General features: G+C 63.6%; 9 protein-coding genes and 1 pseudogene across 14 annotated transcripts; 6 read left to right on the top strand and 4 right to left on the bottom strand.

Moving 5' to 3' along the window:
* The first annotated feature begins 59,840 nt into the window (after positions 1-59,840).
* INPP5A (inositol polyphosphate-5-phosphatase A) lies at positions 59,841-216,309 on the top strand. Of its 4 annotated transcripts, none has more exons than XM_062213976.1 (16): positions 59,841-59,923; positions 114,531-114,572; positions 132,305-132,405; positions 135,467-135,554; positions 163,532-163,595; positions 171,669-171,772; positions 177,436-177,488; positions 178,940-179,059; positions 191,822-191,906; positions 201,420-201,515; positions 201,623-201,697; positions 208,282-208,355; positions 212,425-212,536; positions 214,766-214,834; positions 215,293-215,329; positions 215,878-216,309. In XM_062213976.1, the coding sequence occupies exons 1-16, from the start codon at positions 59,849-59,851 to the stop codon at positions 215,976-215,978; spliced, it is 1,296 nt and encodes a 431-aa protein (XP_062069960.1). In that variant the 5' UTR covers positions 59,841-59,848; the 3' UTR covers positions 215,979-216,309. The 4 variants fall into 4 exon arrangements, with proteins under 4 accessions (XP_062069960.1, XP_062069961.1, XP_062069962.1 ...); XM_062213977.1 differs by having other exon boundaries at positions 215,462-215,971; XM_062213978.1 differs by having other exon boundaries at positions 215,293-215,377; positions 215,462-215,971.
* A 771-nt stretch (positions 216,310-217,080) lies between these two features.
* NKX6-2 (NK6 homeobox 2) lies at positions 217,081-218,120 on the bottom strand. The gene is made up of 3 exons (XM_062214883.1): positions 217,715-218,120; positions 217,472-217,644; positions 217,081-217,338 (listed from the first exon to the last, which is right to left on the bottom strand). Exons 1-3 carry the CDS (start codon positions 218,118-218,120, stop codon positions 217,081-217,083), a joined length of 837 nt encoding a protein of 278 aa, XP_062070867.1.
* Positions 218,121-218,946: 826 nt separating this feature from the next.
* Positions 218,947-307,825, bottom strand: CFAP46 (cilia and flagella associated protein 46). The gene is given in 66 exon segments (XM_062215153.1): positions 218,947-219,343; positions 220,275-220,641; positions 226,237-226,413; positions 226,839-226,947; positions 229,531-229,625; positions 230,771-230,997; positions 231,574-231,691; positions 233,122-233,202; positions 233,286-233,422; positions 233,706-233,787; positions 234,732-234,844; positions 235,195-235,297; positions 235,413-235,448; positions 235,518-235,578; positions 235,730-235,803; positions 237,059-237,220; positions 237,954-238,033; positions 238,356-238,477; positions 239,135-239,259; positions 239,373-239,449; positions 239,734-239,831; positions 240,359-240,529; positions 240,776-240,955; positions 241,027-241,161; positions 241,732-241,920; positions 242,479-242,667; positions 244,959-245,094; positions 248,029-248,202; positions 249,207-249,313; positions 249,394-249,588; positions 255,066-255,212; positions 255,897-256,032; positions 257,395-257,493; positions 257,878-258,026; positions 261,132-261,319; positions 261,691-261,874; positions 263,371-263,576; positions 264,748-264,922; positions 266,716-266,899; positions 267,615-267,753; positions 268,367-268,451; positions 270,384-270,546; positions 270,849-270,937; positions 270,939-270,981; positions 275,618-275,784; positions 276,119-276,226; positions 276,865-277,014; positions 278,691-278,856; positions 280,636-280,848; positions 281,834-281,967; positions 282,230-282,357; positions 284,569-284,699; positions 286,074-286,197; positions 287,652-287,772; positions 287,912-288,140; positions 290,420-290,610; positions 292,298-292,396; positions 295,085-295,184; positions 298,532-298,642; positions 300,731-300,825; positions 304,577-304,700; positions 305,442-305,606; positions 306,879-306,943; positions 307,110-307,241; positions 307,351-307,475; positions 307,777-307,825. Coding segments are annotated over 66 exon segments (9,231 nt in total).
* A 30,114-nt stretch (positions 307,826-337,939) lies between these two features.
* ADGRA1 (adhesion G protein-coupled receptor A1) lies at positions 337,940-369,801 on the top strand. The gene is made up of 7 exons (XM_062214948.1): positions 337,940-338,017; positions 338,655-338,857; positions 350,074-350,201; positions 350,770-350,893; positions 353,693-353,835; positions 368,103-368,201; positions 368,649-369,801. The coding sequence occupies exons 2-7, from the start codon at positions 338,855-338,857 to the stop codon at positions 369,799-369,801; spliced, it is 1,650 nt and encodes a 549-aa protein (XP_062070932.1). The 5' UTR covers positions 337,940-338,017; positions 338,655-338,854.
* A 5,783-nt stretch (positions 369,802-375,584) lies between these two features.
* Positions 375,585-410,326, top strand: KNDC1 (kinase non-catalytic C-lobe domain containing 1). The gene is made up of 30 exons (XM_062215151.1): positions 375,585-375,671; positions 380,729-380,927; positions 381,414-381,472; positions 384,634-384,780; positions 384,904-385,021; positions 385,756-386,393; positions 387,408-387,522; positions 387,663-387,734; positions 387,820-387,881; positions 391,879-392,037; positions 394,059-394,136; positions 394,618-394,702; positions 394,945-395,113; positions 395,194-395,813; positions 395,915-396,041; positions 397,400-397,482; positions 397,977-398,392; positions 402,578-402,671; positions 402,764-402,861; positions 402,935-403,155; positions 404,185-404,298; positions 404,798-404,945; positions 405,030-405,209; positions 405,755-405,961; positions 406,421-406,503; positions 406,627-406,777; positions 408,005-408,127; positions 408,208-408,267; positions 408,769-408,926; positions 410,095-410,326. Exons 1-30 carry the CDS (start codon positions 375,585-375,587, stop codon positions 410,324-410,326), a joined length of 5,103 nt encoding a protein of 1,700 aa, XP_062071135.1.
* Positions 410,327-413,190: 2,864 nt separating this feature from the next.
* On the top strand, positions 413,191-414,344 carry UTF1 (undifferentiated embryonic cell transcription factor 1). The gene is made up of 2 exons (XM_062214020.1): positions 413,191-413,746; positions 413,830-414,344. The coding sequence occupies exons 1-2, from the start codon at positions 413,191-413,193 to the stop codon at positions 414,342-414,344; spliced, it is 1,071 nt and encodes a 356-aa protein (XP_062070004.1).
* A 15,360-nt stretch (positions 414,345-429,704) lies between these two features.
* Positions 429,705-432,179, top strand: LOC133776307 (calponin-3-like; annotated as a pseudogene).
* Positions 432,180-435,822: 3,643 nt separating this feature from the next.
* On the bottom strand, positions 435,823-443,027 carry ADAM8 (ADAM metallopeptidase domain 8). Its single transcript, XM_062215149.1, has 22 exons — positions 443,009-443,027; positions 442,550-442,653; positions 442,076-442,152; positions 441,877-441,955; positions 441,719-441,795; positions 441,275-441,455; positions 441,122-441,184; positions 440,977-441,045; positions 440,526-440,695; positions 440,367-440,448; positions 439,994-440,142; positions 439,735-439,912; positions 439,457-439,546; positions 439,196-439,385; positions 439,040-439,121; positions 438,751-438,913; positions 438,544-438,621; positions 438,262-438,346; positions 437,751-437,865; positions 437,254-437,413; positions 436,930-436,995; positions 435,823-436,795 (listed from the first exon to the last, which is right to left on the bottom strand). Exons 1-22 carry the CDS (start codon positions 443,025-443,027, stop codon positions 436,397-436,399), a joined length of 2,676 nt encoding a protein of 891 aa, XP_062071133.1. The 3' UTR covers positions 435,823-436,396.
* Positions 443,028-444,703: 1,676 nt separating this feature from the next.
* On the bottom strand, positions 444,704-462,881 carry TUBGCP2 (tubulin gamma complex component 2). The gene is made up of 18 exons (XM_062215304.1): positions 462,776-462,881; positions 460,274-460,479; positions 459,527-459,655; positions 458,901-459,077; positions 456,946-457,105; positions 454,916-455,123; positions 454,526-454,725; positions 454,043-454,232; positions 452,632-452,777; positions 452,148-452,328; positions 451,667-451,847; positions 449,008-449,180; positions 448,785-448,913; positions 448,317-448,437; positions 447,970-448,113; positions 447,496-447,624; positions 446,137-446,300; positions 444,704-445,451 (listed from the first exon to the last, which is right to left on the bottom strand). The coding sequence occupies exons 2-18, from the start codon at positions 460,421-460,423 to the stop codon at positions 445,316-445,318; spliced, it is 2,718 nt and encodes a 905-aa protein (XP_062071288.1). The 5' UTR covers positions 460,424-460,479; positions 462,776-462,881; the 3' UTR covers positions 444,704-445,315.
* Positions 462,882-462,920: 39 nt separating this feature from the next.
* Positions 462,921-466,542, top strand: ZNF511 (zinc finger protein 511). 3 transcript variants are annotated; one of them, XM_062215308.1, is made up of 6 exons: positions 462,921-463,105; positions 463,452-463,525; positions 463,764-463,965; positions 464,033-464,157; positions 465,704-465,841; positions 466,269-466,542. In XM_062215308.1, the coding sequence occupies exons 1-6, from the start codon at positions 462,953-462,955 to the stop codon at positions 466,345-466,347; spliced, it is 771 nt and encodes a 256-aa protein (XP_062071292.1). In that variant the 5' UTR covers positions 462,921-462,952; the 3' UTR covers positions 466,348-466,542. The 3 variants fall into 3 exon arrangements, with proteins under 3 accessions (XP_062071292.1, XP_062071291.1, XP_062071293.1); XM_062215307.1 differs by having other exon boundaries at positions 465,656-465,841; XM_062215309.1 differs by lacking the exon at positions 465,704-465,841.
* The last annotated feature ends 512 nt before the right edge of the window (positions 466,543-467,054 follow it).

Raw genomic sequence — 467,054 nt, 5'->3', positions numbered from 1 at the left:
CCCCCTCGGCAAGGATCGTGTGCGTGCGGGGGCTGGCGGTCAGGCGGCAGGGACAGAGAAGCTGGGCTCAGAAGGCCGTGGCTGGGGGTTTCCCTGCTGCCCTGTGGCTCCGGGGGCCGGGTGTGGTTGTGACTTCTTGGGGCAGCAGGACGGCTCCTGGGAGCACTTGGGGATCCTCAGGCGTGAGGGGGAAGGAGCAGAGAGAGGGACGTGGCAGGAGTGAGAGCAGGTGCCTGCCCTCGCCTGGTCCCCTGGCTTCCCAGGCCTGGGCGGCCAGGCCCACCAGGCACCCAGTCCCCCTTCCGTGGCAGCCCAGGCGCTGTCCGTCTTGGAGCCCGGCCGTGAGGGGCTTCGGCTGGTGTGTGTGCAGAAGGGGCCAAGGCGGAGGTGCTGCAGGCTGGGCCACAGTGGCCTCGCCCAGGAACCTCCCCACCTCAGGAGCCCTGAGTGTGCCCGGCCCCGGTGCTTCCGCTGTTGGCCACCCAGCCTGGGCCCCGCAGGCTCCCGTGGGTCAGCGCAGCAGACCAGCCCAAGGCCGGACGTGAGGGCTGCTCTGGGCGGAAGCACGCACGGGGCAAGGCAGACCCTGGCTCGGGCGCTCGCTTGTTTAATCAAGGGCTGGGGGCAGGTTCCTCCTGCTGAGGCTGGAAGGAGGGGCAAAGCCTCGCCAAGACCCCCACCCCGCCAAGCAGCCCGGGAAGGGCGGCCTGGGGCCCGGAGTGGTTTTCTTGGCTGTGACCAGCGAACGCAGGGGCAGCCACATCCAGGAGGGACGGCCTGGGGACTCCACCCGGTGGAGGAGGGGGCTTCCAGCCAGCTGAGGTGGCCTCGGGAGCTGGGGCTGGGGAAGATGCGCCCTGGGCTGGCTCCCAGGGTCTCCCACAGGCCCGTGGTCCCGAGGGCCCAAGGCCAGCAGCAGGCACAGGCACAGGCCTGCTCCTTATCCTGTGAAAGGAATCTGATCCCAGCCCCAGCTCAGCTCTGCTGGATGCTGTCTACACCGACTGGACACTGAGTGTCCACACTGGACCCTGCATGTGCACACTGGACGCTGCGTGTCCACACTGGATGCTGAGTGTCCACACTGGATGCTGAGTGTCCACACTGGACGCTGCATGTGCACACTGGATGCTGAGTGTCTACACTGGACGCTGAGTGTCCACACTGGATGCTGAGTGTCCACACTGAACCCTGCATGTGCACACTGGACGCTGAGTGTCCACACTGGACACTGCGTGCACACTGGACACCGTGTGTGCCCATTGAATGGTGCGTGTCCGCACCAAGTGGACGCTGCATGTGCACACCCACTGGCTCCCAGAGGCTCTGCAGGTGGCTGAACCCTGCCTACTGGGAGGAGGTGCAGGTCAGCCTGGGCCCCCCATGGGAACCCAGAGAAGGTGTCTGGGGGTGAGGGTCCCTGGAGTCCCTGTCCTTCTGGGGGGCTCTCATGGGTCCCTGGCCACAGGAGCTCAGAAGCTCACCCACCTGGGAGACACACATGGCCGCTTCCCCAGGCCCAGAGGACTCGGCAAACCCTGCTGGGCACAGCACTGCCCGGCCCAGGTCCAGGGAGCCCTTTCTTGTCGGGGGCCTCAGGGATGTGCTGGGGGCAGGGCCCGACCCCCGCCCCTCAGGACGCAGAGCCACCTGCCCTGCCGAGAGCGCTTTCCCACCACGGCACCCCCGCGTGGTCTGCCGCTGCCCTGGCTCAGGCTGAGGCAGTGGTTGGGGGCTGAGTCCAGGGCAGGGCGGGGCTGCAGGGACCGGGCCCTGGGGCGCTCCTGCTCCGGGCCCAGCCTCCTGTGGATCCTGCGTGTTCACGCACAGTGGGACAGAGCTGGGCGAGGCCTCCCGCTCCGGCCGTTCTGGAAGTGGAGGGGCCGTGCACCCGGGTCACGTCCTCTGTTTCCGGGGCAGAAAACTCCTGCCTTTTCCTTGTCAGTTTGGTGTCCCAGCTCAGACCACACCCAGAAGAGGGAGGTGGGGCCCCAGGTCCTGGTGCCCTGGTGCCCCCGGCCCCCACCCTCCCACCCCCAAAGTGGCCTCGGCACAGTGGCTCCAGGAAGCGGGTGGGCCCGTACACCCCCACGTGCCGGCCGGCAGCGCTGCAGCCTGGACAGCAGTGGCCAGCCCTGTGTGCACCCTCACGCCCTGCCCACGAGCTCCCGGGCTCAGTGCCTTGCTCTGACTTCTCGTGGGCGGGCTCTGGGGCACACCCTGCTATCAGTCACCACCCCCATCCAGTCACAAGGGGGGCCGCGCAGAGGGGCTCCTGCTCTGCTCACTGCCCACAGGCTGGGGGAGGTTGGGGGCTGAGTCCAGGGCAGGGCGGGGCTGGAGGGAGCGGGCCCTGGGGCCCTCCTGCTCCAGGCCCAGCCTCCTGTGGATCCTGCCTGGCAAGAGTTCACCCACAGTGGGACAGAGCTGGGCTAGGCCTCCCGGAGCTGTCTGCTCTGCGGTCTCTGGGGGAGGGGCTCCAGCCTTCAGCCTTCCAGGGAGCCACGGGGTGGGGCAGGGACACCAGGGCAGGGGAGGCTCTGGCCCGGCCCCCAGAGCCTTCAGGGAAACAGCTGCGACCGGCTGCCCAGGCACTGGCGTGAGCTCCTGTCCCAGCCTCCCCTCCCTCCACCAGGGCTGGACCTCTGCGGTGGCATCAGTGATGTGCAGCCGAGGGCCCTGTCTCTGCTGGGGCAGCGTGACTGGGCCTTGGGAGGCTGGACAGGGAGGGCCGGGTGCTGGCCCCGAGCTACAGGCCCAGGCCTTGCTCATCCCCAGGAGCCTCTGTGCCCCACCAGGGTGCCCAGGAGGGGGTGCAGTGGACTGGGGGCTGTGGGGCAAGGGCTGGTGCTCACTCGGGCCAGAGCGCCTGCGGCCGAGCGCTGGACCCGGGTGCCCCACACTCTGGGTGCCCAGACCCCGCCGCAAGGGAGCTGTTTACCGTAGCCCTGTCCACAGCCATAAATTAGAAATGCAAGTGAAGAATCTGCAGTGCGCCAGCCCCGGGGCCTTGCGCGTGGCGCTTCCGGGGGAGGTTCTGGGGTCAGCAGGTGTTGGCTCTGTAGATCTGGCCTCCTGCCGCTCGGGAAGCTGCAGGCCCACCCCACCCTCCCTGTGGCTCCTGTGTCCTGTCCAGGGGGCTCCCCTCCCCCACCTGCCCTGGGAGGGAGCATGGGAGAGGGGGCTGGTTGGGTTGGGGCGCCTGTCCCTGGCCTGAGAGGAGTGGCCATCTGCTCGCTGTGCCCAGGAGGCTGAAGAAGCTTCCAGATCAGATCTCTTCCCAGCCGGAAGGAAGGCGCCAAGGCTGGGGGCTGCGCAGCCCCCACCCAAGCCTGACTTCCTTTTCCTCCTTGCCCAGGGTCTCAGGGTGGGAGGCAGGGTCTGCTCCAGGGCCCTGCAGAGGCGCTGCCACCAGCCGGCCGCTGCCCTGCGATCTATTTTTAGCCCAGCCCTGCCCTGGGCCTCTTCAACGGGATCTGGGGCTCTGTGGACTCCAGGGAGGGAGGACAGTGGCCTGGAGCCTGGCGTGGGGCCAGGAGCCCCATGGCAGGCTAAGGCCGGGGGCCACAGCAGAGAGAGCCAGAGGGGCTGCAGGGGGCAGGAGGCAGGGAAGGGGGAGGTCTGAGGGGACCAGGAGCAGAGAGGGGTGGAGACCACACGCGGGTGTGTGTGTGTGTGTGTAGGGGGGTGAGGGCAGGGTCGGGGGGTGAGGGTGGGGTCAGGTCCAGATGAGGGCGGGGTTGGGTGAGGTGAGGTGAGGGGGTCAGGGCTACCACGGGGAGAGCCCTCCCTGGCTGCAGAGGAGTTAGGCCAGGGGTTCCAGGCAGCCCGGTGTTAGGGGACCGTCCCCACACGGCCACCTGGCAGGTGTGTGGCCCTTGCCATCCCGGAGACCCCAGGCCTTGGTGGGAGCAGGAGGGGCCGGCCTTGGTGTGGAAGCCCCTCAGGTGGGCAGGGGGGGGGACACCTGTCCCCCGTCAGGCACCGTACGGCCCTGGCCCGCGTCTGCTGTGTCAGCCCCACCCTGGTTTTCTCCAGCGGCGTCTGTGAGGCACGTGCAGCAGGGATTGGGGTGAGCATTGGTGGGAGGGGGAGCAGGGGTCTGGGGGCCTTTGAGACTGTGTGGGGGACAGGGAGCGAGCCTTTAAACACAGCTCACAGGCCACGCCACTCACCCCTGCAAGTGCACGGCTCCGGGGCGTGTGTCATCTGTGAGCACCTGTGTGAGCGCATGTGTGAACACATGTCTGAATACGTGTGTGTGAGGACTGGAGGAGCGTGTGTGTGAGCACACGTATGAGCATGTGTGAGCCGAGCACATGTGTGGGCAGGTGTGTGCCTTCCTCTGCACACCTGAGCATGGCGCTGTGGGCACCTGTGGGCCGCCTCGGCGTCGCCCCGGCAGGTGTCGTGCTGCAGACTTGCAGGCCCAGGTGAGCTGGCAGCGGGGCTGACGAGCAGGTGCAGGTGAGTCCCTGCAGCCCACAGGCCACACTCCATCGCCACGGCTGACACACTGCCTCAGCCCTCCCCAGGGCTGCCCTGCGGGGGTGGAGCCGTCCTGCCGCGGGTGGGGGCACAGAGACAGGGAGGCCTGCCCCCACCCCGTGGGGCCCGAGCAGAGATGCTCCGCTGAGCTGAGGGCCTGGCCAGCCTCCGCCGGCTTTGGCTTCGCCTGCCTCCTGGCCTGCAGCTTGCAAGGATGGAGCAGGCGCCATTTGGCCGGCTCAGTGCTGGGCACCGCGGCCTGGCGCAGGCAGCAGCGCTGGCCACACTCCGCAGATGTGAGGGAAGCTGTCTTCCCGGGCCTGGTGTCCTGGGGCCTTTGCACGTCCGGCTCCAGCTTCCAGCCCGGGGCGTGAGGCGGGCGGGCCGTTGGGTTGTTGTGGAGCTGGATCTGGCTCTGGGATCTTGACACGGGGCGGGGGGGGGGATCCGAGCGAGTTCGTGTCTGGGGCAGACCGTGCGGTTGATCCTTCTCTGGGCCCTGTGGGGGGATGGGCTAGGGCTGCCTCTGTCCTGTCAGTGCCGGCGTGGACACTCGGGGCCGCGTGGTGGCCCAGCGCCATCTGCACCGCCAATTCCAGTCCCAGCTGCTCTGCGTCCCCTCCGACTCCCTGCTGACAGCCTGGGATCGCCGCGGAAGACAGCCCAGGTACTTGGGCCCCTGCACCCCTGTGGGAGATCAGGATGGAGTTCCAGGCTCCCGGCTCAGCCTGGCCCAGCCCCAGCCATTGTGGCCATTTGGGGAGTGAACCAGCAGATGGGAGATCTCCCTGTCTCTCCCTCACTCTCCGCCTTTCAAATAGATAAAATAGGTATTTTTTAAAAAAGAAGGAAGGAAATTCAAAATACCTCATCTCCAGAAATGAGCTTTGGTTTCGTAACTGAACGCAGTAGCCGAGCTTAAACCTCACATGCATTCAGAGTGGGAGACGCCCAGCTGACCAAGCGCAGCTTGGAATGGATGAGCTGGGCGTGGGAACAGTGCCGGCCCACATGTGCCACAAGCGTGGGAGCTGCGCGAACAGTGCCGGCCCTTGTGTGCCACACGCATGAGAGCAGCGTGAATGACACGTGTGAGCCCTGAGCTGCTCTTCGATGTGCCTTCCTCGGCCGCCGCCCCCAGAGGTGCTGCCGGCTGGAGCCCGAGGGCCGGCGGCCCAGGGTGCCGGCCCCACTGCCCTCCCTGGCAGCACAGGCTGCACTCCCTGCCGTGCTCCGGGGGTGGGGCTGGGGGCTTGTTTTTTTCATCATTGAATAGGCATAATAAAAATGATAGTATTTATTTTTAAATTCGTGTTGACTTATTTATTTCAGGGGCAGAGAGAGGGAGACAGGGAGCACCCGTCTGCTAGCCACACCCCAGATGCCCACAATTCTCTGGTTGTGCTGGGCTAGGCTGAAGCCAGGAGCTGGGACCTCCCTCCCAAGGCCCCCAGTGGGGCTGCGTTGGGAGCCAGGGGCAGGGTCGGAAGCCAGGCTCTCCCTGCGAGAGGCGGCACCTTACCCGCTAGGCGCCTGGCTGCCCCCAGGTGTTGTTGCTTAGAGCAGCTTTTGGCTCACCGGAAACTGAGACTGCAGTCACCCGGCGTCCGCTGCTCTTTGCCCCTGTGCTGGGGTGGCACGTCCATTCTCTGGGCCTCCAGGTAACCCCCGCTCTACAGGGGTCACTGCCAGGGCTGGGCATCCCCTGCGTCTGGGACAATGCCGTCCCAGGATCGCCCGTCCCCTGCCCTGCCTCTCACTGCTGTCTTCAGTGGATGGACACGCACGGGAGCTCAGGCAGGGGGGACAGAGTGGTCGTCACACACCGCAGGAAAGATGGCGGGCACTGTGGCACTACCCCATGCTGGGCAGCGAATCCAGTGGCCGGCGGCCCCGGGGCCCTGGAGGCCAGGGCAGGCAGCGGTTGGAGCGCCCACAGCAGCTGCAGCAGGGCCAGGTCTGCGTCCGGTGGGAGGAAGTGCTGCACCGTCAGGGTGATGCCGCCGGGCCCTGAGCCGAGGTGCCCACTGGAGGGACCCTGACAGCCCGGGGACCAGAAGTGCGATTCCCAGCCCAAGGATGGCGCCGCCACCACAGTAGCCACATGGCTGCTGACAGCCATCCAGGGGGAATCCAGTTATCTCCTCTCGGCTGAGAGCGGTGAACGAGAGGGGATTAGGCTTTGCAAAAGGGGGTGTGATCAGTGCCCACCACACAACAGCTGCATTTCAGCGTCTTCCCCTGGCTGGGACAGGTGCTGCCTGGGCTGAGGGAGGGCAGCCTCCACACACGCGTCTCAGGAGCACTGCCAGCTGCAGGGGAGCCGTGAGCACACCGCCACCTTCACCACCATCACCATCACCACTGTCACCATCATCACTGCCATCACCATCACCACATCACCACCGTCACCATCATCACCAGCAGTACCATCAATATCATCTTCACCATCACCACCGTCACCACCATCACTACCGTCAATATTATCTTCATCACCACCATCACCATCATCTTCACCAACACCATCAACATCATCACCACTGTCACCATCATCACCAACACCATCCTCATCACCATCATCTTATCAAGCCCATCCTTGTGGTCATCACCACCGTCACCATCACAGCCAGCAGACGCCTGGTGCGAAGGCATGGAGCGAGCAAGGCTGCTCCTGGAGAGAGGCCCTGAGGGACACCCGTGGGCAGGCGTGCAGAGCAGGTGTGGCTGGGCTCTGAGCACACAGGAGCTCTCAGGGTGGGGCGTGCCCTTTGGAGAGCATGGGGTGGCTCCAGAGCAGGCCCTGAGGAGAGGGCGGACCAGTGGTGTGGCCCTGAGCCCTTCGCCAGCACTTAGAGGCAGTGCTGGCGTGGGGACGTCCGAGCAGGCGGGAGCCCTGGGCCCCCCGTGCTGTTCCGGTGCACGTGTCCCATTTTCTGCCCCAGTTGCTCTGACCTCCTTTCTCCAAGGACCACAGATGTCCCCTCCCCACTGCCTCCGTCGCTGGGGGCCAGCACACGGCAGGCACCCTGCCCACCTGCCCCCTGGAGCTGGGGGTCTTATGGGAAGCGTATGGCCTGTCCAGGTCCTGGGGGAGAAGCCTGACTCAGAGAAGCGGGGCTTGAGTGTCAGCCTGGGTCCCCGGGCTCGGCTTTCGTGTCCCTGTCCTTTCCCACAGTGCGGCCGGGCTCCGGGCCACAGGCATGCTGGCCATGGGCATGTTGGACGTGGGCGTGCTGGCCACAGTCCTGGTGGGAGGCTCGGCTCTGTGCCCCGCCCCCGCCCAGCCTCCTGAGATCACTGCTCAGGGTCCGTCCACCCCCCGCCCCCGTCGTGTCCAGACTTTCCTGGTGCTGCCCCTGTGTCCCCTCACAGCCTGGTGGGACAGCACCGGCCCTCCCCTCCGTGTCTCAGGGCTTGTCCGGCTCCTCTCTGGCTCTCCTGGCCCTATCTGGCCTCTGTGGACACCTGGTCTACATGCAGGTGTGGGGCCTTGGAAAGTGGTCCTCACCTGGAAGCAGCAGAGATTGCCTTGGACCCGGGGTCCCTCCCCGCCCCGTGTGCTCCAGAGCCCCTCCCCGCCCCGCGTGCTCCAGGGTCCCCCCCCCGCCTCGTGTGCTCCAGGGCCCCTCCCCGCCCTGTGTGCTCCAGGACCCCCCCACCCTGCGTGCTCCAGGCCCCCCCCCCCGCCTCGTGTGCTCCAGGGCCCCTCCCCGCCCTGTGTGCTCCAGGGCCCCCCCCCCCCGGCCCCTGTGCTCCATGGCCCCTCCCCACCCCGAGTGCTCCAGGGCCCCTCCCCACCCCATGTGCTCCAGGGCCCCCCCCCCGCCCCGTTGTGCTCCAGAGTCCCTCCCCACCCCGTGTGCTCCAGGGCCCCTCCCTGCCCCGTGTGCTCCAGGGCCCCTCCCCGCCCCGTGTGCTCCAGGGCCCCACCCCGTGTGCTCCAGGGCCCCCCCCCCCGCCTCGTGTGCTCCAGGGCCCTCCCCCGCCCCGTGTGCTCCAGGGCCCCCCCCCGCCTCGTGTGCTCCAGGGCCCTCCCCCGCCCCGTGTGCTCCAGGGCCCCCCCCCCCGCCCCGTGTGCTCCAGGGCCCTCCCTGCCCCATGTGCTCCAGGGCCCTCCCCGCCTCGTGTGCTCCAGGGCCCTCCCCGCCCCGTGTGCTCCAGGGCCCCTCCCCGCCCTGTGTGCTCCAGGGCCCCCCCCCCGTGTGCTCCAGGGCCCCCCCCCCGCCTCGTGTGCTCCAGGGCCCCTCCCCGCCCCCTGTGCTCCATGGCCCCCCCTGCCTCGTGTGCTCCAGGGCCCCCCCCCGCCTCGTGTGCTCCAGGGCCCCTCCCTGCCCTGTGTGCTCCAGGGCCCCCCCGCCCTGTGTGCTCCAGGGCCCCCCCCGCCCTGTGTGCTCCAGGGCCCCCCCCCCCGTGTGCTCCAGGGCCTCCCCCCGCCTCGTGTGCTCCAGGGCCCCTCCCCGCCTCGTGTGCTCCAGGGCCCCTACCCGCCCTGTGTGCTCCATGGCCCCTCCCCACCCTGAGTGCTCCAGGGCCCCCCCCGCCCCTTGTGCTCCATGCCCCCCTCACCCCGTGTGCTCCAGGGCCCCTCCCCTCCCCGCCCCGCCCCGTGTGCTCCAGGGCCCCCCCCACCCCTTGTGCTCCATGGCCCCCCCCACCCCATGTGCTCCAGGGCCCCTCCCCACCCCGTGTGCTCCAGGGCCCCTCCCCTCCCCGCCCCGTGTGCTCCAGGGCCCCCCCGCCCCGTGTGCTCCATGGCCCCCCCCCACCCCGTGTGCTCCAGGGCCCCTCCCTACCCCGTGTGCTCCACGGCCCCTCCCCTCCCCGCCCCGTGTGCTCCATGGCCCCTCCCCGCCCCGTGTGCTCCAGGGCCAGCTGGCTCCAGGCCCCGCTTTCTTCCTGGGCCCTCCCTTCCTCCAGCAGCTGCCCTCTCCTGGAAAGCACAGTCCCGGGACCAGGGCCCACGCTGGGGCCCTGCTGACCGAGTGACCGCCCGGCCCAGCTGGAGAGGGACAGGAAGCACAGGGCCCATCTCTTCCCCCTGTGCTGGGTGCTGCAGACTCACAGGCACTCTGGGGGTCTGGGCTGCACCTGCCCCGTCCCGTGTCCCGGGCCCGTCCTCACCCACATGGGCCACTCCGCGGGCACTGTGCTGCGTCACTCCTGGGCCCACCTGCTGCCTGAACCCAGGGTGGGCTCCAGGGGCCCATGCTGCCATGATGCTGGCACTGTTTCCTAGGAAACCACAGCAGCTGCTGGCCCTGTCTGCCTCTTCCCAGGGGCTATGGCGGTGCAGCCAGGAAGGTGTGTGCGACTGTACGGGGGGGGGGGGGGGGGGCTGTGCTGGGCACGACTTTGGTGGGGTGGGAGGGTTAATATGGGGGTGCAGGGTCATCTGTGTGTGACTGTGTGGATCTGTAGGGGCTGCTGTGTCTGCGGGGGGCTGGGTGCACCTGCTCTCGCTGCCTCTGCAGCCTCCCCGCCAGCCCAGTTTCAAGGTTGCTGCGTCATCCAACAGCACAGGGCCCCTCTGCCCCACACCCCGCTCCCTGCCTGTCCCCCCAAGAGTCCCTACTCTGCAGGGGGGGACGCGCCCCCTTTCTGGTCCCAGCCCTTGCAGGCTCGGGGAGGGACTCTGTGGTGTGGTCCAGGCAGACTGTGGAGATGAGCAGCATGTGTGGGTCATGGGGGGGCCTCTGGCTGAGCTGTGGGCAGGTCAGGGCAGGGGGCAAGGGCCTAGCCAAGTCTCTAGGCGCACAGGGATCCCAACCCCGCCACAGGCGCAAGACAAAGACAAAGGCCCCTCCCAGCCCCCCAGGCCAGTCGTCAGTCACAGTGAGGAGGAAAGGGGGCGGCGGGAGCTGGGGTGTCCCTGGGGGCTGCAGCCTGCTCTGGGCTTTGGGTGGCGGCCTTGTGTCTGGTGAGGCCACAGGCTCAGACCAGCAGGGGCAGGGTCTGGGGTTCGCTCTGAGGCCCAGGACATGGCCTGCATGGGCACCAGGGACAGGAGCTTCCACTGTCCCCTGCAGCCCTTTCAGCCTCACAGCTGTCCTCAGATGCTTGGCCACCCCCAGACTGCCCGCCTCAGAGGCCCCAGAGGAGGGACAGGGCTCTGAGGTCCCCACGTCTGTGTCTCCCTCAGCGGCCTGTGGAGCCCTGGGCGTGTGCCAGGTTCCAGGGACCCCGGTCACTGCAGACCCCATTTCTGTGCTAGATGAGCAGCGCTTACACGGCACCCCAAGAACCTGCTCCCCTTTACAGTAATACCCGCCAAGACGAGCGGCCTCTGAGCCCCCTGCCTGCCCGGGGCAGCCCAGCCCTGGCCCCTCGCCCTGGGCAGGCCCGCGTGGGCCGTGTGGGCCCAGAGCAGCGCGTGAGCCACAGCTGCCTCTGTCTGTCGCCTGCTGGCCCCTCCCCCGAGCCTCTCGGGCAGGCAGGTGGCTCATCGTCCAAAGTGTCCTCTGGTGCCTGGTGGCCTTGTCCAGGGCAGATGGGGCTCCCCTTTCCCAGGTGGGGTGGGGGCTGCAGCAGTGGCCCTGGCCTCTCCAGCCCGCGTGCTGGGGCGTCCACCTCTGTCCCAACTTCCTGCGCTCACCGCAGAACGCCTCCGACCACACGGGCAGACAGCACACATGTGTGGCCCACAGTCCTGGGGCTCGGGGCTGCCATGTATGGCCCGGGGCTCTGCTCCCAAGGTGGCGCCTACTTGCCACGCCCTCCCCTTGGCGGAAGGGGGAGGAAGGCAGCAGGGGGCCCGAGCTCTCCTCCCAGGACGCTGGTCCTCCGCCGAGCCCCGCACTCTCATCCCTGTCGGGGGCCCCGTCCTGGCCCCAGCACACTGCCGGGGGCCCCGTCCTGACCCCAGCACACTGCCGGGGGCCCCGTCCTGACCCCAGCACACTGCCGGGGGCCCCGTCCTGGCCCCAGCACACTGCTGGGGCGAGGCTGCCTCGTGTGACCTGGGGGCCGCGGGTGTTGGGACCAGAGCAGGAGCCAGCCCTGGCCACGTCCTTGGCCATGCAGGCAGCCTGGACATGGCTGTGAGGCTCTTAGCTGATATGGCAGGTGAGTCCTTGGACTCTGAAGAGAGGCGACTGTGCTCCCTGAGGTGGGAGCGGCCAGAGAGAAGAGCAGAGCGCCTGGGAGGCGGGGACGTGTCTCCCAGCAGCCTTTGGGCTTGAGACACACGAGGTGCCCGCAGGTGCCCGCACAGCTCAGACGTGCAGCCTCCACCATCAGAGAGCCGATTCCTCAAAACGACTCTGCTACACGTGTGTTCTCCATGCATGTATGCTACATGCCTCTTCTGCATGCACACGCAGTCTCTGTATGTAGCGGGGGCTGCAGGGGCTCATGGGAAATGTGCTGTGAGGAGCTGCTGGCCACGTGCATGGCACAGAACGCTGCAGCGCGTGAGTGAGCTTCATCCGTGACTCCGTGAGGTTCCAGCAGCACCTCATGCAAACCAGACGTGCGTCTGTGAGTGCACGCACCGCACACACGCTGACACACACGGTGCGAGTGCACACACTTTCTACACACCACACACATGCATCCATGCACACTGTTACTCCGCACTACACACTGTACCTACTGCTTCTATGTGTACACACTTATATATGTACATGTATACATATATAGACACTGTTTCTCCACGCTACACACACTGTACCTACTGCTTCTATGTGTACACACTGTACATGTGTACATGTATACATATATAGACACTGTCTCTCCACGCTACACACACTGTACCTACTGCTTCTATGTGTACGCACTGTATATATGTACATGTATACATATATAGAGACACTGTCTCTCCACGCTACACACACTGTACCTACTGCTTCTATGTGTACACACTGTATATATGTACATGTATACATATATAGAGACACTGTCTCTCCACGCTACACACACTGTACCTACTGCCTCTATGTACACACACTGTATATATGTACATGTATACATATATAGAGACACTGTCTCTCCACGCTACACACACCGTACCTACTGCTTCTATGTGTACACACTGTATATATGTACATGTATACATATATAGAGACACTGTCTCTCCACGCTACACACACTGTACCTACTGCCTCTATGTGTACACACTGTATATATGTACATGTATACATATATAGAGACACTGTCTCTCCACGCTACACACACTGTACCTACTGCCTCTATGTACACACACTGTATATATGTACATGTATACATATATAGAGACACTGTCTCTCCACGCTACACACACTGTACCTACTGCCTCTATGTACACACACTGTATATATGTACATGTATACATATATAGACACTGTCTCTCCACGCTACACACACCGTACCTACTGCCTCTATGTGTACACACTGTATATATGTACATGTATACATATATAGAGACACTGTCTCTCCACGTTACACACACTGTACCTACTGCCTCTATGTGTACACACTGTATATATGTACATGTATACATATATAGACACTGTCTCTCCACGCTACACACACTGTACCTACTCCTCTATGAGTACACACTGTATATATGTACATGTATACATATATAGAGACACTGTCTCTCCACGCTACACACACTGTACCTACTCCTCTATGTACACACACTGTATATATGTACATGTATACATATATAGAGACACTGTCTCTCCACGCTACACACACTGTACCTACTGCTTCTATGTGTACACACTGTATATATGTACATGTATACATATATAGACACTGTCTCTCCACGCTACACACACTGTACCTACTCCTCTATGAGTACACACTGTATATATGTACATGTATACATATATAGAGACACTGTTTCTCCACACTACACACACTGTACATATGTATATATAGACAGTTTCTACATATTGCACACGCTGTATATATGTACATGTATACATATATATAGACACTATTTCTCCACACTACACACACACACACTCTGTATAAAGAGAACCTGGAGTTTGTGGAAAATTCACGTTACCTTTAATTCCACTTTTTCACGTTTGGAATTCCCCTCAGAGGTGTTCTGTATACATACCATCTCTCCGTACACACTACGAACATCCATACACACACACTCCATAGACACACATTATACATACGTACATGTAAACGGTGTCCACCCTGCAATGTATCCACATATGCATTCTGCACACACGGCACACACACACGTGTCCACTGTCACTACACACACTCCCTCTACACCTACCTACACATGTGTGCCGTACTCACATGTATGTGCCCTGGACACTGGAGCAGACACACAAGGGCTCTGGTTGCATAGACACAGGTGTGCTCTCTCTGATCGTATGGACACGCATGTGGTCTGTGTTCACACACACACGTGTGCTCGTATACTTGTGCAGACAGTCCGTGCCAGGGGGCCTGTGTTCCCTCTACCCCAGCGCTCAGTCAGTGTGAGTTCAGATCGGCGAATGTCCATCATGACGTTTGCCCTCATCATTGCCTGGGACTGACTGAGAATGAAAACTGCTGTCGATCTGAAATCCAAATCTCTCTTTTCTGTATCTTTGACCTTCAGCATGCGCTAGCCCGAGCCATTCCTGGGGAACACCCAGATGGGCCGAGGGACAGGGCAGACTGGGGGAGGTGCCCTGCCTGGCCCCTCCTTGCCTCCTGGGACCTCCCAGGTCAGCTGCACTGGGGTGAGGGCAAGGAGATGAGGTTAGACCTCTCTGGGCACGACGTGCACCCCAACTTTGAGCGGTACCCTCAGCTCACCCCAAATTCCCTTTGGGTACAATCACACTCAGGGCATTTGGCCCGGAGCTCATGGCTGGGGCCCCTGCTCTGCACCTGACCCCTGGCCCAGGTCGGCATTGCTCCCTCCTGGTTCACACTGAGATGCGTGGCGCCTCCTCCTGGAGGAACACACAGCCCACAACGGGGCCGCAGTCACGGGGAGCCAGCCCTCCTGCTGTCCCTGGCTCCACTCTTCCCACTGTGGAAGCCGTGGCTGTGCATCGTGTGTTACTCGGGAAATGTGGGGCAAAGGACCACCAAGGAAAGCTACTCACCTCTGGAGTGTTCCTCGAGTGGAACACACAGGCACGCGTCCGCATGTGTGTGGGGTGCTGTCTGCACGTCTCGGCCACTTGTACTGGGACACGCACTGTACACGCACGGTCATGTGTTTGCACGTGTGTGGGGTGCTGTCTGCACGTCTCGGCCACTTGTACTGGGACACTCACTGTACACGCACGGTCATGTGTTTGCACGTGTGTGGGGTGCTGTCTGCACGTCTCGGCCACTTGTACTGGGACATGCACTGTACACGCACGATCATGTGTTTGCACGTGTGTGGGGGTGCTGTCTGCACGTCTCGGCCACTTGTACTGGGACACTCACTGTACACGCACGGTCATGTGTTTGCACGTGTGTGGGGGTGCTGTCTGCATGTCTCGGCCACTTGTACTGGGACACGCACTGTACACGCACGGTCATGTGTTTGCACGTGTGTGGGGGTGCTGTCTGCACGTCTCGGCCATTTGCACTGGGACTGCACTGTACACGCATGGTCACATGTTTGCATGTGTGTGGGGGTGCTGTCTGCACGTCTCGGCCACTTCTCACGCTCTGCGGTGTGTTCAGAAACCACAGGGTCTGCGAGCCTGGCCGTGCCGGAGACAGAGAGAGAGATCTTCCATCTGCTGGTTCTCTCCCCACACAGTCACAATGGCCAGGGCTGGGCTAGGAGTCAGGAGTTTCTTCCAGGCCGTTAGCAGGGATCTGGATGGGAACAGGAACGCCACTTTGCCCAGCTTCCCAGGGACCCAGAGCAGCCCCAGGACGGGGTCCGGCGTGGCTGTCGGTGTCACAGGTTCTGGGGCCCGGCAGCCCTGAGCTTGTGGCAGAGAACGCGGTAGTGCTGGGGGCAGGGCCGGCCCTGGCTTGAGACAATGGTCGTGGGGCCGTGGAAGGGCCAGGCCCAGAGGGGCTGCCTGGGGAGAGGGCTCTGCAGGCTGCACCTCACACCCTCCTTCCTCCAGGACGCTGAGTTCAGACCCCTGTGGAGGACCTGGGGCCGTGGCCCAGGCCAGCTGGAGAGAGGGCACCGAGCTGGTGCTCTCCCCAGGAGCGTCAGGGCCCGGGCACCCCCGGGTGGAGCCCCCCAGCCTCTGTGTGATGGAGCCGAGGACCCGACTGCCCGGGCCCCTCGGAGCTGGCCCTGGACGTGGGCCCCTCTAGGCAGAAGAGGCTTTCTAAGAAAAATAGTCACGCGGCAAGAACTCAGGTAGCACTGGAAGGCTAAGGGGAGCAAGACGGCCCCCATGCCGGCCCTCACCGTGGGAGGCCCCGGTGGGCGGGGCTGGAGCAGGGTGGCAAGGGAACCGGGTACACCTGCTCCTCCAGCCAGATTTCTTTCTTAGCTCACTTCCTGTTACCAAAGTGACGCACAGAACCTCAGCATGTGAGCCAACGCCGTCTCCTCAGCACCCACACCCTGGCATGCCCGGGCGTTCCTGAGGCCTGGCCGGCACGCGTGTGCATGTGCGTGTGCATTCTTCACCCGGGCGAGTCCTGGCAGGGCGTGGGAAGAGGGACCCCAGCGCAGGCGGTGCCCATCGCACAGCCGGGCGCGGGCAGGGCTCCGTCCGTCCTGGGCGGGGCTGGGCACGTCCACATGAAGCGGAGTTCCGGAACCAGTGCGAGGCTCCGCAGCTTCCGGGGGAGGCCCGAGGCGAGGCCGCTACTGGGTCAGCCGCGTGTGTGCGGCAAGGCCAGGCCCTGAGCTGGGCAACCCTCCACGCTGCCCCTCCGTCTGCCCAGCTCGGTGCTGGGCCTGCTGGAGGCCCCCTCAGGGCGGGGGAGACCCAGGGTGAGGCCCAAACAAGAGGGTGAGGTGGACGGAGCAGGAGGTGGGCGCTGGCATCTGTCCTGCCAGGACAGGAGGCTGGGGCAGGCAGCCTGGGGAGAGCCCTGGACCGGCGTGGAGGCCTCTCAGCTCCTGCTGACCCCTGGAGCATGGGGAAGAAGTGGTCAGAGCCAAGCAGGGGCAGGGTGGGGGCTGTAGGGGAGGGGGAGGCTGGATGCCAAGGTCTCCTGGGAGCAGGGCTCTGCTGTCCATGGTGGATCCGGGGCCCTGGGCACTGGCAGACCACAGAAGAGGGGGCTGGAACAAGCAGATCCACGGGTGGGGTCCCTGGAAAAGTCACCGGGGGAGGGGCTCCACTAGAGGCTGGGGGGCTCCCTGTGGGCGCCCCTCTGAAAGGCCCCTGACGGATCCCAGCTCAGGGGCAAGGCTGGGGACTTGACTGACAGTTGCCCAGGAACTAGGCGGAGGCTTCTCGCCCTCACCCCGCAGAGTGGCCCCATCCGGGACAGGGGGAGCAGCTCAGGGCGCCATTGAAGCAGGGGTCTCCGAGGGGCATCCAGAGTGGAGCTGGCAGAGGAGGGCTGGGCACATGCTGAGTCAGCAACAGAGAGAGAGAGAGAGCGAGCGAGCGAGCCAGGATGTTCACGTGACCCCTGGCTGGCAGAGGAAGCCACTGGGAAGTTTGGGGGAGGAGCGCAGTGCAGGGTGTGGGCCCCTCGCTCCGCAGCACAGCCATGAGGGCACAGGGGCTGCTCCATGGGGAGCCTGCTGGGGGAGCAGGGGCCAGGGGGAGCTGGGTGTGGTCCTCGGAGTGGCCACTGTGGCAGCCTGGGCCCTGTAAGTGGCGTTAGAGCTGTCGTCAGAGCTCAGAGGTGAAAGCCCCGTGTCCACCTCCCAGGCGCCTGGGAGAGGCCGGCGGCTGCCCAGTGACCAGGCCCTGTGGCTTCTGGGTGGTCTGCAGAGCCCCGGGGCACGCGCGCCCTCTGCTGGCCACTGTGCAGAAAGACAAAGCTGCCGCCTAGCTCAGGGCCCCGCCCCTGCCCCCAATGCCGTCCCCCCCGCCGTGCACACACCTGTTCCGCAACACCTGCATGGAGTCAGGCACCCACGGCCTCGGCCTTCCCAGGCTGCTCTGGACAGTGTGGACAGTGGCTCCCTCTTGGGCCTGAGAGTTGGGACTGGTGGTTTGGCAGTGTGAGGGGCTATTCTCCGCCCAGGCCCTGTCCTGGAGCCTGGGCCAGACCTTGCTGGGCCTCTGCTCTGAGGGCCTGGCCACTGGCTGGGACTTTGGCATAACCAGCACCCCCAGCCTGACCGCCCCAGCTGGGCAGGTGCACCCAGGACTGGGCCTCAGTCTCATGGGGCCACTGTGGTCTGGTCTGCGTGGGGCTCAGTGACCAGAGGGGTCCCAGGAAGGGCAAGGCCAGACTTCTCTAAAGCCAGGTCCAGGCCAGGCAAGAACAAACCTCTTGTGCCTCAGTTTCCCCCTCCTTCCCCAGGACTGGGTGGGGCAGGCCCCCAAACCCTTCACAGACCTCTGGAAACTTCCCGGGGTGGGGGGTGGGGGGGCGGGGAGGGGTGAAAGCGGTACGGCGGCGCCACCTGCTGGTGAGTCTCAACATTGCACCCGGCTGGCCGCCAGGCTGGGATCCTGCCCGGGAAGTGGACCTGGGCTTGGCTCCTGCTTCTTTGACAGTCACTACGCCAAGCCAGGAGCCATAAAGCCAGGTGGCACTGAGCTGCTCCACAGCATTCGCTGAGTCACGGCCAGAGAGCAAGCTCCAGGGAAGATGTCCTCCAGGCACTGTGGGCAGCCAGGGTGTGACCAGTGCAGCTCCGGTGATGGGCTGAGCTAGGCTGGCAGGGGGAGGCAGCCAGCCCTGCTGCCCCACCCCACTGCGGCTCTGTCCTGCTCTGCACTCAGAAGCAACCGCTCAGGGGCCCTTTTGTCGCCTTCATGCTGCAGACGTCGGAGCCGTCACCAGCCAGAGTAGCAGACTTCAGTGTAAAGATGGCCGCTGGGCCCGAGTGCACTGGACCACAGCTGGGGCCGTGAACACTGTGAGGCTGCTTCCTGGGTGCATCTGCCCACTGGGACACCAGGACTGGGGGTGCCAGATACGCCGAGGCTCCCAGCAGGGCAGAGGCCCCAGGGTGATCTGGTCTAGTCCCCTGGAGCGTGGGGGTCACATGTGGGCCCTGGAGGCCAGGGGCAGACTGTGGCCACTCCCAGCAGCCTGGCACTGCACCCTCAGACGCCCTGAGGCCCCCAGGCAGGGAGCCACTTGGGGTCTCCTCGGTGGGGTGAGTCTCCCGAGAGCAGAGCCCAGGGCTGGGCTGGGAGGCAGGAAGGGGCAGCCATCGGGTAGGAGCTGGGCGGCGCGTGGCAGCTTCTCTCCTGGGGTAGACGGAGGGGACGCCGGCCCAGCGGGGCAGCCGCTGCTCTCAGGCCCAATTCCCCGCTCGGCGGCACGGGGTGCACTGGGCGGAGTCTGCAGCAATGTCCCCCATGAGCGAGGTCAGCAAGAGCTGGAGCCTCGGCAGGTCTGCAGTGCTGGCCGCGCCCGCCTGAGGCCGAGGCTGGGGAGCCCAGGAGGCCCGCACGGCCCCGTCCAAAGCCGAGCACCTGCTGGCACCCTGGGCCCGTGCACTTTCACCCCACCTTCCATGGAGACCCACGCTGGATGGACAAGGCCTGTGGCCTCCATGGGAGCTCCCTCCACAGGCCGGGTGCTGCGTGGACGGATCCACGGTAGCCACAGCAACCTGCCAGTGGCCACGAGGCTCCTGTGGGCCGGGAGTGGAGCAGGTGCCTCTCCCGTGGCACACGTGATGGTGGCCATACAGGACACAGCTGTGGAGTGAGCGAGGCTGCCTGAACCCTGCCAGCCTCTCTGTGGGGGCAGCTGCACACGGCCCCCATGCTGGCCTCTGGGGACCGGGCGGATGGGTGACCCAGCACAGCTGAGCAGCGCCCCCTCCCTGCACCCCATAATCAGAGCCATGGCTGTGCCTGAGGAGTTCCCGCCTCCACGAGGCCAGATGGGGGGGTCTGACTTTCTGGGGGGGGGCACAGCTCGGGCACCGGGACTCACGAGCTCCTTCTGGGCCCTGCTTCCTTAGCCACGGGACCCCAGAGGGACACCTCTTACCCTGGGGTCCCAAGAGGACAGTTTGCCCGGGATCCTGACAAGCAGGCACCCTTGAGGATGGGACACTGGGGACGCCGGTGACCGAGGAGGGGCCGGGGCCCTGCATTCTTTCCACTTCCATTGATGGGAAGCAGCGGGGAATGGGGTGTCCACAGCGGGCAGTGGCCAGCGGGCAGCCGGGAAGGGGCGTCTACCATGGGCAGCGGGCAGCGGGCAGCCGGGAAGGGGGCAGCCAGGGTCTCTCCTGGAGCTGCAGCCCTGCCCGCGAGGCCTGACCACGGCCCCCCTGGCTCCAGGGCCCTCCTCGCGGACTCTGGGAGCAGGTTGGTGGGCCCAGCCGTCTGCTCTCCTGTGGGCAGGGAGTGTGACCAGGCCCCTCAGGCCGTCTTTCCACACCCTTGGGAAGCCCTCGAGCCGGCTGGGCAGCAGCTGTGTGGGCAGGCCAGACAGCAGCCCAGGGCCACGGGGGTACAGGGGGGAGCCGTCCTGTTTCCCAGCAAGAGCTGTGGGCAGTGCCCACTGTGGGGGAGCAGCTGCCGGCGGCACCCTGAGGGGGCTCCCTGGGCAGTGTCGCCCCGGGGTTCGGGTGGGGCAGCCGCCCTCCCGTCCCCACCCGCAGCAGCCCAGTGTCCGCCTTCTCCCGGGGGCTCCGTGGTGACAGTGGCTGGGCTGGAGGAACCCTGGCCTCGGCGGGCGGCGTGGGAGCTGGTGGCCGCTGAGCACCGAGGACAACTCTGCAGGCGGCCACCTCAGGCCTGGGCACCAGAGGCTCAGGGGCCCAGGAGGCCAGGGCCGGGCGGAAGCGGGGGCGGTGACTTTCAAACCTGGCGTGAAGCCCACAGGGGTCCAGGAGGGTGCGCGGTCATGGTGTCCACTGGAAACAGCGTCGGCAGTCAGGTGGGCACCTGGGGTCCCAGAGGGGCCTTCTCCAGCCCAGGGTGTCGGACCCAGAGCCCAGACTACCCTGGGACCCTTGCTACTGGGGGTGACACCTCCTGGACCCTCGCAGCACAGACAGACCCGGGCCCCCTGAGTGTGGCAGGTGCCCCCAGGGGTCTGACGGGCCCAGGGCACCCCGACAGCCTCAGACTCTGAGCTCTTATCCTGTCCTCTGGCTGCCGAGAGCCGCTGACCCATCAATCGTGCCTGGAGACCATCACTCAGTGAAAAGACCGCGGTGCCCCCGCTGCATTTTCCCTACCAGCCGGGCCCTGTGCCACTCTCCCAACCCCCAAAGACAGCAGCAGGTGGGGACGCTCCCAAGATCAGCTGGAGAGGGCCTGGCGCTGCCTGGCTGGCCTCTTCCATCTCAGCCACCACACCCACTTCTGCCAGCAGAGGGCGCCCCGACACGGGGGAGCAGCAGTCCCGCCCACCCGCTCCAGGCTTCCTGGGAGACCCTTAGCCAAGGAGACCCTGCCAGCCAGAGACGCCCTGCTGCCTGCTGTGGCGCCCGAGCAGCCCCAGCCCTGCCCGAGTCACCATCCCCGCAGAGCCTGGGCCCAGAGCTGTGTCAGGCGGCTCACAGGGGCCGTCCTTCAGTTTCTAAACCAGTTGGGTGACGGAGGGGCAGGCGACCGCTGGGGGGGGGGGTATCATTCCCCTGGGTCTCTGAGGGCCTCCTGCAGCTGTCACTGGTCCTGATGGGCGGGGCGGGCCAGGAGGAGGCAGCAGCTTCCACAGCCCCTGAGCAGGGGGTCCTTGTACCGGGGGCGTGGGAAACACACGAGTGTCTCTGGGACAGCCTGGGCCCGGCTGTGGGCCTGCTGTGGCCGTGGCTGTGGCCGTGGTGTGGCCGTGGTACGTGGCCGTGGCTATGGTGTGTCACGGTGGCCGTGGCAGTGCTGTTTGCCTTCGTCTCATGGCGGGGGTGGGGGTGTGCATCTCCTCTGGCCACCCCAGCCGATGACCACAAACGTAGGTGCTTAAACATGCAAGTGATCCCCACCGCTCCAAGGGCGGAAGTCCCGCTGTCAGGTAGGAAGTTACAAATCAGCCTGTATGTGTGTACGCGTGTGTGTGCACACATGTATGTGAGTGTGTGCACGCATGTGTCCATGCATGTGTGCGTGTGTGTGTGCGACAGGAGCCCTAGCAAACCAGAGTATCTGAAGGAGCTGGGAGCTCCCCTTGGGAGCAGCCCAGGGTTCTGCACTGCCAAGTCCCGCCCAGACCCTGACAGGAGGTGACCGGAGCTGACCGGAGCTGACCGGAGCTGACAGGAGTGACCGGAGGTCCCAGCCTCCTCCAGTGACAGCTCCCAGGAGCACCGCCCAGGTGACCCAGCCTGGCAACGCTGGGCAGAGTCCTCACAGCCCCCTCACGCGGTGACCCCTCGCCCGCGTGTTCTCCCTGCGACTCACTCGCCCTCGCTCCCGGGCCGGGGTGGCTGGGCGCTCAGTCTGTCTGCAGAGGCGCCACTGCGATGGACGCCCGCCCCATTGAACCTTGCTACCCTGCTGGCCCTCATCTGAATTCTGTCCTGCTGGGAGACAAGAACCCATCCAGCCGTCGCCGCCCACACCTCGGGGGCCTCACCAGAGCCTTCGGGCTGCAGGGTGTCCTCGGGCCCCTCCCTGCAGGCTGGGCTGGGGGCAGGCATGTCCAGCTCCGGTGACCCACAGAATGACCGGCATGGGGGAGGGGCCTTCAGCAGTGGCTGGGAGCGCAGCTCTGGGCGGGGCCGGGGAGGCAGGATCCTCCCTGCCTGCCCCCCACCCTGGTAACCTGGGACCATGCGGTTGCAGGCTCTCTGCCCCGCTCCCATCAGCCCCCTCCCCGCCCCAGGCCCTGCTCTGCAGAGGCTTCCCGAGGGGCGGGGAGGAGTGGCCGTCCTTCATTCAGTGGTCTGGGCTCATCATTCCTCAGGTTTGCCCGACTGTGGAGCGGCCACAGGCTGTGGCAGGACGCACGTGGAGAAGTGTCCATCCTGGCTAGCCTGGCTCCGCCCAGCCAGCACGGAGCTGGACAAAGCAGTCTCTAATCCAGCCATACACCTCATCCCCACCCAGCGTGTGTGGAGGCGGCCGTGGCACCAGCTGCCTGTCCCGCCAGGCTGCTTTCCCCAGGGTCAACTCCTAAATGTGGCTGCAGCTGTCAGGGCCCAGCAGGGCCTGTCCACCTCCATGGAGGCTGGGGGCGCCCATGCTGGAGTGACCCTGGTGGGAAGAATGGTGGCTGTCAGAGCCCCGCCCACCAGCCCCAAGACCACTGAGACCCTCTGTAGCTCCCAGCAGCTACAGCAACACCAGGGGCCTGGGCCTGGGCCTCACGATGGCCCAGGTCTGGCTCTGCCCACTCCAGCTAGCAGTATTGGCCTCCCCTCTTCTCAGGGGCCACCCCCCCGCCAGTGCCCCCACCACTCTCTCTCCTCCCTGGGCAGGAGTCCAGACCCAGGGTCTGTGGCTGGGGGCCCAGGGACGCAGCAGGCAGGGGCAGAGCTGTCCAGAGAGCCAGCCGGGGCCCCACACTGGTCGCCCCGCCCGGCTCCTTCTCCACGGGAGGATAATCAGGTCAGTGAGCTCTTCCCCGAGGGGAGGGAGGTGGCCTCAGAAACCAGGACGCCTCTCCGGGGGGCTGAGGGTGGGCCCACCAGATCCACTCTATATTAGACGGAAGGCGGCTGGACCCCAGGGGCGAGAGGCACGTGCAGTCCCAGCATCCCCGGCGTGAGCGGGAGGGCCGATGCACAGGCTATACAGCCCCCACACAAGAAATGATGGGGTGGTGGGAGGAGGAGGAAGAATGGAGGGCGAGGTAGGGTCTGGGCTCCTGCCCAAGTGAGGGGCTGGACACCAGTGGGGGTGAGGAGACCGCGCGCCTGGATAGGTGAGGGGCTGGGCACAGGAAAGAGTGGTAGACACCTGTGTAGCTGAAGGGGCTGGACACCTGCCCAGATGAGGAGGCACCTGCACCCTGACCCCAGTCCAAGTAGGGGAGGAACTCTGAGGACAGGATGTGGCCCCTCTCTAGCCTGTAGTCCCCCATCCCTACCAAGGGGTCAGCACCCCTCCCACACCTCCCCGCCTCATTTGTCTGGGAGAGGTTGGGTTCTGCAACCCACAAAGGCCCTGAGCTGTGATATGTGATCACGCTTGCTGGCTGGGAATGGTGCCCCCACCCAGAAGCCTCCCCAGGGCCTGCTGCGCTGTGGCCCAGGTAGGGACAGCTCCTCCCCCCGGAAGCGTTGCGTGGGCTGAGGGCGGCCTGAGTCACATCCACGCTTGGTCCAGGCATGGCTGCTCTCCAGCAGCCTCCAGACAACCTCACCTGTCTGTCCACCCCGGGGTCTGTGGGGGCTGGGCAAAGCAGGCGTGAGCAGGTACCAGCAGCTCTGGGGATGCCCCACGGCCTGGTATGGGGGTGTCAGTGAGAGACGCCAGACCCCGGCTGGTATGGTAGTCTGGGCAGGGAGCAGAGAGAGACGGAGGCCCGGAGGGTGGGGTCCCCGATCCTGGAGGCCGAGCTGGACCCTGGGCCCCCTGGCCCCCTGCCCCTAGGCCTCAGAGCTGTACCCAGGGATCCCGGCTGGGAGGCTGCCTCCCACACCGCGCAGGTGGCGACATCCCCAGCACCAGGCCTCCTGGAGGCAGGACAGCTGCTGAGGTCGCCCCCTCAGCGCAGCGCTGGCCCCGGCGGTGGGAAAGGAAGCGGCTGAGCTGCATGTAGGGCGCCCATCTGGTTTGCTTCTTGGGCCCAGATTCCAGCGGAGCCTGCCCCAGCCCGGAAGCTTCCAGGATGTGCTGGGGCCGAGCCAGCTCCGCCCCTGCAGGCCCAGGACTTGGAACTCACCCCTGCTGGCTGGGAGCTCTGAGCCCTGAGCTGAGACACCTCCCCCGCCCCCAGCCACACGGTCCCAGCCCAGGGCACTGCACGCAGGGGCTGAGCAGGGTCGTCCGCTCCTGTCCAGGGTTCTATGCCACCTACCCTGGGCACCAGGCCTGGCCCTGGGAGGGATCTCGTGTGGATGCTGGGGAGGCGTCCACACAGACGCAGGGCTGCGGCCAAGGGCAGAGAGCTGGGCGGGTCCTGAAAGGGCACCACACAGAACGGCCGGTGGGGAGGGGGGGCTAGTCCCCTGCCCATGGCCTCTGTGGCCCCTGTCCTCAGGACCCTGAAGGCCACCTGTCTCCCCTGCCTGTGAGCAGGGAGCTCACTTGCCATCCTGTGTCGCTGGGGCAGACATCCACAGGAAGCGCCCCCCGCCCCATAGCCCCCCTCAGCAGCCTCCGGTCGCTCAGGCAAGAGGCCCTGGGAACCAGAACGCAGCCTTACCACCGCCTGCTCACGAGGCTGGGCAGAGCCGGCTCAGGCTCCCAGCATGCCCCAGCTACTGCACGCTGCGGTCCCAGGTGGTGACAACAGCTGGGGTGCGTCCGGCTGTCTCCACCACGTTGGTAGATACCGGCAGTCCTGGGGGTTCTCATGCAAAGAGGCCACTGTCCATGCCCCCCGGCGTCCTGACAGGCAGCTGGACGTCCCATGAGCCTCACCAAAGCGGCACAAGGCCAGGGCCACCGTCCCCATTTTACACACGGGGAAGCTGGGGTACAAGGGACACACAGGAAGCAAGTGGCAGGGCTGGGCCACCCAGCAGAGGTCACGTGAGGGGCAGTGGCCGGCCACCCCCTCCCAGGAGGCCCTGTCCCTGGCTGGGAGTGAGGGGGTTCCCTGCGAAAGAACCCACTGTGCCGAGGACCCCGCACTCGCTGGGCTGTCCCGCCTGCCTCCTCCAGACAGTGGCCAAAGGGTGAGCCAGGCCCATGGGAGCTGGGCTCGGGGGCCAGGGGCCCGGGGCAGAGGGCATGCGCCACACTTGGCCCTGCCAGGCTCTCGGGGTCCCTCCTGGGCCCCCGTGTGCTCAGCCAAGGAGGTCAAGGTCAGCCCTTTCTCACAGCCGCGGCCTGGACGTCCCCTTTGAAATAACAAATCCTGCAGGCACTCAAGAAGGTGCCCAGCCCAGCCCAGCCCCCGCAGCCGGCCAGGAGCTCAGTCCCAGGGGCTGGGCAGGGCACAGGGTGGGGGGGGTGCCCCCTGGGAAAGAGGCAGTTTCTCTAAGGGCGGGGACCAGAGGCAGCAGCAGCAGGTTACTCCCCCAGCAGCCTGCGGCAAGGCCCCGTGTCCAGCTGGCCACAGAGGCACAGGCAGGCTCCACCACCTGTGCCCCGCATGGCGGGCTTGGCCCCCGATCCTCGGAGCCCACCTGAGCAGGTGGGGCAGGCCTCAGGCGGCTCTCGGCCTCTCCAGATTGAGGCCAGAAGGGGCTGTCCTATGAGACTGTGCCGGCAGATAGCTCCTCTTCCAGCCCCACCAGGCGGCCCTGGCCCACCCCACCTGGCCAAGGCTGTGGGACCACCACTCAACTGGGGGCCCCTTTAGGCAGAGACAGGGCGGGGCCCACGGCAGGTGACACCCTGGGAGACACTCACCATTGCCCAAGGAACACAGGGACCCTCGCGGGGGAGGGGTGTTGAGGGAGGCGGAGGAGCTGCAGGTTTCTGCTGCCACCTGACCCCCAGGGTGCCATGCTGCCACCTGACCCCCAGGGTGCCGTGCTGCCACCTGACCCCCAGGGTGCTGTGCCGGTGCCGCTGGAAAGTGGGGGTGGTCCTTGGCAGGGAGTGTTCCTCAGCAGGGGGGCGTTGAAGGTGAGTAAGGGGCTGCCCATGCTGGGGCTGGACATCTCCGCCCTGGGTGCTGCGGTTTGGAGAAGCTGGAAATCGGGAGACACCTGGGGGCCTTGCCCCTCCCCCAGCCCACCCCTTCGGGCCTCACTCACTGCAGTGCCCCAGATTCCGCTTCTGGAAATAGCCTGCCATCACCAGCAAAGCCCGGAGGGCCGCCTAGAGAACCAGGCAGGCGGGGACGTCTGGGTTCCCAGGCTCCCAGGGCTGCTGGGCGGATGGCAGGAATGTGAGCTCCCAGGGCTGGCCGTGGGGGCACAGGCACAGGCGACCGGGGAGGGGCCCCTCCTGGGCGCCTTGCTAAGGAACACTTTCTGTTGGCAAGCGGCTGCTCTGCCCCGGGGCTGCCCAAGGAGCAAATTCCCAGGATGTGGAGAGGGGTTGACCACCCCTGGTGGGTGCTGGGACCCTGGTGGGGAACCCATAGACAGGGCTGAGGTGCAGCAGGGGACGAGGCCCTGGGCAGCCAGCAGGGGCACAGGTGCACACCCCCTCCAGGCTGCAGAATATGGAGGTTCTCTTCAACCCCTCGGCAACAGGAGGGAGGGAAGGCAGGAGACAGACGGGAGGAGGGGGAGGGGATAGAGGAGATGGATAGGAGGAGGAGGAGGGGGGAGAAGAGGTGGACAGGAGGGGGAGGGGTGGAGATGGATGGGAGGGGAAGAGGAGGGAGAGGAGGGAGAGAAGATGGACAGGAGGGGGAGGGGATAGAGGAGATGGACAGGAGGAGAGGCTGGGGGAGGAGGGAGGGTGTCGTGCCAGCATGCAGCCTCCAGGCCGAGCTCTGCACGCACACGTGTGCACATGCATGTACACACACGTACACATACCCTTCCTCCGCCTCGACCTCACGCCCAGCCCCGGCCCCTTCCTTTCTGAGCTCAATGGGCTCCTTCACTGTTTGTTTTCCTTTAAAATAAACATTTATCAGTGCTGTCGGAAACGGGTAAGACAGAGGAGAGCGGCAGCACCCCGCTCCAGGGCGTCCACGCAGCCTCGCCGCTGTTTTTGGCTCCTGCGGCAGGGCAGGGCCTGGCCAAGGCGGCAGACAGCGGGGCAGCCGGGTCTCGAATCGGCGCCCCCATGGGCTGAGCACGTGGCTGTGCCGGGCGCCGGCCAAGCCGTGGGCGGTGTCCTCGCCCAGACAGCAATCCGGCGCTCCCCGCGTTTCTCACTTAGCGAAGCGGCCGAGTTACGTCTGCTGGGAGCTCACAGCTCTCCTCTGTGCTCTCACCTGGGACCGTACGTTCCGGAACCAGGTTAGCACTGGATTCACACAGGTGATTGGGAAGGGTCCCCATTTGGCCATCAGTTCTCAATTCAGTGACTTCACAAGCATCTGTTCCTTGGAAGTCTGGAATGATTCGCCACGGACTTGTCTCGATCTGCTGCCGTTGGCCAAGACGCCTCAGCGGACCTTCGGCTCATCCCATGGTTGGTCAAGTTTCAATTTCCTTTGAGACGATTTTTGAAAAGCACATTTTCCTAGGAAATCGCCCCTCACTTTTCAGAGGTACAAATTTAGCGTTGTGCTTGAGTCACTGACGATTTTAAACCACTATGGTACTCTAAAAGAATTGTTTCTGGGGGCCGGCGTAGTGGGCTAAGCCTCTGCCTGGGGTGCCGGCATCCCATATGAGCACCAGTTCTAGTCCCAGCTGCTCCTCTTCCGATCCAGCTCTCTGCTGTGGCCTGGGAAAGCAGTGGAGGATGGCCCAAGTGCTTGGGCCCCTGCACCCGGAAGAAGTTCCCGGGTCCTGGCTTTGGATCGGCACAGCTCCAGCCGCTGCAGCCATCTGGGAGGTGAATGAGAGGATGGAAGATCGCTCTGTCTGTCTCTCCCTCTCTCTGTCTGTAACTCTGCCTCTCGAATAAATAAATAAATAAATAAAATATTTTAAAAGAAATGCTTTCTGTGTGTTCAGTTGTTTGGCAGCTGACTAGTTACTGAGACCAGTGCCGTGTTTAACTTCCTGCTAGTTCCCCGCAACATTTCAGAGGTCCCGAGACTCCCCCCGCCGTGTCCTCACCTGAGCCCGGCATCCAGGCGCCCTTTGCCCCTCGCTGCACGCGTCAGCTCTGTGGTTCCAACCGACGTCCGGCAGCTCCTCTCTCGTCCCAAAGCTCACCCCATTCCAGCAAGCCCTCTCGCCTGCCCCCCGCTCCCCAAGTCCTTTACCTTAATGTCCAATGGCAGAATAAGGCCAGCACCTTAAAAACATTTTGTCTGCTAGGGAACCTTCTAGAAATGTGTTTCGTCTTCATCTTCATTGCTATGGTCACTTCACTGAGCCTGGCCTCTCCCGCTGGGGCTGTGTGACCCCTGTGGGCCGGACCCAACTCCATGCCTCTGCACAGGTGGGTAAACTGAGGCAGGGCCCCACCACAGCCAGGGGTCTGCCAAGCGTGGCGGAGCTCCGGGCAGAGGATCCCCACTGCTGTCTGGGCTGGTGCCCCTTCTCCCAACACCTCGGGGAGGCAGCACCCGGGAGGGTGGGGGAGGTCTCTGCACCACACGGCCCAGACACAGAGTGCAGGTACCAGCTGCCAGGCCTCAGAGAGCTAGCAGCAGGGAGCAGAGGGCTTCCTGGGGGAGGTGACGCCTGGGAGCCCAGGCACAGGGAGGAGCAGACTCCAGGTAATGGGGCGGGGAGGGGAGGCAGAGATGAAGCCAGGCCGGCGATGCCCTTAGACTAGGGGGCCCCCAGGGCCTGAGGCTGCCGGAGCTGGAATTTTCCAGAAGGCAGTGCACTGGGGCCACGTGGTTAGATGCTGCCCTCATCTGGAGGGAGGTTTCTCTGGGAGGCTGGAGGAGAGGCCACCAGGCGGGAAGAATGCAGAGGGGGGTGTGGTCGGGGGTCCTGGGCTGGAGGAGGGGGCCACGTGGACAGAGGGATGGAAAGGAGGGGCGGCCAGGGCCACAGGAGGGAGGCTGTTGGAGGCTCCGACCCACAAGGGCCCAGCAGCACCTCTTCCTCCCGAGCGCCGAGCCAGGCAAAGGTTGCGCTGATGACCACTTCTGCCACGGTCCCGGTGGGCAGCTGGAAGTGCCCGTAGGTCGGGTGGGGCTGCATCTCAAGAGCAGGTGCACGCCCCAGGGGCTGGGGGGGCCCCGAGAGCTGAGAAGGCCCTGGCCCTTGTCCATCCGGGACCTGGGCTCTGGGGACACAGCCCTGGGAGACAGCTGTGGTGGGGGAGGGACTGCTCGTCTGCCTCCCGCAGCGTGGAACAGGAGCGCAAGCTCTTCTCTGCACCCCGCTCTCGGCCGCGCTCGCAGAGGGGACACCTGTCTCGATGGGGAGGACACAGCAGTGTCCACACGAGGTGCAGGCGGCAGACGTCGGGGGTGGCGGGAGCTGGCTCTGCTGTCCAGCTTCTGCTTCAGCACACGGGCAGGAACCGATCCAGACACGTGGATGGACAGGTGTCAGCCTCAGCAGGTGGGCGGGGCCTCTCTCCTCCTCAGGACGGACAGGTGTCAGCCCCACCAGGTGGGCGGGGCCTCTCTCCTCCTCAGGATGGACAGGTGCCAGCCTCAGCAGGTGGGCGGGGCCTCTCTCCTCCTCAGGATGGACAGGTGTCAGCCCCACCAGGTGGGCGGGGCCTCTCTCCTCCTCAGGATGGACAGATGTCAGCCCCAGCAGGTGGGCGGGGCCTCTCTCCTCCTCAGGATGGACAAGTGTCAGCCCCACCAGGTGGGTAGCAACAGAGATAAACGGACAGAAATAGAGAGGGGGGGTGTGTGGACACTATTAACATTATAACCACACTGGACTCCCCTCCTGGGAGAGAAAGCATTTATCACCATCATTGTCATCAATATTCTCACAGGCAGAAAGGGCTGGTGGGGCCCAAATCCACCTCCCCACTCAGCAGGGGCCTGGGCGTGCGCAGAGCTGGGGGTGGTGGCAGGCGTGGGGGTGGGCAAGTCTGGAGCACGCGCCCCTTTCCTGGCTCCACCTTCACACGCGTGACTCGTCACAGCCGGTGTCACGTCACGTTCTAATGCGCCGTGACACCGTCAGTCTCACTCTGCAGGCTCGACTACGAGGTTGGTGGCAGCCAGTTCTGTCCAGTTTTATCAGGGACCCTAGAAGACAGCTCATCACATTTTTTTTTTAGCAAAATCAGCTATTATGGGATTCCAAGTTTCCATGCAACAGGCCAGCAAGTGACTATTATGGGCTGTTAGTATATCAGGTGAGCCCTTTGCTGTCCATGGCCTCAGAGGGGGCCCCGTCCACCGTCTCACTTCCAAGCGAGCGGCCAGGACTGGGCAGGCTGAGGCTGGGAGCCAGGAGTCCAGTGCACCTGCTCCACATGGTGGTGGAGGCCCACGACCACAGCCATCACCCCTGTCTCCCAGGGTCCACGTCAGCAGGAAGCTGGCGTCAGGAGCTGAGCCAGGACCTGAACCCAGGAGTTCGGGTACAGAAGGTGGCAGCCCCAGTGCTGCCTTAGCTGCTGTGCCAGATGCCGGCCCGTGTCCCAGCCCTCGAGGCGATGAAGTGGCTCCCACCAGCACACCAAGGTGGCTTGGCTCTTTACATCCCCTCCATCTGACATCCATCACTGTCACCTGTCACCTAGCATCCATGACTCATCACCCATCTATCATCTGTCCGTCACCTGCTATCTGTCTGCTCTGTTATCTCTCTACTACCTATCACCCATCATCTGTCACCTGTCCTTCACCTATCACCATCATCTGTCAATCATCTGTCACCTATCCAACACCTATCATCTCTCATCGGTCTATAGTCTACAACCTATCATCTATGATCTGTCAATCTTCTATCTGTTTTCTGTCTCCTTCCATCACTCGTCCGTCCAGCCAGCCAGCCATCACTATAATATGCTCATTACTTGGTGGGGTCTGGCCACTGCAATGATGCCCGAGTGTCCGTCTGCCCTCCCCACCTCTGGTCAGTGACTTCTTCATCAAGTTACCCCGACTCCATCCATATGACCCTGGACTCCTCCCAGCGTCCTGGGTGTCTGGGGCTCACCTGTGTGCATTTCTTCTCCCACACTTCATTCAGCCACTTAGGGAGCCCTGGCCTCTCTGCAGAGGGTGCATCCAGGTGACAGGGACCGGCCTCCAAGGATGCTGTGCGCGTGTGTTGCTTCTGTGTCCATCTGCTTCCTGCCTTCCCCACTGAAAACCTTGGTTCTTAAGAACACGGAGGATACGGAGGCTGGAACCCCGCAGTCACTCGTCAGCTGACCTCCGAGTCAGAGAATCAAAAGCAACGCCACAGTCACCAGGACACTCCTGCAGGAGAGTCTCAGCATGTTTGCTCAAGTGTCCCTCCTGGGTCAGGGTCTGTGACCCCAGCACCGCCCTCCCCCTGGGTCAGGGTCTCTGTGACCCCAGCACCGCCCTCCCCCCGGGTCAGGGTCTCTGTGACCCCAGCACCGCCCTCGCCGCTGGGTCAGGGTCTGTGACCCCAGCACCGCCCTCCCCCTGGGTCAGGGTCTGTGACCCCAGCACCGCCCTCCCCCTGGGTCAGGGTCTCTGTGACCCCAGCACCGCCCTCCCCCAGGTCAGGGTCTCTGTGACCCCAGCACCGCCCTCGCCGCTGGGTCAGGGTCTCTGTGACCCCAGTACCGCCCTTCCCCTGGGTCAGGGTCTCTGTGACCCCAGCACCGCCCTCGCCGCTGGGTCAGGGTCTCTGTGACCCCAGTACCGCCCTCCCCCTGGGTCAGGGTCTCTGTGACCCCAGCACCGCCCTCCCCCAGGTCAAGGTCTCTGTGACCCCAGCACCGCCCTCCCCCTGGGTCAGGGTCTCTGTGACCCCAGCACCGTTCTCCCCCTGGGTCAGGGTCTCTGTGACCCCAGCACCACCCTCCCCCTGGGTCAGGGTCTCTGTGACCCCAGCACCGCCCTCACCGCTGGGTCAGGGTCTCTGTGACCCCAGCACCGTTCTCCCCCTGGGTCAGGGTCTCTGTGACCCCAGCACCACCCTCCCCCTGGGTCAGGGTCTCTGTGACCCCAGCACCGCCCTCACCGCTGGGTCAGGGTCTCTGTGACCCCAGCACCGCCCTCCCCCTGGGTCAGGGTCTCTGTGACCCCAGCACCGTTCTCCCCCAGGTCAGGGTCTGTGACCCCAGCACCGCCCTCCCCCGGGTCAGGGTCTCTGTGACCCCAGCACCGCCCTCCCCCAGGTCAGGGTCTCTGTGACCCCAGCACCGCCCTCGCCGCTGGGTCAGGGTCTCTGTGACCCCAGTACTGCCCTTCCCCTGGGTCAGGGTCTCTGTGACCCCAGCACCACCCTCCCCCTGGGTCAGGGTCTCTGTGACCCCAGCACCGTTCTCCCCCGGGTCAGGGTCTGTGACCCCAGCACCGCCCTCCCCCGGGTCAGGGCCTGTGACCCCAGCACCGCACAGCTCCGGCTGTCTCGACTTGCCGTGACTGCACGTTTAAATCCTGCCCCAGCGCTCGTGGGTGCCCTCCAGTTCTCTGGGCCTCTGAAGCCTCGGCTCTTGGCCCATCTTCTCGTTCGCTGGTTTCTCCACAAGTCTTTCGTCTTTTCTTTATTTCTTCCTAATTGTAGTGTCGAGCTCCCCCGCCATGTTCTTCCTGGCAGTGTCCATGCGTGAAGTCCCAGTCTGCTCGGTCTGCTCGCGCTGGGGTCTCACACTCTGTTCCTGCCCCACTCCTGCAACAGGTTCCCCTCCACGTTCCTGCAGGCTGTGGGGGAGGGGTGGCCTCTGATCCACCACCAGAAGTGCTGGGCAAACCTCATCTCTCCGAGGCTGGGGGACAGGGCCACGGGGGCTCATCGCCCTCCAGATCAGCCCTCAAAGGTCACTTCGCAGGGCTGGCACTGTGGCGGAGTGGGTAAAGCATCTGCCTGCAGCACCATATGGGCGCTGGCTCAAGTCCGGCTGCTCCACCTCTGATCCAGCTCCCTGCTAACGCGCCTGGGAAGGCAGCAGGGCCCCTGCACCTGCATGGGAGACCCGGATGAAACTCCTGGCTTCTGGCTTCGTCCTAGCCAAGTCCTGGCTGCTGTGGCTCTCTGGGGAGTGAACCGGCAAATGGAAGATCTCTCTCTCTCTCTCTCTCTTTCTGTAACTCTGACTTTAAAAATAAATAAATCTTCTTTTAAAAAAAAATCTTTTTTCCTATGCACTATCAGTATTTAAAAAATATATGTCAGTTCTGCAGAAAGGCCCCTGGTTCCCAGACCAGGCCGTGTCACCCCAGGGAGAGTCCTCCATTGTGGTTATGGGACCACGCCCCTGGCCTGCTCCGCCTTCGCCTTCCTCAGGGGATGCTTGGAGCAGGTGGGCCGGGGGTGGGGCAGGGCTCCGTGCACTTCCTGTTCCCACTGGATCATGGAGAACAACCCGGAAACCCCTGGAGTCTGTGGGGGACAGAACGGGAAGCAAGTCCCAGACACCGTCCTGGCCCGGCCACAGAGGCCGCTGTGCAGCAGGGTGGCCTTGCAGGCACAGATGTGGCCTCAGCACCCAGGGTCCCCGAGGCCCTGACGGGGAGCAGATGCTGGGAACTCGGGGGAGCTCCTCGAGCTGGCGGCAAGAGGCACCTGCCTGCTGGAGCTGAAGGGGGCCACGGGGCCGGGGCCGGGTGGGCACCTCGCCTGGGCACCTGCTCCCTCCTCTGACCAACTCCTGGGTTGCAGCTCATTGCGGCTCCCGGACACCCTCGGAATGCTCCACCGGAAAGACCTGGAGCGCTGGCACGCGGGTCAGACAGGGCTGCTGTGTGGGAGTGACATCCTCTGCTTTCAACATGGGACAGCTAACCTGAACCCAGCCCTGGTCACCCAGCCCGGGGCTCAGAGACTCACAGGGGCTTGGACCAGCCCCAAGGGCAGGGTCACCAGAAGGCAGAGCTGGGACACAGATGGGGCTGGCAGGCTGGGAGTAGACACACCCGCCTTGGAGACTGTGGGGACAGGGACACCCCTGCTGTGGGGACAGGGACACACCTGCTGAGGGACACACCCACACTGGGGACAGGGCACAACTGCTGTGGGGACATTCTCAGCCACAGGGGTCCTGTCGGGCTGGCCTGGCTTCTCCCAGGACTTGAATGACACAAAGCTCACAGCCCCGGGAAGCTGTGTGTCTGACATGAGACCTGTCCCATCTGTGCCCATCTCCTCTGGGACGCAGGGCCCAGGCGCTCGGGCATGGACACCAAGTTACCTCACTGAGGTGTGGGAGGGGGGCCAGGGCCTGTCCCAGGTTGGCACCGTTTCCCACAGGTCACCCAGTGCACGGGGCAGGCCGAGCCTGTCACCAGATTGCTAGAGCTGCCGCACACCCAGCCCAGCCGGCAGCTGGGGTCAGGAAGCTCCCTGCAGACCTCCTGCTGCCTGTGTGCGCCCTGCCCCCAACCAGTCCCCTGCACACACCCAGGGCCAGCATGGGACAGGCTGCTGGCCAGAGCCTGAGCGTGGAGGCGACAGTGGGGGGTGGAGAGGATGGTGGGGCGTGCCCTCACCCACCACAGCCGGATCCGAGGTTTCTCCTCCCAGCCTGGGCTCTCTCAGACATCAAGGTCTGCAAGTGGCGTGGGGTGGCCGGTGCTGGGGAACTGCAGGGTGCCCCACGGCTCCATTCCAGAACATTCTCTGGGCATCTCCTGTAGCCCGTGCTGCCCAGGCACAGGGGGCAGTGCTCACTGGTTGGTCAGGTGCTCCAGCCCGTGTCCAGGGCTGTCCACCCAAGGTTTGTGTGTTGGGGGGAGCAAAGGCAGGGCTCGTAGGGGCCGCAGAGGGGTCTCTGGGCAGAGGCAGTGTCCCCCACGCCACCACCGGGGCTACAGGGGAGCAGGCAGAGGTGGGGAGCCCTGGGGAGCTGTGGGAACATTTTTAAATTATTCCAAGGCAGGGAGGAGGTGGCGCTATTAATACAACAGCCTGTGATTATCTCATCAAACGGCTCTCTGGTGCCGGGGTCCAACACGGGGTGACCCAGTTCCCTCAATCAAAAGCTGCCTGGGCTGAGCCTCACTTTTCCTGGGCTGCCTGTCCCTTCCTGGGCCCGGGCTAAGCCTGGGTCCATTGTGGTTGGGCCTGGGTCTTCCTGGACCACCAAGCGTTAGAAAAGTGTGAGTTCAAACCACAAGAAGAAGCCACTGTGCATCCAGAAAGACGGCTACGAGCAAGAAGCAGAAAACGCCTAGTGCTGGGAGCAGGCAGAGAGCTTGCGCCCACTGCCCGACTCCGCCCCCCGGGGACGCGGCTCAGACCCACCTCCGACACCCCAGGGCAGCGCAAGCCCATCCTGAGCGGGCATTTGAGCACCGTGGTCACCACGGCCCATCCACAAGTGTCCACCAGTGGTCACCATGGCCCATCCACAAGTGTCCACCAGTGGTCACCACGGCCCATCCACAAGTGTCCACCAGTGGGGGATGGGTGGACACAGCGTGGCTGACCCACAGGAAGTCCCCGCCCTGAACAGGAAGGACGGAGCCAGACACAGTGGTCACCGGAAGTCCCACACCCACTGAGTCCACTTCTGTGGGGTAGCGGGAGGTCAGGGTCTGAGCACAGACGCTCTTGGGCCAGGGCTGGGAGGGCCGAGGTCCCGAGGTGGGCGGAGGTGACAGGTGGCTGGTGGCTGGTGGCTGGGGGTGTGTTTCAGCACAGGTGGATTTCACCACAGATTGAGGAAAACCCTGAATGCACAGCTCATTAAAATGGAACACACAAGCCTGGTTCTTCCTTAGACTTCAAGCTCAACTTATATTCCAGGATATTCTTTTTTATTTAAAAAAAAAAGATTATTTATTTATTTATTTATTTGAAAGACTTACAGAGAGGCAGAGGCGGAGAGAAAGAGAGAGAGGTCTTCCATCGCTGGTTCACTCCCCAGATGGCCACAACGGCTGGAGCTGTGCCGATCCGGAGTCAGGACTAGGAGCCTCCTCCTGGTCTCTCACAGGGGTGCAGGGGCCCAAGGACTTGTCCATCTTCTACTGCTTTCCCAGGCCGCAGCAGAGAGCGGGATCGGAAGTTAAGCAGCCAGGACTTGAACCGGTATTGGGTGCTGGCACTGCAGGCGGAGGTTTTACACATGACACACTGCCTGCCCCATTCTCTCTCTCTCTCTCTCTCTCTCTCTCTCTCTCTCTCTCTCAAGAATTATTTACTTGAAAGGCACAGCGACACAGAGAAGAGACAGAGAGAGGAGGTCTTCCACGTGCTGGTTCATGCCCTCTGACGGCGGCGGCAGCAGCAGCCGGGGCAGGGCCCATCTCTGGCCGTCGAGATTTAAATCCCTGCCTTCGGACTCCACAGACCTCAAACACCTTTCTCCATGCGGACCGCACCGCTCATAGCCAATAGAATGCGCCCAGGCCCAGATGTGCGCCGACGCTTCGTGGGTTTGCGCTCCAGGCCGGCGGCCTGCGGCTCGGGGCTCAGCAGCGGACCCCGCCCAGGGACAAGCGCTTGGCCGGCCGGACCACAGCAGGCAGCCCTGCGCGGCCTCCCCAGGGCCCGAAGCCGCGGATGGGGGCCCAGCGGGCAGGCGCGCCCCACACAGGCTTCTTGGATGCGAGCCTCCTCCTTGGGGCCCACACAGCGCCAGGAGGGGGAGTCATCCCCGGGACCGGGCAAGCCGGAGGTGGCCAGGCGGTGCCGACTGCAGGGCCCAGGACCCGGATGCGTCCTGGAAGAGGCCCTGGCGCCCTCTGACCTGTGCGCTCGGCAGCTGACAGCGTGCTGGGCCGGCCCGCACCCTGAGCCTGCGGCTTTGCGCGGTCCTGACCGCCTGTCACGCCCAGAGGGCCCGCGCTGCGCGTCCCCGCCTCCAGCCCCGCGAGCGGCCCCCAGCCCCTGGCCCTCCCACGCCCCGCCGCAGGGTAGGCCCCCTAGCCCCTCTGCACACGCCCCCGCCCCTCCCCTTCTCCGGCCACCCCAGGGAGCCGCGGCCCCGCCCCTGCTCCTGCGCACGCACCCCCCCCCCGTCGTCCCCGCCTCCACCCCCCCACGCACGCCCCCCGCGCAGCTCCCGCGCGTGACACCGGCCCTGGGTGCCGCTCGTGTTAGTGCCGGGGACGTGCGCGTTGGGTCCAAGCAGCCATGGAAATTTCCCACGCTATTTAGGCCAGGATGAGTCAGTGGCTAAGGAAATCTTTTTTTAGCTGCCGCTCAGAGGTCGATTCGAGGCCCGGCCTGGATGTTTTTACAACCGAAGCTCGGCCCTGCGGAGATGCGCACTTGCAGCGCTGCCCCGTCTCCCACCGCAGAAGGTTCCAGAACGCGGCCACACAGCTGGCACGTCTGGGTGCCGGGGCTGGGACCCTGGACTCCAGGACAGAGACGCAGAGCTGGGGCCCGCAGGCCTGCTGGGGCTCCCGCCCCTGCCCGGCTCCTGCCCTCGAAGGCCTGGCCCCGAGGTGCTGAGCCAAGCGCAAGAAGCCCAGGACGCTGGCCGCCCAGCCCAGGACGCTGGGCCCGTGGCTCCGCCTCAAACAGCTCAGGAAGCCCGGGCAGCCCAGGGCCCTGGGACCCTCGGGTACAGGGACTGGTCAGTAGAAGCCACAGGGGCTTGGTCGGGCCCTCGCAGCTGCACTCCTCGGGGGTCTGCTGGGGCCTCCGAGGACTGCGCCCCACCCCCACTGCGTCTCTCTCCCCTCGGGTTACCTGGAGGCCAGGCTGCAGATTCCGATTCTGTCGCTGCCCCCCCCCCTTCGCCAGGGACTCCCAGACCCAGGAGTCTCCAGTGCCCATGGCCTCCTTTGGAGTGACACCGACAGTGGAGGCCGGGCTGGTGGGAAATCGATGGTCTGATTGTCACCAGACTTGGGCTCCCAAGGTCAGCTGTGGTGTCAGATGGGAGACTCAGGGCTGGGGCAGCAGGTGCATGGCAGCTTCCCCAGGAAGTGTGTGTTTGGGGAGGGAGCCCAGTGGGGCACGAGTTAGGTGCCAGTGCAGAAGGGAACCACAGGGACCAGTGGGCATCGCTGGGCCAGGACAGGGCCGGACCTCAGCCTGGAGCTGTTGCCTGGTGGAGTCAGCTGAAGCCCCTGCCTGTGATGAGGGCGTAGGGAGAACAGGGGTCCCTCAGGGCTGCCTCGGAGACACCTCTGCCCTCCCCCCGGGGTCTTTGGGACACTCTCTGTGGGCAGGGGAGGGCTGTTGGCCTGGAGGACCTGTGCTGACTGCGGCCCTGGACACCATCGAGTCCCACAGGCAGCCTGGAGCCTCCAGGTCAGCTTTCTGGTGCAGCTGTCTCCTTGGTTGCACGGACAGCTGCCACCCGGTGAGGGGACAGCGAGCCAACCCGCAGACCCGCGCAGCTGTGCAGCACCTGGGCTCGGCTCCCTGGCTCCCTGCAGCTGCGCTCCCCTCTCTGCCGGGCCCTCTTCTCTCCAGGAGCAGGGAGGATGTGGGCCACAGGGACGCGTCCTTGTGTAGATTGGGGGCACTCGTCCAAGGGCAGGGTGTGCTGAGTGTAATGAGGTCGCCCACGTCTCAATTTGGCAACGACATTAAAAAGCATCCCGGAGGAGCCCCACGGAGACCCTGGAAAGAGGACACTTGGCAAGGCAGGGCTGCCTTGGGTCCCTTTCTTCAGGCTGGGCAGGGCTCTAGCAGGTGCAGGGCTCCCGACTGTGAGGCCAGGTTGCAGCACAGGCTCTGAGAGGGAACAGGGGGGCCTGGAGGTCAGTGTGGGCCCTGGCTCCCCGCCGAGGGTGGGGCAGACCCTGTGAGTCCTCTCCGTCACACCCCTCTCCCAACACACACCTGCCCAGGTCATGGCCCTCCTCCACCATGCACCTGCCTAGGGAAATGTTCCCTCCTAGAAGAAGCTCGAGGTCCACTCATCACGGACGATAGCAGCCCCTGCCTCCTGGTGACACACGTGGACCTCCAGGGACCCCTCAGACTCACACCTGTTCCCAAGCCAGGCCCCAGGACCCCTTGAAACTGAGGGTGCCAGACTCCTGCTTGCCACACCTGCTCACAACTCGTGACCGCTGGGCCACACTGAGATCTGAAGCAAGGAAGCCTGGGAGGCTTTGGTGAGATGGGGGCAGGTGCTGCCTGGGGCCCTGGACAAGCTCGGCTGCTCCCATCTGTGAACTTGGCCGGTCATGGAAGACTCGGTTTCCTTGCCTGTCACAGGGGCGTGAGTGGGACCCAGGATTCCTCGCACCCAGTCCGTGCCTCACTGTCAGCATGCTTTCCTTTGGAGCAGCCTGAGACCTCTGGCGGGACTTAGCAGGTGCACAGGCCTGGCCCGGCCCGGCCAGAGGCCCAGCAGAGCTCCTGAGAGGTGGGCTCGGAGGCACGACAGGTCTCCCGGTGACGCTCAGCGCCGGGCTCAGCAGCGGCACAGACTCTGAGGTCCACCTGCCAGGAACTGTCAGTGCGGGGCAGCTGGCTGCACACCACTCAGCCTGGGCGTTGTCCCAGGGGAGGCAGATGCTGGGCGCGGTGGTCAGTACCAGCTGGGCCCAGCTTTCCACCAGCTGGTCCTGGGTCTATTTGAGTTTAGAGTTTGCTATGCAAACGAAGGGAAATCCTCCCCAGTTGACAGGAACACCAGTGATGTCCCAAGTCAGCCTGCACTGAAGCCAGGCCCCATGGTGGCTGCCTGGACAGTGGCCGCCTGGACACAGTGCTCCCCCTGGCAGAGGAAGTGGGCACGTCCTCGGTGGGCCTTTCTTCACGGAAGTGTGCACCAGACAAAAGCATGCTGGGAAGTGCTTCACATACCCACTCCCCACTGCCAAGAGCAGAGTGACCGCCGCGTGTGGCCATCTCTGCCCATCTAGGTGCCCTAGGGAGGCTGAGCACCATTCCCAGGAACAGGAGGGGTGCGCTGGGGACATTGGGGGCAGCTCACGTGAGCTCAGATCACACAGGCCAAGAGCACCAGCCACCCCGGCCTCAGGAACAAAAATGGGCAGGGGGAGGAGGCTCCAGGGGTCCATAGCCTCTCCTAGGGCTGCAGCCACACCTGGCCTGGGGTGCGCCCAACTTCTCACGCAAAAGCTTCAACCACACAGAGCACCAAGAGGGTCTGGGTCCCTGTCCACTTCACCCTGTGGGCAGCCAGACTGGGCTGCACACAGAACAGAAGCCACTCTGGTTCTCAGGGCTCTGCCCTGAGGCTGGCCACACCCACCCTGAGGGCCCAGTTCCCGGCACCTGGTCCGGCTGGGGAGGCCCTGGGGTGGACTAGAGCTGGGAGCACAGGGCTGTGCTGCACAGGGGACCCACAGTGGCCAGAGCCCAAGCAAGGAGGGCTGGTCTCAGGAGATTGTGGGTGTACAAGCTGTCTGCAACCTGGAGGCCAACCCCCTGCCCCCCATCCCCCCTGCCCCAGGAGCCTCTGTGTGTCTCTGCTCTGAGTGGGAATCTGGCCCAGGTTCGGAGTAACCCAGGAGGCTGACCCTCTGCCTACCCTCCTCCGTGGACCGTGGACCGGCTGTTAGCAGTGATTCCTAGATAGCATCTTAAAAAAATAGCTTCCAGGGTGCTGGCCTGTTGACTTTTCCTCAAGCTTCTAGAAGCCACTGTGTTAATTTACATTCAGAATTTTGTATTTATTTGTTTTTATTTGAAAGACAGAGATCTTGCATCTGCTGGTTCTCTCCCAAAATGCCTGCAACGTCTGGGGCTGGGTCGGGCTGAAGCCAAGACCTTGGAGCTACCTCTGGGGTCTCCCCCGTGAGTGTCAGGGACCCAGGTACCTGGCCACCACTGCCTCCCCACAGGCTGTGGAAGTGGAGGCGGGACTGAGACGGCATCCCCTGTGCCGAACACCTGCCATGTTCGTTCACATCTGTGTAAAACTGCACTGTAGGATGCCCAGGGTAACTCCGCTCTGTGGTAGCTATAATTTTGTTGGTTCGCATTTTCTTCCCTTTTTTTGGATTCTATTTGCCGTGGGTCTCTTTCTGCCTTCCTGTCCCCTGCCCCCCCCCCCCCCCCAGCCCAGCAGTGGGATGGCTGATTGTTTTTCTACTTTTTCAGTTTCTGAGTTCTGAACGCTTAGCCTTCAGGTTTGTTTTGTGGCCTGCTTCGCTACTGCTTTATTTTATTTTATTTTTTTAAAGACATTTTATTTATTTGAAGAGCAGAGTTACAGAGAGGCAGAGGCAGAGAGAGAGAGGTCTCCATCTGCTGGTTCACTCCTCAGATGGCCGCAACAGCCAGAGTTGTGCCAATCCAAAGCCAGGAGCCAGGAGCCTCTTCTGGGTCTCCCACGTGGGTGCAGGGGCCCAAGGACTTGAGCCATCTTCCACTGCTTTCCCAGGCTAGCACAGAGAGGTGGATCGGAAGTGGAGCAGTCAGGACTTAAACCGGTGCCCATATGGGATGCCAGCATTGCAGGCGGCAGCGGCTTTACCCAGATGCCACTGCTTTGATCAGATGCTTCGTTGGGCCTTGACGGCTGTTCAGCAATGGCGTGCAGCCTACCAGGCTGCCTCTGGGGAGTTGACGCCTTGCACCTTGGACAGGTGCTGTTTCCTGACCTCTGGGCTGGCAGCTTTGCCTCTTTGACAGCCATTGTGTCTGCGGGGTCTCTAAGCCACAGGGGGCCCAGCTCAGCCTAGGAGGGGGCTTGGCCTTGCCCTGGGAAGCAGTGGGTGTGCACACCGCCCAGGCACTGGCTTCCGCTGTACTTCATGGAGGTGGGAAGATGTGGTCTCCGCAGAAGCTACTCAGTGGAACAGGCAGGATTTGTGGCCTGCTGGCTGCACACTTCCTGTGACGTCTACCTGGTGCTAACCACGGCCACCCTCCTGTGCGTCTCCCACACCCAAGTCTCAGTTCTGCTGGCCGAGGCTCTGAGGGCCACCCCCCCGCCCCCTCCCCCGCTCACTGCTCGTCCCTCCTGCACGGCTCCTGCTGTGCCGTCAGCCGTGCCCACGTGTGCATGGGCCCCAGAGTCCCCAGCACGCCGTCCCCATGGTCGCCTGGATCTAATCAGATGGACAATGGCACGTCACTCCCCTAGGCGGGACCACCATGCGAGCTCTGTGCTGTGCATGGGGGTGGGGACTCACAGGGCGTGCGAGGTGTGTGTGTGTGTGTGATGCGTGTGCAGTGTGTGGGGAGTGTGTGTGGTGCATGTGTGGGGCTTGTGTGCTGTGTGTGTGGGTGCACTCTGTGGTGTGGGGCATATGTGGTATGTGTGTGGTATGAGTGCAGTGTGTTTGATGTGTGTACAGTGTGTGTGGTGCGTGTGTGGTACTTGTGATGTGTATGTAAGACCAGCAACTCTATGTTGGGCAAGGGCAGGACATATGGGTCTGTTCTCTCTCTCTGGGTCCAGTTGGCACTGGCTCATGTCCCAGCACAGTGGCAGCCATGCCTGGCACACACACACGTGTTCTTCAAACACACACCTGCCCTGTGTGGCCCTTCTGTCCCCTGGGGACCTCTGTCCTGGTCCCTGTCCCAGAGGCCATGGTGTCCACGCTCATGGCTGCTGGATACTCGCCCTAGCCTGGCCTGCCTGCCGATGGGTGCTGGGCCCATCCCCTGTCTGTGTGCAGTGTCCACGGTATGGCTGGCGTGGCACAGGGCGGTCCCTCCCATTTCCACAGATTTCTGCCAGTGTCACAGAGGTCACCGTTCCTGCTGGGGCCTCACAGCCGACTGCAGGTCCCACTTGGCACAGGCGTCCAGGGCGTCAGCGGGAAGGGTGAAGGCGGAGCCTGGCCGGGCACAGATGCTGTGCCTGAAAACCGGGTCCGAGTGATTCTGAAGTCAATGGAAAACGATCGCGCTTTCATGCCCGGAAATGGCTTCCCCTAAATCCTTTATTTCCTCTCACTTCATTATAGCCAGACTGAGGAGGGAGAGGAAGAGAGGGAGGGAGGGAGGGAGGAGGGAAGCAGATGAGCGGGCTGGTTCACAGATTCGCTGTCACCACCTCGACAGGATCCTTGTCTCGGGGCACAGGAGCTCCACAGCGCTTGAGACAGAGAAAACAAACAGGGGCATCCCAGATGCACCTGCAGCCACCGGCCACCCCACACCACGGGCCAGGGGGGCAGACGCCAGGGTGGGGTGCAGGTGGGCCTTGTGGAGCCCTGAGCAGGGGTGGGGGCAGGCACAGCCCCTGCCCTGTGCCTGTGTCCAGAGCTCTACGGGGCTCCCAAGATGGGTACTGGACGTCTTTCCTCAAGCCGCCACTACCAGTCCCACTGGCCGGGTCAGTTCAGACTCTGCCCAGGGCAATGTTCCCTTGATGCTGGGGCGGGTCCCTGCTCCGGCGGAGCCCCAGCCTCCCGCCTCTGTCCTGGGCTGGCCCTGGCTGTGCGGTGGTCTCCCCCCTCCTCTCTCAACCACAGGGGCAGCGGTGCTCAGGACGCTGGTCTGGACGGTCCACACCCCTGGCTGGGGCAGGAAGGCGACGGGCAGTGTCAGGGGACATCACTCAGAACAGGCTGAGGAAGTTGGGTCTGTGACTGAAGCTCCCACACACGCATGTAGATAGGCACACATCGTTCATGCACACATACACACGTGTATGTGGTGCACACACACATGAAGCAGCATACTCGCACATACATGCATTAGTCACGGAACCCATGTGAGTACCCATGGAACGTATGTGAGTACATAGTTATATGACGGTGTCCACACGTGCACACGTGAGCACACACGTGGTTCTGCCACCCCCATCCCAAAGATTCTTCCTGGGAGAGGAAGAGCTCCTGGACTCAGCACAGGGGTATGCCCCTCGGCTCCTGGCTCCGGGCCAGCTCCTGAACCAACGGTCCAGTCAGCAGCTAGGGCACTGGGCGGTGGGGAGGGGGGCGGTGAGGCCAGCTGGGGTGGGGGCTGGGAGGAGGAGAGGGCGGCTCCCAGGGTGCCTGAGGGACCTTGCAGGCAAGGCCGCTCCCTGGGAGGTGAAGGTCAGACCACATTCCTCGCCTTCACTGGAATTCTGACATCAGATTTTCCATGCTTGCATTTGTGGGAGGAGCCGGCCGGGAGCCAGGAGGGAGCTGTGTGCGGTGGGGTGGGAGGAGGAGCTGCCCAGGCCGGCCCAGGCCCCCAGGGCTCCACCCCCTCCCAGGCCCTGCTGCCCAGCTTGGCCGCTGGGAGCCTCTGAGCAGCCTCGACTTTCTCACCCTGGCTCGGGCCTCGGAGGAGTCACGGGGCTGGCTTGGAGGGTGCTAAAAATAGCCAGCAGCTCTGAGGGGCCTGCACGGGGAGTGGCGAGGCTGGCTGTGGTTCTGCTCGGGGGGCGACCCCAGTTTCCCAGCCCCTGGACCTCCGAGTGGACCACAACCACATGGTGGTTACACACTGTTAAAACTTGCAGAATTCGGGGCCCGCGCCATAGTGCAGTGGGCTGAGCAGCGGCCTATAGCCCCAGGGAGGCAGAGGAAGATGGCCCAAGTGCTTAGGCCCCTGCTACTCGTGTGGGAGACCCGGATGGAGTTCCAGGCTCCTGGCTTCTGCCAAGCCCAGCCCCAACCATTGCAGCCATTTGTGGGGGGGGGGGGATGTACCAGTGGACAAAAGATCCTCCCCCCATCTCCATGCTTAACTCTGCCTTTCAAATAAGTCAGTCAATATGTTTTTAAAAGGAGAGAAACAAAGGCGAGGCTGGAGCCCCGAGCTGGGGCTCCTGGGGCCCTGGGAAGCAGGAACCGGTGCCAGGAGGCCCCTTCCTGGGAAGTTCGTCCATCCGGGAGGCCCCAAGGGATGCGGGACCTCGGTCCCAAGCACTCTGCTTGTCCTGGGCCACCTGGGACCAGGGAGGCCTTGCTGAGCCTGATACTGACCTGGACCCTGGATGTCCCCACAGGTGGGGTTGGCAGAAGGCGGCTGTGGAGGACGGCTTGTCCCAGGGCACCACAGCCACCCCACGTCACCTGGCTGAGGGGCAGGAGCCAGGGTTGGGGTGGGCGCTGCTCTGCTCAGCCCTGACACCCTGAGTGCGTCTGTGAGGACTCGGCCCTGTGGGAGCCACAGAGGAAAGAGCTGGGCAGGGCCCAGGGTGCATCCTGCTGCCCCCCCCCCCAGGACTTCCAGGCGCCCCTCCCGGATCCTTCCCCACTCGAAGAGGAAACCCCCCCAGCCTGCTTCCTTCTGCGGAGTGATTTGTGACTGGCGGGCTGCACGCCCGTCCGGGCTGCCTCGGTTCACCGCTGCCGTGGTCCGGGGTGGGGGTGGGGCAGGCACTGCACCCTGCTGAGAACCTCCCGCCGCTGGGAGCCCTGTGCCCAGAGCGCGGCTCCCACAGCCCGTCTTGTCCAGTGGTCGGCCCGTCCCCAGGAGGAGCCCCCGTGGACGGCAGCTGGCCAAGGAGACCTGAGCCACGGACACTGTGCCTGGCAGACCCTCGGCTCACAGCCCAGGGCAGGCTGCCCGCCTGGGGACGAGTCTGGCCAGGGGCCTGATCTGCCGTGGTGCTGCCGGTGCCTGGTGCCATTACCTGAGTGGGGCAGCTGCATGCCGACGTCTGCTGACCCTCCACTGTGTGTCCAAATCTACTACTGCCCGTGTTTGACTTTCCAGGAGGCTGAGGGGAGTGGAGGAGGTGACCGCTGTGCGTCCCTGGCTGGCCAGGGCCAGGACCGTCCCTGCGGTGGCTGCCACAGTCCTGGCCCTGGGGAGCCCCACAGCTGGCTCTGGACTCGCAGCTGCTGAGCCAAGGGTGTCTCAGAGCTGCCCTCCAGATGAAGCCAGACCCAGGACTACCGAAGTCTTGAAGGGAGACAGGCCTCAGCTGAGCTCCTGCCTGGGCCTCAGTGCCCAGCCCCACTGGAGCGAGACAGGGCCAGGCCCAACCAGTGGCCCTGCGGACAGAGGTGGGGCAGGCCAAGGAGAAGGAGGCTGGTGGCAGCAGCTCCTCTCCCAGAAGCTGGAGGCACCGCCCCTGGGACCACCCTGGACACTGCTGCGGGCGGTGCTGCCTGCCCCTCTCCAACCTGCCCCAAGCCACTCATCCCATGGCAGCAGCGGCCCAAGAAGGGGACAGGGCAGACCCTGCACCCCCGCAGGTGACTGAGGGACCCAGCCCCGCTCTGGATCCTCACAGTGCCTCACAGTGACCTCACAGTGCCGGAGCTCTCCCCTCCCCCACTCTGGCCCCCGGCAGGAGCTGTTGGCTTTGGTGTCTTGGGTGGGGCTCTGGGGATGGGTGGTTCTGCCTAGAGATAGAACAGCGCCCCTGCTGCTCCCCATAGCCTGCTCCTGGGACCTGGCCAGAGGCCTCCTGGGCAGGCCCCCTGAGGGGGGACAGCAGTGCCCGAGGGCACCTGTGTGTCTCCCAGGAGGGAGAATGGTGGAGGCACAGCCCAGACTGGGTCTGGGAGGGCCCAGGGATGAGCTCCTGCTGGACGGGCCCGCTGCGCCTCTGCCCGCCTCCCCGGCAGCGCGGCCCTGACGGGGCCAGGTCTCGCTGTGCGCCAGGCCGAGCTGGCAGAGGCTGCACAGCCCCGCTCTGTGCAAGCAGCTGACCTGCCCGCCCAGCCCGCTGGCCAGCGCTCGGTTCCCTCCCTCCAGGAAATGGAAATGTTCCTGGAATTCTTCATGTCACAGCTGCTTTTACTTTATAAGTCTGTTCCTAAAATAGCCCAGCGGGGCCTCTGGCTTCCCTTCTCCGGGGTTAGCAACAGTCGGCGCCCTGCGCTGCCGGGAGCCGGCTGGGAAACACGGCCGGAAGCATCCCTCCCTTTTATGTAACATCGGCTGTGGCACTTCTCGTCTGGGAGTTAAGCAAACACTGGCTTCTTCCACAAGCGTGTTCTGTTGCACAGGGACGACAAAGGTTGCTCGCCAGGAAAACACGGCAAAGCACAGGCTGGGGGCTCCCCGCCCTGGGCACCCGGCCTCACGGCCTGCTTGCCGCCGCCGCTGGATTCAGAGCAGGACCCATCCCTGACAGATGGGAGCCCATCCCGGCCCCGCACTGCCTCCCTCCCTCCAGCAGTCCTGGTAGTGCCCCCAGCCCGTGTGCATCTCTACACAGCACCTGCCCCCCACGGTCATGCCACTGGTGAGGGCTGGGGCTGGGGGCGACACCTGGAGCCAATCCCGCTGGCCTGAGCCACAGTGGGGGCAGCCAGAGGTGGCCCTGACTCCCCTAGGGGTTGCGAGCTCCAGGGCTCCTGGGAAGGGAAGAGCGGCCAGGACCCCCACTGACCCGCATGGTCCAGCTGTCCTGGGGAGCCCAAGTCTCCCCACCCCCGCCCCCAGATCACTTCCCTGAGGACAGTGTCCTGGGAGCACCCAGTTTCTCGTCCAGAGACCAGTGGGTGGGACGGCATCTGAGGCTAGGAGGGACAGCTGAGGCCTCTCTGTGCCCCCACACCCTGGTCTCCCCGGGAGAGGAGCCCTCAGCTCTGCAGGCCCAGGTGACATGAGCTGGCCCCACCACACAGTGAGGCACTGACCACAAGTAGCTGCTGGGTGCCAAGGCCCCTGTGGCCGCTGTGCTGGGCTGAGCAGAGCTGCCTGCCCTGGCCTCTCAGGGCTGGGCGTCAGCAGAATGGCGTTTGTGGACAGCCCAGAGCCATGTCTTGTCCCACTCCCGGGGTGCCTCTCCACAGCCCCTAGGCCCCAGTAATGCCCCCCACCCACCAGACTCACAGAGGGCTCTTGTACTCCTGGTCCGAGGGCTCACGGGAGAGGAGAGAGCCCTTGGCCACGCTGCCCTGGGGTCGTCACCCTGCCTGCCATAGCCACCACCAGGCCACGCGTGCTGGAACGTGACTGGCAGTTCACAAGGCCTTGGGACCCAGGAGCACGAGAGGCCTGGCTGGTCCCTGACCCTGTCCTGCTGGGGCAGCGGGCAGCAGTGCTCCGTCAGTTCCGGGAGGCTCCTCCACTTCCGCCTCCTCCCCACCACCCCTTGGCCGTGAGCTGACCACACAGAGGTCCTCCCAGACCATCCCGAACCACATTTGCCCGAGCTGAACTGTGTGGCCATCTATGCTGGGTGTGACGGGGCCCACGAGACTCCACTTCTCTGTCCCTCCCTGACCTGCTCGCCCACAGCAGCCAGGGTGACCTGGTGCCCCCCCTGCAGGAGGGCACTGAGCCTGACCGGCCAGGAAGCAGGGACAGGCCACGTGGCCCTGCTCCCTCTCCTCGGCAACAACTGGCCACAACTGGCCACAACCCCCGTCCTGCCCCTGAGCCGTGGCCAGAGCCAAGGCGGCGATGACGGGGCAGCTGGAGGCGAAAGTGCGTAGGGGAGGCCAGCACGGCCCCCTGGGGGTTATTTTCATTTTCAGGGAGGTGCGTGGTTTAGGACTCGGGGCACAGCGGCTGAACAGCACGACACAATGCGTTGTAGGGAAGATGTGTTACTTGACTCACATTTCAAAAAATAAAATAAACAGTTTAATTAAATTTATTTGTGGGTTGGAAAAAAATTCGTCATGGCTTTCCCATTCTCAGGCATATCTTAATTTAGCTTTAAATAGCATTAAAATCTCCATTTGAAGCCGGTTAACATGAGTGCCTGCCTGAGACAGGCAAGAGAACATCTAAGAAACCATTACAGAGAATAAACCGTGAGGGAGAGGCCGCACGCTGAGCACATTTCTGTTTGTCAGTCAAACAACAGTTTGTGTGGTGGAAGACAATCTCATTCCTGGAGAAACACAGACGATTAAAACACACAGTGATGCATTTTCTCCCCTTTCCTTTGAAGCAGAGAGGGAGACAAGGAGAGAAGGAGAGGGAGAGAGATGGGGGGAGGGAGAGAGAGAGAGAGAGAGAATTGTCCTCTGCTGGTTCACTCACCAAGCGCCTGCACCAGCTGGGATTAAACCAGGCTGAAGCCAGGGGCCAGGAGTTCCGTCCAGGTCTCCCACGTGGGTGGCAGGGACCCAACTACTGAGCCATCACGGCTGCCTCCCAGGGTTTACGTGGACAGGAAGCTGGAGCTGGGAGCAGGGGGAACCACGCCCTTGCACCCCAGTACGGGATGTGGGCACCCCACCCGGCGAGGCCTCGCTGCAGGGCTAAAGGTCCACCTGTAGCAATTAATTTAGGGAGAATGCATGATGGGAAACAAAGAGGAGCTGACACTGAGGGGGACAGGAGCTCCCTTACGTTGGTAGGAAGCCTGCTTTTGCTATTAACGTGCTTCAGTTTCATAACTGAACATGCATGAGAACGGTGACCGACTGAAGAAACACACGGCGCCCTGGACATCACCGCGCCCTGGACGTCACCGCGCGCTGGACGTCACCGCGCCCTGGACGTCACCGCGCCCTGGACATCACCGAGCGGTCTCTGCTTACTTGAGGAGGTGCCCGAACCAAGATTCAGGCCAGGAAGTGGAGTGTTGCCTGTTCACCGACTTCGAGATGTGAACTATCTGGGGGTTGGCTAGATGGGGGGCGTCTTCCTGCGCTAGCTGCAGTCACCCTCAGAACAGCCCCGTCTCGGGGGTGAGCCTGTTCCTGCCACTCACACTGGCTCAAACGAAGGCGTCAGAGCTGAGGAACAAGTCAGCGGTGAGGCAGAAGGAACCCGGGGGCGTTTCTCTTCCCGTGAGCAAGACAGGTGCGGCTGGTCCCGGAGGTGCTGCCGGGGCACAGGGGTCAGGGCCCGCTCCGAGCACCTGGGGCAAAACTGGGACATCATCGTCCTCCATTGCAGGAAAAATCATTTCTGGGATCCTCAGGAACAGCTCTGGGCTTTTCTTCCTTGTTTTTTAAACTCTGAAGAGTTGCCTGTAGCATGGCAGCTTTTAAAAAAAGATTTATATATTTGAAAGGCAGAGTGGGGGCTGGCGCTGTGGCTCACTTGGTTAACCCTCTGCCTGCGGCACCAGCATCCCATATGGGTGCCAGGTTCTAGTCTTGGTTGCTCCTCTTCCAGTCCAGCTCTCGCTGTGGCCTGGGATAGCAGTGGAGGATGGTCCAAGTCCTTGGGCCCTGCACCTGCATGGGAGACCAGGAAGAAGCACCTGGCTCCTGGCTTCGGATCAGAGCAGCGCCAGCCTTAACGGCCATTTGGGGAGTGAACCAACGGAAGGAAGACCCTTCTCTCTGTAACCCTGACTCTCAAATAAATAAATAAATAAATATTTGAGAGAGAGAGAGAGAGATCTTACATGCACTGATTCAAATGGTTGCAAGATTCGGGTTCAGGCCAAGGTGAAGCCAGAAGCTAGGAGCTTCTTCTGGGTCTCCCATGTGGGTGGCAGAGGCCCAAGCACTTGGGTCATCTTCCACTGCTTTCCCAGGCCAGAGCAGGGAGCTGGATTGGAAGTGGAGCGGCTGGCAGATGAACCGGTGCCCATATGGGATGCCAGTGTGGCAGCAGCAGCTTTATCTACAATGCCACAATGCTGGCTCCCTGGCAGCTGCTTTCAAAAATATATTTATTTACTTGAAAGACAGAGAGACATCTGCCATCCACTGTCCACTCCCAAATGCCCACAGAAGCTGGGGCTGGGCCAGGCTGAAGCCAGGAGCCCGGAACCCTTTCCAGGTCTCCTACATCGAGTGGCAGGGACCCAGGCCCTTGGCCATCATCTGTGGCCTCCCAGGCTCACCAGCAGGGAGCTGGCCCGGAAGTGGAGCTGGGGCCTGGATCAGCTCTGCTGTGGGATGTGGCTCACCCTGTGGGGCCACGGTGCCCGACCAGCAAACTGTCACTGGCTCTTGATCACCACGTTGTCATTTCTTCTGAAGAAAAGCGTAAGGCGGACGGCAGATTATGCGTGGGGGTCCCACCAAAGCAACACTGTGCCCAACTGACGGCAGAGAAGTCAGACTGATGTCGAACAGGCCGCCGATCAGTAATCTGAAGCAGCTGAGGGAGCCTCCCTGGGGCTTCCTTGCTCACACATCTGCCTCTCACTGCCAGCTGGGGCTGAATCTCTGTATGTGGGGTCTTCAAAAGTTCACGGATGAGGGCCACGTGGTTCAGTGGGTTAAGCTACTCCTGTGTCAACAGCATCCCCTGTGGGTACCAGTTCAAGCCTCGGCTGCTCCACTTCCGATCCAGCTCTCTGCTATGGCCTGAGGAAAGCAGCAGAAGATGGCCCAAGTGCTTGGGTCCCTGCACCCGTGTGGGAGACCCTGATGGAGGGCCTGGCTCCTGGCTTCAGCCTGGCCCAGCTCTGGCTATTGTGGCCGACACCTTCTGCCTTCGTAATTTTATGTCAGTAATGCGGGCCGCCCCACGTTGTGCATCTGCTGACTCGGAAGGCGTGGCCATCCAGTGAGCCTCCAGCGCTCACATGTGTCTTAGTGCAGGGAGCGCCAGGTCCCTCCTCGGACAGCAGGTGCGTGTCAGGTTCACACATGGGCATGCGGGAGAGGCCGAGCTGCAAGGCAGCACTGGGCAGGGTCAGCCTCCCTAGCAAAGTGAATGAGGGCCTGCTGAGGGGCCCTGCGAGAACTCCTTGGCCTGCAGGACCCCTATAACCTGAGGATGTGGGCAGGGGAGGACCTCCCAGGTTAGTGACTGCCACCCCAGAGGCTGGGTCTCCTCTAGCCCCTACTACTAGTGAGCAGGGCACTGCTCCTGGGGCCCAGGGGCCACCTCTCCTCATTCCCTGGCCCCATCGCGGGAGGTGACACAGAGGGCAGCTGCCAGGCATGTGCTGTGTGCCCCCTCCTCAAGGTGCCCCAGCTGCGCAGGCTTTGGGACACTAGTGTGTCACCTCTGCGGGGCACGGGGCCAGCGTGCAGCTGCAGCACACACGGGGACATGTTCTAGAACGAAGCGTGTGGCTCTGAGCATAGTCGGTTTTCCGAGGCTTTGCTGCATGATCGGGGCTGTCGCTGTGACGCAGCAGGTTCAGCCGCCACTTCGTCCGAATCCTGGCTCCAGCTCCTGGGAAAGCGCCTGGGAAGGCAGTGGGAAGTGGTTCAAGTACTCAGACCCCTGGCAGCCACCCTGTCTCTGAGGACACAGCGGCCTGGTTTGGGGCGTTCCAGACAAGGCACACGGTCTCACCCTTCCGTGGTGGCTGCGCGGCCCAGCACAATGATCTCGAGATTGTTTCTCTGCCGGCAAAACCCGCGGCCCTTCCGCTCTGCCCTGGCCTCCGGGGAGCAGCCCCTGGCGCCTCTGCGTGCTGCTCGGGGCGTTTTCCGAAGCCTGCAGCCACGCTGGTGCGCCCTTGCCCTGGAAGGCAGAGCCCTCTGCACCCAGGTCTCAGCAGTGCTCTCAGCTGTTTCTAGAAGCTTCCCTGCGGCAGCGTGAGTGTTTGCAGCTAGTTTTGGTGTGGCGCGTGTTGAGGCCCCGCTGACCCCGGCACCGCTTGCTGGGAGGAGAAGCCCCGTTCCCGCTGACTTGGCACCTTCACGCGGCTTCTCCGTCCTGCCCCAGAGGTCTGTGCGCCTGCCTCACCCCCGTGCGGCCCGATTCTGCAGCCCTAGAGTGACTTTTGGATTCCTGCTCTTTCTCAGAACTCTTGACTCATCTAGGGCATTTGCATTTCACATATATTTTATTGATTTATTTTAAAGATTATTTATTTGAAACCCAGAGTTATAGAAAGGAAGGGACAGAGATTTTTCCATCTGTAGGTTCATTCCCCAGATGGCAGCAATAGCCAGGGCTGGGCCAGGCTGAAGCCAGGAATTTCATCTGGGTATCCCATATGGCTGCAGGGGCCAAGCACTTGGGCCATCTGCTGCTGCTTTCCCAGGCCATAGCAGAGAGCTGGATGGGGAGTGGAGCAGTCAGGACTCAAATCAGCACCTATGTTGGATGCCGGCCCTGCAGGTGGCGGCTTGACCCGCTACCCCACAATGCCAGTCCCTCCACTTACATTTTATACCCCCACAAAAAAAAAGGAAGGAAGGGGGGTAGGAGGAGGAGGCTGCTGGGGTTACTCCGGGCCAGGTCAGAGGTGAGCACACAGAGTCTTCGACATGGCTCTCCCCACCCCGACGCTTGCTTCCATCCTGCCAGGCTCCGCAGCTTCCCCTGGGGCCCCCGGCTCATCTTGGGCCGCGTCCGTCCCGAGCTGGTTTCCAGCGTCCACTTCCAGGCTGATTTGTCGGCGACCTTGTTAAATCCACTTAGCAGACGGCGTGTCACCGCTCGCAAAGGCAGTTCCTTTGTTTCAGGTGGATGGCTCCTTATTTCTCTTCCGTATTTGACTGCACAGCCCAGGGCTGGAGCGCGGTGCTGGGGGCCTCGGTGCCGCCCTGGCCTGGCTTCCGCGGCCGCCACACTGGGCTCGCTGCCGCCGCTCGCTCTCCCAGACGCTCCTTTGCCAGATTCCGGAAGCCCCCTTTGCTTTGTGCTTGTTGAGGTTTGTCAAGTGGCTTTTCTGCATTCATCGATCTGATCTGATTGTCTTTCTGCTTCACCTATGAGAACGAACGGCCCCGGTGTTCATTAAGGTGATCTATTCACCCAGTCCTGTGTTTCTGGAATGAAATCCATCTGGTTTGTATGTCCAGCAGATTTACTGATACTTCTGCAAGGGTTTTTGCTTCTGTGTTCTTAAGGGATATCGGGCTATAAATTTATTTTATGGTGCGGTCTTGATGTAGTGCTGGTCGCAGGGAATTGCAGCCTCGTGCAACGGTCGGGAAATTCACTTCAGCTCCATGGGAGAGTCTGCGCGAAGCGGCTTGCCGGTTGCCTCCTCCTGCCCGGCACGTCTCGGCTGCCCGGCCGCAGCTTCCCCTGCAGATGCGCTGACCTGGTGGGCAGCGGCCGTGGTGCCGCCGGCCAGCTGTCTTCGTGACGGAGCTGTGGCAGTTTGCATCCGTCTGTCTCACGTGCTGGTTTCCCTGGCGGGAGCTGCCCCCAACTCAGCACCCCTGCTCCCTGACAGGGTGTGGGGGGTCTTGCGGGCCGTGTCCGCCTCTGTCCCCGTGGCTCACTCATTCTTCCAGAGCCAGTATGTCACTCTTACCGCTTTTCCGAGAGCTGCTTTCGTGCCTGTTCTTTCCTGTGCTGCTTGGTTTCCGCTGTGTTGATCTCACGCTTGGTCGGTTCGTCTCCTGTGCCGACTTCGGGTCACGTCACCTTCTGCTGGCTTCGTCGTTTGGAGCTGGAGGGCACAGACTTCAGACTTTCTTCCTTTCGAAGATGAGCCTTTGAAGCTGGCGTTTCCAAGAACTGATCTGCTCAAACTTTGTAAATTTGATGTTTTCCTGCCCTTTCTTTATATCCTTTTAAAACTATTTATTTATTTATTTAAAAGCAGAGTTACAGAGATGCAGAGGCAGAGAGAGGGAGGTCTTCCATCCACTGGTTCACTCCCCAAATGACCACAATGGCTGGAGCTGTGCCAATCTGAAGCCAGGGGCCAGGTGCTTCTTCTGGGTCTCCCACCTGGGTGCAGGGGCTCAAGCACTTGGGCCACCTCCTGCTGCTTTCCCAGGCCATAGAAGGGAGCTGGATTGGAAATGGAGCAGCCGGGACTCAAACTGGCGCCCATGTGGGATGCTGGCACTGCAGGCAGCGGCTTTACCTGCTATGCCACAGGGCCGGCCCTTATTTATATCCTTTAACATCGGAAGTGTTGGACTCTACCCTAAGAAACATCTCCTGAGAACTGAAGACGCTTCCCGTGCAGCTGCTGCGCAGGGCGCTTCTGTAGCCAGCACTGTGGAAACAGCCCGACCTGCCGGCGAGGGTGGCACCAGCTAGGTGCGTCACGGCAGAGCCACCCGATGGCTGCTGCCCTCAGTCAAAGCCCGGAGTCTGTATCCAACGCCATCCAGTCATGCTGGAGCTAAGGCAGAGTCAGAAGTGGGCGTGTGGCGGGATCAGATGCTCAGCAGGATGAAGTGCCCACAAGAAACGCCAGGGCAGTGACAGCGCTTGGTTTCTTGGCGTTAAATTAGGAGGGGACATTGCTCCTCATCACAGCCATGCTCCCCAGTTCTCAAAGGCACAGCAGGTGAAGCTGCTGCTGGTGATGCCAGCGTCCCATATTTGAATGCTGGTTCAGGTCCCGGCTGCTCCACTTCTGACCCAGCTCCCTGCTAATGCGCCTGGACCAGCCCTGTGATGTGCTCAGCTGGCGCCGTGATGTCCCTGGAGCCGAGCAGCCCACACAGGTTGCCTGGCCGGCCCCGCTGCAGCAGGGCGGGGTCTTCCGTCCAGTCTCGCCTCGCCCTGGTGTCTGGAGTGGCACGGAGCGCAGAGGAGGCCCACAGGAGTGATGCATGATGCACTGAGCAGACGACACGCATGGGCCGGCTCTGACCCCTGTGCCACCGTGGGCTTGGAGTCCTGGCTCTGTACCCCCTCCTCGGTCTCCTTCCTCCCTGCCTCCCTTCTTAAAGAGTCGTTGATTTGAGAGAGTAACAGACACACACACACATACACACACACACGACTGAATCTGCTCATTCACTCCCCAGATGGGCACGGTAGCCCAGGCAGGGCCAGGCTGAAGCTCCATCCGGGTCTCCCCCGTGGGTGCAGGGGCCCAAGCACTGGGGCCATCCTGGGCTGTCTTCCCAGGTCAGCAGCAGGGAGCCGGGCCAGAAATGGAGCAGCCGGGACGCCCTGGCCTCTGGTGTGGGCTGCAAGCGCCACCGCAGGCAGCCGCGCCACTGACTGGGCCACAGTGCCAGCTCGCCTTGGTCTTCTCACTGTGAGCCAGAGACCCCTGGTGTGACTGTGGTGAGGGTTAGGGACGAGAGTGGGAACCCCTCCCCCGGGCTCCTGGTGCCTGTGAAATGAATGAGGCAGTCACCATGAGGGGCGGGGAGGACCCTTGCCTTCCCCGACCAGCTCCAGGCAAAGCAGGGTGCAGCCATCGCATCAGCGCTGGGCGCCCCCAGTCTTGCTGGTCACAGGCAGCCATGCTGAGCCAGCCCTGCAGGCCGGGGTTTTAACAGTGGGATGGGCTGACCCCAGGCCAGAGCAGGAAGCTTGGTCACTAACGCTGGACACGCCCATGGCCATGCGAGCCCAGCTGTGAGTGCTTGGCATCCGACGTGTGCCAGTCTACTCACTCACCACAGTGCCACCGCGGCCTTGTGGGGTGTGTACGGCCCTGCTCGTGAGCCTTCCGTTGAACAAAAATCTGGACCCAGGCTCCCTCCTGGGAGCCCGAGACCCCCGCCTCCAGGGAGAAGAGTCTGGGCCTCTGCTGCCTCCGCCTCCCCTCCCAGACCACCCGGACTGGCTTCACCTGCCACAGGGAAGCAGGACCTCCCAACACACCACTGTCAGTGTTTGGCAGAGGCAAGAGGGGCCTGCGCCAACGCCAGCAGGAATGACACACCAGGGGGAGACCACCCTCCCCGGTGGGGCTCAGTACAGTGGGGGGAGGTGAGTGCTGGGCCAGACCTGCCAGTGCCACGCGTGCTCTGTGTGGGGCAGGCCACGAGGGAGACCACTGACCACGGGGTGGGCTGAGCGGCAGGAGCCTCCCTGGGGCAGCTGGCCAAGCAGAGGGAGAGACACATGGACCTGAGGCCGTGGTGGACGCAGGCTGGGCACATCCCTCAGCAGGAGATGGGGATGTGCTGGGGGCAGCATAGGAGAAAGGGCTGACGGGGGTGTGTGTCCATGTGGGGGGGTATGAGACCCAAGCCGGACACAGCACATGTGCAGAAAGGAGGGACCCTGACCCCAGGACTCTGGGGGAGCACAGCGAGGGCAGGGCTGAGCAGGAGCGTCGCAGACGCCACACTGGACACGGGCTGAGACCCGGCCTGGCGACCAGGCACTGACTCCAGGCCAGTGATCCAGAAGGCCACCACAGCGCTGTGAGCAGACTTTTAGGTTGGCCGGAGGAGCAGAGGGATGGGAGGGCCATGGTAAGGGGTGCAGGGCCAAGGGGCCGGGTGCTGGCGGCAGGCCGGGAGCCCATGTCACTCCCCGGGGCGGCAGGGGCAGCTGCACCCTGCACAGCAGGAGGGTGGGAAGGTCCCAGACAGCACATCCAGGGAGCGTGGGGGTGCGTGTGCGAGAGTCTGGGGGCTGTGCTCAGGCAGGCACCCCGGGACCCGCGGGATGCCAGGCCGTGACGGGTGCTCTCCTCGCGTTTGCTTTCCTGAGTTAGGTGCAGTCTGACTCAGGTCACCTGCCCTGGGGCAGCTGGGCGAGTGCAGGTGCTGGGAGCGGGGGTGGGGTGGGGGAAGGGCGCATGGGGGGCGACTCCACCTCGGGGTGCACAATGGGGCCACTCTACCTCCCGGAGACTCCAGCTCCAGGGGAAGCAGGGCAGTAAGTTGTGTGTGTTTGTGAGTGCACACATGGATTTGTGCACATGCACATGTGTGTTTTGTGTAGGTGCATGTGTGTGTGCATGTGTGTATTTACACATGTGTGTATTTATATACATGCATGTATATGCATGTATGCATGTTTGTGTGAGAGCACACGTGTGTATTTGTGTGTGCACACGTGGATTGGTACATGTGTGCATGTGTGTTTTGTGTAGGTGCACATGTGTATTTGTGTGTGCCCACGAGCGCACATACATGGGATACTGGTAGAGTGTGTGTATGTGTGTGTGTGTGTGTGTGGCATGTGCATGGAGGGGGCGGGAGCATGGGTGGGAGGCTGTCCAGAGGCCCCACAGATGTGAACTCTCACGGGGTGCTCTCACAGCGTGTTCTCACAGTGTGTTCTCACGGTGTGTTCTCACGGCTTGCTCTCACTGCGTGTTCTCACGGTGTGTTCTCACGGCGTGTTCTCACGGCTTGCTCTCACTGCGTGTTCTCACGGCGTGTTCTCACGGCATGTTCTCACGGCTTGCTCTCACTGCGTGTTCTCATGACGTGTTCTCACAGTGTGTTCTCACGGTGTGTCCTCACGGCTTGCTCTCACTGCGTGTTCTCATGGTGTGTTCTCACGGCATGTTCTCACAGTGTGTTCTCACTGCGTGTTCTCACGGTGTGTTCATACTGCGTGTTCTCACGGTGTGTTTTCACGGCGTGCTCTCACGGCGTGTTCTCACGGCGTGTTCTCACGGCGTGTTCTCACTGCGTGTTCTCACGGCTTGCTCTCACTGCGTGTTCTCACGGCGTGCTCTCACAGCGTGTTCTCACGGCGTGCTCTCACTGCGTGTTCTCACAGCAGTTGGTGGTGGGTGGTCTCCTCTCAGCAGGATGCTGACCCCTCTGGGTCCTGTGCCCCGTTAGGGCCTCATTTGGCCTTAGCTTCCCCTGGATAAACAGTGGCGCTGGGGGCGGGCTCCAGCCTGTGTGTTTTCACAGGGCCACCACTGGCTCCACAGCAGACACCTGCTCTCTGGGGGCCCAGCTGCCCACAGAGCCCCCACGGTCCCTCCCCACCACCCCCGGGAGGCATCACACATCTGCAGAGCCCATGGGCAGACGAGGGCTGGTGGGACCCTGCACACCTGCCCCTGTGCCTGCAGAACTCCCTGGTGCTGTCTGGTCCAGCCCGGTGGCCACGGGCTCTGCATGGCTCAGGCTCATTGACGTGGGTTAAAGGCCTTGACGTGAAAAAAAAAAAAAACCTCATCAGCACTCTTACCTACAGGTTACCTGCTAAGTGCTTTTTGTATCCATCAAGTGGAATAGTACTTAGTAACTTTGTGACTTGTTACTTTTTAAAAACGCAGCTACTAGCAAGTGTGGCATTTTGCAGCCTGGCTCCCAGGATCCGCCCAGTGCCCAGCAGCCACCCTGGTGGCCCGCAGATCCCTTGGAGGGCCATTCCTGCTGGTGCTGCCCGGCGGCTCCCTGGCTGGCCGTGCAGCGGCTCAACGTCCCTGGCCTGGCTGGCAACGCAGCCCTCAGCCATGCATGTGTGTTTAAAGTTTGTTTATTTTCATTTTATCTGGAAGGCAGGGAGGCAGAGCTCCCATCCCTGGCTCACTCCCCACCCGCCTGCGCCAGCGGGGGCTGGGCCGGGCTGCAGCCAGGAGTCCGGACTCCATCAGGGTCTCAGGTGTGGGTGCAGGGTCCGGGTCAGCAGGGGGGCGGGGCCCGGAGCTGAGCTGGGACCCCCACCAGGACCCTCCGCGTCCCAGGCGGACCGCCCGCGCCCGTCCCGAGGACGCCTGGCGTCGCCGACCCTCGATGGCGGCAGCCTCTGCCTAGGCGAGTCCAGCTGCGCGGGGCTGAGAAATCCCACAGAAATATCTCCCGGGGAGGGCAGACAAGCACCACCCCGCCCCGGTGCTCCCCGGGCCGCGGGTCTGCAGCAGGGCCGGGATGCAGGCTCCTAGCCCCCGCAGTTCCGTCTGCAGTGTCGTCGGGCAAGCCTCCGACGGTTGACACCTGCGGGACGCGGCCCCTTTAAGAGGCGCGGTCGGAGCCGGGCCGTGACGTCACACGAGCGCGGAGGGTGGAGCCTGCGCAGCAGCGGCGCGGGGGCGGAGCGCGCGGGGGCCCGGCTCCTTGACTGACAGGAGGCCAACGAAGGAGCGGCCCAGGCCAGGGCCCGTCCCGCCGCGGGCCCGCCCCGCCGGCGGGCTCCGCCCCGCCCCGGCCCCGCCCCGGCCCCGCCCCCGCCAGGCCCCGCCCCGCCCGCGGCTCCGGGGCGGGCCTGGCCTCGGCCGAGTCGGCGCTGCGGGAACTTTCCCGGCGGCTCTAATGGCCGCGCGCGGGCTGCTCTGAGCGCGGCGGCGACAGGCGGGCGCGGGGCCGCGGAGCAGCGAGCGAGGAGCGAGCGCGGGGCCGGAGCCCCGGCCAGGCCCGGCCCGAGCCGCCGCGCCCGCGATGCGCCCCGGGGCCGCCCCTCGGCGCCGCTGACGCCCGCGGCCCCGTCGAGACCCCGGCGGCCCCGAGCCCGCGGCGCCGCGCCCAGCCCAGCGCCCGCGCCGGCACCATGGCGGGGAAGGCGGCCGCGCCGGGCGCCGCGGTGCTGCTGGTCACAGCCAACGTGGGCTCGCTCTTCGACGACGTAAGTGCCGCGCCGGCCGCGACCCCCGCCCGGCGCCCCTCCGCGCGGTCGGGCCGCCCTCGCTCCCGCAGCCTTGGGACCGCTGCTGCCCGGCCCGGCCCCCGGCCCCGAGCCTGGGAGCCACGCCGCAAAGCCCGAGTCCTGGCCCCGAGCCCCTGTCCCGGGCCCGCCCCTGTTCTTGGCGCTGGCCCTTTGCTCCCTGGATCCTGGACCTTCGTCGCCACACCCCAGCCTTGGCGCCTGGCCCCCGCCCCCGGCCCCCGGCCCCTGTCCTCCCGGCGCCCTCGCCTTCCCTCCTAACTTGGTGTCTCTGAGTTCCCCGCCAGGGCTCCGGGAAGCCCTGGAGCGTCTGATTTCCCAAGCGAGGGATGCTGACGGCCCGGGGCCCCGCCAGGGACCCCAGCGGTCAGAAGCATGGGGGCCGCGGCCGGGCGCCCGCTGGAGGCTGACCTAGTTCGGGTTTCGGCTGCGGTGCCACCCTGCTGTTGGCGCTTAAACTGCCAACCCAAATAAAGCAGAATGCGGCTCCAAGTGGTCAGCTTGTTGGAAGCAAGGGGCTGATGTCGCGGGTGGGCTGTGGAGCCCTGTTCGCCCCTGCCCCCCAGGTGAGCCCCGGATAGCACCCGTGGGAGGCCGCACGGGTCCTGGGAGAGGCACGGCCGAGTTGGTGTGGCGGCTGTCACCCGGAGGCGGGCACTGTGTCTGTGTCTTCTCGGGACTGGCCGGCGCTGGCGTGTCCAACGCACCTGCTGCCCCTCTCAGACCTTTCTGTGGACGACCATGGTTCCCACGGGCTGGCCGCTCCCGGTGCATCTGCAGACTTGCCCTTCTATTCTAGGTCTCCCAGAACACATCACTCAAACGCGGCCTTGCTCGGAGACTCAGACCCGTTAGCTGCGGCTTCAGAGCCTCAGAGATGTCAGGAGAATTGAGCCTGGTGGGCGTCTTTGCCTTGGCGAGAGGCGTGTCGCCACGCGTGGACTCTGGGTTCTGGCGTTTCTCTGGTGTCTCAGCTGTGTGCGCACTTCCACACTTTCCCCGGGGCTGCCCCGGTGGTCCCGCGTTCCCTCTGCTTTCCCTGGCTGCCCCGGTGGGTCCCGCGTTCCCTCTGCTTTCCCCCGGCTGCCCCGGTGGTCCCGCGTTCCCTCTGCTTTCCCCAGGGCTGCCCCGGTGGGTCCCGCGTTCCCTCTGCTTTCCCTGGCTGCCCCGGTGGGTCCCGCGTTCCCTCTGCTTTCCCCGGGCTGCCCCGGTGGTCCCGCGTTCCCTCTGCTTTCCCTGGCTGCCCCTGTGGTCCCGCGTTCCCTCTGCTTTCCCGGTCCACTGCAAGGTGGCGAGGGCTCTGGCATCCTATTTGTGTCCTAAAGGCACATGTGTCGTGGTGACAGAACATGGGTGATTCTGTGGGGTGACCCGTCTGCCCACGGCTGCCCGTGTGGCACTGGGGCCGGGCCAGGGACTTGCCCGCGTGGCCTGGCCGAGGCCACTGTACTCCCCCTCTGGGGCCTCCTCCCTTGGTGGACGTCTGGACTTGGGTGCCCATGGGAGCCGGAACGTGAGTGACCATGAACACGAGTGCCTGTTTGGCCTCGGAGGAGGTGTGGCTCTGCCTGTAGGTGCACGACCTGTGACAGACACGGGCTGCTCCCGGCCATGCTCGGACCTGCGAGGGAGGCTCCCTCGGCTGCTGCCCCTCCCGGGACAGAAGCCCTGCCAGTGACCTGTGCCTTCGCCGCTTTCAGGAGTCTGGTCCCAGGAGGGTGGTGTCTGACCTTGGAGCTGCGGGTGGCGGGGATCCGAGTGTCTGCGATCTGGAGTCTCCCCAGGAACTCCTCCTTCCCGCGAGATGTGGCCTCACTCTGCGTGTGCACCCGTCCCCGCTCAGTCCTCACTCTTGGGAGCCCCGGCTTGTGGTGTCCATGCCCACGTTCCGCTCCTCAGCCCCGTGGCCTTGGTCAGGGCCCTGGGCGGCCGGGCAGCATTTCTGAGCCGTCCCCTTGAGGGCCTTGGGGGCTCCTCGGCCCTGTGGCCTTGCAGTGTTGCCGTGGATGCGTCCCAGCGTCCCAGTGCTCAGACTGCTGTCCCTTACCTTCTAAAGAGGCCGGAGCCGCTACAGGAGCTGCCGGCAGTGCAGCTGGTAACACAGGCGCATGGTGCCGACCACAGTGTGCGTGAGCACACGCGTCCCGCCCTGGGCGTGAGGACGGGAGAGAACTCATTTTTTGGCAGTGTGGACGTAGTTTCGGCCTGGGTCATGTCTGGAGAGGCAGCCTCTACCCACCCTTGGAGGACTCTGTCCTGGCTGTTGACCCTCCTGATCCTCCATGAGCGTCCCCCTGAGCAGTCGCGGGGGCCTAGGCGTGGCTGGGAGCGCCTGTGGCTTTTCCAGGTGCAGCAGACCCAATGCCCGAGGGCCAGCTGGCTGCTCTTCATCCCCCGCTCCGGCTGTCACTCACCAGGCACACACCCAAGCATCTGGCTTTTTGATGAGCTGGCTTTTTTTTTTTTTTAAGGTTTATTTATTCGAAAGGCAGTGACAGAAAGGGAGAGACTTAGAGCAATCTTCCACCTGCTGGTTCACCCCCCAAGTTCACGCCCCAAATGGCCACAGTGTTTAGGGCAGGGCCAGGCTGAAGCCAGGAGCCAGGCATTGGATTCAGGTCTCCCTCACAGTGTCAGGGGCCCAAGGCCAAGCTCCGCTGCTCTCCCAGGCACAGTTGCAGGGAGCTGGATCAGAAGTGGAGCAGCCGGGACTGTAACTGGTGCTCTGATGCTCTGTCGCGGGTGGTAGCTTAGCCCGTGGTACCACGACGCCAGACCCGATGAGCTGGCATTGTGATGAGCAGGGCATCTGGGTTTTGGTTCCTAGCGTCTCACCAGGAGTACACAGACAGGGTGAAGTCCTGCACACCCTACAGAACCGGCTGCCAGCTTCCCGCAGCCAAACCGCAGCGTCCTGAGGGTGCCACTGCGCCTCTGTGTGCCTGGGGCCGGCGTCCGTCTTACTCAGCTCCTGAGCAGCCCTCTCCTGCCCCCAGACCTGCGGGGGGGAGGGGCTGGCTGTGGACAGTGCAGGTGGACGCTGGGTGGCCTCCTCCCTCCTGCATTGCCATCTGTCAGGCTGCAGTTCTCCCTGCCTAAGAACCTTCCAGTGCCTCTGGGTGTCCTAGTGCCCCTCCCTTCAGCGCTCTGTGGAGGGAGGTGTTCTCACATCAGCCCCCTGCCTGGGTTTCTCCCAGACCTCTCTCACAGGGCCCTTGTGCTGTCAGAGCCTGTTGGTTCCCAGCAGTGGTCCCCTGCGATCCCCTGTGATCCCCTGTGGTCCCTGTGATCCTTGTGATCCCTATGCTCTGTGATCCCCTGTGATTCCCTGTGATCTCTGTGATCCACTGTGGTCCCTGTGATCCCTGTGACCCCTGTGACCCCTGTGATCCCTGTGACCCCTGGGATCCCCTGTGGTCCCTGTGACCCCTGTGGTCCCTGTGGTCCCTGTGACCCCTGTGATCTCTGTGATCCACTGTGGTCCCTGTGATCCCTGTGACCCCTGTGATCTCTGTGATCCACTGTGGTCCCTGTGACCCCTGTGGTCCCTGTGATCCCCTGTGGTCCCTGGGATCCCCTGTGACCCCTGGGATCCTTGTGATCCCTATGCTCTATGATCCCCTGCGATCCCCTGTGATCCCCTGTGACCCCTGTGATCTCTGTGATCCACTGTGGTCCCTGTGACCCCTGTGACCCCTGTGATCCTTGTGATCCCCTGTGGTCCCTGTGATCCCCTGTGATCCCCTGTGGTCCCTGTGACTCCTGTGGTCCCTGTGATCCCTGTGACCCCTGTGACCCCTGTGGTCCCTGTGATCCCTGTGGTCCCTGTGATCCCCTGTGGTCCCTGGGATCCCCTGTGACCCCTGTGATCCTTGTGATCCCTATGCTCTGTGATCCCCTGTGATTCCCTGTGATCTCTGTGATCCACTGTGGTCCCTGTGATCCCTGTGACCCCTCTGGGCCCCTGCAGTCCTCCCTGCTGTAGCTCCCAGGCTGTGGGTCTCGGGTTTATGGACGTTTTACCTGGCGTTCACTACTGGGATGGGATTCGCACGCCAGTCTTCACCCTGGGAGAAATATGGCTCAGTGGACGTAAATTCACAGCGGGTCTGATTATCTGCACAGTCAGTTCTAGAACAGTTTATCACCTCAGACACAAACTGTACCTGCGAGGTCAGCCCCTCTCTGAAGCCCCCGCCCCTGGCAGCCCCTGCTGCCTTTCGGTCGCTGGGGCCAGCTGCTGTGGGCTGTGTGGCCTGTTCTGTCCGGCTTCGCTCATGGCTGTGAGGCCCCCAGGTTCCTTCACGCCGTCGCCTGTGTCTGCCTGAGGAGGCGCCGCACTCTGTCCGCCCATCAGGCGATAGCTTTGGAGACTGTTTCCATTTCTGGCTGCTGCAAGCATCCGTGTACCAGTCCTTGGGTGTGTACCCACCAGGGCACAGCTGGTCACGGGGCAGCTGGAGCCCCTGGCGCGCTGGGCCCAGGACTCTTCACCTTGGCCTCCTGGCACGGCAGCCCTCATGGCCCTGCTGCTAGCAGGTGTGCCCCCGGCTCAGGTCATGGACCCACTTCTGGCCTCGCCCAGGCTCTCGCCTGCTCTGTGTTGGGCACCAGGGGTCTGCCTCAGGCTTGGCTGGAGAATTATGGTCTGCGTGCGGAGTCTGTGAGGTGGGCAGGGTTCTCTGTGGGCCTCATAGGCAGTGGCTGCAAGTCCTGGTTCCTGGGTCAGGTGCCCCTTCCTAACCCTGACAGGCGCTGTTCCTGTCTGCCTTTGGTGGTGGCATTTTGAAACTGACCTGGCGGCCAGCTGTTCCTGCGCTGCCTGTGTCTCTTTCCCCTGCTGCTGTGAGGTCCCAGAGGTCGGCAGCCTTGCGAGTGGGGTGGGCACTCCTGGATCAGAATGAATCGTGTCTCAGGTTCTGGGGAAGCACCAGAGGCTGGTCTGTGGGCATGGGAGAGTATTTGCACGCGGGAGAACTCAGCCCAGGCCACCTGGGGAGTCCCGGGCTGGTAGGGCCTCACCACAAAGCTGCCCTGTGGAGGGTGGGGCCGTGTGTCCTCATCTCCGTGCGCCGGCAGCAGGTGGATCTCTGGAAGGGGGCTGGTCTCTGCTGGGTGACGGCCAGGTTCAGAAGAAGAGGCCATGCGTGAACGCCGTGGGCCTGGCTGGGAAGTGACAGGTCCAGACCCAGGCCGGCCCTAGCATAGTGCCCTTTGAGAGCCTGGTCCTCGGACCTTGGCTGGATGGGGGAAGGACGGGGAGGAAGGTGAGGGCAGCTGCGTAGGGACCATGCCCGGTTTTCCGGAGCACAGGGCTTTCCACGGGCCGACTGTGAGGCGGCAGGGTTTCCTGGGAGTGGGCCTGTTCTGAACGGACTGCACCCCACATGGTGTGACCGCCCCACCCCCGCGCCCCCTCTTCTTGGCCCTGCTAGCCACCTGTCTCCCAAAGCAGCTTGATTGTGGGGGCCTCAGGGGAGGAGGGGCCGGAGAAGGCAGGTGTGCTCCAGAGGCGCAGGCGGAAGTGACTGTGGGTTCCACCTCCTGTTGTTGCCTTCAGTTAATTGGGACACTTGGGAGTCACTTGTAGTGGCAGCTTGTCCCCAAGCCGTGGGACCGGACTGAAGCCACACCCCTGGGACCACGGCCCAGCTGGTGCTGCTGTGTGGCTGGTCAGGCTCCTGTGGACCCAGCTGGCCCTGCCCAGTGTCCCCTCCTGATTGGAGAGCAGATTGTACGGAGGTGCCTGGAAACCAAGATGTGGGCAGAGTGACTCCCTAGAGAGGGCAGAACTGCCCTGGCCTCCGAGCCTCCCCTGAGCTCCCTGGAGGACCCAGGGTCCCCAGCCTTGCTGCGTGTGCCTGGGACCCCCGTGGGCTCTGGGGGTGGCTGGGGCCCCCGTGGGCACTGTGGTTGGCTGGGCTATGGCTGGATCCCTGTGGGCTCTGGGGGTGGCTGTGGCCCCCCTGGGCTCTGGGGGTGGCTGTGGCCCCCGTGGGCTCTGGGGGTGGCTGGGGCCCCCATGGGCTCTGTGGTTGGCTGGGCTGTGGCTGGGCCCCCGTGGGCTCTGTGGTTGGCTGGGCTATGGCTGGGTCCCTGTGGGCTCTGGGGGTGGCTGTGGCCCCCGTGGGCTCTGGGGGTGGCTGGGCTGTGGCTGGGGCCCCCGTGGGCTCTGTGGTTGGCTGGGCTATGGCTGGGTCCCTGTGGGCTCTGGGGGTGGCTGTGGCCCCCGTGGGCTCTGGGGGTGGCTGTGGCCCCCGTGGGCTCTGGGGGTGGCTGGGGCCCCCATGGGCTCTGTGGTTGGCTGGGCTGTGGCTGGGCCCCCGTGGGCTCTGTGGTTGGCTGGGCTATGGCTGGGTCCCTGTGGGCTCTGGGGGTGGCTGGGCTGTGGCTGGGGCTCAGTTGCACTCTTTAGAACCTCCCTTGGGCTGTGCCACTTTCTGTGACTTTTGAGACTCTAGGCTAGGTGCTGCCCGGTTCCTCCATGTCAGTTTTAAAGGTTTGTTCTGAGGGATGGCAGGAGTGCAGGTGGTGATCCATGGGGAGAGGAGGGTGCCAGGGAGCAGATTGGGGCTCCTTGCCTGTAGGACCTTTGGAGGTGTGGCTGTACCGTGTGTGACCTCTGGTGGTGGGCTCGCCAGCCCAGCACCCTGAGGCAGGAGTCTGGATGGCACCTGTGCTGGTCTTGGTGGTCACTCACAGAGGGACGTCCCTGTGGGTGATGGACGTGCGTGTTGGGAACACAGCAGTGTCCCTCTAGGCCTGGGAGCTGCTGGGCCTGGTTCTGTTGCTCTCTGGTGAGTAAGCTGAGTGTGCCCTTGGGGGTCGGTGTGGATGCAGGAGGCCGCGCCTGCCGTGTGTGTGGCCTCAGGCTGAGTCCAGTCTCCCTCATGTGTTTGTGTGTCAGTGAGGGAGGTGCACGAGGCGACGGTGGCCCGGGGCTGGCGTAGCACAGACACAGGCCTCCCCTGTCCCCAGGGCCTGAGCTGCATTCAGACTGCCTGGTTGGCCGATCCGTTGGTCAGTGGGCCTGAGCTCTTGTGCCTGTGGCCAGCGGTCACTGGCCTTGTCCAGCACCAGCGTAGCTGTGGGGGGAGTCTGGTCCCTCTGCAGCTGGCCACTCTGCTGCTCCCCCCTCCCCCCAACCTTTGTCCACACCTGGGCTCCCCTCCCCCCCCTCCTGAGCACCTGTTGCCTGAGTAGGCCCTGGTTTTTCCTGATTTGGGCCCCACTGCAGCAGTCCTTGTCCCCAGGGGTAGAGTTTTACTTGTCCTTGGAGGAACAGCTCAGTGTGGCACCCCCAAGGCCCACCCCCGCCCCTGCCGACTGAGTTCCTGGCTGCAGGCTCTGGCCACGGCGTGTCTCCTGCGTCACCATGCAGTCCCTTGTGCTGCTTCCCGCTGGCTGCTCTGGGGTGGTGGTCACAGTGTCTGTCACAGGCGCGGCACAGCTGGGGAGGCCTCCAGTGACTGGGGGCCCCTGAACCCTGGTTTCCGGCCATAGATGCCTGTCAGGATGGAGGTGGAGGCCAGGCAGGCGTGATTAAGTCTGACGCGCAGGCAAGGCCAGCCCACGCCTCACACGGCCCCACATACTGACGTGGGTGCCGGCTCTGCTTGCGTCTCCAGGGCGCCTCAGGGACAAGCATGGTCAGAGCCGCCCTTGGTGGACGTGGGCAGGCCTGTGCCGCTCCTGGTGGACGTGGGCAGGCCTGTGCTGCTCTCAGTGGACGTGGGCAGGCCTGTGCTGCTCTCAGTGGACGTGGGCAGGCCTGTGCGCTGCTCCTGGTGGACGTGGGCAGGCCTGTGCTGCTCTCAGTGGACGTGGGCAGGCCTGTGCCGCTCCTGGTGGACGTGGGCAGGCCTGTGCCGCTCCTGGTGGACGTGGGCAGGCCTGTGCCGCTCCTGGTGGACGTGGGCAGGCCTGTGCACTGCTCTCAGTGGACGTGGGCAGTGGACGTGGGCAGGCCTGTGCGCTGCTCCTGGTGGACGTGGGCAGGCCTGTGGGTTTTCTCTTCATTCTGAACAGTTTTATGAGGCAGAGTTGGACTCCGTCACCCTGTGTAGACACACGATACTGTGCAGCTGTCGTCGTGCTAAGCTCTGAGACGGCTCCCACCTGGGCCTTGGCGCCCTCAGCCCCTGGCCCTGGCCCCTCCTTGTCACTTTCTGTTCCAGAATTTTGCCTTTGCCGGTGATCCCGTAGCACAGGATCACAGAGCGTGCAGTTGCTGTGTGTCTGGCTTGTTTCACCCTCTGGGATACAATATTTCCAAGGCGTGTCGGCGTGTGCTGCCTGGGGGCTGTGTGCTGTCCACTGGTGCGTGTGCACTCTTGCTTCTTGTTGGCGTGTTCTGGGGGCCGTGTGCTGTCCACTGGTGTGTGTGCACTGTTGGTTCTTGTTAGCGTGTGCTGGGGACTGAGTGCTGTCCACTGGTGCGTGTGCACTGTTGGTTCTTGTTGGCGTGTTCTGGGGGCCGTGTGCTGTCCACTGGTGCGTGTGCACTGTTGGTTCTTGTTGGCGTGTTCTGGGGGCCGTGTGCTGTCCACTGGTGCGTGTGCACTGTTGGTTCTTGTTGGCGTGTTCTGGGGGCCGTGTGCTGTCCACTGGTGCGTGTGCACTGTTGGTTCTTGTTGGCGTGTTCTGGGGGCCGTGTGCTGTCCACTGGTGCGTGTGCACTGTTGGTTCTTGTTGGCGTGTTCTGGGGGCCGTGTGCTGTCCACTGGTGTGTGTGCACTGTTGGTTCTTGTTGGCGTGTTCTGGGGGCCGTGTGCTGTCCACTGGTGCGTGTGCACTGTTGGTTCTTGTTGGCGTGTTCTGGGGGCCGTGTGCTGTCCACTGGTGTGTGTGCACTGTTGGTTCTTGTTGGCGTGTTCTGGGGGCCGTGTGCTGTCCACTGGTGCACTGCACTCTTGCTTCTTGTCGGTGTGTTTTGGGGGCTGCGTGCTGGCCGCTGTGCGTGTGCACTGTTGGTTCTTGTTGGCGTGTTGTGGGGGCTGTGTGCTGTCCACTGGTGTGTGTGCACTCTTGCTTCTTGTCGGTGTGTTCTGGGGGCTGCGTGCTAGCCGCTGGAGCGTGTGCACTGTTGGTTCTTGTTGGCGTGTGCTGGGGGCTGCGTGCTGGCCGCTGTGTGTGTGCACTGTTGGTTCTTGTTGGCGTGTTCTGGGGGCTGGGGGCTGCATGCTGGCCGCTGGTGCGTGTGCACTCTTGCTTCTTGTTGGCGTGTTCTGGGGGCTGCGTGCTGTCCACTGGAGCGTGTGCACTCTTGCTTCTTGTTGGCGTGTTCTGGGGGCTGCGTGCTGGCCACTGTGTGTGTGCACTGTTGGTTCTCGTCGGCGTGTTCTGGGAGCTGTGTGCTGTCCTCTGGTACGTGTGCACTGTTGGTTCTTGTTGGTGTGTTCTGGGGGCTGCATGCTGTCCACTGGTGCGTGTGCACTGTTGGTTCTTGTTGGCGTGTTCTGGGGGCTGCGTGCTGGCCGCTGTGTGTGTGCACTGTTGGTTCTTGTTGGTGTGTTCTGGGGGCTGCGTGCTGGCCGCTGTGCGTGTGCACTGTTGGTTCTCGTCGGCGTGTGCTGGGGGCTGCGTGCTGGCCGCTGTGCGTGTGCACTGTTGGTTCTTGTTGGCGTGTGCTGGGGGCTGCGTGCTGGCTGCTGTGTGTGTGCACCGTTGGTTCTGCCATTGCTACTTGAAGTGCTGTGGGGCTGCTGTGAATGGTGGGATCCACGTGTGCATGGATGTGGCGTCCACTTCTGATGGGTGGTGTGTGGTTGTTTTTCCTGTCAGCTGCCCAGGGCACCCTCAGTGGCCACTCCATGTCGTGTCGCGTGGGCCCTCAGCTCTGCAGTGCGTCAGCCCGCGTGAGCAGCGAGGCACTAGCGTCCTCGGGCGTGGCCGTGTGTTTGAGTTCCCGGTCAGCCGGGGTCAGTGGGAGCACGTGGGGCTCGGCAGTGGCGGTTGGCTTGCGCCTGAAGCCGGCTTTGCACTGCATTGTCACAGTGGGATCCAGAGAGGCCTCAGGGGCCCGAGGTTTGCCTTTGCCTCCCAGGCCGTGGAGGAGCTGCCCTGTTTGGGAGCGGAGTGTCTGCCTCCTTGGGCTAGAGCTGAGTCCAGGAGACTGGCCATCCCCGGGTGAGCGTGGGCCCTGTGCCTGGAAGGTTCCTCCGTGTGCCTGGAAGGGCTGAGCTGGGGCCCACTACCCGTGGCTGCGTTGTCACTTGCCACGGGTTCCTGACCTGCCCGAGGCCTGAGAATGAGCCTGGGGGCTGTCGCCCCAACTCAGCCCCTCCCCCGGCTGCCCCCCACCCCCCCGGCTGTCTGTTGGATTCCTGAGCTGCTGTCAATGACGCCTGCCTGTGAGCCTTCATGGCTGCGGCTAGCAGCCCACTATACAGAGTGTCCCTTGGAAGGGCCTTGGTGCCATCACCCTGGGAGCCCCAGGGGTCTCTTGTTGGATGGCCTCATCCTTTTTGGGTCAGAGCCCCTGGGTGGTCTGGGAGGCTGGCACTGGTTCCAGGTTGTGGGCGTGTGGGCAGCACTGGCTGTGTCCAGCTCCTGTGGGTGTGTGTGTCACGTGGGCTCATGTGGGGTCCCTTTCAGAGGGGTCCCGTCTGTTCACTGCTACCCCCTCCACACGCAGTGGGGACGAGTTTTGCTTTCTCTCCTGCAGCACCGTTACCGAGTCTCCGATCTGTTGTAACTTCCTGTTTTGCCACAACACCTTCATTGCGCTGTTGCAGTCAGGCAGTGCGTGTGTGTGTGCCGTCCAGGCCGGACGTGGAGGCCACATGGGGGTCCCACAGTGAGCAAAGGAATGACCAGCAAGGGGAGAGGAGCAGTACCCAGGGAGACAGGCTCGAGGGCTTGGGCTGTCCCCAGGGCCACATGGCGCCTCGTCCAGATATGTGGCCTGTGGAGGGACGCTCGGTGCTGTTGGGGAGCTCCTGAGGGCAGGGCTGTGGGCCTGGGGGCCACCACATGGAACGGCTCCAGGTTTTGTTGACCAAGTGCAGGTGCAGAGGCTTCAGAGCATCAGACCAGAGCAGCAACGAAGGGCTGGCCACTGGGGCCCCTGTGACGCGGGCAGCAGGGAGTGAGCCTGCACGGAGGCCGTGTGGCTGGGTGGTGGTGAGCAGCAGGTGGCTGTGGCCTGGAGACAGCTGCCCTGAGTGTGCCCAGGCCTGTTCCCCTGCTGTGTGGGCCGTCAGTCCCCAGGACGGCCCTGAGTCCAGTCAGCCTGATCTGCAGGCTGCCGAGCTGACCGAGCAAGCTGCCTGTGGCCTGTGTGTTCCTGTAGCTGCTGATAAGCGCGGTCCCGGGAGGGCGGAAGGGGGTGTGGGCTGGGCTGCGGGGCTGAGGAGCAGGGCTCGGGACAGCAGGGTGGGTGCTCCGAGCACCCTGGGGACGCCGAGGGCGGCCCTCCCCTTTCATCGTTTTAGCACAGGAGCGCTCCTGCCAGGGAGAGAGTTCAGATTTGCCGACCCTGAGAACACTGACGGTGGTGAGCGAGGCAAAAGGCACGGTGTTGAAATTCTCATCCATGCCTTCGCGGTGCCCGCGTGGTGCCCGTGTGGCGCTCGTGTGGTGGCCACCACAGGTGGGAGGGTCAGGCTTCCGTGGCCCTGGTCACATCAGGAGTCTGTTATGGGTGAAAACAATTTTCAGCGTTTTTGTAGAATGGACGCCCACTTACCTGCCAAGGTTTGCTGTGACTCTGGCGGGTTGGTGCTGTTCCTGGAGGCCTCGCCCCACGTCAGGTGTTCCCTGCCCTGGTGTCTGCTGGGGCTGCCAGGTCCCCTGACATGGAGCCTGGGCGCAGGGCATGGCGGGAGGACCTGGAGGGCTGGTCTCAGGAGCAGCCAGGCCTGTGCTCGGTCTCGGGAGGGGGTTCTGATGTCTCACTGCCTGCACCTCCCGGAGGCACCGAGACTGCACAGCATTTGGACTGCTGCGAAATTCATTGCACCAGATGCGCACAGCAGAGCTCGCAGACCCCCCGCCCCCACCCCATCACAGTGTCTCCGGGTTCCAGCTGTCACAGGTCAAGTGCGGTGCTGGTCCAGGGAGCCCAGGTGCCTGCTGGGGGCGTGAGCTGGGTCCAGCGTGCCTGGACAGCTTCTGTGTGCACAGCACACACTCCCACCTCTGACAGCTCCTGCCATGTAAAGTGTGTCTGGTCAGTGTAAAGTGGTGTGTGAGAATTTAATTTGCATTTATTTTCCTGATTATTTGTAGCATCATCTTTGAGGTTTAAAAATTTTTTTTTAGGATTTTAACTTTAGAATTAGGTAGCCCTTGTAAATCTTGTGTTTCAAATCCTGGTAAGTTGTTTTGGCCATGGTGTGTGTGGTGTGGGCACTACTCGTGGCTCTCTGACCCCGTCCCGTGGGTCAGGCTCAGGACTCTCACTGCCCTGTCAGGTGTACCTGGCTGTTTTTTTTTCCTGCACTGGGACGCGCGTTTGGAAGTCACTGTGCAGACAGTTGGCCAGCCCCCTCGGGCAGAGGCAGAGTTGGAATTCTGGGGTGCTGGTCTTCTCTAGCCCCTCCCGTCCTGGCATCACAGGTCCTCGGTGCATCTGCTGTGCCGAATCCGCCCTTTTCGCCCGCGGTGTCTGCCTGGCCAGGCAGCCTGACGGCCACGTGTGGATGAGGCGTGTTTCTGGTTAGGGGCAGGGAGGCCAGGGGAGACAAGGCGCTCCTGGGCTCACCCTGTCTGCCAGTGGGGAGAGTTCTAAAAATGCTCCTCTGTGGACACCAGAGCCCGGCCCTGTCGGGTGGGGCCCTGTTTCTGAGTGCATGTGACTGCCCAGGACCCAGGGGCACACCCACCAGCTCGGGACCCCAGTACCTCAGACCGGGTTTGTGAGGTCGTTTTGAGGGTCAGCACACGCAGGTAGAAAGGGAGACCAGAGTTGGCTGAGGCTTCCCTGGGCTGTCAGGCATGGGTGGCGAGTGAAGCGCTCTCTGCCCAAAGTGTGGGAGGGGCAGAGCTGAGGGCCAGTGGCGGTCTCCTCTGCGCCCCTGCCTGCCACTTCCTTGCTGTAGATCATGAACTTCCTAGCTTCTAGGAAAGGCACTGGCCACAGGGAGTGGGTTTGCAAGGCCAGGAGGAGACTGGAGGGGCCTGGTGGGACGGAGCCCCTGGCTCTCTGTGGCCCTGGAGCATTCCGGGCTCCTCGTGCTGTCCCGAGGCTGCTCGCCACAGGCTCCCTCCCAGGCCCAACCACCCCGGCCCTCACCTTGCCATTCTGCACCCCAGAGCTGCACGCTCTCCTGGCTCCTTTGTAGCAGACTGGGGTCACCCTGCGCAGGGGGACTGTGTGTGGCTGGAGCCCTCTCTGTCGTTCCCCGGCGAGGATGGACACTCTCCAGGAAGCCCTCTGTGAGGCTGGAGCCGAGCGCCGTGCGCCGAGCCTGGTGCTCTCTGTCTCAGTGAGACTGATACTTCCCTTGTAGTCGGCGTGGGGCCTGGGGGCTGGAGGTCGCCTCACGGGGCTGATCCCTTGACAGCTCTCGGCGCTCGTCAGGGTCTGGCCTCCTGGGCTCCCTGGAGGTCCCAGGGCCCTCAGAGATGTCGTTCGTGGGAGCTGCAGTTACTGCACCAGCCTTGGCTGCACCTGCTACCCTTGCCACACCAGCTCTGACCGGGGCCAGCCAGGCCATCTCCTCCGGCCCATCCTGAGCCCTGCCCTCACCCATGTATTGTCCACCTCTCGCTGACCGGCTGCTTGCGAGTCACCAAGCTCGCTGAGCTGGACAGGTGAGTGTCTCGTGGTCCTGAGCTGTGGCTGGGAGGCTCCTGGCTGGGAGCAGTGGCTGCCGGGCTATGGAGGAGGCCATGCTGCACACTGGCCGTCACGTCTTGGGGCCGTGTGTTCTCGCCACCGTGTGCATGTGGCATGTGGCCAGACACACAGCTTCCCTCAGGACCAGGGCTCTGCCCAGGTCCAGTCCCGCTGACTGCAGCTCCTGTTGGTGGGTGTCTGTCTGCCTGGAAGGTGCGAGTCCGCGGCCGATGTTAATCTGTGCTGCATTGTGCACGTTTCCTTATATTTCTATTGTGTGTGTGATGTTCACTTTCTTGATAGGGTCCTTTGAAACACAAACTTTTTTTTTTTTTAAGATATATTTATTCTATTTGAAAGGCAGAGTTACAGAGAGAGAGCAAGGTCTTCCATCCTCTGGTTCAATCCCTAAATGGCCGCAATAACTGGGTCTGAGCCAGGCTAAAGCCAGGAGCCAGGAGCTTCCTCTGGGTCTTCCACGTGGGTGCAGGGCCAAGCACTTGAGCCGTCCTCCGTCCTCCACTGCTTTCCTAGGCGCGTTAAGCGGGAGCTGGATCAGAAGTGAACAGCCGGGAACTGAACAGGTGCCCATGTGGGATGCCAGCGTTGCAGGCGGCGATTTTACCCGCTATGCCACAGCACTGCACCCAAGAAGCACAAATGTTTTTAATTTTGACGAAGTGAAATTTTTCCTTTGATTGCTTGTGCTTCACAGGTATCATGGCTAAGAAATCACGGCTACTCTCGGGTCACAAAGATGCACCCGTTTGCCCTTGTAACACATTTGTAGTTTTAGCTCCTCCCTGTGGGTCTTTGATGCGTTGCGGATTGAGCCTGCTGTGGGTGGGGCTTCCCCTCCTTTGCATGGGGAGCTGTGGTTGTTCCCCCACTAAACTGTCTTTGCCCTCTTGTTGGAAGTTAATTGACCGTAAACATCGAGGCTCAAGTCTGGACTCCCGTTCTACATCGTTGATGAGCCCCTGTGCGCTCAGGCCCGTCCCGCGCTGGCTACATCACTGGGAGGAGTCTTCTCCCCAGTCCTGGGGTGTCTGTTGGGGCTCCTCCCACTTTTGTGGGCATTTTAGGGCTGGCTCTTCGCTGTCCATCGGTGGGAGGGTCGCTATCTGACTGCCTCTGCCCTCACATGGTGTCTCAGAAATCTGTCAGCTTCCTCTTTAATTTCGCCAGTGATGTTTTGCAGTTTTTAGTACCAGTCTTGACCTTCTTAAATTTATCCCTAATCTTTTTAAAAAAGGTTTATTTATTTTATTTGAAAGGCAGGGGGGCGGGGGGAGAGAGAGAGAGAGAGAGAGAGAGAGAGAGAGAGGTCTTCCATACTCTGGTTCACTCCCCAAATGGCTGCAACAGCCTGAGCTGAGCCGACCCAAAGCCAGGAGCCAGGAGCTTCCTTCAGGTCTCCCATATGGGTGCAGGGCCCAAGGACTCAGGCCATCCTCCACTGCTTTCCCAGGCCATTGCAGAGAGTTGGATCGGAAGTGGAGAAGCCAGGAGTGGAACCGGTGCCCACATGGATGCCGGCACTGCAGGCAGCTTTACCTGCTGCGCTGCAGGGCCGGCCTCTCCCTAATCTTTCACGTCACGGGTCTATGCAGGTTTGCCAGCTCTGTCTGTAGGACTTCGCTTGTTACCCAGCTGCTGCCGTTGTCCCCTTGGGACCCTGTTCATCTGTCAGTTTGGTGGTGGCGTCTCTTGCGTGGCTGATTCAGGAACTGTTTCCCCTCCCTCTGTCAGTCCGGCTGCAGGTCTGGTGGTGTCTTCAGAGCACAGCTTTTGGCTTTACTGGTGTGATCCGTTGACCTGGTGCTCTGAGCCGGCTGCGTTTAGAGTGGAGGCAGCAGCTCTCTGAGGATGCTCCCTGAGAGAGCAAGGCGCTCCTGTGCCTTCACCTCATCTTGCCCGCTGTCTGTGACCCCGCGTGGCGGGCCACTCTTCCTGAGCGCGGGCTCTGCTTTCCCACCGCAGGCCGTCGTGTGCCTGGGGCCTTGGCCTGGGGGCCTGGGGGCCTGCGTCCCAGGGGCTGTGGCTCTTTGAGGCCTTTCCCCTGCATGAGCCGTCCTGAGACAGCTTTCTGGGAACCCTGGGACCTGCCAAGGTGGGGCTTGACGTCCAGGTTGCTGCTGGGACAAAGGCGGGGGGGGGGGGGGGGGATGCTGAGCAGTCTCCACAGACACCTTCCTGCGGCGCTGTGCCGGCTGCGCCCTGGAGCCTGTGCTGCCTGGTGTTGGCTTCCACGCCTGGGGCCACCTCCCCCTGCAGCCAGGACTTGAAAGCATCTGCCAGCGGGCAGTGAGGAGATGCCTGTCGTGAACTCGGTGCTGAGCAGCCGCCCTCCCTGTGGGCTCCGAGAAGTGGGCCCTGGGCTAACTCGAGCTAACCAGCTTGGGGTCAGTTTACTGAAAGCCCTGTCAGGATCCAGGGTGACCATGAGGCCTGGCTTCCTCCCACATAGGTCTGCACCTGTTCCCCTTGCCTGTCCCGGCCTGCGCCCACTGCTGGGTGGACCTGCTTCCGGCCATACATGAGTCTTGCAGGTGCTTTTCTTTCCTTTTCAAGATTTATTTATTTTACTTGAAAGTCAGAGTTACACAGAGAGAGGAGAGGCAGAGAGAGAGAGAGAGAGAGGTCTTCCATCTGATGGTTCACTCCCCAAATGGCCGCAATGGCCGGAGCTGTGTTGATCCAAAGCCAGGAACCAGGAGCTTCTTCCAGGTCTCCCATGTGGGTGCAGGGGCCCAAGCACTTGGGCCATCTTCCACTGCTTTCCCAGGCCACAGCAGAGAGCGGGATTGGAAGTGGAGCAGCCAGGACTCGAACCGGCGCCCATGTGGGATGCTGGCCTTCAGGCCAGGGTGCTAACCCGCTGCGCCACAGCGCCGGCCCCGCAGGTACTTTTCTTGACCAGATGTGAGCACGAGTGGCCTTGAGCTGAGGGCGGCACTGTGGGAGCCCTGACCCGGGGGTTCCTGACGTGCCAGTGGCCCTGTGGGCAGCTCCTCTTTGTTGCTCATGCTGTCACTCAGTCTCTGCAGGTCGGGGTTGTGGTGCGGGGTCCCTGCCTGGGGGCCCCGAGGCAGCACATTCCTGGGTCAAGAGCGATGTCAGATGCAGCCATGCAGGGCTCGTGGGGCTGCCCGGCCTGCGGTGTGGAGCCCTCCCTGCTGTTCACCTTGAAGAGTGTCAGGAGAGGCATGCCCGCTCTCAGGGTGAGTGGGTGGCCTTGTCCAGGATGTTGGTGTGGTCAGTGGCTCCTCCCACTGTGCCGCCAAGCACGCTGGCTCTGGAGGCATGAGCTGTAGTGCCGTAGGAAGTGAGAGTGACAGATAGTGCTCTGACTTTGTCAGGCTTCTGGACTGAGGTGGCATGGCCTGCCTTGTCCTCGGGTGTGGTCAGCTGAAAGACAGCTTCTGGGCTACTCTAAGAGTGGACAGTTCTCAGTGGTGTGGCTCATGCAGAACCAAAACCCATTACAGGGTTTCCCCCAGGAGGGTCCTGGAGCCAGGCAGGTGCCCGTGAGGAAGGGCCGTGTCCGTCCCCTCCACTGCCCTGGGCCTTTGGTGCCGAGAGCCACTGATGGTGCAGCCTGCATGCGGCCCTGGTGTCCAGGGCTCCACTCTGTGGGCAGGTGGAGGGCTGAAGGCCAGGGAGCTTGGAGAATGCCCACCCAGGGGCACCTGCCTGCAGGATGGCACGTGTGCTGCAGCTGTGAGCTCCGCGCGGGCAGCGGCCCAGTGTGTCGCCGTCCGCAGGCCTGTTGGCCGCTGGCCCATGTCCTCTGCAGGAAGCAGCGGCTGCTCCATCAGGGGCCCACCTTTCTGTCTCTGAGCTTGTCCCAGAGGCTGTCCACGGGCCTGGCTCCTGGCTGACCACACAACCCGCCCACCATCTCCAGCAGTTCCGTGTGTGGACTCGGCCTTGGGGAACCCTGGGGGAAGCATTGGCCTGGAGCTGGGTGTGAAAGGAGCTGTGAGGAAGACTCCTAGGTGACCCTGGCCCAGTCTGGTCAGCTCCTGTGGCCTTGGACCCGCCCTTGTGTGTGTGGTCAGTTGCCCCTGCCCTGGGCTTCTGTCTGTCACAGTCCTCGCCTTGTGCCTGTGGCCCCGCAGGGCCAGTTGATGGTGCGTCTACAGGGGCGTCTACAGGGGCTGTCCACGGCCCCCTGACAGGCTGGCGGCTCACAGGCCCTCGTTCTTAGGCACCGCCTCCCTCACAACGCTCCCAGGCCTCCTCCTCTCGGTGGTCCTCGGCCCCCCTCCGCCAGACCCGCCTGTGCTCACCGCCTCTGCTCGCTGCTCTGGCGGCCCGAGAGGTCTTCACGAGGGGCAGCTGTCAGGGCCGCTGGACTCAAGTGCTTTAGGCTGTTTGCAGGGTGGGGTGCCGGCCAGCAGGGTCACAGCAACCCCTGGCTCTCGATTGGTGTTGGGGGTCGCGGTCGTCTCACCTCCCAGCCGATGTTTTGGTGGTCACGGAAGTCCCCGGCCTGCAGCTGGTGTTTTGCGGACTCACAGCTGCAGCAGGGCTGCTGTGGGGAGCGAGAGCCAGTGTGGTGAGGAAGAGGAAGTACCACGTGCCTGCCTGGGTGGGAGGAGGGCAGGGGTCAGGTCGGGGCGGGGGGCTGGCCTTGGCCCCTTCCGGGTGCAGGGAAGCTTGGTGTTTATGTATTGTTTGAGGGGACCCCAAGGAAGGGTGGTTGGGGCAGAGGGTCAGGTCCATGTTGGCAGCAGACTGTGGGCCTGCTGGCTCCTGTGTGTTCGCCTGGAGCAGCTTGGGCCTGGTGCCTGCACCAAGGGCCTGTCCCCGTGGCCAGAGGGAGGAGCACAGACCAGCTCCCTCTCCTCTCTCTGGCCCCCTTAAGTGGCACCTGTGGTCACGCCCCCTTTTTGCTAGCCACTCGCCAGGTCTGCTCTGCCTGGCTGTGGAGTGGGGGTTTCCTCCTGCGGGCCTCCAGGTGGGGGCCTTCCCGGTGACAAAGATGGCAACACTTTGCGTTTTTAAGTAAATGCAGAGCCTCTGCAGGGAGGGAAAAGTAGCACAGCCCTGTCTTTGAAAAGATCTGGCCGGCGCCGCGGCTCACTAGGCTAATCCTCTGCCTGCGGCGCCAGCACACCAGGTTCTAGTCCCGGTCGGGGCGCCGGATTCTGTCCCGGTTGCCCCTCTTCCAGTCCAGCTCTCTGCTGTGGCCCGGGAGGGCAGTGGAGGATGGCCCAGGTGCTTGGGCCCTGCACCCACATGGGAGACCAGGAGAAGCACCTGGCTCCTGGCTTCAGATCGGCGCAGCGCGCCGGCCACAGTGTACCAGCTATAGTGGCCACTTGGGAGGTGAACCAACGGAAAAAGGAAGACCTTTCTCTCTGTCTCTCTCTCTCACTATCTAACTCTGCCTATCAAAAAAAAAAAAAAAAAAAAAAGATCTTAGTCACTCTGCTGAATAGCTTGAAATCAAGGAACTTTTTTACCCACACTGCTTTTGAAAAAGGACATGAGAAGGTGTCCCCACAACACTCCGGGTCCGCCCATCCTGTGGCTGGCTGTGGGTCTCTGTGGGGACAGCTGGCCAGACACGGAGGTGAGTATGCCATGGCCCAGCGTCTGCAGCCTGCAGTTTCCGTGTCCTCAGCAACCTTATTTGCTCCTGGGGTGGCTCCAGGCCCACCCCACACTGAGCCCCACTGCCCGTGGCTGCAGTCAGCAGAGGGAGAGTCTCCGTGGTTCACGACTGAGCCAGGGGGTGGTCTGTGGGCTTCAGGCTGTGCTGCCTCTTGGACCTGGACTCAGTGATGCCGTGGTCAGACTGGACTTCTCAGCTGGTGACGGGTGGTACAGGTGTGGGCGGACCGTTCTCTGTGCCAGGTTAGCTACTTCCCTGCTAGGACTCTTGCTGTGTCCTCTCTTGGCTTTTAAAAAAGATTTATTTTATTTATTTGAAAGATAGAGCGATAGAGGGAGAGACAAGGAGAGATCGTCCATCCACTGGGTCACTCTCCAAATGGCCGCAAAGGCCAGGTCTGGTCCAGGTGGAAACCAGGAGCCAGGATCTCCATCTGGGCTCCCACGTGGGCGGCAGGCGTCCAAGCACTTGGGCCGTCTTCTGCTGCTTTCTCAGGCCATCAGCAGGGCCAGGGTGGGAAGTGGTGGCCTGACCTGCTGTGACCTGCTGTGCCACAATGCTGGTTCCCTCTCTGGCATCCCCGTGACTTTTCTTCACTGTCTCACTGTCATGGGGAAACATGGAGGCCCCCACATTGTCGGTGGGTTCCCGTCTTTAGTGAGGAGAGCGCAGGCGGTCCTGGGGTGGCAGGCGGTCCTGGGGTGGTTTGTCCTGGGTCAAACAGGACTTCTGTGCCATCCTGCTTCCTGCGCTGTGTGTCTTGAAGTGAGGTGTCCCCCCTTATTATTTACTTTCATCTACGTGAAAGAACAACAGAAGAGAGAGCAAGCTACTCCATCTGCTGGTTCATTCCCCAGACGCCCTCCATAGCCAGGGCTCGGCCAGGCCAAAGCCAGGAGCCAGGAGCTCCATCTGGGTCTCCCACGTGGGTGACCCACGCCCTTGCGCCGTCCTCTGCTGCCTTCCCAGGTGCGTCAGCAGGGAGCTGGGTCAGAAGAGGAGCAGCCGGGATCTGACATGGTATATGGTGTGTCAGGTCGCAGCCTCACCGACTTACCTCATGCCCACCCCAGAACATCCTGAATGTGTGTCCAGTAGGCTTCCAGACCCATAGGGCCTGCTTCCATGGCGCATGACCGGTGGTTTCCACGATTGTGTGTCCACCCCAGGGTCTCTCTGCTGTGTCTGGGCTGTGTGGCCCCTTCTGCCTTGCTCAGGCTGTGGATATGGTGCTCGAATAGTTGAAAATAGTTTCTAATGGTTCTCGTGGTATTTGGAACAGAAGTGTGTGTCGAGTGGATTTTAAGGGATTGAAAACTTACTATTAAAGCAGACGGCTCCCAAGTGGGGGAGGGGGTAGGGAGAAGAAGGGGGCTGTGGGGTGACTGCCCTCCCCACGGGCCTGTTGGGAGCTCCCGGGATGAGGGGCAGTGTGTCCTGCTGTGTGTCCTGCACCCCCAAGCACCATCAGCCAGCAAGGCTGGAAATGCCTCTGCCGTGTCCTGGAGCCAGGTGCACATGTTGCAAGAGTTATTTTAATTCCAAACCTGAAAAGACTGCTCTGAAGCTCTTCCGCGGCTGTGTTCCCCGCGTGGCCTGTGGGAGTGCCTGCTGTGCCGTGGGCATGTGCAGGGGTGGAGCTCACCAGCCGGCCCAGGTAGCCGGGGCTTTGTGTCCCAGGCGCAGTGTTGCATCCCGGCCCAGTCTGGCGGCTGGCAGCCGTCCGGGGTTTCTGACCTGGAGCCTGTGTGTGGCTGTGACGTCAGTGTGGCTTCTGCGAAGGATCTGCTTCATTTCCTTATCAGGAGAGGAGTCGCCGGGAGCGAGTCCCGAGCCTCAGCAAGGCAGCGGGAGCGGCCGAGCAGAGCCAGCTGCGGGTCTCTGGCTGACTCACCTAGCCCCGTGTTGCTGTCCTGCGCCCTCCGAGTTAATACAGTTTTTAAGACTATAGTTTGCTCAAGTATGTTCAGATACTTCTGAACACTGTGAAATGGATTCTTTGTGGCGGAGAACACGTGATCTGGTGGACCTCAGGGGCCCTCAAGGGCTGCCCCCCGACCCCAGGCCTGGGCGCTGTCAGGAGTGGCCACACCACGGCCCTTTTCCAGGCTCCGCTCAGCCACAAGCACTGAGGCCAGGCAGAGGGACAAGGGACGGCGGCTCAGTGGCCTGGGTTTGCGTCAGCGAAGCCGTCCCACACAGGGTTGCTTGTGTGAGAATCTAAGGACGGGTCACATTTGGGGAGCTTGGGTAACATAATTCTGTTTTCAAAAGTAGATCTTTTATCAGGACAAAAACCCCTTATTTGGTTTTCTCCTCAGATGCTGTAAATATGTTTGATAAAATTCAGCATGTTCTCTAACAAACTGAAGCAGGTAGATGCTTCTACAATGTGGTTTAAAACATGGGGACCAAACAGAGGTCCTGGGCCAACCTGGCTGCTCTGTGCCCCCAGGAGCCCAGCCCAGCGCAGGTGGTGGCCGGGCAAGGAGCTGGGGCACCGGGTGGGGACAGGGGGTTCCTTGCTGGTGATGTCTACTGGGAGCCTGTGTACACGGTGAAAGAATTTGGTAATTGAGTTTTTAAGCTTAAATGATGAGGTGTAGTGCTTCGCTCCCCTGTGTGTCCCAACAGGAAGCTGCAGACCCTGGTTACCAAGAGCGGGTATGTGGCACTCTGAGGGGAGAGGTGCGCTGGGTGAGGGGAGGGAGGGAAGGGAGGTGTGGCTGGCGGGGCCGCCACTCCTGCAGTCTGTGAACCCAGCTCCGAAGCAGCCCTGGGCATTCCTGGTGTTCCTTCAGCATGGTGTGGACGCGGGGGGCAGGCTGGGGTCGGCAGACCCCCTTCTCCCACTGCACTCAGTCAATGCAGGAAGGAATTTGGGGACCCCAAAACCCACACAGAAACAAAGAACCTTTCAGTGTGGAGCGGTTTCACACATGGCCCTTGTCTCCCTGTGTGGATGTTTGTGTGGCCGCGCTGCCTTTGTCCAGCTCGTAGGCTGGCACCGACGCACCCATGCTGTGGACCAGAGCTGGGCTTTCTTTGGGTCATGCTGGGTTTTGCACGGCAGCCCCTTGGCTGCCCAGGGTCCCATCCCGGGCACCCTGCACACCCAGGTGCCTGCTCTCTTGGTCTCTGCTCTGTGCAGCCTTTCCTGTCCTTGGTGCCACAGAGGACTGGCCAGGGGTCCTAGGGTTGCTCCTCGTCAGTGTTTGGGAAAGGGACCCCAGCGGTGAGGTGCTGCCCCAGCCCACCAGGGCTCCTGATCTCCACAGGGCTCAGCGTGGGTGCCTGGAGGGGTACTTGCCAGTCTCCCTTGTCCAGGGACAGCTCCTGCCCCGCCCCTCAGCCCTCTCGCCTGCTGGGAGGGCAGCCAGGCCCCGCCTCCTGGAAGGGGATTGGCCTGTTACTGGGGGTGCTTCCCTGGGGATTTCTCTCCGCCCTGCGTGTTTATTTACACAGGCATTGTTTGCAGCAGTGGGCTCCAGGAGGCTGATTTTACTCCACACTGGGTTCCAGCCCAGCGAGGCGGCTTTTTGTTGCTCAGATGTCTCTGTCTTTGCTCGCCAGGACCATCCAGTGGGCTGCCTGGACACCACACCCTGTGCAGCTGGGGCCAGCCCTGTCCTGCAGGCAGCTCTGGTTCTGTGTCACTGACGGGATGGCGTTAGACACCAGGACCTGGGTGTGGCTGTGCCCGCTGCTCCTGGGGCCGTGTGCAGCCTCTTGTCAGGACCTCTTCCCAGGATGCACAGCGCGTGTCCACACTTGGACACAGGTGGGGCCCTGGCTCAGGCCACAGGAGGGTCACCCCTGGCCCAGGTGTGTTTGCACTGGCAGGCCTCTGGGCTCTTTCTAGGAGCGCTGGCAGATGTCTCCGGCGGCAGCAGGACTGTTCTGGAATTTGACGGGCGGATTCTGAAGTTTCCACGTGAGCAGAAGCCAGGAAAAGTCTGAGAAAGAAGGAGGATGAGGGGGGCCTGCTTTCGTGGGTACTGAGACGCGCCAGAAGCCGTGGGAGTTGGAATGGGCGCACAGAGTGGGTGCGCGGGCTGGGCCCTGGCCTAGGGGCTGCCAGTGTGCGGCAAGGACGTGGGTCAGTGCCTCCGGAACGGCATCCGGTAGCTTCCTCGTATGACGCACTGTTGTGTCCACGGCTCAGGAAGGAAAAGTGAAACTACTACCAAAGTGTAGCTGAGAGGGCCTCTTTGGTTAGAATTTGGCGATTTGGGGACCCCAAGAACCCCAAGAAATGGTGAAAATTTACATCTGAAAATAGGTAAGAGGTAATAAGTATAAAAAGTACAAAAGAATTAAATGTACACACATGCTGACACAGGAACATAGCACACTCATGCAAGTGTACACATGTGCACTCTCACACATACACACATGTTCACAGTGCGCACACAGGCATGCCCACATGTGCACACACAGGTACATTCATACAAGTACATGCATACCCACACATGTACACACAGATACTCCCACACATGCACACAGGTACACTCACACGTGTACATGCACACACGTATGCTCACACGTGCACACAGGTATGCTCACACGTGCACATGCACACACGTATGCTCACACGTGCACACACGTATGCTCACACGTGCACATGTACCTGAGTGCACAGCTTCCGAAGGAGTATCACAAAGGCTGATAATTCGTTGTTCGGTAGTTTGCCTGTTTGCCTTATCCCGTACCCTGCTCTGCAGGGAGGGAGCTGCTGGACCGGACAGGCCGGGTCTCTGATCCGTGTCCGTTCGGGGATGCTCCAGGCTCCTCTGCTGTGCGGAGTCTGTGTGCAAGATGCAGCATTTACATCCATGACTTGAGGTCTCACTGACTCTGGCTCCAGTGTTTCAATACTGAATGCAATGCTTCTAATGCTTTAATTAGATTTATTATTTAATCCTCGAAGTCTTTATCCAGAAAAGACTGAGCACGAATTATCTGCCCCCCAGCCCCGAAAGCCTGTGTGATAATGTCGCATCCTGCAGGGCTGACCAGCAGCTGTGGTTCCTGGTGCGCAGCCGGGCCTGTCTGCCCCTCCTCAGGCACAGCCGAGACGCCGTGCGGGTTTCCGTGGGAGCTGACGGTCATTCTGTGGTGTTTCAGAAGCTGCTCCTTGCTGCCCTGTCAGACCAGCACAGGATTAAGCTGCAGCCTTTGATGCAAACGTTTGATTTTCCATTTTGAGTGAGATACTTGAAGCCTGGTTAATGAGGACTGGGGTCTTAGTGCCGGAACTGCGTGAGTTTGTGCATTCGTAAAGAGCGAGGTGGTAAATACACATGGCAGAGAGAAGGACTCCTTGGTGTATTTTTTTTTAAGTTATTTATTTTCATCTTATTTGAAAGGCAGAGGGACAGACAGAGGTGGTTCACTCCCCAGCTCTCTGCAGCAACTGGGGCTGGACCAGAATGAAGCCAGGAGCCAGGAGCTCCATCCAAGTCTCCCACGGGGTGGCAGGGCCCACGCAGTTGAGTCCTCACTGCTGCCTCCAGGGGTGTGAGAGCAGGAAGCTGAGGGTAGAGGAGCTGGAGCTTGGACCCAGGCCCCTGGGACGAAGTGCAGACGTCCGTGTCGGGCAGACGCCTGCTCAGTGTCGTTTAAATAGTGAGCGTCTGAGAGGCTTGTGCTTAGTCCTGACCACAGGGTTAGATTCCTGCACTCTCCGCTTATTTCCTCAGATCGCCGGTTCTCTGTGGTTAAGATATAACAAGGCGATGGGGGGGGGGGGTGCTGGTGTTGTGGCACAGAGGGCCAGGACTCCACCTGTGACACCGGCGTCCTGTGTGGGAGTGCTGGCTGGCACCCCAGGCACCTGCTTCCAGTCCTGCTCGTGTGCTTGGGAAAGCATCGGAACACGGCCAGGGCCCCTGCACCCATGTGGAGATCAGGGTGGAGTTCCTGGCTTTGGCCTGGCTCGGACCTGGCTGTTGTGGCCATTTGAGGAGTAAATCAGTGGATGGAGGATCGATCAATCTCTCCTGCTCTGCCTTTTTAATATTAATATTAATGTTAATATTAATATCAATAATAGACGGAGAGCTGGCGCAGGACTCTCGCGTCGTCCTCTGTTTCCTCATGGCGGCTACACGTGTGCTTTGTCTGAGCTGTGAGCTCCCTCGGCACCGGGCGGCCATGGGGGCTCATCTGTACTGAGCCTCCTGAGCAGCTCCCTTCAGCATGGCCCTGGGAGTGGCTGGAGGGGACAGGGGAGCAGGGGCAGATGTCGGGGGGGCGCCCTGGGCCCCAGCCCTCAGTGAACAGAGGTAGATGGGGGGGGTGCGCCCTGGGCCTCAGCCTTTAGTGGACGGAGGTGGATGTTGGGGGGGGCGCCCTGGGCCCCAGCCCTCAGTGGACGGAGGTGGATGTTGGGGGGGGGCGCCCTGGGCCCCAGCCCTCAGTGGACGGAGGTGGATGGGGGGGTGCGCCCTGGGCCCCAGCCCTCAGTGGACGGAGGTGGATGTTGGGGGGGGCGCCCTGGGCCTCTGCTCTCAATGGACGGAGGTGGATGGGGGGGCGCCCTGGGCCCCAGCCCTCAGTGGACGGAGGTGGATGGGGGGGTGGGCGCCCTGGGCCCCAGCCTTTAGTGGACGGAGGCGGATGTATGGGGGGGTGGGCACCCTGGGCCCCAGCCTTTAGTGGACGGAGGCGGATGTATGGGGGGTGTGGGCGCACTGGGCCCCAGCCCTCAGTGGACGGAGGTGGATGGGGGGTGCCCTGGGCCCCAGCCCTCAGTGGACAGAGGTGGATGGGGGGGTGCCCTGGGCCCCAGCCCTCAGTGGATGGAGGCGGATGTTGGGGGGGGCGCCCTGGGCCTCTGCTCTCAATGGATGGAGGTAGATGTGGGGCTGCCCTGGGCCTCAGCCCTAAGTGGATGGAGGTGGATGTGGGGGGGTGGGTGCCCTGGGTCTCAGCCCTCAGTGGACGGAGGTGGATGTGGGGGGGTGGGTGCCCTGGGTCTCAGCCCTCAGTGGACGGAGGTGGATGTGGGGGGGTGGGTGCCCTGGGTCTCAGCCCTCAGTGGACGGAGGTGGATATATGAGGGGGGGGCGCCCTGGGCCCCAGCCCTCAGTGGACAGAGGTGGATGTGGGGGTGCCCTGGGCCTCTGCTCTCAGTGGACGGAGGCAGATGGGGGGGTGCCCTGGGCCCCAGCCCTCAGTGGACGGAGGCGGATGTGGGGGCGGGTGCCCTGGGTCTCTGCCCTCAGTGGATGGAGGTGGATGTGGGGGTGCCCTGGGCCTCTGCCCTCAGTGGATGGAGGCGGATGTGGGGGCGGGTGCCCTGGGTCTCTGCCCTCAGTGGATGGAGGTGGATGTGGGGGTGCCCTGGGCCTCTGCTCTCAGTGGACGGAGGCGGATGGGGGGGTGCCCTGGGCCTCTGCCCTCAGTGGATGGAGGTGGATGGGGGGGTGCCCTGGGCCTCAGCCCTCTGGACGGCTGCTGGCCATTTGTGGTGCTGTCTCCTGCAAACTCAGAAACTGCCTTCTGCACCTGGGCTGCTGCCTCTTCAGCCTGGGTAATTTTTTTTTTTTTTTGAAGATTTATTTATTTGAAAGGGAGAGAGAGGAGGGAGGGAGGGGGGTAGGAGCAGAGACAGAGATCTTCCATTCATGGTTCACTCCCCAGAAGGCCACAACAGCTGGGACTGGGCCAGGCCGCAGGCAGAAGCCTGGAGCTCCATCCGGGTCTTCCTTGAGGGTGACAGTATTTGGGCGTCTTCTGCTCTCCCAGGCACTTTAGCAGGGAGCTCGGTCAGAAGCGGAGCAGCCAGGGCTCCAGCTGTGCTCTGGTGCAGGATGTTGGCGACTTAACCCACTGTACCACATGGGTGTAGGCTTTTATCATGCTAAGTTCACGAGCTTCTAACCAGCATGCTTGCGTGTTTGCCAGGAATTCCAGTATAAAACAGTAAAACCAGGGAGCAGCTAAGCCACTTGGAGGAGCAGGAGCTGTGTGTGCCTCGGTGGCAGGGACAGGTGCTGGGGTCAGGGCAGCACAGGGGCGGAAGGGCCCCCTCTTCCTCCCGCTTTGGCCCAAGGGCATCTCACGTCGGTCGGCAGCACTTGAACAGCCTGCATGGTTGTTTTCTGAGTGGGGCTGAGGGAGGAAGACAGGACCCCACCCTGCCCCATCACAGACACCAGAGCTCCTCCTGGTGCGTGCTGCCTGCTGAGCTCCATGGGCTCAGGCCTCTGCCAGGCCCCTGGGCCCTTTGGGTCCCTGCCCTGGCCCTGACCCGCAGCATCTAGGAATGCAGTGTGGGCAGGTGCCTTCGTGGGTTAGGGAGGAATGGAGAGAGGGGTAGGAGTTTGCATGGCAAAGCAGAGGCTGGAGGCTCCATGGGAAAGGGCCTGCTCGGACCGGCCACTCTTCCTGCTGGTGTCGGGCTCAGCCCTGAGGGTCTGCCGGGGCCTGCTGTCCGTTTGGCTGCAGGAGGACATCTCTGGGTTCCATCCTCAGAACCGAGACCCAGCCCCTGGACAGTACTGGTGACCCTGCCTCTCCGCGTGGCTCTGTGTGTGGCTCTGAGTGGGCCATGGGTGATTGGAACTGCCCGCTGTGAACTCTGCAGAGCCGTGTGGAGCTCCGCTGACTTAGCTGAGCTCGCCGCTGTCACTGGACGCGTCTCCTGCCAACTACCGTCTCGTGGCCCTGGGACACGTGCTGTGCTGTCCCAAGGTGTGGATGGAAACACTGGCCTGGATTGTTGAGCTGCCCCAGGACCAGTGCGGGGAGGACCAGGGTGGACCCCACCCCAGCCCAGGGCCTTGTTAATGACTGACAGGGCTGGGGGCAGGGAGGGGCGGCAGGCTGACTGCTGCCCTGTCCCTGTCTGTGCTGCGGTCCCTGGGGAGCTGGGTTTGCAGGCCTTTTGGCTGCCATTTCCACAGCCCCAGGAAGAGTCCCCAGGCCCGGGGAGCAGCGAGAAGCCCCAGGCCGCAGTCCTCTGATCTTGCTGCTCTTGACGGCTCCATTTGGCGCTGTGGATTTAGCCGAGGAAAGTCGGGACTTGGCCTGGATGCCAGGGCTGGGGGTGGCAGTACCTTGGCCCAGGCGCTCCTGGAGGCCACGTGCTCGCAGCCCCAGGGCAGCTCTGACGGAAGCTTCTGGTGGGTTTGGAGGCCATGGCTGGGGGGTCTGCTTACTGTCTGGACTGAAGTCTTCCTCAAGACTGTGCGATGGCGGGGTCGTCGCTGCATCTCCTAGGGGAATCAGGGTCTGTAGGGTGCTGAGGGCCAGGCCACGGCTCCTGGTGTCCCTTGGGCACCAGTGGGAGAGAGAAGATGCAGGGACATATGGGACTTCAGGGTTGAGAGGCCAGAGCCCTTGCGGGTATGTCTGGCCCATGTGAAGTGACTTTAACGGTGCCTGCTGCTGTTCCGGGATTTGTCTGTAGCTTTCGTAGTCTAGGACAAACTTAGAGACGGCTTTGGCTGAGGGGAGGCACAGCCCCTGTGTATCACTGTACGACCCAGGTGTGTCACACGGTACCCGCCTGTCAGCAGGAAGCCCACAGGTGTGTCACACGGGTCACCCCGCCTGTCAGCAGGAAGCACACAGGTGTGTCACACGGTACCCGCCTGTCAGCAGGAAGCACACAGGTGTGTCACACGGTACCCGCCTGTCAGCAGGAAGCACACAGGTGTGTCACACGGTACCTGCCTGTCAGCAGGAAGCACACAGGTGTGTCACACGGTACCCCGCCTGTCAGCAGGAAGCACACAGGTGTGTCACACGGTACCCGCCTGTCAGCAGGAAGCACACAGGTGTGTCACAGTCACCCCGCCTGTCAGCAGGAAGCACACCGGTGTGTCACACGGTACCCCGTCTGTCAGCAGGAAGCACACAGGTGTGTCACACGGGTCACCCCGCCTGTCAGCAAGAAGCACACAGGTGTGTCACACGGTACCCCGTCTGTCAGCAGGAAGCACACAGGTGTGTCACACGGTACCCGCCTGTCAGCAGGAAGCACACAGGTGTGTCACACGGTACCCCGCCTGTCAGCAGGAAGCACACAGGTGTGTCACACGGGTCACCCCGCCTGTCAGCAAGAAGCACACAGGTGTGTCACTCAGTACCCCGCCTGTCAGCAGGAAGCACACCGGTGTGTCACACGGTACCCCGCCTGTCAGCAGGAAGCACACAGGTGTGTCACACGGTACCCACCTGTCAGCAGGAAGCACACAGGTGTGTCACACGGTACCCACCTGTCAGCAGGAAGCACACCGGTGTGTCACACGGGTCACCCCGCCTGTCAGCAGGAAGCACACAGGTGTGTCACACGGTACCCACCTGTCAGCAGGAAGCACACAGGTGTGTCACACGGTACCCGCCTGTCAGCAGGAAGCACACCGGTGTGTCACAGTCACCCCGCCTGTCAGCAGGAAGCACATCGGGTCTCCTGGGCTCTGCAGGTGATTAGCTGCTCCATGCGGTCCTGAGGGGCTCCAGGGTTGGAGTGAGACATGGCTGAATTTGTTTCTCTGGTGAGGTTTTGTGGAAGCACCCTGGTGCACATGCTGCAGGAGAGCCATGGGCTGTGTTAGGCTCTGTGCACTGTGGGCTCCTGCATGGGGAGGCTGTCGGGTGTCCGGACTGGCATCTCTGGGCTGTCCTGGGGGCTGGGCTGTCCTGGGGAGGCTGTGGTCTGCACAGGTGAGGGATTCCCAGAGGGCTGTGCTGCACGACCTCCAGGATCCCTGCCGAGCGGCTCAGGTGTGCACAGACCTGACCCTGACAGGTGACATCTCTGGAGCCTGGAGCTGGTGCCGCCTCCCTGTCTGGGAACTGTGGACGCACAGTCGGAGTTTCCCAGGCCGACCTCCATGCAGGCTCACTTCTGCAGCGTGGGTGTGTCCGGTGCTGCCTTTTTGCTGGGCAGGACTGCTGAATGCGCGTCCCGAGAGACTCTTGCACCTGCTGTCCAGGGCACCTGTTTTCCATCTGACACGTGGTCCACCTGAAACAACCGGGCGTGTGTTGCCCAGGAGCTGCAGGGCTGGCACCCCCAGCCCCAGAGCCCCTCCCTGCCATGAGGCCAGGCACCTGCAGAGCCTGTAGGCGCCCTCATTCTGATTAAAAGTCATAGAATCAGTAACCACACCAATCTAACCACATTCACAATCAACTGGAAACTGGTGAGAGGGAAGTGGCCGCCTCCCGCCGCCGCAGTGTGGGGTGTTTACTTCTGGGCTTTCCCTGCAGAGTCTGTTTATTTGAAGTTCTGTAAGCAGTGTTTATGCTGCTGGGGAGGAGCCAGCGCAACTCCTGTCAGGGCCCTGAGCAGCCACGGGCAGGCCCTGGCTGTGGTCCTGGCTGAGCCCCGGGCCCTGTCCTCCCCCGGGCCACAGGCGCTCTCTGGGAACCTGACTCCCTGCTGCCCTGTGCACCTGCCCTTCTGCCGCTGTGGAACTCTGCACAGTCCTTGTCCTGCCAGCGCCCCACAGTAGTGGGTGGTGGGAGGGGCTGTGCCCAGAGGCCAAGGGCAGTGCCCCTCCTGGATCCCAGCACAGCTCCCAGCCCTCGGCTCATCTGCTGGGGGATGGGCGGTGCAGGTGAGGCTGTGCAGCAGGTGCAGGTCCTAGTGGGCGCGTGGCCCAGCCTTGGGAAGCTGGCAGGCGAGGCAGCCCTGGCCGACAGCGAGGGGGAGGAGGCTCACCTCGGCCCCGGGTGGGGCAGCTCCCGAGCCCCCGGGGTCCGCCTCGCATCTGACTCCATGCCCTGCCTGGGGCCTGAAGTGCCTGTGACACCATCACATCCTTTCCATTCTGTCAGCTAGGGGAGCACGTGAGAACATGCTAGTTCTCGTGGGCGCATGCTGGGACAGGTTCCGTGCCTGGTGTTTCTCCAGCAGGTGGGGCTTGCCTCATCCTGCTTCTGAATTGAGCTGCCCCACGGTGGGTTCACAGCCGGACCCGGATACCCACAGGCGAGCTGGCTTCCTTTCACAGCCGGGTGTGAATTCCCTGTGAGAGCTTGTGTTACTGCAGTGCGCGTCTGGGGTTCCCGGGGCGGGAGGGATGTGGTGCCTCTCCAGGCTGGCCGTTTTTGCTCATCTCTGTCCCCAGCACGGAGCTGGAGAAGGGGGTGCGGCTCGGAGCAGGTCTGGAGCCCGCCCTTGTGGTAAGGGCCTGGGGAAAGCACAGTTTTGATGGCTCTGGAAGTGACTTTTCTGGGAAGGGATTCTGAGCTGAGACCCAAGGTCTCTGCAGGAGATGGCCAGGGGTGGCCATGGCGGCCAGCGTGTGTGGGAGCTGCAGCGGGTGTCATTGTGGCTGACAGGTGGTAGAACCGGCTGCTGGGTGCTGGCCAGCGGTGTCCCCTTGACCCCTTCGGAGTGGTGCCTCCTCCAGGAGTTCTGGTCAGGGTTTGTGTCCTTGGGGTGGACCTGCTGCCGCTGGGGCAACCCGCAGCCAAGACCCAGAGTTCCCTTGGGGTGTTTGGCTGTGGACGTAGTTGCTAAGTGGTGTCGACTGGCCTCACTAGAATCTGTTCTGGGAGCAGGCTCAGTTTTGAACTTGCGCTGAAAGAAGAGAAGCAGAAGTCTGGATTGAAGCGAGACGGCGGCGCTGCCCTTTGCGGACTGCTGTGGCCCCAGCAGACGGCGTCACCAGACCCCGGTGCAGCCCCGGAACAGGTGGCTCTGGTAGCACACAGCGACGCCTCGGAGCAGGTCCCCGCTGTGAAGCCTCGTGCTGGGCCGTGGAGCCCTGCGGAGGGGATGAGGCTTCTGGGAGTGAGGGGTGTGTTCTCTCCTGTGGACCCCTGAGGGCAGCCGTGGGGGTGGGGCTGCCGTGTCTTCAGATGTGGAGATCCGGTTCTGTGCCTGGGAGGGCGGCCACTCTTGGACAACACAGAACCCTGCTTGGTTGTCTGGGCTGGGCTGTTCCGCCCAGGAGCTGGACATAGAGCTCTGGTGGGGGCTGCAGGCCGGACACCCGGGCACCTGCAGAGGGGGAGGAGAGACACCGGGGTCTGTTGTTCCATCACCCATTTAGCCACCACCCCAAGAGCTATTCTCATCAATCCCCTGCTGCTGAGGCCCTGAGGTCTGGACACCAGGGGATGCGTGTCCAGTCCACGGGGCTTGTTTCCTGGCAGTCCTTTGTGGACGCTGGGGAAGTGTCTCAGTGCGTGGAAACCCTCTTGCTCCTGTCCTAGCTCTCATCTGTTCAGGTGCCCATTAGTGGGCACTTTGAGATGAACCTAGCCACCACCACACTGGGATGCCGGGGACCCCGTGTTCTGTGGGGGACCCAGTGAGAGATGGTGGCTCAGATAGGGGGTGGAGGCTCAAATGGTGGGGGTGGTGGTTCAGATGATAGGAGTGGTGGTTCAGATGGGGGGTGGTTCAGATGGTGGGGGTGGGGGTTCAGGTGGGGGGTAGGGGTTCAGGTGGTGGGGGTGAGGGTTCAGGTGGGGGGTGGGGGTTCAGATAGTGGGGGTGGGGGTTCAATGGGGGTGGTGGTTCAGATGAGGGGAAAATGGTTGTTCACGTGGTGGGGGAGTAGGGGTTCAGATGGTGGGGGTGGTGGTTCAGATGGGAGGGTGGGTGTTCAGATGGTGGGGTGGTGGTTCAGATGAGGGAGAGATATTGGTTCAGATGGGGGGTGATGGTTGTTTAGAATGGGGGGGTAGGGGGTTAGGTGGGGGGGTGGGGGTTCAGGTGGTGGGGGAGATGTTCAGATGGTGGGGAGATGGTTGTTCAGATGAGGGGGGTGGTTCAGATGGTAGGAATGGTGGTTCGGATGAGGGGGAGATGTTGGTTCAGATGGGAGGTGATGGCTTAGGTGGTGGGGGATGGTGGGGTGACGGTAGATCAGATGGTGGGGGGGTGGCTCAGGTGAGGGGGAGGGTGGCCACTCAGATAGGGGTCTTGGTATGCTCTGACAGCTGGTGGCCTGGAGCCGAGGGTTGGAAGTTTCTCAGCGGGGAGTATTAGGGAGGGAAGTACCAGCCCTGACTGAAAATCCCCCCAGACTGTGGCTCCAACCACAGACACTTTATATCAAGCTCTGCATCTAGGAGTTGAGGTCCAGGTGCCAACATCATTGGTTTCTCCTGAGCGGCCCCCCTTCTCCTACCCCATCCCCAGCTTGGTGGCTGCGTTCTCGCCCTGCTCACAGGGCCTCCTAGGGTGCACCTGTGTGGAGACAGTGCCTGGCCCCTTTCCCTCTGGTGAGGACAGCGATCCCCCAGCGTGTAGGCCAGGTAGGACCCACTTGACCCCACTTCCCTGCAGGTGCAGCACACGGGGGTGGGCCTCAGCATGAACCTAGGGCCCACGGTTCAGTTCATGCAGGAGGGGGCAGCCCAGGCTCGGGCCAGAGCGTAGAACCCAGGGGCTGTGCTTGGATGGGACAAGGGGCAGAAGTAGCGGCCCACCCAGGAGTGTGGCTCAGCCCTGCCTGCCGACTCTGGCCTGTGTGTGGGGCCTCTCGGGGTCACCTGGTTGGGTGGGGCCCTGGGCTCTGGCGCTTCTCTCAGCCCCACTGGAGCCGTGGTTGTTCTTGCCACAGACAAACATGTCGGTAGCAGGGTCAGGACCCCTTACAATAGTGTTCATTTTCTAGGCATTGGTGCTTTGTGGTTTACCCTGGGTCACCTGTGAGACTTAGGCTGTTTTTAGAGAAGTGCATCGTGGCTCCCCAGCGCCTTGTCTGTCGGCCAGGGCCTGGCCAGCTGCCAAGGATGGTGCTGCAGCCACAGCTCCCACTGCCACACACAGGGCCCCACAGGGCTCGCACCCAGGCCCCCGTGCCAGGCTGCTGAAGAGGAGGGGACATGTCGCTTCTCCAAGGTGACAGGCACAGGGCTGTGGTCATGTGGTCTGGGGGGGGTCCACGAGGAGCCTGACTGCTTGGAGTCTGGATGTCCACTAGGGATTGCTCATGGCAGCGGGAGCACGATTGTCCTTGCTGTCACACGCATGTGTCTGAACAGCATTGACCTGCCTGTCCTGGGGCAGGAGCCCGACTTGAGTGAGTGCCGATGGCAGTCAGGGTGGCAATGGCCGGAGCCTGCGATGGGACGCCTGCCTGAGCACACGTCTGAGGTGCTGGGCTCACTGCTGCTCGGGCTTCCTACTGGCTTTGTCTGTGGGCGATGGTGATGGTCAGTTCCTGCCAGTTCGCCTCTCTGTGAAGGCACACACACACGCGTGCACATACAGACACACACACAACATGCTCACACACACACAAGCGCATGCACACACACGTGCACATGGGCTCATACCCATGCACACACAGGCATGCATGTACAGGTGCTCACACCCCACACACGTGTGCACACAGGCATGCATGTACAGGTGCTCACACCCCACACACGCATGCACACAGGCATGCATGTACAGGTGCTCACACGCCACACACGCGTGCACACAGGCATGCATGTACAGGTGCTCACACCCCACACATGCGTGCACACAAGCATGCATGCATGTACAGGTGCTCACACCCCACACACGTGTGCACACAGGCATGCATGCATGTACAGGTGCTCACACCCCACACACGTGTGCACACGTACTCATACTCCCATATATGCATGCAGGGGATGCATCCACACACACGTGCACATACAGGCCCACAGACACACATGCATGCTCAGATGCTCACACTCACACATGCACACACGTGTGCACACATGCACTCATGCATACACAGGCACACATACACCAGTGCACACGTAGATGCTCACACCCACACACATGTGCACACATAGGCACCATTCCGGGCTCATGGGGGTGGGGCAGCTCTGCCCAGCTGGTGTCCCCTGATGGCGTCACTTCCATGGAGGCATGTCACACCATCACACCGTGGTCTGCACCAAGCCCAGGAGTTGGCATCCGTGTCCTGAGCGTGTGCTCCTCCAAGGACCAGCAGCCTCCAGCACTCTGTGCCATGGTCCATGGCGAGGGGCCTCGGGCAACGCTGCATGTCCCACCCTCTACACCCCACCTGCATGGGGCCATCTCGGTGGTGGTGCGTAGATGCCCCTGGTTGCCTGGCTAGGCAGGTGGTGGCCGTGTGACCCCAGGTTCTCCAGACACACCTGCACCCAGCCCTCTCCACGTCCCTGCAGCCCCAGCCTGAGCCTCGCCTCGTGGTCCTCCCCCACCCCTCTCCATCCCGGTTCTGAGTCTCTGTCACACTCTGCTCTGGTCAGGGAGCTTTGCATGAGGTGGCCCTGACTCAGGCCAGGTTGGGTGCGATGTGCTGGACCTCAGCCTGAGTTTCCTCGTGGCTGGGAGGTGGCTGGCGCCTCAGATGTGTGATGCTTCTCTTGGTATCACTGGGGTGTGGAGGGGAGGTGGTGCCAGTTTTGCGACAAAGGTGCTGAGCGCCGTGCTGATGTGTGTCCTGTCAGCCTGTGGCGTGCTGTGGGGGGTCCCCATGGGAGTGGGCTCTGGGTGTCCCCACTCACCACCAGGGCCGAGGGGTAGGGGGCTGGTGCTTGCTGGGGAGGGAGAACTCCGTGTTCCGAGTGCTGCTGGGTCTGGGCCTGCCTTGGCCCTGTGTCCCCAGCCGGCTTGCTCTGTCCTCCTGTGCCTGGGGACACCGCAGGGCTTGGAGAGGCCCAGCTGAGGGCTGCAGGATGACAGGGCGTGGGGAGGAGGAGCCGGGAGATTTAGCAAGAGTTTATTTTACAGGGGCCTATTTTTAGACTCTGGTTATTTTGGACTTGAATTTTGAGGCCTGCTGAGGCTGAAGCTGCCCCAGTCACCAGAGCCCACCCCCTCCGTCCCCATCTCCCTCTCGAGCTGTCCCCACACTGGCCGAGGGCAGGGCCCTCCTCCTGAGCCTGGGCTTCGGGGCTGCGGCAGCCGGTCCGACTGGCAGTCTGTGGCTCCTCGCGGCGGGTCCTGTTCAGAAGGACACCTGTTGTTTCCCGGGCCCTAGCCGCACCTCACAGAGTCTTGGGAGGGGTCTTGGAGACCTTCAACCTCATTTTATTTTTCATTCTTTTTTAAAGATTTGCTTATTCAAAACAGAGCAACCAGGGGAGGTGGGAAGAGGCAGAGGGGGAGGGAGGGGGAATGAATATTTTCCATCTGATTGTTCACTCCCCACATGGCTGTGATGGCTGGGCGGGGCCAGGCTGACGCCAGGAGCCAGGAGCTTCTTCCAGGTCTCCCACGTGGGTGCAGGGCCCAGCACTTGGCCATCTTCTGCTGCTTTCCCAGGTGCATTAGCAGGGAGCTGGATCAGACGTGGAGCAGCCGGGACTCGAACCAGCCCTTCTGATAGAGGATGCCTATTCTCTGTTCTTAAAATCTTTTCCAACGTTTCACTGTGGTTGAATGGGTGTTCGAGTCAACACCTGTGTGTCTGCCTGGGCTCTCCGCAATCGTTTCCACACAGCAGGGGGCTCAGAAGGGTGGGGGGGTGGAGAGCAGAGCTGGGGGGCGGTCTGCTTTGGTGCAGAAGAACCTCAGACTCCACGCGTGGTTTCTTGTAGGGCGTGTTTATCTGTCCCTCTTGTCTGACACATTTCAGAGTAAATAAGAACTTCATCAGCTCCAGTAAAGTTTCTGTTTAGTTTTTTCTTTTGATACAAAATTTACGTACAGTGAAATGTATACACTGCTTAATCTTTTTTTTTTTTCAAAGATTTTATTTATTTATTTGAGAGGTAGAGTAACAGACAGTGAGAGGGAGAGACAGAGAGAGAGAGGTCTTCCTTCCGTTGGTTCACTCCTCAGATGGCCGCAATGGCCGGAGCTGTGCCGATCCGAAGCCAGGAGCCAGGAGCTTCTTCCAGGTCTCCCATGTGGGTGCAGGGGCCCAAGGACTTGGGCCATCTTCTACTGCTCTCCCAGGCCACGGCAGAGAGCTGGATCGGAAGAGGAGCAGCTGGGACTAGAATCGGTGCCCACATGGGATGCTGTGCCGCAGGTGGAGGATTAACCTACTGTGCCACGGAGCCGGCCCCTCACACTGCTGAATCTTTACAACGGGACTGGCAGTTTAACTGAACCTGACCCTGACCGTGCCCGCGATGACCGTGCCCGCGGAATGCCACTCCCCTGCAGCCGTGTGCCCATGTCCCTCCGTGTTGCAGGCCAGTCCCTGTGTGCCGGTGTTCCTGGCAAGGCTGCAGGCTCCTGGCACCTCCATGGGCAGCTGTGTGCCCGTGTCCCCTGGTGTTGTGGGCCAGTCGGGGCGCGTCCCTGTGTGCCGGCGTTCCCCTGCAAGGCTGCAGGCTCCTGGCACCTCCCATGGGCAGCTGTGTGCCCGTGTCCCCTGGTGTTGTGGGCCAGTCGGGGCGCGTCCCTGTGTGCCGGCGTTCCCCTGCGAGGCTGCAGGCTCCTGGCGCACGTTGTGTGATTGTGTTGCTGCCACTCGTCCCGTGTGCTGCTCTGCAGCGTGTGTGGCTGCAGTGCAAGGCCCTGGGCTCTGTGTGTCTTGGCTGTTGTGGACACGGATGATGTGAACGCACATGTGACTGTGGGGACACATGTTCGTTTTTCCAGGCAGTTCCACTGAAGAGTGGGGCTGTTGTGCCGTGTGCAGGTGCAGAGTGCCCTCTGCCGCTCCACCAGGGGTGTGAGAGGGTGTGGTGTCTCCGCATCCCAGATGCCAGCGTTTGGCACGTGAGGCTTTGTCCTCGGTCCATTGCCAGGGCTGGGAGTGGCATCTTGTGGTTGTGTCTGGGCTCTCTGATGAGTGGGGATGCCGCATCTGTGCAGGTGTTCATGTGTGTGCATGTATGTGTATGAGCGTCTGTGTATGTTTTCATGTATGTGCGCGTGTATGTACATGTGTGCCTGTGCGTATGTATGTGTGTACATGCATGTGAACGTGTGTGCTTGTGTGCCTGTATGTGTGTGTATGCGTGTGTAGGGGTGTGTGTGTGTGTGTGTGATGTTTGGAGCTTTGGCTCACTCTGGCAGGGTGTTCCTTTGTGTCACTGTAGGAATATTCCGGTGCGTGAGGGGCACGGGCTGTGTCATGCGAGCACTGTGCTCACGTCCCAGCTCTGGCCGGCCTCTTCCTTTTCGTGGCAGTGGTGTCAGCAATTCGCAGTGTTTGCTGATGCTTCTTCCAGGGTCACTTCCTGCGGCCTAAGAAGTCTGCGCTGCCGTCACGGCCGCTTCCTCTGGCTCCCGCGTGCTCTCCTCCGTATTCTGCATCTGACGTGAGCCAGCGTCGGCCCAGCTGTGGTGGCTGTGTTAGGCAGAGTCGGGCTGTGTCACTGTCTGTTGGTGTCACCTTTGTCGAGCGTCCGAGCGTGCACGGCTGTTCCTTCCGGGTCACCGCCTCTGCTCCTGGCCACCGTTGTGCTGACTGTGGCCTGAGGGTGCTGAGGTCTCTCCCTTTGTCCTGTGGGAGGCCGCCCTGGGTAGTCAGTGCCGCGTGTGTGGCAGAGCCATTTGTGTTTCCACGAGAAGCAGCTGCTGACAGGTGCAGTGAGGACCAGCGACGGACGCGAGGGAGAGCTGGCAGAGTGTGCGTGCTCATGCCTGTCTGTCACGTGTGTTCTCGATAATGCTTTCTGAAGAGATGGTCCCTGCCCGCTGCCCTGGGTGCCCACGTCCCTGCCCGCTGCCCTTGGTGCCCCCCTCCCTGCCCACTGCCCTGGGAGCCCCCCTCTCTCCCTGCTCACTGCCCTGGGTGCCCCCCTCATCCACTGCCCTTGGTGCCCCCCCCTCCCTGCCCGCTGCCCTGGGTACCCCCCTCACTCTCTCCCTGCCCACTGCCTTGGGTGCCCCCTCTGTCCCTGCCCGCTGCCCTGGGTGACCCCCTCTCTCCCTGCTCACTGCCTTGGGTGCCCCCCTCCCCACCCACTGCCCTTGGTGCCCCCCTCTCTCCCTGCCCGCTGCCCTGGGTGCCACTCTCTCTTCCCTGCTAACTGCCCTGGGTGCCCCCCTCATCCACTGCCCTTGGTGCCCCCCCCCCCCGCCCGCTGCCCTGGGTACCCCCCTCACTCTCTCCCTGCCCTCTGCCCTGGGTGCCCCCCTCTCTCCCTGTCCACTGTCTTGGGTGCCCCCTCCCTGCCCTCTGCCCTGGGTACCCCCTCTCTCCCTGCCCACTGCCCTGGGAGCCCCCCTCTCTCCCTGCCCTCTGCCTTGGGTGCCCCCTCTTTCCCTGCCCGCTGCCCTGGGTGCCCTCCTCTCTCCTTGCCCGCTGCCGTGGGTGCCCCCCTCTCTCCCTGCCTGCTGCCCTGGTCAGCTGCTCGGACACAGGTGCATCAGAGCGGCTCTTACTTCACGGCGAGCTCTGTGGGAGCTCTTTTCCGTTCCTGTCTCTCTCTTTTCTACCGCGCCCTTTATCGGGCAGGATGTCTCCTGTTTCTGGGTAGCTGGCCACTCTTACCGCGGAGGAGCGGTGAATGTTGCCAAGCGCCTGTTCTGTCTTGAAGCCCCCGTGGCTTTCCTCTCTGACTCTGCTGATTGGTGAGTGATGCTGTTTCTTTGTGTTAACCAAACTGGCGTCCATGGACTGACCCCTGCCTGGCCACGCTGTTTCCTTTTCTCTTTTCCGTTTCCTCTGGGGGGAGGGGCGTAGCGCAGGGCCTTGTGGTCCACGCGGCTGCGTCCGCCCAAGCCTGCCATGTGGCAGCTTTGAGTTTTGATTCTAACCCAAGGCCCTGAAGAGAGAGAAGTTTTCTTTCATAGTGAGCAGAGGCTTGGCTTTGAGGGACAACAAGATTGAAGGAATGATGGATTTTTTTAGAAGCTGTATTTAAGGATAATGTGCTCCTGTCTCCCGAGTGGCGGGTTCGTGGGTGTGGCTCTTGTGTGGTCCCTCTGTGGCTGTGTCCTTTTCTCCACAGGCTGGCCCTGGTAAGTGGCCCTGCAGGGAGGTGCTGCTCACTTGGGCCTGGCACGGGGGCGATAAGCTCTGCTTCTGTGCAGCCTCTCTATTTCCATTGTAAAGTTCTGCTTGTTTTAAGAATGAAGTCACTCGAGCCAAGGCCCGTGGGCAGGTGCCCACTCTGTCCTGTCCACCATCTCTTTGTGGCCTTGGCCCAAGCGGACACCCCTGCACTCTTGGCTCAATCCGTCCAGTGCCTGGCTTTGTCTTGTCAGGGTACACTCCCACCGATGGCCTGTTCTGTGTGGGAGCTGGGGGGTTCCCATCGGTTGTAGAGGAGCAGGCTTACCTCCTGGAGCTCTGGAGTGACCGCAGAGACCCTGCTGGTCTGGAGGAGTGTCCCGCCCCGTGAGGCATGCACAGGTGGGCTTGCTGGCCAGCACAGCCACCCCCTGGTCTTGCATGGGAAGCAGCAGGGTCTCTGGGTCTCCACTGCCTCTGGCATTGTACCCATAGCCAGGGTTTGTCACCAGCAGATCCGGGGCGGCTGCCCCCAAGGCGAGACGGGCGCAGTCCTTGGGGCCGCTGGCGTGGAGCAGGAGCAGGCGCCCCATGTGCTGCCTCCCAGAAACTGCCCGGCTTCCTCCTTGTGCCCGACTTTGTGGGACACTCGGTGGTGTCACTTGTCACCAAGGATTGGAGGCCACCACAGACAGCCTGCTGGGAGGGTGGCCAGCAGGGACATCGCTTTCTTCTATGCTTGCCAATTGTACGAAAATCTCAGGAGAGAGTGAGATTGACTTGTGCGTTGGACAGAGCAGAGTGCGGGCACCCTGCAAGGCAGCAGCGCCCCCGTGGGAGAAGCAGCTGGGCCCCTGCCCAGGCCCTGGCACACTGTGCGTCTCTATTACACGCCCGTCTGTCTTCTAGACACCAAGCCTGAAGCTTGAATTTCGAGGGGACTCCCGTCATCACAGAGCGTCGTCTTCACAGAGCGCCCCGGTCTCGCCGTCCTCTGTCCCCTGGGTTCGCGCGTCGTCCTCACCCAGTCTCGCCAAGCCCTGTAGCACGGTGATCGCGTGTTTTATTCAGAGTGGCGCCTCGTGGCGTGCTGTGACTTTGTTTCTTCGTCCTTTCTTTTTTGTGTAAGCACACTCGGACTAGGCTGAAGACAACAGCAAGTACGTGACGTCAGCAAAGCTGGAGGAAGGGAAGGAGACGAGCCCAGGGCAGCTCGGGGCCCGAGGAGCGGATGGGAGCAGAGGCCCAGGGACGGCTGGCCTGGTGGGCGGCAGAGCAGGGGTCGCGGTGCAGTGCACACCCTGGCTGGCACGGCGGTCACGGCTGCCGCCGGCATGGCTCAGGAGCCCCTGGAACAGCCACAGACGTGGCCTGGAGAGAGAGTGACTGCCACACTGCAGGGAATCGTTGTCCAGGGGCCGGGGACGAGGTCCATGCCCACGCCCTGCGTTCAGCCCTTGTTCTCCGTGGTCGTGCCCCTGGGCAGGCGTCTGGGAGGAAGTATGGCCCCGTGCAGCCCGATGGCGGCCTGGGCCGTCCCGTGTTGCGAATGCAGAGGCCTCTCGGGTGGGAACGTGCGGTTTCTGGTGCACGTGGGGGCCCGCGTTCCAGAAGACGCTTTCCTGTAGAATCCCCTCCTCCCAGCCCAGGTGCGTGGCTTTCACAGAGGTTTGGTGCGGTGTGCGGTGACCCAGCTCCTTCCTCTGCTTGTTGCATTGGGGAGGAGGGGTCTCTGAGTCCCTAGGAGGAGGCTCCGCCTCCTGCCTCCCACTTCCTGTCTGGCCGGGTCCTTGCCACTCCTTCCTGACACAGAGCCCTCGCGGTGCGCCGTGCTCACGACTCCTCAGATGCCGGTTTTCTGCAGGGGACACTTCTGGCCTTGCTGCCTGGTTTCCGCCGTGTCCCAGAGCCCTCATTGCTGGCTCTGTTTGGAGTGACTGGCACCTGGCAGGTTGAGGTTCACGCCTGAGTTTATTCCTGGCGTTGTCATTGGCGATGGCTCCCCCAGGGTCGCCCTGTCACCCCAGCTGACCCGTGTCCCCTTCTCATTTGTGGGGCACTGCCTCAGGACGCTCAGGGCTCCAGTGACATTGACCAAGGTCTGCACTAAGCCCAGGTTTCCAGCCCTACTCCTGCTCAAGTCCAGCTGTGCTGACGAGGAGAACTGGACTTCCCTGATGCATGAACCTGACCATGCACTGGGAGCTGCAGAGAACCAGGTGTGGGGGCTCAGAAAGTGGGGCTCCTGGCCCCACCTCAGAGTCTCAGGAGGAAGTGAAGCCACGGGCGCCACGTGGTGTGGCTGAGGCAGGGGCCGTGGGGTGGGCGCTCCTGCCCTGCTGCAGGGGGACCAGTGGGCTCACCCCACCATCCCTGGGGGCCCTCGCTTCCCACGGCTGCCAAGCCCCCTCCCCATCTCTGCCAGGTACCTGGACAGCCTTGGCCCCTTCTGCCTCAGGTGTCTCAGGAGGTTTGTTCCTTTTCTCTCTGGGTTTCTTGGGAGGTGTCACTCCGGTCCTGTTGTCACCAGTGCTCCTGCCCAGTGAGACACTGTGGGCAGGAGCCACTGATTGGAGCCTGGCTTCCCGGGCTGCCGTGGCCAGCGCTCGGCTCCCCTCTTGGGGCCAGCTCTTCCCTCGGAGAGCTCTCCTGACTCTCTTTCTATGAGTCTTTTTGCTCTTTTTTCCTATCAAGTGTGTTTTATATTTTCCTTGGCTTTTTAGTGTCTTAAGATACTTGGAAGATGAACTGTTTATCTGTGATTTGTGTCAAATATTTTTAACCACTTGACATTTATCTTTGGGTTTTGCCATGTTTTTCTTGCCTTGAAGTATTTTTCTTAATCGTGTCTGTCTCCTTGCCTTCCACATAAGCGTAATAAGTGAATCGGCGTAGGGTGGGTGCTGTCGTCACACCGGCACTGCCTGGATGCCAGAGGTGGAGCCTTGGCTCTTGCTCCTGCCTCCGGCTTCCTGCTGGGAGGCGACAGGTGGTGACTGCAGTGCTTGGGTCCCTGCCACCTGTGTGGGAGACCTGGATGGCGCTCCAGGCTCCTGGCTTCAGCCTGGCCCAGCCCTGGCTGCCACGGGTGTTTGGAGGGTGACCCAGCAGGTAGCAGATCTCTCTGTCTCTCTCGACTTTTGCATAAATACAACACATAAAAATTCACCGCGGTTGAGCTTGATTCTTCTAAGAAATGTCTGGGTTTGAGCCTGAGGATCTTGCTGCTGACAGCCATGCCGTGGGCTCGCCTCCTCAGGTCCAGCTTGTGTCTGTCCAGCAGCGACTTGGATGCCTTCTCTAATAAAGTCTCCACCCCAGGGAGTTCCTCTCAGCCACCTCGTGTGCCTGCCGTGTGTCTCCCCGGCTCGCACGCGGCTGTTCAGATGCTCCGGCACTGCCTCCTTCCCGCCGTTTCTCCTCCCCCCATCCCTGACGCGGGGCAGGCCATGCTGGAAGCAGTGGTCATCTCTGCCGTGACCCCGGCCGTGGCAGGAGAGCCGGTGTTTCCCGGAGGAAGGGCTGGGCTCCCGGGCAGACCTGGACAGGCGGCCTGATCCTTCCGGGGGCGCTGCGGGCGGGACGGAGTGACAGTAAATTGCCAGTCGCTGCACCCGGAAATGAAGAGTACCCAGCCGTGCCGTCAGCGGAAGCCTGTAGGAGGGTTCCTATATTCTGAATGAAAATCAAAAGAACGTCGTGTAAGCCACCAATTAAAATGTCAGCCATTTGCTTGAAAACATCAGTGATGCTGTATTTGTTGAGGGGAGGGACAGACTGACCAGGTGCCGCACAGCAGACCAGGGACGGCGAGGCCCTGTGGGGGTGCAGGGGCCCTTGCTGAGGTCCTGCTGCAGGCAGGGTGGTGGGGGCTGTGTCCTCACCTGAGGCCCAAGGAGGCAGGGTCTGAGCCTGGCTGGCAGTGGGGGTTCTCATGGCTGCAGGTGTCCAGGCTGCTGCCGAGGGCCAGTGAGGCAGAGCCCTGTGTGTGCCGTCGCTCTCTTCCCGTGCTCTGGAGAGCTCTCAGCAGGCCCGGCCTGCCCGCCGCCCTCCCGCTCGATTCACAGAGATCGTGGGTGAAGGTGCGCTGATGGCTGTTCACGGAGGTCCCGGGTGAAGGTGCGCCGACGGCTGCATTCCCTCCACCTCAGCCCCGGCTGTAGCTATGGCAGTGCTGCCTCCCCTTGTTCCTGGGCCCCACCTGCCCTCCAGGGAGGGCGCGAGACCTGGCTGCCTGCCCACACCATGCCTGCCGCAGGAGGAGCCCCAGGTCCCGGCTCCTGAGAGCTGTGTCACTGAGGGGCTGGCTGGGGCTCTGGTCGACAGTGACTGAACGGCCTCACCGTGCGTTTCTTCTGCAGGTCCTACGTCTGATCTGAGCTCTGCTCGCGGTGCAATCTGAGAGCCGCCGTTCATCTCTCACTTGTGGTGCGTGCTTGGTTGTGCGTGCACTGCTAGGCTGGTCCCCTTAACAGCATTTCCCCACGTTAAAGTATTCTCTCCACCCTGTGCTTGCTTGTTGAAAAGTTGTTGTGTTGCATGTCCTGTCCTGGTGTGGTTGGGTTGTGTGTCCGTGTCCTGGTGTGGTTGTGTTGCAGGTCTGTGTGCTGGTGTGGTTGTGTTGTGTGTCCGTGTGCTGGTGTGGTTGTGTTGTGTGTCCGTGTCCTGGTGTGGTTGTGTTGTGTGTCTGTGTCCTGGTGTGGAGGTTATGTTGTGTGTCCGTGTCCTGGTGTGGTTGTGTTGTGTGGTTGTGTTGCCTGTCTGTGTGCTGGTGTGGATGTGTTGCGTGTCCGTGTGCTGGTGTGATTGTGTTGCGTGTCGTGTCCTGGTGTGGTTGTGTTGTGTGTCCGTGTCCTGGTGTGGAGGTTGTGTTGCATGTCGTGTGCTGGTGTCGCTGACCTCACTCATTCTGTCTGGCTTCCTTCTAGGTCCCCCGTCTGCGTTCTCTGGCTTCTACAGGTTGAATGGGCTGTGCCTCTGCGGGTTGAATGGGCTGTGCCTCTGTGGGTTGAATGGGCTGTGCCTCTGCGGGTTGAATGGGCTGTGCCCCTGCAGGTTGAATGGGCTGTGCCTCTGTGGGTTGAATGGGCTGTGCCTCTGTGGGTTGAATGGGCTGCGCCTCTACGGGTTGAATGGGCTGTGCCTCTGTGGGTTTTTCGCGTTACCCTGTGTGGTCTTCTCTGGGCTGCTGCGTCAGCGGTTGATGTCATTCATTCCGGAAGTTTCTCGGGCATTACTCAGCTGTCTCTGCCGCTCTTGGCCTCTCCTCCTCCTGGTCCCCACTGTGCCTGTGTGTGACGTCTTTGCAGATCCTCCTTGGAGGGCCTGTCCCGTGGGTTCTCTGCGTGTTGCTGCTGTCTGCGCCCACTCTGGGGGCTTCTGAGGCCGTCCCTGTGCTGCCTTCCCCCCCAGGAGCCATCAAGGGCAGCCACAGCGCCACGTCTCGCTCCCTCCTGTTCTGTCTCGGGGTCCCCGTCACTCTGCCCGCCCCCTCTGGCTCAGGGCACAGGTGTCCCCACCCCCAGGTGACAACCGCTCGCTCTGTGCCACACGCGGGTCTCACGGTGCCGTGTGCTCTCCGTCCACCCACCGTTCCTCCTCCCTCTTGCTGGGCCTCCTGACTTCTGTTGCGAGCTGCGTGGGAGGGCCTGGGCCTCTGTGCTGCGTCCACTGTCGCTGAGGGCGTGGAGGCTTCACGTCCCTCCGGGGCCCTTGTTTCTGCCCCCTCGGTCATGCCCTCGCCTATGCTGGGGCCTGCTGGGCTGGGGGTGGGGTGCTGGGATCTGCAGACTCCTGGAGGCTGTGTCCTCCCCAGTGCCCCTCCTGCTGAGATTGAGAGGGGAGCCACGTGAGTGGGGAGCGTTTTCCCGAGAGCAGCCATGCCAATGCCCAGCTCACAGTGGCTTCCTGGTCATCTTGCTGCTGGAGGCCAGAGAACCACGTGCCTGTGAGGTGCTAGGGGTGAGGCCCCCAAAGGGCAGGGGCCCCATAAAATTGCAGCCCAGGACCTCATTCTCCCACCGGTCTGCACCCAGACTGTGCCTTGCTCCTGGTCCGTGGCTCCCGTGGCCCCCGTGGCCCCCATGGCTCTGCCGTGGTTGAGCAGGACCTGGGAGCTTTCCTGGGTGGGCGAAGATGGGATGGCTTGGCCTTGGCCATCCTCTGACAGGCCCTGACTTCCAGCTGCTGGCTGCTTTCCTGTGAAGAGGCTAGATCTCTGTGTGGGCTGTGTGTGTCGCTGGCTTCCTTGGTGCAGTGTGGTTTTGTGGGCTGGTTAGCACGGGTTGTCGCGTGTCTTTGCCAATGCTGAGCTGTCCACGTGTTCGTGGAGTAGCGTGTGTGGTTGTGTGTGGTGTGCGGACTACCAGGTGTATATGCCAATACAGGAACTTTATTTTCTGTGACAGAGCTGTGCTGTCTAACAATGCAGCCACGAACCACATGTGACTGCAAATCAAATCAGACTTCCCGTGATCGAGTACAAAGTCGGCCAGCGCAGCCTGCAGTGTGCGCGTCGCCTGCCACTCCCAGCAGACGATTCCCGTGCAGGTGGAAGGTCTGCCCTAGGCACTGGCTGGGCAGTGACCGCTGCATGCATGCGTCCCCTCGTGTGCCTGTGTGTGTCTTTACATGCATGAACATGTGAGTGTGTACCTTTACATGTATGAGCGCGTGTGTCTCTATGAGTGTGCACGTCTATGTGTGTATGTGAATGTGTGTGTATGAGTGTGTCTTTACACCTGTGTGAATGTGCGTGTCTGCGTGTGTATGAGTGTGTCTTCACTGTGTGAGTTGTGCATGTTCACGTGAAGAGTGGAACATGAGTGCCTCACGGATGACTGCAGGCGTGTTCCAGGTCGGGAAGGAGGAGGAGGAAGCGTGGCCTCAGACCCTGCCGCACTGGAGTCCCCTGTTTCTTTCCCTTCTCTGCTGAGAACCCTGGGGGCAGCTTGGCAGGACACTGGGCATCTTCACGCTCTTCCTGGGGGGCCTCCGGGCCCCCGCAGGGTCAGTGGGAGAAACCTGGGCTGGCAGGCGTGCAGATTCCACAGGTTGTCGCCCGTGAGGGCTGTGCTGTCCGTTTCATTCAGGCTCTGACTCTGCGTGTCGGTGCGTGCCCGTGCTCAGTGGTGTTCTTGTGGTCTGGCAAAGCATGCCAATGCCCGTCACCACGACGGCCGCTGGAGTTCCAGGCCTCTCCGCAGGGATGGTGCCGCGGTCTCATCACCCCGTGCCGCAGCAGCAGGTGTTCTGACCTCCTGTCTGGGGCGGCCTGACGGGAACCCCGAGACGCGTTGTCGCGGTGCAGAGCTGTTTCGAGTGAGCGCCGTCAGCACTGACTCCTGGAGACAGACTGGACGTTTGGGAGGAGCGAGCATTTCCGACGTCTAGCCAGTCACACCGCGATTGTGTTCACTCTGCGAGATCAGGAGAAGGCTCTTGGCATCACGGGGAAGTTGGCAGTGCGTCCCGGCTGCCATGGGCCAGGCTTGTCGCGGCACAGCCAGGCCAGGTGACTGTCCTCCGTGGCTGGGGAGGCCCTGGCCGGAGCTGCTCTGAGAAGAGCTCACTCGTGTGTTTTCGTCCTCGCAGGGGCAGCGTGGCCTGGCGGGCTTGTTGGCCAGGATGGGCGGCTCTCAGCAGAGGGTCCCGTTTTATATGTGCTCTGGCATGTGTGTCCTTAAACCTTCGTGTCTGCCTGTGGTCTTGGCAGAAGGGCACGTCTGTGTGGGCACATGTGTTCATGTATATGTGTGTTTGCACATGTGTACACTTGTGCGTATTGCATGCACTGCAATGTGCATCTACACACATGCTGCACGTGTGGATCTACATGTGTGCATGTATGTTGCATGTACGTGTGTGTGTGTGTGTAGATGTGCATTTGCTTGCATTTGGATGTTTGAGTGTTTTATTTTGTGGATGTTTAGGATCATGAGTGCAAACCTTTCTTTTTTAATATACTATGTTTTTAAAAAATACTTAAAAAAATTTATTTGAAAGGCAGAGTTAGAAAGAGAGAGTGATTATCTTCCATCTGCTGATTCACTCCCCAAGTGGGCACAACAGCCAGGGCTGGGCCAGGCCAAAGCCAGGAGCCAGGAGCCAGGAGCTTCCTCTGTGTCTCCCACATTGGAGCAGGGCCCCAAGGACTTGGGCTGTCTTCTACTGCTTTCCCAGGTGCATTAGCGTGGAGCAGGTGGGATTTGAACCTGGGCCCATGTGGAACACTAGCACCACAGGCAGCAGCCCAACCCACCGTGCCCAAAGCCAAGACAAAGCCTCTCCAGCATCTCGCTGTCTTACTGTTGCCACACCCCTTTGCCCAGCAGGTCCGGGAGGACGCATTTAGGTGTGCACAGGCATCGTCTGTGGCCTTTCCACAGGGGCTGACGGCGACCTACTCCAAGTGGCTGGGAATATTTTGCACCGAGATTTAGTTCATTGAAGAACTGTGGTTTGCTGTTTAAGTCTTAACATTCCACAATAGTAGAATATCAGTTTAATTTCAAGAAATTCTGTGTTTTCCCACACATCTTCAGGAATGTGTTAGGTTCTGTTGGGGTGGGGATAAATTTATATGCACAGTGTTTTTTTAAGGCGGTGCTGACATTGTGGCTGGCGTGTGGCTTGTGTGCACTTGCTGTGTGTTCTGCAGGGACCCGGGACGTTGTCCCATCCTTGTCAGACTGGGCTTATACTGGGCTTGACACTTTTTTTTAAAAAAGATTTATTTATTTATTTGAAACACAGAGTTACAGAGAGGCAGAGGCAGAGAGAGAGAGAGAGAGAGAGAGAGAGAGAGAGAGAGAGAGGTTATCCATCTGATGGCTCACTCCCCAGATGGCTGCAACGGCCGGAGCTGCGCTGATCTGAAGCCAGGAGCTTCTTCGATGTCTCCTATGTGGGCCATCTTCCACTGCTTTCCCAGGCCACAACAGAGAGCTGGATCAGAAATGGAGCAGCCCGGACTCAAACTGGCACCCATATGGGATACTGGCACTGCAGGCGGCGGCTTTATCCACTGTGCCACAGTGCCAGCCCCTAAACTTTGATTCTTAACACGACGACAGTGAAGTGTGAGGCACGGCACATAGCTGGTTGGGTGGAGCTGCCAGCTGGTTTAGAAGTGCCCTTCCCTGGCAGAGTGTGGTGGTCTCGCACACCCGAGGTGTGTGGCTCACGCGTGCAGCACTCACCACCGTCCCTCCCCAGAGTGTCTCATCTGTCCCCACGCCCCCGCCAGCCCCTCCGCCCCGATCTGCTGTCTGCCTGTGCGTTTGGCTGCCCTGGGAGCCTCGGGCAGGTGGGTCCCGCACGTCCTTCTCCGTGACCGCGTGGCAGCGTTTCCTTCCATCTGAGGCTGCGTGGTTCTGCGGTTACTGCGGTGGGCGTTTGTGAATGGTGCAGTGTGGGGCATGCAGCAGCGGCGCCGTGTGGCTGGGCTGGTTCTGCTCCTGGTTGTTGAGCTGCTTTCTGTGTTCCATCGTGGCCTCCCTGCCGACGGGCACCAGGCCTGGGCCCTCCTGACACTGGCAGATTTGGTTTTGTTGGTTTTGTGTGAAAGCCGCAGTCGTGGGGTGGTTTCTCGGACTCACACCTGCGTTGGTGGTGGTGGTGACCGTCTCTCGGGTGCTGACCGGCCGTTGTAGCGCTCGTGTTCAGAACATCTGTCGGGCCCACTTCCTGGTCAATTATCGTCTGCGTTACTGAGTCGTAGGAGTTCGTAGGTTCGCTACCGCTGCCTCACCACGCCATCCGCGCCCAGGAGCACGCCAGTCGCCGGCTGCCCTCGGTGTTCTCGGTGAGGGGCTGTAGCAAACACGCCGAGAACTCAGCCTGAGTTCCTTCACGCTTTACTGAAGGGGAGCCACGGTGTGAAGGCCTTGCTCCCCTCTCCTGGGTACCAAACGTTGTCGGAAAGCACACGTCGCACTGGTGTCCCCCGGTGACGGCTGCGGTCGCCAAGGGCAGTGCGGGGGACTCCCCCGGAGAGCGCAGTGGTCAGCGCTGCCTTCCTGCCCCGAACGGCTGAACCGCTGAGCTGGCACGGCGGGAACGTGTGACCTGAGGTCGGTGCTCATTGGTGCCGGCGGCGGACGGGCAGCTGTGAAGGCTGTGCGGGCGGAGAGCGCAGCGTCTCAGCAGTGTGACCGCAGCTTGCTCTCTGCCACGTCCCTGCACCCCTGCTGCCAGCGCTGGGTCCTGACTTCCCGGGCAGGGCGCTGCCCACCTGGGCGGTGGGTGTCCAGGCTCGCAGCCAGCCTTGTGTGTTGCTTTTGTAGGGACTGCCATCGCCTCTGCAGGCTGAGTCCTTTTGCTTCTGGTGGGTTTGTTTCCGGATCCGTCCTGTCTGGTCCCTGCTCCCGCCCTGCCTTTCCCAGGAAGCGCTTTCTGGTCCTTCCCAGCTGCTGTGCGTGCAGGGGGGAGGCAAGCGTGGCGCCTTCTTTGCCGTGTTGCTGCGGGAGAGCCCCCGTCTGTTTCCTCCGTGCTGCTCTCTTGGGGGTGGGAGAGCAATGTCGTGATTTGTTCTTTCCACGTCTCCGTGCCAGATGTCTGGAGTGGCCGAGAAGCTTCTCGTCCTCTTGAGAGTCTCCTGCCAGGGCCTGGGACGCTGGGGCTGAGACGGTCCTGGGGGCAGGGAGAGACCAGGATGTCGCTTACATGGGGGTGGACTGTCCCGGAAATGCTCAGTGACCCCAGGAAAACCAGACAGTGGAGCTGAGAGCAGGGGAGGTGGGGGCCCCTGTGTGGCTGTTGAGCTGGGAAGAGGGTACAGAGGCCCCGGGGTCAGAGGGCAGAGGTCGTCAGCAACCCCTGGGTCTCCTGAGGATCGCTGTGCAGCAGTCTGCGCGTGGATGGGGGTGGAGCTGGGAGCTGGGGGCCGGGGTGTGGGCACCCCGATGGGAGAGGCGGCTGAGCGATGGGGACAGCGGCGGGAGGAGCTGGCTGCCGCGCTGTGGGCTCTGAGGGGTCGTGTGCCGTCCAGCTGGCTCTGGCCGCAGGGTGCCGTGCTCGCTGGACAGCAGCTGGAGGCCCTCAGCTGGGCACCTGGATTGCAGGAGATGAGGGCGCGGCAGTGAGGCCTGGCGGCAGAAGGCAGCCAGAGCAGCCTAGGGCACGCTTCAGCAGGAGCCACGGTCAGCCAGAGAGGCTGACCGGAAACGGCCCCTGAGCTGGGCCTCCCCGGCGCCCTGGTGAGCGCGGCCTGTGTTCTGAATCACGGCTTCTCGGTCAGGACTTGCGGTTCTTGCCTTACAGCCGGAGTGCACAGGAGGAGGCAGCCGTGTTTAAGCTCTTCCCAGCACTGTCTGGATTTGTAATTCTGCCACTCCGTGGCCGGCCCCAGCAAGGGTGGTAGTGCTGACCGCCGTGAGGGGCACGGAGCCGGACTTGGGGAGCATGGAACTGAGGCTGTGTCTCTGGGGTCCCTCCTTGGCAGGGACCGCCCTCTGGGGCTAGGAGAGGCCCTGCTTTGGAGCGTGCACTGTGCCAGTTCTGACCCGTTCCCTCGACGGGGTGGGAGTTGAATATGAGGCCAGCTGAGCAGGTGGATTTTCTGGGACAAGCCAGAGCTGTGGGAGTCCCGGTCAGTGTGTGCCCTGGCTGCCGCTGGACGTGTGTGGATGACCTGTCCTCCTTCCTGGGGCTCTGTGGGTCAAGGGAGAGGCCCTGGAAACTGCTGTGGGCTGGGTGGGCAGAACAGCTGGGCTGCCAGGCTGCCTGGCGCACTGGGCTGAAGAGCGAGGCCGTGGCCTGTGTGCGTGCGTACGAGCACGTGTGTGCTGGGGGCCGTGCGTCGGCAAAGACCAGATTCTGAGCTCCGCGCTGGCTGTGCTGCTCAGTCAGGGCAGAGGCGGGCATGTGGCCGAGGACGCCGGCGCCTGGCAGGGCCCTGGGCTGAGCAAGTGCAGCCTGCAGGCCTCTTGCTCGTCTGGTGCCCTGGGTCCCACGTCTGTGAGCAGCGTGGCCCGTCCCCCTCCTCGTGTCCACATGTTCGCTGGGGCTGCTGCCGGCTGAGTCCTGCCCAAGTGTGAAGTGCGGCTTGGCCGGCCCAGCCTAGTTCCCCTGAGTCCTGCAGGCCTGCTGTCTCCGGCCTCTGTTTCAGGGGAGGAGGAACTCGGGCTCCTGACGCCTGATTGTCCGTGTGCAGTCGGGGTACGGCCTGCTCCTGCCTGCTGGCTCCAGGGCCCTCTGGGTGCTGAGTCACAGGGGTCTCCTGTGACCCGGGGTTGTTCCTGCAAGGTGGCAGTGTAGCCGGCAGGGACAGCCGGCTGGTGCGAGCTCGGGCGCTCCTGGGACGAGGGCTCCGAGCCAGTGCCCCCATGGAGGCTTGCTCCTGAGGGCAGCTGCAGCTCAGCTGTGAGAGGCAGAGGGAGAGGGCGAGAGAGAAAACTTGTCTGCTGGTCCATTCCTCAGATGCCCACAATGACCAGGGCCTGAAGCCGGGAGCGGGGAACGCAGCCCTGTGGGTGGCAGGGCCCCGGATGCTCGCACCATCACTGCCGCGTCCCAGGGGTGCGTCCACAGGAGGCAGAGGCAGGAGCTGGAGCCAGGGGTCACATCCAGGCGCCCTGGTGTGGGAAGCGCGTGTCTTTGTATCTCAGCACCAGGGCAGAACCACCCTGCAGCTCGGCCTGGCTCCGGCAGCCTGGCTCCGGCAGCGTGGGGTTTGCCGTGGACCTCCGAGCCCTTGCCAGCTGGGCCGCACCAGCCCCTGGAGAAGCGACCTTTGGCCCAGTGAGGCTGTAGCTGCAGCACTCTCGGGAGGCTTGGCTGACGTCGGAGAGGCCTCAGGTTGGGACGACAGGAAACTCCGACAGGCGGAGCCCAGCTTCTCTGGAGCAGGGGCATCCCCAACCTGGCCGCTGTCGCTGGCGGTCGAGCGTTGAACTCAAGGAGCCCCGTGCTGCAAGGTCACAGCTGCCCTCGCGTCCCCCTGTCTGCCCACCTGTCCTTGGCTTCCATGGTGGTCCAGACCAGCTCAGAGTGGGAAGGGGTGGCTCCTCTCACTGGCCGGACTCCTGACTGCAGTCCATGGCTGCTCTCTGTCTTTCTGTGATCGTGGGGTGCGGGAGGTCCTCCCTACCACAGCAGCAGTCGGGGCACAGGCAGCCTGGGCCCAGGGACAGGGAGGCCGAGCCCCCGACACAGACGTGCCTGTCTGTGGGTACTGGGGCAGCTCCTGCACTTGGCTCTCGTGAGTGTCCGTGTGCAGCAGGTGCGGTTGGCTGTCCTGGGCGAGGGCTGCTGGGCCGGAGGAGACCTCAGGCTGGCATTTTAAGGAGGCCACAGTGGGTACCCACTTCACATCCCCCGGGATAGTAGGGACATCTCGTCTCTGGTCCTGTGTGGCCTTGCACTGTGTGGTTTGGGTCTCCCGAGTTGCTGGTGGCGTTGAGCATCCTGTGTGTGCTTGCGGCGTGTCCTCTGGTGCTGTCCCCCGCTGCCCAGTGACCATCCCGCGTGTCCATGCCATGTGCACTGCCTTCTGGAAGTCGCTCAATGACCACATCAGCGGCTGTGCGGTCCTGTCGCGGCTCTGGAAGTCTGCTCTAGGGATAAGGGCACTGCTGTCCACGCCCACAAGTTTGCGTCTTGCCTGCCACTGTCCAATCCTGCTGTGGGCCTGTCCTGCCTGCCACTGTCCACCCCTCCCGTGTGGCTGTCCTGTGTGTGGCTGTCCCCTCCATGGTGTCCACGCTGTGTGCTTGCTCCCCAGCTCCTCTTAGGCTCCTCACACTTGGTCTGATTGGGCTGTGGTGCCCTCGGGGGAGCTGGCGTGCAGCCAGGGAGGGCAGCCAGGGAGGGCAGCGAGACCTCGGCCTGTGCCCTCCTCCATGATAAGCAGGGCGTTGTCAGGGCTGAGCTTTGCTCACCGTGGTCCTGACTGGGAGCTTCCTGGGGGCATGTGTGCCAGCAGCATGGGGGTGTCTGGAAGGACTGCCTCTGTGGCCGCCCCCTCTGCCCCCCCCCCCCCCGTAGGACCTGCCCACACTGGAAAGCATGGCTCTGGGTCCCTAGGAGCGGCCTCTCGCTGGGCAGGTGGTTACTTTGTGCTCTCTGGACCCTGGGAGACATCCGGGGAAGGGGCTGCAGGTGGGGAGAGGGCTGCTGGTGGGATCCGGTGGGCTGCTGGTGGGATCCGGTGCGCTGCCTGGCCTGGGCCAGGAGAGGTTCCCCTTGCTCCACCTTCTGTCACAGGATGAGCTGCAATGTGCCGCCCAGGGGGAGGGTCCCTCGGGGGAGTGGGGGCCCGTCCAGTTGGGGTGTCTCCTGGGGCTCCCAGGGAGGCCTCTGAGTTGTCCTGGGGCCGTGCAGTGGTCTGACTGTCTTTTCTCTCTTGATTTACAGCCAGAAAACCTGCAGAAGAACTGGCTTCGGGAGTTCTACCAGGTAAGAGCTGTGGGAGCCCCCTTCCCAGCACTCTCTGCGGGGTCTCCCGTGCTGTGCCTCGTGACTGCGACGTTGGTCCAGGCGTCGTCGCGTGGCTGTGCTGACTGAGGGGCCTCTTGGTCTTGTTCAGGTGGGGCGGGGGCAGCGATGGCGCACGTCCATGTGCATTTCTGTCCATGTGCCCGGGGTGTGTGAGGCCTGGAGGAGCCCCATGGGGAGCCATGGCTCTGGGCAGGGAACAGTGCCAGGCGGGGCCTGAGGCTTCCAGGCAGTGGCCACTGTCTCCCAGGCCCTGCTGGCTGAGTCGGTCTCAGGTGCCGGGGACGTCACTTGGGCTGGGAAGGTGACCCCCTGCCTCTCCGCGTGTCCAGTCAGGAGGAGGTGGGTGAGTTGCCTAATGGGGCCACGTGGTCCTGTGGCTGGGTCTGTGAGGCCTGGGTGATCTGGGTGACGGCACGAGAGGCCGCCCTGCAGAGCTGTGATGCAGGAGGGCTGGTGGCTGAGCAGCCCGGCGTGCACGGGGACCAAGGTGCCCCTGTGACTGCAGTGAGGGTGGGAAAGGGCCCTGGCTGGCTGAGCAGCCACGGGAGAGTCCACCCTGCATCACCGTGTTTTCCTTTTGGTCCTCCTGGAAGCCAGTTGGCGCGTCTTCCCTGCTTTCATTTCTGTAACCCTTCCGTCTGTGGAGGCAGGCGAGCCCTCGGCGAAGCCCAGGCAGGCCGGCCGGAGAAGCCCCCGGCTGCCCTGCGACCTGGCCCCTGCACGCTTCCCTCCCTGCATCCTCACGCATGCTCACACACACACACCCACACACACACGTGTACACACATGCACACGTGCACACACACATGCCCACCCCTCACACACCCCCACTTCCCCACATGTGCACACACATGCCCACCCCCATACGTGCACACACATGCCCAGCCCCATGCACACACACACCCACCCCCACACACACACACCGCCTTACACATGTGCACACACGCCCACCCCCTATTCACACACACACACATGCCCAACCCCATGCACATACACACACACACCCCTATTCACACAGACACCTACCCCACACACGTGCACACACATGCCCACCCCACACACCCACTCCCCCAAACATACACACACCCCATACATGCACACACACATGCCCACCCCCACATGCATGTACACACATGTACATACACACAAATGCCTGGCCGCCTGCTGTGTGGGCCTGCTAGGTGTGTTGGAGTTGGACGAGTAGGAAATGGGCCGTCCTCTCCCAGGCTGAGACCTGAGGGAGTGCTGGTGGCCACATCTGCGGGTGAGGTGGGTGGAGGCCAGACATCCAGTCTACCTGGCTGGTCTGGGCATGGCCTCCGTGGGACCTTCGTGCCAGAGCCGCCCACACATGGGGTGCTCTTTGGTGTCTCTGAGGGCGGCTGCACAGGGGTGGAGAGGGGTCCCTCACTCTCTGTCCCACGTTCATGGAACTCATGCCTGCTGGGCACTGGCTTGATGTGGGGTGGGAGGAAGCAGGTCCCGGGGGGTGTCAGTGAGGTGGAGCCGGCAGGCGGCTGCTGTGAGTCTGGCATTAGCACAGTCTCAGGTGAGACTTGGGTCTTACTTCCACGTCTGTTCCCGCCTCGTCCCCGCCCACTCAGGTGGAAGCTGAGAGGAGATGCAGTGTTCCTGAGCTCTGCAGGACCAACCCGTGGCTGGGGCTTGGCTTCCCAGCCAGGGCGTGGCTGTGTCCCTGGCCTGGGTTACTTCCAGGGATTGGAGAGGCTTGTGCCCTTCTCCCCCACCTGCCCGGCCCTAGGAGGGACCCTTGGTTGGGAGGCTCTGGGTGAGTGGCAGGTGCAGGTAGGTCTCCCAGCTTCCTCAGTTTATTTTATTTTTGGCAATAATGTCTGCAGCTTAAGGTATAGCTTTTGTTTGTTGTGGTTTTGTTTTATTTTAAAAATTTATTTTATTTATTTGAAAGGCAGAGTTACAGAGAGGGAGAGACAGAACTTCTGTCTGCTGGTTCACTTCTCAAATGGCCGCAACAGTCAGGGCTGGGCCAGGCAGAAGCCAGGAGCTGGGAGCAAAGAGCTTCATCCGGGTCTCCCATGTGGGTGCAAAGGCCCAAGCACTTGGGCCATCCTCCATTGCTTTCCCAGGTGCATTAGCAGGGAGCTGGATCAGAAGAGGAGCAGCCGGGCCCTGCCTGGAGCATGGCACCGCAAGCCTCAGTGACCAGAGCGTGTGTGCCCGGTGCCTTGGTGGCCGCAGCCCACGTGCCTGGTGGCAGGGGCCAGGGACGGAAGAGAAACCAGAGCTTGCAGCCTGGGGTTCAGCTGGGGGTGGCAGAGGTGCACGGCTGCTGGGTCTGATCTTGGTGTCCCTGGAATCCTAGTGTCCCCATCACACACTTCCTGTGTTTTCCAGAATGGCCTTGAGCACAGCCTTGGTGGGGAAGGGAGCCAGGTCCGCCCTTCCTGCTTTTCTGTGCTCTGGAGCCCATCACAGACCACTGTCTCTGTCCATCGGGAGAGGCGAGGAGCCTCTGGGGCTCTGGACGTGGCTGTGCGCTAGGGAGTGTGGCCGAGGTGCACCACCTGGCGCTGGCCCTGGCTTGCGCCCATCCTGCCTGCCCCCCAACCCCAGCTCCTTCTCATGTCAGAGTCAGAGACACACGGCTGGTGAGCCCAGAGCTCTCCCATGCTGGGAGGACTTGGGCCTGAACGAAGGAGCTGTGCTTGGAGTGCTTGTGTCCCCCACATCCTGCCCCCAAGGGCCGGTGTTGGAGGTGACAAGGCCGACTAGAGGAGAGGCTGGGAGCCGAGGTGCCCTCCTTGCATGGGGAGGGTGTGGCAGGCCTGGATCTGTGCCTGCCCCTGGGCCAGGAGTGCAGGTCTGCAGCCTGAGCCCCAAGGTGGGGATGTTAGGGCAGCCCAGGCTAACGACACACCAGGGACTCGGCCAGACTCACAGGGGTGGGCCGTGGCCTTCCACAGATGGGTGCGGGGATGCATGCATGTAGCCTGAGCCCCAGATCCAGGCCTGGAGCAGTCCTGTCCGCCTGGAGGGCATCCCCGTCTTCCCTCTCGAGTGTGGCCACGTCACACCCTCCCCAGCAGCCCTGGACACTGGCTGTGAGCAGATGTGGCTCTGGGTGCTGGGGGCGTGGCCACCAGGTACCAACTCCTGATGCTGCCTGTGAGGGCTGTGCCCACAGGGCCCACTGTGGGAGGTGGAGGTGCTGGGGGAGCAGGAAGCAGCACCCTGGGCTCCCGTGCCGGGCGGCGGGAAGCAGCACCCTGGGCTCCTGTGCCGGGCGGCGGGAAGCAACACCCTGGGCTCCCGTGCCGGGAAGCAGCACCCTGGGCTCCCGTGCCGGGCGGCGGGAAGCAGCACCCTGGGCTCCCGTGCCGGGAAGCAGCACCCTGGGCTCCTGTGCCGGGAAGCAGCACCCTGGGCTCCCGTGCCAGGCGGCGGGAAGCAGCACCCTGGGCTCCCGTGCCGGGCGCCGGGAAGCAGCACCCTGGGCTCCCGTGCCGGGCGCCGGGAAGCAGCACCCTGGGCTCCCGTGCCGGGAAGCAGCACCCTGGGCTCCCGTGCCGGGCGGCGGGAAGCAGCAGTCCTGGGCTCCCGTGCCGGGCGGCGGGAAGCAGCACCCTGGGCTCCCGTGCCGGGCGGCGGGAAGCAGCACCCTGGGCTCTCGTGCTTGCTTCTTCCTGGCCCACTAAGCGAATCTCCTCTGGAACTCCTTGGTGCCTGAGGAGGCGGCCCAGGTCAGCTCGTGGTCAGAGGAGGGTGACCTGTTGTATGGCCTCAGACATCTGGAACCTGGAGTGCACTCAGCTCTTCTCACCAAAGCAGTGGGGCCTCTCATGCGTGATGCCTGCCTTTGTGGCCATGCAGCGCTGTGGAGCTGGCCCCTCTTTCCCAGGCCAAAGCCCTTGCTCCAAGGGGACCTGGGATTCTGGAGGGTATAGTGGCTCAGGCCAAGCAGCTGTGAGACCGACGGGACTGGACGCACGAGGTGGGCCACTAAGTGCTGCACTTGGGCGTCTGCCCTGGTGCACCGCCGTCCAGCTGGGCCTGGCCTTCAGCCAGGAGGTGCACCTGGCAGTCCTGGCTGCCCAGGGCCTCCTGGGGGCTGTGTGTGTGTCTTGTGAGCTTGCTTGCCCATTGGCCCCAGAAGGGCAGTGGACGCCCGTTTTCTCTGTCCCTGCGTCACTGGAGGAGATGGGTCGCAGCCTTCCCTGAGATCAGGAGGCTGACTGGCCTTGGGAGTCATGGGTGGCATGGACGTGGCCACTGGGGGATGCGGTGGTGAACCAGCACCTCAGGGCCGCACAGGCGTGGTCCCTTGTCCAGGCTGTGAGACAAGGGAGAGGACAGTGACAGGAGGGGCAGAGGTGAGCACAACTGAACAGCTGTGGGGAGGGCTGGAGTGACAGGGGCCGCGGTGCTGCTGTGTGGGAAGGGAGACGTGGGGTGCTGGGCCCTCCTGTGGCTGGGTCACCTCTCACTGCGCATGCGGCTGCCTTGGGGGAGCAGCTGTTGTGCTGCCTCCAGGGGTTTAGCCGGGCCAGGCAGGCACGGCGTCTTCTGGTTCAAGGATCTGTGCTGCGGCGTGGAACCGGTCCGTGGCCCAGGGCTCCTGTCCCTGGTTCACGTCCCAGCTGGGCCCTCCTGACCCTCCAAGTCTTGGCAGAGTTACAGAGAGGGAGGTGCAGGGGCAGAGAAAGAGCGAATCTTCCATCTGCTGGTTCCCTCTCCAGATACCCCCAACAGCTGGGATTGGGCTGGGCTGGAGCTAAAGCCAGGAACATAATCCAGGTCTCCCACATGGATATCAGGGCCTGCGTACGTGGGCCAGCACCACTGCCTCCCAGGGTCTGCATTAGCAGGGAGCTGGACTCTGGAGCCAGGTCTCTACCCGGGCACTCTGCTGTGGGATCTGTGTGGCAGGATAACCGGTGCCTTAACCCCTGTGCCAAACACTTGCCCGTGGGGAGAGGGTTCAGTAGTTTACCAGAAAAGATAGCGGCAGCAAGTAACTGAAGGAAAAGGTGCGCCAAGGGCGCCGCAGCACGTTTCTGCCAGAGTGGCTGAAACCCAGAGCCCCACCCCCACCCAGGGTGGACACTGTCCACCCACCTGACCGCCCCCCATGGTGCCTGAGAACCCCGCTGCTGTCTGTGTCGCCAGCCAACAAGCGAGTGCGCGAGCACAGGGAGCCTGCAGCATTTGGAGTCCCTGTCTTTGAGAAAAGCCAGGCTCGGAATCGCCTGCCTGGTGGTCCTGGGGCTGGGCAGTGGTGGCCGGAGCGGCGCAGCCCCATGTGGGGGAGGGGCTGGGCTTTCCAGGCACCCAGGTGCCTTGGTGTTGGGCGGTCTGTGCTTCCTCCTGCAGCCTGGCTGCTGCACCCCTCGCTCCAGGGCACTGCTCCAGTCGTGAGCCCGCCTTTTTAATTCAGCCTAGGCCTCCATTTTCCTTCTAGACTCAGCCTCAGGAGCTGCATGGCTTGGGTGTTCCTGGGCCTTGGAGCCGGGGCCTCCCCACCGTCTGCCCACACCTGATGCAGCACCATGGTGCCCACGCCCGGGCCCAGTAAATGAGTCAGCCGTGTCAGAGTGGCTCTGGAATCTGACTGTGTCATTGCCACCACCCACCCTCCCTGGCCTTGGCAGTGACCCCCTCCTGGCCTCCTGCATCTGCTGCTATTTCCCTACAGGCTTCTGCACAGAGCAGCCTCACAGGAGCTGGGTCCTCAAGGTGACCTGGAAGGCCCTGCAGAGCCCCACCCGGCAGTCAGCTCCTGGCCAGGGGCCTTGGCCCATGCTGGTCCCCATGACGCTGCCTGCATGTCCGCCCTCTTACTCCCCCGGGTCTCTGCCTGGGAGACCCCCAACCTCCTCCCAGGACCCCACCCATCGTTCTTTCTTTGATGCCTGTCTGTGTCGTTTGCAGTCCCTGTTCTGTCGACCCCAGTCCCCTCCTGGCGTTCTCTGTCGCTCCGTGTCTTTCTGACTTGGTTTCCTAACCTTGTTCCACAGAGGCAAGGATTCACCCCAGCTGCCAGTCTAGACCCTGGGCTAGAGTAGGAAGCAGTCAAGAAGTAGTCACGTCTTATTTGGGATGTTCCCAAAGTGTACCCCAAGACAAGAATGCTCATGGCAGGAGTTCACCTGGAGGCCAGGGGAAGACTAGCGGGGGCGTGGGCAGGCGAGACTGGGAGCAGGGATTTGTGGCCGAGGTACCAGGAAAGAGTCTGGGGTGGGTGGGCTCTGCTGTGGGGCAAGAGCAGGACCCCTGGCTAGTCCGAGGCTTTGTGACCAAGGGCCAGGCCCTACTGCTCTCAATTCTTTGCTTTGGCTGAGGTCAGGGGACCGCCCTGATCCAGGGCTTACACCAAGGTGCCCACTCAGCCGAGACCAGACCCAGAACAGAGTGACAGGTGCAGAGTATGGGGAGTGGTGAGCTATCCACAGGGTTTTCACTTGAGGGCTAATTTATGCAGGGTGACACCTCTGTGACCTTGAAGTGCCAGTCCCAAGGTGGTACCACCTCCTCTGTTATGCCTGTTCAGGACTCCCAGGGACTGGAATCCAGCAGGACAGGCCCTCGGCTGCCACCATGTCCCAGCTCCTGCTGCGTCACCCTTGCTACTGGGCAGCAGCTTGGTGGTCACTTGCAGATGTGGACGTCCACAAGCTGGGCTCTGAGACCCTGGGTTTTGTTCCCTTCAAGTCCTGTCCCAGGAGAGAGCTGGCTGTTGGCCGTGTGGTGTACGTTGGGGTTATTTTTGGTTTTAGGTTGATTGATTGATATGAGAGGCAGAGAGAGGAGGAGAGTGAGTGCTGACCTGTTGGCTCACTTCGCCAGAAGCCCCAAGCACCGTCTGGGTCCCCACCTGGATGGGTCCAGGGACTTGGGGCGTCATCCAGTTCTTTCCCAGGTACACTAGCAGGGAGCTGGATTGAAAGCAGAGCAGCAGGACTCAAACCAGTGCCCCCATGTGGGATGCTTGTGTCGCAGGTGACGGCCACAGGACGCCGCCCACACAAAGGCCGTCCTGCCTGGTGGTTCAGGCAGGTGCGTCCAGGCCGCAGTTCTGGCCACTCATCCCTACGACCCCCAACGACCCATCCTGTGGTCACTTAATGTTCCACTCCCTGAATTTGTTTAGTGCCTCACAGCAACAGGCAGTGGAGAAGCAGGCGTGTTAGAAATGGTTGGGCCCACATGGGACTCCTTTCCTCCCTGTTCTTATTGTTTCCATTTTAAGATCCATTTATTGGGGCCAGCATTGTGGCATAGTGGGTAAAACTGCCACCTGCAGTGCCGGCATCCCATATGGGCACCGGTTCTAGTCCTGGCTGCTGCACTTCCTATCCAACTCTGCCATGGCCTGGGAAAGCAGTAGAAGATGGCCCAAGCCCTTGGGCCCCTGCACCCACGTGGGAGACCCGGAAGAAGCTCCTGGCTCCTGGCTTCGGATTGGCGCAGCTCTGGCTGTTGTGGCCAATTAGGGAGTGAACCAGTGGATGGAAGACCTCTTTCTCTCTCTCTCTCTGCCTCTCCTTCTCTCTCTCTGTAACTCTGACTTTCAAGTAAAATAAATCAATCTCTTTTAAAAAAGATAAATTTATTGATTTGAAAGGGAGAGAGAGAGAGAGAGAGAGAGAGAGAGAGAGAGAGAGAGAGTCTTCCATCTTCTGGTTTATTCCCTAAATGGTGGCACCAGCCAGGGCTGCGCCAGGCAGAAGGCAGGAGCCAGCAAGTCCATCCTGCTGTCCCACATGGGGGACAGAGACTCCAGCTCTTGGCCACCATCCATTGCCTTCCCAAACCATGAGCAGGAAGCATAGAAGCAGAACAGTTGGGACTTGAATCTGCACTCTGGGATGTCGGCTTAATCCCCTGCACCACAACGCTGGCCCCTAGATGAGTGTTTATTTGGGCCGGCATTTCGGGTGCTTTGTAAGGAGTTGTCACAGCTTGCCACGGGATGTTGCCAGCCCGCAAGCAACACTGCGGTGACTCCCATGGAGTGACTGTCTGCTGCTCGAAGGCCCCCTCCTGCTGGGGTCTGCCTGGTGGCATTTGGCGGTGCTGTGTGTGGCCTGGGGCGGGAACAGTGGGAATAGAGTTGTGTCTCCCGCCGTGATGGCTTTGGGAGGTGTCCTGGTGTGGTCAGGATAGGTGAGATGGTCACAGCCCCCAGTGGTCAAAGGTCTGAGGCAGAAGAGGCCATGTGCAAGCCGGGGGCACGGCCCACCACAGCCTGGTCTTCCAGAACTGGGAAAATAAATGTTTGTGTTTAAGCTGCTGAACCTCTGTGAATAGCAGCCGGTGCCAACTGAGGCAGGGGAGGGCAGTTAGCCTGTGTCTGCCCAGGAGACCTGAAGGTGCAGGGTGAGTGGCCGTGGAGGCCCCTGGGAACAGCGCCTGCAGAGGTGGGCACCCCAGGCCAGTATCTCACTGTCCCACTGTGTTCCCAGCTGCAGCCGGACGCCCACCCGGTTTACATCATGGTGGGCTGAGTGCATGAGGAGGAATAGCAGTAGTGAAAGCAGTGAGTCCAGCGTGGTTCTGGAGCCAGGGGTGCGGGTGGTCAGGCTGGTGGTAGGAGGGGTTGGCAGGCACGGCAAGCGCACGCCCTGCCGCCTTCCACTTCCTGCGGGAGCTTTGGCCGTCATCCCCAGCCGTGGAGGTGAAGCTGTGCTCTGGGGGACATCAGTGGGCATGGAAGGGGGCTGGGGCTGTGAGGCCGACACAGCCGTTGTGGAGGTGCCCCGCGTGGAGGACTGTTGGAGGTAGCAGGTGTGCTCACCCTGTCGGGAGCCTCGGTTCTTGTTTAATCCAGCAGCTGCGGGGCTGAGGTGTCGGGTGCTGTGTTCTGACACGCATCTTCACGCGTGCCGGTGGAGCAGAGCAGGCACCTCCAGGGGGACGAGGCCTTTGCTGGCTGAGGCGTCTTCCCAGAGATCCCGTGATGCCGTGTGCCCCAGGGCGCCTAGGGACACAGGCTGAGGGCTGGGGTGAGGGGTCTCTCCTCTGCCTCACATGTGCCCCAGGGCGCCTAGGGACACAGGCTGAGGGCTGGGGTGAGGGGTCTCTCCGAGGCCGGCTGCTCAGCTGCTCTGGGCCTTAGCTGCCTTCTGTTAAAGTAAAGGTGCCTACGCCTGGCTCGACGGCCAAGAGCCATAGGCTTGTTGCCGCTGAGAGCGAGTGGCTTCTCCCTGGCCCACGGTGCTGCCCAGGGAGCATCAGCTGCCCCTGCCAGCAGCCACGTCTCCCAGTGCTCCTGCTCCGCGGTGCCCGGCAGGTGTGCGGGGAGCTGCCGGGAGGAAACATGGCTGACTCTTTATTCTCCTTCTGGGTGGATGGAGAAGACTTCTGAGCTCCAAGTGGTTGAAGGGACTGTAGAGGAAGAGCCTGGCACGTGTACTGGGCGGTCAGGGTTCTTCAGGCCCCCGAAGTTTCCATGTTGTTAAAGATGGTGTGTTCCGTTCCAAAGAGCTCTTGCAGTTGGGAGGGGTGCTCAGGACTCCAGCGGGTGGGTGGTGGTGGTGAGGGGGTGGTGGTGGGGGTGGTGGTGAGGGTGGTGGTGGGGGTGGGGGTGGGAGTGGTGGTGGTGAGGGTGGGGGTGATGGTGGTGAAGGGGGTGGTGGGGGTGGTGGTGAGGGGGGTGGGGGGGGTGGTGGTGGTGGTGGTGAGGGGGGTGGGGAGTGGGGGGGTGGTGGTGAGGGGGGTGGTGAGGGTGGGTGGTGGTGGTGGTGGTGGTGGTGAGGGTGGTGGTGGGGGTGGGGGTGGGAGTGGTGGTGGTGAGGGGGGGGGTGGTGAGGGGGGTGGGGAGTGGGGGTGGTGGTGGTGGTGAGGAGGGTGGTGGGGTAGGGGTGGGGGTGGTGGTGGTGAGGGGGGTGGGGAGTGGGGGTGGTGGTGGTGGTGGTGGTGAGGGGGGTGGTGGGGTAGGGGTGGGGGTGGTGGGGGTGGGCGTGGTGGTGGTGGTGGTGGTGAGGAGGGTGGTGGGGTGGGGGTGGGGGTGGGGGTGATATTTTTGTGCTGCCCTTGGAATCAAGTGTGTGGTCTACACACAGGGCACAGTGCCGCTGTGGACAGGCAGGTGCGAGGGCAGATCTCCGCTAAGGGCATGTCCAGCTCCCTCTCACCTGCGGCTGCAGCACGGCTGAGCCCCCCGCCCCACCCCTTTCAGGGGGAGCTGAGTTGACTTGGGGCTCGGTGCCCAGGGACGTGGTGGCATGGGTGCGTGCAGTGCTGGGGACAGGTGACGCCGTCCAGAAGGTGTCGCAGTTACACACTGAGGCCTCACACTTGCTGGTGGCCCTGACCCCCGCTCCCTGCTCCCGGGGTCCCAGAGACGCAGGCCCTCTCTGATGGCACAGCAGCCAGAGTCCTGACGTGGGGAGCCTTTGGTGACACCGATGTGCAAGCAGCCCCATCCCCCAGGAGGGCAGGACCCGCGCCACGTCCTGTGTGTGCTCTGCTGCCCGCCTGGGTCTGCCGTGCGTTCCCAGGGGCAGCGCCCGGCCCTGCACTCTGGTGTGGCCATGCTCCACGCTGCGTCTCACGGAGGAGAAAGCGAGACCCCAGAGGGCTGAGATGTGTTTGAGGTGGAGTCGTCGCCGCAGGATGGGTCCTTTGTCATTGCGGTGCCACAGCAAGGCCTCGTCGGCGGATGGGAGGAGGCAGCGAGGCCGGTGCTGTGGTGGCCGGGCTGGTGGAAGCCCCTCCCTGTCCCCCAGCAGGCCCTGGAAGGACAAGGGAGACACAGAGGGACCTGGAGGCGGAGGCGGGGGCTGCTGTCTGGGTTGGGCAGCCCGTCTGCTGCGGGCTGAGGAACAGGCAGCTTGGGGTCCTTGAGGGAAGACGAGGGTGCTTGGCTGGGCACCGGGGCTCCCAGCAGCATCACTGAGAACTCTGGTGTGAGTCTCGGGCCCTGCAGGGGGAGAGGCCACAGCCGTAGCTGCTCAAGCCTGACTGGGCCTGGGCCTGGCTTCTGGGAGGTGCTGACTTAGAGTCGGGGGTCAGGGGTCAGGGCCCCGTGGACAAGGGCTGGTGGAGGTGGTGGGGTGCGGCTGCCGCGCTGGGGGCAGACCAGAGCGGGGAGGGCAGCTGAGACGGGGGCTCTGTGGGAAGCCTTAGTCTAGATGCACGGCACTGCTCCCAGTGGGATGGCACCCACGGGCTCTCTGTGGCTCTGTGAGAGGTTTCCAGAAGGTTCCCAAGATGTCTGTTGGGAGCGGCTTGAGGCTGTGGCCCTTTGCCCTGCCCCTTGGGGCGGGGGAAGCGCTCTGTGAGGGTGACGGGTTTGCGTGGAGCTCCGGGGTCTAGTGGGGTTGGACCCAACCCTTATTTCTGCCTCTCCCACCATTTCTCACAAGTGGCGGCCATTCTGCTGGCTGTCTAGCGTGATTCAGACCAGTCTCCCTGGCTGTGGGCCTGGGCTGCCTCTGGCCAGCAGCTGGGTCAGTGCTGTCCAGGCCACACTGATCGGTGTGGCCTCCTCGCCTGCTGCAGGGCCCGGGGCAGGTGCGGACAGCTGCACTCACACAGCGGCCATGGCGCTGCCAGGGCACTCGTGGCAGCCAAGGCATCCCACGTGCCCATTGCCCACACAGCCGGCTTTGCAGAGACTGGCACACAGGCCGTCTGTTGGGCGGCAAGGCCCCTGCAGCCCTGCAGCTGCCGCGCGTGGGCCCTGTCCTGGCTGCCAGGCTGCCGTTGGCTGGGTCCACAGCCTCGTTCCTTTTTAGGTCACTCAGATGCGGCTCTCCGCAGGAAGCCTAACAAGGCCTGGCCGCTGCTATTTTTAACACCGCTCTTGGCCAAGTGCGGCCAGGGCGTGCAGGGCCGGGCGCTGACTTCCCGGAGCCCCACGCGGCAGCATGGTGGGGGTGGGGAGCTTGTCCTCGCAGCTCTGAGTGCCGGCTGGGTGCTCTTCCTGCCAAGGTGCAGCTCACGCCTCTTGGACGTGCTTTCCTGGAGCCTTCTGTGGGGAGCACGGTGCGAGGAAAGAGCCCGGAGAGCCTTCTCGCCAGGTGTGGCTTTTAACCTTTGGGTAGAAGAAGCCCCTTTCTTCTGCAGAATTTTGGCCAAGGAAGCATTTGCTCTGGGCAGTGACTTTCCCCGTTGTCCCAACAGGGAGGGTGGGCGCGGCTGTCACATGGCTGCGGAGTGCGGAACGGGAGGCTGGTGGACAGGCAGCCTCTGGCCCTGTGTTCCACGGGGGTGCATTTCCCCAGGCCCACGAGGCAGCGTCCTGCCCTGAGGAGTGGCCTTTTCCTCCCCGCCTTGGCCGCCCTGGTCAGTGGCCAGCTTGTGTTGCTGCAGAGCCCGTGTCCAGGTTGCTCGGGCTCCAGCGTTCCTTCCTGTGGCCAGGAAAGGCCAGTCCCAGAGCTGTGAGACTGTCCTGCGCCTGCCCCGAGAGCACTGAGCATCACCTGGTTCCAGCGCAGGAACGGGTGCCAGGGCCTGGCGTCCACCGCAGCTGTGTCTCCTTGGCACCTGCTGCACCCAGCCTTTGCCAGAGGAGGTGACATAAAACTGGTGCTGCCTGTCTCGGCCTGGCCGTGTGCAGCCTGTGCCGAGTGCCGGGCATCTGTCATCAGCACTCTGGGAAGGCATGGATGCCAACAGAGCCGGGAATGGCACAGCAAAAGTCAGCCACAGAGCATCCTGGGAAGGCCACTCTGGCACTGCCACTGTCCCACCTGTGTCCAGTGCCCTCACGGGAGCTGGCTGTGACATGTCCAGGAGCTGGGAGCCAGCTGGGAGTGCAGCCACGGTTAAGAGTCAGGTGGCCTAAGTGTGAAGTCGATGCTGTGAACATAGCCAGGTGACAAGAGGCAGTGCCCGCCTTGCCGCTGCGCACAGCCCAGGGCCCCCTCCGTCCTCATGGTCTCGTGGTCGGCCTGACTTCGAGAACCGTGCTCTGTGTGTCTCCCCAGCGTGGTGCAGGGCGTGGGCCACAGTGGGGGTGTCTGCGCCAGGGACGTGGGCGAGTGCACGCCCCTGTCAGGCTCTCCCTGACCCCCGGAGCTCGCGGTGTCTGGAGAGGGCGTCCCGGTGGCGGTACCGCCTGATGCGCCACCCACAGCTCCCTCCACCCTCCCCTGGCCTGCGGGATTCTGCGCTCCATCAGTGGAGCCTCCCGCCACCCTGTGAATGACCCCGCAGCTGGACTCACTTGCAGAGGGCCAGGAATTTCCAACAGACGTTCCAGACGTGAGCTGCTCTTGCCGTGCGATGCCCCCAGCCTGCGCTCAGGACGCTGTCAGGCTCCGGAGTCCCAGGGCCCTGGTTGTCAGCCTGTGGTGAGACATCGGCAGCGTCTCTCTGCCTCACCGGTGAGAAGCCAAGAGAGACACTCAGTCGGTGTGTGCTGAGTGGGGCCTCTGTCTCCCCTGGCTCGTGGAGCATCAGTGAGGCCAGCGGCCTTCTGTTTGCTGAGCTGCAGCCTGTGTGAGTGGGGAGCAGCAGGGCACGGCCCAGGGCCGGCTCCCACACCACCCTCCTGGGAGCCGGCCCCCTGTCTGCAGCAGACCCTGGCAGGACATCTGTCCGCAGATGACGCCGCAGTGCTTGGCCCTGCAAGAACAAGCAGGAGCCCCCATGGCCTCACTGCTGCGCCCAGAGAGAGGAGCCTGGGACACCCGGGCAGTGAGGAGACATTGTTGGCTGTCTCCCCATGGTTTCTGCAGTTCATGTTAAAATTGACTGCTGTTTTGATAGGAATTCGGTTTTTTGTGACTGCATTGAGGTTTGACTGGTGTGCAGTAAGCTTCAGGGACTTACAGGGATCTGACCTAGGTGTGCACCTGCAAAATTGTCCCGAGCCTCAGCCAGGGTAGTGACCGCTCTGTCATCCAAGGAAGGTCCTGGTGCCCCTTGGCCTCCCCTCCCCCTCCTGGTCGCCAGGCAGCCACTGGTTGCTTTCCAGTGAGTGGGCATTTTCTTGAGTTTTCTGTAGGTACACTCACATCATGATATAACTATGTGGGTTTTTTAAGATTTATTTTTTATTTATTTGAAAGGCAGAGTTCAGAGAGAGAGGGAGGAAGAGATCTTCTGCTGGTTCACTCCCCAGATGGCTGCAATAGCCAGAGCTGGGCCAGGCTGAAGCCAGGAGCCAGGAGGTTCTTCCAGGTCTCCCACATGAGTGCAGGGGCCCAAGCACTTGAGCCATCTTCTGTTGCTTTCCCAGGCCACAGCAGGGAGCTGGATTGGAAGTGGAGCAGCCGGGACACAATAGGAGCTGCCGGCGTCGTAGGCAGCGGCTTTACCCGCTGTACTGTTTGGGATTTCTGATCTGGCTGCTCCTGCCCAGCTTCCGAGGGCACAGGGCAGCCTCCAGGACTTCAGTCTCGGAATCCCTGAGGGCCGCTCTGGAGAGCGTTTGGCTCTGTGCGTCCTGAGCGCAGTGGGGTGGGCTCTGTGTCTCACCAAGGCCGTGGCTTGCTCTGCGGGGACCGCAGAGGTGGTGGAGTCTCTGGCCGTGCCTCTGAGGTTTCCTGTCTCGTCCTTTGTCCATCAGTCCCTGCCTAGGGCATTTTGTATCATCAGAAACGTGCGTTGTGGTTGTGCTGTTTTTGGGATTGTTCCTGGAGGTTCTCTGCCCTAGGCTTCTTTTGCGTGGTCTGTCTTTTCCTGTGCACGTGGTCTCTTCCGTGTCACAGTGTGGCTCCTACAGGCAGCATGTACTTAAGTCTTGTTTTCTTTTTTAAAAAATGATTTACTTATTTATTTGAAAGGCAGAGCAACAGAGGGAGGCGACAGGGAGAGAGAGAGAGAGAATGAAAATATCTTCCATCCACTGGTTCACTCCCACGTGGCCTCCACATCCAGGCCTCCCACATGGGCGGCAGGGGCCCCTCATCCGCTGTCTTCCCAGGAGACTTAGCAGGAGCTGGACTGGTTGTGGAGCAGCTGGGGCTCAGCACTGGTCCTGGTTGCGCGCAGGCATCCACCCCATTGCTCCTGCGTCCCTGAGCTGCGTGGCAGGACTCCCTGGCAGCAGAAGTGGGTCCTATCTGCCGCGCAAGGCAGGTGACCATTTGCAGTGTGACCATGGCGCTTATGCATGTGCCCGGCACGTGGCTCAGAGCAGCTCACGTGGACCGTCACTGTTGACACGGCTCGGTCTCCGCCTGCCGTTTCAGTTTGTTCACTCCGGGTCCTGTTCCTGTGTGTCTTCTCTACCTTTAAGAGATGCTTTTCTCCATTTTAGTTTACCTGTTGGCTCCTTGCTTCCTGTGGGATATTTACGTGGCTGCTGTCACTTGATGCTTTCTAGGCCCAGGTGTTTGGCCGTTCGATCAGAGTGAATACCACACACGTGGGCGCCGTGGCGGTGTTAGCCGCGGCTCTGAGATGGGTGTGTGCTCCACCTCTGCTCCCCCCACCGGGCCAGCCTGCTGCCTGCCTCTGGGAACGCAGCTTCAGGGGAACACAGCCGTGCTGGTCTCTGCGGCTGCTTCTGTGCTGCCCGCCGGGGCGGAGCTCTCCCGACAGACCCAGTGCATGGTGTGGCCGGTGGTTGTGGGAAGGAACCAGCCTGGGCGCTCAGGCGCCAGAACCTGCTGCAGTTCTTGGTGGAGCTGCCTCCCTGTGGCTCTGGTGTTTGGAGGACGCTGGGCTGGCTGTGGTCCCGCGCCCCGTGGTTCACGCCTCGTCTTGTCGAGATGGAAAATGTCTCCGTGGGTTCTCACTGCCTTGCTGTGGACAAGTCCTGGGGCCGCTGTGGGTGGATTTCCCGGGTGCTCGGGTGCCGCGCGACTCCGGTGTGGGTGTGGGAGCTGTGGCTGTCGCTGTTTGAGTTCCATGCCGCGGGACGGGCAGTGTAGTGTTCTTGGCTTGTCTTGCATTTTCCCTGCTCTCTTTTCTCGCGCGGTTGTCGCTGGTTTTCCTGGCGTCACCGCTCCTTGCTGAGCACCGAGTCCCCCTCGTGCTCCGTAATTGCTTCTTTGTGGCTCTGTCCCACGCCCCCCCCCCCCCCCCCCTGCTTCCAGTGCTTTCCGGCTTGCAGATGCTGGCTGGGTTCAGCGGTGTTCACAGCGTGGAGCTGAACGTGACTCTGCTCTGCTGCTGTTTTTCGGAGGTGGGGGCGTTTTCTTTGGTGGATTCTGAAGTTTATTCCTTAAGTGTTTTGACAGCAGCTTTGCAGCCCTGCGGCTTTGTGGCGGTAGGCGGTGAGTCACGATGCCTGGTCTGAGAGCGCCCCCTTCTGCCGCGTCCTGAGGTGCAGCGGCAGCCGAGCTGGTCTTGAGTCCCTCTCCCCCCTTCCTTGTCTTTCTCCGTTAATGCCCTCCGGCCTAGGCTACCACCAGGGAAGGCGTGGGAGGAACGCCGGGGCTCGATGCCCTGCCCCAGAGGGAGCCCCACGAGGACAGGGCTGGGGGAGGAGGCGGGCGCCCTGCCTCGTTTCACTGTGGCTGCCTCTGGTGCCGAGCAGCAGCTGAGGTTCAAGGGGGAGCATTTCAGGGGTCATGAGTGTGGACGCCTTGTGTGGGAGCCGTGTTTCGGGCCTGGTGGCACAGGGGTTTTGGCCAGGACCCCTTGTGTCACGAGGGGAAGAGGAGGGGAGGGGACAAGGGCAGGAGATGCTTGGATCCGCAGACCCCAGGTGCGTATGCTGGAGGGGGCAGTGGGCAGCTGGCATGGGCAGCCCTTGGGGGGCGGTGTGCGTGTGGGCCCTTGGGCAGCTCCTCCAGCTCAGCCTGGTCTGCACCTGGCCACCACCGCTGGTTCTCCATTCCTGCCCTCTCGCCCTCGCAGGGAGCCCTTTCCCCAGGGCACTGCTGGGCACTGCTGCCTCTCGCTGGACTCAGGCAGGACAGCGGGGTCTGCAAGGGCCTGGGCCCCTCCTCCCACACAGACGATGTGCTGCACCCCCTGTGCTCGCCCGGGCTGCTGCTGGGCCAGACGACGAGGGGAGGGCACTGGGCAGGGCTCTCAGCCTCACGGGACTCCTGTGGGAGGCCCAGGAGTCGGGGAAGCTGCTTCCACGAGGCCTGAGGATGAGAACAGTTTGCTGGTGGCCTCAGAAGTGTGTGCTGTGGGGGACGTGGGACTTGGTGACACCAGAGTGTGGGGGCGAGACCTCTAGCCGGTGGACCAGTGGCTGTGTGACCTCAGGCACATCTCTGCTGTGGCAGGGCAGCAGGGTCACCTGAGCACTCAGCGTGTGTGCGGACGGTGCCTTGGACAGCACCAGCTCCTCATTTCCAAGTGTGTTAAAAGTGAATTTGTACAAGTGCTCACACACACATGCATGGTCGTGTACCCACATATGCATGCATGTGCGTGTACATGCTGCCGGTGTGTGCCGCTGCACTCTTGCACCTACTCAGATGTGGTTGGACACACATGCACACGCACTCATAGGCCCATGCAGTACACACCCACCTGTAACAGGCAGGTGCACACGCACCCATAGCTGTGTGTACCCTCGTACACACGCCGACATGCACACTTGCACCTAGTGCCAGTCACCTTAATTGGAGATCCTGTCTGATCTGTGTGTGTTTGGGGAGCCTCCCTGCTCCCACGTGCAGTGCTGTTTTGTGATTGGGCTCAGTGATGGCGGGGAGGGCCTCTGGAAGTGTAAGCGCGGCGCGATGGTGGGACTCGGGTGGGCAGAGCCTGGGCTGAGGGGTGGGTCTTTGACTGGCTGTGCTGTGGGCCCACACATTGCTTCTGCCCCTGACCCTGTCTGCTTCTCCCTGCAGGTGGTGCACACCCACAGGCCTCACTTCATGGCCTTGCACTGCCAGGAGTTCGGAGGGAAGAACTACGAGGCCTCCATGTCCCACGTGGACAAGTTCGTCAAGTGAGTCTGAGTAGTGACGGTGCAGGGAGGGTCTGCGGTGGGAGTGGGGGTGTTCTCGACACCACCAGGCGGGACCTGCCTGGGGCACGTGGTTTCCAGAGAGGAGGCCCAGGGCCGTGGCCGCCTCTTTCCAGTTACAGTGGCATAGCTGTGCCCTGGGGCCGGGCTGTGGGTCCCTGAGAGCACACGCCTGGGGTTCCGGCCCGCAAGGCCTGGTGCTGGCTGTGTGTGTCCTGGGGGGCTGTGGTTGTCCGAGGAGGTGCAGGCTCCCCCTCACCCCATTCCGCCTTCACTTCCCCAGCGGCCCTGGTCTGCCCCTCTAGCCAGGTGAGAGCTGGGTCCTCCCTGGGTGGCCAGGGCCTCGTCCCCTGGTGCCCTGAGGTGCTCCCCTGTGGGTCTCCATTGTCCCTCTGGCCCCTGGCCACCACCTCTCTCCCACCCCTCAGCTCCTGACCACAAGAGTTTGTCAGAACAAGAAGTGGATGCTGCCCGGGGCTTAGCCGCCCCTGCTGCTGACAGCGTCACGTGCAGGGTGACACTGGGTTTGTCTTGTGGGGTCTACAGGGGCTGGAGCTGGGAGGCGGCCTTGCCCTGCTAAGTCTGCTCCCTTTTTGTCAGGGACTGTGGCCAGGCGTGGTTAGGGAACACGGAGGAGGCTCCCAGCCATGGGCTGTGAGGCCTCCTGGTGGAGATAGAGGTGCCAGGAGGAGGAGGCGGGGACAGGCCTGGCCCGGCCGGGGCCTGCAGCTCCCTGTGGATCTCTGATGCCCGCACTGCCTATCCCCCAGCCCCGCCCTGCCAGCCCCTTCCTGAGGGTTGGTCTGACCCACAAGCCCCCGGGCTGGGCTGCTCTGGACGTGAGTCTGCTGGCCTGCCACAGGGGTATCAGCAGCTGGCCTTGTCCCGATGCCGAGGCTTGGGGGCCGCCTCTAGGTTTTTATCAGGGTGTAGGCCTCACGCGAAGCCACCTCTGACTGCCTGTAGGTCCCCTCCCTGCGTGTCCCAGGATGCCCTGCGTCCTGCCCCGCGCAGAAGGAGCTGACCCCTGTGCTGCCACACGAGGTGCACTGCCCTGGGCAGCAGGGACGAGCCGCTGCCCTCGCAGACGGACGCCCAGCAGGTGCGTCTCTACAGAGAAGCCCCCGCTGCAGGACCCTTGGAGGTTTTCTCGTTTGTTTTACTTTCCGTGGAGCCAGACCCTGGGTCCTCACCACTGCGCTCCCTTCCAGCACCCCGGAAAAGAAACCGCAGGTGGGGGCACTGGGACGCGAGCATGCCCCGCCTCTGGTGGGGGGAGGGTTCTGCTGCCGGCGGCCGTGCCTGCGTTGGGCACGGGGAGTGTGGGAAGGGGTCGAAGCACGTGCTGTCCAGGCGCTGAGCCGCGTCGCGCAGTGAAAGCAGAATGCAGGTGGGAAGTGGCCGCCTTGGAGAGCACTAGAGCATGGACGCTGTCGTGGCCGGTGGCCGTTCCCCAGGGCCTCTGTACCTCACAGAATGCATTCCGGCCGCATCAGCCACGTGGACATAAAAGGAGTTAAGCACGCAAGTTTAGGGGCCGGCGCAGTGGCATAGCAGGCTAAGCCTCTGCCTGCAGTGCCGGCATCCCATATGGGCACTGGTTCAAGTCCCGGCTGCTCCACTCCGGATCCAGCTCTCTGCTATGGCCTGGGAAAGCGGTGGAAGAGTGTGCACGTGGGAGACCTGGAGGAAGCTCCTGGCCTCTGGCTTCAGATCAGCGCAGCTCCGGCCGTTGCAGTCTATCTGCGAGCGAGCCAGCAGATGGAAGACCTCTCTCTGTGTCTCTCTTTGTAGCTTTACCTCTCAAATAAATTTCAAACATTTTTTTAAAAAGTTTCAAATGCAGGAGAAAGTTTAGTGACAGGTTTCACAAGTGCAGGGCAGCCTGTGAGGCTGTGAGTGTGACCGAGCCACAGCGCCGGGGCGCCTGGGAGGAGGAGCGGTGGCGGGGGAGGCCGAGCCCCGGCTCGCACTGCGCTGGGGCCACGAGAGCGCGCGCTACCTTGTAGCTGAGGCCGCCGTGTCGCCGCCCCGTGGCCGGCCTCGCGCCCTCCCCGGCGGAGCGGGGCCTGGCCGTTTCCGTCAGCCTCGGGAACGTTCTGTGGCATTTATGTTCGCACAGGCCAGCTGCTGCTCAGTTATCTCAGCTTTTGTGTGTCTGAAGAAGGCCTTTGTCTCCGTGTGTGAAAGGTGCTTTTGTTGGCGTAGAATCCCCGCTTGTGACTTTTTCTCGCTCTGAGGGCCCCGTTCCGCCGGCTCTGCACCGCGTTGTTTGGGCGAGAATCCGGCCGTTGTGTGCGTCTTCATTTTCTGTGTATAATGTGCCTTTCTCCGCGGCCGCGCGCTGGCCTCATCGCGGCTTGATGATGTTGCCGTTCGCTCGATTCTCTCTCCCACCTGTGGCTTCATCCCCTCCACCGGATTGCGAGGAGACGTGTCCCTTCTCTCTCCAAACACTGGTTTTGCCCCACCCTGCCTGCGTAGCGCCTCACGCTGTCCTGGAATTTGCTCCGGTTTCGTCCGCATTCGCGGCCCCCAGGGAGCTGGCAGCTGCCAGAGAGTTCTGCCTCTTCCTGCCAGGGCCACCGTCGCCGCCCTCACCTCGCCCGCCTGCCCTGTCTCGAGACCCTTCCACATGTGTGCTGTGTGTGTCCCCCCGTCCCTGCCAGCTAGCCACCCCGGGGGCTCTCCTGGTTGTAAGCTGTAGCCCAGAGGAGGGACTGGGGGAGGCTCGGGCCCTGAGAGGCACCCTGGGGCCTCCTCCTTCCCGGTGCTGGGTCCCACCCTCACCTCTGCCATGGGGCCTGACTTCTCTGATGGGACCTGGAGCCCAGCACAGTCTCCCCCCGTCCCGGGAGTCCTGGGAGTCTGGCATCCCCAGGCCGTGCCGAGTAGCCTGGCCCCTGTGCTGAGAGCTCCCTGCGGATCTCTGTGTGTGGTCAGCTGCTGTTCTCAGGCCACGTAAAGGTGCCGTTGAAGCTGGACGGCCCCCTCGAGGTGTCTGTGTCTGGCTTTTGCTCACGGAGCCTCCTTTCCCTTGCAGAGAGCTGCTGTCCAGCGACGCGATGAAGGAGTACAACAGGGCTCGTGTCTACCTGGACGAGAACTACCAGTCCCAGGAGCACTTCACGGTGAGCTCCCTGTGCCGACGTGGCAGCGCCCGGCACTGTGCGATGGAGCCCCTGGGGAGGCTGGCGCACACAGCAGGCTGGCGAGGCAGGGTAGGGTGCCAGCATGCACCGAGGGCGACTCAGCTGTCCCTGTCCAGGCACCATGGTTTGCCTCCTGGTGGAGATCGGGAAGTGAACAGCCCAGAAAGGGTCCCTTGGCCTCTGTGGCTGAGGCTGAGGAGGCGTCGGGGGCTCTGAGGCAGCTGGGGGTGGCCATGCCAGGGCAGAGGCCACATGGCTGTGTCATTTCTAGGATGTGGGGGCAGGAGAAGGCTTGTGAGCAGAGGTGGTCTAAGACCCACTCACGGAGGAAGCACTGTCCCCTCCGGCCTGCCGGGCACCCCTGTCCTGCTGTCTCCCCTGCACACATCGTCCTGGGAGGTGCTGTCATGGCCAGCAGGTGGCGTGGGCAGAGATGCCAGCATGCAGGAGCTCGTCACAGAGTTGGCGCACAGGACACACGCACTCCTCGTTTCTGAGGATCTGAGACTGCAGCTGTTGCCCTGGGGCCCCGCACACTGTCCCCAGGCACTGTCCCCCAGCACTGTCCCCAACACTGTCCCCTGAGCACTGTCCCCAACACTGTTCCCAGCACTGTCCACTGTGCACTGTCCCCAACACTGTCCACTGTGCACTGACCCCGAGCACTGTCCACTGTCCCCTGTGCTCTGTCCCCTGAGCACTGTCCCCTGATCACTGACCCCGAGCACTGTCCCCCAGCACTGTCCCCGAGCACTGTCTCTGAGCATTGTCCACTGTCCACTGTCCCCTGTGCACTGTCCCCTGAGCACTGTCCCCTGATCACTGACCCCTGAGCACTGTCCCCAGGCACTGTTCTTGAGCACTGTCTCCTGAGCACTGTCCCCCAGCACTGTCCACTGTGCACTGACCCTGCACACTGTCCCCAAGCACTGTCCCCCAGCACTGTCCCCCAGCACTGTCCCTGAGCACTGTCTCTGAGCACTGTCTCTGAGCATTCATTGTCCACTGTCCACTGTCCCCTGTGCACTGTCCCCCAGCACTGTCCCCTGATCACTGTCCCCAAGCACTGTCCGCCAGCACTGTCTCCGAGCACTGTCCACTGTCCACTATCCCCTGTGCACTGTCCCCTGAGCACTGTCCCCTGTGCACTGTCCCCTGAGCACTGTCCCCCAGCACTGTCCACTGTGCACTGACCCCGCACACTGTCTCCGAGCACTGTCCACTGTCCACTATCCCCTGTGCACTGTCCCCTGATCACTGTCCCCCAGCACTGTCCCCCAGCACTGTCCCTGAGCACTGTCTCTGAGCATTCATTGTCCCCTGTGCACTGTCCCCTGAGCACTGTCCCCTGATCACTGACCCCTGAGCACAGTCCCCAGGCACTGTCTCCGAGCACTGTCCACTGTCCACTATCCCCTGTGCACTGTCCCCTGAGCACTGTCCCCTGTGCACTGTCCCCTGAGCACTGTCCCCTGATCACTGACCCCTGAGCACAGTCCCCAGGCACTGTCCTTGAGCACTATCTCCTGAGCACTGTCCCCCAGCACTGTCACTATTGCCCTCATGTGTGCAGATCTTTGCTGGGGAGTCCTCTGAGTGTCTTGCTGAGAGGCACCCCCTGGGTCATAGGCAACGCTGGGCTGCCATGCCACCGGGCAGCCACCCCTCCACCGAAGCCCAGTGGCCTCTGGCTGTCAGAGGCAGACCATTTTATCTTTGCAAGATTGATGGCATTGAAGCCATATTTTTAGCTGAGTCTGTTTCAAATAATAGGCCATTAATTGAAGAAGGAAATTGAAATGAATTTATCTCATCCATGTGTGCTGTCAGAGGTGTTAATAGGAGTCAGAAAACAGTGGCCTCTTCCCAGAAGGCAGTTGGACCTGCAGCCCCACCTGGTGAGCCACTCAGTGGAGGGGCTGGGGGTGCTGCCGGGGGCTTCATGCAGTGGTGGCGATATGCAGTGCCCATCTGCACCAGGAGGTGGCGCCAGTGCAGCATTGCGCCGCCCATCTTTTCTTCAGGAGATGCTGAAAAGACAATTTTTGTACTTAAAAAAAAAAAAAAATTGTCGGTCCACAAGAAGACTTGTGTGTGGCTCTGGCGTACGCAGCAGGTTTGTCGGTTGTGCACAGAGCTGAGGCGGCGAGCCTGGCACCACCGGGCTCCCTGGGCTCCGTCTGCCACGCGTTCCCCTGGAGGCTCCTGCCAGCACCGTGTGCCCCGGAAGGCCCTGTGCCCTGTCCCTGTTGCTGCCGCGGCGGTGCAGAGGGAGGTGAGGGTGAGCACACCGCACCCCGGCTCCTGGCCGGGCCAGCACCCCTGCTGCCCCTGTCTGCTCTGCCCCAGGCCCGCCCTCCACAGAGCACTGCCCTGCCCTGGTTCCAGCAGCCCCTGGGTCCCCGCGAATGTGTGGAGCCAGTGAGACAGCCTGGAAGACAGATGCGGTGGGGCGGGGGGGCCGGGGTCCCGTGTGCGGATTGCACGTGGTTTCCTTGGCCCTCCCAGGTGAGAGAGCTGGGGTGCAGGCCTGGCACAGAGCCGATGCTCGCCAGCATCTGGCTGGGGTCCCTGGGGCCTGGCACGGGGCTGGGACGACCTGGCAGGCTCACCGGCTCGCTGAGGACAGTGAGGGAGCCCCAGGGAGTGGCATGCTGGGAGCGCACATGGCAGCAAAGGAGGTCCCCTGTGTCCCCAGCAGAGACTCCTGGGATCTGTGTCCTTGGACGCTGGTGCTGCCCCGTGTCCAGGGAAGTTGCCCGTGCTGTGCATTTGGGATCCTGGCAACGTCTACTTTGTGGTGACCCAGCCGTGATTGCCTGAGGGAGCCGAGCTGTCCAGTTCTGAGTCCCAGCTCTGCGTGCACGCAGGGAATGACCGGGGCCCTCGCAGGGGACAGGTGTGTGCTGGACGTCAGTTCCTCAAGCTGGGATCAGGCTAGTCAGGTGCTCAGACCACCTGCCCTGGGGACCCAGGGGCCCCGTCCCTCCCAGGGTCCTGGCTGCATTTGCTGGGGACATCGGCGCCCTGGCGCTCACGTTCCCCGCAGTGTTGTGGGGGAGCCAGCCCTGACTGCTCGGCACCCCTGGCTGATCATCTCCACAGGATGTCCGCTCCTGATGGGGCATTTGGGAGGCAGAAAAGCGAGACAGAGTAGGTCGTTGTCATTCAGTGTCCTTGCGTGTGGCCTGCGCCCCCCACCCTCGCGTACCTGCTGTCCTCCCACCGCCAGCCGCTGCTCTCTGCCCCAGAGCTGTCCTTGCCCGGCTACTCTGCCCTTCCTTCGGCTGAGGGGCCTCCTCCTGCCGACTCTCAGGGCCTGTGTGTGTGACGTCGCAGAGCCACCCACGAGGACAGCTGTTTCTGGCAGCAGCATAGCCCAAGTGTCCGGAATGCGTCGGGGCGGGGGGGGGGGGGGGGACAGCCCAGTGTGGCTTGTTTGAGCTGATGGTTACATCCGTGTGTCAGGATCCCGTGTTGGTAACCTGGCGCACGCCATGAGTGCCTTTGGCAGAAAAGTGAACCATATGGCAACTTCCATGACACCTGTGAGTACAAGGGTGGCTCGGGGGGCTTTCCTCAGTGGTGCCAGAGGGGGCTGGGGGACCTGCGACCGGGGGCTGCTGGGTTAGGAGTACGTGAGGTGGGCCAGGCTCGGGGGAGGGGTCCCGTGAGGAGGTGCCCACGCCGCAGCCCAGATCCAGGGGCTCACTCTGCCTTGGCCTTGAGTTGCCCTCGGCGAGCTCCAGCCTGGGGGCAGGCCGCTGGACGGTGCCCGCCTGTGGCGGTGGAGACTTGGAAGCAGCGTTCCAGGGTGGCCGGGCACTGCGCTGTCTCACAGCAGCCCCAGCAGCCGCCACGCCGCGGTCGGCCCAGGCTGCCTCGTGGGTATCGATCAGGCCCTCCGGCAGCGCAGAAATCTTGTGTCCGATTTACCCGACCACGCGAGGAGCATAGAAAACGCATCACTTAGCGCCTGAAAAGCTCAGCTATCAATAGGAGGCTGTCAGGGCGCGGCTTTGCTGCTGCCAGCCTCGGGGACGCTGAGCGAGGACTGCAGATTTGTCCTCATCTGATCTCACGGCCGCAGCGAGCGCCACACCTGAGGCCGCGGCCCAGGGAGCCGAGACAGTGGCTGTGCTTCCTGCGGGCTCCGGGCGGGGGGGGGGGGGGGGCAGGTGCGCAGGTGGCCTGGAGTCCACTCTCTCCCTGGAGGAAGCCAGGGCTTGGGCGCTCAGGCCCTGCAGCAGAGCCACGAGGCAGCCTGGGCCAATCACGGCGTGGCGGCTGCTGGGGCTGCTGTGAGACACAAGAAGCTTCTTGTGGGTCCAGGGACAGCTCTGTCCATTTGGTAAACCTGGCTGTCCCTCACTTGGGGCTCCTGGCCTGGGAGAAGGACCGATGCTTGCCGGTCGCCTACAGAAGGGATTTTCCTTCCCCACCCTTTGTGCTGCAGTGTGCACGGGAGGGCGTGAGCAGCTGACGGGTCCCCGCCTGGGGGTTCTGCTCTGATCGAGGGTGTCAGGTATCCAGGAGCCGCCCCTGCACACAGGGCCTGCCAGCCCCCAGCCCCTGTGGGGAGCTGCCGCAGGTGGGCGTGGCACCCTTGCAAGTGGTAGCGTTTGCCTGTTCCTGGGGGGTCACAGCCCCCAGCCCCCAGCGTCTGCTTGGAAGGCAGAGCCTGGTGCTGGGCTGGGGCCGTGGAGCCATGGAGCCATGGAGCGTCTCCTGCCCTTCCCACCTGCTCCTGCTGAGAGGCCGCCGCCCCTCCGTGCTCCCCGTGGAAGTGTCAGGGGAGACGCACGCAGACGTAACGGGGCGTGCCGATGCTCTCTGGGCCCGCTTTGGCAGTGCCCCTGCCCCTGTGTCTCCTGCCGCTCCCCCTGAGGCAGGCCTGATGAAGTGAGAGGAGCAAGATTGGTTTTCTGGGGGCAGCGGGCCCGTGGTGCCCCGCTAAATCACGGCCGTCTGCCACGCTGACGTGATGACCTGCTCCCGCCTCGGCACCCCGGCCCCGCGGGAGCGGGTGATGTGCGGCCGCGGTGAAGGTGAAGCCGTCGTATCGATCTTTTTAGCACTGAAATATGAGCCACTTCGCTCCGCTCCCCACTGCCGCGATGTGAAAAATAATAACTCGGATCCAAATTAAAAATATTGATCTCGGGAAGGTGTTGAAAGTAAATAAACACCTCCCGAAGTTTTCAGCCCAGCCGAACGGTGGTTTTAGGCAGTAAATGTGCCGGCGTGTCAGAGCCCGGGCCCTTGATCTGTTTTTGCTTTGAATTGATTTTTCATTATTTACTTCCTAAAAGTGTTGGAACTGGGTCTCCCGCTGTGAGGTCCCAGTGTTTGGGCAAATTATTTCTGTGGGGCTCATGAGGTGCTGCTAATCCACTCCCTCATTGACTGATTGATTTTTGACTCGATAAGCCTGCAGTCCTCGCTTTATTTAGGACTTCTATCATAATTTTTTATACATTTAGGCTTGACTTTTTTATTTCCCGCTAACAGATGAGTCGACACCGGCTCTCAGACAGGTGGCGAAACAGTTGCCACAGGGTTGATTTTGTTGTGGGCTCCACGCCTTCTGGGGAGGCGAGGGGTTCCGGAACTGTGGGCAGGCCTGGGGTCTGTGTTCCCCAGGTGCCCGGGTGCCCAGGTCTGGGAGCCGCCTGCACTGTGCAGGCTCGGGCGGCGCGAGGAGAAGCTGCACTCGGTGTCTCCTGAGAATTTCCCCGTCGAGGAGGCTGCTGAGCCCTCGCTGTACCTTGCAGCTCCAGGCCAGAGGTACAGGTGCCAGGGACTGTGCAGGAAGAACAGAGAGACTGGGTTCACTTTATTGGAAAGTCAGAGAGACAGAGAGAGATACAGATTTTCCCAGCCGCTGGCTTACGCCCCAAGTGCGTGCAATAGCTGAGGGAAGCCAAGCTTCAAGCCCAGATCTCAATCCAGGTCTCCCATGTGGGTGCCTGGCACTTGACTACGTGCGCCATCACCACTGCCTCCCAGGGTGACGTCAGCAGGAGACTGGATTGGAAGCAGAGCCGGGACTCGTGCCCAGGTGCTCGGTACGTGGGCTGCTGGCCTGCAGACGGCGTCTGACCTGTTGTGCTGAGTGCTTGCCCCGTGTGGGTTTCTGTAGGTGGCTAGGAAGTCAGCCGGGAAGACTTAGGAGAGTGGGCCCTGTCCAGCTGTTGCTGGCTGTGGCCGAGCCGTGGGTGTCCTCAGACCCTGCAAATAGAAGTTCCCATCTGGAATCCATGTCGCTCATGCAGGCAGGGAAGGGTTAAAATCCTGTTTCAGGGCTGGCGCTGTGGCACAGCGAGTAAAGCAGTAGCCGCTGCCTGCGATGCCGGCTGCCCACATGGGCACCAGTTCATGTCCCGGCTGTTCCACTTCCGATCCAGCTCTCTGCTTGTCGCCTAGGAAAGCAGCGGCGGTGCCCCAAGTGCTTGGGCCCCTGCACCCACGTGGCAGGCCTGAGTGAAGCTCCTGGCTCCTGGCTTCAGCCTGGCTGCCTGGCCGTCATGGCCACCTGGGGAGTGAACCAGCGGATGGAAGACCTCTCCCTCTGTGTCTTTCCTCTCTCTGTAACTCTGATTTTTAGATAAATGAGTAAATCTTTTTTAAAAATAACATTTCAGATACATACAATCTGAAGGAAAAATTATGCCCCCTTTGTCGGGAAGCTCTTGCCCAGATGCCTTCTGGAGCCAGGAAGCGTGGAGGTGGAGGCAGGGAGCTCAGGCCCCCGCAAGCCTGGCTCTGCCGCACGGCCTCTTCTGGCTTCCCGGGTGGAGAGCTGGTGCCCAGCCCCATGGCCGTGCACCTGTGCACTGGGCCCGGGTGCCGGCGGACGCACTGAGTTGACAAAGGAAGGCGCGATGAGCTCCGAGGGCACACAGGGCACTTGGGCTGTGCGGGGCCGACCGGTGGGCTCGGCTGGCTGCCCAGAGGATCGGCGTCCTCCCTGTGCACAGTGGAGGTGGGAACGGTGGGCTCGGCTGGCTGCCCAGAGGATCGGCGTCCTCCCTGTGCACAGTGGAGGTGGGAAATCGAGGAGCAGCAGTAAGAGCTGTGGAGACACAGAGGTGAAAACCGAAAGAAAATAAGCGAGAAATTAATTGCCCCTGGGAAACAGGAGATTGAAGTGGACAGGGGCTCCTGTTCCCGCGACAAGCCTGCGCTCAGGAGCCTTTCAAGACACAAGGCAAGGAAGCCCTCCTGGGGCGCAGCCTCCGCCTGTCCTGAGATCAGAGAAGGGGTCACTGAGGTCTGCTGGGCCCACCGGGGCAGCTGTGGGCACTGGGGCGGCTGTGTGTGGCTGTGGGCATCTGTGGGCACTGGGCTGGCTGTGGGTGCCACGGCAGCTGTGGGCAACTATGGGTGCTAGGGCAGCTGTGGGCGGCTGTGGGTGCTGTGGGTTCTGGGGCAGCTGTGGGCGGCTGTGGGTGCTAGGGCAGCTGTGGGCCCTGTGGGTGTGGGTGGCTGTGGGTGCATGGGCAGCTGTGGGCGGCTGTGGGTGCTGTGGGCTCTGGGGTGGCTGTGGGCGCTGGGGGCGGAGGGGAAGTTGGGGGAGGCACAGGCTGTCTGTAGCAAGGTGCAGTGAGCCAGAGGCCGTTGCCGGGTCTGGGAGCAGAGGGGGGTGGTGGGGGTGCATCAGAGGTGCATGAAGGGCCCGTGGTTGTTTAAGGCCATGGGTTGTGTGTTTGCATCCTTGTGGTGAACACACAGAAAGCGCCAGAAACAGTGATCCACTTTGGTTTATTTTCATTTTCTGGTTCTTTCTTCTCTCTCAACTCGGACCAGCCAGGGAGGTGTCCCCTGCTGAGCACTACAGGGGAGCGAAGCCAAATCAGGAGGGGGCAGTGCGGGCTGCACCCCTGCGGGAGGAGGACCACGGGTTTGGGACTAGTCACTTTGTCCACGCATTTTGTCTAGTATTTTGTCCACGTCCCTAAAATCTCGTCATTGGTTGGTGGCTTTTGGCAGCTGTCAGTTTCTGAATGATCCTGTTAGAAGTTGAGATTTAAAAAGAACCATTTCCCATGGTATCAAAAAACTACAGAGCGTTTAGGAGTAAATGCAGGCAAAGATGTGCAAGACCTGCACCCCAGAACCGTGGCCTCCTGCTGAGAGAAGCTGAGGAAGATCCCGGCCCCCCCTCCTTCCACACGGCACCCCCTCCTTCCACACGGCCCCCCCTCCTTCCACACGGCCCCCCTCCTTCCACACGGCCCCCCCTCCTTCCACACGGGCCCCCCTCCTTCCACACGAGCCCCCCTCCTTCCACACGGCCCCTCCCTCCTTCCACACGGCCCCCCCTCCTTCCACACGGCCCCGCCCTCCTTCCACACGGCCCCCCCTCCTTCCACACGGCCCCCCTCCTTCCACACGGCCCCCCTCCTTCCACATGGCCCCCCCCTCCTTCCACACGGCCCCGCCCTCCTTCCACACGGCCCCCCCTCCTTCCACACGGCCCCCCTCCTTCCACACGGCCCCCCCTCCTTCCACACGGCCCCCCCCTCCTTCCACATGACCCTCCCTCCTTCCACACGGCCCCGCCCTCCTTCCACATGGCCCCCCCTCCTTCCACATGGCCCCCCCTCCTTCCACACGGCCCCCCTCCTTCCACATGACCCCCCCTCCTTCCACACGGCCCCCCCCTCCTTCCACATGACCCTCCCTCCTTCCACACGGCCCCCCCTCCTTCCACACGGCCCCCCTCCTTCCACACGGCCCCCCCTCCTTCCACACGGCCCCCCTCCTTCCACACGGCCCCCCCTCCTTCCACACGGCCCCCCTCCTTCCACACGGCCCCTCCCCCCTTCCACACGGCCCCCCTCCTTCCACACGGCCCCCCCTCCTTCCACACGCCCCCCCCCCCCATCCTTCCACATGGATCTTACTCAGTTTCCGTGTGGAAGGAGGGAGGGCCCGTTCGTGGGTGGAGCCTCAGGGCCGCGTATCCCCAGACTGATGGGAAGGTGGAGACAGCGCTGTCCTGAAACCGGGCACGGCCACGAACGCGACGCTGAAATGGGCCCAGCGCTGGCGGCCGACAAGAGGCATCTGGCAGATGGTGTGGGGACCTCCGTGTGGGCACATGCCAGCGCCATCTAGAAGTTAAACTGGGGGTGCAGGAGAGACACCTCCACAGGATCCGACAGGAGAAAGTCTGAGTGACCTCGGGTTGCCAGGCATTCTTTAGGGGGGAGGTGTTTGGGGTGGTGGTTAAGGTGCAGTTGGGACCTCTTTACTCCGTATCCTGGTGCCTGGCTTTAAATCCCAGCTCTGCGCCCAGTTCCAGCTCCCTGCTGGTGTGCACCCGGAGGCAACAGTGCTGGCTCAAGTACGCGGGTCCCTGATGGCGTGCGACTGAGTTCCCGGTCCGTGGCTTCATGCCGGCCCAACCCTGGATCTTTTGGTATTCGGGGAATGAATCAGTGGATAGAAGCTATCTTTCTGTCTGTCTGTCTGTCTCTGTTCGATCTCTCTCTCTCTCTCATCTGCTTCTCAAATTGGTTAAAGAGAAATAGGTTTTTAAAATGAGACACAAGAAAACATGAACTGTTAAAAAGAAGCCACAACCGATCGGAACTCATCAACATAAAAGCATTGCTCTTGGAGGATAAGTCACACAGACGAGGAATCTCAGGCAGGATGTTCGCGACCCACGTCCGGTAGAGAACGTTCCATTGGAGCATCACACCTAAGGACTCTCACAGCTCGGCCGTGATGGGCAAGCAACCCAGGCCAACCCGGTGTGTCGGTGGGGGGGTGGGGGGCGTCGGAACAGAGACCTCAGCAGCTGAGGCAGAGACGTCGGGGCAGCACGCGGGGAGAGGCCCGGCCTCACCGGGCAGCAAACTCAGACCACAGCTCTCCGGTGAAGATCCCCTGGTTCTCCGTGACGGCCGAGGGTGAAGACACAGTGTTGTGTCGTGAGTGCCTGGGAGACCCGGGACTCTCAGGCTACAGGTGAAGTAAAATCACACAGCCACTTGGCAAAACACCAAAGTTCTTAAAAAAGAAACTTGAAAAGATGGCCTCCGTGGGATCCAGCCGGCCCCTCCTGGGCAGGGAGAGAAACAGGGGCACAGTGCACGCAGACTGGGCACAGGCGCCGGGGCGGCTCCGTCCAGAAACAGCTTCTGGCCGCCAGCAGGGGCACAGAGAATGGATTGGAAACAGGGACTGGGGCCGCCCAGCTGGTGAGCGGGTGGTCAGTCACGGTGCTGGGTGCAAGACACCAAAGTGCGTGCTGCGTGATTTGTGCATGGAGTACTCTTAGGAGTGTGGATGGTCTAGGATAGGGCAGAAAGCAGATCTCCTAGGGACAAGGGCAGGGGTGGCTGGAGGGCTCTAGAGCGACGCAGGGACACCGGGAAGCCTGGCAGCGTGGTGGCCGTGTCAGAGCCCTCTGGCTGCCTGTTCTGAATCTGCAGTTCTGTGAGTGCCGGCTCCACAGCGCAGCACTGCAGGTGGATGGGCCGTGAGATTAGACGGAGAGGGAGGTATTCCCAGTGCAGCCGGACTCTGCTCCGTGGCGAGGGAGGCGCAGAGGGTGAGGGGCTTTCCTCGTCACACGCAGAAGGTGTTGACGGGGAGCTGAGAGCCGCCGTTAGCGTGGGGGAGTCTGTTGACTGAGTATAACATTGGGCCCGCTCAGAGTGGTCTTGGTGAATGTGGTTCTTACTTCCTGGATGTGCTGGGCAGGCGGGGACAGGGTTCTGGTTGGTGGCTGGGCAGGCGGGGACAGGGTTCTGGTTGGTGGCTGGGCAGGCGGGGACAGGGTTCTGGCTGGCTGGACAGGCGGGTACTGGGTTCTGGTTGGTGGCTGGGCAGGCGGGGACAGGGTTCTGGTTGGCTGGGCAGGCGGGTACTGGGTTCTGGTTGGTGGCTGGGCAGGCGGGGACAGGGTTCTGGTTGGTGGCTGGGCAGGCGGGGACAGGGTTCTGGCTGGCTGGACAGGCGGGTACTGGGTTCTGGTTGGTGGCTGGGCAGGCGGGGACAGGGTTCTGGTTGGCTGGGCAGGCGGGTACTGGGTTCTGGTTGGTGGCTGGGCAGGCGGGGACAGGGTTCTGGTTGGTGGCTGGGCAGGCGGGGACAGGGTTCTGGTTGGTGGCTGGGCAGGCGGGGACAGGGTTCTGGTTGGTGGCTGGGCAGGCGGGGACAGGGTTCTGGTTGGTGGCTGGGCAGGCGGGGACAGGGTTCTGGTTGGTGGCTGGGCAGGCGGGGACAGGGTTCTGGTTGGTGGCTGGGCAGGCGGGGACAGGGTTCTGGTTGGTGGCTGGGCAGGCGGGGACAGGGTTCTGGTTGGCTGGACAGGCGGGTACTGGGTTCTGGTTGGTGGCTGGGCAGGCGGGGACAGGGTTCTGGTTGGCTGGACAGGCGGGGACAGGGTTCTGGTTGGCTGGGCAGGCGGGTACTGGGTTCTGGTTGGTGGCTGGGCAGGCGGGGACAAGGTTCTGGTTGGTGGCTGGGCAGGCGGGGACAGGGTTCTGGTTGGTGGCTGGGCAGGCGGGGACAGGGTTCTGGTTGGCTGGACAGGCGGGGACAGGGTTCTGGTTGGCTGGACAGGCGGGTACTGGGTTCTGGTTGGTGGCTGGGCAGGCGGGGACAGGGTTCTGGTTGGTGGCTGGGCAGGCGGGGACAGGGTTCTGGTTGGTGGCTGGGCAGGCGGGGACAGGGTTCTGGTTGGTGGCTGGGCAGGCGGGGACAGGGTTCTGGTTGGTGGCTGGGCAGGCGGGGACAGGGTTCTGGTTGGTGGCTGGGCAGGCGGGGACAGGGTTCTGGTTGGTGGCTGGGCAGGCGGGGACAGGGTTCTGGTTGGCTGGACAGGCGGGGACAGGGTTCTGGTTGGCTGGACAGGCGGGTACTGGGTTCTGGTTGGTGGCTGGGCAGGCGGGGACAGGGTTCTGGTTGGTGGCTGGGCAGGCGGGGACAGGGTTCTGGTTGGTGGCTGGGCAGGCGGGGACAGGGTTCTGGTTGGTGGCTGGGCAGGCGGGGACAGGGTTCTGGTTGGTGGCTGGGCAGGCGGGGACAGGGTTCTGGTTGGTGGCTGGGCAGGCGGGGACAGGGTTCTGGTTGGTGGCTGGGCAGGCGGGGACAGGGTTCTGGTTGGTGGCTGGGCAGGCGGGGACAGGGTTCTGGTTGGTGGCTGGACAGGCGGGGACAGGGTTCTGGTTGGTGGCTGGGCAGGCGGGGACAGGGTTCTGGTTGGTGGCTGGGCAGGCGGGGACAGGGTTCTGGTTGGTGGCTGGGCAGGCGGGGACAGGGTTCTGGTTGGTGGCTGGGCAGGCGGGGACAGGGTTCTGGTTGGTGGCTGGGCAGGCGGGGACAGGGTTCTGGTTGGTGGCTGGGCAGGCGGGGACAGGGTTCTGGTTGGTGGCTGGGCAGGCGGGGACAGGGTTCTGGTTGGCTGGACAGGCGGGGACAGGGTTCTGGTTGGCTGGACAGGCGGGTACTGGGTTCTGGTTGGTGGCTGGGCAGGCGGGGACAGGGTTCTGGTTGGTGGCTGGGCAGGCGGGGACAGGGTTCTGGTTGGTGGCTGGGCAGGCGGGGACAGGGTTCTGGTTGGTGGCTGGGCAGGCGGGGACAGGGTTCTGGTTGGTGGCTGGGCAGGCGGGGACAGGGTTCTGGTTGGTGGCTGGGCAGGCGGGGACAGGGTTCTGGTTGGTGGCTGGGCAGGCGGGGACAGGGTTCTGGTTGGTGGCTGGGCAGGCGGGGACAGGGTTCTGGTTGGTGGCTGGACAGGCGGGGACAGGGTTCTGGTTGGTGGCTGGGCAGGCGGGGACAGGGTTCTGGTTGGTGGCTGGGCAGGCGGGGACAGGGTTCTGGTTGGTGGCTGGGCAGGCGGGGACAGGGTTCTGGTTGGTGGCTGGGCAGGCGGGGACAGGGTTCTGGTTGGTGGCTGGCTCCTTAGTTTTGAGTTTTGTGCAGGTTACAAGTTGTGTTTCCTGTGGGGATCTGCAGCCACAGGTGTTGTGCAGCACCGAGCTTCTTCCTCTGCCGTGTTTACACCTCTTGGGTCAGTCCTTGTCTGTGTCCTGTCACCCCCCAGGTCAGTGTGTCCTAGAGTGAGGGCAGCCAGGGGCAGGTGTGACGTTCAGCCACAGCGAGTGGATGAAGCCACGCCTCCTCACACCACGTGCCTGCGGCCCTTTCCTCTGGCCCACTCCACCCAGGCACACCTGCTGCCCCCCGGGCACGGGCAGGGCGTGGCGGTGGCCGCCCTTCCGTGACAGAAGCATCTGTCCTCATCCTGGAGTGTGGGAGATGAAACTGCCATCGGCAGGCAGCCCTGGGCTCGCGTCCCAGCACGACTGCGAACAAGAGTGACCTGGGAGGAGATGGAGACGCAGGACGTGAACATGTCCACTCGTCATCCCTGCTGGAGGAGGACAGGACACGTGTCCACTTTGCTCAAAGCTCTGCTCCTCGCCTCTGGTCCCTCCCTCACAGGCCACTCACTGTAGGCAGGAGGCCGCCCTTGGGCGGGAGGTCGGGTGTGGAGCCTCCAGGAGCCAGGCCTAGCCCCGTGACCGCCGCCCTGGCCTCCCCCGGGCCTTGCCCCTCCTTGGGCTCTCTGGCAGGAGCTGAGGCAGGCGCCGGGGGCGGCCGATCCATCAGTGGCAGACAGGCGTGATGGAGGCCGTGTCACCGCCGCCCGGGAAGCAAGCTGCCAGGAAATGTGCCGGGGAGCAGGCTGAGAGATGGGCAGCTCTTACGGACTTTGCCGCTCGTTAGCGTTTCCTGACAGAAAATCACTGAAGCAGCGAACGTAAAGAAGTCGCCACGGTGGAGTCACAGCTCAGGGGCTCGTTCCGCCCTGGCGGTGCCGCGTGGCTGCTTCCGGCTGGCCAGGGCTCTGTCCTCACTGGGGTTCCCCTGGCACCTGCAGAGACGCTTCCTCCCAGCCCAGCCCAGCCCGGCGGAAGACTGGCTGCAGGTCCCAGCCATGTGGCTGCTGGAGAAGGGACTCGGGCCACCTGCCCAGGACGGTCCTTGTGCCGTGGGCTGCCCGCCCAGTGCTTTGCTACCAGACATTGCCACGGGGTCAGCTCTGCTCCGGTCTCCGGTGGTCCTGCAGATCTCTGCTCTGGGTGGTGTGTGGATTTCCCATGAGGACCCAGGTGCCCGGGAGGGGTGTGACATCTGACAGTGGGGTCTCTGTCCGACCCCCGCAACCCCTCAGACCCCTGCCATCCCCAGAGCTGCCGACCTCTGCAAGCGTCAGTGGCTTGCGCCGCCACTCCTTCCCGTGTTCCTGCCTTGAGAACCAGCTGGGATCCCATCCTGAACCCAAGCTGTGCGGTGAGAAAGTGGCCATGCCACGTCCCCGTGGAAGCAGTTGCTCAGGACGACGATGTGTGTGTCCCTGAGACCCCTGCTGTCTAAGTGCTTGGGTCATTCACACTCGGATCCTTGGTCAGTTTGTTGACCGGTGTCTGTTGACCTTTGAACTGATCTCCAGTGCCCACGTGTATGTGGCCCGGTTCCAGGGCAGTGTCCCCCGTAGGACCAAGCACCCTCTTGCCTATACTGGGCTTCTTCCAGGGGCGGTGGGTTTTACTCAGTGTGTCACAGCCTGTCCCCTGCTGGGTTTCCAGGCCTGGTGCTGTGGCTGTCCCTGTCTTTGCCATGATCCCCAGGAAATCTTGACACTTGAAGCAGACGTCCCTGGTTGTGAGAACAGATCACCCCAAAGAGGCAGGCCCGAGGCAGGGTCCTCGAGGGGGTCCTGGCCTCGGCTTCTGGTGCCGACACGGGTGCTTGGCCGTCATGGGTGGCAGGCAGCATCGTAGCTGTTCCCACAGGTGCTCCTGGCGTGTGCAGGTGCATCGGGGCAGAGAAGGGGTCTTTGGGGCCACTCAGTGCCTGCACCCACACATCCCAGCAGGGCCAGGGCCCCCCGCCCCCACCTCCTGCCGCTGCCAGGAGAGAGCGGCTGTGGGGCCGCCTCGGTGGCCGGCGGGTTTCACCGAGTCCGCCCACGCCTGTCTCATAAATGCATTGCCGGAGCGCGGGACGGCAGACGACTCCACGGTGACCCGGGCCAGGTAGCCGCCCCGCTGGGTGGGAGTCAGGCTGTATAATGAATGTTGGCTGTTCTTCCGACCATCGTAATTATTTAAAGGGTTTTCAGACGAGAGGGCACAAATCGGATCAAGCCATTACTGTTGTGTCTCATTCAGGAGTTAAGTGTATTTTTAAAAATGTGGGCCTTGTTTAGAGTCTCCTCCCAGTTTTCATCTGTTATCACAATAATTGAGTTTGTAGCTGGAATTAAATTTATCAAATTGCGTTATCCTCTTTAGAAATTGGACAGGCGTCCTGGCAGGCGAGGCAGAAGTTAATCCTGGCCGGCGAGGCCCCGGCGGCCGCGCAGCCGTCCCCCGGACACCGTGTAATTTCTCCTCAATCCCTTGTGCAAATAATGACATTTGAATCGAGCATTAACAGGCTTAATTACTTTAAAATTGTCATTTTAATTTACACTGATATAGTATTGATCACACAAGCAGAGATTAAGCTGTTCAGTGGAGCGGATGATGGGGAATTAAACATTAAAGGGTCCTCCAGGGGCCACGCGCCGCTCGGCGTGAGCCGGAAGAGGGATGGCGCTTCTCGGTAATGAACTGGCGGCATGCGGGGACATGAATCCCGGGCTCCCGGAGAAGGGGAAATAATGGGGTTTGGGAGCGTTTGCAGGTTATTCATTCGCTGCCATGCACCAATTCTCCAGCGATTCCCTGGCTCACCAACATTTATTTATCTGCAGACTCAGGCGCGCTGCCCCCCTCGCCAAGTGCCTTGGACGTGGTTGGAGTAGAGCTGTTTCCGGTGTGGGCAGAAGCGTGTGCTCCCCCTTGACTTCTAGCCTGCAGCTGGCCTCAGGCTGTGTCTCTGAAACTTCAAAGGAAAACCCCGAGGTTGGGGGTCCGGGGCCCGGGGTCCCTGTCGGGAGAGCGTGGCGCCGTGCCGAGCAGCTCGGGCTTCCCGTCTCCAGGCTGGGGGCCTGTTCTCAGAAGGCGGGGGTCTGCACTCAGAGCGTAGTGCGTCTTCTAGCCTGACGGTTCCACTTCTCAGGGTTACGTAATAAAAGCTTGAGTGATTGATTTTATAGCCCAGGAGGGAGTGATGAAATTCTTGATCGCTGTCCATAATGGCTTTATTTTAGACCGTGGGCTGGAGATTTAATTAAAGCATGACCAGGGAAGTGAGGAGATGCCGATGCTTCTCCACGTGTCCGCTGCCGGCGGGCTCGGGGCTCGGGGCTCGGGGCTCGTCAGCATCTCTGACCTTGGAGCAGCCCAGGAGCCTCTGTCCTCGTAGGCAGCACCAAGCCTTGGTTTCCATGGTCTTCCTGAAACACCGCCATGTTCTGATGTTACCGTGTTCTCACACCTCCATGTTCTGACATAACCGTGTTCTGACATAGCCATGTTCTCATGCATGTTCTGATATTGCCATGTTCTGATGTTACCGTGTTCTCACATCTCCATGTTCTGACATAGCCATGTTCTTACACGTGTGTTCTCACATGGTCATGTCCCCCACCACAGCTCATTGGCAGCACGTTCTGCCTGCCAGGCCTTGTTCTAGAAACTTGGCAGTCCCTTCCCCTGGCTCCTAGCAGGGGAGCCGTGGGCCCCAAGAGGGCGTGTGTCGGGGCATCTCCCGCTGGGGCCGTGTGCTGTGGTGTGCTGGCACAACGCCGCTCATGTCGCTCACTGGGCCGGGGGCTGAGGAGGTGAGCGTGGCCCCCACTCCCTGCGCACTCAGACTGGGAAGGCTGTGCTTTCCAGTGCTTCTGTGTGCAGCGAGTCGTGGTCCCCGGGGTAGCTGTGCTGTGTCCCAACGGAGCCTGGCCGCTCCCAGCACCACCACGCCCCCCCCCCCCCCCCCAGGGACTCTGCCAAGTGGGCCTGCTGTTTTCGCCATCAGCTCCCTGCCCCAGCACGGCTGTCACCATGGGGAGCCCAGGATTTGCCGGCCCCTGCCACCCTCCCGTCTCCCTGTGCCTGCGGCGTCATCCCAGCCCTCCCCAGCCCTGCTCTTCCCACCCAACCCGCGTCTCCTGTTGGGTCCTCTGGAATGCGGGCAGTAAATGCTGGCACTGGAAGCCTCTTCCTGGTCCTCAGCAACGTCTGGCCCTCCTGTGGGCCCTGCTGGGCCTCTGTGCAGCCTGGGGAGCCCTGTGGGTGCACCCTGGCTGGTCACCGCCGCAAGACCCCGCCTGCTGAACAGGAGGCTGTGGGCTCCGGGCTCCGTGCCGCCCGCCCACTTCAGCCACCCTGACGGTGCTTGGGTCTCCCTCTTGCATCTCTGCACCCTGTGTCTCCCTCTCTTTTTGTCCCATAGAAACCAATTTCCTGGCAGTGTGTTTTTTTCTCAAGGAAAATGATAGATATGCGTGTGGTCGGGATGGCCGTGTCAGCAGAGCACGAGAGACGGCAGCCGGTGGCCTGACAGCCGTCCTTCGCTTGGTCTCTGTCGGCTCTGATTGATAACAAGGCCATTAGAGGGAGGCAGCTTGCTTTGGTTACCTTTTCCCGTCAGGGTTGTCCGAGGTTTGGCCTTGGGAAGGAGGGGGGGAGAAGGGTCCACTTGGGGAGGATTGGCAGGAAGTCCCCCACGGCTGCTGCTGGTGACCTGCCTCTGCTGCTGGAGGTGGGGTGCAGGGCACCTTGGGGCAGGGCTCCCGGCTTTGAGAGGCTGGCCTGGCCCCGCCCACCGTGCAGAGGGAGCCTTGAGGCTGGGCTCTGAGTCTCCTCTGGCCTGAGAGGGGCTCCAGATGGTTCCAGGCACGGGAAGCCCTGGGCCCGCTGCGGCGGAGGGTCGCCTGCCCCGTGCTGTCAGCCCCCAGGGCCACAGGTGGGGAAGTCGAGGCTCAGCAAGTTCAGTGGCTACTGGAAGCCTGGGGTAGGTGGGCGGCCGCGCTGGCTTGCAGGTGACTGTGGTGGGCGTGAGCTTCCGGTTTGCAAGCTCTAGAAAGGCTTTTTCCAGAGGTTGCGGTGTCAGGAGCCCCGAGCCCGCAGGCTGTGGGAGAGACTGCGCTGCACCGAGTGCCTGTGGCCTACACAGCCCGAGTCTGTTCCTGCGCCCTCGCTGTGGCCTTGTGCGGGTGGACGTGGTGACAGGAGGCCGCTCCGGAAGTGGAGCAGAGGTTCTGCTGATTTCACGCACTTACCCAAATGTCAGGGCTGGAAGCCGCAGAGCTGGGAAGCAGGGTTGGCACACTGTGCCCAGGCTGGCAGGGAAGTGGCTTGGCCGGGCCCAGGGCACGGGGGAAGGTGCGCCACTTTGGGCGCTGCTGCAGGGACGGACTGCAATTGCGTGGGCCGGAGTTCTCCCAGTCTAATTGAAATTTAAAAATCAATGAATGCTTTCTTGGTAGAGTTTTATGTGCCCTGAGCTTGTCTGATGGCAGAAAGTATTTTGTGAACAGCTTGTGTTCAGTGTTGGCTGTCTTTTAAAGTGCACTTGCTTTAATTATCCCATGTCCATAATGCACGTTCCCTGCTTCTCCAAACGTTTGTGCGGATGAAATGTAATTGAAAAGCTAATGATTTTTAGAAGACAAAAGATAGAAGTCAAAGCCTTTTTAATTATGATGCAAACTTTGCACATAATTTAATTGGCATAAAAGTTTATTGATTTATTTCTGTAATCATTTAGACATGGAAAAATATAACTCAATAACATTTCATAATTAAAACTAGTTACTGTCTTAAGATTGACATTTTTTTTTGCTCATTTTCAAAACTTTGAATTTGCAAGCGGCTGCTGAGAAGCGGCATTCGAGTCGCACAGGAGCCCTCGGGTGACGCAGATCGGAAGGTGGGGGGGGGCGCCGGCCCGGAAACTCGCCCTCGCACTGCCTCGCACCTCCTGACACACGCACGGGGGCTCTGTGTCCATGTCGTTTCTCACGGTTGCCACAGCTGGTCCTGGGCACACCATACGGATTCTGGAATGTTCTGCCTGCCCTCCACCCTCCCCAGTAAAAGCTGGGCCAGGACTTCCCGCACGCGCCCTAGCTGTTCTCTGGTGTCAGGCCGGCGTCGGCAGGGATTCCCTTTCTGAAAGCAAGGACCAAGGCACTGACTTAAGACAGCGGGGGCTGTGTGGGTAGGAGGCGTGAGATGAGCCCCCTCCTGAGGACAGCACCCCAGTGACCTAAGGACCCCCACTTTCCTCTCAGCACTACCCCCTGGGGACCATGCCCCCAGCATATGAAGCCTACAGGACCCCTTCCTCCCCCCACCACATCCAGAGTGAGCAGAGTGAGCGAGCGAGCCCTGTCAGAGGGCGAGTGCCCCCCCCCCCGTAGACCCCTCGTCCAGCACGTGCCATGCACCTGCACCGTGCACTGGGGGTGAGACTGGCGAGGTGGCAGCAGGCAGTGCACAGCTCTGCTTGTCCTCAAGACAGCGGAGGGCGGGCCCCGTGCTGCGCCGGTAACAGGTGTCCTGGGCTGGTGGAATTGATTGTGACCCCGTGTGAGCCATCAAGTGGCTGTCGTGAGCGTGTGCTCCTCGCTGTCACAGTGACTTGTGCTCTGCCCTGGCCTTCCTGGGCTGCCTAATTGGGGACGCTACAACCAGGAGCAGTGACAGGGTTCGGCACCCCGTGTCCAGCACGCCGGCTCCCCGGGTGCACGCTTTATAAAATGCGCTTTAATTCAGGGGCAGAATGTCATTAGCTTTGTGAGCGGATGACACCGCACACAGCCAATTCAATTAGCGTCCGTGTCGGCGCGGACAGCAGACACAATGAGGTCGTACGTGCCTGTCGAGCCGGCTGCCAGCCCGCGGGGCCTGGCGGTGAGGGCCAGACGGGGCCACGCCGCGGTGCCGTCGGCCTGTGCGTGGGCTGCTGCCGTGTCGATGAGTCGGCACTCATCTGGCGAGAGGACACCCCGTGACTGACGGGCTGTAGCCCTCCCGGGGGTGCTGGGGCCAGGGCAGAGTTCCTTGTTGGGGCAGTGCGGCCGCACCTCGGTTCTAGCAGGAGCCGCACTTCATTTATTGTTGCTTGTTCTGAAGAGCACGACAGTGACTGACTCACTTGTCCCTGTGCTCCATCGTGGTGAAGACGGGAGCCCCGGGGCTTCCTCCCGTGGTGTCGCTGCTCCGCCGCCCTGTGTGCTGGGTCTGGAGCTGCCCTGCAGGTGGCCTGCGACGGGCTGTGCACCTTGGCACCAACCAGGTGCCCGGCCTCATGCTGGGCCTCAGAGGTGACCAGAAGCTTTGCTGCCCTTCCTGGGAGGGGCACAGGCAGCCAGAGCGGGCAGCTGGGCTGGGGCTGCCCCGGGGAAAGAGGAAGGGCTCGCGGTTCTCGTGGAGATGGTGCACCGAGGGCTCACTGCGGAGCTGGGAGCAAGGCAGGCACAGCACAGGCGGCTTCTCGGGACGGGAGCTTGGCCTGCTCCGAGCACAGCTGGGGTTTGTGAACTGGAGGGCGTGGGGCCCCTCAAGCCACTGGAGGATCGGGGCGTGAGCGTGAGCAGTCTGAGAGGTGCAGAGTGGTGGCCTCTGGGCAGAGGGAAGGCTGAGGGGGACAGCGGTAGAGCAGTGCAGGGGACAGTGACCAGCAGCGAGATGATGGCAGCTTGGCCTGGCCAGGGGAGGGGAGAGAATGGGATGGACAGAGCATCCGTTGTCACCCGAAGCACTGGGCGAAGGTGCTGGAGAAATCTGGGGACCCCTGGAGTCCCCAAGAGAAGCCACAGAGGATGAGGGTGGCTGAGCCCTGGGTCAGGAAAGGTCTGACTTCTTAGGGACATCCCCGTGGGTCCTGGAGGCTGCCTGGACAAGGGAGGACGGGCTGTGTGTGCTCCGGATCTGAGCGGGGCAGGAGAGGGACCTGCAGGGCCCAGAGTGGATGCCGCGTGGAGTGCAGACTCCGGGGAGGGGGAGGTGAGCTGTGCTGTTAGTGGGGTGGGACCCTGCAACGTGCCTGTTTGATTTGTGACTAACATCGAATACTTGCACAGAATCATCCCACTGGGGCTCTGAGCAAGAAACGTAACCAGAGACCGCGACGGTTCCAACTGTGTCTGCACATGGAACCCAGCAGCACACGGGGTCACGCGTGACGATCGAGCTCGGGTTATGCCAGGAATGCCAGGCTGGCTTCCCGTTTTAAATATCCTCTTGTGACTCACGACTTGAACCAGGTGCATGGCATGGACGCGCGCCACTTCCTCCCCTTGGCCAGCTGCGCTCTGCACCTGTGGCCTGACCTGAGGCCAGCGTCGTGCCTGGGGCACGGCCCTCAGGCCTGGATTTCTCCATGCTGTGAGTAGCAGCCGTCACAGGCAACCCAGAACCCTGGTCTTTTCCCTGAGCTGCAGGTCAGGAATCCAGCTGCCCGAGTGTTCCCTCTGGGAAGGCCGGCAGACCTCGCAGAAAAGGGGGTCTGTGCTGAAGCCCCCCTGCTCCGTGTCCTTCATCCCTGCTGTGCCTCTGGCCCTCTGACCACGCCCCTGCCTGTGCACCTGTGTCCAGGCAGTCGGCACCTCCCACGTTCCAGGAGGTCCCCACTCCAACCCCTGCTGGGGCCCTGCCCTCCCCCGGCTCGCGGCTGGCGCTCAGCTTGCAGCCGGCATGGCTCCCTCAGTGCAGTCAGCCAGAAAGCAGAAGGGTGAGGGTGGCGGAGAAGAGGCCCGGTCGGTCATGGGCGGATGGAGAAGCTGCGGTCGCTGGCACTGACTGGGCTGCTGAGCCCAAGATGCAAACCAAACCCACAGCCTTGCCTCTCACTGCTGACAGGTCTGAGCAAGTCCCATTGCAGAAAAGGCTTCGCGAGGGTGCACGACGTACTCCCCTGGGAGAGGAGACGTGCTGTCGTGGCTGCCTGCCTCTGCAGCTCGCCTGAGCCGGCTGTCGTGTGAGGTTCAGGAGCGGACAGAGGGCCAGACGTCAACACTTGTGCAGAGAAACAGAAAGAGGCTCCTACACGTGTAATTGTCGCAACTCCTTAGGAAGCTAAGATGAGAATAAGTATTGTTAGGTCAGCCCAGGAATCGACCGGCACGTGGAGTCGGGTGACGCGGAGCAGCAAGCAGTGCCGGGCGCCGGGTTCTCCATGTGGGGTGAGGGAGACGGCACCGTACCCTGCACCCCATGCACAAGCGAGTCCCTGTCGCGGGAAGAACTGAGGCCAGAGAATGTCCCTGGGGCCACGGTCGGGAAGCGCGTCTGGAAGACACCGAGGTGTTGACCCCAGAGGAAGGTTTGACAGTGGTAGGGCCGGAGCAAGGTCGGTGCTTGGCGGAGGTTCAGGCACTGCTTGGGACAGAGCCCTTTATCGTCCTCCAGAGGGCCTGGGTTCGAGACCCAGATCCTGATCCGGCTTCCTACTGATGTGCACCTGGGGGCAGTGGCGATGGCTCGGTAGCTGGGTCCCTGCCTCCCACGTGGGAGTCTTGGATGGAGCTGCCGACTCTGGGGTTCAGTCTGGCCCGGGCCTGGCTGTTGTCTGCCTTGGAGAGTGATTCACAGGGTAGAAGGTTTCTGTCTGTCTGTCTGTCTGCCTCGCAAATAAAGCATACAAATGAAAAGCTTTAAAAACAAGAATAAAAGTTTTTGTTTAATGGAGGATCCCATAAACAACATCCAGCAGATAAACCAGAGTGGAAGCACTTGTTTGTACTGTAGGTAATGAAGAAACGATTCTGGATTATATTTAAAAATGATAACTCGGGCCGGCGCCATGGCTCATTTGGCTAATCCTCTGCCTGCGGTGCCAGTACTCCGGGTTCTAGTCCTGGTTGGGGCGCCGGTTCTATCCCGGTTGCTCCTCTTCCAGTCCAGCTCTCTGCTGTGGCCCGGGAAGGCAGTGGAGGATGGCCCAAGTGCTTGGGCCCTGCACCCGCATGGGAGACCAGGAGAAGCACCTGGCTCCTGGCTTCAGATCAGCACAGTGCACCGGCCGCAGCAGCCATTTGGGGGGTGAACCAACAGAAAGGAAGACCTTTCTCTCTCTCTCTCTCTCTCTCTTTTACTGTCTAACTCTAATTTAACAAAATTAAAATTAAAACTCTACAAACAGAAAAAATAGAAAAATGGACTAAGGACATGAGATGAGTTCATAGAAGAAGCCTACATGCCAGTAAATGTAGAGATGCTTGCAAAACACACACACGGTGACAGGAGTGAGCTGGGGAGACGCTGACACACACACACACACGGTGACAGCAGTGAGCTGGGGAGACACACACACACACACACGGTGACAGGCAGTGAGCTGGGGAGACGCTGACACACACACATACACGGTGACAGGCAGTGAGCTGGGGAGACTCACACACACACACACACGGTGACAGGCAGTGAGCTGGGGAGACACACACACACGCACACATACACAGTGACAGGCAGTGAGCTGGGGAGACGCTGACACACATACACACACACACGGTGACAGCAGTGAGCTGGGGAGATGCTGACACACACACACACACATGGTGACAGCAGTGAGCTGGGGAGACGCTGACCACACACACACACGGTGACAGCAGTGAGCTGGGGAGACGCTGACACACACACACACAGTGACAGGCAGTGAGCTGGGGAGACTCACACACACACGCACACACACACAGTGACAGCAGTGAGCTGGGGAGACACACACACAGAGTGACAGGCAGTGAGCTGGGGAGACGCTGACCACACACACACAGTGACAGCAGTGAGCTGGGGAGACGCTGACACACACACACACACACACACACGGTGACAGCAGTGAGCTGGGGAGACGCTGACCACACACACACACGGTGACAGCAGTGAGCTGGGGAGACACACACACACACACATAGAGTGACAGGCAGTGAGCTGGGGAGACTGACACACACACACACACGGTGACAGGCAGTGAGCTGGGGAGACTGACACACACGGTGACAGCAGTGAGCTGGGGAGACACAGATAACATCGGCCTTCCGAAGCAGTAGAGAGCCCAGGAACGAGCCTGCACATGTGGGCAAACGGTTTTTGACAGGCGGCCTCACCGGCTTGCCGCGGCACTGGCGTCCTGCCTTCTTGTGCAGGTCTGCTGAGTCTGAGTGGGACAGCCACGAGCTCAGCGTGTACGTGCGTGTACGTGCGTGTATACGCATGTGGACATGCAGAGACCTTAAGGTACATGAAATGCATATTACGAAAGCTGCATAGATTTAAAAAGGTTTTACACAAAAATAAACATCTTTTAATCGTATTTTAGATGCACTTTTGAAAATAATACTCATGTTAAAAGATCTTTTATTTATTAATTATGTTATTTGTTTGAAAGACAGAAAGAGGGAAGGAGAGGGAAGTAGGAAGAGGGAGAGAGCGATCGCCCATCTACTGGTTCACTGCCCAGATACAACAGCCACGGCAGCTGCAGGCCAGAGCCAGGAGCTGGGCCCTGCATCCAGGCGGCAGGGACCCCTGTCCCTGCGCCCCCACCGCTCCCAGGGGCATGAGAAGGGAGCTGGGATTGGCTTAGCGCTGGACACACGGTCCAAGCGTGGCTTCCCCTGCACCAAACTCTCCAGGAACTGGGACATCCCCTGGCGTGTACGTGTGTGCGCATGTCTGCATGTGTGTGTACAGGCGCCCCTCCCGGAGTGGACCAGCTGTGACTCGTGGGATTGTAGGAGTGCAGACGCCTGTCCGTACATGGACAGACTGTGAAAGAGCGGGTCGGAGCCAGTGTGTCCTCGGGTGCTGGCCACACAGGGTCGGGGCTCCACCAGCCCTGTGGGGTCCCAGGGAGCAGCTCCTGTGTGGTTGCTTCTTTCTCGGTCTCTGGGCCTGCACGTTCCTGATGCTGCAGCTGGTTTGGGTTTAGGCATCTTCTGTTTCACGGGAAGGGCTGCAGGAGGCGCGGCCCCTGATGCGATGTGTGGTGGAAGTGACCAGTTGCTGCCACCTGCCGTCTGCTCCAGCGGGGGAGGGCTTTCTGGGACGCTTGCTTTGCCCTCCTGGCCGGCCTCAGCGCTGGCTTAGTCGTCCCTGGAGCCTGGTGCAGGTGGCTGCCAGGACAGAGGGCCACCCCTCCCCACAGCAGGCACCAAGTGGCTGCCCAGTGTGCCGGCACCTGTCCTTTCCTGGCCGCTGTGAGCAGTGGCCAGCTGCCACAGTTGTGAGCCTGTGAGGTGCACGTGCTCCTCCTGTGTTAGCCTGAGTGGCATGGCATGGCCCGCCCCGTCACGGGCAGACACTGCACTTCCACCAGCACCCCCGGGGAGCCCGCTCCATGGGGGCTGGGCCCCCGTGTGGACCACAGCGGCCCACCCTGGAGCACCGGGGCTCTCTGCCTCTGGGCCACGCCCCCATTGTGACAGACGGGGATGTAAATCTGCAGGAAGTATACTCACTGTCCTAAGCAGAAAAGGCAGGAAGTCTGTATCCCTGCACACATCTGTGGACCTGCTCTGGGGCCAGAGGCCCTCAGGCCCCGCCCGCCACTGCCCGCTGGCCGGCTCACGTGGCTCACGGGGGCCCTGGCTGCGTGGGAGGACAGGGCCTGGGCAGAACGCTTGGCTGGAACTCTGACTAGACACGCTGTCAGAGCCAGTTGCGGGTTTCCCGACAGCCTGACAGCGCTCGGCTGCAGTGGAGTTTACCTCCCGTGCGCTGTGGCAGGCTTCGTGATGCTCCGTGAGCGAGGCCACAGCGACGTGCCGGCAATGACGCTGCTCTGCTCACCGTCTCGGAGCGCTTCCTCCTCTGACACCAGGGGAGTGACATCCCCCAAGAGAGCGGCATGGGGCAGGTGCGAGCTGAGAAGTACGGTCCCTGAGGGCTGCCGTGGCCATTGTCCCTCTTACTGACCAGACGTCCACTCTGCTTTGTCGAAGCAAGGGATCTGAGCACGGCCGGCTGTGGTGTGTGACCTGGGCAAGCCCTGCCTGGAGGGGCCGGGCTGCAGCGTCAGGTGCCTGTGACCCGTGGCTTCTCCACCAGCTGGCGCTCCCTTGACCTGCCTTCTGCAGGAGAGGAGGTGCTGGGTGGGGCGTCTGCCCATGGTCAGCCCGCCCTCTGTTCAGCCGGCCCTGTGTCTGTGGGGTTTCTTTTGCCGCCACCACCCCTGACATAGGCTCCATTGTGTCAGAGTGTGTCATCGGCCAGAGCCCTGGGCCTTGGGTGGTGGCCGTGATGTGGGGTTGGGAGGTCAGCTGGTGCCTGGCTGGTGCCTTGGTCGGTGTGTGTGTGTGCACAGCGTGTGTGCACAGCGTGTGTGCACAGTGTGTGTGCACAGCGTGTGTGCACCTGCCTTAGCTGGAGCGTGCAGAATGGAGAGTGTTTGCTCCTCAGCTGTCAGTGTGGTCCCTGGTGGCGTGCCCCCTGCCCCAGGAGCTGCTCTTCAGAGTGTGACCCATGCCACACAAATATCTTCTGTGGGGTGTCCTCGGGCCAGGCATGTGTAATGGGCGGCAGTGAGTGGGCCTCAGTGGACACTGTGTAGAGGACCCTGGTTGCTGCTGGGGGGGGGGGCACCGAGATGGGCAGAGAGCTGATGGGCAGAGAGATGGGGAGGCTGGGGAGGCTGGGAAGGCTGGGCGTGTGCAGGCGAGCACAGGGAATGCAGGCTGGACTCTGTCCCACAGCACGAGGTGCGCCCATGCGCAGGGTCCTGGGGGCACATCCCAGAGTGAGAGTGGGGGCAGTGCAGAGGGGACACAACCCTACCCGGGTGACTGGGAGTGACCAGCACGGACTCAATCCCTGGTGGCTGCATGGATGTGGCAGCGTGGGAGGCCAGGAAGAAACATGGAGCCCAGGAGCCGGGGAGGGGCCGTGGCAGTGCCCTGTGAAACCAGGGCCAGGGCCGGACTGTGGGGTCTCCTGTGTCAGAACGTAGAGGAGTTGTGGGGCCTGACGACTGCAACAGAAGTTTAAAGCCCACCAGCACCCAGGCCGCTGTGAGCTCCCGCTCTGGAAAGTTCCCTTCTTTGCCAGCTGGGCCCACCCAGGGCCCCACCTCCGGACAGCACCTGCTGGGGCTGGGAAACCAGTGCCTGCGTCTCTGATTCTAACACTTGATGTTATTTCAATCTGTGGTTATAAAAAGTTCATTTTCACCCAATTTCCACATGGTGTTAGCTACAGCACGACTTGTTCACTTTAAAGTGTGGTGCCAGGCGATGGGCGGACAGAAGGCGGGGAGGCCAGGCCACACCGCACCCTGTGCCACTTGCACCGCACGGTGTGGAGCCGAACCTGCACTGAGGCAAAGTGCGTGTGCTCAGTGTGAGTGCGTGTGCATGTGGGTGTGCCTGTGTGTGTGCCTCTAAGTGTGCGTGTGTCTGTGTGTGTGAGTGTGTGTGCATGTGGGTGTGCGTGGTGTATGTGTGCGGGTGTGCCTATGTGTGTGGGGGGTGCGCGTGTCTGTACGTGTGTCTGAGTGTGCATGTGTGCATGTAGGTGTGAGTGTGTGTGTGTCTCAGTGTGGGTGTGTGCATGTGGGTGTGCCTGTGTACCTGAGTGTGTGTGAGTATACACCTGTGTAGAAGTGCACACATCTGCACATGGATGCACTTGAACTTGGATAAACACACACAAGATGGCCTCACATTTGCATTTGAGACCAGCACAGGGCCTGGTCCAGCCCCGCCTTGTGGCCAGCCTGGCCCCCAGCATGAGTGGGAGGCCAGGCGGCTCCCGGCAGGCGGGGATCTGTAGCTCAGGTCTGAAGGGTGGAGGGGAGGGGATGGAGCCAGGCGCTGAGCCCCAGCCTGCCCTGGGCCTCGCTCCTCCGGCGGAGGAAGTGCCTTCCTGGTGCGTGGCTCCTGGACCTGCGCACCTGTGCCTGGTGTTCTCGGCGGCCTGGCCCGACGTGGCACCATCATAGCACTCCCTGGGCTTCTGTGGCGCTGCCTCGTTCTTGTCAAGTTTTACTCCAGAAACCACTCCTCCAGCTCCCTCACCTGATTCTCCTTTTGCCCACAGGCCCTGGGAAGCTTTTACTTTCTTCACGAGTCCCTGAAGAACATCTACCAATTCGACTTTAAAGGTGAGGCCAGACGCGTCAGGGTCTCCTGATGGACTCGCTTCCGGTCCGTCCTGTCCTGTCTCCTGAGAGGGCTGGTCCCTGTGGCTTGGGTTTTACGTTCCTTTCCTGGTGTCTTAACCAGGGACCTGGTAGGAAAACCTGGCTTCCTGGTGTCTGAAATGGAGACACCCGGCTGGCCTGGCCCCGCCCCAGGTGCACAGAGGCCCAGCACAGGCCCTTGCCGCGGTGGCGTGGCGTGCAGAGCAGGTGTTCTGACTGAGCTCCCACCGAATGGGAGAAGGCGAGAACCAGGGTAGAAGGTTGTGTGTTCCATGAGCAGAACTGGGCGAGGGCGCATGTCTGTAGCCGTGATCGATGTGGGCCACAGGCAGCCACGTGTGTCCATGCCTGTGACACAGCCCCTGCTGTGAGGGTCGCACCTCTGCCTGTTGTGTGCAGATCCCCGGAGCTCCACGTGGCTCTGTCCCCCGGCTCCGGCTCATTGCCTGTGCTCGCTCCAGAGACCGATAGCTCCTAGGCAGCTGGGAAGTGCTTGCGTCCATGTCGAATGCAGGATTGCAGCCGGAACAGCGATTTCTCACCTGGCCTGCTGCCCAGGGGGTCTCCCGATGCTTTTCAATACCAGCGCCTGGCTCTTCTCACCCAAGAATAGCCAGGTGGGCTGGGCAGGAGATGGGCGGGGCTGTCCACTCTCAGTGGTCATTCTGCGGTGGGTGTCTCTCGCTCTCTCTCTCTGTGTAACTCAGACCTTTAGATAAATAAATCTATAAGGAAAAAAAAAGGCAGAATCATAGAGATAGATCTTCCATTCTTTGATTCACTTCCCACATAGTTGATGGCCAGGCTGGGCCAGTCTGAAGCCAACAGCCTGGAATTCCGTCTGGGTCTCCCACGTGTGTGGCAGGGGCCCAAGCACCTGGGCCATCTTCCACTGCCTTCCCAGGCCATTAGCACAGAGCTGGACTGGAAGTGGAGCAGTTGGGACTCAAACCGGCGCCCGTGTGGATGCCGGCACAAGCCACTCTCCTGATCCCACGGTGCATTTCACTGTGGCAGAACCTTGGCCAAGACCTATGTGTGGTGACAGAGTGACAGATGCCAGGGAGCATGTACCAAACTCATGTGTCAGTGCTGACCATGGCACAGGCGTGTGGCTCCCCAGGTCTCAGGGTCGGGGTAGGGTTCATTGGCCCCTGCTCTTCTGCCATGAATCCAGTGGCAGGCAAAGCAACCCAGATCTGTATAGACTTGGGAAGTAGTAGCCCAGATTCTAAATAGCGTCCAGTTAGAAAGGTAAGGAGGGCCAGAAGGTGCCAACAAAGCAGGAAGAAAGGGGAAAGGAGCCAGCTTTCCATTGCACGGGTGCCTGGTGGGGGGCGCTGTCCGTGGGGTGTCCGGGCCCAGCCGGCAGCCCCGCTGCACAAGGGCAGGGGAAGGGTGGCCAGCCGCCCTCACGCAGGAGCTTCCCGCATCCCAGAGACCTGCCGGCCTCTCCCCGCATGAACCCTGAACGCAAGACTGGGGGCGAAGCTGAGCTCACTGGAGACGAAGCCTCCAGCCCCCGGGCCGCCCCAGCTGCAGCAGGAGAATCTGGGTGCCATTGCCCAGGTTCTCGCGGGAAGAAGTGAAGGAAGCAAGAGCAGGACCTTCCTGTGCCCACCGCGGATCTGAGAGGCAGGACCAGCTGCTGGGCCACACATTGAGGCGGGCGGGCGGGCGGGCGGGCACAGGGCCCTCAGCCTGCCCAGAGCCCTGGAAGGGAGCGGCTGTGCGCCGGCACCTGGTGTGGGCGTGCGAGGGGAGAGAAGCTCCCGGGCCACGCACTGCCACGCATGCCAGTCCTCCTCGTGCACCTCCTCCGGCGTCGCCGCGGCCACCAGGGCGAGGGTGTCACCTTCCTGTCTCACCCATGGCGAGTGTGGCCACTGAGCAGTGTGCTGGGTGGGCGCTTAGACCCAGGCCCTCCCTGCCACTCCCAGCAGCCAGGCAGTGCCGTGGAGCCCTGGACAGCTGGGTGGAGACCCTCCCGGGAGCGCAGACTCGAGTCCCGGAAACAAGGGAGGCGGTGATGCCTGCAGCTGCCAGAGCCCAACAGACACGCGTGGCCCAGCCACGAGCGTAGAACGCCCGCCCCTGGAGGCTCGGCGGTCCGTCTCTTGTCCCAGTTAGTCACGTTCTGCTGTCAACCGGAAACTCCCAGGTCGGGTCTGCGGGGAGAAGCCAACCCGAGAGGCAGGCGTGGACATGGTGACTCTGACCCAAACGCGAGCCTGGATGGCACGTGGGGGCAGGTGCCCACCAGGAGCAGAGCTGGAGCTCGGAGACCTGCCCGCGGCAGGCGGGGCGTGGCCGACCGCGGGCCAGGGGACCAGGAGAGCTTCTCCAGTCGGAGAGCAGAGAGAAGGGAGACCACGTGAGCAGGACGGGCATCCAGGGCTGCATGAGTAATGGAAGGGATGTGGGGAGGAGGCCCTGTGTGTGCAAGCCCTGGCTCAATGCTTCTCAGAACTCGCAGCTTGCACCAGGACACAGGAGCAGGGAGCACAGGGCACAGGACACCAAGCAGGACAGGGGCCAGAGCACAGGAGACGAGGAAAGCGGGAGGGAGCAAGGTGTCACGCGTCTCTGGGAGGCCACACAGGATGAGGGTGACAGGAAACCCTCAGCTCTCAGCCAGATGCTGGGGTCAGTGGCACGGCCCCCAGCAGCCCTGCCCTGCAGTAAGGGCCGGAGGCCTCCAGCGGGCAGCAGTGCGTGGGGGGGGTCAGGTGGACGTCCTGTCCTCTCGCCTGTGATGGGTCCGATGGGCTGCAGCCACACGCAGGGAGGACGGGTGACAGCAGTGTCGGGAGGGCTGTAGGGGGACTGGAGGCCGAGCTCATCAGCAGGGAGAGAAAACAGAGCCACGGCAAACGCACGGTGAAGTCGGAGAAGGTAGAAAAGAAGTGAAAGACAAAGAGGAGCCTGGGAGAAGATGCGAGAGACGGGGCCGCCCGGGTGTGCAGAGGGCACGTGCTGTGTGCCCCTTGAGGAGCAGGTGGAGGGAGACGGAGAGTGCTGGGAGGGATGGACCGACCAAGGCAGGAGAAAGCTGGAGTGGCCGGGCTCGCTCCAGAGAAGTGGACTCCGCTAGGAAAACGGGCAGTCGTCACGACACCGTCCGTGCCCAGGGAGACACAGCGACCCCGGCGAGTGGGCCCCAGACAGCCGAGCACCGGGCACGCACAGCACCATGGGGACGAGCGGATGGTGCTGAGGGTGGCTGTGGCGGTGCAGCAGGCTAAACCGCCCCTTGACGCCCACGTCCTATCTCCGAGCGCCTGGTTCAAGTCCTGGCTGCACCACACTTCCTGCTGATGTGTCTGGGAGGGCAGCAGAGGATGGCCAAGTGCTTGAGTGCCCTCCACATGGCAGACCTGGACGGGGCTCCTGGCTCCTGGCTTCAGGCTGTCCTGGCCTAGCCCTAGCTGCCGCAGGCATTTGGGGAGTGAACCAGTGATGGGAGCTCTCTGTCCCGAGTTCTCTCCCGCCCCATCACTCTGCCCTTCAGATGAATAAGTGTGAAATTTAAAAAAGGAAGAAGCAGAAGCTCCAGCAGGCCCGAAGGGATACAGCTGTGTCCACGGCAGTGTCCGGCAGCCGGGCCTGTGTGTCGTCCACCGCACACTTCCTGAATCCGGCACTCGCCGAGACCGCGCTCCGGGCCGTAAAACCCACCTTCCTTCCCAAGTGCAAAACAGGCTGTGCTGACAGCCCACGAGGGAATTAACATCAGTAAGGAGAGCGGCTGGGAAACCCACGGTACTTGGGTATTAAGCAGCATATTTCTAAATACTCAAAAGACAAAGAAGAAGTCACCGGAGAAACTTTTAAAAAGTGTGAACTACGGAAAATGAACGACAGCTTTACAGCTGGACATCTGGTGTGGCGGTCTCGATGCCTCTCGGAACGCGCGTGTCCCGTGTTCAAGTGCATGAGCTCCAGCCCCTGCTGCACTCCTGACGCCAGCTGCCTGCTGCTGCACCGGGGAGACGGCAGGTGAGGGCTCAGTGTTGGGCCTCTGCACCCACGTGGGAGACCCAGAATGAGTTCCCAGCCCCTGGCTTTGGCCTCACCTAGTACTGGCTATCGTGGGTATTTGGGGAGTGAGCCAGCAGGTAGAATCAATCATTCTCTCTCTCTCTCTCTCTCTCTGCATCTTTTAAATAAATAAAGAAAAATTAAAGTATTTTTAAAAAATAAACTTACCAAATTTTATAGGATATTAGCAAAAGCACTACTTAGGGAGAAATTTGTAGCATCGTATATATATTAGAAATGTTTATATACATATATGAAGTAAACAACCACCTAAAATCCATCCATTTTCTAAGCTTCTGAGGAAAATAGAAAAGGGAAAAATTCAAATAAGCAGAGGAAAATAATAAAAATCAGAGCGGAAATCAATAGAATTATAAACAGAAAATCAATGAAACAAAAGCTGACTTTTTGAGATCAGTAGAATGAATAAGCCTGCAATCCCAACTAGCTGAAAAGAGAGAAGGCACGAGTTTATCAATACAGAAGCAAGGGAGGGGGCCATCGGTGCCAACCCCCCAGACCTGGAGGACAGCAGAGGGGCACGCCCGCCCGTGAGGCTGAGGGCTCAGGTGGGCACTGCTGCGCGCACTCCGACGGGAGGAGCCGGGCCCTTAGCTGCCAGCAAACCAGTGATCAATGGCCTGGCTCCTGCAAGCACTTGAGGAAGAAGGGCCACCGTTCTTGCTGGGCCCTTCCCTAAGGTGACAGCCCCCTTGTGCCAGAAGCAGACCCCTGTACAGGACGGGAAAGTGCAGGTCCCTGTGAGCTCAGACAGACTCAGCAGCAAAAGGCCTCCGGGCTGAGTACAACCACGTGTGAGGAGTTCTGCTCTGTGCCCTGTGGGGATTTATTCCAGAAATGCAGGGCTGGCTCAGCATTGGAAAATCACTTAGTGCAGCAGCCAAAGAAAACTGCACGCTCGCGCCAGCAGGGCAGGAGCTTCCACCAAGTCCACGCCATGCACGGCACAGACCGGCTCAGCCTGGGAAAGAACCGAGGCAGGAACCTGCAGCCGGCGTCCAGTGGCGTGAGGAAGCCGCGGCTCTCCCGCCACAGGGACCTCCCGCGCTCCAGGCCTTCTCAGGCCAATGCCGTGAAGGCAAAGGGGAGAGAAGCTGTACAGACGGCGCCATCACACAGCAGATTGACCCACGTGGAGAGCCCTGAGAGAAGCTCGCCAGCGGCAAGGCAAACATGGCGCCCACTGCAGCACGGCAAGACGGGGGACGCAGGCGTTTTCTCTAAGATTTATTTATGTATTTGGAAGAGTTATAGAGAGAAAGAGGGAGAGATCTTCCACCTGCTGTTTCACTCCCCAAATGGCTGCCAGCAGCCTGGCTGAAGCCAGGAATCAAGAGCTCCATCCTGGTCTCCGACGTGGGTGCAGGGGCCCAAGCATTTGGGCTTTCCCAGGCCAGCAGCGGGGAGCCGGATCAGAAGTGGAGCAGCCAGGAGTCAAACTGGCGCCCTTATGGGATGCCGACATCACAGGCAGCAGCTTTACCCACTGTGCCACAGCGCCAGCCCCGATGCAAGCTGTTGACACACACACATGATCAGTAGCTTTCATGTTTGTACATGTGTATGAACATAGCACACAATCAGTGGCCTTCATGTATGTATATGTATACATATGAACACACAGGTGCACACACACCTGTGGTTAACAGGTGGAGTCTGAGCACACACACAGAGGAAGTTATTAGGAAGGCCTTGCATCTGTGAGGACAGGACACTGGGCGTGTGATGGGAGGGGCTGGGTGAGGCCGCAGGCTGACTCTGTGTCCCCAGATCCCTTCATTGGAATCCGCGCCCGGATGGGGAACCAGCAGGCAGGACCTCTGGAGAGCAGGTCACAGGTTGGTGTCCTCCAGATCGGATCACAGGCCGGAGCTGGCTGTCCCTTTTCTACGCTCACAGACGGTTTCTCAGTGCCCCCGCCCCAGCTCAGGCAGCGTGGACAGATAGGACGACAGCATTGCTGGAACGTCACTCCTTCCTGCCTGACTTGGGTGCAGCACAGTCCCACTCAGGCTCCCTGGGGTCCCTGTGGGGGGCAGGTCAGAGACAGAGCCCCCAGCACCATGGACGGGGGCTGCAGAAGGGGCGGGAGCCACCCCAGCTCAGCGAGTAGAGGCCACAGAAACACTGGGAGCAGCGCCCCGGCTGGAAGGCTTGAGGGGCCTCGCAGGACAGTGGGCAGCGGAGATTGGCTTTGAGGGGTGGCAGTGGGCGGGCGATGGGGCCACAGAGCACAGGAGTTGCAGGACAGGGGGGTCCCAGGGTCCTGCAGTGGCCAATGTGTGACAGTGTGACCATGTGTGCAGTGGAAGTGTACCGCACGGGCTGGCACTATGGCTTAGTGCGCTAAACCTCTGCCTGCAGCACCAGGATCCCATATGGCCACTGGTTCAAGTCCCAGCTGCTCCACTTCCAATCTAACTCCCTGCTAACACACCTGGGAAAGCAGTGGAAGATAGGCCAAATCCTTGGGCCCCTGCACCCATTTGGGAGACCTGGAAGAAGCTCCTGGCTCCTGACTTCCTATCAGCCCAGCTCCTGCCATTGTAGCCATTTGGAGAGTGAACCAGCAGATGGAAGACTTCTCTCTCCCTTTCTCTCTGTAACTCTTTCTTATAAATAAATAAATCTTTAAAAAAAAAAGTGAACAGTGGAGTTAGTAACAAAGTATCCATGTTGGCTCCTCCACTGAAGCCGAGGTACCGCCCCCCTGCAAACTGCTCGTCACATTGGGGAGGGAGGAGTGAGTGGGACTTCCTGTCCTGCTGGAGGACTTCAGCTGCCCTTACAAGGAAGAAAGGCCTCCTCACCCCACCCTGTCCTGGAACCCAAGGCCTGTGTGCCCGGGAGGTCCACGGCCCGCGTCCGTGTTCCATGTCCCTTCTCTGTGTCCTGTGTCCGTGTCCCTTCTCCGTGCTTCTGTCTGGGCTCCACACTGCTCAGTAGACATCTCCGTCAAGGCCCCCCATGGCCACAGAAGGCACTGGAGCTGCACCTGCGTCCTGGGTGGTTCCTGGGCTCTGGGACTGGGCCGGGAGGCGCAGTGCAGTCAGCACAGCGCCCTGAGCCTGCTCTCCCGACCCCTGCGCTCCCCACAGGCCTGCCTGCAGGCTCTGTGTTGTGGACCCCACCCTCTACCTGAGCATGAGTATGGCCCAGGGCCTGGCCCCAGGGTGCTTCCTGCCCCTCGAGGTTCCAACTGCCCACAGGACATAGAGTGGGCGTCATGAAACTCCAGCAGCACAGCTTGACCTCCACACCTCAGCAGAAGCAGGGGGACTGAGAGCACTGGCAGCAGGCAGGCGCTGGACACAGGCTGTGTGGGCTGGGCCCTAGCCGTGGGCAGCCCTGCAGGACAGGCCGTATGAGCCGGGCCCTGGCTGGGGGCAGCCCTGGAGGACAGGCCGCGTGGGCTGGGCCCTGGAGACCCACATGCCATCCACACACATCTTGCCGGGGGCTGGCAGCCACATCCACCCTCCCCCACCGAGGGCCTTCCTGTGGCTGTTCCACACCTCTGCAGGCCTGGGGTGCTGTCTACACACGTCTGCTCAGGGGGCCTAGGCTGAGCCGCATCTGTCAGGGGCTCCAGGGAGGTGCTGGGCAGCCGCTGCCATACCAGGCCCTACAGGCTCCTGCGCCCATCACAGCAGACCGCACCCCCCAGCCATGTTGGCTGGGTGTGAGTGGGAGGTGGATGGTACGAGTAAGTCTGTGTGACGTCTCAGTGAGTGGTGATGCCACAATCTCTTCAACACACTGCGGTCTGGAAAGAGGATGCCAGTCAGCTCCCCACGTCTGCAGGCAGGGAGCGGTGGGGTGACAGTGGACATTGCGTTCCAGGCGGGGTCCCTGGGGCAGGTGGCTCAGTGTCAGCCCTCTTGGGGGTCCCCAACGTTCCCTGCAGGGCTGCCCTGGTGGCTGGGATGGGACAGAGCCAAAGTGCTCACCTTGTCTGTTGCTATTCTGCAGCGAAGAAATACAAGAAGGTGACCGGCAAAGAGATCTACTCGGACACCCTGGAGAGCACGCCCATGCTGGAGAAGGAGAAGTTCCCGCAGGACTACTTCCCAGAGGTGCGTGGGGCCCCGCCCGGCCCCTGTAGCGAGCACTCGGACAGAGGCCCCCACCACGGCCCCGCTTGTGCCGCAGGCCCACGTTTGGCCGCAGCTGTCTTGCTGGGTGGGTCCATTGCAGGCTTGTGTGCGGCCTCATCAGGTTGGCTTCAGTTGGCCTCTGGACTGCGGAGTGCAGAAAGTCCTGCCCGTCTCTCCCTCAGGGAGGGCTCCCTGCCACACCACACAGCACGGGCTTGCCGTGAGCGCGTGGGAAGTGAGGCGCAGGGAGCTGCTTGCCGCCTGTCGGTGCCTGCCACCTGCTGTGCTCTTTCTGGAGCCCTGGGCTTGGGGGGCTGGTCCGGGCCGTGCCAGACCAGGGCAGGACGAGCTCGGCTGTTCAGCATTGCTTCAGTCAGCACATCCTGTAGCCACTTCAGGCAGAAGCCGAGCTGAAGACGCAGGTGAATCCTCTGCGGTGCCCTGCCCTGTGTCCGTGTCCCACGTCCACGTGCCAGGGCTTGGCTGTCAGTGGGTCAGTCTGGCTGGCAGGAGAAACCCCACGGTGACCACAGGACATGGGGAGCGAGGGACTGCGGGGATGGGGTCCTACCCCTACCCCAGCATTCTGTTTCACACACAGGACCTGGGTCATACAGCAGTCAGCAGGCGTGGCGCTCACGTGGCCTGGGCTGGCGGCTGAAGCCCGTGTCCCTGCGTTGTGCCTGCTACTTGGGCAGCCGCCTGCTTCCTTTGCCACTCGTGTACTCAGTGTGATCTGCTTTATGGCTTGCCTCGGGGTCACACTGTGTACTACCACCCCTTGGTGCACGCTTCAGCCGGTATTGCTGGAGTCCCTGTGCCTGTGTCACCAGCTGTGTGACACAGCTGTGCCGTGTCTTGCCCGTTTGTCATCAGTTCAGTCACAGCGGGGTTTGGGAGCTCAGGTTGCACAGCCACGTGCTGTCCCTGACAGCCGTCCATGTGTCGGGACAGCTCCCACCCCTGTGGCGATGCAGGGAGTGGCGTCTGGGGCTGTGGCTCAGCCCAGTCAGGTAGCCATGCGGGAGGGGCTGGGTCGCGCTGACTTCCACAAGGCCACACTTTATTAACTTGCTTTATGACCCACGGCTAGAGTGAGGGATGGGGCCGCCCTGTCACCCCGCGGCTCATCCATCGTGCCGGGCCGAGGCCGCGGTGTCACAGGAGGCCTCCCTGCACTCGGAGGTTGGAGGAGAACTGGGGGTGCGAGCCAGCATCGAGACCTTGAGGATTCCCCAAACGTTGCCACCCTTGATGTCCCCTGGCAAGATCCCTGTGGTTCCCTCGGAGAAGCCATGGGCCATTCAGGGCCCAGGCACAGCTGCCCTCTGGCCTCTGTCCACCCCAGCCTGACCCTCACTCACCCAAAGGCCTCTTTGGGGCTGGTGCTGACTGGCACTCTCAGAGTGACCAGACACAGACTTTGGGGCTCACCTGGCAGCAACCACAGAGGGAGAATTAAGAGGAGGCCAGCAGGGCCGGTGGGGGCAACCCTGGGCTGGTCCTAGGCAGAGGCACCAGCAGCAGTGACCCGGTGGTGGTGACCCAGTGGTGCCGCTGTCCCCGCTGCACTCTCCCCTGTGCTGTGGCAGCTCCCACCCCACCCCTGCCCGAGGGCGTGGTTCCTCCCACCCAGGCTGGGAGCCAGGATACCGCCTTGTTGTGACACAGGGACAGGCCCTGCCCCCTCTCCTCAGCCTGTGTCCTGTCCTGCCTGGCTGTGATGGTCTGAAGGGACCCTGGACCCGCAGGGTCTACTGTGTCCCGGAAGAGGCAGCCCCTGAGGGAGGAGGGAGCTGGGGCGTCTGGCCTGTTGCCCTCTCCCCGGGACCAGATCTGGCCGCCCTCTGGGGTGTTCAGGGCACCTCGGCTCCTCCAGGCCAAAGCTTCATGCCCACAGCCCTCAGTGGTGTGGAAAGGAGGCTGGGTGGCCTGCTGGGGTCTGGGGCATGGCTTGGTGTCCAGGGTGTCAGTGGCCCTCTCCCTCCCATGGGACAGGTGGCCCCAGCCTAAGCACTGACCCTTCCTGCGCTCATAGACTTGGCCCCAGGCGCCTGCGTCTGGAAAATCCTGGAAAAGGCCTTGGGGCACTTTGGGTGGACTCTGTGTCTCGGTGTTCGGCCCAGCTCGGCTGACGAGCAGACCCTCGTGCTGCTGGTGAGCGCGTGGGGCGCACACCTTTCCCTGGACGTATCTTGGGGCTGTGCATTTGCCCCAGGGCGCGTGTGGTGCGCACAGGAACCCTGTGTGCCGTTCACCCTGTGAAGTCGCGGGGGGAAATCTGCTTGAATTCCCGTGAACGTCTGGCCGTCGTCAACGGTGTGGCACTTTCAGCTGTGTGCACACTTGACACGCGTGTGGCAGGTCGTGTGTGTGGAAGGAGGGGCCGGCGGGACGCCCTTCCCCGGCCCTGTGCCTGTGTGCCAACCGCTCAGCTCCACCCGAATGCTTTGGGGAGACGCCGGTCTGGCCCGGACTTCCGTTCTTTGATCACCATCACTTAGGGATAATCTGAATGTGATTGCCACGGTGGAGGCGTGATGCAGTGCCAGATAATTGCGCCGCTGCATTTAAAACCCGCAGCGCTCCCGCTGCTGATGGATGGGTGCTCTCGGCTCTGTGCGAGCCCAGATGACACCTGCGGGAGCAACACTCCAGATAATGGGAGGCCATTTTTAAAAAGCAGATTTGTACAGTCGATCAGGTCAAGTCATTTTTCCCCGTGCCCGTGGTGAGAAATTGGTTGTTACCATAGATCACGGGCCTGCTGCAAGCTCTTATGAAAGATGGATTAATCCCGCTAATGCTGGGAGCAGGCCGTGCGCGCAGGGCTGTGTGCCCGTCACCTCCCACAGCCGCTCTTTGCTCTGTGCGATTTATGCTGCCTTTTAGGAGATGAAGCCGCCTGCGCCCGCCATCCGTCTGCCTGCGAGGGTGAAGGGTGAAGGGACCCCGTTAACGGAGCCTGGGCTGGGAGTGGGCGCTGCGAGGGTGAAGGGACCCCGTTAACGGAGCCTGGGCTGCGAGTGGGCGCTGCGAGGGGACGTGTGGCCGCCCTGCCCAGCGTCGGCGTGCCCTGCGTCTCGGGGTGACACCTGCCCAAGTGCAGGAAGCTGGGGGCTGGAGGGCGCCTCCGGAGCGTGGAGCCATTGCTCTTCCCTCCTGAGTACTGGTTTCAGACAGTGCTCAGTGACCAGAAATTCCCAGAACATAGGCCAGGAAGGGAAGGACCAACCGGGGACCTGAGCAGACCCTGTCCGGGCCCACAGGTCCTCTGCTTCCGTCAGCAGGGCCCCGAGCAACAGCACCTGTGCCACTAGAAGCCCGTGGGGCCCTCGAAGTGCAGTTCTGCGACACGGTGCCCGGGTTCCCGCTGCACCTCCCAGATGTGTGTGTGTGTGCACCTGCACGTGTGTGAGCATGCATGCAGTGTTGTGTGGATGTGGGTGGGTGTGTTTGTGGGCTGGCATGTACATGTATGTACTGGCCTGTGTTTGTGTGTTAGCATGTGTGTGCTGGCATGCATATATGTCTACTGGTGTGCATGTGTTGGCATATACATGTGTGTGCTGGCATGGATGTGAGTGTGCTGGAATGTATGTGTGCTGGTGTGTGCATGTGTTTGTGTGCTGACATGTGTTATGTGTATGTGCTGGGATTGTATTGGCATGTATATGTGTGTGCTGGCATGTGTGTGTTGGCATGTCTGTGTGTGTGTGTTTTGGGTAGGTTATTTGGCAGGAGAGCCACAAGGAGTGACCACTGACGTGGATGCTGATTCTGGGAGTGCTCAGGGCTTGGCCAGAAGAGGAGCCAGGATGGTCAAGACAAGGGACCTGGGGAGTGAAGAAGCTGCATACTGGGTGCTGGGAGCTGGGTGCTGGGTCCTGGGTCCTGGGTCCAGGGTACTGGGTGCTGAGTCTAGGGTGCTAGGTCCAGGGTCCTGTGTCCTTGGTGCTGGGTCCACAGTATTGGGTCCAGGGTACTGAGTACTAGGTCAGTCTTGGGTGCTGGTCCTAGGTTCTGGGTACTGGGTCTGGGGTGCTGAGTACTGGGTGCTGGGTCTTGGGTCCTAGTCCTGGATCCTGGGTATGGGGTTCAGGGTGCTGGGTCTGGGGTTCTGGGTGCTGAGTCTGGGGTCCTGGGTGCTGAGTCTGGGGTCCTGGGTGCTGGGTCCAGAGTCCGGAGTCCTGGGTCCTGCTGTGCCCTGACTGGGAGGAAGTGGGGCTTCCTCCTGGCTAGAGACAGGAGTGTGGTTGTTAGGGGAAGTGAGAAAGCAAGGGACAGCAGCTGGGCCATAGGGCCGGCAGGGGCACTGCCCACCCTGCCTCTGACCTGGCTGTGCTGCACGAAGCATGAGGTGCCCACCTCTGCGCCGCCCGGTGCCATTTCTCTGGCCTTCCACGCAGGGACCACGTGTCAGTGTGGTTGTCTTCCAGCCCCTTGGTCACCCCTGCAGTACGCCCCAGCACACGGAGGTGGGGGTCTCCGCCTGCCTACCTTTGCCGTTCTGGGAGACCCCGTGCACCCCCTCCTCTGCTTGCAGCAGGTGATGCCCCCGCCTCACCCCCGGGCTGACCTGGGAGGGCAGGTGTTCAGGGGGTGTTTGTCAGGTAGGGAAGGGCTCCTCCCAGAGCCTCCAGGGGGTTTTCAGGGCGCTCCCTGTGCTGTGTGTCCTTACAGTTGATTCAGGGTAAGGTGGGAAGGGAAATTCAGTTTTTCAGTCACACTCGTGGGGCTTGGCAGCTGTAAGCGGCCAGTGGCCCAGAACCCTCCCTCGTCCCTCCCGTCCACTCGACAGCCGTGTCCTGTGCTTGGCTGCCCTGCCCAGCAGGAGCAGAGCCACTCTGCCCAGAACGCACCGGAGCGGTGCTTTCGTGACGCAGAAAGAGGACGTCAGGCCGCCACGGCCCCTCGTGGGCTTGGCTGTGGGCACAGCGGTGGACAAGGCCGTGCCCTGCCCCTCCCTCTCTGGCTCTGCCATGTCGTCCTCACTTCAGAGCGCAGGTGGGTGTGGAAGCAGAGCTCCTCCCTCAGGCCCTGAAGTGCAGGTGCTTCCTGGGGGTGCTCTCGTGGGAGGGGCCGTCTCAGGCCACCTGGGCCGCAGAAGCACAACGCGCTGGCTGAGTGACCAGTCGTGTTTATTTGCCATGGCTCGTTGTCTGGTGCCGGCCACCCTGTGCTCGAGAGCCGTGCCGGGCCTGCCGTGCCGAGGAGGGAGTGGAGGCCTGGGTGCTGCGCAGCCTCCCTCTGGGATCCCTGGTGGCAGCCCAGTCCCGGTGCGTTGGTGCTCCACTCCTGTGGAGATGCGTGGGCCCACCTCGCCCCCCAGAGCAGAGCCGGGCACCGGTGCTTTATCTGCGGCGTCCGGCAACCCTCCCAGCCTCCCTCCTGCCTGGGTGCTCGCCAGGCGGGGCCGTTAGGGCTGTGTGCCTGTGGAGTGGGGGTGCCTCCTGCACAGCCTCCTGGCTGCAGGCACCGGGTCCCCCCCACAGTGGTGCCCCAGAGAGAGCTCTGTGCAGCGCCACCCGTCTGCTCCGCCCCAGAGATGCAGAAGTGCTGGAAGTGCCGGGCCTGTTCCCGGTGGACCCTGCGTGCCACCGGCTGTGCCAGCTCATCTCTGTGTCTTGTTTATTTTTCAGTGCAAATGGTCACGAAAGGGCTTCATCCGGACGCGGTGGTGCCTGGCTGACTGGTATGTTCCCTTATGCTAGGCCACGTTTCCAGAATGTTCTCTCAGCTAAGCTTCTACCGACGGGAAGGTGTCGCCGTCCTGAACTCGAGTCACGGGTCTGGGCACTCAGCACCAGTTTGTCTGCCGAACCGTGTGCTCCCGCGGGCACCCACGTGGTGAGCTCCCGTGAGGCACTCATGCGTGGGCCTGGGGCTCCTCAGCCTCTGTCAGCATCCCTACGAGGGGAGGGACTCGGAAACCGCGTGGTGGCACCTTCCTGGCTGCTGGGTGGGGACCTTGTTGGAGCCCACGGTAGTATTTTGCTGCCTGTGTGGCTTCCCCGTGGCCTAGTGACACAGCACCCTGCACCAGTAGCTTTTTTTTTTTTTTTTTTTTTTTTACAGTTTATTTTATTTATTTGAAAGAGCCAGAGAGAGAGAGAGGGAGAGGGAGAATCTTCCATCTGCTGGTTCACTCCCGAAGTGGCTGCAACAGTTGTGGCTGGGCCCGGCCGAACCAGGAGCTCCATCTGGGTCTCTCACATGGGTGCAGGGGCACAAGCACCTGGGCCACCTCCACGGCTTTCCCAGGGCATGAGCGGGCAGCTGGATTGGGAGAGGAGCAGCCAGAACTCAAACTGGCGCCTGTATGGGATGCTGGCATCCAGGCAGTGGCTTTAACCACTGTGCTCTAAAGAATGATCTTTGAATGGCTTAGCCAGCTGTGGCCCAGCTGCCCCAGGCCATCCCTGATGCCTCCTGGGTCCAGAGGACTCAGTGCCATGCCCAGCCCAGGGCTGTGGCTGGAGGCCATGGCTTCTTCCCACACAGCCTCTCCTTGCTCAGAACAGGACCCTGGGAGGAAGTGAGAGAAGGGGACAGCCAGGGTCCCTGTGACCTGTTCTGGGAGGTAGCCACCACCACTGCTCTGTGCCCCTGGTTGCAGGGACCGGCCCCAGCACAGTGTGAGGGACACAGGTGGCACTGGCGACTCCAGGTGGGACTGGGGACCGCTGAAGAGTCGGGGGGTGATGTCAAGTGTGGGTGTCCCACAGGCCCAATTCCAGCCTCACCAAGTGTACATGTGAGGGTCTTCCTTGGGGCTGTGGGCTCAGAGGGACTGGGATGGAACCTTCCAGTCCCTTTGCCCCCACTCCCACCACAGGGGTGCAGACAGCCTCACCTTTGGGAGCTGAGACCTGGGGGGCCTCCTGCTCCTCCCTGGGCAGACCCTCGCTGTGGGGGCGCCGTGGCCGGCATGAGGCCTCTCCTTTAAGGACAGCAGCTTTCCTTCAGCTGTGCACAGAAGACGTAAGCAAAGCCATGTGTCCTCCTGCCTCATAGGAGGCTGTGCTCTGGGTTTGTGGGAGAGACGGGAGGTCAGATGTCAGGGGGGACTTGTTGGGGTTAGCTGTCAGGTGACCTGCTGGCTCCAGCCCTCGGTCACTGTGTCCTTCTCTCTTTTGGTTGCAGTGCCTTTGACTTGGTGAACATCCATCTTTTCCATGACGCGTCCAACCTGGTTGCCTGGGAGACGAGCCCGTCGGTGTACTCGGGCATCCGGCACAAGGCACTGGGCTATGTGCTGGACAGGTGGGTGCCCGCCGTCCACTGCTCCCTGGCCAGCCTTCTGAGAGTGGGCTCTGAGGCCGTGCTCCGGGTTGGTCACTGCTCTTCCACGTTGTGTGGGGAGATAGGAAACAGCACCCTGGGGAGGCCACAGAATTCGAGGATGGGTGCTGCAGCCTGCCAGGGTGGCCACTGCCACGGCCAGCAGCGGCTGTCCGTGGTCCCCCTGGCTGTGGGCAGTGCCTTCCCACAGCTCCAGCCTGCAGGGTGACTGCCGGAGCTGCCACTTAGCCTGGGCACCATATAGCAGCCCGTGAGGGCAGCTCAGCGGGGCCCCTCCTGCCTTGTCTCCACAGCACCCTCCCCTCCCCCCGCTCTGTCCCCACAGCACCCTCCCCTCCCCCGTCCCCACAGCACCCTCCCCTCCCCTCCCCCCGTCCCCACAGCACCCTCCTCTCCCCCGTCCCCACAGCACCCTCCCCTCCCCCCGCTCTGTCCCCACAGCACTCTCCCCTCCCCTCCCCTGTCCCCACAGCACCCTCCCCTCCCCCGTCCCCACAGCACCCTCCCCTCCCCTCCCCCCGTCCCCACAGCACCCTCCCCTCCCCTGTCCCCACAGCACCCTCCCCTCCCCTCGTCCCCACAGCACCCTCCCCTCCCCCCGCTCTGTCCCCACAGCACCCTCCCCTCCCCCCGCTCTGTCCCCACAGCACCCTCCCCTCCCCCGTCCCCACAGCACCCTCCCCTCCCCCCGCTCTGTCCCCACAGCACTCTCCCCTCCCCTCCCCTCGTCCTCACAGCACCCTCCCCTCCCCTCCCCCCCCCCCCCGTCCCCACAGCACCCTCCCCTCCCCCCGCTCTGTCCCCACAGCACTCTCCCCTCCCCTCCCCTCGTCCTCACAGCACCCTCCCCTCCCCTCCCCCCTGTCCCCACAGCACCCTCCCCTCCCCTCCCCCCTCTCCCCACAGCACCCTCCCCTCCCTCCCCCCGTCCCCACAGCACCCTCCCCTCCCTCCCCCTCTGTCCCCACAGCACCCTCCCCTCCCCTCCCCTCTGTCCCCACAGCACCCTCCCCTCCCCTCCCCTCTGTCCCCACAGCACCCTCCCCTCCCCCTCTGTCCCCACAGCACTCTCCCCTCCCCTCCCCTCTGTCCCCACAGCACCCTCCCCTCCCCCCTGTCCCCACAGCACTCTCCCCTCCCCCTCTGTCCCCACAGCACCCTCCCCTCCCCTCCCCCTCTGTCCTCACAGCACCCTCCCCTCCCCTCCCCCCTGTCCCCACAGCACCCTCCCCTCCCTCCCCCTCAGTCCCACCAGCCAGGCTGTTTCCCAGGGAGGGTGTCTGGCAACCTTTGGGACCATCAGAGCCAGGGTTCCCAGCTGCCCCAACTCCTCTCACTCAGATGCTCAAGCCCCTCCCCCCGAGTCTGTGGCATCTGATGTGACCTCTGACACCTGGGGACCCCCAGTGAGCATGTGTGTCTGGTCCTGGGCCAGGCAGGCAGACGGCGTGGCATGGCCTCTCCTCCTGCTCTGTCCAGGTCCCCGGCCCAGGTGACAGAATGACCACTTTGGCATGTGACAGGCGCTCACTGTGGGCATCTCCTGGGCCCCATGCTCTCCTGACCCCTCGTGTGTGAGGGTCCTGGGCCCCAGGCTGTCCTGACCCCTCGTGTGTGAGGGTCCTGGGCCCCAGGCTGTCCTGACCCCTCGTGTGTGAGGGTCCTGGGCCCCATGCTGTCCTGACCCCTCGTGTGTGAGGGTCCTGGGCCCCATGCTGTCCTGACCCCTCGTGTGTGAGGGTCCTGGGCCCCAGGCTGTCCTGACCCCTCGTGTGTGAGGGTCCTGGGCCCCAGGCTGTCCTGACCCCTCGTGTGTGAGGGTCCTGGGCCCCAGGCTGTCCTGACCCCTCGTGTGTGAGGGTCCTGGGCCCCAGGCTGTCCTGACCCCTCGTGTGTGAGGGTCCTGGGCCCCATGCTTTCCTGACCCCTCGTGTGTGAGGGTCCTGGGCCCCAGGCTGTCCTGACCCCTCGTGTGTGAGGGTCCTGGGCCCCATGCTTTCCTGACCCCTCGTGTGTGAGGGTCCTGGGCCCCAGGCTGTCCTGACCCCTCGTGTGTGAGGAACCCTGCGTTGTGCTTCTAAGTGTGCAGGGGCTCCCACTGCCCCCCATTCCTGCACCTGGCTTCCCAGTCAGCTGCTCTGACCCAGGGCCGGCCTCCGCCCTCGGATGCCCACTCCCCTGCAGCCTGCAGCAGCCACAGAGCACGTTAGTCAGCTCTCCTAGAGGACTGAGTTCCTGAGTGTTGGCGTCTGCCCCCAGCCGTGTGGACAGAGGCGGTGGTCAGGGTGTGTGGGGGCCGGATCCAGAAGGGCACAGGGTGCTCGGAACCTCAGGCGTCCCCATCTGGAGGGATGTCCACAGGAAGGGGCTGTGCCTGGCACCTCTGGGTCCTTGAGGACAGGTGTGCGGGTCCCTGGAACGCTGACCCAGGCACTGGGAGGGGCACATTCCTGCTCCAGTGAAACCCAGACCCAGGGCAGTATCCTGAGGGCCCCCAGTGTCAGGTGGACCAAGAAGGATGGCAGCCACCCTGAGAGGCCCTGCACCCCATGTGCCTGGGTGCAGGCAGGGCCTGTCCTCGCAGCACGCATGGTCGCACGCATGCATGTGTTTGTGCGTGTGTGATTGTACTGCACAGCACATGCGTGTGCGTGCTTCTACACACATAGCTTACCGTGAGCAGTGCGTTATGATTGCGTTTGCATGAGTGTGAGCATTCTGTGTGTCTGAAGTGCGTAAGGACATGCTTATGTGTGTGTACGTGTATTAGTTCATGTGTGAGCATTGTATGCATTGTGTGTATGGAGTGTGATTGTATGTTAGTCCATGTGTCCGCCTATGTGGTCATACGTGTGGTGTGCTGTGAGAGCGTGCACACACGTGCGTGCCGTGACTCTGTGCTGTGTGTGACAGGGAGCTGGGAGCTGGGCTCTGCTGTCTGTTGGTGCCACTGGAGGTGGAGCTGGAAGTGCTGGCGTCTCCACGGGTTCCTGGCGCTGCTCTGCCACATTCGCTTGTTCTCTGTGGCTAAATCACCTGTTCGTTGAGCTTGAGGTTCTGTAGGGTCAGGGGCCTGGTGCCAGGGTCGGCTCAGCCCTGGTGAGGCCCGCAATAGATGATGTCACAGCGGTAGGAGCGCGTGCAGAGGGGCCACCAGGAAGCACAGAGGCTGGGCCAGGGCCAGTGCACTCTCTCATCTTGATTCGGAAGAGAAGGAGGCGCAGAGAGAGCTCCCACCTGCCGGTCCACTCTCCGGATGCCTGCCACAGCTGGGGCTGGGCCAGGCCAAAGCTGGGAGCTAGGAGCTCCACATCTGGTCTCCCACATGGGTGGCAGAGCCTTTGCTGCTGCCTCCCAGGTACGTGGGCAGAAGCCAGGGTCAGGACCAGAGCCAGCACTCAGACTCCCGCAGGGGTTGTGGCCGTCCAAGGCGTCGTAACTGCTGCACCAAATGCTCCCCCTAGACTTGCTCTTGGATCGCAATCCCCTCCCAGGAGCCAGCATGCGGCCTCCAGGAGACACCCTGATCCCCTCTGAGGGCAGTCCCCAGTGGCCTGACCCCTCACCAGGACAGACCGTGTGCCCACCAGGGCCACTGTTGCCGGTGACCACCCCCCCCAGGAGCTGAACATCCGCACTTGGGAGAGGGACACCCTAGCACCTGCCACCACCTGCCTGGTCCTTGCAGGGAGGCCAGGGGTGGGGGACGCAGGGTCTGGGTGCTGCTTCTCTCACTGTCGTGTGCCCAGGGCTTGGCCTCAGCCCCACACTGGGCCCACTGCAGCCACTGCTAATGCTGCCCTGCCTGTGGCCAGGATGGCACAAAACTGACCACAGTGCTCGCAGGATGTTGTGTCTCAGCGCAGCAGGGAGGCCCCCTCTGCCCAGGCAGCCTGGGAACAAGGCCTCGTCACGGCATGGCGGCTCTTTGAGGCACTGGGTTTGGGGGTCCTCCCAGATGGCATGGGGGCGACAGCACCCAGAGGGCCCTTGGATCTCATTGGCTATGGTGAGGTCATCAGTGCTATGGCATTAAACTGTGCCGTTGCCCCACACTGCGGCACCACGGCCCCCAGCAGAGCAGGCTTGGGACCGGACGCTCTCCTGCACCCACATTCCCACGGGCGCTTCCACGGCGCGCCCAGCCAGCCGCAGATCCGGACCTCCTCGGCGCGGGGCTGCCGCACACAAAGGGGGGCTCTGTCGAGGGTGCACAATGGGCCGCCCTTTCTGCGGCACCGCTAACCTTTTGGCAGCCACCAGCAGACTGCATTGTGCTGTGCTGTTCGGGCAGGACAATGCCGCGCTGGCCTTTGAATGGACGCTGCCACCAACAGCGCAGCATTCACGGGCACTGGGAACCGCGCGCGTTGTCTGCCGGCTCCGCCGAGACGCGAGGGGTCGGCAAGGAGGCGCCGGGTGGGGGAGCGATCTTTCTGCCCACTGAGGGAGCGTGTGGCACCAGCGCGAGGGCAGGGCAGCCCCACCCCTGAGGACCAGGGAGAGGCCTGTGGTGAAGCCGAGAGACCCGCTGCGGTCTTGGCTGCTTCTGAGTGCAGGCGATCCCAGAGTGACCACGTTTTAAAAACGGCCAGACAAGTCAGTTCTAGCTAAACGCCTCAGGTGTGTGGACCCCAGGGCCCTGGCTGTGTGTGGTGTGGGGGCCTGCACCTGCAGTCCGTGCACAGGTTCCACGGCAGGCGCATGGCCTGGCACTCTGGGGCCTCGGCGGGGCGGAGCTGGAGGCTGACCACGTTCCTTGAGGGGGGAACCTTGGGGGTCAGCTCATCCTGATCACAAATGATGATCCTTGTCGTGTGTGTGCGATCTGCAAATGCTCTCGCTTTGGCTCTGTATCACACGCGATTAAAAAAGGAGACAAACCCCTAACTGAGGAAGAACGGCTATCTCGGAGAAGTTTCTGGGCTCCATGAGCCAGGCAGGTTCCAAGGACCTGGTCCCTGCTCCGTCCTCTGGGGCTCAGGCCCTACCTGGACAAGGCTGTGGGAGGCTCCTGCAGCCTGCAGTGGGGCGGGCTTATCACTCAGCCCCAGATGCCAGTCAGGTGACGCCCGGAAGCTTCCAGAGCGGGCGTGTGCTCTCGGGTTCTGCACAGGTCGCGAGCCTCGTCTGTGGCCGGGCCAGTCCCACAGCGACGTTTCAACATCACCACCGTGAGATCCGGGCACGAAGCAGGCCGCTGTCCCCATTGTTCTCCCACAGATGCAGTCCGTTGTCGTGGTGCCGAAGTTAATTTGATCAACATTGGGACATTTAACTTTTATGTCCGGTCAAAAGAGTTGCTTCATGCTCATTTTGGGCATTCAAAGGAAATGATTGCCAGAAAAATAATTCCCCCCGGACAATTCAGAGCAATTAGTTTCCCAGGGAGAGGCCGTGTGATGCCGGCCGCCACCCAGCTCCCTTTTGTGGGCTGCGCCCGGTCATCAGTCAGCTGTCAGTGGCTCAAAGACCCTCTGGGCTGAAGGGCTCTGTGCCGGCCGTTCCCAGCGCTCGTTCGCGGTGCAGCCGGCAGAAGAAAAGCCGCTGCATCCCCTCACGGCCAGCCTCCCGGCCCGAACAGGCCTCGCCCCCGCGTCCTGCCTGGAGCCTGCGCTGTGGTGTGCGTGTGCACAGCTGTGCGTCCGCAGACCTGGGCCCCACCAGGCTGGCCACAGGCCAGCGACCTCTGCCGTCCTGGCCGGCTCTCAGCCTGAAGGCCCCTGCTGGGCCTGCATTTCCTGGGCTTCCTTAGGAACACGCCTCGTGCAGGCGGGGCAGGCACAGCCGCAGACCCGCCGAGGGGCTCTTTATGCCTCGTGTCCCTGGTGATCGATGACGGGGATGTCACAGATGCCTTTACTGGAGACTGGAGCACCCAGGGTGGGCAGTCCCACGTGTGGACTGGCCATGTCCGTCACCTGACCAGGACACTGGGCTTCGTCCTGAACCCTTTTCCTTCCCACTCCTCCTGGTCCCTTCACATCAGTGCCCAGGCCTGTGACGCATGCATGCGTGTCCCTGCACTTGCGCACGCGTAGGGGGGGAGCAGTGCTGTGTCTGTCCTACATGCATGGGCACAGCTTGTGTTGACAGGCGCAGGTATCCCTAAGTGACGGACTTGAGTCCTGTGTGCACCCATCCTGCGGAACTGCCCTTGGCCGTTGTTTCCACTTCCTGCAGACCCCTCCCACGTGGGGGCTGTCAGAATGGCGTCGTCACACCCATGCCCCATGCCCCCACCCATGACTGACCAACCTGGGGAAGGCGGGTGACCTCTGTCCCCAGCACCCGTGCCCTCTGCCTTGTGGAGCCTCACTCAGCTCCATGAGACCGTGGCCCTGGTGGCTGCTGCCTGGCGCCGTGCGCAAGGAGTGAAGTGGCCGCAGGAGGCTGAGGTTCACGGTGTTGTGTTTGGAGCACAGGACGATGGCAGCAGTGAGAGGAGAGTGTCGTGTAGCCTGCAGCCAGGGTGGGCACAGGCACCTCCCGGGGCAGCAAGCTGGGCTGGGAGCCTTGGGAAGAGGTGCGGGTGTCCTGCAGAGGAGCGGCCAGCACGCGGCCGGGTGGAGGCACTGAGCTCACCTCTGCTCTGGATTCTTCCTGATGGGGCCTCGCTGGGGAGAGAAGGGCACAGCCGCCAGTCATGCGGGGCCGTGGCTCACGGCTGTTTGCTGTCTGTGTCCCCTCGCGCCCTGCTGTGGCTTTGTTGACACTCGGCGCCTGCTCACCGGGACTTGCACGCTGAGGTCCGTGTCTAGTGCTGGAGGAGCTCCAGCAAGGGCTGGCACAGGCTGCTCTCTGCAGTGCCCCCAGCACAGGATCTGCTAGCCTGCTGTGTCGGGGCCAATCCTCACCGCTGCCCAGAGGCTCCGTCCCAAGGTTACCCTGGGACCAACGCTGCAGCAAGGGGCCTCCTGGCGTCGTCCTGGGGACCACACTGGGTTCAAGCCCGGCAAGCGCGTCGTTCAGAACTGTGAGCAGCAGTTCACGGGCGAAGGGTGGGGAAAGAGGGCACTTGGTGACTAGGGCCTCAGTGACTGGAGACCACCTGGCCCCGGCGCCCTGTGTGCCGAAGCTGCCGCTGAGCCACCCCCAGGCGGGTCCTGAGTCCCCTGCTGCCCCTGGGAGGCTCCAGGGCTCAGCCTGGGGGCTGTGGTGGGGAGGGGCCTGAGTGAGCTAGCGCTGGGAACCGGGCCGGGGTGGCCACCATGGAGTGTCCCTGTCTTGTGGGCTGCGTGCTGGGTGGACAGCTCATGCCTGTGCTGAGCGGTCACTGCTAGCACGCTGACGTCCACGCTCCCCACGCGCCTGCTATGCACACGATCAGCCCGTGTATCTGAGCTGTATCTGAGACAAGCCGAGCTCTGCTTCCCAGGGCAGAGCCACGCCCAGCCCCCCCGCAGGGCCTGGGGTGAGTGTGTTTCAGGGGACTTCAGTTTACTCGTGATGAACCGGTCCATCAGGCGTCTGAAGAGAAACTTGTAAGGGATTACGTGACTCTGAAAGGCTCCGTGTGGTTTTGGTGTCTCTACGTCGTGAGTGTGTTTGCCACAGGCAGCTGGCCAGGGAGCGTGACCTGCACGTGGAGGAAGAAGCTGCCTTTCGTGGGTTTCTCGCTGTCTGCAGCCTGAGCGTCCTGATGAAGATTCAGCATCTATTCAGTGTGAGAAAACGGGAACGAGAGAGCCAGTGTCCTAGCTTCTCAGCCGTCTCGGAGGTGCCGCGGTGACCAGGCCGGGCCCTCTGCACCTGCTCGGGCTCAGAGGCCCCGTGGGGCGCGTGGGGCCCTGGGCAGCACCCGCAGGCTGCCTCGCCGTCGGCCCCGTCCTGGACGTCAGCAGCCGGCTGTGGCCTGGGCCCTCTGCACCTGCTCGGGCTCAGAGGCCCCGTGGGGCACGTGGGGCCCTGGGCAGCACCCGCAGGCTGCCTCGCCGTCGGCCCCGTCCTGGACGTCAGCAGCCGGCTGTGGCCTGGGCCCTCTGCACCTGCTCGGGCTCAGAGGCCCCGTGGGGCGCGTGGGGCCCTGGGCAGCACCCGCAGGCTGCCTCGCCGTCGGCCCCGTCCTGGACGTCAGCAGCCGGCTGTGGCCTGGGCCCTCTGCACCTGCTCGGGCTCAGAGGCCCCGTGGGGCGCGTGGGGCCCTGGGCAGCACCCGCAGGCTGCCTCGCCATCGGCCCCGTCCTGGACGTCAGCAGCCGGCTGTGGCCTGGGCGTGAGCGAGGCCCCCATTGAGGTTGCGCCGCTAATGGAACCCCCATCCGGGCAGAAGGACACCATTTCCAGAGCCTAAAAAATTGATTTTTATGGCTCTTCTTGTAATTCTGCCTTTGAATTAGGCACATGATATTGATGTGGGCCTACTTTTTAATCATAATAGCTCCTGACAAGGTAATTAATTTTAAAACAACGCTTCTTTTTTTCTGGCCCAAATAGCACTATATTGAGATTAAAAGTGGGTGCCGCGAGGGCCCCAGGCCTGGGCACTCAGGCGATTGCCTCGCCGCTGACAGCCCCTTCATCTTGCTGCTCTGCCGTGCGACCCCTCCAACGGTGCTGGTTATTAATTGGCTCCTGCTGCGTATCAGATGGAGCAGGGCACGGGGGCACGATAAACATCATGGAGGATTCCAGTCTTGCCGGAGCGGGCAGCGCCTGACGCCATGGGGCCTGGGAGGGCGTCTCGCTGAGCGCGGGGCTGTCCAGGGCTCGCTCAGCTGTGTTAAACCTGAAGATGTAGAGTGTTTTTACTTCAGAGTGGGCGCTACCATTTAGCCAGCCACGTGATCACCTGCTTCCCATAATCCTCGGGGTGTCGTGTGCAGGCGTCTCTCCCTGCCTGCGGAGCCGCCACTCACAGGTGCTCAGCTGTGGGCCACGCGGGAGAGCAGCGCACCGTGCCATCCGGGCAGGGTCCTCGTGTGTGAGCTTCTTTGCCTGCTCTCCCTGGCCTGTGGGCGTCGCTGCCCTGCCACAGCGGCTGCAGTGTAGCCTCCTGGCTGCCCTGTGACAAGCTTTTCCCAGCCCAGGAGCTGTGCGAGGAGGGAAGGAATTCTCCAGACCCCATGGCGCTGTCTCTGGGCGTCTCAGCGTGTGAACAGGAGCGGATGCCCGGGGAGACGTTGCCACGCAGACATGGACACGTGCTCAGGTTTCTGCAGTTGTGTGGTCAGGGTCTGAGTGAACCTCCAGGCCCCCATGTCAGGGGAGCTGTTGCTCTGGCATGGGGGTCAGGGGCGTGCCCTGGTGCCTCTGACAGGCAGGCGTGAACCGTCCCTCCCTCTGGTCATCCTTCCGTCGGCAGAGCCAGGCCGTGGGTTTCCTTTGAAAAACCACAGGGAGAGAAAAGAGCGAGGCATCCCCTGGGCCAGGGGCTCCCCTTGGCGATGCTGCCTCCTGCTGGACCTGCCGGGGTTACAGGAAGCCCTTGGGGATCGGAGTCTGCACCGTGGTAGGGTCAGACCCGGGGGTGTCTGAGAGGGGACGTGCCCGGGGCACAGGGTCCTCCCTGCAGCCTTGCCCATCCGGGTGTCTGCCCAGCACCCAGCTGGAGCCCCTCGGAGGAGGGCGCCGGGCGACGGCTGTGCCTTCAGGCTCAGGCCTCCGCAGCTGCCCTGCTGTGCCAGCCCTGTGTGGGGCTTGAGCCCCACCTTGACCCCAGGGCTGCTTGGCCCTGAGCAGGGAAGGGCAGGATGGCCGGCCGTGTGGGTGGGCATCTGGGGGTACCTGACAGTGAGAATGAGATGTGGAAAGCAGACAGGGCACACACAGGCTGAGCCCAGATGGGGCATGCGGGTCGGTGGAGCAGGCAGCCTGTGAGTGCCTCACGGGGTCGAGGGGGGTTCTAGGACCTGGGCTTCCCCAGGCCCCTGTGTCCCCCCCAGATCCCTGCCCCCTGCCCGTGCCTGCCTCCCTGAATGGCAGGCCCTCCACAGGAAGATTTCCCGTTAGGGCAGAGGAATAAGATGACCAACGTTTATTCGTTACTAGCAATACCTGAAGTGTGTCTTTTCAAATTAGTGTTTGAATTGAAAGCAAATCCAAGCGAAGAGGAAGATGGGGCAGCTTGTGGAGCTTGGCGAGGCGTTACAGCCCCATGTGCAAGAGGAGCGTGTGGGGCTGCGGCGACCTTCCCTTGGTGGGGGGCAGTGAGTGGGGGTCAGCAGCGGCACAGCTCTCCGCTCAGACACGGCTCGGGTGCTCGGACCTGCCCACCTGAGGCCTGGGTGGAGCTCCTGGCTCCTGGCTGCAGCTTGGCATTTGGGGAGTGAACCAGCAGATGGAAGATCTGTCTCTGCTCTCAGATAACTTTTCAGGTATTAACTGGAATCCTACAGGGACAGATAAAAAGGCTCCAGAAAGCAGCAGATAACTCAGAAGACCTGTGCTGTGGGGAGCCTCCTGCTGTGGCGCAGGCGCGTTACTCAGTGGTGTGACCCCATTTCCGTGTGTTAACCCCAGGGGGATTGAAGCCCAACCATAAAAGCTTGCACAAGGGGCCGGTGCTGTGGCCCAGGGGATAGGGTCAAGGCCTGTGGTGCTGGTATCCCATATGGGCGCCAGTTCGAGTCCTGGGTGCTCCACTTCCAATCCAGCTCCCAGCTAATGCACCTGGGAAAGCGGCGGAAGACGGCCCAAGTCTCTGGGCTCCTGCACCCATGTGTGAGATCCGGAAGAAGCTCCTGGCTCCTGGCTTTGGCCTGGCCCAGCCCTGGCCATTGCAGCGCCTTGGGGAGGGAACCAGCGAATGGAAGACCTCTGTCCTTCTGTCTCTGTAACTGTGCCTTTCGAATGAATAAACAAATCTTTAAAAAATAAGAGCTTCCAAGAGGGAGCCCCGAGGGGGTCTGCGTTAGTGAGGGAACTGACGTGCACAAGCCAGCACCTCCCCGACAGAGCCCAGTGTGCATGGACAGGGACAGGCCTGGGGTCCGGAGCACAGGCCGGGAGCCTGTGAAAGCAAAGACACGGCCGTAACCCAGGGCTGCACACAGGGCGGAGCCAGCGCCTAGATGAAACACAGCTGAATCCTTCAGGCGCGAAGAGGCGTGGCTGCTCCCCCCACCCTGTCTTGGAAGCCCCCAGAGGTGCACAGTGGACAGCGACCCTTCACGGGGCTGTGCTGGGGCTTACAACTGCCTGGTTCTGACAGCCAGATGGGAGCTGTAGCGCCACCCGTGGTTTCCTTTCATCTTCAAGAGAATGGGTCCAGCTGCACAGCTGGGCAGGCCCTGGGGTGGCACCCCCATACCTCCGCCCCCAGCTGGTCACAGGGGGACTCACTGATGGCCGGTGAGAGGGTTTTGCGTTGACCTGATTAGGAAGTGCTTCCCGGTTTGTGCCTAACACCGTTGAGACCGCTTTGCTCCCGACTCCTCAACGGGAAGGGAGCTGGAGGAAGCACGTGTGTCCCCTGCTCCTGCGGCCGCACCAGAGCTCTGTCACTGTCCAGTGGCGGAGTCAGGAGCGTGGGCACCAAGCGTCCTTTGCTGTGTGTGCAGATTGCGTGTTCTGCCCCGCACGTGCTCTGTTTCATGTGCTCATTTGCCTTGCAGTCTGAAGCAGCTGCCGTGTGGCCGTGTCTCCTGGTGGGTGGGAGCCAGGCCCAGGTCTGGCTCTCCTTCCAGACCCTCTGTCTCGGGGAAGCCACTGCCGGGCCTTGCCAGTGTGCATCTTTTTCAGTGTAAAAAAATCCCTGTGAAATAGATAAATATGAGTATTTGGAAAGGTTCATTTAAGATTCATTATTTGTTTGAAAGGCAGAGAGTTCTCCAACTGCTGGCTCACTCCCCAAATGACCACAATGGCCGGAGCTGGGCCAGTCCAAAGCCAGGAGCCAGGAGCTTTTTCCTGGTCTTCCACGTGGGTGCAGGGGCCCAAGGACTTGGGCCGTCCTCCACTGCTTTCCCAGGCCACAAAAGGTTCTTTTTTTTTTTTTTTTTTTTTTGAAGATTTACTAATTTATTTGAAAGAGTTACAGAGAGAGATCTTCCATCTGCTGATTCACTCCCTAGATGGCCATATTGGCCAGCGCTGGACCAGGCTGAAGCCAGGAGCTCCATCTGGGTCTCCCACATGGGTGCAGGGGCCCAAGCATTTGGGCCATCTTCTGCTTTCCAAGGCACTAGCAGGGAGCTGGCTTGGAGGTGGAGCAGCTGGGACCCAAATATGGGAGGCTGGTGTCCCAGGCAGCAGCTTTATCGGCTATGCCACAGGCTGGCCCCGGAAAGGTTCTTTAAGCCAGGCAGTCGCTAGCCAGAAAACACAGGTATGTGTGCCTGCGTGTGTTTGTATGTGCACATGCACGGGCATATGCGGTCGCTGTCACCGAGTCACGTGGAGATGTCCAGTTGGGTCTGGTGAATGCATGTGTTTGAGGCACGTCTGCAGGTGTGTCCCTGCCTGGGGGCTCTGTGCTCCAGACAGACGCCCTCAGCTTCCATCCTGCTTCTCTGGGAGTTTCTTCCCCTGTCCAAGCGCTTCTTTCCTTGCCTTTGTCCCATACCAAGGCAGCTGTTGGCTTCTGAGTGTTGTTCCAGCGCTGGCCTGGCCTGGGGTGAGACTCGGCCCCGCGGCTCCGCCTGCCATGTGGCTGCTGCAGCGTGCTGTGGCCGTGCGGTTTCCTGCAGCAGGGGGCGTAGATGCAGGGTTTGGGGACCGGTGATGGGGTTCGTGACCTCCACGTGCACCCCCAGTGACCTCTGTCTCCTCCCTTCCTGCCAGAATCATCGACCAGCGATTCGAGAAAGTTTCCTACTTTGTCTTTGGCGATTTCAACTTCCGGCTGGATTCCAGGTCCGTGGTGGAGGTAGGTGCCGGGTGCCTGCTCGGGGCCTGGCCGCGGTCCCTCGATTCACACTCACAGGCGGCCGGGGTGTTGTCGGCCTCACTGGCTACGCTTGTTGAGGCACAAACTCCCAACGATGAGCACAGTGAGGAGGAGGTGTTTGGGATCAGAGCTACAGGAAGGCATGGAAAGTGCGTATTAGGGAAAACTGTGAATTTCAACAATGCTCTGCAGCAAAATGAAAACTCCTTAGTTTTGTTCTCCCACAACTTCCGAGTGCCCCAGCGTCACGGGCTGGAGCGGGCCCTGCAGGGCCTCCTGCGCCCCAGAGTGGAGTGTGGGCAGCTGCTGATGGGCCCTGTGCGCTGCGCAGAGGGCCTGCCTGTCCGCCAGCTCCCTTCCATGTGGTAGACTGTCGACGTCTTGTGCTCTTTGGGAATTTCGATGCTGTGTTGGCTCCTGGGGCCTGGAGGGCAAGACTCGTGGAGTGGGTGCTGGGGACAGACTGGGGTCTTCAGGGGGTGAAAGCGAGTCCTGGACCATGCAAGAGGGCTGCTCCCCCTGTCCCGGGCTGAGGCCCACAGCAGGGGCGCTGGCATCGTGACCTGGGCTCGGGGTGTCCGCTGCTCCTGCTGCCCCCTCCCGGGTCTCACGTTGGCTGTGGGTGCCTCAGATCCCCAGTGTGAGAGAGGAACAGAAAGGCCACGGGCGGGACCACATGCAGCAGCCCTGCCCACGCCAGGCTGGGGAAGGGCTGGGGCCACACGGCAGCAGTGTGGCCGTGCCATCAAGTCAACCTTCCGCCCTCCCCAGGAATCGCCTCCTGCACGCGGCTGAGTGGGCTTTGGCAGGAGTGAGTAATGTGCCCCGCACCAGGCGAGGCCCCGCCACACGCGTGTGCCTGGACCTGTGGCCGCACAGGTGCCTGCTGGTCGGGACGAGGGAGCACCACTGAGGGTCCGAGGGTCTGGAGGCTGGGACCCTTGCGTGGGAAGGGTCCCAAAGGCCACTGCTCCGTGCTGCGGAGGTGAGGAGCCCAGACCTGGCCTGCCCCTGTCTGCTGCTGTCCAGGGCACACGGGCAGGGCGCCTGCCCCGTTCAGAGAATGGATTTTCTCTGGGTCTGCAATCTGTTGTTGCTGAATCTGAGCAGGGCTCCTCGTGACTCTGCCCCTTCTCCCTGGGGGGCCCTGGGAGACCCCTGCTCTCCTCCCTGGCAGATCAAAGTCTCTGGAAATTGCCGCAAAGTCCTGACAAGGTGGAGGAGTCACCAGGAGGGACCCTGCCTTTGCTCTTGGTGTCCGGCAGCTGCTGACCTGGGTGACGCCATGTGTTCTCGGGTCCCTGGGGAGGGGCAGTGGGCGCCCATCTGGAGCATGCCCAGGCTGTTTGAGTGGGCCTGGGTGGGCTCCTGGAGAGGAGCTGCAGCTGTCACTTCCCAGTGACTCGGCCCCTGCTCCGTGCCCTCTGCTCCCCGGGGACAGCAGCTCCTGCCACACAGGTCACCGCAGCTCTGTTCCACATGGACACTGTGCCCTGGACAGGGCCAAGGGGGAGTGGCCACTGAGGGGAGCACGGCCCTGAGTGCTGCTTGTTCCTGCTGGTCTCAAGACCTCGGTTTCCCCAGGGCAGAAGCCCAGCGGTGTCCTGGGCCCGTCCCCCAGGGCAATGGAAGGGAAAAGTGGACGCTGCCTTAGGCCCAGCCAACCCAGTGTTGGCCGCTGTGTCCTCTCGTGGGCCTGGTCTGTGTGACAGTACATGCCCCACAGGTGCCAGGACACGCGACACCCAAGGAGCCAGATTTTAAATTTGATTTCATTTTTTAAAATATTCATTTATGTTATTTGAATGGAAGAGACCAGAAGGGAGAACGTCCTATTCCCTTCCATCTCCTGGTTCACTGCCCAAACATGCGTGACAGCCGGGAGCTCCACCCAGGCCTCCCCTGTGGGCAGCCATCGCCTGCTGCCTCCCAGGAAGCTGGGCCCAGGCTCTGTGATGTGAGCCACGAGCACCGAGACGCCCGCCCCGCGCTGCATCTGAGCATCCCACTGCCTGCCGCGAGGACGAGGCGGGTCTGGGTGACTGTCACCCATGCGGACACAGAGACCTGACACTGGAGAAAGCATTCCACCGTGCCAGCCGCCTGCCAGCTGCAGCTCTCTGCGTCCTCCCCACGCCCTCACCCGGCTCCGAACCGTGCACAGGGTGCTCTGTTGGCACCCCAGGCCCCGCCTGGCAGCTCGGTCTCCAGACACAGCAGTCCCTCCACGTGGCCAACCCCGTGGGTTTCCCCAGGTGAGAGGAGGGGCTCAGGTCAGAGCTGGCTCCCCTGAGTGTAGCTGGTGTCTTCCCCAACTGTGTACAGTCGTCCCCAGAGGAACAGGTTTTTCTTCAGGGCACCTGTTTGCAGGTCTCACACAGGTGGCACCCACCTTCTCAGCGGTGCTCGCGGCCCCTCCCCACAGATGGAGCACAGTCACCTGACAGTGGGGAGGAAGCACAGCATCCCGGGGTTCTGTCTGCAGGGTCGCCAGGAGACGGCGTGCCTTCATGGTCGTACGTGCCACCAAGGAAAGCCGCTGCTGCCACCTCTGGCGGTCATCTGGGTGCCTGGCCACCTGCTGACCCCGGAATGCTGCCTGCTGGTGGCGACTGTCGCACAGGTATTGGGTTCAGGTCTATGGCTCCTCACGCATACGACACCCGGAGCCCTGTTGTCCACCGGCACTTGCAGGTCAGGAGGGCAGTGGATAGCGTTTAACTGGACTGTGTGCTCAGTGAGTAGAAGGCGTGTGTAAGAACCGCGCGTTAACTTGGGATGTTTTCTTGGCCGTCTGGTTCTTTAAAGCCCACGGGTAATTAACTGTTAATAAAAACCTCCAGGTACCTTCTGCACGATTGACTGTGTGGGCAAAGCTGACCTGGTGGTGACGTGGCAACTGCTGCTTAGTGTGGGCCTCAGTCTGCAGGCCCCCGGGTGGCTCTGCCGTCCCCGGCGGCGGCGTCAGTACTGCCGGCAGCTGTCAATGGGAATTCCAGGGTGCGTGGAAGCTGCCCATACCTGAGCCGCTGCCTCTGAGCAGCCTGCGCAGGCTGTGCCACCCAGTGTTTCCCTGTGCCCCATGTGGGCAGCTCCACCGAGGGCACAGGGACCTGGGCCCAGTAGGGACGGCACATGATGCTGCCCCGCTGGCCGTGGCCGATGGCTACCTCGCCTGGTGTCAAGCACTCACGCTGCTCTGTGTGCAAGAAAATGAGCAGGGGCACGCCCCCACTTCAGGGGCCACCCCCAGGTGCCCGAACTGGCGTCTGCAGACAGACTCCTGGGCCCTAAATCTGGGACGTCTGTGCCTCGGTGCGGGGGAGGTCAGATGGCAGAACCAGCTGCTAGAGGGCGGGCGGGCCGGCCAGTGTGCTCAGGGGCGGGTGGGGGTCCCTCGGAGGAGGCGGTGACCACCTCCTGAGGGTGCCCGTGAGCTTCCCCCAGCCAGACTCCGCCTCGCTCTGGGTCATTGTCAGGTCAGCCCCCTCCTTCCTGGCGGCCGAGGGGTCCCCCTGGCTTTCAGGGAGCACCCCGGAGAGCCTCACAGCTCCTCGCTGGCCCACACTGTCGGGCTGGCTGCAGGACTGGCAGAGGTCAAGTAAATCTGTTTCCAAAATGAGGAGAGGCCGGTGAGGTGGAGCCGGGGCTGTGGCAGATAAAACGTCACGATTGTTCATCCTGCTGGGTTGGGGGTGGGGGAGCAGCCTCAGAGCCCCAGGGCTCGGGCGCTTGGTGCCTGCTGTGTTCAGAGGAGAGGGGCTGGGGCAGAGGGCCCCTGCGCCCCTCATGCTGCAGGTGCACCTGAATGTAGGCTGCTTGCGGAGCAGAACTGACCAGAGCGGGATCCGCTTGGAGCTGCTTAAGCGTAATTAAAACATTCGCCGATTAAACACAGTGCCATGTGCCGCCTGACGCGCCGATGCTGCTGCCTTCAGCTCAGCTCTGCTGCCGCTGCTGGGAGGCGTGTCCTGTGCCTCGCTCGGTGGCAGCCAGCAGCTGGCACTCAGCTGGCCGCGGTGACGCAGAGTGACAGTGGTGCCAGGCACTCCCGTCTCCGCACAGCCCGGCCGCACCACACCTGCTGTCCATCACCTCGCTGACAGCCGCGGTGACAGATGTGACTTTGGAGGCTGGCGGCCGTTGCTAAGCGCCAGCTGCTGATCCCTGTAAGGTACCTTGCCTGGGGGCCGCTGGGCCTGTCGGGGGTGTGTCCTGGGAGGGACGCCCCAGCAGCCATGGCCGCAGACAGGCCGACTGCATGAGGGGGCACCTCCTTTCACACGGGCACTAAGAGGGGTCCCGGCGCTGGCTCTGCTGGCCTTGGGAAGGGCCACAGGGCATACCCCAAAGGTCGTGCTCCATGGGAGGCCCCAGCCCTCTGGGAGAGGTGCCGGCTGGCATCTGACCACTGCCTCTGTGGGCACGGGTCTCCCAGACCACAGACACTGACCCAGGCAAGGCCGTGGCACCGCTGTGACAGCCGCACTGGCCCCAAGCGTTCCCTTGTCTGCCACCTCCACCTCCTGTGTCTGGGCCTCGCGTGGGCCAGCCGTGGTCACCCTGCGTGACTTGGGTCCCAGGGTTCGCCTGGCACCATGGGCGTTTGTGTCCAGGGCAGATGGTGGGACGTGCTCACACCTCCCCATTGAGAGCTGCCTGGGGAAGAACACAGCTTCCCGAGAGCCATCAGCAGCCGTCTGCAGCGGGCACTCGGGGTAGACAGGCCCAGCCCAGCGTGGCACCACCGGCCCCCTGGGCCCTGCCACCCCGTTCTGCTCCCATGTGCAGCAGAGGCTTGGCCGAGAGCAGCGGCTTGGGTCGTCACACTCGCTGCTGCGTCAGTGGGCGCGAGGCTGTGTCACATGTGTTCCCCGTGGCTCGGGGCCTCCGTGCGTGTGTGAGCCCAGCTGCCAGCACGTGAGACGGGGGCAGACTGATCCTGGCTCTGTGCCCCTCCCCCAGCCATGTGCACAGGGCATCCCCTCCAGTCTCCTGCGCCTCCCCTGGCCCTGCCCACTTGTGCCTTGAGGGGCAGTGCACTTCTGACACTGCCCTTGTCCATGTGTGTGTGCTGACGCATTGCCCAGAGTTAGCTCAGGATTGTGTGTGTCATGATTGTCATGTGCCACGCCACCTGTCGGACCTGAGTGGCTTCTAGCACTGGCCTCTGACCTGGGAGCGTCCCAGTGGCCCCAGGCTCTGGTGTCGGGCAGGGGCCCTGGAGCCCGCGGCGCGGTGGCGGGGTGTGCATCCGTAGGTGAGCCCCGGCGTCTGTGTTTGGCAGCTGTGGCGATTCCGTTTCCTGAACACGCTTCTTGGATCCTCGTCACCAGAGCTGAGTGCAGGGGTGGAGGCCGGGGGCCGACATCTACCCTGCTTCTCTCTGCGGGTACACGCAGGACCCGAGGTGCTGTTGGCAGGCAATCGTGGCGCTGGGGACTGCTGCCGCCACCCTGTGCTCCCGGGTCCTGGTGTCCCGAGATGGCGGTGCACAGCCGAGGCCCCGTGCCCAGAACCCGCAGGCACTGCTGTGGGGGCGCCGAGCACAGGCTGAGGTGCTCATGAGGCCTCGGCGGCAGCCATGCCCTAACAAGACAGTGGACTCCCCAGGGGCACTGCCGGTGTCCCTGTGCGCGAACGTCACAGGTAGCGATGTTCTCTGAGCCTAAGTGAGGGGCCCAGGCCTGCAGAACGCGTCTCTGTCTCGTGCTGAGTCACAGTCCAACAGAGGAGGCTCCACGTCGCCCTTGCAGTGCTGCCAGCATTCAGCCCAAACTGCCGGGGTGAGAAGCAGACAGGGCTGTGCCAGGCGCCCGCCGCCCCAGTCGGCTTCCCAGCGAGGATCCCTCCGCCCGGCACCCAGCTCGGCTTTCACAGCCAGGGCCGGCTTCTCTGACACCACGGTGACTTCTGGTGGGCGGAGGAGAGAGAGGGAACCCCAGGAGTTCAGTTAGGAGAGAAAGGAGGACAAATGCCTGGGGTCAGCAGTGAGAGGAGGGCTGGCCAGGTCACCTGTGGCCAGACAGGGCCAGCTCTTGTAGGACCTGCAAAACATGAGCTGCTGGTCTCAGTCATGTCCCCGCTGGATAAACACTGCAGAGGCCCATGACACCCAGAAGCAGGCGGCCCCGAACGAGGGGACAGCTCCCGCGGCAGTCAACAGAACCCTCCAGCCAGTGCTGCCTCGGGTTCCTGGTTGGAGCTGACAACGGACCCTGTCTCAGCAGCCCCCAGTGGCTGTGTCCAGTGTGGGTGCACAGAGCTCAGGGGAGCCATCCCAGGGTGCATGTGCTCTGTCATTGGGCCCTGCCCTGAGCCAGTGCTGTGCAGAGGCCACCCGGGAGAGCAGCCGCCCACGTGGTCTGGGTGGAGTGGTGCCTCCCAGGAATCGGCCCGGTGCAGCCTGAGGTTTCCTAAGTTTGCCCTGTTGGTCTTGTCCACACCCGGGTTACAGCCTGATTGAGTCCATGGCTGTCACGGTGCCACACACCAGGGCTCCCAGCACGCAGCTTTGCCACCCTTAGCCATGCTGTTTGGTGAGATAGCAGAAGCCAGGGCCCAGGCTCTTTGTGGTACAGTCCTGTGGCGCGTGGGCCAGCAGACGGCTGGATGGGCTCACCCCGAGTCCAGAACCCAGGAGGAACCTGGCAGTGCCAGATTTATCACCGACAGGCACGCGGCTTCCCTCGGCCCCTTCTCAATTGTTCCGTTCGGATGGTCCTCAAGCCGGCCGCCTTTGTCCCTGATTTCACGCTACCAGAGGGTCTGCGTGTTCTCCTGCGTGGCGTTGTCAGGGGATCAAAGCTCGGGTGCAGGGTCACGTTTAGAGGGATGGGCGTGGAGAATCGGGGGCAGCGTCCTCAGGACCCCCGCCAGCCTAGCCTCAGTCCCAGCGGGGCGGACCCACAAGCGCTGCGGGCACCGCGCTCTTCTGCTTTCTTGGTGTAAATGGCTGCCGTCCTCGCCACCACGGGTCCCCCTGCCTGCGAGCGCCGCCGACCTATGCCTCTCTGGAGCTGTCCTGGGAACCTCAGGTCGGCCGGGGGAGGCCTGTGCAGGGACACGCGCCAGGCTGGCCTATGGGCTCCAGCAGGTAGGCCCGTGCTGCCTCAGCCCGAGGGAACGTGCCCGCGCCCGGCCAACTGGGTTTGGCGCATCCGCTGTGCGTCGCGGGCCGGCTGAGTGGGCAGCGAGGCAGCCTTGTGACTAGAGGTGCAGGCTGGACGTGACGGCCTCGAGGGGCAGCAGCAGGAGGTCCCTCAGAGCAAGCCGTCGGCTGGCTGTGGCCTCACTGTCCAAGCCGCCATGTCTAGTTTCTATTGCAGATACAGGTTTTCAGGAGCTGTTGTATGTGTTTTTGCTCGATATGCCTCTGAACCACCGCAGGCCAGAACAGCCCTCAGAACTTTCAAACCTGGGTGCTTTCTGCTGAGTGCAGCTCAGGGTGAGCTGCGAAACCCACCCTTGTCCCCCAGATCAGACTGGACGGGGAGCCCGGGGGCCCTCCACCGGCTCTGCATGTGGGCGAGGGGAGCAGCCTCTCCCGCAGGTGTGCAAGAGCAGGCGGCCCAGAGGAGCCTGCACGCACAGGGCAGTCCTGGAGGTTGCAAGGCCTGGGCGGATGACACCCAGGCACAGTTTGCCCTTGGTGGATTTGGCATTGGTTGGGTGGAGGCCAAGGGGCAGATCCAGGTCCTGGCAGGAGCCCGGCCCGCTGCTCGTGTGCACCGGGGGCAGGGACACCTCTGCAGCCCTGTCACTCACAGCACACGGTGGTCCTGTTGCCGAGTGCTTGTGAGGCAGGTGCCAGGGCCACCCTTTGTGGGCTTCCTCCGTGAGCCCCGAGACTGAAGTAAATCGTTGATGGCTTTTTAAAAATGGCATTTGGGGCGTTTTTTTCTTTCCAAAGAGAAAGGTCCCTTCTGCTGCAGCGGAGCCGTGGTGGTTTCTGCATGAGTGGTCAGGACGTGGCGGGCCTGAAAGGCACAGAATGGTGGCCTGGTCACTTCTTTACAGCTGAATGAGGCGGCTCCCTGGAGGCTGTGGGGGGCCGGGCGTCCTGTGGGAGCCTCCACATAAAGCAGGATTTTTAAGTCCCCAGCTGATGCCTTTGGGAGACGGGATCCTGGGGTGGCAACAATGCCCTCTCCCTGCCCAGGCCCCCTCCCATTCATAGAAAGCAGCTTAAGCCCCTTAAGCGCATTTGCATCTGGATGGGGCCAGGACCTCCTTGGGACGCGGGCTGGGCTGGGCGCGCTCTGCGCGGTGTTTAGGTGCCCGTTGTAATCCTCGGGCTGTTCCAAGGCGGCCAGACTCACTTGTGACACTGAGTCCAAAAGCCACTGTGGAGGGTGCGACCTGCGACCGCTCTGGCCGTGCTCTGAATGTCAATGCCCGCGTGGGGGTGGGGCTGCGTCCAGCAGACCAGGCAGGTGCCCAGGAGAGACTGCTCAGGCACAGAGTCACTTTTGTTGTAATGCTTTTTTTAAAAATAAAAATCACACTTCTTAAAAATCCAGGTTTGTTAAGATGTCACTCGCATAAACCCTGCGTCAGCCCCCGTACCCAGGTTCCAGCACCAGATCTGCCCCGTCTGTGCTGTCTGAGCCTTCTGCAGACACGGGGCCACAGGCTCAAGCCCTCTGCCACAGGTGCCCTCGGGCGGCTCAGAGGCCCTGGTCCCGGTGCTGCCCCTCCCCCACACTCCCTTTAATGGGTCCCTGGGGTGCCTGAGGGGTTTCCAGCTGCTCCCTGCCTTTGGGAAGTGACCCCACTGACCCTTCCCTGCCTGGTACCCAGGTTGAGACAAAAATTTCTTAAACAACTCTGAATTTAATCACTCATCACTCGTGGGCTGGGTGCATCCCTTGGTATGGCCTGGCTGCTCACCGGCCCTCGCTGTCCTCTGCTGCCCCCTCAGTGGCTCGCCCTCAGCCTCCCGGGCTCGCTGGGCACCAGCTTCAAGGTGGCCCCATGTCTGCTGCCCCCATGCTCGTGGCTTCTCGGACAGGAGCCTGAGCAGTCATTGCTCTTCTCAGGCTCTGCCCACCTGCCTCTGGGACCCTGGGCTTGGTGTCCATGCTGTGGTCCTCACTAAAGCCCAGCCCACTGCACCTGACCCACGTGTGTGGGTGCTTGCAGGCTTACCTTCTCACTCTGCACCTGCCCGAGACAGGCTTAGGACAGTGGACGCTGCACCGGCCTCAGAGGACAGGCAGGGGCCCAGCGTGGTGGCCGCGGTGTCCAGCGCCGCCTCGGTGCTTGTAGTCGGGGTCTGCACAGCGCTTTGCAGCTCTGGGGGTGGCGGTGGGGGTGGAGCCTTGGGTTCTGTGGGCTGCAGCTGGGGGGGTGCTGGGGGGGCTGTGAACTCCTAATGTGAAGCAAGACTGTGCTGCTGTCGGGGGTCAGGCGTCCGTGCAGCCAGGGCTGTTGGGAAAGCCGCGGGCTTGGCCTTGGCCGCTCCTGAGGCTGGGCCTTGTCTCTCCATAGACACTCTGCACAAAAGCCACCATGCAGACCATCCGGGCCGCCGACACCAACGAAGTCGTGAAGCTGATATTTCGGGAGTCGGACAATGACCGGAAGGTGAGTGACGCAGGGCTGACCACCTGGCCACACCTGACTGGACAGCAGGACGGAGGTGGGGGCTGGGCCTGCTGGCCACACCCCCCTGAGGCTCTGTGATGTTGCAGGTGATGCTGCAGTTAGAGAAGAAACTCTTTGACTACGTCAACCAGGAAGTCTTCCGGGACAACAATGGCACTGCGGTGAGTCCCCCCGGGCCGCCAGGGCTCGGCGTCCAGAGGCGGCTGAGGCTGGGCTGCTCCCTCCCGGTGGAGCAGACCTCCGGCTGGGCTCACAGCTTGGGGTTTGATTTGGTGGGGAGAAGCCACGCGTGCACGTCTGCCGCGCCTCTGCTGCTGGCCTGGCTGTGTGCGGTGTGTTCTCGTGTAGATGTGTGTGCATGTGTTCCTGCGTGTGGTGCTTGTGTCTGCATGTGAGGACGTGTGGGTGTGCACATGTACATGTGGAGTGTGTGGGAGTGTGCAATGTACACGTGTGTGTGCACATGTGCGTGGGGTTGTGGACTTGAGTACATGCAGCTGCACATGTACATTGTGTTTGTGCAACTGTGTGTGCATAACTACATAGGTCAGTTGAAGTGTGTGTGGCTCAAGTCACTCAAGAAAAGCCGTGGTCTCTGCCAGAGGCGTCCCTGGCTTGGAGGAATCTACGTTCATTTATCTGTTTTAAAATGTTGTTTTCATCTACTTGAAAGGCAGAGCTCCAGAGCAGGCGTGTAGCCCTTCCGTCTGCTGATTCGCTCTCCAGACACCTGTGGCAGCCAGGGCTGAGCTGGGCTAAACTCAGTGCATGGGCAGGAAGCGGAAGCGGAAGTCGAGCAGCCGGGACTCTCACCCCTGCTCTGTTTTCTGTGGCCCAATGTTTTATTCCCCGCCACGTGCAGTGTCTTTGCAAGCATGCATTAGGCACGTGTTGTGCGCAGGCCGGAGTTCTGGTGACTGATGCTGGCGGTGCATTTACAGCTCTTGGCCGCGAAGCCTCACTTAACAACCAGCTCCCAAGATTCCTGGAAATCAGACAGTGGGTTCTGGGTCCTTGAAGCTGCCCCGAGAAAGCAGCGAACCATCCAGGGGCTGCCATGTGTAGCAGGGGTGGGTCCTGCCCTTGGAGGCTTCCCCTGGTAACAGCTGTAGGGAGGCGATAGGGCGGGGAGAGCCCAGGCACCAGGTGGGAAGCCTGGGCTTTGTCGTGAGTTCACTATGCATCCTGGATCCTGGATCCTGTCTGTGTGCCCACACCCTGCACCCTGGATCCTGTCCGTGTGCCCACACCATGTACCCTGGACCCTGGATTCTGTCCGTGTGCCCACACCATGTACCCTGGATCCTGGATCCTGGATCCTGTCCGTGTGCCCACACCATGTACCCTGGATCCTGGATCCTGTCCGTGTGCCCACACCATGTACCCTGGATCCTGGATCCTGTCCGTGTGCCCACACCCTGCACCCTGGATCCTGGATCCTGTCCGTGTGCCCACACCCTGCACCCTGGATCCTGTCCGTGTGCCCACACCATGTACCCTGGATCCTGGATTCTGTCCGTGTGCCCACACCCTGCACCCTGGATCCTGGATCTTGTCCGTGTGCCCACACCATGTACCCTGGATCCTGTCCGTGTGCCCACACCCTGTACCCTGGATCCTGGATCCTGTCCGTGTGCCCACACCCTGTACCCTGGATCCTGGATCCTGTCCGTGTGCCCACACCCTGCACCCTGGATCCTGGATCTTGTCCGTGTGCCCACACCCTGCACTCTGGATCCTGTCCGTGTGCCCACACCATGTACCCTGGATCCTGGATCCTGTCCATGTGCCCACACCCTGCACCCTGGATCCTGGATCCTGTCCGTGTGCCCACACCATGTACCCTGGATCCTGGATCCTGGATCCTGGATCCTGGATCCTGTCCGTGTGCCCACACCATGTACCCTGGATCCTGGATCCTGTCCGTGTGTCCACACCATGTACCCTGGATCCTGGATCCTGGATCCTGTCCGTGTGCCCACACTGCACCCTGGACCCTGTCCGTGTGCCCACACTGCATCCTGCGTACCTGAGGCTGGTACCTCAGTGCTTTGTGGGGAGGTGTTCATTTCCCTCCCAGCTGGGAGAGCTCAGGGATCAGGATGTGCAGGCGTTTAGGAGAGAGCTGGGCCCGCCTGAGTCCACACCCGGGACTGCCCCACTGTCCAGCCTGTGTCCCTTGAATGTTCATAGCCCCCAGCCAAGGCCCTGTCTGTTGCTTCATCTGCTAACCCCGACCCTCCCTCTGCCATGTCCTGCCTCTGTTCTTGTGAGGTGCCTGTCACCACTTGTCACCTCATCACTGAGAACGGGGGTTTCTGTGGCTCCCCACTCCTCTCCCTGTGGTGTCAGGCCTGGGTCTGCCTCCCCTCCCCTCCCTGGACCCCATGGAGGCCGGCTGGGCCTCAGCGTCACGCCCTGCTGTGTGTCCGTTAGGCCTGTTTTCCCACTGTGGGAGCTCGCACACTGTGCACAGGCTCCACCAGCCTGTGCCTGGCACCCTGCCCTCCAGTACCTGTCGCAGTGAGCTGTCTGTTCAGCCAAGTCCTGCCAGAGGACAGCTCTGTGGCCGGGTTGTGCCCTGCTCGCTTCCCGTGCAAGCAGGGTGGCAGCCTGGTCACTTTGGTGGAGTGAAGAGGACAGCAGGGAGGGGCAGGTGCACCTGTGTGGAGGGTGAGTGCCCAGGAGTCCCAGCCGAGCCAGGGGAATGGGGTCTCCAGGGACCTCGAGCAGGGCAGGAAGAAAGCAGAAGGCCCCTCAGAGGAGAGCCCCTGGGAGGAAGACGCCAGCGAGGCCGAGCAGAGTGTTCTGGAGGAGCAAGGCGGGCCTGAGCCCAGGCAGGAACGGACCCAGCGGAGGACGCACAGGTGTGCTGAGCCTGAGAAGCCCTCCCTCCCCTCGCCCCTCCCCTCCATGCTGGCTGGCTTTCTTTTTTTTTTTTTTTTTTTTTTTTGACAGGCAGAGTGGACAGTGAGAGAGAGAGACAGAGAGAAAGGTCTTCCTTTTGCCGTTGGTTCACCCTCCAATGGCCGCCGCGGTAGCGCGCTGCGGCCGGCGCACCGCGCTGTTCCGATGGCAGGAGCCAGGTGCTTATCCTGGTCTCCCATGGGGTGCAGAGCCCAAACACTTGGGCTATCCTCCACTGCACTCCCTGGCCACAGCAGAGAGCTGGCCTGGAAGAGGGGCAACCGGGACAGGGTCGGTGCCCCGACCGGGACTAGAACCCGGTGTGCCGGCGCCGCAAGGCGGAGGATTAGCCTGTTGAGCCATGGCGCCGGCCAAGGCTGGCTTTCTAAATAGGAGAAAATCTGAATATTCAGGAGAACCCTGCAGTGTTGAGGCGAGCAGCTGCCCTGCACTGGAGGCTGTAGGGACACAGAGGCAGAGCCTGCGTGCCGTGGAGGTGGGCGCCGGCTGCAGCTCCCAGGTCCCGTCCGTCATGTCCGAGGCAGCAGTGCCTCATCGAGGCGGCTCGTCTCATGGGTGCACCCGGCACCTGCCCCGTTCCCTGCGCGCCGAGGGGCCAGGCGCTCAGCCTGGTGTGTCCGAGGTGTCTCACCTCCACGGAGGCAGGCTGCCCGCCGCAGGATGGATGTGCCTGTGCCGGCCTCGCCCAGAATCCGTGGCACCCTTCATCAACCGCCGCTCTTGTACCCGGCTGACAGAAATTTAATTCGAGCTGGCTCCTGAAAATAATTATTGTATTTTAAGAGTAGTAATCATTGGCCAGGACATGATTGAGTGTGTCCGTGCACATTGACTTTTGCTATGATTTATGGCTTTGTTTAGTCGATATCCCCATCGCCATTGTATAATTAATTGTAAGTGCGGCTGTCAGGGCAGCAGGACCGAGCGCCCTGGTGAGGATTTGCAGAGATTAAATTTCCCCCGGCGGTCGTGGGGCAGGGCCCGGGCCTTCGCCCGCGCGAGGCCTGTTGGACAGAGACGTCGGCGTGTGCGGGCGCCGCCCGCCGCGGTTGCATCGATCTCGCGCACGCCGCTTTCCCTATCAGCCGTGTGTGCACGGTCACAGAGGAGCCCGTGGAGCCGCGGCCCTGACGGACGCGCTCGGCTGCCGCTTCATCACTGTCGGCCCGGCGCTGTTCCTCACTTTGCAATCAGCAAGAATGTTTCAGGTACCTGGGAAATTGGTTATCATGTTCCTGAGACATCTCGAAGAGACACAGATTACCAATTCAACAGAAACTCCAGGCAGCGTCTCCTCTGGCACCTGACCCGCACCACTTCCCGGGAAGCTGGGAGGCCTGTCTGGGTCTCTGGGCCCCTGGCCGCAGGCTGCCAGCGCAGCAGCTCGGCACAGTGCCGGTCCAAGTTTGCCTGCCCGGCTGCTGCATTGATGTTGCCATCCCAGGAGGGCAGAGGTGGAGTCTGGTGGTTTGTTCACTGCTGTGCTGAAGTGAGCGTGTGCTGAGAGGCGTGTACTGCATGCCCTGAGTGTGCAAGCATGGAGGCAGGGCCGTAACAGGAGACGGTCACTTCCAGGTGGCCGCAGCCTTGAGACACAGCTGGCTGCTACCACTGCCCAGCACTGTGTTCCCAGGCCCCGGCCCAAGGAACCGTGGAAGGCTGGATGGCCCCTGGGGGAAACAGTGCATGCCAGCCTTGTGACACCTGTTGTGGCCGCCAGGTTGCCTTTGGGCAGTGGGGGCAGGAGGTGGCATAGGCCGAGCCCACTAGAGCTGCTGTGGGGCACAGCCTGGACCTGGCCTGCACACGCCTCAGCCGCTCTGCAGACCGGCACCGTGGGTCAGTGTGCTGGGGCCGGGGTAAGAGGGCCATGGACATCTGTGCAGTGCCCCGTCCATGGCCCAGAGTCCTTCCTGGTCCCACGGAAAGCAGTGAGCCCAGCAATGAACCCAGGCCCTCGCTTCGCTTCAGGAGGCCCCGTGTGCCCACCCCTCCCAACTTCGGGAAGGCCAGCGCTGCCCACTGCCCACAGTGTGACAGCTGAGCCTCTGCAGAGGCATGGCAGGTGTGCCCTGGTACCTCATGGGACGACTCCATTAGGAGGTTAACGTCGGGGGTCCCCAGCACCAGGTAAAACTTCTCACAGGCAGGGCTTGCCTGGCATTCCCGGGAGTGGTCCCCATGGTCCATGTGCTATCTGTGCTACACAGTGGCCATGTGTGCAGCCCACGGCTTCCTCCGAGGCCCATGCCCAGCTCTCCTGCGGCCACTTCCTGGCTCAGCGGTGGCATGAGCCATCCGCCTGGAGGGCCAGGCCTGCAGACAGCAGAAACCGTGTAGTCTGGCTGCGGCCAGGCTGCCACTGGGGTCCACCTTCTGGACGCGAGGCTCGGGTAACATACGAGGGTCAAAGTGAAGGAGTAAGGAAGAAAATCTGACATGGGAGGTGAAATCCTGCTTGTGTTGAGGGCACTGGAGGAGTGCCCTCGCGGGCGGCCACTTGGTGTGTGGCACGGCCGTGAGGCTGCAGACTGGAGAGACTGAGAGCTATGGCCACGGCTGCATGGCCCAGGAGCCCAGGGCTCCGCGGACGCCTGCCCAGCCCCCAAGGACATCGAGCAGAAAATGGGTGATAGGAGAATTTTAAACTATTGAAAACATGGAAGGATGAGAGATGGAGACAGCACACCGTGAACAGAGCAGGCTGAAAGAGGACACGGGCCTGCACGTGCCCTCTGCCTTGCACACGGAGCCCACGGAGCCCACAGCCTGCCCTGCCTCGGCTCAGTACCCGAGAAACCAGTGGGGCCCACCTTGGCGTTAGAGGGGGCAGGTGTGCGTGCACTCACGAGCTGACACGTGAGCACGCTCGTCATGCTGACCCACGCACACGGGCGTGACTCTGCTCCCTCCTGCGCCTTAGAGGAGCTGACTCCAGATAACTGCAGAAGCTGCCGGCTGGGGGTGACCCCCCCCCTCTGGTGGAGTAAGAGCCACCGCTCGGCACAGGAGTGTGGGCCCGGGTGGCGCCCAGCGTGGTGGCACCAGAGCAGGGCAGGGTTCGCTGTCTGCTCCTCCCCCCAGCAGGAAGTGGATTCACACAGGCACATGCAGGACCCTGGGAGCCCAGGCCTCTGGGCTGCACCAGGAGGGGTCTCCCGTGCTTCGGGCCTCCCCCTCTGGCTGCCCGTGCTCTGTGGGAGTGTGAGGTTTGTACAGGAAGACGTGGCTGATGGTGTCACACCTTGCTGGCACCACAGAGGTGACCACTCTAGAGCAGGCCGTAGCTGGGACCTGGGCTGACCCCTCCCCCAAAGTGCTGAGCTGTTGGGCAGGAGCGTGGCTGGGCTCTGTGGACTCGGGGAGGCCCTGTGGGGTGAGGGGGCAGAAGGAACGGGTCCCTGAGGGTGCGTGTGGTGGCTGCTCAGAGGTGCCCTGGCTGTGATGCCCTCACAGGGCCATCCGTGTCCCCTCTGCACACAGAAGCGAACATGTCATGCCTCAGGTCTCCCAGACTGTGCGCACGCCGGGGCTGGGATTCCTGGTCCACTCGTGGCCTCCCCTGGGAGCGCAGGTGGTGCTGCGCCCCTCTTGCTGAGCGAGCCCCTCAGAGCGGCTGCCGAGCCTGGCGGGGCCTCTGCCTGTGTCTCCACAGCAGTGCGGGGCAGCTGCACCTGAGAGCTGGGTGGCCCCGTATCTCACTGGTGACCGAGCAGCTGTAGGCAAGGCACGTGTCACGGCAAGTGCCTGAGCCGTGCGTGTTCCCGGGACGTCACACACAGAGGTGACTGTGTTTTCTTCTCTCTCTTGTCTTCAGCTCTTGGAATTTGACAAAGAGTTGTCTGTCTTTAAGGACAGGCTGTGTGAACTGGATATCTCGTTCCCTCCCAGGTAAGCGGCGCTGTGCCTGCCCAAGGAGCCAGGTAATGTGCCGCTGCCCTCCCCGGTCTGTCCACGGGTGTGAGCCTCACAGTCGCCTGTCACTAACAAGCGGTTCTGCCGTCTTCTTTCTTTGGAGTCCCGGAGTTTCTCCGACCTGCAAGGTCGGTCATCTCTGCCGCCTGGGGAGGGAGGCAGCTGTGACGTGGGCCTGGCCACGTGGCTGGGCGGGCGGAGCCGGCGCCTGAGTGGCACAGAGGGGGCTGCTGCTGGGGCTGACGGATGGGTGTGGCGGGGGGGTGGGGCTCAGAGACGCCACGCCCACGTCCCAGAACTGGACGTGTTCTGTGGCAGCCGAGGGGGTTGCAGGTAGACTCAGCAAAGAACCCTGGAAAGCTAGTGCGCCTCGCGCCACCCAGGCAGCAGCTGGGCCCGGTAACCTGAGCCCTCGCTGGCTGGAGGCAGCGCTGTGGTGGAGGGAGGTGGACGCAAAGCAGGCCCTGGACCCCTGGCCGTTGCTGGCTCTGAGGGCACACATGACCACAAGCTGAGAGCGACCTTGGCTGACCCCCAGGGAGGAGGCAGGTCCTCAGCCCCACGTCCCTGAGACCTAATCTGCTGGCTTCCTGGGTGGCCCAGGTGCAGACCACCCCATGGCCCAGGTGGGGTGCCTTGGAGACCCTGAGCAGAGGAGTTGGCTGACCTGGCCTTGCCTGGACTCCCTGCTGACCAAGGCTGTCCCAGGTGGGGAGCCCGCAGTGCCCACCCTCCGGCCACTGCATGGCTGGCGCCTGCATCCCTTGTCAGACCGCGAGGCCCCTCCAGCAGTGGCACCTTTGCCGGCCATTGTCTTCTTGGCGGCTCTGTAGCCTGGATGGACTGTTTGTGGGCTGTGGCCAGGCCCTTCCTGTGGGCACTCAGGACAGAGGCTGAGGGTCAAGAGGGCACTCGGACCCGGGCGCCAGCCTGGGGCCTGTGCGCTGACCCAAGTCGCACCCACTTTGGTTTTGCTCAAGAATGACCCTGAGCTCTCCGAGGTGCATGTGGAGGAGGCCCCGGCCCTTTGCACCCCGGCCACGAACTCGGGGCATCTGTCAGGACTGCGCTTCCTCCCAGAACTTTCCAGAAGGCCTGGGACTCGGCCTGTTGGGGCGGGTCTTGCCTTGCTGGGCCCTCTGCCTTCCATGGAGGCTCCTGGCTGCCCATCCTCTTTGCTCATTGCCCATGGCCCGTGACAGACCGGGCCTCTGTCCCGCAGCCACACGGCTGGTCAGCACGGGCGTGGTTTGCATGTGTTTGCTTCTTATTCCTGAACTTGGCGGCTTGCTGCCGAGCTCGCTGTGCTGCACGCCCTGGGGTCTCCCGCGAGAGAAGCTGTCTGAGTGGCCTCCTTCCCTGGGAGCTCTCGCTTGCTGAGCTGTGTCTGTCCAGTTTCTGTGCACCCTTAGTAGTAAGCCCATTATATGTTCCATAAAAGTAACATTTTTATGAAAAAGTAGCACTTTTCAGTTTGCAAGAAGAGCTCACCATGTTCCCCCCATCCCCACCCTGGGACTTCCTGGAACCGGGGTGCAGGGTGGGGCGTGAGTGTGGCTGCACTGCTGGCCTCAGGTGACCAGGTGGAGCAGGGTTCGGGCGCCCAGGCGGAGCCCCTGTCTCTGGGGCTCTGGTACCGTCAGCGCATTCCCGAAGTCTTGAGCCTGAGTTTGGTCATGGGCCCCCAATCCCGCCACCAGGCCCATTCCTCCTGCCCCAAGAGTGCCACCTCTGTCCCCTCTGTCCACAGCTCCCTGTCCCGCTCCCCACCCCTTGGCCCGCAGGGCTTCCTCACTGCCCCTCCCCTGGGGCAGAGTCCTGCCTCAGGCCCCAGGGCTTCGGCAGGGACCCCGAGGCACTGCCCTAGTTCTGTCAGAACACAGCCAGCACCACGCAAGCGCAAAGGGCAAAGGGCAAAGGGCATCTCCGTGTGTTTCCAGGGCAGTTTTTGCCCCGAGTTCCTGAAAATGCCGCCTTCCCACGAGGCCCCAAGTGGTGAATCACCTGGGAAGTGATGGAGGCCAGGCCGGCCCCGCCACAGCAGGGAGGGTATCGGAGGTGGCGAGCCCACCCCACGCTCGGGGACGCTGCAGCAGAGGGGCTCAGCTGAGCAAACTGCAGAAGGTGGGGAGAAGGCAGGCGGAGTCACACCCTGGGGAGGGGCGAGACTTCCTGCCCCGCCCCTGCAGGTACATGGCGGGCACTGGGACCGCCCGCCCCGTGCAGGGCTGCTGCCGTTTGGGGGTTTCTGGTTTTAGCGTCTTCTTGTTCGAGGGGCTGCTCGGTTTCCTCCGTGAGTGGTGGGGAGGGACCGTGTCAGAGCCCTGCCCCCACTGCCCCTTGGAAGCAGCTGTGTTGCCCTCACAGCTGTCGGCAGCGGCTCAGGCCTCATGCCCCCTGAGAAGCTGGGCCGGGAAGGCCCTGCCGCTGCCGTGAACGTGGGCGGTGCTGCTGCGGCCGAGGAGGGCCAGGCGCTAGGCGGAGATGGGGCCCCCACCCTCTCTCTTCCGGGGCTTTCCCAGACCCACACACTGGGGCTTTATGCCTCCAGTGTCTCTCGGGCCTCCACGGCAGGGCCGGTTGCCTGGCCATGGTAAACAGGCGGCCTGTGGCAAGGCCAGCAAAGGGACCGCTGCCCACATCCTGCAGGGAGCCAAGGCGAGCACAGGTGGGCGATTGTTCCTTTATCACCACTTCCTTCAAAGATGACCATTCTCCCTCACCTGCCCGGCTGCCCCGCCTGCCCTGCCTGCTCCAGATAAGTCTCCCCTATTAGTCACCGCACCCAGGCGGCGTCCGGCAGCACCTCGTGCCTGCATGCGCAGGCGGGAGCAGGATGGCCGTCCGTGTCCGGGACCCGGGGGCGCCCACTAGCTGCAGCCCTGCCGTCCACTCTGGCCAGCACTCCCTTGGCACCAGGTTCTTGGCCCTGGTGAATCCCCAGGAGACTGGGTACAGCCTGCGAAGGAGGCAGCGCAGGAGCTACTGCGCCCGGCTCCTCTCTGAGCCAGTCCTTCGAGAGCTGTGGGTAGAGGGCTGTACCCATGCCTCCCACCCACTTCCAGCTTCTGCCAGCACTGGAGGGGACGTCGATGGGCTCAAGCTCTTTGGCGTGCGTGGGAGTGAACCTGTCGTCACAGACGCATGTCAGTCACCTTGAGCTCTGGCCCTGGCTGTGTCCTTACGGGGGTCCCAGAGGCCTCCCTGAGGGCAGGAGGGAGACCCAGGACAGTGGGGACTCAGGACAGAGGCTCAGGGTCAAGTGGGCACTCGGACGTGGGTGCCCTGGAGGGCCAAAGGCTGGGGCTGCAGGGAGTGCACACCTGCCAGGGGCCTGGAAAACCAGAACCACGCCCATTGTGCTGAGCAGCCCGAAGCCTCCCGAGGTGCCGGCTGCTGACTTCCGCGAGGAGGCGTGGCTGAGACACCGCACCGGGCGGGCGCTGAGCTTCTCCCAGTCAGGTCCTGCCACGGGGATTGCTTTGCTGCCTCCTCAGTGCGGGCCCAGTCGGAATGCCCATGGGGGAGGGGTTGCGGCTTAAACAGGACAGTGGGTGAGGGGCCTGAGGCTGTAGCCCCCCGATCCACGCTGCGTTGTGGTGCAGCAGCAGTGGACAGCAGCCCCCTCGCCTCTGGCTAGGCCGGTGTTGCAGAGGGAGCGGGCGGGTCTGAGGGCCGTCGGGGCCCCAGTTCCTGAGTCAGGGGCCGCAGTGGGTGACGGGGGTGCATGCTGTCCCAGACCCCCAGAGGGAGGTGAGCTGGGCGAAGGCTGAGGCCGCCCTGGAAAGCAGCAAGACAGGCCGGCCGCTGCCCTTGTATGGCCGCTGCCCCGGTGTGGACGCCCACTGCGCTTCAGACCATGCTCACGCGAACACCGGCCCACACCAGACAGAGGCAGCAGGACGCTGTGCGGGAACCCGGCGGGGCGGGAACACTTGCTTTCTCTTCTGGAAACTGCCGTGTTCTCTCCCTGGGTGGCCTTCCCTCCGGGACACGGGCACGGCTGGCACTGGGCAGCCCTGACCTTCTGCCTCCCTGTCCCCAGCTACCCGTATAGCGAGGACTGCGCCCAGGGCGAGCAGTACATGAACACCCGGTGCCCTGCGTGGTGTGACCGAATCCTCATGTCCCCCTCTGCCAGGGAGCTGGTGCTGAGGGTGAGTGAGGGCCGTGGGGACGCGCGGGGAGGAAGGCGAAGTGTGGGTCGGTGGATGGCCTGAGGCCCATCCCTGGTCCTGAGAGGAGCTCAACTCAGGTGCCGAGTCACCTCTGATGCCACAGACACACCAGCATCTGCCGAGTCACCTCTGGCGGACGCCAGGGTCTCAGTGGGCTCCAGACACAGGCCGGCGGCTGTCAGTGAGATGTGGTCTTGTCTGCGCTGAGGGTGCAGGTGGCAGTGTGGTGCAGTGGGCCAGCCTCCCGCGTGGGAGTGCCCATTCAAGTCCTGGCTGCTCTGCTTCGGATCCAGCTTCCTGCGCGTGACTGGGAAGCAGCAGCAGATGGGCCAAGTGCTTGGGCCCCTGCACCCACGTGGGAGACCGGGATGGAGTTCCAGGCTCCTGGCTTTGGCCTGGCCCAGCCCGAGCCATCGTGGTGTGAACCAGCAGATGGGAGACTCCTCTCCCTCCCCCTTCTCTGTCACTGTGTCTTTCAAATAAATAAATGAACGAATCTTGTAAGGATTTTAAAGGAGAGCTGAGGTTATAAGGCACACTGGACAGGTCTGTCATCTTAATTTGTAGCTGAGACACAGCTCCTGTCTGCTGGTTTACTCCAAGTGTCCACAGTCACCTGGGCTGGGCTGAAGCCTTGTGGGCATCAGGGACCCAAGTACTGGAGCCGTCGCCTGCTGCCCCCCCAGGGTCTGTACCAGCAGGGAGCTGGGCCTCGAGCCCCCGCCTTCTGCAGGGCGATGGGGGCACCCTAACCCCTCTGCTGACGCCCACCCCGGAGTGGTCGGAGCTCCTGCGTGGGCCTGGAGTTACAGGAGCCGATGTCGCCGCGGTTCACTTCACAGGATTTTCAGATCTGCATTTTAACAAAGGACCGGATTCAAAGCGACCAGCATCTGCCTCAGCTGTGTCAGCTCCCTCGGGAGTGATGGCAGAGGAGGAAGTGGACTCTCCATGCTTGGTGTCCAGAACCAGGGGTTTCTGACTGTGGCATGGGCTGATGGTCAGGAGGAGGCCAGGGTGGTGATCGGAACCCCTCTGTCCAGCCCAAGCCTGTGAGCCATCCTGCACGCCCGTCCACGTCCCCTGCCTTGGCACCAGCCCGGGTCCTGGCCCAGCCCTGCATGGTAGACCTGTCCCCAGGGCCCTGGAGCACAGGGGGCTCAGAGGATTCCAGCCAGCAAGGGCAGAGCCCCACAGGCTGCCTCGCCACTCCTGCTGGTCTCATCGACATGGTACTGTCCCTGGAGTGCCTGGGGCAGCCCGAGCCCCGCCCCCTGGCTGGGGGGACCTTGCCAGGCCGGCGGCTGAAGTCCACAGGTCTGCAGTGAGCTTGGGCAGGGTGGGGCCCCACCCCAGGCAGCCCCAGGAAAAGGCCACTGTGGGCTGTCACCATGATGGCCCTGCTGAATGAGGCTGGGCTCGGCCTGGGCTTGCTGGTCAGCTCTGTGGAGACCGCGGTGCTGAGACTGGGCAGGTGGCAAGCCGTGAGGGGCCAGAGGCATCAGCTGGCCGGCACCCGAGGTCACAGGACCCGCACCCCGCACTTGTTCCCCACAGCGGCCGCCCACGAGGAAGCCAGCCTTGGGGCCGAGGGCGTGGTCCTTCCATTCAGACACAGCACACACCTGGCTGCCCTGGAAGGAGGGCCCTGCCCTCACCTGGACTCTGGTGACCCCCCGCAGGCTGCTCGCCTGTATGGTGCCATCTGTCCCACCACCCTGGCACCTCAGGGCTCCCTCTGCTTCCTGGCTGCCCAGAGCCTTGTGACGGATGCTCGGTGCCTCTGCGGTTCTAAGATGATAGATGGGAAGACGGATTTTCTACCGCCTTGTAAATGACGGGGTGCCCAGAGACCCCCACTCCCACCCCGCACTCAAGACTAGAAGCCTCGGTGCCCTCCGCGCCAGGGGCTCCCCGCAGCAAGCCCTGTGCCCCTGAGCCCCAAGATAAAGGCCTCTGGGGCCCTGATCTAAAACGGGTGGGTGAGCCACCAGTTGCTGAAAGTGCTGAGGCCGGAGCCCCAGCAGGGGTGGGAGGAGGCCCTGGGGGAAGCAGGGACCCTCCCCTTCTCGTGGGCAGCTCTGAGCCCGGCAGGGTCCACAGGGCAGGCGGGGGAGACTGCGTCCCTGGGACCCCCCCACACCCCCCCACCCCCGCTCCTTGCGACCCAGCCCCCGACACTGGCCCCTCTCTGCTTGCTTTTCCCAGTCGGAGAGTGAGGACAAAGTGGTCACCTACGACCACATCGGGCCCAGCGTCTGCATGGGAGACCACAAGGTGAGGTAGCCAGAGCGGGCGGGGGCGGCCCGGGGCCGGGCTGGGGCTGCAGGCAGCGCGCATTGAACTAAATGCCATGAAATTCCAAACTCGGGCCGCTGGGCGGGAAGGCTGAAATGACAGTCCCCGCAGAGTGGATCTCATGGTTTTACTTTTGCACAAAAGCCTGCTCACAGCCAGCGGGGGGGGGGGGGGGGGGGTGATTCTCCAGCGCCTGGGTCGCGGGTGGGGGTGGGCGGCGCAGGCCCCGCCCCTGGCGGGGGCGTCCAAGGACCTTGCGCGGCTCAGCTTCTCCCGGGCTCGTCCCGCGCTTGGGAGTCCGTTGTCCCCGGGCCGTCGCGCACGTCACCGCCCAGCACGGCGGGGTTGAGGCCGGCGCCGCCCGGGGCCGCGCGGGGGGTGGGCGTGTGGGCGGGGCCGGGGCGGGGCCGCTGACCGCCCTCTCCTCCCCGCTGCAGCCCGTGTTCCTGGCCTTTCGCTTGGCGCCCGGGGCAGGTAAACCTCGCGCACGTGTGCACAGGTGTTGTGTGGTGCAGTGACGTGGTAAATATGGCTCCTTCCCTAGCGCTCGTTCCGCAGCTTTGCCCGGTGTGTGTGCGCCCGTGACCAGCTGCCCCTCCCCCACAGGCAGGAGAGGCCTCTGCGGCGCCAGGGTCCCGGGCCAGCGCTCGCTGTAGCAGACTCCGCACGCCACCTGCCCGCCGGCGGCCCCACACTTCGCTTCAGCCTCCGGACCGCTCCGGGAAAGCCTCACATACCTCACTGTCGTGTCTGTCCCTGTGACGTTAGGTAGAAATACTGGGTTTCCAAGCCGGCCACGGTCCTGTTGCCAAAACTAGCCGACGGCGGCGTCTGGCCTTCGGTCCCACGGTCTGCACCCGGCGCGGCCGTCGGAGGAGGGGCCTCGCTCGGCTCTGCCGCCGCGCTCCAGGCGTCCGAATCTCACCGCAGCTGCTTCCGGTTTTTATATATAAATATATATATATATACTTTTTAAAATAATTTATAAACCTTACCAAAACTTACGCTGAATCTATTTGCAGTACGAATGCACGCGCGTCCACGGCAGGCGGGCTCCGAGCCCGGGCGCGCGGCCCCAGCGCCGCCCCTGCCTTTGTTCTGTGCCACACCGAGGACTGAATGAGGAGTTCCCGTGGACTCTGTAAGCCACGTCGTCGTGTCTTTCGTTACCGTCTCATGGTGCCCGGTATTCTGCAGTAAACCGTGAGCCATGGGGGCCAGGGGCCCAGTCGGCCCTGGGGAGAGCGCCTTGTACCGATCCCACTAAAGAACACTACAGCGTCCAGACGCCCGTCTGCGTGGACAGCCACTGCCACGGCCAGCCGCGCGGTATCCGCCCGCATCTGTGTCCGCCGCTGCCAGCCGGGTCTGCGCGGTCCGCGGTCCGGGGGATGTCCGTTCCCGAGGCCTGGAGAAGCGACAGCTCAGTTCCTAAGCAATAAAATTGATCGTGGTGAAAACCTGCAGCCGGACCGCCTGCCTTTGTCCGCGTCCCCCGGGGCCCCTTTGAGATGCTAAGCGGCCCCCAGCCTGGGCGCGCCCCTTCCCCCTTCCCCGGCTCAGGGGATCCGGAAGGCCCGGGCGCGCGATTCCCGCCTCGGCAGGGCCTGGAGCCAGCGACGCGCCCGAGGTCCGGACCGGCAACCCCGAGGCTTTGCGCACCCGGCACGGTCTCTCCGTGGGGGCCGGGTCATCGCGCACCTGTCCTGCACGACCCGCACGCAGTCACACGTTCTGTCCGCGAGGAACCCACAAACGCGGCGGAGGCGCGGACGCGGGGTCGACCCACCCTTCGGGACCCCGCACGGGAGGGGTTCGGGGCGTGGGGTGCTGGGTTCGTACCTGCTACCGCCCGCTTCGGGCCGGGCGCGCCCTGCTCCGTCTCGGCGCTGTCGGCTCCGCCCCGCGCGCCCCCCGGGTTCGGGGTCCCGCCAGGCCTCCGCGATGCTGCGGGCTGTGGCCGCGGGGCCGGGGAGGCTGCCGCCCGGCCGACCTGCAGAGACCCCGCGCGGGGGATACTGGACCCGGGGCAGGGTATGTGCGGGCCGCCCGCGGGCGCCGGGTCCCGGGTCCGACTCGGAAGAAACACGCGGTGCAGCCTCGGGAGCCACGGCTCCGACGGGGGCGTGTTAAATAATTTATTGATCACACAAAGAGATTCCGCTCTGGCGCTCTCCGAGAACAGGAGCGGGCCGGCGCGGGGCCGGTCCGTGCGCGCGGCGCCCTCACACCGCGTCCGCCGCGCCGCCGCCGCCGCACGGGCTGACCAGCGCCAAGTTCGAGGCCTTGTGCTTCTTGAGCAACCGCGTGATCTTCTCGTCGTCCGAGTTGGGGTCCAGGGGCCGGTTGTACTCGTCGTCGTCCTCGGCGTCCGAGCCGCCCGCCTTCAGCTTCTCGGCGTCCGAGTCCTGCTGCTTCTTGGCCGAGGCCATCTCGGCCGCGTGCCGCTTGCGCCACTTGGTCCGGCGGTTCTGGAACCAGACCTGGGGGCGCCGGGGCCGGTCAGGCTGCGCCTGCGGGGCCCCCGGCCTCTGCCCGCCCCGGGCCGAGCGCCGCGCGCTCAGGCGGTTCGCAGGATGCGGGCGGCGGCGCCCGATCCCGCCGGGCCGCGCTCACCTTCACCTGGCTCTCGGTCATGCCCAGCGAGTAGGCGAGCCGCGCGCGCTCTGGGCCCGCCAGGTACTTGGTCTGCTCAAAGGTCTTCTCCAGGGCGAAGATCTGCTGTCCAGAGAAGGTCGGCCGCGAGTGCTTCTTCTTCCCGTCCTTGTCCAGGCCCGCACCGGCCGGGGCTGCGGAGGAGGCCGGTGAGCGCCCGGCGGCCCGCGCGCACCCCGCCCGCAGCCCCGCGCGGCCACTTACCGGGGCCGGCCAGGCGCGGGTCCCTCCAGGGCGAGCCGGGCACCACGCCGGGCCAGAAGATGGGCGGCCGCCCGGGCAGCTCGGCCAGCGGCTTGGGGTAGCCGCGCGCCACGGCGGCCGCGGGCCCGAAGTAAACGCTGGCCGACGATGCGAGCCCGCTCAGGCGGGGCAGGCCGCTCAGGAGCCCGCCACCCGCCGCGCCCACGGGCCGGCCCAGGATGTCGCTGATGCCGTGCGGGGTGCCGAGCGGCAGCTGCGCGCCCAGGCCGCCCAGCGCGGGCGCCTTGAAGCCGGCCGGACCCTGCAGCGCGTACGGGAACAGCGAGGTCTTCATCTCGGCCATGTTGTGCAGCGCGGCCAGGGGCGCGCTGCCCAGCACGAACGCGCCCGGGCGGTTAGCGTCCATGGGCGCCGCCGCCGCCGGCCCAGGCTCCCATCCGGGCCCCGCTCGCCGCCCGCCGCCCGCCGGCCCGGGAAGTTCGCGCGCGGCCCAGGCGGGCGCGGGGCGCGGGCGCCGACGGCCCCGGCGGACGGACGGCCCGACGGCCTTGCGGGCGGCGGCGGCGCGGGCCGGGAGCGGCGCGGGCTGGGGGCGGCGGTGCGCGGGCGGGCGGGCGGGCGGCTCCGGGCCGGGTCGGAGCGGCGCCGCGCGGGACGGGCGCGCTGATAACCGCGGGGCCCCAGCGCGGCGCGCGCGCTGATTGGCTGCGGGCGCCCGCGGCTCGGCCATTGGCCAGCGCCCCGCCGGCCGCGCGCCCCCGCCGGCCGCGCACTCCATGAAGGGCCCATTAGCGCGGCGGGCGCCTTCCGGGCCGTAAATCCGCCCCTGATTTATCTCCCCGGGGACGAAATAAATCCCGGCGGATGGGAGTTTAGTTAGGCAAAGGTTTTAATGGGGAATCGGGAAAAAATACGAGAACATATTTTACCGCCCGGAAGAATGCAGATTTGAGGCCACACCCGCGCTCGGCGCGCCCAGTCCGCCGAGCACCCCGGGCTGGCGGCCACGGGCGTGCGGGCGGCAGGTGCGGGCGCGTGGGGGGGAGGGCGCGAACGGCGGCAGGGGGCCGACGGGTGGACTGCGTGGGCAGCAGGCGAGGCCTGTGCAGGGGCCGAACGCACCGCCTCCTCCGCGGGCGCGTTCTGCTGGAAGGTCCAGGTCTCCCTTCCCGGGCCACCGGGGAGTAGCCGGTGCCCGGCCCGGGCCTCGCCCTCCGCCGTTCTCCCGCCGGTCACAGGTCGGCCTGCGGAGCGGGCGCGCGGCCCTGGTACCGTTCTGTGGATGGAGCCGCCGCATTCCTGGGTGGCTTCAAGTAATGGGACGACGCGGACCGGGCTGTCACTGACCCCGCTGCGCGCTGGAAGCCGTGGTCCGGCTGGGCGCAACCGAGGTCCGCGAACGGCCAGGGCCGGGGCAGTGTGCGCCGGCCGAGCTCCCGGGCCAGGGCGGAGGTCGCCGGCAACGACTTTTCTGCGTGGGCCCGGCCGTCCGGGACGTGGTGCGGCGCAAGAAAGCGGCTCGGGCGGCTCTGACCGGGGGCCCAGCCGCCGCTCCTGCCGAGCCCCCTTGGGTCCGTTTTCGTTTTGTGCTCCTGGCGGCCAGGGTTGACACCGAGTCTCTCCACCGGTCTGCACACGGAACAGCGCTGGGGTGCGGGCCGGGCGCGAGCGCGCGGCTCGTCCCTGCTTCAGATACGCACGGGCGCCAGGTGCAGGCGGCGGCCAGCGAGGCGGGCAGCGTCCCCGGATCGGGAAGGGGCGACCTCCACGCGCCGGGATTTCGTTGCTGCGGCTTCTTCCTCTGGTTGCCACTCGAGGGATCCGATTGGGCGCAGCTGCCCCGCCCGTGATCCGCCTGGGAGGCTTGGCACCCGTCCGCCCGTCCCAAGACCGGCCTCGGGCCCGACTGGCGCCCCACTGCCTTGAGGGGAACGCGGCTCCTGCGCGTTCCGCGGGCCCGGCCACGGGAGGGCACCACGCCCGCCGTCTCGGGCCGAGGCGGTCACCGGAGTTGCCAGCTCCGGGGCGGGACCGAGGGCGGCGGGGAGCCGCGAACTGTGCGCTCCCGGCCAGTATGGGTTGTTGGGAACGGCGCGGCGCCGCACCCAGGCAGGACCGCAGGGTCCCCGCCTGCGCTCGGTGCCCGGGCGCCTCTCGCTTCCCGCGGGGACCCAGGACTCAGGGACCTCGAGTCGCCGCCTTCCGCCTCTGGAATCTAGGTCTGCCTGCGCCCTTGGTCCTCGCCAGGCTTAGGCCAGAGCAGACCGAGTACGCGGCTCCCTAGCCTATCGGGGCCCGGAGTGGGTCGGGCGGACCTGGTCCTGCCTTCCTCTGCCACGGGCTACCCCGGGGCCCTTTCTTGCTGGTGCGCCCAGGACGCGCGGGCTCCCCCTCCGGCGCTTCGGCAGGGGTGACGGGCGTGGCGTCCCCTCGGCTACGCGCCGCCCCAGGCCCTCCCGGCCGACCCTTCCCCTAGCGGCCATGGGAAAGGCGGGGAGTCCTTAGCGCCAGTCGGGAGGGGGCGCCGCACGCAGGAGGTCCTCCAATGCCCCCTCCTGGCCTTGGGTGAACCTGGCCTTGGGTGAGCCGTTCTTCGTTCTTCGGGGAAGTCTTGGCGGGGGCGCAGAGCGGGCGGACGGCGCGACCCTCACCCATTCCACAGCGTGTGAGGGGCTGTCGGGGCGGCCCGGCCTCCGCACGCTCCCGCCCACCTCGAGTGGATCCCAGCGGCAAGGAACCCAGGAGCGCCCGCGGGGCCCGGAGCGTGGGGGAGCAGCTGTCCAAGCCGCGGGGTGCGGCCAGGCAGGGTAGGGAGCCGTGGGCGCTGGGGTTCTGTGCTGGAAGGGCGCGAGGCCTCCTCAGCGAGAGGAATCCGGGCACCACTGCGGGCCGCTGGGGGTTCCCAGTGTCCCCTTTGGGGCCGCCTCCTGCGGGGCTCGGAGCAGACGGGTGTGGTCAGAGCAGGAATCCAAAGTCGGCGGGAGTCTGCCTGCGGCCTGGAAACTGCGGAGGAGACCCGCGGGGTGCCCATTATCTGAGGGAAGTGCCAGGAGCCACGACCCTCCTCGCCTCAGGGGCCTGGCAGACACTGCCCCAGCCTGTCCCAGGGCACAGGACCTGGCCTGTCCCGCCTTCTGTCCTGGCCACCGCTTCCCAGTCGCTCCGTCTGGGGTGGCCCCTGCCTGGCCCTCGCCAGTGTGGTGGGCCCGCGTTTCTGGACCAGTGAGGAGAGCAAAAGGCTGATCCTGGACCAGGCGTGCGGAGGGCTGGGGACAGGGACCCCTGCTGGCCCCTACCCCAGGGGGCGGGCACTGCCCAGAGGCCTCCCAGCTGGGCCTGGGCTGCGAAGGGAGCAGGCCCTGGCATCCCCACTCCTGTCCCGGTCACAAGCGGGCCCCCCAAGCCCAGGCTGGCAATGCTGAGCCCAAGCCAGGCTGGGGTGCTGCTGGGGAGGGGCCTGCCCCGGGGGAATCGAGGAGGACACGCCCCCCAGGGTGTCCGCCCCTCCCAGAGAACACTCCGTGTGGGGGTGGGACGGCCAGGATCTGGCCCCCGGCTGAGGTCAGCCCCGCCCATAGATCTGGTCCCGCCCACACTCCCGGGGCTGTCAGAAGAGAAAGGCGCCTTGTGGTGAGGACTGACCGGGTTTGTGGCAGCAGAGAGCAACCACTGGTGCAGGCGCCATAGTGTGAGGTGTGGGTGCAGTGGTGTGGGGTGTGGGTACAGTGGTGTGGGGTGTGGGTACAGTGGTGTGTGGTGTGGGGTGTGGGTACAGTGGTGTGGAGTGTGGGTGCTGTGATGTGAGGTGTGGGTGCCGTGGTGTGGAGTGTGGGTGCTGTGATGTGGCTGTGGGTGCCGTGGTGTGGGGTGTGGGTGCCGTGGTGTGGGTTTGGGTGCCATGCTGTGGGTGTGGGTGCTGTGATGTGAGTGCGGGTACAGTGGTGTGGGTGCAGGTACAGTGGTGTGGGTGTGGGTGCCGTGGTGTGGGTGTGGGTGCCGTGGTGTGGGGTGTGGGTGCCATGGTGTGGGTGTGGGTGCAGTGGTGTGGGGTGCGGGTACAGTGGTGTGGATGTGGGTGCTGTGGTGTGGGTGTGGGTGCTGTGATGTGGGTGTGGATACAGTGGTGTGGGTGCCGTGATGTGAGGTGTGGGTGCCGTGGTGTGGGTGCTGTGGTGTGGGGTGTGGGTGCAGTGGTGTGGGTGTGGGTGCAGTGGTGTGGGTGTGGGTGCTGTGGTGTGAGGTGTGGGTGCTGTGATGTGGGGTGTGGGTGCAGTGGTGTGGGTGTGGGTGCTGTGATGTGGGGTGTGGGTGCAGTGGTGTGGGTGTGGGTGCTGTGATGTGGGGTGTGGGTGCAGTGGTGTGGGTGTGGGTGCAGTGGTGTGGGTGTGGGTGCTGTGATGTGGGTGTGGGTACAGTGGTGTGGGTGCCGTGATGTGAGGTGTGGGTGCTGTGGTGTGGGTGTGGGTGCTGTGGTGTGGGTGTGGGTGCGGGTGCCGTGATGTGGATGTGGGTGGGGGTACAGTGGTGTGGGTGGGGGTACAGTGGTGTGGGTGCCGTGATGTGGGTGTGGGTGCTGTGGTGTGGGGTGTGGGTGCCGTGATGTGAGGTGTGGGTGCCGTGGTGTGGGGTGTGGGTGCTGTGGTGTGGGTGCGGGTACAGTGATGTGAGGTGTGGGTGCCGTGATGTGGGTGAGGGTACAGTGGTGTAAGGTGTGGGTGCCGTGATGTGAGGTGTGGGTGCCGTGGTGTGGGGTGTGGGTGCCGTGGTGTGAGGTGTGGGTGCCGTGATGTGAGGTGTGGGTGCTGTGGTGTGGGGTGTGGGTGCCGTGATGTGAGGTGTGGGTGCTGTGGTGTGGGGTGTGGGTGCCGTGATGTGAGGTGTGGGTGCCGTGATGTGAGGTGTGGGTGCCGTGGTGTGGGTGTGGGTGCTGTGATGTGAGGTGTGGGTGCTGTGGTGTGGGTGCGGGTACAGTGATGTGGGTGTGGGTGCTGTGGTGTGAGTGCAGGTGCCGTGGTGTGGGGTGCAGTGTTTTCCTGCCGGAGCCTGGGCCGTGTGGCCTAGAGGTGCCGGCCCCTGACTGACAGGCGAGCATCCCCAGGGGGGCGTTTTTGCCCCTGGTCTGCAGTCCCCACCCTGTCACCACAGCCCGGGTCTCTCAGGTGGTGCCGCCCGGTGCTCATCCGCCCTCAGGACGCCTCCTCCGCTCTCCATGCCCAGCTCGCCCGGCACCCCCACCTGCGCCCCCGTCATGGGCGCCCACCTGAGGCCCGGGGCATTGGGGCCTGGTCTCCAGCCCCTCCTTCCCCTGTCCCCGCTCAGGGCTCCCAGGGCCCCCTGCACTGCTCTGGCCCTGCCCAGCTCACCCACACCACACCCAGACGCTCAGGGACCTGCCAGGCCCTCCTGCTCTTCACGTGATGGCCACAGGCTCCAAGGGGGCGTCCCCTTCCTTCTCCCCGGTGCAAGGCAGGCAGCAGCCCCCCAGGGGCCCTGTTGGGCAGGGGTGAGTCTGTGGGATGGGATGGGTGACTTACGGCCTGGAGGAGGCCGTGGTGATGGGTGACTGACAGCCTGCAGCCCCTGGCGCCGCCAGCCGCCCTCTGCTGGCCTCCGGCCTTTTTCCTGGGCTGTTGGTGCTCAGCTTCCTGCTGGGGCTGCCGCCCCCAGAACACCCTGAACTGAGCACGGCTGTCTGTCGGCCTGTTGAGCTGGTAGTGGGGGTGGGTGGGGCAGGAGGCAGGAGCTGCGGCCCCACCTCGGACACACCGTCCCCGGCCCCAGGGAGGGACGGAGCTGGAGCCTTACGTAAAGCACGCATTGAGGCCCCTGCTGGTGCAGGAGTTGGGTCAAGGCTGCTGCTCCAGGGCTGGGGCAGGACCGGCGTAGCCAGGTGGGCCTCCCAGGGGCTCCTGGCCGCAGGCTGGGCCCTGGCCCCTCAGTGTGGGCCTTTCTGGTGAGGGTCAGGCTGGTGCCATGGGCGTGCAGGCCCAAGACGCCCCTGCCTGGCAGCCCCAGCACCAGCCTCCCTCTGGGGCAGTCCCAGTCCTGTCTGGTGGAGGGCAGAAGCAGGTGGGGTGGGGGGCGTGCAGGTGCCTCCTGGTGGTCAGACACCCAACCCTCCAGTAGGGTGGTGGACTGCTGCTTCCAAGGTGGGTGGGCTGGGCAGCCACTTCCAGAACACAGGGAGGTTGGGCGAGGGGTGGAGCTTAGCATCTCTGTCTCCTTTTCCCTGTGAGTCTGCCATTCAAATACATTTTTTAAAAAGTCCATTTTGTTGATGGCTTTTATAAGATTTTTATTTATTTGAGAGGCAGAATTAGACATGGAGAGAGATAGAGAGAGAGGTCTTCCATCTGCTGGTTCACTCCTCAAATGGCTGCAAGGGCCAGAGCTGGGCTGATGTGAGGCCAGGAGCTTCTTCCTGGTCTCCCACGTGGGTGCAAGGGCCCAAGCACTTGGACCATCTCCCACTGCTTTCCTGGGCCATAGCAGGGGGCTGGATCGGAAGTAGAGCGGCTGGGGCTCGAACCAGCGCCCCCATGCCATGCCCACTGCACCACAACCCAGCATCGACCTGTGCTCTTGTTACTTCGTAAGTGTAAAACATGCTCACGTAACTCAGTAACCGTAAGCTTTGATTTTTTTCCCAACACAAACATTAAGGCTTCAGATTAATCCTTGTACCCAGGAGTTATTCGGAAGTCTGTTTCTACAAATGCTGCTCCAACTCCTGCACTCCCCGTGCCCCATGAAATGGGGTGCACCTGGCGGGGGGGGCTGGGGGAGAGAGGCAGGCCCTGGGAGGTGTGTGAGGGGGCTAGGGGTGCCTCTGCTGGGCACAGCACCTGTGAGTCCCCATGGGGACGCTGGGGGTAGGGTGCAGTCCGCAGTGCGGTCCAGGCTGGGCACCACGCCGTAGGAGCCCACCTGGACAGGGGCAGCATTTAAAACCGAGAGCTGAGATGACCCCAGGGTTTGCGACTGAGCTGCAGGATGGACAGAGGGGGCCTTGGGGACAGAACCTCTCTGAGCCTGTCCCTGCCAGCTCCAGGCAGGGGGAGAGGGCACCCTGGGTGGCCCACACGCAGGGGAGACATCTCAGGCTCTTGGCACCAAGAGCCCCAGCAAGGTGGCGCCGCCAGTGAGTCCCAGAGTGCGGCTGGGCGGTGCTTGGCCAGGGGGGGCGAGGGTGTTGGAGGGCAGTGGCGGCCTGGGGTCTCTGTCAGGCCAGGGGCATGCGAGGCAGACTCTCGGGGGCTAGAAATGGGCTGATCTGGGCTGGCTGAAGGCAGCGGATGCAGGACTTGGACTGGGAGCCAACGGCCAGGCCGTGTGGACAGGGACCCCCGTTTCTGCAGCCCCTTCCAGGCCCCCAAAGGACAGGGAAGCCCCGCACTCTTGTGTGCCCCCACCCGGGAACCTCTGGCGGGTCACGTGACTGGTCTTGGCCTGGGAGCAGCTAAGGACTGGAGGTGGGTGTGCCCGGCCTCTTGGGAGCCCCCAGTGGGCCCCCTGACCAGCCCTGAGGGTGTCCCACCATGGAAGAGGCGGGCTCAGCCGGTGCCCCACGAACCCCACATTGCAGAGCTGGGACCCCATTAGTGTGGGGGTCCTGTGCAGCAGCAGTGACCTGAGGCAGAGACAAGGGACCCAGCACACAGCCGGCTGCCCAGCAAGGGCACTGCGGGGCACAGGGGGGGCTGGCTGGTTTGGGCCCAGCAGCTTGGCCCGTGGCCTGGGCTCCTCCTGCTTCCCAAGGGCCTTGAACTTGCCACTGTCCCCCTCCCAGGTCCACACGGGCTGTGGCCAGGTCCCTGTGCCTGTGCTGAGAGGAGGACGAGAGAGGCCGCCCAGAGCGGGTGGCGCCCCACCCCAGTGCCAGGGAACTCACCCAGAACGGGCGCGCCCCCAGCGCAGCAGAGGACAGAGCGCCCCGCGCCGGATCTCTGCCGTAACCCGGGAGGACAGCAGCCTCCGTGCCAAGATCCGCGGCGTGTCCCGACCTCCGGGTGGTGTCCTTGCTCCCGGGATACCCCTCCGCCCCGGGCTGCCTCTGGTTCTGCCCGGAGTCCGGCTCAAGGCCACACCCAGGGGCAGGGGCAGGGGCTCCCCTCCCCCCAGCCCCTTCTCTCAGCGCCCGGGGACCTGGGGGCGCCGCGGGGCTGCGGCTCAGCGGCCGCCGCCTTGGAGCGCGACGGGAACCGAACCGATGCTGCTGCAGAAATTTAAATGTTTTAAAAGGACATTTGAAAGGCGGAGCGGCAGAGGGGGGGAGGGCTTCCTCGCGCGGCCCCACCCCGCACGCCCAGCCTCCCACGGGGGGCAGGAGCCCTGCGCCCGGCCGGTCCCCGCGACTTCCCCGGCCCCTGCAGGGGGCTGGGTGGGTGCGGAGCCCCAGGGCCCACGCGCGAACTTCGCACAAGGCAGTGCGGGGGAGACGGCAGGCTGGGTCCGATTCTGAACGAGGGCTCTTCCAGGAAGCTCCGGTTTGCACCCGCGCGTTCCTCCACGAGGCCCCGCACCCGCGCGGTCCGGAGTCACTCGTGTCCCGGCGCCCGCAGCCCGCGTGAGGGGAGCTCGAGCGCGGCCCCGCGTCCTGGCCTGAGCGTCCGTGACCTGCATGGGCGCCGAGGGCATCTCGGTCACCGCGTCCCGCGGGCAGCGTGCGGGGGCTGCCCCGCGGACGGGCGGGGGCGCCTCTGGCGGCGGGGGCGGGGGCGGGGGGGGGGCCTGCGTTCCTCGCCGTCGGGGGCAGGGACGGAGCGGGACGCCCTCCATCCCAGGCAGGCTCCCCGAGAGGCGGCTTCCACGCACAGCCTCGCGTGCGCCGTCGGTCACGCAGCCGCCCCCACGCCCCGTGCCGTGGCCGCCTGGCGCGGCCTCCCTTAGGACCGAGCTGCTGCGAGCCGCGCGGCGGACTACGCCGGCCACGGCTCGGGCTGCGGCCCCGCGGCTCTGCCCTCCTTGCCCGCGTGTTTGAGGCAGCGGCGTCCCGTGGGCCGCGGCCGGGCGCGAAGCTGCTGCCCCCGCCCTGAGCCGCGACCTAGGGGAGAACGAACCCCACGCGCGTCGGGGACCCTGGGCGCCCCGCTCTACAGCCCCAGCCCCGGGGTGTCCGCCTCACTGTGCAAGATGGCGCCGAGCTCCGGAACCCGAGTCCGCGCCAGCCTGCGGACCCCTCTGGCCACGCTGCTAGGGGAGCCGGGAGCTGGGCCCAGGCGTTGGGGTGCCCGCTGAATGGGGAGGCTCAGCCCCAGGAGAGCCCGGCGCTGATGCCCCTCAGCCCTGTCCATCAGCAGGGGCTTGGCCGGGGATGGGGGAGTGGGGGGTGTTGTTCCAGCTGCCGGCCAGGCTGGGGCCCGGCTTCCCACGCTGCCCAGTGTGGGCCTCTTCCCCCCAGGGGGCCTCATTTGGGGGTGGCTGAGGGGGGTCATCCAGGGTCGGGGCTCCCCAGAAAGAGGCCATTGACGGCCTCCGGGGAGCGTGGCTTCTGCCGGCCCGGGGCTGCAACCCCCACCCCTACACCTGGGCTGCAGCTCCTCTGGGGGCCAGTCCCAGGCCCAAGAGAATCGTGGGGGCAGGGTGTTCTCCGGGCTCAGGGCAGAGGCTCAGCAAGGTCCCCAGGCCCCGCGTCACCCCCAGCCCAGGCCGGCTCGGGAGGGGTTGGAATCGGTTCGCGGGACAGCCCCGCTCTGTCGTGGCCGTGAACCGGCTGCCCAGCTCGGTCCAGCCATCCGTCCCTCCTCTTCAATTGTGATAAAAATGTCAAACAATTAGATTGCTTTGGCCAGCGGCGGGCAGGGCCCGTCCCTGGAATCACCCTGACAGAGGGCCGGCTCCTGCTGCCATAAATCCCCCTCCCCAGGCGGCGTGGGCGGCGTGGCTGGTGGCTGGGGTCAGCCTCCGGGACCAGTGGGCCGGGCTGCACACAGGAAGCTGCCGTCCCGAGGCCCGGCCGGGAGCCTGGGTTCTGTGGGTGGGGGCAGGCAGTCCCTGGGGACAGGGCAGTGTCCAGGCTGAGCCGTGGGTCCTGGGGCTCCCCCAGGCCCAGGCTGTGGCCCTCCTTCCCTGAACTCAGCGCCCCTCCTTCCGGGGAGTCACCGCGGCCCTTTTATCTGAGGGGTGAAGACGCGTTGAGAATTGATTTCTCTGTTGAAAATGGGATAATTAACCTGGCTGTTTCTCTCTTCATCATCGTCGGACGCCGGGAGGAGCAGTAATTGGATGGCGGCGTCCTTTGCCGAAGTTCCCGGTTATATTTCAGAGAGATGGGATAATGATGCCGTTTAATCATTTTTACAAGATATAAAATTACTGGCTCCTCCAGGAAGATCATTAGGGAAAACAATTGTTCATAGCCATTGAAAATAGGATTTTAATGATTTAACACAGAAATTAAACTATTAGAGACCGGTGTTGGATGAGGCAACTTAATAGAAATTTATATACAAGAGTCTGAGTGTTTCAGCTTTATTAACCGTCTGATTCCTTCTTCATCCCAGCCCACCTGGGAGGTCACGGCAGCCCGGGGTCACCGGGGAGGCCCCGCAGGAGCTCGGCCCCCTGTCCACTTCACAGGGGTGCCTCAGGAGTCCCAGGTCTGGCCCAGGCAGCCCGGCTCCCGGCCTGGGGCCCCCACTCACTCTCAGGTCCTCCTCCCTCCCTGGCGTCATGGGTCTCCCTCTGTGCCCAGGGCCCCTCCCCCACCATGGGCTGGGCTGTGTCAGAGCCCAGCCTGGTGCCTGCCAGTGGCTTGGTTCAGGGTAAAGGATGCTTTGTAAAATTTATTTTCATGTCTTTAAATCTGAAAGAGAGATCTTCCATCTGCTGGTTCCCTCCCCCAAATGCCCGAAACAGCCGGGCAGGGTCAGCGCCCAGCCAGGGCCCAGGAGCTCAGGGGGCCGGCAGTGGGGGCCAGGGCCGTCCTTGAGCCATTGCTGGGGCCCCAAGCTGTGCACCTGCGGGAAGCCGGACTACAGCGGAGCCAGGACTGGACCCCAGGGACCCCAGGGGGCTTAGCCGCTGCTCCCAACGTCGCCGGCCCTTAAGGCGGCTTCCTGTGGGGACTTCGGTCCGAAATCTGAATGAGGCCTGGTCACCATGGTACAGAGAAGACGGGTCAGGCATGGGCTGCAGTGGGGACACGGCTGAGAGGCAGAAGGGCGTCCCCGCCGTTCCCACCGAACCCCATCCCCCACCCCCGTCCCTGAAACGCTGCCATCCCCCGTCCCATCCCCAAAACCCCGCCGTCCCCTGCTGTCCCTGCCCCCCCGCACCCCTACCATCCCACACCCCTGCTGTGGCCTCGCCACTCAGGCCGAGAGGAAGTGTTTTTTCGGTCCACTTTTCTGGCATTTTCCAAATTTTCTAGAATAAAATGCAGTTAAAAATGTATTCTCCAAAGCAAAACACACAAAAAGCCACTTTTGAGACCAGAGAAGCAAAACAAAAGGGGACTGGTCCAGCGGGCGTGGACGCTGACGTGGACACACGTGGACGCTGCTCCCCAGGGCGCTCAAGGAGCCGGCTGGCCACCAGCCCCGGGCACAGGGGCCCTAAGTGGCCTGCCCAAGGCGGCTTTCCCCACTCCCCGGGGAGTCGCGGCCACACGGGCACCTTTTCCTGGGGGGCTGTGCCCACCCCGAGGGCGCCGCCTCCGGTGACTGCCGATAAATCCCCACGGTCTCCCTGTGCGGTTCTCAGGTTACATAAATCCCACCTGTGCCGTCTCCACGCCTGAATATATTACCGAACGCCACTTCTGCTCGGGAGCTAATTGATAAGGTGATTTGTTATGCTGCCAGGACATAACTCACCCTGGGCGCCGCGGTGGGAGGCGGCCGCCCCGTGAAATATCGGCGCACGCTTTTATTCTCGAGCTGGGTGGGCGCCAGCACCTCCGAGAAGCGCCCTGACGGGGATTTATCCCTGGTCGTTAGCTTTCTTTGCAGCGGAACAAGTGTGTGTGTGTATATGAAAAAGGGGAAATCAAACAAAGCCACCACGGCCAACCGTTCACCAACCGGCGTGACGTGGGAAATTCCAGAAAAGACCGTGGGCGCGCGATTGCCCCTCTGCCCGGCACCCACTGGCCATTTGGGGTCCCCCAGAGTGTCGGCAGTGCCGGTGTTCAGGTGACTTCACCGTCACAGCCCCCAGGCCAGGGTGGGGCGGAGGAGGACCCAGCGCGCGCAGCCTGAGGCCGGGGTGCACCTGTCGCCTGTGGAGGCTCCTCTGGGGGTGCTGGGAGAAGGGGGGCGAGGGTCTCCAGAGCACGGCTTCCCCTGCCCTGGCTTCCGGGCCTGCGGGAAGCAGCAGTCCAGGGCCCACTGGACTCGGGATGGTGTCATGTGTCAGGCTGTCCTCACGCGCGTGTCCCCCGGGCAGTCCTGTCACTGCTAGGAGCAGCACAGAGCCTCCACGAGGCTCCCCCTGCTGTCCCGCCCGGCCCCACCCCTGCCGGCCCTCCTCCGCCCGTCCTGAGAACTCGCAGGAACGGAACTGAGCTCTGTGACCCGTGGACGCTGGCCTTGCTGCTCAGCAAGGCCCCTTGAGGTCCACCCTGGGTGGAGGCAGTAATCCACCTGGGGCCAGCGTTGTGCAGCCGGTGAAGCCACCAGGTGCAGAGCCGGCATCCTTGGTCTCGGCTGCTCCACGACCAGTCCAGCTCCCCGCTGGTGTGCCTGGCAAGGCGGCAGAGGGTGGCCAAGAGCTTGGGCCCACGTGGGAGACCCAGATGGAGCTCCTGGCTTTGGCTTGGCCCAACCCTGCCTCTTACGGCCATTTGGGGAGGGAACCAGTGGCTCTTGTCTCGCCCTCTCTCTGTCCCTCTGTTGCTCAAGTTAATGTCATCCTTTGTGTTTGTGGCTGTTACGTGGAGCCACCACGCGTGTGCAGCTGTCCTGCTGTTCTCTGCATCTTGCCGTGAACGCGCGTGCTCGTGTTCGAGTGTGATGGCTGGGCTGTACAGGAGCTGTGTGTTGGTTTCCTGAGAAACCGCCACTCTCTTGACCCCTGCGCCACCCTCAGCCACACGGGCCCGGCTCACGTCCTGACCCAGGGAGCCGTGGCACTCGTCACTCTGCACGGGGCCAGTGCCCGGCGGCGAGGCCCAGCAGGGGCTCCGAGGACACTTCCTGCAGGCAGCACTGCCCCCTGACTTCTGCCGGCGAATACCAGGGTCGCGCTGCACACGGAGGGGCTGAGGCTGCTCGTGGGGTCCATGGCCAGGCCGCTGCTGACCACGCCCGACCCCTGCCGTCAGAACGTTTGGAGGACGCACCCTGGGTTGGGGAAGGACGGTCTGTCACCCCAACACTCATGCGGGTGTAGAACCCTGAGGTCTGATGTCGGTGGGGGTGGGTGAGGGGCGGGGCCTGGTCTGCAGGCCGCACCCAGGGGCGATCACTGCAGCAGAGGGGTGTCCACGTGGCCCTGCGGCAAGAGCAGCCCGACCAGACCTCCCCTGGGAGCTGCTCCTCCCAGGGAAGTGCCTCTCAGAGCCTGACAAGGAGAAGCCCTCGGCCCTCGCTGACTGCCCCGCACACCCGGTCCGTCTCCCGTCTTCCTGGTTCTGGAAAGTTCCATGGAGGGGCCTGTGCGTGTGCTGGCAGGTCTCCCCCTCGAGGCCCCGTCCTCGGGGCTGAGGCGCTGGACAGTGGGGTGTGCCCCGGGCCGGCCGCAGGAGCCACACACAGGCTTGCTCGTGCTGTTTACTGAGACGCCAGGGGCACACGGGCAGGGGAGGGGCCGCTGAGGAACAGAGGCCTCTGGGCGAGGGTCCTGACGAGGCTGTGTCCAGGGCTGGCTGGGGGGGCTCCCAGGAGGGGGCTGCTGGAGGCGCGGTCAGGCCCGGTCACCAGATGACCTGGTGCGGCAGCCCGTACAGGACCAGGTTGAGGGTGGCGGGGAGCAGCCTGGAGCTGTGCTGCTTCGGCCAGAACATCAGCTTGTCCCTGGATGTGCGCGGGGCCTCGTCTGTGGGGGAGGGCGGGGCTGAGGTCGTCAGCTCCAACCCAGGGCCACCCGAGGTCCCCAGTGGGCTGGAGCCACAGGTTCATCTGCACATCCAGGTGTAGGTGCGGCTGCGGAGAACTCTTGGCGGGGGGGTGGGGGGTGGAGGCTGGGAGGCTGCCGGGCCCACGGCAGAGGTGGCAGCGCCAGGCAACCCCATGGGCCCCATGTCTAGAGCCAGCCTCCTCCTGCCCCGGCCTCCTCCTGCCCTGGCCTCCACCTGCCCCGGCCCCCTCCTGCCCCCAGTCTCCTCCTGCTGCCCCCGGCCTCCTCCTGCCCCGGCCTCCTCTGCCCCCGGCCTCCTCCTGCCCCAGCCTCCTCTGCCCCCGGCCTCCACCTGCCCCAGCCCCCTCCTGCCCCCAGTCTCCTCCTCCTGCCCCAGCCTCCTCTGCCCCCAGCCTCCTCTGCCCCCGGCCTCCACCTGCCCCAGCCTCCTCCTGCCCTGGCTTCCTCCCCCCCCCCCCCCGCCCCGCTTCCTGTCCCAGCCTCTTCCTGCCCTGGCCTCGGCCTGCCCTGGCCGCCTGCTGCCCCCAGCCTCCTGTCAGCACCAGCCACGCCTCACACCAGCAATGGCTGCCAGCCAGGCTCTTGTTTTAATTGGAGGCAGAGAGACCTCCCCGGATGCCTGAGACTGCGGGGCTGAGCCCGCACTCTGGGTCTCCCACACGGGGGGCGGGGACCCAGGCCATCACTGCTGCCTCCCACGTGTGCGCTGGCCGGGAGCGGGAGCTGGAAGCAGAGCTGGGCCTGAGTCAGGCTCCCCAGCGTGGGACGCAGGTCCGGAGCAGCCTCTCCACGGCCGCTTCCGGCTTCTGCTAGGAGTGAGTGCGGCACCTCGGCCACGCCCTCCGCCTTCCTCCCCGCCCCTGTCCCTCCCTGCCTGCCCCGCCCCCAAGCGCCTGTGGCTTGAGCACTGTGCCCAGCCCTGGGGCCACAGTTTTTGGAGCCCTGTGTCCTGACGGCTGTGACTGCCGGCCGCCCGGGGAGCCCGTGGGTGCTCCACTCCCTGGCGGCCTCTGTGGGGCTCCTGTCACTCCTGCGCTGCCGCCCTGGGATGAGGTCCCAGCGGGACTGCCCCAGGGTCTGGGAGCGGAGCCCCACGTGCCCTGAGACTGACAAGGGTCCGAGGAGGACGGGGTGACGGGCGGGCTGTTCCTCCCGACTCTGAGACCCTCAGCTGGGACCTGGGCTGGCTGGCGGCCATGCACCCAAAGGCCTCCCTCGAAAGGGGGTGCAGGGCAGGGGTCGCCTGGGTTTCCCGTGGTCCCAGAGAGCTCTGCCTGAGCTGGAGAAGGGGGGCCCTCTGTGGCGAGAGGTGGGGCAGCCCCCGGCTGGGCCTCCACCACAGCTCAGGCCTGGGACCCTGGCTCCTGGGGGTGGGGCCTCCGGCTCACCTGGGCTCAGCCTGGGGCTGGTGGCCGGCTCCCGCAGGCGGTGGACGGCACTGCCCACCAGCTGGCCGCCTGACAGCAGACCTGGGGAGAAAGGTCCCCTCAGGGCAGGGCGGGCGGTGTGGTGGGCTGGGCGCCGAGGCCGGGGGCAGGGCCGCAGCACGCACTTTCCCACAGGGCACTGGCCCGCCGTGCGTTGTCCTGCAGCGACGTCCGCCACTGGTTCGCCAGGATGCTCCGGACGCCCACCAGGCTCAGGAGGATGGCCGTCTCCACGGGCTCCTCCAGCGACAGCTGCGCTGCACTGCAGGGACCCGGCTCCTGTGGGCTGCGCCGGGGCCTGGCCCGAGCTCTCCCTGGCCACGGCCCACGTGGTGCCCACTGCTGGGGGCCTGTCTGGACCGGAAGCTCCCACACTCTCGACGTGGGACGCAGCGAGTGCCGGGGGACTCACACCCAGGGCAACAGCCCTGGCCCCGGGGGGCCACGGCAGGGCCCCTGCCAGGGAGGGCCCCGGGGCTGAGTGCACCTGGCAGGCTCGGCCCCTCCCGGCCCCAGCCCCCGCCGCCCCTGCACCCGGCCGGCACCTCTTGCTCTCCGAGGCCTCCGTGTGCCGCCGCAAGCTCTCCGGGGACGAGGTCAGATCCAACAGAACCATCACCTGGCAGCCTGCGGGCACACGGGCCTGGCTCAGCGCAGCAGGCACCCAGGGCACCCATACCTGGGACAATGGCAATGCCGGCTTCCAGCCTGAGGCGTGGCTCAGCAGGCCCTGTGCAGGGGCCCACGGCCACGAAGGCTGAAACAGGACGTGGAGGAAGCCCCACCCGGTACCCCCCACTTTCTCCTCCCTCTCTCTGCACTTGGCCTGGGCACACGCCCCTCCCTCTTTGCACACGACCCGGCCTGGGCCACATGCACACGCCCTCTCTCGACCTCTACAGGCCCCGGTGAGTTGATCGCTGAGAGCCGGGGGCCGTGTGTGGCTCCTGAGTGATCAGGGCTGGAAAGGGGACCTGGGCACCTATGAGGGAACTCGCCCTCGCACCTCCCAGAGGACAGGGACGTCATCAGGGGTCCTGTGCAAGCCCACCTGTTGGCCGTGTGTAGCACTGGTCACCCAGCACCCCGGGGCAGAGCAGGTTCCCAGGATGTCCTGGGGTCACAGACAGCCCCGTGGGGGGCACCCTGCCCACCTGGGCTGAGTGCTGGGAGTGGGGGAAGCCGTGAGCCAGCGCCTGTCTGTGGCACTCGGCACCGTGGGCCGTGGCCGGCTGAGCCCTGCCCAGGCCCCTGCCCAGCTGCAGTCGTGCCCTGGCTCTGCTCAGAGCCTGTCTGGGTTCCACCTGGCCGACGGCAACTCTGCACCCGAGTCCTGGGGCTCGCTGGGCAGCATCCCCCGTGGTCAGTGCGTGGCAGGCGAGAGACAAGGCCCACGTGCCCAGTGCAGACGCCACGGCTCTGAGGGGTTCACAGGCCCCCCCCCCGCCCACCTGACCCTGGCTGACCTGCCTGTTCTGGAATCTGAAGGGGGGGGGTCTCTGAGGGACGGAGGATGGGGTGAGGGGAGGGAGCCGTGGGGTGGGCTGCCCTGGTGGGGGGACGGCCCTCACCCTGCAGATTCATGGCGGCCAGCCTCTCCACTGACAGGTGCGACAGGAAGTGCTCCATCCCGTAGAAGAAGAAGCCTCCGCAGCCGCCCAGCACCTGCTCCCACTCGGCCTGGCTGCAGAGAGAGCAGCCGCTGGGGTCCCGGCCCCGCGCCCAGGAGGGGCGGCAGCTGGTGTGAGGCGGGGCACAGGGCTGGGGGCACTATGGAGACTCGGACCCTGGACGGTACTGCTGTCACCGGGCCCCCACACGTGGAGGACAGCACCAGCCGTGGGTAGGAGCCGGACCTGTCCTCCTGTGCCCCCTCTGTCCCCACAGCTGTCCCCGGGCCAGGCTCAGGAGTCACCTGCTGGACTCCATGCTGCGGCGCCCCCCCGCCCAGGCCCTGTCAGGACGGAACCCGTGTCTGCGGAGTGCAGGCAGAGGGGCGGGGTGGGAGGGGAGGCTGCTGGACCCGAACCAAACCTCGGGAACTGCTTCCTCCCCAGGTGTCCCGCCCATCGGGATGTGAGCGTGTCTTGGAATCTTTCCAGAATTTCCCGGGTCACGGAGACAGGAGTCAGGGATTCTGCAGGCATTGTGGGAGACAGACACAGGCACTTTGTCAGCAGCTGAGGGGTGGGGGCAGAGCCAGCCCCTCCCCTCCCGCTGGAGATGAGCCGCAGGGGTGAGCGGGCACTCACCTGGGCCCTGTGCTTCCTCATAGGGGTCCACCACATCTAAAGCCTGGTCAAGGAAAACCCGGCACCCAGCCCGGGGGCCGCGAGCCAGGGCCCCTCAAAGGATACACTTGAAGGTGTCCGAGTCGACTGCAATGCATTCTGGGGGGATGACCCGGTACGCGCTGCCCTACAGCCGGACAGGGCCCTGAGCGTCAGGTGCCCGGCTGGGCCCCGCCCCGCCCCGCCCCACCACGCCCTGTCATGCCACGCCCCTGCCCCGCCCCGCCCCACCACGCCCTGTCATGCCACGCCCGCCACGCCCGCCACACCATGCCCACCTTCGCAGCCCTGCGGGATGGCGTCTTCTTCCTCAAGTCTTTGCCCTTGCCCTCGCGTTTCAGGTTGGCTTCAGCTGGAGACGAAAAAGGAAGATGCGACATTTGATGCCACTGTGAACCCACAGAGCCCCACGGGCCACCTCGCAGGGGTCTACAGGGTCACAGGGGCCAGCTCGCAGGGTCACAGGGCCACCTCGCAGGGGTCACAGGGTCACCTCACAGGGCCACCTCGCAGGGTCACAGGGCCACCTCGCAGGGGTCACCTTGCCTCATGTGAGGCTCCTCTCAGTTAAGACATCAAAGGGAGAAGGGAATTGGTTCTGGTTTTTGTAAAGCTGAAATGGCAAGAATTTCTCAAACATACAGGCCCACAGGGCAGGGAAAGGCCCCTCTGCCCCCCACTGGCCACTCACACCACTCTGGGCACTCACCAGTGTGCCCGCAGGGGCCCCCACGCCTGCTGTCCCAGCCTTTACAACCTGCCCCCCTTGCACCCTGAGCTGTTTCCAGTGGCTTCTGGATTCTTCGGGAGACGTGAGACAGCGAGGGCCAGAGGCCGCCCTCCCCCTCCCCCTCTGCTGGCCCCAGTGGGCGTGGAGCAGAGGCCTGGCCCCGGTTCTCCCAGCAGAGGCTGCTCCTGGGGAGGCCCCTGCAGCTCTGGCTCCCCTGCCCCTCCCCCATGCTTCTCTCCAGTGGGCCTGAGCCCCACCCCCTTCTGTAACCTGCCAGGCAGTGGGGGTCTTTAGACCCCTCTGGAAGCAGCATAGCCAGCTGCAGGGGCCCCTGCCAGGCTCCCCAGATGGCCAGCATCGGCCCCTGCCTGCGCCCAGGCCTGGGAGCCCTGCTCCGCGCTGAGTGTGGCTCCAGGGGTCTCACTTGGAGCCGGCGCCTGTCCCAGCACTCGGGGGCTGGGGGGTGCACTCCTGCTGCTCACCATCCACTAAGGTTGAGCGTGGGCCCACACCCTGCACCCCACCCTGAGTCTGCCCTGTCCCGACCTCCTCCCCGAGTCTGTCCTGTCCCTCCCCCTCTCCCCCGAGTCTGCCCTGTCCCTCCCCCTCTCCCCCTCAAGTCTGCCGTGTCCCGATCCCCTCTCCCCCCAAGTGCTGTGTCTCCCCCAGTCTGCCATGTCCCTCCCCCCACAGTCTGTCCTGTCCCTCCCCCTCTCCCCCCAAGTCTGCCGTGTCCCTCCCCCCTCCCCCAAGCCTTCTGTGTCCCCCCTCCAGTCTGTCCTGTCCCTCCCCCCTCCCCCGAGTCAGCTGCCCCCTCCCCCGCCCCTCTCCCCTGGTGCCCACCCCCGAGGGAGCACTGCGTGGCAGAGGGCCCCACCTGCCTCGTCTCTCCGCAGCCGGTTGCACAGCATCTGCAGCGAGAGATCGCGCGACACGGAAGCCAGCGCGGCCTCACGGAGCGCACCCAGGCCCTCCAGCGGCAGCTCCAGCAGCGGCCGGTCCACCAGCAGGACCAGGTGCTCCGCGGCTTCTGGCTGGACTGCGGTGCAAGGAGGGGTGTGGAGGTGGGCACCGAGCGCCGGCCTGCAGTGCGGGGCCCCGGGGGTGGGGGATGGACACAGCTCTGAGTCCCCCTGGCCAGGGCCCCAGAGAGGGTCGAGTGGGTGGCCACGAGAGGGCCGCGCTGACCGGTCCTTATGGGAGATGCTGCGGTCGGGTTCACATGGCTCAGAAAACTGCAGGGCGCCCATGGCGGCCTCCTTGCCTGGCCCGGGCAGTTTCAGGGAGGAGGCTCTGTGAGCCAGGCCCTGCCGGCAAGAGCGTGGCAGGGACACCGGGCCCGGGTCTGTGCTGACCGACCCACACTGGCCGCTCTGGGGACTGTCCCCTCGCTTCTCTGCCCAGCAGCTCTTTGTGGGAGACAGGAAAGTGAAAGTGGACACTTGGCCACCGAGATTGCTGAAAACCAGCGCCGTCCGGGGACAGAGGCCAAGCCCACGGGCACGGCACCTCCCCGGTGGGCACCAGGCCCCAGGTCAGGTGTGCAGCGACATGGAGCCACAGAGGCCCCACACTGGGCTGCAGTTAGGGGCTCGCCTTTCCCAATGAGTGACCGCAGGGCCGGGCTGGCCACAGCCACGCCCACCTGTCAGGGTCAGAAGGGAGCATCTGCTCCCGGTGTGGGGTGTGTGGGGTCCCCGGGGGCTCTGCATGAAGCTCCCACAGCTCTGGCCAGCGGTCAGCTGACGGCGGCTGGCGCGCCCACCACGCACTCTGCAGGTTGGACGTCTTCCTGTCCTTGTCCTTGCCCTTGAGCCTTCCTGTCTCCAGCACAGCCGTGGACATCTGGAACCTGCAGGGCGGCACAGTCAGGCTCTGGAGCTCAACACGAGTGGCCTGGCTCAGGACCCCATGCTCCTGGGCGCCGGGGAGACGCGGCACGCGCCCTCCACCTGCTGGAGGCCCTGAGCCGCTGTGCCCGCCCCCTGGGGCTCCAGGGTCAGATGGGAACAGGCAGCATCTGAGCTGGCCCAGGGCCCTCCCAGCCTCACAGAGGGGAGCCCCACCCCTCCCCCACCGCCCGCCTGAGTACCAGCACCCGTGCAGTCCTGGCCTCCAGGGGAGCCCCGGAGGCCCCGCCCCTCCTGCCCCCCAGCGGCCCCGCCCACGGCCACCTGGCTTCCGGGAAGCTCAGTAGGGGCAGCAGCGGCTGCAGGTGCTCTTCTAGGAGCTTCAGGACGTCGTCCAGCAGCCCCGGGCCGCGCCCGCCGTCTCCTGCCTGCGCAGGCTCCTGGTCCTGCCTCGGCCGGACAGTGGCGCAGTCAGGAAGCGCCCACCCCATGAGACCACCCCCCGGGTCAGAGCAGAAGGGCGGACCCCTGCCCGTGAGACCCCTCCCCGCTCAGAGCAGAGAGGGACAGACCCCATGAGACCACCCCCGGGGTCAGAGCAGAAGGGCGGACCCCTGCCCGTGAGACCCCTCCCCGCTCAGAGCAGAGAGGGACGGACCCCATGAGACCACCCCCCGGCTCAGAGCAGAAGGGTGGACCCCTGCCTGTGAGACCCTTCCCTGCTCAGAGCAGAGAGGGACAGACCCCATGAGACCACCCCCGGGGTCAGAGCAGAAGGGTGGACCCCTGCCTGTGAGACCCCTCCCCGCTCAGAGCAGAGAGGGACGGACCCCATGAGACCACCCCCCGGCTCAGAGCAGAAGGGTGGACCCCTGCCTGTGAGACCCCTCCCCGCTCAGAGCAGAGACTGCAGGAAACAGCGAGTCCCCGAGGTCACGCGGAGCCACCTGGCTGACTGTTTGGGACCCCTGGGACCCCCAGCTCCACCTCCTTCCTCGTGGGGCAGCCCCGGCGAGGAGACCCTGTGCTCTGGGTCTGCCCATTCCAGTGCGAGCCCCCAGCAGCCTTGGGCAGTCCTGGCCCGGGACCCCGACAACCCTCACCAAGTGGACTCTCAGGGCGCAGTCTTCACCGAGCACCTGGCTCTGCTGGCGGAAGTGCTGGGCACTGGCCAGGAGGTCTGAGAGGGCGCTGGGACTCACAGCCACCCGCATCACCTTGCAGTGGCCTGGGGACACGGGCGGAGCTGTGCACGGGGTTCCTCCATGCGGGCCCTGCGCCCCCACCGTGGGGATGGGCGGCCCCTCCACCTTGGGCTCGGGCAGGGGCGTGGACACTCACCGCCTGCTGGAACCACTTTCCCTCTGGGGGCGGGAAGGACCCTGGGTCGCTCGTAGATGGCACCATACAGTCGGGACCTGTGGGCAGGGGGCCAGGCTGTTCCCCACCCCCACCCCTGGGAAGCCGGGCCGTGCATAGAGTTGGACTTGCCCAGTGGCAAACTGACTCTGGAGTCACAGCCGGAGGCAGCGTCCAGCCTTCTGCTCCACGGTCCTGGTGGCCAGGCGACCTGGACCTGCTACAAGGGCCCTCTTGCTGGGGACAGGTCCCCGGAGGCCCCCTCTCCAGTAGGCGTCCTGGACTCCAGCCTGGCCTGCGTCTGCCCCGGCTCCCTGGGCGGGGCTGCAGCCTTCGGCTTTACCTGTCCTGTGAGTAGTGCAGAAACAGCACCCGGAGCATGGACGGGAGCTCACTCAGGAGGCCGAAATGCTGCTCCGTGACACAGAGGTTTTGCCAGGCCTGTGGGGCAGACGGGAGCCAGGGTTTCAGCAGGGGGCTGTGTCTGGCTGGGAGTGACCATGGCCGCCACAAGGGGGCAGCAGAGGGACGTGGGAAATCCAACTTGCACCGTAAACAAAACAAAGCCAACCTGATCCTTCCCTTGGGGCCCCCTGCCGTCTCCACACACCCGGGCTCACGGGCACACGCACTGCACACGCCTCACAGACACGCACACGTAAGGGCACAGGATACCCCCAGCAAGCTGCAGTCGGGGTCATAGGTCAGAGCCACGCCGCAGGGAGGACCTGGGAAGCTGTGGGAGGGGGTCGCACCCCACCCTCTGTGGGACCCCAGTAAACTCTCTTCTCTGCGAGCTGCAGGTCCCTGGGGCGTCCGCAGAGTTAGGTCTGACAGCCTCGGCCAAGGGCCCCCCAGGGCGCACGAGGACAGACGCTCAGATCCACACCGCGGGCAGAGGCCAGGCAGAGCCTGGGCGTGCGCTCCGTGGGTCCACAGCCTGGGCGCACGCTCTGAGCGCCGCTTACCTTGGCGACGGCCACCAGCCTCTGCTCCACGCTGGCGAACAGGCTGGTGGAGGCTCTGTCCTCCTGCCTCAGCTGGTGCTGCAGCCACAGCAGGGCTGCCAGCTGGGAGCCGCCGGTGTTGGCCGTGGCCGTGAGCAGGATGCCCCGCATGGTCTCCGAGGCCCGGCAGCTCTGAAACAGACGCCAGGCGGGGGCGGTGGCCAGGTGCCCTGGTCGCCCTGGTGGCCCTGCTGGTTCTGTGCGGGAGCCCCCGCAGGCTCTAGGCTCGGGGCCATGCTGGCCTTGGCTGGGGTCTCTGCACCTCCCACTGCAGGGTCTGGGGACAAGGACGCGCGTGTCTGCTCTGAGTCACAGGAGCATTAGGCTGGCGGGCTCGCGCCCTGGCTTTGCCTTCTCCAAGGGAACCGTCAGTCATACCTGAGACAGCGCCAGGAACTGGCAGGTGGTGGCGGGGTCCAGGGAGCCGAGGCACTCCACCATCTCCAGGCTGGCCGCGGCGGCCACGTCGAGGCGGCCACTGCCCAGGGCGGCCTGCAGGCACTGCAGCAACACCTCGGACGCCTGGGCCCGGAGCCGCTGGGCCAGGGCCATCCTCCTCTGCGGGCAGCGAGGCTCTGGCTCAGGCGGGTGCTGGGGCAGGGGCCCGGGGCGGGGCTGGGCAGCCATACCTTCAGCGTCTCGCCTCTCCTGCTGGGCTCCTCGGGGCCTGCCCGGAAGGCTGGCAGCTCCTTGCTGGACGCCCTGACCGCCTCGCCCACTGCTTCCGGCTCCAGAGATCTGAGGCTGCTCAGCTTCGTGCCTACCTGGGGAGCACATGGGTTCCCAGCGGTCAGCATGGCCAGGCCCGCCTGCCCGTCGCCACTGTCTGGTGGGGAAGGAGAAGCCGAGGGCGTCAGGAGGGAGCTCCCGGCTTCGTGGGTTCACCGGCATCTCGGGCCCCACCAGACAGCACAGACGGAGCAGACACGGCCGCAGCCCAGGGCGGCCGCGGAGGGGAGGAGCGGAGGAGCAGGCCAGGGAGGCCCGGGAGCTGGGTGGCCTCAATCGCCCCCAGCCAGCTGGACCACGACCACCCAGGCCCTTGGGCTCCGCTTTCCCACTGCAGAGACACTGACGGCGAGGGACATGGACATCGCCATCCGCGGCCAGGCCACCGCAGAGCAGGGAGAGACCACGCCAGAGCCCAGGAGCCTGGCCACACAGCCACGGGGCTGGTTCTCTGGGCTGCGCGGGGGCCAAGGCCCACCTGCTCCTGCGGGGTCTGCTCCAGCAGAGGGCGCCCCCTCGGGGGGTCCTCGTGCGCCTGCATCTCCCCGGCTTTGCTGCTTGGGGTGGGGGTTGTACAGCACAGCGGAGATGGGAGCAGCACCCACCTGGAGGCTGTCGTCCCAGTAGGAGGAGGGCTGCACAGGGTCCGCCTGCACGGCCAGCAGGTGCAGGGCCCTCCCGGCCAGGCCAAAGAGCTGGGAGCGAATGTCCATGCAGCCCATGCACAGTGGCAGTGTGCTCTCCAGGTGCACCAGAGCCGCGTGCGCCAGCGTCCGCCTCAGCAGGGCCCATTGCTGCCGGGAGACACGCGTCACGCCCCCCGCACCACCCCCTCCGGGAGACACATGTCACGCCCCCCGCGCTCACCCCCTGCCAACACTGCCCAGGGCAGGCGCCTCCTGCAGGCTCCTGTGTGGGAGAGGTCGCAGGCTTGCTGATCTAGCTTCCCCTGGGGATGCCCAGCTTGGGAGGTCATCCTGGGGCTACCTCTGCCCACCTGTGTCCACCGTCCACCAGTCCGCCTCTGTCCTCCCATGTGCACCCAGTCCGCCTCTATCCACCTCTGTCTGCCTGTCCACCCAGTCTACCCCTCTCCACCTCTGTCCACTCTACCCACCTCTGTCTACCCCGTCACCTCTGTCCACCCATGTCCACCTCTGTCCACCCCATCCACGTCAACTAACTCACGTTTCAGGAAACCCAACAAGCTGTAAAATGGAAGGGTGTATTTCCTTATTGTATTTTTTAACCAAATGTAATTCACCTTTATCAGGCTCTTTAGCATGATGGGGTAGGGTCGCCGCAGGGTCCCGCCCCCCTCCCCGGCCGCGCTGCCCCCTCCCGGCTGTTACCAGGTCGAGGGCGGTGTAGTCCCGGCTGCACTGCAGGTAGCCTGCCAGGAGCTCGTGCAGGGAGCCCTGCTCCCGCTGCTGCTCCAGGGCCTTCTCCCAGGTGAGCCGCAGCAAGTCCAGCGACACGTCCACCAGGCGCAGCTTGAGGCGGGCCAGCCTCCTCATCAGGGGCGTGTTGACGCTCTGCAACTGACCGCACCGAGGCAGAGCAGACCATGTGAGCCCACGTGTGGTCGTCACACGCGTGACGGCACAGCGGGCCACGTGAGCCCACACACAGCTGACACACGCGTGGTGCCTTCCGTGCCCCTCCTGAACCTCCAGGACCCCTCCCTGCTCCCAGTCAACCTCTCAGTTTCTGGCGCTGTGACTTCACACTTTCTGGAGCTTTCTCTCAATGGGATCACATCCCACACAGTGATTCTGCCTGCCCGGCTCCACACAGCCTCGTTACCCTGTGCCCCGTGCCTAGGCCCTCTGGTGGGGCCCCCGTGTGTCCCCACTCAGGCGCTGCCCCCCCCTTGGGGCGGCTGAGGTCCGGCCGCAGTGAGCACCCAGTGCGGGACCTGGAGACCGACAACCCGTCCTCCAGGGCAGCCTCTGCCATGGTAGAGTGAGGGGCCCGTGTCCCCCAACCCTGCTGACGCTCCCTGGGGCCAGCACCCTGTGCTTGCTGCTCCTGTGCCACCTCTGCTGCCCCTAACTCTAACCCTGACCCTGCCCCTAACCCCTAAGCCTAACCCCTAACCCTAACCCTAACCCTAACCCCTAACCTGACCCTAACCCTAACCCCTAACCTTGACCCTGACCCTAACCCCTAACCCTGACCCTGACCCTAACCCCTAGCCCTGACCCTAACCCCTAAGCCTAACCCTAACACTACCCCCTAACCCCTAACCTTGACCCTGACCCTAACCCCTAACCCTGACCCCTAACCCTAACCCCTAACCCTGACCCTAACCCTAACCCCTAACCCTAACCCTAACACTACCCCCTAACCCCTAACCTTGACCCTGACCCTAACCCCTAACCCCTAAGCCTGACTCTAACCCCTAACCCGTAACCCCTAACCCTGACCCTAACCCTAACCCTAACCCCTAACCCCTAACCCTGACGCTGACCCTGACCCTAACCCCTTCCAGGAAGTGGGTGTGCCCGTGTTTTCCTCGGGAGCTCTCCGCAGTTTCTGGCCACGACGCCTTCGTCCCACGCTGGCCATGACCGTCCCCCAGGTTCTCAGTTCTCGTCCGTGCGTGGCGCTTCTGCTGCTCAGGCGGGGAGCAAACTTGTCCCATCTGCCCCGCTACAGCGTCTCGGAGCCCTGGGGCCCTGGGGCCCTGTTAGGCCGCTCTTACACTGGACCCCCGTGTGAATCGAGCCTTCGGCTGGCCTGGTGTCTGCGTGCTCCACCCACGACCGGCGGGGTGCCGAGGCTCCACTGCGGTGTCACCAGCTGTCCCACAGGCGGCCCTTTTGCTTGGCGCCCTCCGTTCCCAGAGCCCGCCCGTGTCCACACGCACAGCTGACAAGCTCCTGCCTTCTGACTGAGGGTCCAGACCCCGTGGGAGGCTCGAGACCACTGTCCACTGTGCGTGGCCTTTGTCCGTGACCTTTTCTCTGTAGTGGTCGCTGCTTCTCACTGCCTCTCCTGCCCCCCAGCGCCCGGGTGCTGTGGTTTCCGTGGTTGCTCCGGGGGCTGGGTGTTCTGGCCCCCGGCCGGTGTGCACGGGGCTGTGCCTGTGGCTTGCGTTTGCTCTGCCCACTGAAGGCAGCTCCCCAGAGTTTGCAAAAACATCCTATCAGCCGCAGTTTTTAAACAAATGCAGTCCCTCTGGGTACGGGATTCGGACGGGGCTCTGCCCGTGTCTCCTCCACAGCTCCGAGCCCCTCTCCATCGTGGCTTTGGCGATCCGGCCGCTGGGGACCTGGCCGGGTTTATTCCCGTTCTAGGCACTGATGCTCGCGTTCTCAGAGCTGCACAGTCCCCACTGCTGCTCCTCCCCGTCGGGGACTCTGCCTGCACCAGTGGCTTCTTAACTCACGGGTCCGCGCCCCACGGAGCCACGGCTGGGTCCTCTGTCGGGACCCAGTCTGGCCTGGTCTCCTTGCTGTGGCTTCAACATCTTACCCAACTTCCTGAACCTACAGGGAGAGCCCAGGGAGGGGCTCCCTGCCCCGTGTCCAGGGGTGCTGTCTGGGCGGGCGTCCAGGAGCCATTTACTGTGAGGGGGTCACACTTGTGCACTGCAGGGGGACATGCGTGTGCACTGTGAGGGGGCGGGTGTGTGAACTGTAAGAGGGGACATGCGTGTGCACTGAGGAGGGACACGTGTGTGCACTGTGAAGAGGACAAACGTGTGCACTGTGAGGAGGACACATGTGTGCACTGTGGGGGGACACGCGTGTGCACGGTGAGGGGGACACACGTGTGCACTGTGAGGGGGACACACGTGTGCACAGGGTGTGGGCCCTGCACTTACGTCCTGATTGGACAGCAGGCCCTGGGTGCTGTGGAACGTGGCTTCCTCCTCCGCCACCGCTGTCTGCAGCAGCTCGTACGCGGCCAGGTGCTGCACGGTCACCTGCTGCTCCTCCTGCTCCAGCTGCGCGCACAGCCTGCAGGGGACAGGGCCACAGAGCCAGCAGGAGCCCCGCGCCCGGGGACAGGGCCACAGAGCTGGAGCCTCGCGCCCAGGGACAGGGCCACAGAGCTGGAGCCCCGCGCCCGGGGACAGGGCCACAGAGCCAGCAGGAGCCCCGCGCCCGGGGACAGGGCCACAGAGCTGGAGCCCCGCGCCCGGGGACAGGGCTACAGAGCCGGCTGGAGCCCCGCACCCAGGGTCAGGGCCACAGAGCTGGAGCCCCGCGCCTGGGGACAGGGCCACAGAGCCGGAGCCCCGCGCCCGGGGTCAGGGCCACAGAGCTGGAGCCCCGTGCCCGGGGACAGGGCCACAGAGCTGGAGCCCCGTGCCCGGGGACAGGGCTACAGAGCCGGCTGGAGCCTCACGTCCAGGGTCAGGGCCGCAGAGCTGGAGCCCCGTGCCCGGGGACAGGGCCACAGAGCCGGCTGGAGCCCCGCGCCCAGGGTCAGGGCCACAGAGCCGGCTGGAGCCTCGCGCCCAGGGTCAGGGCCACAGAGCCGGCTGGAGCCTCGCGCCCAGGGTCAGGGCCACAGAGCCGGCTGGAGCCTCGCGCCCAGGGTCAGGGCCACAGAGCTGGAGCCCCGCGCCTGGGGACAGGGCTACAGAGCCGGCTGGAGCCTCACGCCCAGGGTCAGGGCCACAGAGCCGGCTGGAGCCTCGCACCCAGGGTCAGGGCCACAGAGCCGGCTGGAGCCTCGCGCCCAGGGTCAGGGCCACAGAGCTGGAGCCCCGCGCCCGGGGACAGGGCTACAGAGCCGGCTGGAGCCTCGCGCCCAGGGTCAGGGCCACAGAGCCGGCTGGAGCCCCGCGCCCAGGGTCAGGGCCACAGAGCCGGCTGGAGCCCCGTGCCCGGGGACAGGGCTACAGAGCCGGCTGGAGCCTCACGTCCAGGGTCAGGGCCACAGAGCTGGAGCCCCGCGCCCGGGGACAGGGCCACAGAGCTGGAGCCCCGCGCCCGGGGACAGGGCTACAGAGCCAGCAGGAGCCCCGCGCCCGGGGACAGGGCTACAGAGCCGGCTGGAGCCTCGCGCCCGGGGACAGGGCTACAGAGCTGGAGCCCCGCGCCCGGGGACAGGGCCACAGAGCTGGAGCCCCGCGCCCGGGGACAGGGCCACAGAGCTGGAGCCCCGCGCCCGGGGACAGGGCTACAGAGCTGGAGCCCCGTGCCCAGGGTCAGGACTACAGAGCCGGCTGGAGCCCCGTGCCCAGGGTCAGGGCCACAGAGCTGGAGCCCTGCGCCCGGGGACAGGGCTACAGAGCCGGCTGGAGCCTCGCGCCCAGGGTCAGGGCCACAGAGCTGGCCGGAGCCCCGCGCCCAGAGATAGGGTCACAGAGCCGGCTGGAGCCCCGCGCCCAGGGTCAGGGCCGCAGAGCTGGAGCCCCGCGCCCGGGGACAGGACCACAGAGCCAGCAGGAGCCCCGCGCCCGGGGACAGGACCACAGAGCCAGCAGGAGCCCCGCGCCCAGGGTCAGGGTCGCAGAGCCGGCTGGAGCCACGCACCCAGGGACAGGACGGCAGAGCCGGCTGGAGCCCCACGTCCCCAAGTCCCCGTGCCCCCAGAGCCAACAAGGCCACATGCAGAGCTCCGTCACTACTCACACCTGAGGTCTCAGTGTGCTTAGGGCAAAGGTGACACCGTGATGGGGACAGCACCAACCCTGTGTGTGCGGCCCTGCATGCCCACCGTGCCAGCTCCACCCTGGTCTCTGCAGTGCCCACCTGTGCCTCTGTGGTGACTGACAGGCCGGGTGTGGCCTGGTGGGGCTGCCCGAGGCCTTCATGAGAGATGCTTGTCCCACTGAGGCACTTCTGTGTGTGCAGGCACGTGTGCACCCAGGTGTGTGCGCCCAGGTGTGTGTGCCCTGGTGTGTGTGCGCCCAGGTGTGTGTGCCCAGGTGTGTGTGCCCAGGTGTGTGCGCCCAGATGTGTGCGCCCAGGTGTGTGTGTGCCCAGATGTGTGTGTGCCCAGGTGTGTGTGCCCCAGTGTGTGTGCGCCCAGGTGTGTGTGCCCAGGTGTGTGTGCGCCCAGGTGTGTGTGCACCCAGGTGTGTGTGTGCCCAGGTGTGTGCACCCAGGTGTGTGCCCCGGTGTGTGTGCCCAGGTGTGTGTGCGCCCAGGTGTGTGTGTGCCCAGGTGTGTGTGCACCCAGGTGTGTGTGTGCCCAGGTGTGTGTGAGCCCAGATGTGTGTGCCCAGGTGTGTGTGTGCAGGTGTGTGCATCCAGGTGTGTGTGCCCAGGAGCATGTGTGCAAGTGTGTGGGTGCCCAGGCAGATGTATGTGTTCAGGCGTGTTGGTGCCAGCATGTAAGTGCAGGCATGTGGGTGCCCAGGCAGGTGTGTGTGTCTAGGCGTGTGTGTGCCCAGGTGTGTGTGTGCCCAGGTGCATGTGTGCAGGTGTGTGCGTCCAGGCATGTGTGTGCAGGCATGTGGGTGCCCAAGCGTGTGGGTGCCCAGGCTGGGTGGGAGTGACTGGCACAAGGCACGGCGCTTGCTGAGGCCTCGACAGTGCAGGGTGGGTGGGCAGCATGGCCCAGGGGTCAGAGCAGCCCCGCCCCCGCCCACAGGGAGGGGCAGCGTTCACAGCAGTGTGAACCCGTGTGTGCGTGGGTGTGGCTGATGCCTGTGGCTGGGGGCTCTGTGTGCAGGTGGCGAGGGACGTGCAGGGGTGAGCAGCACAACAGGGAGGCTCGGAGGAGCAGGGGCTGGAGGATCTCCCTGGGGAGCGTGGGCGGGCCCAGGGCCCGGGGCGGCTTCGTCTTCAGCAGGAGGGGGCTGCGTGTGTGTTGGGTAAGAGATGGACGGGCCTGGGCTCCAGGGGGCCACCGTGGGCAAGCCAGGCAGGAGGGGGCTGGGAACCGCCTCGGGAGGGAGCAGGGCGCCGGCCACGCCATGCAGGGCCTGCGCTCACCTCTTCACGCGTGCCCGCTCCAGCTGCACGTCGACCGCGCTCTCCCGGAAGCCGCAGCTGAGGAACCGCTCCTGTGCGCGCAGCAAGCGGCTGTCCAGCTCTCGCAGCAGGGACACGCAGAGGGGGCCCCGCTCTGCCGACTCCTGGGCGTCCCGGACCTGAAGGCTCACAGCCCTGCCGGGCAGCCGATGCTCAGGGCCCGGGCCAGACGCCCTGGGCACGGTGACGCTCCCTGGAGCACGCAGGGACGCCAGCAAATGCCGCTGGGTTTCTGAGGAAGCCCTCCTGTGCTACACACAGTGCAAGGGAATTCGCGGAGATCCACAGACAGGAAACAAAGCCCACAGGAGGGGGAGTCGGGGGCCACAGGAGCCGTGGCTAGCACGGCCTCGGGCCCTGTACACAGCGCTGCACACAGAAGCCAAGGAGACAAATCGCTGTTGCCGCGGTCGTTCAGCCCAAGCTGGGGATCCCAAAAGGCTGACGTGATGCAGCCTGCCATGCCCCGATCCGTGGACCACAGAGGGCGCCCCGACTGGAGACTCACGGGAGAACACTGGTGCGACCTCACACGTTCTAGGCTCTTTTAAGCCAAGCACACAGACCCGTGGGAGGAAGTCGGACCTTCTAGACTCACGAGGGTGGTATGCAGCCTGATCCCATGACTCTGAGCCACACTGCACGGGCGTATGCCCCATCCTGTGGCTCTGAGTGCACAGGATGGGTGCGTGGCCCATCACGTGGATCTGAGACACACAGGATGGGTGGGCGGCCCATCACGTGGTCTGAGACGCACAGGACGGGTGGGTGGCCCATCACGTGGATCTGAGACACCCAGGATGGGTGCGTGGCCCATCACGTGGTCTGAGATGCACAGGACGGGTGGGTGGGCCACCATGTGGCTCTAAGACAGGACATGTGCGTGCCCCATCACGTGGCTCTGAGACACCCAGGACGGGTGGGTGCCCCATCACGTGGCTCTGAGATACACAGGACGGGTGGGTGCCCCATCACGTGGCTCTGAGATACACAGGACATGAGTGGCCACATCTCTCCGCCCTCTCTCGAGTCACAGTCATGGCCCGGCTTGCAGCTCTGACCCCGCAGGTTGGAAACGTGGCATCAAAGCTGACCAGTGGCAAAGGTGAGGCACCACGCTCCCATAGGTAACAAGGTACCTGGCTTCCAGGTCTGTGGCGATGAACTCCAGGAGAGGCCTCCGGTTGGGCCTTTCTCTCTTGAGAACGTTGATGGTGTCCGTGAGCTTCTGAAACACGTGGCAGACCTGACGGTGCCGGCATTGACGTCACCGCGGCCCGAGGATGGCGCCCAGCCCCGCCCCACATGGCGCCCGCTGAGCCAGACCTTCCTCCCGCCGTCCTCCGAGGCCAGGATGCTGTCTGCCAGGGCCAGGGTAGAACGGTACCAGAACTGCTCGTCCCCGCCCAGGCGCTGGGCCCTCTCGATCAGCCTCCTGGCCTGGCCGTGATTCTTCTCCTTGTTGGCCAGCTGCGCCAGCAGGAGCAGGCATCTGGCTTCTGCACAAGGGTCCCCAAGCTCCTGAAAGAGACCCTCGGACGTAGGAGCGGGTCTGCAGGAGGGCAGGGCAGCGGCACACGGAGACCACGCGGTGGGAGAGGCGGAGGCCTAGGGCCAGTGGCGCTCTCCAGCCGCTGGGGATGAAGCCGGCAGCTGCCGCAGAGCGAGACCCGCGTGGGTGCTGGGGGCCCCAACAACCGCCCTGGGATGCAGCTGTGGGCTGCAGGCCCCCACGCCCTCCGTGGCTTATGTTCCACTCTGGGCCCCTCCTGCCCGCTCCCCATCCTGCTGCCGGGAGTCTGTGTTCCGGAGACTTCTCTGCCACAATGCGTGTGACCTCACTTCGCTTTCGCTGCCAGGAGGCTGAAGGACAGGCATGTGAGGGGACAGGGTTTGCCCCGGGGAAGCCCCGTGGTGCCCCTACGGGCAGCACAAACATCAGCTCCCTGAGCCTCGGTGGGGCTCTGGCCGGGCCCTGCCCTGTCCCCCATCTCCGCAGGGGCCCCTGCGTGGGGGCAAAGGGCTTTGGGCCAAGTCCACGCCCTGCACATTCCTGGGCACCCACAAAGGCTCAGAGCTGGAGGCTGGGAGGCCCAGGTGCTCGCCTGGGGGAGGCGCAGGACACCACGAGGCCCGCGCTGGCGGGGAGAGGGGGGAGCACGTGCTTTGTGGAGGCCGAGGTGGCCAGGCTGCAGCTCCGGGGCTGGGGGCTGCCCTTCCAGGGGTGGGTGCAGGCGCAGTGGGCTTCAGGACACCATGTTCTGTGTCAGGCATCGTCAGCCAGAGACTGTGTCTCACTGGGTCCCGCACACGTGCCGGGAAGGGAGGAGACGCCGGCCGTGGGGAGAGGCACACCCTGGACATCATGGCAGGAAGCAGCCAGCCCTGCCCCCCCGCCTGTCAGGAGCAGTGTGCAGGGCCTTGGGTCCAGGGTAGCCTGGCCAGCAGCTGGGGTGGTCTGCAGTGGCGGGAGGGGCAGGGTGAGCCAAGCTCCAGTGGGAGAGGAGGGGACAGGGCACCAGGGTCCAGCCTGGACCCCATGAGGGGCACAGCCACCTGCTGAGTGGATTGCGAGAGGCCATGCCCGAGGCGTTGTCTGCAGGTGAGGAGCCCCTGGTCCCCCAGCATGAGACCTGGGAGAGGCGCGGACATGGGGTGGGTGGGCCTTAGATCAGGGAGCCCCAGCGCCTTCAGGCACTGGGGTGGGCAGTCCCAGCTGGGTCAGTGAGGCCGGGGCGGAGCAGAGAGGGGTGGGCTTAGGCTGGGGGGGCCCAAGGCCCAAAACACCTCCCTGTCTCAGGCCCTGCCGGGAGTCAATGCCATTGGAACAAGGCCTGAGGCTTGGGCTCCAAGAGCCTGGGGGGCATGGTGGGGGCCGGGGGGGGGCAGGTCTCCTGAGAGCTCGGGCCACCCTGGGCTGGCCTGGCTCACTTCCCAGGTGCAGCGCTCAAGCTCCCTGCTCCCCCGCCTCGCCCCCACCCCAACCTCAGACCGGCTGAGGCCCAGGAGCTCCCAGCCCCTCCACGTGCACTGCTCTCAGCAGATGCTGGTGATGCCGGCCACTGCCTGCCCAATGGACTAGTGAAGTTCAGGCCCCATCTCAGCCAGTGAGCACTGGTGTGCAGGTGTCAGGACAGGTGTGTGCAGTGTCGGGCAGTGAGCAGGGGTGTGCAGGTGTCAGGACAGGTGTGTGCAGTGTTGTGGGTGTGCAGGTGTCAGGACAGGTGTGTGCAGTGTTGTGGGTGTGCAGGTGTCAGGACAGGTGTGTGCAGTGTTGTGGGTGTGCAGGTGTCAGGACAGGTGTGTGCAGTGTCATGGGTGTGCAGGTGTCAGGACAGGTGTGTGCAGTGTTGTGGGTGTGCAGGTGTCAGGACAGGTGTGTGCAGTGTTGTGGGTGTGCAGGTGTCAGGACAGGTGTGTGCAGTGTTGTGGGTGTGCAGGTGTCAGGACAGGTGTGTGCAGTGTCGGGCAGTGAGCAGGGGTGTGCAGGTGTCAGGACAGGTGTGTGCAGTGTTGTGGGTGTGCAGGTGTCAGGACAGGTGTGTGCAGTGTCGGGCAGTGAGCAGGGGTGTGCAGGTGTCAGGCAGGGGGCACAGGTTTGTGAAAGCCAGCGTGGAGAGAGCCTGTTCTAGGAGGCAGTGGGGTGCTGTGGGCAGCTGAAGGGGAGACAGAGAGGAGGCACACAGTCCTCTCCTGCACGGGGCACACCTGTGTCCCCGCCTGACTCTGCACACCTGTCCTGACCCTGCACACCTGTGCCCCCGCCTGACCCTGCACACCTGTCCTGACCCTGCACACCTGTCCTGACCATGCACACCTGTGCCCCCGCCTGACCCTGCACACCTGTGCCCCCGCCTGACCCTGCACACCTGTCCTGACCCTGCACACCTGTGTCCCCGCCTGACTCTGCACACCTGTCCTGACCCTGCACACCTGTGCCCCCGCCTGACCCTGCACACCTGTCCTGACCCTGCACACCTGTCCTGACCCTGCATACCTGTCCTGACACTGCACACCTGTGCCCCCGCCTGACTCTGCACACCTGTCCTGACCCTGCACACCTGTGCCCCCGCCTGACTCTGCACACCTGTCCTGACCCTGCACACCTGTGCCCCCGCCTGACCCTGCACACCTGTCCTGACCCTGCACACCTGTCCTGACCCTGCATACCTGTCCTGACCCTGCACACCTGTGCCCCCGCCTGACTCTGCACACCTGTCCTGACCCTGCACACCTGTGCCCCCGCCTGACCCTGCACACCTGTCCTGACCCTGCACACCTGTCCTGACCCTGCATACCTGTCCTGACACTGCACACCTGTGTCCCTGCCTGACCCTGCACACCTGTGCCCCCGCCTGACCCTGCACACCTGTCCTGACCCTGCACACCTGTGCCCCCGCCTGACCCTGCACACCTGTCCTGACCCTGCACACCTGTCCTGACCCTGCACAAATGTCCTGACCCTGCACACTTGTCCTGACACTGTACACCCGTGTCCCTGCCTGACCCTGCACACCTGTGCCCCCGCCTGACCCTGCACACTTGTCCTGACACTGTACACTTGACCTGACACTGCACACCTGTCCTGACTGCACACCTGTGCCCACTGCCTCACGTGGAGCCTGAAGTCACAAGTCTTCCTGGTGTCGCTGCGTTTTTATTCCATTACTGGCCCTTTTCTCTGGAATTTGCCCCCAACAAGCGAGAGGCTGCTCCTGTGGCTTTGCCTTTGCTGTCTACAGAGCCTGCATGGAGGCGGTGACGTGGTCAGGGCTTCCAGCCCTGGGTAGAGTGAGCACAGAGGGGCTTCTTCTGGTCCTAGATTGTGGGGGTGACAGCCCAAGCCCCCCGGGGAAGGCAATGCTTGGGCTGCAGACCCAGCTCCAACCCCTGGGTTGATGACACGGGCCAGCCTCAGTACCCAGCAGGCCCAGCTGCACCTCGCACACTCTGAGGCCCTCAGTCAAGAGCAGGCCTTCCTGGGAGACTGGAACGCCTCGCCTTTGAGAAGGGAGAGGAGACCACACGAGTCCATGGGCCAGGGCACCCGGTCAGAATTCTCCTTCTGGAATTAACCGTGCTCCCGCTCTCATTCCCACACGCAAGAGGTGGGCGGGGCCCAAAAACCCAAAGAGAGAAAGAGGTGGTTGGAGCAGGCCCCAGGGGTTAGGGGAGCAGGCCCCCAGGGGTTAGGGGATCAGGCCCCCAGGGGTTAGAGGGAGCAGGCCCCCAGGAGTTAGTGGGAGCAGGCCTCAGGGGTTAGGGGAGGAGGCACCCAGGGGTAAGGGAAGCAGACTCCCAGGGGTTAGGGGAGCAGGCCCCAGGGGTTAGGGGGAGCAGGCCCCCAGGGGTTAGGAGGAGCAGGCCCCCAGGGGTTAGGAGGAGCAGGCCCCCAGGGGTTAGGGGAGCAGACCCCCAGGAGTTAGTGGGAGCAGGCCTCAGGGGTTAGGGGAGGAGGCACCCAGGGGTAAGGGAGGAGGAACCCAGGGGTTAGGGGAGCAGGCCCCCAGGGGTTAGGGGGAGCAGGCCCCCAGGGGTTAGGGGAGCAGGCCCCCAGGGGTTAGGGGGGCAGGCACCCAGGGGTTAGGGGGAGCAGGCACCCAGGGGTTAGGGGAGCAGGCACCCAGGGGTTAGGGGAGCAGGCACCCAGGGGTTAGGGGAGCAGGCCCCCAGGGGTTAGGGGAGCAAGCACCCAGGGGTTAGGGGATCAGGCCCCAGGAGTTAGTGGGAGCAGGCCTCAGGGGTTAGGGGAGGAGGCACCCAGGGGTAAGGGAGGAGGCACCCAGGGGTTAGTGGGAGCAGGCCTCAGGGGTTAGGGGAGGAGGCACCCAGGGGTAAGGGAGGAGGCACCCAGGGGTTAGGGGAGCAGGCCCCCAGGGGTTAGGAGGAGCAGGCCCCCAGGGGTTAGGGGAGCAGGCACCCAGGGGTTAGGAGGAGCAGGCCCCCAGGGGTTAGGGGAGCAGACCCCCAGGAGTTAGTGGGAGCAGGCCTCAGGGGTTAGGGGAGGAGGCACCCAGGGGTAAGGGAGGAGGCACCCAGGGGTTAGGGGGAGCAGGCCTCAGGGGTTAGGAGGAGTAGGCCCTCATGGGTTAGTGGGAGCAGGTCCCCAGGGGTTAGGGGAGCAGGCACCCAGGGGTTAGGGGGAACAGGCCCCCGGGGGTTAGGGGATCAGGCCCCCAGGAGTTAGTGGGAGCAGGCCTCAGGGGTTAGGGGAGGAGGCACCCAGGGGTAAGGGAGGAGGCACCCAGGGGTTAGGGGGAGCAGGCCCCCAGGGGTTAGGGGATCAGGCCCCCAGGGGTTAGGGGAGGAGACACCCAGGGGTTAGGGGAGCAGGCACCCAGGGGTTAGGGGAGCAGGCACCCAGGGGTAAGGGAGGAGGCACCCAGGGGTTAGGGGGATCAGGCCCCCAGCGGTTAGGAGGAGCAGGCCCCCAGGGGTTAGGGAAGCAGACTCCTAGGGGTTAGGGGATCAGGTCCCCAGGGGTTAGAGGGAGCAAGCACCCAGGGGTTAGGGGATCAGGCCCCAGGGGTTAGGGGGAGCAGGCACCCAGGGGTTAGGGGAGCAGGCCCCAGGGGTTAGGGGGAGCAGGCACCCAGGGGTTAGTGGGAGCAGGCACCCAGGGGTTAGGGGATCAGGCCCCCAGGGGTTAGGGGATCAGGCCCCCAGGGGTTAGGGGAGCAGGCACCCAGGGGTTAGGGGAGCAGGCACCCAGGGGTTAGGGGATCAGGCCCCCAGGGGTTAGGGGAGCAGGCCCCCAGGGGTTAGGGGAGCAGGCCCCCAGGGGTTAAGGGGAGCAGGCACCCAGGGGTTAGGGGGAGCAGGCACCCAGGGGTTAGGGGGAGCAGGCACCCAGAGTTTGGGGCGCAGAGGGACTGACGAGTCTCAGAAAGCCACCGCAGACAGCCTGTCCCTGGGGACCGGATCTGGACAGCAGAGTGGGCAATGCTTTCTTGAGCAGGAAGACACGAAGCTTCGGAGGCACAGACCAGCGCTCTCACCTGCAAGGCCTGGTGCGCCTCGGCCAGCAGCAGCCGCGCCGGCTGGTACAGCCCCATCTCCAACAGAACCTCTGCTTTAAGCACCCACAGCTGGGGAAAAGACGTCCCGTCGAGGCCTCTCCCGGACTCTGCGCTCACCTTCAGAATCTGCAAGACACGGTGGTCCCGAGAGCCCCTGGCCCGAGCTCTGGCCCACTCCGCACCTGCTGGAGGCCGCAGTAGCAGAGAGGCGGCTGCCCGTGCGTGGGATACTGCTGCCAAGGGCTTCTCACCTGCGCTGGGGGCACACGGCGCCCCCCACGGTGTCCCCCATGGCACACACCTCCTAGTCCTCCCATGCCCCGGGCTGGTCACCAGCTCCTGGGCACCTGTGGGACCTGATCCCTCCCCTTCGGTAGAGGCAGCTGCCTGGCCAGTGTTGGACAGGTCACTGAGCCCTGGCTGAGCCCCAGCCATCCTGGATCGGGGAGGGGCCCGGGTGTCTTCAGAGGCTGCATCCCACAGATGCTGCCCTCTGGTGCCCGCGCCCCTGCATGACGGGCGTGGTGGCGGGGGGAGGGTTACTTCCCTCCTGGGCACACCGGGTGGGGGAGCCACGTGGTCTGGAGTCTGGGACGGCGCCTGGGGATGCCGCCTGGCTCCTGCCCTGCTCCAGGCCTCTGGGCTACCCCCAGCTGATCCTCTCAGGGGCTGCCCGGGCCCCTGGCCCACCTGATCCACAGTGGGTTTCTCACAGAGCCAGGCACACGCGTGCAGACAGTAGGTGCCTCCCAGTCACTCCATGAAGGGAAGTGGCCCCGGGGAGTCGGGTGCCATGCAGTCAGCACTTACCTTGTCCTGGGCCACGAGCACCTGGGGCTCGGCCGGGGCGGGGGCGGGGGCCGTCTGCTCCCGCAGGGTCGGCTCGCCCTCCTCCAGCACGGGTTCCTTGTTCTTCTCCTTCCTCAAGGCGATCTCCTTCCGGCAGCTAACGCAGGGAAACGGCGTCAGACGGCGCGGGCAGCCCAGGAGGCCGCTGCTGACTCCGCGTTTCCAAGGCATTGTACTTCCCACCTTGCGACAGCATCCTGGCCCCCAGAAAGACCACACCCACCCAGCCCAGCCCCACCACAGCTGGCCTGGCCACGCCCCTACCCCCCTGCACTCCGTGGCACCGCCCAGCCCTGGCCGTTTGCCATGCTCTGCCCAGAGCCGTCCTTCAGAAGACGGCAGGAGCCAAGACCTCGCAATTGCACGTCACACCTGCCCACAGCCCCTCCCATCGACCCGTGACCAGTCTGAACCCCCTGCTGACCCCCCGGCCCCACTGTCCAGGCCTCCCGTGCACCTGCCTTGAGTCGAGCCCCTGCCCCTCGCTCACTGCTGCCCCACTCATCCTGGCCGCCCCGCCCCCCGCCCTCACCGCCCAGCCGGGGGATGGGGCACTCGCAGCTCAGAGCAGGGAGGGGGCAGCAGCCGCAGCCACGGCCGCCCCCGCTCCATGCTGAGACTCCTTCACGCGGACACCCCACGCCATCCACACCGGGGAAGCTTGGGCACGGCTCTGGTGATCTGGGAAAATCGGTGTTGGTTCCTCAAACTGCACAGACGCTGTCAGGAACAGACCTGTGCTAGCACAGACTGCCGGGGGAGAGCCCCCACAACAGCTCAAACTCTAGCCAATCACGTCCAGGCCGCCACGGGGGGGCGGGGGGACGGCTCACAGGGGGCCTCCAACGTGGCGGGGGTGGGGCGCTCCGGGAGCAGTGCTGACACCTCCTGGGGGGCCCACATCCCACCCGAGTGCTGGGCTCTGCTGCCGTCCAGCTCCTTGCTGCCGCGCACCCTGGGAGGTGGTCACCACCACGTGGGAGACCTGGGTCGGGTGCCCAGCACCCAGGCCCCAGCCTCAGCCTGGCCCAAACCCCCAAGACCCAGGCCCCAGCCTCAGCCTGGCCCAGCCCTGTCGTCATCTGGGGAGCGAACCAGTGGATGGGAGAGCCTCTCTGAACTTCCAAACAAATGAAAATAAATTCACAAAAATTTAATAAAAACCATCGCAAGGCCGGTGCTGACCTTTATTTCCGTCTTTAGCTGGAACTTCTAAAAGTTCCACACGGAAATGCGTCACTTACTTAGGAGGACGGCACACTGTGGACAGTCACGGCACACACAGGAGGGCCCCTCCCCCAGCCCACGCTGGACCCCTCCCAGCACTGGACCACGGGACCCCCCCACTGCCCAACTGTGGTGACCAAGGAGCGGTCTGGGACTCTGGCGGGACCCAGCGTCGGGTCGGGGCTCGGTGTCCAGGGCCCCAGCAGCCCCCTCCGTGGACCCCTGCATGCACCTGGCCTGCTCGGAGTCACCGATGTAGGCCTGGCCCACTGCCTCCTCGTGGTAGGCGGCCGCGTCCTTCAGCCTCAGGTCGGCACAGACGAGGGCCAGGCTGCGGGAGGTAGACAGGACAGAGTCGGAAGGGGCCCTGTGTAAATACAGTCACTACAGACAAAATGGAGACTGCTGACAGCTTCAGGACTTCGAAGCTTTCAGAATCGCTAGGAGAGTGAGAGATGGCTGTCAGATCCCAGGGAGAGTTCGCCAGGGCACTGGGCGCTCCCCACCTCGCCCTGCGGCTGCCCGGGAGTGAGTCGGGGTCATGACGCCCGCACTTCTGAATACTGTCTAGCGTGTCGGGTAGAACTTCTCAGATACAAACATCACTTCTACACTCGGTCATTTTGATTTGCTTGGCTATCCGGCTCAGGAGCGTGACCGTTGGTGCGAGTAGCCCCCGGCAGAGCCGCAGCCGCCCGGGCGCTGGGGCACTGACCGCAGGTGGTACAGGTCGGCGAGGCTCCTGCTGTCCACCACGGCGTCGGCGATGAGCACGCCCAGCTGCAGCACGGGAATGGTGAGCTCGTGCAGGTGCATCCCCCGCAGGGCCTCAGCCAGGCGGTCCAGGTAATACAGGCTGTAGGTCTGCACGGACACACGGCACACGCTGTGGTCGCCCACACCCACCCTGCAAGCTCTGTCGCCTGGTACGTGGCAGGTGTGCAGCAGGGGTCTGGAGAGTGAGCGGGAGACGCCCTCTGGCCCTGTCCCTCTCACAACCCCTCCCACAACTGCTTCAACACCTGACACGCAGGGGGCGGGGCTAAAGCACCCTCCACGGCTGGACGACTCTTCCGTGGGAAACCGGGGAAGCTGGTGAGCTACTCAAACTCTGCTTCTAAGAGTGAGGGAGTGAACAGCGTGGGAGAAATCCCTGGGGCACGCGTGGAAGACAAAACTCCCGGCTGTGAGCCTGGCGCGCTGAGGGCAGCTCAGAGGGTCACCCGGCTGGCTGCACCCCCGTGCCCAGCATAGAAGCCAGAGTGGGAACCCTGGCTCACACCTGGGCCAGTCCCCAAGGGTGACCGAGAGGACGGCAGGCAGGCTTGGTGGCCTGGAAAGCACTTGGCTCTTCAGAAGACATAAAATTGACGACGTCTGATGAAGCTGAGTGGGAAAGGGGGGAATGGAGAGGGAGAGAGAGAGAGAGGGAGAGAGGGAGAGAGAGGGAGAGGGAGAGAGAGACGGAGAGAGGTGGGGGGAGAGGGAGACAGAGAGAGGTGGGGGGAGAGGGAGACAGAGAGAGGTGGGGGAGAGGGAGACAGAGAGAGACGGAGGGAGAGAGAGAGAGAGGGAGAGGGGGGAGAGAGAGAGAGGGAGAGGGAGAGGAAGAGATGGGGGATAGAGAGGGAGAGAGGGAAAGGGAGATGGAGAGAGAGAGGGAGAGGGAGACAGAGAGAGAGACGGAGGGAGGGAGAGAGAGAGAAGGAGAGGGAGAGAGAGGGAGGGAGCGAGAGAGAGACGAAAGGAGAGAGAGGGAGAGGGAGACAGAGATGAAGGAAGAGAGAGAGATGGAAGGAGAGAGAGGGAGGGAGAGAGGGGGAGAGAGGGGGGAGAGAGAGACAAAAGGAGACGGAGAGGGAGAAAGAGACGGAGGGACAGAGAGAGATGGAAGGAGAGAGAGGGAGAGAAAGGGAGACAGGGAGGGAGAGGGGGGAGAGGGACACACGGGAGTCTGCAGCGCCTACAGACTTGTAGGAGAGAGGGGGGGAGAGGGACACACGGGAGTCTGCAGCGCCTACAGACTTGTAGGAGAGAGAGGGAGGGAGAGGGACACACGGGAGTCTGCAGCGCCTACAGACTTGTAGGAGAGAGAGGGGGAGAGGGACACACGGGAGTCTGCAGCGCCTACAGACTTGTAGGAGAGAGAGGGGGAGAGGGACACACGGGAGTCTGCAGCGCCTACAGACTTGTAGGAGAGAGGGGGGGAGAGGGACACACGGGAGTCTGCAGCGCCTACAGACTTGTAGGAGAGAGAGGGGGAGAGGGACACACGGGAGTCTGCAGCGCCTACAGACTAGCACAGGTACTAGGAGGATACTAAGCTTTCCACCAGCACGTCTGGAAATCCACGTGAGTGACAGCTGTCACGGGAGGAAAGGCAGAATCAGAGGAGTCAGGACGTAGCGCTCACAACCCTGAGTCCTCCCAGACAGAAGCTCGGCCCGGCGGCCGGGCAGGGAGACAGCACAGCTCATCTGTCCGACTCCATCCAGGAAGAGCGAGCGAGCCCGACGTGCTGGCAGGACACAGGCAGGAAGCAAGAGCAAGCCCAGCCCCCCCACGCGCACGCCCAAACCGCAGGGCAGCCAGCGGTCAGTGCACGAAGAAGCAGGAAGAGGCTCATCCCGACGTCTGCAGTCACCGCCCGCTGAGCCCTCAGCACACGGAGGGGAGCGGCATTGACACTCCCCCAGGGAGGGGGCCGGTGACCCTCGGCGAGCCGGGCTTTGCCCCCTGCATCGCGTCGCAGGAGGGGGTCCTGCAGTGCAGAGCCGGTGGGCGAGGCTCCAGGGGAGCGTCCACAGCGCTGACCACAGAGGAGGACACGGGCGCTCTGACTACACTGAAGTGAATCCTGGCTGGAAAAGCAGGATGGGCGGTGGCACGCGTCCCCTCCAGGACGGGGACATCATGGGAGAGGTTGTCCAGGGGCTTGGGGCAGGGGAGATGGCCAGCCCCTGCAATCAAGTGTCCAGTTAAGCCACAGGGAGATGCCAGCACTCCCCACCAAGGCAAGGGGGAAAGGTGTGTGGGCCGAGTTGGCCACTCAGGCCACAGGCACCGCAGGCGAGGGACCGGACACCCCGCAATGCAGGCACACAGGCTCCGAGCCCTGTGCTCGCCAGAACTCAACACGCCTTATCTGTGATGTCCACCGGGGCGTGGACAGAAAGACTGGTCCCTTCGGGCAATGGGACCTCTACAGCGAGGAAAGTGACCCAAGCCCCTGGGGCGTGCACCAGTGCTCCAGTGCAGAAGGCAGGGAGCAGGTGTACCTGCAGGGCAGCAGGGCCCTGCCGGCTCCTGGATGTGGCCAGACACCGACTTCACCCTTTTGGCCCCCATGCATCCCTGCTGTGTGTCCGCCCAGCATGCAGGAGCCTGGTACAGCAGGAGCAATGGCCAGGTCCAGGCCTGGGTGCCTGCCTGCAGGAGGGCAAGGAAGGTCCCCATGGGCGTGGGCACACTGGACGCAGAGGACCAGGTAGGGGCTGAGGCCGCCGCTGTGCCCAGGTGTGGGCACTCCAGATGCAGGGGACCAGGCAGGAGCCAAGGCCACTCGCTGTGCCCGGGCGTGGGCACACTGGACGCAGAGGACCAGGTAGGGGCTGAGGCCGCCGCTGTGCCTGGGCGTGGGCACTCCGGATGCAGGGGACCAGGCAGGAGCCAAGGCCACTCGCTGTGCCCGGGCGTGGGCACACTGGACGCAGGGGACCGGGCAGGAGTTGAGGCCACCATTGTGCCCGGGCGCAGGCATGCCGGGCACAGGGGACTGGGCAGGAGCCGAGGCTGCTCGCTGTGCCTGGGCGCAGCAGGTAGCCAGCTGCTCCTGTCACCACCTCGCCAGCCACCCTGTGTGCCTCCTCCCTCGGGCTGGGCTCACAGCAGGAAGTCTGGAGAGGGCCCCGGTTAAAGGGGAGATGGCTGTGCAGCTGCGACACAGGCCCGGGATGCCTGCCGACTCACCGGCATCTGGATGGTTGAGGAGTTGACGGTGGAGTCGCTCTTGTCCTGTCTGAACACCGACAGCAGCTCCTCGGGACACGAGTAGGAGGCCCACTCCTCGATGCTCGTGGGTAACTCTTCAAGCTGTTTGCCGGGGACAGGGGTTTGGGGCTGAACGGCAAGAATGTGGGATTTACTTCCAGCACCAGCTCCGGCGGCACAGCACTGAGGGGCTCGGCCTCCGGGACACAGGGCTCACCCCACGGCCTCCAGACCCCGCCGGCCACGACACCACAGCCACATCAGGCTGTATCTCCCAGCGGTGCCCCGTCCAGCATGAGGCTGCGTGGGGAGGCCCCAGGCTGAGGATCCCATGAGCCGAGCCCTGCGGCCAGCACAGCCTGGCATGAGCCCCTGCCACCCCCAGGGCCTGGCGAGAGCACCCAGCTCTGATGAGGTGGGCGTCCCAGGGTGGACATGTCTGCTCCAGGGCCCAGGGCCCCTGGCGCACCCAGGACCCAGCCTGTGACCCGGGACTGTGCCGTGTGCTGGAACACGCGTGGAGTGGTGCTCTCCGCACACCGACACTCGGGACCCCGACAGAGCGCCGGGCAGGGCGCTGGCACCTGCTTCCCGCTCCTGCCCCTCTCCTCCTCCTCCACCCGGCTCCTCTCCCGGTCCTTCCTGGGCAGCAGCAGGTGTGAGCTGGTGGCGGCCAGCACCCGGCTTTCCGAGACGAGCTTCCCTGCAGTTGACAAAGAAACCTGGGGAAAAAGAAACCAAGTTTGCCGCAGTGGAAGCACCCACTGCTCACGCCCTGGCTGAAGGTATCTCCCAGCTTCCAACGCTCAGCAGTGGCCAAGGCCAGAGGCCCCATAGGTGAGCAGTGTCTCCTGTCTGTGGGTGTCCAGCGTCCCTGTCTGTGGGTGAGCAATGTCCCCTGTGGGTGAGCAGTGTCCCCTGTGGGTGAGCAGTGTCCCCTGTGGGTGAGCAGTGTCCCTGCCTGTGGGTGTCCCCCAGTGTCCCTGCCTGCGGGTGTCCCCCAGCGTCCCTGCCTGCGGGTGTCCCCCAGCGTCCCTGTGTGATGCTCGGCCTACAGGCCTGCACTTCACCCCACGGCACACGTGGAAGACAGGGTGGCTGCCGCGTCTGCCCTGACCCCCACTGAGGGCAAACCTGTCCTCGGAGAACAGGTCCTGAGGGACGGTGGACACAGGGGACACATCCCCAAGGACGTGACCGGCACTGCCCACCTAGGCCCTACAGGGAGACAGAGGAGCGGGCTGGGCACGAGGCAGGAGACAGTGAAGGTTCTGGAAGCCTGTGAGATGGGCAGTTTGCCATCAGGAAGACTGGTACTGTGGCTGCCAGGCCATGCAGCGTGGGGGCCACGCAGGGCAGTCTGGGGGTTGGGGAAGGGGAGGGGCTGACCTGGGGGTGGCAAGGCTCTGAGCTCCGAGGGCTCCCAGGACCCCGGGTGCCAGGGCACTGGGGGGCAGTGGCCAAGGGGTTTTCCCTTGTATGGTTTTTTATTTTAAATTATCCATTTGATTATTTGACACAGACAGTGAGCCGCACTCCCACCTGCTGGCTCGCTCTCCAAACATGTGCACAGCCTGGGGGCCAAAGTCAGGACCCAGGAGCCCCCCCCCAGGACTCCCCCCACCAGGGCTCCCCCCCCAGGGCTCCCCCCACCAGGGCTCCCACGTGGGCTTCCGGAAGCCAGGTGCTCAGCCGTCCCCTGTGGCAACAGCAGGGAGCGGATCCAGGAGGTGCAGGTGGCACACAGGGGTCCCCCAGGCACCGCGGTGGGTCGGGGGTCCTGACCGGCATCTTAACCCCCGCGTGGGGTCCTGAATGCTGATGGAACCGAGCAGACAGGAAAGCGCGGGTGTCAGAAGACAAGCTCTCCTGCTTCATCTCAAAGATCTCTGGAAAATCTGATTTTAAAGAAATTCTTGTGGGAGTGGACGCCACTGGGGACACCTGCCCCCCACATCCGAGGGCCTGGGTTCGAGTCCTGGCTCGGCTCCCGATTCCAGCTTCCCGCTACAGTGCACCCAAGACGGGGCCCTGCGCGCACAGGGGAGACCTGGACGGAGCTCCTGGCTCCTGGCTCCGCCTCAGTCCCAGCGAATGGGGCACGTATGCCCTGCTCCCTTTCAAGTAAGTAAATACCAACACGAGCCGCGGGGTCCAGCCCTGGGCGGCGGAGGCGGAGGCGGCTCAGAGCCCCCGTCAGCGGCTCCTCGGGCCTCACCTGCCAGATTTGCCTGAGGAAGGTGTAGGCCAGGAGGCAGGCGTCCTTGTGGTCGCTGGAGCCGGGGGCCACCATCAGGGCCAGCAGGACGTGGGTGCGGGCCAGCGTCTCCAGCTGCCTCACGTTTCGCAGCTTTTCCAGGGAGGCCGTCTCCACGTCCTCGGTTGCCGGACCTCCTGGGGCCCCCTCGGCAGGCAAGGACGCCCCTGCCAACAGGCCACGTGCACATCAGGCCGTGTGCCTGGGGGCTCCAGGTCCTGGGCGACCTCCGTGCCCTCCCCGCACGGTCCTGGGGAAGAGGCTTCTCCCAGAAGGCGCTCATCCAATGGTTCCGCGCGTCCCCCGGCCTGGTGTGCCCCCGGGGCCCGCCAAGGCCCGAGCAGGAACCGCCCCACGGGGCTTTCTCTGGCTCCGAGTCGGGGTCTTGTATCTCGAGTCGCCCCATGTGGGCTGAGTGCTGGGTGGACGGGGCACTTCCCAGGCCCTGCCCCTCCCCCGTGCCCCCGAGTTCTGCAAGCCCAGGACAGAGGCCAGCTGGCACCAGGTGGACCCTGGGGAGCCCGGGGCTCATCCTGGCTGGAGCGGTGGGAGCTGCGGATCTGCGGATCTGCTTCCTGTCAGAGGCTGTGATCCGCCCCCTCACCTCCCGCACACCGGCCCCGCCCCACCTCGCCGTGCTGAGGGTCTCGTGGAGCCCCCCGAGTCTGGCTCCCATCTTCCTGCATGCCAGCACCCGTTGTGACCGCGACCCCTAGCCAGCGCCTCAGGGCTCTGACAAGGGCAGCCCACCCAGCCTGACGTAGGGCCAGCAGCCACTGGCAGAGTGGCCCCAACCGAGCCAGCACTGTGCCCAGCTCTGCCAGGACCCCCGGCCGCGGGGCCTCAGCTCTCCTCTGCTGAGCCGACCCTGTAGGGCTCCTGGCAGGTACCTGCCGCCCGCAGGCTGCTCTGGGCCTCTGCTGGGCAGGTGCCCGGGCAGCAGTGGCCTTCAAGCACCCAGATGACTGTGTTGTCCCAGGGGCCCCAGCACCAGCAAAGCTCCGGGGCCTCCCAAGTGGCGGTGCACAGGGCCCTGACGGCTGGGGGCTGGTGAGGAGAGACGCTGAAGACACGGACCCTGTCATGGGGCTGGGTGACGGCGGCCAGGCCACACGCAGGCAGCACGCTTCCCCCTGGTTGCCCGCCTGGCCTGGGGGCTTCTGCAACCCTGACTCAGTGGTGGGGGCAGCTGTTCACCCACCTCCCAGCACGGCGCTGAGCCCTGGGGTCAGGTTCTGCTGCAGGCAAGATGCCAGGTGCCTCCAATGACAGACAGGGGGCACTGCACCTGGGACCCCGGGCCCGGGCAGCACGGAAGGAGGCAGCGCCTTTGCTCACCCGCCGGCTCCGGCTCCTGCTCGGCGGTGGGGGCGTCTCTGAGCTTCATGGCCAGCAGGATGCTGATGGCCCAGTGCAGGTGGAGGACGGCGTCCTCGAGAGGGAACTGCCTGCTGTACAGCCACTCGCTGAACTGCACAATGTAGTCCACCTTCTGCCACTCCGACTCGGGCTTCTTCAGGGTCGGCACAGGGGAGGCGGGCATGCGACTGAGCTGGGGAGCCGCTCCAACCCGCGATGGTTCACGCGCTCACCACCACTCCACACTTCCCTCCAGACTCGGTCATCCAGGCCCCTTGAGACTCTGGGCTATGCACAAGGCAGTGTCCCAGGAGAACACGACCTGGGACAGTCCACGCCCACTGCTCCCCCCAGCACCGTCCACACCCACTGCTCCCCCCAGCACCGTCCACGCCCACTGCTCCCCCCAGCACCGTCCACGCCCACTGCTCCCCCCTGCACCATCCACGCCCACTGCTCCCCCCAGCACCGTCCACACCCACTGCTCCCCCCACCTCCCCGGGTGCCCTGCTATGGCTCACAGAGCTGCTGACTAGGGCTCCCTGGCCTTCACCGGGGCTCTGGGGTCGCCTCCACCCCGTCCCCCGCTGCAGGGCAGGGTGGAGGCCTGCTGCCTCCTGTACACAGGCCCAAGCCTAACCATGGCCTGGCCCAGCACACATTCAGCCAGTTCTTCCGGCACAACCAGAGGATGCTGCTGTGGCCGCTTCACCGAGAGCCCCTGCCTGGCTCAGCACTCACACCGCAGCAAGGCCACGCCCCCAGCATGCGTTCCAGCCTGTGACAGGGCTGTGGCCCGCACCTCAGCGTCACCCCACCCCCTCATCCGGCCGTCCAACACGGGCCGCTCTCAGTCCTTGCCTCACGAGCACCTGTGGGGGCCAGCCCCGGGCCAGGCAGCCCGGCTCACCTCCTAGGGGGTTGTGGGAGGGCTCCCAGGAGGGTGTCCAGAGATCAGGTGACCAGGTCCCGGTGGCAACAGGGACAGGGCCTCACCAAGGATGGGGAGGGGCTTGAGCAAGGTCTGGGGGCTAAGGGATTGCCACAGGCAGGGTGCAGGCCCGGGGAGGGCAGAGTGGGGCAGGCAGGAAAGTGGGGGCCGCTCTGGGCAGACCTGGGGTGGCAGGAGGAGGGGCCTGGGTGCAGGCTGCTGTGATGCAACCTGAGTGGCCAGGTGAGCTGGGGCCTGTGTGTGTCTGGGGGGCTGGGGTGACCCAGCAAGTGCAGGCTGAACTGCACCCCTGGGGTGGGGGAGGTGAGAGGGAGGATGCTGGGAAAAGGGGGTTGGGCTCAGGAGAGGGGTGAGGTCAGGTCAGCAGGGCTTAGCCAGGCCTCGTCCCCACGAAGAGGTGGAGAGGGGCGAGCCTGTGAGCCCATGGTGGGGGTCAGATGGCCATGGGAGAGGACATTGGCAGCTCTGACAGAGGTTGTGCAAGTGGGGGAGGGCGGGGTGTCCGTGCAGGTGCTGGGCGAGAACAGATCACCTTAACCGGCAGTGCTGGCCAGCGGGGCCCTGCCTCACCACAAACAGGACTCAAAATGTAGCACAGCCCAAACCTAACAGCAAGCCTAGGAGCTCTCAGAAGAATACACAAATACAAGGCCATAAACACGTAACAAAAGAGACAAAAATCACGACTTGTGCTGCCAACAATACCACCATGGAAGTGAGGAAGCGGATGGAAGGCGGCCCATGGGCAGCCCACGGACGGGAGGAAATCTGTGTCCCCAGCCCAGACCTGGCCGACCCTCCAGCTGCCCAAGCCCCCGCCCTGGTCAGCGAGGACCCACGGCCCTCCCTGCATGGCCTCTGGCCCAGGGACACGCCCGGCCTCTGCTCTCTGCAGCAGCTCCTACCCAGCAGCCTCCACTGCCCATCGTCTCTGCCCGTGCTCACTCATCACGGGGACGAGAGCCACGACAGCCACCGGGGCACTGAGGCCGCACCTGCAGCGCCTGGATGGCGTTGTGGTAGCAGCTGAGCTCGCCGTGCACGTTCTTGGAGTTCTGGGCCAGGCGGTGCCACATGTGCGCCAAGTACTCCTCACTCTCATCCTTGAATTTCTGCATCTCCATGGTGAAGTTCTGGCCGAGTTTGGCCTTCACGATGACCATGTGCTTGAAGATCAACCTAAAGAACAGCAAAAGAGCCATCGGTGCTGGAGGCGGGGGACACAGAGCGTGCGGCCCCCTCCTCCTGCCAGAGTCCAGGGCCAACCCTAACCCTAACCCTAACCCTAAACCCTAAACCCTAACCCCTAACTACAACCCTAACCCTAACCCTCCTCCTGCCAGAGTCCAGGGCCAACCCTAACCCTAACCCTAAACCCTAAACCCTAACCCTAACCCTAACCCCTAACCCCTAACTATAACCCAAACCCTAACCCTCCTCCTGCCCGAGTCCAGGGGCTAACCCTAGCCCTAACCTTAACTCTAACTCTAAACCCTAATCTTAACCCTAAACCCTAACTATAACCCTAACCCCTAAACTCTAAGCCTAACCCCTAAACTCTAACCCTAGACCCTAACCATAACCCTAACCCCTAAGCCCAACCCATAAACCCTAAATCCTAACCAAACCCTCACCCTAAACCCTAACCTTAACCCCTAATACCTTAACCCCTACCTAACCCCTAAACCCTAACCCTAACCCTGAAACCTACTCCTAACCCCTAAACCCTAACCCTAACCCTAACCCCAACCCCTAACCCTTAAACCCAAAACCCTAACCCTAACCCTAAGCCCCAACCCCAACTCCAAGCTCAACTCTTGCTGCTCTGTGGGGTCTCTGGGGAGATAAAGTAGGAGAGGCTGGCTGGGGGCAGTGCCCAGCATGGGGCACTCACAGGCGGTGGGCCGTCCGCGGCAGCACCTGCACGGCCTCGTCCAGCACCCTGAGGCCGCCCTCCCAGTCGCCCTGGTCCGCGTGGCAGTGGAACAGCAGGCCGTAGAGCGCCACGCGGAGTGAGAGGTCATCCTCGGCGCCTGCAGGAGGAGGGGCACAGCATGCAGGCCCCAGGTAGGGGGCCCGGCCCCCAGCACTCGGCCCCCTGGCCCCCCAGTCCTCCACTCCAGCCCTGCCCCTGGCCCGTGTCTGTGTCTGTGTGTGATGTGTGTCTGTGGTGTGCATGTCTGTGTCTGATGTGTGTGTGGTGCACATATCTGTGTCTGTGTGTGATGTGTGTGTGTGGTGTGCGTGTCTGTCTGTGTTGGTGTGATGCATGTGTGTGGTGTGCATGTCTGTGTGTGTGATGCGTGTGTGTGGTGTGTCGGTGTGTGTGATGCGTGTGTCTGTGTGTCTGAAAGGCTCTATCACCACACTTCATGGAAGTACGGAACTCGGATTATCTGTCGGTCAGACCGAGCTGCAGCCACCGTGCTGGCCTGGGCAAGGCTGCAGCTCCCGGGCACAGCGTCCTTGTGTGCACACGAGGAAGTCACTGCTTTGTCCCCATGGGGCCTGCGAGGATCGTCACAGCTACAGTGGCTTAGCGGGAGGCGCAGGAACTTCGAGGCACTGGAAGTCCAGATGGTACCCAAGTCCCCACCCCTTCCCTTGTGCCCTGCAGCCCCTGGGTCCCAGGCCCCGGCCACACACCTGGGAGGAAGCTGCCCTCGGGGGTCCCGCCGACCTGGAAGTCCGCTGTGGGCCACTGGTGCAAAAGCAGCGTCTTGCCCTTCTCCTAAGTAAAACAGTCAGCAGCTCAGTGCAGGAGAGCCGCGACCTGCTCCTCGCCGCGTGCTTGCCCTGTGCCTCTGTCAGGGAGCACGGGGACTGCAGCAAGAGCTCTGAGACAGGAAGGCACACACGGCACACACACACATGACATACAACACATGTGTGACACACCACACAAAACACATGGGATCACACACATGACCATATACACACCACACAAAACACGTGACAATACACACAACACATGTGACATGCCACATGAGTGACATATAACAAGGTGTGACACACAAACACATATGATCACACTCAACACACACACGACCACATGCACATCACACACATGTGACCATACATGTGATACACCACATATGCATGACACAAATCACACACCCCACCAATGTATGACCATACACATACAGATCACACACACACACACCCCACACTCACCACACACACACCACAACCACATGCATTACCATAAACATATACCAGACACCCACAAACACACCATACACATACCATATGCACACATGACACACACACATAACACACCTCACCACACGCACAGCACACGTGCAGGCAGGTGATTCCCCCCTACACGAAACATCCAAGCCAGTTTCCTTGGCTCAAGATCCCTGGGGACAAAAGCACCCTGGAAATGCATGGGTCAGGGCTGGTGCTGTGGCGTAGCAGGTAAAGCTGCCGCCTGCAGTGCTGGCATCCCATATGGGTGCCGGTTCAGGTCCTGGCTGCTCCACTTCTGATCGAGCTCTCTGCTATGGCCTGGGGAAGCAGTAGAAGATGGCCCAAGTCCTTGGGCCCCTGCACCCAGGTGGGAGACCTGGAGGAAGCTCCTGGCTCCTGGCTTTGGATCGGCGCAGCTCCTAGCCATTGCGGCCATCTGGGGAGTGAACCAGCAGATGGAAGACCTCTCTCTCTCTCTCTCTCTCTCTCTCTCCCTCCCTCCCTCCCCTTCCCTCTCTGTGTCTGTAACTCTGCCTCTCAAGTAAATAGAAATCTTAAACTGCGTGGGTCGCAGTGGGGAGCAGCTCTCCAACTCCAGAAATTAGAGAAAAACGAGCTACAGCAGAACCAGCAGACGGTGGGGAACGACAAACCTCAGAGCAGAGAAACAAGACTGCTGTTTAAAAGTTGGTGCTTTGGAAACATCGACAAAATTGACAAAACGGACCAAGAAACAGAGCTGCCTCACAGCACAAGTGGATGGAGGGGACCGCCGAGCCCATCTGAGCCCGGCCGCGCCCAGCAGGCGGCGGGAGGCGGAGAATCCCAGCAAACACTGCGAGAGTTCACAGCAACCCCCCTGAACGCTTCCAAAACCTCAGCACCAGAAACCGGCATGAAGACGCCACCGCGGGAGCGCAATACCCCGGCCCACCCCAGACATCGGGGCGCAAACCCAGCCGTCTGAGCAAGATGGCGCATCAGGACCCCAGAGCGCAGGGAGGGCCCGACCCCCATGGTCGTCTCACGACAGAACCCAGAGAATCAGGAATGGGCGGGAATCGCCGAGCACCACAGGGGTCCTTAAGAAGAGGCCACGGCTGACACGGTCCCTCCGAAGACCACCACAGAGACGGGGGCGCCGCCCCCATGCCACGCTGATGAGACCCCACAGAACCAGGAAGGGAGGGGAGCGCAAGGCGGGCGGGCTCCTTCCAGTCTACAGAATGCCCCAAGGGGGCCGCGGGGACAGGCTCCACACACGGCGGCGGCAGTCACCCAGACGCCAGGGGCTTGCTCTGATGACACAAAGAGGAGGTTCTGACAGGGGCCTGTGGGAAGTAAGTGGGGTGCTCCTGGGGGAGGCCCACGTCAGCCCTGAGCCCCCCAGAACAGTCCTGTGAGGGTCTGTGTCCCCTCAGGGATCTCGTGCAGCAGAGACCCAGGAAGCCCAGCCCCCGGCCCCCGGCACCTGCGTCTTGGCCTCCGTCTTGTTGATGAGGCTGATGACCCTCTGGACGGTGCCCTTGGCCTTCTTCCTGCTGACCACCGAGGACAGGAATGGCAGCCAGGCGTTCCAGTACTGCCGCGCGGCCAGCATCACCAGGGCGCTGTTGCCCGCGATGCTCCCGAACCTGAACAGAGACCCCGGAGCAGAGGGATGTGCACGGGACCTGCTCGGCCCCGGAGGCTTCTGGGCTCAGCAGGGAAGGCTGGGCGCTCTGCAGCGCACTTGCCCCTCTCTGGGGGTGGGGGCTGGTGCTGGCCCCGGCCCTGCCGGCCATAGGCAGTGGGTGCTTTCCTGCTGTGGGCCGGCCGGCCAGCCACCTGCCCTGCCTGCCCCTCACCGAGCCTCTGGCCCTACTGAGCTTCTCCCAGTTCTGCCCATGTGCCTGTCCCCAGTCAGCTGCCCGGGGGTCCCAGTGCCCCTGCGCACCTGGCGCTCTCCATGAAGGCCTTGGCTGCCACCAGGCGCAGCTGCTTTCTGCCCTTCAGGTTCTCCATGATGCTCCTGCCCTGGATTGCCCGCCGCCGTGCTCAGCATCTCCGCCGTCAGCCGGGCCTCGACCCTGACAGGCAAGAACGACCCAGGAGGGTGGCATCTCAGCGCCTCGCCCAGACTCCCAGGCCGTGACGCTCACCTGGTGAAGGGCAGCTCGGGGACCGCTGCCGGGGCTCCCCGGGACATGGGAGTGGACTTAGGCCTCGCTGCTGGGGCACTGCCCTTGCGAAGACCCCCCCGCCAGAACTAACTGGCTGAACCCTGCCAACCCCAGACCCATGAGACAGACCCCGGGTCCAGGGTGCCTCGCTTCCAGCCACGGCAGAGCAAGCCCCTTTGGGGGACCCCTGCTCTCGGCGGTCATCTTGTCTGGGAAGGTCCCAGCGTGGGCTCAGGGTGCCGCCTCCTGCTCCCTGAGTGCCGCCTGCGTGTGGCTGCAGCTGGTGCAGAAGGGGCACAGGCTGAGGTCAGGACAGCCGTGGGGCTGCTGAGTGGGCGTCCCACACGGGCCTGGGTGCCTGCCTCTACCCCAAGCCGCGCAGGCCGTCCTCTGAAGGGGAAACGGGCCTGGGTGGAGTCCTCACCTGCACCCCCAGCCCGACATTCTGCCCACGCAGCCGTGTCTGCACTCGGGTGGTTGTCCTCAGGCCACGTCTCTGCGCGGCTCCGGCACCTCCTTGATGGCAACCCTGCTGGCGACGGCTCGTGCACCGTCCCCACTGCCCTGCACACTGCTGCCGGCTCACGGGGTCCTGCACCCCGCAGGACCTCTGCCTATGCCCCCTGCTCGACTGTGACTCTCATCTCCCAGTGCTTGCTCTGGGGCTTCAAACACGTACCCTGAACCAACCACAGCTCCACCTCGAATTAACCACACCGCGTAAAACCCCAGCACCTGACACTTGTGCAAAGCGGAAGCAGGAGAAGGCAGGCGGGGGTGGGGGGACCCCGGAGTGCCCGCCAGCCGAGCGATGCAGACACCATCCCAGAAGCCTTTGCAAGGCCCCTTGTTCAGGGACTTCAGAGTTCTTTACACTGAAGCAGCGAAGACCCAGGTTTGAGGAGCGCCCTACTCCCGTGCGCCTCTCCCCACGCTGCGCTGCTGGCATGGTGTGCAGTCTGCACCCCCGGCCACCGGGAACGCCTTCTCGAGAGCTTAGCACTGGAGGGGCAACGCCGCCCCCAGCCACGTCCCTGCAGCTTCGATGCCTTCGCTTCTGCAGCTTGGGAACGGATTCTCCGCGGCGCTCGCTACCCTAAAGCGCCTCCCTGTGCCGCCGTTGCTCCGGGCGTCCGGGGACGCAGAACCCCAGCTTGGCAGCTTTTCCCTTTCCCAGTGCTTGCACGGTGCTGCTCTCTGTGAAAAGACGGCGGCAGCAGTGCCGGCCCTGGTCCCCTGTGTGGCCTGTCTTCCCCAGGCCAGCGTCCTGACCGCAGGAAACCGGTGCGGCCTCTCTGTGTGTGCTTGGTCGCCGGAAACCTCTGCACTCTGCGTTGGCCATTTTAGCTCCACTGGAAATGTCTGCAGCTGCCGCGGCTCCAGACACCCTTAGCCCCGTCGTCCCTCCCAGGCTCGGTCTCGTCCCACAGTCTGCGCTTCCAGTCTTTTCTCTCTGCTTCCATTCCCATCACCTGCTCGGTACTCGCACTCCCGGGCCACCTCCGGAGTGTCGGATCCGACTGCAGAATTCCCATCTCAGTTACTCCATTTTTCATTGCATTTTCCAATTCTTTGTTGAAATTCTCTGCCTGTATTTGTGTCCGTTTGTAACAGCTGCTATAAATTACTTGTCTGCTAACTCCGACACAGCCGTATCCGGGTGTGTGCAGGCTGCTTTTCCCCACGTGTCTCATTTCTCACTGCAGGCTGAGCATCGTGGGCTGTGTTGCTGAGTGCGTGCGTCCTGTGCCGAGTGTGTGGTTCCTGTGCCGTGTGTGTGGGTCCTGTGCCGACTGTGTGGTTCCTGTGCCAAGTGTGTGGGTCCTGGGCTGTGTGGGTCCTGTGCCGAGTGTGTGGTTCCTGTGCCGACTGTGTAGGTCCTGCGCCGACTGTGTGGGTCCTGTGCTGAGTGTGTGGTTCCTTTGCCGACTGTGTGGGTCCTGTGCCAACTGTGTGGTTCCTGCGCCGACTGTGTGGGTCCTGGGCTGTGTGGTTCCTGTGCCGAGTGTGTGGGTCCTGTGCTGTGTGGGTCCTGTGCCGAGTGTGTGGTTCCTGTGCCGACTGTGTGGTTCCTGTGCTGACTGTGTGGGTCCTGTGCCAACTGTGTGGGTCCTGTGCCTAGTGTGTGGTTCCTGTGCCGACTGTGTGGTTCCTGTGCCGACTGTGTGGGTCCTGGGCTGTGTGGTTCCTGTGCCGAGTGTGTGGGTCCTGTGCCGAGTGTGTGGGTCCTGTGCCGACTGTGTGGGTCCTGTGCCGTGCTTTTTCCCACAGGTGCCCCACATCTGCCCGCTCAAGGCTGCTCTGGGCTGGGTCAGGAAAGCGCACAGCAGCCCTATTTCTCAGGCACATCTTTCTTGATGCCGAGGGTTCAGTCTCCTGCACGCTGGCTGGCCAGAGTTCCATCTCATAGCACAGCCCCCCACCCTGCTGCCTGCCACCCTGCACACGCACAGCTTCCTGCTGGGTGCCCAGGTGGGCCCCGTGGGCTCCCACGGCTCTGCTCCGGCCCTGCTGCAGCAGGCAGGGTGCTGGGCTGCGCGAGCGGCTGCCTCACCTGTTGCTTTGTTTGCAGGCAGAGCTGGAATAACGCGTGGCTCAGATGCGGGTCAAGCAGGAGGCTCCAAACAGCATTCTTAGGCTAACTGCTCTTACCCCAGTTCTTTGTCTGCTCTTTATTCTGGCAAATTCCACATGCGATTTTGCACAAAACTTTAAAAGGCAAACGACTAGGATGGGATTTCTGGGAAGTGTTTCCAGAGGTCCACACCCAGCTGGCTCAACTGCCCGGTGCTGTTTGTGGCCAGGACCTGAGGCTGGACGCCCAGAAAGTGTGGCACTCAGCCTCCTGGCCCCCAGGTGACCTCGGACACAGTGGTCACTCAAATGGGGTTGGCAGAGCGGCACAGAACCACGGACAACCTGGAGGGCGGGCCATGGCTGAGGGCCAGGGCTCCAGGCGCCATGGGGACCTCACTGTCTGCAGAGAGCTGTCCCAGGTCCTGAAGCGGCCGTCACACGTCCACAGGCCCCAGTGTCCCCAGCTTGATGATGTATCTGTATGGCATTTTAAATTATGTGCTACAAGGATTTGTCTAAAGATCAAACTCGACTTTGGAGTCCCTGTAGGGGAATGGCCGGCCAGGTGCCTTCGTGCTTTGCATACGTAGGGGGCTTTTTTTTTTTTTAATTTTTAGTTAGTTTTCAAGAGATTCGACATGCTTTCCAGATAGAATTCAGAGAACATGACGAGAGGCGAGTTTTCACTCAGCCAGGGAAGAAGAACACGCAGCCCCTCCCTGCTCCCAGCCCCGGTCCTGCCTCAGCCCCACGAAGCAGGCCTCCTGCACACGGTCCCTGTGGGCTCCTGAGACAAAGGAGCTTACGCAGAGCAAGGGACGACGTGGCCAGGTCCCCTCTCCACCGCCTGTGCACTATCTGGGCCGGCCTCGTGCTGGGCCCCACCAGCGACCCTCGACCCTCGCGCCCCCTGCCTGAGCCCCGCCCCCGCCCCACTGACCCCTGCTCTACTTCCCACCATCGCGACCACCAACTGCTCTGTCGAAGCGTCTCTGTCCAGGTGCTAACCCTGACAGGGGCGTCAGGGCCTGCCGAGCGCACGCGCTGCCCACTGCAGCCACACGGCTTCTGTTTCCTTCCACGGCGCTCTTTCCCCTGGCCACAGCACCTCAGCCACTTCCTGGCAGGCCGCCCCCAAGTCTCGCCCCCGGCCCTCCCATACCCTTCAGGTCCCCCACCTTGGCCCCCTCCAGGTTGCCCCCAGCCCGCTCTTGGTTCCCCCAGGCACCCTCAGACACCTCCTCCAGTCCCCTCTGGCCCTCTCATACCCCCAGGCCTGTTCCAGGTCCCCCCAGGTCCCTCCTCAGTCCTCCCTGGTCCTCCTGTACCCTCCAGGCCCCCCGGCCCCTCCAGCAGGGCCCCCAGGCCCCCACCCCCACCCAAGCGTGGACGGGCTCCCTCAGCGAGCAGCACAGCCGCTGGGTCCCCCTGCAGCTTTCTGGCAGAATGCATCGCTGCCAGCACCCACACCGTCTCTTTTCTGGATTATTCCCTGGCTTTGTGGGCCAGATCGTCAAGCAACTTTCTGAAAATGGCGTTTGGGAAGTGCATTTTCCGGCTCTGTGCAAAAGTGGCGTTGTTTTAAGCTGCTACTGGACTGACAGTGTGGCGGGGCCGTGTGGCACACTGTCAGCAGGGAGCCGCTTCCTGCCCCTAGGGACTGAGCGCCGTCTCCCCAGGTGCACGTGCGAGACCCTCACCCCGCAGGGACGGTGTCAGGAGGCGGGGCCTCAGGGAGGCGTGTGGTCGGGAGGGCAGGACCTCAGGGGTGGGATCAGTGCCCCGGGGGAGGGGTGTGAGGCGGGGTCTGTGAGTCAGGAGGTGGCCTCCACCCTCTCTGTGCTCACTGCCCAGTCTGTGGACTGTCCCCACAGACTGAGCCCAGCCCCCCGCCGAGGCACACGTGACGGGCTCTCTCCCCAGGCACGTGTCCACACCGTGAGAACACCACGACAGGGTCACTTACGGACCGAGCATCCTCAGGAACTTGATGCCCATCTCCGTGGCCCTATGGGAGCAGGCCATGGTGGTCTCGTGGTCGTGGGCTACGAAGGTGAAGTGGGCCAGGCGGGTCAGCGCCTGCAGCTCCACCAGGGGGTCCGACCAGCTGCACTCGTATGCCATCTTCACCACCTTCCAGGGCCGGGAGGAGAGGGGGCGTCAGGCAAGCGAGACACCCCCCCCCCACCGCTTGGCCCTACGTCAGCTTTGTGAACCTCGAGCAGGCCTCACACACCACGGACACCAGCACAGCCAGGGTGAGGCCCGTGGGCGCCCCTGTCTGAGCTGGGGCAGGACGTGGGTGGCCCCATGAGAACTCACAGCTCTAGATAGGAAACGGAGGCAGCGACAACCGGCGTGGCCAGGATGCGGGCGCCGTGGGATCCCAGCCTCTCCGGCAGGCCCCGTGCACCTCAGCCTCCCTGCACACAGCTGCTGCCCACCCCCAGGCAGTGGGGATGCCCACCTGGGCCAGGGAGGGCACGCTGAAGTCCATGAGGCCGAGCCCGTTGCACGAGTACATCTCGAGGGCCACAAGCACCCTGGTCACGGCGCTGACGTCCTCGGGGGTGCTCTGCTGGGAAGGACACAGTGAGCAGCCGTCAGCCCACCTGTTTGTGGGCCACCCCCGGCAGGGCTGCTCCCCAGGCTGTGTCTGTAGCCGTCAGAGGCCGTGACCTCTGGGGCCACCTGGGTGGATGTGGAGGGCAGCTGGGCTGGCACAGCCACTGCCCCAGTCCCACCCAGAGCTCTTCCTTCCCTGGCCTGGCCTAAGGGCTGCCCCCACCCCCTTCCAGACTGGGCTGGGCTCAGCTTCCTGGGACTTCCTGCCCACTCGTTGGGGTGTTCTGGCCTGGACCATTACAGCAGCCGAGAGTGGGGTGGCCCTGGGTCCTCTGACCCCAGCTCCCCACCCAGGCCATCTCCCAGTCCTAGGTTTTCGAGCTCCAAGGCCCTCGCCTGGGCAACCTACAGATGAGGCCTCAGCGCAGGGCACCAAGGGGACCACACCCCCCAGGGGCCTCCTGTCCTGGATCCTGAGGGCAGCCAGTGCAGGGACGTCAGTGGGAAAGGAGCTCCCGGGTCTTGCTGGCAAACACGGCTCTGTCACCACAGCCCCTGTCTAGCGCCTAGTGAGCAAAAGGGGCCCAGTGGTCATTGGTGGCCGGCAGGCCCCATCGCCCGCTGTCCCAGACACGCCGCAGGGCACACCTGCCCGTCGGGGCCCAGCCGCGGCCCGATCTGCTGCTGCAGCAGCTGCTTGGCCTTCACCCAGGTGGCCACGAGCTGCTGCCGCGTGCTCATGGACACCACCTCCTCTGGGACGTTCCCGTCACTCAGGTTCAGGGCAAACTCGCAGACCTGGAGCCGACAAAGGCAAATTCTCAGGAGCGGACACGCCATCCTCGCCCTTAATGCAGACTGAAGGTGGGTCACACAGCTGCCCAAGAGCTGCAGGACGAGTATGCGTGCCCCCAGGCGGCCTGGCGTGGGCACAGCCCCTGGGGCGCTGACCGCACCCCTGCATCGTCACGGCCACGGTCAGCTCCCGCCAGTCCACCATGCACCACCCCACACCTGGGCGTGACCACTGCGAGAGGCAGAGCTGCAGCCTCAGCCAGCCACACTCGTGCTTCTGGGGGTATGGACCGAAGGCCGTGCAGCCGCTGCACCCAAAGCCCCGTCTCCCAGCGCCCTGGGACAGATCTCGCCATTCTGTGCCTCAGTTTCCCCTTTAAGTGGGGATAAAATCCGGTGTCCAGAGCCTGGGGCAGACATGCTGGCCAGGGAGGTCGCTGTCAAAGGCAGGACTGCCCACCTGTCCCACCTGCTCCATGCAAGGTGCTCAGGCCAACATTCCCTCCCCCTACTCTGGACAGACTTCCAGTCTCCTTGGATTCCACAACACGAGTAATGGGGGTGGCCCCTCTCGGTGCTGGCTGGGCGGAGCCTCTGCTGCTCTGTGGTTGCTCCTGGTGCCTGGATCCAGCATCAGGCTCATGTGGGAAGCTTTCCCGGGCACCGGGCGGCCCATCCCCTGGCCCCTGCCCTTCCTCACCCAGGTCATCGTCCCCGCTGGTCCTTGCCCTGGCCCTGCCTGCCTTCTGAGAATGAGGACCTGGACCGTGAGGTGGCCTCTGCCGGCACCGCCCCCTTGCAGGGCCCTCTCTGGGGCAGCCGTCCTGTGGGCCCTGTGGCACCAGCGCCTTCTCCAGCAGGCTCTGACTCGGGGCGGCCGGTCAGGGCCTATGCTGTGCTCCTGAGCTAGGTCCCGGGTGGTGAGGGTGGGGGCAGAGGGGCTGCCCACGAGCCGCTTCTGCAGGCTCTGGCTCCCCTGCCCTGCCGAGGATGCTGGGAGCCAGAAATGCATCAAGAAACTCATTCCTTTCAGGTTGAGGGAGTCCTCCGGGTCACAAGGGGTGAGGGGCGCAGCAAGGCCCACAAGCCCCCCTTGCTCACAGCTTCGCGGACCCGAGTGTTCCTCAGTCCACGGGGTCGGATCACACACGGGCCCTGCGGGACGCTGTGAGGCCCCGGCCTGTGTCATGGCTGCAGCACCGGCCTGTGGGGGCCCGGCCTGTGTCATGGCTGCAGCACCGGCCTGCGGGCCCTGGCCTGTGTCATGGCTGCAGCACCGGCCTGCAGGGGCCCCGGCCTGTGTCGTCCTGCAGCACCGGCCTGCGGGCCCTGGCCTGTGTCGTCCTGCAGCACCAGCCTGTGGGGGCCCGGCCTGTGTCATGGCTGCAGCACCGGCCTGCGGGCCCTGGCCTGTGTCATGGCTGCAGCACTGGCCTGCAGGGGCCCCGGCCTGTGTCGTCCTGCAGCACCGGCCTGTGGGGGCCCGGCCTGTGTCATGGCTGCAGCACCGGCCTGGCAGTTTAGGCTCACGTTACCCTGTGCTCTGGAGTAAGCAGCAGAGCCAGGACCTGGGCTGAGAAGGGGCCCCAGCAGCCCCGCTCAGGCTCACGCCTCTCACCCCGCCACGGCTGGCTCTCCCAGGCCTCCCCAGCCTCCCCGAGGCCTGGAGCGGGCTGTACCTCCACGGCCGTCCTGATCTCGGTTGTGGCCCCCGAGTCCAGCGGCGTGTGAGGCACGATGGGCCGCATCGACTTCTTGGACTTCTCGGGCGTCTGGGTTGGAATCCAGCTGATGATGAGGCCCCGCGCCAGGGCACTGCAGAGTACTGCCAAGGTCTGCACGTCCCTGCAGGGAGGGCACCGGGCGCTACAGGGCGCCGCCAAGGTCTGCCCGTCCCTGCAGGGAGGGCACCGGGCGCTACAGGGCGCCGCCAAGGTCTGCACGTCCCTGCAGGGAGGGCACCGGGCGCTACAGGGCCCCACCAAGGTCTGCCCGTCCCTGCAGGGAGAGCACCGGGCGCTACAGGGTGCCGCCAAGGTCTGCACGTCCCTGCAGGGAGGGCACCGGGCGCTACAGGGCGCCGCCAAGGTCTGCCTGTACCTGCAGGGAGAGGACCGGGCACTACAGGGCGCCGCCAAGGTCTGCCTGTACCTGCAGGGAGAGGACCAGGCGCTACAGGGCGCCGCCAAGGTCTGCACGTCCCTGCAGGGAGAGCACCGGGCGCTACAGGGCACCGCCAAGGTCCGCCCATCCCTGCAGCGAGAGCACTGGGCACTACAGGGCGCCGCCAAGGTCTGCACGTCCCTGCAGGGAGGGCACCGGGCACTACAGAGTGCTGCCAAGGTCTGCTCGTCCCTGCAGGGAGAGCACCGGGCGCTCCAGGGCGCCGCCAAGGTCTGCACGTCCCTGCAGCGGGAGCACTGGGTGCTACAGGACGCCGCCAAGGTCTGCCTGTACCTGCAGGGAGAGCACCGGGCGCTACAGGGCGCCGCCAAGGTCTGCACGTCCCTGCAGGGAGGGCACCGGGCGCTACAGGGCGCTGCCAAGGTCTGCCCGCCCCTGCAGGGAGAGCACCGGGCGCTACAGGGCGCCGCCAAGGTCTGCCCGCCCCTGCAGGGAGAGCACCGGGCGCTACAGTGCGCCGCCAAGGTCTGCCTGTACCTGCAGGGAGAGGACCGGGCGCTACAGGGCGCCACCAAGGTCTGCCTGTCCCTGCAGGGAGAACACCGGGCGCTACAGGGCGCCGCCAAGGTCTGCACGTCCCTGCAGGGAGAGCACCGGGCGCTACAGGGCGCCACCAAGGTCTGCCCGTCCCTGCAGGGAGAACACCGGGCGCTACAGGGCGCCGCCAAGGTCTGCACGTCCCTGCAGGGAGGGCACCGGGCGCTACAGGGCGCTGCCAAGGTCTGCCTGTACCTGCAGGGAGAGGACCGGGCACTACAGGGCGCTGCCAAGGTCTGCCTGTACCTGCAGGGAGAGGACCGGGCACTACAGGGCGCTGCCAAGGTCTGCACGTCCCTGCAGCGAGAGCACTGGGCACTACAGGGCCCCGCCAAGGTCTGCACGTCCCTGTAGGGAGAGCACTGGGCACTACAGGGTGCAACCAAGGTCTGCCCGTCCCTGCAGCGAGAGCACTGGGCACTACAGGGCGCTGCCAAGGTCTGCATGTCCCTGCAGTGGGAGCGCTGGGCAGGCGGGGGGCTGACCCTCACCCACGCATTCGGCGGAGACGCAGCCGCCACATGTGCCCGTCCAGGGAGCTGCCCTCAGGCCTGGGCAGTGGGACGGGGCAGTGTCCACTGCCCAGGGATACGGTGTCCCCCGTGGCAGGAGGCCATGGAGAACAGTCGCCAGTCACAGGGTCTCGCCAGAAACCTCACGGTGCCTGGACACTGAGAACAGCGACAGAGGTCTTGGGTACCACAGCAGCATGTGGTCGGCCCAGGCTGGGCACAGGTGACCGCTGCTGACCGCACTCACAGTCCACTCTCTGTGTGTTGTCACGTCTGTGGCTGCTTCTTACTCACTCCCGTTTGCTCCCCTCCCTTGCCCAAATTTATCATTTTAGCTGGGGATGGTTTCGCACCAGCACCCGGCTGAGCCCAGGCCTCTCGGAGCACCCACCCGTGGTGGCCGGTGTCCTTGACGATGCTCAGGAGGTGGGACAGGGCGTCCACCAGCTCCTTCTGCCGCCCGGCCACGATGAGGTGGCGGTTGTGGTTCAGGACGTAGACCATGGCGTTTTGCACGATCCAGGCTTCTCCGATCTCCCGGCCGATCTCCGCGGAGCGCAGCCAGTTGCTCATGGCGTACTGCGACAGGTTTTCCACCCAGGCTCTGCGGGGGGCGCAGAGGGGTTGGGTCCCTGACAGCCTCAGCCACAGCCACTCAGCACGCAGGGCAGGGGCTGCACAGAGCCCACGGCCCACCCAGGGCGGCCTGGGCGTTGTGGGCTTGGCCCAGCTCACCCACTCCCCTGCTGCACCGGCGCCACTTGGCCTCATTCCCACCTGGACACCCGCAGCTGCCCCCTGCTGGCCATCCCTCGTCATGAGGCTGGCCGGAGGCCTGGCCTGGGCCACTCTGTCCACATCTCCAGCCATCCTCCACGTCCCTGCCTCCTCTCCATTCTGCCTGGGGCTGCCCTGCCTGGCCACAGGGTGAGACGCTTGGTCCCCCTTACTGTATGCAGGCAGCTGCTTGTCACTCAGCCCCACGCGGGCGTGGACAGGGCCCAGCCGTCCACGCTGTGAGCCAGGCACCGTCTGCTCATGTTTTAGCCACTGAGCTCAGGGACCCTAGTTTGCTCCAGCCTGGCCCCGGCTGGGAGAGAGAGCCCCTGAGGGTGCCGCCTAGACAGCAGTGGGCTCACAGGGAGGGACCCGGGCAGGGCCTGTGCTGGGCCTGGGGCTGGGGGAGGGGTGGGAGCGAGGTGCTCAGAGCCTGCGCCACAAACAGAACGTGGTCCTCGTCCGTCCACGTCCTCCTGCCGAGTGTCCAGGTTCAGAAACAGCTGGGAGCCGTGCCTGCTGCTGCGCCCCTCACTTCCACGGCGCATCGCACGGCACGCCAGGCGCTCCCAGGGCCGGCCGCACCACCTGGACAGAAGCTGTGCGGTTTCCTCTTGGCCGACAGGGAAGCAGCTCCTTGTCTGCGAGCTGGCTGACGGCCGTGTCCGCGCGTGACGGGAAAGCTGGTCTCTGACTGCCAGCTGGCAAACGGGCCGCTCACTCGCGAGTGGCACTCCGCCCCCTGCTCCTGCTGGGGCACCTGCCGGCACAGAGGGCCCTGTCCCCACTGGCCAGCTGCTGGCACTGCCCACCTGTACGTGGCCCACTCTGCACTCGTCTCTGGGGACTCAGGCACGTAGCCGGCTGGGTGCTGGCTCAAGTCCTCGGGGGGGATGGGTGGATCATTCAGCTCCACACCTTCTGACCGCAGCAGATGGACAGTGGCCTGCAAAGGGAGGTCAGCGGTGGGGGGCGCCCACAGCACAGAGGTTGTGGGGCCAGGGGGAGGGATGCAGAGGGGGAGGGAGGTGGGGGGAAGCAGGGAGTAGGGGAGGGAGGGGGAGGGAGGTGGGGAGTGGAGGAGGTGGGAGTGGGGGAGAGAGGTGGGGGGAGGGAAGCAGGCAGGGAGTTGAGGAGGGAGGGAGGTGTGGAGGATGCGGGGAGTGGGGGAGTGGGGGAGGGAGGGAGGCAGGGACATAGGCCCGCACCTCGGCGTTGATGAACCCCACCTCCGCGAACTTCCGCAGCAGGTCGGGCAGCATCTGCCGGTGCAGGGCGGCCTCTGAGGGGCCCCAGGAGTCCTGCACGGAGCCGTTCCCGCCCTTCTTCTTCTTCCCTGGGGGAGGGGGCGGGGGTCTCTGGAGGTTTCTCTGCCCAAGAAGGGGCTGGAGGAGCTTCTGTGGGTGTGGTCAGTGCCAGCTCTGGGCCATAGCCCCACGGGCTGGCCCTGGGCGGGGTGGGGAGGCGGCGGGTGGCTGAGGCCAGGCCCTGGGTGGGGTGGGGAGGCGGCGGGTGGCTGAGGCCAGGCCCTGGGTGGGGTCGGGAGGCGGCGGGTGGCTGAGGCCAGGCCCTGGGTGGGGTGGGGAGGCGGCGGGTGGCTGAGGCCGGGCCCTGGGTGGGGTGGGGAGGCGGCAGGTAGCTGAGGCCAGGCCCTGGGCGGGGTGGGGAGGCGGCAGGTGGCTGAGGCCGGGCCCTGGGTGGGGTGGGGAGGCGGCAGGTAGCTGAGGCCAGGCCCTGGGCGGGGTGGGGAGGCGGCAGGTGGCTGAGGCCGGGCCCTGGGTGGGGTGGGGAGGCAGTGGGTGGCTGAGGCCGGGCCCTGGGTGGGGTGGGGAGGCAGTGGGTGGCTGAGGCCGGGCCCTGGGCGGGGTGGGGAGGCGGCAGGTAGCTGAGGCCAGGCCCTGGGTGGGGTGGGGAGGCAGTGGGTGGCTGAGGCCGGGCCCTGGGCGGGGTGGGAAGGCGGCAGGTGGCTGAGGCCGGGCCCTGGGTGGGGTGGGGAGGCGGCAGGTAGCTGAGGCCAGGCCCTGGGCGGGGTGGGGAGGCGGCAGGTGGCTGAGGCCGGGCCCTGGGTGGGGTGGGGAGGCAGTGGGTGGCTGAGGCCGGGCCCTGGGCGGGGTGGGGAGGCGGCAGGTGGCTGAGGCCGGGCCCTGGGTGGGGTGGGGAGGCAGTGGGTGGCTGAGGCCGGGCCCTGGGCGGGGTGGGGAGGCGGCAGGTGGCTGAGGCCGGGCCCTGGGTGGGGTGGGGAGGCGGCGGGTGGCTGAGGCCGGGCCCTGGGCGGGGTGGGGAGGCGGCGGGTGGCTGAGGCCGGGCCCTGGGTGGGGTGGGGAGGCAGTGGGTGGCTGAGGCCGGGCCCTGGGCGGGGTGGGGAGGCGGCGGGTGGCTGAGGCCGGGCCCTGGGTGGGGTGGGGAGGCAGTGGGTGGCTGAGGCCGGGCCCTGGGCAGGGTGGGGAGGCGGCAGGTGGCTGAGGCCAGGCCCTGGGCAGGGTGGGGAGGCAGTGGGTGGCTGAGGCCAGGCCCTGGGCGGGGTGGGAAGGCGGCAGGTGGCTGAGGCCGGGCCCTGGGTGGGGTGGGGAGGCGGCAGGTAGCTGAGGCCAGGCCCTGGGCGGGGTGGGGAGGCAGTGGGTGGCTGAGGCCGGGCCCTGGGCGGGGTGGGGAGGCGGCAGGTGGCTGAGGCCAGGCCCTGGGCAGGGTGGGGAGGCAGTGGGTGGCTGAGGCCAGGCCCTGGGCAGGGTGGGGAGGCAGTGGGTGGCTGAGGCCAGGCCCTGGGCGGGGTGGGGAGGCAGTGGGTGGCTGAGGCCGGGCCCTGGGCGGGATGGGGAGGCGGCAGGTGGCTGAGGCCAGGCCCTGGGCAGGGTGGGGAGGCGGCAGGTGGCTGAGGCCAGGCCCTGGGCGGGGTGGGGAGGCGGCAGGTGGCTGAGGCCGGGCCCTGGGCGGGGTGGGGAGGCGGCAGGTGGCTGAGGCCGGGCCCTGGGCGGGCGGGTGGCTGAGGCCGGGCCCTGGGCGGGGTGGGGAGGCAGTGGGTGGCTGAGGCCGGGCCCTGGGTGGGGTGGGGAGGCGGCGGGTGGCTGAGGCCGGGCCCTGGGTGGGGTGGGGAGGCGGCGGGTGGCTGAGGCCAGGCCCTGGGCGGGGTGGGGAGGCAGTGGGTGGCTGAGGCCGGGCCCTGGGTGGGGTGGGGAGGCAGTGGGTGGCTGAGGCCGGGCCCTGGGTGGGGTGGGGAGGCGGTGGGTGGCTGAGGCCAGGCCCTGGGCGGGGTGGGGAGGCGGCGGGTGGCTGAGGCCGGGCCCTGGGCGGGGTGGGGAGGCGGCGGGTGGCTGAGGCCGGGCCCTGGGCGGGCGGGTGGCTGAGGCCGGGCCCTGGGCGGGGTGGGGAGGCGGCGGGTGGCTGAGGCCGGGCCCTGGGCGGGCGGGTGGCTGAGGCCGGGCCCTGGGCGGGGTGGGGAGGCGGCAGGTGGCTGAGGCCGGGCCCTGGGCGGGGTGGGGAGGCGGCAGGTGGCTGAGGCCGGGCCCTGGGCGGGGTGGGGAGGCGGCGGGTGGCTGAGGCCGGGCCGTACCTTTCCTGAGCTTCAGCGGCTTCTTCTCCTTGATGTTGTCGTATAGGAGGCAGAAGCGGCTCGCCGTCCGGCACACATCCCACACTCCCTGCTTCCGGGCGACCTTGGCGAGCTCTGTCCAAATCTCGATTCTGCTCCCCGGGACCCAGACAGGGGGGTGAACAGCCATGCAGTCGGTGCGGAAGCAACGCAAGCGCTGCTCGAGACAAGCAGCCACGCCAGTCAGGCGCCCGCGGCCCCGAGACCGGCAGCGGAAGCTCAGGGCTGGGAAACGCCTCCTCTTCTCCTGGGAGGTGCGGGGCGGGTCTCCTGGGCTGAGGACCCCCCGGCCTGAACACTGGCCTGCTCAGGTCACTGAGACCAGGGCTGTCTGTCCCTCTCGGGAACACACCTCACAGGCCAGATGTGGAAATCCTTCAAGTCCAAAACCCCACAAGCCACAACCCCGGAAGATTAAGATCCTGATGGGAGGGGCCTGCATGGTGGCAGGCTGTTGCCTGCAGTGCTGGCGTCCCATATGGGCACCGGTTTAAGTCCCGGCTGCTCCACTTCCTATCCAGCTCGCTACTATGGCCTAGGAAAGCAGTGGGGAATGGCCCAAGTCCTCAGGCCCTTGCACCTGCACTGGAGACCCGAAAGCAGCTCCTGGCCCCTGGCTTCAGATCGGCTCAGCTCCAGCCCTTGCGGTCAACTGGGGAGTGAACCAGCAGATGGAAGGCCTCTCTCTGTCTGTCTCTCCTCTGTGTAGCTCTTTCAAATAAATAAATAAATATTAAAAAAAAAAAAGATCCTGATGAGAGGAATCCCCAAAGAGCAATCCCCACGGGGAAAAGCTGCCCTCAAGGGGCAGGCCGGACGCCGTGGCCCCTGCCTGGGACGCCGTGGCCCCTGCCTGGGACGCCGCGGCCCCTGCCCTGGGACGCCGTGGCCCCTGCCCTGGGACGCCGCGGCCCCTGCCTGGGACGCCGTGGCCCCTGCCCTGGGACGCCGCGGCCCCTGCCCTGGGACGCCGCGGCCCCTGCCCTGGGACGCCGCGGCCCCTGCCTGGGACGCCGTGGCCCCTGCCTGGGACGCCGCGGCCCCTGCCTGGGACAAAAGCCTGCAGGTCGCAGTCTCTGGGAGACTGTAGTGATGACCTTAAGTGTCCTCACCGACCTCAGCTGAAGACAGAGCCACCCATCAGCAGCAAGATCTCAGACGGCCACGGTCCCCAGCCTCGGGGACGGCTGTGCCCCTCACACTGCGTGTCCAGCCATGGCTGCACACCCATGGGGCTGCTGTTCGTGGCCTGGAGTGGGTGCAGCTGCACACGTGCACTGTCTGTGTAAAGTGGCCTGTGACGTGTTCGGCCATATTTTCATGGTTCTCGAAGATTCTCATTTAAAAAGGTAGATAAATTCTCCTAGGTTTTGGAGACTTTGACGTTTTGTGGATTTTAGACTTTAGAATCTTGATCTTTTGGCCCAGGGAGTCCCAGCGTGGGCGTGGGGCCCCTCCCGACTCACCGCTCTTTGTCGTTCTCGTTCCCCAGACGCCGCAAGTGCCCGGCGGCCTTGTCCACGCTGATCGTGTGGTGCCGCGCCTTTGCGAAGAGGTAGGTGAACCGGCCCCTGTTTTTCCCAGTGGACACTGACAGCAGAAAACAAAACCAGGTGTGGACGTTGGCCGTGCAGGGTTGGGTGTGTTCAGGTGAGCGGCTGATACCAGCAGCGGGGGCTGAGCCGCGAGGGGCCCCATGCCGGGCGTGGCGTCTCCGGCCCCCCGAAGCAGCCTGTTTCAGAATCCGGCCCAGGCCCCACTCACTGCCCATTTTGTGGCAGCACCATCCAGGCAGCCTCCTGACCGGGAGCACCAGGCCTCTGACCCCTCCTCTGCCCTCTCCCCCACCCCCGCCCACCCCAGACCCTGAGGTTTATCTGCATGGTGAACCCACTCTCCTCCTGGCAAACAAACCATCGACACCGAGAACCCAACGCCATCCAAGGGCCAGGCACCCAGGACAGCGGCTCCCAGGATGCATCGGGCACTGGGCTGTCCCAGACACAGGAGGACCCCGGGTGTGAAGCTGGGCCTCCCTGGCTGGGCCCTGCCCTCTTGGACACCATGGCCACTCACCTTAGGAGCCGACCCAAGGCCTCCCTCCCTCCAAGCACCTGCTGCTGGGCTTAGCACTCCCTCAGCCACCACCCCAGCAGGTGCACAAGCACCTGGCCCCAGGCGCCCCAGCTCACACTCAGAGAGAAACGAATCAAGAGGAGCAAACAGAGCTTGGAGGTGACGACGGGTCCATCACCACTGGGCCCGGGATGGGGTACGGCAGATGGGCAGGCAAGCAGGGTGACCAGACCGCCCACGGCAGCTTCCTAAGCCCCACCGAGGGCCCCATCCCACTGCATTTCCAACCCCTGCTTACACCTGCCGTGCAGCCGTGGCTCTGGTCCTCTCCTGGGTGGGAGCCGAGCTAGGCCAGCCTCACTGCCCACCCTGTCCATCCCCAGAGATGCTGGGCCAAAGAGACCACCCCAGCACACGGGGGACAGCGAGGCCTCACACTCTATGACTTGGAATGAGTTTAGAATCTCCCTGAGGACACAAGGCCAGGACTGGTGTGAGCACTGTGACCTTGGGAGGCACGAATCCAGGTCCTCGTGCCTGGGCCAGTGTCATGGGCTGAGCTGAGCCCCCCCTCCCACACACAGAGGCTGGAATCTTGACCCCAGCAGTACAGAGCACAGCCGTGTCTGGAGACAGGGCCATGCCAGGGTGGCCCTGAGCCCCTCTAACCAGAGGGCAGGAGCCAGACACTCAGGGACGGCTCGTGAGCCAGCGCCGCCAGCTCCTCCCTCTAAGACTCGGGCCTCCACAGCTGAGCCCTGAGTCTGCTGCTCACGTGTCCAGTCTGTGGCTCTGTCCCTGCAGTGTGAGAGGGGTCGTCCCTCCCCAGGCACCCGGGAAACGCGTCTGTGGCCAGGACATCAGACGTGGCTGAGCTCAAGCCTGTAGGGAGGCCAGGGCCCCACACGTCCAGTGCCGCACCAGAAGCACGCCAAGCCAGGGCCGGGGCTCTGGGCGGACCAGCTCACCTTTGGCCTCGTTCTCACTGTCCAGCACGATCTGGAAGGTGTCGGGGGCCAGGGCCAGGCCCGCGTTCACCAGCAGGGCCCGCTTCTTCCTCACGCTGTCTCTATGGGCGGCTTTTCTGGCCTGCGAGAGGCAGAGGAAGAGCGGCGGCCCCTCTGGCTCTGAGGCCCTCGGGGCCTCCCGGTGGTGGGGTGGGCCCCGGGCAGCTGCCGCCCCCGCCCAGCTCCCGGGATGGGGGAACCCACGGTGGTCGTGTCCACACCTGCTCGATGGCCATGATGGCCTTGTCCTCCGGGCGCTCGGGGGACTGGTAGAGCATGGTGCACAGCTGCAGCCGGTTGGAGGCCATCCGGAGCTTGTCCCGGTAGAGCCCCAGGCTGTCGAGGGCCTGGGCTTTCTGCAGGTGCTGCATGGCGGGCTCCAGCCGGTCCTCGTCCTCCTCAATGTGCGCCAGCTCCGTGTGCACTTGGCAGCGCAGCAGGGTCATCAGGCTGGGGACGGCAGCGTGCAGGTTGTGACGAGCGCCTGTGCAGGGCGCCCCAGCTTTCTGGCCTCTGGTCACAGCCCTGCCTTAGGACGCACACAGAGGGAGAGAGGCCCCTGCAGCCCACTGGACACCTAGGCGCCCAGCTGGTGAGAGCCGGAGGCAGCCGGTGGCAGACTGCTCTCCATGTCTGCTCTGCCAGCGAGGAGGGGCCTGGGCCGTGGCTCATCAGCACCTTGGAGACCCAGCTGAGACACCAGAGCGACCTCTGACTCCAGCACCAAGGGCCACCCCCTGCCTAGACAGAACCTAACATGAAAGCCTGGTGAGATGTGTGGGTGTGGCAGTGTTGAGGGGTCGGACACCCACATCTTGAGCCACGGCGACAGAGACAGACAGGGACAGTGATGGACACACGTTAGAGAAGAGAAAGAAGGAAACAGGAGACGCGCAGGGCTCCCTGCTCACGGGGGCCCGACTACCAGAGGGTGCAGAGGCGGCTGGGCCTCAGGGGCTGTGGCCAGTGAAGGACACACACGAGTATCACGGCCCTGGAGAATCCCCGCTCCCAAGGGGCATAATCGAGAAACCAAGAAGCCAACAGAGGAAATAAGACAGAACTCCAAAATATCCAGCTTAGGGGCTGGCGCTGCGGCGTAGCTGGTAAGGCCGCCTGCGGTGCCGGCATCCCACATGGGCGCTGGTTTAAGTCCCGGCTTCTCCACTCCCGATCAAGTTCTCTGCTATGGCCTGGGCAAGTCCCTGGACCCCTGGAAGAAGCTCCTGGCTCCTGGCTTCGGATCGGCTCAGCTCCAGCCGTTGTGGCCATTTGGGGAGTGAACCAGCAGGGGGAAGATTCTCATTCTCTCTCTCTCTCTCTCTCTCTCTCTCTCTCTCTCTCTCCACCTCTGCCTCTCTATAACTCTGCCTTTCAAATAAATAAATAAATCTTTTTAAAAAGTTCAGTTTACTGCAGGAAAGGCAGAGACAGAGCACAGTGGACACAGAAAAAGGGAGAAATTTCCCCCAGAACCAGATGGCAGGCCTGAACCCAACGTCAGCCATGCAGAGGCAAACATCCCAAGTCAGAGGTCATTACGAGGTTCCAAGTGCACCATCTAAAACACGTACCTTCAAGAATCTTCTGCAGGGGAGGAGAGGGGATGAGTCACAGGCCTGCAGCACCGGCTCCAGACCTGGGCCAGCGGCAGACGGCGAGCAGCCCCAAGGGCGCTCAGGGCCTCAGACCCAGGCACGGGAGTCTCCCCGTAGACAGCCCCAGTCCAAACCCCAAAATGCGGAATGGTCCCAAACCCAGATCATACCTGAGTGCACCGAGGAGCATTCTGGGTTTCAGATTTCCAAATCTGGAAACAAATGCTCAACCTGTACTATGGAACCTTCCAGAACAGTGGTCCTCAAAGTTGTCCAGAGACCCTGGGGGTCTCTAAGACCCAGCCAGTGGGGTCCACCAGGCAAACTGCTTTTGCCCACAGACATCATTCTCCAGGCCACGCACGTTTCTCATAACCTGTGACATGGCGAGGTCATTGCCCTACTGTCCATGGCAACGTTCACGTATGTGTTCCCGTGTTTAATGTTTTTCCGTTTTAATTTCTAATTCAGTGAACATCAGGAAACACAACCCACTAGCGGCAGCTCTCTGGAGTCCTGAGGGAGGGCAGGGGGTCCTGGTCTGGCCAGGCTGTCCTGTGAGGAAACGGGAACCCGTGACCTCAGCAGAGGAAGGAAGCTCGCACAGGACAGGCGCAGCGCAGCCAAGGCACAGGCTCACTCAACCGTGAGCACCTCTGCGCCTCGAGGCTGGCCGCTCAGACCCCGGCTCGGGGGAGACAAGCAGGCTGCCGCGTGGCCAGGGGCCAGAGTTCCGGGAAACAACACTGGCAAACGGGCAACCAGAACACGAAACAGTGCTCGCCACTGCCCAGGCAGGAAACTAAAAATCCACCAGGAAGTCCCAGTGTGAATCCAGGGAGGGGCTCAAAGCACCGCACTCGGCAGCCCCCACACCACGGCATGGGCGGAGCCAACGCGTCTACAGGTGCTAGGAAAAGGCACTCACAATGTCCCCTTCCAGCAACCCCAGCAACCCCCCCGCCAAGCAGCCACCGGCAGGCGAGGAGAGGCTGCAAACTCTCACGGTGGATGCCATCATCCGGCACCACGGGTGCACCGGCCCCGTGCACGGCCGCTCCACTCCAGTGTCCAGCACAGAAGTGCAGAAGGGCAGCGGAATCCCCGGCCTGCACCCCCGGCCCGTCCCACCTGTCCACCTTCTCCAGGACCTCGGCGATGCTGGCCAGCGGCTTCCGCAGGAGGTGCCGCAGGTTGTGCTGCAGCAGGGGCAGGCAGGCGTTCCACTGGGTGGTGCACACCACGTGGATGACCTGGGCGTCGCCCAGGCGGGCCGCACGCTGCAGCGCCAGGTCCAGTCTCTTGATGATGCTCAGCTGGCTCTGCAGAGGGCACAGTGGATGGCACATGGTGTGAGCTGGCAGAGCCGGTGCTGCCGCAGGGTCAGGGTTCATGCCAGGAGCTCGGTACCGGCATCATCGCATGTGTCAGAGAGCAGTGGCCTTTTCCTAGAAGGGAGCAGGAGCTTCGCGACACGCTTGAGACTCAGACGTGCTGTCCACTTCCACGGAGCTGTCTGTCTTCTGACAGCTCACGGGAGTCTGTATTCATGGGATGTGTGGACATGGAGGACCTGGGGGCCCTGGAGGATCTGGGGGAGGACCTGGGGACCTGAGAGAGGACTTGGGGACCAGAGGACCTGGGGACCAGGGGACCTGGGGGAGGACTTGGGGACCAGAGGACCTGGGGACCAGGGGACCTGAGAGAGGACTTGGGGACCTGGAGGACCTGGGGACCAGGGGACCTGGGGACCTGGAGGGCCTGGGGGACCTGAGGACCTGGGGGAGGACCTGGGGAGCTGGGGAGCTGGGGGACCTGGGGGAGGACCTGGGGGAGGACCTGGGGAGCTGGGGAGCTGGGGGACCTGGGGGGGGACCTGGGGACCTGGGGGAGGACCTGGGGAAAGACCTGGGGACCTGGGGGACCTGGGGACCTGGGGGACCTGGGGGAGGACCTGGGGAGCTGGGGAGCTGGGGAGCTGGGGAGCTGGGGGCCTGGGGGAGCTGGGGGACCTGGGGGAGGACCTGGGGGAGGACCCGGGGGAGGACCTGGGGAGCTGGGGAGCTGGGGGACCTGGGGACCTGGGGGAGGACCTGGGGAAAGACCTGGGGACCTGGGGGACCTGGGGGAGGACCTGGGGAGCTGGGGAGCTGGGGAGCTGGGGGCCTGGGGGACCTGGGGGACCTGGGGGAGGACCTGGGGGAAGGCCTGGGGACCTGGGGACCTGGGGGACCTGGGGTCCTGGGGGAGGACCTGGGGAGCTGGGGACCTGGGGGACCTGGGGGAGGACCTGGGGAGGACCTGGGGACCTGGGGAAAGATCTGGGGACCTGGGGGACCTGGGGACCTGGGGGACCTGGGGGAGGACCTGGGGAGCTGGGGAGCTGGGGGCCTGGGGGACCTGGGGACCTGGGGGACCTGGGGGAGGACCTGGGGGCCTGGGGACCTGGGGGAGGACCTGGGGAGCTGGAGACCTGGGGACCTGGGGGACCTAGGGGAGGACCTGGGGGAAGGCCTGGGGACCTGGGGACCTGGGGGACCTGGGGTCCTGGGGGAGGACCTGGGGAGCTGGAGACCTGGGGACCTGGGGGACCTGGGGGACCTGGGGACCTGGGGGACCTGGGGGAGGGCCTGGGGGAGGACCTGGGGGAAGACCTGGGGACCTGGGGGACCTGGGGACCTGGGGACCTGGGGGAGGACCTGGGGACCTGGGGGCCTGGGGGACCTGGGGGACCTGGGGACCTGGGGGACCTGGGGGAGGGCCTGGGGGAGGACCTGGGGGAAGACCTGGGGACCTGGGGACCTGGGGGAGGACCTGGGGACCTGGGGGAGGACCTGGGGACCTGGGGACCTGAGGGCCTGGGGGACCTGGGGGACCTGGGGACCTGGGGACCTGGGGACCTGGGACCTGGGCCTGTTCTCACCTCCCCCCCCCCCCCCAAGAGGCTCCAGCTGGGACTATCAGGACCAGGAACCTGTCTCCCCACACCCACCCATGCTGAGGGCTCACCTCCACGGCTGCTCGGATGTAGGCTTTGGTTTTACTTTCAAGTTTCAGGGCTTCTAATTCACACTCCAGACACTCGATCTCGATCAGCTTCCCGGGGTCCTGGGGGCACCAAGAGGTTTGCACTGGGGGAAGCAGGCGTGACTTCGAGGGCTCCAGGACTCGGTGGTGAGCGGCAACCACACAGGGATGATGCGCGCCACACCGAGCGCCATTTCAAGACAACAAAACTTCCCTTCGCCCTTTCAGCAGAACGGGGGAAGCTCGTCCATTTTAGCAGACTGGATTTCCCAGTAACGAAGCCGATGTCAGACAACTTCCTCGTGTGAGTTCAGCAAACGTTTTTTCTACTCCCCGCCTGGCATCTGGACACAAGATGGCCTATCTAATGGCCTGGCATCTGGACACAAGATGGCCTATCTAATGGCCTGGCATCTGGACACAAGATGGCCTATCTAATGGCCTGGCATCTGGACACAAGATGGCCTATCTAATGGCCTGGCATCTGGACACAAGATGGCCTATCTAATGGCCTGGCATCTGGACACAAGATGGCCTATCTAATGGCCTGGCATCTGGACACAAGACTGCTCAGAGGCCAAGGCCCAGGCTGAGCAGCTCCAGGAGCTGAGCTCGGGCCCAGGCCGGTCAGGGAGCTGGCTGCAGTGCCCCCCACGCCCCCTCCAGTCCCAGCATGGGGAGCACTGGGAGGTGGGCTCCTGTTTTCACAAGGCAACAGGCAGGGTCCCAGGCTTCGCCCAGCTCAGGGGTCACCTCTGAGCCCCTGACTCAGCATTTCTGAGTCGGACCAGTGCTCCTCGGGCATACCCACTGCTCTGACACAGCTTTCTTTTTTCTCTTTCTTTCTTTCTTTTTTTTTTTTTTTTTTTGACAGGCAGAGTTAGACACAGAGAGAGAGACAGAGAGAAAGGTCTTCCTTTTCCACTGGTTCACCCCCCAAATGGCCACTATGGCTGGCGCGCTGCACCGATCCGAAGCCAGGAGCCAGGTGCTTCTCCTGGACTCCCATGCAGGTGCAGGGCCCAAGCACTCGGGCCATCCTCCACTGCCTTCCTGGACCACAGCAGAAAGATGGACTGGAAGAGGAGCAACCGGGACAGAATCTGGCGCCCCAACCGGGACTAGAACCCCGGGTGCCAGCGCTGCAGGTGGAGGATTAGCCAAGTGAGCCACAGCGCCAGCCTCTGACATGGTTTTCACCCTGCTCAAAACAACACCCAATTGGCATCTGCAAGTTTTCTTTGACTGATGGGTTATTTAGAAACGTGGTTAGTTCACAAATGTTTGGCATCTTTCAGGATCTGCTGTTGATTTAGATTTAACTGCACCCTGGGCAGCGAGCACTGGACCTCTGTCCACGTCACGACGCCCACATCACAACATCCATGTCACGACGCCACGTCACAACACCCATGTCATGATAGCCCACGTCACAATGCCACATCACGATACCCACGTCACAACATCCACGTCATGACGCCCCATGTCACGATGCCCACGTCACAACATCCAAGTCACAACATCCACGTCACGACGCCCATGTCACAACACCCATGTCATGACAGCCCACGTCACAACATCCACATTATGACGCCCCACGTCACGATGCCCACGTCACAACATCCACGTCACGACGCCCACGTCACAACACGCTACTGAAGAGCTGCCTACAGAGCTCTTCACTAAACAGTGTGCAAACAGCAAGTGCCCAAACAGTGCTTACGAAAACGTGAGAGTACAGGATGTGCAGCACACGGGGACGACGGCTCTGACAGGCACGGGGACAGGTGATGAGGGCTGAGTTGTGCGTCACCTAGCCTCTGCAATCGAGGTACAAAATCAAACTGAATAAGTCCTAGTACCAACGAGGTCACACAGATCCCACCGTGAGACAATACCAGGAAGAATGGCCTGGGGCGGGAGCTGCTTCCAACAAGAGTTCATGGGGCGGGGGGGACAGGGAGGGCAGGCTGCTGGGCAAAGCACCCAGGCGAGGCCCAGACCCACAACACACAGCCAGCACCTCTGGGGAACCCAGCAGCCACAGCCGTCCCCAGACAGCCTCTGGCTGTGGCCCTCAGTGAGCCCTCCCCTCACCTCCTCAGCCGTGTTCAGAGCTGAGCTCAGGGTGCTGGACACAAAGCACCAAGCCCAGCACCGCCCCTGGTGACGGCCGCACGGCAGGGAGCCCGGCACCGTTAGGGCAGAAGGACAGAGTGCGGGGAGGAGGGTGAGGCTTTGGACAGGGAATCCCACAGCTCTGACCCTGGAGTGCCAATGGGGGCGGGCCAGCTGGCTCAGCCCAGCAGGTCCAGCAGCAAACACCTGGGTGTGCGGCGCACACAGCCTCGGGCAGGAGCGAAGCCGTGGGCCGTGTGCGTTTGTAGCCCCAACAGTGAGGGTTCCCAGCAACCTCACATGCATGAAGTCATTCTGGGAAAAGTTCCTAAATAAGAACACAGTTTTAGGCACGGGGCGCTCATTGCAGCCCTGCATGGAAGTGGCAGGGATCCCCGTCTTCAATGTCCAGTGACAGGCCTGGGGGAGGGGCCGGGGTCTGTGACAGTGCTGTGGGGGCCGGCAGAGACAGTGGTGTCACCAGGGACTGGTGCCCGTGACACAGGGACAGAGAGAGCAGACACAGAACTGCACAGCTCAGAACTCCCACGGCGGCCCCAGCACCGGCTCACCCTGCCCTCGCCTTGCACACCCAAATGCACAAGGTGCATCCGCCGTGTCCCTAGCCAGCACCGTCCCTGGGTCACCTACTTGGCTGTCCATCTTCTTCAGGTCCGAGAGGCAGTCCGCAGAGATCTCCTGGGACTTCAGGGTCAAGGACAGACGAGCCAGCTCACAGAGCAGCAGCATCCTGGAGCAGCGGACGACAGCGATGGCTCAGCAGGGCCTTAGCTCAGCCAGAGACAGAGGCCCGCACAAAACCAGAGAAAATCGCAAGACAGAATTAGTTACAAATCAGAAACCCCACGAGGCCAGGACGCAGGCGTGCGGTGACCGCAGAGCGGGGCCCCCTCTCCACAGGTCTCTGGTCGGGCAGACCCCAGGACAGGCACCAGGGCGGTGCCATGGGCAGCCACAGGGAAAGGTGGCCCTGGCAGAGCCGGCTCCTCCTGCCACACACATGGTGGCGCCACACCCGAGGTCTCTGCTGAAATGCAGAGGTAGATGCTAAAATTTACATCAAAGCAAATGCAAAGGACCTGCAGAGGCCACATCCGCTCTGGAAAGGAACCAAGCTGGTGCTGCGGATTCGCACCAAGCTCAGGAGTAGGGGAGCTGCTGCCCACTGTGTGCAGGAGCCCTCCCTCCCCCCGCGGATGCCACCAGAGGTGTCACACGTGCCCCTGGGGACAAGCGGCTGCTGCGTGGGCACAGCCAGCACTGCAGTGGCCTCCGGCCTCGGCGTGGTGTCGCCTGCCTGCCCTCTCCAGGGGGGCTGCTCTGGGCAGGAGACGCTCAGCAAAGGTTCCATCTCGCATGGGAAGAATGGCTCCAGGGAGAGCAGCGGGTCCCTCTGCCCTCGCCCCTGCTGACCGCCTCTCCCTGAGCTCACGCTCTGCACCTCTGGCCTCCGTCTCACCTGCGCTCCAGCCGCATGGGCCCGAACTGCCTGGCCACCCCCTCAGCTCCAGGAGAGGGGCTCTGCAACAGGACACAGCCCTGGGCGCAGAACTGCACACACTCAAGCCTGGCGCAGAGTCAGGGGCCCACCGAGACCTGGGCAGGCCTCAGGCTCCCGGGCCCAGAGGGGGGCGGCTCTGCCTGGCTGCACATGAGGTAGAGGCTCCCTCGAGGGGGACCACAGCTTCTCTAAGGACCCAGTGCTCCTCGCGAGCTAAACCACAGGAGAGCCGGCACTGCGCTCTGCTTCCCTAACCACTGCCCCACACTGCCAAAAACCACAAGTCAGCGTGGAAGCGAAGCCACAGAGATGCTGGGCCCTAGTTGTTTCTGTGATTGTGAGGGGTGGGGTCCTCGCCGGGCCACGGCGCAGGAAACACGAGGACAGAGGCTGCTGAGAGCAGGGACTGGGCTGCCCCCCACCCCCGAACCATGGCGTCCATTTGAGGAGCCTAGGAGCCACTGGGGAAGTGGATGTGCACACGGGACCCAGGACTGGTGGGGAGGAAATGTCGGCCCATGTTATGTATCAAAATAAAACATTGCTGTGCATCAAAAAAAGTGTATATATATATATATATATATATATATATATATAACCAATCTGTACATACACTGGAGCTGAAGGGCTCAAATCTCAAATACAAAAGCTTATACAAGGGGCCGGCGCTGTGGTGTAGCAGGTAAAGCCGCCGCCTGCAGTGCCGGCATCCCATATGGGCACTGGTTCGAGTTCCAGCTGCTCCACTACCCATCCAGCTCCCTTCTATGGCCTGGGAAAGCAGTAGAGGATGGCCCAAGTCCTTGGGCCCCTGCACTCATGTAGGAGACCCAGAAGCTCCTGGCTCCTGGCTTCAGTTCGGCTCAGCTCTGGCCATTGTGGCCATCTGGGGAGTGAACTGGCAGATGGAAGACCTCTCTTTCTCTCTCTCTCTTTCTCTCTCTCTCTCTCTCTCTGTAACTCTGCCTTTAAAACAAATAAAACAAATCTTTAAAAAAAAAAAAAAGAATTCCATGGTGCATGGTGCCTGTGTTGTAGTGCAGTGGGTTAAGCTACTGCCTGTGATGCCAGCACCCCATTCGGGCACCTGTTCAAATCCTGGCTGCTCCACTTCCAGCTCCCTGCTGCCAATGGGCCTGGGAAAGCAGCAGAAGATGCACCCATGTGGCAGACCTAGATGGAGCTCCCAGCTCCTGGCTCCTGCTTTGCAGCCATGTGGGGAATGAACCAGCAGGTGGAAGATATCGCTCACTTGCTCTTGAACTTTGCCTTTCAAATAAATAAATCTTTTTCTTTAAAAGAAAGAAACTCTGTGATGATGTCACACAGCCAGATGACACTGCACCTGTCAGTCCTGAGGCTGCTGTGACAATGGCTGGGGGGGGGGGGGGGGCAGTGCCAGAACTGCGCTGGCAGAAAGAATGCTCTCAGCAGGACGCCCGTCGCTGGTTGAGGGCCTGGCCTCATCCACAGTGGCCTCACCTCAACTTGGACTCAAAGTCGCCACGGGCTCAGACTTGGATATTTCTGGGGAATACAACCTGGCACACAAAACCCCCAACTCAACTTTCAAATGGCAAACTGGAAAAACAAAGCACTAATTACAAGCAAAGGAACAAAACATTTCATGTGGGGCTGGCGCTGTGGCGCAGCGGGCTAAGCTGCCACCTGCGATGCCTGCATCCCACGTGGACAATGGTTCGAGTCCCGGCTGCTCCACTTCCAGTCCAGCTCCCTGCTACAGCCTGGGAAAGCAGTGGAAGATGGCCCAAGTGCTTGGGCCCTGCACCCACGTGGGAGACCTGTATGGAATTCCTGCCCCGCCTTGGCCTTTGCAAACTTTTGGGGAGTGAACCAGCATGTGGAAGATCTGTCTCTCTCCCCACCCCTCTCTGTAACTCTGCCTTTCAGAATGAACAAATGAATGATGCTTCATGTATCAGGAGCGGAGAGAAGTGGATAAGAAAATCACTGAGGACCAAACAGCACATTCTCAAAGGAGGGGGCTCTGTGGACCCTGACACAGCCAACACAGGCTCACTGGTGGCCAGGGCCGTGGACACTGAAGCCAGATGAGACAGTTCCACCAATCGTGGCAACACAGATCCCGCCACCTTCTGAAATAAACACATGGTACCAACACGGAGGCCACCTAGCAGGGTGATGCTCCTGACACCGCGGGCCGCCTCGGGCTCAGGCACTGCTCCGGCGACCCAGCCCAGGGCAAAGCCAGAGCTCTGGCCGGGCTCAGCAGACTCAAGAAAGCACAAGGCCGCAGCGAGGAGCTGGAGACGCTCCACAGGGGCTCACTTTCCCGTGGAATGGAATGCCACGGGGCTGTGCCCACGAGTGCCAAGACGCTGTGGCGCTTCAGAAGGCACCCCGTGAGGCCACGCGATCCAGGACCCAGCCTGGGCAGAAAAGACTAGAGGGAAACAGACAGAGGCCAGCGAGGACTGCCTGGAGGAGGAGGAACTCCACTCACGGATCCTCCTGGTTCCTTACATAATTCTGCACTGAGCAAATTCTGCGCAGTAAGAACGCAGACGTCCAACGGGAGGCGCACGCACGCTTACTTTTCTTCTCTGACGGAAGGGAAGCGCTGGTGGTTGTAATAGCTGAGGTGTCTGTGGGCTGTCTTCAGGACCTTGTTCACATCTTCCGGTAAGTCGTTTTTATCCAGTTTTCTAGAATTAATTCAAACACCAGATAACCAAAATATCCTGCCATGCTCATTCAAATTATTCTCAGAGAAACCAAATCTCTAAATGCATGTTTCCCACCGAACAAAAGCAAAACATAGTCATGGCCTCTTTCCCCTTCAGATTTCCCTACCACGTCCACCTCTTCAGCTGACGTCTTCTCTTCTCACAGCGGCGACAGTGGACGCTCACAGGACGATGTGCAAGGCTCTGATGCCAGAGCCAGGAACACAGGTCCACGACTACCGGGGAGCGCCTGGCCGCCGTGCCACTGTGGAGCCGGCTCTGGACTCGGAGCTCACAGGAGCATCCCCTCTGCCTCAAATACTCTGATCTCCCCAACCCCCACCTCACACGCTGTGACCCCTCACCCCTCACCTCACATGTTGTGACCTCTCGCCACACACACCGTGACCTCTCACCTCACATGCCATGACCCCTTACCCCTCACCTCACACACTATGACCTTTCACCCCACACAGTGACCCCTCACCTCACACAGTGACCCCTCACCTCTCACCTGACATGCAGAGACCCCTCACCTCACACACCGTGATTCTTTACCTCACACACCGTGACCTCTCACCTCACATGCCATGACCCCTTACCCCTCACCTCACACACTATGACCTTTCACCCCACACACTGTGACCCCTCACCCCTCACCTCACATGCTGTGACCTCTCACCTCACATGCCATGATCCCTTACCTCTCACCTCACATGCTGTGACTCCTCACCTCACACACTATGACCTTTCACCCCACATGCTGTGACCCCTCACCTCACACTCCATGACCTCTCACCTCACACACTGTGACCTCTCACCTCACATGCCATGACCCCTCACCTCTCACCTGACATGCAGAGACCCCTCACCTCATACACCATGACCTCTCACCTCACACACCGTGACCCCTCACCTCACACACCGTGACCTCTCACCTCACACACTGTGACCTCTCACCTCACATGCCATGACCCCTCACCTCACACAGTGAGCCCTCACCTCTCACCTGACATGCAGAGACCCCTCACCTCATACACCATGACCTCTCACCTCACACACCGTGACCCCTCACCTCACACACCGTGACCTCTCACCTCACACAGTGACCTCTCACCTCACATGCCATGACCACTCACCTCACACAGTGAGCCCTCACCTCTCACCTGACATGCAGAGACCCCTCACCTCATACACCATGACCTCTCACCTCACACACCGTGACCTCTCATCTCACACACTGTGACCTCCAATCTCATAACCATGACCTCTTACCTCACACACTGTGACCTCTTATCTCATACACCATGACTTCTTACCTCACATGCCATGACCTCTAACCTCATACACCATGACCCTTCACTTCACATGGTGACCCCTCACCTCTCACCTCACAAGCTGTGATCACCCACCCCTCACCTCATACACCGTGACCCCTCACGCCCGCAATCCCTACCCTGTCATCCTCAAACTCACTGGGGTCCTCACCACCCTATTCCCTCTTAGTGCCACGGCCACGTCACTGCTGCCTGTACCGCAAACCTGCCAAAGGAGCCCTGTCCACTCTGTGGGTTAATCCCCTCCCCCATCCTCTCCAACCCATTTCCCTGGGGTTTACCCACAAATTTCCCTTGTTTTGCTGCACCCCATGGGCACGTTGGAGCCTCGCCTGGTGGGTCCCTTCCCGCCCCTCAGAGCCTCTCTCCACTGGCCATGTGCAGGCCTCACTGGCCTCTCCTGGTGAGACCCAGGGGAGGCAGCGCCCACTCGGCGGCTCCCCAGCGCCTGAGGCCTCTCCTGGTCCGGCTCGGGGGAGGCAGCGCCCGCTCGGCGGCTCCCCAGCGCCTGAGGCCTCTCCTGGTCCGGCTCAGGGGAGGCAGCGCCCGCTCGGTGGCTCCCCAGCGCCTGAGGCCTCTCCTGGTCCAGCTCGGGGGAGGCAGCGCCCGCTTGGTGCTCCCCGGCGCCCACCCCCTCGGCGTCTCATCCACACATTGGCACAGTGCGGGGGACTGAGTCCTCCACACTCAGACTTGGAAAAACCAACATTTTCCCCCCCAAATTACTTACGCTTTTAGTGTGCTAATGTGGTAACAGACTGACAGGCTAATGGAATTTTTCTTTTCTTCCTGTAGCTGAAGCTCATCCATCAGTTCATGCCGCACCTGTCACATAGGTGAACCCATCATGCACCTGTCACTGGCGCAGCCATGGTCACTCAGGACACACCTGTCACACCTCAGGACACAGACAAGGCACTCAGCCACGGTCACTCAGGACACACCTGTCACACCTCGGGACACAGACAAGGCACTCAGCCATGGTCACTCAGGACACACCTGTCACACCTCGGGACACAGACTAAAGGCACTCAGCCACGGTCACTCAGGACACACCTGTCACACCTCGGGACACAGACAAGGCACTCAGCCATGGTCACTCAGGACACACCTGTCACACCTCGGGACACAGACAAGGCACTCAGCCATGGTCACTCAGGACACACCTGTCACACCTCGGGACACAGACGAGGCACTCAGCCATGGTCACTCAGGACACACCTGTCACACCTCGGGACACAGACGAGGCACTCAGCCATGGTCACTCAGGACACACCTGTCACACCTCGGGACACAGACGAGGCACTCAGCCACGGTCACTCAGGACACACCTGTCACACCTCGGGACACAGACAAGGCACTCAGCCACGGTCACTCAGGACACACCTGTCACACCTCGGGACACAGACAAGGCACTCAGTGATGGTCACTCAGGACACACCTGTCACACCTCGGGACACAGACAAGGCATTCAGTGATGGTCACTCAGGACACACCTGTCACACCTCGGGACACAGACAAGGCACTCAGTGATGGTCACTCAGGACACACCTGTCACACCTCGGGACACAGACAAGGCACTCAGCCATGGTCACTCAGGACACACCTGTCACACCTCGGGACACAGACAAGGCACTCAGTGATGGTCACTCAGGACACACCTGTCACACCTCGGGACACAGACAAGGCACTCAGTGATGGTCACTCAGGACACACCTGTCACACCTCGGGACACAGACAAGGCACTCAGTGATGGTCACTCAGGACACACCTGTCACACCTCGGGACACAGACAAGGTACTCAGCCACGGTCACTCAGGACACACCTGTCACACCTCGGGACACAGACAAGGCACTCAGTGATGGTCACTCAGGACACACCTGTCACACCTCGGGACACAGACAAGGCACTCAGCCACGGTCACTCAGGACACACCTGTCACACCTCGGGACACAGACAAGGCACTCAGCCACGGTCACTCAGGACACACCTGTCACACCTCGGGACACAGACAAGGCACTCAGTGATGGTCACTCAGGACACACCTGTCACACCTCGGGACACAGACAAGGCACTCAGCCATGGTCACTCAGGACACACTGTCACACCTCGGGACACAGACAAGGCACTCAGTGATGGTCACTCAGGACACACCTGTCACACCTCGGGACACAGACAAGGCACTCAGCCATGGTCACTCAGGACACACCTGTCACACCTCGGGACACAGACAAGGCACTCAGTGATGGTCACTCAGGACACACCTGTCACACCTCGGGACACAGACAAGGCATTCAGTGATGGTCACTCAGGACACACCTGTCACACCTCGGGACACAGACAAGGCACTCAGCCATGGTCACTCAGGACACACTGTCACACCTCGGGACACAGACAAGGCACTCAGCCAAGGTCACTCAGGACACACCTGTCACACCTCGGGACACAGACAAGGCACTCAGCCACGGTCACTGAGGACACACCTGTCACACCTCGGGACACAGACAAGGCACTCAGTGATGGTCACTGAGGACACACCTGTCACACCTCGGGACACAGACAAGGCACTCAGCCACGGTCACTCAGGACACACCTGTCACACCTCGGGACACAGACGAGGCACTCAGCCATGGTCACTCAGGACACACCTGTCACACCTCGGGACACAGACAAGGCACTCAGTGATGGTCACTCAGGACACACCTGTCACACCTCGGGACACAGACAAGGCACTCAGCCATGGTCACTCAGGACACACTGTCACACCTCGGGACACAGACAAGGCACTCAGTGATGGTCACTCAGGACACACCTGTCACACCTCGGGACACAGACAAGGCACTCAGCCACGGTCACTCAGGACACACCTGTCACGCCTCGGGACACAGACAAGGCACTCAGTGATGGTCACTCAGGACACACTGTCACACCTCGGGACACAGACAAGGCACTCAGCCATGGTCACTCAGGACACACCTGTCACACCTCGGGACACAGACAAGGCACTCAGTGATGGTCACTCAGGACACACTGTCACACCTCGGGACACAGACAAGGCACTCAGTGATGGTCACTCAGGACACACCTGTCACACCTCGGGACACAGACAAGGCACTCAGCCATGGTCACTCAGGACACACCTGTCACACCTCGGGACACAGACAAGGCACTCAGTGATGGTCACTGAGGACACACCTGTCACACCTCGGGACACAGACAAGGCACTCAGCCACGGTCACTCAGGACACACTGTCACACCTCGGGACACAGACAAGGCACTCAGTGATGGTCACTCAGGACACACCTGTCACACCTCGGGACACAGACAAGGCACTCAGCCATGGTCACTCAGGACACACCTGTCACACCTCGGGACACAGACAAGGCACTCAGTGATGGTCACTCAGGACACACCTGTCACACCTCGGGACACAGACAAGGCACTCAGTGATGGTCACTCAGGACACACCTGTCACACCTCGGGACACAGACAAGGCACTCAGCCACGGTCACTCAGGACACACCTGTCACACCTCGGGACACAGACAAGGCACTCAGCCACGGTCACTCAGGACACACCTGTCACACCTCGGGACACAGACAAGGCACTCAGTGATGGTCACTCAGGACACACCTGTCACACCTTGGGACACAGACAAGGCACTCAGCCACGGTCACTCAGGACACACCTGTCACGCCTCGGGACACAGACAAGGCACTCAGTGATGGTCACTCAGGACACACCTGTCACACCTCGGGACACAGACAAGGCACTCAGTGATGGTCACTGAGGACACACCTGTCACACCTCGGGACACAGACAAGGCACTCAGCCACGGTCACTGAGGACACACCTGTCACACCTCGGGACACAGACAAGGCACTCAGCCACGGTCACTCAGGACACACCTGTCACGCCTCGGGACACAGACAAGGCACTCAGTGATGGTCACTGAGGACACACCTGTCACACCTCGGGACACAGACAAGGTACTCAGGCTGGACACAGATCTCTGTGCCGACATGGAAGTCCGTGCACATTCCTCCTACAGATGTCTGCGTGTAACACGAATCTTCTTGTGAACGTTTATATTTAATTCCTCAGCTATAACTTGGTCCATTGCATATAAAAGTTCATAGCTGATGAATGTTTTAGTACACATCCTGGCAATGACTTGTACATTTACAAATGTTCCAGTAACTGAATACGCGATGCCATTACAAAAGAAATATTTAAAGAGTAAAGATGAAGGCAGATCTCGTTTTGTCTTCAAGCTATGTGTGTTTCCACATGTGCTACATATATGTGCATTTCCACATCCGTGTTTCCATGTGTGTTTGCATGTATGAGTGTTTACATGTTACATGTGTGTGTTTACGTGTGTGCTTACATGTGCGCGCTTACATGCATGTGCGTTTGCACAGGTGCACTTGTGGCTCCTTCCATCTTGCTGGCACCTGTCCTGCTCACATGTGTGTGTCTCTGCCTCCCAGCTTGGCTGCCGCCCTGCCAGCCTCCTCGGCGAGGACCCAGAGGAAGCAGCTTCTCCGTGGGCTGCTGGGCGCGTCACTCACCATGGCAGAGTACAGCTGCCGGTACCTCTGCGGCACGTGGGCTTTGACGAACGGTGCTGCGGTGGAGCAGAACCTGGCGGCCTCCTCCTTCCTCCCGGCTTCCAGGTAGCACTCGAGGAGCTCCCTGGACAACGTGGCGACAGCCAGAGTGAAGCCTGGGGAACTGTTTTCCGTTCAAATACGTAACGGCCAGGTCTTAAACAGGATTTTAGGCTTTACATCCCACAAAGTTTAGGACGACGTCCTGGGATCGGCAGCCTACGCTGCATCCAGGTCTGGGGTTTGCTAGGAGGGGCCCGTGGGAGCCAGGAGAGCTCCGCTACCCTAGCAACAGGAAAGGGAATTATTGGCTTGCTAATCACACAGGACATTTTAGAATGACATTTTAAAGAGAGTTCTTACTTATAGTTTGTTCTCTTTAGAAGGCTCCCCACATGGCCACTGGGCAGGTGCCCAAAGCCCGCGCCGCCGCGCTCACTCTGGCTGAGTGTGGGTCCCCTGGCGCTGGCACCATCAGGAGCCTCACTGTCCGTGCCCGTCGGGTCCTCTCTCTCCTCACCTGGACACTTGCTGAGCGTGTCGCTGACTCCCAGGGCCTGAGACCCGGCCTCTGCACTGCCCTGGGCCCCCTACACGGGCCACTTGGGCACAGCTGGGCGTGCGTGCCCATGCTGGCTTAGACTCACGATGCTAAAACGTCTACTGCATTACAAATTTCCCAAACTGAGATTTCAAAGCACAAGCCAGGAGCAGTGACACAGGATCCGCATCCTGTGCACCACCCCAGTGGTAGACGTTAGCACAGATACCTGGCCGTGCTCCCGTGGGGTGGGGGAGGCGGTCTCAGACCCTGGGCCCCACTCACAGCATCAGCTCCGCACGCCAGTCCTTGTCTTCTTCCTCGGTTTGGTTCAGCACAGTTACGATCTGGTAGAGGCTGGGGATCACGTGGTGGTGGTAGCCAGGCTTGAGAAACGGCCTCACCATTTGCCAGTAGAGGACGGAAGCGTTATACACCAGGAAGTAGTACCTGCAGGAGGGAGTGTGCACTGCTGCACCACCGCCAGCAGATGGCAGCAGCCACACTGAGACCCAGGGGCACAGAGCCATTTCCGGGACAGCCTGGGCAGCTCTGCTCTGAAGGCCCAGGCTTCGCTGTCCTGGCCAGCCCCGGGGCCAGGGCTCTCTTCAGTCTGTCCACCCAAAACCCGTCAGCCCCATGAACACACAGCGGTGAGCAAGGCCTCCCTCGGCTCTCAGAGCAGAAGGGGCAAGGACGGGAGAGCAGGTGACGTCCTGCTGAAAGATGACCTCAAAGATGACCCGGGCATTCTGGGAGCCAAAGCTGGCACAGCCTGTGACGTGGGGCATGGGGAGGGGGCTGGCGGAGGACCCTCCCGGAGGTCCAGTCTCCTGCAGACACAGGCACCTGCCTGCTTCCTCACAGAGCTGGGGCAGCTCTGCCTCCAGGGCCCAAGACAAGGTGGCTCCTCAGAGCCCAGCTTCCTCCCAGCTTCTCAGGGGAAGGAGGGGACAATGCCATGGCTACTGTCACCTGCTCCCGCAGGGACTCCGGTACCAAGCCCAGCCAGGCGGCCCCCCTCCCCGACTCCCACTCCCACCCTTTTCTGCTCACAGCAAGCAGGGTTCTCTTCCTACAGGTGCCTCTGGCCAGGGGGTTCCTGGGGTGGGGGAGGGGGCCGCCCGGGCGCCGGTCAGCCCTGGGGACACGGCTCCCTTGGGAAGCACACACTGTTCTGACAGCCTCTGAGCTGGGGCCTCGCTGGCTCTGTTGCAGTGGCGGCGGGGGGGGGGGGGGGGGGGGCGTGGGCTGGGCCCCGGATCCCCAGAACCTACAGGTCGCGCGGCCGGAGAACGTCAGGCACACATGGAGGTGCTGGTGGAGGTCGAGGGGCGCGCGAGGCAGGCCCTGCAGGACCGTCACCTCCGGCTGGCTCAGTGGGGCTTCATGGGAGCCCCCACAAAGCAGGTGGTTGTGGCCCGGGCAGCCCCCTCCCTCCTCCTCACCCCAGGAACCCCTCAAAGCAAGACGCTGGGCAGAGAGGATGGGACGGAGGGGCCCTGGTGCGGGTCACCGGGGAGGTCCGTCAAGGCAGAGGCGTCTACAAGTCACAGCACAAAGCCGCCAAGCGCAGACCTGGAGCCCTGGGGGAATCTGGTCAGCGCACGGCTGCATTCCCCGGGACGAGGAATGTTCCAGAACACTGAAATTAAGGGGGCGACCCCCACCGTCCACTCGGCCACACAGCCGGCCGGAAGCAGCAGGCTGGGCCCGGCCTACCTGGGCTCTCCCTTTGCAAAGTTGATGGCCTTCATGTACTGGGTCACGCAGTTCTCAAATTCCTCCTAAGACACAGAAAGATCGCACGATGCCACGGAGGTGCCACGGAGGTGCCACGGAAGTGTCCCTGAACCCTCAGCCACGTGCTCCACGGCCACGGGCCTCTCTGGCTTAGCCGAGAGCCCAAGTTCCTGCCGACTTGTCGGCCAGAGGGCAGGGAGCCACACTCACCAGGTTGTCGGAGGACTTGGGGGCGCACAGCTGGGCCCTGCACAGGTGCGCCCGGCCCAGGAACTGGGTGACCGGCCCTTTCACCTTGAAGTACATCTGGATGCAGTCCTGGCTGACCTCTGGCTCGCCCATCTGCAAAACACCACCACCGTGACAACGCCTAGGGGCCCGTGGCTGAGCACCCGCCCCTCCAAGGCCCACGGCCAGGCCCCGCCCCAGAGCCCAGGCCCTGGCCCCTCACCTTGAGGGCCTGCTCGGCACACAGGACGAATAGGTCTGGGCTAAAGCTTTCCGAGGGGTCCAGCTCCGACTTGCCGCGGTTGGCAGACTTGATCAGCTCGTAGGCTCTTCGCAGAGAGGCCACATCTGCAGGGCAGGTGGGGGGTGAGGACCCCGGGGCCGCTACACAGCCCCAGCTTCCCAAGTGCTCAAGGGGTCCAGGCCTGAGACCTCACACTGGACCTCGAGGGGTCACCGAACCTGAGCTTCCTCTGGGGCGAGGAATTCCCGGAGGCAGGGGTCGTGGGTGCTGGGCCCTCTTTAGTGGATGTGGGCAGGGGTCCCGGGGCCTCGTGGGGGGAGAGGGGAGGGCGAGTTTCTGGGGTGTCCCCGTGGACAGTAATCGTGGAGTCCCGGGGTCTCCCCAGGAGCGGGGCCCCGGGCCCACCTTGCTGGCTCTCGGCGTGGGCCAGCTCCTGCGTGATAACCAGGTCCATGGCGCCGGCGCCCAGTCCGTCGGTTTGTGGTGGCCGCGGACCTGCGGCAGTTGCCTAGCGACCAGAGGGACGCGGGGGAGAGGGGCGCGCGCGGTCTACGGGTGGGCGGCGCGGCCACACTTGTGAGGGGCGAGGCAGGGCGGCGCTTGGGGGCGGGGAGCGGGAGGGAAGGCGCTGACAGCGCCCCCAGGGCTCAGCGCCGACGTGGGGGTGGGGGCGGCTAGGGCCTTGGGTTCTCGAGGAGGGGCCGGTCGGGCCAGAGTGAGCGAGGTGCCTGCAGGTGGCGCCGAGGGGCGTTCGTGGACAGTGGGAGTCAGGCGGCCCCACGGAAGCCCTGGGGAAGGCGGGCCGTGGGTGACCGCGGGCTCCTGGAGCTGGGGTCCGTGGGGCGGGGCCACAGGACCCGCAAGTGGCCTCGAGGAGCAGGAAGGAGCGGTGGGCAGGGCGGGTGCAGGCCGGGCGCAGGGTTCTGCCAGGCAGGCCCTGGGTGCCGAGGAGGGGCCGCGGGGTCTCTCTGGGCACCATGGGGGGGGGGGGGGGCTGTGACCGGAAGGGAAGGGGCTGGGTCGAGGCGGGCCTGGCCCCCAGGCCAGGAGGCTCCCTGAGAGCGCCCACCCTGCTCTCCCACAAGGCGGCATTTGGAGACCTCATCTGGAAAGAGAAGCCCACACGGTGCCCCGACACCAACCATGTCCAGTCCTGTCTGGACACCTGCCGGCGTGCTGTAGCTCTTGGGTTCTGGCGCCGCCCAGAATTTGCTCAGGCTCCGGCCCACAGGTTTCCCCCTGCACTTGCCAGTCACCCGGAGTGGCCCCAGGTTACCCCCACTTCTGTGCCTCCCCCCAGGGCCAGAAATGTGCTGGGACGGCTTGCGGAGCGTGGGGAGACACCTGCCAATGCCCAGTCCCAGTGGGGACCAGCAGTTGGTGCAGAGGACCTGTGGGCAGGAGCTTCTGTGCCCGGGGGTGCAGCCGCACCAGCCCCCCGCGCAGGCTGCGTTCAGACAGAGGCTTCACCCCGCACCTCCACTGATGACACCCCAACTCCAGATCCTCGCCCCTGCGGGGGTGCTGGGCGGGGCGAGAGCTCCAGCTTGGGCTCCTGCCTTGGTCTTTCCGGAGCCAGCCCCACTTGGAAAGCGGCTCCTGCCCGCCAAGGAATTCCAAGGGGGTTGGAGCTGGTCAGGAGCCAGGTCAGAGACCCACAGGCCCGCTTCTCACCGTGCCACGCCAATCTGCCACACAGAGGGGCTCCCGGGTGCAGGCTCCTGGTGCCAGAACCCAAGATCTACAGCACGCGGGCACGTGTCCAGGAGCCAGCGCTGCGTGTGTCTGTGTGCGCGTGTGGTCAGTGTGAGTGCGAGGGTGCATACACGTGGCCGGGGAGCAAGGGGCGCCATCTCTTACCTGCGACCTCACTGCCACCTGCGCAGGGAAGGAGGGGGCTGGAGGGAGGGGGCGGGACCAATACCGCGGGGCCAGGTGCGGAGGGGGCGGGACCAAGAGGGAAGGGGGTGCTGCGTGGGGGGAGGGGTGGCGGGACCAAGACCGCGCGGCCCTGGCGCTGTCGGGAGAGTAGCTGGACCCTGGAGAGGAGGAGGCCCGAGGAGGGGGTGGCCCTGGCACGGGGAACGGGTGAGTCCCTGCAGCTGCCCCGGGCCACGTGAGGGCGGTGTGCCGCCGCCTGCAAGGCCAGGCTTCCCCGCGCCCCAGCGCCCGCACCTGCCCACCGCAGGCCGCGCCTCCCGCGCGTCCCCAGCGCCTCCCTGACCGCTGCTTTCGGTGCCCTTTTGCCCCCCCTCCTCGGCCAGTCAGGAAGCCCCGCAGGACCCCACTGACCGGGCCCCAGCCCAGGCCTCGGTGCCTCCGTGTGTGGACGCAGGACGCCAGAGTGTGGGGGTACTGTGGGGAATACTAAGAAGCTTATTATGTTTCTAGAATTTAGATTTTACTGGGCTTCCTGTGTATTTATTTAGTAAAGCTGCAGTGTAACCGACGCTGCGCTCCGCCTCCTCCCTCTGGCGCGTCTTCCTTTGCACACCGAGGTGGGGGTGAAGCCTCCGCCTGCGATGCTGGCAGCCCGTGTGGGCTCTGGTTTGATTCCCGGCCGCTCCACTTGCAATCCAGTTCCCTGCTAATGCACTGCGAAAGCAGCGAGGATGGCCCATGCTTGGGACCCTGACACCCACGTGGGAGACCCGGATGGAGCTCCTGGCTCCTGGCTTTGGCCTGGCCCAGCCCTGGCTGTGTAGACAACTGGAGAGTGAGCCAGCATGGAAGATGTCTCTGTCTCTGTAACTCTGCCTTTGAAATAAATCTCGAAATGGGGGTCCCCGTGCCCTGTTTTGCCACCCCCCTGTCCACACCCCCGCTCAAGGGTGACTGTGACAGGCCTGTGTGTCCCTGGGGCCAGGGCTGCCCAGCCCAGCACTGCAGAGCCTGGGGCGGAGGAGTCTGGAGCCGCCCTGCCTTGTGTGGCTGTGGAACGGCTGCCTGGCCTCTGCCCACTGCAGGCCGGGAGCGCTGTCCCCTGGCCGCATTGCAGCCATGCCCCAAACCACCTGCAGACTCCGCCAGATGTGTGCTGGGGACAGGGTGTAACTCACAAGGCAGATGACAGATGTGGTTGATAGATGACAGGCTGATAGGTGGGATAATGTGATAGACATGATTGATAGATGGCACACAGATAACTAGCTGGGTAGCTGACAGGTACTGTGATAGGGAGGTGTAGCTGTGATTGATAGATGACGGCACGGAAGAGGTGATAGGCAGATGGATAGATAAGTGACAGGCCTGGCGGATGGTGGGCACTCTCTGAATCTCCTTCCCAGGCGAGGTCCGGTCCCTGTGGGCCTGAAGTAAACGGGCAAGCGTTAGGTGAGCTGGATTAAGAGGCACACGCGTTTTATGTGTTGGTTTTCAGGTGTGCGTAGGGACCTCCAATAAAGGAAGTGGTGGGCGGCCTGGGGGCTGGAGGCTGCCGTGCTGAGGCAGTGGGGGGGGGGGGGGCGTTGCCACTGCAGAGCCCCTGCTGAGGGCCCTGTGCACAGGGAGGCCTTAGTTCCTCTTTCAGATACAGTAGGAGATCCTGGGAGCTGAGCATTGTAGGTGGGGTGGGGTCTTCCCCAGACCCCGGCCGGCCATCTGTGGCCATCAGATTCTGCAGGGCAAGGCTCAAGGCTCCTGCAGCTCTCGGCTTCTCTCCGCAGGTGATGGATCCACTTCTATTTCTAGAACCTTCCTTCACACCCCAGCCCCCCAGCTGGCCTCGGCCTGCACGCACGGCGACTCTTGGGGTCCCTCTGTCAGGCTGGCTTGCCAGGTGCCTCCTGCATCAAGGAAATACCCTTTGTGGCAGGAATTTAACGTTCTTCCACACTTTGTTATTTTCTTTGATTCTGCTTATTTTTATTTTTTCTGGCATTTCAATGATGCGACACAGTAGGGCTTACAAGGCTGTGACTGTGTCCCCTAAGATTTGCCTGAATCCAACAAAACACACGGGGGCTGCTTCACCCAGTGCTGCCTCTGGGCTCGGGGTGGGGGGTGCAGCGGGCTCCCCACCCATGGACATTGAGCAGCTGAGTCCCCATTTCTGCCAAGTCTGTGCACGCGGGGCCTGTGCACACATGACCTGTGCACGTGGGGTCTGTGCACACATGATCTGTGCACCTGGGGTCTGTACACACATGGTCTGTGCATGTGGGGTCTGTGCACACATGGTCTGTGCACCCATGGTCTGTGCACCCAGGGTCTGTGCACACATGGTCTGTGCACCCATGGTCTGTACACCCAGGGTCTGTCCACACATGATCTGTGCACCTGGGGTCTGTGCATACAGGGTCTATGCACCCGGGGCCTGTGCAGGTGGGGTCTGTGTACATGGGGTCTGTGCACACATGGTCTGTGCACACGTGGTCTGTGCACGTGGAGTCTGTACACACATGGTCTGTGCATCCATGGTCTGTGCACCCAGGGTCTGTGCACCCGGGGTCTGTGCACCCAGGGTCTGTGCACACATGGTCTGTGCACACATGGTCTGTGCACGTGGAGTCTGTACACCCATGGTCTGTGCACCCATGGTTTGTGCACCCAGGGTCTGTGCACCCGGGGCCTGTGCAGGTGGGGTCTGTGTACATGGGGTCAGTGCACACATGGTCTGTGCACCCAGGGTCTGTGCACATGGAGTCTGTACACACATGGTCTGTGCACCCAGGGTCTGTGCACGTGGAGTCTGTACACCCATGGTCTGTGCACCCATGGTTTGTGCACCCAGGGTCTGTGCACCCGGGGCCTGTGCAGGTGGGGTCTGTGTACATGGGGTCTGTGCACACATGGTCTGTGCACCCAGGGTCTGTGCACGTGGAGTCTGTACACACATGGTCTGTGCACCAAGAGTCTGTACACACATGGTCTGTGCACCCATGGTCTGTGCACCCAGGGTCTGTGCACGTGGAGTCTGTACACCCATGGTCTGTGCACCCATGGTTCGTGCACCCAGGGTCTGTGCACCCGGGGCCTGTGCAGGTGGGGTCTGTGTACATGGGGTCTGTGCACACATGGTCTGTGCACCCAGGGTCTGTGCACGTGGAATCTATACACACATGGTCTGTGCACCAAGAGTCTGTACACACATGGTCTGTGCACCCATGGTCTGTGCACCCAGGGTCTGTGTACCCATGGTCTGTGCACACATGGTCTGTGCACCCAGGGTCTGTGCACACATGGTCTGTGCACACATGGTCTGTGCACCCGGGGTCTGTGCACGTGTGATGGTGGATGCAGCGCTCACCTGCTGGGCCCTCCACGTACTGCACCCCCCATGCCTGTCAGTGTCTGTGTGGATGCTGGATCATCTGGTCCAGTTAGAGAAATGGAATACACAAAACCAAAACCATTTCTCCACCGGACTGCATCCAGAGTGTCAATGTGGAGACAATTAATGCGGTATTTACTTTATTTTTCAAGTTTATTTATTTCAAAGAGAGAGAATCGTCCATCCTCTGGCTCACTCCCCAGATGCCCAGAGAAGTTAAGGTTGGGCCAGGCCAAAGCCAGGATCTGGAGCTCCACCGGGTCTCCCACATGGGTGGCAGGACCCAGGCGCTCCACCAGGTCTCCCACGTGGGTGGCAGGGCCCAGGCGCTCCACCAGGTCTCCCATGTGGGTGGCAGGGCCCAGGCGCTCCATCCAGGTCTCCCACGTGGGTGGCAGGGCCCAGGCGCTCCACCGGGTCTCCCACGTGGGTGGCAGGGCCCAGGCGCTCCACCGGGTCTCCCACGTGGGTGGCAGGGCCCAGGCGCTCCACCGGGTCTCCCACGTGGGTGGCAGGGCCCAGGCGCTCCACCGGGTCTCCCACGTGGGTGGCAGGGCCCAGGCGCTCCACCGGGTCTCCCACGTGGGCGGCAGGGCCCAGGCGCTCCACCCAGGTCTCCCACGTGGGTGGCAGGGGCCCAGGCGCTCCACCGGGTCTCCCACGTGGGTGGCAGGGCCCAGGCGCTCCACCCAGGTCTCCCACGTGGGTGGCAGGGCCCAGGCGCTCCACCAGGTCTCCCACGTGGGTGGCAGGGCCCAGGCGCTCCATCCAGGTCTCCCACGTGGGCGGCAGGGCCCAGGCGCTCCACCAGGTCTCCCACGTGGGTGGCAGGGCCCAGACGCTCCATCCAGGTCTCCCACATGGGTGGCAGGGCCCAGGCGCTCCACCGGGTCTCCCACGTGGGCGGCAGGGCCCAGACGCTCCATCCAGGTCTCCCACGTGGGCGGCAGGGCCCAGGCGCTCCACCGGGTCTCCCACGTGGGCGGCAGGGCCCAGGCGCTCCACCGGGTCTCCCACGTGGGTGGCAGGGCCCAGGCGCTCCACCGGGTCTCCCACGTGGGCGGCAGGGCCCAGGCGCTCCATCCAGGTCTCCCACGTGGGCGGCAGGGCCCAGGCGCTCCACCGGGTCTCCCACGTGGGCGGCAGGGCCCAGGCGCTCCATCCAGGTCTCCCACGTGGGTGGCAGGGGCCCAATCACATGAGCTGCCACCTGCTGCCTCCCAGGCCATTCTCAGGGATCTGGACCAGAAGAGCGGATGGGGCCCTGATGTGGGATGCGGGCTCCCTGAGGGCGACTCGGCTGCTGCCTGGCGCCCAGCCCTAGGTGTGCGCTTGGCGGCTCTCTCTCAGGTGCTTCCGTTTGCTTCTGCTTCTCCTGGGGTCTGTGCCTGGGCGTTGATGCGCTCGATGGTCCTTCGGTTTCTTCTCAAACAGCACACAGAATCTTGTACTCTTCTCCCTGTGCTCTTGAGCTGGTTTCGTAACCTTGTAACCACATGTCCCACAAGGATCTGCAAGAACTTAGGAAAGTGGGCTCTTCCTCCTTTTCGCCATTTAGAACATGTGTGTGTGTATCATGTGTGCAAGCACATGGGTAGTGTGCCTGTGATGCAGTCACATGCATTGCCTGGCAGGTGTGCAAGCATGTGGATGTTATATGGCACAAACATTTGTGTGTGCATATGAGCACATGCATGTTATATGCATGTAATCATGTGTGTGTGCTGTATGCGGTGTGTAGTCATGAGTGTGCGTGCGTGGGTGTGAGCACACATGTGCATGTGCATAAGCTTGTGTGTGTGTGCAAGCACGTTGCATGTGCGTGTGTATGCAGGCTCTCCAGCACGTTACTGTGGTGTAAGAGACCCAACAAGGCAAGAAGTGGGCTCCCAGGGACTCTGCTGTCACCGGCCATGTGGGCGCCTCCTGCAGCCGGGGGAGGAGAAGACTCCCGCAGCTGGGAAACCGTGAGACAAACTCGGTGAGACCCCAGCTGCCGCCCCCTCTCCCCCGAGTCTGTGCCTCCACACCGCTCCCCTTGCCAGGGGCTGAAGGCCCCAGCTCCACTGCTTCTGTGAGCCATCTCGTGGTGGGGGACGAACTCCGTCCCTTCTCTTCCTGGTCTATCTTTTGTCACTTTAATTCACAGCTCCCTGGGCAAAGAACGCAAGCAGGTAGAAGGCAAGGTTTCCCCCATGACACGGGCGAGGCTGTGAGGCCCTGGACAGCAGCAGGTCCCTCCCAGGGAAGCCCCTGGACAGCGGCCTCCTGGACAGCAGCAGGTCCCTCCCAGGGAAGCGACCCCCTGGACAGTGGCATGTACCTCCTGGGGAAGCCCCTGGCCAGGGCAGGCCCCTCCCCGGGTCACCTGCCACAGGTGCTGATCTGCATGGGCTCCTTGGCAGATGCTTCCTTCCCTCTGCATCGGGCGATTTTCCCATGGCTGTTTCTTGCTTGTGTTTTTCCCTTTTATTCTTGTTGTTTCTGAAGGTTTCTCTATTGTTCCCTTTTTTCTAAGAAGAGCCAGGTTTTGGATTTATTGATCCTATCATTAGCTGTTTTCCAAATAATTAATCTCTTCTCTAACCCTCATTAAGGCTCTGCCTGCGTTGTCCTGTTGTGCTTCCCAGCGTTGAGTCGGAGGATTAGCGGTTTTCGTGACTGATGAGCTCTTTCTGAGCGCTCTTTCAGCTGTTGTTGGTCATTTTTGAGATGTAAAAGCAGAATTCTTGGGGCCGGCGATGTGGAGCAGCAGGTTAACGCCCTGGCCTGAAGCGCCAGCATCCCCTATGGGTGCCAGTTCAAGACCCAGCTGCTCCACTTCCCATCCAGCTCTCTGCTGTGGCCTGGGAAAGCAATGGAAGATGACCCAAGTCCTTGGGCCCCTGCACCCATGTGGGAGACCTGGAAGAAACTCCTGACTCCTGGCTTCTGATCAGCGCAGCTCTGGCCTTCGTGGCCAATTAGGGAGTGAACCAGTGGATGGAAGATCTCTCTCTCTCTCTCCCTCCCTCTCTCTCTCTCTCTCTGCCTCTCCTCACTCTGTGTAACTCTGACTTTCAAATAAATAAATAAATCTTTTTAAAAAAGCAGAATTCTCCAATTGTGAAAGCATCTGTTTTTAAATCTTTATTTATTTTCATTTTTATTTGAAAGGCACAGAGAGAGAGAAAGGTCCTCTGGTTCAGCCCCCAGATGGTCAAAACATCCAGGGCTGAGCTAGAGCAAAGCCAGGAGCCAGGGGCTTCCTCTGGGTCTCCCACGTGGGTGCAGGGCCCAAGCACTGGGCCATCCTCCGCTGCTTTGCCAGGTGCATTAGCAGGGAGCTGGATGGGAAGTGGAGCAGCCAGGACTTGAACTGGAGTCCTGGGCGTCAGCACTGCAGGCCGCTTTAACCTGAGGGCCCTGCCCTGCTCGCTGCTTGTTGCCTGGGGTTCCACGGTGTCCAGGGAGGAGGCCACGGCCTCTGCACTCGCAGCTTTGCTGCTGGTCCTCATTGCAGTAGAAGGCGCAGGTCTGCATTTGATGAGTTCTAAGAAATCACACAGGGGTCACTCACGGCCCTGCCCTGCCACCCCCGCCCAGAGCGCCTGGCGGCACAGGTGGGCTCCCTGCAGCATTGGAGCCACAGGCTCGGGGCAGGGCGAGGCGCCTGGGAGGCCGGGGCGTGGGGCGGGCGCGGGCATGGGGCTCCCCCAGCCAGCTCCTTGCTGTGACCTCTGTGGACTGCGCCGTCTGTCCACTCCCTGTCTGCTTTCCTGCTAATTGAGCTGAGTGGAGTGGGCAGGCGTAGCCCAGAGCTCTGTGCGTGGGCATCAGGTTGCCCAGGCCGTTCCCAGTGGACAGCGCGTGTGCCTGCAGTTGCCAGGAGCAGCTCCCAGCGAGCCCCTCAACTGGGAACTGGGGCGGGACTCAGGGTGGCCGCACACCCAGGGGGAGACCCATTGTCGCCAAGTCCCATTGACGCTGGCCGGCTCCGCTGCCCGCCCCCGGGCTGCGGCCCCCCGACACGGACACAGCAGCACTGCTTTGCTCCAGAGCAGGAGCTGTGTAACCGCGCACAGGGATGAACTTGCAGACGCTGCAAACACCCCCAAATCCCAGGCACGGGGGGCCTTGCTTCGCTCTTTCCTTAGTCCACCCCGAGTGTGCAGGTGGGGGTGCAGGGTAGGGGCAGGGCCAGGAGGAGGCTGCCTCCCAGCTCAGGCCTGGAGGACCCTGCCAGTGAGAGGGACTTTCCAGTGGGGCGGAGTGGAGAAAGGAGGGGCGGGGCTGAGGGGCGGGGCTCCTGGTGAGTGACAGACGCACCAAGGAAGCAAGCCCTGTGGGCGTTTCTTCCTTTTTCTTTCTTTTTTTTTTTTTTTTTAAAGATTTCTTTATTTGGTGCTGGTGCTGTGGCACTCAGGCTAACCCTCCACCTGCAGCGCCGTCATTCTATAAGGGCACCGGTTCGAGTCCCAGCTGCTTCACTTCTAATCCAAGTCCCAGCTAATGCTCCTGGGAAAGCAGTGGAAGTTGGCCCAAGAAATTGGGCCCCTGCACCTCGTGGGAGACCTGGAAGAAGCTCCTGGTTCCTGGCTTCAGATCGGCCCAGCTCCAGTTGTTGGGGCCATTTGGGGATTGAACCAGCGGATGGAAGACCTCTCTCTCCACCTCTCTCTCTCTGTAACTCTGCCTCTCAAATAAATAAATAACACCAAACAAACAAACACGCTGGCCTGAAGCTCCAGCATCCCATATGGGTGCTGGTTCAAGACCCAGCTGCTCCACTTCCGAATCAGCTCTCTGCTGTGGCCTGGGAAAGAGGCTCCTGGCTCCTGGCTCCTGGCTCCTGGCTTCAGATCGGCACAGCTCTGGCTGTTGTGGCCAATTGGGGAGTGAACCAGCAGATGGAAGACCTCTCTCTCTCTCTCTCTCTCTCTCTCTCTCTCTCTGCCTTTCCTCTCTGTGTAACTCTGACTTTCAAGTAAATAAATCTTTCTAAAAACAGATTTATTTGTTTGAAAGTGGGGGGGGGGCACATACAGACGTGCACCAACTGTGATCCCTGTGTGTGTGTGCGTGTGTGTGCGTGTGTTTGGGAACTGAGGCCGTCCAGTGGGGCTGGGGTCTGCAGCCCCTCAGGCGCAGGTAGAATGTCCTGCAGAGCAGGCTGCCCGCTGTGGCTGGAAAGCTGTCTCCAGACCGGCGGCTTCTCCCCCACCGTAGCTTCTTGTGCAGCACGTGTGGCCTGCGGCTTTAAGTCACACCTCCAGGGTGGTCTCAACCTTTCACCCAGAGCTGGCAGGGGAGGGGCTGAGCCCCTAAGGAGATGGGCCGTCCCCAGGAGACCCCCCATCTCCATGAGCCCCAAGCCAGTCAACATGGGAATGTGAACCCCTGTCCAGTGGGCACCCCCACAGGATGACCCGGTGAGCAGACAGTAACGCCTTCAAAGCCAGCGTCCGCGCGGGCACTCTGCCTGGGCTCCTCTCGACCAGGCTCTTTTCTGTCAGTTAAAGTTTCTGCCGCTTTGCAAAGTGTTCACCATCTTTTTATTTCTATACTAGACTGAGGACTCGCTCCAGCACCGGCCCTCCCCTCCACGCCCAGCAGCACCGGGCAAGTCTGCAGCACGCTGTAACTCCATGGCGGGGGCTCCCGTCCACGCCAGCCGGCTTGGGGTTGGTTCTTGGCTCAGGCTCCTGACTCCGGCGCCCTGGTCGTGCAGAGCCCGGGAGGCAGCGGCGCTGGCTCAGGAAGCTGGGCTTCTGCCACCCACGTGGTGGACGGAGCTCCCAGGTTCCAACCCCACCCTGACTCCCCCTGTTCTGGGCATCAGAGGAGGGAGTTGGAGGGAGGAGCTCTGTGTGTGTCTCTCTGCCTAAGAGAAAACAGGACATTTTATTCTGTTTTTCTTTGAGAAAAAAATCCACATGAACTCAAGCATTCTGCAGAAATGAGGCTGGACTTCTCACCAGAGACACCCAGGCCTGGACACGGAAGACAGCAGGGTCTCCAGGGCCAGGCTGGGGACCACCCAGGGGAAGCATGCTGAGTCCGTGGCTGGGACGGCCACGTGGCCCGGGATGTGGGAACCCACAGACTAGGACCCTACCTTGTTCTTACATCAAACAAACCTAGAAAAAGCAACAAGCTAAGCTGAGAAACAAAATGAGAAGTAGAAGTAGAAGAAAGTGGGGGACTGTGGACCCTTCTGGGAGGCAGTAAATGGATCTCCTGAAAGAGTATGCCCCCTTCCTCTCCACGGCAGGGAAAGGAAGACAGGCCACTCCCTACTGACCCCTGCAAACCAGGAGGGGGAGGGCTCTGGGGTGGCAAAGAGGGGACACAGTCCAGGCAGGTGGCTGGGGAGGGGACGTGCTCGCAGGGAGGTGACAGTAGGGAGGGGACGTGGTCCCGGGGAGGGGACAGCAGGGAGGAGATGTGGCCACAGGGAGGTGACAGTAGGGAGTAGACAGCAGGGAGGAGACGTGGTCCCGGGGAGGTGACAGTAGGGAGGGGACGTGGTCCCGGGGAGGGGACAGCAGGGAGGAGATGTGCTGGGGTTCTGCTCCATGTGACAGAGGCCTTGTGTCCCCTTCCCGCTGCCAGGAAAGAGGCCCTCCCCATGGCCACGGTCACCAGAGGCCCCGGGGAGGTGTCCTCCAAGGGTATGGCCCTTCCCTGAACAAACCCTGCCGGCTGGAGCCACACCTCCCAGGGACATCTACGAGTGGACACTGAGCTCTGCTGTGCTCCCAGGTCAGAGGGGACGGAGACAAGTGCTGGCTGCAGGACTTGGAAAGACAGGGGAGGGTACCCGGTACCTGATGCTTCTGCTGAGGTTGGCTTCAATTACCTGTGCACAGGTGTCCGTGGAGCCAGCACAGCGTCCAGTGAAGACAACCAGGAATGCCAGTCTTGGGGCTGTGCGCCTGTACCCTGGGCTGCCCTGGGCTGCCCTGGGCTGCCCTGGCCCCGGGAGGCCATCTGAAGACACTGGGCTGTGTGTGAGGCAGTCGGATTCTCCATGTGCGTCTTCCCGCCTGCCCAGGGGCACAGCAGGTGCACAGCCAGGCACCCACACGGGCAGCAGGAGAGCGGATGTTGGTGCTCACCAGCACCACCCATCCAGAAGGGTCTCTGTCCGGCAGGTGGGAGGTGCCCCAGAGTATAAACCGTTCTCTCCGTGAAGTGAAAGTGCACGGATTTTGGCCCCAGCCCAGTTCCCCAGCGGCCTCGTGGCTGGGGGAGTCTTCTACGATTTGCTGAAATATTCCGAGTATGAAAAATTAAGCACAAGTAATTTGCTTTGTGTTCATTATTTATCAAGCTGACCTCTTGCAAGAAGATGGGAAACGGGCGGGAGCAGCGCCCCTGGGCTGGAGCCGGACGTTGACCTTGAATGACCTTGTGCCACAGTGGAAGCTGGTGAAGGCGTTCAGGTTCAGGCTCTCATCCTGAGAGCCTCATGGCCGCCAGCTGGGCTCAGAGGCCAGCAGTGTGCAGGGCTGCGATAGCCGGGGTGGGGCTCCATGCCCTGTACGAAGGGCCTGGAGACTGGGTCTTGCAGCTTTGCCTGGGGAGCCCTGACCCCCGCGAGCCCAAGGCTGCCTCCCTGTGGCAGCCGCTGAGGAATAGCTCAGGCTCAAACCCTGTGCCTCCGGGCAGCTCGAGCCCCTCCCTTGGCTTTCAAGGGCACCGGAAATCCACCCCAGGGCTTTCCCCCATCTCCCTGGGGAAGGCCTCTCTCCCAAGGGCCACGTCTGCAGGCTACGGACATCGGGAGTGGGCAACCAGCCCCTCAGCTCTGCTCAGCACCCCCCACCTCCAGTGAGCACCCCCCACCTCCAATGAGCTCTTCCCACCTCCACTCACTCCCCCCCTCCACTCACTCCCCCATCTCCCCCCACTGCTGCCTCCTCCCACCCCCACACAGCTCCCCCACCCCACTCACTCCCCCCACCCCCACTCACTCCCCCATCTCTCGCACTGCTGCCTCCCCCACCCACTATCTCCCCACTCCCCAAGGACAGACGTGGAGGGTGACAAAGCCCCGGTCGTGACGTCACAGGGACAGGAGGTGTCCCCAGGGCCAGGCACGGGGTCTGTTGCAACTTAGAGCCGATCAGGGAGCAGCTGCTGATCTCAGCTACTCACCACCTAGAACACGGGCGATTTTTTAGCAAGAGTGTAAACGCTTTTCCACGTTTGCAATGGAGGACGTTCTATGCCCCACACCAAGGGAGCAGCAGGGGCCTGGCGCGGCCCCACCCCCAGGAGCCGGGCACATGTGTGTGCACAAGCAGCCGCCTCAGATGCTGGCGTCTCCATGGCCACCACCGTGAGGCTGAGCCCCAGCCCCCAGGGGAGGGGCCTCCAAGAGGGGTGGGCACAGACGTGGCCGAGGGGGCCGGGATGGGGGTGTTCCCACACGGCCTGAGGCCTCGGTCCACACTGGGTGAGCCCTGGAGCCACCCATGGGCCGGAATAGGTGGTTCCCGCTGCAGACCCCGTGAGTGTCCCTGCACGCTGCTGGTCAGCCGCGGCAGGCGGCCATCCCAGAGGTCGGAAGCCCGGCTGTGGCCCTGTCACCGCGGGGGCCCCTCCTTCCTCTGGCGGCACAGTGAGGGGTTGGGGCAGCTCGGGGCCACAGGAGGAGTGTTGAGGCCAGACTTGGGCACGCTGTGCCTGTGTAGCCCTGAGAGGTCCCTCCCCAGACAAGCCCCGCCCCCAGCTGGAACATTCTGGTTAAAAATAAAACGTGCTGGGCTGCAGACCCGCAGGACGCGTGCGGTGTCGCTCTCCGTGGGCAGCGTTTTCTGAGGGCGCCTGGAGCTGCGACGCCATCAAAGGCAGAGCAGGTAACGAGCTCTGTTCTTCCCGCCTTTGAAGCCGAGCGCTCAGAACCGCGGCGCAGGCTCGGCGGTGCCTGCGCGAAGGCCAGCCCGCCAGCTCCAGCCCAGGCTTTGAGGTCTGACCCAGGGCCGGCTGGGCAGAGAGCGCGCGAGGAGAGCTCGGCTGAGCCGTCGAGGGGCGTGGTCGGCAGCCCGGGCGGCCGTTTTAATTGATGGTGGCTGAGAGCAGGCCCTGGTGTCCTGGTGGATGTGAGGCCGAGGCACAGCTGTTCCCGCGCTGAAGTCACCACTCGTTAAATGTCCATGGGCCTTGTTCCCCGCTGTGGTCAGTGAGCAGTGGATCGAGGCTCCCTGGAAATGGGAGGGGCTCGGGACGGCTGCAGAAGATGCCGGAAGATCCTGCTGCCACGGGGCGATCACCCCACCAGGACCACAGGCTGCCCACTGGGTCACGACGAGAACAGGGCCGGGGCCACCTCCTCTGAGGCTGCCATGAGTCAGGTGCCAGCCCCCATGCCGGCTCATCCCGTCTCCTGCCCGTGGGGGCCCAGACCTGGGCCAGGGTCTCCCTGGGCCTGCCCTGCCTCTGCCTCCCCAGCTCAGGGACCTGCTCAGGGATGCAGGTGACAGGGGCATCCTGAGGGGGCGACCACTGGGCTCCAGAGCGGAGACACCGGGTGGGTGTGGCTCACCTGGCACCAGCCCAGCCTCCCAGGGCAGAGGAAGGTGGCCCCTGGTGTGGGCCTGGGAGGGGCATCCCTGCTCCTCTTCCTCCCTGTGGGACCCTGAGGAGGAAGGAGGAGCTGCTGTGAGGAGGGGCAGGGGCTCTCAAGGACCCAGGGAGAAACACCTGTGGGAACTGGGGCCTCGGGCGGGGCCACGGGACCCTCTCCTGGGGGGGAGGGGCATGCCCCGCTCCTCGGACCAGATCCTGCCTCCACGTCCAGCCACAGGCTGCAGGAGCAACCCTGGGGGCTGGGAGTGGCAAGTGCCCCGCCTCCCCACCACCCCCCAGAGCCCTGCTCTGTGGAGGCAGGCCTTCGGGGCAGCCCCTGCAGAGCTCAGAGGGAAAGGGTGCGGGGACTCTGGCGGGGGTGGTGGAAAGTCCATGCAGAGTTCCACCCAGGCCCAGCTCCCAAGTCGCACGGATGTTCCAGCCCTGGTGTCCCAGGCAGCAGGTGCTCTGGGGTGGAGGCGGCTGCAGAGGGCTTGGGAAGAGGCTGGCGTGGGGCTGCGGGGGAGCCCCTGGGAAGAGCTTGGGGCTCTGTAAGGGCAGTGCAGGCCCCGCCTCTCCCTCTGCTTCTGGGCTCCCCCTGCAATCCGGCCCCACCTTCCACTGCCCAGCACCCTGCGTGGACGTGAGCCTCCAAGGGCCTGAGCAGAAACAAACGCCTTCCTGGTGAGGGAAGCCGTGTCTGTACAGGTGACTCCGTGTGCGGGAGACTGCATGTACAGGAGACTGTATGTGTGGGTGACTCTGTGTGCGGGAGACTGTGTGTGCGGGTGACTCTGTGTGCGGGAGACCACGTGTGCGGGAGATGGCGTGTGCGGGAGACTGCGTGTACAGGAGACTGTATGTGTGGGTGACTCCGTGTGCGGGAGACTTGTGTAGGAGACTGTGTGTGCGGGAGACTGTGTGTGCGGGAGACCATGTGTGCGGGAGACCGCGTGTGCGGGAGACTCCATGTGCGGGAGACTGTGTGTAGGAGACTGTATGTGCGGGAGACTGAGTGTGCGGGAGACCCCGTGTGCGGGAGACCGCGTGTGCGGGAGATTCCGTGTGTGGGAGACTCTGTGTGCAGGTGACTCTGTGTGCGGGAGACCCTGTGTGCGGGAGACCGCGTGTGCAGGAGATTCCGTGTGGGGAGCAGCAGACTCCATGTGCAGGAGACTGTATGTGTGGGTGACTCCATGTGCGGGTGACTCTGTGTGCGGGAGACTCCGTGTGCAGGAGACTGTGTGCAAGTGGCTCCCGCCCGATCCTGTAGGTGAGCCCCCTGTCGCAGGGACCCCTGCCAGCAGTATCCTTCAGGGGCTGCACTGTGGTGCAGCAGTTAAGCCACTGCAGTGCTGGCATCCCACATGGACACCAGTTCTGGTCCCGGCTGCTCCACTTCCAACCCGCCTCCCTGCTGTTGGCCTGGGAAAGAAGCAGAGGATGGGCCAAGTGCTTGGGCCCCTGCGCCTCATGGGAGACACAGATGGAGCTCCAGACTCCTGGCTTCAGCCTGGCCCAGCCCGTCTTTGCAACCATCTGGGGAGTGAACCAGCAGGTAGAAGATTCTCTCTCTCTCTCTCTCTTTCTCTCCCCTCCCCTCCCCCTCTTTCTCTGTAACTGCCTTTCAAAAAAAAAAAAAAATAAGTATCTCCTGTCATAAGGTAATGTTTATTTGACACTCTCTTTCTCAAGGAATGGGATGACAAATATGACAAATATCCTTTGGTTGTTGATTTCAAGTAAATTCATTTTCTTTCTTTTAAAACCCAGCACACCTGGGATCTAGTCTGCAGATCCGGTTTCTTCCGGTACCCTCGGCTGCCAGATGTGACGTGTTCTGCACAGCACAGAGCATGCACATTGTTCTTTAAGCCGTTACTGTTATAGAGACACATGGTGGAATGGGGTCACCAAGTCTCCAGAGCAACCCAGGGTTTGGAGGCTTCACAGGGCCTGGTCCTCACCTGGGTCCTGGATGAGGCCCCGCTCACTTGCCCAACCACCCTCACCGAGGTCCTGGGCAAGGCCCCACCCACCTGCCCGCCTGCCAGCCACCTTCACCTGGGTCCTGGGTGTGCCCCCCCACCTGCCCACCTGCCAGCCACCCTCACCTGGGTCCTGGGTGTGCCCCCCCACCCGCCCACCTGCCAGCCACCCTCACCTGGGTCCTGGGTGTGCCCCCCACCCGCCCACCTGCCAGCCACCCTCACCTGGGTCCTGGGTGTGCCCCCCACCCGCCCACCTGCCAGCCACCCTCACCTGGGTCCTGGGTGTGCCCCCCCACCCGCCCACCTGCCAGCCACCCTCACCTGGGTCCTGGGTGTGCCCCCCCACCCGCCCACCTGCCAGCCACCCTCACCTGGGTCCTGGGTGTGCCCCCCCACCCGCCCACCTGCCAGCCACCCTCACCTGGGTCCTGGGTGTGCCCCCCACCCGCCCACCTGCCAGCCACCCTCACCTGGGTCCTGGGTGTGCCCCCCACCCGCCCACCTGCCAGCCACCCTCACCTGGGTCCTGGGTGTGCCCCCCACCCGCCCACCTGCCAGCCACCCTCACCTGGGTCCTGGGTGTGCCCCCCACCCGCCCACCTGCCAGCCACCCTCACCTGGGTCCTACGTGAGGCCCCACCCTCCTGCCCGCCTGCCAACCGCCCTCACTGTTTTTTTTTTTAGCTCAAGTGAGGTGGTGATGTTTGGAAACGAGATTCCCACACCAGATGCTCAGGGCCCGGCCGCCATTAACGAACGCCCTGAAATGAGGGCACTCAGTGAACCCTGAAGTGTGCGTGGAAGATGCGCCGGTAGCCGTTCAGATGCCCATTTTCAAAGAACAAGCGTGTTTGGGGTTTCTGGGGAGACGCGGCCGGGGGACCAGGGCCGGGTCCGCCAGCGCTTGCCCACCGAGCGTTCCGAGCCAGGCCGTGAATTCTTAATGGACGAGTCCCAAGTAAGCGCAGCTCCCGAGTAGTTCAGGAAAACCTTTTAAGGCGAACTTCTCACGGCTGCCAATATATAACATTTTAAGTGACATTTAACGTAAAGGACAATGTGACAATATGGAACTCAATGTGCGCGTCCCACGCCGGGAGGGAGAGCTGGAAGCGGCTCCAGCTGAGAGGCAGCGTCTTCCCTTCCCCAGGAGAAGCCCCAGCCCTCGGCCCCCAGTCATTCGCAGTAAGTGGAGGGGCGTGGCCAAGCACCCACAGGGGAGGGGCGGTCAGTGGGGTCCGCCCACACAGCTGGCCCAGTGGCCCCCCAGGGCTGTGGGGGCTCTGTTGGTCCAGTGCTCAGGCTTGCCGGGAACCAAGCATCCTCACCCAGCTCTCAGAGCAAACATCTCCGTGGGAGGATGGCTGTCCAGTGACCAGAGCCGGAACGGGGCCCCACAGGGGGGTCCCAGCAGGGGCGGCCTTGATTATGGAGAAGCAGCTGCAAGCAGGACCAGCAGTGGACAGCCTGGTCAGGAGACGCACCCTCCCTAAGCAGACGCGCTGGACGTCCTGAGCCGGCCCTGGGACGGGACTCACGTGTCCTTCACCCACAGGGTGTGCAGGGGGCCGGGGCGGGCGTCTGCCCAGTCTGGGCCCCACCGAGACACAGCCGCCTTTGAGGTGGGGGTGGCAAGCGGTGAACTCCGTGGGTTGAGCTGTGTGGGTCTGGTCCGTCCACAGGGGCCGCCCCTCCCCAAGTTCCAGCTGCTCTCCCAGCGCCAGCACCCAGGAGGGTAAGGACAGCGGACTATTTGTGTGGACGCAAATGTTTATTAACCCTAAAGACAGCAAAAGAGGAATGAAACGCCACGTGAGAGCGAGGCAGAGGCACAGCTCCCGGGAAACTCAGTCCTGGAAGGGACTTGTCCACTGCCCACGCCCACTGCCCACACCCACTCTGCCCACTGCCCAGGCCCACCCCGCCCACTGCCCACTCTGTCCATGCCCATTCTGTCCATTGCCTATGCCCACTGTCCTCTGTCCACTGCCCACACTCACCCTATTCCCTGCCCACACCCACCTTGCCCACTGCCCACGCCCACCCTGAGCTGTGCTACTCACCTGGGGCCGGTGTCTCCCGTGTGCCCCTTGTGTGCACACGGCTGTACCCCTCCCGCCCTCCTGCAGGTGAGTAGACTGGAGCTGCAGCCCGGAGCCTGACCTTCCGTGGGAAGAGTGGGGCTTGGCTGCCCACAGTTCAGGCGTGGTGAGTGGCTGCTGGCTGCGGGTCCGGAGGGAGGTGGTGGCCACTGGGGCGCCCTTGGAGGACGGCTGTTTCAACGGAATCAATTTTTATTTTGAGTTCAAGTTCAGCGGAACTCTCTCTGCTTCCTGGCTCACTGTGTGATTATGCCCCCATACCCACCGTAGCTGCCCCCACACCCCCGTAGTCGCCCCCTCACCCCCCGTAGCCATTCCCTCACCCTCCTAGCCGCCCCCACACCCGCCGTAGCCGCCCCCTCACCTGCCGTAGCCGCCCCCTCACCTGCCGTAGCCGTCCCTTCACCCGCCATAGCCGCCCCCACCCCCGTAGCTGGCCCCTCACCCCCGTAGCCGCCCCCACACCCCCGTAGCCGCCCCCACACCCGCCGTAGCCGCCCCCACACCTCCGTAGCCGCCCCCACAGCCCCGTAGCCGCCCCCTCACCCCCGTAGCCGCCCCCACAGCCCCGTAGCCGCCCCCTCACCCCCGTAGCCGCCCCCTCACCCCCGTAGCCGCCCCCTCACCCGCCGTAGCCGCCCCCACACCCCGTAGCCGCCCCCACACCCCCGTAGCCGCCCCCTCACCCCCGTAGCCGCCCCCACACCCCGTAGCCGCCCCCACACCCCCGTAGCCGCCCCCTCACCCCCGTAGCCGCCCCCACACCCGCCGTAGCCACCCCCACACCCCCGTAGCCGCCCCCACACCCCCGTAGCCGCCCCCACACCCCCGTAGCCGCCCCCTCACCCGCCGTAGCCGCCCCCTCACCTGCCGTAGCCGCCCCCACACCCCGTAGCCGCCCCCTCACCCGCCGTAGCCGCCCCCACACCCCCCGTAGCCGCCCCCACACCCCCCGTAGCCGCCCCCACACCCCCGTAGCCACCCCCACACCCCCGTAGCCGCCCCCACACCTGCCGTAGCCGCCACCACACCCCCGTAGCCGCCCCCACACCCCCGTAGCCGCCCCCTCACCTGCCATAGCCGCCCCCTCACCCCCGTAGCCGCCCCCACACCCCCGTAGCCGCCCCCATATCCACCGTAGCCGCCCCCATATCCACCGTAGCCGCCCCCATATCCACCGTAGCCGCCCCCATACCCCCGTAGCCGCCCCCTCACCCCCGTAGCCGCCCCCATATCCACCGTAGCCGCCCCCATATCCACCGTAGCCGCCCCCATATCCACCGTAGCCGCCCCCATATCCACCGTAGCCGCCCCCACACCCCCGTAGCCGCCCCCACACCCCCGTAGCCGCCCCCACACCCCGTAGCCGCCCCCACACCCACTGTCGTTGCCCCCACAGACAGCCGAGGCTGCGGATCCTGCACTGGAGCCTCCAGATGGGAGCTGAGAGGCACCTTGGCCTTCCAGAGGCTTCTCTCAGGACTTCAGTCTGAGTAGCAGAGCATGCGCTGATACAGGCCTGTGCCGATGGGGCCCCAGGTCCAGCTAGTGTGTCCTTCTGAGGGGCAGGAGGCCAGGGGCTCGTTCGGCCCAAGGGAGGGGCAGTGTGGCCAGGAAGGCAGAGACAGGGACTCTGACTCCACGAGGGACATCGGGGCTCCAGCCCTGTGCCTGTGACGCTCCCCACGTGTGGCCCTTGGACGCCCTCAGTTTTTCAGCCGCAGCAGTGAGTGACAGAGGGGAGATCCTGGCCAGCCCCGGGCTCCAAGATTCTGCAGCTGACAACCTCTGCAGCCCCCACCCCAGGCCCCACCAGGTCCACCCAGGTTGAGCCTCTGACGCCAACACCAGTGCACGCTCGCCTTCTCCCATGGGATCCAGCCTAGGGCTGGACCGCCTTGTCCCGTGTCTCCACCTACGGCCATGGGCACCTGGGGAAGCAGCTCTGGGGCATGGATATTTTTGGGTGGTGCCTCAGGTCACTTCCTGGGCAGCCAGCCTGGACCTTCAGCTGTGGTCGGACATTGCCAGTGCCGGTGCCGGTCCTGAAGCATCCTGGGGCCTCGGGAGACGGGAGCAGGGCCTATGGGAAGGATCTGTGCCCGACACTGGTTCCACTCTGGTCCTCTGTCAGCCGAGCGTGTCCTCTGGTTCTCATTTCCTCCCACCCTCACGATGCACGCAGAAGGCGCCCGCCAGTTGGTTTTCACCTCGCTGGGAGGCATGCGTGGGCGGGGGGGGGGTGCATTTCTTAACAGGCTCCCAGCCTGGGGTCCTGTGGTGGACCAAGTGCACGCTGGCCCCGTCGGCCCAACTCACCCATTGGCTTCTGCGCTGGAAACACAAATCCCCTGGGGGAGGGCTGGGTGACCCCTCCACACACACCCACTGGCCCCACCTCAGCCACCCCCAGGGGCCCAGGCTGGCCACAGCAGGTCGCAAGACCAGGGCACTCCCCCCTCCCCAGGGACTGCAGGCCACCACATTCAGGGGACCCCAACTCAGGGCTCCACCCACACCCCAGAAGCAGCCCCGGCTTCCTCTGGGTCCTGTGACGTCCCCTGGGAACACTGCTGTCTCTCGGCAGCAGCCTTGCAGAGCGGGGCCCTGCATGGGGAGGGGCTCCCCTGCTGCCCCCAGGAGCAGCTGTCAGGACCCCACCCCTCTGTGGTCTTCACCCCCAGAGTAACAGTTTGCAGGGTTGGGGGTCCAATAATCCTGAATGTGCGTGGTCTGGGTGCCGGCCTGGGAAGGGTGGAGGGAGAGGGCAACTCCGTGTGGACGGACAGGAGCAGCCTTCCCTCACCTGGTCCTGGGTGGAGGGCAGGGACAGGGGTACTGCTGCCCCTGCCCAGGCTCACAGGTCCCCCCAGCCCCGCCACCTGCTCACCTGCTCTGCCAGGACTGCTGCCCCCACACCTCCCCCTCCTCCCCAGTCCCTGCCCCCAACACTGAATGTGACCCTGGGAGTAATGCGGTGCCAGCCCCCTGGGACGTGATGTCCAGCCTCAGGTGTTGACCTGCCTCCTATAGGGGGCTGAAGGGCTGAGCTCCAGGTGCAAGGAGCTTGAGTTGGACACTGGTGCCGGAACGCTGTGGATGCACTGTGGATACGCTGCCGAGCGCCTCCTGGGATTGTGTGAGCCACGCCCAGTCTGGGGTTACACAGACTGTGGCTGGGGTCTCAGGCAAGGAAGTGCGGGGATGGGGGCGTGCCAACCACTGGGGCTCCCTGTGGCTGGGGCTGGCACTCCCAGCCTGGTTGGAAATGGTTTGGAGCCGCCTTTGCTGAGTGGCCGCCTTTGCTGAGTGGCCACCTTTGCTGAGTGGCGTGCAGCCGCCCATCCAGCGTGGACGCCAGAACCCTATGTGCTGGAGGGAGAGCTAGCAGCCTGGTGCTTCTTGGCCACCCCCACGCTGACCCACCGGGCTCAGTGGCCACCCAACGCACGAGGACCTGGCTCCTGCTGTGCCCTGGGAAGAGACAAAGCAATGCCCAGGCCCCTTGTAGGGCAGGGAAGCCGAGGCCGGGGTCCCAGTGCCATCCATAGCTGTCCTGGTCTTTGTCCTGCCCTTGGTCTCTGGGTCATTAGGAATTCTCTGCATGGCTGCAGGCTGCATCTAAATAAGTTCTTAGCGTCTTGTGATCCCTCAGGCTGGGGCTGGAGAAGCCGAGCAGGGAGCCCAGGGGCCTGGGGACATGGATGCCCCAGCGCCTACACCTAGGGCAGCTGCAGGCTTGAGACTGGCGAGAGTGGACGGTGACAGGGTGCAGGGCCCTGGGCCAAGGCTCCCAGAGCCAGAGGCTCCCCAGCGTCCCTTCCATGCCCCTGGCCTGAGGGAGCCTCACCCTGGAGGCCTGAACCATGGCACCACCCAGTGTCAGGGACAGACTTCTCCCCAGAGCAGCACTTCAGGAGGTGGTGGTGTGGCCGGCTGGGCAGTGCACAGGGACTTGTCCCACTGTTGTGCCAGCTCTGGAGGCTGCTGGGCCTGGGCGTGACCCTGGGTTAGCCCTCCCTGCTCTGTGCAGGTCCCTGGGAGAGACGTCTGGGGTCTCACACAGCCCTAGAGGGACAGGGATGAGGACAGACGACGCACATTCGGCAAACAGCACCCAAGAGGAACACGAGAAACCCCCTGGGCGCAACTTTGCCGGGGCGCCGTCGGCTCCGTCGGCTCCATGGATTCCGGGCTGCAGTCCCTCCACCTTCCTCTGCCTGAGATCCTGGGGCCTGGGCACACTGAGCGCTCGCCAGGCTGTGCGCTGTCCAGCTCTGCCTGCTGCGGGGCTGGGAATCCTGCGTGCTGGGCCACGGCCCCTGCTGGACACCCCGTCTTGGGTACCCCCTGCCTGGACATCTCTCCCAGGATCAGTGGAGGAGGCCTGGACCCCCCAGTGAATGTGGAGAGGGCCCCACCTGGCACCACTGCTCCAGTGCCTGGCCAGGGCCGCCGTGGGGAGGAGCTGTAGGCCCTGTGGCTGTACCAGGGTGAGAGGTGGGGGCGAGCAGAAGTCACAGGCCACCCAGAGGCCACTGCCAGGAGGGCCGGCCACACAGGACCTGTCCAGAGCATCCACAGCAGAGCTGCTTCTCCCTCCTGGGTGTGGGTGCAGGCGGGAGGGGCCGAGGTAGGAGGCAGGGCCCAGGATGCCCAGCCCAGGGAAGGGAGTTAGCTCCTGCCCCGAGCCCGGGCTGGGGGCAGGGGTCGATCCTGAGTCCGAACCCAGGAAGGTTGCCTCTGCTGGACAGGCCGTCCAGCCGAAGCCGAAGCCATGGCCCCTCCCTCGCGCTGACCACAACCTCCCCCACCTGGACGTGGTTGGAATCCTGGTGTGAAACGCTCAGGGCGCTCCCCTCAGCTGAGGATGGCTGCCCAGCGCTGACCACGCAGGGACCACGAAGGAGGCGGCCCAGGCCAACCCCGTGTGAGGGACGTCATCTGGGGGCTGGGACCCGAGCCCGTCCTCACACCCTCCACCTGGCCATGGGCAGTTCCCGGCAGGCCCCTCCACATATCCTTCCAAGGGGTCGGGGCCTGGGTTCCCCGAGGCTCGGCTTCTGCCATGTTCTCTTTCCATGGACGCCCAACCTTCCAGGTGCATCAGTGAATCCAGGACCAGTGAGGACAAGGGGGACCTCACCGTGGGGCCACCAGCCACGCCACAGCCATCTGGCTTTAATTTTCCCATGAAACCCTTTGCTGATTTCTCATCTGCTCCTGACAAAGACGAACTCACCAGGTGGCCACAATGGCTGGGCCAAGCTGAAGCCAGGAGCCAAGAGCTCCACCCGGGTCTCCCCCGTGGGTGCAGGGGCCCACGCACTGGGGTCTCCCTCCGCTGCCTTCCCAGGCCACAGCAGGGAGCTGGATGAGAATTGTAGCCACCAGGACCCCACCCAATGCCCACATTGGGTGTTAGCATCACAGGCAGCAGCTTTGCCTCAGTGACAGACGTTCCTAACGAGCCCCCAAAGCAGCACCCCAAAGACAGCCGCAGGAGATCTGGGAGCTCACGGGGCCATCGGGACCCAGAACCTGCAGTCTGAGAACAGAAACGGGCGGGAACCAAGGCAGGGGCTTGGAGGGCAGACCTCGCTCTGTCCCCAGGAAGCTGCTCTCCAGGGTCTGTTAACCGAGCAACAAGGAGAGCACTTCCCTGGACACCTGGAGGTGGCAGCTGATTGGCCATCGGGGTACCCAGTGGTCAGGAAGATGGCGGCGCTGGCTCTGAGCAGGAGCCCAGCCCGGGACGGAGGGAGCTGCTGTCCCTGCACTGCACCCAGCTGCTTCCTCGCTGTCTCCCCCACAGGCTGCACCAGCAGGAAAATCGGTGCACACAAGCCTGGCTAGTCAAGTGTTTGGAGTTCGGTGTTTTGAAATTAGTGAGAGTTTAGCTGTGTAGATATCCGAAGCACACAGAAGTGTGGGCTTGGGGGAGAGGTCCGGAAGTTACAGGAACCCAGCCCCCCTGGCCCCTGCCCACAGCTGAGGCTGGGTCCCAGGCTAGGGCGGATTCTGCCTCCTGTCTGCACGGCCTGAGCTTGACAACGTGGTTCCCAAGAAGTTCAGCCCGGGCCCCAGCCCCGCAGCCTCCGTGGCGCCTCGGTGCCTGTCGCCCCCAGCCCAGGACTGCTACCTGCCCTCCCTGGTTCACAGGTGGTGTCCGGCACGGCTGCTGTCCCCACCGTCCTCTCTGCTGGTCATTACATGTGCTTTCGCCTTACTTCCTTTTTTTGACAGGCAGAGTGGACAGTGAGAGAGAGAGAGAGAGAGAGAGAGAGAGAGAGAAAGGTCTTCCTTTTGCCGTTGGTTCACCCTCCAATGGCCGTTGCGGCCGGCGCATAGCGCTGATCTGAAGCCAGGAGCCAGGTGCTTTTCCTGGTCTCCCATGCAGGTGCGGAGCCCAAGGACCTGGGCCATCCTCCACTGCCCTCCCGGGCCACAGCAGAGAGCTGGCCTGGAAGAGGAGCAACCGGGACAGAACCAGTGCCCCAACCAGGACTAGAACTCAGGGTGCCGGCGCTGTAGGCGGAGGATTAGCCAAGGGAGCCACAGCGCCGGCTCTGATTTTCTTATCTGTAGTTGACTTTAGTTGCTTTTCCTGCCCTGCCCTTTTTTTTTTTTTTTTTGACAGGCAGAGTGGACAGTGAGAGAGAGAGAGAGACAGAGAGAAAGGTCTTCCTTTGCCGTTGGTTCACCCTCTAATGGCCGCCGCGGTAGCGCGCTGCGGCCAGCGCACCGCGCTGATCCGATGGCAGGAGCCAGGTGCTTATCCTGGTCTCCCATGGGGTGCAGAGCCCAAACACTTGGGCCATCCTCCACTGCACTCCCTGGCCACAGCAGAGAGCTGGCCTGGAAGAGGGGCAACCGGGACAGGATCGGTGCCCCGACCGGGACTAGAACCTGGTGTGCCGGCGCCGCAAGGCGGAGGATTAGCCTGTTGAGCCACGGCGCCGGCTTTTTTTTTTTTTTTTAAAGATTTATTTATTTATATGAAAGGCGGAGTTACAGAGAGGCAGAGAGAGAGAGCGAGCGAGGTCTTCTATCTGCTGATTCACTCCCCAAATGGCCACATCCACTGAAGCTGTGCCAATTTGAAGCCAGAAGCTTTTTCTGGGTCTCCCATATGGGTGCAGGGGCCCAAGCACCTGGGCCATCCTCCACTGCTTTCCCAGCCCATAGCGGAGAGCTGGATCGGAAGTGGAGCAGCCAGGACTTGAACTGGCACTCATATGGGATGCCGGCTTACCCATTACGCCACAGCACCAACCCTGCCTGCCCTACCTTCTAAGGCAAGCAAAGCCACAGTAAGGAATTAGTGGAGAAAATATAAAAATCAGAACTACAAAAATGTCTTATTGTTTAAACTGATTTTATGGATTTTTATCAACAAATACAAAGTCAATAAAAGTAATATCTGAAAACATGGATGACGTGGGTGGTTAGCTTTTACCCCAACACCAGCCCTGGCAGCTCCTCCCAGGGTACCATGTGTGCCCTCACACACACAGAACACGCTCCCAGTCCTGCTTCTGCATACCTGCAGGCTGGCACACACATGCACACACTCGCCGTGCATACTCATACATCACGGTTTGTCCTTTGCAGCCTGGCACACACACACACACTCACTGTGCACAGTCACACACTGTGGCTCGTCCTCTGCACACCTGCAGGCTGGCACACACACACACTCACGGTGCACAGTCACACTGTGGCTTGTCCTCTGCACACCTGCAGGCTGGCACACACACACACTCACTGTGCACAGTCACACACTGTGGCTCGTCCTCTGCACACCTGCAGCCTGGCACACACACACACGGTGCACAGTCACATACTGTGGCTCTTCCTCTGCACACCTGCAGGCTGGCACACACACACACTCACGGTGCACAGTCACACACTGTGGCTTGTCCTCTGCACACCTGCAGCCTGGCACACACACACACTCATGGTGCACACTCGTGCTCACCCAGCCTGGGGGGGGGAGTGAAAGTGACCACAGCCCAGCCTGTCAGAGCGTTAGGTTGTCCCAAACTCCTGGAAGAGCTGGCTGAGAAATTATTAGAAATTTAAAAATAAGAAGATTATTTTTTGCCTCAAAGACATTTTGGAAGGGGAAGAAATGTTTCAAGATGAAGAATCAGGGAGCTGGCCTGGGGTGTGTCAAGATCGCTGATACAGGAAAATCACTGGCTCGGGAATTGTAATTCTCACAAATAATTATTTTAACAAAATTGCCAGGTGGAACGGCTCACTCTCGACCACAGCTAATTTGGTAAAATGGCGTTGGCCCAATTACCAGAAGCCTTGGCAGGAGCAGGGCCGGGTCAGAGTGAAGAGGGGCAGGCAGCCGGCGCCTGGCTAAGCCGGGCTGCGTCCCCTGGGGCAGCCCAGGCAGGGGCACATGGAGGACCCCGCGGAGACGCCGTGAGGCAGGAGGTGCAGCCAGGAGGCTCGGTGCACACAGAAGCCCACAGGGTGGACAAGGGCCTCGGGGGCCCGGCAGCACCACTGGTGGCCTCAGCACTGGATGGGTAGCACCAGGGACAGCTCCTGGGTGCCAGGCCCCTCCCCACCCCCCAGCCTCCCAGGCGGGACCCTCCCTTGCCGCAGGAAGGAGGGTGAGGGTGGAAGGGTGGGCAGTGCTGTCCCCAAGAGTGGCCCCGAGGGAGCAGTGTGGGCCAGGACCCGACTCTCCCTGTATATGCTTCCCTGTGCTCACAGCCCAAGGACGGAGGGCTCCCAGCCCTCACTGAGAAAGCCCCCTGGAGCCAACCCACTCCTGGGAGGCCCAGGTCCCGAGAGATCCTGGCTCCTGTCCCCTGCGGCTGGATGCTTTCATGAAAATCAGGTCGCGTGGTTAATCATTCGGAGCCTGGAACGGCCCCTACAACAGCAAACGCCTGACCCCTTGGCTGTGTCTGTGCCAGTCTTTACCCCACGTTTGGGACCAAGACCTGCGATCTGGAAGCAGTGCAGCCCTGGGCGGGGAAGTCAGAGCTGATGTTTGCAGACACGCCAGGGCCAAGGCGACTGTGCACAGGGAGCCTTCTACAGGCTGTTGGCGCCGGCGTTGAGGCCACAGCTCCGCCATCCAGGCTGTGCACATGGCCCACATGGTGGTGACAATGGACACAGCATGTCCTCTGCCTTCCCCTGGCACTTGCCAGGGCTCCCTCGCCTACAGAGAAGCAGAATTCCACAGGTGTGCACCCCCACCTCGCCCTGCGTAGCTCCTCAGTGCCACAGAGCCTAGGGAGCGTGGCCACCCAGGGACCCCATCTTGCTGTGGGGTGGGAAGGGGCTTTCAGAGCTGCCTCCCCTCTGGCTACCGGTTCAGCCCCTCCCCCATGGGTTCCCTGCACCCCAGGATCCCAGGCAGGGAGGAGGGCCCCCTTGTGCTTTTTTTTCTTTTAAGTGAATGGACCCAGGCTGCCTCCGCCCCTCACTGAGGTCTATCTGAACTGCGATTCCACTTCCCAGCCTGGGCAGCATCCTCAGCAGAACATTCTAGTACCCACGGACGCCTGCAGATTCTGCACACACCAGCCCTGGGCGTCTGACTGGGTGCTGAGTCCTCTCTCTGAGAAGCAGGGGCTCACCTCCTGCCCCCGCCTGGCCACGCCTTCCCCTCCACCCCACGCCTGCCCACTCCCAGGGATGCTCCCAGAGGGGAGGAGACCTCCTAAGTTAATCAGGCTCCAGGCTGTTGGACCAAGGCCCTAATATTTGTGACCTTGTCAAAGAGACAGTGCCAGATTCTGTGTAGAATGTTCCAGGAAACTGACCTCTCTGGGAGCAGAGACTGACTGGGGGGACCGAGAGCCTCCTGTGTGTCAGAGACAGGTGCACACTGGGTTAGAGACTTTCACGCAGATCAACCACAGCTGTGACACACACAAGAATCACAAGTCTCAGAAGCCAGGTTCCGGAGCTGTGGGGCCTGTGTCCACTGACCTTGCTGGTGGAGTTAGTGTTGGTGTCGCGACAAAGCTCAAGCCACCAGGGCCCTACGTGCCAGCTCCCTGGGGGAGCTCGTCAGACCAGGCTGTCCTGGGAACCCGCTCCTCCCTCTCGGAGGGCGGGGAGACCATGGCCCCGGGCACTGCAGTCCACTGCCTCTTCTCAAACCCTGTGCATGGACGTTCCCAGTTTCCAAAGATGAGAAGAAATCAAGAGAAGAATAAAATTCGGGAGGTGTGCGAAGTGTATGGAACTTAAGTCCCAGGGTCCACGGCGCCCGGCTGCACGGGGGGTGGGGGCAGGGGGGCACGGGCGCTCTTGGCCTGGGCCGCTGCCCCTGGGGCAGGGTGGGGGGTGCCTCCCTCAGCGCCCACTGGGAGGGGGCGGCTCTCATGCAGGAAGAAAAGCAGAGAAAAGGCCCAGCCCTCGCAAGGCCATCACCAGCCCCGTGTCAGCCCAGCCCCCCTGTGCACAGAGCTCTGCCCTTCCCGGTGCCCTGGGCTTCCCACGATGGGCGGGGATGGGGGATGGGGGGACAGGACGTGGTGTCCACCTTTGAGCTGCACACCTGGAGCAGCTGCAGGGCAGGCTGGCGGGTGCTGGAGGTTAGAGCCGGGTGGGGACCCCTGCTCTGCCTGCCCCTCACCAGCTTTCACACAGGTGTCCCGGGGGCTCCCTGCAGGTGCTGAGTGAGGAACCCGGGAAGCCGGGCCGAGGGTGCCTGCAGGGTCTCCACCCGGCTCCACCAGGGCTCGCCGGGCAGCTGGACAATCTCCGGGGGCCGAGTGCAGGCCCATGAGAGCGACCCTGCGGAGGAGCCGGCTGCTGCGCTGCCTCTGGTCCCGCCTGCCTGGTCCTCCCAGCAGTGCCGGTTGCGGGCTCCTGGGATTCCAGGCGGGGATCTGGGGACTTCGGGGACCCTCTGGAGCAGGCGGCCGAGCCAGAGCGCGCGAGCCCGCGGGGCGCCCCCTCCCCCCGGGCGGCCCCGGTCACGCCGACTGGGCGTGGCCCCTCGGCCGCCCGGGCTGTGGGGAGAACCCAGCGTGCCCGGCCGGGCCCCCTCCCCGGCGGGGGAGCCGGGGGCGAGCCTGCCGGTGCGCTCGGTGCGGTGCGGCGCCGGGCGCCCGCCCTGCTGACTCACGCCGGGCCTCCGCCCGTGCTGGGATCCGAGTCTTGATACAAAGGCGGAAAAGACTCCTCCGGAATCGGTGTCCTCGCCGTCTTTTCGTCCTTGGAGCCCGCAGCCGGCAGGGCCGCCCCTGGGCGACGCGGCGGGCGCGTTCGCGGGGACCGCTCCCGCGGCCGGGCGCTGCGGAGTGACGGGCGGCCGGCCGCGCGGCTGCGAAGAGCCATTGCTGCCGCAGGGAGCCGGCCACCGCGCCGCCGCCGTCCGCGCCGCCCCCGGTCCCCATGGTGACGGCGCCCGCTTCCCGGCCGCGCCGCGTCCCCGGCTGTCGCCGCGGAAGGCGGGCGCGCCTCGGCTCCGGCCCTGGCCGCCGCCTGCCCGGGGCGCGCTGAGAGCGGGCTCCGCTCGGCCGCCACGCGTCCCCTCCCGGCGCGGGGGCCGTGCCCACCGCGGCGGGCGCCGGCTGCAGCCCTGCAATCTGTTGATCGCTGCCGCCGCGGTGCCGGCCGGCCAGCCGCCCTCTCGGAAGGGGAGGAAGCCCTGCCCAGCTCGGGGCGCCCGCCGCGTCTCGCCAGCCGTGGGAAGCGCCCTGCCGGGGCCTCTCCAGCCGCTCCTGCCGAAATAGGTGAGAAGGCGGGCTGCAGCGTCCTGGGGCTGAGCCCGAGCCCGGGCAGCGGTACGTGCCAGGGGGCCGCTGGCCGCAGCGTCCACTCCCCAGGGCTGGGCTCGGGGCAGAGCGCCAGGCCAGCAGCAGCCATTCCTGCTGCCCAGAGAGCGATTCCGGGTAACTTTGAGTTCAGCAGACAGCACCGAGCCACACGGAAACCCAGCAGCCGCGAGTGCCGGCGGCCTCTGCAGGGACAGACGCTGGTCCCCCGGCCCCGGGCCCCGCGGTGGGGAAGGTTCCGCCCACCGGGCCTGGCTGTGCCCCAGGGAGGTGAACTCAAGGTGCATTTGGGTCTCGGTGGGGTTCTGGGTGGCCTGCGGCGGCTGACAAATCTGCCTGGGATGGACAGCAAGGACGGTCCTCAGACTCGCTCAGGCGGCTCCCCCAGGACGCCAGCGTCTGGCCCGGAGGCACCTGAGCCCAGGTGGTCACTCAGCTCCTCCACCTGCCCCGGCTGCAGCCCTGAGTTGGCAACTCCAACAGGCTGGCAGCCGAGAGGGGCTGAGGGCGGGGGTGGGGCCTGCTGGCTGGGAATGGAGGCGGTGGGCCTGGGAGGACCCTGGCCCGGGGCTCTGACCACACACTGTCTTTGCAGATGGGTGAGCCTCGAGACCCCCACTCGCCCCGTCACGGTCACCCCGAGGTCCCTCCCCCGGGAGTGGGAGCCCAGGGCCACCGTGTGGGACTTTGACCTTCCGGACGGCCATGGAGGCTGGCAGGGAGCAGGGCGCCACGTAACCACCCGGCTGGCGACCCCACCTCCACGGTGCCACTCTTCAGTGACTCCCAGTGCTCATGGTGAGTACTCGGCCCTGCCAGCCCCGGCCAAGCCACACGGCACCACCACCCCATTCCTGGAGTCACAGGCAGGAAAGCTGCGGGTGGTTACTCAATGAAGGGCCGTGGTGCTTGTGCTCAGTCCTGGGGGGTGAAGGGGCCATGGTGCTTGTGCTCAGTCCTGGGAGGTGAAGGGGCCGTGGTGCTCACGCTCAGTCCTAGGGGGTGAAGGGGCAGTGGTGCTCACGCTCAGTCCTGGGGGGGTGAAGGGGCCGTGGTGCTTGTGCTCAGTCCTGGGGGGTGAAGGGGCCGTGGTGCTCACGCTCAGTCCTGGGGGTGAAGGGGCCGTGGTGCTCACGCTCAGTCCTGGGGGTGAAGGGGCCGTGGTGCTCACGCTCAGTCCTGGGGGTGAAGGGGCCGTGGTGCTCACGCTCAGTCCTGGGGGGGTGAAGGGGCAGTGGTGCTCACGCTCAGTCCTGGGGGGTGAAGGGGCCGTGGTGCTCACGCTCAGTCTTGGGGGGGGGTGAAGGGGCCGTGGTGCTCACGCTCAGTCCTGGGGGAGGTGAAAGGGCCATGGTGCTTGTGCTCAGTCTTGGGGGGGGTGAAGGGGCCGTGGTGCTCATGCTCAGTCCTGGGGGTGAAGGGGCAGTGGTGCTCATGCTCAGTCCTGGGGGTGAAGGGGCTGTGGTACTTGTGCTCAGTCCTGGGAGGTGAAGGGGCCATGGTGCTTGTGCTCAGTCTTGGGGGGGTGAAGGGGCCATGGTGCTCACTCTCAGTCCTGGGGGGTGAAGGGGCAGTGGTGCTCACGCTCAGTCCTGGGGGGTGAAGGGGCCGTGGTGCTCACGCTCAGTCCTGGGGTGAAGGGGCTGTGGTGCTCATGCTCAGTCCTGGGGGAGGTGAAGGGGCCGTGGTGCTCACGCTCAGTCCTGGGGGAGGTGAAAGGGCCATGGTGCTTGTGCTCAGTCCTGGGGGAGGTGAAGGGGCCGTGGTGCTCATGCTCAGTCCTGGGGGAGGTGAAGGGGCCGTGGTGCTCATGCTCAGTCCTGGGGGAGATGAAGGGGCCGTGGTGCTCACGCTCAGTCCTGGGGGGATGAAGGGGCCGTGGTGCTCACGCTCAGTCCTGGGGTGAAGGGGCAGTGGTGCTCACGCTCAGTCCTGGGGGAGATGAAGGGGCCGTGGTGCTCACGCTCAGTCCTGGGGGGGTGAAGGGGCCGTGGTGCTTGTGCTCAGTCCTGGGGGGATGAAGGGGCCGTGGTGCTCACGCTCAGTCCTGGGGGTGGTGAAGGGGCCGTGGTGCTCACGCTCAGTCCTGGGGGAGATGAAGGGGCCGTGGTGCTCACGCTCAGTCCTGGGGGGATGAAGGGGCCGTGGTGCTTGTGCTCAGTCCTGGGGAGGTGAAGGGGCCGTGGTGCTCACGCTCAGTCCTGGGGGGGGTGAAGGGGCCGTGGTGCTCACGCTCAGTCCTGGGGGGGGTGAAGGGGCCGTGGTGCTCACGCTCAGTCCTGGGGGATGAAGGGGCTGTGGTGCTTGTGCTCAGTCCTGGGGGAGGTGAAGGGGCCGTGGTGCTCACGCTCAGTCCTGGGGGGATGAAGGGGCCGTGGTGCTCACGCTCAGTCCTGGGGGATGAAGGGGCCGTGGTGCTCACGCTCAGTCCTGGGAGGTGAAGGGGCCGTGGTGCTCGCGCTCAGTCCTGAGGAGGGTTGTTTGTGGCTGGGGGCAGGTGGCCCGCAGGGTCTGGCAGGCCCGGGGCTTGGGCTGCCCGCCTGGCTCCTCCTGCGCTATCTGGCTTGTGCCGGTCATACTGATCAGCGGCCGCCACTCGGCAGTGCCGAATCCCTTCATCAGCAGAGGTGATGTCCGTGCCCCGCGGAAGCCATGTCTGGCCTGGCAGCCCCCTTCCGCCACGAAGCTGGGGGCCCCGGGGGAGGGGCTGTGAGGAAGGGGAGGAGGCGCCGGTACTGCCACAAGCAGGACCCTGGGGCCTAACCTGGAGGCTCCTGTGAGCATTTGCTGTGGCGGCTGCCGTCTGGGCCCCGGGGAGGCCGGCGGCCGTGAATAATGCAGTGTGTGTGTTCGGCGGGCACAGCTGACAGGCGGCCGAGGGCCGGCGCGTGCAGAGAATGCCGATGGCCCGGAGGACAGCGGTGCCCAGGCCCGGGCACAGGCGCTGCCCCACAAGGAGCGCTCTGTCTGAGTCACCGACTCATTTTCTTGTTCCATTCAAAACATCCAAACAAGCGAGATGCGTTTTGCCAAATCCATCAGCGCACAGTGCTGCTCATGGCCGGAGGCTGGGGGAGGCAGGCCCACCTCCTCCCAGGCACTGGACAAGGCGATGCAGCCTCCCGGCCCGGCCCGGGGTCCTGGGATCAGTAACTGTGGCCCGGGAGGGGCCCTGCCCAGCACGGCGGGAGCCCCGCCCAGCACCTCAGAGCCACGCCCAGCACCCGCAGTGCTTCTGGCTTTTCAGCCTCAAATCTAGAAGTTCGCAAAACAGAAACTGTCAGAGGCGAGTGAGAGGTGGTGCAGCCCCCACCCTGCGGGACCCGGCAGGTGGGACCCAGCTGCCCCCCACCCCCAGTCAGGACCTCCCCTCAGAGCCTGGGCCTGGGCCCCTCTGTGCAAACCCCGCCCTGCAGCCACCGGGCCCTGCCTGTCTGCGCCCTGTCTCGGGGCCCTGGGATGGGCTTCCCTGCACGGGAAACGCCACCCGACACAGCCACGTGCCTGCCGCAGAGGCCGGACCGCAGGACCCCTGGCGAGAGCGGGACCTCTGAACTGGTTACGATTTCGTTCTGCACACATCATTGTGCCACACCGAATGTCTGAGGGGCGCGGAGCTGCTGTGGACTCGCTCTCCCGAGTCGCAGGTTCTGGTGCAAGCTCCTCTCTGTGGGAGTCGGGAGTGTGGGGTGTAGACCCTGGGGCAAGTGGGGGAGCTGTGGCCAGGTGGCGGTGGTCCTGGCGCTGCCCACCCAGCCACTGCCTCCCCTCCTGGGTGTGGACGGGGCAGTGTGGGGTCCTGAGTCTGGACGGGGCAGTGTGGGATCCTGGTGTGGACGGGACAGTGTGGGGTCTCCTGGGTGTAGACGGGGCAGTGTTGGGTCCTGGTGTAGATGGGGCAGTGTGGGGTCCTGGTGTGGACAGGGCAGTGTGGGGTCCTGGGTGTGGATGGGGCAGTGTGGGGTCCTGGGTGTAGACGGGGCAGTGTGGGGTCCTGATGTAGATGGGGCAGTGTGGGGTCCTGGGTGTGGATGGGGCAGTGTGGGGTCCTGGTGTGGACAGGGCAGTGTGGGGTCTCCTGGGTGTAGACGGGGCAGAGTGGGGTCCTGGGTGTAGACGGGGTATTGTGGGGTCCTGGGTGTAGACGGGGCAGTGTGGGGTCCTGGGTGTAGACGGGGCAGTGTGGGGTCCTGATGTAGATGGGGCAGTGTAGGGTCCTGGGTGTGGACGGGGCAGTGTGGGGTCCTGGGTGTGGACGGGGCAGAGTGGGGTCTCCTGGGTGTAGACGGGGCAGTGTGAGGTCCTGGGGGTGCACGGGGCAGTGTGGGGTCCTGGGGGTGCACGGGGCAGAGTGGGGTCTCCTGGGTGTAGACGGGGCAGTGTGAGGTCCTGGGTGTAGACAGGGCAGTGTGGGGTCCTGGGGGTGCACGGGGCAGAGTGGGGTCCTGGGTGTAGACGGGGTATTGTGGGGTCCTGGGTGTAGACGGGGCAGTGTGGGGTCCTGGGTGTAGACGGGGCAGTGTGGGGTCCTGATGTAGATGGGGCAGTGTGGGGTCCTGGGTGTGGATGGGGCAGTGTGGGGTCCTGGTGTGGACAGGGCAGTGTGGGGTCTCCTGGGTGTAGACGGGGCAGAGTGGGGTCCTGGGTGTAGACGGGGCAGTGTGGGGTCCTGGGTGTAGACGGGGCAGTGTGGGGTCCTGATGTAGATGGGGCAGTGTAGGGTCCTGGGTGTGGACGGGGCAGTGTGGGGTCCTGGGTGTAGACGGGGCAGAGTGGGGTCCTGGGTGTAGACGGGGCAGTGTGGGGTCCTGGGTGTAGACGGGGCAGTGTGGGGTCCTGATGTAGATGGGGCAGTGTAGGGTCCTGGGTGTAGACGGGGCAGAGTGGGGTCCTGGGTGTAGACGGGGCAGTGTGGGGTCCTGGGTGTAGACGGGGCAGTGTGGGGTCCTGATGTAGATGGGGCAGTGTAGGGTCCTGGGTGTGGACGGGGCAGTGTGGGGTCCTGGGTGTGGACGGGGCAGTGTGGGGTCTCCTGGGTGTAGACGGGGCAGTGTGGGGTCCTGGGTGTAGACGGGGTATTGTGGGGTCCTGATGTAGATGGGGCAGTGTGGGGTCCTGGTGTGGACGGGGCAGTGTGGGGGTCCTGGTGTGGACAGGGCAGTGTGGGGTCCTGGGTGTGAACGGGACAGTGTGGGGTCCTGGGTGTGGATGGGGCAGTGTGGGGTCCTGGTGTGGACAGGACAGTGTGGGGTCCTGGGTGTGGACAGGGCAGTGTGGGGTCCTGGTGTGGACAGGACAGTGTGGGGTCCTGGTGTGGACAGGGCAGTGTGGGGTCCTGGGTGTGAACGGGACAGTGTGGGGTCTCCTGGGTGTAGACGGGGCAGTGTTGGGTCCTGGTGTAGATGGGGCAGTGTGGGGTCCTGGTGTGGACAGGACAGTGTGGGGTCCTGGGTATGGACAGGGCAGTGTGGGGTCCTGGGTGTGGACAGGATAGTGTGGGGTCCTGGTGTGGACAGGGCAGTGTGGGGTCCTGGGTGTAGACAGGGCAGTGTGGGGTCCTGGTGTGGACAGGGCAGTGTGGGGTCCTGGGTGTGAACGGGGCAGTGTGGGGTCTCCTGGGTGTGGACAGGACAGTGTGGGGTCCTGGTGTGGACAGGGCAGTGTGGGGTCCTGGTGTGGACAGGACAGCGTGGGGTCCTGATGTAGACGGGGCAGTGTGGGGTCCTAGTGTGGACAGGGCAGTGTGGGGTCCTGGGTGTGAACGGGGCAGTGTGGGGTCTCCTGGGTGTGTATGGGGCAGTGTGGGGTCCTGGGTGTGAACGGGGCAGTGTGGGGTCCTGGGTGTGTATGGGGCAGTGTGGGGTCCTGGGTGTGGATGGGGCAGTATGGGGTTCTGGTGTGGACGGGACAGCGTGGGGTCCTGGGTATGGACAGGGCAGTGTGGGGTCCTGGTGTGGACAGGGCAGTGTGGGGTCCTGGTGTGGACAGGGCAGTGTGGGGTCCTGGTGTGGACAGGATAGTGTGGGGTCTCCTGGGTGTAGACGGGGCAGTGTGGGGTCCTGGTGTGGACGGGGCAGTGTGAGGTCCTGGGTATAGATGGGGCAGTGTGGGGTCCTGGGTGTGGACAGGACAGTGTGGGGTCCTGGGTGTAGACGGGGCAGTGTGGGGTCTCCTGGGTGTGGACAGGACAGTGTGGGGTCCTGGTGTGGACAGGGCAGTGTGGGGTCCTGGTGTGGACAGGGTAGTGTGGGGTCCTGGTGTGGACAGGGCAGTGTGGGGTCCTGGTGTGGACAGGACAGTGTGGGGTCCTGATGTAGACGAGGCAGTGTGGGGTCCTGGGTGTGAACAGGACAGCGTGGAGTCCTGATGTAGATGGGGCAGTGTGGGGTCCTGGTGTGGACAGGGCAGTGTGGGGTCCTGGGTGTGGACAGGGCAGTGTGGGGTCTCCTGGATGTAGATGGGGCAGTGTGGGGTCCTGGGTGTGGACAGGACAGTGTGGGGTCCTGAAGTAGACGGGGCAGTGTGAGGTCCTGGGTGTGGATGGGGCAGTGTGAGGTCCTGGTGTGGACAGGGCAGTGTGGGGGTCTCCTGGGTGTAGACGGGGCAGTGTGGGGTCCTGGGTGTGGACAGGGCAGTGTGGGGTCCTGGGTGTGGACAGGAAAGTGTGGGGTCCTGGGTGTGGACAGGATAGTGTGGGGTCTCCTGGGTGTAGACGGGGCAGTGTGGGGTCCTGGGTGTGGACGGGGCAGTGTGAGGTCCTGGGTATAGATGGGGCAGTGTGGGGTCCTGGTGTGGACAGGACCGCGTGGGGTCCTGATGTAGACGGGGCAGTGTGGGGTCCTGGTGTAGATTGGGCAGTGTGGGGTCCTGGTGTGGACAGGACAGTGTGGGGTCCTGATGTAGACGGGGCAGTGTGGGGTCCTGGGTGTGGACAGGATAGTGTGGGGTCTCCTGGGTGTAGACGGGGCAGTGTGGGGTCCTGGGTGTAGATGGGGCAGTGTGGGGTCCTGGGTGTGGACGGGGCAGTGTGGAGTCCTGGTGTGGACAGGACAGTGTGGAGTCCTGGGTGTGGACAGGACAGTGTGGGGTCCTGGGTGTGGACAGGACAGTGTGGGGTCCTGGTGTGGACAGGGCAGTGTGGGGTCCTGGGTGTGGACAGTGTGAGGTCCTGGGTGTGGACAGGATAGTGTGGGGTCTCCTGGATGTAGATGGGGCAGTGTGGGGTCCTGGGTGTGGACAGGACAGTGTGGGGTCCGGAAGTAGACGGGGCAGTGTGGGGTCCTGGGTGCGGACAGGGCAGTGTGGGGTCCTCGTGTGGAAGGGGCAGTGTGGGGTCCTGGGTGTGTATGGGGCAGTGTGGGGTCCTGGGTGTGGACAGGACAGTGTGGGGTCCTGGTGTAGATGGGGCAGTGTAGGGTCCTGGGTGTGGACGGGGCAGTGTGGGGTCCTGGTGCAGACGGGGCAGTGTGGGGTCTCCTGGGTGTAGACGGGGCAGTGTGGGGTCCTGGGTGTGGACGGGGCAGTGTGGGGTCCTGGGTGTAGATGGGGCAGTGTGGGGTCCTGGGTGTGGACGGGGCAGTGTGGAGTCCTGGTGTGGACAGGACAGTGTGGAGTCCTGGGTGTGGACAGGACAGTGTGGGGTCCTGGGTGTGGACAGGACAGTGTGGGGTCCTGGTGTGGACAGGGCAGTGTGGGGTCCTGGGTGTGGACAGTGTGAGGTCCTGGGTGTGGACAGGATAGTGTGGGGTCTCCTGGATGTAGATGGGGCAGTGTGGGGTCCTGGGTGTGGACAGGACAGTGTGGGGTCCTGAAGTAGACGGGGCAGTATGGGGTCCTGGGTGCGGACAGGGCAGTGTGGGGTCCTCGTGTGGAAGGGGCAGTGTGGGGTCCTGGGTGTGTATGGGGCAGTGTGGGGTCCTGGGTGTGGACAGGACAGTGTGGGGTCCTGGTGTAGATGGGGCAGTGTAGGGTCCTGGGTGTGGACGGGGCAGTGTGGGGTCCTGGTGCAGACGGGGCAGTGTGGGGTCCTCGTGTGGAAGGGGCAGTGTGGGGTCCTGATGTAGACGGGGCAGTGTGGGGTCCTGGGTGTGGACAGGACAGTGTGGGGTCCTGGTGTGGACAGGGCAGTGTGGGGTCTGTGGGGTTGCAATATGAACCCCTCCTGCCGTCCCTCCTGTGGTGCTGAGCTGGGTACGCCCTCACCCTCTCGGCAGTGTTTAGTGCTGTCTGGTCGCACAGGTACTGCGTGGTGGCTCAGTTCGGTGTGGCTGAGCAGGGCTGGGTCTCTTGGAGAGCTTGGGGCAGCCTCTGCAATGCTGGACTGAGTTCTGATCAGGTCGCCAGAAGTGTCCCCACGTTCTTCAGGCTCCAGCTCCTGGGGAGCAGGGAGGCCCAGCCTGGGCAACCCCTGCCTGCAGCGGAAGATCCAAGCCACTTGTCCTGGTGGGGTCCCGGTGACCACTTCCTGTTCCCACGTGAGTGCCCACGGGCAGGGTCAGCTCTAGAAGTCAGGAGCAGGCCTGAGCCAGAAACGGGGCAGGGACAGTCCCAGCTGTGGCTGCCCCGGGGGGTGAGCTGGGCGGCTCTGAGCTCCCCTCGCAGCCCTCGCCAGGGTCCAGTGCCTGGGGAGGGGGGCGGGAAGGAGCCCGAGCCCGCCGCTCTGGCAGGTGCACAGAGCCCGCCCCTCTGGCAGGTGCACAGACATCCCCTGACTGCCCGAGCTCGCCTCGGCTCCTTGCCCCTCACAGCTCACCGTCTACGTTTTATATAGAAGCTTCTGGAATCCAGCGTCACGCCCCAGACGAGGAGTTTGTCATCCCACCGACCAGTCTAGAAGGAAAATTCCTGTGATGCTGTTCAAACCTTCTCCAGATCTCTTCAGAATTTTACGAGCTCGCATTCCTCTCCAGAGAGAAAACAACAGATCCTGTAAACCAGCGCCCAGCCAGGGCGATCTCTGTGCTGAGCAGATAAAGTCCTCGTTGTGTCCCAGCTCTGCCTTTCCTGGAGAAATTCCACTTTCCAGAAATGTTGACAGACGCTAAGATGCAGTTGTGGTTAAAAGGCAGACCAGGGAATACATGAGATGCTGGTGAAATCAATGTTCGCTGGCCCAGAACCAGGAGGAAGAACCGAGAAGAAGAGCCAGAGACACCAGGAAAAACTGGGCGGAACCGGGCGGAAGACCAGCGGGAGTGCAGGCCCGGCCTGGGGGCGGCTCCTGGGCAAGCAGGACGCCCCCTGCAGGTGGCCCTCAGCATGGAGAGGTCATTCTCCAAGGGGTCAGCTCAGAGCAGACGCGGCTCCCACCTTTGTTAACATCCGCCTGCTGCATTCGAGGAAAAATTCGTGGAAAAGGAAAAATCCAATCAAATCGGGAGAAACCTAAGAGGCAGATGTGGCTCGCAAAAGGGGCAAATGCAAACCAGGCCGATACAAGTTCCCCACACCCCAGGGCTTTGCAAGGCCAGCCCTGGGCCATGGGAGGGTTGGGGAGGGGCCGGAGCTGTTCCCTGTGGCCTCCCTGTGACAGCCGCACCCCCTCACTGAGAGCCCCCTGCCTCCCCGGGGCTTGCACCTGTCGCCTTTGTCTCCTTGCTGGCTTTGCCCATCAGCCGACACCTCTGGAGACGGCCAGGGGCCCTGGGACGACTCCAGCGTGAAGGAAACACATCGAGTCCTTGCTTCCCGAATGACGCCCCAACTCCCCTGGAAGGCGCCAGGGGTCCTGGCCAACCCGACGGGGGGACGCTGGGCCGGCCGGTGGTTTGTCCTTGCACAAGTGACGCCCTGACCCTGGCCTCTTCCTCCTCTGCGCCCGCCTCTCAGAGGAGCAGCCCCGCCCAGAGGCACCCACCGCCGGCCGCGGGCTGTGGAGCTGTCCAGGTCGCATTCCCAGAAGCTGCCTTGGCGTCTCTCTCTGGTGGCTGCTACCGGTTTACAATTTGGGTTCGCCCAGAGAGGTTGGACAGTATGGACAAAAACCTGAGGCAAGCGAGACTCCCATGGGAGCCCTCGGCCACTGCCACCACCCCCAGCAAGCAGGACTCTATGTGGGGGGGGGGTCTTCAGGCTCCCGCTGTGTTCACTGTGGTCATGGCCACTCCGGGGACAGCGGCAGACCTGCAAGCCCCCTGAGGGGCAGACCCAGCCGCAGGCTCCCCACCGAGGCCCTGGGCCCAATGGAGCCAGAGAAGCGGACACAGGACGGTCCACCCTTGGTGGCCCTCACCTATCCACACAAGTGGCCCAGTGGGCATCTCAGTGGAGGTCGGGTCCTTTTCAGATCCAGCACTAATGGAGGAAAAGCTGCCAATGCCCACAGAAGCAATCGCGTGGACAAGACTCGAGGACACTGCCAGGCCCGGTTGAGCCTCGGCCCCCAACCCCAGCAGCAGGGGCCCCAGTGGACACCTTGGTGCCAAGGTCCGACTAGAAAACTCACTCTTCCCGGCCTCTGTCATCATGTGCCTTTGTCAGGAAGCTGCTGCCAGTGACAAACGGCACAGTGGGCCTGGGACTCACCAGGGCCACCAGGTCCCCTCCCACCATCACTCAATGGCAGATGCTCGGGACATCAGGACCCAGATAGAGCTGGGACCAACACTGGCCCATCCCCCACAGGGAAGCATACGACGCCGGAGGCAGGGACTCTCACAAGAGTCCAGCTGGAGGCCCTGGGCTCCTTGGGGCATCTGTGCAGATGGTGGAGCTGAGCTGAGGTGCCCATCTTCCCGCTGGTGCTCAGCACCTGCCCGGAGCACACGGTCCAGCTGTGGTCTCCCAGCCTCACTCACACCTGACACACATCTCTCCTGTGCTCGCGGGGCCACGGCGCCCGCCCAGCAGGGGCCTCTCAGCCTACACACTTATGGCTGGGGGCTTCCGGGGGTGAGGGTGTCAGCCAAGGTAGGGTTTCCTTCCTCGGCCAAGGCAGAGATGGGCCGAGAGTGGGCAGCCTCCCTAGGCCAGGAGGGGTGGACAGGAGCCCGGTGCCCATGGAGGGTGCTCGGAACAGGGCCCCTGGTCCCGGGAAGCCTCTCTGGCATCTTTGGCCCAGAGCTTATGCTCTCACAGGGCGCTGGCACATGTCCGAGCGAGCACCAACCTGTGCTGTCCACTAGACGCTCGCCCGCATTGTCCACACCCAACGTGTCAGGACGCAGGGATGCAGTGTGGCGGCCACAGCAAACCCCACCCACTCATGGACAGCTCCAAGCCTGGCACACTCCTAGCCTGGCAGAGAGAGGGCTTTTTTCCTTTTTTTTTTTTTTTTTTTTGAAAGACACTGAGAGACAAAGAGGTCTCCCCTCCACTAGCTAACGCCCCAAACACCCACGATGGCCAGCTGGGCCTGGAGCTCAAGCGGAGCCTCTCATGTGGGCAGCAGGGACCCGAGACTGAGCCATCCTGCTGTCTCCCAGGTGTGAGTCGGCAGGAAGCCGAGCCGTGAGCAGAGCCGCACTGGAACCCAGGCCCTGGGGTGCAGGAGCGGCGTCTCGGCCCTGGGCAGACGCCCGGCCCTGCCCACGGTGGCCTCTCTCTGCCCCTGGGGAATGCGCCTGTCTCCGAACCCTGACTCTGACCCTGTGGCCACGATGCCGTGGAGTTGGTGATTTCCGGAAACGGGAGTGAGGCCCTGGGCGCCCAGCAGCTCTTTCTCCACCTGCGAGAGCCCGTGCAGCTCAGGCTGCTGGAGCTGGAGACAGTTCTCTCCGCCCACAGGCGTGAGGTTCCCACAACTGGGCGTGGTGCTGCCTCTGCAAGGCCCTGAGGTCCCCCAGACCCCGCCCTGCAGGCGCCGGGCACCCAGGGAAAGATGCGCTCGGCCAGGCAGGCCGGGGGGCGGGAGGACCAAGCCCTCAGGGGGCCGAGGCTCCTGGAGCAGGGTCCTTCTCAGCCTGCAGCCCTGGACGCACCTGTTTCTCCAAGACCCTAACATCACTAGCACCTGGAGCTGTCTCAGGGCCTGCCCGTGCGCACACACCGGTGACGGGCTCTCTGCTTCTCCGCAGGATTTGAAGGCTGTGCTGTCCCTGCCCCAGTACCCAGGGGACTTCCTGCACCCCGTGGTGTACGCGTGCACCGCGGTCATGCTGCTGTGCCTCTGCGCCTCCGTCCTCACCTACATCCTGCACCAGAGGTGAGGCTGCGCCAAGGGCCCGCTCCGCCCACCCCGCCCCCAGGGAGGGGGTCTGCTCGGCCTTCTGCCTCTGAGCTTGTCTCTCGGCCCCCTCTGTGACCCCAGGGTGCCGGCACCACGTGGCGACGTGGGGTCCCTGCAGTGCTCCATGTCCAGTCTAGGGCAGTGCCTCGGCCTCGGCCGCCATCGCAGGTGGAGGTTCAGGGATGTTTGAGGCCATGGCTGCCGTCACCGTGCAATTCATAAGCAAAGCGATCTGTCCTGGTCATGGCCGGGCAGGCGGAGATGGCCACGGCCGCAGGCCCTGCCCTCATCCTGGGCACAGCCCTGCCGTCCCCCAGTCAGACACCTGCTCCGGGATGCGAGGCCAGGTCCTGGAGCCGGGGCCCCCGCCGGCTTGGCCAGGATCCCCTGACGCTTCCAGCGGGGTTAGGGGTGTTTGTGGTGGTCACCCCTGGCCCGTCGAGGGCTGTGGTGCCCACTGCGGACGGAGCAGGCTTCAGACACCAGGGCTCATCCACCGGGCCTCCCCAAAACGCCAGCTCCTAACGAAGCCACATTCCCGCAGTGAGATCCGGATCAGCCGGAGAGCCCGGCACGCACTGCTGAACTTCTGCTTCCACACAGCCCTGACCTTCACCGTGTTCGCCGGCGGCATCAACCGCACCAAGCACCCGGTCCTGTGCCAGGCGGTGAGTGCCGCAGGGCCCCGCGGCCGGGGAGGGAGGGGCTCGCTGCCGGCTCCCCCAGGCACCTCGGCCATGGCACAAGCTTCCAGCGGTGGCTCTGTTGCTCCCGTGTACGTTGTTATGAAACAGCCGTTTCTCTGTGGGCCGGCTTGCTCTGGAGCCCATGGTGACGGCAGCCAGCAGGCATCTTCAGCCCAAGGAACAGTGCCCTTCCCAGGAGCACCTGGCCTCTCCTGGGGCAGGTAGGGCAGGAGCCGACCCCGGTCTCGGCGCCAGGACGAGGACCTCGGTCAGCAGGTAGCCCAAGTCACACAGGTGCCCCTGGGTGAGCCACTCAGAGGAACCTGCTCAGTCCCAGGGAAGCAGCCTTGGAACCCCCGTGGCAAAGCACACGCCTTCCTCCCGTGCTGTGCCAACTGGTGTGCAAAGGGAGTGCTGGGCTCCTGGCAGCAGTCACTGTGGAAACCCTGCCCCCACAGCCGAGCCCCATTGGAGCAGCACCCTCGCTGCTGCCCCTGCCCAGGCCTAGCGGGGGGCACCCTGTGAGCCACAGGGCCACTTACCTAGGTCACCTGCGGCTCCTGTCACTTCAGAGACAGCTGCCGTCAGCCTGGCGTCCCTTGTCCTCGCATGGCTGTCTCTGTTCCCTCTCTTCGTGTAACAGCTGCATTCGTGGTTGGCTGTGGAGTGACTCCCACCCAGCTCCTGGGACCTGGACGCTGGAGCGGCAGCCGGGGGCCTGGGCCTGAGACTTCCCACGCTCGCCTGCCCAGGCCCTGAGCCCCACCAGCTGCTCAGGGCAGGCCCTGTCCCTTCCTACCACTTGTCTGATTTGAGGCTGGGGGTCGGCAGCCAGAGAAGCCCCTCATCTGTGACTGCACACTCCAGCAACCCTGGGCCCAGTACTTGGCTGAAGCCTGAAGGGGGCCCAGGGCAGCCACACCTGCACCTCTCCCATCACCACCCTGGCTGCCCTGGAAAGTCCTGGGAGCCCTGTCCCACCCCCGCCCCCAGAGAAGCTGGCCTAGCACGCCGCAGGCTGGGCCCCGGGGTCCCCAAGATCAGGCAGCTGGACTTCCATGGGGCCCCTCGGGGCTGGCCAGCGAGGGGATGCCAAGGCAGGGCAGTGGCAGGTCTGGTGGGAGGGCCCCTGGCGCCTGGCTGGAAGACAAGGGCCTCTGGGTGCTGGGAAGAGAAATGATGGCCTCCTGCGGTGCCGGCCTGACCCCCGACTACATTTCTAGAAGGCAGCAAGACCCCACTCCATGGCAGACAGCATCATGGCCTACAAGGTGCCAGGCTGAGCGGCAGGGCTGGGAACAGCTACAAACAAGCCCAGGGCACAGGGCTGCATCAGGAGGTCCCAGCTGCAGGAGGCCGAGCAGGGGCAGGGCGAGAGAGGCGGCTGCAGCTCCACAGACATCCCTGAGGCCCTCGTGGCAACCCTGTCCCTGCCGTCCCCAGCCCTGGCTCTCACTCAGGGCCCTGCTGGTCCATGCCGGCAGCCTCACGCGGCACGCCCAATCTCTGGGCTCCACCCACTGCCTGCTGGAGAGGACAGGGAGGGGGCAAGTCTGAGTGCTGGAGGCCAGACCTGCCCCCACCCTGTGGGCAGCCACGCCTACCTCCTGCCTGAGCTCCGCTCTGAGGGCCAGCCTAGCCGTCCAGCATCCTCCTCCCTCAGCGGGGCCGCCACCCAGGGCTAGCCGGAAGCAGGCTGCAGAGAGGCGGTTGTTACGGCAACACAGAGTGACGTCATTAACAGACACGAGGGGCCGCCCGTGCCACAGTGACTGCATCGGCGCTGGACCCGGGTCCACAGCAGCGTCCCCACGGCCCCTGAAATTTCTCCTGAAATCCCCAACTCACAGCCTGGGCCAGGCTCAGCCCAGGAGGCCACGAGCACAGCCGCTCCCCCTCCCTCCCTCCCTTCCCCCTCCCCCTCACCAGGGTCATCCTCAGGACGGGCCCCATGGTTCTGTTCACACACAAGGAGGACAGCCACTCGGCCACTTCCTGAGGGCTGGCGTGCCCCTCCCGCCCCCTCGGAGGCTGAGGTCCCACCTTCAGCACCCAGAGCCTCCAACTCTGGTTGGAGAGGCAGAACAGCCAGGCTTAAGGTGTCTTCTGCGGCAGCCATGCCCAGGGCTCACCTGGAGCCCTCCCCAGAGCCCTGGGATCTTTCTAGCAACACACACGCATGCGCACACGCACACACACGCATGCATGCGAAGTTCTCTCACTACTGCAGAGTTTGCTGTGGAGCAGCAGCTGAGCCCGGGTTTGATCCGTGGCCACACCGGTGCTGTGCTAGCTCTGCTCCGGCTCTGAACTCCTCAAAGGGCCGTGGTCTCCCCAGTCATGGCGCCATCTCCCTGTCACCTGGAAGTGTCAGGTTGTGGCTCCAAAGGCGACCCTGTGGCATAGACTCTGTTGGTGGTGACAGCTCCGGAATGCTGGCCACTTGCAAGACCGCAGCGTCTGTTTCCATAGCAACCAGGAACTTTGCCCCCACGACGTTCCTATCCCACATGCAGGGCCACAGACAGCAGCATATCGGGGTGACCACCTGCTGTGCAAATGCACCTCCCTTCACTGGGTGGACTCCTGTGTGGGACCTGAGCCCCCAGCCCTGTTGCAGGAGGCACAGGTGCTGCAGGGGACCAGACTCAGGTGGCCCCAACGTCCTTGCAGCCCATGCATCTCTCTGAGGCTCCAGGACCACAAGGGGTCCCTTACCGGCCTCACTTCCGGTCTCCTGGAGACGCAAAGGGGCTGTGGGCTAACACTGTCCCCTTCCAGGTGGGCATCGCACTGCACTACTCCACGCTGTCCAGCTCGCTGTGGATCCTAGTGACCGCGAGGAACATCTACAAGCAGGTGAACAGGAAGGCCCCACTGTGCCCCGGTGCAGACCGGCCGGACGCCCAGCAGCCCCTGCTCAGGTACCAAGCGCTCCCGTGTACGGCAGCCCCTTGCCGCACCCCCCTGACGCACTCCCCCCACACTCCCGGCACATCCCCATATACCCTCGCTGTGTTCCCACTGTACCCCGCCTTACCCTGCTACACCCCAACATAGCTCACCGCACCCCCGACGCAGCCAGTGGTCTTGGCAAACACCCGGGGCAGCTCAAATGTGGGGCTGCTGTGTGATGGGGTGGAGGGTGGGGCTGGAGGAGGGTCTCCTGGTGGAACAGGGCCGCACGGGGCTGGCCGGGACTGGACAGGGCTGGATGGAGCTCTGGGGTCGTAGCTCCTCTTGGTGACAGAGGCCTCGGCTTCTGCACTCATTTGTAGGTGACAGGAGATGGGAGCAGGTGGACTGGGAGGGCCCCACTGGCTGGTTGAAGGCATTCACCGTGGCCATGGTAGGGATGAGGTTGTGTGGGGATGGGGGTTAGGCAGGGGGACTCTCCCAGGGAGGAACCTCAGCAGGGGGAGATGCCGGGGGGCGGGGCCTGACTGGGGGAGCAGAAATTCCTCACTTCACCCAGGAAACGGGGCTCCAGGGAGCAGCGCGCGAGTACCCGGGCCTGTAGCAGACGCCTGCAGCCACCTGCCGAGTGTCCCCACAGGGACCCCCCGCAGCGCCGTCCTGGCCACACGAGCCCAGCACCGCCCTGGCCCTGGGTTCCCGGGGGTGGCGGGAGGCGATTGCCGCCTCCCCGGCTGTCACTGGCTCTGCGTTTGGAGGCGGCCTCGCAGCGGCCAGTGTGTCTCACGCCTTGGGAAGCCGGGGGCGCAGCTGCACCTCTCCGAAATGAGGCCGATCCCCACCCGGGACTTCTGGCCCCAGGCCGAGACTCACTGCCACTCAGCAGCCAGCCTGGGGGCCTGTGCTGCTCACCGGGACCCAGGAGGCAGCGTTTCATTATCTTGCCACTCCTGCCGGGTCCCCTGGGTCTGGAAATCACTTTCAAAATGCATTTCCTCTCCTGTAATTGATTGAAGAGTGAGGCGGAAGCCAGAAGCTGAGGAGTCCTGTTTCTCTCTCCCCTGTCTTCCAAGAGAGCTCCCAGAGAAGGGCAGCCAGGGGCCCGGGGCCGGGCAGGAGCAGCTCCCAGCAGGCGGTGGCCCTGCTCTGAAGGGACTGGTGGTGCTGCGGTTCCAGCCGCACCCCTGAGCTCCCATCTCCCCAGCTTCCCCACCCCCAGGGCTGCCCAGGGCTCAGCTGCAGATTTCAGCAGGTGCACGGCCTCCGGACGGGCGGCCGGGGACTCAGCTTCCAGCTCATGGGGGACCTGCGCCCCTTGCCGTTCTCTCTGGAAACTGCACGAGGCCTGCAACTTCCAGGCTGATCTTGGTGACCAGGCAGAAGGAAGCTTCTCCAGCCCTGCCCTCGAGGCACCCTCCACACCCTGGCACCATCACCAGGCCCACCTCCTCCACAATCTCTTCTCATCCGCCCTGCAGGGGGCGTCCCTGAGCCAGAATCCCTGCCCGCATTTCCAGAGCTCATATCTGTGCAGTGACGTCAGCAGAGATTTGGTTCCTGGGCTCAAAGAACGGCACGGAGCACAGCGCCTGACGGATCCAACAGAACCCCGCACACGGAACTCACCCCCCAGACAGGACCCCAACACCCCCAGACGGAACTCACCCCCCAGACAGAACTCAGACCACAGACGAACTTGGACCCCAGGCAGAAATCACCCACAGACGGAATTCACCCCCCTCAACGGAACTCAGACCCCAGACAGGACCCCAACACCCCCAGATGGAACTCACCCCCCAGACGGAACTCAGACCATTGGTGCAACCCCTACACCCAAAATTAGGACTCACCCAACAGACAGGACCCCAACACCCCCAGATGGAGCTCACCCCCAGACAGAAATCACCCCACAGACAGAACTCACCCCCCAGACGGGACCCCAACACCCCCAGACAGAACTCACCCCCCAGATAGAACTCAGACCACAGACGGAACTCACTCCACAGACGCAACCCCAACACCCCGGATGGAACTCAGACCATAGATGGAGCCCCTACACTCCCAGATGGGACTCACCCCACAGATGGAACCCCTACACCCCCAGACAAGACTCACCCCATAGACGGGGCTCACCCCATAGATGGAACCCCTACACCCCCAGATGGGACTCACCCCCAGACGAAACCCCAACACACTACAGACGGGACTTACCCCACAGACAGACCACAGGCACTGCTGGCTGCACCCGCGGTCACACCGGGCCACCGCCAGCCCCTGGGGCAGCCGCCAGTCTCAGGCCCCAGAAGCTCAGTGCCCGTCTCTGGTCCGCGAGGCTGTGTCCCTGGCCCAGCCCTGGCGTGCAGTGGTAAACAGGGCATCCAAGCAGTGGGGTGCCGACGCCTGCGCACTCAGGGGACACCCCCAGGGCTGCCCACGCTCTGAGGAAGCCTCACTTCCCCGGGGGCCACCCTGGGCACGGCCGGCCCTCCCCACACTCACCTCTGCTTGGCTTTGGGGAAATCAAGCCCACTTCAGAGAGAGGTCGAGGAAAACGCAGCTGCCTAAAGTTTGGCCTCACGGCGATGGACCGCTGCAGACCTGCGTGAGCACCAGGTTAACCTGGGCGGTGCTCTCTCCACGAGAGAACCTGGTAGGCAGAGGGGCCCTCTGTGGGGCTGGAGTCCAGGAGTGGGGAGGACTCTGTGGAGGCCCCGGCCCGGGCCGGCTGTGGGTGTCTGAACTGGAGCCCTCGCTGGTGCACTGTGGTTTGTGGTTGCTGGTTGCTGTGGCGCACCGATCCGGGCGCTCCTGACCTCAGGCCCCCATGTGTGTGGGACTTCTGTGGAGGAAGTCGGGGACCTGTGCCCCGCCTCCTGGGGGTTCCTCCCTGCCAAGGCTGTGCAGCCTGGTGCCTGGCGGTGAGCTGTGGGCTGGGATGGCAGCTGGCCGCAGTTCTGAGCTTCCCCTCCTGCTCACGCCGCGCAGCTGCTCGGGTCCCTGCCGGCTGAAGGGCCACCCTCAGGCCGTCCTCCGGACACCTCTGGGGGCTCCATCCTCAGGCGCCAGCCCGGCCCTGCCAGCACCCCCACGGGGAGATGGCTTCATTGCTCTCCCCAGACTGACTGCTGTCCCACAGCCAGGTTCTGGTCAGCTCTGCTGTGCACAGCGTGGACATTCCGCCAGGACTGTGACTGCCAGGAGAGGTGCCAGCCGCCGTGCGCTGGCGTCCCCCAACATGGGGGACACTGTGGTGCACACAAGCGGAGGGGGGACCCCAGGAAAGGCAGAGCTGACACCAGGGAAGCTCTCTGAGGTGTCCCGGAACGGGTGCATGTGTAGCCCCGGGCTGTCTCCCAGAAGATGCACACAGAACTTGTCACAGCCACATAGGCTGACAGCCACAAAGATCACATGCGGCCTGCCTGGTTTGAGTATCGGATCTATGGATGGGTCAGGTATTGCACTTGTAGATGATCTGAGTATTTTTTTCTGTAGAGGTTTTGAGTATTGTCTGTGGATGGTTTGAGTATTATATTTGTAGGAGGTTTGAGCGTTGGGTCTGGGAGGTTTGAGCGTTGGGTCTGGGGAGGTTTGAGCACTGGGTCTGGGGAGGTTTGAGCGTTGGGTCTGGGGAGGTTTGAGCGTTGGGTCTGGGGAGGTTTGAGCGTTGGGTCTGGGGAGGTTTGAGCGTTGGGTCTGGGGAGGTTTGAGCGTTGGGTCTGGGGAGGTTTGAGCACTGGGTCTGGGGAGGTTTGAGCACTGGGTCTGGGGAGGTTTGAGCGTTGGGTCTGGGGAGGTTTGAGCGTTGGGTCTGGGGAGGTTTGAGCACTGGGTCTGGGGTGGTTTGGGCTCCGCCATCAGAGCAGTATTTGTCTCCCAGTCCACAAGCAGACTCCTTTCTGTTTTCTTGGTCTTCTCTATCTTCTTGCAGCCGTGTTTCAGTCTTTCAGTCACACGTCTTCCCCATCTTTGATGAATTCTTTTACCCTTTTTGATGTCATTAGAAAGGTATTTTCCGAGTTTTCTTTTCAGATTGTTAATTGTTTTTGGATATAGATACAGTTGTGTGTGCTGGTCTCTTGATCCTATGTATGTCAGTACCCTGTGTGTGTTAAGCTCATGTTCTGTGTGTGTTGATCTCATATCCTATGTGTGTTACTCTCATGTCCTGTGTGTTTGTCTCCTATCCTGTGTGTGTTACTCTCATGTCCTGTGTGTTTGTCTCCTATCCTGTGTGTGTTGGTCTCATGTCCTATGTGTGTTGTTCTCATGTCCTCTGTATGTTAATCTTGTGTACTGTGTGTTGGTCTCCTGCCATGTGTGTTGGTCTCATGTCCTGTATATGTTCTCCTGTCCTGTGTGTGTTGGTCTCATGTCCTGTATGTGTTTGGTCTCCTGTGTGCATTGGTCTCATGTCCTGTGTGTGTCGGTCTCATGTTCTGTGTGTATTATTCTCATGTTCTGTGTGTTGGTCTCATGTCCTGTGTGTGTCACTCTCATGTCCTCTGTGTGTTGGTCTCATGTTCTGCGTGTGTTTGTCTCGTGTTCTGTGTGTATCAGTCTCATGTCCTGTGTGTCAGTCTCGTGTACTCTGTGTGTTGGTCTCTTGTTCTGTGTGTGTCAGTCTCGTGTCCTGTGTGTGTCAGTCTCATGTCCTGTGTGTGTCGGTCTCGTGTTCTGTGTGTGTCGGTCTCATGTTCTGTGTGTCGGTCTCATGTCCGGCAATGCTGCTGATTTCTTCACAAGATTCAGATCTGATCTCTCCCTGTTGGTTTTCTAGAATTTTCTCTCTCTGTTGGTTTTCTAGAATTTTCTGCCGCTTCTGCTTCCTGTGTTTCAGCCTGCACTTTTGCACTTTCTGGCCCTCATGGCTGCAGCACCCAGCGTGGGGTCTCGGCAGCTCCAGTCCCCGTGGCCCCCTGGCCCCCTGGCCCCCGTGGCCTCTCCTCTGCAGGATGCAGGGCTACTTTCTCCTCTCCGTGGTCCCTTCAGCAGGAGACAAGCTGCTCGCTCTGCAGTTGTAGCTCCCTCCCTTCCTTAGCATCCAGTTCCCAGCTACACATCCTCCTCTGAGCTCTGCTTTGGCTGCACCCAACTCCACTGCAGTTTTTCGTTCATCTCCCACGACCACCTTGTGTTCCCTGAGACTCCCTCCTTGCCTTGGATTGTTGAGAATGGCTTCTTACTCTTCACAGTCATTGGGAACGGGGCTGGGGGCTGAGGGGGCGCCCTCCCTGGAATCGTGCTGAGGCCGGGTGGGGCAGGGGGAGACCCCGGCAGTCGGGGAGGGGAGGCCACGCGTCATCTCTGTGGAGAGATCTTCTTTCCAAGGATGAGAACATCTTTTCCTTCCTGCCCTGCACTTGGAAAACTGTGTCTGCCTGCGGCTCTGGGGCTGGTAGGGGACGGGAGCGGGGTGGGGGCCCTGCCTTGCGTTGGCCCTGGTCAGACTGCTCGACCCCAGCTTTCCCTGTGTGTCAGGAGTTAAGTGGGGTGTAGGGCATGGGGCCCTGTGTCCTGAGGGCTGCGACCTCCTGGGAGTGCCTGGACCTCACCGGGCAGCACCTCAGCCTGGCTGGTGCCTCTGGCACGGCTGTGCCTGCCAGTGACATTGCTGTGACTCAGGCCTCCTGCTCACAAGTCTCCGCCTGACCTGTGAGCCCTGGCCACTGGAAGGCCATCTCAGAGCCTCAGTCCAGGCCGTGAGTCTCAGCATGGACGGTCTGGCTCTGTCAGGGAACAGGGTGGGACTCACGGGCAAGCAAGGCGCACTGGGAACCGGGGGTGGGAGAAACTCGAGATCAGCCAGAGGCGGTCCCAGAGGGGATGGGCAGCAGCAGACCCAGCACTGCCCCAAACCCTGACGGCCACACCACAGGGCCTGCCTGCTGCAGACACCCCACCTTGGACCCACGGTGACCTCTGCTGATGCCTTGGGCTCCTGCCTAGGTCTCTGCAAGCTGCTTTCGGTCTCCACGTCCTGACCCTGGGACTCAGGATCAGTATCCACGTCCTGACCCTGGGACTCAGGATCAGTATCCACTTCTTGACCCTGGGACTCAGGATCAGTCTCCACGTCCTGACCCTGGAACTCGGGATCAGTCCCTGCATCCTGACTCTGGGACTCAGGATCAGTATCCACTTCTTGACCCTGGGACTCGGGATCAGTCCCTGCATCCTGACTCTTGGGATTAGTCTCCTTGTCCTGACCCTGGGACTTGGGATCAATCTCCATATCCTGACCCTGGGACTCAGGATCAGTCTCCTTGTCCAGACCCTGGAACTTGGGATCAGTCTCCACATCCCGACCCTGGGACTCAGGATCAGTCTCCACGTCCTGGCCCTGGGACTCAGATCAGTCTCTGTGTCCTGACCCTGGGACTTGGCAATCCCATAGCTCACTGATGCCTTGCTCGGAGATCCTGGGCTCGGTGTTTCACAGTCAGGAACGCAGAGAACACGCCAGAAACTGGCTTCCCCAATACCAGGAGGTGGCACAGCCCAGGGAACCTATTCCTCCACTCATCTGGCAGGCAGGGGCCTGCTTGGTGTGGATGCTGGGCACAGGCCGGGCCCTGCCTGGGTCCGTGGTCCCCTGGCCCCCTCAGCTGGTAGCCCATCTTGAGTCATGAGCAGAGTCCCAAGGCCCCCAGGAGCCTGAGGAGTCAATCCCCCTCCAGCGGCCCTGGGCAAGCCCACCCCTGTCCTGTGTGGACATCTCTGGGTCAGTGCTGGGTGAGCTGCTGCACAGAGGGCTGGGGCCATGCAGCAGAGGCAGGTGCCGAGTGGAGCCGGGAGACGGGACCCTGGGGAGCTCTGAGACAGCCCCAGGCCTGAGGCCCCCACACCCGGGGTGGGGGGCAGCAAGGTCCCAGAGCTGGTGTGGAGCCGTCAGGAGCAGCTGCCTCCTCTGGCCCAGAGTGGAAGGGCCATGGTGGCAGCCGGTCAGCACGGGCTGACTGGGAGGAGGAGCCCCGCATGTCCCCAGCACCCGAGGGTTCTGGCCTGCCCAGCCGTGGCCTCGGACGTCGGTGCCACCAGTGAACCGTGACGTTCAGCGGTGACGTCACTGTGTGCCATTGGTCAACCGTCCAGGTGCATTTGTGTGTCGTGGGCGTGGCTGGCGATGGGTGCTGTCCTACACCTGACCTCTCTCCAGGCTCGGAGGTCACCCCAGGCACAGGTGGTCACTCGGGGAAAGAGCTGGTTCTCCGTCCACGGGTCAAGGTGCACAGGAATCAGGGCGGGTCCTGAGCAGCGTTGCCCCTTCCTGTCCTTGGGCAGCTCCACGGGCCCCACCACAGGGGATCGCCTCAGCGCCCTGCGACCCCCAGGCCGGTCTCAGGTCCACACCAGGACTCTCCTGGGCACTAGGGGTGCGCTCGACAGCAGGGCGGCTTGGTCTGGGGGTCCCAAAGAGGCCAGGCACTCAGAGCCGCTGGCCTCGTCTGCCGCCTCGTCCACTTGAGCCTTTTCTGTCCCAAGTCCATCCCCCGGCGGCGGCCCAGGCGGCACCCAGGCCTGGGGGCTCCGTGTTGAGGGAAATGGCCAAGGGTGCTGAGTCAGGAGCTGGGCCCTGGATCTGGTCAGAGAACGGTCATCCAGCCTGGACACCTGGCCCGAGGGCCACTAACTGGGGACATCCTGAGTGCAGCCGCGGTGGCCCTGTGGGAGCAGTGTGCAGCCTGGGAGGAAACGCGACGAGGATCAGTGGGAACCAGGGGGGCGGGGCCCGGACGTCCCCAGAGCAGACACAAGTGCCAGGTGGACGGGTCACAGCTGGAGCCCACGGCCTGGCCAGAGTCCACGGCTGGAGGCCACACCCGGTGGCCGCAATGGGCACTCAGCACATGTGAGGCAGCGTTTGAGGGTGCCCAGCTCCTGGGCCACATCAGGAAGGGAGTGGCCTCGCCCCCTCCACCCTCCCGTCCCTCTGCCCTCCAGAGACCTTGGGGGCACAGGGGCCCTAACCACTGTGGGTCACTCTCAGGGGGGCTGACCCCTTTTCCCTAGAGCCCAAGCTGCCACCAGACCAAAGGCTCCAGGCTGAATAAGGCTTCCAGGTCAAAGGTTACACGTCACAGCCCCCCCATACTGGTGGGGCCTTGGCTGACAAGACCCCAAAGCCCCCTGGCCCCAGCCCCCGCACCTCCTAGACCCCACAGGGTCCCCTGGCCTGGCCTCCTCTGTCCCCTCACTGGCCTCCCTCCATCCAAGTGTGGGAGCCTCCCCACGCCCCCCCCCACCCCTCCCTGGACACCAACCCCAGTGCTCTGCCCACCGTCACCCTCAGAGCCCAAGCAGGACATTGTCCCAGGGGGACCACAGGACTGGGGACCGTCAGGCCTCGGACAGCGCAGGGAGGTGGCTGAGCTCCGGGCCTCGCCTCTGCTTCCTCCTGGGTCCGTGGGGAGCACAGGCCGTGGAAGAGCCAGGGTGGGGAATACACGGCAAGACTTTTGCCCGGCCCCGGGCTGAACCCACCGCATCACCGAGGGGACGCAGCCCCCCAGGGCAGCTCCAAGGGGGCCACTCCCGCCTCCCACGAAAGGCTGCCTCCATGCAGTCCCCAGGGCTCAGCCTGGCCCTGGCCTCCACCAGCCACCCCTGGTGTTCCCACAGCCGGGCAGTGGGCAGGCAGAGGCAGACATGGGCGGCAAGGGGCGAGGCCGTCGGGGCTGCTGGTCCCGGCTGAGATCAGGAAAGGCCCGCACTCGGAGCCTCGTGCTGGAGGGCGCGGTGGACAGAGGGAGACTGTCCAGGGGCTGCAGGGCCGGCATCAGAAGCCCCTGCACGCCGCCCTGGTCCCCGGGACCACGGAGACCACACGTGTGCTCACGACACGCAAACCTCCTTCTGCATGCCTTGGGAGCCGGTCAACCCCGACCTGGAGGAAGCGGCAGGTCTCACTGGAAGCCGCTTGGCCTCCGAGTCCGATGTGGGCGTGGACGGGGCGGGGCAGACACAGAAGACCCCTCCCCGGGCTGGAACCAAGCGGAAGCCCTGCTGAGGATGGATGGAGGTCCACTCGGGACACGGCCACTGGGCCGGACAGGGGCGCACAGACATTGACGTGCACAGGTGGCCTCCAGCAGCAGCGGCCAGAACAGCACGGCCAGGCTGGGCCAGAAGGCGCCTGCACCGGCTCCCAGCGCCCTCTTGTGGCGGAGCCGGGCCCTGCATGGCGGGAGGAGTGGCCCAGTGGCTGTGTCCCTGTCCCTGTCCCTGTCCCTGCGGTCACAGAAGTCCCAGCGTGGGCTTGGGGCTGGAGCTGTGCTGAGGAGGGGGCCGTCGGCCTGGCCGTGGCTGCTGCACCCCCTTCCTGGCTGACTCACAGCAACCATGGAAATACACAGACCCTGAGTGAGACCCACCCTGGGGTCTTCCTTCCAGGCTGCCCGGGGCAGAGCCCAGCGGAGGAAGGGTGCCTGGCATTGGAATGAGCACATGGGGTCCACAGGTGATCGAGGGCCTGCAGCAGGGGCACCGCAGACCCCGGAGCTTTCTGTGTCACCGAGCAGGGCCCACGTGTGATGTTCCCTGTCAGGCCGGCTCCCTTGACCTTGTAGCTGGAGCAAGCTCTGGCCTGGACAGCACAGTCGGGATCCTGGTCCCTAAGTGCACACTTGGGTTTTCCCAGAGTCATGTGTCCTGCATGCTGGGCTGGGGTCACAGGGGGCTCGTTCCTCTCTCTACCTGCAGAGCGCACAGGGCTCTGTGCAGGGTCCCGCTGGCCCCACCACTCTGAGTGGAGCAGTTCATGAGCCTCCTGGCCGCGGGCAGCTCCAGTCCCCAAGAAGCATCACATAGACCCGACTCAGCCCCCCACAACTGAATTCCTCCCTGTGCGTTCACACAGAGCAGCTGGGCCTGCAGTGGGGCTGTGTGCAGAGGGAGCAATGGGGCCGTGTGCACAGGGAGCAGTGGGGCATGTGCAGAGGGAGCAGTGGGGCCGTGTGCAGAGGGAGCAGTGGGGCCGTGTGCACAGGAAGCAGTGGGGCCGTGTGCACAGGGAGCAGTGGGGCCATGTGCACGGGGAGCAGCAGGGTTGCTCCTACATGGCTGTGGTCTAGCCTGCACTCCTCTGGGAGGCTGTGGTCTAGCCTGTACTCCCCTGGGAGGCTGTGGTCTGGCCTGCACGCCCCTGGGAGGTTGTGATTGTCAGCACCGTGTCGGCTTTTTCCTCCATCTTTAGACAGAGCAGTGTTCGAGCTGAGTGAACAACCCCGTGTTCTCACTCCCAGCGCGCACACCAGGTACCTGCTGTGACTGACGCCATGAGCCTCACATCCACAGCGCTGACATTTTCTGTCCCGTGGACTCCTGCTCGTGCGTGTCGCGTGTGCCGTGCAGTTGTGTGTAGCAGCCTTGCAATCTCCCTACACTCACTTCCTCGCCTGTCGCTGTTTCTCAGATTTCCCACACTTTCGGGGCGCCAGCACTGCCAGGAGCATGTTGACTTCATCTGCTGGCTGGGACAGCTGAGCCTGGCCTTTGCCCACCTGTGGGGCACGTTGACCCCTGGTCTTTGCCTGCCTGTGGGAACATGCTGAGCCTGGCCTTTGCCCACCTGTGGGGCATGTAGACCCTGGCCTTTGCCTACCTGTGGGGACATGCTGACCCTGGCCTTTGCCCACCTGTGGGGCATGTAGACCCTGGCCTTTGCCCACCTGTGGGGCTCGTTGATCCTGGCCTTTGCCCACCTGTGGGGCATGTAGACCCTGGCCTTTGCTTACCTGTGGGGCTCGTTGATCCTGGCCTTTGCCTACCTGTGGGGACACGCTGACCCTGGCCTTTGCCCAGTGGGCTGTCCACCTGCACCCAGCGCATACTGAGGCAGTCGGCGCCATCCCCGTCTGCTGGGATTTGCGTGACGAGTGTGTGGTGGATTTTGCCGGATGCTCCCACGCGTGTCTCCATGTTCAGTGCCGCTGGTGTCTTCTGTGAACACCAAGCAGCTTCGTGTCCTGGAAGAGTCCGGCCTGAGCGCGCCCTTCCTGCTCCCTAGCCACTCCAGGTTTCACCCACTGCCGTGTGGGTGGCAGCCCTGTGTCCCGGGAGCGGCAGGTCCGCCCTCCCCGGAGCCGCGCCAGCCTCTCGGCGCACCTGCCAGCTCCGTATTCTTAGAAGCCGAACTCGGGCTTCGGTGGTGGTGGTGACTTGTGTGTTTTCGAGGAGCTGAGCCAGTCCGTGCGGTTTCTGAATCTGTCGACCCCGTGCTGTCATACGTGTCACCTGCCTGTGGAACACACCTGCAGGGCAGCAGTGGCAGCTGCTCCCGGGCTGGCAGCTCGGCGTCTGCCTGGGTCCCGCTGTCTGGACAGGACGCGGTAGTTTTGTTGATTTTTTCAGGAATCGGCTTTGGGTTTTGGTGATTTCAGTGGGTGGGGTTTCCCGTTTTGCTCCCGGCGTCTTGGACCCTGGTCTTGTGCAGGCTTTGGTTCTTCCACGGTGGTGCGGTGGACGCAGGTCTTGCTGCCTCGCCGTGAGAGCCCGAGGCCGATCTCGCCGGGCCCTGGCTCAGCTGCAGCCCACAGTGCTCTCGCGTCCATGTTCTCAACCACCCGGTTCAAAAGGCTTCCTGGATTCCCTGAGTTATTTACAAGCATTTATAAAATTGAGAACAGTCTGTGGTTTTCCTGGAAGCCATTTTCTCGTTTGGCTTCTCTGTGGTCAGCGAGCGCACCCTGTGTGGTCCGGGGGCTCCCACGTGGAGACGCTGCTGGAGCAGAGGAGTGGCTGCCCTGGGGGGGGGGGGGCAAGGGCCACGCAGGAGGACGTGGCCCCCGTGGTCGTGGACGTGGCAGAGGCTGTGGCCCCCGTGGTCATGGGTGTGGCAGAGGACGTGGCCCCCATGGTTGGCATCGGCATTTGTGTCCTCTGCTTGGTGGCCTACTTTTTGTGCCATTGTCCCTCAGTTGCTGGGAGACCAGCTGTGGCTTTGGCGCTGTCTGTTTCTTCCTTGGTTTTCTCACTCTGGGTCCCGTATGTTGAACCCTTTCCTAAGCACACACATTTGCTCCGTGCACCCCACAGCTGGTGACGCCCCGGCTCCCCGGCTCCCCGGCTCCTGGGATCTGACGTCGCCTCCCGGTGGAGAGCGCTGGGGCCGGCCCTGAGAGCCTCGGCCATGGGGTGGGAATGGCAGCTCCCTCACAATTTAATCAGAGTTTGGGGATTTTTTTTTTTTTTTTGCCCAACAATGTTTTATTTATTTTGGGTTAACATATTTTTAACTCACATTATAGCCAGAGGCTTGGCGCTCCACTAAATCGAGAGTTCATAGAATAAAAAGCTGAGCCGGAAAACAGACGGGGGCTTTGTAAGGACGGACAGGAGACACGCACCGTGCCGTGCGGTATACTGGTGGCCCTACCACCACCTGTTTCAGGCTTTTTCCTCTGTTTTTATTGCTTATTCTTCCATTCTTCCTCTGCCTCTTCATTTTGAATTACTTTCATATGCATTACAAATTCATTTTAATTTATAACTAATTTCTTGTGGTTGCTTTGGGACGACACTCACGGCCTCCTCGCTCCAGCTCAGGGGCGGCCTGCGAGTGGGGGCCGAGGCCACGAGTGAGGGGCTGGGCTGGGTATAGTGGCAAAGCTGCCGCTGGCATCACAGGTATCACACCAGGGCAGCTTGAGCCCTGGCTGTCGTGGGCATTTGGGGAGTAAACCAGTGGACGGAAGACTGTGTGTGTGTGTGTGCGCGTGTCCCTCTCTTATGCTCTGCCTTTCAAATAAATTTTTTTCAATTAATGAAAAGTGGAATTAAAATATGTCTATTTAGGTGCAAAAAATTCTGAAATCCATGCACATAGAAATCTTCAGAAAGTTGATGGAAAATGCATATGATGAAAAAAAAATGTGGCCGGCGCCACGGCTCACTAGGCTAATCCTCCGCCTGCGGCGCCGGCATACCAGGTTCTAGTCCCGGATTCTGTCCCGGCTGCTCTTCTTCCAGTCCAGCTCTCTGCTGTGGCCCGGGAGGGCAGTGGAGGATGGCCCAAGTCCTTGGGCCCTGCACCCACATGGGAGACCAGGAGAAGCACCTGGCTCCTGGCTTCAGATTGGCGCGATGCGCTGGCAGCAGCGCGCCGGACGTGGCGGCCATTGGAGGGTGAACCAACGGCACAAGGAAGACCTTTCTCTCTGTCTCTCTCTCTCACTGTCCACTCGGCCTGTCAAAAACAAACAAACAAACATGGATTTCAGTACATTTCTGCACCAAAATAAATTGACCCTTTAATTCCATTTTTCCTGAACTTTCTGAAGTACCCCCACTGTCACCCTCACGTGCACGGAGACTCCTCAGGAAATGTGAAGATTCTTTAAAAAATTATTTATTTTTTATTAATTTGAAAGAACAACAAAGCGGGGGGAGAGGGAGAGGAAGAGGAAGAGAGAGTCTTACACGCACTGGCTCACTCCCCAAGTGGCTGTGACAGTCGGGGCTGAGTCAGGAGCTTCCTCCCGGTCTCCCACGTGGGTGCAGGGGCCCAAGCACCTGGGCCGTCTTCCACTGCCTTCCCAGGCCATCAGCAGGGAGCTGGGTGGGAAGCAGAGCAGCCAGGACAGGAACTGGGGCTTGGCTGTGGGATGCCGGCATTGCAGGTGGCGTCTTCATGGCTGCACCACGGTGCCGGCCGTGGCAGTCCCGTGTTCACAGCCACATGAGGAAGCAGCCATTCCCTCCTCCCCACGGACCCCCACCCCGCGGGGAAGACAGCGTTCCTGAAGCTCCGCCCCCTTCTGATCACATGGCCTCCACATTGCCCCATTCCTAGAGAGCAGCTCCTTTGTCCACCCAGGTCTGGTCATGGGCCTCACGGCCCAAGGGGGTGCCCCGCGCTGTCCATCTGGAACTGGCCCCTCGGTGGCCCCATCAGCAGGCAGCCCTGGTGGTGGCACGTGAGGGCCCCCATGCCCAGGGACAGCCACTGCACCCGAGCCTTGGATACCACAGACACCAACTCCTCAGGGTGGACACTTGAGGCCCTGCAGAAGCCAGCGCCAGCCGGTTTCCAGCATGGACACTCCAGTCACTGGGGCCGATGGACCGGAACAGCAGAGGCCTCCAGGCAGCCACCCTCCGGCTGGGCCACCAGCTGCCAGGGGAGGGGCGCGTCCTGGCGGTGACCCTGCCGGGAGTGTCAGTGCCCAGGGCTCAAGCGCCCCGCCCACAGGGTCCTCGCGGGTTTCTGTTGTGGGGTTGGCTCTGTGCAGCTCCTGCGCACCCCAGGCAGTGAGCGTCTTCTGCTCCCCGACAGGTTCTACCTCCTCAGTGGGGGGGTCCCTTTCATCATCTGCGGGGTCACAGCCGCCACCAACATTGGGAACTACGGGACGGAGGACGGGGACGCAGCCTAGTGAGTAACGAGGGCAGTGGCGAGGGCGGCGGGGAGGGCGGCCCCCGCACAGGCTCCTCCCCCGCTGTGCCCAGACCCCCAGCTGCTGGGCCCCACTGGAATCCTCGGCCCTCAGCCAGGCAGGAGGCTGGGCTCAGCCGGGTCTGGACTGCAGTCGCCACCCTGGGCGTGCAGGGCCCCGCCCCCAGGCCTGGGATTCTTTACACAGGGAGGGGCTGCAAGACCACCGACCCTACCCCCACCCCAGCCCGGGGCCGGTCCTCTGAGGGGCCTCCCTCCCAGATGACCGCGCAGGCCGGGCCCCTTCCTGAGGCTTCTGTCCTCGGGCCCTGTCGCGGCGTCCCCTGAGCTCAGCGCAGACCCGGTGCCCAGTGCAGACGCGCGGGGACGCGGGGGCGGCGGCTCCTCGGCGCGGCCCCACTGACCGGTGACCGTTTCTCCCCGCAGCTGCTGGATGGCCTGGACACCCAGCCTGGGCGCGTTCTACGGGCCAGCCGCCTGTATCACGCTGATCACCTGCGTGTACTTCCTGGGCACCTACGTGCAGCTGCGGCGCCACCCGGAGCGCAGGTACGAGCTCCGCGAGCGCACGGAGGAACGGCAGCGCCTGGCGGCGCCCGAGTCCAGCCTGGGCCACGGGGCACCCACGACGCCGCCCGCCTGCGAGGCCCCAGCGCCCTCGCAGCTGCAGAATGAGCACTCGTTCCGGGCCCAGCTGCGGGCCGCCGCCTTCACGCTGCTCCTGTTCGATGCCACATGGGCCTTCGGGGCGCTGGCCGTGTCCCAGGGCCCCTTCCTGGACATGGTCTTCAGCTGCCTGTACGGCGCCTGCTGCGTGACGCTGGGGCTCTTCGTGCTCATCCACCACTGTGCCAAGCGCGAGGACGTGTGGCGCTGCTGGTGGTCGTGCCGCCCGGCGCGCGGCGCGCTCGGCAAGGGCCCCGCGCTCGACGCCAACGGGGACGCGCTGGGGCCCGCTGCCTGCCTGCAGGACTCGCCGCACCCCGGCCAGCCCCGGGCCTTCGGCCACTGCAAGATGACCAACCTGCAGGCCGCCCAGGCCCACGCCCGCTGCCTGTCGCCCGCCACCCCCTGCTGTGCCAAGACGCACTGCGCGCCGGCGGAGGACGAGCCGGGGTTGTGCGAGGACGCCGCCTGCGCGCACGGCCCGCACCTGCACCGGTGCCTGCCGGCCAGCGCCGAACCTCTCTACTTCGGCGGGCGCGAGTACGCCTACCACCTCCCATCCAGCCTGGACGGCAGCCCCCGCAGCTCCCGCACGGACAGCGCCCCCAGCTCGCTGGACGGCCCCGTGGGGGCGCACGCGCTGGCCTGCTGTGACCAGAGCGACCCCTTCGCCGGCGAGCCGGCGGGCGGCGAGACCAGCCCCAGGCTCTACGGCTGCGCTCTGCGGCCCGGCCGGGAGGCGGCCCTCGGCCCCGCCCAGCTCGAGCTGCTGCGCAGGACGCAGTCGCTGCCCTTCGGCGGCCCCGGCCAGAACGGGCCGCTCCAGGGCGACGCTTGCGCGGCGCTGCCGTTCGGCACCGACGGTACTGGCAACATCCGGACAGGGCCCTGGAGGAACGAGACCACCGTGTAGGGGCGGGGGCGGCGGGGCCCGTGGGGTCGCTGAGCTTCTCAGAAGCTGTCCACGCCACCCCCTTCCAGAGAGACCCCGGTGAGTGGGCTCCAAGCCCTGCCGGTCCCACTCCAAGCCCCGCCGGTCCCACTGCATCCGCCCGCCGGGTGCCCAGAGGTGTTTGCGTGGGCAGCCGCCGAGGCCGCGGTGCGGGGCAGCCCAGAGCCAGTGACCGCAGTGAGGAAGCCACCCTAGGACCCCAGCGTGGCCAAGGCCACGGGGCCCCCATGGGGCCTGGCTCTGCCGTCTCCTCATGTTATGTGTGTGTGTGTGTGTCCTGTTCTGCTCCAGGGGCGGCACAGCAGTCCGGAAGCCACGGCCGCCTCCCTCTTTGCCGCTAGGTGCACCCACAGCACCCCGGGCCCACCGTCAGTGTCCCAGGCACAGCCCCGGCTGCGCGGCCCTGAGACCATGGGGATGCTGGGGCCAGGCAGCAATCTGGAAGGACCTCCAGGGCAGGGGCCGCCGGCCGTGGGCAGCTGGACAGAGACGTTCCCTGGATGGGGCCTGACCTGTCCCCCTCTGTGCACTGCAGGAAGCCCAGGAGCCTCCTGCGACAGCTGGGGCCTGGGGTCAGAGCCGCACAGCCCCTCCTCCACGTGCTGTCTGCCACCTGCTCACAGGTACATGTGCATGACACACGTGCCTCGTACACACAGCACCCCGAGCTCCGGGTCGTACTCTGCAGAGCCCTGTCCATGTCCATGTCTGTGTCCCCATCGGCTAGGGTCTCTCCATGTGCTATGCCCACCGGAGGGCCGTGGGGCTCCCCCTGGCTGCGAGGGTAGAGTTGCCCTGGCCAGGGCCAGCGTCAGGACAAGCAGCCCTGCTTCCGCCAGTGACCTCGTAACTCACCTCCTTCCGCCCGCCGTGAGCCCCTCGTGTCCTCCTGACAGTCGGCCGGGCCTCAGCCTCTGCCTCCCCGCCCTGCAGCTTCTGTGGCTGCACAGACCAGGCCCTGAGCCACGCTGAGCCCACACTGTAGACACAGAGCCCTCCCAGTGAAAATACAGGATTTTGCACTGTTTGCCCGCGTGCCACTGGTCAGTAGCATCCCACACACGCGTGTTTCTCACCTTGACCGAGGGGCTTCCCAGCCCTGGGTCTCTGCCCTGGGCCTGGGGCAGGACCGGGAGCCCCATCATGCCGCGCCTCCCAGACTGCCCACGCCTTTCAGAACAGACAAGCACCTCGTCACACAACCCACGTGGTCAACACTGCCTCGCCAGCCCACAGCTGCATGTGCCGTCGCCTCATGGGCCACCAGCACCATGTCACGGTGTGGTCCATTTGCAAGCCACAGCATGGTCGCCCCAAGGCCCCAGCACAGAACCCACATCCACAGGCAGAAGGCGGGGGAGCTGACCCAAGCCTGTCGCCTGCAGACCAGCACCTGTCTCTTCCTCCCATGAGTGCACATGTGCGTGTGTGTGTGTGCATGTGTGTGCCCACGTGTGTGTTGTGTGTGAGGGTGGGTGTGCCTCTGTGGGTGCATCTGTGCCAGTGCGTGTGTGTGTGCATGTGTGTGCCCACGTGTGTGCTGTGTGTGAGGGTGGATGTGCTGCTGTGGGTGCATCTGTGCCAGTGCATGTGTGTGTGCATGTGTGTGCCCACGTGTGTGTTGTGTGTGAGGGTGGGTGTGCCTCTGTGGGTGCATCTGTGCCAGTGCATGTGTTTGTGTGTGTGCATGTGTGTGCCCACGTGTGTGCTGTGTGTGAGGGTGGGTGTGCCGCTGTGGGTGCATCTGTGCCAGTGCGTGTGTGTGTGCATGTGTGTGCCCACGTGTGTGCTGTGTGTGAGGGTGGATGTGCCGCTGTGGGTGCATCTGTGCCAGTGCGTGTGTGTGTGCATGTGTGTGCGTGTGCACTCATCAGAGGCAACATGAGGCACCCACTCTGCCCGGCCTCTCTGCTGGTGGCAGGTGTCCTCAGGGGACAGGATGGGAGAGCTGGGCAGCCTGTGAGAGGGTCAGAGGACACAGACTGCTCACAGCCCAAGGGCAGTGCCCCCTAGAGGGGGCCACCCCAGGCTTACCCCTTCCCCCCCCCCCAGGGCTGTGGCAGGATGGGCGCACACTCACCATGGGGAGTGTCCTGGGTCCACGCATGTGCAGCCCAGACCCTCGCCGGTCTCGGCCGTGGGAAGGGAGGGGCTCCTGGCCTGGGCTGGGGAGCTGAGCCCCACTCTGTGCCGCTGGCCTGATTGCGCCTGGTCTGAGCCGAGTTCCGTGGCCTAGAGGAACAGCATGAGTGGCTACTGCGGCTTTGGTGTCCCTGCGGGGCAGGGCCCGTGGCTGGCACCTGGTGAGTCTCTCCCAAAGGTTCAAGCGCAGCCGGCATCCTGTGCCTGAGTGTCCACCCGTCTGGGCCCCGGCTCCTCTCTGATCCAGCTCCCTGCTAATGCAGACCCTAGGGGCAGCAGTGAGGGCCCAGGTGCTTGGGCCCCTGCACCCACGTGGGAAATCCGGATGGAGTTCCTGGCTCCTGGTCTCAGCCTGGTCCTACCATGCTCACGTGGGCCTTTGTGGAGTGAGTCGGTGGATGGAAGCACTCGCTCGCTCGCTCTCTCTCGCTCTCTGCCTTTCAAGTAGATGAAAATAAACAGGTACACATTTTTACAAACCAAGCAGATTCCACTCAGGGCCTTCACTGTGGCGGGGGCCAGATGGGCGCAGAGCCGCACACGGCGGGGTGGGGGCTGCGGGAGCTGAGTGGGGCTGCAGGAGAAGCCCACCCACCACGTGGTTCTGGGACACCTGAGCCCAGATCTGCTGAGTCTGCACTCGCCACGCCCTGGGTCTCGAGAGCCGGCGTTGGCACAAAGATTCAGACACCGTTAATACAGGTTCCAGACCTGATTTCAAAAAGAGCTGAAAGACGTCGGGAAACGGTTTAATGTCCGCTTAGACGCAGGCGAAGGAAGACGCTGATGTGAAAACACCCACCAGCAAGCCGCAAACCAGGGGTGACAACGTGGGGGGCGGTCTCCTTGTGCTCAGGGCCCAGAGGGAGGGCAGAAGAGAATCCTGAAAAATCCCTGAGCGCCAGTGGCAAGACTTTGGCCGAGCCACCGACCCAAGGTTCTACAAACTCCCGGGCAGATACAGACAGGAAATGAAGTCTGAAGTCGTGGTAATGCAGGTGGGAGAGCAAGGAACCCAGGACAGGACACACCCACAGGCCCGCCCCTCGCACTCGGACACGCCCACAGAGGTCTCGGCCCACCCCCTAGGCAAGGCAACCTCACACTCGCCTTGCGGTTGGGGGGGGGAGTTTGTGCCCACCCACCCGCTGCCAAGCAGGCGCCGCTGCGCTGAGAGCACCAGGCCCCGGAACGGGCCAAGGGTTGGGGACTAGGGGCAGCAGGCCGGCGCCCACCCCGCACCCGAGTGCTGGCCCCGGCTCACCTGCGACCCCGCCTCCTGCTCGCGTCCTGGGCAGCAGGGTCCCACCACCCTCGGAGACCCGGAGGGAGCGCCTGTCTTCCCCCGGCCCAGCCCCCGCATCTGGGGCGCCACCAGCAGATGGACCCTCTGTCTCTCTCCCTTTCAAGTCCGTGAAAATAAATAAACATTAAAAATATCCATACACAGAGGAGCTTGCTCCGGTCGCAAACCTCAGTGACCCTAACTGACCAGGGTCAGCTGACCCAGCAACAGTGCAGACCGGCGGCCTTCTTGCTTTTAAAGATTGATTGATGGACTGGAGAGGCAGAGTTAGAGAGACAGAGACCCCCAGATGGCGGCCATGTCCGAGGACGGCCCAGGAGCTCCACCAGGGTCTCCAGTGTGGGTGCAGGGCCCAAGCCCTTGACCATCAGCTGCTGCCTCCCAGGCTGGATCATGGCAGCTGGGCAGCCACACAGGGCACACACGGGACATAGCACACGCGTGACGAGCACCTGGCAGCTGCACTCAACGCCATGCCAGCAAAGCCACACACGTAAAGCGAGCGCCGTGGGGCCGGAAGCAGCCCCAGTGTCATCAGTGCTCCTGGGACTTAGGGTGACGCGGGGGCAAGACCGGAAGCGCACTCCTGCCCCAAACACCGGCTGGATCTAAATCATGGAGAGTGAAAAAGCCACACACAGCACACATACCCTAGGCATGCAAACACAGCACTGCCGCATCTGTGTTAGTGCGTGAGCATACGTGTGCTCTGTCTGCGTGGCTGTGTGTAGTGTGTGGGCATGCGTGGCTGTGGCTGTGTGTGGTTGTGCACACGTGTGGCTGTGTATGTGTAGTGTGTGGGCATGCGTGGCTGTGGCTGTGAGTGTGGGTGTGCACACGTGTGGCTGTGTATGTGTAGTGTGTGGGCATGCGTGGCTGTGGCTGTGAGTGTGGGTGTGCACACGTGTGGCTGTGTATGTGTAGTGTGTGGGCATGTGTGTGAGTCATGTGTGGGCCACATGTGTGGACCACGTGTACACATGTGTGGCCATGTATGTGTAGTGTGCACACATGGGTGCAGCTGCTGCAGCCCCATGTGAAGCTCAGGGCACTTCCTCAGTCGGCCACCTGACCGCCCCAGACCTGGCCACTGCTCCCAGCTCCCTGCCCTCCCCCCACGGGAGGCCCTCGATCGTGATTCCCCAGGACCGGTGATTTGGACCCGGTGAGCCGGCCTGGCTGCAGGCCACCACCAGCACCTGCCAGCTCCCAGCCAGGCCTCACTGCCCCACCTGCTTATCGGCCTCCGCACCCCTCACACAGGCCACAGCCACAGGGGCCACAGACAGCGGGGCCCTGCCTGAAGGTTGCCTGGCACAAGCCCCGCCTCCTACTGGAAGGGGCATTTGTTAAGTGCCTACTGTGTACCTGGGTCAGCCAGGCTCTGAAGCTGGCGTCAGCCACACAGAGTGGTGGCCCCAGTGTCTTATCTCCTGTGGGAGCTCTGACCAAAAGGAGGCACCCCAGCTCCCTGCTGAGACCGGGGCAGGCTGGGGGCACCAGGGCAGGCCCTGGGGTAGGCTGGGGGGGTGTTGCACGGATCCTGGGCAGGCCGGGGTGGGGGTGCAGTAGCCCCTGCACACGCAGGCCCCAGCTTGGTCAAGGCTCACCTTGGTGCCCAAGGAAGCCCAGAGAATGCTGATGGGCAGCGGCTGTCAATCAACAGCAGCAGGACGCCACCGAATTTGGGGGGCGGGTGCCTCTGGGTTTCTGATTGGCAGGGAGAGTGGGCAGCCTAACTGTTGCCCCCAGCCAGCCTCCCCTGGGGGCACCCAAACTCCAGGAGGTTTAGGCCAGGCCCCAGGGCCCCATGGTTTCCAGCAGGCCCCCCGCTGTCGCCCTCAACCCCCGCCCGTCCCCCGCTCGGGGGGCTGCGAGCTTTCCTGGGGCGGGCGCCCCCCCCCCCAGGCGCCAAGGTTCGCGCAGGCCGCCCCAACCGTCCCGGTGTCCCCGCTCGGCGACACTGCGGCAGGCGGCGCGGGCGGGGCGGCTCAGAGGGGGCGGGCCGCGGGGGGCGTTGCCATGGTGGCCGGGCGCGCGGAGCCGGGGAGCGCGTAGTCGCGGCGCGGAGCCAGGGCCGGGGCCCGCACAGACGCGGGCGCGGAGCACCCGGGCTGGGGCCCGCGCAGAAGCGGGCTCAGAGCCGGGGTCGGGGCCGGCACAGACCCGGGCGCGCAGCACCCCGGGCCGGCGGCCGGCACAGACGCGGGCGCGGAGCCGGGGCCAGGGCCCGCACAGACGCGGGCGCGCAGCACCCCGGGCCGAGCGCGCGGCGCTGCCCCGCAGGTCGCCCGCCATGGAGCCGGCCTCCGGCTTCTGCGAGGAGGACAAGGACCTGGACTTCTACGACTTCGAGCCGCTCCCCACGCTGCCCGAGGACGAGGTGAGCCCCCTGCCCGCGGAGGGCTCCGCGGGAGCGCAAGGCGCGGCGCTCGGCTCCCGGGCCTCCCCCCAACCGCAGGTCTCGGCCGCGGTCTCGGCCGCGGGGGTCTCCGCTCTCAGTACCCCCACAGCGCTCACATTCTCACCGGAGGGGACGGCCCCGAGAATGCGCACGGGACGCGCGGGGTGGGGGGGTGTCACTGCAGAAGTTGGCTCCTGCGTGGCTCCCGGGTGCATTCTTGGGGACGGGTGTGGCTTGCGGCCTGGGCAGCGGAGGACGCTGCTGACCTCCTGCCATAGGCCGGGGTCCAGAGCAGGAGGAGAGGCGTGGTAGCCCGGGCTAGGGGGGAGGGGCTGCAGACCGGGAACCCGCAGCTCCCACCCACCCACCCCGGCACAGGGGGCTCTGCCTGCTGCTTGCCTGGGCCTCACCTTGGTTGGAGCTGCCCCAGGACGCTCCCCATAACCAGGACTGAGGACCAGGGATCAATGCACCAACTCTACTGCCTGGCAGGATCCAGGCCCCGTGGCAGGAGAGGTGACCCCCGGGGACCCAGAAACCATGGAAGCCGGCATGGTGGCCAAGGGAGAAGCACAGGGCCCACCCTGGGCTGCTGTGCCAGCTCCTAGCCGAGGGAGGGCCGACAGCGGGGGTCCCCCAGCCTAAGGCCCTCTGCTGGCCCCACCCCCTGCCCTGGGGAGTGGGCTCTGGGGGTCCCTCCCAGGAGGCTCTGCCCAGGCAGCCATGGAGGGGTGCGGGGAGAGGACGGCGGCCCCGCCCCCACAGTGGCCTGGATCTGGTGGCTGCAGGCTGCGGAGGGGGCGGCCAGAACAAACAGGCCTCTGGTGTCTCCCTGGCTTTGATGGAGAAGAAAGGGTGCCGTCCGCCCACGGCCCTCAGAGCCCCCTGCTGCTCCCTGCCCTCTGTTGGAGATTGGCCCCAGGTCACGGGCAGAGGCAGGGCCCCCCACCGCCACCTGCGCAGCACGTGGGGCCTCGACTGGAGCCCTCAGAGCCGGGGCTCAGCCCGTCTGTCCGCCATGCCCACAGCTCTGCTGTGGGAGTGTCCCCAGAGTCCTCTGCGGGCAGCAGCTCCCACCGTGCACGGTGCATGGGGGCGGGAGGCCTCTGTCCGGGGCCTGTTTTAGTGGTGTCCAGGGGAATGGACAGGGCACTGCCTTTACCTGCTCCTAGAGCTGGGGTGGGACCCCAGGGGCCTGGCCTGGGACCAGCAGACGCCCTGGGGCCCTGCATGCACCCTTCCACATCCCACATCTGCTCGACGCCGTTCCTGCGGGAGGATTTTAAGTCCACTTCAGGGTCACATGACTTGGTGGCTGCTGCACCCAAAAGTGTCCCCAAGGGGACTGAGACCACAGGGAGGTGAGGACACACACAGGCCATCTGAGACAGAGCCCCGTGTAGCAGCTGACCCTGCGGCCAGGTCCAGGATAGGGCCCTGGGGACACTCAGGGTCCCCCCTCCAAGAAAACCCAATGGCTGGGCTTGTCCTCGTTATGATCAGGGGGATGCAAAACACATCCCCTGTGCCCCGCACCTGGGTGGCTGCCCACACGCAGGACCGCGGCCTGTGCTGGCCAGACCTCCCCGGCAGCTCTGCCTCACTGCCGGTGGGAGCCGGCCCTTGGGGAAACAGCGTGCGCTCGGCAGTGAAGTGGAGACAGCGGCACCCAGGTCCTGGCAGCTTTGCCCTGGATATGGGCGCCTGTGAGGAGCTGCCAGGGCCACCTGCAGGTGGTACCACTGGGTCAGTACAGGCCAAGGCCCACCAGGACACAGCAGACAAGGAGCTCGCCTAGGTACTGAGCAAGGCAGGCTCCCTGGAGGAGGTGACCCTCTCTGCATTTGCTGGGATTTCAGCCACCATGGCTGGAGAATGTGGGGTCAGAGGCAGAACCCTGGAGCGCAGACGCCTTCCTGGCTGGTGTGCACCCGCCCGGCTTGGAGACGAGGCGGCCGCTGTGTGGCGGCAGGGGCACGGTGCTTCCTAGACCCCTGCACCCCTCTCCTCCGGGGGCAAGCAGCCTCCTCGCCCCCCTGCAGCTCAGCGAAGGTCTCCCTGGACCCTCCTGGCAGCCAGCACTTGGGCTGGGCTCAGGATTGAAGGTGGACGTCACGGGTTAAGGGCGTGTCTCCTCCATGCCGCAGTGGGGCCAGATGGCTGTGCTCGCACGGGCTCAGCTCAGAGCCCTGGGAGCTGGGGGTGCTGGGGGAGCTCAGGGGCCCAGCAGGGGTGGGACATGCCCACCAGCATCCCCTGGGGTGAGCTGAGACTGGCTGATCGAAGCCCCGCCCTGCCCCCTGGGACCTAGGGACTGGCTGACCCACCCCAGGCTCCGCCCTCCTGGAAGAGCACCTTCCCCTGCTGCAAAGAAGGTGGCTCGTGTGGGCCCCGGGCAGTGCCTTGCTGGGCAGTGGCGGGGCCATGGGCCAGGATGACCCTGGAGACTGCCGTGGGCCCGAGGAGCTGGGTGTGTACCTGGTGGAGTAGGGGCTGGTTCAGGTGGTGTGGCAGGAGCCTGAATGCTGTGGGGCGGGGTCGTGGGGCCCCGGCCGGTGTCTGTGGGCGCCAAGGCCGCCTTGCTTTACTGCTCTCACCTCCCTGAGAAACTCTGCCCAGGCCATAAGGCCTCCATGGAGCTGCTCGGGGCCCTGGGCCCAGCGTCACCTGCTCCGCCAGTGCAGGGGGCTCTGCAGCAGGATGCCCACCTGGCTCCTGGCCACCAGGGGCCGCTGTGGAGCCCCTGGACCCAAGGAGATTGAGTGGCTGTGTGTGCCCCTGGCCCTGTAGCCAAGACGTGTCCCTCACTCTGGCCGCCAGGGACTCAGGCCAGGAAGAGTGGTTCCCACTGCTGAGCTGGGGCAGGCTGGGGGCACAGGGACAGCTGTGGGCTCCAGGGGGCAGGGGCCGGAGGGGAGCCAGTAGGGTCTTGCAGCCCCGTGTGGGCTGGACCTTGCCCTTGAGGGTGTGAGGGGCTGGTAGGATCCTGTCTTGAGTGAGGGTCCTCATCCAGAAGCAGAGCTCAGGACCCCGTGGAGCTCAGTCCAGGCCAGGCAGAGCCCCCCTGCAGGATGCCCGCCTCAGACGGGTGCTGGAGGCTGCGGGGCCCCACCTGTCCGTCACCAGCTGGGCGGGCCAGCAGGGCTGCAGGCTCTGCAGGGGGCGGGGGCTGACTCATGCCATGGGAGGGCTTCGTGTCTCCTCCTGGCACAAACTCACCGGGTGCTGCGATGGCTTAGTACCCCCAGAGTGTGTGCCTGCATGTGCGTTGTGTGTGCACTGCACTGCGAAAGGTGTGCAGGTGCACATGTGTGTGCAGTGTCCACGCACCTGCCCGACCAGGCCCAGGGAGCTCCAGGCTCCCCTGAGCCCTGGGCCCTGCAGAGCCCAGATCACACAGATCTCATGAGTGGGGACTGCCACAGGAAGTGCCAGAAAGGTCTGGAAAGTGACGTCACTGAGCCCTCCCTGGGGTCCATGAAGGCATGGGCGGGGGGGTGTCACTGGGTCACAAGGCAGGGCCAGACCCAGGCCCCCACAGCTGACCTGAGAGGTTCCACCAAGGTGCACACGGGCCATGCCCTGGTGCCACGTGTGTGGGTGTAGGTGTAGGTGTGTGCACGTGTGCACACATGTCATGTATGTGTGCATGTGTGTTGTGTGTGTGCATGTGCACGTGCATCCCTCGGTTGGGCCTTTCATCTGTCAGCTGTGGTCCTGACTCCTCAGGTGGGGCCCTCCCCAGGTCCCAGGGGCTCAGGGGCCCTTGGGCACCCTGAGTGCCGTGTGACCAAGGACAAGCCAGGCGGGGCTCTGCCCTCGACAAGCTCCATCCTTTCCCGACCCCACCCTGCACTCTGCACCTGGGGTGGCACTGGCACCCGGGACGACAGGCGCCGTGTGCCCCGCAGGGGCCTGATGGCCGAGTGTGTGTGAGTCTTTTCTCACTTTTCGTCACGTGGTCCCTGACGTGTGATGTCGAGGGCTGTGCCGGCCGGGCCTCCTGCTGGCAGAGCCGGCGTGTCCGTCTCCGTGTTCTCCTCCTCTCTGTGAAAGCCACTGTGATCCCATCACGGGGCTCCATGCTGACACCCCACCCACAGTCAGCCTCTGGGCCGCACACGCGTGAGGTCTGCAGCCCCCCACTCCAGGTCCAGCAGGCACAGAGTCCACAGCACGGCAGGTGGAGGGCGCCACGTCCCCTGGCCCAGGAGCAGTGGCTTTCTGTGTTCACACATGTGACAGCATGCACGTGTGTGTGCATCTAAGTGTGTGGTGCATGTTACGTGCATGTGAGTGTGTGGGCGGGTGTGCGTGCTGTGATCGTGCGTGTGTGAGAGTGTGAGTGTGCAGATGTGTGCTCTTGCATGAGTGTGATGCTGTAAGTGTGCATCAGTCTCTGTACATCCATGTGTGTGTGTGAAAGTGTGCATGTCCCCATGTGTCTGTGTGTCACGCATGTAAAGGGGGTGTTGTATTTCTGTGTTGTATTTCATGCACACTGAATGTGCATGTTAGGTGGCATGTGCACACGTGAGGGGATATGGGTGTTAGGTGCCTTGTGCACGCGTGTGAGGGGGTGTGGGTGTTACGTGACATGTGCACATGTGTGCATCTGTGAGTGTGGCATCGGTGGCCACCATCACTGTCACAGCTGAGCTCCCACAGAGCTGGGGAGCCCTCGTGGGTTCAGAGGTGCACTCAGGGTGGAGGAGGCCTGGGCAGCCTGGCCATAACCACAGGTGACCATGTCCCCCAGGTGAACGACCAGGAGCTAACATCTGTGTCACACGCGTGTGATCGTGTGATCATCTTCATTCCGTGCGCAGCGCTGGCCCGGCAGGCGTGGCCTCCACCCCACGAGCGGTCCCTGCGTTCCGCTGTGAGCCTGGCACAGGCTCTCAGCCTGGCTCCTCCGTGTGCTCTCAGCACCGACCCCGGAGCAGCAGGCTCCTGTGCAGCGCAGACCCTGTCCCTGAGCCACGCGCTGGAACGCACATGGCGGGGCCGGGGCTCACAGCCGCCTGTCTTGGCAGGAGAACGTGTCGCTGGCCGACATCCTGTCGCTGCGGGCCCGGGGGCTGAGTGAGCAGGAGGCCTGGGCCGTGTGTCTCGAGTGCAGCCTGGCCATGCACAGCGTGGCCCACTCCCCACTCTTCCGGACGCTGTGCATCACGCCTGACACGCTGGCCTTCAACACCAGCGGCAACGTGTGCTTCATGGAGCAGCTCAGCGGTGAGCGCCAGGAAGACGGGCTGGGCGTGGGGGGCACACGGAGGAGACACGTGGCCCAGGTGGGCGTGGGGGTGCACAGGGGAGACTCACCTGGCCCAGGCAGGTGCGGGAGGCTCACAGAATAGACTCACCTGGCCCAGATGAGCTGGGGGCTCAGAGGAGAGACATGTGGCCAAGGCGGGTGTGGGGGGATCACAGGAGAGACTCACCTGGCCCAGATGGGTGTGGGGGCTTGGAAGGGAGACTCACCTGGCCCAGGTGCCCAGCCGTTCCCATGGCACCTCCTCCTTCCCGCCCTCCATTTCGGAGCCAGTTCCCCACATTCCTCTCCGAGGAGCAGATGTCACTTCAAACTGCCACCTCCGATGCTGACAACGTCTCCAGGGACCCCAGCCTGAGAGGAGCGGCAGGGAGGGGCCTGGGGCCCCTCCTCCTTCCTGGGCCTGTGTGACCAGAGCACTCACTGCCTTCTCTCTTCTGCCCAAGATGACCCTGAGGGCGCCTTTGTGCCCCCAGAGCTGGATGTGACGGGGAACACCTTTGAGGTGAGTGTGCACCTCCACAGCTGCCCAGCGCTGGGGCACAGCCCTGGAGGCGGCCCCAGGCCCAGGTGGACAGCAGCTCAGTGGGGGCGTGGCTTGGACACAGATCTGGGGCTGCTCCGGTTTCCTGGCGTGCTTTCTGGGGAGGGGATTCACCACGTGTGATGCGTCCCGGGTCCCTTGCTTCGGCAGTGAGCTCCTCACTGGCAGAGGGCGGGCTCGGGCCCTGAGGTGCGTGGATGTGTGTTCTGACGCGAGGCCCGAGGTGATCACCCTGAGTGCGAGTGGCGCTGCCCTGACCCTGGCTGCTCGCTGCCATCCCTGGGGGCTCCGTGAGCAGGTGCGTGGCCTTGGGGCCTGCACACGGGTGTGACAGGGCAATGGGCAGCACAGCCTCCACGTGAGCTCGGCGTGTAGGACAGAAAAACCCTGCCAGTCCCCCCTGGCCCTCGATGCTGTCCATCCCCTGGGCGCCGCCTGTCCATCAGGTTCTGCCTGTCCATCAAGCACTGGGCTGCACGTCGTTGGCACAGAGCTCGACCCTGGAACAGCAGCTCTCGAGCCCCTGCCCTGAGAGGCTGCAGGGTCCCCACTGAAGTCCCCATGCCAGCGGGCCCCTACTCTGCCAGGCATTTTGTCTTGTTGGACCCAAGGCCCAGGATCCAAATCCTGTGGTCTTGGGGCAGCGTCACCCCTGTCTACGCATGGACTTCAACGTGTTCTATTGTGCTCCGGTCAGGGGACCCCGTGCCAGCGAGAAAGCAAGGCCCTGATACTAACTTGGGTCCCCGTACAGGACCGAGCCGTCCCCGCGTCCCCGCCTGTGTGAGGCCGAGCCGTCCCCAGCATCTCCCCCATAGGCTGCACCATAGTGGGCACCTGGGCAGGCAGAGGTGCACCTGTTTACTGGAACCCCTGCCCCGCCCCCTGTTAGCACTGCTCCCCAAGAGGCTGTGGGCTGGAGTCCACCCTGACAGGACTGCAGGTGCCAACTGCAGGCTGTGTCTGCTTCCTTTCTTTAAAGCGGTCATTCTCAAAAGCTTTTTGGTCCCAGGACCCCCTTACACTCTAAATGCTAGAGTAGCCCCAAGAGTTTTCATCCATGTGGGTTTTATCGCTCGGCATTTTCATTCTACCGGACAGGCAGGGGGAAAGAGACAGAAAGAGACCCTGCATCCACTGGTGCTCTCCCCAAATGCCTGCAACAGCCGGGGACAGCAGGCTGAAGCCAGGAGCCTGGAGCTCCATCTGGGTCTCCCACGTGTGTGGCAGGGGCCCGAGCACTCGAGCTGCCAGGGTGCCCGTGAGCAGGGAGCTGCATGGGAGTGAAGCAGCCAGGACTCAAAGCAGGCACTCCCTGGGGAGCTGGCGTCCCAAGCAGTGACTCAGCCACTGTGCCAGACTTGAAGCCAGAAACTGAGATTTTAGAAAACGCTAGCCCATTAATTCATTTTAAAACAGTAAACCCACTGCATGTTAACATACATAACAGATATGATAAAAGAAAAACAGTTTTCCCCAAAACCACCAGTGAGGCGAGTGACCACGCATTTGTAAGCCTCTGTTGTCCGGCTCCTGGGACTCACGCAGCCTCAGGAAGTCCCTGCACAGCGAGAGCAGCAGCACCTCCATTGCCACGGAAACAGCCTCCATCACTGTGCTTTCATATCTTCTTAAATATTTATTTGAAAGGCAGAATTCCAGAAATAGAAAAAGAGAGAGAGAGAGCTTCCATCCGCTGGTTCACTCCCCAAATGGCCAAAACGGCCAGAGTCGGGCCAAGTGGAAGCCAGGAGCCAGGACTCCATCCGGGTCTCCCACACGGATGCAGGGGCCCAAGCGCTTGCACCATCCTCTGCTGCTTTCCCAGGCCATGAGCAGGGAGCTGGATTGGAAGAGGTGCAGCCGGGATGTTAACTGGCGCCCGTGTGGGATGCCGGCGTCACGGGTTGAGGCTTTCCCGGCCCGTTTCCTCTCTCAGGAGCGGTTGTTAATGCTCCACCGCTGTGCTCAGGCCTGACAGATGCTTACCTGCGCCGCCCCCCCCCCCCCCCCGCCCCGCCTCGCCCCGGGCCCCAAAGCTTTGCTCCGCCCAGGGAGGTGTGCCTGCCTGGCACACTGAGCCACGTCTGAATCCAGCCAGGGAGCGCCTGGAGCAGCCTCTGTGCAGTGGGAGGGAGGGTCCAGGGCCCCCTCCTCCACACCCAGAGGTTCCCCAGCTCTGCCACCTGCCGCTGGGAGCCTCCAGCTGTGACGCACGGCTTCAGTCAGTGGTGTGACCCCATTTCGTTCTGTACCCCCCGGGGGGGGGATTGAAGCCCAGCCGTAAAAGCTTCCAGGAGGGGCCGGAGCTGTGGCCCCGCAGGTTAGGCCAAGGCCAAGGCCTACGGTGCTTCCTTTCCTTTCCCCGTCTTTCACGAAGTCGGCTCCCCTGCGCCCTCCTCCCGCGGATCCTGCGGGGCGGTTCCAGCGTTCGCTGTGGCTAATCCTCCGGTTCTTGTTCCTTGCTCTTCCTGGAGCTTAGTCCCCTGCGAGGCCGTGAGGCCATCGTCCGCCTCTCCTCCCGAGCGGTGTGAGCGGTGTGAGCGTGCACGCTGCAGGCCTGAGCCTCCCCGCACAGCCCTGCCGCATCCTGTCTCCCGCGCTGCAGTTCCGCGTTCACTCCACGGGTTTCCCTGGGCCGCGTGAACGGGCGTCTCCCGGGAGACACACGCAGGAAAGCACCTACCCCGCGCTCTGAGCTCACGCGGCTCCCTCCCGCGGAGGCGGGGAGGTGGGCTCTGAGCGCACTGGGGCGCCGACACCATTTCCCCTTTTGCACCGTTTTCATCCATTAAGGACAGGTCCCGTGCCGCGCGCCGCCCCCGCCTCCGCCCTGCGCCTGCGCCGCGGGGCTTTCCACGTCTGAGTCCTGCTGGGCTCAGCTTCCTGCGGGGAAGGGGCTGCGCCCAGCACACGTCACGCATCACACCGTCACGACCGTCTGTCCTTTGGGGTGGGCAGAAAACCAGCGGGAGCCAGTGGGTGCTTTGGGGCAAGCTGGACCCAGGCCCCGGGCTGGGTCGGGCACCGCTGTCCACTCCCCCGACACCCCGTCTCGGGAGAACCCGCAGGGTGGGGGCACTCCCCCAGCCCGGCCCCTCACTCACGCCCCGGTGCCGCAGGCGCACATCTACTCCCTGGGGGCCACGCTGAAGGCGGCCCTGGACTACGCGGTGGAGCCCGAGCCGGAGCCCAGGCTGAGCGCGGAGCTGGAGACGCTGCTGAGCCAGATGCAGGCGGAGGAGCCCGCAGACAGACCCCGCCTGGAGGTGAGCGCTCTCGGGCCCAGGCCGCACGCCGCGCTGGGAGCTGTTGGGATGCGTTGTGGACACGCCACGCGCGCGGGGCGGGCAGAGCCCTCTGCAGCCTCCTGAGAGGACTCCGGTCCGCAGAGCGTCATCGCGCTGTGCCGGGAGAAGACGCGGCCCGCGTCCTCCTGCCACCTGTGCCGGAGCCTCTCTGCCGTCGGCAGACGCGTGCTCTCCATCGAGTCCTTTGGAGCCTTCCAGGGTAAGAGAGCGGCCCCCCACACACACACACACACGCACACACGCCTGCCCACGCATGTAAGTGCACCCACACGCCCGCACAGTCACCTACACACAACCCCAGGCACACTCATTCTTACTAAACCCCCACGCCCCTGGACTCATACACTCACACACACGGGTATTCAAACAGATCACATAGGAAGGGTACTTCAAAAAGTTCACAGAAAATAGCATTGAAGATGATGTCATTTTGGTGCAAAAACCAGTTTTTGAAATCCGTGTATACCAGGTCTTCAAAAAGCTCATGAAAACGCATTTTTGCGAAAACCTAGCAGAGACCTCAAAAGCATGCCAGGCCGGCGCTGGGCACCTTGGGGACAGGAGCGGGTGCAGGCACGACGCCGCTCAGCTCATCCCCTCCGCCAGCGCCACTGCGCGCCAGCAGGTGTATCCACTTCCGCACGCTCAAAGCTGTAGGGTTTCCACAGCTCACGGGGACTCCGCCTGTCTGAGCTCAGAGCCAGCAAGGGCCGGGGGTCCCGTCCCAGGGTGGCGCTCAATTGGGAGAAGGCTTCGCCCAGTTCCCGTTCTCCCTTGGGAACCACTTGTGACCTTGACGAGCCCTCGGGTGTCCAGGGGACACGTGCGGTGTGGCGCAGAGCGGGCAGGGAGCCCTGGTAGAGGCCGGGGTGGGTGCCATGCTGGCGGCTGCACATCACTGTCTGCTGTGAACGCCTCTTGCTTTGTATCCAGATATGAACGACAGCACCTGGAGGGCGGTGCCTGCGCCGAGAAGCGTGGGGCCCAGAAGGCCTCCAGGGGACCTTGGCACTGACCTAGAGGGCCTGCCCCAGCCCCCCATCTCTGGGGAGCCCAGCCTGCGCCACAGACCCCTGCCCCCCAAGCCACTGCCATCAGCCCCTATGAAGAACGGGGACAGCCACTGCCAGGAGGGGCTGGCCAGCCTCGTCCTGGACCCCCTGAGCCCCCTGAGTGAGCTGGACAGAGACCTCCTCAAGAGGAGCCACCTGCGGCGCACGCACACGTCCCCCAGGCCCCTGCCCAAGGGCCCCGAGGCCACTGCCTCCGACCCTGGAGCCCAGCTGCCCCCGCCTGTGAGCTCCCCTGCGGGCCCCAGGAAGGCCATGCTGGACGGAAGGAATGGCCTCTCCAGGGTCAAGGTGCAGCTGGAGCAGGAGCCACAGCCCCAGCACACGGGGGCACCAGGCCCAGGCTGCAGTGGAGATGGGGGCCCCAAGTCCTCATGCTCTAGCCAGGGGCCTGCCGAGCAGAGGTCCCTGCCCTGTCCCGAGGCCACTCAAGGTGCAGGTGGTGAAGCTGAGATACCCATGGGTGACGAGGAGACTCCCGGAGTGGCACCCACGGAGCAGGTGGGTGACAGGCTCCCAGCGGCTGGGGAGGGGGAGCTGGCCGCAGCTATGGCACTGCTGCCGGCACCGCCTCCCATCCTCTCCAGGGTCTTCCTGTCGGCCTCGGCCTGGCCTGGCCCTGCCCCAGCATCTGTCTTAGGACACAGGCCTGTGGTGCCCCCGCTCACTCCTGAGCTGTGTCCCCTGAATGCCCCAGGGAGGGGGCCACGCACACGGCCACCGCTGGTTGACCCACAGGATGAGGGGCATGGGATTCTGGGGCTTTTATTTCCATTCAAGTCCTGGCGAGCGCTGGAGAGCAACCACATGGACGGCGTGGTCACTTCAAGCAAGGTCTGCCCAGGGCCAGATGAGCAGACCGAGGTGGCCGGGGCTGTCCCTTCCCCGAGGACAACGCCCAGCCAAGGTTCTGGCATCGGGACTCCTGACCTCAGCCCCCACACAGGGCACAGCCCCCCAGGCATCTGGGCTGCCCTAGCACACACCCCAGCCCCTCTGTCGCACAGGGGGCCTTGAAAGGGGGTCTCAGGGAGGACACTGGCCTCTGGAACCTTCTGTGTGTCTGAGCCCATGTGGAGGACCTGCCCTCCAGGGAGACACACAGAGCAAGTGTGGGTCTTGAGCTCTGACCACCTGCTCAGTGGCCCGGACAGCGTCTGTCACCACTGCCTCCCAGAAATCCCTCATCCTCCCAGACTGCCCCTGGACACGGCTCCCTGACCCTGGCTCCCACACACTCCCTGCTCTTTGCACCTGGGTGACCACTCAGGTCATTGAGCCCTGGTCCCCAAAGGCATCCTCATATAGTGGGGACAAGTGCATGGTGTGCCACCTGGGGCTGCTGTGCCCGCGGCCATGCCAGCTCCTGGGGCCCTGCCACGTCTGACTTCACAGTGGCCAGGCCTCCAGCCTCACCCACACTCACTCCAACATCACTGCTTCCCCAGCCCCGCCACGCAGGAGGTGGGTGTCACCTGCCACGCCCCCAGGAAGTCCCCTTCTCTGCTCCCATAGGACCTGTCCCTGCAGGACCTCCTGTGCAAGCTGGGCCGGCCCTTCAGGGAGTACGAGCTGTGGGCCCTGTGCCTGGCCTGCCTCCGCGCCCTGCAGGTGCCCACGGAGCCCCCAGGTGACCCAGCGGGGCCGGGGCAGTGTCCTGTGCCCGGGGGGGACAACATGGGACGTCAGGGACCGAAGGTCCGCCTGTGCATGCTGCGGACCCCGCAGCCTGCCGGCCCCTGACCGCACCCCTGGGTGCACGTCCTGCAGCCTACCTGTGCCCGGACTCCGTGCTGGTGGCCGAGGACGGGACGGTGCTCCTCAGGCCGGCCCCTGACAATGGTGCGTCAGCGGGGCCGCCCCGGGGCCGAGGTCCAGGGCCACTGGCCAGGCCGAGGGGAGCACAGCGGGGCCTGCTCTCTTCCAGGGCCCTGCGACTCCTTCTTCCTGGCTCCTGAGGCGGCCGAGCAAAAGCCGGTGACCGAGAAGGTAACTGGGCGGTCCCTCCCCGGGCCCCAGGTCCCCCACTGCCAGGACCCCGTGTCTGCCCTGGGGTGTGCAGACCTGAGATGGCTAAATCCGAGACACTCAGAACCCTTGGCTCCCACACAGGCCGAGGACACAGCAAGGGCAGGGCGGCGGCCAGCGTGGGGAGCCCGGGGGGAGTCGAGTAAAGGCCGCACCACGCCACGCCACGCCGGGGCTCTGTCCAGGCACAGAAGTGAGACCAAGGCTTCAGCCTTTGATAGCCCTGGACAGCGAACCCCCCAGGGCGCATAGAAGGGATGCCAGGAGCTGAGGCTGGGGGTGGGGCCTCCCCTCTGCCACAGCCCCCCAGTGTCGGGGGGTTGGCTGAGGGATGGGAGCACGCGGCGGCACAGGACGTGGCACGGGACTGCAGTGAATGCCGGCATGGACGGTACAGAGGCCAGGAACACCCAAGAGGGGCGGGCGGCACCGAGGCCGCGTCTCTGTGGGCAGCCACGGCATGCTGGCAACGTAAACACGCACGTGGCAGCACACTGGTGACGCAAGCACGCCGGGACTGTACGTCTGAGCAACAACGTTTCCACAAAGAAGTAGGAGAAAAATCCAGCGTAAACGTTAGAACCGCGCATTGTTCACGGCGCGGCGGATGGGGGAGCGGAGTAAGCTGGCAGTGTAGCCCTGGCCTGCGATGCTGCAGACCGCATGGGCGCCGGCTCAAGGCCCCTGCTGACGGGAAAGTGGAGGGAGATGGCCCGAGTGCCTGGGCCCCTGCGCCCACGTGGGAGACCCAGAGGAAGCTCCTGGCTTTGGCCTGGCCCTGCCATCTGTGGAGTGAACCAGCTGATAAGAGATCGCTGTGTCTCTCTGCAACTGCCTTTCAAATAAATAAGAGGCAGAGGCATAGAGAGAGAAAGTGAGAGAGAGAGAGGTCTTCCATCCGCTGGTTCACTCCCCAAATGGCTGCAATGGCAGGAGCTGTGCTATTCTGAAGCCAGGAGCCAGGAGCTTCTTCCAGGCCTCCCAGGTGGGTGCAGGGACTGAAGGACTTGGGCCATCTTCCACTGCCTTCTCAGGACACAACAGAGAGCTGGATCAGAAGTGGAGCAGCTGGGACTCAAACCGGCACCCATATGGGATGCTGACACTGCAGGTGGTGGCTTTACCTGCTACGCCACGGCACTGGTCCCATAAATCAGTCTAGAAAAAGAAGAAGAAATAGAGCTGGAAGACAGGGAGCAGCCCCAGCAGGGAAGAAGCCGGAGTTCTTAGAGGACAGCGACCAGAGGTCTCCCAGTGCCCACCGGCGTCCGGGAGGACGGGAGAGGGAGGGGGAAGCCCTTGCAGAAGTAACGTGCGAACTTCCCAGTTACGGAAGCACCTGCAGCTCCAGGCTCCAGCAGCTGAGAGAATCTGAAACCAGATCAGAGCCAAGAAGTCCACGCCCCGACACAGCGTCCTGAACCTCCGGCACCAGAGACCTGAGAGCGGAAACAGCGCGCCGAGTAGGGGAGGAAGTGACCCGGTGGCAGAGACGGCGCCGGCAGGAGGGAGCAACATTTCCCAGAGCTGGAGGGACTCCACTCAGGACCCTTGGAAAGTAAAGGAAGCACCCAGGCGTCGGCGTGAGTGAAGCTGAGCCTGGGACGCCTGCAGGTCCGCCCTGAACGCGGGTTCTTCCCACAGGCAGGGATGGTCAGCACTCTGAACACGTGAGCAGGAGACAGTAACACGCCGGGCAGAAGCACGGCCGCCGCAGGCTTTGCTCAGTGCCCTGGCTCGTGATGACCGGGATCTGTAGCGGCTGCGGTAGTCCTGGCCGTATGTGAGAAAATGTTTGAGCATGTTCTGAACGGGCGGGAGCGATGGCATAGGGAGGGGAGGTTTTAACGTCCCACAGACTGGCAACACGTTCACATCTGCACTCGGATGAGTTGAGTACGTAATACAACACCTAGCACAGCCGCTGAAAATGACACGAGATACCAAGAGACACACTCAGAACACCACAGATGAAACGGGACGCTGGAGAGTCCAGGTAGCCCCCAGGGGGAAGAGCAAGAGCAGAAACTGACACCTTGAGCCGTGGTGTGGGGGACGCTGTCGGATGCAGGTGCTGTGAACGCGTCCGCTAAAGGCAGAGCACGCCGGTGGTTCACAGGCGCGGGACGACCGTCTGCAGGAAACTCAAGCACAGCAGGCTAGCGGGCGGAAGGCAGGGGGGCGGGGAGGGGCGCTGTGCAGACACTGAAGAGAAAGCAGAGGGCACCGGACGCTCCCTGCAGCACCGTCCACCCCACCGAGACGACAGCGCCTGCTGAGGGCAAATGCACCCACGGCCGCCGTGGAGCCTGTGGGAGACATCGGTGAGTCCACAGCCGTGCTGGGGACGTCACTGCCTCTCAGCAGTCGGTGACGACGGCTGAGTGTCAGACACCTGGAGTTCCGAGGAGTGCCACGTGAGCATCGGCCACGGGACCCGGCCACACACACAGGGACCGCCCAGCCGGGCAGACAAGGGAGACGCGCATCAGCACCCTCAGAACAGCGTGCAGGGGCCGCCGTTTGTCGGAGCCGTTGAGTCTCGGCTTGGGACACCCACGTCCCTCACGGGTGCCTTGTTCAGGCACCGTCCCTGCTTCTGCCTCAGCTCCCTGCCGGTGCCCACTGGGAGGCAGTGGACAGTGGCCTCAGTACTTGGGTCCTGGCCACTCGTGGGCTCTCCCAGAGGAATTCCTGGCTCGAGGCTTCAGCCCGGCTCCGACCTGGCTGTTGTGGGCATTGGGGAAGTGAACCAAGAACGCAGATCTCTCCCTCCCCCTCCCCCTCCCCCTCCCCTTCCCCTGACACGGAGGATATCGCCATGGTCCCTGCAGGCGTCCCCGGGATAAGGACAGAAGCAGGTGCACACACAGATTCGCCACTGAGACGAGACGCACCAGTGCCCGCTCTCACTGTGAAATACTTCATCGGAATAGCCCCATAGATACTGGAAAACTGAGCTCGTAAAACCTGTCTACAGCAGATCTCCAGGCCCAGATGGCTTCACTAGAAAATCGCACCGAGCGTTTGAAGGAGATAAAACAGCTCCACGGTCTTTCCGGGGAGACAGACGAGGAAATCACGCTTCCGGTTCATTGCGTGAAGCTGGCCTCAGCCCGTCCGCAACACCAAAGAGCCACAGCCTGATCAAAGCCTTCAGGGTGGAGGGCGGGGCAGAGCCTTCTCCCGCGTCCAGCACCACCCACAAGCATTGCCACGGAAGGAGACGTGGACAGGCTGGGCGCCACCAAGGTCTAAAGCTGACCGAGTGTGGCTCGCTGCAGCGGCCAAGACTGACAGCTGAAAACCGCTCTGGGACACGAGGCTCCGTGGGCCCGTGGGCCAGAGCAGCCATGGACGCCCAGCTTCGGGCAAAATCAGGCACCGGCCACAGACAAAGCAAAAGCAGCAGACCCGGCGTTGGTTGGAGTTGCTCATCTTGACGGCGGACGTCCACAAAGCCTGGCAGGAAGCACGTTCCTCCTAAGGCCGGACGTCCCAGCTGCTGCATGAGACCAGAAAGGGAAGGGAGGTTCCGGCGCTGGCCTTTCTCCCCCCTCATCCTGAGATCAAGGGAAGCCCACCACGCCATCAGAGCAGCTGACCTCGGGCACTCCCGTGGCAACATGGGCGTGGCAGCGAGACACGGAACAGCACAGCCCCCGGGGTGGGGACGGGTTTTCCGTGACCCCCTGAGCCATCACCGCCAGTGCAGAGGAGGCCACAGCCGAGGCTCCCCACTCCCCAGAGCTCAAAGCCCAGTCACTGGCCACTGGGCCTCACGTGTAACCCCAGGCCTCGCCTGGGCTTCGGTCTTGGTGGGGATCCCCAGGCTCAGGGGAGGTGACTGCTCCTGGGGTCTGCACCTTGCTGTCCCCCTGAGGGCTGTGGTCCATGCAGTCTGCTGGAGACAGCCAGCCGATCTGCCTCGACCACTCAACCTCTCCGCCCCTCCCAGGCCTCCATGTACTGTGTGGCTGCCGTGCTGTGGACTGCCGCCAAGTTCAGTGTGCCCCGAGACCACAAGCTGACTCTGCCACGCCGACTCAGGACTCTCCTCCTGGACATGGCCAGGCGCTGCGCCCCAGAGCGGCCGTCTGCGGCTGAGGCCATCAAGGTGACGCCAGGGCCTAGGCCTGGGCACGGGGTGGGGGTGGGGCGGCACATAGGTCCGGTGTCTCAGGGCATCAGCAGGTCCTCGGCAAGGAAGGCAGTGGGGCCACTTCACGGCGGCCCCTGTGGGCAGCGTGGGGTCCCTGCCAGCTGGTGCTGCACCATGCCCCAGGGGCCCCATGTCCCTGAGTGGGAGGGGCTGCCCTGAGTCAGGAGCTGACTGCCCCAGCCACATCCCCTCTGAGGACTCCGCCTGCCTCACCACTCTGCACCCAGCTGCCGGTGTCCCTGCCAGCACTGGATTCTGACCTTGTCCTCCAACAGCAGCGTGCAGGTGTGTGCCGTGTGCACAGAGCAGGTGCCAATGTGCAGGTGTGTGCCGTGTGCACAGAGCAGGTGCCAATGTGCAGGTGTGTGCCGTGTGCACAGAGCAGGTGTCAGTGTGCAGGTGTGTGCCGTGCGCACAGAGCAGGCATCGGTGTGCAGGTGTGTGCCATGCGCACAGAGCAGGCGTCGGTGTGCAGGTGTGTGCCGTGTGCACAGAGCAGGTGCCAATGTGCAGGTGTGTGCTGTGCGCACAGAGCAGGTGTCAGTGTGCAGGTGTGTGCTGTGTGCACAGAGCAGGTGCCAATGTGCAGGTGTGTGCCGTGTGCACAGAGCAGGTGTCGGTGTGCAGGTGTGTGCCGTGTGCACAGAGCAGGTGTCAGTGTGCAGGTGCCAATGTGCAGGTGTGTGCCATGCGCACAGAGCAGGTGTCGGTGTGCAGGTGTGTGCCGTGTGCACAGAGCAGGTGCCAATGTGCAGGTGTGTGCCGTGTGCACAGAGCAGGTGTCAGTGTGCAGGTGTGTGCCATGTGCACGAGCAGGTGTGTGCCGTGTGCACAGAGCAGGTGCCAATGTGCAGGTGTGTGCCATGTGCACAGAGCAGGTGTCGATGTGCAGGTGCCAATGTGCAGGTGTGTGCCGTGTGCACAGAGCAGGTGTCAGTGTGCAGGTGTGTGCCATGTGCACGAGCAGGTGTGTGCCGTGTGCACAGAGCAGGTGCCAATGTGCAGGTGTGTGCCATGTGCACAGAGCAGGTGTCGATGTGCAGGTGCCAATGTGCAGGTGTGTGCCATGTACACAGAGCAGGTGTCGGTGTGCAGGTGTGTGCCGTGTGCACAGAGCAGGTGTCAGTGTGCAGGTGTGTGCCATGTGCACAGAGCAGGTGCCAATGTGCAGGTGTGTGCCGTGCGCACAGAGCAGGCGTCGGTGTGCAGGTGTGCACCCGTCCACAGAGTGAGGTTTCTGTGGTTTGGGAGACCTGGGGTCCGTGCTCTCGGGGCCCGCCGCCCCTGTGTAAGGTGAGATGGGACCTGGACTCTGAGGCAAACGTCCCTCAATGTGGCGAGACCAGTTTTTTTCAGGGACTGAGGCCGGGGGAAGCCAGGCCCCTCCCTCTTTGCTGAGGGACTGGGGGAGCCCAGCTCTCACGTCCATGGCACAGGCCGCTGTGCCACACTGCCTCACGGGCTAGAACATCACAGAGCTGGAGCAGTGGCCACTTGTCCTCCATCTTGGCCAAGGCACTCGGAAAGGAAGTCCAGGGGCTGCTGTCCGATGTCCTCAGGACAGACAGGGAATTGTTGGGACAGCCTGTGCTGACCGACCCCACTGTGGGCGTCCACCTGTGAGGTCAAGGTAGCCAAGAGCCTGCTCCACCCACACCTGCACAGTCCCTCGCCTGTCCCTTGTCGGTCTGGGCTGCAGGACTGGGGCGGGTGTGGTTGTGTGTCTGGCACAGCAAGGCCAGGGTTTCCCTCGCAGTTGAGTTCAGGCCCAGCCCCCACTGTGGGATTTCACCCTGGCCACCCAGGCCAGAGCACCTGTGGGGGTCTCCCTGCACCCGAAGCCCCAGGCCCCCCTCAAGGCCCACCCTCGCACATTCCACGGTTGCAGAAGGAACCCATGGGCCCGGCCGTGGCTGTGCCTGAGCCGCCGTGTTCAGCCTGGCCATCGTGTGCAGTGGACGTCTCCTTGTCCCCAGGTGTGTGGCAGTTACCTCCTTCAGCGAGGCATGGACAGCAGGAAGATCTTAGCCCACCTGAGGGCGTCCACCTGCAAGGTGAGACGGGCCCAGCGGAGCACGTGCGGGAGCGGCCCTTGTCCTCCCGTCTGCTTCAGGGACTTATGGGCAGGTCAGGCACTGAGCCGCCCTCACCGCTTCCTCAGCCTTCTTGGGAGACTTGAAGGGCACCCCAAGGACCTTCCCCGTGAGCCCCACACGGGGGTCTCTGCCGACCGGCGGGAGGGGCAGGGGCCACACAGCAGCCCTCGGTCACCAGCTGGGTCTGCAGAGGTGGCTGTGGGCTTCTGGGTGTGCTGCCCGGGCCACCCAGGTCAGGAATGATGCCCAGGGCCCCAGGGCTGCAGGCGGGCATACCCCGGGCCACCTGACTCCCCAGCATGCTCTTGGTCCCGTATGAGGCTATCTGCCTGCTACCTGGTGCCCCCAAAACCTGGCTGAGTGGGCGTGCGTGGGGTACTTGGAGCCCTGCTCCACACAGAAGCCGCCCCTGCGCATCACCACACAGCATCCCGTGCAGGTGCCCCAGCAGGAGGAGACCATCACTCTGCAGAAGCCTCGCCCAGGTGGGCCCCCAAACAGCCCTCCTGCCCCCCAACCCCTGCACCCCACGCCCACAGAGCCCCAGCCATAGGTGGGCTCAGCCTGCCTGCCCAGCCTCCCCACCCTGCCTCCCAACAACCTGGTCACGCAGGCCCGTGCTCCACGTCTCCTCTCCTCCCCCACCTCCTTACCCGCCTCCCCAGGCACTGGTCACCCCCACCTTCCAGCTCCAGGCCAGGCCCGCAGAGAGGAAGCCCCGCAGTGTGGGGTAAGGGGGCGAGCTCCAGGCGCCCCCTGCTGTCCGCAGGCTTCCTGCCCGTCGTTGGCAGTGACGTGAGGCTGCTGGTGGTGCCGGGACCTGTGCCTGCCCCTCCCTCCTGCGACTCTGGGGCCCAGGAGCTGCCGGCAGCCTTCACCTCGGAGGCCACTCACTTCCGACCGGTTGTCCTGGCGCAGGATGCAGGTGAGGCCAGGTGAGTATCCAGCCCTCGGCCCCGGGGCCCCCGGGTACATGTGGCCCCTCCTGAGCACTCCCCCTCCTCTCTCCCCACAGGGAGCGGCTCACCTCATCCCCGGGGCTGGCCGAGAGCCCCAAGGACAAAGAGGGTGAGGGGTGGCCGGGCACCCAGGTCCTCTCGGAGGCCCCCAGCCTGAAGACAGGAGACCTGCCAACACCCAACCCCGGGCCGCAAGGAGTAGCTGCAGACCCTCCCGGGGAGCTGGGGCTGCCCGGCCTTGCCGAGGGGGGCTGCTGTGCTCCAGCCCCCGCCCTGGCCCTGCCCCCGGATCAAGGGATGGAGGGGCAGGACCCGCCCATAGCCACCTCCCCCCGAGAGCCCACCCTGGCCGACCGCAGCCCACGGCACCCTCGCAAGCCGCCCAGGCACAAGGCCACCGAGCGCCAGGGCCCAGAGCCAGAGAGCACCCGTTCCACCCCACGGGGCACCGCCAGGGCCTCAGCGACTCCAGACAGCCCCGGGAGCACCTCTGCCAGGGGGCACGGTGACCCCGAGAGGCCTTGGCCGGCAGAGCGCAGGCCCTGTCCGTCCAGTGTAGACGCCCCGTCCCCGCCGAGGACGGCCTGCCGCTCCCTGCAGGAGGCCACGCGGCTCATCCAGGAGGAGTTTGCCTGTGACGGCTACCTGGACAACGGGCTGGAGGCCCTCATCATGGGTGCGGGCTGCGGGGCCCAGAGACGGACAGGCGGGCGGGCTGGGGTCCCCAGGCCGGCAGAGGCCCCACGTGCCCTCACCTGCCTGCCGGCCTCTCCCCAGGGGAGTACATCCACGCCCTGAGGGACCTCACCTTCGCCACCTTCTGCGGGGCCGTAGCTGAGAAGTTCTGCGACCTCTCCTGGGAGGAGCGGCTGCTGCGGAGGCTGTTCCAGGTGGTGAACGGGGGGTGAGTGTCGGGCCCCTCAGTGGGGGGGGGGCTCGGCGGCCCCTCTCCTGGGGCAGGGGCTGGCCCTGCTCCCACAGGAAGGGAGCGCTGGTGGCACAGGCTCACCAGGCAGCTGCAGGAGAGGCCACGGGTCCCCTGGCTGGACACAGAGGTGGCCCCGGACCCCACAGGGACCAGACTGGTGGTGGTGATGGTCAGGGCAGAGTGGTGGCTCCCCCAGGATTAGGGGGGCACAGGTGGTGACACCAGCAGGCACAGTGGCCACCACAGGAACGGCAGCTCCCGCCCTAGCTCCGCCCCTCAGGCCCCCAGCTGTCCCTGCAGGAAGCCAGCCCAGTGTTCCTTCCCCCTGGGGCTGGCTTCACAGGGTGACGCTGGCTGGGGCCAAGACCCCAGTGCCAGGTGGTCAGGTGCCCTCCACAACCCCGGTCCACCCTGAGCTCCCGGCACCCACAGTGCTGACTGAAGTGAGTGCACCTGATGTGGGGTGCACCTGGCTGTGGGGCGACCCTGGCTGTGGGGTGCACCTGGCTGTGGGGTGTACCTGGCTGGGGTTCACACCTGGCTGGGGTGCATACCTGGCTGTGGGGCACACCCGGCTGTGGTGTACACCTGGCTGTGGGGTGACCCTGGCTGTGGGGTACACCTGGCTGTGGGGTGCACCTGGATGTGGGGTGCACCTGGATGTGGGGTGCACCTGACAGTGTTGCACACTTGACTGGGGTGAACACCTGGCTGGGGTGAACACCTGGCTATGGGGTGTACCTGGCTGGGGTGCACACCTGGTTGTGGGGTACACCTGGCTGTGGGCACACCCGGCTGTGGTGCACACCTGGCTGTGGGGTGCACCTGACAGTGTTGCACACCTGCCTGGGGTGCACACCTGACAGGGGTGAACACCTGCCTGGGGTGCACACCTGCCTGGGGTGCACACCTGGCTGGGGTGCTCACCTGGCTGGGGTGCTCACCTGGCTGTGGGGTGCACCTGGCTGTGGTACTCACCTGGCTGTGGGGCACACCTGGCTGTGGGGCACACCTGACTGGGGTGAACACCTGGCTGTGGGGTGTACCTGGCTGGGGTGCACACCTGGCTGGGGTGAACACCTGGTTGTGGGGTGCACACCTGGCTGTGGTACTCACCTGGCTGTGGGGCACGCCTGGCTGTGGGGCACACCTGGCTGGGGTGCACATGACTGACTGAGGCACACAGTCATCCCTAACCCCAGCACTGACAGCTGAGACCCTTCCCGTTTCCAGGATGCGGTGGGGCCCGGGTGGTGCTCCTGGTGCCCGCGAGCTCGGTGCGGGGGTGGGGACAGGGGTGGGGGCAGGCTGCTGAGCTGCCCCTCTGACCTCAGCTCGCCCCAAGAGCAAGGGCCGTCGTCCGTGTGCTCCGGCAGCTGCTCCCTCGCCAGCAAGAGGCCCTCGCTGCGCGGATCAGGTGAGCGACTGCTGGGCCCGGCTGGGCTCTCGTGGGGCTGTGTCCTGTGAGGGGAAGCACCGCCCCCCACGCACTCCACGACCCTGGCATCTGGGGTGGGGGGCGGGGCAGTGTGTCCCTCCCTGGACACGGGCGCCCCTTGGAACCACTGCTTTCCCCCGTCGCGACCCCGAGACCCCAGAGTGAGGAGGCTGCAGCACTGGTGGGCGGCGGCCCTCGGGCGAGGACGGGCGACCCGGATCCAATGGCACCATGATGGGGAACAGGCCAGCAGGCCCCAGAGCCACCAGTGTGGACCGGGCTCAGGGTACCCGGGAGGCTTGGGTGTGACGTGGCCAGGGCTGGGTCCGGAGCTGAACATTCCAGAAGAGATGTGTGACCGACCGCAGGGAGCAGGCAGCCTGGTCCTGACAGCAGTCGGGCTGGGGCCGGGGGCAGCCTCCCCGTGGACGGGGTGGCCATGGCCGCCGTGACCCTCGACCCTTTCTCTCCAGGCAAAGAGAAGCCCAGCGAGGCGTGGGTCAGCGGAGCGCCCTGCCCACCCCCTGCGCTGGCCGACCTGGACGCCGATGGGCTCTCCCGGGGCAACCTGGAGGTGGGGTTTCGGTCTCAGAAGTCAGTGAAAGGCGCAAGAGAGCAGCAGCCGGAGGCGGATGCCGGTGGGCAGCAAGGCTCGGTCCCTGAGCCGTCCAGTGGGGCCTCAGAGGCGGGCTCAGCGGCCAGGCTGGCCTGGCCCCAGGAAGGCGGCCTGGTGGCATCCCCAGGCCCAGCGGAGTTCCGGAGCTGCAGTCCGGGCTGGTCCAGTGCCTTCTACGAGGCCGACTGCTTTGGGCCGGATGTCCACAACTATGTGAAGGACCTGGGGAGGCAGAAGGCCGGCGGGTGTCCCGAGCCTGAGGCCCAGAGCCCGGTGAGCACCAGGCCTTTGCCCGCGGGGGTGGGGGCGGGGGTCTCTGCAGCCTCGGGCTCCGGGGACAGCCAGGGCTGGGCTCAGAGCCTCTCCCTTCGAGGTGAGGGGTGGCTTTTCTGTCTTGTCCGCCGAGCCTGTGCCACAAGGTGACAGCTCCCGGAGGTCCCCTGGTCCCCATGACCACGGAGCGATCGGGGCCACATCTTGGTCACGGCAGGCAGGTGCAGTCTTTTCTGGCCTTTGGGCAGCTGTGGGGTGAGACCAGGAGCACCTTGCCCCCGACAGGTCCAAGCCAGACTGGCAGCAACCTGAGCTCCTCACGGCCATCTGGGCCCGGCCAGTGCTGTGCACAGGCAGTGTGAGGCCGCTGGGCCCCGGGAGCTGCACAGGGGGCCACAGCAGGGCCCCCGGCTCCTCCCGGCTCCCCGCCTCTCTGGGGATCTCACGTGTGTGCCTCCTGCTGCCTGGACGCCACCTACGGCTACTCTGGAGAGAGCCCAGTGTCTTCTGGGCAGGCAGCGTGAGGTCGGAGTCATAGCACCGGTTTTGTTTAGAGTTCCACTGTTCCAGTGGGCCTTGGGACCACTGATCAGACGTGTGGGGGCCACTGCTCAGATGGGTGGGGACCACTGCTGCCCCAGGAGCTCTCAGGGCCTTATTACCTCCATGCTGAGTGGCAGAAGCTGTGGCCACATCATCCTCTGGCCCCTGACAGACAGGCTGGAGGGCCAGGGTGGGGGCAGCACCAGGACACCTGCAGGACAGGCACAGGTCCAGAAATGGGGCCCCTCTGTGGGCCCCAAGGGGAGGTTGGCCTGGTCCAGGGCTGGACAGCTCCACCCCCACCAAACAGGGCTGTTCTGAGGTTGAAGGATCAGGGGGGTCCCAGCTCTGACGGCTCAGGAAGGAACCTGGACAGTGTTTGCCACCAGGCTGCCCCAACAGGACACTGGCTTCTACCCAAGGGCTGTGGGGAGGGCTCTGTCCAGGGCCAGCTGCTGTCCAGTTGTCCAGGTGTTGACTGGGCAGTACTCCATGGCCTTGACTTACCCAAGCGTTGATCTGGAGAGACTAGGACAGCGTGTGTGGGCAGCGAGGACGACCCTGCCTCCCTGTGTCCTGTCCTGTGGGCGTCAGGTGGGACTGGCCAGGGCCACAACCTCAAGTCCCTTCTGAGGACCGGGGATGGCACAGAAGAACCAGCAGATGTCCACACCTGAGCCCAAAAGGACAATGGGTGCCATGTGACCAGGGTCCTTCCCACGGCCTGAGCGCCAGCCAGGGGCCAGGGTCAGCTCCAGCCCGGAAGCGGGGCCCCCGCCGCCCCCACCTGCCCGGCCAGCTTGCTCTGCTCCGTGCTCAGGGAATGGCAGCGGCTCGACTTAGCCTCACCTCCCCTTTGTCTCCGCTTCCGGATCCTTCCGCGTCCTGTCCTGCAGCTGTGCCCCAAGCTGTCCACATTGAACAAACCAACACTCTCACTGCAATTTCACCAGCAGTCGTGGGCCAGGGTAGGCCAAGGAGGAAACAGTGAACCGGCCCGGACGGACCAGCCTGTGTCCAACTGTGCCAGCTGGACGTCGCCGTCACCCCGCTGCCACGTGGACCTTACTTCCTGCAAATCATCCAGAATCAAACAAGCCCTCCGGGGCCGGTGCTGTGGCACAGCAGGTAAAGCCACCACCTGCGGCACCATCATCCCATATGGGCACCAGTTCAAGTCCCAGCTGCTCCACTTCTGATCGAGCTCCCTGCTATGGCCTGGGAAGGCAGTACAAGACGGCCCAGGTGCTTGGGCCCCTGCACCTACACAGGAGACCCGGAAGAAGCTCCTGGCTCCTGGATTTTGCCTGCCACTTCGCAGTCACTGGGGAGTGAACCAGCGCATGGGAAGCATCTTCCTCCCTCTCTGTAACTCTGCCTTTCACATCTCTCTCTCTCTCTCTCTCTCTCTCTCTCTCTCTCTCTCTCTCCCCACACACACACACACACACACGTACCAGCCCTTCTGGAAGCAGGAGTCATAGGAACTGTGTTGCTGATGAGCGTGGGGCGATCGACGCCAGCCCCGGGGCCTGTGTCCCAGCAGGGGCAGCTGCGTGCTGACCATTCCAGAAGGGACCTCCAGGTCTCAAATGACTCAGCTTCCTCGCGGTGGACAGGGACAGAGCCCTGCACTGCCGGTCGCGGGGGCATTGGCCACACCCCTGCTTTGGAAGCCAGGGTCAAGCAGACAAGATTCTGCTCAGTGATGGAATGTTCTAGACATGCACAGTCCTCAGGGTGGCTGCCAAAGGACAGGCATGTCCTCTTACTTCACTCCGGTGGCCCAGACGGCAGCACACAGTCGTGGCTCCTCATGGCACACCTGAGCCAGCCCCACAGGGAGCTGACCTGACAGGGCTCTCAGCAGCCGTGGGGCACCTGCCCACAGCGCCCAGCAGCACTGCCTCCCACGGGGCCCCATCTCCATGGTCTGCACACAGCTGAGCTAGGGCAGGACCCACAAATGCTTGGCAAAGGGGCTGGCTCCTGCCCTAGTGGGACCCCTCCCACAGTGCCCTGGGCCAGAGGTACTGACTGTTGTGGGGCTGCCCACCACTGGACACCAACGGTGTGTGATTTGAGAGAGAGAGAGAGAGAGAGAGAGAGAGAGTCTTCCATCCACTGGTTCATTCCTCAATTGGCCACAACGGCTGGAGTAGCACTGATCAGGAGCCAGGAGCTTCTTCCAGGTCTCCCGTGTGAGTGCAGGGGCCCAAGGACTTGGGCCATCTTCTGCTGCTTTCCCAGGCCACAGTAGAGAGCTGGATCAGAAGTGGAGCAGCCAGGATTCGAACCAGTGCCCATATAGGATGCTGGCACTGCAGGTGGTGGCTTTACCCACTATGCCACAACGCAAGCCCTGGGGGCGTGATTTTCATCCAAACCTCCAGAGGGGACTTGAACATTTACTAAAGACCAAGTGGACACCCTGGACAAGAACAGGTGGCCTGAAGCTTGGGACAGGGCTGACTTCCCAGACACAGAGGTCTCAGGTCCCCTGCAGCCCGCCTGGGAGCCCCTCCTGGTGGCCTCCTTCAGGGAAAGCCCCGAAGACTTCGCCGTCCTCCCATGGGAGCCCGGGTACCACCGGGCAGGCTGAAGGCAGGGGCGCCTCCTGAGGTAGTGTCCCCAGCAGCAGTGACCAGTGAGGGGAAGGCCACAGCAGGGCCAGCATTTGGTCCTGGGCAAGCTCAGCCACTGGTGTCTGGCTCATGAAGCAGAGCCGGGGCCTGGGGTCCCTCCTGGATCCCCGACTCAGCTGAAGCCCCCTGTGCTGTCGTCCAGCTGGGCTGTCACAGGCGAGTGTGCACTCACTCCTGCAGAGCAGGGCGCCAGCCCTCATCTGCGCGGCCGGGCTTAATTTAAAAGGAAAGGCGGTGACCAAGGGCACACAGATCGCACTTCGCTGCTTGGGGGAGAGGGGCAGGTGCCTGGCCCTGCAGGGTGCGGGACTGGGTGGGGGGTGTCCCTGGCCCTGTAGGATCTCAGGACTGGGGGCGTCCCTGGCGGTGCCACAGCTGCCCTTGAGCGAGATGGGCCCAGTGGGACTCAGCCAGGATCTGCCCACACAAGGGCCCAGGGTGCAGGATGCACTGGCTCATGGCTCCCACCCAGGGGCTGACTGAGCTGGGGTCCCAGGTGTTCACCCCTGTGGCTGTGGGGGCAGCAGCACTGTGGCCAGGGTGGAGGTGGCTTAGCTTGCTGAGTGGCCTCCATCTCTGCCAGGCCCTGCCGGTGCTCACCCCCCCACCCACCCAGACCAGGGAGTCCAGAGCCATGTGGGGCTGGCCCTGGTCTCCATACCTCCTGAGTTGGACTTGGTGTCCAGGAACTCTCCAGTGAGCGGGAACTGGTCCCGGGGGTGGGGCTGGACCTCCGGAGGTGTGGACAGACCTGCACCTGGAGATCCTACATGCAGCCCTCACCATGCCCTCGGGGGACTGCCGGGGCCTGGCGTCTTCCAGGGACAGCAGATGGGCTGATCCCACCAGGCTCCGCCTATTTCAAAGTGGGCCTGGGTCCTGAGGCCCCCACCCGGCACGAGTCCCCACATGCTGACAGGGTCCCAGGTCCCCATCCTGGGTGGACGCGCCTGGCCAGTGTCTGCTGCTCTGAGGTCGCCCTGGGCTTCCTCCCTAGGAGCTTGACCAGCAGCTCCTGATAGAGAAAAGAAACTACCGGAAGACCCTCAAGTTCTACCAGAAGCTCTCACAGAAGGAGAAGCGCAGCAAAGGTAGCACGTGCGTGGCCGGGGGCGCCACGGTCGCTGGTGGGCGGTGGGCGGCGGGCGGCCTGGCTGGGCGCCGACTCGGCTCCGCCCCACAGGCTCCGAGGTGAGGTCCATGCTGTCCAAGCTGAGAGGGCAGCTGGAGGAAATGCGAGCCAAGGTGCAGCTGCTGGGCCTGGTCAAGAAATACCTGCAGGCAAGTGGCCGCCGCGCGGGGCCCGCGGGGGGCCCGCGGGTCACCGGCAGCCCTGACCACTCCCCCACCCCAGGTCCTGTACGCCGAGCGCTGGGGCCTGGAGCCCTGCGCCCTGCCGGCCATCGTGAACATCGCGGCCGCCCCGGGGGACACGCTGGACTTCAGCCCCCTGGACGAGTCCTCCTCCCTCATCTTCTACAACGTCAACAAGCAGCCGGGCGGCGGCCGGCAGAAGGCAGCCCGCGTCCTGCAGGCCGGCACGCCCCTGGGGCTCATGGCCTACCTGTACTCCAGGTGCGCCCGGGGCCCCCACTCCCACCCTTCTGAGAGCAAAGAGTGGCCTCCAGGGTGAGGAGGGAACGGAGCCCCTCCACGGTGGGGATTTCCACTGAGGAAAACGTCTCATGGAGGCTGAAGCCGACTTGTGGGAGCTGCCGCCTGCTGCTGCGCTCCTGGCCACACAGCCGGCCACTGGGCGAAAGGGGCGGGGCCTCAGGTGGGAGGGGGCAGGGCCTTGGGGAGGGGTCCTGCCTGACTCACAGGATGCTGTGCTCCGAAGTGAATGTCCAAGGTCTCCAGGGTGCACCATGGACAGGTGCACCTGTCTCTATCTCTGCACAGTGAGGAGTGGTGGGGGCATGGAATCAACCCAGCCCAGCCTGGAGCTCAGAACAGGCCCTGGACCCCAGCCCTGCCGGCCCTGCCCAGGGTCCTCATGGCTACCCGCCAGTCAGAGCAGGGGCAGCCAGCAGGAGGCCCCACGCCTGGGGCAGCCCCCCCTCAGCTGCCCCTGGTGGTGCGGTGGGGGGGACCCTCAGACCCAGGTCTCAGCCTCCCCCCACCTGCTGTGCAGGTGCAGCAATGGCTCACTCAGCACCAGGCCTCTGCTGTGTGCGTGGCTTGCGTATGGCATGTCGCATTGTGGCACACATGTGTATGATGTGTGCATGAGCATGGCACCCCAGAGGAACTGAGCGCTCAGGAGGGGCCTCTCCAGCTCTGCCAGCCTGGTGGGCTTGGCCTTTGCAGGAGCTGTGTGGCCCTTGGCCCCCACCTGGAAGTGGGTGAGTGACCCGGCTCCTGTGTTCCTGGGGGACGCCTCCCGCTGATGTCCCCCTGCCCATGCTGTCGGTCCCTGGGACCCAAGGACATGAGCCTAGGCACTCCGGATTTTGGTGTCCACAGCGGCGCTGGACGCCAGGGCCAGCTGTGAAGCTCTGGAGGCGGAGAGCCAAGCCCCCCTGGCTCCAGCCAACGACCGGCTGAGGGCAGGCGAGCGGTGGCCAGCGTCCACCTCACAGCCCCCTGCCCACCCTCCTCCAGCAACGCCTTCCTCGAGGGCTACGTGCAGCAGTTCCTCTACACCTTCCGCTACTTCTGCACCCCCCACGACTTCCTGCACTTCCTGCTGGACCGCATCAGCAGCACCCTGTCCAGGTACCGGAGCCTCCCACCTGTGCTGGCCCCGGGCACCTCCCACCTGTGCTGGCCCCGGGCACCTCCTACCTGTGCTGGGCCCAGGGCACCTCCCACCTGTGCTGGCCCCGGGCACCTCCTACCTGTGCTGGGCCCACGGCACCTACCACCTGTGCTGGGCCCCAGGCACCTCTCTGAGCTGAGCCGCTGAGACAGGCAAGGCAGGCTGGCTGGACAAAGTTGGAGGTGAAGGCAGGGGAGAAGCAGACCTGGGTGGGGGCGGGGGTGTCCTGGCAGGGCTGGCACAGGCCAGAGCAGAGCAGGGTGCAAGGTGCAGCCACCTGCTCTGGGCCTCCTTGGGCTGGGGTCAGGAGTCGGGTGCAGGGGCACAGGGGCACCCTGGCTCCTCTGGACTTCTCCAGGTACTCCCCAGCCCCCCTCACCGCCTCCATCTAGGGGAGAACTCACCGGCTGCCCCCAACCCAGTGTCCCAGGCTCAGACCTGCCCGTCTGCCCCCAGGGCCCACCAGGACCCCAGCTCCACCCTCACCAAGATCTACAGGCGCAGCCTGTGCGTGCTGCAGGCCTGGCTGGAGGACTGCTACACCGTGGACTTCACCAGGAACACCGAGCTGCTCCGGCAGCTGCAGGACTTCCTCTCCTCCAAGGTGACCGCTGTGCCCAGCACCACCCCAGCACCTGGGCCCCTGGCAGGCCCAGGAGGCAGCAGTGACCCTCGTGCCTCTGTCTAGATCCTGCCCCTGGATGGCTCTGCAGAGCACCTGCTGGGCCTCCTGGAGGTGGGCGTGGACCGGCGGGCTGAGGGCGCCCCCCGGGGCATGGACCTGGAGGACCCCAAGGAGGCCGAGGAGGACACCGGCCCCTTCAATGCCCTCTGTAAGAGGCTCTCAGAGGACGGCATCTCTCGGAAGGTGGGGGCCTTCCCAGGGGAGGGCCTTCCTGGACAGGCGGGTGGGGTCCCCTAAGCCCAGCCATGACAACATGGTGTGCACATGCACAGACATGGTCACGCATACACATGCACCTGCCATGCAGACATGTGTACAGTGGGACACGCTCACGCACACATGTGCAGATACGATCCCACTTACACATGCACCTGCCACACACCGACACATGCAGACATGCACAGGACATGCTCACACTTGCATGTGTAGATAATCACACATACACATGCCGTGCACACACACAGACATGTGCACATGCACTGGTGTGCATGTGCAGATACGGTCACACATACATGCACACGTGCAGACACATGTGCAGTAGGACATGCTCATCTCACGTGTGCAGACACACCCAAGTGAACACATGCACTCCCCATTCCCTCAGCCCGATCACCACCCCCGCAGGGAGGTGGTCGTGCTGGGTGCTGCTGCCTGGGACAGCCTGGGGGGGGTTGTGCCCTGACAGAGGCCAGGCTGCCCCTGCCCCACCCCCACCCTGCTCCCCACAGGGCTTCCCCTGGAGGCTGCCCCGGGGCAATGGGCTGGCACTGCCCCAGCACAAGCGCCGCCCCTACAGCATCGCCTCAGCCCTGCCCAAGCCCTGCTTCTGCGAGGACTTCTACGGTCCCTACAGCAAGGCCAGCGAGAAGGGCCCCTACTTCCTGACCGAATACAGCACCCGCCAGCTGTTCACTCAGCTCACACTGCTGCAGCAGGTGGGGGCGCAGGCACAGGGTCCTGGGTGCTGCTCCCTAGAGGAGCAGACGGGCGGTCAGTCCAAGAGAGTGGGGGGGGTCTGCACCCCAGCCACACAGCAGGCAGGGCAGGGCGGGGGGGGGGCTGCACAGCAGGCGGGATAGGGTCAGGGGAGCCGCACCCCAGCTACACAGCAGGCGGGGTAGGGTGGGGGGGCTGCACCCCAGCCACACAGTAGGCGGGGGTGTGCACCCCAGCCACACAGCAGGCAGGATAGGGTCGGGGGAGCCGCACCCCAGCCACACATCAGGCCGGGCAGGGGAACCACCTGGGGAGGCCTGGCCAGAGCAACTCAGGTTGGGGGTGCCCTCAGACCAGTGATTGCAGGGATGACCCCAAAACACCCCAGTCCCCCAGACCCTGCCTTGACCAGAGGCCCTTGGGGACGGTGGCCTGAGGGTCTCCTGTGTCTCGGGCAGGAATTGTTTCAAAAATGCCACCCTGTCCACTTCCTAAACTCACGGGCCCTGGGCGTCACGGACAAAAGCACAGCCATCCCCAAGTGAGTGTCCCGGCACTGCCCCAGGCCGGGGGGGGAGGGGGGGAGGCACGCAGGAAGGCCTTGGGGGACCCTCCCCAAGGGAGAAGCCTGGGCCTCGCAGACCCCGGGCACCCTCCCTTGCAGAGCCAGCGCCTCGGAGCCTCTGTCGGCCAAGCCCTGCAGCTTGTTTCTGTCCAGCTGCCCCCAGGACAGGTACCTGCTGCAGCTCCTGAGGCACGCAGACGACGTGGGCACCTGGGTGGCCGCCGAGATCGCCACCAGCCACACACCCAAGGTCCGGTGCGGGGCACTGCCTGGGGCTGGGCGGTGCTGTCTCCAGACATGGGAAGCTCCCCCACGGGCAAAGCCGAGCGTAGGTGTACGCCCCTCCCCACAGCTTCAGCCCCCAGGGCCTGTTCTAGGCTGTGCACTCAACACTTTACTCGCAGCCGCTGACAGACACAGCGACTCACACAGTCCCACGGGTGCTCAGTCACTCAGCCGCCCACACTCACAACCTCTCCGCCACACTCACAGCCTCTCTCCCACACTCACAACCTCTCCCCCACACTCACAGCCTCTCAGCCACACACAGCCACCCACTCACACAACCTCTCTGCCACACTCACAGCCTCTCTCCCACACACAGCCACCCACTCACACAACCTCTCCGCCACACTCACAGCCTCTCCGCCACACACAGCCACCCACTCACACAACCTCTCCGCCACACTCACAGCCTCTCTCCCACACTCACAACCTCTCCCCCACACTCACAGCCTCACCCACACTCACGGCCACCCACGAGCACTCAGTCACTCACACCGTCACACAGGGCTGGGTCGGACGTGCTCCCATCCCAAGACCCCCTCCTGTCCCAGGCTGGGATCTGGGACCCCAGCTCCCCTCCTTGAGCTCCATGGCTGCCCGGGTCCCTGTTGCCTCCCCACTTGGTGCCTGCTGTGGGTCCTTGGCTCGTGGATGAGGTCAGGATCCAGCCCTCCATGAGGCCCAATCCCAGGCTCTCCCAGCTCCCAGAGGCCTTGGGTAGGACGGACACCCAGCTGTGGCCCATGCTCCCTCTGCCCCCGCCCCTGGCGCAGGTGGGGGCCGTGGCCGTGCCCCTGGCCTGACTCTGCTGCTGAGGGTGCAGCTGGAGCTCTTCTCAGAGGCTCCCTCTGCCTGAGCGCTGCCCTTTTGTTGTCCACCCAGCCCCAGGCCACTTCTTGAGAGCTGTGTCCACCCCAGCCCCAGCCCTGCCTGCCCTAGGCCCCAGTCCTGGGCCGTGGGGCTGCCCGACGGGGTCTCGGCTGTTCTGTGCGGGCCCCAGTCCTGGGCAGTGGGGCTGCCCGACGGGGTATCGGCTGCTCTCTGCGGGCCCCAGTCCTGGGCCGTGGGGCTGCCCGACGGGGTCTCGGCTGTTCTGTGCGGACCCCAGTCCTGGGCTGTGGGGCTGCCCGGCCGGGTCTCGGCTGCTCTCTGCTCGGTGCAGACTGGGGACTCGGAGCCATTCTCATTGCAGCTGCAGGTGAACTTGCTGTCCAGGTTTTTGCTGATTGCGAAATCTTGCTACGAGCAGAGGAACTTTGCCACAGCCATGCAGATTCTGGGTGGGCTGGAGCACCTGGCCGTGAGACAGTCCCCTGTGCGTCCCCCGGGCTGCAGGCAGGCTGTGGGCTGGGACCCCCGCAGGGCCCAGGCATCTCACCCACACTGCTGTTTCAGGCCTGGAGAATTCTCCCTGCCAAGATGGCCGAGGTCATGGAGGAGCTGAAGGCCGTGGAGGTACTGGCGCCTGGCGCATCTCGGGCACCGGCGCCCACCGGGCTCTGCACCCCTGGGGCTCAGGAGGCACAGCCTGCCTCGTGGCACCCCTACCACTGTGCATGACGCAGGCCGACATCTCCCAGCCAAAGTGCCCACCTGCCGGGTCATGGGCCTCGCTAGTCCGACTCCCCAGCCCAGCCCAGGGCCCAGGGAGCAGGGACCAGGAGGTGCTGTGTGAGGTGGCCTCCCCGCTGACCTGGAGTGCAGAGACCCCCTGGGGCCAGGCTCTGTGGGAGGGAGGGGCAGGGAGGCACCTGCCCTGCTCTGGGGCCCAGCGCTGGGAAGGCAGTCGTGGGTTCTGAGCGAGGGCAGATGCTTCCCGGCAGCTGTCGGTGCTCGCGTGGCGCCAGCGTAGGTGTCTGGGCGTGACCCAGTCAGCAACTGGGAAACATTCTGGGCTGGCCAGGCCGAGTGCTGACCAGACCCATCTCTCCCTCGCCCGCGCCCTGGGGTCCCCAGGTCTTCCTGAAGAGTGACAGCCTGTGTCTCATGGAGGGTCGGCGCTTCCGTGCCCAGCCCACCCTGCCCTCTGCCCGCCTCCTGGCCATGCACGTCCAGCAGCTGGAGACGGGCGGCTTTACCATGACCAACGGGGCCCACAGGTGGAGCAAGCTCAGGTAAGGAGGGGGCCCAGGGCAAGGACCCCCCCACACTCCTGGGACCCAGGGCAAGGACCCCCCGACTCCTGGTGCCCCGGGCAAGGACCCCCCCATTCCTGGGGCCCAAGACAAGGACCCCGCACTCTTGGTACCCAGGGGACCTCCCTGCTTTGAGATGCAGGCGTCCCTGCACTGGCCAGTGCGGGCCCAGCCCCCTGGCACCACATGAACCTTGCTCTTCCCTCTCAGCGCCTTTCCCCTGCCAGGCACAGCTGGAGCCCAGCACACAGGGAGGGCTGAGTGGACAGCACCAGAGGGCCCTGGCACTCAGCTCTGCCTACAGAGGCACTTGCTGGGCCAGCCTCTCCCTGGGCCCAGGCTGTGTCCCACCTGCCCTTCTGGGTGCCCAGGGCCTCCCCCCAGGCCTCCTCCCTGCTGCTGTAGCTCCTCCCCATCGTCCACCCCAGGAGCAGGTGCTGGCTGCTGGGGCCACGGCCTTGCCTGGGGAGCGAGGTCCAGAGGCTCCCTGTGCTTAGAGCAAGGCCCCTTAGTCACGGCGTGAACAAGCTCTGCTGAGAGCCCCCTGCGGCAAAAAGGGAAGCAAAGGGTTAAGGCCATGCCATCAGGAGGGGACGTTGGGAGGGGAGGAGGGGCGAGGGGCAGGGGTGAGGGTGAGGCAAGGGCTCAAAGGGTTAAGGCACTGTGGGGAGGGGAGGAGGGGCGAGGGGCAGGGGCGAGGGTGAGGCGAGAGGCGAGGGCTCCGTGCTGCGTCCCTTTCTATGCACCTGCAGGCGTGTGCAGCTCTGTCCTGCAACAAACCTGACGCCAGTCTGGCTACAAAAGGGGCTCGTTGGGGTTGGGGGGGCTCCTCTGAATTTCCAGCGATGCCCACAGCAGGTGCCCCTGCTGTCCAGGGAGATGGCCCTGGCTCAGTTTGCCAGTTGCCACACCGGGGCTGGGAGCTCAGCCCGGCTCTGTGGGATGCGCCCTGGCAGGCTCCCCCTGAGCCAGGCCATCTTGGTGTGGCGTTGGGGGTGGGCAGGCCGCGGCCAAAAGTGAGCTGGGGCCCTGCAGGTGACGCAGCCCCCGGAGAAGGTGTGGCTTCAGTGGTCCCAAGGCTGGAGCTCGCCAGGGCGGCGCCGCTGCTGGTGCCGTGTGCACATTAACCTTCCTCTCCCCCATGAAGAAGCATAGCTCGGGTGGTGAGCCAGGTGCACGCCTTCCAGGAGAACCCCTACACCTTCAGCCCCGACCCCAAGCTGCAGGCCCACCTGAGGCGCAGGATCGCCCGCTTCAGCGGGGCCGACGTTGCCCTCTTGGCCGCGGACAGCAAGGCCAACTCGCTCCCGGTGCCCAGCGAGAAGCACGCACGGAAGATCCAAGACAAGCTCCGCAGGATGAAAGCCACGTTCCAGTAGCTGAGGACCGGGCGGGTGGGGAGGGGCAGGGCCGGGACGCACAGGACTCCACACCCATTGGATGCTCTCTTAAAGAAGTGGCTGTCACTCAATTCTCCAGTGACCCCACCCGCCACGACCCAGGGCTGTGAACTGAGCTGCAAAAAAAAAAAGAAAGAAAGAAAGAAAGAAAAGGCTGGCCCTGAACCCACACGCCCTGAACCCACACGAGGCCCGGAGCCCCTGCCAGGCTGTCTTTCCCCCGCCCCACCCCGCCCCCTTGCACCCCAGCTTGGAGCAGCTCCCAGGGCGCAGGGGCCCTGCTGCGCTGGAAGGGAGTCGGGTGCACAGCAGCTCCAGACCCACCTGCCGCAGCCATGCACGAGCCCGCGCCACCCTGTCCCCGCACGCGGCTCCCAGGTACACACACCCCGTCCACCTCCTCACTTCCTCTGTGGCACCAGACCCTTCCAGGAGGCTTAAGGCCTCTAAACAGCCAGTGCCATATGTTTGCTCAGATTGGAGTTCCAGGGCCATGGAGGCAACACCGTGTGTGTGCTGGATCTTAAGGGACTTGCCTGGTCAGATCCCTCGCTGGCCCCTGCACCAGCCCTGCCCAGCCCAGCACCAGCAGGACAGAGCACTGGACGCTGACCTGCAGGTGTGCAGGCGCGTGACGGGCAGACGCACGGGGTGTGGGAGGGGCTCGGAGCCCCACAGCACCCACAGGGCAGGCTTTTGTAAGAGGACTGTGTCCTGCTGACTGACTCCCGCCTCTGGTGCCCAGCGCAAGTCAGCGTTTCCCACGTGACGGGGGAGGGACCAGGCTTTTGGCTTCACCACCGCCTGCATGGCCCTGATGTCACACCAGGTTTTAAATAAATCCTCTCTCAGACCACTGTGTGTGGGCCTGTTCTGTAGTCCTGGTGTGAAACGTGCAAGGGGGCGGGTGCTTGGCCAGGTGACACCCTTGGTTACACCTGCACCCCCATGGCACCGAGGAAGGGCCAGGTCCCATCAGGAGCCCCAAGCTCACGGGCTGCTCCAGGGATTACCTCAAATGGCCCAGGGGTCAGCGAGACACATGCCAGCCACCAATCCACACTCTCCTGCCCTGAACTCTGCCACCCCCAGCCCCTGGCTTCCCGCAGTGTGGCCTTGCCCCAGCCTGGGCCAGCTCTGGAGGAGCAGGCAGGTTGGGGACACTCCTGTATGGGCTTGGTCACACCCGGGAAAGGACTCTGACCTGGCCCTCTGGTGCTGATGGGTAGGCACAGGCTAAGCCTGGGGTATACGCAGTGGGAAGTCCCTGTCCGTCTGCCGGGACACCCAAGGGCTGTGTGAGTGGGCGGCTTAGGGCCACCCCCACCTTAAAAATCAGGAAGACCCCAAGTCCTCAGCCACACAGGCAGGGGGCTCCTCCACGGCCCTCTGCTGATCGGCGGTGTTTTTGGGGGACCTGGCCCCTACAGCCCTCCACTGCCCCAGGTCCCCACCCTGTGCAGTTCTCACCCAAGGAGATGAGCCCCTGGGTGAAGCCACTTGCATGCGGCAAATTCACGGTGCAGGGGGCAGGGAGAAGAGAGCAGTGCGTCTCCCAGCCCTCACCCCTTGGAGTAGGCCGAGCAACTCCCCAGCTGCTCAGAAACAGTGCCCCAGGCGCCGAGGAACCCAGGCAGCCAGTCCCTGGCCCCCACGGCTGGCCAACAATACGGAGATTAACAAGAGGTCAGTTACATGAAGTTAAACTGTTGCAGGCTCCCTTCCTGTCGGCCACAGCAGGGTTCTACCCCTGCCCACCTGTCAGGGAGGTTTCCGGCGGCTGCTGCTGCTATGGCCCGATCTCAGGACAGGCCAGACGGCCACCAATTCTCCCTGACGGCCTTCTGAGCCGCCCCCACAGGGGTCAGATCTCATCTAGACCACATCGGCAGGGATTCCAAGGGATGCGCACCCCAGAGCCCAGTCTTGCCACCTGCATCCTGGGGTAGGGGGCCGCCCCGCCTTCACGCTCAGAGAGCACCTGGCCAGGAGACCCTGGTTCCGCCCAAGTACCGCAGTCAGAGCGCTTCTGGAAGCTCCGCGGCCAGGGGTTTCAACACCAAGCAGCGGGAGCGCTGGGCCACTGCCAGGGGAAGCCCTAGCTGTCCCCGCGGCACCCCGGCAGGGAGGGGCGCGCCCGCGCCACTGGGGGTGGGGGTCCCTGTTCCGTTGCGCATTCAGGACCCTGTCCTACTCCTGTCTCAGCCTCCGTGTTTCGCACGGCCCGCAGCCTCGGCGGCAGAGCGAATTTCCGCAGCGTGCATGTCACCACCGAGGCTGTGCATCGACGCCAGCCCCAGGTGCCAGTCACGCCTTGCACACCGCACTCTTGTGAGGTGGCATAGCCCGCACCGGCGCCCTCCCATCGCGGAGAACACGCCAGAGCGCATTAAGACGCTAGGGGGTCGGGGAGCGCCCTCCCCACGACGGGCGGGGTCCCGCAGGTCAATGCCCGGAGGGGTTAAAGGGCACGGCACATGCGTAATAACGGAGTGGTCCTTAGGGGTCCCGCGCAGGAGAGCGCATTCTGCCGCGCCTCGGTCCAAGAGATTTAATTAAAAATCACCAACTCCACGGGTTTGCAGGTGCTTCCCCGTCGGACCCCGGCCCGGGCAGGGCTCTGCTCTCCCAGTCGGGGCCCGGGACGCTAGCGCACGCCGGGAGTCCAGCCCGGCGCAGGGGGCGGGGCGGGGCGGGGCGCAGAGGCGGGGGGAGGGTCGCGCAGACCCCGCTCGGAAGGCGGAACGCGGCTCTGGGCGTCAGAGCGCGTAGGCGGCCGGGCGTGCCTGCCTCGTCTCTCCCGCCGCGGCTCCGATCGCCGCGCGACCCGGCCCGGCCCCGGGATGCTGCTCCGGCCCCGGCGGCCGCCGCCTCTGGCGCCCCCCGCGCCGCCGTCGCCGGCCAGCCCCGACCCCGAGCCGCGGCCGGCCGCGGACATCCCGGGGACGCCGCCCGGACGGCCCGCCTCGCCGGACGCGCTGGGGGAGCTCGGGGCGCCCGTGTCTCCCGGCTCGGCCAAGCGCACGCCGTGGAACGCGCGGGAGACGGAGCTGCTCCTGGGGACGCTGCTGCAGCCGGCCGTGTGGCGCTCACTGCTGCTGGACCGCCGCCAGGCGCTGCCCACCTACCGCCGCGTGTCGGCCGCGCTTGCCCGGCAGCAGGTGAGGCGCACGCCCGCGCAGTGCCGCCGCCGCTACAAATTCCTCAAGGACAAACTCCGCGACGCGCAGGGCCAGCCGCCCGGGCCCTTCGACGCACAGATCCGCCAGCTCATGGGGCTGCTGGGGGACAACGGGCGCAGGCGGGCCCGCCGCCGACCCCCCGGCCCCGGGCGCCCCCAGCGCGGCCGCCACGCGGCCCCCGCAGAACCCACGCCCGTGCAGGCCCTAGACGACCCAGGTAGGCGGGGGCCGAGGGGAGGGCCGAGGGCCGGGGCCCGCGCACGCGGGGGTCCCCGAACCGACCACGCGCTCTGTTCCCAGGCGCCACGCCGCAGCCATCCGCCCGCGACCCGGACGTAGATCCCGCCTGGACGCTCAGGTTCAGCCCGGTCCCGCCGAAGTCCTCGGACGCCGCTCGCGCGGCCAACTCCCCGCTCGCACCAGACTCGCCGCCTGCGCGCGTCCCGACGGCCTTCGCCGCCTGCGCGCCCGAAACCGGCCGCGCCGAGGACCACGCGCCCCTGCCCGCACCCGAGTCTTCGCCGCCGGCTCCAGACCCCGGCCCGGAGGACCGGGGCTCGCCGCCCGCCAGCCCCCAGCCCCGCACGCCCCCGCGGGCCGCCGCCCCGTCGCTGAACGCCGCGCTGCTGCAGACCCTGGGGCACCTGGGCGACATCGTGGCCATCCTGGGCCCGCTGCGCGACCAGCTGCTGACGCTGAACCAGCACGTGGAGCAGCTGCGCGGCTCCTTCGACCAGACCGTGTCCCTGGCGGTGGGCTTCATCCTGGGCAGTGCAGCCGCGGAGCGGGGCGTCCTGGGCGAGCCCCGCCAGTGAGCCTGGGGACCCCGCCGTCTCCCCCGCCCTGGACCTGGCTGTGTTCAATAAAAAGATTGTTTCTCGGACTGGATCCTGTGCGTGAGCCGCCTGGCAGTGGCCCCCTGCGGGAGGGGCCCGCAAGATCAGGCCAAGGTTCAGATGCCCGGGGCCGGGGGAGGGGCTGGGGGTCCGAAGGTGTCGGTGCCCTGTGGCCTCCCGGAAGCCCTACCAGAGCCTTGACCGAGGTCGATCCGGGGCAGTGTGGACCGTGGAGGTCCTGGGGGACTGGGTGGGGAGCCCGCGGGCAGAGGATCTAGCCCCCAGGGAGCTTCCCCAGCAATGGCCCAGGGCCCCACCCCGCCCGCGGGGCAGGGAGAGACCGGGTTGCTGCCGCAGGGCGCCCGGGAATAACAATGGGGGCTCTGGGGCTGCAAATCAGCGCCATCCGGGCCACCCAGCTCGCCCGGGGCGGGGGTCTTCCCTCGAGCCTGAGGAAGAACAGGTCTGCTGGGGGGGGGGGGATGAGCGCCTGCGGCCAGGTGTGGGCCCCGCCCTGATGTCCTCAGCCCCACACCCGCTCTGGGAGGTCCAGGACGTTGGGGGAGGAGTCTGGCCCGGTAACTGGAAGATTCTTTGTAGCTGCAACCTGGCTCCTGGAGCCCACCCCAGACGGAGGAGGGCACCTCAGGTGCCCTGGGGGGAGGGGCTGCTGTAAGAACTGCAGTCCCAGGGCGGACCCCAAGGAGAAGCCCCCTGCTCTTCTGCCCACGCGGTATCTGGGCATGCCTGGGCCCTTCCGCTGACCCCCCGTCCTGCACTGGTGCCCATGCTCACCAGGCACCCTCTGGCCAGCCGATTAAATCCACAAACCTCGGGAGCTGCGCAGCGCTGGAGCCTCCACCTGCAGTGCCAGGATCCTGTAAGGGCGCTGGTTCGAGTCCCAGCTGCTCCTCAGATCCCGCTCCCTGCTATGGCCTGGGAAAGCAGTGGAGTATGGCCCCACTTGGGCCCCTGCCCCCATGTGGGAGATTGGAAGCTCCTGGCTTCTGCCTGGCCTGGCCCTGGCCATTGAGGAGGGAACTAGCGGATGGAGGATTCTCTCTTTGTAACTTACTTTCAAATAAATTAAAAAAAAAAAAAAAAAAACAGATCTTTGCGGCATGCACTGCCGCTGGGCACCTGAGCTGGGGAACGGAGGCCTCTCACTGGGGCGGGTCTCTCGTCCACAGGTTCACTCCCCAGATGTCCACCACAGCTGGCGCCAGGAGCCCGCTCTGGGTGTCCCAGGTGGTGGCCAGGGCCCAAGGACCTGAGCCCTCGCAGCTGCCTCCCGCGTCCGCGCAGACCCCCGCCCGCCATCTTGTGCAGCTGGTTAGGCGACCACCCACGCCTCACCAGTGGGGCGCTTCTGTCAGTGGTCACTGTGTGCAGTTCCAGCAGCCGCTGATCTCAGATTCCCAAGTGGCCGCAGCCCCACCTCTGCGGGCCCCCTCGGACACCCTGCCCTTGCCGCTCCCCACCTAGGGGCTCCGGCACCAGCCGGGTCCGCTGAAAGCCCCCACCTGTGTCCCGGACCCCCTCGGCCCGGGCATGCGCCCGCCCCGCCCTTCCCCTCCCACACTCTGGCTGGGTGGAGGGGCCCAGTGGGCGGGGCCCAGCTCAGCCCCGCCCTCTAAACAGCGGTTGCTCAGGTATTCACAGGGGTTGTAAGAAAATACTTAGGGGGCCGACGCCGAGGCTCACTTGGCTAATCCTCCCTCCGCCTGCGGTGCCGGTACCCCAGGTTCTAGTCCCGGTTGGGCGCAGGTTGCCCCTCTTCCAGTCCAGCTCTCTGCTGTGGCCCAGGAAGGCAGTGGACGATGGCCCAAGTACCTCTCTTTCTCTCACTGTCTAACTCTGCCTGTCAAAAGAAAAAGAAATACTTAGGGGCTTCAGCTACGGCATCCAGGTACAGTGCTGGCATCCTATATGGGCGCTGGGTCGAGTCCCTGCTGCTCCTCTTCCAATCCAGCTCTCTGCTATGGCCTGGGAAAGCAATAGAAGACGCCCTAAGTCCTTGGGCCCCTGCACCCACGTGGGTGGCCCAGAAGAAGCTCCTGGCTCTGGATCAGCCCAGCTCTGGCCTTTGTGACCATTTGGGGAGTGAACCAGCAGATGGAAGATACCTCTCTCTCTCTCCCCCTGTAACTCTGCCTTTCAAATAAATAAATAAATCCTTTAAAAACATCTAAATGTTAAACTTAATAATCAGCTTATCAATTTGAGAGATTTTTCCTAGAGGTTTGTTTTACTTATGGAAGGCAGAGACAGAGGAGAGGGAGAGGCCGCCACATAGCCCAGGGCTGGGCCAGGAGCTGCACCCGGGTCTCCCACGTGGGTGCAGGGGCCCCTGCGCCCCCCAGATGCACTAGCAGGAAGCTGGCTCAGATTTGGGGCAGCCAGGACCCCCCTGCCTACCCTGCTGCCCGAGACTCCCCTTCAGTGAGTTCTGCTGACAAGGTGGCAGGTGCGCCCATCTCCTGGGTGGCCCCGTCCCGACTGCTAGCGCCTGTCCTGGGCTCACTCTGACCATGTCACCTGTGTTGTCCCCACAACCAGCAACCCCATTCTGGAGCTGTGCTCGAGCCCCTGGCCCTGTCCTGAGGGTCCCTAGCCCCCACCGCCAGGCTGTGAATTCTTTTCTTCCCTGATGGACAGTGCCCTCGGTCTGCTGGCTGCGTCTCGACCCAGGACTGCCCGGCCAGCTCTCACCCTGCCTCCTGGCTGTCTGGGCCCGAGGGTTTCCAAAATCCTCATCTTCTGTGATCTGCATCCAGGAGTTCCTCTTGGATGTGATAGGTAATGGCTGCCTTCCCCTCGCTGGCCAGGGTCCAGTCCCCCGCCCAGGCCCGTGGACAACCACTGCCCCATCCTGCCCGGGCCCGAGGGTGGGGACGCCTTGGGTTAGCTGTGTCCAGTCCCCCGCCCAGGCCTGTGGACAACCACTGCCCCATCCTGCCCGGGCCCGAGGGTGGGGACGCCTTGGGTTAGCTGTGCTTGGGGTTTGTGTTTGGACGCCAGGCGGGGGTCTCTCACACCTGTGTTCCCTGGTGTCTTCCCCAGGAGGCGTTTCCTCCCCTCAGTCACTTGTGGTTGGTCCTGCAGTTCTGCTGCCCCAGCCCCAATCCCAGCTGCCCCAGGGCCTGGGCTCTCTGGGTTAACTGGCCCCAAGGCCGGGGACAACAGCAGTTGTAGTCAGCAGGCACCCGAGCCGCCCAGGAGGGGGCGCTGTCCCCTCGCGTTTGCAAGGGCAGGACAGCCGGGTCTTCTCACTCTAGTCAGGGTTCAGGCGCTTAGCCCCCAGCCCTGTGCTGCTGCCCTCTGCAGCGCTGTGTGGAATGTTCCGGAGCTGCACTGTGCAGTTACTGTGCCTTTAAAACGTGGGCACAGCACCCCCACAGGAGCCGAGTGGCCCCCCGAAGGTCGCCGGGGAGCCGGGCAGGAAGCACAGCCAGGCCTTGGCTCCTGCGCTGTTGGAGCGTTGGCCGTGGAGTTGGTGATGAACCCTCCAGGGGACAGTGGCCACTGTGTCCCGAGTACCTCGCCTGGGATCACTGCCTGCCTTCTCTCTGTTCCCTGGCCCTTCTGGCCCTGGGTCAGCTCCGGCCACAGGTGGACGCAGCAGGACCTGCGTGGAGTCCCCAGGCCTGGTGCCCTCGGGTCTGCATCCAGTTCGCAGGGGACCCGGGCTGCCCCCGCCCCCTGAGGGCTGGGCTGGGCGAACAGTGGGGACTGTCCTTGGTCAGAGACCACGGAGACAAAACAGCAAGCCCTGAACCAGACTGCAGCCCCAGGCGACCCCTGGAGTCGGCCCGCCGGGCGGGGCCCAGGTCTGATGTGACAGGAAGTCACCGGGGCCGCAGGAAGTTACCGGGCTCAAGCCCTGGCCGGCCCTGGCTGCCTTTCCAGCGCCACGTCCATGCCCCCTCCCCCTTCTCTGCCCAGGGACAGGAGGGGGGCAGAGGCTTCCTCAAGGCCCTGAAGGCAGAGGGGCCGCCCTGTGCTCCCCAGGTGCCAGCCCCAGAACTGGCCACCCAGGTCCTTCTTCCTCACAGCCGGGTGCCAGCCCATTACTGCCCAGGGGCCGGGGCCAACACTGGGACATCAGAGCCTGGAACCTGGCCCCAGGGGCATCGGTACCTGGAGCTCGCCTTTGAGGCTTGTCTGGCCTGGGCCCCAGATGCCCCTCTCATCAGCCTGGGAATGGAAACTCCCTGCTGCCCTGCTGGGATCCCTAGACCCACCCCCGCCATCCCTGAGATGGGACTGACGCCTGCACTCCCAAGGTGGCCTGGTGCTGCCGCCACAGCCGGGGCCGGCACAGAGGCGGGCGGCCTGGTGACCTCCACCTGCAGTGCAGGCAAAGGCGGGGGCCCAGGGGCAGCCAGGAGCCCGAGGAAGCCATGGTCCCCAGAATTGTGGCTTTTCCAGGTCTCTGTCCCAGCCCAGGGGCTGCACCCCTCAGCCAGCAGGATAAGAGGGGAGCGAGAGGGGGTCTGGAGCCCACCAGGCTGCCCCTCCCCTCATGCCGGGCCCTGGGGCCCCTGCGAAGCTGCACAGCTATGACACGCGTGTGTTGTGGTGATCGCTTTGGCATGGGGTTGCCGTGTCTTGCTGTGCCCTCAGGCCTCAGCCCTGGCCCCTGGGGGTCTGGGGTGTGTCCCCCACAGAGCAGGAGGCCTTGGGGGACTGGGCTGCCATGATCCCAGGCCCCTACCACCTAGAAACCCCCACTCCCACGGCTGTCAGATGAGGAGGGCCTGAGAGGGGTCAGTGGCCTGGGAGCAGCGCCCCCACGCTCGCAGCCACCTTTGTGGAGCTCCCCTGGCTGGGGCAGGTTCCCAGTGACCTGTGTCCACCCCCTGGCCCGTGTCATCAGTTCCCACATCTGTCCCCTGGGGTGGTGGGGTCCCCAGGACCGCCCCTCCTTCCCGACCACAGAGGAAAAAGCAGCACAGCAGAGCGGCCCAAGAACTGTTTATTGTCAGCGGGAAGCAGTCGCTGCACGGGCACAAATTGACGTCGGCATCTTCGTGTCCCACGGCGTCCCTCGTCCCCCGGCTGCGCAGCCAGGTCCCTGTGGGCAGCTCTGTGGCCTGCAAAGGAAGCTTCCCAGGAGGGAGGGGTGGCCTCCCCAGTAGCTGCCCCGACACTGTCCCCCGACCCGCAGGGGCCGCCCCACTCCCGGCCCACCCCCCGACCCAGCGCCGTCGCCCTGCGGTGCAGCACGGCCTGGTCCCGGCGGGTGGAGGCGGCTGTGGCTCCGTTTTCCCATGCTCTACACCTCTTCAGGCCAGACCCTCAAAGAAGTATATGCATAGGAATACGGAGCCACGCACAGGCCGGGGCTGCTCCTGCTGCTGCGTCCTGCGCCGGCCCAGGCCCGCTGGCCAGCAGACGCTGCCGTCCTGTGAGTGTGAGGAGGGACCCAGCCAGCCCGGCCTCACCTGGGGTCCAGCCTCCGGGCGGCCGGCTCCGCGGTGCCTGGAGCCAGGCGGCGTTCAGTGTGCACGGTGCCGTGGGTTCTGCTGCTGCCGGCCCCACGCCCCATTTATACGCAGGGGAGACCTTGGCCCGCGGCGGTCACGTGTGGTCAGAGGGCTGCTCCGTGCCAAGGACCCCGTCCCACCCCCGCACCTGCAACATTGGGGCACAAAGACCTGCTCAGAGCAGCACCAGAGCCAGCGCAGCAGGCGGGGGGTGGGGGGCACACGCGGCGGGGCTGCCAGCCTGGGAACTGGGCCGGGCCGGCCCTGGCTGGCCGCCTCCAGGACGCTTATCTCCTGCTGTCTTCCTGCGTGCGTCACTGGCCAGGGTGCACGGGGCAGTGCCGGGGACTCGCTCCCAGGGAGGCCGCCCCTCCCCAGCCTGCCCAGGGCAGCCCTGCAGTGTCTCTGCACCCCAAGGCGGCCCCAAGCCTGGGATGGAGCTCCCAGCCCCAACTCCAGGGGGGCTGCCCCCCTCAGCCCTGGCAGCTTCTGTCAGGACAGTCGGGGCCTGAGAGCTCGCCCGGGCACAGGCCTAGGAGGCTGCACTGCCCCCCAGGATCCTGCAGCACTGGGGGCTCCTCAGAGACGGCTGACCGGAGAAACACACAGAGCAGCCTCCCAGACAGGCAGGCACAGGGGGACAGGCAGACAGATGGGCAGACAGATGGACAGACAGACAGATGGACAGATGGACAGACAGATGGGCAGACAGGCAGATGGACAGACAGACAGATGGACAGACAGGCAGGCAGACAGAGAAGCTCCCATCTCTTCCCTGGGCCCAGGGCCTGGGCAGGGCAGCTGAGCTCTCGTAGTCCCAGTCAGTGGGCGACCCTGCTGCCCAGGGGGATGGTCCCTGGAGGCAGGGGACGTCAGCCCTGCAGGTGCCAGGTGCAGGTGGGCTGGGGAGCAAGGGCTCCTGTGCCTCTGTGGGGGACAAGGGTCTCAGTGTCGCCCCCACGGCGCCCACCCGGCCTCGCCCTGCAGGTGATCCCAGGAGGGGCAGCTCTGTCCCTGCAAGTGTGGAAGTCCGCGCCGGGCAGTGAAGGCCAGTGGGTCCGCTGGGGCTGGGGCCCAGCCTCAGGCCGCAAGGAGGTCCTGCTCCCTGGTACAGACACGAGGCGGCTGCCACCACCAGAGCCCTGTGCTGCCCTCCACCCTCCAGGGCCTGAGCTGCTTGGGGTGGACACCACCGCCCCCTTCCCCGTGCCCTGGACCAGCTGGGCTGCGTCTGTCCACGAGTCCCATGTCCTGTGTCCATGTCTCACCCACCTGATGGGGGAGGAGTGTGGGGAGGCCAGGAGACCGTCCAGGGCCCCCCAGTCAGCCGCAGCCCCTCAGGGTGGGGCTGAGCCTGGGCCCTGGGCAGGCACTGCCCTCTGACCCCTGCAAGCTGCCGCCAGGGCCACGGGGCCATGTGGACAACACCAGGTCGGGGATGGCCCTGCAGAGCCAGGATCCGTGGGCACATCCAGGAGCCGCCAGCCACACTCTCCTCCACTAGGTGGGGTGGGGACCAAAGCCTGTGGGACCTGACCTCCTGCTGGGGGAGCCACCTCACAGAGGAGGGTGGCAGCCCCAAGAGTTCAGCACACAGCACACACACACGCAGAGCACATGCTCACACATACAACACATGCTTATACCCACACACCACACACGCTCACACACACAACACACACTTACACCCACACACAATACACGCTCGCACACACAACACACACGCACACAGCACATGCGCACACACACAGCACGTGCTCTCAGCCCTAGGTGGCTCCCTCCCCTGCATCTGTGAGCCAGGATCCCAGGATCCCAGCTGAGGGGCCCCACTCTCCCAAACACTGAAGCGGGAGAGAGGGTGCCAGGACGAGACTGACCCCTTCAGAGCCCCCAGCCCCGTATCCCGCCTTGCCCCACATCAGCCCCTCCCCCAAGGCTGTCTCCCAGGCAGAGAAGCAGAGGTGGGGGGGGAAGGGAGAGAGACAGGGAGGGAGGAATAGGGGGAGAGAGACAGAGACGGGGTGGGGGGAGACAGGGAGGGAGGGAGAGGGGGAGGCCTGGACCCCAGGCAGCACTCAGCTCTCCCCTCTGTGAGAGGACACCAGGCCCAGGGAGGGCCCGGGACTGGGCACTGGGGAGGGGGCCGGAGCTGGGTGGGGGCAGGGAACTGTCCTGGCCTGGGGGGGGAGCTCCTGGGGTTCTGTTTGGGGAGGACTGGAGACACCTGCTCTGCTGAGAGACGTCCAGAGCCCAGACCCTAGGAGCAGAGCCCCAGGACCCGGAAGGGCAGCCCCAGCCCAGCCAGGGTGCAAGGCAGAGGCAGAGGGGCACCGCGGGCACTAACCTCTCCCCTCCACAAGTGCTGAGGCCCTGGGGCCTGCAGCAGGCCACCCCCAGGACCCCAGACGGCCCTAGAACAACCCAGCAGGAGCCCACAGGGTGCACGGGGCCCTGGGCTGGGCCTGCAACCTGCAACAGCAAAGCCCGGGCTCACACACCCGCTCAGCAGCCAGCCGGGACCCCTGCGATAAGCAGTGGCCTTCAGGCGGCTCCTCCACCCCCGCCCTGGCTGGGCAGCTCCCTGCAGCTGTCTTGGAGCCTGACCAGGCTCAGCCCCGGGGTGGCCACAGTTAACCCTTGGTGGTGTCCCCGGGTCTGGTCCCCACAGAGGGTGGCTGGTGCTCCTGTGTCGCACACACGGACACCATGTCTGCTGTGTGAGACTGGGCCCTACTGCGACACAGGGGCTCAGCTTCATTCTGCCCTGCACCCCAGCCCTGCACCCCAGACTGCCCTGCACCCCAGCCTGCCCTGCACCCCAGCCCTGCACCCCAGCCTGCCCTGCACCCCAGCCCTGCACCCCAGCCCTGCACCCCGGCCCTGTACCCCAGCTTGCCCTGCACCCCAGCCCTGCACCCCAGACTGCCCTGCACCCCAGCCTGCCCTGCACCCCAGCCCTGCACCCCAGCCTGCCCTGCACCCCAGCCCTGCACCCCGGCCCTGTACCCCAGCTTGCCCTGCACCCCAGCCCTGCACCCCAGCCTGCCCTGCACCCCAGCCCTACACCCCAGACTGCCCTGCACCCCAGCCCTGCACCCCAGTCTGCCCTGCACCCCAGCCCTACACCCTAGCCTGCCCTGCACCCCAGCCCTGCACCCCAGCCTGCCCTGCACCCCAGCCCTGCACCCCAGCCTGCCCTGCACCCCAGCCATACACCCTAGCCTGCCCTACACCCCAGACAGCCCTGCACCCCAGCCCTGCACCCCAGTCTGCCCTGCACCCCAGCCTACCCTGCACCCCAGCCCTGCACCCCAGCCTGCCCTGCCCTGCACCCCAGCCCTACACCCCAGCCCTGCACCCCAGCTTGCCCTGCACCCCAGCCCTGCACCCCAGCCTGCCCTGCACCCCAGCCCTACACCCCAGACTGCCCTGCACCCCAGCCCTGAACCCCAGTCTGCCCTGCACCCCAGCCCTGCATCCCAGCCTGCCCTGCACCCCAGCCATACACCCTAGCCTGCCCTACACCCCAGACAGCCCTGCACCCCAGCCCTGCACCCCAGCCCTGCACCCCAGCCTGCCCTGCACCCCAGCCTGCCCTGCACCCCAGCCCTGCACCCCAGTCTGCCCTGCACCCCAGCCCTACACCCTAGCCTGCCCTGCACCCCAGCCCTGCACCCCAGCCTGCCCTGCACCCCAGCCCTGCACCCCAGTCTGCCCTGCATCCCAGCCCTACACCCCAGCCTGCCCTGCACCCCAGCCCTGCACCCCAGTCTGCCCTGCATCTCAGCCCTACACCCCAGACAGCCCTACACCCCAGCCCTACACCCCAGACTGCCCTGCACCCCAGCCCTGCACCCCAGCCTGCCCTGCACCCCAGCCTGAACCCCAGCTGCCCCTCACCCTCTCCTGGGCCAGGATCCATCCAGCTGTCCCCCAGGGGCAGTGCAGGTCTTGCCCATGATGCCCCTCAGGGACACGAGGCCTGGAGCTCAGCTCTCCTCACGATGCTGTGTGAGGTGTGTTGTGTGGGGGAGGGGCTCTTTGTGGGCTGTGGGGGGGTGTGGGCTGTGTGGGGGGTGTGGGCTGTGTGGGGTCTTCGTGGGATGTGTGGGGGGTGTGGGCTGTGTGTGGGGTGTGGGGTGTCTTTGTGGGCTGTATGGGGGGTATGGGGGTGTGGGGGGTGTAGGGGTGTGGGCTGTGTGGGGGGTGTGGGCTGTGTGGGGGGTGTGGGCTGTGTGGGGTCTTCGTGGGATGTGTGGGGGGTGTGGGGTGTCTTTGTGGGCTGTATGGGGGGTATGGGGGTGTGGGGGGTGTAGGGGTGTGGGCTGTGTGGGGGGTGTGGGCTGTGTGGGGTCTTCGTGGGATGTGTGGGGGGTGTGGGGTGTGGGGTGTCTTTGTGGGCTGTATGGGGGGTATGGGGGTGTGGGGGGTGTAGGGGTGTGGGCTGTGTGGGGGGTGTGGGCTGTGTGGGGTCTTCGTGGGATGTGTGGGGGGTGTTGGGTGTGGGGTGTCTTTGTGGGCTGTATGGGGGGTATGGGGGTGTGGGCTGTGGGGGGGGTGTGGGCTGTGTGGGGGGTGTGTGTGTGGGGTCTTCATGGGCTGTGTGGGGGGTGTGGGGGGTGTGGGCTGTGTGGGGGGCGTGGGCTGTGTTCAGCTGCGTGGGGGGTGTGCATGAGGCTTCCCGGCCTCCGTGCCCACACCTGTCGAGTGGGCCTGGCCCGCAGACACAGGCAATCGGGAATTAGGACCCCACGCTGATTCTGCCAGAGAATGAGGAACAAGACCTCCTTCCCAGAGGGTCTCGGGGACACGGCGTCCGAGAAAGCAGGTGTGGGGGCCGGGCCCACCACAGGCACAAGTGAGCTTGGGGGGGCTAGTCAGAGGCTGGGCGTGGCCCGAAGCTGGGGGACTGCACCCAGCACCCCTCCTGGCCGCCTGCTGGCTGCAAAGCAGGGTAGCAGTGGCAGGAGGGCGCCCAGGGGCATGAGGCCGCCCGAGGCAGCGATACCCGACGGCCAGGGGCTCCTGGCCTCGGCGGCTCCACGCTGACTGCTGGCCCAGCTGACCCCGGAGCTGACGCTGAAGCTGCTTCGGCCCCTGAGTCCGTGGGCACGGAGGATGCGTGGGGACAGGGACCCGTGTCTGGGCCCGGGCCCCACAGTGGCCCAGGGGTGCTGGGGCCTGGGCCCCGAGCTCCTGCCCGCGCTGCACGATGTGGCTGGGGCTGTGCCCAGAATGGGGCCTGTCTCCTGGTCCCCACCAATTGGTGGGCAGTGGCTCAGCCCAAGGTGCCCAGGGCAGGGAGGTGCCCAGGGTTTCAGCCTGGATCAGGCCTGGCCCCAAGGCCACCCTGGGCCTCTTCTGGAAGATAGTCCTGGCCGTCGCTGTTCCCACGCTATCGGGCACGGGGCCGGGACAGGGGAAGTCCCAAGGCCACCGGCGCATGCCCCACCCGGCTCCCGCCCCTGGGGAGAACTGTGGCCCTTGGCCGGGGCTGCGGACCTGGGGGTCTCACCTGGCCTGCAGGGAGCCTGGGCCTGGGCCAGCCCATCTGGGCTCACGCTCACGCACACCACACACGTGTGCACGGCCCCATACGCACATGCTTACCTCCCATCCACAGAGGGGGCCTCCAGGCCTCCAGGAAGCTGCTCTGGGCGTCTTGTTTCACCTCTTTCCCGAGAGAAGAAGGTCGTTCGTTGCTTGTTGCATCTATGTGAGAGGCAGCTGGGATCCTGCATGGCCGAGTTGCTGGCCAGAGCCAGGCCAGGCACAGGGGAGCTGTGCAAATGCTCACTCACCCACAGTCTGCGCGCCAGGCGCCAGCCCTGGGCCCAGGACCTTTGACCTTTGACCTTTGACCTGGTGCTGCTGTCAGAGCCCCTGCCTGATTTCTTGCCATCACCACCCCCCCCCAGGCAAGCCGGACATCTGGCAGATTGTCTTTCCTGCCTGCACTGGAGGGTGTGGGCCCATGGGATGGGGACCCTCAAAATTTTGTGGGGGACTGGAGGTGTGGTGTAGTGGGTAAAACCACCGCCTGCAGCGCCGGCGTCCCATATGGGCACCAGTTCAAGTCCCCGCTGCTCCTCTTCCGTCCCAGCTCTCCTCTGGCCCGGGAAAGCAGTAGAAGATGGCCCAAGTCCCTGGGCCTCTGCACTCACTTGGGAGACCTGGAGGAAGCTCCTGGCTCCTGGCTTTGGCCTGGCCCAACTCAGCTGTTGCAGCTGTCTGGGGAGTGACCAGCGGATGGAAGACCTCTCTCTCTCTCTCTCTCTCTCTCTCTCTCTCTGGATCTACCTTTCAAACAAATAAATAATCCTTTTTTTAATAAAAAGGTAGAGGAAAGGAATTTTCATGTTTCCCCAGGTAGGACGCTGACTTCTGCCCACCCAGCACAGGGCACCCAGTGACCCAATGACCGCGTGCAGTGTTTATGCCTCTGTCAATGTTTTTAGGCCGGCGCTGCGGCTCACTAGGCTAATCCTCTGCCTGCGGCGCCGGCACCCCAGGTTCTAGTCCCAGTCGGGGCACTGGATTCTGTCCCGGTTGCTCCTCTTCCAGTCCAGCTCTCTGCTGTGGCCCGGGAGGGCAGTGGAGGATGGCCCAAGTGCTTGGGCCCTGCACCCGCATGGGAGACCAGGAGAAGCACCTGGCTCCTGGCTTCGGATCGGTGCAGTGCACCAGCCGTAGTGGCCATTTGGGGGATGAATCAACGGAAAAGGAAGACCTTTCTCTCTATCTTTCTCACTCTAACTCTGCCTGTCAAAAAAAGTTTTTAAATGAAATAAAGATTTATTTAAAGATTTTATTTTATTTATTTGAAAGACAGAGTTATATAGAGAGGTAGAGACAGAGAGAGAGAGAGGACTTCCATTCGCTGGTTCACTTCCCAGATGGCCGCAACAGCCAGAGCTGCACCGATCCTAAGCTGGGAGCCAGGTGCTTCTTCCAGGTCTCCCACGTGGGTGCAGGGGCCCAAGGACTTGGGCCAATTTCTACTGCTTTCCCGGGCCATAGCAGAGAGCTGGATTGGAAGTGGAGCAGCCGGGACTAGAACCGGCGCCCATATGGGATGCTGGCGCTTCAGGAGAGGGCTTTAACCCACTGCACCACAGCGCCGGACCCTAAAATAGAGATTTTATTTTAAAAAAAGGTCCCTCCAGGGGGCCCTGCCTGCTGTGGAGGAGGAGCCCCCCACCAACATGGGTCCCAGTAGATTCTGGCCGTGCTGTTCTGCTGGCCTCTGGGTTTCAGGGAGGGTGCAGTCCCCAGACTGACCACGTGGGGTCGCCCTGCACCGCAGCAGCTGGGCTGAGGGGTGTGGCTGCCTGGGCTCCGTGGTCCTCCACCCATCCCACCCCCCACTGCCTCAGGTCACAGGTGTTGTTTTCCCACCCATTCTGAGACCCAGATTTCCTGTCTTTTTTTTCTTATTATTATTATTTTTTTTACAGATTTTATTTATTTGAAAGGCAGAGTTGCAGAGAGGCAGAGGCAGAGAGAGAGAGAGAGAGATCTTCCATCCACGGGTTCACTCCCCAGATGGCCGCAATGGCCAGAGCTGGGCCAGGCCGAAGTCAGGAGCCAGGACTCCATCCGGGTCTCCTACTCGGTCCCAGCTGGTTCCGCCCACCCCTAACAGGAGGCAGCTGGGGCGACTGGAACCAGAGCTCAGAGCACAGGACCCCAGTCCCATAGGGACCCCCAAGCACAGGGACCCCCGAGCACAGGGACCCCAGCCCACAGGGACCCATGAGCACAGGGACCCCAGCCTCACAGAGACCCCTGAGCACAGGGACCCCAGCCCACAGGGACCCCAATGCCACAGGGACCCCCAAGCACAGGACCCCAGTCCCATAGGGACCCCCAAGCACAGGAACCCCCAAGCACAGGGACCCTGGCCCCACATGGAGCCACGAGCACAGGGACCCCAGCCCCAGATGGGCCTGGGCAGGTGGCCATTCTACAGAGGAGGCTGGACAGAGCCCAGAGAGAGATCAGTGCTGCCGAAGCCACACAAGGGGGCAGTCTCTGTCCTGAGGGGAGCAGCCCCCAGCCCAGCCCCCAGCGCTGAGAAGGGCGTCCACGCTCCACGGCCCAGGACTCAGAGCTGTCCAGGGCGGGGCACGGGCATATGTCCAGTGGCTGTCGGGGGTGGGCACCCCATGGCTCCCCAAGCTGTGGACTCTGCATCAGGCCCCAGCAGGACAGTCCCAGCCCCCCACCCCAGGGCCCTCACCCCGGCTGCCCCACGCCCGCCCGTGGCCTTGGTCAATCTCGGGGGTGTTGGGGTTGGGGCCCCTGAGACCCACCCATTCTGCTCCTGCCTGCCCTGGGCTCAGAGCCGGCTGCCAGCTGGAGCGGGTTCCTCCCAGGGCAGCACCGTCACCCCAGGCCTCACTTTTAACTCCCAAGCTACACCCCTTGTCCCTGTCCCCCCAAGCCTAGCCCTGCCCGAGGTGCCCACAGGCAGCTGCAGGCCCAGCTCAGGGCCCCTGTAGCTCTTTCCAGGGCTCTGCTCACCCTGCCCTGCCACTGCCTCTGCAGACGCCCATGCCCACACACAGGCGTGTCACACGCAGAGTCACACGCTCGCAGAGGCCAGCCCTCCTGCTTCAAAAGGGAAGCAGTGCTCACCTGCACCCAACACGTGTCTGTGCACGCATGTTTGTGTGCACACGCATGGGTGGGTGCCACATGTCGGGCCCAGCAGGTGAGGAGGGGTGGGGCAGGGCTGCACAGGCCCTGGCTGGCTGTGCCCTGGGGGTGGGGGCAGCAGCTGCCTGGGCTGCCTGCTGCCTCAGGTTTTGGTGCCCCTCCCCTGCTCCCCCCCCCCCCCCGCCTGCTGCAGGGAGAGGCCCAGCCTCTGGGGTCTCCCAGTAATTCAGGAAAGTTCCTTGCTTCTGTGGCAGGAACAGTGGCGCCTGTGCTCTCCCAGCAGGGGCCAAGGCCTGCACCAAGGCCACGCCTCCAGGGCCAGACACTGGGCTGCTGGCTCAGACTGGAGTTGAACTCCACGTGCTGGTGTGGATGGGGCAGGGAGGAAATGGCTGCCTGGGGCCCTGGAGGTGACCTGGAACGCGGACCGATGTCAGCTCTGACGCCCAACTGCTGGGGGGAGGGGTAGCCTCTGCTTCCCCAGTCCTGGCCCTCTCAGGATGCTGAGGCTACCCCTCCCCACAGCTAAGCTCAGCACCTGCTGGCCCAGCCTGGGGTGGGGCCCACCCTGGGGCAAGAAGGCCCCATGCCAGCTCCTTCTGACCAGCAAGCCCGCCGAACAAGGCGAGGTGACGACCGTCCCCACCCACCACCGCAGGGAGACCCCTGCCCAAGCCTGCCCAGAGGACCTCATGTGCTCACAGGGCCCCTGCGGTCCTGCGGGCAGCAACAGAGCCCGGTGTGGGCAGAGCTGGGAGGGGCCTCGGGGCTGGGCAGGGAACCAGGTCAGCTCCAAGGGGTGAGGCCTCAGACAGGGGGCTCCTGCTGCCCGCCCAGGTGCAAAGCCACACGGCCCGTGGGACCTGGGAGAGGGAGGAACCCCAGCCGGTGGGAAATACGCCTGAGGATGCCGGGATGTGGGAGCAGGGCCTGGAGGGACTGGTGTACCTTCCTGTTTTGCTCACTTGTGGGTCCAGCCTGCCAGGGCCCAAGAGCCTGGTGGCCTCACAGCCAGCGCCCACCTTCAAGAAGGACGTGCAGGGCGGGGAGCCCCACTCACTTCTAAAGTTGGGGGCCAGGTACAGGGAGAGCTGCCTGCGGCCCCACCCCTCAGGGAGGCCACAGCCCTACCCTCACTGCTGGATTCGAGGGAAGGGAGGAGCAGTTTGAGAGCCGACCGGCTGGCAGCATGGCACAGCGGGTTAGACCACCGCCGCTGCACTTCCGACCCAGCGCCCTGCTGTACACCTGGGCTGGGGGTGGGCAGGGTCCAGGGGCTCAGGGAGCTGGGGCTGGGCCAGGCTGAAGCCGGAGCCCAAGAACTCGGTCCTGGTCCCCCAGGTGGGTAGCAGGGACCCAAGCTCGTGAGCTGCAGGTGGGTAGCAGGGATCCAAGCTCGTGAGCTGCAGCCGCCCAGGGCACACATGGACAGGAAGCTGCAATCAGGAGGGGAGCAGACGCTCAAACCCAGGCTCTGTGATATGGGATCGGGCATCCCCAGCAGTGTCTTAACGGCTGCGCCGCGCCAGGCCAAACGCCTACACTGGCTCAGCTGTGTCACCGGCTCACAGGCGGGGGAGCTGCTTCCCGGCAGCAACACATGAAAGGAGGCCTTGATGACCTCAGCCCACGGACCAGAGCCGTGGTGGCCTCGCGGAGCTGACAGCATTGTTCCTCCTATGGCTTCCTCTCTGCCGTTGTTCAGCAAATCCAAAGCCACACAGAGACCTCACTTCCTATTTCTCAAGAAAACGGCTGAGCGGGGGCAGCTGTGGTGTAGCCGGTAAAGCCGCTGCCTGCAGTGCTGGCATCCCAGGTGGGCGCCAGTTCAAGTCCCGGCTGCTCCACTTCCAATCCAGCTCTCTACTGTGGCCTGGGAAAGCAGTAGAAGATGGCCCAAGTCCTTGGGCCCCTGCCCCCACATGGGGGACCTGGAAGAAGCTCCTGGCTCCTGGCTTTGGATCGGTGCAGCTCCAGCCGTTGCAGTCATTTGGGGAGTGAACCAGCGGATGGAAGACCTCTCTCTCTCTCTCTGCTCTCATTCTTTCTCTGTATAACTCTGACTTTCAAGTAAAAATAAAATAAATCTTTTTTTTTTTTTTTTTTGACAGGCAGAGTGGACAGTGAGAGAGAGAGAGAGAAAGGTCTTCCTTTTTGCCGTTGGTTCACCCTCCAATGGCCGCTGCGGCCTGCGTACCTCGCTGATCCGAAGCCAGGAGCCAGGTGCTTCTCCTGGTCTCCCATGCGGGTGCAGGACCCAAGGACTTGGGCCATCCTCCACTGCCCTCCCAGGCCACAGCAGAGAGCTGGACTGGAAGAGGAGCAACCGGGATAGAATCCGGTGCCCCAACCGGGACTAGAACCCGGTGTGCCGGCGCCGCAAGGCGGAGGATTAGCCTGTTAAGCCAAGGCGCCAGCCTAAAATAAATCTTAAAAAAGGTGAGACTTGAGCGAGTGAAGCAGCCAGCGGGGCTCCGGAGCGCACTGCGACGCTCTGCGGACCCAGTCGGACCAAGCCGGACCGAGTCGCACTGAGTCGCCCAGGCACCGCCTGTGCCCTGCCGTCTTGTCAGGGGCATCTCTTGTGCCACCCCAGGAGCGAGCTCCAAGCATCGCCCGCGGTGGCCACTCCTCGGGGCCAGGAGGGGGAAGCCGAGTGCGACAGACTCCGGGACCCCAGCGCAGCCCCTTTTCGCCTCCCAAGCCACCAGGACCCACTTCAACAAGGGCCCTTCCTACGGGCTGCCGGCCGAGGTCAAGAACAAGACTGCGTCCAAGTAGGACCATCAGGCAGAAGAAGACCTTCGCAACTGGATTGAAGAGGTGACGGGCATGAGCACCAGCTGGGCCTAAAGGACGGCATCACCATCAACAAGCTGCAGCCAGGCTCAGTGAAGAAGGTCAATGAGTCCTCGTTACACTGGCCTCAGGTGGGGAGTATTGGCAACTTTATATCCAGGCTTACGGGATGAAGCCACATGACATATTCGAAGCAAACAATCTTTTTGAGAATGGCAATATGACCCGGGTTCAGACTACATCGGTGGCTCTGGCAGGGCTGGCTAAGACAAAAGGTTCCATACAACCATTGACATTGGAGTAAAGGATGCAGAAAAACAAACAAGACGTTTTGATGAAGGAAAACTCAAAGCCTGCCAGAGTGTGACTGGTTTGCAGATGGGAAGCAATAAGTGTGCCAGCCAGGCAGGAATGACGGCCTATGGAACCAGGAGGCATCTTTATGATCCCAAAATGCAAACTGACAAACCTTTTGATCAGACCACAATTAGTCTGCAGATGGGCACCAACAAAGGAGCCAGCCAGGCAGGGATGTTGGCACCGGGTACCAGAAGAGACATCTACGATCAGAAGCTAACATTACAGCCAGTGGACAACTCAATGATCTCTCTACAGATGGGAACCAACAAAGTTGCTTCCCAGAAAGGAATGAGTGTGTACGGGCTTGGGCAGCAGGTGTATGATCCCAAATACTGTGCCGCCCCGACAGAGCCTGCCATTCACAATGGAAGCCAAGGGACAGGGACAAACGGGTCGGAAATCAGTGATAGCGATTCCCGGGTAGAATACCCAGTGAGTGTCATGGAGAGTACCAGGATGACTACCGCAGGGATTCCAGTGTGGTGACCAGGGCATTGAGTACTAGAGACACCCAGAGGAGCCCGGGATCCAGTCCATTGCTGCTGTTCAGTGAGAACCAAGCTAGCCTTGAGTAATTTTTATCTCGTCTTCCTAAAACACTATTATGCTTATTATACCTAAAAAAGAAATTGCCTTACATACACTCCTTTTTCCTTTCTCTGCCTCTTCCCTCAATAGTTGCCTTTTAGTGCTGTAACAGTTAAGTCCTACAGCATAACCAGTAACTCGCACATGAAGTAAAAAGGAATACTGTGAAAGGGGAGTACTCTTGTACAGCCAACTCTTTTATTAAAGATCTATGCATTTTTACAATCTTAAATCGGTATTTTCAAACAGTAGGAACTCTTTTTTTACAGTTCAGTGTATCTGGTTTCTACACAGAAGACTAAACTCATGCTTCTTGCTAATTGTGGTTTTTGCCAGCTAAATCTAAGATATGCAGCATTTTAGAAATTTACATATCAATGTTTCTACAGTATTGTTTGCTAATTTTTAAATAAAGTCCTGATCAGTGTGCACCTGTGATTATCTGTGTACTCATTCTCTTACCCAAGCTGACAGGTCTTTTCAGAGCGGTGTTGCCGAAGGAGCATGCCCAGAAGCGGCCTGCAGCCTTCTGGGCCTTTGGCGGTGCGTCTCTTCCTGTTTGTGCCAATGTATCAACGTGCAGTTGCTCTGTTTTCTTCAGCTGTATTTGTTGCTGCATTTCTCAGCATAAACTTATCCCATTGTATTTTTTATAAATAAATATTTTTTTGAACATTAAAAAAAAAGTGAGACTTGGGAGCCCACCCAGGAAGTGACATCACTGTGACAGGGACGCCCCACTGTCCCTGACCCCCAGGCTGCAGTTGTGCTGGCACAGTGCCGGGGAGGCGAGCTGGGCTAGGGGCTTCCGCATGTAGGGCAGGGTGCCCCCCAGGAAGGAGCGGAGGGGCAGGTGAGTCCTGCAGAACCAGGCACACACCTGAAGCTTGGTGCTGCCTTGGGACAGGAAGGGGCTTGGCCCTGGCTGGTGTGGGGCAGGAGAGACCCAGCAGGTGTGAGACGCACCCGCCAGCACCCCCTCCATAGCCCCCTCCCATGTGTGTGCTGAGGGAGAGGCACCCAGTGGTGTCTGGGTCCCCTGGGTGTGTGTGGCGGGCTGCCTCCACCTCGCTGCTCTTGGCTTCCGCTCATGGCTGGACTGTTCTGTCACTGTTTGCTAAAGAGATTAACTGCTGGTTCTTCCTGGTCAGGCGTCCAGGACAGGTTCTCCAGGATGCGGGGCTCCTGGGCCTGGAGGTTGGGATGGGGTCCCCTGGGAAGGGGGCTGGAAAGGCTTCCCTAGGGCCAGGATGCATTCCCCATCCTGGTGCCCTCCTGTGCTGGGGCCCCGTGGCAGGAGGGTGTAGTGTCTGATGGACAGCGAGGTGGGGCCGTTGCTAGGAGACCTCGGCAGCACCACGCCTCTGGTTGTCCAGGGCTCCAGCTGGCCCTCATCAGCTCTGCGATGGGTGGGCTTAGGATCCGATTCCAGGAACGAGGAAACTGGCCATGCTCTGTGTTCATTTCCGTTCACCCAGCACCGCACCCTGACGCTGGAAGCTCAAATTCCACCTTCCACTGACCTAACAAAACCCCTAAGTTTACAGCTGGTTCGATGGTTTAGTGATAAAATACACATTTTTAAAGTAGTCAGTTGCGTTATTTAACATGCTCTTTATTTTACTTGAAAGGCAGAGTCACGTGAGAAGGGGAGAGAGAGAGGCATGTCCATCTGCTGGTTCACTCCCCAGATGGCCACTCCTGGCTGGACCAGGAGCATCGTTTGGGTCTCCCACGTGCACGCAGGGGCCCAAGGGCTTGGGCCATCTTCTCTTGCTTTCCCAGGCCATCAGCAGAGACAGGAACCAGCATATGGGATGACAGCATTGTCTGTGGTGGCTTTATCTGCTATGCCACAATGCTGGTCCTCAAAATACTTATTTTTAAAAAGATTTATTTATGTATGTAAAAGTCAGAGTTACACAGAGAGAGGAGAGAAAGAGAGAGAGAGAGAGAGAGAGAGAGAGAGAGAGAGAGGTCTTCCATCTGCTGGTTCACTTCCCAACTGACTGCAACGGCCAGAGCTGGGCTGATCCAGAGCCAGGAGCTAGGAGCTTCTTCCAGGTCTCCCACACGGGTACAGCTCCCATGTGGGTGCAGGGGCCCAAGGACTTGGGCCGTCCTCTACTGCACTCCCTGGCCATAGCAGAGAGCTGGATTGGAAGTGGAACATCCGGGTCTCAAACTGGTGCCCATATGGGATGTCGGCACTGCAGGTGGCGGCTTTACCTGCTACGCCACAGCGCTGGCCCCTCAAAACACATTTTTTTAAAAAAAGATTATTTATTTGAAAGTCAGAGTTAGAGAGAGAGAGAGTCTTCCATCCAATGGCTCACTCCCCAACTGGCCACAACAGCTGGAACTGCACTTATCTGAAGCCAGGAGCCAGGTGCTTCCTCCTGGTTTCCCATGCAGGTGCAGGGGCCCAAGGACTTGGGCCATCCTCCACTACTCTCCCAGGCCACAGCAGAGAGCTGGATTGGAAGTGGAGCAGAGGGGTCTCGAACTGGCACCCATATGGGATGCCAGCGCTTCAGGCCAACGTGTTAACCCACTGTGCTACAGCACCAGCCCCAAAACACATTTTTAAGGAATGAAGTTTTCCAGTTCTGCTCAGCCCAAACCTGAGGGCTCAGGAGAACCAGGTAGAACTGGACAGAAGTAGACACAGGGCCTTTAACTGAAGTTACTTCCTGAGCCACGGCATACACAGGCAGAAGCATGGAGGGGCCGTCCACTAGGAGAACCACCCAGGGCTAAGCCAGTCTTGGGCTGGGTCTTCAGCCCTGGCTGTCCCTGGGGTGGGCCGCGAAAGCATGTGGGAACTGAGGAGCCACCTGGATGCACGGGGACATGGCCAGTACACGCCCAGCGCTCGTGAGAGAATCTGGCCAACTCGGGAGAGGGAGACTGGCGGGGGGTGGGGGGGCGCCCTGCCGGACGGCAGGAGCTCGCGGTCCCTCGTGGCCAGGCCCCAGGCCTGCAGTCCCCGGCTGCGCGGCTTCTCGGTCTCCAGGCAGGCTCGGGTGCCCTCACCTCCTGGGGACAGGGGGCTTCAGGACAGCCTTCGGGCCAGCAGCCCCCTTGGGGTCGGAAAGAGAAACTCGGTCAAAAGTCATTGGCGACCAGGAGTGACAGCTTATTTCCTGTTACACTTTTAAAGCTTAGATTCTCAGCTCGTGCCCAGGACCACCGGCCTATGCACACGGCACTCAAGCACAGGTGTTCGGCATCACACCAGCAAAGGAAAAAGGCAAAACTGGAGGCAGCAGAAGCCACAGTCTGGGAAGTCCTCAGATGTCAAACTGAGCCTTAGCTGACGGGGTCTCTGCTTGTACCAGATGATCACCAGAGTTCCTCAGCTGGCCACTGAAGGCCGCCCTGCAGGGCAGTGGCACAGCCAGCCTGGGGCGTGGGGGAGGGGCAGCGCCCTGACAGGGGACAGAGCTCCCTGCCCCCGGCCTGGGCTCACCTGGGTCATGGCAGCAGGAACCTCCCCAGCCCTGGCCTTCACTGGTGGCAATGGGGGTGTACAGGTGGGCTTCACGACCTGGGAGGGGCCGACAGGGACGGTGGACAAAGCCGCAGTGGCAGACCCCACCCTGGGCCCCCCTCCAGCAGCCCCCATGCTCCCAGGACCCCTGGAAGTGCCCAGAATGCGGGTACCCAGGCTCGAGAGCCACGCGCTCATGGCCAGGATGCCCGTGCTGCTTGTTTCTGCTTCCCTTGGCCAGGCTGAGCTCAGCAGCTGCAGCAACTCCCGGGATCGCCCTAGTGCTCTGAACGCAGGGCACCCATGGGGCACGAGGCGCCCCCTCCCTGAGCACCCGCACCCCAGCCTAGCAGTCACCACTTCCTGGCCAGAAACTCCCACTTTGACGCTGCGACTGTTTCTTGACACTCTTAAGACTAAAATCAGCTTAAAATAAAAAGCTGAAACAGAGAGGCAGAAAATCACTGACAAGTAACACAGTAACAACCACCACTGGCAAGATTCACCCAGGGGCCAAGGCGAGGAGCAGGCAGGAATCCCAGGGGATCCACCTGCCGAGGGGGCTGCCCACGCCGGCCGGGGATGAGTCAAGGCCTTGAGGGATGAGGCTGAGGGCCCCATGCCCCGCCCAGGAAGTACACTCATGTGCTTCTGCCTCCAGCTGAGACCAGAGACCAGGAGGGGTCACAGCCGGGGAGCGCCACACAGGCACCGGGCAGTGCGGATGGGGGCCCTGGCGGAGGGCCAGGGGGCTTCTCCCCCTGAGGTTCACTCAGAATTGCAGTTAAAAACCCAGCCCTGCGAGCCACACTGCAGCATGACTGAGGAGTGGGCAAATCCCACTGGGTTCGGCTGGGAAGGGACAGGGGCTGGCCCAGGGGGCAGAGAGAGGCGGGGCTGCGCCCATCAGAGGCTACTGTGGCCCACACGGTGACACAGGCCCATGGGAAGGGAGGTCGTGGAGTTGGCCCCACCCCCAGGCCTCTTACCTGCCTGGGCTTCAGCCCTGGGAGGGGCTTGGGGGGTGGGGCAGGTCTCAGCTGATAGGGCCAGGAGAGAAATCTTGGGATCAGTGACAAGAACCAGCTTCCTCCCCACCCAGGGGGCCGTGCCCCCCCCCCCCCCCAGCCATGGGCTCTCTGCTCCCAGGATGGCCATAACCACTGCTGCTCACCTGGTCTGGCGCCTGCTGGGTGTAGACAGGAACGGGGAGGGGCGGCCTGGACACAGTGGCTGGAGGCTGAGGGACAGGGCTATGAACCTTGGCCTTGGGGCTCAGCCCCCTCCCCAGGCCATCCAAGCCCCCAACTCCAGACTCGCCATCTGTCCGTGCTCCTCCCATGCAGCAGGGAGAGCCTCAGGCGTGTGTGGGGGCCGGCCCGAGCCCACCTGCACGACACCCCCACACCATCCTCTGCCCCGGCTGTCTCGGGGGGGCCTCGCAGACCCGGAGCCTCCTCCCTTCAGCCCCACAAACCTGGCAGGGGGTGATGCTTACAGCAGGGGGGGGCCTCTGAGGGGTCACGGAGGAAGCTGCGGGCCTGGGAGGCTGGCTGGGGGAGACAAGCTCTGCGGGGCCCTGGCTGGGGTCCGGGGCTCTGCCCCACTGCTGGAAGAGGGGGTTGGAAAGCCCCACAGTGGCCTTGGGCACTGTGCTCCTGGGGAGGAACAGGCGTGTCAGGGTGACATGGCCTGGCCCCGGCCCGAGGCCAGTTGCGGTCCCCTGGTGGGCAGTGAGGCCGAGGCTGCAGGGCAGGTCCGTCCCACAGAGGGGCTCAGAGAGGCGCTCAGCCCTAGCCCCAGCCTGCCACCCTCCCTCTAAGAGGCGGGGCCAGAGCCAGGCTGTGCTCCGGGGGTCCCGAGCCCTGCCTGACCAATGGCCGAGGGGAATGGCTCTCGGGGAGCCAAGGGCTGTTTTCTGCCCTCAAACGGTGCCATCAGCCCCGGGCATGGCTGCATCTGCCACACCGCACGGTACACCAGGCAGGTCCTCACCTCCCATGAGTGCGCTGCCAAGTCTTGCAGTAGCCGATGCCGCCTGCCAGCGCGGCCACCCCAGCTGCCAGGAGCACCAGGGCCACCAGCACACTGACCGGAAGTCTCCTGGAGACTGAGGAACACGAGGCCACACGTCGGCAGGGGCCAGACGCTGCAGCCGGTGCAGCCTTCCCAGCCCGCCTGCCCCACGGCCCATGCTCGGCTGAGGGCCTTAGGACCCATAGCGAAGGAGCCTGTGCACTATGCCGTGCTCCTGGCTCTGCTGACCGGCTGGGTGGCGTGGCACTGGGAGGTCCCCAGCTCACCAGGCCATGGTGCTGCCATCGGCCATGTGCTTGGCCACTGCGGGGAAGACACTTTGGGCTGGCTCTGAGCTGGACAGGCCTTGGGTCCCCGCGCCTATGTCCCCCACCCCAGGTCTCTTGGTGGGATGTGGCTGGGTGAACTCAGAGCCGACCCAGGGCAGGGTCCTGAATGCTCAGGCAGCACGGGCCACAGCTGCCCCTACCTGTGCGCCTGTCGGTCAGCAGCTCTGTGCAGTGGGGCGGGGCCCAGCCCGCCTGGCAGTGACACTCCCGCTTGTGGTTGCAGACCTGGGGGCGGCCAGACGCAGGGATGGGGCTCGCAAGGGTCCCTGGACCAGCCCCCCCCACAGGACCCCACTCGCCTCCCCTGTGAGCCGGCCACAAGGTCCCCCCACAGGCCTGACGCTCCGTGTGGGCCTCATCCACTGAGGACCCGGCTCTGTGGGGACCCTGCTGGCAGCACAGCCTGGGCTGGGGACACGCACCCCATGGTTGTGGCACTGGGCGGAGCAGTTCCGGGATCTGTAGACATGGAGGCCCTGGCAGCGTCCATCCCAGCAGACCTGAGGGCGGGGCTGTCTGAGCGCAGGTGTGGGCCTGCCCCAGCTGAGGGCCTCTGTGAGCCTGAACAGAGCAGAGCGGCTCCTCCCCTCCCTCCCCTCCCCGGCTGTGGGGCCGCGTGGGGCGCACACCTTGCCCGGGCCACAATGGGTGCCCTGGGGCACAGCCTCATAGGCATCGGAGTCCTCCGTGAACAGAGCCTGGCAGGTCGCCGAGTGGGAGGTGAGGGTGCAGGACCTGCGCGTCGGGGGCTTCAGCCCCCCCTCACAGAACAGGACGCCACACCAGTTGACCCTGGGGATGGAGGGCAGGCACAGGGCTGACCTCCCTCCCAGCAGGAGGGCAGACGCCCAGGGAGCTGCCCGCCTCAGCCCGGCCCCTGTGGGGTGGGGACCCCAGAGGCTGGCCGCAGACACTCACTGGCTGAAGCCGGAGGGGATTCCGCCCTGGCATCCCGGGGAGATGCTGTAGGTGAAGCAGGTGTCCATGGCTGCCCGTGCACCTGCAGGGCCGGGAGCAGGTCAGCCCCAGCCGAGGCCACACCACCAGGCCGGCCAGCATTCGCGCCCACCTCACCTGGCCCCCACAGCTCCTGGCAGCGCTGGGCCAGCGAGGGGCAGTGCCCGTTGTAGCAGAAGCCCCCGGGGCAGGGGGTGCCGTTCTCCTGGAACTCATCCTCGGGGCACGCGGGCTGCCGGCCGTCGCAGAACTCTTCCAGGTCACACGCGTCCTTCGAGGGGCGACACAGCTCGCCCACCGGCTTCACCTGGCCAGACAGGGAGCCGTGTCCCACAAAGCTTGGGCCCAGCGGGGTGCCTGTGGGGGCCCTGTTCTCACCTGGCACTCGTGGCAGCAGGCACCGTGGGCACATGTGGCCCCCTCGACCAGCTGGCAGGTGGTGGCATTGCAGCAGCGGTTCCGACAGGCCTGGGGGAGAGGCCGGAGCAGCTGTGCCCAGGGCCTGCGCTGACCCAGGGCAGACCCAGCCTCCCTCAGGCTCGTAACCCTTCTGCCATCTCCAGGGGGCTGGGGCTCGAAAGAGAACAGGAGCCCCTTCCAACACCCACGTGGCCACGGCCCCTGTCTGGGCGGCCACCCTAGCCTGGAGGACGCACCTGTGGGGGGCCACAGTCACACTGCTCCCCCTGCTCCACAAACTGGTTCCCGCAGGTGGGGCCGCCCACCAGCCGGCGGGGGTCGGGGGCATTGGCCAGGCAGCCCGTCTGCGGCCCCTCCAGGAAGGTCTCCAGGTCAGTCTGGCTGCAGTGGCTGAACATCCTGGGGAACCTGGAGCTGAGGGAGGGGCGTCCCCTCAGAGACCTCTCCCCAGCTGCACGCCCCAGCGCTGGCCCTGCCCTGCCAGGGATGCCTCACCTGATGCTGGAGGTCATGATGCAGCCGCCACTCTCCCTGGGGATGGGGCAGTAGCAGCCCTGGATGTTCTCGTCGTGATTCATGCCCAGGTTGTGGCCCAGCTCATGGGCCATGGTGGACGCCACACCGACAGGGTTCTGGCTGTGGTCCTGCAGGGGGAGGGGCTGTGAACCCTGGAACCGGTCCTGGCCCCCGCGAGTGCTTCCTGTTGACCACACTTCCAGGTGCGCACAGGCGTGAGGCCTGACCCAGAGGACGGGCGGCCCAGGTATGTTCTGAGGGGGCCCTGTGCCCAGCTCAGGCTCCTGTGCCCACTGCCCACCCTCCAGCTGCCATCCAGACCCTGTGAGCACGTGTGGCTTGGGGCCCTCACCTGGTTCACAGCCCCCGAGTGGAAGGTGCACATGGAAGACACCTTAGCCAGCCCCACGGTGGTCCCAGTGAAGTCGACCCCCCTGGAAACAAGAGCTGCACATGTGCCCTGACCTCGCTTCCTCGGGCCCTCCCGGCACCCCGGGCTCTGCCCACTCACGTGATGAGCTGAGCGTTGTCATGTGGCTGCTTCCCCAGCAGGTGCTGTGCCCGCCAGTGGAGGAAGGCCTCCAGTGTGTCGTTGGCCTGGGGGCTGACCTGGAAGCCGTCCCGGCCCACCCACATCTCCAGACCCACCAGCACCACCCGCATGTTCAGGTCCTGGTACAGCTAGAGAGGGTGGAGACCGATGGAGGGGGGTACAGGATGGTGGCAGGGCTGGCTAGGCCACCTGTCCACTGCTGGGGGACCCAGGCTTGGGCGCCAGGCAGAGCCTCCAGCTCATAGCACAGGGAACCCTGTGCTGATCCGCCGGCCGAGCGTCCCATCTGCCACCCCCGCACCCCAGCAGACCCCAGGCCACTGCAGCTGGGGGTCTGCTGAACTTGGTGCTGCCTGGCTGGAACCTGGCAGCCCTCGAGGGGACCCCAGAAGGCTCCCACGGCCCCCACCTTGTCCACGTGGTTGACCACCTCTAGCACCCGCCTCTGCACAGCCTCTCTGCTCCTCCACTTCTGGAACTGGGGACACGAGACCCTCAGGATGGAAGCCGGTCACCCTGGGGCCCCAGCCACCCTGGCCCCGTGCCTGCCCCACCTCTGCAGTGTCTGTGACCACGAACAGCTCCACATAGCGGGTCTCTCGGGACAGCGGCCCATTCTGGCGAACATCAAGGAGAAACGCCAGTCAGCCCTCAGTCTGGGGCAGCGCTCAGGCAGGGCTGCCCAGGGCAGGGACAGAACTGCTCACCCGGGGCCTGAAGGCTGGCGAGACCCGAGGCCCCAGCAGGCTGTCCAGGCTGGCGTTGCTGACCCCACAGGTCCCAGCCTTGGGCAGCAGGTGCTCCGCCTGGTACAGCATGTGCCGCCCCTCCTCAACCCCATCCAAGGGTTCGATCAGGTGGATGGCGGAGCCCGCCCGGAAGAAACCCCTGGGGGGGTGGGGGTCGGGAGAAGAGAGGCTTAGGCCACCTGTGCCTGGCAGGGCAGGGTCCGCAGCCCCTCAGGTGTGGCAGGACACAGCACTGGCAGGAGCCCTGAGCCAAGGCCTCTGCACCCTGAGACACGCCGCTGTGAGGAAGGGGACTCTCTCCAGCCCAGCCCCCAGCCCTCCTCTTCCCCTCAGCCCCATCTGTGCAGCAAGGACGGCTGGAGCCCCCACATCTCCATGTGCCACAGGGCCCGGGACACCCACCTGAGGCCGGCACAGGTGCTGAGGCTGGCGGCCGAGTGCAGGTGGCCCTCTACATGGCCCTGGTAGAGGCAGTGGTCCTGCAGGAGAGGGCGAGGGTCTCAGGCCCACCCCGTGGTCCTCCTGGCCACAGGGCGGGGCGGGGTGCTGCCCCGCTGTACCTGCCCGTGCAGCAGCTCTGTCACCTCCGAGCCGTTAGCAGCTGTGTAGGTCTCTGTGTAGCCTGGGCTCAGCAGGTCCCTGGAAGAGCACTGCTGAGCATCAGGTTCTACCACAGCCGGGATGCAGGTGCTGGAGCCTGTGCGGCCAGGCAGGGTGGGGAGCAGGGGAGGGCAGCCTGAGGGCCACAGCTCTGCTCACCTGTTCTTGCGAAGGTGCAGGGTGAAGCGGAGGCCCCCAGCCCTGAGGATATAGCTCACGTTCTCTGGGTACAGACCCTGAGCCAGAGAGAGGGCCAGGATGAGCTGACCCCAACCATGCCACCCAGAGGCACCACACAGCCCACGGCCCCATTTGTCCACACATGGGTAACGCTGGTGACATCCCTTCCTTGAGGAAGAGGGATGGGGTGGGGGTGGCGCAGCCCCAGCCCTTACAGCAAGGGAGGTGAGGGCGGGGCACAGAGGCCCCCTAGCTGGTCATGCTGCCCACCCCCCGAGCAGTGTCCATCCCCCCTTCTAGGATGCCTGGCTCCAGCTAAACCTGCACAGGAGCCCAGCTGCTCCTCAGGCCCAAAGGTCAGCCCCTTGCTACTGGAGACGCAGGAGCGCTGGGATCTGTCCACAGAAGCAGGTTCTGTGAGGCCAGCCTGGCAGGCAGGCAGATGAGACTTACCAAGTGCGTGGGAAGGGCTCGGCGGGCACGGGGTCCAAGCAGGCGCCGTGGCCACACCACCTCGTAGGGCTCCACGTGGGGCCAGGGGGCAGCCAGAGCAATCGCTGAGGAGAGGGGTCAGAAGGCACGTGGGAACCCCCTTGCCCTGGGCAGTTCTCCGGGCTACGTGCCCAGCTCTGGGGGGTGAGCTCAGTGGGGGTCCTGTGTCCACCAGAGTACAGGACACGGCACCAGGCAGGGCCAGGAAGGCCGGACCAGCACCCAGCTGTCCTCATCTGTCCAACCACAGGACTGCATCCAACCAGGAACAGAGAATGGGGCTTCCCGCCCCCACTGTGGGCCTCTTCACCTCACCAGGAACTGGAAACTCCTGTATCCAACAACAGATCTGCCGCCTGGCCCTCAAGGGCAGGTCCAGCAGGTCAGAGGTGACCCACCTGGGAAGGATCGTCTCCATACCTCCCAGAACCCAGTTCATGGGCGACACTGGGCTATGGGCCCCTGGAAACAGGGGCCAGCAGCCCCAGGGAGGCAGGTCCCCATGTGGCCAAGGCCCCCGCAGCTCCCTTGGCTCCTTCCTCCCTGAGCCCAGGGAGGTGGACGGCCCCTTGGTGCACAGGCGAATCTGGGGCGCCCAGGGCACCTCCAGCGGGGCCGGCTGCATCCTGCAGTCATCATCCTGTGGTCGGCCAGTCCCAACCACAAGCCCGGCACTGCCTTCGCCTTTACGTCACTTCTGCAGGTTTCCTCAGCTGAGTGACCACGGGCAAGCTGGAGGCCGGAGGCCAGGCTGACCCGCCCGACACCCAAGACAGCCACAGGACCACTCACCCTGCAGCCAGAGCCAGCTGAGTGGCCAGGACCCCAGGCCGCACATGGTGACACGCTGGACTAGTCCGGTGTCAGGCTCCTCATGCTCTGGCTCCTGGGCCCCAGGGCCCGCTCCTTCCCCTCCTATGGCCCCGCCCCTGCCAGTCCCCAACCAATGGGCCCCTCTGATGGCAGGAGGGGAGGGGCACACAGGCCCTGGTGGGGGGAGGCAGTACACACCTGACTCACCCACTGGGCTGAGCAAGGCCCCCTCCCCAACGACTTCCTGGGCTTGGTTTTCTACATCTATTTCAGCGCTGGGAGCTGTGGGCCTGTCCTGTGTCCAGCTCCTGGGAGAGCTTCATACCTGGACTGATTAACAGGGCTGGGGAGGGGAAAAGGGACCACATGGCCACCTCTGGCACTGCTCCCAGTCCCACCTGAGCTCTTGGGTGTGCGTGGGGGGGAGAGGAGAAGGGCTGGGGTCTAGAAGGAAGTGACTGGGAGGCCGCCTCCCTGGGGAACAGAGCTCCACACAAGGAGAGGCAGCCTGTGGGCACTGTGGGAGTGGACGCCCCACCCACACCCCGTGTGCTCACTGGGAGGGGTGAGGCCAGGCACAAGGAGAGCCACACGTGGGTGTCCACGTCCAGGGGATGGCAGGTGAGAAGACTGCCTGGGCTTCCCTCTGGGGGTCCCCAGCTCTGCTCTGGGTGTCCTCATGGGCGGGGCTCTCCTTGCACAGCCAGACCCAGCCAGCTACTGAGTGCCCAGCCGGTGTCTGTCCTCCCTGCCCTGAGGGCGGGGCCGCCCCACAGCCACAGCCTGCAGTACCCAGTGCTGGTCTGGCTCGGGGTTCTCCTGGAGGGTCCCTCTGCAGCCACACTCCCCACATGTGCAGGCTCGGACCCACCCTGTGGCCTGAGATGGAAGCTCAGCCTGGACCCCCACCAGAAGCAGGGGGAGGGAGAGCCTCTTGGGAGGGGCAGGAAACCTTGAGGGATTTCAGGCCAGAGGTCAAAGTTCAAAGGCAGTGGTAAGAGGGTGGGCTAGGACTTTGTCCCATGGATGGATCACAAGGGCCTTATCTGGGGCCTGGGGACAGCATGTTGTCTCCAGGACAGCAGGGCCACCCCCAACATGAAACACATGAAGATGCCTAGGGAATGTTGGTGGCAGACCCACTGCCAGCGCTGGAGACAACACAGCTCCCGTGTAACTTTTCTCCCCTCCCTGCCCTGTTGTGAGTCACACGGGGGGGGGGGGGGGGGGAAGTAAGGGGCTGCACAAGGGGCCAGCCACGTCCCTTCCTGAGAGCTGACCTGCACCCACGGAGCACAGCTGAGCACCCTCACGGCTGGGGGATGGGGACAGGTCAGCCCCGCGCTGGGGGCCGCTTCCTTGCTCACACACTTTACACAACACCGTGTGGCAACGTGTTTACTCCAGATCAGCCTACACACGTCACAGGGGAAGCCACCCAGCCCCACCGCCTTGGGTTCAGATCCGCTTCCTCTTGACCTCCCAGGCCCTGCCCCCTGCCTAAGGAACCCACCCGGGTGGGTGTTCAGGGCTGGGTTTTCAAAGAGGCACACGTGAAATTCAGTAGGCAGGGGCAGCGTGGCCAGGGCTCGCTGTGCAGTCCACGCCAGAATCGGCGAACAGACAGGGCAGAAGTGTGGGGTGGGGGGAGCCAGGGGGTGAGCAATCCACCTATGGGAGGCCAGGAAGCTGCCCTCATCACAGGGACAAGGCTGCCCCCTAGCGGCTAAGCCCAGTGTTGCAGGAATCAATGAGCCCCCGCTCAGAACCAGGTGTTTCTGCTCTGCCTGTGCCTGAGGCCCAACACCCGGGAAACCCAGGAAAGCAGGCCAACGAGCACCGACAGCAACTCCGACGCTTCCGCGGCAGCCAGCGGCACGCAGCACCACAGCCTTCCAGCCCGTTGCCAGGGGCTCACTGTGCAGTGACCGCCACCCTGGGCACTGCTGCTGGGGGCCCCCGGGGGCCAGGCACATGGGGGGCGGCCCTCTGGCTCCTCTCTGCAGATAGGCGCTCCAGGCGCTCCGCGTAGAAGCCGTTGAAGTCCAGCCTGTGGGGGAGGGGAGTAGAGCTGGGTCCTCCGGGGAGGAAAGGCACAGCCTCCTCAGCCCGTGGACTCCTGCTGGGCCGCCCATCACAGCCCGCTGCCCAGCTCCAGACGGCCCTCACTGGCTTTTTTTTTTTTAATTCCAAAGGCAGGGTAACAAGAAGGAGAGGGGAGGGGGGGCCAGGGAGGAGGAGGAAGGTATCCTCTATCCCCTGGTTCACTCCCCAAATGGCCGTAATGGCTTGGCAGGGCAGGCCGAGGTCCAAGCAGTTGGGCCATTTCCACTGTTCTCCCAGGTCATCAGCAGGGAGCTGGATGGGAAGTGGAGCAGCTGGGACTGGAACCTGTGCTCTGGGACGCTGACTCCAAAGCTGGCCCCTTCACAGCTTTTAAACAACACTGAGATGTGACCTTAGACCCAAGAATGCTCAAGCCTGGCGTCCAGCAGACAAGGCTGCCGGGTGTGAGGGGCAGTGCCTGCTCCGGGCTCCTGGCTGCTGGGGCTCTGGTCACCCCAATAGCTGCTGGCAGCAATTCCCTGCTTGGGAACTCAGGGCATCTGAGTGGCCCCTTCGTGAGGTCAAAAGCTCCCATTCTTGCTCATGCCCACCCGAGGCACGGGAAGCTGCCACTTCCCATGGGGCAGAGTGCAGAGCCTGCCTCTGCTGGCACAGGCCCCGGCACCCACCTGGAGATGACGCTGGCCATGCCGTGCTCACAGTCACTCGTGCTGTAGACACTCAGCCGGGCCAGAAGGTCAAGCAGATGGGCAGAGAAGTTCCTGTCGAAGTTGCTGATGGTGGCCTCGAAGCCAAAAGCCAGCTGAGAGGTATCCATGTGCTCGGTCAGGTGCTGAGATGAGACAAAGACCAGAGAAGCTGAGCAGGTGCCCTGTGGCCACCATACCTCCCTGTGGAGCCACAGGCTCTTTTTTTTTTTTTTTTTTTAAAGATTTATTTATTTGACAGAGATGGGCCGGTGCTATGGTATAGTGGGTTAAAGCCCCAGCCTGCAGCGCCGGCATCCCATATGGGCACTGGTTCAAATCCTGGTTGCTCCTCTTCGATCCAGCTCTCTGCTATGGCCTGGGAAGGCGGTGGAAGATGGCCCAAGTCCTTGGGCCCCTGCACCCATATGGGAGACCAGGAAGAAGCTCCTGGCTCCTGGCTTCGGATCAGCTCAGTTCCGGCCATTGCAGTCATTTGGGGAGTGAACCAGCAGATGGAAGACCTCTTTCTCTCTGGCTGTACCTCTCTCTGTAACTCTTTCAAATAAAAAAATAATTTAAAGAGAGAGGGGAAAGACACACAGGGAAGGAGAGGGAGAGGGAGCAAGAGAACGCTTCTATCCACTGGGTCACTCCTCAAATGGTTCCAATGACCAGGGATGGGCCAGGCCGAAGCCAGGAGCCAGGAGCTCCATCCAGGTCTCCCACATGGGTGCAGGAGCCCAAGGACTTGGGCCATCTTCTACTTTCCCAGGAGCATTAGCCGGGAGCTGGATCGGAAGTGGAGCAGCCAGTTCTCAAACCAGAGCCCATATGGGATGCTGGCACTGCAGGCAGAGGCTTAGCTTTCCAGGCCACAGAGCCAGCCCCCAACTGGTTTTTTAATTACTGCACCGCTCACCCCTCCTTCTTTGAAAGAAAAAAGAAAGAAAAAATAGGTCCAGGAGGATTTCATGAGACAGAGGTGAGCTGCCAAGACCAGGGCACTTGGAGAACACGTCAGGCTCCTGCAGCCGCCAGGGGGCGCTGATGGAGCGCAGACTCTGCAGCGCCCACAGCTCCTGCTCCTGCTGTTCCCGCCAGTCTCTTCCTGTCCCTGACTGGGGCCACCGTGCCCCACTGGCTTCCTCCGCAGCCCCAAGCGCACGTGGCCCTTCCAGCCAAGGGTGAGCCACTGGTGCCCTGGGCTCAGCCCACACAACACCCATCCTAGGCAGCTGCAGACGCACCCGCGCTTGTGTCGGGAACCTTGGGCACCAAGGTGCCGACTGCAGCATGGCCATCGGAACAGGGGCTTCTGCACGGCCCAAGCCCACGCACCTTCCTGGCGGACTCCTTCTTGGTGCGCTCCTCGGCCCGCTCCGCCTCCGTGGGCGGCCCCAGCATGGTGCCGTGCTCCAGCGTCAGCCGGCCTAGCTCGCCGTCCAGTTTCATGCTCTGTGCGAACTTCTAGGGGTTCACAGGGGAGAGCTGCTGTTAGCCCCGAGCACAGGCTCTGGGTGCAGAAGGTGCAGTCGAGCACCAGCCGTGCCACAGGCCTCCCTGTCACAGCGGCCATGGCCAGCTTCCCTGGGGACCTGGTATGGCTCCAAGCATCTGAGCAGTGGGGCTCCCACCGCCACCCTCACCTTCCTCAGACCTCGAGTTGCTCCCCGCCACTGGACACTCACTTTTGGCACCACCATTTCTGGGTAACCGCTTGTGACAAGGGCCCCAGATACAGAGCCCAGCACGGGGACGTGTGGGAGGACAGCCGGGGCAGGCCTCGGGGACAGGGCTCCCGAGGAGGCGCACCTGCATGCAGTTGGTGAACATGACGCACACGGACATGAGCTTGGAGAAGACCTTCAGCAGCTCGGGGTTGGTCAGCATACAGTCCTTCAGGCAGTTGTCCAGGAAGCTCGTGTGGTGGCCCAGGACGTCGTCGATGTTGCAGGCCTGCGGAGACAGGTCGGGCCTGTTCTCAGGGGACGGCTGTGCCCAGGCCTCTGCTCCGTGGCCTCTCCCTGCCTCTCCCTCTCTTGTCCCCGTGCACCAGGCTGCACAAGCAGCAGTGGGAAGGAGCAACGCTGGGACACTCGCCCAGCCCTCGCTGAGCCTGACCTGCACCTGGCCCTCGCAGATTCGGAGGGGCCACTCACAGACTTGAGGTTCCGCTCCAGGACGTGCCAGGTGGGCTCCATGACCTCGAACATCATGTAGTACTGGATGTTCTGCACAAAGTTCAGCATGCGCTGCCGCAGGGTGAAGGCGCTGGCAAACCTGGGGACGCAGGGCAGAAGTGCGGCAGCCCCGTGCGGCGTCCACACACGCACACCGCACTGCTGCTTCAGCGCCAGCTGGACGCTAGCACAGAGCTCTTGGGGCACAGGGGCCCAATCTGGCAGCATCAGATCTCGGGCATCGGCTCCCCGTCCCTGTGTCCTGCAGGACAGCACCCAGCAGCCTGACCTGGAGCCGCACGCAGAGGCCCCCACCTTGGTGATGACCTCATCATGCAGGCAAATTCCCCCAGCACTGGCGGCCACTGGGCTGCACGGCACATCACCCCAGGAAAACTGACGGGCACACATCATCACAGCCCTACGGGAGGGCCGGGGCACACGCACCACTTGGCCGAGGTCAGTGTGTGCTGCTTGGCCGTCTTGTTGCTGATCCAGACGTTGCAGAGCTGCCGCTCCACGTGCTTGCAGTAGAACATGTGCCGGAAGAGCATCTGGTAGCGCGTGAGGGCCTTCCTGCGGGGTGAGGTGGCACTGTGCTCTCTGCACGCTCGGGCGGCGGGCACGCCTCAGCAAAGCCCCTGCAGCTGCCCGGGCGGCCGGCCCTCACCTGCTGATGATGAGCGACAGGGGCCACTTGACGATGTAGTCGAAGGAGAAGGCCTCCAGGCCGCTGAGCGTGAGCTCCGTGGGGTCCGCCTGGGCCATCACCTTCTCCTGTCTGGTCTCGATGGCCAGGACCCGCAGCAGCTGGGTGACGAGGTCGTGAGGCATCAGGTCGATCTTGGGGGAACAGAAAGAGAAGCAAGCATGTGGTTTTCAGAGGACAAAGCCCAGAGCACGCCTGCACGGCGGGCTGGAGGAGCAACTCGGGCTGCACACACAGCTCTGCTGGACACCCTCAGTGCAGACCAGAGCACAGGACGCGCACACAGAGGCGCTGCTCTCCAAGCACTGGCTATTGCTGCAGACAGCGTGGGCAAGAGCCACGGGGACAGTCACACAACCCTGACTCCCTCAGGCTGGGGACCTGTGCACCAGCGAGCACCAGGCTGAAGGCGGCACACGCAAGAGGTCCAATCGCATCCCAGCCAACAGTGCTGCCCACCACAGCCGTGGACTCAGCCACGTGCCAGAGGCAGGGTGCGACTCCTTATAAATCAATAAGAAGAACGACACAGTAGAAAATAAAAGAACCCACAATTTACAAGTGCGTTTCTCAGAAAAGAGAAGGACAGAACAGAGCAAAACACGAGGTAGAGTCTGCAGCAGGGCCAGCGCTCGCCACCACCTGCAGAGTCCTGGACACAAGAGACGGGGCCGCCCACCCAGACACAGTGGGCAGCGGGCAGCTCCCGAGACTCAGGTCCAGTGACATCAGCCCAGGAGTACAGGGCCCACATGTTCGGATGCAGCAGTCTGATCAGTACGAACTTTTCTTGTTAACAAACCCAATACACGAAGCAAGAACAGGCAGAGTTCCTGGGGGACGCCAGCTCTGCAGTAACGGTGACAGCACCAGCAGCACTTCCAGCCACAGAGGACGGCGGAGGCAAAGCCTGTGGGGAGGCCGGCACCACGGCTCAATAGGCTAATCCTCCGCCTTGAGGCACAGGCACACCAGGTTCTAGTCCCGGTCGGGGCGCTGGATTCTGTGCCAGTTGCCCCTCTTCCAGGCCAGCTCTCTGCTGTGGCCCGGGAGTGCAGTGGAGGATGGCCCAAGTACTTGGGACCTGCACCCCATGGGAGACCAGGAGAGGCACCTGGCTCCTGGCTTCGGATCAGCGCGGTGCGCCGGCCACAGCGCGCCTACCGCGGCGGCCATTGGAGGGTGAACCAACGGCAAAGGAAGACCTTTCTCTCTCTCACTGTCCACTCTGCCTGTCCAAAAAAAAAAAAAAAGGCATACAAAAAAAAAAAGCCTGTGGGGAACCAGGGTCTGGCACTGCAGCCCCCGGAACCGTAGCACTGCCCCCAGGGGTACACAGAGGCCACATGAGTGGCAGCTCACACAGCTGAGGGGCTGCTTCCCGCTAACGCACCTGCGAGGACGGCGGAGGACAGCCCCTTGCGCAGGGCCGTTCAGCCTGGCCCAGCCCTGGCTGCTGTGGGCATTTGGGGAGTGAACCAGCAGATGGAAGCTTGCTCTCTCTGTCCCTTGCCTTTCTTTTTTTTTTTTTTTTTTAATTAATTTATTTATTTGAAAGTCAGAGTTACACTGAAAGAGGAGAGGCAGGGAGAGAGAGGTCTTCCATCTGCTGGTTCACTCCCCAGATGGCTGCAATGGCCGAAGCTGTGCCGATCCAAAGCCAGGAGCTTCTTCCGGGTCTCCCACAAGGGTGCAGGGGCCCAAGGACTTGGGCTATCTTCCACTGCTTTCCCAGGCCATAGCAGAGAGCTGGATCGGAAGTGGAGCAACCGGGACTAGAATCCAACACCCACATAGGATGCCGGCGCTTCAGGCCAGGGCTTTAACCCACTGTACCACAGCGCCAGCCCCATATCCCTTGCCTTTCAAATGAGCAAATAAACTTTAGCAAAATTTTATACAACTGAATCATTGAGTATCCTCTCCAACCACGACAGGCTAAAGCTGGAGAAGTAACAGATGGAAAACTGAAAAATCTACAAATACGTGGAACCTAAACACCCTCCAACCACCAACGGGGCAGGAGAAACCACAGGGGACCCGAAAAAGCCTGAGGCACACGGAGCAGGGACCCGAATCAGAGCACGGGCAGCGAGAGCAGGCCCGGGCGCCCCAGCTGTGAATGCCAATCCTGCCGACGAAGACCCCAGAAAATGAAAACCAAATCAAACCCCAAACCAGGGGAAAGAAAAGCAGATTAGAGACCAAAGGGAGAGCAGCAGAGGGAGCCTGCAAGAGCCGGCGCTGGGAAAGACCGTGAACTGACAGCTGCAAGATGTGCTGACGGCGACAGACACAAACCTCCAGACAGGAAGGACAACGGCACTGGGAACCAGGACAGGCGACTGAGGCAGGCGACTGCCCAGGCTGACTCGGGAACCGAGGGAAGTGGGCAGCCTCCGCCCACGGGCAGAGCAGTTGGGACTCAAAAGGAGATGCAGACACCTCCCAACAAGTTTTGAAAAGCCCAGGACCCCACAGATGTCCAGAGACCTGACAGCACCCCTGAAACAGGACACGGCCAGCCCCCGAGGCCAGCACACAGCCAAGTGTGGGCGTGGAATGGCAGCAGAAGACAACTCCGCGGTAGGGTGACAGACGCAGGGCCGCCCGCGCCCACCTTGAGGTCATCTTTGAAGGGGTCGGTGTTGGCGGTGCTCATGCGCAGGGCCAGCTCCAGCAGCGCCTCCAGCCGCGTGGGCACGATGTCCTCCACCGGCTTCCTGAGCTCCTCCTCGGTGAGGTCCATGAAGTGCACGAAGAAGTCCCCCTGGTCCATCAGGAAGTAGCGCTTGATGGACCTGCAGCAGGACGGGGCGGTCACGAGTGGACACAGGTGCCCAGAAGGGGCCGGGACCCCAAGACAGGAGCAGAGGCTGCCAGGAAGCAGCTGGGGCGCCCGGGCAGGGGTAGGGTTGGGTGGGGAGCTAGGAACCTGGGCGCAGGTGACACATGGCAGATACCGTGGAGGGGTGGCAGGTGGGAGACCCCTCACAGAGACCACACAGCCCTCAGGGTGAGGCTGCCGTGGTGGCCCCTGGGGGCGGATCCCTCCCCCAACCTCCTGCTCTGGGGCTGAGGCGGGCGGGCGCCCAGACGACCTCAAGTGCGCCAGCAGCTCCTGCTCGTCCATCAGGAAGTCCAGCAGCACCCTGCTGGCGTAGTTGAAGGCCTTCTCGATCTGCTCCACGTACGCCCGCTCCTTCAGCGTGTAGATGATCTCCTTTGCCACTGGGCAGGTGACATCGTGGCCACACTCTCGAACCACATTCAGGTACTTTCCTGAGCAGACAGAGAGGGTTGCCAGGCTCTCACAAGCCCCACCTACCCGCCCTCTGGCTGCAGACTTCCGGGGGGAGGGGCTCTGCCGGGAGCAGAGGACAGCACCAGGGGATGTCTGCGTGGGTCCCAGCCTGTGAGACGGGGACTGGGCTGGCCTAGTAGGCACAGGGCCCTGACAGCTTCTCCCGTGGCACCAACAGTGTCAAAGGTCAGGCAGAGTCACCTAGTAGCGTGGACCACAGCAGGTGTGCAGCTGGACTGTGCCCAGGCAGAGTCCCCGGCAGGGGCCTCCAGGGCCCGCACCTGTGCTCAGGATCTTGTCGGCCATCTTCTGCAGGAAGGACGGGATCTGCTGCGGCACGATGGTGTACCGCTGGTCCCAGTACCTGTCGTTGTAGTCCTCCTGGATCTTCTCCTTGCGTAGCTCATGCTCCTCAACCATGAACTCGCTGCAAGCCACGGGACCCAGGCGTGAGCAAAGTGAGCAGCTTCCATCACCACCCCGGGGCGCTTGCTTCCACCAACTCTGTGAGGTCCGTCACTTCTCAACTGTGAGTTACAATAACCCTACAGGAGCTGCCGCCTGGGATGCTGGCACCTTATCCCGAATGGGTTCAAGTCTCTGCTTCTGACCCAGCTCTCTCTTCTTTTTTGACAGGCAGAGTGGATAGTGAGAGAGAGAGACAGAGAGAAAGGTCTTCCTTTTTGCTGTTGGTTCACCCTCCAATGGCCGCTGCGGCCGGTGCATTGTGCTGATCCGAAGCCAGGAGCCAGGTGCTTCTCCTGGTCTCCCATGCGGGTGCAGGGCCCAAGCACTTGGGCCATCCTCCACTGCCTTCCCGGGCCATAGCAGAGAGCTGGCCTGGAAGAGGGGCAACCGGGATAGAATCCGGTGCCCCAACCGGGACTAGAACCCGGTGTGCCGGCGCCGCAAGGCAGAGGATTAGCCTGTTAAGCCACGGCGCCGGCCCCAGCTCTCTCTTAAGGTGCCTAGGAAGGCAGTGAACAATGGCCCAAACTAGGCCCCTGCCGGCCACGTGGAAGACCCAGATGGGGTCCTGGGCTCCCAGCTTTGCCCTGGACCAGCCTCAGCCACTACGGCCATCTGGGGAGTAAACCAGCAGATAGGTGATCTCTCTCTCACTTCTCCGTCTCTGTCTCTTTCAAATAAATGAACCTTTAAAGAACAAAATGAACCTAGAAACCTTACCCCAAAACTGGATATTTAACCAGGAGTCAGGGGAACTCAGGGGTGCACAGAGCTGGGTGGGGACTGATCTACCTCTCCTGGAATTGAGCATTTGCCTCCATGATGAACACAGGCTCTGAAAAGCACTGGTGTCAGGGGCCGTGAGCCCAACACCGTCAGGGCGTGTTCCCGAGGAGTCACCGTGGCAAGCTGGGCGTTGTGGTGTGAGGCCCAGCCAGACGCCTGCACCGCAAGCTCACTTTTCCCATCTTAACACCAAAGAACCAAAGCTCTGGGTGTTGACAGTGGCCCCGTCACTCGAATGCCCACAGCAGAGGCACCCACAGGCAGTGTCACACCCGGAAGCCCAAGGATCCCAAATCAAGGCAGTGCCAACGTCCCCCACACAACACACTAGTCACCGGGCGCAGCCAAGCTCACCCCAGCCCTCGGCTGTGTACACAGGCTCTGTCTGGGGGAGGGCGGCTGGCATGGCCACGGGGCCCTGGCTGAGCAGGGGCCTACCTGTAGGGGTCATGGATGATCCCCCGATAGATCCACCTCTCCAGAACCTCAAAGTAGGGTGCGCTGGCCGCCTTGGTCAGGTACAGGCACAGCTCCTGCGCCTGGCTGTCGCCTGTGTAGCTGAAGCTCCTGTCGTGCAGCAGGCTCAGCGTTGCTCCCCCGAGGCACTCGCCCTTATCCACAGAGGTGGCTGCAGGGAGCAGGGGGCTCAGAGCTGGGGACCCACAGGGCACACAGGCGTCTCCTGGGGCACCTCCCACCTCTCACGCGTCAGGTGCTCCTCCTCTGGGAGCACCCCCAACTGTGAACATGTCACTGGCACCTAAAGCTCGTCAAAAAGCTTCTGGGCTTTCTCCCACAAATCCGCAAAACATAAAGCAACACAGGCTTTGGGTACAGGCCCCTGGGTCTGGAAGTGTGAACCACACAGCCACTCCCGGCCTGGACCACCCCTCACCCGCTGCCCCCAAGCTGGCCGCATACCGAGGGAGGCCAGGATGTCCACGGTGCGCATGGCCGGCTGCACATAGAACCAGAGCTTCTGCAGCGACAGGAGGCCCTGCCTGTGCAGCTGCTCCAGCTGTGTGACCAGGATCAGGTACTCCTTCACGAGGGTGCGCATGGCGGCCGCCAGGGCGTGGTTCACCTGCCCGTACTCAAAGGACGACTTCTCCTCAATGAACCTGCCAGGAAAACACCCCAGGGCCGCCCTGAGCAGGAGCAAAGGGCTCACTCAGCCCCATCCCCGCTGGAAGCAGGGAGCCAGGACACCGGGCAGGGACTCGCCCCACAGCGGGATAGGCATGGCCTCTGTGCTCACCAGCAGACGCCTTGTTCCCTATGCAGGATGGGCTCCTGGGGCCGAGCACCTACCTGGTCACGGTGGAATAGCTGGCAGCCACGGGGAGAATTCTGTTTACCAGCTCCCGGATGGACAGGTCCAGGTTGGGGTCCACGAGGAAGGTGCGGCTCTGCCTCCCAGCCAGGGGCTGGGCAGTGATATACTTGCCATCCACACCCACCAGCACATACAGCAAGTCCTCCACCACAGCGGACTCCTGGGAAGCCAAGGGCAGCGCACCTGCAGGGCACAGACGGGGCAGGCTCGCAGGGCACCACCGGCCAGTCACACCTGTCCTCACAGGCAGTGACTTAAAGTGACCGCGGGTCAGGAGCTCAGACACTGTGGCAGCAAGGCAGGTGCAGACTGCCAGGGCCTCACTGATGCCCCGGCTCCTCCCACCGAGCACAGGCCCTGGACACTGGACACCTGCGGGGCACAGCGGGGGGCAGAGTGCTCCCAGCACCAGCCATGCTTGTAGGCTCCTCCTTAAGATGACACCATTCCAAACTTGAAGAACTCAACTGTTTTCACTCCCCAGATGGCTGCAACAGCCAGGGCTGGGCCAGGCCCAAGCCAGGAGCCACACCTTCTGGGTCTCCTCCACATGGGTGCAGGAGACTAAGCACCTTAGCCATCTTCTGCTGCCTCCCCAGGTGTATTAGGAGGGAGCTGGATGAGAAGCGGAGCAGCCGGACTTGAACCATCGCTCCAGTGTGGGAGGGATGCTGGCACTGCAGGTGGCGGCCCGACCTGCTGCACCGGTACCTGCCCCAAGAACGGAGCTTCTGCTACGTGCACTGAGACAGCTGCAGGATGCGTGCAGCCGGGCTTCCTCGGGCAACCTGACAGACCCCCGAGCAGCAGGAGCGAACATCTAGGTGACAGTGGGGCTGTCTCGGATGTCCCCACACAGACTCAGTGGGGGCCAATCAACCAGGGTGCAGGGGGCCAGCACCGGTGCAGTGGGGTAAGCCGCAGCTTGCAGCACCAGCATCCCTTACTGGAGTGCTGATTCGAGTGCCTGCTGCTCTGTTTTCCATCCAGCTCCCTGCTAACGGCTTGGGATGCAGCACAAGATGGCCCAGGTGTGTGGGCCCTGCACCCATGTCGGGGACAAGGATGGAGTTCCTGGTTCTTCTGGCTTCAGCCTGGCCTAGTTCCGGCCGCTGTGGCTATTTGGGGAGTGAACCAGAGGTTGGAAGATCTCAATCTTTAAACATGAAACCAGAAAGCCACAGCCTGGGACCTTGTGGGGGCACTATAGGGCACACTTGTGTGGTTCACAAAACCATTGAGCGTGGCCTCACACACCTGCTGGGAAGGGAAGTGTCCCACAGGGGTGGCGGTGGCCGGCCCAGGCAGCAGCCACGTGGCAAACACTGGGATCAGAGCACTTGCTCCTGTGCTCGCAGCTCCGTTTCTCCCCAGGCCTGTCCCAAGGGACCGCCCGAAAGCCCGACTCCACCTCTGCTGGCAGACTCAGGTGCTGCCTCTGCCTCGTGCACTCGACTCACCTCGGCCTAGAAGCCCTGGGGAGCAGCACAAGTGCTGTGCGAGCGCTCACTTCACCTCCCCAGGTGCCGCATCTGGCCGGGAGTCTGCTCTCTCAACAGTGTGTGCTGACCGGCTGTGATGCCACCCTGCACGTTTGCCACTGCAGGGGTGCAGAGACCAGACAGCAAGGAAAGCAGGCACACGGCATCACTCTGCTGCACCAGGCGTGACCACAGGGCGAACAGCCGTGGGGGCGCTGCTGGAATTTCTGGCCGAGCTCTGAGGGTGCACAAGGTCTCATGAATACTACAGGGACAGGGGTACGAGGTGCCAGCGCCCCCAAAAGGACCTGGCCAGAGACAGGCTGAGGGCCAGACGGTGCCAGCCTGGCTGAGCTGCTCACCAGGCGTGGGGCATCAGCGTCACTGGAGAGGCCACAAAGAACACAGGCTGACACCAGACAGCTACATGGAGGCACGGGAGCGGCTGGCGACAGCCCTGCCATCACCACATGAGTTGATGTGCTCTGTTGTCCCCAGGAGGCAGAAGCAAACCCCTTACCTACCTATAGGCAAAGCCACGTCAGAGCTCAGCCCAGAGCCAATCAGAAAGTCGCCGGCCAGTGCTGGCCTCTCATACACCCACGCCGGAAAGACAGGCAAGGGCTGGCCCAAATTCTTCTTGTTCTGCTTGTCTCGAAGCATCTTTCTTGTGAGTTCTAAAGACTGGTGAGGACATTTTTAAAGAAGCAGAAAGACATACTTCAGTGAGTGTACTGGTGGTGGGGCCGGCGCTGTGGCATAGCAGGTAAAGTCATCGCCTGCAGTGCTGGCATCCCATGGGGCACTGGTTTGAGTCCCAGCTGCTCCACTTCACATCCAGCTCTCTGCAAATGTGCTTGGGAAAGCAGTGGAAGATGGCCCAAGTCCTTGGGCCCCTGCATTCACATGGGAGACCCGGAAGAAGCTCCAGGCTTCGGATCAGCCTAGCTCCAGCCTTTGCGGCCAATTGGGGAGTGAACAAGTGGTTGGAAGACTTTCTCTCTCTCTCTCTCCCTCTCTGTAACTCTGCCTTTCAAATAAAGAACTAAATCTTTAAAAAAAAAAAAAAAAAAAAAGACACTGGTGAAATCAACACACCCGTGGCATCACAGTCACTCATTTCACACATTATCAAGCAGGGAGGAAGCCAGCTACAACGCCAGGGCTGGAGAACAGGACGGATGGGAAGCCTGGTCCCCTTTCTCAGGGGTCTTGGTCCAGCAAGGGGCCCACAGCAAGTCACAGGTAGCATATAGAATCACACCCAGGAGAGGCAAGAAGTACAAGAGGAAGAAAACAGCCCAGAGATCTGGGGGAGCGCCCAGACTAAGAGGAAGCAGCCAGGAAGCAAGACTCCTGGTGGCCCAGGAAGTCTGGCCCTCACTAGCGCTACTTATCTCTTGCATCTGGAATTCTAGAATGTTCACTCAGTTATCTGAGGCAGGAGTCAGCACTCCGATCCACTTGTCTGCTCTCCAAATGCCGGTACCGAGGGGACAGGGCCAGGCCAAAGGCAGGAGTCAGGATCTCAATCCAGGTCCCCCAGGTGGCCGGCAGGCACCCAACCACTTGAGCCATCCATCACCTGCTTCTGCACTGTCAGGACGCTGCAGCCACGAACTGGAGCTGGGAATTGAAGCCACGTACTCTACCAGAGAACTGGGCATCTTAACCACTGGGCGACAAGCCAGCTCCTGTCCAGAACTCCCGAGGACAGTCACCCTGGAGAGCGAGGCGCAGCATCAAGCCTCTGCTCCCCTAAATGCAGGTTAATTTATTAATTATTAAAGATTTATTTATCATTTATTTGGAAAGCAGAATTACAAAAAGAGAGGAACAGAGAAGAGAGATATTAATCCATCTGCCACCCACTGGTTCACTTTCCAAATAACTACAACGGCTGGGGTGGGTCAGGCTGAGGCTGTGAGCCCAGAGCTCCACCCTGGTCTCCCACCTGGGTAGCAGAGCGCTCAGGCCATCCTCTGCTGCTTTCCCAGGCACAGCAGCAGGGAGCTGGATCAGAAATGGAGCAGCTGGGACCCAAACCAGCGCTCAGACAGGATGCCAGTGTCGCAGGCAGTGGCTTAACCTGCTGCACCACAATGCTGGCCCACAGGTTTGTTTTTAAGATTTCTTTAAAGGGCAGAGTTACACAAACAGACAGGGAGAGACAGAGAGCAATCTTCCATCCACTCGTTCACTCCCCAAACAGCCACAACGGCCAGAGCTTCTCCTGGATCTCCCACGTGGGTGCAGGGACCCAGGGATTTGGGCCATCCTCTGCTGCTTTCCCAGGCACACTGGTGGGGAGCTGGATCAGAAGTGGAGCAGCTGGGACTAGAACCTGTGCCTGTATGAAATGCCAGTGCCTCAGGCTGGCCACACCACAGTGCCAGCCCCACAACAGAGAAACGCCCACCCGGCTGGTGCCTGGACTGCCCCACGCGTAGCCGCCCGTGGACTGCCGTGGCCGTGGTACCTGCTGCAGCGAGGAGCCCGTGGTTACGCTGCCCAGCTGCTTCCTGAGCTCTTCCAGCTCCTGCATGGACATCTTGGAGGCTGTGGTGGAGACGCTGAAGCCGGCAGCACTGCTGGCGGCAGCACTGGCCGCGAGCTCGCCTCTGTCTTTCGCATTCTGATGCAGATACTGCAGGGTCTGAAACATGCAGACGGTGTGTCCACCACGGGCCGGCAGAGTCTGTGCACCTCACTGGACAGTCACCCCGGTCCTCATCTAACTCAGATGCCCACACGGGACACAAGAGGAGGGCCCTGCAGCCCCACAGGGGAGGATACCCTGCAGTCTGCTCCGAGCTGCTCTGGTGGTCAGCATGTCCAGCAGTCCCTGAGCCTGGACTAGAGGACAGAAACCAGCAGGCCCCTCTGCCTCACATTCTCCTCACACCTGGTGCAGACCCGCCCCCAGCCGAGGTGACGCCTGCTCGACACACTGGCACTTGGCCTCCAGGCGTTACTGGCAGGGGGCAGGCGGGAGCTGGGCAGGGCTGGACAGGAGGGAGCTGGGCAGCAGGCACACATCACTCAGCTCTGAGACCCTGGAGAGCGCCCTTCCCAACATCCCCATGTTGGGCACAGGGCGCCTACCTCTCTGTCTTCTGTAAGCTTTGACAACAGGTACACCAGGGGGTCAAGGTTCCTCGTGTTTTTGGATTTCAGTTCATCGTATTTCTTTAGAAAGTCTTCTGGAGTGCGGGAAAACTCGGCAATTTTAACCTTAAAAGCACACACGTAAGTGATTAACGGCCACATTTAAAGTCAAAAAGAGCTAAACCAGGTAAGCTAAATTACTCTATTTGTCCCTGAAAGAAAACTAACGATTCCACACAGACCCAGGCCTTGCCACCAGCTGCTCCTGGGCCAGGCTGTGAGGGCCTTGGCCACACAGTGAGCCCCACGTCTCCCGCTGTCCACGGCCCGGAGCTCGTGTGGCGAGGGTGCTCCCGTGTGCCCCTCAGCACCCCCATCCACACGTGACCTGTCGCATCCTGCCACTGCTCCCCCATCTAAATAAAGCTTCCTCGCTCATTTTCAGACTTCCAATTCAAGATCACTTTCCACTGAAGACTCTGTTTTGAACGATGTAGTACTGAACAGCCAAACAGTGCTTTAAAGGGATTTCAACGTGGCCAACACCAGCAGCTTCTCTTTCTGTTCACAGGAAAGGCCGTGGGTCTCTCCCTGGTCTCCACTTACTCATCTCTGGGGTGGGCAAAGGGCAGGAGCTGGTGTGAGATGCGGGCCGGCCTGGTGCGCAGGATGTGGTCACGGGCACCAGGGATGGTACCCACCAGCATGGTCCCGCAAGGCCCTGCGGAGCAGGCAGGCGCTCACCTTGGCGCTGTGGGCGGAGACGGTGGTGGAGACGTAGGGCGTCCGGTTCTTCTGCAGCAGGTCGATGTAGACCTCAGCCCCGTCGCCCCCGTGCACGCGCAGCAGGCTGAGCAGCTCGTTGACGTCGTGGTGAATCCGAAACTCACTCATGGCTGCGGCTCCCCGTCGCCAGCATCACGGTGCGTCTTCCAGAGGGGAAACCAAGCCTGCAGCACACGGTGACGAGGACCTGACGTGCCACGGCTGGGCCCTGGACAGGGCAACTCGGCCCCAGCCCCTTCCTGACCACCTGCTGCCTCTGTGTGCCACCAGCTGTATGGCACTCTGCTATGCCACAGACCAGACAACCAGCACCAGCGGGAAGAATCATTGTGACCCCAAAGGTCTTAATTCTTTTTTTTTACGATAGGCCAAGTGACACAGAGAAAGAGAGAGAAAAGGAGATATTTTATCTGCTGGTTCACTCCACAAATGGCCGCAGCAGCTGGGGGTGGGCCGGGCCAAAGCAAGGAGCCGGGAAGCCCATCCAGGCGCAGGGGGCCAAGCACTGGGGCTTCCTGTTGCTTTCCCAGGTGCTCTGGCCTGGAGGTAGAGCAGCCAGGACTTGAACCTGAGCTCTCACATGGATGCAGCGTCACAGATGGTGAGCCAACCCGTGTGCCAGTGCCGGCCCCCTCTGTCCTCCACCAGGGAGCCCTCAGCTGGTGGACAGAACACTCTGGTCAGCTGTACAGACAAGGCAGCTCTGCCCCTTTGGGACTCTGCGATTTGGGTGGGCCGGGGGAGGGGGGCTGTGCACAGGCCAAATGCACGGAGAGTGGAGCCAGGTCACGGCGAGGCCCCCTCCAGGCTCTCCACCCTCTGTGTGCCGCCTCCCAGGACCAACACGCTGCTTCTTCCTGCCCAGGCCCAGCTCAGAATGAGCAGGCCCGGGAGGGGGTCACGTTCTCACTGCTCCCTATGCTGTTCACCTGGGGTCATTTTAGCTCAGCCTGCCCAGGTCATCAGCTGTCCTAGGGTCCCACGTCAGTCAGACGCTCCCAGTGGACAGCAGCAGACTACACAGGCGTCCCCACCACACTGGTGCCTCCTGCTGCCGGGGCTGCCCAGGCACTCGTGATGGGCCCAAGGGCACCGCGACTTCCCCAGACCCAAAAGCAGACTTGACAGCCCTAAAAACCACTTGGCGCCCAACCTGAAACCTACAAGCAACGTGCAAACCCTGGAAGTCAGAGGCTAAATGACTCATGTCTGTGTTTTCTGAGTGACGGTCTCCCACCAAGTTCTCAAAGGCTCTGTGATTCCAAAATGGTTAAGAACCACTCCACCAGGCGGCGCTATGGCGTAGCGGATAAAGCTGTCGCCTGCAGTGCCAGAATCCCACACGGGCACGGGTTCCAGTCCTGCCTGCTCCACTTCCAATCCAGCTCTCTGCTGTGGCCTGGGAAAGCAGCAGCAGGTGGCCAAGTCCTTGGGCAGTGTGGGAGACCTGGAGGGAGCTCCTGGCTCCTGGCTTCAGGTCCGCCGAGCTCCGGCCACTGCGGCCATTTGGGGAGTGAACCAGCAGACGAAGACCTCCTCTCCCAAATATAAAACAAACAAAACCCCCACTATGCCAGCAAGCTACCGGCCCAACAGCTTCAGCGAGGCCAAGCTCTAAGTCAGATGCCCCAGCAAGCACACGAAAGGCGCCAGGCACTCGACTTCCCGACCACGGCTGAGCGTCGGGGTGGACACGGCCTCCTGGTCACGGCACGGGCATCCCACACTGGCCACACGCTTCCGAGTCCGGAGGTGCTCACAGCAGCCCACGGGGCAGCACGAGGCGAGCAGGGAGCGGACGCCGGCACCCCGGGGAGTCGCCGATGCTGAAGGGCAGGCGCGGGACGCCCAGGCCGGTTCCCACACCGCCGCCCCGCGCCCAACCACACCAGAGCCTCCTAGGACCCCCGGCCGCCAGGCCTCCTGAAGCCTGGGGCTGAGGTCCACGGTGGCCAGGTGGACACCATGTCAAGCGCGCTGAGGGTGGGCCAAAGTCACGTATCGGACGCCACCCGCGGCCAAGAGGCTCGAGGGGTGCAACGTCCAGGCACTGACGCCAAGCCGGCTGTCGGCTGGGGCCGCTCTCCGGGTCTTGGACACTCCCGCGTCCTCGGCTCTGCGTCCGCGGGCACCCAGGGCCGTCGCCTCCCGGCGTCCAGCCCGAGCTCGCGCGGGGTCACACGGGGCCTCGGCCGCTCCGACCAGGTGGGCGCGCGCCCCCGGTCCGGCTCCAGGGGTGTCGTCTGCCCGCCCCAGCACGGAAGGGACCCTCCCCTCGGGCCGCACGGCGCGTCCTGGGCGCTGCCACCGCTCCAGGGTCCCGGCAGCGACGCGGGCGCTGCAGCCCCTCCGGCGGGAGCCAGCTCCGGACCACAGGAACCGCGGCCCGGCGGGCGGAAGAGGACGGCGCGGGCCCCGCCGGCCCCCGGAGCCCACTCAGCCCCACCACCCCGGACTCACCAGAGCCCGAGGCGAGCTCCCAGTCCCGCGCCGCCCGCCGCCGCCGCCGGAAGCGCACCGACGTCACATCCGGGCGGCCAGTAGGCTCCGCCCACGGAAGCGCGCTGACGTCACGGCGCGCCCTACGTCCGAGGTGGACCGGGCCCGGCAGGCCGGCAGCCGCCGGCCCCAGAGGGGATGCAGCTGCCGCCTGCGCTGCGCGCCCGTCTGGCTGGCGGGCCTGGGGCGGCCGAGCCGCTGCCCGTGGAGCGGGACCCCGCGGCGGGCGCCTCCCCGTTCTGCTTTGCGGCGCGCCAGCAGCGCTTCCCGCGGGAGCACGAGTTCTTCGAGGTGAAGAGGGCAGGGTGGTGGGCGGGCCCGGAGAGATGGGCGGGGCGGGGCCTTGAGGGCGGGCACCGGCGGTGGGCGGGGCGGGGCCTTGAGGGCGGGCACGGGCGGTGGGCGGGGCCTTGGGGTGGGCCTGGGTGGCGGGCAGGGCCCAGAGGGGCTGGCCAGAGAGGAGGCGGGGGCCTTGAGGGCGGGCCCGGAGAGATGGGCGGGGGGCTCCTGGGGACGGGGCCTTGAGGGTGGGCCCAAGCGGTGGGCAGGGCCTTGAGGGGCGGGAGGTGGGCTGGGCCTGTGATGGGTTGGCCTGGGGTCTGCCAGACTGCGCCCAAGCTCCGGGGCTCTCTTGCAGGAAGGGGATGTGCAGCGGCACCTGTATCTCCAGGATGTGCTCACGCAGGTGGCCGAGGTGCCGGACAGGCCCAGGTGAGCTGCTTGGGCCAGGCCTCCACCCGTCCTGTGCCCGGAGCTGCCTGAGCGAGCGCCCCCATCCCGCCCGCGAGCTCCAGAGGGTGGGCTCCAGGTTGCCTGCTGTGCGCATCCCACACCCCCCACCCCCCACCCCCGTGGAGATGCCGGTCTCTGGTGCGCTGGAAGCTTCCGGGGTGTCTCGGGCGGGGGCGTGGCGACGGTCGGGGTCCAGCTCGGCCTCTGTCCTCGCCAGGCTGCCGGAGTTCACCTGCCAGGTGGCCGGCTGCTGCCAGGTGTTCGACACGCTGGAGTGCTATGAGCACCACTACCACACACTGCACAGGAACGTGTGCGCTTTCTGCCAGCGGGCCTTCCCCTCCGGACACCTGCTGGACGCCCACGTGCTGGAGTGGCACGACTCGCTCTTCCAGGTCCTGTCCGAGAGGCAGGACATGGTGGGTGCCGGGCCGGTGGGCGGCGGGGCGCGGCGGCGGGGCGGGCGGTGACGCGGCTGCCTTTCAGTACCAGTGCCTGGTGGAGGGCTGCCCGGAGAGGTTCAAGACCAGCGAGGCCCGGAAGGACCACCTGGTGAGGGTTCACCTGTATCCTGCAGACTTCCGCTTTGATAAAGCAAAGAAAAGCAGAGGGTAGGTGAGGGGCCTGGCTGGCGCTGACCGGCGGTGCCCTGGGTTCAGAGGTCACCTCCATGCTCTGTGGCTGAGCACTTGTGGGTGACCTCGGCAGCGGGCAGGGGTTACTGATGGGGGAAAGGGGGAGGGGAGATCCCTGGCTCCTGGCTGTGTACTGGGGCAGCAGAGGGGAGTTGGGAGCGAGCGGGCGGTTGCCTTCCCTGCACTCATGACTCCTGACCTCCTGAGCTCTGAGCAGCCTTGGGAGCTGCCCCAGGCCCCTCCCCTCTGGGGCATCTCAGTTTTATATCCTGCAGTGCAACTGCTCAGGGACCTGGGGGAGATGCCCCAGGGGTGATTCTGCAATTGCTAGCTATTTTTTTGCCTTTTTTAAGAAAAAAAATTTTTTGATTTATTTGAAAGAGTACGGGAGGTGGGGAGGGAGGGAGAGAGGGAGGGGGAGAGAGAGAGCTTCTGTCTGCTGGTTCACTCCACAGATGGCTGCAGTGGCCAGGGCTGGACCAGGCCAATGCCAGGAGCTAGGAGGTTCATCCTGGTCTCTCACACAGGTGCAGGGGCCTGAGCACCTGGGCCATCCTCCTCTACTTTCCCAGGCCATCAGCAGGGAGCTGGATCAGAAGTGGAGCAGCCGGGACTCGAACCAGCACCCATATGGGATGCGGTGCTGTACCCGCTGTGCCACAGCGGCGTGAGCCCCTGAGGGTTCACGTTAAGGAAAAGTGTGTAGTGCTAGATTGAGAGGTTGGTATCAGGGAGGGTGCGTTTCATAGTCTTAGGCGATGCTAGTAAATCTCTCTTGTGAGAAGGCCTTTGGGGGGCTGGGGTTGTGGTTCAGCCGGTGAAGCTGCCACCTGCAGCAGCAGCAGCCCTTACCAGAGTGCCGGCTCAAGTCCCAGCGGCTCTGCTCCCGAGCCTGCTCATGCTCCTGGGTGGCGGCAGTGATGGCCCAGGTACTTGGGCCCAGCCACCCACGTGGGAGACCTGGGTGGAGCGCCTGGGCCCCTGCTACCCACGTGGGAGACCTGGTAGAGCGCCTGGGCCCTGCCACCCACGTGGGAAACCTGGTGGAGCGCCTGGGCCCTGCCACCCACGTGGGAGACCTGGTGGAGCGCCTGGCTCCCGGCTTCAGCCTGGCCCAGCCCTGGCTGTTGTGGGCCTCTGGGGAGTGAGCCAGCGGATGGGAGATCTTGCCCACATGGGTGCAGGGAGCTTGATCAGAAGTGGAGCAGGGACACAAACTGGTGCCCATGTGGGAGGCCCACGTCCAGGCAGCTTTATGTGCTATGCCACAGTGCCGGCCCCATAGACAAATCCAGAAGAGCGAGCCCTGGTGGGCGCCCACCACATGGCACTGAAGGAGCTGGGATCACAGCAGGTGTGAGGTGGTTCACTGAGGGTCAGGGTTCAGCATGGCCGAAGTGGTGCCAGTGCCGATCTGCTCCTGGCACACCGCAGACTGTGCCGAAACAGTAAGAGCCACTGGTCTCCTGGAAAGTTCTCAGGCAAATAGGACCGAAGCCGCTGGTCACTCTGTCCTCCACAGCCCAGCCACGCCGAGCGCGTCTGCAGGAGCCCCACGGGATGACGGGGAGCAGTCGGAAGGGGACGCCATGGAGGTCAGCGCTGAGTCTGGGGCAGCCCCGGCAGCACCCTCGGCGGAGCGGAGGGCCTTGGGTCGCAGGTCAGCCTCTGTCTTCCAGAGCTCGTCCTGGGTGTGTGCAGACCGGGCAGTGCTGGCCGTGGCCTGGGCCAAGTTCTTGCTGAGTCAGCCTGGGTTTTTCTTCAACTCTGGTTCTGGGCGGCAGGAACGCAGTAGGCCCGCAGCCCTGGAGTCTTCGAGGTTAACTGCGCTTGTGTTGGGTTAGCGCTACTTTGGACCTAATCTGGGGAAAATGCCCAAAAATGGGGAAAAACCTCCAAAGAATCCAGACCTGGACACCAGCAGGTGGTCAGGGTTTCTGTCAGGCGAGGTGTTCTCCAGAGCCCGCCGAGGCGGCGGCGGGGGTGGGGGGGGTGTTGGGCACAGGGTTGGAGGAGTTGGGGGAGGGGGCTGCAGAATGAAAGGCGTGTAGGCACTGGCCTCTGCGTGACGGAACCTTCTCTTCCAGGGTTCCCCCCACCATCTGCTTTGGCCAGGGTGCATCCCGCGGGTTTAGAAGCACCAAGAGAAGAGACAAGCACCAGTGATGGGGCCAGCAGAGGGCCCCCAGGCTGGGGCAAGCTGGACCTCAGCCCCTGTGACAGGTGTAGTGGGCGGGGCCTGCTGTCCCAGGCCAGGGCCCTGCCCAGTGAGGGCAGGGCTGTTGCTGGAAGCAGTGAGGCACCTGCAGGTTCTAGAAACCACGTGGGTGCCCTTTCCAAACATGTGCAATGACTTCTTCACCGATGGTCTCCTGCCTTTGGGATGGAGCGTTCTGTTCTGGACTTCGGTTTCCCGGGAGACCCGGGAGTCTCAGGCTTCTGAGAGGTTGGGGTACCCGGAAGAGTTGCAGGAGGCGGCTCTGGGAGCTCCCGATGGAGGCAGCCCCACTGTGGGCTCAGCCGCCGAGGGCAGCGCAGACTGGGGAGACAACGGAGATCTCGGCCTGGGGGCCAGGCCTGCCCAGGAGGCCCAGCGCCCCATGCCGCGCTGTGCTCTATACCAGAGGGCAGCCCCCCTGCATCCCCTCACCACCCTTCTGGGCTGCAGGTTTGGCCAGAGCCTGCTGGTGGCCACCTGACTCCCGACACGGGCCACACGTGGGCTCTGAGGGCCCTGGATCGCGGGGAGGGTGGCGCCAGACTCAGAGACTACACCAGTGCTTCCTGCACCGAAATGGACAGGTTCAAGGTGCATGGGGCTGAACACCAGGCCCTGCTGTGGGTGGCAGCAGGGCTGCCCCGGCCTGTGGGAA

The sequence above is a fragment of the Lepus europaeus genome, chromosome 17, assembly GCF_033115175.1.
Source record: "Lepus europaeus isolate LE1 chromosome 17, mLepTim1.pri, whole genome shotgun sequence".
Classification (NCBI taxonomy): Eukaryota; Metazoa; Chordata; class Mammalia; order Lagomorpha; family Leporidae; genus Lepus; species Lepus europaeus.
This window is presented reverse-complemented; position numbering and strand designations above follow the sequence as displayed.

What these genes read in the sequence shown, in the direction of transcription:
- TUBGCP2 (XM_062215304.1), bottom strand. Translation starts at nt 460,423, where the DNA reads ATGAGTGAGTTTCGGATTCACCACGACGTCAACGAGCTGCTCAGCCTG. An exon ending in TGGAGCGGAACCTCAAGTCT is followed by an intron (nt 448,114 to 448,316) that starts GTGAGTGGCCCC and finishes CTGTCTCCGCAG; the next exon opens with GCCTGCAACATCGACGACGT. An exon ending in AGAAGGAGTCCGCCAGGAAG is followed by an intron (nt 446,301 to 447,495) that starts GTGCGTGGGCTT and finishes GTCTCATCTCAG; the next exon opens with CACCTGACCGAGCACATGGA.
- UTF1 (XM_062214020.1), top strand. Translation starts at nt 413,191, where the DNA reads ATGCTGCTCCGGCCCCGGCGGCCGCCGCCTCTGGCGCCCCCCGCGCCG. An exon ending in GCAGGCCCTAGACGACCCAG is followed by an intron (nt 413,747 to 413,829) that starts GTAGGCGGGGGC and finishes CTCTGTTCCCAG; the next exon opens with GCGCCACGCCGCAGCCATCC.
- KNDC1 (XM_062215151.1), top strand. Translation starts at nt 375,585, where the DNA reads ATGGAGCCGGCCTCCGGCTTCTGCGAGGAGGACAAGGACCTGGACTTC. An exon ending in TCCTGCCCCCCAACCCCTGC is followed by an intron (nt 394,703 to 394,944) that starts ACCCCACGCCCA and finishes CCCTGCTGTCCG; the next exon opens with CAGGCTTCCTGCCCGTCGTT. An exon ending in CCACCAGCCACACACCCAAG is followed by an intron (nt 406,778 to 408,004) that starts GTCCGGTGCGGG and finishes TTCTCATTGCAG; the next exon opens with CTGCAGGTGAACTTGCTGTC.
- ADAM8 (XM_062215149.1), bottom strand. An exon ending in ATCATGACCTCCAGCATCAG is followed by an intron (nt 439,913 to 439,993) that starts GTGAGGCATCCC and finishes CCCCTCCCTCAG; the next exon opens with CTCCAGGTTCCCCAGGATGT. An exon ending in CCCATTGTGGCCCGGGCAAG is followed by an intron (nt 438,622 to 438,750) that starts GTGTGCGCCCCA and finishes CCCCGCCCTCAG; the next exon opens with GTCTGCTGGGATGGACGCTG.
- ADGRA1 (XM_062214948.1), top strand. An exon ending in ACCTACATCCTGCACCAGAG is followed by an intron (nt 350,202 to 350,769) that starts GTGAGGCTGCGC and finishes ACATTCCCGCAG; the next exon opens with TGAGATCCGGATCAGCCGGA. An exon ending in GCCCAGCAGCCCCTGCTCAG is followed by an intron (nt 353,836 to 368,102) that starts GTACCAAGCGCT and finishes GCTCCCCGACAG; the next exon opens with GTTCTACCTCCTCAGTGGGG.
- NKX6-2 (XM_062214883.1), bottom strand. Translation starts at nt 218,120, where the DNA reads ATGGACGCTAACCGCCCGGGCGCGTTCGTGCTGGGCAGCGCGCCCCTG. An exon ending in CCCGCGCCTGGCCGGCCCCG is followed by an intron (nt 217,645 to 217,714) that starts GTAAGTGGCCGC and finishes CCTCCTCCGCAG; the next exon opens with CCCCGGCCGGTGCGGGCCTG. An exon ending in TGACCGAGAGCCAGGTGAAG is followed by an intron (nt 217,339 to 217,471) that starts GTGAGCGCGGCC and finishes CGGCGCCCCCAG; the next exon opens with GTCTGGTTCCAGAACCGCCG.
- ZNF511 (XM_062215307.1), top strand. Translation starts at nt 462,953, where the DNA reads ATGCAGCTGCCGCCTGCGCTGCGCGCCCGTCTGGCTGGCGGGCCTGGG. An exon ending in GAGGTGCCGGACAGGCCCAG is followed by an intron (nt 463,526 to 463,763) that starts GTGAGCTGCTTG and finishes TGTCCTCGCCAG; the next exon opens with GCTGCCGGAGTTCACCTGCC. An exon ending in TGTCCGAGAGGCAGGACATG is followed by an intron (nt 463,966 to 464,032) that starts GTGGGTGCCGGG and finishes GCTGCCTTTCAG; the next exon opens with TACCAGTGCCTGGTGGAGGG.
- INPP5A (XM_062213975.1), top strand. Translation starts at nt 59,849, where the DNA reads ATGGCGGGGAAGGCGGCCGCGCCGGGCGCCGCGGTGCTGCTGGTCACA. An exon ending in CACGTGGACAAGTTCGTCAA is followed by an intron (nt 132,406 to 135,466) that starts GTGAGTCTGAGT and finishes TTTCCCTTGCAG; the next exon opens with AGAGCTGCTGTCCAGCGACG. An exon ending in CGGTGGTGCCTGGCTGACTG is followed by an intron (nt 177,489 to 178,939) that starts GTATGTTCCCTT and finishes TTTTGGTTGCAG; the next exon opens with TGCCTTTGACTTGGTGAACA.